The 576,716-nt window shown below is 42.2% G+C and overlaps 2 protein-coding genes, 1 long non-coding RNA gene and 1 other non-coding gene across 4 annotated transcripts in view; 2 read left to right on the forward strand and 2 right to left on the reverse strand.

The window, feature by feature from the left end:
* Window positions 1-48,985: 48,985 nt before the first annotated feature.
* Window positions 48,986-440,738, forward strand: TRPC5 (transient receptor potential cation channel subfamily C member 5). The gene is made up of 11 exons (XM_040323870.1): window positions 48,986-49,490; window positions 211,595-211,993; window positions 277,206-277,727; window positions 306,668-307,004; window positions 326,969-327,108; window positions 332,790-333,112; window positions 352,124-352,319; window positions 397,271-397,480; window positions 397,664-397,705; window positions 401,739-401,828; window positions 439,416-440,738. The coding sequence occupies exons 2-11, from the start codon at window positions 211,616-211,618 to the stop codon at window positions 440,121-440,123; spliced, it is 2,946 nt and encodes a 981-aa protein (XP_040179804.1). The 5' UTR covers window positions 48,986-49,490; window positions 211,595-211,615; the 3' UTR covers window positions 440,124-440,738.
* LOC120914667 lies at window positions 115,499-115,689 on the forward strand. Its single transcript, XR_005743708.1, has one exon. It is a non-coding gene; the product is annotated as a U2 spliceosomal RNA (small nuclear RNA).
* Window positions 440,739-446,592: 5,854 nt separating the features above from the next.
* Window positions 446,593-447,715, reverse strand: LOC120914460. The gene is made up of 3 exons (XR_005743680.1): window positions 447,580-447,715; window positions 446,997-447,415; window positions 446,593-446,757 (listed from the first exon to the last, which is right to left on the reverse strand). It is a non-coding gene; the product is annotated as an uncharacterized LOC120914460 (long non-coding RNA).
* A 70,850-nt stretch (window positions 447,716-518,565) lies between these two features.
* The window catches only part of ALG13 (ALG13 UDP-N-acetylglucosaminyltransferase subunit), a 401,371-nt gene continuing 343,220 nt past the window's right edge, over window positions 518,566-576,716 (reverse strand). The window contains exons 30-32 of the mRNA XM_040325249.1: window positions 548,369-548,531; window positions 542,598-542,891; window positions 518,566-519,227 (exon numbers count right to left, since the gene is read on the reverse strand). Coding sequence (XP_040181183.1) covers window positions 542,617-542,891; window positions 548,369-548,531 — 438 coding nt within the window. The 3' untranslated portion in view covers window positions 518,566-519,227; window positions 542,598-542,616. The remainder of the gene's footprint in view (window positions 519,228-542,597; window positions 542,892-548,368; window positions 548,532-576,716) is intronic.

A 576,716-nucleotide genomic window follows, 5' to 3' on the forward strand; every position in this document is an offset into this window, starting at 1 on the left:
CTGTGTGTAACACCCTAAAAAGGCTGTTCTGGTGTCCCACACTAGTACTTCTAAGTCCAGATGTGTAAACAGCTGCTGAGTGTCCTCTCCTTACACTGAATCAAGTTTGCATTTCATTCTAGTTACAAACACATCTAGACAACAATGTACTAAACTTCTTTTAATAAAAATAGGCATGACCAAATGTAGTTAACCTGTATCTGCCAAAAACATTGTATTTAGTGGACGAACGAACAATGTTTACTACGACCGATTACTGTGCCCACAAACATGAAAGATGCCATTTTAAACTGTACAACAGTAAAGAAAAGCACATGGAGCAACATGCAAGTAATACTAATAATAATAAGAACACAGGACAAATACTTACTATTTAAAAGCAGTTTCCTAAACCTTCTGTGGTCAATTTGGGTTGGGGTACGGTCCATATTTCCCATCATAGTCGGTCCTCTTCAAGATGTCCACCATCTCCACCATCTCTACAAAGGATATATTTGAGGCCTTATATCTCCTCCTGGATTGGAACATTTCTGGCTCTGGGCTTTCCTCCTGGTTAGAGCCATTACGGACCTGCTGTGTCTCCGCCATGTTCTTCTCCCACTGCGACGAAAGAGAAATGGCGGGGAATACACTAGAAAGAACATCAGGGGAGGGCGATGTGTGTGGAGTTTCACGCATGCTCAGTGTATATAAAGCTAACACGCGCGTGTCGTACCTACGATCTGTGAGCGAAGAAAGGAGTAAAATAAGCGCAGATCATGAGAACGAAGGTAAAATTTTTACTTGGGACATCAGTGGCATATACTGCTTTTAGAGTTTAGCCTGACATTAAGGTTTTTGTCTTGTGTTTTGTCTTGCAGGGAAATTCAAGGATCATGATTTCATGGGCCAGTTCATAGATTTGTATAGGGAGCTGAGCAATTTGTGGCAGGTCAAACACCCTTTATACAGAAATAAACAGCGATGGAGAAACTGCTGGAATTTGTGAAGCCACAAGTCCCCACGGCATACATCAACTTTTTGAATGCCAAAATTGTTAGCTTGAGAAGTACATATAAGAAGGAGCATAATAAGGCATCCCAAAAATCAGGAGCAGCAGCAGAAGATGTGTATGTACCTGATCTGTGGTACTACAACAGAATGTGTTTTCTGGAAGACCAGATTAAAGTCAGGGAATCACTTTCAACACTTCCTTCCCCCCTTCCTTCCACCCTTCCCTCAACCCCAGTTGAGGCTTCCGAGGACCAACCTGGGCCTTCCATCAAGGAAGAAGTGGAGGAGTACAGCTGGAGCCAGGTATAGTATTTTTCTACATATTTATTGTTCTAAAATTAATGATGTTAACTAGATGTTATTAGTGATAACAAATTAATGATTTAACAATTTTCTTTTTTACATATCAATAGACAGTAGTGGCCAAAATTATTGAGTCAAGGATGAAAACTGCTGGGGTCAGAATGAGAGTCCTTTCTATTTATTAACTTTCAATTTGCAACAGTCATGAGCTGAAAATTGTGTGTGATTGATGAACCAAAAACTAAAACTATGTCCCTTTTTTATACACAAGAAGCCAGGATGAGGCTCTGGAAGGGTAGGAACTTGAAGGAGGCAGCATTGGGCCTCATTCGGGAGGCTAATGCGGCCCTGAGAACCCCCCAACGTTGAAGAGGCCTATGGCTGATTGGTATCAGCTAAAATGCAGAAAATGGAAGAGGGCCAACGCCTCTTCTTTGAGGAAATTATTTTTATGGCCCTTAATAAGGGGATGAGGGGCGAACTGACACCAACAACCCACTTATGTGAACTCACCCATCCTCCTCCTCCTCCACCACCTTCTCCCCCTGCCACAACTCCACCTCCAGAGCCACAGCCTCCAAGGAAGCGTGTAGGGAAGGCTGGAGGGAAGTGTGTAAGGAAGACAAGAAAGTGATGGCCCGGCTTCAGTCTGGTCTGACAGAAGATGCAAGCTGTTGTTGTACTACAGTCTGGGAACATATATGTCATCTGCTGCTGTTCCTGATCTCTCGGAGTCTTGAACCAGATTGTGCTCTCTATTATATGGACTTTTCAGGATACCTATTTCAAAAATACAATGTCAAATTAAAAAGGGACGCCAACCAACCTCCTCGAGATTAAAAAATACAAGATAATAATGTTGTTGTGGTAACTTGACACACAAAAATATAAAAAAATATGGAGATCACTAGAAAATTATTTTGTAATAATAAAAACAGGAGATCTAGATTAAAATAAAAAAAGGAAAAAAGATGACTATAAAAAAAAAACATTATTATGGAGATCTGGCTTTAAAAATGAAAAAGATTGTTCATGAGCTCACGAGAAATAATAAAGAATTACGTTTGTCAGAATTCTGTGTGAATATCAGCAGCAAAACAACTTGATTATTCTGGCATTATAAAGAGAAAAAGAATGCGCTGCATTAAAAGATGTTCCAATTTGCAGCGTGACGAATGTGCTATCTCCATTATGAACGCTAGTTTTACCAGACCGAGCGCTTCCGTCTCGAACTTGCTTCAGAGCATGCGTGTTTTCTTGTGCGTCAGAATTGCATGCAGACGATCGGAATTTCCTCCAAAAACTTTTCCCAACGAAAAAAATTCTCAATATTTTCTTGGCGGAAATTCCGATGGAGCCTACATACGGTCGGAATATTCAGACAAAAAGCTCACATTGGACTTTTCTTGTCAGTTTTTCCGAACGTGTGTACGCGGCATTAGGTTTGGAAAGCATGCAAACTATGGCCAAGGATTCTGAACAAAAGGAGTGTCTCCTCAACAATGTTCTGAAGGCCTCAGTTAGAATAGGAGATAATATATCAGAAAATGTATTGTAGTAGGAAGCAGAAAATCCATCTGGGCCAGGACGTTTATTACGTTTTAAAGCCTTAATAGCCGTGATGACTTCTGTTGCAGAGATGGGACACTCGAGTCGTTCACGATGGGTTTGTGAGAGTGTTGGAAGGGTAATTTATTAAAAAAGGGAATCGGCAGAAGCATGGTCAAAATTATTGTTGGGCGAATAGAATCTAGCAAGATTTAAGCGGAATGTGTGTAAAATTTTGACATGGTTGCAAAATCACGGTTTAGTTTGAGTCGCACAGATGTCATAGGTTTTTGCAGTGAGCGTAAGGTTCGAGTTAATAGGGTATCTGGTTTGTTTGCTTTGGGGTAATAAAGGTGTTGTGAATTACATATTAATTTATATGCAGAGCCAGTGAGAAACAGGTCGAACTCTAAGCGGGCTCTATCAAGCTTAGCTTTAGTAGAAGGGAAGGGAGAATTTTGGAATGCATCGTGACACAGATTAAAGTCATTTTTAGGAAAGGAGCTTATGCTCTCGTTTGAGAAAGGATGCTTAAGGGATAAGCGTACCTCAAATTACAGGTTTATGAGCTTCCCAAAGAGTGAGAGGAGAAATATCTGCAGAAGTGTTATTAATGAGATAGTCATTGAGAGCATGTTTAATATCTAGACAATGGGATGGGTGAGTTAGAATATATTTATTAATGCATCAAGACGAATCCTGGGATCTCAGGACAGGGGAGGAGATGGTAGTACAAACTGCACTATGATCGGACCAAGTAAAGAGTGTAATAACTGATGATAGGATCTCTAAGGCCATGCTGATCAATCCTAGAAAACGATTTGTGTGGATGGGAGTAATATGTAAAGCGTTTATGAGCTGTATTGGGCTCACCCCAAGAGTCTAACATGTTATGCTTAGAGATAATTTGCTGAAATGAAAGTTTAGGGGAACAGGAGGAGGGAGAAGGGGGAGAACTTGGTTTGAGTCTATGCATAATATCACTTAACCTAACTTGTGTGAATCAATTACATGAAAAAGTCAGGGCAGTGGACAGGTATCGGCCAGTCCATCCGCTGCTGTGAAGCTCAACACAAAAACTGAGTACCAAAGGGGCAGGGGGAGGAAAAATTAATACTGTAACTGCTGTAATCGCTGTATTACCCCCTGTTAAGACAGCTCAGACCAACATGGAGGGAGCATCCACAGAAAGGGAGGAGGAGCCTACGTTGAGGGATTTGTTGCATGCTATTAATGCCTGTAGAGACTCAATAACTGGCCTGGATGCAGAGCTTAAAGGCATTAAGGGTGAGCTCTTTTCAATGGGGGACAGGGTGAGTAAGACTGTGGAAAAAATGACTGTTTTGGAGGAGTGACTCAGTACAGTGGAAGATGATCTTTCTCCCCTTAAACAAGTAATTACTGATATGAAGAAACAGATGGATATACACGCTTCAAGAATTGACGATTTAGAAAACAGAAATCGCAGAAATAACCTTAGAATAATAGGTATGCCTGAACAGAGTGAGGGAGCTAATGCAATAGCATTTTTGGAGGGATGGTTTAGGGAGGTCTTTGGGGCTACATCTTTCTCACCATTTTTTGGTATTGAGAGAGCCCATCGTACCCCCTTTAAACCTCAACCAGCAAATAAATATCCCAGGCCACTACTTATTAAAATGTTTAATTACATTGATAAAGTGACTTGCTTCGGAAGGCCAGAGAAAAGGGAGATGTTTTTTTTTTTAATGGGACGAGAATCTCATTCTATCAGGATTTTTCCCCAGACCTGCAGAGACGAAGAGGAGAATTTAGGGAGGGGGGGAAAAGAGAAATCACTAAACACTAATCTACAAATGCAATCACAAAGAGTGAGGTTGCGAGATATGAATTATGTATGCACTAGACGGTATAGGAGTATAAACAGAGAAACACGACCACTCTCAGACTTATTGTTTTTACACACCATAGTTGAGGGAAAGTCTGTAAGCTTTTCTTCTTTTGTTGTTTTAGTAATTTTAAGTATAATTGTTTTTGAAAGTCTCAATGAATAAGGTAACAAAGAAGGGTGTACTACTTATGACATGGAATATCAGGGGTTTAGGGAATAGAGATAAAAGGAACGCAATGTTTAGATACTTTGATAGGTTGCAGCCTCAGATAATATGCTTACAGGAAACGCATCTGCGGCCTGACTCCGTCCACCGGCTGAGCTCACGCAAATATTCGAGGCAGTACCATTCCACATACTCTTCCTATTCTAGGGGGGTCAGTGTAATGGTGTCTGCAAATGTTTTGTTTGAATGTATTCAACAACAGGTGGACGAAGAGGGCAGATATGTTTTCCTGCTATGCAAACTTAATAAGCTAACATGTATTATTGCTGCAATCTATATCCCCCCCCCATTTTTTGCGGTACCCCTGAGAAGGCTGGCACAATTCATGGCTCTATACCCAGATACCCCTGTGTTAGCACTGGGGGATTTCAATAATATTCTGGATCAGGGATTGGATAGAATGTCCTTGATACCTAAGGCGACAGGACAGATGGTTGGCAAAACTTTGGGAATCATCTTGGACGAGAGATTGACGCTACGACCACAGGTAAACCAGGTGGTGAGTTCTTGTCACTTCCACTTGAAACTCCTGAGGTCGACTTTTCGCTTCATTGAAGAATCGCATAAGATCTCCATGGTCAATGCCATTATTGGAAGTCGATTAGATTATTGTAATGCTTTGTACCTGGGTTTACCTAATAACATCATGCACAAATTACAGCTTATTCAGAATGCCGCTGCGAGGCTACTCACGGGTGTTGGTCGTCGTGACCACATCACGCCATCGCTGAGAGCCCTGCATTGGCTACCCGTGAAGGAACGGGTTCTGTTTAAGACTGGATGCATGGTGCACAGGGCTACCCATGGCAAGGGGCCAGTGTACCTGCAGGAAAAATTCACCAAGTATGTGCCCAACCGTACCTTAAGGTCGGCTAATTTGGAAACTTTGGTGATTCCTAAATTTCGTAAGATAAAATGCGGAGGGAGGACGAGTGCGGTCCAGGGAGCACAGTTTTGGAACTCCCTGCCTCTAAAATTAAGGCTTGAGAATTATCTTTTTAAGTTCAGGAAGCTTTTAAAAACTGAGCTTTTCAGTCTAGCCTATGGAATTACATAGGTTTTATAGTTCTTTGATCTGCTACTATTTAAAATTTGATCTGTTCCGCTGCCTGTGTGTGTTTTTTTTTTGGTTGTTGCTGTATTGTTGTTCTCGGCGCATCGAGGCCTACGGGTAACTGACTGCGTTTTGTACTTTTTTTGTACTTTTAAGAATTTTAATAAATAAATAAATAAATAAAACTACGTTTGCTTTGTTGCTTTCAGAAGTGGGACTCTGTGATGTATGGAGAGAGAGACATGGTGACGAGAGATGTTACTTGGCCTCATATGGCGGACTCTCTCGAATAGACCTGGGCCTGGGAAATGAAACATTAATGCAAAGGGTAAGGGACTCGGCCTATGAGCCAAGACTATTGTCGGATCACGCTCCTTTTTGGGTTAGACTGGATGCTACGGTTGCAACGGGCCGCCCATTGTGGAAAGTAAACCCATTTTGGCTGACTCTACTCCCATCCCCAGATGGGACGGTAGGCCTGCTACAGGAGTACTGGCAGTTTAATAGGGGTACAGCAGATGCAGGGGTGGTATGGGATACATTAAAAGCATTTTTGAGGGGGTGCCTGATTAGGGAAATACTGGGCATTAAGACCCGCTCTAGGGAATGGGAGGATAAAGTTTGGGATGAAATGAAAACCAGAGAACAAGCACTGGTAGTAGACCCCTCTCAGAGTGATCAGGATTCCTGGGTTGAGGCGCAATCTATGTACAACTCGGTACTGCTGACGGCAGCGGAGAAGAGGAGATATTTTCACCAACAGAGCCACTTTGAGGAAGGGGAAAATATGGGACATATCCTAGCACTGGTAGCCAGGGAGCAAAGGGTTTCCTCGAACTTTTTGGCTATAAGAGGGGAGTCCGGGGAGACGCACACTCTTAGTTCTGACATCTTAGATGATTTCTATGAGTTTTATAGGGAGTTATATTCCTCCAGAACCAAGACTGTAGACTCTGAGATGGTTTAGTTTCTGCAGGGCTGCCCCATTCCCCAACTGGCTGAGGAGGATAGGGAGATGTTAAATCTCCCTCTCACATTGGCAGAACTGAAGGAAGCTCTGGAAGGGGCTGCGCAACACAAATCCCCAGGTCCAGATGGACTACCAGTGGAGGTATACTCTCAATATGGAGAGGTTATATTGCAGCCCTTGCTGGAAGCATTATCTGAAGCAGTGGAAAAGGGAACTCTACCTGACAGTATGCAAGAGGCTATAATTATATTACATCCTAAACCAGGCAAAGATAAGCTGTTTTGAGATTCATATCGCCCAATTTCTTTACTAAACACAAATGTCAAACTTCTAGCTAAAATTCTGGCCAAAAGGTTATCGCAGGTTATAGACAGGCTGGTGCATCAAGATCAGTCTGGTTTTATACCTAACTGTTCAACGGCCGATAATATAAGAAGACTATATATGAATTTGCAGGTTCCGGTGGATAAACCAGGGGGTATGGCTATTCTGTCACTGGATGCTACTAAAGCATTCGATAGTGTGGAGTGGCCCTACCTCCTGGAAATATTAACTAGGTCTCTGGGTTTAGTATAAACTGGTCCAAATCAAAATTAATGCCTATAGATCCACTGAGGCAGCAGTTACCTGGAGGAGCAGAGCAGATTACAATATCAAGTAGTTTTTGTTATCTGGGGGTGCCGGTTTCCCCGGACACGGCTGAATATCTTCAGCTGAATCTGGGTCCACTACTGGCAAAGCAAAAAGAGAAATGTGACAGCTGGTGCAAACTCCCCATATCAGTGGTAGGGAGAGCTAACCTAATTTAAATGGTATGGGCTCCACAACTCCTATACATCTTCCATAATTCACTGATATGGATATCGAACAAATGGTTTAAAAAAATTGATACCCAGATGCGGGAGTTGATATGGAAAAAAAAGGTAGCCAGGATTAGTTTAACCACTCTACAATATGGAAAGGAAAGGGGGGGACTGGCGGTACCTCACCCCAAAACTAACTTTTTAGCCTCTCAGATACAACAGCTGGCGGGATTGGGACGGGAAGAAATAGAGGACCCGAATAGAAATATGGTAATTGGTACTGCTCCCTCATTAAAGGCAGTCTCACATCTTGAGATGGGCTTGCCCAGTATGCCACGGGCAGCACCCACAGGAACACTCCTCAGAAAGGTATGGGGGGGAGCTACGGAAGACTTTGGGGACAGAGGGGGTGCTACCATTCACTCCAATATGGAACAATCCTGGATATGCAGAACTACAGGATCTAGTAGGCTTTACTTCCTGGAAAAAGAAGGGAATCTGGTTCTTTTCACAGCTGTACGAGGGTGAGGTACTGAAAACTTACGAGCAGCTGTGTAGAGAATACCAATTAGCCCCACAGGGCTTTAATCAGTATCTCCAGCTTCGGCATGCTCTACAGAAACAACAACAAACACGATCACTGGTGGTAACTTCACCGTCACCTTTGATGACGGCGGTTTTGCAAGCAGAGGCCCGGAGAGGACTGATAACTAAAATATATCAGGGACTGTTGGCAACAATTCAGTCATGCCTCCCTTAGAAGCCGAAGGAAGTGGGTGGAGGACATTGTAGAGATAGACGGAGACCAGTGGGAGAGGGCGCTTGAATCTGTCCCGGCGGGAACTGTTTCTGCGTCGCACAAATTGTCGCATCTCTTTATTCTACACAGGGCTTACAGAACAGCGCCACAACTACATAGATGGGGAAGAAGGGATACCCCTATGTGCCCAAAGTGTAAAGTTCAGCAGGGGGATTTCATACACTTGATTTGGAGATGCCCAAAGCTTCACAGATACTGAGAGGAAGTATCACAGTGTATCACTAGAGTGGCACAGGTACCAGTCCCATTGGACCCCCTAGTATACTTGTATACTTGTTATCGACCCTGGAGAGTATACAAAAGGAAAGTACCACTATATGGTAACAAGACTGTTGTATCTGGCAAGAAAACTTATTGCACGTTATTGGATGGCCCCGGGGGTCCCCACAGGGAAGCAATGGATAGCATATGTCAACTCCCTGTTGGGCAGAGAACACCTGGCCTACAAACAAAGGAAAGCAGAGGGTAAATTTGAGTAAATTTGGTATTCCTGGTTGAGAGATGCGAGTGTCGCACCACCAAAACTGGTGATGGATAGATTCTCTATGTAGAGAGCAGAGGACTGGGGGGGGGGGATGGGATATAAAAATATAGAGATGCAAATTGGAATACTATAAGAATGCAAAAATGTTGTATAATGTATGTCAATTAAAATGCAACAGATGCCGAACAGGCATATCTATGTATGAAATAAGAAAAGATAAATTAAAAATAAAGTGGATTAAAAAAAAAAATTACATGAAAAAGATGATAAAGAAATGATAATGGATGTTTATTAGGAGCATTAGATGATACAATGGTTACAGCAACATCAGAAATGTGCCCAATAAGAATGAGGTAGCAACTTTCAGGATCTTTCATTTCAGATAAAAGTAAAAATGGGGCAGTACGGTGAATAAGAACACTTCGTTGTTTAGTAGCTGCTGAGACTGTATATACCTGTGGATAAGAAGAGCTGAAAAATGTAGGAGTAGATTGTTCAGTAAAATTGGTCTCCTGTAGGCAAATAATGTGGATTTTAGCTGCGGCAAATGAACGGAATGCCCTAGTGTGTTTTTGTGGTATATTAAGACCTTGGACATGTTGGAAGAACAACAGCAATCTGCTTACATACTGTGACTGCGTGTAAGCATTATACCTATCATACCTACAGTATCTATGCAGCAGGTGGCATTGTAGTATTATAGTGTGTATTCTATGATACAAAGTAATGGCAGGATGTACCATCTGTATCTAAATGTGTACCTGTTTGTTGTTTTCTTTCTGTTCCGTGATAAAGATATCATCCATGAAAGTAAAGCTATCCTCTGCAGGCAACCAGCAGGCACCCAGGCATCCAGGCACTGAAAATAATTCTGCAAGTCTGTGAGTACTACATACAAGCTACTGAAATATGGCAAGCAGTTAAGATGTGAAGTTTGCAATAGCAAAGCTGAACAATGACAATTACCAGCTGTGGAAGTTTAAACTGGAAATGCTTCTTAGCAAGGATGACTTGTGGCAAGTGCTGAATGCAGACAGACCCACAAACAGAGAGACGGAGGAATGGGACAGGAAAGACAGACAGGCAAAAGTACCTACAAGCTTATTAGTGGAAGATGACTAGCTTATCCACATAAGAACAAGGAAAACGGCCAATGGTATGTGGATTTTATTACAAAAACTGCATGAGCATTCAAGTCAAAACATTAAGCTGTTTCTACTAGATCATAGAGCGGCTAGGCGCAATCAGAGAGGACATCAAATATAACCATATTGTTGCCCTGCTCCTCTGCAGCCTTCCAGAGACATATAACTGCTCTTATTAATGCATTAGAAACCAGACCTGAACAGGAACTGATGCTGGAATATGTCAAAGGCAAATTAATCAATGAATATGACAGAAGGAAAGAACATATGCACCGTGATGACAAAGCTCTTAAGATGTACAAAGGCACAAAGCACAACAAAGAAAGCAGAGACTGTTTTCACTGTAAAAGGACTGGTCACTTAAAAAAGGACTATTCTTGCTTGAAAGCTGAGCTATCCACAAAGGAAAGAGTCAAAGCAATCACAAAGGAAACTACAGACACATCATGGAGTGGCACCTTTAAAGTAATACAGAGCAACAAGCCACGCGGCTGGTGCATAGACTCAGGAGCGACAAGCCACATGACTAAGGATGAGATCTTCTTCACAAACATTGATTACTCATCAGCCCACATAATAATGGGGATCTGAGGGTAGCAAATTGGAGGCGCAAAACACCATCAAAGGGAACACTGCCAACAATAAAAAGTAATACATAAATACAAATGATACCATTGTCCTTTTGAAAACAAAAAACAAATAATAGCCCAAGGTTAAGTAAAGAAATTAAAGCATATAAGAAATATAAGCATATAAGAAAACATTCACCATTATATTTAATATATGCCCTCAGCATATATCTTATGATCCTCACATTATTGCTTTTAATTGTCATAATGTATGACTATTGATTTATTCACTTTGATTTATTTCCAGCGCTACACTGTTTGTATATAAAGAAATATAGCAAACAACTTGCTTCTGTCGGTTAAAATATATACATATATATATATATATATATATATATATATATATATATATATATATATATATATATATCAGCAGAAATGTAAGGAGTTAAACAATAGAAAAAAGTTTGTATCGAGTGAGTTCTAAACTGGTTAGACAAAAAAGAAAAAAGTTTACCAAACAAATAGTTAGTTAGAAGTTAAAGATATAAGAATACCTGACATTGAGACTAATGCCATGTACACACGATCATTTTTCAGCATGAAAAAAAAAACTTTGTTTTTCAGAGTGTCCAAAAAACGAAGTTTTCCCAACTTCATCATTAAAACGACGTTGCCTACACACCATCGTTTTAAAAAAATGATCTAGCAAAGCGCGGTGACGTACAACACGTACGACGGCACTATAAAGGGGAAGTTCCATTCGCCTTTGGGCTGCTTTAGCTGATTCCGTGTTAGTAAAAGACGATTCGCGCTTTTCTGTCTGTTACAGCGTGATGAATGTGCTTACTCCATTATGAATGGTAGTTTTACCAGAACGAGCGCTCCCATCTCATAACTTGCTTCTGAGAATGCTCGGGTTTTGTTTTTTTTGTCGTTTTTCAGAACCTGAAAAATTATGTGTAGGTGGGCTACACATCATTTTTCAGGTTCTGAAAACGACAAAAAAAAATTTGAACATGCTGCATTTTTTAATGTCGTTTTTCGGGTTGTAAAAAATGATCGTGTGTGATCATTTTAAACGACGTTTTTGAAAAACTATGTTTTTTTCTTGCCGAAAAATGATTGTGTGTACGCGGCATCACAAAAAGAAAAAAGTCAGTCCATAGAGTCCTCAGGAAATGGCTTAGGAGAAGAAAAACTACCATGTTTTGATTGCCCCTGGTGACTTTTATTTCCTTCAGCACCAGAGGGCATTCTAGAAGCTGGATGTTTTGTAAAGAAGATTGGAGTTCTTTAGCAAGTGAAGCAAATTGAAAATGGAAAGCCCCATTGATAGGTGATTTGATGTTGCTGTAATACTTGGAGAAGTGGCTTCAAAGCAGTGTTGCCGATCTACCAGATTGAAATTTACTGACACAACACCCAAAATTTACTGGCACAGCCAAGTTTTTACTGGCATTTCCAAAAGTTACAAAATTACAGTTTTAAGTGCAAATTTGAGTATTTGGGCTACAAACAAATACAATATGCAATTAGCAATATGATTTAAGGTAGATAATGAGGCAAAAAACATATTTCTTATTTTTTTTATATATATAGTAAGTAGCTCAGGGACAGGTCTCAGGAGGGAAAGAAATTAGAATGGGCGGCACACACACACACACACACACACACACATAAAATTTAGTCTCAAAGTGACAATGACAGCAGTGTGCAGCAGCACAGATGATGATGAGACCTCACTGACACAACACATCCCCTCCTGAGTCGCCGGTCCCAGCCTGCCTTGCTCCAAAACCACAGACCCCCACACGAGGCTCTGGCCACTCTGCTTGGATCCATTGCACCATGACATCACATGACATGTTTAGGCACCACCTCCGCCAGAGCCACCCAATCACACTGTAGCAGGCACCCGGATGGTCTCAGCTGGCTCCGGACCAAGCCGAGCGTCACAGCTATATTTTTTACTGGCAACCTTTTACTTTTACTGGCATTTACTAGCAGTAGAAAATTGCCTGTTTTTTACTGGCTGTCAGTAAAAATACTGACAGTTGCCAACACTGCTTCAAAGCCTGATGCTTAGAAATGGTAAGCTGAGATAGATCAGCAAAATGTTGATAGGTATGTCCCTGCAAATCAGTAAATCTTTTTATCTAGCTGCACATAGAAGTTGTTCCTTGGTACGGAAATTGTGAAATTTAGTGATAATACCGCACGGTTTTGCGAGGTGTCAGGGCTCTATGAACCCTATCCAACTCTATTCGTTCAACTGGTATGGAAGGCATGTAGTTCTTGAAATAGGGATAGCATAATGGCTTTCAATTCAATATTGGAACGCCGGGCCCTATTTTCTTAATCTTCTAAACAAGATTGAAGGACTAAGTTTTCCTCTTTGAGACTTTCATAAGCGTGTTATTTTAAAGTACATCAACCCTTAGTTTAAGATTTTCAGTGCGTTGGCCTAGTTCTCTGATTTCCCTAGTCAAACTGTCTGTATCGTAATCTGAGGTCTGTTTAACCACTTGCCGACCAGCCGCCACAGTTTAACTGTGGCAGAATGGCACGGCTGGGAGAAACAACGTTACCTTACGTCGCTTCCCCCTTTGGCTACTAGGGGCACGGGTGCACCCGCAGTGTGTACACTGAGACGATGCTCGTGACAGTGTAAACATACAGATAATGGTTCTCTCAGGGGAGACAAGACTTATCGTGTGTTCATACAATGTATGAACACCGATCTCAATCTTCCCCTAGTCAGTCCTATCCCCCCTACAGTTAGAACACACCTAGGGGACACAGTTAACCCCTTGATCACCCCCTAGTGTTAACACCTTCCCTTCCAGTGACATCTATACAGCAATCAGTACATTTTATAGCACTAATCGCTAGACATGTGCACACTGAAATATGTTGTTTCGGAATTTCGTTATTATATTTATTAATTATTATTACTAGTCAATCAGCATTAGAATTCTTCTATAGCCTATGGGCAGAGTATTTGACCATAAATGTCTGCTCATGGCAATCTAATGTTTTTAGCTGCTTTGTCGAATCTTCATGTCTCTATAATGTCAAATCTTTTCTCTCTAGGTCAAATCTTTTCTCTCTATGTCGAATAATCTCAGACTAATAGAGTTATTGTAGGTTAGGCACATTCAACTGCAGGTTCGATAGACACAGATTGCTATTGTTACCGTCATGTCGAATCTTCTCTCTATATCGAAATGTTGTCGCAACGAAATGAAAATTCCAAGTTTTTATGTTGGATCTTTCAGATTTCGGACTCGGATTTCGAATGCACATTCGTTATCATTTGTTAAAACAAACGCAAAAATCCCTGAAATTCGGACGAAAATGCATTCGGACAAAAATGTATGCACATGTCTACTAGTCGCTGTATAATTGTCAATGGTCCCAAAAATATGTCAAAAGTGTTCAATCTGTCCGCCGCAATATCGCAATCCCAATAAAAATCGCAGATCGCCGCCATTACTAGTAGAAAAATTTATAATAAAAATGCCATAAATCTATCCCATATTTTGTAGATGCTATATCTTTTGCGCAAACTAATCAATATGTGCTTAATGCGATTTCAAAAAAAAAATATGTAGCAGAATACACATTGGCCTAATCTGAGGATTTTTTATTTATTTTTTTAAAACAAAATCAGGATATTTATTATAGCAAAAAGTAAAAACCGGCGACGGAAATCCGTTCAAGCAGTCTTGCACACGGACACACCAAATTCCGACCGTCAAAAACACGGTGACGTACAACACTACGACGAGCCTAGAAAAATTAAGTTCAATGTTTCTGAGCATGCGTCAAATTGTTTCCGAGCATGCATGTTTTTGTATCCGTCGGAGTTCCATACAGACGAATGGAATTTCGGATAGAATTTTTTTCCGTTGAAAAAAAGAGAACATGTCCGATGGGGCATACACAAGGTCGGAATATACAATTCCGTCTGACTTTTTCCATCAGAAATTCCAATCGTGTGTACAAGGCATAAGAGAGATTTTCTTCATATTGGAAAGAGTTCCTCACACTTACTGTTGAGACTACAGGACAGAATCCCCCTAATGAGAGCTTACCTGTAAAATCCTTTTCTTGGGAATACATCACGGGACACCGAGTCTTAATTACTTAATGGGTTATGTAGTCACCACAGGTGATTGGACACTGGTTAACCCAATTAGAATTGAGTTCCTCCCCTATATAACCCCTCCCAAATGGAGAATGCCTCAGTTTTGTAGCAAAGCAATACGTGTTCCACATTTAACTTCGAAGAGGGGTGGGAGCTCTGCGTCCTGTGATGTATTCCCAAGAAAAGGATTTTACAGGTAAGCTGTATTAAAAAATTCTATTTTCTTGATCATACATCACGAGACATAGAGCCTTAATTACTTAATGGGATGTCCCATAGCAATGCTAAAATTGAGGGGAGGGAGCCACAGATCATAAATAAGAACGCCATTGTGCCAGAGGATCTATACTGCTGCCTGCAGCACACTACGCCCGAAGGTGGCATCCTCATACCCTTTCACACCTACCTGGTAGAACTTAGTAAATGTAAGGACCGAAGACCAACTAGCAGCCTTACAGATCTGAGCCATGGAGGCCTGGTGATGCATTGCCCATGAAGCACCAACTGCTTTAGCCGAGTGCGCCTTCACCTGAAAAGGAGGAATCTTCTTTTCTAATCATAGGCCTGAATAATGACTTGTCGAATCCAATCTGCAATAGTAGGTTTCGGCGCTGCCTGGCCCTTCCCTGGGCTCTGGCAGAATAACAGACAATCAGTCTTACGTATCGGAGCTGTAGCTTGCAGATAAACTTTCACTGATCTTACAACATCCAAAGAGCGTAGAACTTCTTCCTCCGCAGACTGCAGATGTGGAAAAAAAAACGGTAGGACTATATCTTGATTTAGATGAAATCCCGAAACCACCTTAGGTAAAAAGTCGGATGAGGACGCAGCACCACCCTGTCATCATGAATAATCCTATATGGTTATTTACAGAAAGAGCTACCAATTCCGATACTCTCCTTGCCGAGGATATGGCTACAAGAAAAAAACTGTTTCTTTATCAAAGAAGCATGGTGTAATGGTTCAAAATGTATCTTCTATAAAACAGATAATATCATATTCTAATTCCATGGGCACACGGGAGACTTAGCCGGCGGATTCAAGTGCAGTGCTCCCTGAACAAAGGCCCAGACTAGGGAATGAGAGGCAAGCGGTTTTTGAATAATACTGACAAGGCCGAGATTTGGCCCTTGATAGCACTCAAGGCCAACTTCATATTTAAGCCCAACTGAGGAAGGACAAGAATCCTATTAATGGCATACTTCCTAGGATGCCCCCTTCTGGGTTCACACCAGGAAACATATACCTTCCAGATTCTGTAGTAGATGAACCTGGAGGCCGGCTTCCTAGCATTAACCAGAGTGGATAGGACTGGACCTGAGAGCCCACGTTTCCTCAGAATGTGGGTCTCAACAGCCAAACCGTCAAAATTAGACTTTGTAAGGCAGGATGGAATATAGGACCCTGCGATAGTAGGTCCGAACATAGTGGGAGAACCAAAGGTCTACCTACTGCCATCCTTACGATTTCTACGTACCAGGGTCTCCTGGGCCAAGCCGGGGTGATCAAAATCACCGGCTTTCCTTCCCTCTTGACTTTCTGAAGGAATCGTGGGAGAAGTGGAACTGGAGGGAATGCGTAATCAGAGAATACAGATCCCATGAGATTGTCAGGGCATCTGACCCTCGTCCAGCTTTGCGTTGAACCGGGAAGCCAACAGGTCCGCATTTGTGGTACTCGATTTCTGACATATGATTTTAAATATGTCAGGGTGTAGAGACCATTATCCTGGACTTAGCTGCTGGCGGGTTAAAAAATCCGCCTGCCAATCTTTTACCCCTGGAATGAAGACTGCAGACGGGCGAGGATCTGCCTTTCTGCCCAGGCTAGGATGTGATTCACCTCTCTTTGGGCATCCAGAATTCTGGTGCCTCCTTGGTGATTGATATAGGCCAAGGCTGTAGCATTGTCGGACTGAATCCAAACAGGCCAACCCTGCAGTCTGTAAGAACAAACTCTGAGGGCCAAATGAATTGCCTGAATCTTCAGAATGTTGATGGGAAGGAGCTTTTTCGGCTCTGGATCACTTCCCCTGGGCAGATGCTTCTTCTAGAACTGCCCCCCAGCCAAGAAGGCTGGCATCTGTGGTTACCAATTTCCAGGTAACCGGAGTGAAGGAATTTCCTTCTGACAGATTTTGGGGGAGCAACCACCAATTGAGGCTCTGGTGAACCTTTGGAGATAAGATCATAGGAAGGTCCAGGGCCTGAACATCTTTGTTCCAAGCTGACAGGATTCTGCCCTGTAACGGCCTTGAGTGAAACTGGGCATAAGGAACTGCCTCGAATGAGGCTACCATTTTCCCCAATAACCTCATGCATAGAGATGGAAGGCCTTCTCTTTGCCTTTATCACTCAGACCAAGTCTCCTATGGCTTTTGACTTTGGCTAGGGAAGTAATACCTGGCTTCGGGACGTGTCTATAATCATGCCCAAATACTCCAGCCTTCTTTGAGGCTGCAAGGAGGATTGCCCCAGATTGAGGATTCAGCCTAAGTACTCTAAAAATTTCACTGTGCTGTGCACATAGTGGCCCAAGCGTACAGCGGAATGATCTATAATCAACAGATCATCCAGATAGGCTGTTACTGCTATGCCTTGTGCCCTTGCCAGGGCTGGGGCCAGTATTTTTGTGATCACTCGAGGTGCTATAGCTAGCCCGAAAGGAAGGACCACAAACTAAAAGTGGTACTGAACCATCGTAAACCTTAGAAACCTTTGGTGAGAGGGAAATATTGGCACATGCAGATATACATTTCTGATGTCTATTGATGCCAAGAATTCTCCTCCCTGAAGGGTGGAAACAACTGAACGGACAGACTCCATGCAAAATCAGCGAATGATTCAGGCCTTTCAGATCCAGGATAGGTCTGACATCCCCATTTGGTTTTGGAACCGTGAAAGGTTTGAGTAAAACCATAATCCCTGATCCTCTGGGGCTAACTCCATGATTAACCCTTTGGATAGCAGGTGTTCCAAGGCCAACAGTAAGGCCTGTGAGGCTCCCTTCGGATTTCCTAAATGACCTTGTTCAGTTCTGGCTATGAGAACACCCATTCTATTTGTTAACGGTAAAATTATTTTCGGGTCATTTCATGTGATATATATTAATATGTTTTTTTGATCTCAAACTTATGTAATGTGTATTTTTGTAGAATCAATTATCCCCCTGAAGAGACCACTTGCAGGTCGAAACGCATCGGGGTACGCACACCACGCAGCATAATGTAATGTTGTATATAATTGTATATAATTGTTTCAAATATTGTGGAATCTGTATTGTATCACCATATCCGGAAAGGGTTTTCTTTTAATTGTTATTATATTCAATTTGTATGTCATTGACAACCATTCAATAAACCATGTTTTACTTAATTACATCCCTACATTTCAATATTTTTGCTGTCCAAAGCCCCATGGAGAAATTTTCCTTTTTCAACATACATACACTGACATCACTTACCTGACCAGGAGACAGACTTTGTGTGTCCAGGTGTCCTGCAGTTCAGTTCAGCCTCAGCCGTAGTATGCGGTGTGCAGCATGTGTCACAGCAGACAGCCAGAGGAGGAGAGCAGACTGCTTGGATTTCATCGCCTGCATGGCCAGCAGGCACAAGGCGGTATGGAGAAGACTCTTCTGCCTCCTGTTCCACACTCCGGTGCCCATGATCAGACACACCGAGCTCTTCACTCTGCCAACAATCCGCCCCCAGCACCAGCACAGCTCAGGTCAGGTAATCAACACACAGTCACCCCAGTGCAGCGGGCTCCTCCGGTCATCCTCATCCCCCTCCTCTTCATCGGTGCAGTCACTGGCAGATTTCAGACTTGCCCGATCACTCCTCCGCTGCCCTGATCTCTCCTGAGTCCTGCTTCATCACCTAGCAGGGATCTCAGTGTTGTGATGTGGCTGTGGCGGCGGCTGCGGGATTGTAATTCACACCTTCTGGAGCCGGTGGCACGTATGATGGACGTCACACATCCCACGGTCCCGGCATTGGACCAGTGGGACGTCCATCATATGTTCTGCAGGCTCCAGAAGGCGGGACCTGTGACCCGGCCACACTCAGCGGATCAGATTGCTCCCTGCTCGGTGGTGTTTGGGGCTAAATATTGTATGGTGCATTTTTGAGACTCTGGCCTTTTCGGGGTCACATTCGGGGCTCCAGCCCCCCTAGCCACCCCCTCCCGACGCCTCTGCTCGGAATGGTCAGGGGTGGATAGTAGGGTCCCCCAAGGTTCTGTGCTACGACAAATCCTATTTAATTTGTTCATAAACGACTTGGAGAATGGGATAAACAGTTCAATCTTTATGTTTGTGGACGATACTAAGCTAAGCAGGGCAATAACTTCTCCGCAGGATGTGGAAACCTTGAAAAAAGATCTGAAAAAATTTATGGTGTGGACAACTATATGGAAAATTAGGTTTAATGTAAAAAATGTAAAATAATGCATTTGGGTGGCAAAAACATAAATGCAATCTACTCACTAGGTGGAGAACCTCTGGGAAAATCTAGGATGGAAAAGGACCTGTGGGAACTGGTAGATGATAGGCTCAGCAATGGAATGCAATGCCAAGCTGCTGCTAACAAAGAAAACAGAATATTGACATGCATTAAAAAGGGGATCAACTCCAGAGATAAAATGATAATTCTCCCACTCTACAAGACTCTGATCTGGCCGCACCTAGAGTATGCTGTCCAGTTCTGGGCACCAGTCCTCAGATGGATGTACTGGAAATGGAGCGAGTACAAAGAAGGGCAACAAAACTAATAAAGGGTCTGGAGGATATTAGTTATGAGGAAAGGTTGTGAGCACTGAACTTATTCTCTCTGGAGAAGGGAGATTTCAATTTACAAATACGGTAGTGGTGACCCCACATAAGGGATACAACTTTTTTGTGGAAGGGAGTATAACAAGACACAAGACACGTGGCTACTTATTAAAATTAGAAGAAAAGAGGTCTAACCTTAAACTACGGTGGCAGTGGGATCCTGTGCGACCTTAAAGATTGCTGGTTTACGCCAGATTTTGGAGAGAAAGGCACGCTGATTGCACAGCTGTGTGTTGGGCTATTTAGTTGTGACCTGACTATGGCTCAGGGCCCCACCCCACAGACAGGAAGTCTGTACATGGGAGTCAGGTGGACTCCCATCCCTCTGAAAGGAGTCAGACGCTGCATGGGTGCAGCCAGAGCATGTATGTCTGCAGGAGGCAGATGTCATTGGTGATAGAGCAGCAAGGCACTGATCAGGAGTAAGGTAGGAGAGAGCTAAACTCTAGGAAACTCTGTTTGTTCTGAGGAGCAGACCTAAGGCCTAGGCTAAAGGCCTGAAACAGCTGGATGGCAAGAATGAAAGCCAGGAGGCTAAAGTATTGAGAATGCAAGATGCAGTAATGGTGGAACCCCCTGTGAGGGCTACTGATGTATCTGTGAACTTGTTGTGCTTTTAAATAAAAGTGCGCTACCAGGCACTTAAACATTCAGTTCTGGACTGGCGTACTCACTAAAAATGCACCTATTGCTGGAGTCTGATCACCCCAATCTTACACTGCATAGAGGGTTCTTTACTGCAAGGCAAGGATGTGGAATTTCCTTCCACAGGCAGTGGTCTCAGCGGGGAGCATTGATAGTTTTAAAAAACTATTAGATAAGCACCTGAATGACCACAACATGGGATATACAATGTAATACTGACATATAATCACACACATAAGTTTGACTTGATGGACTTTTTTCAACCTCATCTATGTAACTATGTAACTTCTGACAGGCTCTCTGACATAGGAGACAAAAGCAGCTGGAAATGTGTGTTGGGGAGGTAACTTAGAGACAGATAAGCAGAGAGCTGATCTATTCACAGAACAGCTCTGCAAGTTTCTTTGTTTCTCTCCCTATTTTGAGCGGGGGGTGCCTTTCCTCCAATCCGCTCTCACACAGTGTATGCCCAGACTCTCCTCCCACTGCTGAAACAGAAATATTTCTAACACAATGTGCACTTTCTAAAGAATGTAGAAAGCTGAAGACAGCAGATATACATGTAAAACTTATATAGGGAGATTTGTATCAACTCTGTGTATCATCTGAGGCTGTTCACTGAGGGTATATGTGAGGGCTTGCATCCACTTTAACCTGCACTAACTGCATTTAATGAACTCATTTGTAAATTATGCTTAGGCCTCGTACACACGATCAGTCCATCCGATGAGAACGGACTGAAGGACCGTTTCATCGGTTAAACGATGAAGCTGGCTGATGGTCTGATGTGCCTACACACCATCAGTTAAAAAAACGATCGAGTTCAACGCGGTGACGTAAAACACAATGACATGCTGAGAAAAATGAAGTTCAATGCTTCCAAGCATGCGTCGACTTGATTCTGAGCATGCGCGGGTTTTTAACCGATGCTTTTGCATACTAACCGTCGGTTTTGACCTATCGCTTAGGCCTCCATCGGTTCAATTTTAAAGCAAGTTCTATTTTTTTGGACCGAAGGATAACTGACCGATAGGGCCCACACACAATCAGTTTGGACCGATGAAACAGTCCTTCAGTCCGTTTTCATCGGTTTTGACTGATCGTGTGTACAGGGCTTTAGACATTAGTAAAGATTTTTTTTTTATTCTGCTTCACAAAAAGGACTGGAGCTTACTATAATACATATCATGTAACTATATAATTTAAGTTTTTAATTAGGCGAGTGCTGAATTATACATGTAGTAAATAGAAAGCTCAGTATTATGTCTTTTGTAATGTGGCAGTTGATATAGACAATGCTATGATATAAAGGCTTGCAGTGGAGTTGCTATGATACAAAAACTGTATGTTACATTATGTTATGCTATACTAATACAAAAGCTGTCATGAGTGACACTTATACATCACAATCCCCTTCCCTTTTATCACACATACTCAAGTGGTGTGAGTGCTGTCTTTTTTTAAAAAGGAGAAAGAATATATATTATTTGGGTAAATTTAATTGAAGTGTGCAGGTTAATAAACTGATGTTTTTTATTTTTTTATTTTCATAGAATCTTTATTTTACAAATAAATCTACAAGATGTTTCCATGATACAGAGTTTGAACGACCTTCTGGGCTTCTTGTTAAGAATGTCGGGCAATAGCTGCTCCTGCCGATAGAATATGCAAACAGGCAGCATCATTACTGGGCATAGATGGTGTACTTGCTTGACCTCTGAATTCCCTGCAGATACACCTTTAAAACTGAAAATGCCTTCAGTTGCTCTCACTCAGATTCTGGCAGCAGAAGCTTTCCTACTGTTATTTGACATTGCATTCATTACATTACAAAAATGTAGGAATGTGTAAAATAAAAAGACTTCTTTATCCACTTTATAATTAGATTATAGCAACAAATAGGGAAAGACATAGGCCCGGATTCACAAAGACTTACGCCGACGTATCTACAGATAGTTTACTGATGCGTCGTCATATCTATGTGCCTGATGCTTGAAATAAGATACGCCTGAATTTTGGCTCCATCCGACCGACGTCGTATCTTGGGCGCATATTTACGCTGGCCGCAAGGGGCGCTTCCATTGATTTACACGTCGAATATGCAAATGACCGAAATACGCCGATTCACGAACGTACTTGCGACCGTCGCATAAGTCTTCTCCATTTACGTAAGGCATACGTCTGGCGTAAAGATAAAACACCTCTAGGGAGGCACAACCCATGCAAAGGTATGGACGACGGAACAGCCGTCGTATTTTACGTTGTTTGCGTAAGTCGTACGTGAATGGTGCTGGGCGTAGGTTACGTCACGTCGTAGGCATTGAGCCGTCGTATCTTAGGGCGTAAATTCGACGTGATTCTGAGCATGTGCGCGCATGCGCCGTTCGTTCGGCCCTTCATTTACATGGGGTCACGCTTCATTTTAATAGATCATGCCCACTACCTCCCTACTTTGAATTAGGCCGGCTTACGCCGGCCAATTTACGCTACGCTGGCGCAATGTAGGGGGCGAGTGCTTTGTGAATACAGCTCTCGCCTCTCAAAGTTACATCGGCGTAGCGCATATGAGATGCGCTACGCCGGCACAAAGATGCGCCACTCTACGTGAATCCGGGCCATAGCTTTTGCTCCCTCTTGCAATAGTCAAATTAAATCAGAGGACAGAGTTGAATCGCTCCATCTATGGCATAAGCTATTCGAGTGTTATTTGCCATAACAATCTCTGTTTTACTAAGCCTGGAAAATGTATTTTAAAATATTAAAAATAAAGAAGTTGTTATGCCTTGTACACACGACGAGAAAACTGCCATTTTTTATATTGGTCGTGAAAACCGATCGTGTGTATGCTCCCTAGCCGTTTTTTTCGACGAAAAAACTGCCCGCAAAAAAATTAAAACCAGCTTTCTTTTTTCTCGTTGTGTTTCCCGTTAGTCTTTTTCTCGTCGCGAAAACCAGTCTTGTGTGTATGCTTTTCCGAGGGGGAAAAACGCACATGCTCAGAATCAAGTATGAGATGGGAGCAATCGTTCTTGTAATAATAGCGTTCAGAATGGAGATAGCACATTCGTTACGCTGTAAATTATTGCATCGTTTAATGCAGCGCATGAAAAGCGCAAATCGTCTCTCATCAAACTTTTACTAACATGAGGATCAGCAAAAGCAGCCCAAAGGGTGGCGCCATTTGAAAGGAACTTCCCCTTTATAGTCCCGTCGTACGTGTTGACAGACATTTTTTTGCATGAACAAGTGCAAGTCAGGCTGGAGAGGAATCACGTCGGGAAAAACAACGGCTTTTTGAACGTCAGGATGGTGTGTAAGCGGCATAAGTCTTTTCTATTTCCCAGGGCACGATTGGGTATTAAAAGTAAACACACTAGAGCAGTGGTCTCAAAGTACCGGCCCGCGGACCAGTTATAAATGGCCCGCAGGCAGGGCGGAAGTGGGGGGAGCAAAGAGGAATTTTTTTTTTGTGAGCTGGCTCCATCTGGTGGTGAGCCGTTGGTATTACAAGTTATTACCACCAGATGTGAGCTGGCGCCATCTGGTGGTATTACAAGTTAAGCATTGCAAGTTAAACCGCAATTCTAATGTAATTTTTCACTATTTTCACTGCCATCTTCTTCCCTCTAATTAGAACCCCCACACATTATATATATTTTTTATCCTAACACCCTAGAGAATAAAATGGCGATCGTTGCAATACTTTCTGTTACGCCGTATTTGCGCAGCGGTCTTACAAGTGCACTTTTCTGGGAAAAAAATACACTTTTTTTAATAAAAAAAAAGACAACAGTAAAGTTATCCCCATTTTTTTTAATATTATGAAAGATAATGTTACGCCGAGTAAATTCATACCCAACATGTCACGCTTCAAAATTGCGTCCGCTTGTGGAATGCCGACAAACTTTTTTACCCTTTAAAATCTTCATAGGCGACGTTTAAAAAAATCTACAGGTTGCATGTTTTAAGTTACAGAGGAGGTCTAGTGCTAGAATTATTGCTCTCACTCTACCAATCGCAGCGATACCTCACATGTGTGGTCTGAACACCGTTTACATATGCGGGCGCTGCTCGCGTATGTGTTCGCTTCTGCACGCAAGCTCGTCGGGACGGGGTGCGTTTTCTGGCTCCTAACTTTTTTAGCTGGCTCCTAGATTCCAAGCAAATTTCTTCAAACCCTGACTTACACCAGTGCTGGTGGTAATAATTAGAGGTCGACCTATATGGGGTTTTCTCTGGCCGATACGATGCCGATATTTAGAATTTGGGGCGGCCGATGGCCGATATATGATGCCGATATTTTAGGCCGATTTTTATTTTTTGACATGTGGCGCTAATTGGCACTGGCAGGTTGCACTGGATGGAACCAATTGGCAATAGCAGATGGCACTGATTGGCAGGTGGCACTGGCAGGTGGCACTGAATGGCACTGGCAGGTGGCACTGGTTGGCACGTGGCACTAAGGTGACACTGGCAGGTGGCACTAATTGGCACTGGCAGGTGACACTAATTGGCACTGGCAGGTGGCACTAATTGGCAGGTGGCACTGGATGGTACTGGCAGGTGGCACTAATTGGCAATAGTTAGCACTGGCAGATGGCACTGGTTGGCACTGGCAGGTGGCACTAATTGGCAGGTGGCACTGGATGGCAATAGTTAGCACTGGTAGGTGGCACTGGATGGCCTTGGCAGGTGGCACTGGATGGCACTAGTTGGCACTGGCAGGTGGCACTGGATGGCACTAGTTGGCACTGGCAGATGGCACTAGTTGACACCGGATGGCATTGGCAGGTGGCACTGGATGGCATTGGCAATGCCAGGTGGCACTGGATGGCATTGGCAGGTGGCACTGGATGGTATTGGCAGGTGGCACTGGATGGCGTTGCCACTGGCAGGTGGCACTGGATGGCATTGACAGGTGGCACTGGATGGCATTAACAGATGGCACTAGTTGGCATTGGCAGGTGGCACTAGTTGGCATGGCATTGGCAGGTGGCACTGGATGGCATTGGCAGGTGGCACTGGATGGCACTGGCTGGTTGGCATTAGCAGATGGCACTGGCAGGTTTCACAGCATATAATGTAGCGGATAATGTGTGAAACTCTCGCTATACAGTTTCACATGGTGCTGCAGAGAGAGGAGCTCAGATTCATTGTGATGTTGAAGGTGGGCGGGACCCGGGTTGGGCGGGACTCAGCTGTCCACCAGCCAATGGGATGAGATCATTGGCTGGATAGCTGCTGAGTCCCGCCCACCCCGGGTCCCGCCCACCTTCAACATCACGATGAATCTGAGCTCCTCTCTCTCTGCAGCACCATGTGAAACTGTATGAAGAGAGAGTTTCACACATTATCAGCTACATTATGTGCTGTGAAACTGTGAGAGCAGAGAGAGAGAGGAGCTCAGATTCATCGTGATGTTGAAGGTGGGTGGGACCCGGGGTGGGCGGGACTCAGCAGCTATCCAGCCAATGATCTCATCCCATTGGCTGGTGTTGGACAGCTGAGTTCCGCCCACCCCGGGTCCCGCCCACCCCGACAGCTCCATTCTCTATCTCCTTAGTGTTTCACACACACACGGCACTGCTCTGCACACAGTGTGGAGAAGGGAGGGGGAACCCCATGTTCCTCCTTCCTTCTCCACACTCTGCTGATGCAGATCTGCTAAATATCGGCCACATTTGGATAATAATCAGCCGATGCCGATTTCTCCAAAATGACTGAATATCGGCCCGATATATCGGCCTGCCGATATATCGGTCGACCTCTAGTAATAATGCGCTTGCTGACACCAGTGCTTAATAATGTGTTCGCTGACACCAGTACTGTTGTTTTTGAAGTTTGAAAGTTTGCATGCGGCCCCCCATGGCATATGAAAACTTGTCTTGTGGCCCTCAGGTAATTTGAGTTTGAGACCCCTGCACTAGAGGTTGCTATTTGTAAAAAATAAAATACTTCTTTATTGGATCACCTATACACAATAGTAGTGTCAGGAATCACAGATTCACTGTTATGGCTGTGCTCACAGGTTCTATTATAACCTGCAGTACTATCACATTCTCTGTTATTGACAACAGTGTGCAGCTACAGTATCTTCCTAAAGGCCCCTAGAAAATTTTAGGAGCAGTTTAGTCTGCTTCTGAATCCCGCATGGGTCCATCTCTCTGGTTGTGCTCAGTTCTGCTATTTTTTTTTACAGAAGGTTTATAATTATTATCTGTCAGAGCTACAATTCTTAAAAACTGCTTATTTAGATATTAAATGCCAGTAACTAATTCTAATTACTGGTTTGATATTGCAGTTTCAGTCCCACAGTACTGTTTGGTAAAGTAAAGGTTTCTACCATCTAGATAATCATGAGGTATTTATGTGATGAGAGAAACTGAGGTGATAATAAATGTATATACAATATCTCACAAAAGTGAGTACACCCCCTCACATTTTTGTAAATATTTTATTATATCTTTTCATGTGACAACACTGAAGAAATGACACTTTGCTATAATGTAAAGCAGTGAGCGTACAGCTTGTATAATAGTGTAAATTTGCTGTCACCTCAAAATAACTCAACATACAGCCATTCATGTCTAAACCACTGGCAACAAAATTGAGTACACCCCTAAGTGAAAATGCCCAAATTGGGCCCAATTAGCCATTTTCCCTCCCCGGTGTCATGTGACACATTAGTGTTACAAGGTCTTAGGTGTAATTGGGGAGCAGGTGTGTTAAATTTGGTGTTATCGCTCTCACTCTCTCATAATGGTCACTGGAAGCATGGCACATCATGGCAAAGAACTCTCTGAGGATCTGAAAAAAATAATTGTTGCTCTACATAAAGATGGCCTAGGCTATAAGAAGATTGCCAAGACCCCGAAACTGAGCTTCAGCATGGTGGCCAAGACCATACAGTGGTTTAACCACTTAACGACCGCCGCATGTAAATATACGTCGGCAGAATGGCACGTACAGGCAGATGGACGTGCCGGTACTTCCCTGCCTAGACGTGGGTCGGGGGTCCGATCGGGACCCCCCCCCCCCGGGAAATGCTTCAGTCGGTAATCGTCCGGGATGAGGGGGCGGCTATTCGTTTCTAGCCACCCCCTCGCTCCCAGGGAATCATCTTCCGCCTCTGCCCGCTCTGCCTGTGTAAGTGTAAACACAGGCAGGGGGATCTGATGTCATCTCTCCTCGCAGCGGTCTTTTCGATCGACGCTGAGGAGAGAGAAGACATCAGAACTGTGAGTTGCACTTAACAGTACACTGACACAGTCACACATAGGCACACAACCCCCCAAGTCACCCCCCAATTACGGCCCCCCCCCCAGCCCCCTGTCACAGTGTCACTGATTGCAGTGATCATTTATTTTCTGATCACTGCATTTAGTGTCATTTGTGACAGAAAAAAATGTTAGGGCAGTTAGCGTTAGGCCCCTTTAGGTCCTTTAGGTCCAGGGTAGCCCCCTACCCCCCCCCTAATAAAGGTTTAACCACTTGATCACCGCCCTAGTTAAAAGCTGTGTAAATTCCAGAAAATGTACCCTAGTTTGTAGACGCTATAACTTTTGCGAAAACCAATAAATATACGCTTATTGCGATTTTTTTTACTAAAGACATGTGGCTGAATACATTTTGGCCTAAATGTTTGACTAAAATTTAGTTTATTCGATATTTTTTACTTTTTTTTCCAAATTTACGGTCTTTTTCCATTTATATCGCAAAAAATTAAAATCGCAGAGGCAATCAAATACCATCAAAAGAAAGCTCTATTTGTGGGAAGAAAGGGACGCAAATTTTGTTTCGGTACAACATTGCATGACCGCTCAATTACCAGTTAAAGCAGCGCAGTGCCAAATTGTAAAAACACCTTTGGTCCTTTAGCTGCATATTGGTCCAGGGCTTAAGTGGTTAACAGGACAGGTTCCACTGAGAACAGGCCTTTACCAGGGCCGCTGATAGGGGGGACCACCAGCCCTCCTGTAGGGGGCCCGGACAGCAGAGGGAATCATTGTGGTCGGATGGAGGGGCAATTACAGAATTACTTCACCCTTCCTGTCCTGCCTGCTTCTGATCCCCCTCTGTGCCCCGTGTCACGGTGCTGCCCCCCACGGCACTGCTAGCTTACCTGTCTCATAAAAAAATTACAAATTGTAAAATAAGATACATTTTAATACATTTTAACATTCTTTAAAAAATTATATTAACAAAAAAGTTTAAAGATTTTTCAAAACTTTAAAAAAGGGCTAATTCACACAGGTTTGTGTCCGCTAATAATGATTCTAGTGTATTTGTTTGTGAAAATATTGTTTTGATATATTTGGGGGGGGGGGCTGGGGGGCCCTGTCAGGTAGGCTGCACGGGGCCCCGTGATTTCTAACAGCAGCCCTGGGCCTCACCATGGTCAACCAAATAAGTTGTGTGCATGTGCTCAGCATCATATCCAGAGGTTGTCTTTGGAAAATAGATGTATTATTATTATTATTATACAGGATTTATATACCGCCAACAGTTTTCGCAGCGCTTTACAATATAAAAGGGAGACAACACAGTTATAATACAATAAAATACAAGAGGATCTTACGATCTAATAGGGTGGGGCAGGTGGTACAAAAGGTTGTAACTGTGGGGAATCAGCTGATGGAAGTGGTACAAGATTAGTTGGAGACATGATAGGCTTCCCTGAAGAGATGAGTTTTCAGGGATCGCCTGAAGGTAACAAGAGTAGGGGATAGCCGGACAGGTTGAGGTTGCGAGTTCCAGAGGATGGGAGAGGCTCTGGAGAAATCCTGGAGACGAGCATGGGAGGAGGAGACGAGAGAGCTTGAGAGTAGGAGGTCTTGAGAAGAGCGGAGAGGACAGTTTGGGTGATGTTTGGAGACAAGATTGGTGATGTAGCTCAGGGCAAAGTTATGGATGGCTTTGTATGTTGTGGTTAGTATTTTGAATTTAATTTGCTAGGCGATCGGGAGCCAGTGTAGGGATTGGAGGAGAGGGTTGTCAGACACTGAGCGGTTGGTAAGATGAATATGTCTGGCAGCAGCATTGATGATAGACTGAAGAGGGGATAGCCTATGAGAAGTTAGTTGCAATAGTCAAGGCGAGAGATAACAAGGGAGTGAATGAGGAGCTTGGTGAATTCATTTGTTAAAAAGGGGCGAATTTTAGGGACGTTACGGAGGTGAATTCTACAAACTTTTGACAACCATTGGACTTGAGACTGAAATGACAAGTCAGAGTCTAGCATTACACCTAGTACCCTGGCGTGAGGGGAGGGACTGAAGGTTGCATTGTTGATTTTTATGGAAAAGACATGGAGGGGGATACGGGTGGGGGGGAATATTATTAGCTTAGTTTTAATGAGATTTAGTTTAAGGAAGTGGTGCGACATCCATGCTGAGATGTATGAGTGCTGCTAGCATTTCTGCAGAGGTTATAGAGATGGGGATTCAGCCTGTCAGTGCTAAGATCATACACCGCACACTGCATCAAATTGGTCTGCATGGCTGGAACCATGTCCTGTGGTCTAGTGAGACCAAGATAAACTTATTTTGTTCAGATGGTGTTAAGCGTGTGTGGCAGCAACCAGGTGAGGAGTACAAAGTCAAGCATGGTGTTGGGAGTGTCAAGGTCTGGGGCTGCATGAGTGCTGCTGGCACTGGGGAGCTGCAGTTCATTGAGGGAACCATGAATGTACTGTGACATACTAAAGCAGAGCATGAACCTTAATATGATCCCTTCAGAGACTTGGCCGCAGGGCAGTATTCCAACATGATAACGACCCTAAACACACCTTAAGATGACCACTGCCTTGAAAAAGAAGCTGAGGGTAAAAGTGATGAACTGGCCAAGCAGCATGTCTCCAGACCTAAACCCTATTGAGCCTCTGTGGAGCATCCTCAAACAGTAGGTGGTGGAGCGCAAGGTCTTTAACATCCACCAGCTCGTCATTCCTCCTCATGGAGGAGTGGAAGAGGACGCCTGTGGAGCTCTGATGAACTCAATGCCCACAAGGGTTAAGGCAGTGCTGCAAAATAATGATGGCCACACACATTTTGACACTTTGGGCCCAATTTGGACATTTTCACTTTTGTTGCCAGTGGTTTAGACATTAACGGATGTGTGTGTTGAGTTATTTTAAGAAGACATCAAATTTACACTGTTATACAAGCTGTACACTCACTACTTTATGAACAGGGCCCTCTTAACTCTGTTGTATTTATTGTATTGTAACCAGGGCTTTTTTTCTCAGAGAATAGGTGACGGAGCCACAAATCCCCTCCCCCCATGCTACCACAAAGGGTGGGTGTGACCAAATGGATAAGTGGGAGGACCCTAAAGTTACACACAGAGTAAAGGACAATGCAGAGAATGCAGGGATCAGAAGTAAGTAATGCAGAGTGTGCAGTAAGTGATGCCCAGGCACTGTACAGAATACAGACAAAAATGAACCCCTCTAGCCAGTACAAACTCCTCTCCTCAAGCCTATATCCACCCCAGTTCAGATCTTACCCAGCAGCCTGATCCCCTGTGCACCTCCCCACAGCCCTAAAGCCTGATTCACACAGGTGATTTGATCTGTGCCCTGTTTACCCAAACAGGGATGCACATCCATGTAGGTGCTTTTCCCTGAACTCACCATGAGTGCTTTGGGGCTGTACACCTCGCACCAATGTCATATTGAGAACTGTGTTGGTACAGCCCCTTTGTCCCAATAGATAACAATTGGACTTCCAGGAAAAGGGATGTATGTAACACCTGTACATCCTTGCTTCAGTAAAACATTGGCCTGCATGAGGCACAGATTATCACTCAGTTTGAATCCCCCAGTCCACTCCCTTTGTAGAAACTATTAGGTCCCAGCTTTCCATAAAATAAAGTTTTACAAGTTAGTTCTAGAAGAAATTCCTGAGCCACATACACTAGGTCACACTGCAAAGTCTAAGGCCTCGTACACACGATAGATTAACCAGAGAACAACGGTCTGAAGAACCATTTTCATCGGTCCAAACCGATCGTGTGCAGGCCCCATAGGTTATTTAACCTTCGGATAAAAAAATGTCAACTTGCTTTAAAATCCACGCATGCTCAGAATCAAGTCGACGCATGATTGGAAGCATTGAACTTCATTTTTTTCAGCACGTCGTTGTGTTTTACGTCACCGTGTTCTGACACGATCGTTTTTTTAACTGATGGTGTGTACACACGATGGACCATCAGTCAGCTTCATAGGTTAACCTAGGACAATGGTCCTTCAGACCGTTGTTCTCTGATTAACCTATCATGTGTACGAGGCCTTACTGTACACAGGGCTCTATCTTGCTCCCTCGTTCTTCTGCTGTGCGGAAAGCCTGCTATTTACTTCTACTCATTATTCTAAGGCACCAGTATCAAAGAATGTACCTGTGCTCGCTGGAGGGGAGAAGAGGCCACCTGCAGAATTCAGCCTGTTAGCGCCTGCTGCCCATTGATGGGTGAAACTTGAGCAGGAGGAGAGCGATATCAGATCACTCTGCCTCTCCTACTCCTGACTGCCAGACCGCATTCAGCAACATTGGGTGATGGGTGGCCGGTGTTCTGACGGAACATCGGCACCTACTGGATTGAGGTACCACCCCCTCACCTACACCACGGCCCGCCCCCTCTTCTGCTGTTATGGAGATATGCAGGACATGGAGGATTCTGTGTGGGAGAGCTGCGCTGTCACTTGGAGACACAGGAATGGAGCTCCAATGTAAGTAACAGCAGTGAGCGGCAAGCTCTGGGCCAGTGCCAGAGGTGTTGCATACACACTGTCACACAAAATTTCCGACCGTCAAGAATGAGGTGACGTACAACACTACAACGAGCCGAGAAAAATGAAGCTCAATGATTCCGAGCATGCGTCAAATTGATTCCGAGCATGCGTGTTTTTTTGCGCGTCGGAATTGCATACAGACGACAAGAACTTTTGAGAAGTAGCTCTCAAATTTTTACTGTTGGAAATTCTGACAGAAAAAGTCCGATGGGGCCTACACACGGTCGGAATTTCCGACCAAAAGCTCACATCGAACTTTTGTTGTCGGAATTTAGGATCGTGTGTACGTGGCATAAGAGTATGTTACTTATAAATAATGACCCAAGAGACAAGTACAGTGGGGTAAACTTGGCCGCAGGCCTTTATTACTGGTATTTAAATGTATTATCCATATTTTATTTAAACAAATAACCTTTGCTAGATATCAAATAAAAACACATCACTTATTTACTTAAACAACCACACAATCATCAACCCAGCCACTATGACTCAGGTTGGAATTAACGACTTATTAACTAACCCCTCTCGTTTGCGAAAGGAAAAACCAAGAGGGGTACCACGTAATAATATAAGGCCTCGACAAGAAAGGGGGGAGGGGAGTTCACAGGTAGGGATACCCAAAAATTTGGTCACAGCAGGCTTGTTGCACCTGCCTTAAATAACCCTTTTGCCTTCCAGAACATTCCCTGATGACATGTGACCTAACTATGACCTTTCATTGGTCCCTAACTAACCTCACATTTTACCTATAACTTTACAGGGGGCGGAACAAACCAAACCCCCCGCCCCCCTTAGCCTAATTGCTCTCTATTACCTAACAGGTGTGAAAGAGGGGACCTAGAAACTTCCCCTCTGCCACATTCCCATGGGCACGGGTGGCTTAAAACAGCTCCCCTCACTCTCATTCCAGTAAAAACTCAACTCTGAAATATCAGTTTATATGATGGTGTCAGATAGTAATATAATAGTGGTGTGTAGAAAACAAATATCTACTTGTACATGGTACTAGGTTTTTTGCTATGAATCATAATTTTGATATAAATAGGTGTGCCTGTTTTGCCAAACCAATTTGCTGCTGTAATTCTATCAGAAAATAAATGACTCTATTTGTACCTTGGAGAGGTTAATTGCACTGTACTGTCTATCATTAATTTAACAAAACAGATGTGTGCTAAAGGATCTGCAGTCTTTAATGTAAACAAAAGACATAACAGCATTCCCAAGGGGCTTGAAAGAAATTGCACATTTAAGGAAGATACGTGTATACACATGGTCCTCAGGCTGGTTCTGGATCTCCTCCAGGGAAATCACAGGGCGCGGATTGACCTCTGTTTTTCGTATTCTTTTAGTAGGTGATAAAAGCATTTGTCAGCTCTTCTTCGCAAGATGCAGGAGATGGAATTGGTTTTTGGGTGTTTGGTGGGCCTTGTGTGTCAGGACCTATCTCTAGAGCTTTCTGCAACCTGATAATTGCCAATCACAGCAAGAAATTCTGTTATCAAAACAGACATTTACAGGAAAACTTAAATTAAGATAAAAAGCATAACTACAGGATAATCCATAATATCAAGTTATGTATTCTGTGTATTTTAATTAAAAATATGACCTGAGAATTGCTCATGATGTAGGCTGCAAAAGCAGTTCAATACAGATGTATGCTGTTTGGGTGGGTATTATGTGGATGTGAGCATGTCCACTACTGGTTGGAATTCTATTGTCTGTACCAGTTTGTTGTACTTGTCAAAAGGCAAGTTTATCTTTCTGTTACAGGCCCAATAGGAACATTACTCTTTCCATAGGAGAGCATATCTTACCTGGTAATTCAACTTTATTAATTAATCTTTTCTGTGCACAGGCATTTTTTATATTTATATATAAAGGTATATATATAAGAATATATATATATATATATATATATATATATATATATATATATATATATATATACAGTATTTTCCGGCGTATAAGATGACTTTTTGGATGCAAAAAAATGCATCCAAAGTCGGGGGTCGTCTTATACGCCGGGTACGGTCTCCGGGTACGGTCTCCGTGCAGCTGCGATCGTTCATGATTTCAAAGCCGCGCGGTCTTCTCAGCGTGTCCTGTGATTGGCGGAACACAAATCTTCCCAGCAGCGCCTCTGTTCTGTGTTCCGCCTATCACGGATGCCTTCTCATCCTCAGACGAGATGAGAAGGCATCCGTGATTGGCGGAACACAGAACAGAGGCGCTACTGGGAAAATTTGTGTTCCGCCAATCACAGGACACGCTGAGAAGACGGCGCGGCTTTGAAATCATGGACACTCGCAGCAGACGGAGACCGTACCCGGCCTGCAAAACGTGAGTGATGGCACAGTGGGGGGAAGTGGGGGGAAGTTATGGCACTGTGTGGGCAAGTGATGGCACTGTGTGAGCAAGTGATGGCACTGTGGGGGCAAGTAATGTGATGGCACTGTGGGGGCAAGTAATGTGATGGCACTGTGGGGGCAAGTACTGTGATAGCACTGTAGGGGCAAGTAATGGCACAGGGGGGGCATGTAATGGCACAGTGGGGGCATGTAATGGCACAGTGGGGGCATGTAATGGCACAGTGAGGCATGTAATGGCATAGTGAGGCTTGAAAAAAGCCTGTTTCTGTCAGCGGTTGTTTCTGTCAGCGGTTGTTCTGGCTAACCCTCAGCTTCCAGAAAGACTAGTAGGAAGAGGGTAGTCTTATACGGCGAGTATATCCCAAAACCAACATTTTTCCTGGGAAAATAGGGGGTCGTCTTATACGCTGAGTCGTCTTATACGCCGGAATATATATATATATTCTGTGAACTAATGCTGTCCATTGGCAGTGAACCAATGCTGTACTTCCTGCAAACGAAGCAATAATGTCACAAGCCCTTCCCTCTGGGCTTGTGACGTTATCGCATCGTTTGTAGGAAGTACACGATAACCCATGAAGGCAGCAGGGCCGAGGACTTGCAGACGATATTGTGACCCCTTCTGTATATTTTAAAATTCATCAACTGTATGCACCAGGGATAGTGCATTCCTAAATGTGAGTGGAATAGTTGCTTGTTTTTTAAATAAATTTTCTTTTACAGTATTACATAGTTACATAGTTACATTGTGTAAAGGGTTAGCTCGGTAGCGGGGTGTGTGACCTCCTGAGTGGGTTCACTACACACTGAATTATACAGAGAGGCAGCCCTGGGTGGTTGAAAAACAAGGGTTATGGTTTATTCTTCCATATTGCTGGAAACAAGTGCAAGCATCAAAACAGCATAAACAAAATAAAACATAAAATAAACCCTGGCCATTTGGGCCGTCTACCTTCACAACACAGGAACCTACCTATGGAGTCTGGCACAGCCTACTGCTGGGCAGACACTGCTGGTCTTCCAGCAGAAAACAATAGTATTTTTGATTTTTTTATCACACAGCAAAGATATCAACTACCACTTCACCTTCAGAAGTCTTCCTCAGCTCACTGCTCTCCTTAACTCAACAAGCCTCAGGATGCAGCATTGATTAGTAATCCTCTGGACAACTTATAGAGGCCTTAATTTCCTCATTCTGAACAGCTGAAGCTATCCAACGTCCTTAAACCTTTCTGGCTACTTCTACAGCTGACACCCGATAGTAGTTGGTGAATTTTCTAAACAAGGCAGAAATGTATCTCCCGTCTGTGACAACACCCCCAGATTTACCTGACTTCCTGTCACATACCCCCCCTTTTGTTTCAACCCTAGGTTTGGGACACAGGTTTCCAGGCACGCATGTACTACTTAATGCTGCATCCCGAAGGCTTGTTGAGTTAGGGAGAGCAGTGAGCTGAGGATAGGCATGTGCATTTCGTTTAGTTCCGAATCGAAATTCGGACAAATTTTTCATTATTCGGACATTCGGATGCATACGAATTCCCGAATTGCAATATTAATGAATTTACCGAATCCGAACGAACGTTTTCGATTCCGAATCGAAAACCCGCGGACTAAATTCGATCGGAATTCGATTTATTTTTTTTTATTTTTTTTGGATTTCCGATCGAATTTTGTCCGCGGGTTTTCGATTTGGAATTCGAATTTTTTTTTTTTTTTTTTCGAATTCCGATCGAATTTTGAAATTATATTCGAAGAGAGAATTTTCAAATTCGACCGGATTTTTCGAAATTCGGTCGAAAACGAACGAGTTCCGAAAACGAATTTAACACATGTAACGAACCTAACTTAACGAAATTAATTAAATAACAAATTAAAACGAAACGAAACAAAATTTTCCCTTTTGCACATGCCTAGCTGAGGAAGACTTCTGAAGGTGAAGTGGTAGTTGATATCTTTGCTGTGTGATAAGAAAATCAAAAAGACTATTGTTTTCTGCTGGAAGACCAGCAGTGTCTGCCCAGCAGTAGGCTGTGCCAAACTCCATAGGTAGGTTCCTGTGTTGTGAAGGTAGACAGCCCAAGTGGCCAGGGTTTATTTTATGTTTTATTTTGTTTATGCTGTTTTGATGCTTGCACTTGTTTTCAGCAATATGGAAGAATAAACCATAACCCTTGTTTTTCAACCACCCACGGCTGCCTCTCTGTATAATTCAGTGTGTAGTGAACCCACTCAGGAGGTCACACACCCCGCTACCGAGCTAACCCCTTACACATGGTAGAGAATGCGGGCAGTTAAAGTAAACCCAAAATGGAGGAGATACTGAAGCAGCTGGCTATAGCAAATGCAAATCAACAGCAGACAAATGCAGGTTTGCAGCGGAGCATTGCAGCTCACCAATAGAGCATTGCAGCTCAACAACAAGCTCACCAAGAGAGCATTGCAGCTCAACAAGAGAGCATTGCAGCTCAACAACAAGCTCACCAAGAGAGCATTGCACGCTTGGAACAGAGACGCCAGCAGCAAATGGAGGCCATCGTGAAACAGCTTCAGAGACAGCAGGCCAAGGTTGGGAGTCAGGCCAGTAACATACCGACTTTTCGGGTAAGCCACTTATTGCCAAAGATGACTGCAGATGATGACCCTGAGATGTTTCTGACCACGTTTGAGAGAACAGCGGAAAAAGAGAGTTGGTCTAAAGAACAGTGGGCTGGACTAGTGGCCCCCCTATTATCTGGAGAAGCCCAAAAGGCATATTTTGATTTGGAGCTTGCAGATGCAAAAAAATATGATCTGTTAAAAGAGGAAATATTGGCACGTTTTGGTGTAACCCTGGATGTCCGTGCTCAGCGGGTCCACAATTGGAGTTATCAGCTGAAGAAGCCACCTCGATCGCAGATGTATGAACTCATCCATTTGGCCAGGGAATGGCTGCAGCCAGAAACTCTGTCCGGACCAAAAATTTTGGAGCGAGTAGCCATGGACAAATTTCTTAGGTCTCTTCCTAACACCCTGCAGAAATGGGTGAGCCATGGCGGTCCGAAAACCGCAGACAAACTAGTAGACCTGGTCAAAAGGTACCTAACAACACCCCCAGATTTACCTGACTTCCTGTCACATTAGTTAGTTACATAGTTAGTCAGGTTGAAAAAAGACACAAGTCCATCCAGTTAAAAAAATAAATAAATAAATAAAAATATCGTACAATCCCATATACCCAATTCTATACCCACAGTTGATCCAGAGAAAGGCAAAAAAAAAACAGCAGAGCATGACATAATTTGCTACAGCAGGGGAAAAAATTCCTTCTTGATCCCCCGAGAGGCAATCAGATTTACCCTGGATCAACTTTACCTATAAATGTTAGTACTCAGTTATATTATGAACATTTAGGAAAGTATCCAGGCTGTGAAGAAACCTTTCCTTATTTGGAGATGAAATCTCTTTTCCTCTAGACGTAAAGAATGCCCCCTTGTCCTCAGTGTTAACCGTAAAGTGAACAGCTCAACACTAAGTTCACTATTTGGACTGCTTATATATTTGTACATGTGGATCATATCACCCTTACCCTCCTCTTCTCAAGACTGAATAAATTCAGTTCCTCTAATCTTTCCTCATAGCTGAGCTCCTCCATTCCTCTTATCAGTTTGGTTGCCCTTCTCTGCAATTTCTCCAGTTCTCCGATACTCTTTTTGAGATCTGGTGCCCAAAACTGAACTGCATATTCCAGATGAGGTCTTACTAATGATTTGATCAGGGGCAACATGATATCTCTTTTTCTGGAGTCCATACCTCTCTCAATACAAGAAAGGACTTTGCTCGCTTTGGAAACCGCTGCTTAGCATTGCATGCCATTATTGAGCTTATGATCTACCAAAAAACCCAGATCCTTCTCCACTACGGATCCCTCCAGTTGTACTCCCCCTAGTATGTATGATGCATGCATATTCTTAGCCCCCAAATGCATAACTTTACATTTTTCAACATTAAACCTCATCTGCCACATATTCGCCCAATTAGACAGAGCATTGAGGTCGGCTTGTAAATTGGAGACATCCTGTAAGGACGTTATTCCACTGCATAGCTTGGTGTCATCTGCAAAGACAGAAATGTTACTTTTGATATCAGACCCAATATCATTTATAAATATATTAAAAAGTAAGGGTCCAAACACTGAACCTTGGGGTACACCACTGATAACCTTCGACCATTCAGAGTAAGAATCATTAACCATTACTCTCTGAATTTTGTCTTTTAGACAGTTTTCTATCCATTTACAAACTGATATTTCCAATCCTGTAGACTTTACCTTACACATGAGCACTGTATCGAACGCTTTTGCAAAATTCAAGTATACTACGTCCACAGCCACCCCTCTGTCCAAGGTTTTACTTACCTCTTCATAAAAATAAATCAGGTTTGCCTGACAACTTCTGTCTTTTATGAATCCATGCTGTCTGTTAATAGTTTTTTTTCCAGCAAGAACTCATTTATGTGGTCTTTTATTAATCTCTCCAGTATCTTACCAACTATAGAAGTTAAACTAACAGGTCTATAGTTACTTGGTAAAGACTTTGTTCCCTTTTTAAATATGGGCACCACATTGGCCCTGCGCCAATCCAGTGGTACTATTCCCATCATTAATGAGTCCCTAAAAATTAGATACAGTGGCTTTGAAATGACAGAGCTCAATACTTTTAGGATCCGTGGCTGTATGCCATTTGGTCCAGGTGCTTTATCCACCTTTATTCTGTCTAAATATTTCTGGACCATATCACTTTTGAGCCATTGTGGATTTGGGGCTGTGTCATAAATCTCTGCTAGTTCCTTTTTTACCCTTATGTTGTCATCATATATGAGAGATCACACTTGCAGGAGTTTACTATTGGAAGCTTAAAGGGGTTGTAAAAGTAAAAAATGTTTTCCCTAAATAGCTTCCTTTACCTTAGTGCAGTTCTCCTTCACTTACCTCATCCTTACACCGCATCCAATTCGCATATGTGTGAACCCATCCTCAGAGTCCCCAACACGGACATTATTAATGGGTATTTTTCTGCTGTCTGTAAATGTCCGAGAACAGCAGAAAGTTTTGCAAAACTGATATTCAATAATAAATGGTATAATATACAATATGGTAGTTTTTTTTTTTAAATCAGAAAGGTGTTTATTGATACATACACAAGTTCACACACACATATTACAGCTCTCCATTGCACAGACATATGGTAAGTCCTTAAAAACATGTAACATACTGAAAGATAGACACGTCCCCCTCTTCATCCATCGGCACCTGTTCTCCCCATGTACCCAATATACATGCCCTCCCACCCGACATCAATAATACAATCGACAGGCCTCAGTGATCGCACATTAGTAGATGTCTACAAGCATCTCAAAAGTCTGGTCATGACAAGCTCCCTGGGGCTCAAACCCAGCACATCCAGCCACATCCCCCATATCCTCTCAAATCTGCCAGGACACCCTCTATGTTGATAGATATACTTCTCCATTACTAATGCCTTTCCCACGTGAGAAATCCAAGAGGAATGGGTCGGCAGGGAGACAGACTTCCACCCCATTAGTATCAATTTTCTAGCCTGGAACAGTGTCCTAGAGACAGCCACCCTGGTCGCCTCCTCGGGGACCACATCCTCCAACACCCCCAACAGGCAACAAACAGGATCGACCGGGACCTTCGTCTGGAAAGCAGAGTTGATTGTCTCCACCACCTCACCTCAGTATCTGTGTAGTTTTGGACATCGCCACAGGAGATGTATTAGGTCCCCCTCGTGCTGTTGGCATCTGCAACACAACGGGTCCGCCCGCCTACCCATCCTGTGCAATCTTACCGGTGTATAGTGTACCCTCAGCAATATGTAAAGTTGTGAAACCTTTTGTGCGACATTTAAGGAGCACGTAGTTAGGGATTGAAGGGCTTCCTCCCACTGGTCACCTGTAACCTGGCCTAGATCCCCCTGCCAGGCACAATATGGTAGTTTAAGCATTGATCGCATTGCTCCTTTTACAGTTCTGTCATGTGACAGATTGAAAAAAGAAAAACCTAATCTATATATACAGTAAATAGCATTATGTGAATTAACCACTTCACATCTGTGCTATAGCCGAAAGACGGCTACAGCGCGTACCTGAATTGCCGGGAGGGCGTCTCTGCAGGGTGCGCGTGGTACGCTCTGTGATCAGCGAGTCAATGAGACTTGGTTGATCACAGATCAGAGTATCCCGACCCCTTACCACGTGATCAGCTGTCAACCAATGGCAGCTGATCATGTGATGTAAACAGAGCCGGTAATCGGCTATTTTTTCTCTTCACGCTAATAGCATGAGGAAAAAAAATAGCCGATCACCAGTGGCTGTCAGAGGGACATCGGTCCTGATGAAGGAGAGCCACCTGAATAACAGTGCTGCCTACCAGTGACCACCAGCGCCACCTATCAGTGCCCACAGTGCCACCCATCAGTGCCCAAAGTTCTGCCCGCAGTGCGACCCATCAGTGCCCAGTTTCAAAATTTTCAATTTTTTTTGTTTGTTTAACAAAAAATAAAAATCCCAGCTGTGATTAAATACCACCAAAAGAAAGCTCTATTTGTGTTAAAAAAATGAAAAAAAATGTATTTGGGTACAGAGTTGTATGACCACGCAATTGTCATTCAAAGTACATCAGCGCTGAAAGCTGAAAATTGGTCTGGGCAGGAGGGGGGTTTAAGTTCCCAGTAAGGAAGTGGTTAAAGTGGGTCTAAAGTCAAAAGTAGTTTTTTCATACCTTAATCCATTAAGGTAAAAAAAACGTTCAGTTACTATTCCTCCTCCCCAAATACTCGCCTGGGTCCTATATTGATCCAGCGCTGTGCCCATCTGTAGGTCTTCTCTCCCCTCTCAAAAGCTATTACAAGCTTAACTGAGAGCAGTGGGAGCCAGGGCTGGACTGGGACAGAAATTTGGCCCTGGACTTCATCCAGACTGGCCCACTTTGACAGGTGTCTCCCATGGCGGCCGGACAACTCCCGCACCCCCCGGCCACCCAAGCCCCCTCTCCCCCTTCACTGGCCACTAGCTGTTCTACTTTATTAGAGTAGAAGGGCTGGTACTGCACCTCTTATAGGCAGTACCAATGGGGAAGCTAGACATTATTTCACCCGGGGCAAAGAATCAGTTTGGTCCCCCCCCCATGGGACAAGATTAGGTAGAAGTGACAAACTCCCAGGCCATAGCTGTTGAGCCAGCTGTCTGTCCCCTCCCCCTATGATCCTCTGTCGTCCCCCCTGCTTCTTTGTTTCCCCAGATGAGCGCTGCGGGGAGGGAGAGACAGAGGAGTGGAGGGGGGTGGCAGTCCGCTGTCACTGAAGCCGGCCCACTGAGCCATCGGCCCACCGGGAAACTCCCTATAGTCCCAATGGCCAGTCCATCCCTGGTGGGAGCCATTAATTCCTGTGAGGAAGGAACTGGGGGCTTTGTGTGTCTATGCACGTGCACAGCCCAGTTTGGAAATGAACCCTGTGTATGACAGTTTATATGCTGGGCCGGGATTTTAAAACTTCATTTGATGAAGGGATACCAAGATCCTGGGAAGAAGCTAACGCATGGATTGAGTCCGTTATTACATTTTTAATGGTGTCTAAGGATTCTTGCTTCTCCTTTTCCTGATTTCTGGCTGCTTCTGGAAAACAAGATCTGCAGACCAATTTTTTTGGAAGTGCATCATTTCTGCAGACCCAGCAAGCGTTGTCTTTGGGGTGGGCGGTACGATGTGGAGAGAGAGGTTTTCTAGCCAAATGCAGAGAAAACCTGCGGCTATAAGGTGCGTGGGCTGAAGAAGAGTGTCCTCTCTTTGAGGCACCGTGAGCCTTGGACCTCCTATCCTGTGCCTCTCTGTGCTCTAGTTGATGCTTCGGGCTGTAAGAAAGGAAAAGACAGAAACTCTGTTTTTTCCATACAGGGAAAGTGCTCTTTTATTTGAACTTACCTGGCAGTTGCAGCCACTTACCTAGTGGTATGTTGAGGAAATTTTTGTAATACTGGACTGCGGGTAACGGCTGTCAGAAAGGAGAACCAACAAGGTTAACCTTCTTATGTTTCTAAACAGCTCCACCTACAGAGGGGATAAGCCAGACACGGAGGACGCAAGCAAAGCGCCGCAGATGGCATCCAGCATGGGGAGGCGCAGGGCAGCTGCCATATTCCCATATTGCTGTGACCAAGACCCTCAAATCCGGAGATGAAACGGAAAATTCTGATACAGCTCGTACAGAAGTTGATACATCAGGAATATCAGTTCCAAATTCTGGAAGTTGTTTGGGGGTTCTTATTGCCCAACCCTTTTGTTCCAAAGGAAAAAAAAAGATATATAGGTAGCTGGAGGTCAGTTCCAGGTCAATTTATTGCTCCGCCTTAGGAAAAGAAGATGCGTATCCTGCACTAGCGAGACGATATACTGACCCTGTCTCATCTCAATGAAGTGCGTCAATCTCACCTACAGGAGGTGATGGTCACCTTAACGTAGTACGTCTGGCTAATAAACTACCCGAAAGGAGTCAGTTTTGCCAGCGCAGAAAAAATGATATACCTTGGAACATTGTTCGGTACACCTAAGAGGGTGATGTCTCTCCTTAAAGAAAAAAAACCCCAACCATAGCCTAAGTGGGAAGAGCTATGGCAAACGGAGCCATATAAGTAACAGAATGTCTGTATCTCCTTGGGTCACTTTCCTCCTGCATCCCAATAGTACAGTGGGCACAGTTACATCCCTGCACATTTTGACAGTGGATTTTTTTCTAAGGGAGAGGTTCGCATTTCAGAAGATTCTATTTTCGGTGGTGGTTAAATTTATCCTATACTGTAGACAAGTCCTCGCAATCAGTGGAATCACTGCCAGTTGGACTCCATCCCTTGGTCTACTCCTACATCAGATGCAGGTAATCTGGATTAGAGCGCCACTTATAACATCAGCTAACCCAGGGCAGCTGGCAGTTAAATACTGAAAGTTTAGTACCCAACATTCTGAAGTCAGGTGCTGCTTGCATGGCAATATCCCGCCTAAGCATCCTCTCTGAGAGGCGAGTCCATCTTTTTGCAAATAACAACTAGTCAACCTTAACCTATGTCCAGAACTAAAGGAGGAACACAAACACAAACAGGTCATCGTCCATCAAAATATTCCCTATGATACTTCAGGCCAAAGGAATTTCACCAGCCTGGAAGCATCTTTAAGTCCAGCTCTAAAAAATCATCTGTCGGATCGCCTATGAAGGAAAGTACCAGCATCAACGGACAGTCCTTAATCCAGCAGGCTTTCCAATGGGTCTGTCCTCATGAGACAGTCCTCTAATAGGACTCCTTCTCCTTTCTGGTGCATCTCCTCTCAATTATCAAGGCACCTCGTTCCTGGCACGGATGGACGCCCTCTTATCCAACTAGACGCCAGCACCTAACAGAAGAACAAGTTGCCTTATTGGCTACAGTGCCTTGGTTGGTCAAGAAGATCTTGGTTCACTCTGCTAATCAAGCCATCCCTGTACGGCCCTTTGGCACTCTCAGATCTGCAAAATCGCATGTTCTGGGAAGGCTTCTTCCATCCACATACAGAGTCCTTGGAGTTGATCACCTAAAAAATGAGCAGAGAAAATTAGAAGAGTTGAGTTGCTCCCTCAAAATAAACATTGCTTCAATCCAGAAAGCCTTCCTCCATTGGCACCTATGACAGGGTTGTAAAGAAGGTGTTATTCATGACGACTAGATGTCTTAGGCCTGTAAATCCCGGATAACTTCAGATATGAGACGTAGCGCCAGGAGGTTAAGGCTGGAGCCTTTTCAGCACTGTCGAACATCAGATGAATCTTGAGTCCGCTATTAGAACATTTCTCAAGAGCAATTCTTAGTTTAAGGTCTCCGAGGGATTCACTACGTTCAAAGTGAGATCTGCCTTGAGTGCACTCGCAACTCTTCCACTCGCATGCACGGTAGAATCTTCTCTATAAGATATTACTCTCAAAACAGTTTTTTTTCTTGTTCTTAAACACCGTCTCCTCTGTCCAAAGGTTCTCGGAAATCCAAGCCTCAAGGGCTGAGGAACCCTCTATTATGTTCTTTTTTGACAGGGTGGTCATGTGTCTGTCTCGCCAGTCTAGACCTAGAGCTCCCTCTGCAAGCCACCTCAACCAGGAATAGGTACTTCCAGCTCTTGCGGAAAGTTCCAGCAACTCCAGACTGCGCAAGCCAGATAGGGCAAGGTCTCACAGACATTTCATTGGTCTGACACAAACTTTTCATGATACTAACGGCTTCTTTTAAAAAAATAAATAGGGGCAAAGAAAAGGAGACTGTCAGCATCAAAGACAACTTCGACAAGTTGGATTGTTCATCTCACTCAGAGAACGTATCAGGCTAGTGGTCCTCCGGTCCCAAAGTCAATGAATGCTTACTTTGCGCGGGGAATTGGAAACTTCCTGGGCTGCAGTAACACAAATTTCTCCAGAAGCTCTCTGTCATATGGCAAACCAGTCATCCTACACCACATTCATGACCCATTATAGTCTGCACTTACTCATAGCAACTTAAAAAGAAAAAAAAAAAGAGGTGGACAAGAAAGGCTTTTCAGCTTTCTAGTCTGTAATCGAGATTTAAATATTTTTGCAGCAACCTTCCCTGTGAGCGAGTTATTAACCATATGTATACTGCCATATAAGGCACCAGAAAAATGGAAAATTGAATACTTACCTTTCCATAATTTTCGTTTCCCGGTGCCTACCCATGGCAGCATACGCCCTCCCTTTCTATAATCCTTAAATGTTTGAGTCTAGTTACAAGAATGGCTGACTCTTTCTTTTATAGAGTTGTAATTGGTCCCGTGGGTTGGTTGGGGGTGTAGTAACCAACCATATGTATGCTGCCATAGGTAGGCACCAGGAAAGGAAAATGATGGAAAGGTAAGTATTCAATTTTCCGTTATCGCTCCGCTTTTTATCTTTGCTTTTTGAATTGCGGGTGGAGTTCTGGACAGTCACATTATTGTTTAAAAACTGCTCCGAATGTAAATAAGCATTTCTCTCATGGGTGTGCTTCACATAATATTTACATTTAGACCTTTTCTTTAATCAATCATGTGACTGTTAGAACAGTCACGTATTCACACAGATGGCAATAATAAACAGCAGAGCAATGAGGAAATATTCTACCACCCAAGGACTGTCCCCCAGGTTGGCTTGTTGAGGTGGAAATTAAGAAATTTGGAGCATGTGCAGACTGAATAGCAACACAGAACAGTGAACATTGCTCACAACCACGTTGCCACTCTTAATAGGGAACTGGCAGGATCACCAGGTAATTGCAAACGCAACACAACTAATACCTTCTATGCATTAAGGTATAAAACCTTCTGCAAGCAGCTCCCTCCGCCCAGCACCCCCTAAATACATACCTGAACCCAATCTCAGCATTCTCTCTACCCATTGGCTCAAACAGCAGCAGGAGCCATTGGCTTCTGGTGCTGTCATTAACATCCATTGAGGAGGGATCGGGGGGCAGGGTCAAGCTGTGACCATATGCATAGCTCCTAAATGTCTCTAACAGCCAGTGAGGAGGGAGTGGGGGCAGGGCAAAGCCATGCTCTGTATGCATAGCTCCCAACTGTCCCTAACAGCCAGTGAGGAGGGAGTGGGGGCAGGGCTAAGCTGTGACCGTATGCATAGCTCTTAAATGTCCCTAACAGCCAGTGAGGAGGGAGTGGGGGCAGGGCTAAGCTGTGCCCGTATGCATAGCTCCCAACTGTCCCTGATTACAAAGAGACTGCCCCTAATTTGAAACAAAGTCCTTCTCTGTCCCTCTTTCCTCTTCATTTGATCTGATCTCTATCATTCAAAAAATGTTTCGCTGTGCTAAACCTTTCATCTTATTTCTAAATTTCTGCATTTGTTACTTAAAAAAAAAAAATATATAGGAATATTATTGTTAACCACTTTCATACAGGGCACCTATACACCTTCCCGCCCAGACCAATTTTCAGCTTTCAGCGCTGTTGCACTTTGAATGACAATTGCGCGGTCATGCTACACTGTACCCAAACTAAATTTGTATCATTTTGTTCCCACAAATAGAGCATTCTTTTGGTGGTATATGATCACCTCTGGGATTTTTATTTTCTGCAAAAAAAACAAAAAAAACACCGAAAATTTTGAAAAACAAATGCTTTTTTTTGTTTCCGTTACAAAACTTTGTAAATTAGTAAGTTTTCTCCTTCACTGATGGGCACTGATGGGGCTTCACCGACGGGCACTGATAAGGCGGCACTGATGGGCACCGATGAGGTGGCACTGATGAGGTGGTATTGATGGGCACTGATGGGCACTAATATGCAGCACTGATGGGGCACTGATAGGCGGCACAGATGGGCACTAATTGTCGGCACAGATGGGCACTGATAGGCGGCACGGAAGGGCACTGATAGGCAGCACAGATGGGCACAGATAGGCAGCACAGATGGGCACAGATAGGCGCATGGATGGGCATGGATAGGTGACATGGATTGGCACAGATAGGCGGCATGGATGGGCACTGATAGGTGGCACAGATGGGCACTGATAGGTGGCACGGATGGGCACTGATAGGTGGCACAGATGTACTGTATTGTACTTATGGATGCCAATCAGTGCCAAACAACAATGCCTGCCAATCAGTGATGCCCATTGTGGGCACTGATTGGCATCCATTGTGGGCACTGATTGGCATCCCTGGTGGTCTAGGGTGGCATACCTGGTGGTGGGCATCCCTGGTGGTCTAGTGGCATCCCTGGTGGTCTAGTATGGGCATCCTCGGGAGGGCTGTGCTGATAATCGATCAGCACAAACCCCCCCTGTCAGAGGAGCAGCCGATCGGCTCTCCTCTACTCGCGTCTGACAGATGCGAGTGAGGAAAAGCCGATAACCGACTCTTCTTGTTTACATCGTGATCAGCCGTGATTGGACACGGCTGATCACGTGGTAAAGAGTCTCCGTCATATGACGTCCAGTCAGGATATTGATATCACTTTGCCGACGTCTTTTTGTTATAGGGTGGGCGGCAAGTGGTTAAAAAAAGGGGACTTGTGGGTTTAACTAATAATTTTTTTATACAGGTTCTGAGGCTAATTTGATGCAGATAAGGCACCAAGTGAGTTTAATTACCACCTTAATCAGCCACAGAACCTGTGTAATTATGTTGTGCTTGGGTTTAAAGGGATGAGGTGGCAACCCTAGGATCGGGGCTGTTCTGTGCAAAACCATTGCACAGAGCAGGTAAGTATGACATGTTTCACATATAAAAAAAACAACTGCCCCTTTACAATCACTTTAAAGCTAGAGGATCAGCATGACAGTTAGGGCAACTAGCATTTTCATAAGGATAGGCTAGCAATGTCTCTATGTTACAACAATGAAATAAACCCTTTACCGTCGTTCAGTCTGCTTCTTTGCAGCTCTCACAAATCTGTCTTCTGGACTCTAATTATGTTCCGTTTAGATGTAGCCCACTGTCATCTCAATAATTTCTAAGCTTTTATCTTCTGCACAGTTATTGTATACAAGGTAAATCGAGCAAGCTGTTTACTTTGTGTCTGGAAATCGCAATGCTTTCACACACACAATCACAATGGCTTTGCACTCTATTACGCAGCAGACCTGTGTATTGTCGTCCCTTACAATAAACAAGATGGTGTTTTTTCAGGACGTAAGACTTGTAGACACATACAAATGTAAGGACAGCAAAGCACACTTTCATGCCGGTAGCCCATTCTGATTAAACAGAACATCCAGATTAACCTTTTTATTTCCTGCATGATGCCAAAAAGTTCTGAAGGCTTTCAGCAGCTTACCCATAATATATTTCATTTTTTAAATGCACAATCAGCTGTCATTGCTATAGTAACCATAACCAACAGGACAGTCCCAGAGCACGCTGATTAAATCCAAAGCTTGATGTTGTATTGAAGTGACATTAACCTCTTTGTGCCTGGTTTTATTGGATCCAATAATTTGCTGCATTCAAATGAGTTAATTGTAACCCTTAACTGTCAGCCATTAACCACAGGACAGACACAACCTGCTATTTTATCATACAAAGCATTAGCTTGGGCTGAAATACAATCAAAATAATAATTGTGGCAGATTCCTGCAATTACCAGTGAAATAAACTCACAAGCAATAGGGTCAAACAGGTTAAAACGTGGTACCCTTTAGTCACAATAGCTGTGCAAACATCAGGGTACAAACTGGAAAATGCTTCTGAGCATGCATCTGTATTTGGTGCGTGTATATGTGTGCAAGGTGTTAGGCAGAGGCTGACAGAGGGAGAGATAGGGTGGGAGGGAGAGGATAGAGGGAGGTGCATGCATTTCACTGACTGCTGCTTCTGCTCCTTGAAACACACACACATACAAGCATCATACAACAGCATCCTCAGCCATCATCCAAAGGTAACCCTTCACAGGAAGCAAAAGCATCTTCTGATGAGTCTGGGAAATTACCACTCATGGCAGTGTGCAATGCAACAGTCAGTTCTTCTAGGGGTATGGTAAACTGCCCCTTCTTTTTCTAGTGGAAGATGCTTTCATCTCTAGAGGTCTATTGAATTAAAGAAACCATGATCTTGTTGCTGTATATAATCTCTAAATGGAGAAGGGGATATTGGTTCCTTGGATCTAGCTGAAGACACCATAAGGAGAATTTATTGGTATACATGGTTTTTATTACATATCAATTCCTTGGCATTTAACTACCATGGGGAACTTTGGGCGAAGATAGACAAAATATGGGACTTACTGGACTTACTGGGCTGTTTCTTAGGTTGACGAGAGGATGTATAGAAGAAGTGGATGCGACGCACACAAGCAGACCTTTGATCATGTAGACCTTAAGAGTCAGCCTAGGTAAGTCCACACCATTCACATCTATTGTTCTCCTGTGTAATGATGCACACCGAAGGGACTGGAATACATATTCTTTAGATATTACTTGCTTAAAAACATATTGATAAAACAATAATATGTATAATATGAAGAGTAATCTGTAATAGCTATAACATAATATCAGTTTATGGTGCAGCGGTATATGGTACCTCCTAAACCAAGACAATATGTATTATCAACCCTGGTGTTCGACAGCGGCTTAAGTATTAAAGCCCAGCAGAACGGAAAAGCCGGAGTTAAGGCAATTAAAGGAACCTGATGTTTAATCCACACAGTGATTCAGTGAATTATATCTGCTGCATTGCTGGAATCTTGAAATATTAGTTGAGCTTTTATCTGACCCAGTTTTCCGCTGCTTAGAAATTTGGTTTGTATAGTGTCCACAAGGGAACAGTTGTCATACCTGTAAATTGTTTCAGCGTGATCTTTGACCTTTGAAATGTCAGGTTTACAATACAAAATCCACTTCGGTGTCAGTGCAGCACAAATTCATAGTCGTTTGCTGCGTGATGTAATGCCAGGTCAGAATGATATAAGTTAGCTGACAGCTGAAGCTTACGTAGCCACATTTTTGTGATTTTTTTATACTGCATAGTAATTCTTTTCTGCATAGTGTCTTTTATCTTCAGCCAAATTCAACTCAGAGCTCATTATTGTGAATATGTCATATATACGTTGATCAATAAGGTACACAGATTCTGGAAGTCGAATGCAGAACATACGTAGAATTCATATTTATTAACAAGTATAATTTGTTTAAATCTATCTGAGGATGAACTGGGATTGATGCTACAAATGTTTGTCTGTTCCTTTGATGCGTCTTAATCCTGTCTGCTTTCAAGTGCGGATGCTGGCAATATAATTAGAGCACAAATCTGCACCAAATGTTATCTCACCATATCTCCAAATAAAATACAATTGCATTTATTTTTGAAATCCTCATATCTTTTTATAGTACAATTATACCTTCAGTATTCCTGAATATTTGCAACAGGTACTGCACTTGCCTTACTTACCCAGCAAAATCAATCCTGGAATACAGCAGCCAACCAGCATGACATTTGCCTACATTTTTTTTTCTGGATCATTCACCAGAAGAGGCCATATTACAAGGCTTAATACACTGTGTCTCCTGGAAGCTTTTAAATGTAGGGTATTAGGCTTTCCAGCCCCACTGAGCATACAGACACAACATACAATGAAGCACACATATTATTGGTTGCATAATCCTGGATCATTGCAGAAGCAAAGAACAATGAATGCAGTGGTCCCTTGTGAGTGATAACACACATAGTGAAAAGTTTTCCTATTAATATGAAAATATTCATAACAGTAGTGATTGCCGACAATTGATTCAAGGGCAAGGGACATTCCACAGACCATATTCTGCCAGTATGAGCTGAGCAATAGTTCTGAATAATTTTTAAATTAAAAGCAGTTTTGGTAAATTATTTCAATCGTATTGCATTTTACTTGCAACTTTATATTCAAAATATATTGAAATATTTGTAATTTTTTATATATTTTTTAAATATTAAGGTATTTTAAAAGAAACGTGTGGTCTTTTTGAAGCTAAGATAAATATATGAGTGTGATCAGTTCAATGTAAATAATTAATGTACAGTAATCCCTCGGATTGCGAGTAACGCGGTTTACGAGCCTTTCGCAAAACAAGCTATTCTTTTTTTTAATTCTGAGGCCCCATACACACGAGAGGATTTATCCGCGGATACGGTCCAGCGGACCGTATCCGCGGATAAATCCTCTCGAGGATTTCAGCAGATTTCTATGCGATGGCGTGTACACACCATCGCATTGAAATCCGCGCCAAAATCCTCTGGCGATGACGTGTCGCGCCGTCGCCGCGATTATGACGCGGCGACGGGCGCGACGCTGTCATATAAGGAATTCCACGCATGCGTCAAATCATTACGACGCGTGCGGGGAATCCCTTTGGACGGATGGATCCGGTGAGTCTGTACAGACGAGCGGATCCATCCTTTGGGATGGACTTCAGCAGATGGATTTGTTGAGCATGTCAGCAAATATTCATCTGCTGGAAATCCATCCCAGGGGAGATTTATCCGAGGATAAATATCCGCCGGAGTGTACACACCATAGAATCTATCCGCTGAAACTCATTTGATGGGATTTATCTGCGGATAGATTCTATGGTGTGTATGGGGCCTGACTCGCTTTGCGAACGTTGTCTTGCAAAACAAGCAGGATTATAGCCTCTGGGGTGTGCAGTACCGCATTTGGCCAGAGGTGCAGGGTCTGCCGGTGACACTCGGAGCCGTTTAGAGCTGATCGGAAACACTCAAACACTCCGTTTCCGAATGTCACAGACACCCCCACCTCTGGTTACATGCGGTACTGCATACACAACAGTGCCACTGGGACGGATTATCTGAGTTTCCATTTTTTCCCATGGGAAAACTCGCTTTGATATACGAGTGCTTTGGATTACAAGAATTCTTTTGGAATGAATTATGCTCATAATCCAAGATGTAAAACAAAAATAGTGCGCTACCACATAAATGAGGTGAAAATGTGTTAATGAGTGAAAAAGCTTAAATGAGAGAATATCTAGAAAATTGAGATACAATGTCCTAAACAAGCAATTAGGGATCCAAAAAAATGATCGGCATAGGTACCACTGTAATCTGTTTTGATATTTTACTAACCATAAATTATCATATATGCTGCCATATTTGCTCATTGTATTCAGATACGGCATTTCCTGGTAAATAGAGCAGCATAGTAACTGTGTTCTCCTAGTTCTTTTACCTCATTGTATGTCTGTAGGTCAGCTCAGGCTGACTGAAAAAAAAGACACCTTTAAAGCAGTATTATACCCAAAACCAAAATGTAATATATTACAGTTTACCAATTATTAGATGTGGTGGGTGCATCAGTTTTCTATTCTTTGGCTTTTTTCCGCCTCTGTTTTCACCTGGGGATCTGGCCAGTAACACACCTGTATTAGAGATACATAATTCTGGAGGTATGAGCACAAAAGACACAGCAAAAAGCATAATTGTGAATGGGGAGGAGGTTAATGTTAAATGTATTACCAGATTTATATACACTAACAAATTGAAGCCAAACTCCAGCTTACACTTTATAAGCAGTTACAGTAAACATTTATTTTTTTACTTTTGCAAAAAAGGTTTCACATGATTAAAGTGGTTATTTCCGGGTTTCGCGGGCTCTGGCACTGTGATTGGCATGAGTGCGGTAGCCACCGGTCACAGAACATCTACTGAAGAAACGACACGAGTGAGCCGTTTCTTCAGTGCCCATGTCCCGATGATGTCGGCATATGCGGATACAGTGAATATCTCCTAAATGGTGCAAGCTTAGGAGATATTCACGGTACCTGTTGGTAAAAGTGGTAGTACAGGGTTTACAACCACTTTAATAAAAGCTTATCATTTTAATCACCCCTGCCAGTGTTAAGTGGTTTAGAAAGGAGGAAGAGATGAGGGCGCTCTGGTGCGGCTGGGTATCCGGTCCTTAGTAGCAGAGGAGAGGTGGCACTAAAGGCAACACTTTGTAGAGAAGAAGCAGCTCTGGGGGGGTCAAAAAGGAAAGAGAAAGGCACCTCTAAATGCAGTGGTTAAAATATGTATTACAGGCACAATGGGATTAAATACACAAGATAGTAAGAGGTCATAAGCATATAATGATTTGTCCTCATGCAGGTTGCTGTAATCCTCGTCTGTCTGGGGAGAGAGAGAGCTGTCCTGCAGCTGTCAGAGTCCCTAGTGACGTGGATTTGCGAGTAGGTGAAGATGCGATGAGACAGCCCGGGTTCTGGAATCAAGCTGAAACGCACGCAACCAATTTGACATCAGGTGAAGGTGGTGGGCGGTAACGCGTTTTGGAGCATGCACAGCTCCGTCATCAGACCTACGCCCATGCTTGCTTGACAAGCTTATGAGAGGTTAGGAGAAGGAAAAAGGGGAGGGGTGTCTTCTGATAGGTTGAGGGGAAAAGAGGGGCTGAGTGTAGACCTGTTGATGGATGTTGGTTTCATGAAGAGCCATAGTCAAGTGACTGGACATGTGACATATTGAGCAAATTAGATTTAGTTTGCGTCTGGTCTTAATGACCCCGGAATGAACAGACAGGGTTAGAGCAGGATTAGCACAATGTAACAGCATAATGAGATGGAGGAGTGCGCACACTTGTGGGTCGAATTTCAAGACAATATTCTTTCGAAAATCTTATCGAAGAATTTTCATTCGTATTTCGCACCATTAGTGGGCTGCAGCAATAGATGATTTTCGTGCGGCCATTGAATTTTAATAATCGGACATGTTGGAAATTTTTTGAAAAACTAACGATTTTCTCATCAATGATGGGAGAATCGTGCGAGAAATGTAATCGAAAAAGAAATGCGCATGTCCAAGAAAAGAAAATTCAGGGAAAGAAAAGAAGATTCATAAATTTTTTGATTTTCAAAAGAAAATTCTTTCGAAATTCAACTTGCAATTTCAATTTGCAGGAAGCATGAACTTTACTGATGGCAGAGCTATAGGCCTGAACCAGCAAACGTGTATCAGACCTCTGCAATAAGATCGCTACTTCCACACATAAAGCAAGGGTCCTGTTCCTCAAATACAGGAAATGGACAGGGTTTTCTACTCAGGCTGCCACTGCTTTAAAACAAAAAATTAAGTTTAAGATATTGAATGCCTTTTGGGATGTACCTGGAATTCAATTAGATCATACAAAATGAGGACTCTGTTGGGCTTAACTATTTCTGTTGTTACAATTTTGCAGGCTTACCTTTAGAAGATATATGTTTGGCATATTTTTTTTTTGTTTTTGTTTTTTTAGCTTTGCTGGAATCTGACACTTCACCTTACCAGAAGTTTGACAGTTGGCTTACCTCACTTGCTGTCTTCCACTTCTGTGAATGTATATTGTTGCCAAATTAGATACCATTAGAGAAATGTAAATATCCTAGATCTGCAATGGAACACCTGGGCACCTGCAATGGAAATTCTAGCTTGGCAGTCACCATACTGATATAGTCACCTTACTTGTGCCTTCACCTCCTCTGAAAGAATGGGTTGTACTGGAGCATCTCACTCAGGCATTTAGATCCTTGAGAAATTGCTATCAAAGTTGCCAACAGACCATTAACTCCACTAATCCTAGTGTTGGTGTGACAGCCAAAGGGTTACTCTAATAATAGAGTATTTAACTGTTGAGCCCTATAGCTCCCTTCTTCCCACACTGCAGCCCACAGCTCCTGCATTATTTGTATATTCTGCTGTGCTAAAGAAGAATATGCTTCTGGAAACTACTAGAAGGAACTCTGGGTAAATGTGATCACGGAATTTCACCCTACAATTACCTCATGTACAATAATCACTCCAATACTACATTTATCTTAATACATCTATTGAGCCATACTGCTGGCTATTATCAGTACACAAAACAACTCATGGTGTGTCACTTAGGCCCCCTCACATTCTCTCTGTCCTGTGATTGAAAGGTTAACAGCAAAAAAGGACCCTGTCCTGTCTAATGTTTATCACTCCCCGTGGCTTACAACAAATTTTAATTTGCGTGAGCCTCTTCATTTTTCACATGTGGTTAGACTGTGGTCTTTTAATAAAGACGTAACCAAATACTATAGGGCACTGGAACAAAATTTTGAATGTATCCTCTACACATTATACCAATGCTGTTTATAATATCAACAAACTCTTAGGTTGCAATTTTGTAATAAAATGGGATTTATATCGTTTTCTTCCAAAGATGACTAAAAGGGTCTACATGAGTTTCTTTTTTTTCGCTATTTAAAGAACATGAGCAAGCAGTTGGTAAAAAAATGAGAGTAACAGTTGACTACTTGGGTTTTAGCATACCTGTTCAGTAAAGACAAGAGCTAATCATGTTAATATTTAACCTATATGTATGAAAGATAGTCTTGAGAAGACATTTTACAATAGTATCATAGAAAAAAGTATCCCATACAAAGACCTTGAGGACTAGTGTTGCTCACGAATATTCGTATTGCGAATATTCGGCTCGAATATGGCATATTCGAGTATTCGCGATATATTTCGAATTTCGCGGTGAATATTCGCTATTCCGAATATTCGCATTTTTTCAATTTTATTTTTAAAACAGATCACATCCTATCGACGTCTAAAAGCATTGCTGGTATGATTAGAGACCCTGGGCCGAGTAGCTAAGCTGAGGCAATCCTTTTATGTTGCCCAATATAAAAAAAAAAAATTGCGAAATTTCGCTAATGCGAATGTGAAAATGATTGCGAATTTTCGATAACTGTGGTAGGAGAACTCTGATTGTCTCTGATGCAAAAGGGGGGGGCTTTGTGTATGTTTCTGTTATGAATATTTGTATGTTTGATATTATTTTTTTTTGTAAGAAGGAAAAAATTGCGCATACCTTAAAAAAAGGGGAGACTACAGCAGCAACTCAAAAATGTTATACAACATAAATTAATACAAGACAGAAAATGGAGTCGCTCTACAAGAATAAAAAATATGTCTAGTGACAAGACATGTGTGCAAATTATAAAATAAGCAAGCGCAAATAACTTGTGAAATACACAGTGAAACAAATATATAAAGAAATATAGTCCCAATAATAGAAAAATAATCTTTCATAAAAATGTCTTTGATATGTGAAGTGAAAAAAAGTCCAAAGCATGCAGCATGAACGTGTTCAATCTTCAAGGTGTTTGATTGACAAACGGCTGTGACAGATGGATAGAGTAAAGAATCACCACCAATGCAAAACACTTTTTATTTTCTATTGTAAAATATCACGAATATTCTGAGCCAATCAGAGTGCTCCTTCCGCATTTGCCGAATATTCGCAATTATTTTGTATTGTAAAATATCACGAATATTCTGAGCCAATCAGAGTGCTCCTTCCGCATTTGTCGAAATTTCGCAATTATTTTGTATTGTAAAATATCAAGAATATTCTGAGCCAATCAGAGTGCTCCTTCCGAAATTTCGCCATCAATATTTTTGCATTTTGCATTTAGCATTTTGCGAAATTTCGATACAATATCACGAATATTCTGAGCCAATCAGAGTGCAAAATATCACGAATATTCTGAGCCAATCAGAGTGCTCCTTCCGCTGTTGTCGAAATTTCGCAATTATTTTCGCATTCGCAATAGCGAAATTTCGCAAAAATTTAATTTCGATAAAATATCACGAATATTCGAATTTAGCGAATATTTCTCGAATATTCGGTTATATATTCGTGATATATCGCGAAATCGAATATGGCGTATTCTGCTCAACACTATTGAGGACATGCTGCAGTTTGCAAGCACTAAAGGATCTGAGCACACCAGTGTCTGTGAAAAATGTTTTGGGAAATATATCTTCTGATGATTACTGGACTAACTTAAAGCAGAACTGGAACTCTTTAAGGAATTTATTATTTATTTCAAAAACTATATAAATAAACTACACAAAACTTCAATGTAAGAAGAGTACCAAAATTGCGAAAAACAGAGCACTGAGCTTTTGCGCTACAAATTTTCCATACTTTTTGCACCGTTTTTCTTACTTCCTCTTTCCTTTATTTTAAAGAAATTACAGATCCTACTTAGTAATAATGCCAAGGCTAAAATATAGCTTAGATATAATTCCTGAGCACCATTGTGGTGACCAGAGCATACTCAGCCTTTCATTGCAGCATCCTAAAGATATAGTGCTCTGCAGCACATCTTGGAAAGATTCCAAGGAGATTATAAAACCTATATTTTATTAACAGAATAAATAATCCAAAATGACAACATTTGTAAATTGTATAATGATCTGTGTTAGGTAAATTTTGTATTTTATGACCTTTATTGTCCTGATTTAACACTTGTTCCACGGCACCAGAGCCACTTTATGACAAAAGAAGAATTAAAATACAGAATAATTGATGGACCCCAGGCATATCAAACTGCATAGTGGGGGTTTGTAACATTTTTTTAAATAAATCAGAGCTGTGTTAGGGCTCTGAAGTTATGCTTATGCTGAACTGAGTGTAAAGCCTGGCACACACGATCGGATTTTTCACGGACAAAGCGTAGGACTTTTGTCTGAAGGGGTTGGCCATGAACTTGTCTTACATACAAACGGCAAAGAATTGTTGGCCAACAAACAGGAAACAACGTGTTTTTTCAGCTCTTTAGCGCCACCCTTGGGCAACTTCTGCTAATGTTGTGTTATGGTTAGCATTGCTTCTGAGCATGCCTGTTTGTACTTTGGAGTTTTGTCTGAAGGACTTGTGTACACACAATCGGATAATGCGACAACACACATTTGTTGGCGGAAAATTTTAAAGCATGCTATCCAACATTTGTTTGTGGAAAATCCGACAACACTTGTCCAATGGAGCATACAAACGGTTGGATTTTCCGACAACACCCTGCCATCACACAATTCCCATCGGAAAATCCGATTGTGTGTACGGGCCTTAAGACCATCCTTACCAGGGGCCAACTTGAGCACTTTGGAATAAGCACAGGAAAGTAGAAGGGTAGTTTGTGTATTATTTCCTAGTATGCATACTGGTAAAAATGTTGTGACTGTAAATACATGGCCTTGTATGTGCTACTTTAGGCAGCACAAAATGCAGGATCTCTCATGATTATTTCGACTGGAAATAAAGCTTACGTTTAGTATTTTTTTTAATACAGCACCAAATACATTAGGTATGTTTAATGGTGTGTATACGATTACCTGCAGGCCACTGGTGCTTCTGCTAAAAACCATCCCTGCAGTGTCTCCAAGGTGTCAGATTCTACCCTGTGTGTCTTCAGGCATTATGTGGTGAAGTTTTACATTGCAATCACATCCCAAAACAATAAAGCACTTTTGCTTTCACATGAATGAATGATGGAACTCAGCAGAGCTTTACTCAAACTTCAGCTTTAAATCACACTGATCATTTTAAAGTGCACTTGTCATAAGACAATAATGGGGATGTCATTGCTGGTCTCCTTTTGAAAATGCTTGTTGCTTGATTTTGTCTGGTTTCAATACATTCAAATCACTGACCCTAAATAAGTAGGCTACAAATGAGTGTAAGAAACGTGTTGAGGTTCTTTATTTCTATAATTTTACCAGGTCAGTGATTTGGAAAGAAGTGAAGGCAAAGCATCAGTATGACATTTAGGCCCCTTTCACACTGGGGTGGGAGGTGCGCTGACGGTATAGCGGCGCTATTTTTAGCACCGCTCTACCGTCTAAATTGCGGCGGTATTCGGCCGATAGCGATGTGGTTTTAACCCCCGCTAGCGGCCGAAAAAGGGTTAATACCGCTGGCAATGCGCCTCTGCAGAGGCGCATTGCCGGCGGTATTACCGCGGTTTCCCACTGCTTTCAATGGGCAGGAGCGGTAAACACACCACTCCTTCACCGCTCCAAAGATGCTGCTAGCAGGACTTTTGGAGCGGTCCTGCTAGCGCACCGCTCCAGTGTGAAAGCCCTCAGGCTTTCACATTGACACAGCAGGGCAGGAGTTTTTCAGGCGGTATTTAGGTGCTATTTTTAGTGCTAAAACACCTGAAAAACTCCTCAGTGTGAAAGGGGCTTTAGGCAGCTAACATGATAGGTGCACTTCAAAGAAGAATCTTGTTTCGGTTTGCAAGTGGTTTACCAGGATTATGGCTGAAACTATCAGCCATTACCCCAGTATTTAAATTTTTTCAGCCGGTTTTCTCTTGAAAGCATTTAGAGCGGCCCATGAGCCACTGGAACACTTTCAGAAGCAGCAAGAGGGGACTACCCCCGCCGCTCACTGGTGTTGCTCGACTTACCTTTATCACCAGTTTTCCTGAGAAATGATCCAATGGTGCAGCCAGCTGGTCACAGAGGCGATAAAAGACTAGATCATTTTTGATTGCCTATATGGCCTTGGAGGACCAGAGCGATGCCATGGTGCCACTTTTTTTTTTTTTTTTTTATTCTTTTGCTTTTTAGGCTTCATTTCCACTGGCGTTTTTACAGCCACTGTTGTTAGGCTTTTTTACAGCTTAAAAACGCCTGTCCATGTTTATTTTGTAAAAAAAAAAAAAAAATTTTTTTTTTTTGTGAGCTGCAGCTTTAAAAATGCCGCGGTCGCGTTTTTGAGCGTTTTTGAGCGTTTTTGCGCGTTTTTGAGCGCTTTTGAGCGTTTTTTAACGTCTGGCGTTTTTACAGCTCTACTCTGGAGCTTCAGAACGCCCTGGTCCCGCGTTTTTTTTACAGCTCAAAAACGTCTATGCCACTTGCAGCTCAAAAACGCCTATGTGGGAATGAAGCCATAGAATAACATGGACAGGCGTTTTTAAGCTGTAAAAAACGCTCAGAAACGTGGCTGTAAAAACGCCAGTGGAAATGAGGCCTAAAGGTAAAGGAGAGATTTTGGGACTTTTTGACTCCTGATCTTTCCATAAAGAGGATTTACCATCCTTATTTATATTACAAGGGATGTTTACATTCCTTTAAATAGGAATAAAACTAATAAAAATAAAGAAATTATTTTTTAGCAAGTTAAACTTTTAAAGAAAAAGTGCAAGAAAAGGCTTGGTCTTCAAGTGGTTAAAATAATTGGTTACTGTCTAGTGTTTTAGAGAGCAGTTAAATAAGTCCCCTTTCCTCACTAATTTGGGAGTTATAAACTTCAAGTCTATTGTTGGGACCCCTATCTTTTCAGGTAAATTCAATTTTCTTCTTTGATGAAACAGCTGTGCACCCAAGAGGAGACAGCTGATGTGAGATTGCCTTCACAATTCAGCATTGCCTTGTTTAGAGCAGCCAGAGAAGCCAATAGAGCAGCCAGTGCAACTACTCAAACTATCATTTTGATTGGTAAATTCAGATTACTAAAGTTTAAACTAGGAATTCAGCCTTTATGGGTTTTTTTTTCACTTTTAGATGAAATGAGAAAGCATTAAAATGTATTGGTTTTCACTGGGTGCCAAGATTTCTGCAGATATGCAATAAATAAATAAAAAACAAGTCATGGAGGGCAATTCCCACCAAAACTAAAATTAACGTACATAGGCGCATCCTGGGTCCAATGTCAGTTAAGAAGTAAAAAGGTTTTGGAAAAACTCCCCAAACTAAAGCTATATATATATATATATATATATATATATATATATATATATATATATATATATATTCCAACAGACAGTGTAATATGAAAATTAATTGATTGTCCTTTTTTTCCCCATAAATAGAGCCTTCTTGTGGTTGTATTTGATCACCTCTGTGGTGTATAAACAAAAAAAGCAGACAATTTAGAAAAAAAAAATATATTTTTTACTTTCTGCCATAAAACACATCCAATATAAAAATGTAAAAAATCTAATTCCTTCAACAGCCATTATGCCATTATGTATTATGCTACATATTTTTGGTAAACAAAATCCCAAAAATCGTATATTGATTGGTTTGGGCAAAAGTTATAGCGTCTACAAGCTATGGGATATTTTTATGGAATTTTCATTTATTATTATTTTTTTACTAATAATGTCGGCACTCAGCGACTTATAGCAGTAGTGCAATAGTGCGGCAGACAGTCGGGACACTAACTTAGATTTTTGACACTTTTTGGGGACCAGTGACACCACTACAGTGATCGGTGCTAAAATTATGAACTGTCACTGTACTAATGACACTAGTTGGGAAGGAGTTAATATCAGGGGCGATGAAAGGGTTAAATGTGTTCCTAGCCTGTGCTTTACTAAACTGTGGGAGGTGCTTGTACTAGGGGAAGGCAGAGATTTGTGTTCCTACTTATCAGAAACACAGGATTAATGTCTTCCCCGGTGACAGAACAGCAATCTGATTTGTTTACAAAGGCAGACCGCCATGGGATTGCAGGCTGCAATATTCCAATAAAACACAAAAACACCAAAAGAAATGGAGTAAACATGGCCGCGGTACTTTATTAGTTTAAATAATTAACAAAATGTATTTATAGTAGCTTTCAAGATATGCATCTGAACCAATAAATCTGCTCAGTCCTCATGACTTAAGCATAAATTATTTAAAATTATTAAACAACAGTCCCCCTTAAAATAAGATGACAATCCTCTTAAAGTGCCAGCGACGGAGGGAGGGAATCTTGCGGTGTTGCTGCCGACCACTCTGCATGGAGACTTTTATAGGGAATTCCAAGATTTAGGAAGGTCCTGGAAGAAACTAGAACTTTTCTTAAGAGGACAATAAAATTAAAATAGTACATCTGAGGCAGAAATTGTTGCTGCCTTAAGCTTTAGAATGCATACTTAAAGGGGCAATCTAAAATACACTGATTCTGAGGCAAACTGCTGTTGCCATTTTAAGTAATAGGAAAGCAGCCGCAAGCCCATGAAAAGTGGGCCCAAATGAATTGAGCCTCCTTTTTTTCCATTCTGCCTGTGTAACGAATAATCGGCGGGTGCCGACAGACATCGAGTCTGCGGTACCCGTTGATTGGTCTGCGACCCCCCAACCCGAAAGTGCTGGATCACACAGTAGGTATGTGATCCAGCGCAGGAAAGCCACCTTGCAGCCATATATATATATATATATATATATATATATATATATATATATATATATATATATATATATACAGTATAAGGTCGGCAAGCGCTTAAAGTATAACTGTTGCAGCAAATAAATCAAATCTTTCAACTGTGATATGTTACTTGATAGTTTAATATTTTCATCAGGCACAACATTTTAAACTAACATTTGCATATGCACCATTCACCAGTCAGAGTCTAACACATTTTGAAATGTCTGAGAGATTTGTTGACAGCTAATACTGAACAGTGTGCGGTGCATAAATCGTTTAAAAGTAATGTGGCCCCATCTAAACATCCCTAGAGTGCCATGAATCCACTGCGCGATTCATATAATTGATTACCACATCTCCAATGGGTTTTTGCATCACACTGAAGAACAATGATGATGCAAAGTGCAATTATAACTTTTCATTCAAATTAATCCTAAAATGTTTTCAATCACAAGAGCAGCTACCAACAATTCCTTCTCTCAAGACATCTATTGCCTGCCTTTATAGTTTTACATATGAATGTTATTTTTGATGTATTTATAAAATACACCTTATCTTGATGCTGCTATCAGAAAAATTAGTTCTGTTTTACATGGTTATTTTAATCAGATACTATTCTGTGCTTGCATAACCCCAAGGCTGATGAATAATTTAATAAGAAATACTAGACAGTATAAAAACAACAAACATATTAAAACAAAGTGCGAATGGATGTCTTTATATCACAATCTTTGAACTGCCTAAAGGTCACCATACATGTTGCAATCTGCACATACAATCTTTGTACAATCACCAAGATCTACCAAAACTATGTAACATGAGGTCCTACCCAATCTATGTAATACATTTAAATCTAAACATCCATGGCCTTTCACTACATATTTGTTGGTAAATCAAAAGGAGATTTTACAATCAGATTGTAATGTGTGTGTTGAGTTTATCTCTTAACCAATTATGGTCCATCCTATAATTTTACTGCTACAGGATGGCACCTCTGCGCCGGATCCTGTATATATATACACGTGATCTGGCTCTTTCAAGTAGGGGGGCACACATGTGCGCCGGCTCGCTGCTGCTGTGATCACACACAGCGGGAGCCCAGTGGCGGGTACTGCAGACTCGATGTCCACCGGCACCCACCGATCATCGAACAGAGAGGCAGAATGATGGTCTGGAGGGCTGTCTTTTCCATTGGGCACGCTGGGAAGTTGCCCGGGGGCCCTACTTGCCTAGGGGCCCCATCGGCTGCCCAGCGACCCCAGTAAAAAATGGTGGAGAGCGGCGGGTCAGAACTGTAGAACTGTATCGTGTCTACAGTCTCTGAGGAAGAGTCAAGAGTGGGAGCGCCGCCAGAATGGGTGTCACGGAAGAAGTCAGACATGAGGAGACTGTAGGATAAAACCAGAGCAGCCAAGCTGGAGCCATCTGACTCAGCCTTGCATGGTGCACCTGAGAGGAGGTCAGTGATAGCGCCGCCAGGCCAGTCTAAGAGGCGGGTGGTTGCTGATGTAAGGGGGGAGTGAATACAAAAATATTAGTGACCCCCCCTTACCTTAGTGTATTTACTCTACGGAAGGTGGTCTCTGGTCACCAGAGTGCCCCACACATCAGAGTTCCTGGTGTTCCCCTTTACATCGGAGTCTGCAGGATTCCCCCTTACAGTGCAAGGGGGAACTCAGTCTGAGGACCCCAATGTAAGTGGGAACTCTGATGTAAAGAGAAAGCAGTGGACTCTGATATAAGGTGGTCTCTGGTCACCAGAGCCCCCCTCCATATCAGAGTTCCCCCTTACATCATGATCTGCAGCGTTCCCCTTTACATAAGAGTTCCCTTTCACTGTAAGGGGGAATCCTGCAGACTCTGATGTAAGAGGAAACTCAGGCAGGCTGGGTTATAGTAACCTAACCTTCATGTCAATGGAGACATTTTTAAAACTGTAATTTTAGGTACTTTTTTGCAGTGTCAGTAAAAAAATGTGGTTCTGTCAGTATTTTTTTTTTTTTTTTTTAAATAAATTTATTGAAAAGCAGTACAGTACATTTCAAGAGCCACCATAACAGACTGGGGCTAAATGATATACAAACAATTCAAAATCAAAATCAGACAATCAGTTTAGAGCAGAAACATTACTCCACATAAAACAGGGTATTCTTCATCACTTTTAAAAAGTTGTCACACGGAAAAGATTGCCAGTAAATGTCATGATTTTTGTCACTAAATTCTTGTGCATGATTGTGTAGACAGGGTCCCAGTGCACTGTATTGCCCGGGGGCCTATAATGCTCTTAAGATGGCACTGATGGTCTGCCTATGTAAACAAGGCAGATCGTCATTTTGATAGGGGGGAAGGCATGGATCCTGTGTCTCTGAAAAGCAGGGACAAGGATCCATGTCTTCCGTTTGTAAAAGCACCTGCCACAGTTTAGTAAAACACATGTTAGGCACATAGTTAACCCTTTGATCGCCCTGATGTTAACCCCTTCCCAACCAGTGTCATTAGTACAGTGAAAGTGCATATTTTTTTTTAGCACTGATCACTGTATTATGCTTTGTGTACACAGAATGGCATAATAGGGCACAATTCATTTGGGCCCATGCACATGGGTCCTGCGGCCACCCCCTCCCCCCCCCTTTATGCTTAGCCTTCTACTGACAAAATATGTGGTCATTTAAATTAAAACACCTGTATGTCATTTAAAACACCTGTGCATGTTCCTTGCTTTCAAGTATATTTCAGGTACCTGGAAAAGGTGGGCTCTGACTGGTCCAGGTGGAGCAGGTGACCGGCTGGAATGTTCTAGATCTGGATGGACCCTATATATGGCTGCAGCTGCGTTTGTTCAGGGCTGTTGGCTGGGTACAGGACTTTGCTCCCCTCCCTGTCGTTGGCACAATTATGTGGTTTGTCACCCGTGAATCGGGGGGGGGGGACTTTACAGTTTGTTCAAGTTTAGCTGCTCGAGTCCTAAGACTGAGCAGGGAATTTTTGGATTATTAAAGGTTTATTATTCAATACGATATTTTGATTAAATCAAGATGGTTATGATATATATTAATTTGTTTAAACCAATAAAGGTGCCACGGCCATTAAAATGCCAAGAAGTTGTTTGGTCTTTTGTTCACTGGGAGTGTTGGGTTTTGAAGGGGTGGGTAGTGTGGCATGCGGTCCCATGTTCGAAAACCTCTTCTGAATGCTGGAACTTGACAGCTAGTAAAAACATACATTTTGCCACTTTTACATGCTGCATTTATGTGCGTTTAGCGGTCTCTCTCTCTCTTACCTCAACTGCTTCTAAACTGCTATAAACGCCTGAGTGTACATGTACTCATAAGATAACATTGATGAGATTTCAGGAGCTGCTGAAAAAAATGCTCCAAAATGTCTGTTTACCAGCTGCAGTGTACATGAGACCTTAGTGTCACTGGTCCCCCAAAAAATAAAAGAAATGTCAGAATGTCCACTGCAATATCCCAGTCCCAATTTAAGTCACTGATCACCGCCATTACTAGTAACATAAATAAATAAATAAATAAAAATATCCCATAGTTTGTAGACCCTACAACATTTTGAGCAAACCAATCAATATGCACTTATTGGGATTTTATTTTTACTAAAAATATGTAGCAGATTACATATTGGGCTAAATTTATGAATAAATTAGATTTTTTTTTCAATGTATTTCATTGGATAGGTTTTATAACAGAAAGAATACTAGATGTTCCCAAACCTTTAAAAAATAGAATGCAATGCGTTATTGCTATGTAAGAAAACTAAGTTCTATTAGGAATGCAAAGCCATTCTTAAAAGTATCAATCACAAAAATGGCTTTCTTTCAGAAAACAGTGATACCCGTTCATAACAACCTAATATATAGTGAGTGTATCAGTGAGCCGGGTTGTGTCACAGGGCTATATTTGGTGGGAAGTGCAGTCACTTTTGTAAAATGTGTATATATATGGTGAACATTGAGGTCACATTACTCTTAATGTCTTTCTTAAAGGAATGCATACATGTCAATGGATTATAAACATACAACTGTTGTAAGAAGATATAGGCTTTGTATTCTACAGAAATATTTATAATGTTTACATATTTTGTTAAGTACTAAAACCAATGTAAAAATGTGCCACTTCACACACACACACACACATATATATATATATATATATATATATATATATATATATATATATATATACACAAAAATTACAACACACACATATATATGTGTAAATGTCTTTAAGTCCAGGTTCACACTGGGTACGATTTGGTACGATTTGAGATGCGATTTCACATGTCAAATCGCATCTCAAATGGGCGGCAATTGTCGGCAATGGCACTGTCCTAATCGGTGTGACGCCGCATCTGCGGCGCTGCACCGATTTCAAAAAGTAGATCCTGTACTACTTTTTGCGATTTCGGGCCACGATTTACATTGAACCCTGCACAGATGTCTCTTAAATTGCGGCCGAAATCGCGGCAAAAGCGCAGCTGCGAAATCGCTGTAAAATTGCACTTTTACCGCGATTTTGAATTCGCAGCAGTGTGAACCTAGCCTTAAGCTATTTATATTAACAAGATACAAATGTAGACTAGATGTAGCTTTCACAATGGGCTTGACATTTTGTTTGACTTGTATGTGTCTAGAAAATCATACAACTAAGCTGGCCATACATTATACAATTTTCTTATTCAATTTCCTTTAGATTTACCTTTAACTATGTAGTGCAAGGGCCTGCCCAATTGCATACAAATTGAATGTGTTTGGGTTTGACCTCATATAATATGGTTTTGGAAAATCTAAAGGAAAATTGTACAATGTATGGCCAGCTTAACTGGCAACTTTTTTCCTGACTTGACAAAAAATACACACCTGACACAGATTATGGGGTTGATTTACTAAAAGTGGAGAAAGAAAAATCTGGTGCAGCTGTGCACGATAGCCAATCAGCTTCTAACTTCAGCTTGTTCAATTAAGCTTTGACAAAAAAATGTGGGATGAAAAAAAAAATGTGGGAGCTGATTGGTTTCTATGCACAGCTGCACCAGATTTTGCACTCTCTAGTTTTAGTAAATCAACCCCTGAGTGTGACGGAAAAATATAAATAAAACTTAACTCCAGGCAAACAGCTAAATACACAGATGAAATGCATATACTGTATATGGGGGTGTATTTCCTGCCAAAGGATTTGTATTTCTGTCCATTCATATCTGATATTTTTAAAGCTCTGCCACACAGCAAAGCCGTGTCTGGAAGGACAGGTGGTGTCATTTTTCTCTGCTGCAGGTAAGTAACACTTTGGGGTTGATTTACTAAAACTGCAGAGTGCAAATCCTGGTGAAGCTCTGCATAGAAACCAATCAGCTTCCATTTTTTTTTTATTTTTTTGGTCAAAGCTTAATTGAACAAGCTGAAGTTAGAAGCTAATTGACTACCATGCACAGCTGTACCAGATTTTGCACTTTAGTAAATCAACCCCGCTTATAGGGCCTGTCGTTCCCCCATCATGTCTCTGGACAGTCAGAGGAGAAGAGCAGCAGAATAGAAAGCTCAAATCTCTCTGACTCATTATCTCATGCTATCAGCACATTCCTCGATCGCACATGAGCTCTGCAACACACCTGATTGCCACCTTGTGCTGCTTCTCCCCTTTCCCAGTCTGAGGTCTACTGTACAAGACATTCCAAAACGCTTATACCTAGACAAAAAACAGGAATTTACTCTGCCTGCATTAAAAATAAATGTAATAATGAGTAAACAGCTGTGTTAATATATATATACTTTATATTTGCCTGAAGTATAGTTTTAAATAGTGAGTTGAACATAAAATAGGCATTGCTATGAGGCACACAGAGAAGAGATGTTCAGGCACTTATATGGGATTATACACCCCATTAACAACCATCATACTATAAGAACATACCTAAAATATAAAATAAAAACACAATAGGGATTGTGGAGAAGTTTAGGCCGCGGCCCCTTTATTGGGTTTAAAACAATTTTAATTATGAAATGAACTTTAACCTTTAATACCAAACAGAATCGCTGTTGACCATTAACAGACCAACATGCTTAGTCACTTAGACTCAAGCAGCAATATCTTATACCAACCAAATAGCAGTTTACCAACCACTGTCCACACACAAAGTGGGCGGCATTACCCAAAAAGATAGACCTTCAATATCAAACAGAACTGTTGGTAACCAATGATAGACCAACTTGCTTAGCCACTAAGGCCCCTTTCACATTGGGACGTTTTTCATGCGGTACAGCGCTAAAAATAGCGCTGCTATACCGCATGAAAAATCATGCCCTGTACTCTTCAATGTGAAAGCCCGAAGGCTTTCACATTGAAGCGATGCGCTAGCAGGAACGCTCCAAAAGTCCTGCTAGCCGCATCTTTACCGCAGTATAGGAGCGGTGTATTCACCGCTCCTATACCGCGCCTTCCCATTGAAATCAATGGGAAAGCGCGGTAATACCGCTGTAATACCGCCGCAACGCGGGCGGTATTAACCCTTTTTCGGCCGCTAGCGGGGGTTAAAACCTCACAGCTAGTGCCCGAATATCGCGGTAAACACGATGGTATAGCCGCGCTACAAATAGCGCGGCTATACCGTCACCGCGGCTGACACTTCAGTGTGAAGCTAGCCTTAGACTCAAGCAGTAAAATCTTATATAAAACAAGTAAGGGCCCTTTCAGACGTATGTCCGCTTTTTCATCCATCTGTTTGCGGATGAAAAAGGGACATACATTGGTCCCTATGTGATTGCGGGTGTCAGTGGATAAACATCCGCTGACACCCGTAATCACCCGCCTCCGTAAAGATCCGATTTTGCAGACGGAAGAAAACCCTATTTTTTCTTCCGTCTGCGGATCGGATGAACACGGACACACGGTCCGTGTTCATCCGATCCCCCATAGGGGAGAGCGGAGAAAAGACAGGGCGGTCCCTGCACAGTGTGTGGGGACCGCCCTGTCAGTCGCCGGCTCATCTGGGATACACGGAGCGATCCCAGCTGAGCTTCCGGACACACGGAGGCGGATTATTACTGATCCGACCGCCCCGTGTGAAAGGGCCCTAACAGCGTACCAACCACTGTCCACCCACAAAGTGGGCGACATTACCCACATAAAGGGGACCACGATGAGGGTAATTAAAGGGGAGGTAGGGTGGGAGAGCAGGTCAAAAGATCCAGAAGGAAGGATGAGGAGAATTCAGAAGTGAGTCCAGCTGACAGACCTGAGGTAAATGCTGACTCCTCCCAGTGACTGGAGAGGGGATATAAGTAAAAGGTTACACTCATTGGCTAGATGTTTCCCGCCAAATGACTTGTCACCAATCCAGTGCTCTGCAGCGGAGATAAATCTTCTTAGTAACAGCAGGCAGCTTGTCACCTGAAACACAAAACAGAAAAAAACAGCAAAGCAGCCATAGAGAGACATGGACTTAACAATTATCAAAGCCCTCTATTAAGAGTAAAATTTTATTACATTAACAAATGGGTGTTAGGAGTGACAATCCCATGGGGTCACTTCTCTATTTTATTCTTTCGTGGCCTGACATTCTTTAAAGACAAATAATGACAGCCTCCCCATTTCCCTCAAGGTTTACTTTAAGGGAAATTTATAACTTGGACTCAATAGACCAAAATGTTATCAAGTTAATGAAAATTGCAGGAATTTTACAGTGTCCATCCTTGATAACCTTTGTTTGACCAGTAATCACTGCTCTTAGAACATAAGTTGTATAATAAAAAATACCAGTCACTGAGGCCACGTGCCTATTTAAAAGAAAAAATATGTTGGGTGTGATAACATCAACGTGTCTTAAGTGCCATATATATAGGAAATTTTAAGTAGCGTCTACAGTAGGGTCTGGAACGTTGTATGAAGACAGCTTTCTCCTGTTTTCATCTGATACAACACTACTGAAGAGAGCTCAAAATTCCACACATTCCTGCTATAAAAAATATAGAAAGAAGGTCAAATATAGGCAAGTCACTTTCTGTGGTCATATAAGGTGTTGGTAAAAGACAAATGTAAACAAAATAAGCAATTGAAGTGGAAACTCCAAGAAAAAAGTGAAATACACTTTTGCAAACAATCTTATCTGCCCAAGAATTTGTATTTATATAGTGACTTTTGTGATTTATACATCTATTTCTCTGTCAGGAGATACTGTTTAGTGGTGTCTTGTCTCTGCCTGCAGCCTTCTGAGTGGACAATAAAGGAGTAGCTGAACACTGATAGCTCACTGTCAGCATGTCCCCCCCCCCCAGCACATGTGTATGGAGCACAGCCTGATTGGCTCCTAGTGCTGACTCTTCCTCTACCATCCTCAGCAACTCTGAGGCCGGGTTCACACTGTCGTGGCATGCGGGCGCACAGCAGGGGTCCGGTGCATACTGGTTCAGGTCCGATTTCAGCCCAAATTTTGGGCTGAAATCAAACCTGAAATGCACCAAAAAAGGCACACCGCACCGGACCCGCTGCGGAGATATTTGAACCGACTCCATAGAGAGCCAGTCAAATTCTCCTGCTATGCATAGGTGTGAACCCGGCCTGATCAAAGAGGCTAATATCAACACCAGTTCAAGTACATTCTGTATGTGTGTGTGTGTATATATATATATATATATATATATCCCCTTCCCGCTGAGCGTACGCAGATATGCATCCTCAGCTTTCGTGGGTTATACCGGGATGATGCCCGCAGCTGCAGGCATCATCCCAGTATCATTTTTAGAGCAGGCGATCGGCTTTCCGGTGATAATAACCCATGTGGCTAAAAGCCGCTTGGTTGTTATCCCGGACTAGCAGGAGGGGACATTCCCCCCTCCCGCCGCCTCCGCCGCTCTTACCAGGCCTCCCGTCCCACCGGGAGACCCGATCCATGATGCGCCACCTCCGCGAACGGCTTTGATTTAGTCTTTTCAATGTAAACACAGAAGCAACGTCATGACGTCACTTCCGGGTTACTCGGCTGCCAATGATGCCGGATTAAAAAAATACACAGTATTCAGAATCGCCGTTTTCGGCGATCTGAATAATTTGAAGTGCAAAGAGTACCTGTCACCACTAGTTACTGTCACAAGGGATGTTTACATTCCTTGTGACAGCAATAAAAGTGATCAGAAACATTTTTTTTTAGAAACACAATTTTATATTATAAAAATCAATAAAATGAATAAGAAAAAATAAATAAAAAAATTTAAAGCGCCCCTGTCCCCGCGAGCTCACGCAGCAAAAAAAAAATGCATACGGAAGTTGACCCCGCATATGTAAACGGTGTTCAAATTACACATGTGAGGTATCGCCGCCATCGTCAGAGCAAGAGCAATAATTCTAGCCATAGATATCCTCTGTAACTCTAACCTGGTAACCGTAAAAAAAATTAAAGCGTCGCCTATGGAGATTTTTAGGTACCGTAGTTTGTCGGCATTCCACGAGTGTGTGCAATTATAAAGCATGACATGTTTGGTATCTACTTACTCGGCGTAACATCATCTTTTACATTATATAAAAAATTGGGCTACCTTTACTTTTTAATTTTTTTTAAAACACCGCTGCACAAATACCTTGTGACATAAAATATTGCAACAATCGCCATTTTATTCTCTTGATTCTTTTCTAAAAAATATTTATATAATGTTTGGGGGTTCTAAGTAATTTTTGAGCAAAAAATACAGATTTTAACTTGTAAACACCAAATGTCAGAAATAGGCTTAGTCATGAAAGGGTTAAATATATATACTTTTTTTTTTAAGTAATACATAACTACACAGAAATATACAGCATACATATATGTAAGCTGTTTTACCTGCCAAAAGATTTTTTATTTCTGTCCATCTAATTCTTAGATTTACATCGCTCTGCCACAGCCTGCTCAGTCCTGTTTATCCCTTAAGCCTCGTACACACGACCGAGGTACTCGACGGGCGAAACACATTGTTTTCCTCGTCGAGTTTCTTGTTAGGCTGACGAGGAACTTGACAAGGCAAGTTTCTCCATTCCCGTCGAGGAAAAAGAAGACATGCTCTCTTTTTGACTTGACGGGATCCTCGACAGTTTCCTCGTCGAAAATGTACACACGACCGGTTTCCTCTGCAAAAAAAAAAGCCAGAAACCAGAAAGTTTCTTGCTGGTTTTTGCCGAGAAACTCGGTCGTGTGTACGAGGCCTCAGACTGTGGCTGGACAGTAAAAGGACAAAAGTTAAACCGATGGGTCCATCCCTCTGTGACTCTGCTGCCTCCTTTTATCAGCAGTACCAAAGAGAACTGGTGCTCAAAGCCTGCAATCTGCCCATCTCTGCGGTTTTAGGTTGTGGACAATGGTGCTTATTAATGCTCCCTACATGGAATGGATAAACAAGCTAGCCAAAATCCAATGACATCAGCCATCACAAAGTTTTATGTTTCAAGACTAGATCACAGAAGAGACCACCCAGGCAAAGCTTTACTCTGACATATTTCACCCAAGTGGCATTAAAGTTAGTGCTCCCAATTACTGCAAGCTCCTCTGTTATAATACAATATACCGCACAGTGTATGTGTTTTTTTTATATTGTGTTATAACAGATTGCTTGCACAGATAGTACAACCACTTTAATGATATATACATTTGTGTTTTTATATCTGTCAGGTATTTAGGTTTAAGTAAAAAAAAAGAATGTATACTACCGGTATATAAATTTCTGTTCCTTCATGTTTGAATGCTTGGTCTTTACCTTTAAATGCTATTGTTGCCGCTAACTTTATACTGAGGTTTAAGAGTAATACCTTGTTGGGGGTTATTGTCACTGAGAGAATGATTATTTCAGCTGTGCATATTACTGTGTAACTGGGGTTTCAGGGCACATGTCATATAATTAGTTGCTGTTTTCTTAGCAAATTGGAAATGTAATGCTTGTTCCTGCAGAGAGGCCAAGGGCTGCATTAGTGGCCCAAGAATGAAGCAAGTTGTGATCACTTCTGTTTCATAAAATGTTCAGCCTTTTTTTCCTATATTTACTATGCATGCTCATTATACCATTTTCTTTAATCAATTACATTACATTCGTTGTTATTAATTCTGCATGATAGTTTGCACCATTGAACTGATTTGTTCATTTGTATTTCAGTCAATACTAATTTCAGAGCAACCAATGATGCAACAGCAAACAAAACTGCATTTACCATGATGGTTGGAATACTAATTAGCAGTTTGCAGTTCAATTAGTTAAACTGCTAGCAATAATTGAGTCTGTTGTGAAGACGTTTTCAGTGTGTTTTAACACAATGTCACCTTTCGTTCTGCCTGTTAGTTGTGGCGTGCTGTATTAGGTTAATCTGCTTGTGAAATGACTCACAATTTAACAGCCTAGCCGGCAAAGAGGAATCATAAACACCGGCAATATCAATACTCTGCAACCTTGCAGGCACATGAAATCTTGAAATGTTATAGCAATACTCCTTATTCATATAGGCAATCTATTGTCATAAATGTGTTGCACTTGGGGCTTCCAGAAAAGGTGTTTTTTAATCATTTAGAGTACCAGAGATCTATATATATAATCAGATATATCTATCCATCTGATACATATATCTATCTATCTGTATATATATATATATGTATATATATATATATATATATATATATATATATATATATATATATATATATATTATATATATATATATACACACACACTGTGGGTAAAATAAGTATTGAACAGGTCACCATTTTTCTAGTTAAATATATTTCTTAACCACTTCCCGACGGCCGAACGACTTTATACGGCCGCAGGGTGGTTGTAATTCTCTAATACGCCGTCTTTTTACGGCCTCCGCTCCTCCTGGCCACTGAGATGCCGATGCGCGTGCCTGGGGGCCGCGATGTCCGCCGGGCTCCCGCGATCGGCGGTTACAGAGACAAGGACGTGGATCTGTGTGTGTAAACACACAGATCCACGTCCTGTCAGGGAGAGAGGAGACCGATCTGTGTCTCTTGTACATAGGGACACAGATCGGTCACCTCCCCCAGTCAGTCCCCTTCCCCCACAGTTAGTAACACTAGGCAGGGTACACATTTAACCCCTCCCTCACCCCCTAGTGTTAACCCCTTCAATGCAAGTCACACTTATACAGTAATTAGTGCATATTTATAGCACTAATCGCAGTATAAATGTGAATGGTGCCAAAAATGTGTCAAAAGTGTCCGATGTGTCCGCCATAATGTCGCAGTCCCAATAAAAATTGCAGATCGCCGCCATTACTAGTAAAAATAATAAAAAATAATAATTCTGTCCCCTATTTTGTAGGCGCTATTAGTTTTGCGCAAACCAGTCGCTTATTGCAATTTTTTTTTTACCAAAAATATGTAGAATACGTATCGGCCTAGACTGATAAAAAAAAAAAAAATGAGCTATTTATTATAGCAACAAGTAAAAAATATTATTATTTTTTTTTCAAAATTGTCGCTCTATTTTTGTTTATAGCGCAAAAAATAAAAACCGCAGAGTTGTGATCAAATACCACCAAAAGTAAGGTCTATTTGTGGGAAAAAAAAGGACGTCAATTTTGTTTGGGAGCCACGTTGCACGACCGCGCAATTGTCAGTTAAAGCGACGCAGTGCCGAATCGCAAAAAGTCCTCTGGTCAGGAAGGGGGTATATGTGCCCAGTAAGCGAGTGGTTAAGGTGTTATTAACATAACATTTTCACCACGTCGATAACAACCCATGCAATCCATACACACAAATAAACCAAAACAAATAAGTTCAGAAATTAAGTTATGTGTAATAAAATGAAATGACACAGGGAAAACGTATTGAAATATGAAGAAAGGGAGGTGCAAAAAGGCATGGAAAGCCAAGACACCAGCTGAAATCTATCAGTAATTGATGATTACTGATTGGAGAAAAGCCAATGTGGTACCAATATTCAAAAAAGGGCATAGACATATTGCTGGAAACTACAGGCCAGTCAGCCTAACATCACTATTGGGTAAATTATTGGAAGGGATGATAAGGGATTATATATAAGAATTTGCTGAAAAAAAAAACGTATCATTAGTAGTAATCAGCATAGGTTTACGAAGGGTCATTCTTACTAGACCAATCTGTTAACATTCTACGAGGAAGTAAGTAGAGATGGCCTGCCGGTTCGCCAGGCGGTCGTTTTGCGGCGAACTTTGGTCGTTGCGGTCCGCCAAACCGTCGGACATCTGGCGAAGTTCGCGGCGGTCCGCAATGTTACATGGGTAAGAACTTTGACCTATGACACATCCATCAGGTGGTGCAGGACAGCCAATTGAAACATTTCAGCACATGGACATACCCCCTACCTTATAAATAGACGTGATATGGCGGCCATCTTACATTCTGCTTTTTGTCAGGGAGAGGGTGCCGTTTGGAGCAGGGACAGGCTGTATTCATTCAAATAGCTATCTAAAAGGTCCACAAAAGTCCTTTCAAGCACTGGTATAGGTGTGCTACTTGCTCTGCAGTACATGATAGTGTGTAATGCATTCATATACTTTTTGTCAGTGTAGGGAGAGGGTGCTGTTTGGAGCAGGGACAGAGTTTAGCGACACAAATCGCTACCTAACAGGTCCACAAAAGTCCTTTCAAGCACTGGTATAGGTGTGCTACTTGCTCTGCAGTATATAGGTGTGATATACACTTATAATATACTTTCGAATATAGAAAGCATATTATAGTGGATTTGTATTGTGCAGCATTGTGACACTTACACCTGTCGGATCTTAGGGATATCTATGCGTAACTGATTCTCTGAATCAGTCACATAGATACGACCGGCGGAACTCAGAGATACGACGGCGTATCAGGAGAATCCGGCCCACTATGTTTTATGGCTCCAGCTGCCTCATTTTGTAGTTCAAAACGAGTTGAAAAGGAAGGATTATGGAAAAAACTCCAGATAAGACTAGTGGAAGCTCCTGAAGATGTTATTTTGTTTTGAAGGAACTGATATTGGTTCTTGACACTTTCAGTGGCAGTTCTTATTGGCAAAATGGTGCAAATATTATTTGCATTTTTGCCCCCATACCAGTTCTTCTCTGTAGGAGTCATCTGCATTCTTGTCCAGTACACCAGCTTTTCTCTATAGGGTTGATCTGCACACTTGCCCTGTACACTAGCTGTTTTCTGTAGTGGACATCTGCATCCTTGCCCTTTACATCAGCTTTCCTCAGTCTGTAAGAGTCATCTGCATTCTGACCCTGTATACCAGCTCTCCTATGTAGGAGAAATTTACATTGCACTGTACATCAGCTCTCCTATGTATGGTTCATTTGCATTCCTGCCGTGCACACCAGCACCTCCCTAAAGGGTCATTAGAATTTTTGCATTGTACATCAGCTCTCCTTTATAGGCGTCGACTGCATCTTTGCTTTGTATATCAGTCAGTTGTTCTATGTATTATCTGGTCACAGGAGAAGTGTGTGATGAAGCAGGAACAACAGTGTTGAGGTTGAAAAAAAGCTACCTGACCCATGCGTATAGCCACTATGTTAGAATTTGCCATTGAACTGTCCTTCTGATACATTACTATGTCATTCATAAATTTACACATGATCACAGTCATATTATGCTATCACTGGTTGATTTATAGACTTTATATCACATGAATTGTCTTTGAAAGCCTTACCCTAATGTCGATGTGTTTGATATTTTAAAGTACTGTTATTATTCTTATTTACATGCTTGTATTTTTTGGTTGCAGACCTTTCTCATTTATTTAGGATTGAAAAAGGCCAGTTGATCTTATCTTAAAAAGCACATATAAACATTCAAAAATATCTACTTGTTCCATAAGAAACAGAAATACTACTTTTAGGGAATATAATACATGCTTTTTTTGTCTTTGGGCTGAATAAAAAAATCGATTGGATTTTTTCATCCACTCTATACAGTGCAGGTGGAAATATGTCTCACTCCAGCTACTATATTATGACAAGAGGCACCAGCGGCCGTCAGAATACCCATATAGTGGCTGAATCTATCAGATGCCGCCATTGTTCAGCCAGCTGCTTTCTGTCTGGCTCATTTCATTTATTAGTTGATGAATGTCAGGTGAGGGGTGGCAACCGAGCCACCAGGAAGGAATATACATAGTGTGTGTCCAGCCTGAGGCTGGGTTCACACTACTACACTACTTTCATCCTACTTTGCTCTGCTACATTGGTCCTACATTTATCCTACATTGGTCCTACATCCATCCTACTTTCATGAACAGGATACTACTTTGGTCCGACTTCAATGATATTCAATGGGCCTGAAGTAGGATCAATGTAGGACCAAAAGTAGTACAGGGAGCATTTTCAAAGTCGGACCGACTTGTGTAGGATGCTACAAGACGCTCTCATAGGGAAACATTGAACACAGAGCAAAGTAGGATGAAAGTAGTGTAGTAGTGTGAACCCAGCCTCATACTGACCTTAAAAAAATATTCTGATTTTTCATGACTTACAATGAAATGGTTAACAGAGCAGTTATAAAGGTCACTAAGCATTGGAGGCTCTGCATACTGCTTCAGGAACTTTGGATCACTGACCTATAAGTGAACAAAGGATTAATCTCTGATCATCTCAATCTACATATGTATTCTGAGTCAGTGACTCAGAAAGTACTAAAGCCAGTGGGTCAAAACTACAGACAGTCAACTAGCATTTTAAGATGAAGCCATGCAATGGTAGCTCAAATATGTCTCTAATGACAGGTTTACTTTGTACTGTGTAAACAAAAAGTGTTGTGTAATCTGTTATCGCTATATAAATCCTGTATTATAATAATAATAATACTAATGTATATGACTTTGATTCATAAGCAGTGGGTTCTGTGGCCATCTGGCTTTTTGATGCACAAGACCAAAAATGTGGCTCAGAAACTACAATTGCTTTACCAGAAACATAGATTTAGGGAATAAATTGCTATGGTTAATAACATTTATGCCCCGTACACACGATCGGAAATTCCAACAGCAAAAGTCCAATGTGATCTTTTAAACGGAAATTCCGACCGTGTGTATGCTCCATCGGACTTTTGCTGTCGGAATTTCCGCCAACAAAAGAGTGAGAGCTGGTTCTCAAATTTTCCGACGGAAAAAAATCCTATTGGAAAATCTGATCGTCTGTAGCAATTCTGATGCGCAAAATTCTGACACATGCTCGGAAACAATTTGACGCATGCTCGGAAGCATTAAACTTAATTTTCTCGGCTCGTCGTAGTGTTGTACATCACCGCGTTCTTGACGGTCGAAAGTTCAGAACTGTTGTGTGTATGCAAGCCAAGTTTGAGCGGAATTCCGTCGGAAAAACCATCCAAGGTTTTTCTGACAGAAAATCCGATCGTGTGCACACGGCATTCAAGCTAAGTAAAAAACATGCAAAATCTACAAGGATTTATAGTCAGGCAGCCAAGTAGCAGAAGATTATCCTGGGGTATTGCAAAAAAGTTCATGGGGTTAATTCCTGAGCCTAGGTTCACACTGGGTACGATTTGGTACGATTTGAGATGCGATTTCACATGTCAAATCGCATCTCAAATCGGCGGCATTTGCTGGCAATTGTTGGCAATGGCACCGTCCTAATCGGTGCGATGCCGCATCTGCAGCGCTGCATCGATTTCAAAAAGTAGTTCCTGTACTACTTTTTGCGATTTCGGGCCGGGATTTACATTGAACCCTGCACAGATGTCTCTTAAATCGCGGCCGAAATCGCGGCAAAATCGCGCCTGCGATTTTACCGCGATTTTGAATTCGCAGCTGTGTGAACCTAGCCTGAAGGACAGAAACTTTATTAACATAAACACAATTGTGTACTATTTGTGGAAAACCCATTTAGATACTTTGAGTTACTTAAATACGTATTTGTTCAGCTTACCCTAGAAACAAAAAAAAACCCAAAAAAATTAAAAACTATTATGCCTTATAAAATAAATCCACTTAAAACAATGCAGACGGCTCCACTCAAAACAGATATTTTTCCTAATACATTAATATTACACAAAGATAACCTGAGTAAATCCAAGATGCAGTTTTTAAATTATTATTTCATTTATTAAGGGAAACAAGCTGTTCAAACCTGCCTGGCCCTATGTAAAAAAAAAATTGCCCCCTCCCATGCTAAATCATGAATAAAATGTGATTAACCACAATTTTTTGGAAAGCTGAGTTAAATTTCACTTGCCACACCCAGGCCTGATTACTGCCAGACCTGTTGAATAAAGAATTCACATAAATAGAAGCTGTCTGACAAGGTGAAGCACGCTAACAGCTCACACAACAAAAAAAATTAAGAACAGATTAGAAACAAACATGTATTGGTCTAGGAAGGGTTTCAAAGCCATTTCTAAGGCTTTGAAACTCCAGTGAACCACGGGGAGAACCATTATCCACAAATGGAGATAACTTGGAACAGTCGTGAACCTTCCCAGGAGGGGCCGGCCTACAAAAATTACTCCAAGAGCATGACGACAACTTATCAAGGAGGTCATAAAAGAACCCAGAATAACATCTAAATAACTGCAGGCCTCACTTGCCTCAGGTTAGGTCAGTGTTCATGATTCAACAATAAGAAAGAGACTGGACAAAAATTGCATCCATGGGAGAGTTCCAAGGCCAAAGCCACTGCTGACCAAAAAAAACATAAAGGCTCATCTCACACTTACCAAAAAACATCTTGATTATCCCCAAGACTTTAAGGCAAATATTCTGTGGACTGATGAGACAAAAAATTTACTTTTTGGAAGGTGTGTGTCCAGTTACATCTGGCATAAAAACTAAACTAAAACTAAGCATTTCATAACAAGAAAATCATACCAACAGTCAGACATGGTGGTGGTAGCATGACAGTCCGGGCCTGCTTTGCAGCTTTAGGACCTGGACGACTTACCATAATTGATGGAACCATTTATTCTGAGCTCTATCAGACAATTCTAAAGGAGAATGTATGGCCATCAGTGCGTGACCTCAAGCTCAAGTGCACTTGGGTTATGCAACAGGACAATGATCTGAAACACAAGAGCAAGTCCACCTCCAAATGTTTTTATTGTTTTATAATTAATTTTTTAATTTTAATTATAAACTTTAACATATCCATTCAACATTATACATTCTTGTATTCCATATTTCCTTAACTTACATTAAGGGCACAAATAAACATCACAAGAAAGCGCATCTTTGTGCGGGCGTAACGTATCCTATTTACGTTACGCCTCCGCAACTTTGACAGGCAAGTGCTGTATTCTCAAACCAAAGTTGCGCCGGTGTAGCGTAAATAGGCGTAAGCCTGCCTAATTCAAATGTGGAAGATGTGGGCGTGTGTTATGTAAATTTAATGTGACCCCACGTAAATGATGCTTTTTGCGAACGGCGCATGCGCCGTCCGTGAAAGTATCCCAGTGCGCATGCTCCAAATTAACCCAGCAAGAAGCCAATGCTTTCGACGTGAACGTAAATGACGCCCAGCCCTAGTCGCAAACGACGTAAAACGTGAAAAATTTTACGCTGTTCCGACGTCCATACTTAACATTGGTATGCCTCATCTACGCCTCATATAGCAGGGGTAACTTTACGCCGGGAAAATCCTAATGTAAACGGCGTAAATGTAATGCGACGGCCGGGCGTACGTTCATGAATTGGCGTATCTAGCTGATTTACATATCTCTAGGCGTAAATCAGCGTACAGACCCCTAGCGGCCAGCATAAATATGCAGTTAAGATACGACGGCGTAGGAGACTTACGCTGGTCGTATCTTATACAAATTTTGGCGTATCTGATTCTTTGAATCAGGCGCCAAGATACAACGGCTCAGACTCAGAGTTACGACAGCGTATCTGGAGATACGCCGACGTAACTCGTACGAGAATCTGGGCCTAAGTACGATGCTGTCTTATCAAAAGTTTATCAATTATACTACCCCCCCCCCCCCCAAAAAAAAAAAAAAGATAGATAAATGCTTCCCTCCTCACTCCCCCCCCCTCTTCTCCGTGCCATCCCTAGCTGCAGTGGAGTAAGTCTTCTCTGTCCCTGCCCACTCAATTCCCTCTACTTGAGTCACATGTATTCTCCTACTGTGCAAAGAGGCCACTGATGGCCATGGTGTCTATTCTTTTTGTGTGAGAGAAAAAAAAGTGATTAAATATTGATTAAATATTGATTAGCCGTAATTGTGTGTAGCGGCCCTCATGGCCTAATTCCCCAACTCAAATAACAGCAAAAAAAAAGGAAAGAAAAAAAAGGGAAAGGGGTCACCCCTCTCCTGCTTCCACGTGTTTATTGATTCCCCTTCTATCAAGACTGCATATAAGAGGCCACTAATGGCCATAGTGTCGAAAATAAATATTTGTACCTTGTGATAAAATGTTATCAACCATGTTTGCCTATTAAGGACCCTCTCTGCTGACCTATTGGAGTGGCCTAGTCAAAGCCCGGACTTAAATCCAATTGAGATGCTGTATCATGACCTTACACAGGCCATTAATTCTGCACAGGCCATTAAATCTTAAAACAATTCTGCAAAGAAGAGTGGGCCAAGTTGCCAGTTATCGCAAACGCTTGATTGCAGTTGTTGCCGCCAGTTTTTAGGTTTAGGGGGCAATTACTTTTTCACATAAAGCCAAGCAGGTTTGGACAGCTTTTTGCCTTAATAAATAAAACCATAATTTATAAACTGGATTTTGTATTTACTCGGGTTATCTTTGTGTAATAATAACATTTGTTTGACAATCTGAATCTAAGTGTAACCAATATGCAAATACTTTTTCACACAACTGTATATCTTGGCAGCTCCTGTGGTGAGATATCTTTATCAAAAAAAAATTTTTTCTCCATCTACAGAACAATTGCAAAGCCTAGTAAGGGTCATGCCTACCCCTCTTATAGATTTATAATGGAGAATATACAAATTGGGAAATACATCTTTGAGAAAGTAACATTTTTAAACATTTAAAGTTTACTAAGGTTCAACAGTAGTACAGAGATTGTTACTATCATATACCAAAAATTTACATATCTGTCAGTTGCATTTCAATTTTAGGAAAGTGTTAAGAATAATGGTTCGGTTGACAGTAGTTTCAAATATTAAAACAAAGTACCACACATCTATACCACTTTAATTTGACATCATTTATCAATTCAGTGGTTCAAGATGTCTGCTTCAAAATCATAAACTTTGTGTAAACTGGGAAACTATTTAGAAACGTACGTTGTATATTTTAAACAGTTCTATACCAGAGTATTTAGAGTAACCAGAGTAAAGAGTATAAAGAAATGAAAGAGGGGTTTGGTAAGAAGGGGATTAGGAGAGGGTGTTGGGGTAAAGTAGCACCAATAAGTTACAGTAGACTAAACAGATAGCACTTTACGTGATTATGTGTCACTCATAGAAGGAGAAGTTGATGTAATTAGTTTTTTTGTAGATCCTTGTATGCATCTGAGTAGCTGAATTCAAACCAGGGTGTCCATGTTTTTTGGAACCTGTCTACCTTATCAGAGGCCTGAGCCAGAGTATCTTCTATTTCACATATCTCTGAAACCTTTGCTAGCCACTGTGCAATAGTGGGTACTTGTGTGGTTCTCCAGTGGATTGGAATCAACGTCTTAGCTGCGTTTAGCATATGTTTGGTTAAATAGTTCTTGTAATGTTTTAATGAGAATGAGGAGATGTGCAGGAGACAACAGGCGGCATTTAGTGCTATTTTGGTTTCTGTTATTGATTTGATCAAGTCTCTGACCTGTCGCCAAAACGTGGTCAGATGGGGGCAGTGCCACCAAATCTGTATGAGTGTGCCCGTGCCACCCCCACATCTACAACAGACACTAGGGGTCTGAGAATTCCAGGAATGCAGTTTTGCTGGTGTAGCACAACCCCCGAAAGAGCTGCTGGTTTAGTTTGGGTGGCACGTTGCCTCTATTTCTCCATCGTCTAGGGTACTGGATGAGAGCTGAAACAATGTCAATGTCCACACGTTGCGTTCCTTTTTCTCTGCTTTATTTACCGAACATGGTAAAAGAACGAACAATAGGTTGAAGAGGTGAGATAGGGTATAGGTAGTAGGTTCAGGCGTAGAACTTGATAGGAAGCTCCCAAACATAAACTCTTGTCACCACTATAGCCAGAGTGGGTAGTGTGCCCCTGGAAAGGCCTCTCTCACTAGTCCCAGCAGCCAGGGCGTCACACGGAACCTTGGTACAGTCTCTGCCACTGACCTTCCCAAAGGTGGAGATACGATCAGTCCAGAATCCTTTCAGTTTAGGATTAAGCACCCGGATCTCTTGTAGAATCAGGTAACCTATTAATACTGATAGGTCCTCCAATGAATTTCAGGCCTCCCCTGAGTGTACCAGCCTCGTTCTGGGTGCTCTCCAGACAGGTACTTCATTCAACGGCTTCCTCCCTCTAGGACGGATAGCGTAGGACCTCTTTAGCAATGCAGACCCAGTCTGACTACTGGGCCTGCTCAGCAAGGTATGACTCCAGAACAACATGATCCCGGAACCAGGAAACTCTGAACACGCACCCCCTGGCCAGGAGGGCCACACACAGGGATGGTGGGACGACTGCCCAGGGCGGACGACGATGACCCAGAACCCGTGACATCTGTCCCTTAAATACCTCTCCCCATCATGCACAGCGAGGCAATCAACCCTTACTGATTGGCTGCTGAGAAAGAATACCCAACACACCTGGATCTGACTGCTGCCCCCCTTGGCCTGGGGTGGAACTGACACCCCAGACAACAATAGTGGTCACCTGCAGTACAGCCACGGCTGGAACAGAGGTCTAAATTTAAAAAAAAAAAATAGGTCAGAGGTTACTACTCCTCTGATTAACCCCTAAATTTAAAGCAGGGCCAGCAAAGAAAATAGCTGCCCGCTACACTGGTGTGACATACCAATCAGTAAGTAGTTTCTAGGACATTTCTTGTAGATACAAGAAATGTCCTAGAAACTACTTACTGATTGGTATGTCATACCAGTGTAGCGGGCAGCTATTTTCTAATAGAGCGCTATTTTGCTAATAGAGCACTTATGTCCAAGGATGCAGGCTTTTTTCCATTGATTGTCAGTGATAGTTTGCTTGGGTGCTGTGGACCAACGCTTTCTAAATCTGTCTTCTTCCTCGGGAATAGAATTTTGAAGCCACTTATATGTAATTAAAGTTGCTTTTTGCAATTTCTCGCCCTCAGCGCACACCTTCTCAAGGTTGGTCATCTGTCTGGAGAAGTGTCCTTGTCTGGTCATACTGCTCACATAGCTACGTTTCTGGAAGTATGTCCAGATTGGTATATTAGATAGCCCACAATCTCTTTTTAGGGTCACATAGTCCATGAGTTTCCTATTCTGAAAACAGTCACCGGCTTGTAGAGTTTTGTTGGTAGGGGAACGTCGTAGCAGTCGGGGTTGTCTAAGAGAGGGGTAGGGGGGGCTTAGTGGGGAAGTCAGTGTGAGGTGTTTTGCCGCTTCCATGCAGATACAATACCTGTCGCCGAGAATGTGTTTCCAGCACGACTGCATCGCGCTGATTCTCGGCGGGTCAGAAAGGAGGGGGGACGAGCAAGCGCCCCCCCTCCTGAGCCGTACCAGGCCGCATGCCCTCAACATGGGGGGTTGGGTGCTCTGGGGCAGGGGGGCGCCCTGCAGCCCCCCCACCTCAAAGTACCCTGACCCCATGTTGATAAGGACAGGGCCTCTTCCCGACAACCCTGGCCATTGGTTGTCGGGGTCTGTGGGCGGGGGGGTTATCGGAATCTGGGAGCCCCCTTTAAGGCCCCAGATCCCGGCCCCCCACCCTAGGTGAATGAATATGGGATACATCGTACCCCTACCCATTCACCTGGAGGAAAAGTGTAAAAGAAAATAAACACACAATACAGGGTTTTAAAATAATTTATTAGTCAGCTCCAGGGGGTCTTCTCCGCTCTCCGGGGGGTCTTCTCCACTCTCCGGGGGGTCTTCTTCCATCTTATACGCTCTCTGCTGTCATCTTGGCGCTCCCCGGTTCTTCTCCCGCTCTCTCTCCTGTGCCTTCTTCGGGGCTGGCTGCCGCTATCTTCTTTTTTGGCGTCACAGTGCCATCATGCTCCGGGACCCACGTGGGGGGGAACCCATGCCGTTTTTTTATTTAAAATTTGGAGTGGAGTTCCCCCTCATGATTCATACCAAACTCTGACGCTAAAATTGGCGGGAATCCAAGTTGGATCCCTGTCGCTTGTATGCCCGGCCTGTTCCCATTGCGGCGAGACGGCTCGGCGCTGGCTCCAGCGACGGGGCTCATAGGTGGTCAATCTCGCCGAGAAAGGGAGCTAGATTGACACAATATCGCAGTCACCTACAGTAGTGTATTGACCATTAGTGGCTGCTGTTTTAATGTATTGGTTTTCTGTAGTCCTGAGTTCCAGGGGGGGAAAAGAAGAGGACTTAGTCTGTCCTCTAATGCTATACAATCTTTAGCATTCCCATGGCAGTGCCAATCCATCACTCTCGTGAGATGGGCTGCAAGGTAATATTTCATGGAATCTGGAAGTCCCATCCCTCCTAGTTCCTTAGGTCTGGTCAGGAAACAAATTTAATCTTAGATTTTTTATGTACACAAAGGAGAATCAGGAGTTCGGTGTGCAGTTTTTTGAAAAACTTTAGGTAATTTGATCGGCAGTGCCCTTAGGAGGTACAGGAGCCTGGGGAGTATTACCATCTTCAGGATGGCCGCCCTCCCAAACCACGAGAAACAGCCTGCGTTCCAGAGTTTTAGGTCCCTTTCTATTTTTTGGAGTAGGGGTGGGAAATTTGCCTCATATAGCATTGACAATTTGGGGGTCAGCCATATTCCCAAGTATTTTAAAGCTCTGTCTGACAGCGACCCATTGATTTTTATCCTAGCTGAGGGTTGTTGGTATAGTGTCGTAATCCACGCCATCATGCGGGAGTTGAGGCCTATGTGTGTGCAGGTCACGAACATGAAGTCCCAGGCTACTCTGTCGAAAGCCTTCTCCGCGTCTGTGGAAAGGAGAAGGTTTTCGATGTGCTGGGAGAAGGATGCTTGTGTAAGGAGGAGTGCTTTTATAATGTTGTCCTTCGCTTCTCTCCCTGGCACAAAGCCTACTTGTTCAGGACCGATTACATTAGCCAGGAGTGGTCTAAGTCTGTTTGCCAAAATGTTGGCCAACAGCTTCAGATCTATGTTCAACAAAAAGATAGGCCTATAGCTGGAGCATTCTGTGGTAGAAAGTAACATTTTTATAATAGCCTTGTGGGAAACAGTAGAAAAGCAAACTTTTGCAGAGAAATGTTACCAATGAAGCCTCCAAAAGATGACAAGTGACTCAATCAACCAATAGCCACCTAAGGCTGCAATATCAGTTCAAGGTGTAGTTAGATGTAAAGAGTGAATGTATGTTAATCAAAAAGGCACTATATAAGACAGATATAATAGATATAATCCAATATGGATATAGATAGATATAAGCCAATATGATTCAAATTTTAAAGTACAGTCATGTGAAAAACTAAGTACAGCCCATGGAAATTTTTGATGTTTTCATATTTCAACTGCCAAATATCAGACGTTCATTCAGACAATGCCTGCAGATAAATATGTATTCTTGAACAAATGACACATACAATTGACGTCTATTTATGCTCATAACAAAAACGCAGATTTGTCACATGGAAAAAGTAGCTACCCACCTTTTCAAATGCATGAAAATAAAATCTTGCGTTACAAATTACAGTATATGCCAAGGATTACAGCCTTCTTAGGGAGTATCCAGGTGGAACCTATTTTATTTAAACCGCTGGACCGCTGGTTATCTGGTATTCTCTTTGCTATTGAAGTGTGTGGTATCATCATGCCAAGCTCAAAAGAGCTTTCCAAGGCCCTCAGAAATACGGTTGTGGTTGACTGTGATTATGGCAAGAATTTTGAAAAGATCTTCAAATTATTTGAAATAAATGATTCCACTGTAAGGAAAATAATCTACAAGTGGCATAGATTTCAAACAACTGATAATTTGTCCAGGACCAGCTTAACGCAAAGTTGATTTCTGATGCTAAAATAATTCTCCAAGAGCTCCAAAATGGAATTGAAGGATCTGCTGGTAACTCTTACAACACTGTAAAAGTGTACAATCAGAAAAAGGTTGCACCCATGTAATTTGCATGGGAAATGTGCCACAAAATAGCACTTGCTTTCAAACAGAGCATTACAGCAGGTCTATAGTTTGCCATTGAACATATAGGTGAAGGCCAAGCCTTCTGGGACAATGTGCTCTGGATTGATAAATCAAAGATTTTGAAAGAGTTGTATAGACACAGTAACAGTAGACATGTTTGGCACAAACTGCAATGCAGGAGAAATATCTGATACTAACTGTAAAGCATGATGGTGAAAATATTATGGCTTCTGGTTCCTTTGCTAAATCAAGGCTTGGACAGCTTGCAGTCATAAATTCCACTATGAATTTTGCATCATATCTATGTTTGCTTAATGAGAATTTACAACCATCTGTCAGAAAGTTGAAGTTAAACAGGAAAATAAATTATAAATGAAAATGATCCGAATCATACTAGAAATTACAAAAAGGAATGTCTCAAAAAGAAGAAATATTGAAGTAATAGACTGGCCAAGTCAAAGTACTGATTTGAATCCCTTTAAATTGTTATGGGGGGATTTGAAAGGGTTGTTCTTGCAAGAAAAACCCACCAATGTTGTGCAACTGAAAAAATGTTGCACAGAGGAGTGGTTAAAATGTTCACAAATTCTAAATCAAAAACTAGTAGGCAGATGTGCAAAAGTACTTACAATAAGTAATTCTGCTAATGAGGTAATACCAACTTCTAAACACAAAGGTATACTTACTTTTTTCTATTGTACCCTGTAACAGTTTTTTTTTAAATTATTGAATAAATTATTGAAAAGGCACTTTTTTTTTGTTTTATAGTACATCACTCTATCAGGTACTGTTTAACCACTTAAGACCCGGACCAATATGCAGGTTAAGGACCTGGCCCCTTTTTTGCGATTAGGCACTGCGTCGCTTTAACTGACAATTGCACGGTTGTGCGATGTATCTCCCAAACAAAGTTGGCGTCCTTTTTTTCCCAAAAATAGAGCTTTCTTGGTGGTATTTGATCACCTGTGCGGTTTTTATTTTTTGCGCTATAAACAAAAATAGAGTGACAATTTTGAAAAAAAATATATATATTTTTTGCTATAATAAATATCCCCCAAAAATATGTTAAAAATACATTGTTTTCCTCAGTTTAGGCCAATACATATTCTTCTACTTATTTTTAGTAAAAAAAATCACAATAAGCGTTTATTGATTGATTTGCACAAATGTTATAGCGTTTACAAGCGATCAGCGATTTTTTTCGTGACTGCGATATTATGGCGGACACATCGGACACTTTTGACACATTTTTGGGACCATTGGCATTTTCACAGCGAAAAGTGCTATAAAAATGCACCGATTACTGTGAAAATGACAATGGCAGTGAAGGTGTTAACCACTAGGGGGCGCTAAGGGGTTAAGTGTGCCCTAAGGGAGTGATTCTTACTGTAGGGTGGCGTGGCTGGACGCGTGACTTCACTGATCGTTGTTCCCAATAACAGGGAACAGACGATCAGTGACACTGCCACAGAGAAGAACGGGGAAGGTGTGTTTACACTCACCTCTCCCGGTTCTTCAGCGCGGGACACCAGCGGCTGGGCTCTTAAAGGGCAACGTACCTGTACGTGCCTGTGCACAGCCGTGCCATTCTGACGACGTATATCGGCGTTAGGCTGTCCTTAAGTGGTTAAATTATCATCTAATATTTTTCTTTTTTTAAATATTGAAGGAAAAAATGTTTTCATGGGGTGTACTTACTTTTTCACATGACTGCATACACTTTTCCTTTTTTAAGCAGTATGGGTTGTTTCATATGTCCAGATCGCATGGAGCTTCAACAACAAAGTAAAGTTACAGGAATGGTAATCTTTCACACTAACTTATAGGACAGTAATCAGTATTTGATTTAACCACTTGCTTACTGGGCACATATACCCCATTCCTGCCCAGGCGAAATTTCAGCTTTCAGCACTGTCACGATTTGAATGAAAATTGCGCGGTCGTGCAACGTGGCTCCCAAACAAAATTGACGTCCTTTTTTCCCACAAATAGAGCTTTCTTTTGGTGGTATTTGATCATCTCTGCGGTTTTTATTTTTTGCGATTATAAACAAAAATAGAGAGACAATTTTGAAAAAAACCCACACATTTTTTACTTTTTGCTATAATAAATAGCCAATCTCAGTTTAGGCCGATACGTATTCTTCTACATATTTTTGATAAAAATAAAAATCGCAATAAGCGTATAGTGATTGGTTTGCGCAAACGTTATAGCGCCTACAAAATAGGGGATAGAATTATGACTTTTTTTTTTATTATTATTATTTTTTTTACTAGTAATGGTGGGGATCTGTGATTTTTGTCAGGACTGCGATATTATGGCGGACAAATCAGACACATTTTGGGGACCATTCACATTTATACAGCAAACAGTGCTATAAATATGCACTGATTACTGTATAAATGTTACTGGCGAGGAAGGGGTTAATGTGTGCCCTGCTAGGTGGTTCTTACTGTGGGGGGAGAGGACTGACTGGGGGAGGTGACCGATGGTTATCCCTATGTACAAGGGACGCACCATCGGTCTCCTCTCCCTGACAGGACGTGGATCTGTGTGTTTACACACACAGATCCACGTCCCTGTCTCTGTGACTGCCGATCGCGGGTGCCTGGCGGACATCGCGGCCGGCAGGCACACACATCGACACCTGAGTAACGCAGTGGCTGGAGGCCAGAGGCCATATTTAGACGGCCTCCTGGCATTTTAGAGCCACATTGTGACCGTAAAAACTTGTCGGGCGGGTGGGAAGTGGTTAAAGGGGTTTTAAAGTTAGAAGGTTTTTTGATCTTCATGCATTCTATGCCTTCTGTGTGAAGCAGCCCCCATTGGCTCCCCTAATACTTACCTGAGCTCCATCTCTGTCCAGCAATGTCTGCGAGTGTCTAGACCAGGGATATGCAATTAGCGGACCTCCAGATGTTGCAAAATTACAATTCCCATCATGCCTCTGCCTCTGGGTGTCATGCTTGTGGCTGTCAGAGTCTTGCTATGCCTCATGGGACTTGTAGTTCTGCAACAGCTGGAGGTCCGCTAATTGCATATCCCTGGTCTAGACCATCCAAAACTCTCCCTCCTGATTGGCTGAGACATAGCAGCAGCACCATTGGCTCCCACTGCTGTCAATCAAAGTTTTCTAGCCAATCAGGAGAGAGAGGGGGCGGGGCTGGGCACAAGCTCCATGTCTGAATGGACACAAGGAGCTGTGACTTGGCTCGAGTGTCCCCATAGCAAGCTGTTTGCTGTGGGGGCACTCAACGTGAGGGAGGGGCCAGGAGCACAGAAGAGGCACCCGAGAAGAGGATGATTGGGGCTCTGTGCAAATATACTGCAACAGAGCAGGTAAGTATAACATGTTTGCTTTTTTAATCAGTTTAGGGAGTACCAACTCTTTAATGGAAAACATACTGTAAAATATTAATAATAATGGCAGTAATTTACCTATCTTGTTTTAGTTCAACTTTCTGTTCATACCCTAACCAATATTAAAAGGCTAAGTTCACTTTTTTTTTCTAAATTTCAGCTCCCCTATGCACCAATATAGCATTCATGTACTTTTTTTCAAAAATATCAAAGCTTTCCATAAAATCTATCTTACTGTCCGCCATCCATGATTTCAAACGTATCTATTGCTTCTGTCTTACATGTTTTTACATTTAGGTAATGATCATTAATATAGTCATAAGCTTGTTTAAGGGCAAAGACGGAGAACAAGAGTGCTGTTAAAAAAAAATTTGATTGAAAGTCTCATGGTTATAAACATATAGTTTCCTAATCCTCCCATAAATGTTTCACAGTAGCCACGCTGTCATCATTAGTTAGGATTTAAGCAGCTTAGTTCAAATAACGAGACCTAGATTTTTTATTTTTTTTCCCAATCTCTAAGGATTTTATTTTGTCACACAATTAGCTGATATACGTTTGAGAATTATTTAACTATTATTTCATACCTGAAAAAGATCTGTATTTGCAACACTGAACCAAAAATTGTGTTTTAATAATTATCTACTAAATTTTTAGGTACACCACTAATCTAGTTGCAAGCATGCGACTGTGAAGAAGGATGATTTGAGAGATAGGGTTTAGTTGTTAACAAACACCTAAACCCTTTGTAGTGCCCCCCTGAACCCTGGTATCGGGGAGGGCTGACATTTCCCCTTAGGGTGCTGCTTCTTAGGCATGATGGGTGTGTATGGTTGCAGAAAAGATGGGAGCCAGTCACTTTTAAAATGAACAAGGTAAGTTTATTGCTCACAACAACATAAAATGCAGGGAGAGAGGATTAGGGCACAGGACACCCTTAGGATAGTAAGCAAAGAGATTTAGTAGACTACAAAAATCAGCAATACAGTTGTCAGAGAAGCTAGTGGACCAGACTGTGTGAGAGGAGACCCAAAACGTATATATAGGCACATCAGTCTGGAAAGTAGGCACACCCGGGCAGGCGGCAGGCACATCAGACTGGAAACCAAGCTTATCCGACTGGGATGCGGGCACATCAGACTGGAAAGCGGCACATCAGACTGGAAAGCGGGCACATCAGACTGGAAAGTAGGCACATCCGGGCAGGCACATCAGACTGGAAACCAAGCTTATCCGACTGGGAAGCGGGCACATCAGACTGGGAAGCGGGCACATCAGACTGGAAAGCGGGCACATCAGACTGGAAAGCGGGCACATCAGACTGGAAAGCGGACACATCAGGGCAGGCAACAGGCACATCAGACTGGAAACCAAGCTCATCAAACTGGAAAGCGGGCACATCAGACTGGAAGGCAGGCACATCAGACTGGAAGGCAGGCACATTGGGCTGGAAGGCAGGAACTGGGACACCAGGCTGGAAGGCAGGAACAGGGACACCATGCTGGGAGACAGGAACCAGGACACCAGGCTTGAAGACAGGCACCGGGACATCAGGCTGGGCAGCAGGCAGTGGCTCATCAGGCTGGGCAGCAGGCAGTGGCTCATCAGGCTGGGCAGCAGAAAGTGGCTCATCAGGCTGGGCAGCAGGCAGTGTCTCATCAGGATGGGCAGCAGACAGTGGCTCATCAGGCTGGACAGCAGGCAGTGGCTCATCAGGCTGGGCAGCAGGCAGTGGCTCATCAGGCTGGGCAGCAGACAGTGGCTCATCAGGCTGGGAAACGGGCACCACAACCTCGGGCTGCAACACTAGGACCTCAGGCTGGGTGTCTGGCACTGGAACATCAGGCTGGATAGCTGGCACTGGAACATCAGGCTGGGTGGCTGGCACTGGGACGTCAGGCTGGGTGGCTGGCACTGGGACGTCAGGCTGGGTGGCTGGTACTGGGAAGTCAGGCTGGATAACAGGCAAAGAGTTGGTAGACTTAGATGGATCATCAGGTTCAACTGGCATGAACGCAGACTGGAGCAGGTTGTTCGGTGTGGAGGCAGATTGGGTTACTGGCAAGATGGTGTCAGTCGGGAAGTACTTGCGCTTCTTTTTACGCTTAGTCACTGCAGATTTGTAAATAATGGGAGGGATGTATGAAAAGGATGGAATTGAGTAAGAGGAAGGACTGGAATATGGCAGAGACACGGGAACAGTGGCTGGAGGAGAATTTTGTGGAATGGTTACAGGTGAAAGGGAAGAAGCAGATGGATTGAAGGCAGGGTAGGTGCAACCAGTAGAAACTGGGTAATAATATTTGGTAGGAAGCTGGGTAAACTGAGCTGTAGCTGGGGTTGCCATAGGCGATGGGTGGATAGATACTTGGGAAGGCAGGTGATTAATGGCAGAGCTGGAATGTAGTGGCTTGGCTAAATTCAGGAGATCTGACCATGCCTGCAGCACAGGTTGAACAAAAGCTGGTTCACACACACCCTGTCTAATCAGAGACTGCACTGAACTAATACAATCAGATAACTTCTGCTGGGGACAAGAGAAATAATGTTCATCGAAAGAAGCCAGATCATCCTCTATTAACCATACCATGGATTCAACGACTGAAGGGGGGAGAGAAATCATCACTTCCATCGGGAATAAATGACAGGGCCAGCTTTACACATAACCAGATTAATGGCTGAACATCATCAAAAGACATATAGCCCTGATCCACCAAGGAATGAGCTGATCGGATGGTTTCCATCAGCTGGTCACTAGTCCACCCTTCTAAAACCTGGCGACAATATTCCTCATCCTCTGCTGCTAGCAGAGAAAAGATAAAGATTTAATTGAAATCCATATTAGAAAAACGCACCACACCAGGATGGTTCCTCAATGCAGGCACGTCTGGTCAAGGAGTGGCCATGGTATACTGTCAGAGAAGCTAGTGGACCAGACTGTGTGACTGCAAAGAGGAGACCCAAAACGTATATAGGTAAAAATTTCCTCTACTTTGAAAAGTTCTCTCTCTCTCTCCCCCCCTCTCTCTCGCGCTCTCTCTATCTATCTATATATATATATAGAAACATAAATTGAAATTTCCGTGTGGAAGGATCGCATACACTTATGAACCAATGGGAATCACTTTAAGAAGAGACATTCCCTCCTCCACCTCCAGGTTTTAGAATACACCTCTCAGGTATCAGCACAATATCCTCCAATTGGTTTAGCTCCTCAACTTTGTGAAGCCAGAGTCCAATGGATGGAGGTTACAAATCCTTCCATCTACAAGAGATACATGATTTGTCAGCATTGAGAAGGTGGTGTAAAATAGATCTCTTGTACATTTTTGTAGGCAATTTCAATACATGAAGAATGAAAAAAAGCCAGGTCATCTGGTACAGGATAATCAGTAAGCTTTTGGACTATCCGATAGACCCCCGCCCAATAATGTCTGAGTTTAAAGCAGGACCAAAAGATATTCAAGAGTGTCCCCCACTCATCTTGGCACCACCAGCATCTGTCAGTAGTGGCCAGGAAAAATTTGTGCAGAATTGAGGGAGTGCGATACCATTTCAGGATTTTGAAATTATTCTCCTGGACTCTTGTGCAATTGGACAATTTTAAGGTGAACTGAACTATGTTGGCCCTCAGTTCTGTTGTAAAAGCTCTGTTTAAATCGGATTCCCATTTCTCAAGGGAAGGCAGTGAAAAGTTATCTGGTGACAATATTAAGAGGGAATAGAGCTTAGACAGAGCATGCGGTAGGGCACTTCAGTCTACACAGTATTCGTCTAGGGTAGTCAGTTGACATTGGACATTTTTTTGGTGAGAGAAGATAACAGAAAAAATTGTGGATTTGTAAGGCCACCCGAAAATCCAGACCATAAAGTCCCATTGGGTTCATTAATGTCTGTATGGATGGCCAGGAACCAGCCCTCAAGAAGTGGGATGCCTGGAAGCAATTGGAATTAAGAAGAATCGGAAAAGGACCATTTTAAAGACCTGGTTAGACGCATGGATTCCCTAAGATTGGGAACAGTGGAGACATTCCCAGAGCTAAAGAAGTGGTGGAAAAGAGTGTGGAGCAATACAGGTCACATCGGGCCTATTAGGGTGTTATTTCAAAGAGGTGGAAAGGTCCATATAACATAATGAAGCCCGTTGAAGCAGTATTTGGCTTTGAGCCTGTTCACTTTGTGGCCACATTTTATTTCTGTGTGGCAGCAACAGTCTATCAACCTGCCCAAATGGGTCACCTGGTAGTACTTGTGTACAGCAAGTCCCCCATATTGTTTAGGTAAAGAGAGTAAACGGCGACAGATCCTGGGCCATCTTCATGCCCAGATGAAATCGGCAAAAAGAGCATGGGCCTATTTAAAATAAGCATTCAGCACCTGTGTCTTGTACAGGAGTGGAGGGAAGGTAAGATCAAACATGCAAGACAAGTGCAGAGGTATATATGTGCCCAAGTATTTCAAAGCCTTGGTTGTCAATTTAAAGTTTAATTATAAAGTGGCAATAAGAGATTGCGGTATTGCAACCTCATCACCTCCAATTTAAGAAAATGAATCTTAAAGGGGTTGTAAAGGTAAAAGTTTTTTTTACCTTAATGCATCCTATGCATTAAGGTAAAAAAACATCTGACAGCACCACCCCCCCCCCCCCCGAGCTCCCGTTTTACTTACCTCACCGTTTGAAAGTCCCGGGCGCGTGCTTGTCATCTTGTTCGGTTCCCAGCCTGGCCGTCGATTGGCTAGGCTGGGCGAATCGATAGCAGCGCAGCCATTGGCTGGTGCTGCTGTCAATCACAGCGGATGATGCAGCGCGCCGGGGGCGGGGCCGAGTGATACAGTCGGCGGCTATGGCTGCCGATGTATCACGGCAGTGCGCTCGCAAAAGCTTTCCACCATGCGAGGGAGCTCGCATGAACGTGGAAAGCTTTTGCGAGGAGGAGCAGAGACAGCCGCCGAGGGACCCCAGAAGACACGGATCCGGGTCACTCTGTGCAAAACAAACTGCACAGCGGAGGTAAGTATAACATGTTTGTTATTTAAAAAACAAAATATTTCTGCCTTTAGTGTCCCTTTAAGGTTGGATAAGGCTCCATAAATTTCAAACTCATAAAGAAAATTACAACTGGTACAACTGGTAATGATAAGTAGCCTTAGTCACTGAGCTCTGAGCCCCTAAAGAAGTCATGTGACCATAACACATAGCGTGGACCGGTGACACCAGGAAGTGAGGAGGCTGATCACTGAGTTTTTCTTAAGAGCAGGGCTCAAGTCCTGCGGGAACGCGTGGGAACGGAGTCCCTGCACTTTTTTCACAGCAGGAACGCAGTTCCCTTTGCAAGACTAGAGCAGCCGAGCCACCGGAGCCAATCCTTCACTAAGTGGCGATGCCCAGCTCGAATCACTGTCAGGGGCAGGCAAACCTTAGTAATCCTTTGTTACTGGCCACTTCCTGTATATAATTTCATTGGGTAGTGTGCGGGTATTCCGTCACTTCCTCGATGCCGCAATGTCTCCTGGGAGCTTTTGTCATTGTTCCCAGGAGACATTGCGGAGGTATGCCGCGAGTTAACGCGGGATTTAGAAAGAACTTGCTTAAAAAAAGTTTAGTAATTATGCATATGAGTGTATCATTTTTTTTTTTTTTTGGTGGGGGAGTGTATCTTGGGTTGGAGTTCCCACACCTTTTTCCCCCAGGACTTGACCCCTGCTTAAGAGGACATACTGTATACCTATGATAGAAAAATCATAGAATAGTGTACAAATGTGAGTGTATTTTTATTATTTTTAATAAAGGGATTTTATTTTGAGCTGAAGGGTTGGTGGAGACATAAAAAGATGAATGCTTGAGCCACTGCCTTTAAAACGGGAAATGCTGTTAAACTAGCATGGGTGAAAGGAGGAAGTCCTGAGTGTGGAAAGAAGGACACCAATGAATTTCCAAAAGTGGAAATTGGAGTGGAACACAATTTTGGAACTGCCTTTATTAAAGTGGACTTGTATTTTCACTTGTGTAATAATACACTTTATTTGAGATGACATTTAAGGCCGCGTACACACGATAGGTTAACCAGAGGACAACGGTCCGAAGGACCGTTGTCCTAGGTTAACCTATGAAGCTGACTGGTCCGTCGTGCCTACACACCATCAGTTAAAAAATCGATCGTGTCAGAACGCTGTGATGTAAAACACAACGACGCGCTGAAAAAAACGAAGTTCAATGCTTCCAAGCATGCGTTGACTTGATTCTAAACATGCGCGGGTTTTTAACCGATGCTTTTGCATACTAACGATCGGTTTTGACCTATCGGTTACCAGTCCATAGGTTAAATTTTAAAGCAAGTTCTCATTTTTTTTAACCTAAGGTTAAATAACCTATGGGGCCTACACACGATCGGTTTGGACTTCAGACAGTCCTCTGGCTATCCTATCGTGTGTACGAGGCCTAAGGATTGATAAGGATATAATCAATGTTTGCTTTGGGGTTTAATCCCAGTTTAAACACAAAGAGGCAGTAGTAATGTAATATGTATAGGCTGTTGCATAGCAGTTAACCTATATTAGTACTAGGAGAAATGTCGTATAGCGTATAGTGAATGGTAAGCTGTGTCAGAGAACAATGTGCTTACAGATGCAACTGGTATCCAGCAGGTGACCTGTAACATTCTTGATGTGGGCAGACTGGCATTAAGGTAACATGGCATGCACATATATGTAAAGCAGGAATGATGAACAAGACTGCAGGATATTTATTTTCACATGTGCCCTTTACAGTCTGTATTAAACATAATATGGATAAAATTTATAGAGCTGTAAAAAAGGTGACATTATGTTGAGGTTATTTGCTACATGGTGTATTTAAAATATGATTTGAATGTGCTTATCATGCGTTAACTCAGCAATCCTATTGACTTGTGTAGAAAAAAAGATGCAAGGCATAGCAATAATAAACATTGCTCCACATGATCCAATTTAATATTAGACCATTGCGTTTCCAAATCAATCAAAAGTACTTCACATCTGCAAGCCATAAGCAAAACAGAAATACACGTGTACCACACTAACTATTTTTTTTTTCAATACACACAAAACAAAATAAATAAAACAATAAAACAAAAAGCATTAGCATCCCTTCTTTGACAGAAATGCATGCACGTGTCACGTGGGTTAATATATATTTTGAATGACAGCCCCGCCTTCTTGATATAAGACTATATGGTATTTATCATTAGGGGGTGTTTTAAATAAGCTCCTCAAAAAGGGCAACGATACTCACTCTCCATACTGTACCTGTAGAGTAGCAGCACTGTCACCCTAGGACACTCTAGGACCCACTGTCACCCTAGGACAGGGCAACAGGGGAAGATGTTCTACAGTCCACACAGCTTAAAACAATGTAATTATTACGCATTCATCACAGGCAGAGAACACAGGAAGTTATCAGCTCATATGATTTTTGGCAGCATTAAATAGTTTTTTGCACTTATTGAACAGATATAACAAACCATTTTCATTAGTATCTTTAACCACTTGCTGACCTGCCGCGATCATTACACTGCGGCAGGACGGCATTATCCCCTGAACCGTCGTAGCTGTTCGTGGGTCCCTTTAAACAGGATAGCGGGCGCACACATGCCCGCTGCACTGCAGGGGTGCCGATGCTTGTGACCAGGGGATTACCGCCAGGCAATACAGGGATGTGTGTGTGTGTAAACACATGCACATCTCTGTTCTGTGAGGAGAGGAGATGCAGATTGTGCGTTCCTACAAGCTGGTAACCACGATCCATCATTTCTATAGTGAGCCCCCTCCCCCCACAGTTAGAACACACACTAGGGAACATAGTTAAACCCTGATCGCCCCCTTCCCTGCCAGTGACATTTACACAGTAATCAGTGCATTTTTATAGAATTAATCGCTGTATAAATGCCAATGGTCCCAAAAATGTGTCCGCCATAATGTCGCAGTACCAATAAAAATCGCAGATCGTTGCCATTGCTAGTAAAAAAAAAAGAATAATAATCAAAATGCAATAAATCTATCCCCTATTTTGTAGACGCTATAACTTTTGCGCAAACCAATTAATATATGCTTATTGCAATTTTTATCGCCAAAAATATGTAGAAGAATACATATCGGCCTAAACTGAGAAAAAAATTGCTTTTTTAAAAAATAATTGGGGATATTTATTATAGCAAAAAGTACAAAATATTGTGTTTTTTTTTAAATGGTCGCTATTTTTTTGTTCATAGAGCAAAAAATAAAAACAGCAGAGGTGATTAAATACCACCAAAAGAAAGCTCTATTTGTGGGGGGAAAAAAGGATGTCAATTGTGTTTGGATACAGCGTCGCACGACCACGCAATTGTCAGTTAAAGCGATGCAGTGCCGTATCGCAAAAAAATGGCCTGGTCATTGAGCAGCCAAATCTTCCAGGGCTGAAGTGGTTAATAGACCAGCAGGGAGCAATTAAGGGAAATTGATTGTTAAAGTTTACATACACCCTAATTACTATACCACAAACACATGTCTGTTTTTACGCATGCTCACTCAATTATAAAAGAGGGAGTAAATATAATAATATTAAACTCTTACCTAAAAGGAAGGAATTGTGAGTATAAAATTGTCCTGCAGAAGATTTGAAGCTATACAACTGCCATACCCTGTCATAACAAATAAGACAAAAATACAGGAGGTATACTTGGAAGTTGAAGACTTTCCTTACACTGGTAAGAAAGGGCTCATTTACATTGGTGGCAGCCCACCCCTGAAAAGTGACCTGCGACGAATGTTGTCTCTCCAGCAGCTTTTTTTAAACCTTTAACCCTACATTGTCACACTGAGGGTTCTGCCCGATGAATGTGGTATATGTAAATCCCCTCTGGCCTCTGTATTGGGTTAAGAGGGGAGGTCAGGGGTCAGTAATACCGCAGCCATATATTTTTACTGATATTGTTACTTATATTTACTTTTTTTTACTTTACTTTTTTTTTACTTCTACTTATATTTTTATTTGTTACCTCCCCAGCTGCAAGTGTGATTTACCCAAAACAAGAAATTAAACTTTTCTAATAATCTGATAGGTAGGGTATGGTTTCCACCTGACTTGTAGTTACCTGCTTGGCCCTTAAAGTGTATGTAATCCAAAAAACAAAAATGTTAAAGCGGGGGTTCCGCGGCCAAACTTTTTTTTTCTTCTTCTGCATTCAATGGGGTTTACCAATACTAAGGTACACTCACTTGTTTAGTCTCTGCAAGTATCCGCTGTCCGTTTTCCTCCTAAAGAAGGAGTTATAAAATCGGTTCCTGGGAGTTTCCATTTTGCTTGTGGGCATTGTGAAGCCCACAAGTAATCATTTCCTGGAAGCGGTGAATGCTCAGCTCCCAGCATTCACCGCTTATTCTCGTGCCTGCGCAGTGTTTACGGCGGGTAGCGCCATAAACTAAAAGGTTGCCATCACAACGGGCAGCGTCATTGAAAGTTCGCGCCCCGTTGTGATGGTATGCACAATCTAAATAAACATGACACGGCTCAGTACGGGGACAGAGCTGTAGCACTGTGCTCCCAGAAAAAACTGCAGCTAAGTCCCACATTGCATTGCGGCGCCGGGAAAGGCTTGGAAGCGCCTACTCCCACGGGAGGGGAATCCTGGAAGTCGCTTTATGAAAGGCAAATACAAGGTATTTACATATGGAAAAAAAAATTGTGCCTTTTGATGATGTACATATTGCAGCGGTTGTGTTACAATATAGTTGTAATTTTGGGTGAACCTCCGGAGATCGATGTACTAACTTTTGATATTTAGTACAGCCGCCGGGTCTTTTTTGTTCAACCCAGCGGGTTGAAGGGAAAAAAACTAGCAGCGTGTAGCAGGCTTAAGGGAGAGTTACAACCCCTATCAGTTTTTTTGCCATCTGTGTTCAACTGGGGAGAGTTCCCTTCAATTCTTGTCCCATAGCCAGAATAGGTTAGAGGAAATCTCTCCAAAGTGAGGGAATCCCTGGTTGTCACCAGGGTCACCATTGCAAGATTCCCCCTGTATATTACTATTCTGGGGACAACAAAAAATGTGTCTTTCACTTTTGGTGATAATAATAAACAGGACAAATAGTGAAGATGACTCTCCCCTTTGGAGATACAGACAGCAAAAAAAAAACCTGATGGGTGTTCTAATCCTTCTCCAAAATTATAGTTTAAGTGGTTGTGAAGCCAAGTATGCACCATCCATGCTGTCACCCTATGCAGTGTCCCCCTCTGTGTGTGATTTATAAAAAAAAATGCTATACCTCTTGTAAGAGCCGATATCCGCGATCACATGACCGGCCGGGTCTCTCCTTTCCTCCTCTGTCAGATGCAGTGGTAGCGGCCGAGATTCCCCTCTTTTGTCTCTCCGGAGGGGAGGAGGAGAGACCCGGCTGGTCATGTGATCCACGAATCTCAGCTCTTACATGAAGTATTTACAGCATTTATTTTTATAAATCACACACCGAGGGGGACACTGCATAAGAAGACAGCGCGGATGGTGCATACAAATTACAGTTATTTGAGCAGCAGGAGCCGAGGGAGCGGCACTATCATGAGCTGACAGGCAGGGATGGAGGGGGGAGAGCACAGAGGAGACAGAAAGCAGGGCTGTGGATGATGGAGGCACGTAAACTGACCACGGTTTTAGGGCTCAGCAGCCATTGTACACTGTGGTCAGTTTAGGGGAGGGCAGAAACTGACAGGATCAGCCAGGTTTGTTAGGTGTTACAGGTGGTCAAATGACACAGGACAAGCACCGTTTCATATAACATGCTTTAAAGGTGCAGGATCCTTATTTCATTTTTTTTAGTTAACAAACGATTTAAGTTTTGGAAAACTACCATATTTTATTGGGTTTAGATATTCTTAAAATTGAGCTTGCTGCTAATGGTTTTATTAGGAAGGATCTCACAAGGACTGTCCTTTTTTACAGAAAAGATGGAAGCTAAAGAGGTAGGGCATGTAGTATGGTTCTGTGTTTGAAGCTTTCCCTCAAACTATATGGCCATACTATGTGAACCACCAAATTTTATTCCAGTGTTTCCATTGACAGTACCTGTTAATATTAAAGTAATTAAAGTATTAAGGCATTTTAGGCAGTTGTGCACTTTTGTTGCTCCTCTATGTACAAAGTCAGTCCATAAAAACATAGTTTGATAAATGTTGCGTGGCTGAACTTGAGTCTATTGAACAACGAATGCCGCGTACACACGAACGGAATTTCAGACAACAAATGTTCAATGTGAGCTTTTGGTCGGCTATTCCGACCGTGTGTATGCTTCATTGGACATTTGCTGTCGGAATTTCCGACAACAAATGTTTGAGAGCTGGTTCTCTATTTTTCCGATGGCAAAAGTTCCTGTCGAAAATTCCGATCGTCTGTATGCAATTCCGATTCACAAAAATCCTATGCATGCTCGGAATCAATTTGACGCATGCTCGGAATCATTGAATTAAAATTTTCTCGGCTCGTCGTAGTGTTGTACGTGACCGCGTTTTTGGCAATCGGAATTTCTGACAACATTTGTGTGACCGTGTGTATGCAAGACAAGTTTGAGCCAACATTCCTTCGTAAAAAAAATCCACGGTTTTGTTGTCGGAATGTCCGATCTTGTGTGTACGCGGCATAAGGGATGAAGTGGAACACTGACTGCGAGTCAGGTCTTCTCATCCACCATTAATATCTGAACTTACAAATGCTCTTAGCCTAAATGAACATTCCAATATACACACTTCAAAATTCTGTGGAAGGCTTTTCCAAAAGTGGAGGCTGTTTGGGCTCCACTTCAATGCCCGTGGCTTTGTAATAGTGATTCATGAAGTCCTTGAATTACAATACATAAAATTACAAATATATATATATATATATATATATATATATATATATATATATATAATGCAAAGCTAAGCATTATGTGACTCTCTGCAAAAAAGGTAGATAAACCGGGGCTAAAAGCTGCAATGATTGCATGTACAGTAAAACCTTGGTTTGAGAGTAACTTGGTTTGAGAGCATTTTGCAAGACATGCAAAATGTTTTAATACATTTTGCCTTGATATACAAGCGATGTCTTGATATGAGAGTGGTGTCATGTCACAACTGAGTATAAAAAAGAAGAGAGGAGCCTCTAATTGTAGAAATATGGTTACATTTAATGAAGGTACGACATTTAGCAACTTATTGCTACACTTAGAGGTGCCCCTCTTCTTTTTTATACCCTGTAAAAAAAATGCTTTGATATACAAGTGCTTTGGATTACAAGCATGTTTCTGGAACAAATTGTGCTCGCAAACCAAGGTTTTACTGTATATATTTTTTATACATATATTATTCCGAAAATAGATATTTTACATATTTTTGTGCATATATGCTCTTTCCTCAATATAAATGAACTTATATCATATGCTTTAGTCCATTTATTTTACTAGAAGTGATACTAATTATTGATGGGTAAAATACATTTGTTTCCAGATATTGATGTGTCATTCCATTTAGTATGAATGCCAAGGACTGATAATTAAAGCTTAGTGTAAATGTGATATGTGTTATGTACTAATTAAAAAATTTCCTCTTTGCAAAGCTGGGACTGACACATGTTTCAGCAATATGCCCAGGATATGAAAAAATAAGGTATTATTAGGGTATTCATGATGGCTCAGGCCCCATTCACACAAGCGGACCATTTTTTAGGCAGACCTGTCGGTTTTTTAGGCAGACCTGAACGGATGCTCCGTGCACCTCTATGGAGCCACGGATGTCAGCGGTGACATGCCCGCTGACATCTGACCCGCTCCGATCCCCTATTGGGTTGAACGAAAAAGCTGGAAAACTGCTTGTTTTCCAGCATGATCGTCGACAGAAGTTGGGGCAAATAAGCGACTTCTGTCGGACAGACCGACATAAACGCGGGCTGAATGTCGAGCATTTTTTCTGAACCGGAAAGGGTCTTACAACATTCGTGTACCTGGCTTAATTTATATATTTATATTTTAAGAGGCCCAAACCTGCCTAGCCTCAATATTTTTGGTTCTTGACTGTGACATAAGAAACCATTTTTTTCTTTATAAAAATAAAGTATTTCTCATCTCTTCTGACATAGTGGACAAATACAAATGCTTGCTTAATGGGCAACAAGTCACTACAATATTTAGAGCTGCTGTGCTTGGAAGATCTAATTGTTTTTTTTTTGGAAAAAAATACACTATACATTGCTACATTGCTCTATACATTGCTGCTTTGGGCCCCAGTCAAACTGCTTGGCAGCTACTGTGTAAAACTACTTTTGCCTTTGTCTCTGAAATATGTCATTGTGATGTTGTTTCTTTTTTGGAATGACAACTGCTTCGAGCCAAAATGTGAGTTTGTGGTTTGAGACAGTTTGAATGCATTCTTGGTTGACACTGTGTACACAATACAATGGCCCAGATTCAAGAAGCACTTGCGCGGGAGCAAGTGTGATTTGCGCCGCGCAAGTACTGATTTGCTCCCATGCAAATTTGCGGCTGATTCTGTAAACCAGTTAAGCCTGAAATGCGGCCATTTTCCCGTGCACGCAGCCTAGCTGCTCCGGCGCAATTATAGCGCAATTTTGCGCGGGGTGTAAGTTGCGCCTTCATGGAATTCCCTCAGCGAATATGCAAATTAGGTACTGCCGATGATTCAGAAACATGCGCGTGTGATGCGCATCTTGCGCTGGAAGCGCGCAAGCTTTTTTCCCCGGGCAAACTTGCTCCTGCTAAAAGCAGGGGCAAGTTAGCAAAAGATGGCCAAATGTCATCTGAAGGAGCGCGCAACTTCAGCAGCACCTAGACAGACGAGCTGAACAAGCAGAGCACCCACATTTTCGGAACCTCACATCTGTGCACCAACATGCCAGGGGCAGCTATGGTTCTTGATATTCTATTGACTGAGCCGACTCGTAGGAGGGCACGGGAGAGGATTTACAGAGGGCGCTACAACCTTTTTGAGATGAGTGATAATGAGGTGTATCGCATGTTTCGCTTCAGCCCTGAAGTCATCCTTGAGTTGGTAACAATCCTGCAGGATGACATCAGCAGCCCGACCCATCGGGGACAGGCAGTGCAGCCACTGGTGAAGGTAGTGGCAACCCTTCATTTTTTGGCAAGTGGCTCATTTCAGCGCACAGGTGGAGTGGTGGCGGGGATGTCCCAATCCAGCATGAGCAGGTGTGTGCACCAAGTGATCCCTGCAATACTCAGACGCATGGGCACACAATTTATCAAACCAACCACGGCTGACCTGCGGCAGAAGGCAATCAGTGATTTTTATGAAATAGCCAGATTTCCACGCACTGTGGGTGCAATAGATTGTACCCATGTGGCACTACGCCCCCCCCCCCGGCTCCTCGAGCATATCTACTGCAACAGGAAACATTGGCATTCGATAAATGTGCAGGTTATTGTGGATGCACATGGCCTCATATGGCATGTCCGTGCCAAACACCCAGGGTCAAGCCATGACAGTTTTATTTACCGACACAGCCCCATCCCAACCGAGTTTGACCAGAACATGTATGGAGACAGCTGGCTGATTGGTGAGTGACATGGGTGTCAGGTATGACTGCCCCCCCCCCCATGATGCAGACATCACAAGGGGCACATGCACGACTAACATCCTCCTGTCTTTTCCCTTCCAGGTGACTCTGCATATGCCCTGGGACCTCACATGATGACCCCATATCGTAACCCTCAAACACCAGGAGAGGAAAGATTTAACGAAGCCCATGCACGTACCCGTGCGGTGGTGGAGCGCACATTTGGCATCCTTAAATCTCGATTCAGATGTCTGGATAAATCAGGGGGGACCCTGTTGTATTCACCCAACTTTGTGTGCCAAATCGTCGGGGCATGTTGTATTCTTCACAATTTTGCTGAGAGAAGGGGCATGCACATTGAGCTACGCAATGACCTTACCCCCGAACCACGCAACCCCCCCCCCAAGAAACACTACCGGATCTTCTGAGGGGAGAGCAATCCGGAATATTCTTGTGGAACGTCTCTTTGCACATTAAACACACCCTGATCTTGTCACAAGTATAATGCATGTATGCACACCACTGTAGTCCCTAGCACACACCCGACACATGCACCCCAAATTGGATTAGACCCAACAATACCCCATGGTATTAGGGAGCAGCAACGCCGCGTCAAGGCTCCAATTATGTTGCTGTCCATTCATACACCTTTCACATGGCAGAGGGTGACACCCCTTTTCCAGCAGGAGTGCCACCCCCCCCCCCCCCCATTCACACACCAGTCACACTGTAGTATACACTCCTCACCGTGTGTAGGGACTACAAATAAATATAAAAGCTCATATCCTGAGCATATATCAAAAATAAAATAAACTCATATCCTGAGCATATATCCAAAAAAAAAATAAACTCATATCCTGAGCATATATCAAAAAAAAATGAACTCATATTCTGAGCATAAAATAAATGTAGAAATTAGATCATTTTTTGGATTTTTTCTTTGGGCCAAGGGTGCCCCGGCTCTGGCTCCTCAATCTCCGTGGTGCGGAGGAGGCATGGGGTGGGGATTGAGGGGGGGAGGAGCATCAACCCCTACTTCCACACTCCTCGCAGGTGGTGGCTGCATGCCCTCCATGGCGTTGGCCAGGCGGGCGAGGATGGTGTTGGTCTGGGCCAACATCCGCATTTGGCGGGTGGTGGTATCCCGCTGATGACGGCGGGTAACTCTCCCCTCCTCCCGCACTGCAGCGGTGTTGGCCTGCACAGCAGCGGTGTTGGCCTCCACCGCAGCTGCCATCCTGCTTAATAAAGCGGGGGCGTTCTCCTGAGCCACCAAGCAGGTGTCTATGGCCTTGGAGTTGCCACTTATTTCCGCCAGGCTCTGTGAGACATGTTTGTCCCGGTCTGCATGCAGGGTGAGGGCATGCTGCACAGAGGTGGAGATGGATGCCATGCTGTCCGCCAGACATCGAACATCTCCCACCATGGCCCCTATATGGCGGGTCTGCAGGGCCTGCTCCTCCAGCAGACCGTCACGGAGGCTGGAGGATATATGCCTCGTTTTGGACAGAGCCTTCCTGGGAGGAGAGGTTCGGGCACGGACAGAGGGAGAAGGGGAGGGGTCCACAATGGAGGGGCTTGCCCTGGAGGGGGATGACGTGCTGGGCGGGGGGTGGTGGGTTGCTCAGGGATGGTGGTATCCTCCTGGAGGGAGCCAGAGTCCTCCTGGATGAGGAAAAGGAATCCTCCTCCAAAACAACTTCCTCCACCATACTTGGCCCCGGTAGGATCTCCTCCTGGACCAGCATAGCCATAATGTCCATGGGGCCTGACTGGACCCCTGGCTCTGGTATGGATGGCGTGGGTCGACCCGCAGCCGAAGACGGCCCAGCTTCATCATCATCATCACCACCTGTGGATGACACCAAAACGAAATATTTTGCTGGTGCAACACACTGCTCACATGTTCACTTCTACCCCCTCCCATGATGCACAGCAGATATGAAACAAAAATAATAGTTCCATCTTCACTTCTACCCACAAATATGTTCACTTCTACCCCCTCCCATGATGCACAGCAGATATGAAACAAAAATAACTTACCAGTCCCCAAGTTCCCAAGAGTGGAGTCGTACCCTGCAAGTCCCTCCACCTGCTCCTGCACAAAAGTTTGGGCAATAAGCTCCTCCTCATGATTTAGGCGGATCTTACATCGCGGTCCACCTCCCGTGCCACCGGTATGTTTTCGGATAAGAGCCAGTTTATCCCGGACCCTGCGCCTCATATCATTCAGTTTTTTTTTAATGTCATCCCAGGAACGATCTTCATTACCCAGGGCATTGATGTCCAGGGCTATGGCTTCAAAGATAGCCCTCCTTTGGGCAACGGTGGTGTTTGCCCGCTGGGCACCATATAGAAGTTCTTTATGTTGCTGGAGTGCAGCAATTAAGATGTCCATCTCCGCAGCCACAAAGTTTGCCTTTCTTTTTTTAGTTCCTTTGGGAGGTGCCATCTCTTCAAAATGGGCTGAATTTCCTTGCTCAGGGGGGGTTGGAAAAAGCAGGATGAAATTCAGCAAAGAACCTGCGCAAGTCTGCTCCTATTTATTTGCTCAGTGCAAGCAGCTGAGCATGATTTGCCCTGAAAGTATGCTAGGCGCAGTTTGACGCATGCGCAGACGGCAGCGCTATAACTGCGCATGCGCGCGCCCGGCGCAAACCTCTGCTGAGCCGAAAAATCCTCATTTACATAGGGGCACACCCACTTTGACTTGCACGGCCTTGCGCCCTCAGCTTTGCCTTAAACAGGAGCAAATTAAATGAACAAACGATTCCTGAATCAGGTGGCAATTTGGCAAAATTGCCCCAGCGCAGAGAAATTCAGCTGAGCAGCTCATGTGTAAGTAATGGGCAAATCTACCTGAATCTGGGCCAGTGTGTTAATGAATAGACAATTACAACAAACTATGCTCTATGACTTGGTTTGCATCTGTTTAGCAAGTTATACTGTATGGTGTTTATAGCTTTAGAGTTTAGTGAACGTGGTGCTACTTCAATTGGTAAAGAATACCCAGTCATGTGCAAGGAAAAAAAAACAGCACATGATTGGCTGATAGACGTTCAAATTCCCTAGTTAAGGAAAAGCCAATTTGACTTAAGGAAATCAACCCTGTATTGTCTACCTCTGAAAGGCATCTGCTGAAAACAGGCATGAATTGAGTGTAATAATGTAGTGAATGAAATGAGTGCTGACACTACTGTGTACATTTTCAATGTCACTTGAACTGATACCCTGCACGCAATATTGCAATAGCATGCTCTGACCCTTTTCATGAAATTCACCTACTTGTCATGGTTGTTTCAAAAGGCTTTGTTAAAGTGTTACCAAAGTCATTTTTTATTTATTAAAATAACAAACGTGTTATACTCACCTGCTCTGTGCAGTGGTATTGCACAGAGTGGCCATGATCCTCCTCTTCCGGGGTTCCAGGAAGCGATCTTGGCTCCTCCTCTTCTTTTTATGTCCACCATAGAAAGCCACTTGCTGTGGGGAGAAATGTAGTCTGCACACTCCCGACCTGTGTGTCTATGGAGCCACGCTCCATTGACTTAGAAAGCGGGACTTAGGCCCGCCCCCCACTTCCTCTTCACTGCCTTTGATTGACAGCAGCAATAGCCAATGGCTCCTGCTGCTTCTCAAATGCTGTGTGAAGAGGAAGTAAGGGGAGACTAGATGCAGCTGTGCACAGCGCTGATCTCTTCTCCCCTCTCTCCCCCTTCATACAGGGGAAGGGGGGGGGACCAGGGAAATAAAAAAATGTTTTTACCTTAATGCAAACAATGCATTAAGGTAAAACACATTTTTAGGTTTAGTAACACTTTAATGTGACATATGTTAAGGGTAATATATTTGTAGACATATGTTGAAAGAGAAAAAATATTGACACATTTTCCTGTCTTTGTATTCGGGTCCTTGCTGCCTTAATCATATTTTCTGCATTGTGTCTGGCTGGTGATTTAATTATGCTTATATACTTTTATTCTATAAATGCAAGTACAGTACTATTCTTAGAACATTTTTTTTACTTGGATAGAGCTTTCATTGAAGTATATCAAGGGCCATATCCAAGCTTTCCTTATATTTAATCAACAATGACACTTTTAGCAGACCTTTAAAAAAAAAAAATCATTAAGGATAGTTTGCAACAAGGAATACACAAATTGTTTTATACTCCCAGGTTATTAGCTGCCTTTCAAAAATATTTTTTGCCACAACTGACTGACAATCTACATGTTTTCTGTATTATTTGCAAACAGTAAAGTTTCCATGAGTGGAATATTTCATGCAAGTAGGGGGATGATATTTGTAGTAGATAAGAAGTTGTTCTTTAGACTTCTAAGGCATGCAGGATAAAGAAATCTTACTGTCTTGTTGATATACACCCCAAAGTTTGTCCATAATAAACACTGTATTGCAATGCAAGGATATGTGTTATATAGTGGTACCAGATCATCTTCTATCATAGGTCAGGGTCAGTGACTGAAATTGACTTGTCATCTGTGAATTGAGAATTGTCAACATGAAAAAAACGTGACTCTAATGCCCTGTACACACGATCGGTTCATCCGATGAAAACGGTCTGATTTCATTAGATATCCGATAAAGCTGACTTTCATCAGTCTTGCCTACACACCATCAGTTAGAAAAACGATTGCCTCAGAACGCGGTGACGTAAAACACAAGACGTGCTGAGAAAAATTAAGTTCAATGCTTCCAAGCATGCGTCGACTTGATTCTAAGCATGCTTGGATTTTTAACCGATGGACGTGCCCACAGACGATCGTTTTTTTCTATCGGTTTTCTAACCATCAGATAATTTTAAAACAAGTTCCTAGTTTTTTCACCGATGGATAAAAAACCGATGGGGCCCAAACACGATCGGGTCGTCTGATGAAAACGGTCCATCAGACCATTTTCATCAGACGAACCGATCGTGTACGCGGCATTAGATTGAATAATTCTCTGCAGGCAGACGGATCTATGTGTAAATATTTAATATAATAAAAAGTGAATGCAAAAAAACAGTAATTTCTTCTGAATTCTAATGTGAGGAAAGATGCTGAGCTGTCAGTTGATCACTTGATAGTAAGATAGGCTCAGAAACCTGGCAGAGGAGGTCAAATAAGACAGATCCAAAATAAATAGGAACATTCAAGGCAAGCTCCTGTTCAGGAGAAATTCAAGTCTCACAAGTATATATGCACTGGCACACATTGGGGTTTAATTTAGTAAACTGGAGAGTGCGAAATCTGATGCAGCTCTGCATAGAAACCAATCAGTGTCCTCTTTTTTTTCTTTTTTGTCAAAGCTTAACCACTTAAGGACCGCCGCATGTACATATACGTCGGCAGAATGGCATGTACAGGCACATCCACGTACCTGTACGTGCCTGCCTTCCCGCTGGTCCGATCGGGACCCCCCCGGTACATGCGGTAGTCCGGTTTGATGTGGGAGCGATCCGGGATGAGGGGGCAGCTATTAGTTTCTGGCCACCCCCTCGTGATCGCTCCCAGCGAATCACCTGCAGCCTCTGCCTGTGTAATGTAAACACAGGCAGAGGAAGTGATGTCATCTCTCCACGTGGCGGTCTTTTCATCCGGCGAGAGCAGAGAAGACATCACACGTGAGTTGCACCTAACAGTACACTGACACCAGGTACACAAAGGCACACTTAACCCCCCCCAGTCACCCCCAGATCACCCCCCGATCACCCCCCCCAGCCCCCAGTCACAGTGTCACTGATTGCAGTGATCATTTATTTACTGATCATTGCATTTAATGTCATTTGTGACAGTAAAAAGTGTCAGGGCAGTTAGTCTTAGGCCCCTTTAGGTCCAGGGTAGCCCCCTACCCCCCCTAATAAAGGTTTAACCCCTTGATCGCCCTCCAGTGTCCGCGGACCAGTTTCAGCGGACATGTTTGGTCGTGTGTACGGCCTATTTGACAGGTTTCCAGCGGACATTAGCATGCCAAGAAACATGTCCGCTGGAAGCCTGTCCGTCGGACATGTTCGGTTGTCTGTACAGACTCACCGTACATGTCCGCTCGGCCGAAAGCCCTCGCATGCGTCAAAGTGATTCGACGCATGCGTGGATGCATTGACCTTCCAGGGCCGCGCACGTCACCGCGTCATCGGCGCAGCCACGTCACCGTGTATCGTGTACGCGCGGATTTCTGTCTGATGGTGTGTACAACCATCAGACAGAAATCTCCGAGCGGACATGTCCGCTGAAAACGGTCCGGCGGACCATTTTCAACGGACAGTCCGTCCGTGTGTACGAGGCCTAAGTGTCACTGATGACGCTGGTTAGCCAGTTAATTATTTCATTATTTAGGTTCACTGCCAGGTTTTTATAAAGCGTCAGGTACCCCGATATATTACCTAATAAAGGTTTTAACCCCCTGATTGCCCCCTAGTTAACCCTTTCATCAGTGATCACCGTATAAGTGTTTCGGGTGACACTGGTTAGTTAGTTTGCTGTTTATAGCATCAGGGCACCCGCCGTATATATCCCAATAAAGGTTTAACCCCCTGATCGCCCGGCGGGTGATATCAATTAAATTTTAGCATCAGTCAGGGTCTGCGTCGCCCCAGGCAGCGTTAGGTTAGTGCCAGTAACGCTTACACCCATGCGCAAAGCATACACCCCCCTTAGTGGTATAGTATCTGATCAGATCAATATCTGATCTGATCAGATCTATACTAGCGTACCCAGCAGTTTAGGGTTCCCAAAAACGCATTGTTAGCGGAATCAGCCCAGATACCTGCTAGCACATGCGTTTTGCCTCTTCGCCCAGCCCTTAACCACTTAAGACCCGGACCAATATGCAGGCTAAGGACCCGAGGTGTTTTTATAATTTGGCACGCAAATTTTGTTTCGGTACAACATTGCATGACCGCGCAATTACCAGTTAAAGCAGCGCAGTGCCAAATTGTAAAAACACCTCAGGTCCTTAGCCTGCATATTGGTCCAGGTCTTAAGTGGTTAATTGAACAAGCTGAAGTTAGAAGATGGTTAGCTACCATACACAGCTGCACCAGATCTTGCACTCTCTAGTTTTAGTTGTGGTTATAGCTAACTAACTAATTAGCTATAACAATTACATCCACGTGAGGGAAAGCATATGTATGTGAGCAGCACCCATTTACTTGCACTCAGACTCTATTAATAGTGTAGAACAGAGGTATTCACATTAATTGACTCCTTAGTTTTAGTAAATCAATCGCTATTAAACCCAGTTTTCTAAGACATACGTTATAAAAGCTGCTGTAAAAGTAGTGAACAGATGATAAATAGTGATGGACCTGGTGGTAAGCATAGTAGGACCCACTGGCAGACACCAAAGATAAGGGAAGTCCTTGAATTTAAAAGGGTGACCTTAATGCCAATGCTTTCAAAAAGTTTCCGATGGAAAAAGTCAGACGGAATTTTTTATCGGATATCTCGACCGTGTGTATGCCCCATCTGGGTTTTTCCGTTGGAAATTCTGACGGAGTTAGAAAGAGAAAATGTTCTCTTTTTTTCTGACGGAAAAAAGTTTGTCGGAAATTCCATTAGTCTGTATGAAACTCAGACAGAGAAAAAAACACACATACTCGGAAACAATTTGATGCATGCTCGCAAGCATTGAACTTAATTTTTCTAGGCTTGTCGAAGTGTTGTACGTCACCGCATTTTTGACGTTTGGTGTGTTCGTGTGTATGCAAGACAGCTTGAAACTCAGATCGCGTGTAGCCACAAATGTGCTGACCACTGAATTGACACATGACTGAGATGCCTATCCTGCTAAAAAGGCATACTTCACAAGATATATTGTAAGCAATAACTGAGGCTGTCGGCATTATGTTGGACAGAAGCCTCTCTAGCAACCATGCTGCTGGGAGATTGTTGAGGGCACAGGACAGAATCAGGGTATTGTGGACAATGTGCCTATTCAAAGCTACCTGACAAAGTGGACCTGATAGTAATATCTCAGTTATTTGTAAATTATGTTGTCATAATATTGCCATCCATTTGTGAACCCCAACTCAACTTTGATTGTTTTCTGCTGTTTGAAGTAGTCAGGATCAAAAACCTCTTGTACTCTCAGCATGTCTTGTATTACAGTTTTATCAGTTTACTAAGAGGAATTTACTTTAAAATCAAAGAATGAAGAACTTCAGAGAGGGCCCCTTTATATTGACAAAGCAGCAGAGGACTGGAAGGCAATTCCTGGCAGCTAATTCAAATACTTGTAGTATTAAGAGAACTTATTGTGAAAAACACATGAAGGCAAGGCAGCCATTGCTGACTTATTAGTCTGCAGATGCCACTTGCCTGTCTGGGAAGTTGGCCATCTTGCTTCCATACTTTGAATGGTAAATCATCTGCATACTTATTGTGGGTCAGTAACTCAGAGTATTGACATTAGAGGTTCAAAATAAAAGCATTAGAATGGACAGCACTATTTTAGGAGGGAAATCAGCAAAAGCTTCCATATTTTCACACAACGCTCCAAATGGTGTATCTGCTGTGAATAGCTGTAATACCCATGAAAAATACATACATTTGACTTAAACTGCATACACCTAACTGATAGTTCTAAGTGGCCTGTCATTGACATACAGCATTTGTTTTGTATAGCTGAACTTTTTTGCTATAATGAGTAGCCATTAAATATTAGGTATCTTTTACCAGTGAATAAAATGAAATGACATTTTCATCAATATTGGTTCATATGCCAAAATGGCTTTGTTCCTTGAATGGAGAAATATTACTAAAGAAAAAATCCCTCTTGCAGCAATCTTTTTTTTTGTGTGTGTTATAATTTTATTTTAAGCACAATAATTAATTTTTTGTTTCTATTTTTTAAGTGAATTTTCTTTGGTTTTATTTAAAATAACAGTAGGTATGTCATCTCCTATTGCAAGTGAATTTCAAGATACTCCTAAATGCCATACAGAGCCAGAAATGCTGCTAGCTAAGAGTGTTCCATATTAGGGGATTTCTTATGGATTCAGCAGACAAGTTGCCTTTGGAATTATTCATGAATAGCACACCTTGAATGCTTGACATATGCTGAAATTTGAAAGTGTCTCAAAGAGAAAAAAAACTCAATAATCCTCATTGTGCATAGTATAGCAATTGTCAGTGATATGATTCAGGGACACTGCAATTTTCTTCACTGCATTTGGTAAAACAATAGAAAAAAAACTTTCAAATAATCATAATTTTTTACCTTACTACGGTATTACCTTTTTGCTATTAAAGGGGTTGCAAAGGTAAACGTTTTTTCACCTTAATGCATTAAGGTGAAAAAACATCTGCGGATTAGAGGCTCCCCGAACCCCCTTAACTTACCTGACCCCCTCGAAAGTCCTGCGCCGTGAACGTTCAGGATTCTCGGCCGTCTTCCCGGCTCATTCATTGGTTGATTGAAAGCAGCGCAGCCTTGCGCTGCTGTCAATCACATCCAATGACGCGTCTCACCAGGGCCGGGGCCGAGTGATACAGTCGGCGGCTATGCCCGCCAGCTGTATCACGGGAGCGCGCCCACAAGAAGTCAACACAATGCGAGCTCGCTCGCATGAAGGTGTTGAGTCCTTGCGGGGGGAGCCGAGACAGCCGCCGAGGGACCCCGGATGACCAGGTCCGGGGCCACTCTGTGCAAAACCAGCTGCACAGTGGAGGTAAGTACAGGCATACCCCAGTTTTAAGTACACCATGGGGTTTATTTACTAAAGCTGGAAAACGTAAAGTCAGGCTCACTTTTGCACAGAAACCAATGAGCTTCCAGGTTTTCTTACCAGGCTTAATTGAACAAGCTGGGTTAGAAGCTCATTGATTTCTATGCAGAAGTAAGCCTCATTTTGCGCTTTCCAGCGATAGTAAATAATCCCCATTGTGTACTTAAAAGTGGGGTGCGCCTGTACAACATGTTTTTTATTTAAAAAAAAAATATTAACTTTAGTGATCCTTTAAAGTCAACTGATAGTTTGGTTTCTTTTAAGAGCCCATTCACACAGGGGCAACACGACTTCTAGCACAACTTTGGGAGGAAACTTGGACACGACATGAGTATGATTTATCAGGCAACTTACAAGGCAAATTCAAGTTGCCTCCAGGACAGTACAAGGCAACTTCAAGTCGCCTCCAGGACAGGAGGCTTTCCAGTGGCCAATCAAACAACAATCAGCTCTGTGGGAGGGAGGGGGGATGGAGGGGTTTGCCTGAGAAATGTATGTTAACTTCCTGTATTGTTGCTTTATTTAAGACAGTGATCTGACTTCTGAGGCGACTTCCATTGAAATCAATGGGTACATCGCTTCTCGGCCTTTTGGTTAAGATCAAGTGTAGTATCTGTTCTTATCAGTTTAATATCTGATACGTCCCCTATCTGGGGACCATATATTAAATGGATTTTTAGAACAGGGAGATGGAAGAAGAGCTTGCTCTGTCCACTCCACACATCGACCTGGTATTGCAGTACCTCCAGGACCGGTGCAAAAAAAAAAAAAATCATTGGGTACAAGTTGCCTACAAGTTGGATTGAAGTAGTACAGAAACCTTTTCTGAAGTCGGAGCGACTTCAGTAGTGTACATTAAGACGGCTCCCATTCACTTCCATTCATTTTTTCAACCACGCGACTTGGGGCAACTTGGGGCGACTTGAAGTCGGATCCCAGGTCGCTCCAGTGTGAACCGGCTCTAAGTGAAACTCATATATAAGTACAAATAATGCACTAACATACTTTAAACATTTTTAAATAAATAGTTTGATCTGTCAATGGTTTTCTGTCTTATGCTTGTTTAGTCTGATTAGTCTGAGGCTACAAATGAGGCCCAATGTCCCACTAAATATTATAAACTGATGCCTCTAAATTCATAAACATTTTGTTTAAATGTGCTATATTATCAAATTTTATTATAATACTAAAGATATATTCTGTTTATCTTACGGTTTTAAGAACTCAAACAGTCTGGTCTTCTGGATATTCTGTCTGCAGGTGTTTTAGCTTATTGCAGCCATTGGTTCAGTTTACTGTCCTGTTTTTCTGCTCCACTGTATTTACAATAATGTTTAGTTTATTGCAAAATGATCTCATTTTATCATTACTGGTAGAGCAGCTGATAGTTGGATGAAGAAAATACACTAGCTCAGCCCTCAAAATTTCCACTCGCCTACTAGCATTTGGCGAGTGGATTTAAGCTGGGGGCGAGTGATGACAGGGCTGCATGACCAATCTCCCTCCAATCTGTGCCTACACTTAGAGTCCCGATGAGATTGGCGGCCAAAGAGGAAAGGTGCATGCTCGGGAAAAGTAGTCTGGTGAGCCGCGCACAGGCAGAGCAGTACACAGGTGCTCTCCTTACAATTCTCATTAAGCCATGGGACCAAACAGTATGACCTCTCTGAGCCTGCCCCCCTCCCCCGGGCCCCAACCAATGTAGCTGGAGAGCAGAAAGTAATGAGTGAGGTGGAGGATTGCAAAAATAACCACTCCGGTGCAGCGCTCACTGAAAGTTACCCTGACATGAGAGCGGCAGCCTTCTAGTTTGTGCAGTTTTCTTCTCCTTGTGCTCTATGTAAGTGTCCAACAGTTTAGCCTGAGCACTGTGAACAGACTGGTCTCAATGTGTGCTGTGCGCTGTCAGTGTGCGCTGTGCTATGGTGTCAATGGCTGTGCAGTTGTGTGGATCTCAGCGCTGGATTGTACTCCCTCCCGCTGTGCTGCAGCTCCTCTCCTCTCTGCCAGCCTGAATAAAAGGGGGAAGTGGGGACATGCAAGCGTGGAGCCGCACACACAGGCTCCTGATGATGAGATGAATGGGAGAGAGAGAGGATGGATGGGAGTTGCAGAGGAGACAGCAAGAGAATGGGGAAGAGACCCAGTTCTAGTGCCCTGTCCCTCTGGTCTGCCCCCAGTGCCCTGACCCTCTGGTCTGCCCCCAGTGCCCTGTCCCTCTGGTCTGCCCCCAGTGCCCTGTCACTCTGGTCTGCCCCCATTCCCCTTTCCCATTTTGTTAAAGTTGTTGTTGGTAATATTTAATTTTGTAACTTGATTCTGCATAAAACATTGTCATTCCATGAGATAATCTACGAGGGCGTGTTTACGGGTGCAATTAGGTGCAGGGCAGTGTATGAATTAGGTGGGGCAACTGGTGGCGAGTAACTCTTGAGGCCTGGCTAGTAGCTCAGGACTTGAAATTTTGAGCCCTGCACTAGCTTATATAAAAAGGAACAACTGGGTTTGCAGTTAACTTTATATAACTTTTTATGATCACTGAATTGTGTTGCTAAAATACTTATAAAATAAATAGATACTATGTTTCTACCTGTAGTTTTGATAGATAAAATAGTGTCATGTAAGAATTTAAAAACAAAGTTTCCAATTGGCAAACTGAATATTGGTTTTCAATGTTTGATTTTTTCAGAAAGTGTTTTTTTCCCCTTCTATTGTAAAAAAAATACCTACATTTAAAGTGATATTTTAGCCATTTCTTCAGAGCTTCCAGCTACCACATCTGTGCTAGAAAAATGAGTGTGCTACTACAATAGATCTAACTAAATATTTTTCCTACTAAGACTTCTTGTATGATTGCAAACAATACAATAACTCAGACAGTAATTTGAAGGTCGTTAACCTCCCTGGCGGTATGATTATGTCTGTAATTTTGTACCAAAAGCGCTACAATTTTTTGCATGGAAATTTGGCGTTTTACATTGTAGGCCTGCAATTCTTAGACCCCGTACACACGGAAATTTGAAATTATAAGAAATAATAATGTAATTATAATAAAAAAAATTCAATAATGTAATCAAATCAAAAACACTGAAATTTGCTCAGTTGCAGAATTGTCGCTGTCATTATTTTTATTGTTTGATGACAAATTTCCCCACAAATCGCTATCGCTCAATTCTGCAAGTGATTCTAATTTATTATCGCTGTTTTCTAGCTGGTCTAAAAGAACTTTTGATGTAAAGGGACACTTTTTGGTTGCTATGGACAATCTACAGTTTGCAGTCAGAAAGAACAGTTTTTATTATATAAAAGTACATGCAGGACACTGGGCAGACCACTAGGGACAAAGGGTGTGTGTATTTTTTTCATACCGTACTGTAATCTATAAGATTACAGTATACTGTATGTGTATTGTGCTTTTCAATTTTTAAATTTGGCGCCGAACTCCGTCCTTGTGCGTTGTAACGTCGCAAGGAACGGAGCTCAGAGGCACTGTGAATCGAGCGAGGAGACACAGCGGAGGAGCCCGCACACACAGCGGGAATGCATGATCTGTGATTTTTTTTTCACGATCTCATGCTTTCCAGCCTGGAGGAGAGATGCAGGGTCTTATTGACCCCGCATCTCTCCTTAAAGAGGACCTGTCACACACTATTCCTATTACAAGGGATGTTTACATTCCTTGTAATAGGAATAAAAGCGATTAAAAATAAAAATAAAAAAAGTGTAAAAAATAAATAAATAAGTAAAAAAAAATTCAAACGCCCCTGTCCCCGGTAGCTCGCACGCAGAAGCGAACGCACACGTAAGTCCCGCCCACATATGTAAACTTCGTTCAAACCACACATGTGTGGTATTGCCACGGGTGTTAGAGCGAAAGCACTAGACCTCCTCTGTAACTCTAAACTGGTAACCTGTAAACATTTTCAAAGCGTCGCCTATGCGCAATTTTAAAGCATGACATGTTAGGTATCTGTTTACTCGGCGTAACATCATCTTTCATATTTTCCAAAAAAATTGGGCTAACTTTACTGTTTTGTTATTTTTTAATTTTCCAAAAAAAAGGCGTTTGAAAAATTATTGCGCAAATACCGTGCAAGATAAAAAGTTGCAATAACCGCCATTTTATTCCCTAGGGTGTCTGCTAAAAAAACATATATAATGTTTGGGGGTTCTTAGTAATTTTCTAGCAAAAGAATGATGATTTGTACATGTAGGAGAGAAGTGCCAGAATAGGCCCGGTATGGAGGTGGGTATAAAAGCCCGGTATTGAAGTGGTTAAGAGACATGACAAGTCTTTTGTAGACTTCATTTTTTTCCATACATTTTTGGAAAATGCAGATAGAAAAAGTTGTCAATTTAATAAGATATTTCTAACACATAGCATTAGCATACTTAGAATTACACCCCAAAACACATTCTGCTACTCCTTTTGAGTATGTTGATACCACATATGTAAAACCTTTTAACTGTCTGGGCTGATTATATACTGATCATTATATCTTGTGTATCACACAAATCAAATTGTATCAAAACCAATGTCCTATAATGTTCACCTCTTTATGAGTGGTCAGGGAATAAAGCTTAGTGAGGCGTCACCTATAGAAGTCCCAGTTCCTATAAGGCAAGCAAGCCTAGCCTACTGTTACATGGCTACCTCCAGGAATGTCATGTTCACTGACCAGGAAGTACAGGAGGTTGAAGAAAGGAAGATCAAAAGAGTCCCCATGGTTCCAGGAGTGCAGTTGTCTACAGGGGATGGTTGGGACTGGTTAAGTTTAGGCTACAGGCAGAGACATGGTCATCAAACAAGCAAATAATTGGTCTAAGTAACAGGCAGTAATGTTGTTAATAAAACAGGCCAGGGTCAGGACAGGTGGCAGGCAGAGGCAACACTGCACTGGTGAGGCGGTAACATTGTTGCTGGCTGCACTGGTCTGGTGACACTGGGAACTAGTGTGGCAGCAATCAGGAGCACTGCTGTCGACTTAAACTGGCCAGGTGACACTGGGACTGGTGTGGTGACAACCAGGGACACTGTAACTGGCGTGGCAGTGATTAAGGAGAATATGACTGGTGTGGTGGTTATCAAGGACACTATGGGCCTGATTTACTATGCTCTGTGCGCTGCGCTGGTTCATGCGTTAATTAGTACTCCGGGTGGAGGCTTAATTGGGCGCATGAACCAGCGTAGCAGCCGGCGCATTGAAACTAATATGTAAAGCCGCGCCGAACTCCCTATAGAAGTCTATGGGAGAAATCAAAAGTGTTCATTTTAAAGGCTAATCTGCAAGTTTTGTCCTAAAAAGTGTTTGGGGACCTCAGTCCTGCCCCAGGGAACATGTATCAATGCTTTTTTTATTTTTTAAAACGGCCGTTTTTTCGGGAGCAGTGAAATTAATAATTCTTAAAGTGAAACAATAAAAGTGAAATATTCCTTTAAATTTCGTACCTAGGGGGGGTGTAATGTCAGCATGTGAAATAGCGCATTTTTCCCGCACTTAGAACTCCCCCTGCACAAAGTGACATTCAGAAGGAAAAAAGTCATTTAAAATTTCACACGCGGCTATAATGAATTGTCGGCTCTGACAATTCTAAAGGGATTCATTCATAAAACAAACAAAAAAATGTGTAGGGGTTCCCCCAAATTAAATTACCAGGCCCTTCAGGTCTGGAATGGATATTAAGGGGAACCCCGCCGTAAAAACCCAAAAAAAAAAAGACGTGCGGTTCCCGGCAAATATCCATTCCAGACCCTTCAGGTCTGGTGTGGATTTTAAGGGGAACTCCACCCCAAATTGAAAAAAAAAATGGCGTGGAGTCCCCCTAAAAATCCACACCAGACCCTTATCCGAGCACGTTGACCTGGCCGGCCGCAGAAAAGAGGGGGGGACAGAGTGCGGCCCCCCCCCCTCTCCTGAACCGCACCAGGCCACATGCCCTCAACATGGGGAGGATGTCCCCATGTTGATGGGGACAAGGGTCTCATCCCCACAACCCTTGCCCGGTGGTTGTGGGGGTATGCGGGCGGGAGGCTTATCAGAATCTGGAAGACCCCTTTAACAAAGGGGACCCCCAGATCCTGGCCCCCCCCTATGTGAAATGGTAATGGGGTACATTGTACCTCTACCATTTCACCCCAAAAAAAATGTCAAAGTGTTAAAAATTACAGTAGCCGGTTTTTGACAAATCTTTTAATAAAATCTTCTTTTCTTCTTTCCTTCGGGTTTCTTCCGCTGCTTCTTTCTTCTCGTCCACATCTTGCCCGACGTCTTCTTCTATCTTCTCCGTCCGTCCTTCAGCCTTCTGGTCACGCATCTTGCCTGTTGTCTTGTCCTGTCTTCTTCTCCGTCCTTCCGCCAGCCTCCTCGCATCTTGTGTCTTCTCCGGTCTTCTTCTCGGTCCGCCATGCCTTCTCGTCCCCGGACCCAGCGTTTGAATTTGAATTGGGCCGCCGTGTTCCCGCTCCTGGGACCCGCCCCCCTCTGACGCCACAAGTAAACTCCTTAGAAGGTCATGTGCGTCAGAGGGGGGCGGGGTCGCAGAGCGTCACACAGCGGGGGAATTCAATTTCAATCGCGCCGCCCGGAGAAGAAGTTCCCGCCGTGTCACACTCATGTGACCCCGCCCCCCTCTGACGCACATGACCTTCTAAGGAGTTTACTTGTGGCGTCAGAGGGGGGCGGGTCCCAGGAGCGGGAACACGACGGCCCAATTCAAATTCAAACGCTGGGTCCGGGGACGAGAAGGCATGGCGGACCGAGAAGAAGACCGGAGAAGACACAAGATGCGAGGAGGCTGGCGGAAGGACGGAGAAGAAGACAGGACAAGACAACGGGCAAGATGCGTGACCAGAAGGCTGAAGGACGGACGGAGAAGATAGAAGAAGACGTCGGGCAAGATGTGGACGAGAAGAAAGAAGCAGCGGAAGAAACCCGAAGGAAAGAAGAAAAGAAGATTTTATTAAAAGATTTGTCAAAAACCGGCTACTGTAATTTTTAACACTTTGACATTTTTTTTGGGGTGAAATGGTAGAGGTACAATGTACCCCATTACCATTTCACATAGGGGGGGGCCAGGATCTGGGGGTCCCCTTTGTTAAAGGGGTCTTCCAGATTCTGATAAGCCTCCCGCCCGCATACCCCCACAACCACCGGGCAAGGGTTGTGGGGATGAGACCCTTGTCCCCATCAACATGGGGACATCCTCCCCATGTTGAGGGCATGTGGCCTGGTTCGGTTCAGGAGAGGGGGGGGGGGCGCACTCTGTCCCCCCCTCTTTTCTGCGGCCGGCCAGGTCAACGTGCTCGGATAAGGGTCTGGTGTGGATTTTTAGGGGGACTCCACGCCATTTTTTTTTTCAATTTGGGGTGGAGTTCCCCTTAAAATCCACACCAGACCTGAAGGGTCTGGTATGGATATTTGGGGGGACCCCACGCCATTTTTTGGGGTTTTTTTTACGGCGGGGTTCCCCTTAATATCCATTCCAGACCTGAAGGGCCTGGTAATTTAATTTGGAGGGACCCCCTTTTTTTTTTTTTTTTTTTTTTTTTTTTTATGAGCAATGACTCTATTCTTTATAGCCATGAGTACTTTAACCACTTGCCCACCGGGTTAATTCTGGCACTTCTCTCCATGTGAAAATCAAAAATTTTTTGCTAGAAAATTAATCAGAACCCCCAAACATTATATATTTTTTTTTAGCAGACATCCTAGGGAATAAAATGGCAGTCATTGCAATACTTTTTGTCACACCGTATTTGCGCAGCGGTCTTACAAGCGCACTTTTTTTGGATAAAAATCACTTTTTTGAATTAAAAAATAAGTCAACAATACATTTTGCCCAATTTTTTTATATATTGTGAAAGATAATGTTACGCCGAGTAAAATGATACCCAACATGTCACGCTTAAAAATTGCGCCCGCTCGTGGCATGGCGTCAAACTTTTACCCTTTAAAAATCTCGATAGGCGACGTTTAAAAAATTCTACAGGTTGCATTTTTTGAGTTGCAGAGTAGGTCTAGGGCTAGAATTATTGCTCTCACTCTAACGATCGCGGCGATACCTCACTTGTGTGGTTTGAATACCGTTTTCATATGCGGGCGCTACTCGCGTATGCGTTTGCTTCTGTGCGCGAGCTCGTCGGGACGGGGCGCTTTAAAAATTTTTTTTTGGGTTTTCTTATTTATTTTTATTTAGTTTTATAATTTTTTACACTGAAATAAAAAAAAAAAAAATTATCAGTTTTCTTCCTATTACAAGGAATGTAAACATCCCTTGTAATAGAACTAGTGTGTGACAGGTCCTCTTTATGGAGAGAGGCGGGGTCAATAAGGCTGGAAAGCATGGTATTGAAAAAAAAAATAAAAGATCTCATGCTTTCAGCTGCAATCATGTTCGTTCACCACAGTGGTGTAGTGTATAGCACTTTGACCTAGCAGCAAAAGAGTCGTTGGTTCGAATCCCGCCCGTGACAGCATCTGCATGGAGTTTGCATGTTCTCCCTGTGCCTGCGTGGGTTTCCTCCCACAATATAAAAACACGCTGTAAATCGGTTCCGGTCTAAATAAGCCCTAATATGCAGTAGTATATTTAGGTTTGGTTCTGCCCTAGGCCTGACTACATATCTGCACCTCCTAATAGAAAAATGACCCACCCCTTCCTGTCAAGGTCACACCCTGTTTTTGTATAACCCTGCCCAGTAATTTTCAGGGGACCCACACACTAGTTCTGGGGGGGCACTGGATTCCCTTAACCACTTCCATACCAGGCACTTACGCACCTTCCCGCCCAAGCCAATTTTCAGCTTTCAACACTGTCGCACTTTGAATGGCAATTGCGCGGTCATACAACACTGTACCCAAACAAAATTGGCGTCCTTTTTTCCCCACAAATAGAGCTTTCTTTTGTTGTTATTTGATCACCTCTGCGGTTTTTTTTTTTGCGCAACAACTAAAAAAAGACTGCAAATTTTGAAACAAAAAAACGTTTTTATTTTTTTAGGTTAATTTTTTTGTAAATAAGTTTTTCTCTTTCAATTACGGGCACTGATATGGCGGCACTGATGGGCACCGATGAGATGGCACTGATGGACATCGATGAGGTAGTACTGACGGGCACAGATGAGGTGGCATTGATTGGCGGCGCTGCTATGCGGCACTGATGGGCACTCATAGGCGGCACTGATGGGCACTCATGGGCGGCACAGATGGGCGGCACTTATGGGTGGCACAGGTGGGCACTGTGCATGGATGGGCACTGTGGGGTGGCACTGATGGACACTGTGGGGTGGCACTGATTTTCCCAGTCAGTGCCCATTTGTGGGCACTGATTGGCATCTTTTTTCTTATTTTTTATTGCTTTTTGTTCTATATTTTTTTTGTTTTTGCACACCCTGGTGGTCCAGGGTGGGCATCCCTGGTGGTCCAGTGTGGTGATCCGAGGGGGGGCTGCGCTGATAAACAATCAGCGCGAACGCCCCCTGTCAGGAGAGCCGCCGATCGGCTCTCCTATACTCGCGTCTGTCAGACGCGAGTGAGGAAGAGCCATCGATGGCTCTTTCTGTTTACATCGTGATCAGCCGTGATTGGACACGGCTGATCACGTGGTAAAGAGTCTCCGTCTCCGTGAGAGACTCTTTACCGAGATCGGAGATGCAGGGTGTCAGACTGACACCCCGCATCACCGATCGCCGCGCTGCGTGCCCCCACAGGCGCGTGCGGCATGAAATCCTGCAGGACGTCCTGTCAGGATTGTGTAACCACTTCCCGGACGTAAATCGGCCATAGGCTGGGCGGGAAGTGGTTAATTTGCATAGTTTTTCTCTCACTTCCTGTTTGGCTATGGGGCAGGAAGTGAAGGCAAATCTCCCCAATTGGACACAGATAATACAAAATAAACTGACAGGGCCTATAACCCTCCCTCTATCCAAAATTAAAGAAAATAAAACTTGTTGATTATAGTTCTTGTCAGGAGCGGACTGACCATTGAGTCACTCGGGCACTGCCCGAGGGCCCCATGCCACTAGGGGGCCCCATCCGGGTTGCCAGGCTCAGTAAAACCAGGGACAGTATGTAAAAATCTGTGTTTTTTTTAGATCTGTCCCTGATATGTCCGAAAATGACATGCTTTTAATGTGAATATCCCAAGATTTTAGCTGCCCGCCTCTGCACTACCTCCTGGCGTGGTGGCCATCTGTAAGCCAGAGGGGCCCCATAATCTTCTATTGCCCGGGGACCCCATGAGTTGTCAGTCCGCCCCTGGTTCTAGTTTAAGCACAAATTTCATAGAGTTTTATTGAGAGCCCTAAGAAAATATAACCATGCCAATAGGCCAGGATAGAGCGTTGCTAATATGTAGGAATGTGTGCGTTAGAGCACCCCACCCAATGTTAACTAAAAAATTATTAATTTGCAAATAAGTATTATCTGCTCATTTTTTTGGGGATGTCTGCACCCCTGATAGTGACAACATTTGTGAGGTGTCTTCACCCTTTCTAATTCATTCACTTCCTGTCACATAGCCAAACAGGAAGTGAGGGTAAAACCTTACTAATATCTTTTCTTGGGGACACAGAGATCAATCTAAATAGTTTACCATTATGTAAATTGCACTCTAGCATTTTGCTGTGTACACCCCAAATTATTAGGGATCTTGGACTTTGGGGTCCATTGACTAAAGGCAAATCCACTTTGCACTACAAGTGCAAAGCAAGGAAGAAAGAAAACAAAACAACTTTGCTTCTACAGGATTGGATGTTAAAACCATCAGTGCTTCCTCTCTGATTTTCAGCAACTATGCTTGTACTGCAGAGTGGCTTTGCCTTTACTAAACCCCAAACTAAATAATCATTTGGGGCAGGGATCCTCAAACTACGGCCCTCCAGCTGTTTTAGAACTACACATCCCATGAGGCCTTGTAATGCACTGACATTCACAGACATGACTAGGCATGATGGGAATTGTAGTTCCTGAACAACTGGAGGGCCGTAGTTTGAAGACCCATGATTTGGGGTGTACACAGCAGTGCTGGAGTGCAATTTGCTTAATGGGGACACTAGTTAGATTGACCTGTGTCCCCAAGAAATGACACTGGTAGGGTTTTAACCTCACTTCCTGTTCAGCTGTGTGACAGGAAGTGAAGCCAATTTTAAGAAAAGGGACACAAAGCTCAACACAAAAATAAAAAAACACAAAGCAGGGGTTCTAACACTCACTTGGCTTCCCTCAAACACCCACAATTTGAATAGGATTGCCTTGCGCTAGATTTAAGCACAGTGCTGTAAATCAGCACGTCAAGCCTGTCCACCAATAGCAAACCCCCCCCACAGGCCATGTTTGCAGGTTTTCCTTCATCTTGCACATGTGCTTTAAAATACAGTCTGGACAGCAATTCTTGATAAGAGAAATCCCCAAAACATGTCCTGTCGGGGGTACTTGAGGGCTGAGGACCACTGCAGAATAAATAAAATACTTACCAGTTTTTGTCTTTAAAGTCATGGAGAATAAACATGGCAAACATTTCATGATTACACACCAGGAAAGAAGCTTAGACAAAAATCACACATAATTTGTTAGGCCCAAACCTAGTTCAGCTGCAGCTGTCAACATATGTAGCATGAAAAAGTAACAAAAGACAAACTTAACAATTTTAAAGTACTTTTTATTGGTCAACAAAACAAGGAAAGCAAAAAAAGACAAACAAACAAAAATACATTTCAAAATTCTAAATAACCATAGCTTTACACATTTTTCATAAAATAAAGCCACATAGACAAATACATCAAAGTGAACATCATTTAAAAATAAACCAAAACCATTGGCAAAATAAAACAAAACCCATGCAACAAACCACATTTGTGTTTAGCAACAGCATTTCTGCCAGCCTGCCCCTTCTGAGGGCAGCTGAGGACTGATCGATCCAAGCTTTTTATAACAGTGCTAGTAATGAAGCAATTGAAATCACATGAACAAATTGCAGTCTCTAGTTTGGGTGAGCTTGTAATTGGGCACACCTGCAATTAATCCAAACCACGCTCTATGAGCATCCAATGAGTGTTTTTCACCTTTTAAAAAGAAAGGATATTTTTTTTCTAAGTGTTTGAGCATGCTCAGTTCATCACACATGTAGGAACCAAGCTGCAATGGAATGAGAGCTTTTTTTTTTTGGTTTCCCCTGATCTGATGCTTTCCAGCCTGAAGGGGAGGTGTTAAAGACAGAAGTAAACACGCACATTTAATAATCTATTTGTGTGAAAAAAAAGGTTGCCAATTTTGTTTGGGAGCCACGTCGCACGACTGCGCAATTGTCAGTTAAAGCGACGCCGTGCCGAATCACAAAAACTTGCCCGGTCATTGACCAGAAATATGGTCCGGGCTCAAGTGGTTAAAAATTAACAAAACACAAAAGTGAGCCCAATTTTTGGGGATAATGTGAAAGATGATGTTACACTGAGTAAATAGATACCTTACATGTCACGCTTTACTATTGGAAACACTCCTGCAATGGGGCCAAAATGAATTCCGTGAATATCCCCATAGGCGACCTTTTTCTTTTTTTTCCAGGTTACCAGTTTATAGTTACAAAGAAGGTCTAGTGGTAAAAGTATTGCTCTCGCTCTAACGCACGCGTCAATACCTCACATGTGTGGTTTGAACGATGTTTATATATGTGGGCGGGACTTGCGTAAGTCCCGCCCACATATGTAAAAATTATTTTTACTTTTTGCTATAATAAATATCCCCAAAAATATATATTCAAAAAACTAAAAAACCCCTCAGTTTAGGCCGATACGTATTCTACATCTTTTTGGTTCCAAAAAATCGCAAATAGCGTTTAGTGTTTGGTTTTTGCAAAAGTTATAGCGTCTACAATTTTTTTTTTTTTGTTGTTTTAACTAGTTATTGGGGCGATCAGCGATTTTTATCGGTACTGCGACATTATGGCGGACACATCGAACAGTTTTTTGGAACCATTGGCATTTTTCTAGCGATCAGTGCTGTAAAAAATGCATTGCTTACTCAAAAAATGCCACTGGCAGGGAAGGGGTTAACACTAGGTGCGAGGGAGGGGTTAAATATGTTCCCTGGGTGTGTTCTAACTGTAGGGGGGGGGACTGACATGTGTAAATGACAGATCGCTGTTCATGAAGGGGAACTCCAGAACCCCCAAAAAAAAAATAAGGTGGGTTCCCTCCAGGTGCATACCAGGCTCTTAGGCTTGGTCTGGAACATAAGGGGTTAAACCCGCGCAAAAAAAAATAGCGTGGGGGTCCCCCCCAAGATCCAAACCAAGCCCTTATCCCAGGCACGCAGTCTGGTCAGACAGGAATGGGGGTGGGGACGAGCGAGCGCCCCCCTCCCTCCTGAGCCATACCAGACCACATGCCCTCAACATGGGGGAGTGTGTGCTGTGGGGGAGGGGGGCACTGCCCCCCCACCCCAAAGCACTCTTGCCCCCATGTCGATAGGGACAAGAGCCTCTTCCCGACAACCCTGGCCGTTGGTTGTCGGGGTATGCGGGCAGAGAGCTTATCAGAATCTGAGAGACCCCTTTAATAAAGAGGTCCCCAGATTCCGGCCCCCCACCCTATGTGAATGAGTATGGGGTACATCGTACCTCTACCCATTCACATGGGGGAAATGTAAAGTAAAAAAAACACACCACACAGAATAAAATATTTTATTAATCTGCTCCGGAGCCCCCCCTTTCTTCTTTAGCTCTCTTAGAAGGGGGGGTTTCTTCTCTCCCGATCTTCCGCCGGGACCCTGGGCTTCGGTGATTTCTGCCGGGGGAGGGCGCCATCCCTCGGTCCTCTCCAGAGCCTTCCGCCGGATGCCCCCACCCCATTTAAGCTCTTTTTCATTAGGGAGGGGCATCCGGACTTCGGGGTCTTCTGCCGGGGGATGGCGCCTATCCCCCGGTCTTTCCGGTGCCTTCCGCCAGGGTTCCGGTCTTCCTGGTCTTCTGCCGGGGGTGCGCCAACTCCCAGGTCTTTTCTCTTCTGTCTTCTCTGCTCCCTCTTCTGCCTGGCTCCCCCGCGGAGCCAGGGCTTTCTTCCGTCTTCTCTCTTCCTTCTTCTGCCTGTCTCCTCCGGGAGCACAGGGCTTGTCTCCGCTGTCTTCTTGCTTCTCTTCCATTGGATGTTGACACGACGAGGTCCGGCGCTGGAATGCCGTCTGAGCAGTGGGCATGGACTTATATAGGGTAATGCCACCATGTGACCTCAACCCATGTGACATCACATTCCCATCATGCCCAGGGAATGTGATGTCACATGGGTTGAGGTCACATGGTGGCATTACCCTATATAAGTCCATGCCCGCCGCTGACACGGCATGTCAGCGCGGCGGAACCTCGTCGTGTCAACATCGAATGGAAGAGAAGGAAGAAGACAGCGGAGACAAGCCCTGTGCTCCGCGGAGGAGACAGGCAGAAGAAGGAAGAGAGAAGAAAGAAGACGGAAGAAAGCCCTGGCTCCGCGGGGGAGCCAGGCAGAAGAGGGAGCAGAGAAGCACAGACAGAATTCTCACCGCTCCAGGTGAGCCTCGTGATGATCAGGGGTTGTTGAACCACCAGGGTGCTGGCAATGCGGTAATAGCAAAAAAACAAAAGAACAAAAGCTGGACAGCCGCACTCCAAAATTTTCTTTAAAAGAGATGTCTTTATTTTCAACTGTGCATACAGTCACTGCAAGCCCACAAAAATCAGTATGGCCAACGTTTCGCACTGGCGTCAGTGCTTAGTCATGGCTAAGCACTGACGCCAGTGCGAAACGTTGGCCATACTGATTTTTGTGGGCTTGCAGTGACTGTATGCACAGTTGAAAATAAAGACATCTCTTTTAAAGAAAATTTTGGAGTGCGGCTGTCCAGCTTTTGTTCTTTTGTTTTTTAGGGAGCAGAGAAGACAGAAGAGAAAAGACCGGGGAGTTGGCGCACCCCCGGCAGAAGACCAGGAAGACCGGAACCCTGGCGGAAGGCACCGGAAAGACCGGGGGATAGGCGCCATCCCCCGGCAGAAGACCCCGAAGTCCGGATGCCCCTCCCTAATGAAAAAGAGCTTAAATGGGGTGGGGGCATCCGGCGGAAGGCTCCGGAGAGGACCGAGGGATGGCGCCCTCCCCCGGCAGAAATCACCGAAGCCCAGGGTCCCGGCGGAAGATCGGGAGAGAAGAAACCCCCCCTTCTAAGAGAGCTAAAGAAGAAAGGGGGGGCTCCGGAGCAGATTAATAAAATATTTTATTCTGTGTGGTGTGTTTTATTTTACTTTACATTTCCCCCATGTGAATGGGTAGAGGTACGATGTACCCCATACTCATTCACATAGGGTGGGGGGCCGGCATCTGGGGGCCCCCTTATTAAAGGGAGCTCGCAGATTCCGATTAGCCCCGCCCGCATACCCCGACAACCAATGGCAAGGGTTGTCGGGAAGAGGCTCTTGTCCCTATCGACATGGGGGCAAGAGTGCTGTGGGGTGGGGGGGCAGTGCCCCCCTCCCCCACAGCACACACTCCCCCATGTTGAGGGCATGCGGTCTGGTACGGCTCAGGAGGGGAGGGGCCGCTCGCTCGTCCCCTCCCCCATTCCTGTCCGGGCCAGACTGCATGCTTGGGATGAGGGCTTGGTTTGGATCTGGGGGGGACCCCCGCGCCGAATCGGCGCGGGTTTAACCCCTCACATTCCGGACCAAGCCTAAGAGCCTAATGTAGCCCTGAAGGGGGACCCGCGCCGATTTCAAGTTTGAAATTTGGCGCGGAGTTCCCCTTCAGGGCTGAAAACAGCTCGGAGATTCCCGTGCGCCGCGTCACGCAGCGCAATCACGGGTACGCCGCTTGGTATTTACCAAGATTTTCACGGCGTACTGACAGGGCGCACGGGAATCCCTGACTTTTCTCTCTGCGCATGCCCAGTATGCAAATGAACCTCCCGAGGTTCAGGCGCACTGTGCAAGCGTACGGGGATCTGTTTTCAAAAAACACTTTCCCTTTCAATTCGGCCCGCCAAACACTTTAAAACACATGTCACTTCACTTCCCCTGCATCCCCCCACCTCCCCCCCTAATAAACTCCCGCCCGAACCCCCGCAATTTACAGTTTAATGTGCCGTGCGCCAGGTCTGTACTGGTGCACAATGCACCCTCTCCTGGGCGCACGGAGCACATTAGTAACTAGGGAAATACACTGCACTAGCAGCGTATTTCTTTAGTAAATGGCCAAACGGCTGCTACTCCTGCTTTTACTCCATGAGTCATGGAGTAAAGGCTTGGTAAATCAGGCCCTATAACTGGTGTGATAGTGATTAGGGACAATATGATTGGTGTGGCAGTGATCAGTGATCAGAAATAATGGCTGGTGACACTGACATACAGTGAAATCAGAGCAGCCAGGCATTGTTCATTATCATGGCCACAGCAGATCGATGTCACCATAGTGTGATGCTTGTTCTGCCCGGCCATTTATATGCAGTGGGAAGTGGTTAACATAACTAAAACAATTAGCCCAGCATTTATGTTAAAAAGAAACTTTAGCTGCACTATGCACCATAACTTTGGTGCAGTCATCTGTAAAAGATACCCTAATCCAGGAGGTGGTGCTCCTCTTCCGTAGCCCAATGAATTGGGCCTGGCCATACACTAATGGATTCTCGAAAGAACATTTGTACATACAGTCATACAAAAATTTGTACAAAAATTCTCATTGCATTTAATGTCTTGATGAATGTCGTTTGAAAGTATTTCAAAATTGTGTTTGCTTTTAAGATTTGATTTTGAAACGAATGGCTGTTACCAAATAAATATCAAAACACTGTTAGAAATTCATTCATTTGAGAAGCAATTTTCCATTCTGCTCATTCGAATTTTCTCATCACTGCGGTTGAAAACAAATGTTGATTTGACCTCATTAATGATTAAAAAATTGAACAAATGTTATTTAAAGGAAACATTTTGAATAAAATTCTACTAGTACACAGCCAGCCTAAATGTATTAACTCTCATACACAGAAGTAGGGCAAAAATATGGAAACGCCAGGCAAAAGAACAAAATAGTTACCCAATATGATGGTGGGCCATTCAAGACAGCTTACATTTTCCTGGGAATTGACAAATATGAAGCCCCATACACACTATCAGTTTTCCTGACGGTTTTCTCATCAGGTTTACCAAAACCACGTAGTCAGGGCCTGCCTGATTGCATACAAATTGAAACTCTTGAGGTTTAAACTCATATTAGATGGTTTTGGTAAACCTGAAGAGAAAACCGTCAGGAAAACTGATAGTGTGTATAGGGCTTAGGTCTTGGATGGTGGATAATGGAATCTGATACAAGTTGACCATGTTGACTGCGCTTATGCTTATCAGGCAACATTTTCCCGGAAACTGCATATTCCATCATAACCTTTCATACTGTACCTTCTGATACCGGAAATAAATTGGCAACTTCAATCACGGAGGAACCAGCTAAGCGGGCACCAAAGATTTGCCCTTTTTGAATCTCTGACATGGCCCTGTATTACTAGCAGTGAATGGCAAAAGTGAGGCTTCCCTCCTGTTAGCTAGGTGTCTCGTCACACAGCAGAAGCCAAAGAATATAAGGAAAGCGGGGATAGCTTGTTTTAAGGCCCCCTTTACCACATGGGATCGTGGAAGTTGGTAGGCGTGTCATTGATTTTAGTGTAGGGCCAAAAAAGTCAGCTGTTGCGAATGATCTGGAAGTTCTGGGGGGTTCTCTAGGATAGGTTATTTAAGGTCACCTGACCCCTCCAGAATATTCCAGAAATTCCCAGGACACCTATTTAAGCAGGAGGCTGAGGGGAGTCTTTGCAAGTTGCCAGAGAGATGTTTGAAGAGCGCCCCACTGATTTGGCTGATTTTGTTTCGTTTTAAAGAATTTACAGATTAAAAGAGTTATGGTGAATTGTTAAATCTTTATATTTGTAAAAAACAAACAAGGCAGTGTCTGTTATTAATCCAGTTTCGTGTGTCTAGTGTTCTTTGCATGTCTGGAATTGATGCCGCCTACTCTCATGTTACATCACTTCTGCTTTCAATGCGGAACATGTGGTTCATTTCACCCCTGCAAATCATGTAGTGTTTCCATATAATGCCCTGGAAACTTATAAGTGTTAAGACATACATACATTTTTTAATTGTGTGCTTAATATAGACATTCAAGCATTCCTGGGATCGAGTGCCAGTTTGTAGTTCAAATATATTAAAGTGATTGTGTTGTAATATGGGAATTTGGTATCATTAGTTGTTTGTTTTTGGAAACAATACATTGTTTTGCTTTTAAAAACAAAACAGCTTTCTTTAGCCAGACAGGAAACAAAACAGCCCAAACTCCTGGTACAAAAATCTAACTTTTGGCTCACCGCCTGCAAAACTTGTCCTTTAGAGCAGTATTAAACCCAAAAGCAAACATTATATTGCAGCTTACCAATTCTTAAATGTGATGGCTGCATTCTGGTTTTTTTAGGCTTTTTTTATTTTATTTTCAGCAGGTGATATGGCCAGTAAGTCTGTTGTTTTTCAAGTTCTCTTGGTGTCAGGGATTGGATTTGAACCCGGGACCCCTGCTGTTCCAGCGATGTCCTTTTTTTTGTTGAGCCATCTGGAATGCTGGACAGTTCTCTGAAAAATCCCTTGGGTGACCCTGCTTTAAACCTTGTTTGTCTTGAACCTTGACCTCTTTGCTCCTCCTATGAACTTCCTGATTTAAGACATGTCTCTGCACTCACTTGTCAGATTATTGTGCTCTCTTCAATCAGTACCTCGCTCTTGTCTTCCCTGTCTCCATCAGTATTTTGCTACCACTCGTTATCAGAAACCCTTGGCTTGTCCTATGACTATGCTACTGCCTGATTCCAACCTTCAAACACTTTTTACTGACCTTTGGCTTGTTTACTGACTACGCTCCTGACTGATCCCAACCTGCAACTACTCATTACTGACCTTTGACTGGTTTAATGGTTGGACTATGCTTCTGTTTGATCCTTAACTGCTTATCCTCTACTGAACCGCTCTTTCTCACCTCCTGGTGGGGTGAACCTGAGGACCACGACCTAGTACTAACACGCAGCAAAATCCATCTCCACCACCGGGAGCTCTGGTGAACACTGGTTTGTACTTAGACCTTGCAGCTCAGGTGAGCCAGCATCTGGTCTTCGAGCCTGACCTTTAATCGCGACACTTGTAGTTATAGGGCTGGGACAAACCATTTAACACTGTCAGGGGTGCTTACAAGGATCAGCATTTATTCATATAAGACCTTTATCCCAATTGGAAAAAAAACAGTTTGCTGTAAATGCTTTAATATTGTGAGTCTGGCTTTAATATATTAGTGTATCTAATTCTGCTAGTCCATCCATTATACTGCTTTAACAGTGTTAAGTTAAATCATCGCCTGCCTCAGGGGTACAATAGCCAGGTCACCTGTTTCTTAGCAGAGTCTCAGTCAGAGCAGTGCAACACTCTGTCTCCCAGCCTTACAGACACATACTGGCTGATTTCTCTTCCTTTTAAATCCCTTGAAGGTAGGTTAACCCTTTCAGGACCAAAATTCCTGTAATCAGAGTTGGAGGCTCCAAAATGGCATTTAAATCATCCCAATCATTCAATAAAGGGTCCACAACCCAAATAATAGGGAAACAGACCTGCCTTCCATGACCTATCTCTGGTGCCCTGTACAGTGTGTGCATGTAATATGTAAAAACCACTTAAGAAAAAAAAAACATGTTTTATCAATATTTCAAAGAGCTGGTGTACCAGTAAATAGGAGTGGAACTATATAACACTATTCTCTGTGACAAATACAGTTACATTGCTCCACAGAGAAAAGATGAGAAAGCTTAAAGGCAAGAATTATGACAGAAGCCCAAGTTAAATCTTTTTATATGTGTGTGATCCATCCTGCCCTAAAATGTGTTTGAAAGATTTTTGTAGACCTTAAACCTGAAGCAGAAAATCAGAATGTAATCCTTTGTAGATAACTGTCACAAAGGGAAGTGACATCTAGTTCATTGTGTAGAAAATTATTGTTGTTAGATCTACAAATTGACAGGGAGCAGAAAGATTTGTGTTCTGTTTTTCAGATAGTGAAAAACACACACAAATGGAAGATACTGATAGGGTCAGGGCAAAATAAGCTACAAAAAAATATGACTAAGGCCGGGTTCACACTGATGCGGTGTAGGACCGCATGCGATTTGGACAGGAATTGCGCCACATTCCTATTTAAATCACATGCAATTTGGAAGCAATGCGATTTGAGCCATGCATTCTGCATGGCTCAAATCGCACCGCATCTGTACTAAAATCGTGCAGGACCCTTTTTTTGCTGCACCAGAATTGAATTGCTTGGCTGTTCACACCCATGCGATCTGATTCTGCAAATCACACTGCTTTCTGAGAACTGATTTTGGGGTGTTGTTAACTTAACATACACTCCTGCAGCAGTTTGCATGAACGGGCTGTAATTTTGATGTGGTGCAGAAACTTCACAGAATTTGCTGCAAATTCTTACCGCATTAGTGTGAACCGGGCATTTATCATTCTACAATCAGACAGACTGTTTACAAGTGCTAACATTTTTGCATCTTTATTGCTTTACGTAGAATTGGGCACCAAACAAGACAAACAATCCTCAAACACATGAAAACGGCATTAGGGGCAGCTAGAGAACTGATGACGATGCTTAAAATGATTGTAAACAATCACCTTGTAAAACAACCCATTCAGTTTAAAATAGAAATGAAAGGCAAAACATTTGTGTATAGATTTAAAAAAACAATAAATACCCTTTGTTTTAAGTGATCACATTCCCTCTGTTCTCAGCCACATAGGAGATGGGGGAGGAGAAGCAGCAGAACACTGAGCTTCCAAGTGAATGGCTGTGGAGTGAGGGATTGTCAGGGCAAGTTTAAACATTGGAGGAGAGCAGGCTGTGTTCCCAGCATAACTAGAGAACTGGCCATGGTGTGTCCTCCTGCTTAGTGTGCTCAGTTTTTAATAGGAGAGGGACTGGCAGGAACATCAGGGATTTCACATAAATTAAGCAATACAAAGAGGACAGGATACTTTCTTAGAAGTACATGGTACAGCAGTCACATTTTAGGAATATGAAGTGTGGGGTAACAAATGCTTTAAGCTTGATAACATCAGTCTTCATGAACAAGAATGATGTTCATGTGTAGGAATGAGCTTTAGGTTAGGTCTGAACACTGGGCTGTCCAGGTTCCAGTTTGTCGGGAGCCAAACCTTTTGAATAATAGTTGTATTACTACTGCTATTATACATGACAACTTCCCACTGTCAGTAGTTGTCAAGCATGCCAGTGGGTGGAGGCACAGGTGAGTCCAGTAACTTCACCATTTTCATTCAATATTTGTCCAAGAATCCCAGGCAATGTACTAAATATAGCCCAAACCAAATATGTCCAGTGATTTCACCACATCCGGCCCCCTTGTATATAAACCTCCTTCAATACACTGCCATCTACCTACAGAGATTCCTACCCAGAGTTTTAGTGCACCCAGGATGAACAGGTGCAGCAGCCAGCTCCACTGCCTTCAGCCTTTCAAAGCCTATGGCAGGCTGTGGCTAGATGGAGCTAAACACTGTATTGTGTGGTACATTCAGGGACTTTCGGGGACTTATGCACTCAACAAAATGTGGCTATCACTCAGTACAGTGTTCAGGCCCATCCTATCATAGACTTTGACAGGATGAAAGCATTGGGGCTGCATGCTGCACCACTTCCTCCTGGGCATACTAAAACACCAGTAGGTACGCAGTAGGGATGCACTGTACCTAGACGACTCTATTCGGATAGGGCCTAAAATACATTTGTACTAATTCTGTTTTGTATATCAGGTAATATTACTTAAAAATACATACATATTTTCTCAATAAAATGGATGAATATATAAAATGTTTCTTCTTTTTGTCCTGCCTAATCAGGTATCTTATGTTCCTTTCAAAGTACCAATCCAGAAAGGACTACCACTGTCCTAACAATGCCACCCAATAGAATCAATCAGACATAAAATATTCAACGCATTAACCATCAAATGATCCAGAAAAGAAAATAATATAATGCAAATCTAACAAAAGCAGTTTGATTTGGCTTTATTTCTGCTCACCATGCAGACTATTCATCCATTACAACAAATCAAAAACCGCTGGCCGTACATCACTTGGTAACCTTAGAGTCTCTTTACCCCTTAAATGTATTCCAACACTACAAGTACCTACATGCCATATTTTTCTAACCCAAAAGTCATTTTACTGCTTAAATATTTTTTGACATCAGCAGCCTTTACACCTCTGATATCATCATAAGTATATTCTCCTGTAGGCATAGGTCACAGCTTGTCAGGTTTCTGCACTTTAATTTACATAATGCTATTAACTTAACTGAAAGAAATATTATCTTGATCCTGGGTGTAATTATATTATTGTTTTCTAAACTAGGAAATATATTTCCCTCATTTCACCCCTAATGACTATAAATGTCAGATCTCATTGTAGCAGACTTTGTGCATTCATCCAAAAACTCCAGCTTCAACTGTCAGTGCAGCCTGAGAAAAACATCTACAGAATAAATCTGCTACAGAGTTCTCAAGTGTCCATTGTCACACGTGATTTTAAAATCAGGTTTAGTTATTTATTTATTTAGAATTTTGCAAATGGCAGTTTTACATTCCATCATATGTACGGTAAGATCTTCCTGGCTGTCTTAGCAGAAAATGGGTTAAAAGCAGATTATCTTGATGTTCTACTGTGCAGGGTAATTTACTGCAAGCAATACATGTAGCCTTCATTGTGGTGGTTGATCTTTTTAGCTTCCATGTATTGTCTAGGTTCCTAAGTTCACCCAAAGGATTTGCAGCTCCATATGTTTCCCTTCTATATTAGATAAGGTCACCTTGGATTTGACTCTGCTGATTAAATAAACCAAGAGTAGCACAGACCCAATAAGAAATGGGTCAAATTACCCACACTCTACAATCCAAAAATAGAAGATCTGATAAATAAAAGGGGTTGTAAAACCTCCTGTGATGCAGCAACCCCCACTCCCCAGAGCCCCCCTTGTAGTTACCTAAACCTGGTCTTTCCAGCGACGGGGACAAGCACACATGCTCCTGATGGTGTCTAGGGGTCCTGATTAGATAGATTGATAGCAGCGCAGCCATTGGCTTCCGCTGCTGTCAATCAAATCCAATGATATGGGAGCCAGGCGGGGCAGAGTACTGCTGTCTTCGTTAATGGACGCAGCAACAGGACATGAGAGCATGATCCAGCACACGGGCCCGAGGGAGAGTGGCTCTCCAATGGGGCACTCGAGAAGAGGAGGAGCCAAGAGTGCCGCTGAGGGCAAAACCAACTGCACAGAGGAGGTAAGTATGACATGTTTGGTTTGTTTCATTTTTTTTAAAGAACCTTTACATATTCTTTAAGATGTCTGTGAATATCTTGAGCCAAAGAAAGACATTACTGAATAAGTGATTTTGGTGCTTAAAACATTCAACACTGATAACTTCAGAATGTTAGGAGTTGAGGGTTTACTTAAGATTAAGATTAAGAAAATGTCTCCAACTTAAAAACAGATCTGGATCTCATGGTTGAATAAATGTCTACTTAGTACATGTGATTCTGATAGGATACATGTAAAATTTGAGTGTCAAGATCAAGCATGTGGAACCAGGGCTGCTAGTGGTTAAAAATGTTTCTTTCCTTGTTTGAAAGTTTTACTTCTTGTCTGTGATATGGAGAAGGTTAAACAGGTTACCTGTAATGCTGTGCTGTGGTGGTCATCTTGGGAAAGACCACATTGTAAGAAATATTGTGCTGAATCTACTCAAAAATTTTCGAGGCAACTATTTGCATCAGCTTTTTAAGTGCTGTCAACTAAACTTATTTTTGTCTGACTCATTAGACTTTTCATGTTTTCAACTTTGTTATTTTAAGTAAAGCCAACTCAATTCTTTGTCAGCTTATAGACCATAGTGTTTTAAGTTAGGAATACATACCTTAACCTGTCTGGAACTATAGTTTTAAGTAAAGTCAACTCAATCTTTCCAGTTTAGACCATAAGTTCACGTAAACCCAATTTTCCAGTTTCTAGAGAAAAGCCTACCAAATGTTCCCAGTTTATAGACCATAGGAATACATACATTAACTTATTTTTTTTCAGGTACTTATATAGCACCGTCAATCTACACAGCACATCATCATAATGAGCATTCTTACCTTTCAATTCCATTGCATGGCATTGTAGTGACTTGGAAAAATTCTTGTCACTGGTGGCGCTCTTTTGTCTGGGTGGGCCTCAAATGTATGGGAACTGCCTTGAGCAGGTTTTCAAAGCACCAAAAGACGTCAAACTCTTTAAAATATACAGCATCAAAACTTGTGCTATTGCACGTTTGGCAAACATATGCGTCACACAATTTCAGTCAAATGAAAAGATTATTTTTTTAAGTAAATGTAACTCAATTAGAATATGGAAACGCACATACCTTAAAAGTTTTGGCTATATTACTCAATATTATACATTATTTTTGTAAATGCAAAAGGTGCATTTTAAAAATAAAAATTAAGTAAGGTACTTAAAATATCAAAGAAAATTAATTAACATTTATTTTTATGTTAAAATTACAAGCCAACAAAACCATTTTTACCAGTGCACTAGGAGACAGCTGATTGAAGGAAAGGCAATAAACCCCCTACTCCACATAGAAGATCAAAAGATACTTTCAGAGATGTGCTGTGACAAGACAAGCTCTCTGCTAAACTATTTATAGCAACCTCCCACGGCACCCATTTTTAGCTGCTTTTATCTCCTGTCTCGGGGAACTTGTCAGATGTTATCATGCTGATAACAGAAGAACGAAACAGCAGAAAGACACAGGACTTAGGGCTTTGGAGAGAGGTAAGAAAACACTGCAGATATTTGAATGTTTAAAAAAGAAAACACTGCATATATATGTGCCTAGATCCAGTTTCATGAATCAGGTTTACATCCACTTTAACCTCTTGACCACTGGGCACTTAAACCCCCTTCCTGACCAGACCAATTTTCAGCTTTCGGTGCTCTCACAATTTGAATGACAATTACTCCGTCATACAACATTGTACCCATTTGAAATTTGTGTCCTTTTTTTCACACAAATAGAGCTTTATTTTGGTGGTATTAGATCACCTCTGGGTTTTTTATTTTTTGTGCTATAAAAGAAAAACGACCGAAAATTCTGTAAAAAACAAAAAAAAAAAACTTGTTTCTGTCATATTCGCAGGTTATTTCTCACACACAGCATATGCATACCACGAATGACACCCCAAAACACATTCTGCTATTCCTCCCGAGTATGGCGATACCCCATGTGTGCAACTTTTACACGGCGTGGCCACATACAGAGGCCCAACATGCAGGGAGCGGCATCAGGCGTTCTGGAGCACCCAGGCCAATTCTGACATTTCTCTCCTACATGGAAAAATCACAATTTATTTGCTAGAAAATTACATAGAACCCCAAAACATTATATATGCGGAGTATTGGGGTATTGCGGAGTATTTGGGTATTGCAGAGTATTGGGGTATTGGGGGTATTGCGGAGTATTTGGGTATTGCGGAGTATTTGGGTATTGCGGAGTATTTGGGTATTGCAGAGTATTGGGGTATTGCGGAGTATTGGGGTATTGCGGAGTATTTGGGTATTGCAGAGTATTGGGGTATTGCGGAGTATTGGGGGTATTGCAGAGTATTTGGGTATTGCAGAGTATCGCGCAGGGTATTGGGGTATTGCAGAGTATTGCGCAGGGTATTGCAGAGTATCGGGGTATTGCAGAGTATCGGGGTATTGCAGAGTATCGGGGTATGGCAGAGTATCGGGGTATGGCAGAGTATCGGGGTATGGCAGGGTAATGGGGTATGGCAGGGTAACAACGGGGTATGGCAGGGTAACAACGGGGTATGGCAGGGTAACAACGGGGTATGGCAGAGTAACAACGGGGTATGGCAGAGTAACAACGGGGTATGGCAGAGTAACAACGGGGTATGGCAGAGTAACAACGGGGTATGGCAGAGTAACAACGGGTATGGCAGAGTATTGTGCAGGGATAGCTGAGCTGGGAGGGATGGCTGGATCTGTGACTGCAGTTGTCACAGATCCAGCCACAGCACTGCTGACACCCCGCGCTCCCCCCCCTCTCCTCTCGCACTGTACCGCCGGTTTGTTTACAAGTGATCGCTCCGTCATTTGACGGAGCGATCACGTGGTAAACAGCCGCGATTCGCGGCAATTTACCGTGATCCGTGATGCGCCGGGTCTTCTAGACCCGGCGAGCACGGACACTTCCGCGAGCGCGCCCCAGGGGACGCGCAAACGCGGAAGTGCACGAGGACGTCCCAGGGACGTCCTGTCACAGTAACTCGACCGCGCTGTAGCAGTATTTTTGCTATAGCGCGGTCGGCAAGTGGTTAAAGAGAACATCCAGACATATGCTCCAAGTGTATTGATTGATGTTTATTACAAAGAGTTGATCATTTCTGAGTTGTCTGCCGCCTGTATTACCTGTCTGCCTTGTTTACCAATTTATGCAACCCATTAAATGTTGATAAAAACCGCATGGTGTGTCAGAGAGTGTCAGCAACTAGATTGGGTCGTCTTCTGAGGCACAAAGCAATCTGATACAACCAATGGCTTCTAAGGCCTTGTACACACGAGAGGATATCATCTGGCGGATTTGGATCTGATGGCTGTACACACCATCAGAATGAAATCCCTGCGGAATACATCCGCGGTGACGTGGCCGCGCCGTCGCCGCGACGATGACGCAGCAACGTGCGCGACCCTGGAAGGTAAATACTTCCACGCATGCGTCGAATCATTATGACGCATGCGAGGGATGGGAGCGGACGGACTGATCCGGTGAGTCTGTACAGACGACCGGATCAGTCCGCTGGACTGGATTCCAGCGGATAGATTTCTTAGAAGGGAATCCGTCGGCTGGATTTTTATCCACCTGAAAATGTCAGCTAGGCCACACGACCGGATCTATCTGCTGGAACTGATCCGCGGATCAATCCCAGCGGATCGATCCGATCGTGTGTACGGGGCCTCAGGGGTATCACTACACATACAACATATAATCTGGGTGTGGCTGGCAGATAAAATTGCATGTGTAATGTATGCACTGTATATTGTAGATGTATAAATAATAAAGATGAATCTAGACATCTTTGTGGATCAGCCTGAAATTGCAATCTCCATCTTCTAAAACAATAGTGGTAGTTTACTAAAGGCAAATAAGCTGTTCACTGTGCAAGAGATTTTTTCCTTAGCATAGTGAATGTAGTGGAAATTCACTTTGCAAATAATACCCAATTATGTGCAAGGAAACAAATTTGTATTTATGCTTGCACATAATTGAACGATGGAAGTAAGCAGAGTTTCACTTCAATCACTAAGTTAAGGGAAGCTTCCCTTGCATAGTGAGTAGTCCATTTGCTTGTAGTAAATCAACCCTATATACTTTAATGAGATAGACACGTACTTGCCCCTCTACAAAACATTTAAGAGGACCTTCACCAATATTTACCATCCTTTTATCCAGTAAGGGATACTGAGGCTTTCTGATTGTATAGTGGGGCAATAGGTAGGTGAAAATTAACTTAAGTTAAAGTGACATTAAAGGTTCGGATTAAAATAAAAATCCTACTTACCTGCTCTGTGCAATGGTTTTGCACTAAGAAGCCCTGATCCTCCTCTACTTTGGTCCCCTGCTGGCGCTCCTGGCTCCTCCCCCTTGACCAGTGCCTCCATTGCTTGCTATAGGGGCACTGGTGTGTGCTCGCACCCAAGCATGACTCTATGCGTCCACAAGACACATAACACCATGGCTTCGCCCCACCACCTGCTCTCTCTACATTGGCAGCAGTGGGAGCCAATGGACACTTCTGCTGTCTTAGCCAATTAGTAGAGGGAGTCCCAGGACAGCCGAGTCTCTTGTGCACATCACTAGATCGAGAGGGAGCTCAGGTGAGTATTGGGGGGGGGGAGCAGCACACAGAAGCTTTTTTTTACCTTCATGCATAGCCACAGCCACATTAAAGCATACAGTCCCAAGGTCACATCAGCATCAAATCGGAGTGGTACATAGCAGAGGGTTTTCTGAAGATTAAAAGGAATATATTGCAATGCTTTCTGTTGATTAATAGCTTTAGTTTTACAAATTCAAAATAAAAGGCCACATGCATGTGGTAAATGTACAGAGATACTCTGATCTAGGCAGCAGGCAGATCCTGACTGACTATTTCCAGAGGGTGGATAATATACATAAATGATAAATACATTTGTTGAATGCTATCAGATGTGAGTAGCAGTGAATCTTAATAAACCAGGCAAATAATTGACTGCATAGCAAATGATCAACAAATAACTTACAAGAGGCAAACAATCCCATTTATCCCTTTATAAATAAAGCTGTAAGACTTCAGTGTATGTCAACAATCTCCACAAGACAGGGTTCTGCCCTGAACTTGAGCTCATTAATTAAATGCCCAGCAGAATATAGCTAGCAGATATATTTGTAATAATGTGTTCTATTAAAATTAAAGCTATATTTCTTTAATGCATTAACTATAAATATGATGAAGACTTTGTCCACTATGGGATCTTCAGGAGCAGCTGTGTATTACAGGGCAGTAGAGCAGCTTCAGCAACAAGGATTAGGTTTGCACTTGTTTTTGTGTATTAGTACTATATTGCAGGGATTAGAGAGAGGATTTTTTTTCTCATTCTTCCATAAGAAAAATAACTGTATCAGATGATTAGCTTGATTGGAAAGCACAATTGTACATAAATGTAATGACTGTGAAAAAAAATATATATATTATTTTCCTACTTGATATTCACTCCTGATTTAATACCCAAGGAGAATGATGTGTGAAAATCTCATATGTTGGAAGAATGAATTGAATGATGTAATTTGTAAATAAGGGACTGTAATATGTACCCCCCCTTCATGATCCAGACCATTTTTTGCTTTTTTGAACTGCGTTACTTTAACTGACAATTGCGCGGTCATGCAATACTGTACATAAATAAAATGTATATTATTTTTTCCCCCACAAATAGAGCTTTCTACTGGTGCCATTTGATCTGTTTGTTTTTTATTGTTTTACATTGTGCGGTATAAACAAAAAATGGCTGATAATTTTGGAAAAAAAAAGAATATATTTTACATTCTGCTATAAAACATATCTATTAAAACAATTTAAAAAATCAAATTTCTTTATACATTTAAGCCAATATGTATTCTGCTACATATTTTTGGTAAAAAATCCCAAAAAGCGTATATTGCTTGCTTTGTTATAGCAAAGTTATAGCATCTACAAACTATGGTATATACAGTATACAGTTTTTTTTTTAATATACAGTACTAGTAATTGCGGTGATCAATGACTTTTATCGGGTCTGCGATATTGCAGTGGACAATTTGACACTAATATAGTGATCAGTGCTAAAAATATGCACTGCCACTGTGCTAATGACACTGACTGGAAAGGGGTTAAACATCTAGGGCAATCAAAGGGTGTTTTTGTGTTTACTATGTGCTGTTTTTACTAAAGGATGTGGTGGATTTCCTGCTTTGCAAATCAGAGCTCTGCCTTGTTTACATAGGCAGAGCTCTATTCTGTGTCTCTAATCGCTGATCAGCAGGTGCCAGCATTCACCCATTAAACAGCACCCATTGATCGGCTTGTGTTGTGTCTGATCGCAGCACATCTGTGGTGCTGCTGGCGGCACGTGCCCCTTACCCAGAAGTGCAGAATCACAGATTATGTACTTGGGCTGGCACAGGAGAGACGCTCTGTCGCTGTATAACCAAGTTATGCAGCCGGCAAGTGGTTAAAGGAGAAGTTTTGACTATATAATAAAAAATTGACATACTTACCTCCATGCTGCAGCTGTCCTCTGATTGCTCTAAGCCCGAGAACTGAGCGATCACTTATCTGTCAGTCATTGCTCTCTGCTCTGTTCTCCCAGTGCTCACTAGAGAGCTACGCTGGAGACTGACTGACTGACAACAATTTGCTGAGAGCTGGAGCTAGCAGTGAGGCATCTGAGTGGATCCCAACAATATGGCACAAATTTTTCCAGAGCTTGGAGTGGCTATGTGACGTCAGATAAAAGTGGGCAATGAGCTCTTACTAAATATTTGGAAGCAATATTTAAACAGATCATAATGCAACAGATACAGTATGGTCCATTGTATGCTTTCAGACTGCAGTGTTTTGCAGCAGAACAAATTAAACTGATAAAACAATACAGCATAATGTTCTTGACATTTTTGACGCTATACCACTTACAAGTACATGTAAACCCTCACCTTGCAAAACAACCCATTCAGTTTAAAATAGAAATGAAAGGCAAGAAATTAGTGTGTGTGTGTGTGTGTATATGTATATATATATATATATATATATATATATATATATATATATATATATATATATATATATATATACACACACACACATATACATACATAGAGGACATTCTGAATACTGTACCTTTTTTCTCCTTTTTATGATTACATACCCTCTGTTCTTAGCTGCATAAGGAGGTCAGAATGCTGGGGGAGGAGAAACCGTAGAACACTGGACTTCCCAGTTAATGGCTGTGTAGAGGCGGGGGGGGGCAGCACAAGTCTGATCATTGGAGGAGAGAAGGCTGATTTCACAGCACAGCTTAAGAACTGACAATGCTGTGCTCTCCTGCCTAGAAGGGGAGATCTTCAGGTACCTGCCCCTCCTATGTGAATGAGCAAGGGGTACATACTCACCCCTACTCATTCACAAAGTGTAAAAGTGTAAATAATAAAGTATAATATATTAAATGCAGGTACAGATCTACATCAATTATGATGAACATCTAGGGAAAATAAAATCAGCTTAATGAGGAGCAGATCTGATGCCTTTGCTACACTAACCATGAATGACAGCTCTGATAGCCATGCAAAATGTAAACAAAGGGGCAGGTAATACCCAGTGATGTCATTGACCAAATATGACTATGGCCAGACTTAGTCAATGCCACAACCCAAATATAGCCATATTTGGTCAGTAATGTCAGTGTTATTCCTGCTGCTTTGTTTACATGACTGAAGATTCCAGGCTGTCAAATGAATGTGGTCAGGTGATGGCACTGGTTGCTAAATACCGGACGGGTGCCAGCACCCACTGCCTACTTAACAACCACTGACAGAGACTGTTCAGACACACACACACAGGCAAAGTTTGTCCAAACCTGTGTGTGCGTGGCCGCATAGAAAAGCAAAAAAAAAAAAAGGATATTTAACTTGTAGATTATGCTAAACTATTTGAAAGACAATGGGAGGCAATGGGGTGACAGCATTTAAAGGGTCATATATGATATAACCTAAACTTATACTTTTTTTTAAGCTCAATATTGTAATCAGCTTCAATTATATCTTTGTTAAAAGCTATAAGTTACTTTTGTTACAAACAATCAAGTACTTAAATGTTCCTATCCTGACTGGAGGCCTGGCAAACTCTAATGACCCTATTAACGAGGAACAGAGACTAGATATTGATCAATCTGATCTGTCTGCAGGATGCATAATTATTAGTTACTTTAGCATAAGGAATATTTAACCCCTGTGTGCTGGGTAATAATCTGCAGAAGAGAAGGATAATCAGTATCATGAAGGAGGCCACAAAATACATTTTGTAATTCACATTATTAGTTACAGTGTCAGGTGCAGATAATCCGTATTGGTTTTCTGTGATTCAATTAATATAATTGGCCATATAGGCTAGGTAGTTACAGGCTAATAGAACTGTCCTTTACATGACCTTTAAACATCTGAATATTTCTTCAAACAAATGGGTACATTAACCGTCCTGATTAATACCTGCAATAAAGCAAACCAGTGTTTATTTCACTCTAAAGCGACCCCATCTATGTAAAAATCACCCACTATAACATAATATAATCACCCACTATAGTGTAGTGTTTGGTAAACTGTGGGTCCACTGTATTTTTGCATTAAAAAATTGCTATTTTAGGGACCCTTGTTTGGTAAGTTGTTAGCTCCTGACAGGAGTCTGGGTAAGGCTGGATAGGTTTTAGGACTAGGGAAAACATCTAGCTCTTGTTGAGTATTAAAAGAAACCTGCCTCAATGTTGTGTCATCATTTCAATAAAAAAAGCTGGCCAGAAACCCATCTCAAAATGTTCTACAAATTACAAATTTTATTTACAAAATTCAGTTTTCAGTAATATCAAATATATTTACATTATTTTGTATTAGATCATATATGTGTTTGTAAATTACCACTAGACAGAGTATGACAATATACATTATGCATGTTCTTCTGCAACCATGGCTCTGACAGTGCTCTGTGCCCTGATTGGGCAAAGCTTTCATTGCTTCAGCCAATCAGGGCTTCTAATGCACTGTGCGGCAGCGCAGTGCATTGTGGTCATTTGGCGAGCCGAACAAATGGTCAAACTCATGCTCGGGCTGAACCATTCACCCATCCCTATTTACTAATATGCAAGAGCCAGAAATTAACTTAGCAATGCTGAATTGCTACATCACTCCCTGCTCTGTTAGCACCTACTTCTGCGTCTGTATGTCTTTCTGATTGCAACTATCATTCAATGAGCAAATTCTCATGTGAATTATGACAAAATACTCTGTTCTGAATTTGTGAATATGAGTGATTACATGGAATTTTATTCAATCATTGACATGTGTTGACAGACTGGGGTTGTAAAACTGATCCATGATACTTCGCAAACTGATCATGCGCCTCTGTTGTTCAACTGGGCAAAAACATTCAGCTGCAACACAGATGTAAATGTTTGGTCTGCTAAATTTATCAACAGCTATGTGTAGAGTGAGGGGTAAGAATGATTAAATTATTCTAGATTCAAGGGGTTGTAAACCCTCTTTTTATTTATTTTTAAATAACAAACATGTCATACTTGCACAGAGTGGCCCCGATCGACCTCTTCTAGGGGCTTTCAGCTCCTCCTGCATCAGTAAAACCCATAGGAGACGCGCTCTCCCTGGGGGTTACTGTGTGGGCATGCTTTCGAGTTCGGCTTTTGCGTCCATATACACATTTGAGTGACAGCAGCAGGAGCCAATGACTGCGCTGCTATCAATCTATCCAATCAAGAGCCGAGACAACGGGCAGAGAGGTAGAGCGATTTTCCACTGTGGAAACGAACAGGCTCAGGTGAGCCAAATGGTGGGGGGGGGGGGGGGGGGGTGAGGGGCTGGTCAGTGTCAGAATTTTTTTCACCTTAATGGATAGGATGCATTAAGGTAAAAAGACACAAGGGTTTACAGCCCCTTTAAGTTCACAAACTCTTGCTCAAAGTTTGAAAAGAGCACTTGTAAAGTTATCCAAACAAAAGTTTATGGTTTGTGAGCTTTGTAAATCCCAGAGGATCACTACAGTGGTGGTGAACCCGAACCTCAACCTAGTGAGGGGCAACCTGAATGTTTATGCATAGGTAAGCTCTGGCACTATATAGCAATTGGAAACATTTTATGGAAACCCGTCTGCTAGGAAGGCTTTAAACAACTACATTTCTTTGAAAAATATACAAAGTTCAAAACAGGTATCTAGATGTTGCTACGCAAATAATACCCTTTATGCAAAGATGGAGTCATGCTTTAAGTATCATTCATAAACCATTTTGACATGTAGAATTGGTATTGTGACATATAATATATAAATATGTCCAGACACCCTTGCAATCATTTTAGCGAGGGTATCACTACTGAATTCTCTAGCACTGTGCTGTTTCCTAGTGATTATGTCAGATTGACGTATTAACTCCACAGTAAAGCAGCACTGCCGCTGGGAAGACAACCTAAAAATGCCCACTGCAATTTGTGGAAAAGTACTGCTGCTGCATTGAATTCAATAAACAATCAAGAAACAGGATAGGAAAGAAATATTTGGTTCTCAAGTTATTCTCTGAAATAAATATCTATATATAAATTTCATATCCATAAAGCTGTACTATAAAGATGGGGAAAATGGTACCCAATCAACAATTTGATGCAATGGACAACCCCTTTAGTTACAGAATACTATGTAACAGTTTTTTCTACAGAAATAGTTAAAGTCATAAAAATTGATTTATATATAACTGGGACAGATGACTGTGGCAATCTGTAAATTTAAGGATTTCCTTTTGCAACCAGCAGGACAAGATGGTCAGCAGGAATCTGCATTTGAGCTAAGGACAATCCCTTATTCTTTGCTTTGAAAAATGTTTTGCCCTTCCAAGACATTCATATAAACTTTTATATACTTTAACCCAAAGTAATCAATAAGGGCCCATACTTTATTGATCTAATCATACTTATCTGCTAAAGACTAAAATCTGGCTAGGTGTCATTCAGTACATCTAAAAACACTGTAAGTACAGTGAGCCTCAAATTTTCTATTTGATATGGAAAGATTGTGCCTCTTTTGCACTAAAAACTCCAAGCAGTGTTGTCAGATCTTCCCAGTTCACCCATGCTGGATTACACAACTGTTGGAATACAGTGTTCATGTATTTTGTGCAAATATATTTTTCAGCCAGTAGATGGCAGTGTTTATACTTTTGTAGCTGCAGCTATGATTAAACTCGATCTCTTTTCCCAGAAAAAAAAGTTCCTGTTTCCTGTCTGCAGTTAAGCAGCAAAACCAATGGGGACTGTGCACTGTCTGTTCTGTAAGGCTTTATACAGAATTTCTAACAGGGTATGGGCCCAGGCATAGCCCAGACAACCAGCCACACACCCAGTCATAGCCTGCTACAGCAAAGACGTGCAAGATATAGCAACAGAAAGAAGTCTGCAATGAAAATAAAAGAAAATGGGCAGTAACACAGCTGCAATAAAGCTTTTATTTGCGAACCATACAAAACAAAATGGGATTGCAGAAACAATGAACTATACTCTTTGTGAGAGTGGAAGAACCATGCGGTTTGATGCAGATATGTCAGCCAATACTGGGGGGAGGCAAATATGACTGACGCATTCTATCTCAAAAACTGAATACCAGGTAAATTTACTGAAAAAACTCCATATGAGCTGTACAATGGAAATGCCCTGAATGGGAGCAATCTAAAATAATTTTGGAAGCAAAGCGTCGTGAAAACGATCATGCAGTACGACGATACGAAACTTTTTGGACTTTATGATCAGTGGATGAGTTTGGTATGGGGAGAAAGCTAAGGCTTGACTGACATTTGTTTTTTTTTATACATTTTGATTTGCAGAAATAATGGAGGCCTTCAGAGAACAGGAGTTCTTCACAGAATTTGTTCAAAGGGGGCCCCGGATGGCAACCCCCCTTTTTTCTAGAATTTTTCTTTCCCCAAAAATGTTTTATTGAGCCAAGATCTGCCATTGTAATGGCCCCCCACCCCTAAAATAATCGACATATTGTTGCCACACAGCACGTGCACTTTGGGGGGCCAAGCCTATATGGACAGTGTCACGGGCCACCACCACTGGAACATCAGTGGCCTCATCAGGCACAAGTGTCATGTAGTTTGTTGAGGGTCGCTTTAGGAAATTGTGCAATATGCAGGAGCAAAGTATGACATGGTTCTGATTCTACTTAAGAAACCTACAGTCCTTATCTTGTTTGCACCGCCTATATACTGCTGTTCAAAGTATATAGGGCCAAACGGTCTTGTCAGGGCCGATCCTCGCTATAGGCTCACTATGCAAGCCGCTTAGGGCCCCGCAAAGCTGCAAATGGCCCCCCAAATTACCAGAGGCCCCGCCTGGTGAGAAGTCATTTTCGCCCCCTCACCCCGCTTCTAAACTCGCTGGCTGAGTCATTTCCGACAGCAGAACACCCCCTCACCCCGCTTCTCAACTTTCTTTAATGTGATATGTCACTGTCGTCAGTGCCCCCCCGATTCTCATTTTTAATGTGCCATGTAATTTTGCTTAGGGCCCCAGGGGGGTCAGGATCGGCACTGGGTCTTGTAATGACCTGGAGGGAGTGGTGGCGGGGAAACTCATGCTATTTTTTTCAATGATTTTTATCCATATTGCAGGGACCAAAAATTAAATTAAATTAAAGCCGCAAGCAGTATTAAATTACTTTTTTCTGAGAATAATCTCATGTTGTGCAGGGACATTTTTAAACATGTGCCACTACTATAGACACCCAGCAGGTACCATATTTAAAGGATTTATTTTTTTCACTTTAAGCATCATTAAAATCGCTGCTCAAGAAAAAAACTACAGTTTTTAAAACTTTTTTTTCCATTGATACATGTTCCCTGGGACAAGACTCGGGTTCTCAAAGATGTTTTCCAACAATAACTTGAATATTGGGCTTTAAAATTAGCACTTTTGAATTCGATCGGTCTGTTCGAACGTTCTGGTGCGAACCGAACGCGGGTATGTTCGGCTCATCCCTAAGGCCCCTTTCAGACTGAGGCAGGAGCTGCGGTGGCGGTATAACGCCGCTAAAAATAGGGATTGCCGTGGGATTCGGCCGCTAGCGGTGCGGTATTAACCCCCGCTAGCGGCCGATAAAGGGTTAATACCGCCCGCAATGCGCCTCTATAGAGGCGCATTGCGGGCGGTATTGCCGCGGTTCCCATTGTTTTCAATGGGAAGGAGCGGTGAAGGAGCGGTATACACGCCGCTCCTCTCACCGCTCCAAAGATGCTGCTGACAGGAGATTTTTTTGTCTCCTGCCAGCGCATCGCCTCAGTGTGAAAGCCCTCGGGCTTTCACATTGAGTCTGCAGTGAAGGAGTTTTTCAGGCGGGATAGCAGCGCTATTTTTAGCGCTGTACCGCCTGAAAAACTCCTCAATGTGAAAGGGGCCTAATTGTAAGCATGCAGTCAGCTGCAAAAGTTTTTTAAGGCCAAATACGACACTGAAGGCAAGATCTGTAGGTACAAAGCACAATTAGCGACATAAGGGTAATCACAAAAATTTGGTGAGGATTACAATGCTAAATTTGCTCCAGTTGCAAAACAATGTACTTTCAGAACACCGTTAACAGTGGCAGCTTCCCGAAAATACAGAATTTCTAAATCCTTATAGCTCTACAAAAAATGATTAATGTTCTGTGGTTCAGCGGGGGGATACTGCCCCTTATGCAAATGAGTAAGGATTGGTGGGAGAGGGGTATCATGATTGATGTGGAGCTACATTGCTGGACAACGTATTTGATGATGAATTTACAGTATGTTAATACTTTTTTTATTAAAGGATTTATCCAAAATTGTCTGTTTTTATTTTTTTTACTGTTTTCATTCTTTTGTAAATGACTACGGGTGCTATGTACCTCTTACTCATTTACACAGGGAGGGGTAGTAACTCGGGCCCCCTAATTGTTAAAAGGGTTTCCAGACTTCAATCAACCCCCGCCTGCAGACTACTACAACCACCAGGTGAAGGTTTTGTGAAAATGACCCTTGTCCTTAGAAAACGTAATCATTAATAGAATGAAGAGGGGACTTTTAATGTGCTCACAACCTCAGGCACAGATACAAATCACTACAATGCTAAAAATGACATATATAATATTAGACGTTTTATGTTAAAACAAAGGTAGTTAGAAATAAAAAAAAGGCCACATAGAGTAATTATAATACCAAACACCTTGCATATCTCACCCACTACAATTATGTGTAAATATGTTTATAAAATAAAGAGAGCTTGAATGGAAAATGTCATTATTGCTGCAGCAGGCTCTATATGTGGTACAGGTGTACCACATTACAGGCAGACTATGGGGAGCCCAGGCACTATATTTAAATGAATAAAAAAAAAAAAATGTTATTTCTAATTTTTAAGGTTTCACTTTAAGCATCAGTAAATCACTGCTTATTTAAAAATGATGTGTTTTACAAACTTTAGTTCATTGATACATGTTTGTCAGGGCAGTACCCAGACCTCCATAGCCATTGTATGCCCAATTACTTGCATATAAGCCTTCAAAATGTACACATATTTACACTAGATTTTTCCAGTTCAGGTCCCATAGACTTCAATGGCATTTGTTATTTGGTTCTGAACTTTTGCAATGTTCAAAAGTTCTGCAGTAAACGAAGCAGGGGGTCCATCTGTACTTGTTATATTCTTTGTAATAACCAAGTAATTTTTTACATGTTTTCTTTGCAGAAATGGGGCTTTTGTCTGGTGTTTTATTGAACATATAATTTTAAAACTTAAAGGGGTTGATTTACTTAAACTGTAAAGTGCAAAATCTGATGCAGCTCTGTTTAGAAATCAATCTGCTTCCAAGTTGTTGTTTTTTTTAGTCAAAGTTTAACTAAACAAGCTGAAGTTAGAAGTGTATGCACAGCTGCACCATATTTTGCTTTTGCCAGTTTTAGTAAATCAACCCCAATGCCACTAAAGGAAGAGTTGAACATGTGAAATTGCAACATACTTTATGTTTCCTGATAAATCGCAAGCTAATTTTGAAACAGTACCATATTTGCCGGCGTATAAGGGGACTGGGCGTATAAGACGACCCCCTAATTTTCCAGCAAAAAATTTGGTTTTGGAATATACTCGCCGTATAAGACGACCTCCTTCCTACTAGTCTGTCTGGAAGCTGAGGGGTAGCCGGAAAAACCGCTGACATGAACATGCTTTATTGAGCTTTTTTTCAAATCTCACTGTGCCCATTACATGTCTCACTGTGCCATTCCATGCCTCACTGTGCTATTCCATGCCTCACTGTGCAATTGCATACCTCAACGATCCCATACCTTATCCCTGTATGCAGAGTCAGTCAGACTGCGGGCGTCCATTATTCAAAAGCCGTGCCCGCCTCATTGTGCTGTTCGTGATAGGTGGAACACTCAGTTTCCCAGCAGCGCCTGTGTTCGGTGTTCCACCTATCACGGATGTCCTTTCGTCCGAGGCCGAGGATGAGAAGACATCTGTGATAGTCAAAACACTGAACAGAGGCTCTGCTGGGAAACTGAGTGTTCCGCCTATCACGGAACAGCACAAGGAGGGGTCGCAGCTTTTGAATAATGGATGCCCGAGGTCTGACTGAGACAGGTATCGGCTTATAAGACGACCCCCGAGTTTTAAGGGAAGTTTTTAAGCACAAAGGGTCATCTTATACGCCGGAAAATACGGTATGTCCACTTTTGGATCATCCCCTCTGGATGATCTATATATTTCAAGAACTGTAACATACTTTTCTGAGGATTCCTACCTGTTTCTGGTCTGGAGAAAAAACGCTGCTTGTTCCACTATTTCTCTAATGCCGCGTACACACCATCACTTTATGTGATGAAAAAAAACGACACTTTCTGTGAAGTAAAAAATGACGTTTTTGAAACTTCAATTTTCAAAGACGAAGTTGCCTACACACCATCGTTTTCTCACAATGATCTTGCAAAGTGAGGTTACGTTCCACCACGTTTTACCATTGAAGCTTGCTTCATAAGTAGCTTCTGGGCATGCGTGGATGAAAAAACGTCTTAGAAAACGACGTTTTTTGGTACACACGGTCAATTTCTGTGAAGTAAAAAGTGCACCTTTGAAAAACGACACATAAAATTGAAGCATGCTTCAATTTTTTTTGGTCGTTTTTTACAAGACATAAAACGACGTTTTCCCCCACACACAGTCAATTAAAGTGACGTTTTTAAAAACGTCATTTTTTTTCATCACATAAAGTGATGGTGTGTACGCGGCATTAGATTATGATTCTGAATTGAAGTGACCAATTCATTTTAATCAGCTGATGTACTGTATGTGTTCGGATTAGAAAAGTAGCCATGTCTACATCCCTTTAGATGTGATTAACCCTTGGGGAGTATTTCACCAATAATTAATTTTTGTTGCAGAGAATGCCTAAAACCTGACTTGTATCTTAGTGCAGAGTTCTTCACCCAAGCAGAAAATTACAACTCTTGGGGTGTTTTGTACAACAACGGTGTAGATTAACTGTGCATTAAAACAACTCACTGTAAAAATGTAAGGTTATTATTTTTCACTTACGGCTTTAAAAATGTGTAAAAGACCCCCCACCCCTAACCATATATTTTCTGAAAGCATGTGACCTATTGAATAAAAAAAATTGCGACAGTTTTTTTGGGGCACGCAATAGTTACGCAAATGTTCATCAAATCGCCATTTTCTCTAACAAATACACAAAAATAATTATTAGTGTATATATACTCTACATGGCAAAATTTACAAAATTTCTGATAAATGCCTACTAAATATAAAATATAAGACTGTATTGAGTTAGTACATAATAAATATTTGTAAATTTGAACCCTTTCGCTGCCAGGTCTGTATGGTGTATGGACCCATACCATAGCACTGCTTTAGTAACCATGAGCTTATAGCAAATCTGTTCAGCAGACTTTGCTGAACAAACAGCAAGCTCAGATTGCAGCCTCTCCATCTCCCACTGCTATTCTTGTTTACAAAAGTTTATTGAGTAGCATATTGTAGTACAAGCATAGGTAAAAATATAAAGTACAGAAATTTTTCGGAGGTATACAAATATTAAAGCAACATGTGAACAATCTTGCATTGAATATTTCTGAGTACATTCAAAATGAATATGATAACGTTATTTTAGAGATTGAGGGAATATCACAACATCATTGGAAGCAACCACAGAAAATTACCAGTATGACCACTTATCTTCAAAGATGTGAAGGCTATCGTTAATTGTGTGAAATATTCTCTCCGAAAGCTTCAATAGCTCCATTCTATCAAGAACCTGTGACCATACCAATTCCTCAGACCTCCAGTTAAGGGCTATCATCCATTGCACTGAGCTACAAAGTGAGTGGAGGAGTCTGTTGCATGGGAGTGGGATATTTGGGGCATTACCATATAGGAGGCAGATTTGTGGTGTGAGGGCAATCTTGTGTTTGGAAGAGGTTTCCATTCTGTGAGCTGCTTCCAGCCATATATGTGAGAGACGAGGGCAGCTCCAGAATGTGTGGAGTAAAGTACCGTCAGCTTGGCAGCCCCTGAAGCAGTTAGGGGATACTGAAGGGTAGAAGGAATGGATTTTGGATGGTGTGAGATACCACCTTGTAAATAGCTTTATGGGTGTTTCTCTAAAGGATACCGCTTTATTGCTTTTACGGAGGTTTTCTGACATGGAGTGCCAAGTGTCAGGCGAGAGGGTGAAATCTAATTCTGTTTCCCATTGGATCATGGGATGTGATTTTTCCGGGGCAGAGGTGTCATTAAGGTGATTATAGAGCTTAGAGATCATGCCTCTATCTCTGGATGTAGATTTACATATTCTCTCGAATATCGTGATATTAGGATTTGTGGAAAGTGAGAAGTGCGAGAGAAAAAAAGATTTGATTAGCAGATATCTTTCAGATTCTGAAGAGGGGAAGTTATAGTCCTTTTGGAAGGAATCAAATGATCTAAATGACCATTTAGACTGCAGCGAGCCTAGAGATGTTAGTCCCCTATCAGTCCAGGCGGAAAATAGATGATTGTTTGTATATGCAAGGGGTAGTCTGGGGTCACCTAAGAATGATGTGAGTGGAGAGATTTCTGAAGCCAGTGAAAAAATGTCTCTGGAGGTTTGCCAGAGTTTGAAGGCATGAGCTACTATAATATTGCGTTTAATTAGGTCTCGGTAAAGAACATATTTGGACCAAAGAATTCCCTGAAGGTGTAACGGTTGTATGGATGAGGTCTCAAAGCTAATCCAGGGGATATTTTTATTTGGGGAGTACCATTGGGAAATCTGGGAGAGACGTGCGGCTAGGAAATATTTCCATAGGTTGGGAAGACCCAAACCACCCTTGGATTGAGATCTATATTGTAAAGCGTAGCTGTATCTCGGTTTTTTGTCTGCCCATATAAATTTGTTGATGCTTTTTTGTAGTGCTTCGAGTTTAGATTTAGGGACATTAATTGGTATGGTACGAAAGTAATATAATAATTTGGGGAGTATATTCATTTTAATTGCACAAACTTTGCCCAAAAATGAAATATGATATTTGGACCAGGTATTCAGGAGGGTGGTAATACGAGCGAACAAGGGGGTGTAGTTGGCCTTAAAGAGACCATTATGAAGTGGGGTGATGTTGACACCTAAATATTTGATTGAGGATGAAATCCATGTGAAGGGGAAATTGGTTTGGAGAAGAGTGAGTGAGTCTGGGGGGATGTTGATGGGTAGAGCGGAGCACTTGCTGAGATTGATTTTGAGTCCGGATACTTTGTGGAAGAGTTCTAGGACTTTAAGTAGTATGGGTAGGGAGGTATGGGGATTTGTAATATATATCAGAGCATCGTCAGCGTACAGACTAATTTTATATTCCTGATGCTCTTTAGAATAGCCCTTTATGTCTGGGTTTGCTCTAATAGCTTGGGCAAGTGGCTCCATAGCTAGGGCGAAGAGGAGCGGGGATAATGGGCAGCCCTGTCTTGTTCCTCTGCCCAAGGGGAAGAAGTCAGAGTTGATACCAGGTAAACGGATGCGTGTTTGTGGGGAGCTATAAAGAGCGTTAAACCCCTGCAAGAATGCTCCAGAGATTCCAAATCTGGGTAGTAAATAATTTAGGTAAGTCCAGCTGACGCTGTCGAACGCCTTGTGAATATCAAGGCTAAGGAGACATGTTTGGCGAGCATGAAGATTTGCATCCTGGATTATGTTGGTAACAAGCCTGATATTATCCGTGATCTGCCTATTGGGGATGAAACCTGATTGGTCAATGTGCACTAATGGGGAAATCACCCTAGCAAGTCTATCTGCCAGGATTCTGCCAAAGATCTTAAGATCATTATTTAGGACCGAAATTGGTCGAAAATTTTGGGGGAGTGAATGGTCCTTATTGGGTTTGGGGATAAGGGAAAGGTTGGCCAAAAGCATTTCCTTTGGGAAGGAGTTACCTTCTAGTATGTGATTGAATAGATTTTTTAAATGAGGGGCAAGAAGGGGGGCGTATTTTTTATAGTACAGGGAGGTGTAACCATCAGGGCCAGGCGCTGTAGAGGATTTAAGAGATTTAATGATAGATGTGATTTCCTCAACAGTACATGGGGAATTGAGAGAGTCTAAGCTTTCTTGTTCTAGGGAAGGGAGACTGAGGCTGTCGAGCCATGATTTCGCGGCTAAACCAGGGGGAGTGTTGGGATCTGACATAAGGTCCCTATAAAAGGAGGTGAATATTTCCATTACTTTTTGCGGGTGGGAGACTAAGTTACCATTATTGTTTCTAAGTTTATATGTGTGGGTGGGATTACTGTCTTCTTTGAGTTTCCTTGCGAACATTGCTGAGTGAGAGTTACAATGTAGCATATATTTAGCTTTGGAAAATCTAAGCGATTTTTCTACATTGGCGGAGAGGAGTAAATCAAGGGATTTTCGTGTATCTTGTATTTGTTGAGTGATAATAGGATCAACTTTGTGATGTAGTTTAATGTATAGATGATGAAGTTCGTTGGTAAGACGCTTAATGTCTGTCTGTCTTTCTTTGTTTTTTGATGCTGCCAAGCTAATAATATGGCCTCGTAGGACCGCTTTATGGGCGACCCATATTGAGGTGGGTGGGGTTTCATCATTGATGTTGTCTGAGAAATAGTTTTCTATGTGTGTGGAAATAGTAGACTTACAAGAAGAGTTGGTTAGAAGGGAGTCATTGAGGCGCCAGTTGAATGGGGAGGGGGCTAAGCCAATATATGAGGTGGTGAAAGTACAGATATTATGATCTGACCATGGGCATGGGTGAATTTGAGCCTGTGTAGAATTAGCAAGGAGAATGGGGGTAGAGAATAGATAGTCAAGCCTGGCGTAACAGTCGTGCGGGTGTGAATAATGGGTATAGGCCTTGATACCAGTGTTATGAGCTCTCCAGGTGTCTAGTAGCTGTGTTTTGTTAATCAAACGATTAATGGTTTTAGAAAATGATTTCGTATGTGGGGATACATTGCTCCTATCGAGGAATGGGTGAGCAGCCAGATTAAAATCTCCACCTATCAATATGTGGGGTGAATGGTATCTATCTAGGGCCTCAAAAAAATTGAGAAAAAAGGATGTGTGTGTATCATTCGGGGCGTATACAGATGCTATGGTGATCTCCCTGTTATTAATAGTTCCCTTGAGTATGATAAATCTACTTTCAGGATCTCTAAATACGTGCTGTATATCAAAAATTATTGAGTTGCGAATAAAAATGGCGACGCCCCTAGTTTTATTATTATATGTGGTAAAATATGTCTGATTGTAGGATTTATGAAAATATTTGGGGTGATTAGAGGATGCAAAGTGAGTTTCCTGGAGAAGAATAATGTCAGCCCCTAGCTTTTTGTATTGTTGAAAAGCCTTTTTGCGTTTGTTGGGGGAATTAAACCCATTAGTATTGTGTGAGAGAAATCTAAGACCCATGACTAAATTTAAAGTAGACTATCAGCAGAACCACAGATAAGAAAAGAATCTGCCTGTACAGAAATATTTCAGATTGTGTCAAGTGAACATAAATTGAATCATTCTCACTATTGGTGTGCCATAGGCAAAGTAAGCCCAAGAAGTGTTTATATGGAGATAATGTAATTGTTGCACACATTGGATTGTAGAAAGCAAAAATATATGATACATGTTGGTTGCGTATACCTATATGTGAGGAGGATCTAAAATTCTTATACTCTATGCTCGTAAGAAACACATTCAACTTTTTAAACGGAGCACTCGTGGTGCCATCCAGGAATATCATGATAGGTAGAAACCCATCTAACCTGGATGAATAAAATATCAATGAAGAAAAAAAATTATTAAACAAGAAAAACAATATGAAGGACATCAATAAAAAAAAGTCCTTTTCCCGCATCAGGCCTAGCCAGACCATCAGTAAGTCTAGGCGAGGACCGAGGCAGGGGTGGGGTCAATCCAGCGACGGTGGACGCACCCGGTCAAAGAAGGCAATTTAAACTGCAAAGAATCATCAAATTAGTGCATGCCTGATAGCAACGTAGAACAACAACATATAACATCATCAATGTTAAAGAACTTGGCTAGTCACGTAAACAACATCCTCCTGGTAATAGCATGAGATCAAATGACGGGTATGAACCCGTGGGCAACATCCCAGATTGATCAGCAGGGGGGGGGAGAGACACTTATAGAGCCCATGAAATGCGACACAGAGAGTGGGGATCACAACAGGAAGTCTAGGGAGTTCATCCTTTTACTGTAGAATCCAAATGCGGTATTAAATTCGGGCCAATTTGGGTGTTAGGGTATAGCAAAGCATCATACTGAAGGAGTGAGTACATGGCATGTGATAAGGATAATAGTGCAGATAATACCGACTTGAAGTGTCCAATACTTATTTATGGGAACAGGTAGTGTATCTCGATGAGCTGTAGAGGTAACTTCCCAGCCTAGATGTCTAGATGCCTCTGATAGGTAAAATGTAGATAGGGAAGAGAGTGCCATGACTTGAAGTGTTTCCTTATCATACCTAGCAGCTGGTAATATGCTTCGCTGAGCTTCAGTGAGCTGTGTCAGAGAGTTTCAAGTCCATATGTTGAGATTTAACTAGGTGATATCATATGTCAGCATAACCATGGGGGTTGAACATTTGTAAACCTGTGGTGTCTCACTCACCCCAGCCCAATCCGCACAGAGCCATCAATTCAATGCAGTCTGCATTCCATGCAGAGAGAGGTCGAATCCCAGGGGTAAACAATTTAGAAAGTACAGTCACACCTTTAAAACAGGTGGTGTGATAACATGAAGCATCCAATCAAAATAACATAGGCTAATTTTGATGGGGATTGAAGAGTCTCCTTTGATCTCTTTGGCTGCGCCTGTTGGAAGGAGTAGACCAAATAGGAGAGGGCCTTGGGGTGGAAGGGAGCCGTAGGTGAGGTTCAGGGGGCAAGAGGCCCAGCTTGATTAGGAGTTCCTTTCCTTCTATTATGTTATAAACTGTGTACGTGGAGCCGTTGTGGGGGATAGTTAGCTTGAAGGGGAATCCCCATCTGTACTTTATCCTGGCAGTCTGTAGGACCGAGGTAACCTCCTTCATCCTGCGTCTTCTGTCTAATGTAGCAGGGGAGATGTCTGGGTAGATTTGTATGCGTTTCCCTTCAAAGGAGATGTTGGGGGAATTCCTGGAGGCACGCATAATGTCCTCTTTTACAAGGAAGTCCTTCATGCACATAATGATGTCTCTAGGGGGATTTTCAGGGGGGGGTTTGGGGCGGAGGGCTCTGTGTATCCTATCGCAGGCAAATGCAGAAAGCTGCTTTTCTGGTAGGAGACTATGAAATAGTTTGGACACTGCTGGTAATAAATCTATAGTAGATTCTGGAATGCCACGTATTCTTATGTTCTGGCGGCGATTGCGATTGTCCAAATCCTCGACCTGGGCCTGCATGAACGCAAAGTTATCAGCTAAATTTTCAAAGTCCTTTCTCAGGTCATTATGAGCCAGGGAGAGCTCATCATGCTTAGTCTCTAGGAGATCCGTGCGGCTCCCTATGCTGGCTATCTCATGGGATAGTGCAGCGGTGGATTTGTGTACCTCTCTCTCAATTTTATCCACAAGCTTATCAAAAATGTGTGAGAGACTCTCATCTAGGTCGGCCTTAGAGAGAGGGGAGTTGTACTCACGGTTTTCCAAACTTTTGGGAGGCTGTGAGACGAGTTCATCATCTCCCCACACGCTGCTGCCGGCGCCATTTTGGGATTTCTTCACTGATCTTTGCTCCATGTCCAGGAGGAAGTATGTCAGCGAATGCTGCTGGTTTCGTTTTTTTTTCTTTTGGTTGCCAGGCATGCACCCCGCTTTCCCACAGGGGTGCTGATGGTTTTTTTCCTGAAACGAGGTTTGTGGCCCTGGGGAAACGGCTTCTGGATGACCGGGTGTGGCGGAGCAGTGACTAGGCACGTCCCATCAGCGTCGCGCCGCGCATGCGCCCCCTCCCACTGCTATTCTATGCCTCCCTTCTACTTTTTGGGCCTTTTTCCCAGCCGATTAAACTTCCCCCAGCAACTGGGGTGGGGGTTAATGATTGTGACTTCTAACACCCTAAAAATACATCAAACTAAAAGAAAGTTGTACTATAGTATAAGCTAAATCGTTTTAAAATACTTTCTAAAACCATAGCTACTACTGCTTTGAAAAAATATTACTTTAAGCTTGGTTTAAGAGTGTAATTTTTTTCAAATATGTTAACAAAGAGTTTATATTTACATTTTAGTATGGGCAACTGGAAAATCATGTGGATTTTTTTCATGCTGTAGCAAGCTTCCTCTTTATACCCTGGTAAGATAAATGTTTGAGTAGAGTTTTTGTCTAAGAAAGCTCTACCTCTCATAGGCTGGTTTTAGACTGGCTTGGAGTTTGCTTTCCCTATTTTCAGTGAAAGTAAGATTTGAAGTGAACACTTTAATGTAAAATGTGAGCTTTTTGGAACACACTCAAAATAAATTACTTTTTTTTTCTCTTAAATAGTTTGATCAAATGTGAATTCCCATATTTCACTATAAATCACTAATCTTGCATGTAGTACTCCAAACACCTGCCAATCACTTCCACAATTTTGAGCATGAAAGGGCAAATTGATTAACTAGTTGCCGACCAGCCGCCGTCATTCTACGGCAGGTCGGCTCTCCTGGGCGAGAGCCCGTAGCTATACGTCGGCTCTTTTAGTGGCCACTAAGGGCGCGCGCGCGCTCGTCCGTAACTCCTGTGCGGGTGCCCGGCGGGCTCGATCGCCACCGGGCACCCGCGATTGCTCGTTACAAAGCGGGGAACGGGAGCTGTGTGTGTAAACACACAGCTCCCGGTCCTGTCCGGGGGGGAAACGCTGATCCTCTGTTCATACAATGTATGAACAGAAGATTAGTGTTTTCCCTAGTGAGGCCACCCCCCCCACAGTAAGAACACACCCAGGAAACATACTTAACCCCTTCCCCGCCCCCTAGTGTTAACCCCTTCACTGCCAGTGGCATTTTTATAGTAATCCAATGCATTTTTATAGCACTGATCGCTATAAAAATGCCAATGGTCCCAAAAATGTGTCAAAAGTGTCCGAAGTGTCCGCCATAATGTCACAGTACCGAAAAAAATCGCTGATCGCCGCCATTACTAGTAAAAAAAATATATTAATAAAAATGACATAAAAATACCCCCTATTTTGTAAACGCTATAACTTTTGCGCAAACCAATCAATAAACGCTTATTGTGATTTTTTTTACAAAAAATATGTAGAAGAATACGTATTGTCCTAAACTGAGGGAAAAAAAATTATATATTTTTGGGGGATATTTATTACAGCAAAAAGTAAAAAATATGATTTTTTTTCAAAATTGTCGCTCTATTTTTGTTTATAGCGCAAAAAATAAAAACCGCAGAGGTGATCAAATACCACCAAAAGAAAGCTCTATTTGTGGGAAAAAAAGGACGCCAATTTTGTTTGGGAGCCACGTCGCACGACCGCGCAATTGTCAGTTAAAGCGACGCAGTCCCGAATCGCAAAAAGTGCTCTGGTCTTTGGGCAGCAATATGGTTCGGGGGTTAAGTGGTTAAAAAAACACACAGGTGGTAAACACAATTCAATTATTTTGATTAATCTGTGTGCATAAACCTTACAAAGACAAAACATATTTTAAAAACAGTTGCAATAAATGATATTCGAACAATAATCAAGTGTCTATGAATACTTTTTTGCTGACTGAAAACAATGCAAGGTATCATTTGTTTTTCTAGCATGCAGAAAACCTATTGGTTTCTTAAAGACAGTCATTTTTTCTTGCTATAGTTTTGTAGTTTTAAAGTTTTGCCTGTTAATACCTACCTTTATACAGATAATCTAATTACATTTATTTTTGAATATACATATTAAAATTAGTATATTGAATAAATGGAAAGTGTGTTAAGAAACATGCATTATTCTAGGCAAGTTTTCTTAAAACACAAGTACAAAAAATTTTTTTTCAATGAAGAAAACGAAAACGAAAACTCTTTTCTAGGTAAAGCAAAATATTGCACAAGCTTTATTGATTTTTGGGTTTATTCATGAATTTACCCATCCATAGGTCACCTCCACTGTGCTGTTCCTTACAAGTGGGTCTTGGAACTGCTGTTTTTTTTCCTTAATGATACATTACACTGTGAACTATGGCACAAACAACTTGCGTATGTTTTTTAGACATCAAGAATATTTTAGAGTACATGTAATATTAGTACAGATTTACAAACCCTTGCTTTCTAAAAATAGAAATAATAAATTGTCTTTAAAAAATTTAGTTCTACACTGCATATTTCTGGTGATGCTTATCTGCAAATTCATTTTTTTTTTTTTTTTTAAATATCTCTTTATTAAACTTTTTTTTCCCATACAAAAAAAAGAAAAAATCACAATACACAGACAAACACATATACAAATACGGTCTCAATATATCTCTTTATAAAATCTGATTTCTATTTATAATCCCTTTTCCAGGAGATCCACTACCCTTAAACCTGGACAAATACCCAAACCTACTTTTTTAGTCCAACTAATTAAAAGGGGAGATAAAATACCTAATTCAAAAGAGGCTACAGTGGCAAAAAAAAAAGAAGGATAACAGAAGAGTACAGAGGGGAGGGAGGAGGAAGCGAAGAAAGGAGAGAAATACCGAAGGAAGAGAGGCAACAACAACAACAAAAAAAAATAAGAGGGAAAAAGAAAAAAATAGATTTTATTTGAAAGTTATAAATATTATGTGTAACTTTAAGAAGGCTTCCCATTCCAAGTGTTAAGAAAAAAAAGAAAAAAATGTATTTTAGTGTTATACATATCTTTACGAAGGCTCCTCATTTCCAGCCTACTTGTGTGGAGAAAATAAATTTAGGTGTTGTAAATGATTAAATATTATTTTACAAAGATATCCTATTTATATAAACAGGATGGAAAGTTTATTTTAATATTCTACTTGTATTTTTATCTTTACGATATCTTCTCATTTCAAGCCTATTTGTGCAAAAAGAAAAAGATGGAGAAAAGAGAGGAAAAACAAGACGTAAAGGGGAAAAATGTATTTTAGTGTTATACTTATCTTTACGAAGGCTTCTCCTTTCAAGCCTACTTGTGTAAAAAAAAAAAAAAAAGAAGAAAAAATAAATAAATAATAATTTAAGTGTTGTAAATAATTAAGTGCTCATTTACAAAGACTTCCCTTTCCGATCCTATTTATATAGGGAAAGTAAAAGGGAGAGGTTTATTTTAATGTTATACTTATATAATTAGCTTTACGAAAGCTTCTCATTTCAAGCCTATTTGTGTTAAAAGATAAAAAAAAAGAGGGGGGACATAAGCCCACCCCCCCCCCTCACACACGTACCCCAAAGTGTTCATAGGGTAAATGTGAAATTCTAATTACTAGTAAAGAAAGAAAGGGGGAAAGAAAGGGAAAGGGGGGGGGGGGGGAGATCAAAAAAAAGGAGGCAAGCCCCAAAAGGAGGGGAAAGGAGACAAAGGGAATCATCCCTACATCCCCCCCCCTCTGACCTCCCTCATCCCCCACCCCTCTAATATATGCCACCGATTCACTAAATTCTCTCCATCCCCTCCAAATCTCAAATCTCATCATGTCTTGGTCTACATTCATCGTGAATTGACAACAACTCCTGCATCCCCCTGACTCTATTAATCTCTCTTAACCATTATTTTTAAACAAAGATCATCCAACTTGACTACAGGCATACCCCACTTTTAAGTACGCAATGGGGATTATTTACTAAAGTTGGAAAGTGCAAAAACAGTTTTACTTCTACATAGAAACCAATGAGCTTCCATGTTTTATTACCAGTCTTAAATGAACAAGCTGGGGTTAGAAGCTCATTGGTTTCTATGCAGAAGTGAGCCTGATTTTGCACTTTCCAGCTTTAGTAAATAAACCCCATTGTGTACCTAAAAGTTGGGTATGCCTGTACATGATCACCTGTCAAACTTTTTGGAATTGGGTAAATGGGATGTCTACGAGATGCACAGACTGTTGGTTTAAATCTAATTATAAAAAGCATAAGAAAGATTTAGTTTTTTTGATTACTGAGTTGTTCACTCATATAAGTGAAAAGTCTACATTGCTATTAAACATGCAGGCTTTTTCACAAGCAAACACAGGCATACAGTGTAACATGTGCAGATTCAATTTCTGCTCTACTGAGTTTTTCAGCAGTCTCACCACCATCTCACATCTATGAAAATGTTAGTATCTTAGTGTAGATCTAAAACAAATAAAAATATCGAATTCCGATTGTAAAAATATATTTGATGCGCAGTGAATACTTAAAAAATCGTAATAGCAAGATATTATAAAGTTTTGTTGTAAATCATCTGTCACGTGGAATAAATACCATAATGAAAAACAGAGCTACTACAGAGTACTCGGTTCTCAATTTCTTGTACTGAATCCTATTTAACACTTGACACAGGTCGTGGAATCATCTACCATACCAGTGCTTCCACAATGTCTAAAATAGGTAGAGAGGGATTTAAGCAGTATTTAAATAGAGCAAGAATAATAGATTCGGGTGTTTGGCCAGAGGCGGCACTGAGAGAAACAAAGCAATAAGGCAATGATGCGTATCATATATATATATATATATTCAACATCATGTCTTTGAACACACCAACTCCCTTTAAAAAATACAAAATTGAGCTAAAGAACAAACAAGTTACTTCTTTTATTGGTGTATCAATAATTATAACTATTTATTACTTTTCTGAGAGTGTAGGAAACCAATTCTACAGCCCAGAAAAAAGACATTGAAAATTGTTTTCCCTATTCCCTATATACTATGACTGGATTTGACAGCAGAGTTGGCCATTCTGTCATTGATGTTTCCCACATGCTCTGAGTTAATTGGTGGGCTGGAGACCACTCACATCACTTCCTGTCAATATTTCTTTTGATGGATAGTAATGGTTAAAAACAGTTGTCTGACTCCACAGCTATCAGAATCTTCACATCCAGCCACAAAACCCCCATGTAGCACACCTAGACTGAAATAAGATGAACGAAACTGACACTAGCAATTTAAGGCACATACAGTGCCTACATATACCTCAACTCCTTGTCAGAGCCCTCAGAGTGCTCTGTTATTCACATTCTAATTTCATCTTGAACTTGGCAGTTGACCCTAACATCTTTCGCATCCTAGAGCTTGTAGTCAACTAGTAGGTCTGTCAATATCACTAAATGGACAATAGTGAGACTTCAAAGGGGACGGCGTGAGACCAGGTGCCAGCTTCAAACAGATAATGATGAAATGTGCAAAACCAAGTACCATGGGTTACACATTTCAGAGAATACTAAAGTAAAGTCAAGGCATACTGTATGTTAGCCTGCATTTAATTGGTAATTTTTCCTTGGAATAGGTACACTTCATATATCATTTATCAGCTTTATAACATAACAAATACAACATTTCCCCATTTATGTTGCCTGCTCAAGGTACATAATCTTTGATAAAAAACATTAATTTGTAAGCAATATGGATTCCATCAAATATGACTGTAGTTTTTGTTGGAAGTTCTTTAGCGATATGTTTTTAAACTCTATTATGATTTATGTTGTTTCTTCACAACCTCACATAAACCTTTCCTTCTCTTTTATTATCTTATGAAAAGGTGTGAAGATCAATTTACTTGGTAAATTCAAGGAAAGATTAATGTCTATTCATTCTGTGTCTTCTTCTCTCCTGATACAGCAAATCATTCTCTATTACTGTACTGCAATTCTCACTTCAGACTGGCACTACAGCATGACAGCCACTTGGCAGACAATGACAGCCAGAGTGGCACCAATTATTTGGTGTCAAGTCTGAAGGATCAGTGTTGATATTTATGTTGTTTTACAATGAAAAACTAAAATGTCCATGTTTGTGAGGAGAGAGAGCGAGAGAAAAATAGAGAAGGAAAGAGAAAAAGAAAGAAGGAAAGAGAAAAAAGAGCAAAAAGAGAAAAAAGAAAAAAAGAGAAAGAGATAGAAAGTGAAAAAGAGAAAAAAGAGAAAAAGAGAAAGAGATAGAAAGTGAAAAAGAGAAAGAGAGAGAAAGTGAAAAAGAGAGAAAGAGAGAAAAAAAAATAAAGAAAAAGAGAGAGAAAAAGAGAGAGAAAAAGCGAGAGAGAGCAAGAGATTAAACTAAGCAAACCAGGGGAAACCCCTCTGTTCAAGCTATGAGGGAAGACGTAGAAGTATCACTACTGTATATAATCGACTTTAACCACCCTCTCCCCCTCTTCACCTAATGTAGCATTACCTGATGCCTATAATATTAGACGTGTGTATGACGAAAAAAATAGTTTTGTTTCGTTAATCTAGTTATTCTGTTTAGTTCAATTTGGTTGATTTGTTCAATTCGTATTCGTAATTTGTATTCGGAAATTTCAAGTTTTCTTCGATGTTCAAATGTTCAAATCGATACATTTTCCAATCGGTCGAAACAAAAATGTTATATTGCTTTCCATTTGAATGCAGCAAAGTGAACAAACAAAAGAAAAATCTTCATCAAAAGATTACAATGATGCCATGTACACATGATCATTTTTGAACGACGTTTTTTTCAACTTGATCATTAAAACGGCCTTGCCTATACACGATCGTGAAAAAAAAGCTCTAGCAAAGCGCGCCGGTGACGTACAACACGTATGACCGCACTATAAAGGGGAAGTTCCATAACAATGTTAAAAACGTTGTGAAAAAATAGAGCATGTTCGAATTTTTTTTACCCGTTTTTTCAGAATCCGAAAAATGCTCTGAAGCCCACACACAATCGTTTTTAATGACATTAAAAAAAAATTTCATGTTTTACAACCCCAAAAATGATCGTGTGTACGCGGCATAACTCTTTAAATTACCTTTGGCTTAAAGAAAACAGCATTATTTAAAAATGGTACTTCAATAACACACACAGTCATTGATTTCTGCATTATGTGTAGTTATAAATTGACTGGAGTTCAATGTAAAATTAGATTAAAATTTCAGTCTGAATTTCCAAAATGTAGTTACGTTATTCGGAGCATTCGGTAGAATTCTTTTATACTCTAATTTGGGTATTCGTATATTTCCGAATCTCCGAATAGCGAAAAATGTGTCTGAATATTAAATCAGAACGAAATGAACCACACATGTCTATATAATTTATAGTCTGTCAGAGTCTTAGAGCAGACTGAAATCCACTCTCTACTGACGTCACAGAAATCAGACTAGGCACCGTGTCATCCCAACAATAGAAGTCTGGATCTGCCAGGTGCCTGGACTGTCACCCGTTTCAACATCTCAGCGAGACGCTGAGAGGCTGAGTTGGCCACTCCCTGCTCCTCCACAGCCCAGCGCTCCAGTGAACAAGGAGGAGCAAAGTGGAGAGCTGCTCATTGACAGTCAGCAGCTCTAGGAGCTGTGAGAACCATGCCAATGGCGATGTTCGATCGCTCGGTTCCCAGTGCAGAGGTGCCGCCGGACAGATGCAGCATCGGACTGATGCTGCATACACCTAGGTAAGTATGATTATGGAAAAACTACCAAACCCATACTTCTCTTTTAAACAATTTTTTTACTTATAAAAAAAGGCAGAGGAGAGGAGGAGTGCTGCAATTTATACCTACAAGATCACAAAAAGAGAGCTTTCCTTTGAGTATCAAGCTAACAGGAATACATGCTGTTGCAACTGATACTTTTCAACCTCTTATTTGGAAGTTTTGATATTGGCCTTAGTTAGTTTGTAGGGCTCCCCGTGTCATTCCAACATAAACTAAAATACCTTCTGTTTGGGCTATGTGACAGGAAGTAAAGGAAAATCTCCACGATGGGACACAGATGGAAGAAAAAAACCTGACAGGGTTATATATAACCCACCCTTACTCTAGCCAAATTTAAAAAAAAGGTATGTTATCACAAAGCGGCTAACAAGCCCTGTATGCGACAGTGTTGGACAGGTGACAAGTACTTTTTATGGAAATATCAGGGTATTTTTAGAATCCCAATGTCTTTCCTGCCCTCCAATGCAGCTAGTCAAGCACAGACACACTTTCACTACAGTAAAAGTCACTGGGTGGCTATAGAGCCGCCCAGATCACTTTTACTGAACAGCTGACCACCCAGATAGCAAGCAATTGAGCTGCAAGTTTAAAATTACTTTCTAAGCTTTTGCTAGACTTGCCAGGCTTCACAAGTTTGTTGCACAATTGCAGCAAGTCTTCATTGCGTAACTCGTGATCAGCTTTCTTTGCAAACAGTCTGCAAGTCTGCTGCAAGTTCTGGTTCAGATATGTTGTGCAGTAGTCACCCCACCACAAAGTCACTGACTTGCAGAGCTATTGCTGTAGACTCACCACTGCAACTTTGATCTTGCTAGAGACTTGCCATGCAAATTTGCTACAAATTTGAAAAGTGTCAACTAGAACTTGTACTTCAAGTGCTCTACAAGTGTACAACTTGCCAGTGAAAATGTGCAGCAAGTTAACAAGACTTACAATTCAACACTGCCACAAATTTGTGGTAAGATATTCTTTATATCTGGGCTGCTGTTAAAAAAAAAATGACACAAAGCTCATGGCTGCAGCTACAATCATAAGCCTGTCATAACCATTTGCAGCCAGGACATTTTTGTAGTTTTGGTTGTCAACAAGTGGTTAAGCAACCACTTTGCTTTCCTCTCCCTTTTGTCTATTAACTAACAAAATACACTTACATATATCCTAAAAGAATATGAACATTTTAGTTTAGATTTTACCGGTTAGTGAACAGTTAGTAACCACGCATATAAATAAGATATAGCTTTATGTCCCAGTAGACCAACTAATTTAAATAAATATTTGATTTAAGAAAAAAAAAATGGTATTTCAAATAAGTATAAGTAGCACATAAATATATCAGTTCAGTATTGCTAACCAAAAAAAAGGCTACGGTCTTTATGAGGATCGCTCTGTAACAAATTGCAATGATATAGTGTGATTAAGAGAGACAGAAAATCAAAGTCTGTCGACTACCAATTAAAGATTTGAATCCATAAATAAAACAGTAATAAGTACTAAAGGTTTTAACTTAAAGGAACTGGATTTTTACCAGTGTTAAAGTTAAATGCCATGAGAGCTGAACAGTTTTTACCCCATGAGCTTCTCTGCTTCCTCTGCTAGGGATTTTAAATACATACAAGAAGCTCTTGAGGACCTCTTTTTATTTCTAATTTTATCATTAAATATATTATTATAATACAGCAGATGTATCCATTTTGTAAATCTGGCCACGTTACTTTATGTTTGTCTAATATTCTTTAGATCTATGAACGACTATGTACTGATACCTGATTGGATAGTAATTTAAAGGATGGTTTAGTTATTTTTCCACACTACATCCCAGAAAGCAAGGATAACTTGCCACAAATTTGTGGCAGTGTTGAATTGTATGTCTTGGTAACTTGCTGCAGATTTTCACTGGCAAGTTGTGCACTTTCTAGTTCTAGTTGTCACTTTTCCAATTTTGTAGAAAATTTGCATGGCAAGCCTCTAGCAAGAGCAAGGTTACAGTGGTGAGTCTACAGCAAGAGCTCTGCAAGTCTACAGCATAAAAATTCAGCCACAGTGATCCCTGTGGTGGAATGAATATTGCACAACATAACTGAGCCAGAACTTACAGCAGACTTGCAGAATGTTTGTAAAGAAAGTTGATCTGGAGTCATGCAATGCAGACGTTCTGCAATTGTGCAACAAACTTGTGAAGCCTGGCAAATCTAGTAATAGCTTAGCAAGTGATTTTCAAACTTTCAGCACAATTGCTGGCTATCTGGGATGTCTGTTGTTGCATCTAAATGATGTTATACACAGATGTCACTACAAAGGGTCCCCTTTAGGCATAACGACTTGCATAGGGTATCATACAACTATGCTGTCACTAGAGATAAGTTGATAGATTTGGCTAAATTGATCTTGCAGTGGAATAATCAATTTTCTTTTGCCTAAATGTTTTCTAGATTAGCCTCAAATTTTTTCCTATGGAAGGCTAAGGCAACATCGTCTTAACGTCATATTAAAGGCTTTTTTTATATAAAAAAGATATTATACTTACCTGATCTGTGAAACCATATTGCATGGTGTGTTTCCTTACTCCATCTTTGGTGGTCCCCCTCGGGTGCTGTCTATGACTCCCGTTGCTATCAGTATCTCCTGTGAGACCAAGAAGAGAAACGAGTGGTTCTACTGCAGCCGGGATGATGTTGGAGGAGCCAGGTAATTGCTTAGGGATGGGTAGGGTAGAAGAAGCAGTGAATATTTTTTACCTTAATGCAGGTGATAAAGTTTAGAACCACTTTAATAAAATTGCATGCTAACCATATCCCTAATGCTAACCCTTTGCTTATAAAAGGGTTGACATGGTGATCCCACAATTTTGTGAAAAAAACAATATCATGCAATATTTTTCTTTTTTCAAGCCAGTTTATCCTTAACAGACTGCAGGATGAAATTTGAGGCTAATGTAGACAACATTTCAGAGAAGGTGGCTTTGGTAATTTCACAGCAAAATCATAAAAAATATAATATATCTGCACTGACATGGTGATAATATGGCTTTAGAGTTAGTGCTACATTAGAGCTGGGGTTTGGGTTATGGTTTGTGATAGGCCTCATACACACAACAGTTTTCCTTGATAGAAACCATCAAGAAACTTGGTGGGAGAGCTTTTTTGCAGAGGAAAACGGTCGTGTGTACGTTTTTCATCGAGGAAACTGTCGAGGAACTCGACGAGGAAAAAAGAGAACAAGTTCTCTTTTTCCTCGACGGGAGTCTCGATTTCCTCATTGTGTTCCTCGTCGGGCTGGTTTTCGACGAGAAACGCGAGCGTGTGTATGCTAAGAAACCCACGCATGCTCAGAATAAAGTATGAGACGGGAGCGCACCTTTGGTAAAAGCAGCGTTTGTAATGGAGATAGCACATTTGTCACACTGTAACAGACTGAAAAGTGCAAATTGTCTCTTACCAAACTTTTACTTAACATGCAGTAATATGAGATTAGCAAAAGCAGCCCCAAGGGTTGTGCCAGTGGAATCGAACTTCCCCTGCCATTGTATGTGTTGTACGTCACCGCGTTTGAGAACGAGGAGATTTGGTCTTGACCGTGTGTACGCAAAGCAAGCCTGTCGAGTTCCTCGACAAGTCTAACAAGGAACTTGTCGAGGAAAACGATGTGTCTTTTCCGACGAGTTCCTCGGTTGTGTGTACGAGGCCTTAGAGTTTATCCCTTCCTATAACTGGCCTTCACAGCAAAGAGCACATGGAAGGGCAACATATGAAAGACAAAACCAGATAAAATTCCCACCTTGAGTCACCAACCAGTCTGCTTACCAACCAAATTAACCTGTCCAACAGTGTGTGCTAAAAAAACAGGGATTTAATTAGCGCGTGCCTAAGCTGCAAGACCCCTTCACGTCACCATGTATTACTTGCAGTCCTAACTCTTGTAAATTTATGAGAGTCTCCACATTGGGAGCACATGCATTCTAATGGATAGATGGGGGGCCTGGAGGTAACCCAATCCTCCTTAAAGGCACAGGGGCACATTGGACACCCAGCACATAGTAAAATGGTAGCAAAAGTTGCCCAGTGTGTCCAATCACCAAATTTACACCAGGTGCCAGGTATGCGTGGACATAAGGGAGACCATAAAGCGGGCAGAAATGGAGGAAAACAGAAGAACATAATTCCAAATGGATTTGGTACAGAGGTACACAAATTTGGATCATCAAGAAAATGGTCCCTTACAATAAAGGATATAAATAAACATTTGAAACAATATATAAAAATAAATCAAAAATTAACCCCCTATCTAATTTCCCTTTAAAACCATCTCACACACACAGGTAAACCAAAATAAAGCAAAAAGGGGGGCAGGCAAAGAGGAGAGGAGAGAAATGCGGCAAAGAAACCAGCCAAAAAAGGGGGGGGGAAGGAGAGAGAGAGAGACCTACCATGGATGGGGACAATAAGGAACAAAAGAGGAAGATTAATCCGTTTTGCACGAACTGAAGCCATCCAAGAAAGGTCTGAAGCTCTCAGCCTCATTGAGACCAGGGATGCTGGTAGCATCAAGGTGTCTGATCCATCTCATCTCGCGTTGGAGTAAGATTTTATTCCAATCACCACCTCGTTTGGGGACATGTACCTGGTCCAACACTGTAAAATTAACCAGGGGCATTCTGTAGCCATGGCACTTCGCTACATGTCTGCCCAAAGGGAGATATAGGTTGCATATCTTCATGCTAGCAAGATGTTTACTAACACGTTGTCCAAATTCTTGATGTGTCTTTCCAACATAGAACGCCCCACATTGACACTGAAGCAAATAAACAACTCCCTGTGTCTTGCAATTCGCAAAATGTTTTAGGTGAAAGCGTTCCCCATTGGGCAAAATAAAGGACGTTCTTTGACCTATCACTTGACAAAAAGAACAGGATTCAGAGGGGTATGTACCCCATATTTTACAGGGATCCTTACGCTGATTCCCTTTATATGCGCTCTGGGTTAGCATTTCACCCAGCGAGCCCGACCTTTTATACGTAACCTGATATTTTGTGACTAAACCAACCAAAGATGGTTCTTCCGTTAGGATTACCCAATGTTTGGTCAGGATCTTACGTATCTTGGCATGTTCATTTGAAAAACGTAAAATGATACGTAAAGAATAATCATTTTGTCTTATCTTCTTTTTAAAGATAAGTTTGTGTCTATTAAGGACCCTTACTCTATTAAAGAACCGTCTTAGGGCGGATTTGGTGTACCCTCTCATAAGAAGTCTACTGGTTAGTTTGTCGGCTTCCAATTGGAAGTCTTCATTGTTGGTACAACTGCGTTTCAAAAACGCAGAAATTGGCTATATGGAATGGATTTTTTGAGGGGTTCTGGATGAAAACTGTCTGCATGGAGAATCGTATTCCCAGCAGTTTCCTTTCTAAAGAGTCTACTGCCGATTTTTCCGAATTCATCTTTCGTGATACAGATATCCAAGAAATTAATCTTGTGAAAATCGTAACACATGGTAAAAAAGAGATTGAATTCGTTATTGTGCATAGCTTTTAGACATTCCTTTAGTACCTCTTCTGGCCCATTCCATATCAGTAGAACATCATCTATATATCGTTGCCACAACACAATATATTACTACAGTAATGCAAACACCACATCTAATGATTAATTTAATTTTTGGTTTTAATACCGTTTTAAGAATGATGTGCGATTCTAAATTGCTCCATGTGTAATCAAAAGCAACTTCCTGTGAACAATTGATATGTTCCCAAATGAAGGATAAATAATCAAGGTTAAATATATTATTTACAACATATTTGCCAGGGTATACAACCAATATACAGTATGGCTTCTCCTTTGGTAACCAGTGTAATCTGAATGTTAAGCAATGATATTCAATATCTAAATGATTTAGATTTGTTTATAATGTAAATGGCCATATCTAAAAATGTGGCAAATATTACATAACATGAAAAAGCACACCCACAACAGAATAGTATCATATGAAACATAGATACAGGCATACCCCACTTTTAAGTACACAATGGGGTTTATTTACTAAAGCTGGAAAGTGCAAAATCAGGCTCACTTCTGCATAGAAACCAATGATCTTTTAACCCCAGCTTGTTCATTTAACCAGAATTTTTTTTTCCTCAGTTTAGGCCGAAACGTATTCTTCTACTTATTTTGGGCTCTTAAAGGCGACGTACAGTGCCTGTGCCTAGCCATGTCATTCTGCCAACGTATATGCGCAGGAGGCGGTCCTTAAGTGGTTAAGACTGGTAATAAAACATGGAAACTCATTGGATTCTATGCAGTGAGCCTGTTTTTGCACTTTACAACTTTAGTAAATAATCCCCATTGCGTAAAAGTGGGGTATGCCTGTAGTTACAAATCCACAGTATAACTCAATACATGAATATAATGTCAAACATATACAATACAATACAAAATGTATTTTTTTATTTATTTAAAAACGATACTCTTGATAGTAATAAAGACCTTTTTAACCTAGTCTAAGCTGGTTTTATCCTTTCTTATACAATGTATGATGTAATATTTTGAGTAGTTAGATCTATGCAAAGAAAAATGTAAAAAACTTTTAGTTTATGTTGGAACTACAACTCAATATTATTACCATATATGTGATCTTTTCTTTTGCTGGCACCATATATACTTATGTATGCTAATTGTTAACCACTTACGGACTGCCCGCCACTGGAATACATCGGTACTTTGAAGAGGAATACCGTTGTTATAGAAGCAGCTAGCTACCATAACCCTGGTATCCTTTTCTTTAGCGGGCGGTCCACTTTCAGATAAAAGTGGTTCCTGTGGTAGATACGCCGCAAGATCACTTTTATCGGTGGTGGGAGAGGGCCCCCACCAACGATAAACCGGGTCTGTTCCTTGCCTGGGTATGGACACATGTGATGGGAAGATGGCCCCCACCCATCTCTATATAATTGCAGGGCGGAAGCAACGTCAAAACGTCACTTCTGCCCAATGCTCTTAAAGCTACTTTTTTTTTAAATGACATACATTTTATTTTATTTTTTTATTGCATTTTAGTCTAAATATGAGATCTGAGGTCTTAAAAACAATTACACTTACAAAATGATTAAAAATGCAAGCGTGCAACTGTAGTCGGAGCACTGCCTCAGCATGCGTTCCAATTACCGGAAATAACGTCACTACTGCTTGACATGTATCGTTGAGGATCTGGTAATCGGAGGAGTGAGGTGCCATATCCATTCAAATCACACTTGGACATCTACATGCCTACTTGATCTTTACTGTTGGCGAGTGAGGCGTACAGGCGGGGAGCACGGCATAGTGGATATTAACTTGAAGGACTCATCAGCATTTGCTATTTGTTTGCACTTATGGACTATATTAATTAAGATTTTGCACTGGCACTTTATATAAAAATATTTGTTGTTTATGAATTGTATACTGTACAATGTTTGAGATAATCACACATTGCATGTTTTAAACTTGAGGTTTGTTATAGAAGCAACACTTGGTTCACTTTTTATATTGAATCTTACTACAATAATTATACTTTATTCTGTTGTGGGTGTATTTTATTATATTATATTACCGTATATGTTGTGGATTAATATGGGAAACAATTTAGGGCATTCCTAATCACTTTATTTGTGCCTAGTGTTAAATAACTAGGTGTGAAATAATGTATAAAAAAATAAAGACCTGGTCATCAAACAATCAGGCCAGGCAGCCTGCCTTGTTTGTGCAAGGTCGTCTTTTTGCTCACAGTAAAGGCACAATCCATTCTTATATTACCCACTGATGAATTCTATTAACTGAGTTAACTGTAGACCAAGAGAACAGAATGCTATATTTATTTTCTTATCACACAATGAAAACAAAGCCCTCTCTTTATCCAGAGCGTTCCTAAATGACTTGTGGTTTGAACACATTGGCTTTAGTATGGGGGATCCTGCCAAGTGTGGCCAGCGAAGTGATGTCATATGTAGGGATACCATGCATTCATTTTTTGCCAGCAGCTCAATTTGCACTGGAACACGGAGCTCTGTTGACTGCTGAATCTCAAGTAACTTCAGACCTAGGGAATAGCTAAAAGTGATTTAATAAATAAATCAGTGTTTAAACAAAAGAGCATGAAATAATAATGCAGCATAGGATAACGAGAGAAAAAACTCCACTCAGCTACATTCTAGCTCTACTGAAATGTCTAAAAAAATAAAAACATGCAGGTCCAATGTTACAAAGTCCCACTTTCACATAGCATTGTTCACACTGGCCAACTTTATAATACATAAGGAAAGGACAATACATTGTATTAGTATCCTTATGAAATGACTACCTATATACTTTAAACTAACAAAGATGGGCACAGAGAAAACTGGAGTTTAAAGCGGTAGTAAACCAAGCATTTCTCATTACTGTCTTGTTCTGTGACATGTCCCTGTGTGGTAGCAGCCATCTTGCTTCCTCATGTCAGAGTTGCCCCTTGATGACTGGTGGTCTGATAACTGTTTGATTACTGATGGAGGAATATTTATTAAGCAGATGGAAAAGTAAGACAAAAAGAAACAGATCCAGAGAATTACTGAAGCACAAACAGGAAGATGCTTCCACTGCAGGTCCTGAGCAGCACATTAGGGATATCACCAAATTTCACTCCATATCTTGTAGAACTAGCCTAACATGATCTTATGCTGCAGAAAAACAGCTATTAGACTCACAGTAAAGGGGAGCCTAAGCACACAAACTGCACTGCTATTTTTGTAGGAGAAATTTAAAACAATGCATACTGTATCTCATGGGACTGCTTTTGGCACTTTTAACATTTCAAGATATTCCATAGAAGAAAGCTAACCTTCACTTTCTGACTTCAGGTCCAGTCTAAGCTGCATATCTGCTCTAAATATTTACATAAGTAAAAAAAAAAAGAAAAAAAGCATGCTCTGGAAAAAAGTAATTGTTTCAATTTATTTTGAACCACCACTGTATAATAATATATATATATTTAATTGTATAGGCTTTTATTTTGCCAAAGTTGTTAAATCATTACTAGTACTTGATTATCTAAGAGTCTAGATCAGATAATACAGGCTCAGCCAGTGTAGACCAGGAAACAGTCCACATCCATATTGAAAACAGACACATACAGGAATATGTGTTAACCTTAAACATTTCTTGTCTATTTTTATAACGTCTGTGTTTTATTGGATTTAAAATAAATGGAATGTTTATCTAAAAGGATGCATAAATGAATTAAAACTTGTTGCTGTCGTAATAGCCCATACACACAATCAGAAAATTGGACGAAAAATACTGCTTTCTAAGTGATCGTACAATAATCTGATTGTTAATACACAGCTTTCGAGAGCTGATCATGATAGTTCATCTGATATTATTTGATGGGATAAGCAGGAAATAAATGCTCGTACAATGCCAGATTGTTCAATTTTCGTTGAATTAGTACAGTTGTTGTTTGAAAATACAATACAATTACACTACAACACATTACATCACATTACATCACTAATTTTTATTATGTCGTACGAGAATATTTGTCACTTTAGTAAACTCTTTATTTTTGATATGAGACTAGCATGCAAAAAAAAAAAAAAAGTATGATCATTTGTCTTATAATCTCATCAAGTGTACCTTAATTAAAGAAAAAATGCATTCTAAAAAAAACAGCATACTAATGGTCTGAACACAAGACCTAAAACATACTGTGAGACAGGTGCGCTAATAAAACTTAGTTGGTTTAGAACAATAAAATATACCGTAAGTGATAAATTATGCTTTTCATTTATAATATTGCTACAAGTTCATTTATTATGATTTGAGCACATACAGTTTATGATTGTTAGCACTTATTTTCTTTTGTCATTTGGGATTGTTATAAGCCAACCCAGTTTTATTAGCGCACCTGTTTTACAGCATATGTGTAGGGGTTGGGGTAGACGTGAAATAATTATATTCCCACAGAGGCACCATCCCCAAAGGATATGCGACTATGTTTCAAAAAATAGGGCGGAGTGGGACTTTAATTGTGCCTAGGTGGAGTATGAACAAAGAAAAAGGTAAATATACCACAATTATGAAAAAATAGAAAAGTTTTATTTGCCTGCCATAGGCAGAACCTTCTTTAAAAATCCATAACAATTTGAGATGAAATACAGTCTACTATTTTTTGGACTCAGGGGGCCAGATTCTCAAAGAGTTACGCCGGCGTATCAGCATATACGCCGACGTAACTCCGAATCTAAGCCCGTCGTATGTTTAAGTGTATTCTCAAACTGAGATACAATTAAACCTACCTAAGATACAACGGCCTGCACCGTCGTATCTTAGGGTGCAATATTTACGCTGGCCGCTAGGTGGCGCTTCCATTGCGGTCGGCGTAGAATATGCAATGAGTCGTTACGCCGATTCACGAACGTACGCTTGCCCGTCGCAGTAAATTTCCGCCATTTCCGTAAGAGATACACGGCGTAAAGATAATCATGCCCCCTAGGCGGCGTATCCAATGTTAAGTATGGCCGTCGTTCCCGCGTTGAAATTTGAAATAGGGCTGGACGCCATTTACGTTCACGTCAAAACCAATGACGTCCTTGCGACGTCATTTAGCGAAATGCACGTCGGGAAAATTTAGGGGCGGCGCATGCGCAGTACGTTCGGCGTGGGAATGATCCACGCCGCCTACCCGGATCATTTGAATTAGGCGGGCTTGCGCCGGGGGGATTTACGATACGCTGCCGCAACTTTACAGGCAAGTGCTTTGTGAATCAAGCACTTGCCCGTAAAACTTGCGGCGGCGTAACGTAAATGCGATACGTTACGCCGCCGCAGATCTACGTGAATCTGGCCCAGGGTGTGCAGGTCCTATTTTGGAATTCGCACCATGTGGAGCGGTGTATATATGTATAAACTTCAGGGAAGTAATCAGAAGGGGCAACCCAGGGGAGGAGGAGAACAAAGTTCACGGTTGAAATTGGAAAGTAACATGAGGAACAAACAAAAATAAAGTCATTTATATTTCATATTTTTCATTTTACAGACATAATATAACTGTTCATTTATTGTTAACTTGTTATCTATGTTAAGTTTATTTGATGTTTTCAATATCTGTATGATGACAAATTATGTTTTATCATGCTATTTTCAAGGCCCTGACAAAGCAGGGTTTCCTGCGAAAAAGCGTAGGCCACACCTCTTGATATTTCCAGGACCTGCACACCCTGAATCCAAGAAATAGTAGACTGTATTTTGTCTGAAATTGTTATTAATTTTTAAAGACGGTTCTGCCTGTGGCAGGCAAATAAAACTTTTCTATTTTTTCATAATCGTGATATATTTACCTTTTTCTTTGTTCATACTACACCAAGGCACAATTAAAAAGTTCCACTCCACCCTACTTTTTGAAACATAGTCACCTATTTTACAGCACGTATCCATAATGATGGAGTGGATCTTGTGTACTGCTGCTATGATGTAGCAGGCATCTGTGATGAGTGACCGCATTAGCCATAAGTAAAGCCAAGGTGGTCGCAGGGATTGGCCAGACATTTTACATACACAAATTTACATACCACCATACTGCTACATTCAGAAATATGTAAAACTCCATATGATATTTGTCCAGGCATGCCAGTGAAGATTTAACCACTTTGGCATGACTTTGTTTACAGGCATTTAAATACAACTTTTCTTTAGCAAGCATTCTAAAGCACATCAATGTTTCTACTTTTTTCTATACACTATAGCAGGGCTTAAAATTAAAATGTCAAGTCATGAGCTACTAGAAAGGCCTTAAGAGTTTCTCACCACCGGTTGCCCTACCCAAAACCTACCACGCCCCATATGGTACGATAGATAGGGCCAAGGTATGATGGATTGGGGGCATAGGTATGATAGATTTGGGGAGGGGGACAGCAGCATTAGAGGCATAGGTATGATATAATTTAGGTGGTGGTGGGGGGGGGGGGTTGGGAATTTGATGCAAAGGTATCATAGAATTGGGGAGGGGGACAGAATAGGAGGCATAGGTATAACAGAATGGGAGGGGTGACATTGGAGGCATAGGTATGATAGAATGTGGGGAGAGGGGTGGAATTGGAAGCATAGGTCTGATAGGATGGGGGGGGGTGAAATTGGAGGCATAGGTATAATGTATTGGGGAGTATGATGCAGACCTTTGCCTCAAATATACCCCACCCCCCCCCCCAATCCAGCACATACTGTATGTGCTCTCAATCCCCCCTTACTCCCTGCAAACCTCTTGTTCAATCCCCCATTATATCATGGCCTCCAGAACATCACAGCACAGTATCACATACCATTCTCCTGCAGCCACAGGGGTCAGGCATCAGTGCACTCCTTAGATGTGTGGGAGCTGGAGAGGGGTCATCCCAGGCGGCTGATACACTTTTTGGCAAAGTTTGTGCTGATAGCCTGTGCAGTGTGGGGAGATGTGGAAGGTGGAGAGGGGCAGTCCCAAGCGGCGCCGGCTGGTACACTTTTTTCAAAGCTCGCACTGCGGGCCTGTGCGGGGCAGAGATGCGTGGTCCCACGTGTCTGTAGAATGGAACTAGTAGCACTGCGAGTGTGTGCGTGGTGGGGGCGCACTGGATACATCCCCGATGCAGCACAGTCCTGTCCATACTCGCACTCCTCATAATTTCACTCGCCAAATGCGAACAGGCAAATTCGCTGCTTCTATAATAATTGTTCTAGTTTTTTTTATGCCTAGTATTAGTTAATGAGTCTATGCACATTGTAATGTTTATATTCATATTTTAGAGCAGTGTTTGGGGCATATGCCCCAAACCTGTGGTCAGAGGAAAGTGTACTGGTGTAATTTATGTATGCAAAAAAGCACATAAACCCACAGGTATGCACATAATTTTAGTCTATTTGCTAGAACAAATTTATGTTCTAACCCAATATTTCTCAACTTTTTTTTAGTCAAGGCACCCTTTAAAATTATACATAATCTCAAGGCATCCCCAAAATGATCAACAGTCTTGAGGAACCCTTTAACCCCCCTGGCGGTATTCCCGATTCTGGCTCGGGGTAAGATTTTTATACCAAAAGCGGTATCCCCGAGCCAGACTCGGGCTCGCCTCGCTGCAGCCACAGACAAAGTAACTTACCTTGTCCCTGGATCTAGCGATGCCACCGCGCTGTGTGAGCGAGCGGGACCTCGCTCAATTCACACAGTGTCCTCCTGTGCCGCTGATCTCCGTTCCCTGGGACGTTATGACGCACGGGTGCGGAGAACGGCGCCAAATTCAAAAAGGTAAACAAACACCTTACATACAGTATACTGTAATCTTATAGATTACAGTACTGTATGTAAAAAATACACACCCCCTTTGTCCCTAGTGGTCTGCCCAGTGCCTTACATGTTCTTTCATATAATAAAAACTGTTCTTTCTGCCTGCAAACTGTAGATTGTCCATAGCAACCAAAAGTGTCCCTTTATGTCAAAAATGGTTTTAGAGCAGCTAGAAAACAGCGATAATAAATTATAATCACTTGCAGAATTGTGCAATAGCGATTTGTGGGGAAATTTGTCATAAAAAAATAAAAGTATTGACAGCGATAATTCTGCAACTGAGCAAATTTCAGTGATTTTGAGGTGATTACATTATTGAATAATTTTTATTATAATTATATTATTACTTGTTATAATTATTTATAATTATTTATTATATTATAATTTTGTTTTTAAAGAATGTTTATACCCGGGATGCCTACTAGACTCTTGTTTGGACAGATTTAAGTGAGTTATTCCTAAGAATTACAGGACTACAATATAAAACACCAAATTTCCTTGCAAAATAATGGTACCGCTTTCAGCACCTTTTTTCTGAAATAATCATACCGCCAGGGAGGTTAAATTATGGACAGTCTTGAGGTACCCAATTGTAAAATGTAAAAACTATTCTAATAGTTTTACATAATGCAGCAACATCCACACATGTAGGACACCCAATGTTAGAGGTGATTTATTCTTCCAAAGCAAATACACTGGTACTGATGGAGAGAGGCAAGGCATTGTCAAACAAGGATGCTTTGCAGTCGACTAACATCCATTTGGAGGTCGGCGGATAGAAGGTCATAATTTTGCACAATGAAAACCTGTGGCTTTGTGTAACTATAAGGAAGACTTCATCCAGATGCCGGCATATATACAATTTTTGGGCAATTTGTAGGCATTTCCCAAGGCACCTCTGAAGAAACATCAAGGCACCCAAGGGTGAAAAAGACTGTTCTAACCTATAGAATCAAATTGTGTTCTTATGCCTTACACGCATAAATGTGCACATGTGTAATTATGTGCCAGATCAAGCATTTTTTTTCTGGATTTTTTTGCCATCTCCTGGCAGAAAGATAAATGGGGATATTTTAATACACATGTGTGTGTATGAGGCCAACAGTTACCTTTAAAAATTGCTTTGCTTATTAAATTAGAACCTACATCTTTTACACCTTTATTGCCATCTTTAAAGAAAATGTATAGTTCAGAATTATAGAGTTAGTATAAATTATAGGAGGAAATTGTTTTCAGCTTTCTCAAGTGAAGTAATCTTAGAAGTGACCCACATCTCTGCATACATTTGTTTTAATATTATTTTTCGCTTCATTGTACTGTGTCATTCTGAATAATACATTGTGCAGTGTATAGATTTACTGTATATATTAGGAAAGTTCCAACAGTTTTAGGTGCTATAAAATAGAATCTACAGTGCAGATAATGTTGTTTGATAACATTGTGGCTCTGTAAAAATAATTACATTAAGGTTTTCTCTGGTCATTCTTTGAAAGCTAGATCAGGAGTCAGTTCTAAGCGTTAGCAGCTCTCAAATGTTTACAGTATCCAATGTATTTCATTAGTTACCAATAATCATTACAAGGCAGCTGACCATCAAGAAACAATATGTCAAGCTGAAGAGCTCTTCATACATTACAAACTGGGTGCTCACCACAAACCTAATAAAAAATTCCAGGGGAACACACATTACAGAAGATCAGACAGTAATATTTAAATGCCTATTTCACCATTTATAAAACAGTTTTTTTCCTTGCTTCACTTTTGTATGAAAGTTTTCACGCAAACCTCTCTGCATGGTTTATGCAATGGCAGTTCTGCAACTTTCTTCAACTACATTCACATACAGACATATTTATTCTGAGGCGTCTTATATTTGATGACAGTACAATCCTATGCAATTATTTCCTTGATTGAAGATCTTACTTTTGATACAAATATAGATGGCCAGGAGAAGAAACATTGGGGTTGATTTACTAAAACTGGAAAAATGCAAAATCTGGTGGAGTTTTGCATAGAAGCCAATCAGCTTCCAGGTTTAATTGTGAAAGCTTAATTGCACAAGCTGACGTTTGAAGCCTATTGGCTACCATACACACCAGATTTTGCACTATCCAGTTTTAGTAAATCAACCCCATTGCTATATATATATATATATATATATATATATATACACACACACACACACACACACACACACACACACACACATACAGACATTTTGGTCTACAACACATTGTTATATGTTTTTTTTTATGTATTTAATGCTTTTTAACCACAAGCTCATGGGATACGTGATGCAATTTACTAAAGGAAAATAGGCTGTGAACTTTTCAAGGGAATGTTCCCTTAGCTTAATAAAGAAAATTAGGCTCTGCTGACTTCTATCATTTAATCATGAGCAAGCAAAAATATTTTTTTTTTCTTTTCCTTGCATGTGATTGAGTATTCTTTGCTAAGTGACTTTTCTCCAAAAAGTGAATTTTCACACCAACTAGTGATATGGGGGGATATTTACTAAAACTGGAGCACTGAGAATCTGGTGCAGCTGTACATGGTAGCCAATCAGCTTTTAACTTCAGTTTGTTCAATCAAGCTTTAACAATAACCCTGGAAGCTGAAGGGTTTCTATGCAAAGCTAGACCAGATTTTGCGCACTCCAGTTTTAGTAAACCCCTACCGTAGTGTATAAGGGTAAGCTAGTAGAGAAAGCTTTAGGGTAAGCTAGTAGAGAGAGACCGTTTTTTTTTATGAAGTCAATGTATTTCAAGCTATAAGAAGTAAAATACCCAGTAGAATTTTAATGTAGATATCCCACATTCCTTTTGTTATGTTCAGGAGGATATTTACTTACCACATTATGTTTGCTTAATCTCCTACCTGAATGTTGCATATGGTCCTTAAAAGTAGTGGAAGAGTGTCATTCATTCCTTTCATTAACATTCTTTTCATTAACACAAATGCCTGACTACCAATTTGCTAAAATAAAATAATTAATATAATTCATCCACAAGTTAAATGCCGTTTTAGGGGTATGCTGAAGGATTGGTATATTCTATGACAGCACATTGTTTTAAGTACAATAGACTAGACAGACAGTTTTCCTTTAAAAGTAATTATAAAATGAACAAACAGATTAGGAAATCTCTCTAATTGAAAAATCACTAAAAAATGTGCCAAATTTTGATCCATCTGTCATCCGTGGGTGTAGGTTTGTGTGTTTCAAATCCCCCTGATGGAAATATTTGTATTCAAAGATAATTTCTATCATTACTGACTCCCCTGGTTTACAAAAGGTTAACCTACTTTCTGAGTGAAATCACAGCCTGTGCTGCCCAGTGCGGGCACCAAAGGATGTGACATCTATCAGAGCGTACAAGAGAGCCAACGTTTCAGCAGAAGAGGCTGCAGGCATTGCAACAATGCTGAGATCACAACATTAAAGTGTACTTATTTTGTAAGTCCCGTTGCACGTCTCCGAGCCTTATACTCCTCATCATCTATCCCCAATTCAGCAAGATATCCCAGATAAACTTTCCATAAACTCCCCATAGGACTGAATCAAAGTGCAGAGTGTTCCTCTCTAATGGAACCCACCAGGGATGCTCCCCCAGTATCTTTGTTCTTACACTGGAACGTTTTCTATATACCATCAGCATGAACTGGGGCATCCTGGGACTGCCCTTTCAAATGCACATCATAAAGTATCAGTCATCCTAAGAATCCACTCTTCTTTATTTCAAATTCAGAAAATGCTCTCTCTATTTTATTCTCTCTCTTCCAGCAATAAAAAGGTCTCTCTACTGTTAAAATAAATACAAGGGGCTAGATTCAGCATTGATTTACACCGGCGTATCTATAGATACGCCGCGTAAATTCAAAGCTGCGCCGGCGTATCTTCTTTCTGTATTCAGAAAGCAAGATACGCCAACATTAGCCTAAGATCTGACTGGCGTAAGTCTTTTACACCGTCGGATCTTAGGGTGCATATTTACGCTGGCCGCTAGGTGGCGCTTCCGTTGTTTTTGGCGTGGAATATGCAAATGACCTAGATACGCCGATTCACAAATTTACGTACGCCCGGCGCTATTTTTTTACGTCGTTTACGTTAGGCTTTTTCGGCGTAAGGTTGCTCCTGCTATTATGAGGCATACGCAATGTTAAGTATGGACGTCGTTCCCGCGTCTAATTTTGAATCTTTTACGTCGTTTGCATAAGTCGTTCGCGAATAGGGCTGGACGTAATTTACGTTCACGTTGAAACCAATGACGTCCTTGCGGCCTACTTTGGAGCAATGCACACTGGGAAATTCCACGGACGGCGCATGCGCCGTTCGGGAAAAACGTCAATCACGTCGGGTCACCAACCATTTACATAAAACACGCCCCCCTCATACTCATTTGAATTAGGCGTGCTTACGCCGGGCCCATTTACTCTACGCCGCCGCAACTTACGGAGCAAGTGCTTTGTGAATACTGCACTTGCCCGTGTAAGTTGCGGCGGCGTAGCGTAAATAACATACGATACGCCCGCACAAACGGCGGGCTACTTGAATCTAGCCCAAAGTATAAAGCCCTGTACACACGATCGGATATCTGATGGAATCTAATCCGATGGATTTTTTCGTCGGATATCCAATGAAGCTGACTTTCATCAGTCTAGCCTACACACCATTGGTCAAAAATCCAACCGTGTCCAAACACAGTGACGTAAAACACTACGACGTGCAGAGAAAAAAAGTTCAATGCTTCCGAGCATGCGTCGTCTTGATTCTGAGCATGCGCGGATTTTTGACCGATGGACTTCCACACAGACGATCATTTTTTTCTATTGTTTTTTTATCCATAGGAAAAATTGAAAACATGTTCTATTTTTTTTAACCGATGGAAAACAAACCGATGGGGCCCACACACGACTGGTTTGAATGATGAAAACAGTCCATCGCTCTGTTTTAATCGGACAAACCGATCGTGTGTTCAGGGCTTAAGAGGTTCTCTTCATTTGTATCCCTCCTAGCAGACTTTCAGCATTGCAAAGAGATTTCCTATTACACTGGGCCCTGAAATACCTTAAAAATCTGGGAACATGGCTCACATCAAACCTGGGTTAGCTTTTTGAGACTAGTTTTCCACTTTGCAAAGATTGTCAGCACTGGTGGAACCTCACTTTGTCTATAATGTCCATACAGACAAGTAAACCAACAAAGCATCTCTTTCTTTCGCCTATAATTTATTCCTCCTCTACCCTTTCTTCTTATATTAGTGTCCTCTCTTCAAATTCTCATTACTTGCCCATCTTCTCCTATCCCTCCGATTCCAAAGACCAGCCCCACCTTCCTATGTGCCCTTTGCAACACCTGTTCTCCCTGTTCAAGCTCAACTCTCCTCATTACCTTTTTCCCTCCAAACACCCTTAATCTATTTGCTGTTATTAAAACCTGTAAGAAACGAACTCAGTAAACAAAACTGATGTGGAGTTGGATTTTACCTACAATATGCCCACTGAACACGTCAAGTTCTTTCTAAGGTCTCGTACACACGACCAGTTTCCTCGGCAGAATCCATCAAGAAACTTGGTGGGAGAGTTTTTTTGCCGAGGAAACTGGGTGTGTTTATTTTTTAATCGAGGAAACTGTCGAGGAACTCGTCGAGCCAAAAAGAGAGCAAGTTCTCTTTTTCCTCGACGGGAGTCAAATTGGCTCGTCGAGTTCCTCGTCGGGCTGGTTTCCGACGAGAAACTCGAGCGTGTGTATGCTAAGGCAGTGGTCATCAACCCTGCCCTACAGGGCCCACTAACAGGCCAGGTTTGCAAGATAACTGAAATACATCACAGGTGATATCATTTGCTGCTCAGTGATTGCAATATTCTAGACTGCATCTCCCCATGGTAATACATAAAACCTGGCCTGTTAGTGGGCCCTGTAGGGCAGGGTTGATGACCACTGTGCTAAGGAACCCGTGCTTGCTCATAATAAAGTATGAGACGGGAGTAAAAGTAGCATTTGTAATGGAGAGAACACATTTTTAAAGGTGTAACAGACTGAAATATGCAAATAGTCTCATACCAAACTTTTACTTAACACGCAAACACATGAGATTAGCAAAACCAGCCCCAAGAGTTGTGCAAGTGGAATCGAACTTCCCCTGCCGTCCTATGTGTTGTAGTCACCGCGTTTGAGAATGAGGAGATTTTTTATTGACTGTGTGTACGCAAAGCAAGCTTGTCGAGTTCCTCGACAAGCCTAAAAAGGAACTCGACGAGGAAAATGATGTGTTTCGCCCGACGAATAACTCGGTCGTGTGTACGAGGCCTTAATCTTTGGCTCCTGGACTGGTGTTTTGCTTCCTTCACAACTTCTCTGCCTGTCTACTGTCTCTTTTCTTAAGTATTCACTGTCATCTTGATGACTTTAACATTCCTTTCAAAGTTAACAGCCAGCCTACATCTCAACTTTTCAACCTAACCTCATCATAATGGACACACACTCACACCCACGCGTAACCCTGGACCTTGTATTCTTCCATCTCTGCAGTCCTTGCAGCCTCTCAAACACCCCCTTTGCTCTCTATCTCTCTCTGATCACAACCTGATCAGTTTTACAATGTCCCAGTCCCCAAGTACTAAACAATTACTGATAGAAACCTTCACAACTTTAACCCTTTCCTTGTCTATTCTGCTACTGACCACTCCTGTGGCAAACTCTCACCCCTTACTTGCCCTGGCCAGGCCACTTCTGTCTACTACAGCTCACTCTCATCCTCACTGGACACTCTTGCTCCCCTCACTACACACAAATCTAAGCCCAACAACCTTGGTAAAGTGACAACACTAGAAATCTCACAAGAGATAGTCATGCTCTTGAGCTACTACAGCATAATAATAAATTCCTACAAAACCTCACCTCATATAAAATGCCCACCTAAATAAAAATTCCTGCCTCAATTCTGCCAAACAAACCTATTTCAGCACTCTCATTAACACTCTTTCATCTAGTCCTTGTTGGCTTTCTCCACCTTTATATCTCTACTGCCTCCTCATACTACCTCCATTTACCCACTAATGCCTGGTACACATGTTCGGAATTTCTGAATTTTTTCATCGGATATTCCGACCATGTGTGTGCCCCATTGGATTTTTTCCATCGGAAATTCTGACAGACTTGGAAAGAGAACATGTTCTCTTTTTTTCCGATGAAAAAAAATTCTATCACAAATCCCGATCGTCTGTGTGGAACTCCGATGGAGAAAAAAACATGCATTCTCAGAATCAAGTCGACGCATGCTCGGAAGCATTGAACTTCATTTTTCTCAGCTCTTCGCAGTGTTGTACGTCACCGCGTTTTGGATGGTCAGAATTTGGTGTGACAGTGTGTATGCAAGACAGCTTGAACAGAATTCTGTCAGAGTTTATCGGAAATTACAATCGTGTGTACGGGGCATAACTTTCTCACAGCGCAGGAGATTGTCAATCACTTTAAAAACATGATTAACCCCCCTGGCGGTATTCCCAAGTCTGGCTCGGGGTAAGATTTCTGTACCAAAAGCGGTATCTCCGAGCCAGACTCGGGATCGCCTTGCAGCAGCCACAGACAAAGTTACTTACCTTGTCCCTGGATCCTGCAATGCCTCCCCGCTGTGTGAGCGAGCGGCGTCCTCGCTCGATTCACACAGTGTCTCTGTGTGCCGCCGATCTCCGTTCCCTACGACGTTACGACGCACGGGGGCGGAGATCGGCGCCAAATTCAAAAAAGTAAATAAACACATTACATACAGTATACTGTAATCTTATAGATTACAGTATTGTATGTAAAAAAATACACACCCCCTTTGTCCCTAGTGGTCTGCCCAGTGCCCTGCATGTACTTTTGTATAATAAAAACTGTTCTTTCTGCCTGCAAACTGTAGATTGTCCATAGCAACCAAAAAGTGTCCCTTTATGTCAAAAGTGATTTTAGGAAAAAAGAATTGGGAAGCAACTGCGCTAATTATATACAAATACAATACAAAGGTACTCCTAAAGAATACTGATGTGAACGAATAAAGCTGCACCTTACTGTGTACAGTGGAACAGTGATAACATAGACAAAAAAGATGCGCTAAATCTATACATACGAAATAAAATCCCAAACCACATGATACAAATCAATGTCCATAAGTGAGGGAAAGGGAATAAAAAGAAAAGATGAAGTCTTTAAGGGAACGGCAAAGTTCCTGTTCACCCGTATAGTGAAAAAAAAAGGGGAAAACCAATTAGTCCATAAATAAAAATCCAGGTTTTTAGAGTGACTATCCAGAAGCAGTGATCCACCACCGAAAGCAAATTAAGCCTCTTACCGGATATCCGGTGGTCTCTTAGTTAAAAGAGGACCCCAGAAAGCATGTCAAGGATAAACCAATGATAATCGGAGTGCAGGTGGGCTGAGTTGGAGACCAATCCTTATCTCATTCCTGGTGCTTATTAGACTCCATTTATCAGGTACCATGGAAAGACATATAGGGACCGCAATAGTGTAAAACCAATGATGCGTTTATTTTTTAAAAAGTCAAAAACACACTTACATTTAAACAGTGTTATAGAGCATGTCAAATTGGAGCTCCGGCCGGAAGCTGTCCAATATAACCCGTAAAAATGGTAAAGAAGTCGTGCAAGTAGAGGGGGTAATCCGGTGCAGCACTCGTTCCGCCCGACCGGTTTCGCGATAAATCGCTTCCTCTGGGGCACTGAAAGTGAAAATCACAAAAGTGATTTTAGAGCAGCTAGAAAACAGCGATAATAAATTATAATTGAGCGATAGCGATTTGTGGGGAAATTCGTCATAAAAAAATAAAAGCAATGACAGCGACAATTCTGCAACTGAGCAAATTTCAGTGATTTTGAGTTGATTACATTATCGAATAATTTTTATTATAATTATATTATTATTTGTTATAAATATTTATAATTATTTATTATATTATAATTTATGATTTTGTTTTTCAAACTTTTTCATACCCGGGATGCCTACTAGACTCTTGTTTGGACAGATTTAAGTGAGTTATTCCTAAGGAGTACAGGCCTACAATGTAAAACACCAAATTTCCTTGCAAAATAATGGTACCGCTTTCAGCACCTAAAATCTGAAATAATCATACCACCAGGGAGGTTAATACAATTGGTAGGCACATCTCTACTGTACACATATCTTCCCCACTTAACATACTCTGTCCACTACCACATTCAATAAGTTGCCTGTTTGACCCTGTTACTATAGAGGAGGTTACCAAACTTTTTTCAGATGCCTACCTAAACACATGTCCCCTGCACCCCATTCCCTCACAATTACTATGGTCACCTTCCTGCTCTATTAATTGCTCTCTAACTCCCATCTTCAATCTTCCCAGCTCTACTAGCACCTCATATCCCCACTCCCATTTAAAACATGGATTAGTCACCCCCATAGCTATAATGTTCTCACTGGACCCCACAGCCTGAAAAACTTAAAGTGGAATCTCTTGTTTGCATCCCTCCCCCTCCACTGCCACATTTGGCAGTTTTTGGGGGGAGCAGGTACCTGGCTTTAACAGCTACCCGATCCCACTTTCGGTCAGATCACCAGGGAAATCTGTCCAGAAGTTTGGCACATCACAGGTCCCAGAAGACCGCAGGACCATTCAGAAAGTGCAGTGCGGCTTGGGCATGCACAGTAGGAAACCAGCTGTGAAGCCTTCCGGCTTCACGGCTTGTTTCCCATACCTAAGATGTTGGAGCCTGCACCTGAAGCTGACTGGTGAGGACATTGTTGCATCCCTGGACAGGTAAGTGTCCTTATATTAAAAGTCAGTAGCTACAGTATTTGTAGCTGCTGACTTTATATATTTTGGGAGGAGACTGAAGCTCCTCTTTAAGATGTATCTCCTTGCTCCCGTTTAACTTTAAACATCTAGAACACCTAGTCTACAACCAACTGCAGCCTTACCGACCAAAACCTTTATGACCCCTTACAAACTGGAGTTTGCTTGCAAAACTTCACAGAAACTGCCTTTTAAAATGACTATGTGACTGCTAAATTTAAACTATAAGACATGTCTGCTTCCTTTCATACAGTTGACCCCATCGCTCTTCCTAATAAAATTCCACTCTCTTGGCCTTCAGGACTTTTTGAACTTTCTGATTCTTCTCCAGTTATAAATTGACACATCCATCTTTGATCATATGATAACCTCCCACCTCTATGCTTATCTACCCAAATCTATCCATTTACCCCTCATCTCACCCCTTCAGTCTCCTCTTACATTGCTAACTAATACACCAGCATGGATACCTCACCAGTTCCTAAAACTGAATCTTTTCAAAGTGAATGAGATTATAATATATATAGACTGACTTTGAGTTTGGACCAAACCTTAAGCTCATCCTACTAAAAATACCATACAAAGCCCTTCACAACTCTGCACCCGATATTACCATTCTTGCCTCAAAATATACATCCTCTTGCTGCTTCTCTCAAGACCTCCTGCCCTCTATTTCACTTGGCTTTACCTCCTCACACCTAAAGATTCTGATTAATCTGTCCAGCTATCTCCTACCCCACCTTTTGGTGATCTCTGAAAACATATCTCTTCCGGAAAGCCTATCCTATCTCTGCCTAACAACTGACTTTTTCTTTCTTCATCAAATTACCCCCCCCCACAGTTATTACCTTTGTACCAGTTCGCTTTTTATAGTGGGTTATGACATCATGGCTGGGGCTCCCTCCTTCTCCCTCCTCCCTTTCCGGCTGCTGGGCCAGTATGAGAGAGGAGCAGAGAGGAGCGTATACGCAATAGTGTTCCCGGCGTGAAGCCGTAAGGCTTCACTGCTGGGTTTCCTTACTCGCAAGGGAGGTGGCATGCACCCAACAGCTGATGGAAACCTCAGCTGTTGTGTCGACATCGCTGGACTCCAGGACAAGTAAGTGTTCGATTATTAAAAGTCAGCAGCTGCAGTATGTATGCTGGCTTTTATTTTTGCAGTGGTGAGCAGACCTCCGCTTTAAGTTAGTCTATTTTTGGTGTTTCTGTTTTAATTGGCTTATCTTGTAATTGGGATTTTGCATACTAACTAATCAGCAAAGATGACGATTGCATTTTAAAACACACATATCTAATTAAGACCGGATTTGCAATTACAGATAAAGTACTATACAGTATACAGGCAGTCCTTGAGTTATGAGCATCCGAGTTGTGAAGGACTGCTATTTACTAACGGAGGTGGCGTGACGTCACCCTGCTTGCGCTCCATACTGGTCCAAATACCGCTGAGCAGCCATCTTGCAGTGCCGGACAGATCCCACACTGTAGTACTGCATAGCCACAAGAGCCACAAATAACTAGACTGCATGCCCAGAAGCGCCCGGTACATCCCACATCACTGCACAGGCTGGAGTTACACTAAAAAATGTACTGTTCTTACAAAGAAATTTGACTTCAGAACAAACCTACAGTGCCTATCTTGTTCGTAATTTGGGGGCCGCCTGTATATAAATATACTATGTATAAATCATAAATACTTACAGAGATGTAAAAATTTGTAAAACCTTTTAAAAATAGTAAAATATTAATAACTCAAAATGTCTAGTGAAAAGACATGATTTCCCTTTAAATAGTTTCTCCTGTTTGAGACATTGTAGGAAGTTTATGAACGTCTGGTAAAAGAAAGGATAAAAGGACAAGGTAGGAATCAGATGTGATTTATTTCAAGAGGACACATAATAACCAATACATGACTTCTTTCTGCTGTGTTACACATTCTACTGGGAGCATAATACAGCAGAATTAGTTCAAATAGACAATGCCCTCAAAGCTGCTGCTGTTTCCAGTCATGATTAAAATTATTTAGTGTTTCTGGTGTGTTTTTAGTTTAACCACATTCAGTAATTTTATTTTATCTTTTCAAGCGGGCCATTACTTTCACTTTTTCCATTATCCCGATTCATTTCACCTACCCTTAATTTTATGGTTCTATTTTTCTTTTCTATTTAGTTAGAAGCAGATAAGGTACATGTTGTCCTAGTTAGACAAGTCACCTCTGCTGCTCAGTACACACAGCCCATATTAGACATTTAAAGCAGAGTTCCGCCCCCAAAAAATAAAAAAAGTCAGCAGCTACAAATACTGCAGCTGCTGACTTTTAATATATGGACACTTACCTGTCCCGGGCGCCCGCAATGTTGTCACCCGAAGCCGATCTGTCCCTCGCCTCTCGGATGGAGGCGCCCCAATCTTCGGTAAGGAAATCCTCCCTGCTGCAGTATATGTGCGGTTGGCAGTCTTAAAGTGGTTAAGGGGGAATGGGCTCCCTCCAGGCTCACCTACCCTCTGTCTATCCATTATAATGCATGTGATTCCACTGTGGAGGCTCTCAAAATGTAGAGCTAGGACTACAAATACTGGGGGAACCTTGACAGGGCTCTGTAGCTTATGCATGCATTTGCAAATGTGTGCAAACTAAACCCCTGTTTTTAAAGCATACGGTTAGACAGGCCAATTCGGTTGGTTAGCAGGCTGGTCAGAAAATTGAGCTGGGAATTTCTTTGGTTTTGTTTGTGCATATTCAGAGATTTACACTACAGTAGTGCTCTTCAAGAGACGGGGATCTTTTAAACTCTGCATTAGGGCATTAGTGACAATTTAACACTTTTAAACTATTGTTTTGATAATGAAAAGCCAAAAAATGATGCAATTTTTTTTTTTTTACAGAATAAAAGGTATTACAAAAAATACAGAAAGACAAGAATGCAGCAGAGAAATAAAAAGGAGTTGAGGGTGAAAATACTTGGCGATATCCTGATTTAGCAAACCTCAATCAATTAGTAAATTGTTATAGTGGCTCTCATAACTTGACAGCTCTTTCTTCTTTTCGTACACAAGAGCTGTCAAATGTGGTTGCAGTCCTCTTATCGGGACCTCGAGGGGGTTTTAACAGAAATGACTTGACCAATCATCTGGTCTAAGGTGTGGCTACTGTGATGTCTCTGTGGCCATGTTCCAGATACACTTTTCTATAGGTATTAATATCTTTGAATATCTACATTTTACAGGTTGCCAACTTCTATATTATTAACCAGCATGCAATTATCGTTTAAATGGATTTAAATATGATAGATGTCAGATGCATAGTTCACCTAGGAGAGAAATTTGGTTGGCTCTGCTCTTCCTAGGGTAGTGGCGTATGGGCTCAAAACGCTACTAATTAACTGATGGAGATAAATATGTAATTTTCCGGGCTGTACTGTTATTATTTCAGAAATTATGAAATACACTGACGTTTTTGAGTCTTTGCTAATAACCAGTCAATCAGGAATGGGTATTGGCCATTCCACCAGCTGAGCTATTTACAACTGTTAACTAATACTCCTGATGAGATCGGGATGGGTATTTGTTAAGAATATAGTTACTCAGTCTTGCAAGTCTGACAGTTTTATGAAGGCATTGTGGCTAGATTCTGCTAATCCTATCAAAGTCCTGATAAGGGGTGTTTGGTGTGCAGCTAAAAGCGTGTTGATTGTATACATTGAAGGTAGGGGAAGGTCATTGCAGCTATGTCTCTTCTTATGACCTCACTGGCCTATGGACAGTTTCTCCCTGAGTCCTCCTGTATGCCCTGCCCCTAGTCCTTCCTTGAATTAGTACATTATTACAAATTTATTCTACTACATACTGTAGAAATAAAGAGTCACTGATACACAGTCTAGGATTCATACATACAGTAGGTGATGCAATGGGGTTGATTTACTAAGGGCATAGGGCCAGATTCACAAAAGGGATACAATGGCGTATCTCCTGATACGCCGTCGTATCTCCTGATATGCCGTCGTATCTCCTGATACACCGTCGTATCTCCTGATACGCCGTCGTATCTCTGTTTCTATCTATGCGACTGATTCATAGAATCAGTTACGCATAGATATCCATAAGATCCGACAGGTGTAATTGTTTTACACTGTCGGATCTTAGGATGCAGTACCGCGGCCGCCGCTGGGGGGAGTTTGCGTCGTAAACCAGCGTCGGGTATGCAAATTAGGAGTTACAACGATCCACGACGGATTTTCGCGTTCGCTAGGTCGCCGCTAGTCTAGTTTCCCGTTGCAAATTTAGTCGTCGTTTTGGGTTCCCTAACTTTAGTCAGCAATCGTATTGCTGTCTAAAGTATGGCCGTCGTTCCCGCGTTAAAATTTAACGTCGTTTGCGTAACACATCCGGGAATACGGAAGTACGCTACGTGCGTCGCCGTTCGGAAAAATGACGTCATGGCGCGCAAAGCACGACGGGAATTGCAAAACTGAGCATGCGCAGTAGGTCCGGCGCGGGAGCGCGCCTAATTTAAATGGCACACGCCCATTTGAATTGGCCTGCCTTGCGCCGGAGGCTGCCAGCGTAGTTTTCATCGCAAGTGCTTTGTGAATCAGGCACTTGCGATGAAAACTTGCGGCGATGTAACGTATCTACGATACGTTACGCCGCCGCTCACCTACGTGAATCTGGCCCATAGTAAATAGGAAATTCACTTTGTAAGGAAATTGTCCCTTTAGCTTAGTGAACGTGGTGAAAATTCACTTTGCAATGATTAGTTAATTATGTGAAGGAAATAAAAAATAAACTGTATTTTTCCTTGCACATAATTGGATTATGGAAGTCAGCATAGCTTTATTTAATTCATTAATGTAAGGGGAAATTCCCTTGCCAAGTGAACAGCCTATTTGCCTTAAGTAAATCAACTCCAACATATCTCTGTCCTGCAGAGACAATTGTACCAATCTAACTGAGAATAGAGAAATGTTTTAGTCTAGTTGAAAGTTGAGTGTTCATGTAGTAACGGGATTAGCGAAACTAGAAAATTGCTACAGGGTCTATAGTGTATGAAGGCAAAGTTATGAAAATGTATTTTAGTAGTTAAGCTTATTGAAGTTTTTTGCCAAATATGAGAATGGGAGAGAGGAAGAGGAAAAAAAAGGGCCGGGGAGTAATGTCGTTTTTCGGTTGTAAAAAATGACGTTTTTCAGGCTCTAGAAAAAACAATGTTTTTTTCAACCAGGTCATTAAAACGGCCTTGCCTACACACGATTGTGAAAAAAAATTCTCTAGAAAAGCGCGGTGACTTATAACACGTACAACGGCACTATAAAGGGGAAGTTCCATTCGGATGACGCCACCCTTTGGGCTGCTTTAGCTGATTTTGTGTTAGTAAAAGACGATTCACGCTTTTCTGTCTGTTACAGCGTGATGAATGTGCTTACTCCATTACGAACAGTAGTTTTACCAGAACGAGCGCTCCCGTCTCATAAATTGCTTCTGAGCATGCGTGGATTTTTCATGTCGTTAAAGCCCACACACGACCATTTTTTACAACCCGAAAAACTACAACGTTAAAAACGTCGTTAAATAGAAGCACGTTCGATTTTTTTTTTGCCCGTTTTTCAGAACCTGAAAAATGCTATGAAGCCCACACACAATCGTTTTTAATGACATAAAAAAAATAAACGTAATTTTTTACAACCCGAAAAACTGTCGTGTGTATGCGGCATTAGAGTCACCCAGGAATGAGTAAGTTCATTCAGCGATATATTCCCAACACAGTTGTGGGGGCAGCCTACACAGAAGATATATACATATGTCATATATTCATATATGTCTAAATTGTTAGCCCCTGTGCATTAATGCAGTTAGCCCATATTTTGCAAAAAAATTAAGATTTTTTTTTTTGCTTATGTACATTTGTATAATGTTAGAGCCCCATTAAATGCTGCTTGTCCTGTGTAACATGGGTGGAGTAGGCAGTTTAAATTTTAGCAAATGTTCTCATCTGGGATAGAGAACATTTTAGGATATAAAACTTTAGATGGTGGCCAGCATTATCTGTTATACCCAGTAGCACCCGTGCCGCACTTATAAAATATTGGGTACATTGTTCAGGGTTTTTGTGAAGTATAGCAAGTTTGATGCAGAAGTTAAGCTGTATAAACCTGTCTCTGTTCAGGATCATGCACAAAAGATTTTGTTGCAGACACTTACCCCAGTACAGGCATACCCTACTTTTAAGTATGCAATGGGGATTATTTACTGAAGTTGGAAAGTGCAAAAACAGGCTCACTTCTGCATAGAAACCAATGAGCTTCTATGTTTTATTACCAGTCTTAAATGAACGAGCTGGGGTTAGAAGCTCATTGGTTTCTATGCAGAAGTGAGCCTGATTTTGCACTTTCCAGCTTTAGTAAATAAACCCCATTGTGTACTTAAAAGTGGGGTATGCCTGTATTCCTACGTCAGGGCAGGGACATCTCCCTGCCACTTCTGCTCTGAACATTTTAAATTATTTTTCTGCTCACAAGGGTGTCATTAGGGTTCGCCTCACATTGCACATATAAGCCCAGAAAACTTCCTTTTAAAATCTCCTTTCTCAATTGCACTCTTGAAACCACTTGTCAATAATAAGGCCAGCTTTGATAACCAGCTATCCAATCTAAAAAGAAAAGACACTGAAAAACAAACAATGTATGGCACTGAAAAGCCAAATGAGCGTGGTACAGAAATATACAGGCTCATTCATCAGCATCTTAAGGAATAATTGTCTCTGATAGTTTCTGTTAACTCATAGCAACCCTTTCAACTTAAAGCTGCGCTGAAAAAATTGAATTGGAGAAGGAAAGTGTTAATCGGTTTGGTTGTTATAGAACAATACAAACTGAGACATTTATTTTATGAGACACTTTAAAATGACTCAGTTAGCACAGAGTCCGATACCATACCTTCTAAAAGATGAGCACTGTTTCCTTTGTATAGTCATCCTAAAGCCCAACGACAGACTGCCCCCCTCTTCCCCACACCGCAAAGATTTTTTTTTTTTTTTAATTTCAATGTTTTTTTTATTGTTTGCATATATAAAAAAAATACAAAAAAGTGTTACATCATCGTACATATTATAAACAATACACAACCATACGTTTTTCCCTGTTTTCCCCTTATCTTTTCCTACCCTCGTTCTTTGTGACATTGTGAATAAGTGAAGAAACACCTGTTTCTGAACTGTCATACCTCGCCTCTCCTCCCCTCCCCCACCCCGCAAACCCTCACCCACCCTCCCACCCTCCCATCACACCCTGTGCAGGTTTTTGAAGTTAATGTACTTCGTTAAGTACGTCTTCCCCATAAAGGAATGCCCGATAGCGGGTTAAAATATTTATTGAATTTGAATGGCGATTTTTATATAGAACATCCTGTTTCGTCTAGCCAGGGTTTCCACATCCTCACACCGCAAAGATTAAGTGCTTGTTAAGTCCTAGGTAAGATGAAGAGGCTGTATTGCATAGCTTATGGAATATGGTGCATTTTCCATAAGACTTACAGCAGTCTGTCAGTGTTATCATGTACAATGCATGACTAGTAAACCTGTATTGTACATGGAAGAGGCAAGCATGACCAATTGTCTGAAACTCATAAACATTAAACTTAATCCACAAAGTTTACAAGCAGGTAAAGACATTTTTGCACTATAATTAACTTAAAGCTATTGAATAGTTTACATGTTTCTGCTTTGTTTGCTTCCTTCTATCATTACTAGAAATCACTGGAAATAATATAAAATACTTGCATAATTTGGAAACCCTAAAAGGTGCTGACTAATTTTCTAGGGTCATTTAAATTGCAATGAGCTAAACTTAAAGCGTTGTAAAGCCAGAAAGTTTTTTTATCTTAATGCATTAAGATAAAAAGCCTTTTGTGTGCAGCAGCACCCCTCAGTTTCCACTAACACTCGTCTGAGGTCCCTCTCTGTCCAGTGATGTCCACGAATGTCTCAGTCATTCGAGATTCTCCTTCCTGATTGGCTGAGACACAACAGCTGCACCATTGGCTCCTAATAATGTCAATGTCAGCTAGACAATCAGGGTAGAGAGGGGGCAGGCTCGGGCAGGGCTCTGTGTCTGAATAGACAAAGGGAGCTGTGACTCTGCTCGGGTTCCCCCATAGCAAACTCCTTGCTGTGGGGTCACCGAACAGGAGGGAGATGCCAGGATCATAGAAGAAGGACCCACGAGGAGGAGGATCTGGGCTGTTCTGTGCAAATCCACTGCAACAGAGCAGGTAAGTATAACATGCTTGCTATTTTTATAGGAAAAAAACAAGACTTTACAATCACTTTAATTCTAAGATAGTTCAACTTTTCAAAATTGGAATTGTCACTGTTTTTGCTTAATAGGTATATTGGATTAATATTATTTCCATTCCCATTTGGGAAGAGAGTGGGGAAAGAAGGAATTAGGGAAGGAAGGAAGGGATTGATAACTTTTAGTTAAAAGGTTACAAATGAAGAAGTTCCACTATTCCTGCTAGCTGTCCCAAAGGCTATGTAGTTCCTTTTTATTTATCAGGTTAAAAATAACACACTTGCATTATTACGCACCTCATAATAAAATATATGTCCTGCAGAGGATACAGCCCCAAAGGGATCACTAACAGGATTTCCTTTTATATTAAAAGTAGCCCTAAATGGTCTCCTAGAACTATATTTGAGTCTATTCTGTTAATGTATCACAATATTATCCATCATCCATTATAGTAGATTTGTGAAGTAAATTGCTCCTGTGCCAAACAATGTATTTATTAAGAACACTAACAGTGTCACTGGAAACATTGATTATCGTCTTGCTGTCCAGATACTGCATAGCATATGAGAAAAGAAGAATGAAATGGGCTGCTATCCAATGCAGTGTTTGGCTTTGCAAAATTACCATGTAAGCTCATCACTGAGTCTACTTGTTGATCATAGAAAACTAAATTCCAAGCGGGCTAATGGCCAGTGCTGCACACTTAGGTAACAGTGTGGTCTGCCAGCATACCTTGTATCTTTAATTAGCTTTGGAAGCACATCAAGGCCAACACTAGAGTCTCATAAATATGAAAAGGAAGGAACAGCTGGCAACATCCAAATGGGATTGAGTGTTTATAATTGAATGTCACAATGCAGCAATTTGGGTGAAGACAACCTTCAGCTTTCCTTCTGCTGAAAAACAGTCACCTTCAGCCACACTGCACTGTAAATGGAGACATTAAACCAAATATTGAATATATTTAATTATCTTACCCATTTTAATAAATTGATACCATTTGAGGGGTTTTAAAAACATTCAGTATTTTGCCTCTTGCTAGCGTGCCATATTTTATATTCTATTACTTAATTTCGTTTTTGAGCATCCTTGCTAAACGGTTCTATTCTTTACCTGACGGTCAACTACCTAGTCTGTTTTTTCATTTTATTTTGCTCTGAACCTACAAAACCCAAGCCAAGTGTCAGGTATCTTGTTGGGAGCATTGGATGACAAGGGCTTCAGTCCATGCACCCCTGTGTGTTGGGGATGAAGGAGTGCCATAAGTGCCAGTGGATGATGATGCCACTGATATCACTGGTGCTTATTAGCATTGACATTATGTAACTAGAGGTAACAGAAGATGCATTTCACTGATCAGGAGAAAACAGGAGTAAGCTAAGGTCAGCAACAGAAGGCAAAATGGTACCCACACGACAGGCAGAGATGAAGTCAGGGACAAACTGGGTTAATAATTTTGCCCTGTTTGGTGCTACTGTTCAGTTTGAGTGTTCATGCACTCCTGTGCACACACTACAAGACAGAAGCAAGAACGCGCTCCCATACCTGTGCACAGATGCATGACCATGCACAACTCTGAGGAAACTAGGCACATACACATATGAATGCAAAAGGTGCCTTATGCTGAATTTACTGTAGCACTACACCTGAAGGAGCTGCTGGTTATTTTGGGTCTACGCTCTGTGATTAACCCCTTAAAATGGCTCAAAACCCTCCCTTGACACACCTGGTAATATGGGAGTTGTGGACCGCAGTAGCTTGCGGGGAAGCACAATATCCGGTTGCACTACAACAGATTATGCAAATAGAAAGGGATTACTTTAAATGGAAGGGATCTTGCAGTATGAAAGACAGGCTGCACACAGACTTCAAGATAACCAAAGTAATGCTTCACTTAAAGAAGAAACAACAGAACATGGATAAAACGTTACTCTATTTGCAGGTCCCTGCAGTATCAATAACAATATTAAGGCCTAAGTGTGAGCTAGGCTATAATGTCATATAGACCTGTGTGAGTACACAGCAAGAGGGACCCCCTCAACAGACACATACATTGAAAGGCCCTCCTGTCAAACCTCACCCAGCTCTCTGCCTCTTTACAATACTATATACAGTAATGGAACTGATTACTCGACCAACGAGCAATGCAATGAATATAGTGAATATACAATCCTAAATAGATAACCCTTAAGTACTATAGTTATAACTAATCAGAATGGCCCAGCGTCCCAGGCCAAAGTTCAACACAGTCTCCTGCTAATAGTTCATGCACGTGTGCGTTGGCATGCGTTGGCGTGCAAAATAAACAAATTGTAATCCAAAGGGTAATAGTAAACTGTTAAAAGCTTCCTGAATAGTCAAACCGCAAAGATGGATATCAACGATCCGCCCTTCCGCAAGACAATCAGTACTTTCAGGCAAGTGCCCGTCTCACCCAACCGGTTCAGGCCTTGTCCCTCTACAGCACACCGTCCGGTCCGTCAGCAGTCTCCGGTCCTCAGACAGGTCGCAGGGTTACTGGGATCTCGTCCGATGACTCCGGAAGAACTCCCTCCCTTCATCTCCAAGCCGCTCCACCGAGCATAAGTAGGCCTCAACTGCGGCCCTCTCCCCGTGGAGACACACCTGGTATGTTCCTCCTGGGTTGAAGAGAACGCTCCAAACACGTCCTCCCCCTTAAATCACCTCCCCCAGCAGGCGGTACAGAAGGCAAAGCATCTTGGGGTTGCACAGCTGCTCTCTGGGTAATGTAGTTCATTACAGGCCAGGGCACATGGAGTCTCTTCTCCTTCTGAATTCAATTCCCCAACATTCACTGTGGTACCAAAATGAAATGTAAACAACAGGTGGCTCTAACCCAACTCGGCCACAGGAGGGAGCTGAGATTCTTCACGATCAGCAATGGTAGTCTTTTGTATCACAACTGGAGGGCGATACCCCGCTACATTACCTATGTAGGCTGGCTTGAACTTTCTGACACCAGGTTTCCTGGTTTTAAACACCACTGCACAAATGTTGAAGCTTGGCATTATGTGACAAAAGTCCCACTCAGGTTCCCTGTAAAATTATTCTACATGTAATGGTTTATGTTAAGCACAGATTAAAGTGGACATTCTGATACTGGACATTTTCAGTGATTCTAGATACAAAAAGTTAGTCCTGGAACAGGTCAAAAAACACCAAAATTCTAAAAGACATGACAGTTCAAAAATGCAAGGCTTACTTTTTTATTTTTGAAGTGCAGTGATTCATAAAATGTCTATACTCCCCAAATAAAAATAAAATAAAAAAAAGTATGTTTATGTCTTTTGAACATTTACTATTTTTAATGGCATCTTTCTGATGTAAGTCAAGGTTCACGATTTCCCTTGTAAAATTTGCAGTGCACTGACTCTGTCAAAGCCAGGAACACTCATGCCGCGTACACACGACCGTTTTTCGGGATGTAAAAAATTAAGTTTTATTTAATGTCATTAAAAACCATTGTGTGTGGGCTACAGAGCATTTTTCACGACGTAAACAAATGGGCATTAAAAATTTAGAACATTCTCTAAATGTTCACATCGTTTTTTAATGTTGTCGTTTTTAACGTTGTAAAAAATGGTCGTGTGTACGCGGCATCAGAAGAAATCTTTTGTGGTTCTATTTATTTTACAAAGTGTTGGAAGCAAAAATGTGGTATCATTTGTTTAAACCCCCCCCGACCCCCCTCAAAAAATAAATCTCTTGCAATTATAGAGTTTACACATGGAGTTTACAGAGTTTACAGAGTTTCTTCCAACCAACTAAGAATTTGCCAAAAATTGTTCAGAGATAAATGACAATTATATCTATTCACTGCTTTTAGAAGTGTAATTACTGCATGAACGCAAGGCTCCAAGATCCTCTGTAAAATAAGTTCGTAAAGTATTCGCATCTATACGTATTTATGCACACATAAAATCTACAGATCTACAGTATGTGTGTAAAATCTTCAGCTGCGTCCTACTTTTTTGTGTGTGCGTAAACGCAGTGCACATTTTCTTATGTGAAAGCAGTGGCGGCTCGTGCTCCATTTTTTGGGGGTCTGGGTGGCTAACACACTCCCCCCGCCAGGTCCGCACTTACTCCATCCATATCATGGTGTTCCATCAAAATATGCCAAGACTCTGGCCCATGTCTTGAATGAGGTTGGTCATCTGCTGCCAGTACGAGAGTTCCTTTTCTAGACCCACGCCGGCTTCTGCTCCCCGCCAATCTGATCTTAAGACCTGCCTCCTGTCCTTATTGGTCGGGAGGTGAAGCTGGAAGACAATAGCGAATATTGATTCACTAATGTCACAAGTGGGTGAGCTTGGGGCGCAGTGCTCTGCACCCCGAACCCAACCCTTTTGAAGCAAATTGGAGCATCAGGCTCTAATCATGTGCTTAATAAAAATAGAAATTTATGAGTCTGGCACCCTCATGGAGATTAGGGGCCGGAGCATTGGCATCAGGGGGGGCGGTGCCTCAGTGCCCCTAATGGACCGGCCGCCGCTGTGTGAAAGTAGCTGTATGTACTGTATAGGCTCATTAATTACTATAGTGTTGCGTTTAGATCTGTACAAAACTATCTGCTGTATGCATTTAAGCGCAGCATTTTTTTTTGTTGCCCGTGTTTAATAGGTTCTTATAGTTTGTTAGAAGGATCTTCTTATACGGCCATATTGACATTAATTATGTCACAATTTACAAGTGATCTTGAACTTGTGTCATACTCCAATCTGGAAGCCACTTCATCAGGGCATAGTGGATTATCTAAAGCCTCTCAGAAACATGGAGATAAAATAACTGTACATTCTAAGCAGCAAAACACACATTTAATAGTTCTTCTAGCTCATTGAAACTCAGCCCTAGTTCATAGGATAAGTTAATATTTAGACAGTAGAAGAGAGACATTCAGTGGTACTAGATCACAAAAAGTACTCATTTTAACAATGAAAGGTAAAAGCAAAGTGTTGCATACAATTATGTTTGATATTAACCTACACCAACAATCTAGTAGATACTAGTAATATTAATAAATGAGATGTCTGAACCTAATCGTAGAGGCTGCAAATGAAACACATCAGCAGACGAGGTCCCAGGCTGGGACTGTCTGTTCAAGCATGCAGGATCTTAGGCACACAAACCAGAATGCACTTTACATCGCTGCTTAAAACCAAACCCCTGCCAAAATGTATTTTACTGTCTATGTCCCTCCTAAAGTAGTTATGCTCATGTCCTGTCGCAGTGATAACACAGAATTTGAGTGATAATATTCCCAATAGCCACAGGAATACCAATATAAACACAAGCGAAGTTCTAACCCATTAACTACATTTTAAAACTACAGTTTACTTTAAGTGTAAAAATGTTCATTACATAACATTGACAGCAAACTATAACCCTTTTTTTTTTTACTATTAAAACACTTGGGAAGCTGTACAGGCCAGAAGAAAACCTTAGAGACATGTTTTGCCTCCTTCATACATTAGCTAAAAGTTAAACCTCCCTTCAACTAAAAATAATCACAATTACCGACGTAAAATATTTTAATTATTAAAAATAATTTTATAATGCAGTATTAAGGAGAATATTACAGACCAGAGTGTCATGACGGCACAATTCCCTAGATATAGGCAGTACTGGCATTCATGTTTATTGCAGATGGCAAGGCTGATTTACTGAGCTGTTGTACAGCCAGGAGCATCCCAAGAGGATTTGTCTATCATTTCCCCTGTAAGCAAAATGCACAGCCCTAGACTAAATTGTGACCATAGGTCATTGTAGACAAGAGACTATCAGGCTGACTGCATAAAAATGAGATAATATTTATAGAACAGAGAGCAGTAAAAGTATCACTCTTTGGCCATCTATTAAGTCAAACTGAAGCACGTCCACTAGATTTATTTAAAAAGACATGCATATTTTTATATGTAATGTTTGTATATCAGCGCTAAAGTAGAAAAAAGTGTCTATTAAATAATAATAACAATAAAATGCTACAAACTAGTGCATGGGCTGCTGCTATAAAAAAAGGTGTATGGTCCCTTTAAATGATATATATGCAGATCCCCAGAGCTGTCCCTTTTAAATGATAAAATTCATACATATACACTATAAAAAATTCAAAAAAATGATGATTAGTTTTTAATATTACGTTCAAAATATCATCAATGTCCTTCCAACAAAGTGCAATAGTGCTTTCTTAAAAATTGCATTCAGTGCTCCAAATGTTCTTATATGTGATAAGGTGCTGTGCTCCCCTTTTATGCCCTCATATACCAAATTATGAGTGTAAATGCGCCTGTCACAGATAAATGCTCAGATGTTGTTTCTATAGCTCCTTCACAGATTATGAATGTAAATACACCTTTCATATGTGGATGCTCAGATGCTGTTTCTCCAGCTTCTCCACTTCTCTCAATACGATGGCAGGTTAATGGCCACACAAAGAGGTAGAGAAATCTCCATAGTGCAATTGTGTTTTATTGTTTAAAAGGTTTAAGACATACAAATTTCCCACTCACAAGTTTCCTGTACAAACAAGCATGTAACACCGGTACAGAAGTAGCGTGCGTGCCAAATGCCGATCATGACGTCACCTGAAGTTCCCACCTAATGCTTTTCGCCCTCCCACCCTTAACACTTGAATGGGCACTTTTTGCATGATGGATATTCCCAGTAATTAGGGTTCTAAAGGCTGTAAGCAACTCCTTATTATCTTCCTTGTGGCTAAAAACATAAATTTAGATATGTAGATGTAGATTTATCCTGATCATCCCTCATTATTTCTTGAAAAACTGTTGTATGTATTCCACATGGAATAGCCTAAACAAGGAAGCTAAGGTCAAAAAACTATTTAATGTCTGGAAATTATTGTTATTATTATTATTATTATTATTATTATTATTATGTAGGATTTATATTGTTCTAACAGTTTGTGCAGCGCTTTACAACATGAGGGTAGACAGTACAGTTACAATGCAGGAGGAATCAGAGGGCCCTGCTCATAGGAGCTTACAATCTAAAATGGATGGTCAAGTGACACAAAATGTAATAACTGTGGGGGATGAGCTTATGGAGATTCTCATACAGATTTGGGTAGGAAGTTTCCAAAGGATGGGAGAGACTCAAGAGAATTCCTGGAAGCAAGCATGGTGGGCATGACAAGGGGTCCAGAAATCAGTAGGTCTTGGGAGGAATGAAGAGAATGGTTTGGTTTATATTTTGAGACAAGGTTAGTGATATAGCTGGGGGGCAGAGTCATGGATGGCTTAGTATTTAAAATTGTATTCTTTAGGAGAGCGGGAGCCAAATCAGAGATTGGCAGAGAGGGGTAGCAGAAACTGAACGGTTGGTAAGAAGGATGACTCTGTCAGCAGCATTTATGATGGACTAAAGGAGGGATAGCCTATGTAAAGGTAATACAATGAGGAGGGAGTTGCAGTAATGCAGGGAGTAAATTAGTAGCTTTGTGGTGACACTGGTTAAAAAGAGTGTACTTTGGATGTGTTGCGAAGGTTGAGGTGCAAAGATTTGGACAGTATTCGGATTTGGAGTCCAGGATTATGCCTTGCCCCAACCGAGGATAGGCTGATAGTTGTGCCATCGATCTTGACAGAGAAGTCCGGGGAAGGAGCATATTGTGGACAAAATATTATGAGCTTGGTTTTGGATTGATTGACTTGGAGAAAGTGGTGATTCACCCAGATCACAATGTCTGTCAGTAAATTAGTGATGCATAAGAAAGTGTGATGGAGTGAGCTAAGGGATAGAAAGATAGATTTTGGTGTCATCAGCATAGAAAAGCTGACCCAGGAAGGAGGTGTAGTTTGAGAATAAGAGAGGTCCAAGAACAGAACCCTGGGGACCCTGACAGAAAAAGCAAGAGGAGAGGAGGAGGTAGAATTGTAAGTGACAGTGGAGGTGTGGTGGGATAGGTAGGATGAGTACCAATAAAGAGTACAGTCACAGAGACCACAGGAGTCAAATCATTTGTACAGTGCTTTCAATACTGTACTGTATATCCAATGGTGTTTAACCAAACTATTATATCATGACCTGCCAATTCACCATTTCCTGCATTAAGGTAAAAATGGTTCCAGTACATGTATTGCTCCCTAACACCCCTTATAGATAACCTCACTTGATCCAGCACTGTGCCCATTTGTAGCAGCTCTCCCTGCTCTCACATGCCATTGGCTCATGCTGCTTTTAGTCAAATCCTTTGATGAGGGTTGAGGCCGAACCATGCCATCTATGATCTGCTGATCACTGGTGCAATGCTTTCCAGGCTCCTTAAAAAAAATAGCAAATGGACATTTTATTACCTGCAAAAATGTGCATTAATAATTTTTTTCTTTAGTAAACATATCCTTTGAACATTCTGTAAGTTGCCATTTGTGACAGATGTTAACCTGGAAAATTCCTTTAACCACTTAAAGACCTCAGGTGTTTTTCAGATTTGGTGTTTGCAAGACTAAAACATTTTTTTCTGCTAGAAAATTACTTAAAACCCCCAAACATTATATATTTTTTTTTCTAACACCCTAGAGAATAAAATGGCGGTCATTGCAATACTTTTTGTCACACCGTATTTGCGCAGCAGTCTTACAAGCGCACTTTTTTTGGAAAAAATTCACTTTTTTTAATTAAAAAATAAGACAACAATAAATTTGGCCCAATTTTTTTATATATTGTGAAAGATAATGTTACGCCGAGTAAAATGATACCCAACATGTCACGCTTTAAAATTGCGCCCGCTCGTGGCATGGCGTCAAACTTTTACCCTTAAAAATCTAGATAGGCGACGTTTAAAAAATTCTATAAGTTGCATTTTTTGAGCTACAGAGTAGCTCTAGGGCTATAATTATTGCTCTCGCTCTAACGATCGCGGCGATACCTCACTTGTGTGATTTGAACACCGTTTTCATATGCGGGCGCTACTCACGTATGCGTTCGCTTCTGCGCGCAAGCTCGTCAGGACGGGGCGCTTTAAAAAAAAAATTTTTTTGTTTTCTTATTTAATTTTATTGATTTTATTATTTTTTACACTAAAATATAAAAAAAAAAAAAAATGATCACTTTTATTCCTATTACAAGGAATGTAAACATCCCTTGTAATAGAAAAAAGCATGACAGGTCCTCTTAAATATGAGATCTGGGGTCAAAAAGACCTCAGATCTCATATTTAGGCTTAAATGCAAAAAAAAAAAAAAAAAAAAGGAAAATTTGTCATTTAAAAAAATGACAGAAAAAAAATTGTCTCTTTAAGAGGCTGGGCGGGACTGACGTTTTGACGTCACTTCCGCCCAGCAGAGCTATGAGGACGGGTGGGGGCCATCTTGCCCTCACTCAAGTCCTCACTCTCCTGGCGGCAGCATCGGATCTCCTCCGCCGCTACCGACGGCTCCGGTAAGCGGCGGAGGGCGCGGAAAAGCGGCGGGAGGGGGGGGGGCCCCTCTCCCGCCACCGATAACGGCGATCTCGCGGCGAATCCGCCGCGGAGACCGCCGTTATCGTTTACACGGCCGCCAGCTGAAAACATGGATATCTCAGTTGTGGCAGCAGCTGCTGCCGTTACTGAGATATCCATGTTTAAAAAGAGGACGTATATATACAGTGGGGGGTCCTTAAGTGGTTAAAGTGGTTGTAAAGGTAGAAGTTTTTAATTTTTTTACCATAATGCATTCTATGCAAACAACCCTCTGTGTACATTTTCCGGACCTCCCTTATACTTACAGTGGATGAAAACCCTTCATACACTTAGTGAAGTGAACAGCCTCAGATGATACACAGGGATGAAACCAATCTCCCTAGGTTTTACATGTATATCTGCTGTCTTTACATTTATATACTGTTTAGAAAGTTGAGATCGTGTTAGGAGATTTTATCTTCCTGGTTAACACAGAGTCTGATGTCTGGGCATACAGCCAAGATAGCTAACATTGCTGATTGGAGGAAAGGCACACACCCCCTCTCATCATAGGCAGCGACTCTCAGAGGGGTTTTGTAATAGGACCTGCTCTCTGCTAATCTATTTTAGCAACCTCCCTGGACAGAAGATTCAGGCTGCTTTTGTCTAAAAAGTCTGAGAATTTGTCAGGAGTTATCAGGCTGATAACAGAGGAACAGTTTAGGAGAGAGCTACGGGACTTAGCTCATTGAAGCGGATAACAAAATGCTGAAGATATATGTGCCCAGCTCAAATGTCAAGAATCAGGTTTACATCCACTTTAATTGAGCCCAACCTCGATCCAGTGCTGTACCCAAGAGCAGCAGCTCTTTCCACTCTCTCCCTCCTCATAGGGCAGATTAATAGCAGCGGGAGCCAAATTCTGTGATGGGAGCACAACTGAGCCACACTGTGTGTCAAAAGATGCAGGCAGGATGTGGCACACCGGGATAAGAAGGAGACAGGAGCACTGACAGAGGGCCCAAGAAGATGAGGATAGAGGCAATTATGTGCAAAACCATTACACAGATTTGTTATTAGAAAAAATAAATCTTTACAATCACTTTATTACATTGACATTTAGTTTCTTCCTATGTTTGCAAGGAACAAGTAGTTTTTATGTGGTCCTATAAATGTGTAAGTATGAGTTTTGTGTCTGTAATTTATTATTTTAATGATTAGATTCTTTCACACTTTGTCCTACAGGTTTTAATGTCATTATGAACAATGGCCCAGCTGTACTACAAAAAGGTGAATTACTCACCCTACAGAGATCGGATTCCTCTGCAGATTGTGCGAGCAGAAGCGGAGTTATCACTGGAAGAAAAGGCCTACCTCATTGCCGTGGAGAAGGGAGATTATGCCAGCGTCAAGCATGCTCTGGCGGAAGCCGAAATCTACTACAATATCAACATCAACTGCATGGATCCACTTGGCCGCAGTGCTCTTCTCATAGCCATAGAGAACGAGAACTTGGAAATCATGGAGCTTTTACTCAGTCACACTGTATATGTGGGCGATGCTCTGTTGTATGCAATAAGGAAGGAAGTGGTGGGAGCTGTGGAACTACTTTTAAGTTACAGACGACCAAGTGGAGAAAAACAGGTGGGTAACAATACAAAGTTTTTAACAATGCTCAATGGATAAATATATAGAAAATAGATAATTTGACCTACAGAGCCTTCTATAAGCAGTGGTTACATCCTGCAGATTGTTTTCAGGTGCATTCCACTTGCCTCTGACAACAATCTGACATGCTTCTTAGATCATTTAAAGTTCATTGACTGTGAATTTGACTTGCAGTTGACCTCCTTCTGACCTGTGTTTGACCACCTTATATGCTGCATCAACTATTGAATTGTATGGAGTGAGAAACAGTTCTGATGCAAAAAAAATCAACACAAGCCCTATTAATGATAATTACCAGCAGCCCTGGTTGTGCAGTTTGCCCAGGGGGGCATACAATCTTTAAAAAATATATATATTTTACATGGTTCCAGTCGCTACTAATAAACCCCTCATATTTTGGTTTATGATAGAAGTGATGACATGTTATGAAGTCCCAACTGTGCAACCAAGTGGTTTTCTGGAGCTCTTAGATCTTATATGCTCCTGTCTCACCACAACCTGTCTACAAATCTGCACTATATGCAAATCTTTTTTTTTTTTGCTTTCTATCTTTGATGTATTCCCGCACATTACCATTTCCTCTTAACATTTGAATTAACTGGAGATGGATTTTGCTGTCAACAGCTTTTCTCTGTTGCTTGTAAATCATGTTCACAAGAAATAATTTCCATACACTCAGCCTGGTTTGGCATCAATAAGGTCCTACAGTATATCATTTTATAATAATGTGCAATATATATATATATATATATCTTAGATGCACATGATCATGAGACAAGACACTACCGTACTGTACAGTTCTAATTCGACCTAGAAGACTATAAACAACAAAACACTTCCTAAAGCATAAAATACAAACTAATTTAAAATAATAGATGGGGTGGGAAGGGAGATTTAGAGCATTCAAAAAAAGTAGAGAATGGTTAAAAGCAAAAGCATTTTTACCATTGAGATTCTGCCAGCCAGGAAATTGCAAAAATATACATCATTACATTGATCAGAAATCTAATGAAGTAATACTTTGTAAATGTGCCAAAAGAGATGTGAGGTGGGTGTATACAGCTTTATACCAATACTAAATAAGAACAAAAAAATGGGGTGGGACTTTACATGTACCTTGCAAGGTCTAATAAATACACATACCAAATAGGCTTAAAAAAATCAACAAATATTTAATTTCCATATACAAATGGTTAGCTTTAAAAAAGTTGAATACAACTAGTTAAAACCACAGTTACTGTGGGTCTATCCAGGGTCTGCTTGTCCTGGATGAAGAATCAGGGAAACTGGTCTACGTGTTTTGCGGGGAGTCCTGCTTCAAAAGGGCCTTAGATTGGAGTACAAATCTGTACATATACTGCAAAGATATACAAACATATTATTTACAAATAACGTATATAAACATTAGCAAATAATTATATTACCATAAATATTAACCATTAAACATTTTTTAATATACTGAGTCATGTTGCTTTAAATTTTTGTAATGGTATCCCAATAGAGCTTGTTACATGCACCACAGCATGTAATGGGAAAAGAGAGGGGGCAGGTAGGACACATTCTCTCAAGTAAAATATAAGTAAAAATTGTATTTTAACATCTATATTCAATCCTAAAACTTATGGATGTGAACCTTATAGCTTCAGCTGAGTGTGAATGTAAATAAATGTGAATGTGAGTAAAGAGGCTACCCCTTTCTTTTGCCATTAGTGATGTTGAACAGAGTAGAGAGTAGTCCCAGGGTAAAACACCTAGCATTGGGGTCTGTTATCAGTTTTTGGGAGCATATTTTAAAACTTCACTATGAGCTCTGCAAAGGTTTTTTTTGTGTTCTAAAAAATTTGCTAAGCCTATGTGATAAGTCACTTAGTTGTTTGTTCAAGTGCTATAAGGTGCGAATGGAATAGGTAAGGTCCACATTTATATGTGTCCTCTTATGTTAGGACCAACATTCTCAACAGTTCCTGAATTGCATTTAAAGAATTCATCAAGTCCAGCTCTGATATGCTGTTTTTAGATTGGGTTATGGACTGTTTTTATGCTATTTATGTTTTATCTCCGCAGCTTAGTGCAGACATTTCCATCCAGAGTTCTGTGGAACTCCAGGTTTTTTCCAAAGGTTGCTAGAGAATCCTTTAGCTATGTCTACCTGGCTTCTCATTTTATGGTGTCTGTGTGGTTCTGAGTCCAATGCCATTTGGCAAAGCCAGCTGCATGACATCAATAATCATTTTGACATTCTGACCATCACTGTAAGGGGGACATTCTACTGAATGGCCACCAATGTAAGGGGCAATTTTCCTACTGACCTGCAATGTATTGATTTTAGCTAGGGTTCCTAGAAACCTGACAATTTTTTCAAGAATTCCTCCGGGGGAAAAAAAGTTGATAAAGTCTGGCTTAGAGAGATGACTAATGGGTTATAGAGGGAATGTTAGAGAGACTGGACCATGGGCAGACCAGGTTATAGTTCTAATGTGGGCCATATACAAAAAATTAAGGATGCATTCACCCATGAGGAACATATCAAGCCAAGAGTATAGACATTATGGCTGTGAGAGAAAAGTGTAGTCTATTTCTAGTCTAGTTCTAAGAAGTCCTGTGTTCTAAGAAGGATGTAGGAATGTAAGAGAATTTATGTTGTATGATGCTGGACATGTTGGGGATTCATTTTGCAAAGATGCATCTCCTGTGGGAAGAGAATAACACTTTATTTTTTTTTGAAGACTGTCTCTGTCCACACCATGGAGTGTTTAAAAAGGATTTATAGGCCCTTCACATTTAGAGCCAATGAAAGTTGAGGAAGGGTGCAAGGAGTAACATGGATGCAGGAAAAGAAGAGAGTCTTGCGATTAACTATAACATAATATGTGCAGTATAGAGGATGTAATAGGCAATATCAGCACAAGAGCAACATTAAGTGTAACACAACATTGTTGTTGTAAACCACAGGTAACTAAAAAACAAGAGAAAATAAGTACATAGTTATATAGTTGGTGAGGTTGAAAAAAGACACAAGTCCATCCAGTTCAACCAAAAGATAAATAAAAAAAACGATCCCATATACACAATGCTATACCCATAGTTGATCCAGAAGAAGGCAAAAAACCCCAGCAAAGCATGATCGAATTTGCTATAGCAGGGGAAACAATTCCTTTCTGATCCCTCGAGAGGCAATCGGATTTTCTCTGGATAAACTTTACCTATAAATGTCAGTGCCCAGTTATATTATGTACATTTAGGAAAGTATCCAGTCCTTTTTTTAAAACAATCTACTGAGCTTGCCAGAACGGCCTCTGGAGGGAGTCTATTCCACATTTTTACAGCTCTTACTGTGAAGAAACCTTTCCGTATTTGGAGATGAAATCTTTTTTCCTCTAGACATAAAGCGGGCCCCCTTGTCCTCTGTGATGAACTTAAAGTGAATAACTCAACACCAAGTTCACTATATGGACCACTTTGTATTTGTACATGTTGATCATATCCCCCTTAATCTCCTCTACTCAAGAGGGAATAGATTAAATTCCTCTAAGCTTTCCTCATGGCTAATAAATGGGAGGGAGGCAGCAAATTACCCAATTTCCTTTTGTTTAAAAGATATGCTGGTACTACATCCTCTATTTAAATGACACAGGAAAAAAAGGAAACCCATAAGAAAAAAGGTACAGTATACTAAATAGGATTTTTAAGAAATACAAAATCCCTATATAATAAAACATTGCATTTTTTATGTGTACAAACTGTAGAAATATAATAAAATCCCAAGAAGAAAGTTAGATTACACATTAGAACATGCAATACATTTCTATATACTGCAGTTACATATATAGCCAGTGGTTTACAGCATAAACACGGCCAGCATATATATAAAAAAACAAAACAGTAGAAATAGGGGAATAAAGATGGGGGTATCAGAGGGGTGGTTCCAGGAAGCAAAATGGCGGCGGGACAACTTCTGGTCCGCGCATTTCCGGGAGGGGGTGATGGGCGGGAACTTCAAATTACAATCGGACATAGAGGATTATTAATACAGAAGCACAACAGAAGTACAGCAGCTTCTTGAGGACGCAATATACCTTGCGAAATGCGTAGAGGCTGCTGACATATACGGGACAACACGCTGACCGTAAGACAGGCTTGGGGGAACATGAGAGAGGAACGGCTTTTTTCCTTTATATGTTTGCATACATGGCTGTAGAAGCTTGGTGCCGGCATACGGGCACAACAAAATGTGAGTGCAATATATGCTTTGTTTTTTAAATAATAAATTATTTTACCTACTACACTATGAGGGGCACTCTTTTTCTGTGAGCTTTTGTAGAGAAAAAGAGACTACATTAATATACCCAAGACACCTGACAGATGTGGAGATGCAAAATAGGAGTGGTTATCCTGGGAATGAACCAAAGGCATTTATTGAATGTGATCTGGTGAGTGGCCATTCTTAACTGTGATGGGACAATCACGGAAGTAGTGAAATCATGTTGTGTTTTAACACTCCGCAGGAGGAGTATAGATTGCCTAAGAGCACTTGGTTATCCCATTGGGACTTTAAAGGGATCCATTTAGAAATCCTCTATTATTACATTTCTAATATTTTTTTATACATATATATTTTTTTATATATTTTTTGTCACTAAAAACGTTGTTTGTTTTTGTGATAAGAAATTATTTGTGAACCTGATATAGAGTAACGCACGCTCTTTCTTACGTGCACTATTTAATACATGTATGGTACGCATATGTGTGTGTTTTCACATCCTTCTGAGAAGAATATTTGTATATGAGCACCTGGTACACATTTATATACACATATATGTTTGGTGGATTGTCATTTATGGGTGATATGTATAGGGGTTAATAGTTGTAATTATTACACAGGATTAGGTGGATGTAGGTCAACCACCAGGGTAGCGCAATCCATATACTATACTGGTTTACAGCATAACCCCCAATGTTCAATGAGAGTAATTCATGTAGTAATCTTCAATGCAATTCACGGGACAACACCTGCTTCTTAAGGAAGAAATAATATCTGATCTCAAAGATTACAAAAATAAAAAAGACCAGCATACTGTAAATATTTTATTACATATAAAATGTTTGTTACTATCTTTTGTAGTATATAAAGGGTATATATGCAGTATATAAAAGAGGATTTAAGGCAGACAACCACTGCAAATAAAAGGAATATGATAAGGTTTCAATCTCCCTGTAAAGAAGAAACGAGCAAGGAACTGGTATTTAAACTATCAAGTTAATAGTGTACAAATTAGTTACAAATATGGGCATCAATTGAACTCATATATAGTATTTAAATGGAAGGGGGGCTCAGGAGAAATTTACAACTAAAGATGGGCCTAATGCCCCCCCCCCCCCAGTTCGGTTCGCACCAGAACTTGCCGAACAGGCAAAAAAATGTGTACAAACACCGCTAAAGTCTATGGGACACGAACATGAAAAATCAAAAGTGATCATTTTAAAGGCTTATATGCATGGTATTGTCATAAAAAGTGTTTGGGGACCCGTGTCCTGCCCCAGGGGACATGTATCAATACAAAAAAAGTTTTAAAAACTGAATTTTTTTCGGGAGCAGTGATTTTAATAATGCTTAAAGTGAAACAATAAAAGTAAAATATTCCTTTAAATTTCATACCTGGGGGTGTCTATAGTATGCTTGTAAAGTGGTGCATGATTTCCGTGTTTAGAACAGTCCCTGCACAAAATTACATTTCTAAAAGGAAAAAAAGTAATTTAAAACTACTTGTGGCTATAATGAATTGTCGGGTCATGGCAATACAGATAAAAGTCATTGAAAAAAACAGCATGGGTTCCCCCCCAGTCCATTACCAGGCCCTTTGGGTCTGGTATGAATATTAAAGGGGACCCCTGAACCATAAAAAAAAAATGCTTGGGGATCCCCACAAAATTCCATACCAGGTCCTTCAGGTCTACAATACCCCTACCATTTAACAAAAAAAAGTGTCAAAAATGTTAAAAACCACAGTACACAGCTTGGGAAAAGTCCTTTATTAAAAATAATAAAAAAAAATCCAGTGATGTAAATCCATTCTGCGGAGGATATGGAGAAAAAAAACAACGCCGACATGATCCTACGTTGCGTCGGAGGGGGGCAGGGTCACCCGTACATGTCACTGGGTAATCCCGGCTTTTCCCGTTGCGTCAGAGGGGGCGGGCTCACCCGCGTATGTGATGGGTGGCCCTGCCCTCAGCTATTTAACAGCTGTCACGGCGAGAGAGCGTCATTTGGCGGGTGCCTGCCATGGAGGCAGGATTGTGTTGCCATTGTTTTTTTTTTCTCTATCCTCTGCAGAGTGGATTTAGATCGCTGGAATCTTTTTCTTTTTTTTTTCTTTTTAATAAAGAAACACAGCTTGTACCAAGCTGTGTATTTTGTTTTTTTAAAACATTTTGACACTTTTTTGTGAAATTGTAGGGGTACTGTGTACCCCGTTACCAAATTGCATAGTGGGGGCGGGATCTGGGGGTCTCCTTTGTTAAAGGGGGCTTCCAGATTCCCATAAGCCCCCCACCCGCAGACACCCACAACAACCAGGCAAGGGTTGTAGGGATGAGGCCCTTGTCCCCATCAACATGGGGGACATCCTCCCCATGTTGAGGGTATGTGGCCTGGTACGGTTCAGGAGGGGGCTCTCTCTTGTCACCCCTCTTTTCCTGCAGCTTGTCAGGTTGCGTGCTCAGATAAGGGTCTGGTATGGATTTTTGGGGGGAACCCCACGCCATTTCTTTTTAAATTTTGACGCAGGGTCCCCTTTAAAATCCATACCAGACCTGAAGGGCCTGGTATGAAATTTGGGGGGGACCCCCACGCAGTTTTTTTTTATTTGGTCCATGGTTCCCCTTAATATTCATACCAGACCTAAAGGGCCTGGTAATGAACTGGGGGGAACCCATGCCATTTTTTTCAATTACCTTTATCTGTATTGCCGGGACACGACAATTCATTATAGCTGCGTATAGTTTTAAATGTCTTTTTTCATTTTAGAAATGTCATTTTGTGCAGGGACTGTTCTAAACATGGGAAAAATTTGCTACTTTACAGGCATACTATAGACATCCCCCAGGTACGAAATTTTAAGAAATACTTCACTTTTATTGTTTCACTTTAAGCATTAATAAAATCACTGCTCCCAAAAAAATTTCAGTTTTTAAAACTTTTTTTTTATTGATATATGTCCCCTGGAGCAGGACCCAGGTCCCCAAACACTTTTTATGACAATACCATGTATATAAGCCTTTAAAATTAGCACTTTTGATTTTTCATGTTAGTGTCCCATAGACTTTAACGGGGTTCCCCGGCTTTCGAATTTTCCCCAAACACAGCATATTGTTCGGTGTTCGCTAGAACACCCGAACAACCAAAGTTCGGCCCGAACTTATGCTCAGGCTGAACTGTTCGCCCATCCCTATTTACAACCATGGGTTTCACTGAGCTATGATTAAGCACTGAACTACAGTGTGAAACGCATCAGCTTCTGTTCTATTTTTTTGCTGTGGCATGTAATTTTTGTGACCAGTTTTATTAAAAGGAACGTTTTTGGAGTGCGGCTGTCCTAGTTTTCCTCTTCAATTTTGCATGGGTTCCACTATGTCTTTAAACATTAAACATTTAAGGGCAGCTCCACGTACATCGGCGCATTTTTGTGTCGGGCGTAGCTAAGATACACTACGCCGCATTTTTTTTTGGAATCCTCAAACAATTTGCGACGTAAGTTACAGCGGCGTAGTGTATCTTTGGCGGCGTAAGGGCACGCAATTAAAATGGATGTGATGGGGGCGTGTTTTATGTAAATACATTGTGATCCGACGTAAACAATGTTTTTTTTAATGGCGCATGCGCCGTCCGTGGGGGTAAACCGGAACAAGCCAATGTTTACGACGGTGACGTCATTCTACGCAAATCCCTATTTGCGAACGACTTACGCAAACGACGTAAAAAAATTCTAAATTTGACGCAGGAACGACGGTCCTACTTAACATTGAGTACGCCTCATAATAGCAGGGGTAACTATACGCCGGAAAAAGCCGAACGCAAACGACGTAAAAAAATGCGCCGGCTAATTTGCATACTCGATGCGGAATTCATTTAATTTTTATTTATTTATTTATTTATTACTATTTGTTTATGAAGCGCACATATACCACCAGTCGGTGGTGCCAAAGCGCTTAGTGACAGATTGCCCAGATGTTCTGGCGAGGGTAGCATAAATAAACAAAACTGCTACATAGCAGAGGAGGAGACAGAGAGGAAAAGAGAAGAAGAGAAAAGGGAAAGGGAGAATTTTTTTTTAGAAGTCAGCAAATGAATAAACGGAATAAAAATTAACCACTGGCTACATATGTACCTGCAGTATTTGTAAATGTATTGTATGCTTACCCCAAAACACAGGGGGTCAAACACTATAGCTGGTTTCTGTTTTCTTCACCTATAGCATCCACCTTTCCCATAAGGCAGGTTGGTCTACCGGTACTCGGTTGCCCCTAGGTTCTATGTTCCTGGCCACCGCGCTGGGGCATGCAAAAACTGAGCAAAAAACAGGCACTTGGGGTTGGAAGACAGGCACAATGACAGTCCAGGTACAAGGCTGGCAGCATTCAGAGAATTGTTAATATCTGATCCGAGGTCATAAACAGGAGAATCCAAACAGCAGAGCAGGGCAGACAGACAGAGAGCTTGAACATGTATACACATGCTGTCACAAGCATGAGACTGCAGGCTTGGCTGTCTTATATCAGGTTTGGTCTCCACCCAGAGACAGACCACATCAGTCACCTTGCAGGTGGACAGGGAGAGAGAATGTATCACAACCAAACCAAGATGCTGGCATGAAATCAGCAGCTGCCAAAAAAACAGGAGCATTTACAAGCCCTTGACAGTTCTAACGTGTAAACTAATTTTCTTCCTGGGTTTTTGCCATTTGTTCAAATAAAAATACAACTTTTTAATATATAAGGATGTTGTAGTACCAAGATAGTATTGCTATCTTCTGCAAGGGATGCCTGCAACTTTTTAGTCACTGTGCCCCTTGATAAAAGGTAAGTGTGACAGAACCCACTGTCACTGTGTGTTTTGGAAGGGACTGTGGGCGGGCCTCCTACCCACAGATTATGGTCCAGAAGAGACTGGAGACCTGGAACAAGCTGGCATTGAGATAATGTAATGTAATGTTACATCCCTTCTCCCCCATCCCCCCCTCTTGTTGCTGTGCCTAATTGTGTTGGTAAATGGCACATAGACAATGGTCTGGACTGGAGACATCTCTCCGCAGGGGATGTGTATTGAGAGGCTACCTGCTTACCATAATCCCTTTATGTGTATCTGTAGTCTATTTCAATGTACAAGTGTTCAGTTCCCATTGGTTGTTCCTTGTCCCCTACCCCCTCCCTTCTATGACAAATCTAAGGGAAGCGTCCCTAACTGTGTGTAAAAGTGTATGTCTTGTATTTAATAAACAGTTTATGCTCTGCATGTTTAACCCTCAACACCTGTGTGGATTGTCTCGTGATTGAGGGGTTAAGGGCTGGTTATGGCGAATCTGCAGGCTGCGGGTGCATTCGGAGGACAGGAGACACAGGTCTGGCTGATGTGCCCACCTGGGGTATACAAGATCCATCACAGTAAGTATGAAGGTGAAGCAGCCAAGATGTTTGCACCTTCTGTAAAGTGTCCAGGAGAATAAAAATCCATGAAGCAGGCAAGATGTGACAGCGGGTGCTGGGTGTGGGCTCTGGCACCATTTTGGGATTCCTCCTTGCTAGCACCAGGAAATACGTTTTAGAACTCTTTTGGTTGTGTGGGGTCATTTTGGTGGTGGGCGGTTGATATACTGCTCATAGCTGGGTAGTAGAAGGGCCTTACAGTTGTGGTAAAAGGCTACAGTTGCTGTTGTGAATAAAAATGTGTTACCAGCACCAAGATGCTATTAACTGTGTACTTCTGAGGTTTTCTGCAATTAAATAAAACATACAACCATAAAAGTTGTATAACATTATATAATGTCAAGTAAATTGCGCTAACTTATTAAATATATATATATATATATATATATATATATATATATATTGTGAGGGGTTAGCTCGGTAGCGGGGTGTGTGACCCCTAGGATGGGTTCACCACACACTGAACTTATACAGACTGGCAATCAAAAACGGTTGAAAACAAAGTTTCTGGTTTATTTTTCCATCTTGCTGGAAAACAATTGCAAGTATCCAAACAGCATAAACAAAATCAAAACATAAAATAAATCCTAGCCACGCTGGGCGTCTACCTTCCACACAGGAACCTATCTATGAAGTCTAACACAGCCTAGCGCTGGATAGACAGTGCTGCTCATACAGCAAACAATAGTCTTTTGGTTTTGTTATCACACGGCAAAAAACAATGGTCTCCTCACCTCATCCGGCACTGCTCTCCTACTCACACAGCCTTAGGAGTGATGCAGCAATCAAGTGGTAACCCTCTGGCTACTTATAAAGGCCTTGATTGCTTTATTCTGAACAGCTGAAGTTTTCTAAAGGCCTCTAGCCTTCCTCTGTCTATGTTTGTAGCCGACGCCCGATAATAATCTGTGTATCGTCTAAACAAGGCAGAAATGTATGTCCCGGCAGTGACAACACCCACAGATTTACCTGACTTCCTGTCACAATATATATATATATATATATATATATATATATATATATATATATATATGTATAAATGACCACTCCTCTATCCCTTTGTGATCAAAAACAATTGAGTGTGCAAATCGTGTGAACCTTGTGCTCTGTAAATATGGTACATTTAAATACTATAAATACCAATCAACTTGTACGTGCCATCAACAACAATTCTTGCTGCAATTGTTGGCACACATACGGTTTGGGTGGAAGTACAGAAAGTGACCTGTGAAAGGAGCAATTGTTCACATAGGACTTTTTGTGCACGTTTTTTTGGGCTATTTTGGTTATTGAATTGATTGGTTGCATTTGCAGCATATTCCCTTTTTGTTATATCACATTTGATGGACTAAATTAATCATATAACATACATTTTTTTGCACATTGCACTTTATAATTTGAAAATTACAGCAAGAATTGTTGTTGATGGCATGTACAATTTGATTGATATTTATAGGTAATAATAGATACCATATTTACAGAGCGCAAGGCTCACACGATTTGCACACTCAATTGTTTTTGATCATATAGGGATAGAGGAGTGGTAATTTATATATATATATATATATATATATATATATATATATATATATATATATATATATATATATATATATATATTTATTAAGTTGGCACAATTCACTTGACATTTTACAGTTGCTGTTGGTTGTGAGAGAAGAGCTGGTCCAGAACAGAGCTTTGAGCTAAAGCAGCCATACTATTCTGGTGTCAAGTCACACCCTGACAAAGTCTGCTTTTAACAACTATAGCTACTTAAGATATTTACTGTTAAAATGTTAGTGGAGAAAATAACAGATGCATAGACCAAAGTCTTAAAGCGGTAGTTCACCCTCTCTGACTTGATTTTACCATCGAGACAGGCATTGTAGCGCGAGCTACAGTATGCCTGTCCCGATTTTTTTAACCCCGGACTCACCTTGTAATCGTAGATTTCGGCTCCCGCGGGGAATGGGCGTGCCTATGGAGAGGGAGGATGATTGACGGCCGGCCCTGGCACGTCACTCTCCCCGAAGACAGCCGGAGTAGGTCTCGGCTCTTCACGGTGCCTGCGCACAGGCTATGCGCAGGCGCCGTGAAGAGCCAAGCCTATTTCGGCTATTTCCGGAGAAGCGTGACGCGCCAGAGCCGGCCGTCAATCATCCTCCGTCTCCATAGGCACGCCCATTCCCCGGTATCTTCGATCTACGAGTACAAGGTGAGTACGGGGGTAAAAAAATCGGGACAGGCATACTGTAGCTCGCGCTACAATGCCTGATTTTATGGTAAAAGAAAAAAAAAATGTTTTTTGCGTTGATAGGGTGAACCCCCGCTTTAAGCATGAATTTTTCTCATGCCATATAATTCCTTTAGTCTGCCTGCTGGTGCTCAGAAGGATTGAGGCTCTCATTTACCAGAAATATACATTATGCTACATAACTATATGTTACCACTTGCCAAGCACTCATGGGTAGTTCATTAGTAAAACTACAAGATGTAAATTCTGTTGACTGCTCAGTAGTGTCAGCCTCTAAAATTACCCTACTCTTATTTAGCATGTGGAAAGATTTCATTGACCGATATTTGTGATTTGCTCAGCTATTTTAGAATAGTTCATTGTTTAAACATATTAATTGTTGAAAAAGACCACTAAATGCTAGTTTTGCCACCTTATGCCAGAGATTTGTCACCAGCACCAGCACCAGCACTTTATTCCTGTTTTTGACACTGTATATATACAGTCACCTATTCATCCAGCACTTGATATTTTATGGACATTATTCATTTTACTTGCCCTTTTTTATCCAGTTGAAGTTTTTTTCATATTATTATATTATATATGCTTTTTAGCCATTTTAGGGTATTGTAGGAATTGCATTTGTTTTATGTAGTTATACTGAGCACCTTCACCTCATTTGCATTACACAGATTAATTTATCACCATTTTAAGAAAATATGTCAAGTATGTGATACTCCCTGTTTTTACTTAGTTTTCATACTTATATATACTCGCTGGATATTGACCATAGTAATATTGTCTCTGCTAAGTGTACTTCACAGAGCACTCTTGCACTTTATTTTACTCATTCTTCAGCGCAACAATACCTTTATTATATATTTCTTCTTGAGTTCTGACATCACCTTCAATGTTTGCAGCAGTATTCCTACATATAGATATTGGTAGCGCGGGAATATCATTTTATTTCATTGTGTGTACAAGGTAAGTAAAGTGTAAAGCTTTGGACTCCAAGCAAATAAAAAGCATTTTCTACATACTTTAGCACAATGTTCATGCTTACAGGGTGAAAGATAAAAAAGGGAAATTGTGCATGTTCTTTTCTTCTAAAATTGCCAAGATGCAGCTTAAAATCTATAAATAAATCAGAACAGTCCCTAGCGAGGTCCTTTCTATTGGGTTTATTTAAATATTTCTCATGCCATAGTGTAAAGCAATGCTAATTAATATCAGTAGATTGCATTAAAACTACTTTAATGAATGTTCTTGGATTGCATTGCAGGAGAATCCACAGAGATTCCCTCCACAGGGATAATTTTGGAGCTAAGTCATTAAATTATACCTACCCTCAATTAGATAAATAAATTAGTTATTAAGGAAGAAACTGATTGGTCATGATATGTTATTTTTCTATTGTTCATAATATGATTTAGAGCTGATGATTATGTTTATTTTATGTTGCCTACAAAACAGATCAAGAAAATAATTCCTCTCTGTACATAATAATGGTTAGGAAAACCTAACATAAATAGTGTGCTAAAGATTTTCAAACACATTATTTAGGGATGACAGTGAAAAGATGGTTGGCTGCAATGGGCAACAGTACAGTTTTCTTCAAGTGAACTTGTCATACATCAGCCACACTGAGGATCATTTACGTAAAGAACAATATATAAAGAAAAGGTGCACACTAAAACAAGGGGGCCCAAAGTGCACTTCCCGGCGCCAAAGAAAATAATTTATCTGTTAATGAGGTTCCACTAATGGAATATAGAAATAATCATATAATAAATAAATAAATAAATAAATAAATATCAAATACCAATCAGTATGATATGATAACAATTGCAGCAGCTGTTTAAAATAAATGAAAACTCATCTATCAAAAAATATAAAATTGTATCAAACACATAGACCTAAAACTGGATCATAACATGATAAAACAGCGCTAAGGATGGATGAAGTCCAAAATCACATGTAATTAATAAATAAATGAATGAATGATGAAAGTCCCAAAGGGGTTTGGCAGATCACAGTTCAGAAAGTGGTAAGTGCTTCTAGGGTTGGAATAGTAGTGCACCCTACACCAGCTCCCAATCTTCACCACAAAAGTGAGGTACACTTCCCCTCTGGGGTTCACACTCACCAGTTGACTGAATAAACTGAGCCTTGTATACAAAATCCTCTTGTTTAGACCTCCACCATCACTCCAGAAGCAGAAAGGGTTCATTTCCACTCACGGTCCATATAAAACACAAAGGCACTGACATAGTGTAATTAATCATTAATGAGAAAAAACCTGTGTCCCAACAACCCGCTTCCTATCTAATGTACAATGTATCAACTTGCAAAGAATATAAAAGAGTAGTCACCACTCTCCTCCTAACACAGGGGCAGCGCTTGTGCTGAATGCACAGTGCTGGAGATACCTTTCCTGGTTACGATAAGCCAGCGGTGGAACGCACTCCTCTCACTTCCTGGTTACGCCGTCGTAGCCATGCCTTGACGCGCTTCGTCACTTCCGACTTCAACATAGGGCGTGGCTACTCGGCGTCATTGGAAACTATTTATCATCCCTCCTCCACGGCCATTGGATCAGACGACACTGCCCGCCCGCTCCCATTGGTGCATTAGAGAGCAGAAGACAGGCAGGACGTCAGCCGTGTCAAGTCACCGGGATAATTCAAAATAGTCATTTTAGAAACTGCACATACAATTTAAACAGCAATTTCATATCATAATTCGGCACGTTTGCATAATTAAGTCATGCTAACCGGTGACATTATATAGAAAAGAACCTTCTTTACAAGGAACTGTCTGGCTGTAAAAACATTGTATTCAGTATCTGCCGGAGTTACACGGCAGAGTGTGTCAATAATTCGTATACTAAATGGAATGATATCCACCCACAGGAGGAGACCACCTACATATCCACAACAGACATCCCAATACAGGGACCCTCATCTTGGACCGTGACACAGAGAACCACAGTGGAAGAATCCACACTATTGGGAGCGAGAAAGAATGTCTCAACCAGGCCCTTGGAGAGAAGAACTAGAGGATGCAGGGCAGGGAGAAGGACCCAACAACAAAAAAAGAAGAAGGAAGGAGTACGAATAGGAGGTATTTTTAACCTAAGCAACATAATTTTAACAGATAAGGAAACCAACATTCTCAATTTAGGCCTTAAATGTGGCCTTAATCGTCCGATAAACAAATTTAACGTGTTTATCGACCTGCATAAATATGTAAGAAAATTGAATATGAAAAAATATTTTCTGAATAAAAATTCTAACCCAGTGTCGGGCATGTCTTCAGTACCCACAGATAGTGGTCTGCGGAACAAATCACTTTTTAACGCATTGTTGGGAACAAACCAACCTTTAGATGTTTTTAAAGGTTTAGTGTTGCGCGATTTGGAACATATAAAACCCAAGAAAAATGTGAACCCAAAACACATCAAAGAGAGTATAGAACTACTGGAGAAAAGAAAAGATATTATAATAAGGCCAGCAGACAAGGGAGGTGGAGTTGTCATTTTAACAAAAGAATTTTACCTTAAACAGATGATGGATATGCTGACAGATGAAGAGACCTATCTGAGACTAAACAAAGACCCCACTCTACAATATGAAGAAAATTTGAGGGTCCTCGTGGAAGCAGGATACCAAACAAGGGATCTCTCAGTCAAAGAACGGAAATATTTGGTACCCAGTAGCAGTAGAATAACTATCATTTACACTCTGCCAAAAATCCATAAGGATCTGAACTTTCCCCCGGCAAGACCAATAGTAAACGGGATTGGTTCCATCACATCCCATTTGGACCAATATCTGGACCACTTTCTCCAAAAGAGTGTCACTCAAACAAGAGCCTATCTAAAGGATACAACGGATTTACTTATGCTGTTACAGGATGTTCATCTTTCTGCAAAAGAAGATATATTCTTAGTAATAGCTGATATATCATCCCTCTATACAGTAATCCAAAACGATGACGCTTTACTGGCTCTAAATTGGCCATTATCACAGAGAGATGACATGACCCATGCTTTGAAAGTCTTTTTACGCAATTCCTTAGACTTCTGCTTGGGTCATAACTACTTTTGGTAGGATGGACTTTTTTTACTCGCAAAAGACTGGGGTAGCTATGGGGGCCAAATTTGCTCCGAGTATAGTGAATCTCTTTATGGCTAAATGGGAGGACAAAACGATTAACATAAAGAGAGAACAATTGATTTTATATTGGAGGTATATTGATGATCTATTTTTTATCTGGGCAGGGTCTTCACTTTCTTTAGAAAAATTTCTGGAAGAGCTTAATACTAATACGTGCAATATTAACCTGACCAGTGAATATAACCAACAAAGTATCCATTTTTTGGACCTGAATATCCACAGGAGTGGCAATAAACTAGGAACTAGAGTTTATTTCAAACCCACAGAGGCCAATAGCTATTTGCCCATACAAAGTGCCCATCATCCAATGTGTTTAAGAAATATACCAAAAGGACAACTGATGAGGGTAAGGTGTAACTGCTCTAACTACAAAGACTTTATATCCCAAGCTTCGAAATTGAAAGAGAAATATATGGAAAAGGGTTATCAAGAAAACCATCCTGTGAAAACCATCAAAGACCTCCTGTTAGTACCAACTATGGACTGTCTAAGAGACACTGTACCCCTCGATAACAAAAATACACACAAGTGGAGTTTCATTTATGGATACCACTCCCAGTACAAAGAAGTGGAAAGGATCCTTTCATCCCATTGGCATATTCTCTTCCTAGACAGAATATGGAAAGCTGTCATTCCCACTAAGCCAGGTTTAATCTACAGAAAAGCACCCAATTATGGAGATAGAATTGTAAAAAAAAAGTTTTAGATCCCCCCAAGAAACCCCCTTCTTTTTGGGATAAGGATGGTTTTTATGCATGTCGTAAGTGCCTCCCATGCAGGGAAGCCGATAGACCATTAAGAGCTGTTGAAACTTTTACTTCTACATCCAACAATATTGAATTCCCTATAAAGGAGTTCATTGTATGCAATACCTTATATGTGGTGTACATCTTAGAATGCCCCTGTAAACTCATGTACATAGGCCACACAAAAAGATTGTTAAAAGTGAGGATAGCAGAACATGTAGCAAATATCAAGTTAGGTTTTAAGGACCACAATGTTTCATTACATTTTAAATTATTTCATGATCAAAACCCTGCAGGTCTCAAATGTTGGGGAGTCGACCACCTTAAACCATCATGGAGGGGGTCTAACCATGTTAGGGAACTGTCCAAACTTGAAACACAATGGATATATTCAATTGATACCTTGTTGCCGAAAGGGTGGAACGTTGATCTTGATATCAACTGTTTCATTAGCAATTATTAATAATATCCTCCTTTTATTACTTATACGGCACAGATATTTTTAAATATATTTTTAATATATTCTTAATATGTTTTAAATATTTTTAATGTGCTGTTGGTATATTTTTAAAGTACATGTATATTATATTTTGGAAAAGTATACATTTATATATATATATATATATATATATATATATATATATATATATATATATATATATATATATATATATATATATATATATATGTGTAATTTTAAATATATATATTGGATATACTTTACCTATAGGGCATTAATCTTGAAAATTATATACCCGGCAGGCATTTGTTGATACGAATTTCCTTCAATTTTCATGACTTATTCATTTATTTATTTTATTAGTCCTTTGCTGACATTAATTTTTTCGAGACGTTTACTCATCTTTTTTTGAGCTCCGTCTGCTTCCCCTTCTTTTTCCTCTTCCATTTATTCACTTATATTTTTATATATTTATTTATTCATTTAGGTATATACCTTTATATGTATTACAAACATGTGTTTATCTTAAGGTTTATTATGTATACAGTCGTTCCATTTAGTATAAGAATTATTGACTCTCTGCCATGTAACTCCAGCAGATACTGAATACAATGTTTTTACAGCCAGAAAGTTCCTTGTAAAGAAGGTTCTTTTCTATATAATGTCACCGGTTAGCATGACTTAATTATGCAAACGTGTCAAATTATGATATGCAATTGCTGTTTAAATTGTATGTGCAGTTTCTAAAATGACTATTTTGAATTATCCCGGTGACTTGACACGGCTGACGTCCTGCCTGTCTTCTGCCCTCTAATGCACCAATGGGAGCGGGCGGGCAGTGTCGTCTGATCCAATGGCCGTGGAGGAGGGATGATAAAGAGTTTCCAATGACGCCGAGTAGCCATGCCCTCTGTTGAAGTCGGAAGTGACGAAACGTATCAAGACATGGCTACGACGGCGTAACCAGGAAGTGAGAGCAGTGCGTTCCACCGCTGGCTCATCGTAACCAGGAAAGGTATCTCCAGCACTGTGCATTCCCCTGTGTTAGGAGGAGAGCGGTGACTACTCTTTTATGTTCTTTGCAAGTTGATACATTGTACGTTAGATAGGAAGCGGGTTGTTGGGACACAGGTTTTTTCTCATTAAAGCAGAATTACACTATGTCAGTGCCTTTGTGTTTTATATGGACCGTGAGTGGAAATTAACCCTTGCTGCTTCTGGAGTGATGGTGGAGGTCTAAACAGGAGGATTTTGTATACAAGGCTCAGTTTATTCAGAGGGGAAGTGTACCTCACTTTTGTGGTGAAGATTGGAAGCTGGTGTAGGGTGCACTACTATTCCAACCCTAGAAGCACTTTCTGAACTGTGATCTGTCAAACCACTTTGGGACTTTCATCATTCATTCATTTATTTATTAATTACATATGTGATTTTGGACTTCATCCATCCTTAGCGCTGTTTTATCATTTTATGATCCAGTTTTAGGTCTACGTGTTTGATACAATTTTGTAAAGAACAATATACTGACTGCAGTATTCCATACTAACCTCTTTACTAACTTTCATCTTTAATTGTTTTTGACCAATGCAGTTTAGCGCATTACATTTTTTTCAACCAGCAGGTTAAAAGAAAGGAAAAAAATGATTAGATTCCCCCCATGTACACATTTAAGGTGGATGGGGGAATCCTTTCCCCTGTGGTATTGTATTCTGACAGTGGGGAACCTTCCCTGCTGTTAGAATACAATCATCAGTGTTGCCAACTACTGTATAGTCGCTGTACACAAGTCGATTGATAGATTGGCTTGTGTACAACCAGATTGTCCACATGGATCAAAATGAGCTGAACCAGCCCCATTTCAATCTATGTATGGCCAGCTTGATTGATAACAAAAAAAAAAAAGTTAGGTTTACAAACATGTTATACTTACTTGCTCTGTGCAATGGTCTTGCACACAGCAGCCCCGATCCTCCTCTTCTCAGTTTGTAAAGCAAGGTGAATTTGCACTTCCCCCAAGAAGTATTTTTATATAAAAATAAAAATAATAATAAAATAATAAAAGAGAAACGACACCCTGGCAGTGAGCGAGGGGATATGAGGAGTTAATCACAAAACCCCAATTAATATCTCATTAGTCCAGGTCAGCAATAGAATAGTGCAAACAAAAGGGGGTTTGTATTAGTGGTTGAGATAGAGAAAACTCTATTAATGTGCTGCAATTTTATAAGATGCCGGAATATTCAGCAAAATAAGATAAAGTAAAATAGTGAAAAAATTAGCGCAACCCACAACAATATATAAATATATCTGAAAAAGAAAGCTTTTTGTTTGAACCAAAAAAATTATAAATAAATAGTCCTTAATGAAAAAATACATTAAAAAATTGTCTCTCGTGATAAGTGCCTAGAATGCAAATAGAAATCAGAAAAGTCCACAGAGCAAGATCACATTCCCTTGTTTTGACAGCAGCGATGTTTTCTTATCTTCAGTGTGGAAATAAATGAACATCCATAAGAAAAGGCAAAAATAAAATTGGGAAGGTTGGCCCCTTACCAGAAAAGATGGACCTCAAGTAAAGAGATCATGTTGGTAGATAGGATCTGGCGTCCGTCCTGTGTTCTCCAGGTGTAACAACGCATCCAATCCACTTCAATGCTGCAAGATTGCAAGCATTCACAGCTCTTCCCCGGATGTTAGAATAAGTAGAGATAAAAGAAAAAAGGGCTTCATAGTGTAGAAGATTTAAATGAAACCTCTTTAATGGAAGAAGTTTGTAAAAAACATCAGGGTTTAAACAACACTTTGATGTAAATACAAAAAACAATCCAAAATAAAAACGGAAAAAAAATATTTATCCTCAGATATGTAATCCTTCCAGCTTCGGTAACACCCGACCAGCTGGATCGTGGCAACGTCTTGATATTAAAGCTCCGCCCGACGCGGCGTCTCACCTAATACAGGCTTCAACTAGGAAAGGAGGCAAAAAGGGGGGGGGGTTGCACACAGAAGCAGAAGGTTAAAAAAAACTTCTACCTTTACAACCACTTTAAAGAAATCTGTCATCTGTGGACTATAATAAGTAGAAAGATAAAAAAAGGTGTCAGGCTTCTATGAATTGGCTCCAGTAGCCTCCTAGTATATGTGATCGGAGTTTCCCAGGGGGCTGTGAAAGCAGAACGCATTATTTTGGCTTAGGAGCCCTAGAACTAAAACAAAATAAACCAAGAAAAACCTACCTAGTTTCAGGGAGAAGGGGAGGAGCCATGGACTCAAAATTAAATTTGCAGAGTGAAGTTCTACTTTAAATACTTTTTTGAGCTATTAGACTAGAACAAGTATGCAGTAAGTGAAGTCAGTGGCAAGACAAAACCCATTCATCTGCAATTACATAGAAACTAAAGAAACAGCTAGGTCAACATGACACAAAGACAATTAGCACTTTTAGAAGGAAAGGTTAGCAATGAAAGTTCCCTGTATTTCTCTCATGGCAGGTTTTCTTTAAGGTAATGTGACCAAATTTAAAAAAAAAAAAACGGGGACATATTCTTTTTTTACTAGTAATAACGACAATCAGCTACTCCCTGCCCGTCGCCACCTCCGGGGCCCGCCTCACAGCCTGTCAAGTCTTACTCTCAGGCCCTGGCTACTACTGGGTGGGGAGCAGAGGAAGATCACTCCATCGGGGGAAGGCAAGGAGATAGGCAGGTGGCTGGTCGGGACTTGAGCCAAGGCAGAAGAACATGCGAACAGCGCTGAATGGGCATGCACCCGAAAGTGAATAAATATTCCCTCCGCTCCGACCAGCACATTATCCTCAGAAAAAAATACACCCCCCTAATCTAGTAGAAGTGGTAGAGCGGGTAATTCAGATTTTTTTTATTTTGCACTGCCTTTGAAATTGCCCCAGCCCCTGTTCAAATCCAATCCAGGGACAAAACCCGGGACAGACTTGGTCCGGGGACAGTGTTCTCAATCTGGGGATTGAGATTTTATGTGATAGACTAACACAAAGTGGCACATAATTGTGAAGTGGAAGGAAAATGATAAAGGGTTTTCCAATTTTTTTACAATTAAATATTTGAAAAGTTTGGTGTGCATTTGTATTCAGCCCCCTGGGTCAATACTTTGTAGAACCACCTTTCGCTGCAAGTCTTTTTGGGAATGAGTCTACCATTGCACATCTAGAGAGTGACATTGTTGCCCATTCTTCTTTGCAAAATAGCTCAAGCTCTGTCATATTGGATGAAGAGCATCTGTGAACAGCAATTTTCAAGTCTTGCCACATATTCTCAATTGGATTTAGGTCTGGACTTTGACAGGGCCATTCTAACACGTGAATATGCTTTTATCTAAACCATTTCATTGTAGCTCTGACTGTATGTTTAGGGTTGTTGTCCTGTTGGAAGGTAAACTTTCACCCCAGTCTCAGGTCTTTTACAGACTCTAACAGGTTTTCTTCTAAGATTGCCCTGTATTTGGCTCCATCCATCTACCCATCAACTCTGACCAGGTTCCCTGTCCCTGCTGAAGAAAAGCATCCCCAAAACATAATGCTGCCACCACCATGTTTCACGATGGGGGTGGCAAGTTCAGGGTGATGTGCAGTGTTAGTTTTCCGTCACACATAGCGTTTTGCTTTTAGATCAAAAAGTAAAATTTTGGTCTTGTCTGACCAGAGCACCTTCTTCTACATGTTTTCTGTGTCCCCAACATGGCTTCTTTCAAACAATGGCTTTCTTCTTGCCACTCTTCCATAAAGGTCAGATTTGTGGAGTGCACGACTAATAGTTGTCCTGTGGACAGATTTTCCCACCTGAGCTGTGGATTTCTGAAGCTCCTCCAGAGTTACCATGGGCCTCTTGTCTGCATCTCTGATTAATGCTCTCCTTACCCAGCCTGTCAGTTTAGGTGGATGGCCATGTCTGATAGATTTGCAGTTGTGCCATACTCTTTGCATTTTCGAAAGATGGATTGAACAGTGCTCCATGAAATGTTCAAACCCTTTAAACTTCTCCACAACTTTATCCCTGACCTGTCTGGTGTGTTTTTGCCCTTCATGGTGCTGTTTGTTCACTAGGGTTCTCTAACAAACCTCTGAGGGCTTCACAGAACAGCCGTATTTATACTGCGATTAAATTACAAAACAGATGGGCTTTATTTACTGATTAGGTGACTTCTGAACGCAATTGGTTCCACTAGATTGCAGGCACCTGATGGGTAGATCATTAACATGTTCCTGACAGTCCTTCCCCTTAGCCTTCACTGCAGAGCAGAGAGCGTTAGGCAGCACAGTACTGGATGGAGATATAAATAAAATAAGAAATATGTTGTTTTTTGCTATAATATCCTAAATACTGAATTTTGCACTTAAAACTAATTTTGTACCTTTTGGAAATGCCAGTAAAAACTTGACTGTGCCAGTAAATTTCAATCTGGTAGGTTGGCAACACTGCACCACGCTTCTGACCAGCTGCTATCCACTTTACATTAGTTCCTGGTTACCCATGTTAATTGCATTCCTCCTCAAACTTGTCTTGTCAATTTAACCTTTAGTAGTGGCCTTGCTTCATACCCCATTGTGCCTTACAGGCCCTGTTCTTCTGATACATCATACATACTGTACCATGCACCTCTTGAATAACTTCAGATCAGGCTTAGAACATAGTCCTTAACAAAACATTAAGATTCAGTGCAATACATATCAACCCTAACTACCTAAATTGAAGCTGCCCAGGCATACCTTCATTCTCCAAACACCTGGCAGATTCTCCAGGGTTCCGGTGTTCCATGAGACTGCATGGTGCAGTGGTACTCCCAGTATTCCATGTTGATCGCGGCCAAAAGCAGGAGCGGGGGACCCTCTCTCCCCTCTATCTCTCTCTATCTCTGATTACATCTTTAAGCTTGGCCTCTCTCTTCTTTGCATGCAGGCAGCAGCTCCCTCTTTCTCTGGGAAACTGGTATCCCCCCTCTTTTTATAACACAGGGAAGGAAGGCAGGGCCCAAAAGGCCAGAGAAAGAAATTCAAACACAGCTAACCTTTTTTCAGTCTGGGCAGGCTAACTAGCTTACTATATAAAAAAAACACATTTGTAGACAGGAGGACACTGCTATTGGGGGGGGGGCGTGGCGTAGGGGCAGAGGACACTACAGTATGGGGGGTGATGTTAAGGGAGCAGAGAACGGTGCCATGGAGGGGCAGAGGACACTAATGTGTGTGTGTGGGGGGGGGGGGGGGGTTGGGGTTTAGAGGGACGGAGGACACTACTGTGGGGTGGAGGAATAATTTGATGGGGGGAAATGATGGGAAGGAGGGCAGAGGACACTACTGTGACACACTTATTGTTTTTCATGCTTTTTTATTGGGGGCGTGATAGGTTTTTTTTTTGTTTTTTTTTGTTTTTAATTACCCAGAAATTGACTGGAGTAATGGCACTGCTGGGACAGTTAAAGGGCAAAAATGTATAAACCTATTACATGACAATTTTATGGTGCAGTTTATTGAGGCCACAACTAGGATTGAAAGCTCTATTGGACCTGGTAATCTCAAACCATGCAGAGCTTATTACCAATATTCAAATAAAACAACATCTGAGTAGCAGTGACCACAACATAATTTCATTTAATGCTAGCTGTAAGCAACAAACACATACGGGAAAGATAAAAACACTTAACTTTAAGAGAGCAAATTTTCCAAGGATGAGAGCTGCTCTCCAGGACTTAGACCGGGAGGGAATATTGACATCAATGGACACAGAACAGAAATGGGAATTATTCAAAGTGACTGTATGTAAACTCACTGCAAAGTATATTCCCATGGGCAATAATTTTAATAGGCAAAAAATAATACCTATGTGGCTCACAACCAAAGTTAAAATGGCTATAAATAATTAAAAAGGAGCTTTAAAAAAAAACTATATATAAAAATGAAGGAAAGCTATCATCGTTTAAATATTACAAAGAATATAAGAGAATATGTAAAAAGGAAATCAAGGACACAAAAATTCTAAACGAACGACAGACTGCAAAAGATAGGATAGGACAAACCCCAACAAATTCTTCAAATATATTATTAATGGTAAAAGGTCAGGTCTGAGCATGTAGGCCCTTCACAAAATAATCTAGAGTGGAAAACTGGGGACAAGGAGAAGGCCACTTTATTAAATACTTTCTTCAGCTCCATGTATACAAAGGAGCATCATTTGCACTCCATATGTACAGTATATGGGTGAATAACAGAAGGATACATATGTAGAATTGACAGACACTGATTGGTTAATTATCTGATAGTACAGATAGTACTATATATACATTGTTTCTCAAAAGCATTTAACTTTAATGTGCATACAAATAATATTTATCTCTTTTAGCCATCATTACTATTGAGAGCATCTGGTATGCAAACATATGCAAATTGAATGTGATATCACATGGGAAGAGCTTGTACATGTAGCACTTCCAGCCTTATGTGGTGTTCATTATGGTCTGAAATCCATGCTCAACTATTTGGAATTTATTTTTTCCCCTTTGTACTCGATGGATTGGAAGTAGAAGTTCTACAGTTTCTGTTTTTTTTTTTCGGTAGCATTAAAAATGTAACTCTGAATTAAATCAGTATTAAACCCAAAAGCAAACATTTATTATATTGCAACTTACCAATTCTTAGATGTAATGGCTGTATTAGTTTAATTTTGAGGTTTTCTTCTATTTTCATCTGCTAATCCAGCCAGCCATTTGCACTGCAAGTTTTTTGCAGTGAAAATGCGCCATCATAATGTGTCAATTTACATGGATTAGATAAGCCACGTAACATTGGCAGGGGTGATTAAAATGTTAATTAAAACTTTGCTGTAACTGATTATAAAATGTAAGCTGGAGTTTGGCTTCAATTTGTTAGTCTTTTTAAATCTGCTAATATTAATGTATGTGTTAAAATAAAACTTCAGCCAAGCCTTTTTTCTGGCGAGAGACTGATGAAAGGTAATAATTTATTTTTGGTTGTTATTGCTGCCTGTTAAAACTTATCCTGATTTCCTGTTTCACAATGTTAAATGAAATAAAGTCTCTCCAACAGGGACACAAACTGACAGAAATTCAGGCAGATATAAAAATACACAAATTACTGCAGCTCTATATTTATTAATATATCATAACATTTTTTTTTCATGTAAGAACCTACATTTGACTCTTGCAGTACTTGTACAGTAGTTCTTAGACTGAAAAGAAGAAGCAGCACAAAGAGCCAATCAGGTGTGCTCCAGTGCAAGGAGCATGTTGATAGTAAGATAGAGTAGAGTGACAGAGAGATGAGCTCATCAGTCTGCTGCTTTCCTTTCAATGCATTTTTTTTACAAATGCAGCAATTTGGAAATTGGATGAAAGGTTTTGCACTGGGAAACTTTTTGAAAGATAAAAAGTGCATTTTATGTACAACTATATAGATCAGACCAAAAGAGGGGCTTTTTTTTAAATCAAGGACAGTTGGGAGTCTCTCTCTCTCTCTCTCTCTCTCTCTCTTTCTCTCTCTCTTTCTTTCTCTCTCTCTCTCTCTCTCTCTCTCTCTCTCTCTATATATATATATATATATATATATATATATATATATATTTTTTTATATTCACACACATACATGTGATGTTTGGTGGAGTCGGGATCATCACCCAGCCGTGTTGGTAAAAGAAAACAGGACAGGACTCAGGAAGCCTCCTCCATCCACAGCCCTGCACATTATTGTTGCCCTGATCAAGCTCCTACTCTGCCTTGGCACCTTTCTGCCTCCACTTTCTAACCTAGCCTTTCTTAACCAGTGTGCCACAGCATCCTGGTTGAGAAAAGCTGGTCTAGAGTGTGTAATACATTAATCTTGCAAACTGGAGTATGTCACATCTACCGTAGTGTACACAAAAGCAACTCCACAATTTCAATTGGAAGTAAAACCTCAAACACAATTTCATCAACAGGCTGGGTTATTTGGTAGGGGGGGACTTTAGAGGAGATTTTAGAAATCTCTTCTGCCAAGAACGTCTTACAGCTGCAGAGAATGGTGTCGTGTGCCAAGATAATGTAACTCCAGTGTACATAGTTGGGAATTACATCAAAGCCTGCAAGGAGGAAGCAGACCAAGAAGAAGCATTGTGTTTTAGCAAGGCCACTTGCACACATGCGGATCTTCGTCTCATCAGTTCAGTCACGTTTTTCGAAGAAAAAATGAATGAAGTTTACATCAGTTTGTCATCCATTTTTACATCCGCTTTGACATTCGCCAGCATTCGCCAGCATCCAAAACATGGATGTTGACAGAAACGGATGTAAATGGATCATCCACAGGGATGCATTGATGGCTGTTTTTCAGATGGATGAAAAACTGAGAAATGGTCCCCGTATGTGAAAGGGGCCTTAGGGATATGTGACAGAGTAAGTGCAACAATGAACAATGATGGGATCACTTGGTATTATTTTAATTAAAGATGCAGATTTAAAAATAAAAAAACTATTTTAAAATGACATTAACGTTTTAAACCTTATATGAGATTTTAGTGATTGGGTTTACATCTATGTTGCACTTTAATATAAAATGGGATTATGGGATGTGAAATTCCATTTTTCTTGGAAAAGGTCCAAGTAGTGAGAAGTAGGCTGGCAGGATTAACTTCTATCTGCCCTTAGTTTGTTCTTTTGCTTAATTTGTTCCTTTTGTTTTTATGATAACCCATTTAATACTGTATATGATAAAAGAGAACTCACTTGGGTCAAACTGAGTCTGTCTTTAGCCTCCAGACGTCTCTGATATAGGCTTCATTTAACCTTTCTGAAGGACCTCTTTAATCATAATGGAGGTGTTAACCAATACTCACACAGCTAAATACTAAGACCCTTTCAATATACTTAATTATATATATATATATATAGCACTGCCAGAAATTTTTAGCAGCAAAGTCCCAGTGCCTATAACCCATGCAAAAGATCATGGCCATTTTTAAATAAGAAGATTGAAAGGAGCAAGAATCTAGCCTGTGTTTAATGATGCTAATAATGGGAAAGTTAATTATCAGAACAACATGGGATTATATTATTGCTTGCATTCCTGAAAATAGCTGAAAGGCATTGTAGATCAGGCACAGAAATGACATCAAGTAGAATTTTTGTGCCATGAGATGTCAGAGAAAATCATTGCCAACAATTTCTTTATGGAAAACGGGCTAATAAAACGGTCACAGAATTGGAAAATACAGCAAGATAATGTAGATTCAGTAGGTATACCTTAAAAAAAAAAGAAGGAGGCAACTAAAACCCCTTGCCTTTACATGAATGAAAAAATCATGATAGAACTACATACCTCTAATGTTACCAACAAACAGCTTTTAATGATTTAATTGACCTTTCCACAACTACAATATGGTTAAAAACGTGGTGCTCAAAACTGGGCCCCATATTTTACATGTGGAATCAAAGGTGACATTGAGCTAGTAGGACCTCATTTTATTCTAGGCAATTGGCATTACAGTGTTGCTTGCCTAGGCTTTCTGTAAAGGAATAAGATATCTAATATGAAATTTTGGAAGTGCCAAATTACTAGCGTAGCAATGACTGTTACAAGATAGTTTTATATAACCTGTCAGTGTTAACTATTGGTGGGTAAATCTGCCCAGGATTGATTTCATATCTTGTACAAAATTATTAGGTCACGTATGAATAGATGTATGTCTTCAATAGCCTGATTTTGTCCTGTGTCAAAAAATAGGTGGAAAAGTTAATGTTTAATGAGTTTTGATTGGATGATTCCCGTTGGCTTTGTGGGTGTGTTTCTTTAAAGTTTGATGCTTCTGTGTTTGTGCCCTCATACAGTCTAAAAAAATCACCCTACCATGATGTGCCTCATTGGGAAGTGGAAATGGGAGTGCTAAATTTTTGTGAACCTCTCATGTTACAGTGTGATGGCTGGGCTTTGGCCTGTGTATCATGTGTGGCGTCTGAATGCTTAGTGTGATGTGTGAAGAAGGAGAGTCATCCATATCGGAAGCATTGTCATTAGAGTTGTTTACATGTCTACGACAATTGTGACGTTTATGTCCATTAGACTGCATGAGTGCAGATTGGGAAGAAATGGAAGACATAGATGGTGATTTTGTATATTAGATTTGTTCTAAAAATATTTATGCGCCATGGGGGTGAGTGTTCATTTTTTTAGAGGATCTTTGGTCATCCTGCCATCTATAGGCTCGTTCCTCTTGGAACGCTTTTTTGTCTCTGAATATTTTTTTATCCTTTTTATTAAGTACTTCCTTGTTGAATTTATTTAAGTGATTATTTAGCTTTTTCTCCAACTGATCATACAGAGCATGTTCTTTGAATTTGGTCAGTTTGGTATTAAGAGTGTCAATTGTCCAGGTCTAGTATTCTCTTTTGATATACCTGTCTTAGGAGTGTCATAAGATCAGTGGAACACTGTTTCAGTACTTTTTGCCCATGCTTTTTTGAATTAGGGTTCGATTTTTTCAAAGGATGGAAAAATCTGAACCCTTAACCCGAAGGGATTTATATCTGGGTCCTGCCCCAGGGGACATGTATCAATGCAAAAAAAGTTTTAAAAACTGCAGTTTTTTGGGGAACAGTGATTTTAATAATGCTTAAAGTGAAACAATAAAAGTGAAATATTCCTTTATATTTCGTACCTGGGGGTGTCTATAGTATGCCTGTAAAGTGGCACATTTTCCCGTGTTCAGAACAGTCCCTGCAATAAAATGACATTTCTAAAGGAAAAAAGTCATTTAAAACTGATCGTGGCTGTAATTAATTGTCGGGTTCCCGCAGGAAAAGAGGGGGGGGGGGTGAGAGAGCGGCTGTTTTTAAAACTTTTTATGAATTGATACATGTCCCCTGGGGCAGCACCCAGGTCCCAAACACTTTTTATGGCAATACCATGCATATAAGCCTTTAAAATTAGTACTTTTAATTTCTCCCATAGACTTTTAAAGGGTGTTCTGTGGCTTTCGAATTTGCCACGAACACCGCAAATTTTTCACTCGAACATCGGGCTCATCCCTAGTGCATATGAAAAAATGTGCATGGGGGGCTCATCAGTCAGCTGCTTTTACTTTTATTGTTCAGTCAATTGCTGGAGTGGAACAGAACAAGACCTGCAAGTGTTGATGGACTGCTGCAGAGGGTACAGCTCCCATATATGACAAACACTTTGCCTGTTAAATCTAGCTGTTACTAATTTAAATAGCATGCTATTTAAATTTAAAATTGGGACTGATATTTATGGAATTCACTAAAATGAAACAAATACCATTGACCTGAAACTGTGTACTGATATCAATTAGGAATGTTGCGCTGCTGTATAATTCTTTGGAAGGCTGATCCTGTTCGCAGTTTTCTTTTCTGTGTTAAGTGTAGAATTGTAGCTGTGTAATAAACAGCTGCACAATATACAGTACTAGTAGGATGATAATCCTATTTGTATGCTACAGTTTACTAAAAATAGAATTTGTGTTGTACGATAATCTGAAATGATTCTAGGGTATTTTTACATGCAAAGTGAAAGAAATATGGAGTACAGGCCCACACTATGCATTACTGAATAACTGAGATTTCAAAGAGGACTTCCACAGTTCTGCTTACATATTATAATAAAGGCACTTTCCATTCAATGGTTGTAACAGAATTTCAACACCTAGCCATGAAAAAAGGGAATTATTGGATAAGAACACGCTAAGCTCTTCAGAGAGGCTTAAGTAATATCGGTTTTCTTGCATGTTGTCTATTTTGGTTTTGTAATTCATCCTACGAAAATCTGCTGCTATCAAGGATCTTTAAAGAGAAATTATGCAATCTATGTTCAAAGTGGATTTATGCAAAATAATCTTTAATTTCACTTAATTTAATACTACAGACTAACTTTAAAGCAGAATTTCAATGTGCCATTACTGTCAGCTGCACAATTCTTGCCCTGTTTCCTCTAAATGACATGCAATGATTTATTTAATTAAAGTGAACCTGAACCAAAATTGATTATAGGCAGCATTTTCTTACCTTCCCTGCTGTGTCTACAACCTGTGATGCTCAGCCTAATAGCTAGGACAGGATCTATGGTGGGTGTTTCTTCTGCCTTTAGCGGCCCCTGTTCATTTAGGGAAAGCAGGTCTATTGGTTGTTCCCATGTCTTAATACACATAGTTGCCAACATTCTTAAAAAATTAATAGGGACATTTTTTTGTATGTAGACAGAGCCTTCTTTTAATTAGGGGTGGGGCATTCGTTTGTAGATGTGGCTTAGCAATGATTTAAAATTATGTTGAAATGGGCATGGCTTAAACTAAATATAGGGCATGGCTTAACAGTGGTGTGGTTAGAGTCTGAGATGAAAGAGGGTTGGAGGGAGAAGGAAGAGTGAGAAAGAAAGAAAGAAAGAAAGAAAGAAAGAAAGAAAGAGAAAGGGAGAAAAATAGAAAGGGAGAGGGTCAGAGAGTGTGCAGAGATGATAAAGAGACAGTCAGAAAGTGTGCAGAGATGGTACAGGAGAAGGTGAGAGGGTGTAGACATAGACTTGATGTGCACCTCCAACACATCGCTCTGCCCCCAACACACAGAATGTCCAGCAGATCACCCCAGGCACGGCCACTCACCTGCAGCATCCCCCCCAGCACCTCCGGCTGTCAGCTCACTGAGAATTGAGGGGGAGGGGCGGATGGCAGCTCTGTGGTGCCCAAATGATCTCCATGCGGCTAGCAGGTCTTTTCCATGTGTACAGTGGAGAGGGGAGGGGCAAGCAAATTGCTCTGCTTGTACACAGAGGAGAAAATCTGATTAGCTGCCCAGGTCGGAGGCTCCTCCCCTTTCTACTGTACACACGGAAGAGACCGGCTAGTGACCATTTTTTTCATCGCCGGGAGCTGCAGCTGGTGGTCGGCCACACACCCAGTACTGCCCGTTGCCTGTCCATCCTGGGTTGGTTCCTTTTGGGGCTGTCCGCAGTGGGGTGCTCCGCCTCAGTCCCCGCCTATGGGGTATGAACAGCCTAGCCATCATGTCATCAGCACATTGATACCCTGTAAGTACCAGCTATGACTTTGTTTTTCTGTTCTTAATATGTGAATGTACAGGTTTAGCCTAAAATGTTTCTATGTTATTGCAGAGACGCAATACACCTATGCTCCTGATGAGCGACAATACGTTGCAAAACGCGTAGAGCCAACAGATATTGTGATCTATTATGTGTCTTACTACTTATACTGCACCTACCCTCTTTTGCCATAATTTTGTGGACTGTATCATGATTTATTTATGTTTACCCCGTGCATGGACTGTTTCAACTATACCATTCTTGTACAATAAAGCTGTTATTTATATATTTGCATACTCTTCCATCTCTCCCAATTTTTGAGAATCAGAGTATTTTTTTATCATGCAGATGTCTTATATATATATATATATATATATATATATATATATATATATATATATATATATATATATATATATATATATATATATATATATATATATATATATATGTCTTTTCATTAGAAAATACAGATTATAATAATATATCAAACACTAGAGATATTGCTCTTTTTGTCCTTCACACATTATCTATACTCATACAGGGATGGAAGTTAATGATTGTGCCATTACTTCATATAAAGTCCCACCAATTTTTCTCTCTCTTATGTGTACTTATGTCTTAAAGTGGTTATAAACCTCAGACATGAAAAATAAAGAAAGCATGTTCCCTTATAATGTGTACTAACTTGAATGCAAAGCACCAAGTCTTATTCATCTCTAATCTCTCCTCTATAACCACTTTAATCAAAATGACCTAGAAAGACGTTCCTGGTTTCTAATTGACAGTCCCATAAATACTCCAAAGCAATGTAACATATTAATGTAGCGCTACCCCCTCAGGAGCCGCTGGTTGTTTTTGGGATCGGCAAATTAAGTTGCCTCTAATCGTTGTCTAGGGTGATAGCAGTAAGTAGAGCAGTAAACGAATGTCCAATCAGCGAAATAGGCTTTCTGAATGCCTTATTTCTCAGCCCAACACGACCAACATCAACATGAGGCAGGACAGGAAAGGTTGATGAGGCAAGAAAACCCTGCAGCATCAGGCCTGGATAGAAGACGAGCAATCCTGCTCTCAGCAGTAGCAGATACAGTTCGTCGCCACTCCAGCCGGAGTGGGCGAAGTGCCCCCAGATAGACCCCTGCCACAGGCCTGGCAGCCGAAGTGTCACTTTAACCAGTTAAGCCCTGGACCAATATGCAGCCTAAAGACCCAAGGTGTTTTTACAGTTCGGGACTGCGTCGCTTTAACAGACAATTGCGCGGTCGTGCGACGTGGCTCCCAAACAAAATTGGCGTCCTTTTTTCCCCACAAATAGAGCTTTCTTTTGGTGGTATTTGATCACATCTGCGGTTTTTAGTTTTTGCGCTATAAACAAAAATAGAGCGACAATTTTGAAAAAAATGCAATATTTTTTACTTTTTGCTGTAATAAATATCCCCCAAAAACATATATAAAAACTTTTTTTTTCCTCAGTTTAGGCCGATACGTATTCTTCTACCTATTTTTAGTAAAAAAAATCGCAATAAGCGTTTATCGATTGGTTTGCGCAAAATTTATAGCGTTTACAAAATAGGGGATAGTTTTATTGCATTTTTATTAATTTTTTTTTTTTACTACTAATGGCGGCGATCAGCAATTTTTTTCGTGACTGCGACATTATGGCGGACACTTCGGACAATTTTGACACATTTTTGGGACCATTGTCATTTTCACAGCAAAAAATGCATTTAAATTGCATTCTTTATTGTGAAAATGACAGTTGCAGTTTGGGAGTTAACCACAGGTGGCGCTGTAGGAGTTAGGGTGCACCTAGTATGTGTTTACAACTGTAGGGGGGTGTGGCTGTAGGAATGACGTCATCGATCCTGTCTTCCCTATAAAGGGAATGACACGATCGATGCGCCGACACAGTGAACACGGGGAAGCCGTGTTTACACACGGCTCTCCCCGTTCTTCAGCTCCGGGGAGCGATCGCGACGGAGCGGCTATAAACAAATAGCCGCGCCGTGGTCCCGGATCGCTCCCCGAGCGGACCCGACCTCCGCATGTAGCGGGGGGGGTCCCGATCGGACCCCCCACCCGCTAATAGGCGAGGACGTACATGTACGCCCATGTGCCTGTACGTGCCATATTGTGGACGTATATGTACATGCGGGGGTCGGGAACTGGTTAAGGATGCTGGGAGGAGCAGGTCTCTGCCACAGACCTGGCTCTGAAGGAGCCTCTGCCACAGGCCTAGAACTTGGATGAGCTAAATGGTTGAGCGTATCCTCCCAGTAAATTTGCGCTAGGGTCACCGGTTGACAGTGGAAGTGTACCTGTCAATGTCCCGTCACCAGATCCCCGATGGTTCGCTCAAGCCCTTTTGGACAACCTGCCTCCGGGTTCTCCTCAAGCCGACCCCCCACCGAACGGCACACAGCCTTGGATCTCCTCAGTAGAAGGGGGACCCCGTCAGCCCCCGGGGCCCCTCCGCGGGAATCAGCTGCTCCGAGCCAGGAGGGCCCAGAGTCAGGAACTCCGCATTGCGCACGACCCCAGGCCAAAGGTGTGTGCCGCACCTGGAACCAGGAACCCGCGAAGAACCAAGAACAACGGCCTCCACCACAGAAATACTCCCTCCCAGCATGCACAGTGAGGCTCAACTTCTCTCATTGGCTGCTGGGAAAAAGCGGCTCCGCCTGGACCTCTCTGGCGCCACCTGCCGCCCAGGGATGGTACCACATCCCTAGAACGCAGTCTGACCCACAAAACAATCCAGATTTGGCGACAGCCAAATTTAACACAAATTCGGAATGAGAGAAAAGTATTTCTCCCATTCCCCACTAACTTTAGCGTAGTGCCTTTACTGAAAGTAAGGAGGCGCTACATTAACATATATGTTCGAAAGAAAAAAGGAACCAATCAATGAGAATTTTTAGGGATATAAATAGATTTATTTCAAGTTTTTTTGTTGATTTATAAAAAAAAAAAAGAACATAAAATAGTGCACTATATACTGTATATTCGCATAACATGGAATACAAGAACACCACCTCTATATTAAGCCCAGCCACACCTATAGTGTAAAGGTTATACAAATCCAATCAGTATAGTTACAATATGTGAAACTCTATTGGGCCAATAAACCCCTCAACACATTTTGTGAATAATCTACTTCCACAGTGGAATGTTGAGAAGTAATCCAATCCTAAATATGTATCCATCTCAAAGGTGGGAACAGTAATTGTAGACCAGTGGATGGGGAGGCGACGTCTTGAGTCCTGACCTGCTCCACCTCCCTCTACAGTACAGTACCATGTCATCAAACATTTCACCCAACAGTGCAGTGCAGGTACAGTAAGCCTGTTTTTAAAAAGGCAGGTTTTCAAAAATAGCATTGAGTACTGCCACTCCTCTGAAAAGCGATCCATGCAGAGCAGTTGCAGAGCTGCTCCATCTGACTAAAGACAATTTGAAGCCTTCAGAGAATTACAAAATCCTGAGAAAAACTGAAAACACAGGTTTCTCTGCTCACAATAAACTTGCTGGAGCCCCACACTCTGCCTCAGTGTGAATCCTGTAAACATGCAGCTCCATCCCCCAACCTCTCATGTGAATGGGCCCTTAGACTGGGATGCCTCAAGGCTGAAAATACCAATGCAAGTATGTCTATCACTAAGTAACTAGTAATATTCCAGGAAATCCCCAAATTATAAGATACCATGGCCAGATTATAAGAATACGGCAGCAATTAAAGGGTCACTAAAGGAAAAAATAATGTTTGCTGAAATAACTGTTTACAGGGTATAGAGACATAAAAGTTAACTGATTCCTTTTAAAAATGATTAAAAATAGATTCAATTCAATCATATAATGTACCTGCAGTTTCACTTTCGTTTTTAAACTGGTTTCATGTTTCTGTGAAGTAAAGAGACCCACAGAACAAAAACAAACAAATCCAGGGCAGTGTTTTGTTTTTAAAATGAATCTGATTGGTTCTGAGGAGTTTTAGGTTCAATAAGTATTTATTAGAATTTTTTTTGACAGATATAATACAGAACAGAAAACAACGAATCAGGAGCCCAACAGAGGGTAACCCGATCGGTACAGTATAACACATACACAGAGCGATACCTGACAAACAAGCGTGTACAATTGAGTAATCTATAGGCACTGTGGTGATACAAACAGGGAAATGCACTGCACACCTACGTCTGGCCGGAGCTATCCCTGTCCTGGACGCCCCATTGGGAACCTGCTGTGGCCAGGGACCAGGGAGGCAGGAGAAATGGAGAAGGAGACAACTGGAGACAACTGGAGGCGGAAGTGCAGGGAGTAACATAACAGTGAAAGGATTATAGTTGTACCAATGACTAGTGTACACGACTAACTGGAAGTTGGTAATCAATGATAAAATGGTATGGCTAAGGTGGGGGGCCCCGATGAAGGGCAAGTAAACAAAAAAGAGAGAGGTATAGAGATAAAGACAGGAAAGAAAGGAGGAAGAGGGAGGGGTGGGGGGAGGCGGCGTTCTCAGCCCTTATCCAGAGAGGTTCTGAGGAGATTTAGACACACAGCTTGGACCACAGTGAAAATCTGCCATGAGATTTTTCATAAGGAGCCAGACAAGCAGGAAGTGTGGAGATCACAGCAGAATTACAGCAACCTCAAAGCAAAAACGAACAATGAGGACATGAAACCAGTACTGCAGTAAGGTAAAGGAAGCTATTTAGCTAAAAAAAAAATCCTTTAGTGATCCTTTAAGTCACATCCCAAACATACAATATGGTCAAGATGCATATCCAACGTGAAATCAAGGCCGTAAAAGTATACATCAACATTCACATCTAGTGGTTTCCTAATTTTTTTATTCCAAAAATGTCTGGTGACACGAGTCACATCCATTAATCTGTAAAGGAAAGTCGGGAACTGAACCACTGGTGCTAATACACAACACATCTGGGTGTGACACATCATGGGCACACCCGCATGAGAGCCACTGCCATCCATGCACAAAATTCATCACATCCTACCTAAGGGCGACTGGAGATGTCAAGTCTAGGCACAAAGAGAGAGAGAATTTGCAGGGGCCATGATGGGAGACGTGTAGCGCTGGCCAGTAAGGGCGCACATCCCCATAGTGCCCCTGCAAACTAGCGACTGATGTAAAATTTAAACAATAAAGGTGGCTTTCATTAGATGTGACATCTTTATATACCTCCATCAAGCATGAGTTTGGACTTTAAGTTCTAGACATACAATACTTCTTATTACTCATTTGTGAGTATGCAGTTGTATCTTTTATATATAAAAGTTTTGCGAAGGTAATGCGCAAGGCTGGTGCTCTCTCTGTTCTTGTTTCCTTTCTACAGTATGATCAGGCCTGGCTTATAATAAATTGGCACATCTGTGCACTCACACAACCTGCAGAGCCGGACACAGGATTGAAGGCATCACCCCCGAAGACCCAGAGAAAAACTTCTTACCCTCTTATCCTGCATTCACATGTGGCAGGGCCTAGCACCATAAAATAAATATATATATATATATATATATATATATATATATATATATACTGTGTATGTGTGTATATATATATATATATATATATATATATATATATATATATATATATATATATATATATATATATATATATATTAGTAAAGTTGGGGGTTCGATTCAGTGTAGAGCTTACCAGTGAGCAGGGACATGCCAGATATGCGGTTTAAGGGCTTGTTGGCCCACTTTTATTAACCACTACAGCCCTGGAAGATTTGGCTGCTCAATGACCAGGCCATTTTTTGGATACGGCAGTGCGTCACTTTAACTGACAATTGCGCGGTCTTGCGACGCTGTACCCAAACAAAAGTTAGGTATTTTTTCACCCACAAATAGAGCTTTATTTTGGTGGCATTTGATCATCTCTGAGGTTTTTATTTTTTGCGCCTGCTATCCCACTTAAAGTAACCAAGATACAGCTACGACGGTTCACGGGATCGTGCCGTCCTGCTCCCGTATAATGACGACAGCAGGTCGGCAAGTGGTTAAACAAAAAGAAAATGTCCATCCCAGATTGCCCACGCAGGGGTTTCAACTTCACAGCCATAATGTAATAACGAACGGAAAATACTAAGCCACCTGGCTCTCTCCGGTCAGCACTACTGCTCAGGCTTTGACCTTGGTTCTCTTGGTCATATATACAGTGTCCATGTCCTGTACACACTCTGTACCTCTGCTGGCACTCTGTTTTACAGCTTTCCTACTTCTCCAGCCCACAGGCTTGGGCCCTTCGTCTGCCGTGTTAGACTTTCCTATGCAGACTTCGACTTGCACACTTCTCCCTTGCATGCCAGAACTCCTCGAAATGGTGGAGCCCAGTACTCTACTCTCAGAACCACACACACCTGAACAATCAGCGTGCTGGCTAGCCCTAAATCCTGGTACCAGGATTGGGATTTCATCCCACCCTGATTGCTATGATATCTCCAGGCTCCAGGTCCCCAACTGGGTTTTACCAACTGTAGAGGAAACCTATAAAACAGTTCCCTCCAAATTAAGTAATCCTCCTGGGGCCTCTCAACCTGCCTATCCGGTGACAAACACTAGGACAGGGAACTGTACTGTCACAATATATATATACCGTATATATATACATACATTATACACACACATACTGTATATACATGATATCCTCTACAAATTGCTACCATCTAAGTAAATTGCTGGCCATCTGCTTTATTTTCGCAGATCTTTCTTGCCTATAGATACATATTATTCTGATATAAAAACCTGTTTGGTGTACTTAGGTGCTGCACATGATTTGTACTAAAAAAATGTTTATTTAACCACTTGACGTCAGCAAAGTGGTTGTAGAATCCTGACTGGACGTCATATGACGTCCTCAGGATTCTGAGGGGCGCGCATCGCGGCAATCGTTGTTGCAGGGTGTCAGTAGGGTTGCCACCTCATCCCTTTAAAACAGAACACATATGAATTACACAGGTTCTGAGGCTAATTTAATTTAGATAAGGCTCCACTTGAGTTCAATTACCACCCTAATCAGCCACAGAACCTGTGTAATTCATATGTGTTCTGTTTTAAAGGGATGAGGTGGCAACCCTAGGTGTCAGTCTGACACCCCGCAACACCGATCAAGGTAAAGAGTCTCTCACGGAGCCTTTTTACCACGTGATCAGCCGTGTCCAATCACGGCTGATCCCGATGTAAATAGAAAAAGCCGGTAATCGACAGACGCGAGTAGAGGAGAGCCGATCAGCTGCTCCTGTGACAGGGGGGTTTTGTGCTGATCGATTATCAGCACAGCCCCCCCCCCCCGAGGATGGCCACTAGACCACCAGGGATTAAACAGAAAAAAAAAAGTATGCCACCTTAGACCACCAGGGATGAGGAGGACACAAAAAATGGATGCCAATGGATGCCAATCAGTGCCGCAATGGATGCCAATCAGTGCCCACAATGGGCATCACTGATTGGCAGGCATTGTTTGGCACTGATTGGCATCCATTAGTACAACACATACAATAGTGCCCATCTATGCCCATCCGTGCCACCTATCAGTGCCCATCCATGCCGCCTATCAGTGCCCATCCATGCCGCCTATCAGTGCCCATCCATGCCGCCTATCAGTGCCCATCCATGCCGCCTATCCGTGCCCATCCATGCCGTCTATCCCTGTCCATCCGTGCCGCCTATCCGTGCCCAGCCGTGCCGCCTATCTGTGCCCATCTGTGTCACCTATCCGTGCCCATCCGTGCCGCCTATCCAAGCCCATCCATGCCGTCTATCAGTGCCCATCCGTGCTGCCCATTAGTGCTGCATATTAGTGCCCATCAATGCCACCACATCAGTGCCACCTCATCGGTGCCCATCAGTGCCGCCTTTTCAGTGCCCGTCAGTACAGTACCATCAGTGCCCATCAGTGAAGGAGAAAACATACTTATTTACAATGTTTTATAACAGAAACAAAATTTTCGGTCATTTTTTCATTTGATTTTTGCAGAAAATAAATATCCCAGAGGTGATCAAATACCACCAAAAGAAAGCTCTATTTGTGGGTACAAAATGATAAAAATTTAGTTTAGGTACAGTGTAGCATGACCACGCAATTGTCATTCAAATTGCAACAGCGCTGAAAGCTAAAAATTGGTCTGGGCGGGAAGGTGTATAAGTGCCCTGTATGGAAGTGGTTAATAATAGCGCAAATGTTAACTTATAGATATGCATAAATCTCTTTGTTATACCTATTGAATCAAATACTCCATAGCAGATAAAGTACTGGAGAATTATGGTTTGCTGATTCAGGTCATCCACAGCACATGGCACAATTTATTAATCCCAGCACAGGGATACACATGGGTCAGAGAGACAGAGGTAAAATAAAGCTTTGACTGGCATATAGAAGGTAATTCTTTGTTAGACTGTGAAAGGGTTACATGCACGCAACATAAAAAAATAAAAATAAAATTATATAAAAGAGAAAATATTCCATTGCAAATATTCCCAGCTGTGCCTCCAATTTACGTTTGAAAATCCACAGCTAGATAATGGAGTATAAACATCACTTATCCAAAGAAATAAATCCCTAAGAACTCGTGGGGTTGTGTTCATACGCATGTTTTTGTGCCTGTTAGTACACATTTGCTAGGCTCAGTCCCTCTGTAATTACATTAGTAATTTACTTGTAAAGCGATGTGCGTAAAGGGGGCTGAGCTGGCTTAGGTGATTCTCAGCAGCCTAGCACACAACTCCTTTAACTGAGCCATTGAATAAATGAGTCACGTCGGAGCATCACTGAGAAAATATTATGCCTTTGTTAAGGAAAACAAAGTCGTCATTATCACCAATACATGAAAGTAAATACTCAAAAGATTTAAAAGGACATACTGTAGTGGGTTCTGACAGAAAAGAGTGTGGATAGAATATGTTTTCTGATCTTTTTTAATAATTCATTTGCCAGAGACAAAATGAAATCACTTTAGCAAAAAACAAACTGACAAGATTTCTGACTAAAACAGTTTTCTTGCATAGAGGTTACTAGGAGTTATTTTAATGGGATTTTTGAGGGTCCCAGGACAGTGACATCATCACTGCTATGTCACTTTGCTTAACACAAAATACCTTACCTCTGAAAAAAACATTGTCAGTCCATAGCAACAAAAGTTCCATTGACGGGCATATTAAAAATGATTTAACTCTGATGGAATAATCACTCATGGATCCAGACAAAGCTACGCTACTTCCCATAGTGAAACGCGTTGACGTCACCTTCCACACCAGCCCCGCTACCTCGGGTTAGCCCACTGACAGAAGGAGATGGGAGACGCTGCACGGCATATTGGAGATGGTGGCTTGGCTTACCCCCATTCAGTGGACATTTGGTGACAATGCCAAGGGTTGTCTTTGGACTGGGAAACAGAGAGACTTCTGTCCGTGATTACCTACAGCATGGGAATGATATTGTACCCCCCCCCCACATGCATCATAATGCACACTCACGACTGCCAGCTCCCTGTCCCGATCCGCTCAAATACGGCATGATGTACCCACATCTCTGAAGCCGCAGATGTTTTCACCTGCCAACATTACCTTATTGGTGTCATAGTCCATTGTGACTAAAACACCCCAACATTGCCTTAGGTGTACTTCTCTCTAGAGGAACTATATCTTCAGCTGCTAAGCACTAGACATGTGCACACTGAAATATTTTGTTTCGGAATTTAGTTTTCGTCCCAAAAATAAATGTATTTAGTTACTCCCGAAATTCGTTTTTATTTTTTTTTGTGGTTAAAAAATGCATTCGTCTGAAAATCCGAATTAATTAACCACTTTCATACAGGGCATTTTCACCCCCTTCCTGCCCAGACCAATTTTTAGTTTTCATCGCTGTGGCACTTTGAATGACAATTGCGCGGTTATGCAACACTGTATTTAAATCAAGTCTTTATGTTTTTTCCCCCACAAATAGAGCTTTTGTTTGGTGGTATTTGATCATCTCTGCGGTTTATATTTTTTGCGCTATAAACAAAAGAAGGGCGACAATTTTGAAAAAAACACAATATTTTTTACTTTTTGATTTAATACTGAAAATATCAATTTAAAAAACAAAACAAAACAAAAAACATTTTTTTTCCCTCAGTTTAGACCGATACATATTCTTCTACATATTTTTTGGTAAAAAAATCGCAATAAGCATATATTGATTGGTTTGCGCAAAAGTTATAGCGTCTACAAAATAGGGGATAGATTTATGTCATTTTTATTTTTTTACTAGTAATGGAGGCGATCTGCGATTTTTATTGTGACCGTGACATTGCGGCGGACATTTGGGAAACTTTTGACACGTTTTTGGGACCATTCACATTTATACAGCGATTAGTGCTATAAAACTGCACTAATTACTGTGTAAATGTGACTGGCAGGGAAGGGGTTAACACTAGGGGGAGCTGAAGGGGTTAGTATGTTCCCTGGTCGTGATCATTACTGTAGGGGGAGGAGACCGATGTGTGTTCCTCTGTACTGGGAACACACATCGTTCTCCTCACCTCTGACAGGAGATGGATCTGTGTGTTTACACACACAGATCCACGCTCCTTCCATGATCACGGGAAATCGTGGGTGCCCGGCGGACATTGCGGCTGCCGGGCACGCGCATCGGGTCACGAGCGGTGTCGTACAGGTTTAGGACAGGTTTAGGAGAGATTCTTTATACTTATAGGTAAGCCTTATTATAGGCTTACCTGTAAGTGAAAGTGGTAGTACAGAGTTTACTACCACTTTAATTACATGTGCAAAAAAAAAAAAAGAAGCATGCTACTACCTCTAAAACAAGATTTCTTAAAATAAAAAGGTACAGGAATAAATTAATATGCTCCTTCACAGCCAGAGCAACCTGCATTGAAGTAATTATCTCATGCTCTCTGCTATATTAGAGATTTAGGGAAAAGCCTGATTACTAAAAGCAAAAAAATAAAAATGCAAACAACAGTGTGGCATGAAAATCTACGTACAGGGGTGTCATTTTTAAGATCAGTAAGTTGGCTAAACAGTTGATTGCTGATCCAACAGATGACACCTGAAATAAAATATGATCTTATGTGGTCAACTTTAGAAATGCCCCTTGCCAAGCACCAAGCTATCTCCACGTGCTACTATGGGCATTTGGGAAACAGTCCAGTGAATTGTTTTACCTAAATCTACTGCAGAGCATATCCACACACATATTGTTATTGCTATCTAGGTAACCCCTAAATGGTCTGATTCCAAGAACAAATAGGATTATTTAGGTTTTTACCATTAAGAGGCAGCACAAGATAAGGAGATGACCTTATCTAATATTGTCCATAGAAGGCATTGAATTAAAACAACACTGAATAAATGTCTTCAAAGCACATTTTACTCTGCAGTGTTTTACATGGCAGGATGGCTGCAACTGTTAATGAGTTAGTTGTTTTTCTCCCTTATCACATTAAAGAAGGTTATTTGACAGTGTGGCAGCCTTTCATGCTGACAGCTCACTAAAAACCATGCAGACCAGATTGAATATTTTATGTGGTTTGAAAACTAAAAGTAACATTATGCTACTGTTTTTGTTTACCACTGTTTTCTCATTACCATTAGAGCTGGGTAGGCAACCTAAAAGAGGTGGTGATCTACCTGAACAATATAGGAGAAGTCAAAGATCACTGGGCACAGTGTCCCCTACTTACACCTGATTTAAACCTCTAATTGCCATACTACCGTGTTGCAATCGCCTGCATTGTACGCCAATCGTATTGCCTCCTCACCACCTGTCAAACACACTCAGGCACTTTTCAGAGGAGCAGCAGTGCCTGCTGCAATTGTGAATGAGCCCTTCATTGTATTCCACAGCTGCTCCCTTAGGGCTCCCTCACACGTAAAGTTGGGGGCTGGTAAAACCCTGTGGTTGAGTGTACCACCCCCAATCCCTACCCGGTAACTCTGGAGGAGCTGCAGAGATCCACAGCTCAGGTGGGAGAATCTGTCCACATGACAACTGTGCACTCCACAAATCTGGCCTTTATGGAATGCCATTGTTGAAAGAAAGCCATAAGAAATCCTGTTTGCAGTTTGCAAGAAGCCATGTGGGGGACACAGCAAACATGTGGAAGAAGGTGCTCTGGTCAGATGAGACCAAAATGGAACCCTTTGGCCTAAAAGGAAAATGCTATGTGTGGCAGAAAACTAACACTGCACATAACCTCTTTTTATTAATAAAATAGCCTTTAGTATTGCTTTAAAGGGGTTGTAAACTTCTGAAACTGAGCAGGCCCCCAGCCCCCCGTTTTACTCCCCTGAGCCCGTTCGCTCCCACGGCGGAGACACACTCTACCTCTCTGTCTATTGTCTCGGCTCTTGATTGGATAGATTGATAGCAGTGCAGCCATTGGCTCCCGCTTCTGTCAATCAAATCCAATGACACAATGGCTCTGGGGGGCAGGGCAGAGTCTTGCTTTCTGTGTGAATACACGCAGAAGCAGGACTCTGGAGCATGCCTGTACGGGTGTCCACCAAGGAGGGCGCTTCTTCAAGGTGGACACCCAATCCAGGGAGGAGCTTTCAGCGCATCTGGGGGCCCCAAGAAGAGGAGGATCGGGGGCCACTAAGTATGACATGTTTGTTATTTAAAAAAAAAAAAAAAAAAGTACAGATTTACCTTAGGTTGTATTACTGCTTTTACATTTGCATACCTCCCAACTTTTTAAGATGGGAGCAAGGGACACCTACTAGCATAAGTGTGTAGGCATAGGGCACACTCCCCTTAAAGGAGAATTATATATAAAAATAAATAGTTAAACCCACCAGTACTTTATTTTACCACTACAATTTCTTTATACTGGCTTTTGAATTTTACAAATATAGCAATTTAGAAATTTGATGAAAGGTTTAGCACTGGGAAACACTATATGAAAGATAAAAAGGGCATTTCATATACAACTCTATAGATCAGACCAAAATGAGGGACAAATGAGGAGGAAAGAGGGACAGAGGGACTTTGTTCCAAATCAGGGACAGTTCCTCGAATCAGGGACAGTTGGGAGCTATGCATTTGTGTGACTGCATATTCAATACAACTTCAGACAGTGGTGTAAAATATGATACATGTTTTAATAATACCTAATTATGGCCTTTATAGATGCTGATTAGAGAACAACATTTTAGCAGGCTGTATAAATGGCTCAGACAGCGCTAGCTAAAAATGAAGTACTATTAAGACGTTTATCACCATGATCTATTGATTAATGTTTTGGCTGTGGACTTATTTGCTGCAATCTCTGAAAAGCACTGTACCATGAGCTAGTGTTAAAGTATATCTAAACCCTCACCTTGCAAATTAACCCATTCCGTTCATAATAGAAATTATAGGTAAAGCATTTGTGTGCAGATATTTAAAACATTACGTACACATGCTGCTGCATTTGCGCGATCGCTGCTTGAAACTCACAAGGAATTTATCTGTTTGATATGTTGATTGCGACATGATAATAGCTTGGACTTTTATGTAAGTGTACTGTTTATAAAACCGGATATTGAGACAGTCCTTTTGTCTCCTAAACATTCTGCTATCGAGCTACCTAATACTGCATCCTATATCCTGAGTTGCTGTGAACTTCTTGGTGTATTCCATCCACAGCTATAGGAGAGGAACATCTGCATTTCTTTCTCAGTGGATCAGAGATCCAACCAAGCGCTGTGTGACCTCTCTGAGTAAGAGGGGTCGCTGGCGTTGCCGTAAGCCTCCATTTTTGATTATGGTGATGGATGTCAGATGTATGATCGTTATTTCCAAACACTCTTTTCTATCATGGGACTTTTTTAGATGGAATCTAGATTTTTATGAACTTTTTGGCCCAGATTCTCAAAGGAGATACGATGGCGTATCTCCAGATACACCGTCGTATCTCTGAGTATGAGCCGTTGTATCTATGCGCCTGATTCATAGAATCAGTTACGCATAGATTTGTATTAGATCCGACCGGCGTAAGTCTCTTACGCCGTCGGATCTTAACTGCATATTTACGCTGGCCGCTAGGGGCGTGTACGCTGATTTACGCCTAGAAATATGTAAATCAGCTAAATACGCTAATTCACGAACGTACGCCCGGCCGACGCAGTACAGATACGCCGTTTACGTTAGGGTTTTCCCGGCGTAAAGTTACCCCTGCTATATGAGGCATACATGCGGCGTACCAATGTTAAGTATGGACGTCGTTCCCGTGTCGAATTTTGAATATTTTACGTTGTTTGCTTAAGTCGTCCGTGGATGGGGCTGGACATAATTTACGTTCACGTCGAAACCAATACGTCCTTGCGGCGTACTTTGTAGCAATGCACACTGGGATATTCCACGGACGGCGCATGCGCCGTTCGTGAAAAACGTCAATCACGTCGGGTCACAAGTTATTTACATAAAACACGCCCCCCTGTTCCACATTTGAATTAGGCGGGCTTACGCCGGCCTATTTACACTACGCCGCCGCAACTTACGGAGAAAGAGCTTTGAGAATACTGCACTTGCCCGTCTAAGTTGCGGAGGCGTAGCGTAAATAGGATACGCCAGAACAAAGATACGCTCTTCTTCAATAATCTGGCCATTTGTTTGCACAATTGCACTTTATTCACATGTGATGTCATTTTGCATATGTGTCTTCAAACTTTATTCACAGCTATTAATGTTTATATACAATTGATTGTTTGCATATTAGTATATTTTGATATTTGTTTGTATTCCTTCTGCTCTCAGCTGCATAAGAGCTAGGGGAGGAGAAACAGCAGCTCACTGATCCTCCCAGTAAATGGCTAATTGGAAGGGGGGGGGGTGTCAGGACAAGTTTGATCATTGGAGGAGAGCAGGGGTGAGTGACTAATGCCCTGTACACACAATAGGAATTTCCTATGGGCTAAAATCTGATGGAATTTTCTGTCAGAATTTCGTTCAAGCTGTCTTCCATCGGTCTTGCATACACACTGGGGTAGATTCAAAGAGAAATTGCGCCTGCGTAACCATAGTTACGCAGCGCAATTGCTTACTTGCCCCGGCGTATCGAATGCTCCTGATTCAGGAACCTCGATACGCCGACTGCAGCCTAAGAAATGACTGGCATAAGGCTCCTTATGCCGTCATATCTTAGGCTGCATTCTTACGCAGGCCGCTAGGTGGCGTTCCCGTTGTGGTCAGCGTATAGTATGCAAATTGCATACTAACGCTGATTCACAACCCTACGCGAGCCCTGCGTACGCAGTTTACGTCGTTTGCGTACGTCGGTTTTTGCGTAAGGCTGCCCCTGCTATTAGCAGGGGCAGCCAATGCTACGTATACCCGTCGTTCCCGCGTTGCGAAATTTGAAATTTACATAGTTTGCGTAAGTGAATCGTGAATGGCGCTGGACGCCATTCACGTTCACTTTTAAGCAAATGACGTCCTTGCGACGTCATTTACCGCAATGCACGTCGGAAACGTTTCCCAACGGAGCATGCGCACTACGCTCGGCGCGGGAACGCGCCTAATTTAAATGATCCACGCCCCCTACGGGATCATTTAAATTGTGCGCGCTTACGCCGGACATTTTGCCGGAGCGCCCACGCAATTTACGGAGCTACTGCTCCGTGAATCAAGGGTAGCGCAGGTAATTTGCGGAGGCGCATCGGCAAAACGGTGCGTAAAAACTGCGCAAATCTACCTGAATCAACCCCACTGTCAGACTAAATTTCGACCGTACAGGGTTCCACACAGACGATCTGAATTTTCCTTTAGAAAAAAATAAAACATGTTCTATTTCCAAACTCAGACGGAAAAAAAGTCCAATGGGGCCCACACACGATAGGAATTTCTGATGAAGAAATTCCATCAGACTTTTTTCATCAGAAATTCCTGTATACCATGCACCTCCAGTGTTCTTGACCTCTTTAGTGGAGAAACAGAATACAGGGAGCTAAATCTCTAGGTAAGACGACAATAGGAGGATTAGACCATAGAGTTCAATAATATTGTTATGTTTGTTTAGGTAAATGTATGTATGAAAGTTTTTCAAAGTATTTATATACTAAGTATGAAATGTACTGTAATGGAAAATTAATAAAGAAAAAAAAAAATTCCTATCGCATGTACAAGGCATAAGAAGGTGAATGCAATAATTTCCTTAGCTATCCTAACCCAGGAAAAGGTAACCAAGATAGTGTCTGTGTCTGTGCTATTTTTCTCAATGATTTTCATCCATATTGCAGGGACCAGACATTACATTAACCACTTGCTTACTGGGCACATATACCCCCCTCCTGCCCAGGTGAAATTTCAGCTTCCGGCACTGCGTCGCTTTAACTAACAATTGCGCGGTCGTGCGACGTGGCTCCCAAACAAAATTGACGTTCTTTTTTTCCCCACAAATAGAGCTTTCTTTTGGTGGTATTTGATCGCCTGTGTGGTTTTTATTTTTTGCGCTACAAAAAAAAAAGAGCGACAATTTTGAAAAAAATACAATATTTTTTACTTGTTGCTATAATAAATATCCCAATTTAAAAAAAAAAAAAACACATTTTCTTTCCTCAGTTTAGGCCGATACGTATTCTTCTACATATTTTTGGTAAAAAATCGCAATAAGCGACTGGTTTGCGCAAACGTTATAGCGCCTACAAAATAGGGGACGGAATTATTATTTTTTATTATTTATTTATTTTACTAGAAATGGCGGCGATCTGCGATTTTTTTTGGGACTGCGACGTTATGGCGGACACATCGGACACTTTTGACACATTTTTGGCGCCATTCACATTTATACTGCGATCAGTGCTATAAATATGCACTAATTACAGTATAAATGTGACTGGCATTGAAGGGGTTAACACTAGGGGGTGAGGAAGGGGTTAAATGTATTCCCTGCATAGTGTTCTAACTGTAAGTGGAGGGGGGGTGACTGGGGGGGTGACCGATCTATGTCCCTATGTACAAGGGACACAGATCGGTCTCCTCTCCAGAGACAGCACCGCTGTCTCTGTGTAAAACGGCAATGAGAGATGATCTCATATGTTTACATATGAGATCATCTCTCATTGGCCGCACAGATCGCATCGCAAACGGCCACTCTGATTGGCCGTTCGCAGCGATCTGTAATTGGCTGTGTCCAAGGGACACGGCCAACACAGAGTTTCCCCGCTGCGTGCTCTGGAGCGTGCGGGGAACGCGCAAAGGGGCGGATGTCAATTGACGTCCACTTGGTTTTGGGATCCGCGCTGTAGCCGTCATTTGACTATAGCGCGGGTCCCAAGCGGTTAAAGCCGCAAGTAGTTTTAAAGTACTTTTTTCTTATACTAATCTCATTTTGTGCAGGGACAGTTCTAAACACGTGCCACTTCACAGGCATACCATAGACACCCAGCAGGTACAATATTTAAATGAATTTTTTATTTTTTTATTTTTTTTTATTTAAGCATCATTAAAATCACTGCTCCTGAAAAAACGACCATTTTTAAAACTTTTTTTCCATTGATACATGTTCCCTGGGGCAAGACCCTGGTTCTCAAAGACGTTTTCACAGGCATACTATAGACACCCAGCAGGTACAATATTTAAAGGAATTTTTCTTTTTTTTTCTTTATTTTTTATTTAAGCATCATTAATATCACTGCTCCAGAAAAAACGACAGTTTTTAAAACTTTTTTTCCATTGATACATGTTCCCTGGGGCAAGACCCAGGTTCTCGAATACGTTTTACGACAATAACTTGCATATTAGGCTTTAAAAAGAGCACTTTTGAATTCGAACGTTCGAGTCCCATAGACGTCAATGGGGTTCTAAATGTTCGCGCGAACGGTCAGTCCGTTCCAAGGTTCTGGTGCGAACCGAACAGGGGGGTGTTCGGCTCATCCCTACTGGTCAGGGGTCAGGGGAATGAGAGACTAGTAGGCGGCTGAGAATGGTATAAATAGGCTGGGGCCTGCCTGAAACAGCTTCCTGTTGTTCCTGGTGGAGTTAGACACAGAATAAAGGCTGTGGCATCCCTGGTAGACTACCTGCAGCTTCGACAAAATTATTTTTTGAGGCCCCAGCTTCTGCTCAGGCTTGGGGACCTCTGGCCTAGCCTCCTGAAAGCTTGCACTAAGCTCATCTGAAGATCGAAGGCACGAGCAACAAGTACAGCAGCTGACTGGTACTGTAGATAGCAGCACAGAATACAGGACACAGTGAGTACCTGTAATGTGGATTTTCTTATCTCTATTTAGGAGAGCTTACAGCAGTATATTCAGGATTTTACTCCTGTTGATGAGTTCCTGTTTGGAATCATGTTACCCTTCACATTTAAAGGGATGGTTCTTACCCTGAAGGCTCAAATCAGAGTCCTCCATTACAGTTTGTTACAACTTTTTGGAATATTTCAAGTCCCACCCTATCCCAGTTCCTTTAGTAAAATAAATTGCCAAAAAACATGTACAGCCTGTTTTCTGACTGAAAACTACTGTGTGCCTGGCTGCTGTGTGCCTATTAGGGAATGGAAACTGGAATCAAACAGCCAGACCAGTCACCGGTCTGTGCTACAACAGCATATTTTAACTTCATGTTTAACAGTAAAACAGCAATTGGGAAAAGTATGTAATGGAACTTTCCATTCAGCAACATTTTATTTGTATTAGCTTACAACCTAATTTTTTTTAAATATAGTATATGCAAGTTCTATAAAACAATTATTCAAAATCTAAAGCTGTGGAAAATTCTAACAATGCCTGCTTTAATCAACATTTTCTTATTTTCGTTATGTATTTCTGAAGCGTCTGTTTTTTTTTTTTTACTACAATTGCTTGTTGTCATGGCAATCTCAATTTGCTTAATTTCTGTGACCAGGAGAGGTCATTTTGAATTCTACTGACAAAATATTTTTGTGAAAGGCTGAACAGACTGCAGTCAAAAAATATTGTTATGGGAAGAAAATTAATTGGCAAATAGACTACATTTGTCTAACCCAATTTAATTATTTTTAATTTAAAGTATGCTCGCTAATTACGCAATATACTTTGCCCTGAACTCAATAAATGTCCCAGTTCTAAGACAAAATTCGCTATTTTCAGAAATCTTCAAGTCACTGCATGTTGTTAGTTATTTTTATTTTGATAGAATCTGAATTCTGTGCAGTGCTAAGAATGAAATGTCTCTCTCTTTTTTTTTGTGCAATTGTATACAGTAATGATTTTCACGTACTGCAATTAAAAGACAGCAATAGAAACAGGCCAATTTATTTCACCAATAAATGTTTGCAAACTTTTATGTACAGGTCACATTAGCATACTGCTTAAAGTTAAACTTGAAAAGAAATGTGTTTTAAACCACCTGCTTCTGTGCACGTAATCTGTAGTTTTTATTTTAAAGAAGGTTACTAGTAGTGATGGACGAACATCTGACGGGGCGGTTTGCGAACGCTAACCGCAAACGTTCTCAAATATTCGCGAACCGCAAGTTCGCAGCGGGCCCCATTGACTTTAATGGCAGGCGAACATTAAAACTCTGCAGGTCATATTTGCAGCCACAAAATACTTACTAGCTGTGCACAAATAGTCCCACAACATGGACACTGACCTACCAGAAGTATTAAGCGAAAAACCGGATACAGAAGTAAGTGTAGGCCATTACAGGCCCCAAAAATTAGCCGACAGGCGTTTACCTGACAGCAAACAACTTTGTATTCTGTGGCTGGAGGTACATTAAGCTATTCACCAGATACAGAAGTAAGTGTCGGCCAGTACAGGTCCCAAAAATTAGCCCACAGGCGTTCACCTGACAGCAAACAACTTTGGATTCTGTGGCTGGTGGTACATTAGGCATTCATCGGATACAGAAGTACGTGTCGGCCAGTACAGGCCCCAAAAATTAGCCCACAGGCGTTCACCTGACAGCAAACAACTTTGTATTCTGTGGCTGGAGGTACATTAGGCATTCACAGGATAAATAAGTGCAGGCTCCAAAAATTAGGCATTCAACGGACATAAAAGGCCTTTTATGCCGCTGATTTTATCTAAGACAGGGACCATGAATTGTTATGGGTGGTGGCGGATATTTGTGGCCTGTCATGAGGAATTTGAATCACACATGGTCTACTGGTCACATGTATTGAATTCCTCTGAGATCCATGCCTCATTCATTTTTAGAAATGTTAGTTAGTCAACACTGTCGTGAGCTAGGCGAGTGCGCTTATCGGTCACGACCCCCCCTGCTACGCTGAACGTCCTTTCAGACAGGACACCGGATAAGGGGCAAGCCAACAGTTCCATTGCAAATTGTGCAAGCTCTGGCCAGAGGTCAAGCCTGCCCACCCAGTAGTCCAGGGGTTCATCACTTCTCAGTGCGTCCACATCAGCCGTTAACCCGATGTAGTCGGACACCTGTCGGTCTAGGCGTTCCCTGATGCTGGATCCGGAGGACAGCTGTCGATGGGTCGGCTGAAAGAATGATCTCATAACATTAGTGACCAACACATCTTCAAACCGCCCTCTTCTTGCAGGCGCTGTTGGATTGGTACCCGCCACTGTTTCTCTGTGAGTGGAAATTCCTCTGCCAGTGCACGCAAAAGCAGAATGAAGCATTTCTCGAAGCAAGGCCTGGAAGTTCTGCATTCTGATAGCCCTCTGTGAAGGTGATAACATTTCTGCCATTTTTTGTGTGTACCGGGGGTCTAAGTACGTTGCCACCCAGTACTGGTCCTTGCCCTTTATGCTTTTTATACAGGGGTCCCTCTTAAAACACTGGAGCATTAAGTCCCCGTTTGCACTAAACTGGAAGCGGTGTAGTGGCCTGGCTCTTGCTCATCATCCAGGATAATGTCGTCCTTGTTCTCCTCCCCCCATCTACAGACAACACCAGGGATCCCAGAAAGGTTTAAAGCATGCTCTTCTTGCTCCTCCTCATCCGCCCTGGAACCATCCTCCTCTGACTCCTCTTCAGACTCCCATTGTTGACTTGTCTCAGGTGGAGTAGCCCCCCCTGAAAATTCATCCAGCATTGCGACTTCCTCATCTTCCTGCTCGTGCTCTTCGATGGCTTAATAAATGACACAACGCAATGCACACTCCAGAAAGAAGGCGTAAGGTACGATGTCACTGATGGCACCCTGGCTGTGACTGACCAGTTTGGTGATCTCATCAAATGGCTGCAGAAGTCTGCATGAGTCGCGCATGAGCAACCACTGGCGCGGTGAAAAAAAAACAAGCTCCCCAGAACCTGTCCTGCCGCAGAGTTCGTACATGTAGTCGTTAACTGCACGTTTCTGCTGGAGCAGCCTATCAAGCATATACAAGGTTGAGTTCCATCGCGTCGGCCAGTCGCAAATAAGACGTCTGACTGGCAGGTTGTGTCACCGCTGAATGTTAGCAAGGCGAGCCATGGCCGTGTAAGATCTTCTGAAATGGCCCGAGATTTTCCTGGCCTGCCGCAAGACGTCCTGGACCCAGGGTATTTGGCAACGAATCGCTGCACGACCAAGTTCAGGACGTGTGCCATGCATGGCACGTGTGTAATTTTGCCCTGTTTTAGCGCGCTCAGCAGATTGGCACCGTTTACCAACTGTCAAATTGAGCGGTGTTAGCCACTGATCTGCCTGTGAACGCAAAGCTGAAAGGAGTGCAGGACCAGTGTGGCTCTTGTCTTCCAGGCACAACAGATGCAGCACAGCATGGCAACGTCTCACCTGGCATGTCGAATATGTTCTGGGGATCTTGGGCGGCGTAGCGGAAGAGACGGTAGCATCGAAGTCAGCCGTAGAGGAGAGGGAGGATGGAGTAGGAGGAGGAGAAGAAGAGGCAGGCCTGCATGCAATCCATGGCGGTTAAACCAAATCTACATGGGTGCCACGGGTTACATAGTTGACGGCCATCAGAAGGTTCACCCAGTGGGCAGTAAAAGTTATATACCTTCCTTGTTTGCTAGGCCACGTGTCTGTGGTCAGATGTATCTTGGCACCGACACTGTGTGCCAGAGATACATTCACTTGCCGCTGAACATGGCCATATAGCTCTGGGATGCCCTTCTGTGAGAAATATTTCCTTCCTGGGACCTTCCATTGTGGTGTTCCAATGGCCACAAATTTTCGAAAGGCCTCAGAGTCCACCAGTTTATATGGCAGTAGTTGGCGGGCTATCAGTTCCGACAAGCCAGCGGTCAACCGTTGGGCAAGAGGGTTATCCGGCATCATCGTTTTTTTACGATCAAACATTTGGGCCACGGAAGCCTGCCTTATTGCAGAAAAACGTGAGGACGGCATGATGGAAGGTGGAGTGGAGGACAATTGTGAGTATAGAGGAGAAGAGGCTGGACAGTGAGAGCCTGGAGTGTGTCATTGTGGGTTCTGATGGCGTTGCTCCCACTGGAATCGGTGATGGGAGGCCAGGTGCCTTCTTAAGGTGGTCGTCCCTAGGTGAGTGTTGGGCTTACCGCGACTTATGCGTTGACTGCAAAGGCTGCAGATGGCAACACTATTGTCAGCAGCGGACATGTTAAAAAAAGCCCACACTGCGGAGCCATGGACCAGTGTCCTGGGACCGCCAGATGTGACCGTACATGATTAATGTCTCGCTCCAGATACATTAGCAGTCTGGTTTGTCCCTCCTGTGCAATGTAAGTTCGGCCTGCTTCTCCTCCCTATCTGCTGGTCCATCTCTCCCTCTGAACTCCCCTCCTCTTCCTCTTTTGTGGGCACCCACATGATGTCTGTAGACACTTTATCATCAACGTCACCTTCCCCACCAATAACATTAGAGATCTCAGAGTAGGCAGCAACAGCGGGGACCAACCTCCTTGGGCTGATCTGGGTACTGTCGTCAGACTGCTGAGTGGCGGTTGTTGCTACCTCCTCTTCTTGATCCAATGCCAAGAATGGCTGCGCATCGGAAATGTCTTCTGATGGATCGGAAAATAATTCCTGTGACTCAAGCGGAGGGTATATGGTGGTGAGCCACTCAACCAAGTCTGGTGCGTCCTTTGACGTAATCGAACGCACCTTGTGCCACTTCCCACTTTGGCTCTGGCCTGGTGCTCCTGCCCTACCCCTACCACCCCTGCAGAAGGGCCTGCCTCTTCTCTGCCTGTCATTTTTACAAAAATCTCTAGAGAAGTGCATGTGGAAGAAGGTATATAACACCCCGCTTCAATCTGTCGTTTTGGGGGGCCACTGGTTTATCGCACCAGTTAAAAAAAAAAAATTCAGTAACTTTTGTTAACAGAAAACAAAATTCTGCAGTACCCAAATACACTATTATGAAAGTATATTTGTATATAACACCCCGCTTCAATCTGTCATTTTGGGGGGCCACTGGTTTATCGCACTAGTTATAAAACTTTTTTTCAGTAAATTTTGTCACTGTGTGTAGCAGAGGCAACGCAGCGAAAGAGGCAAACATTCTGCAGTACCCAAATACACTATTATGAAAGTATATTTTTATATAACACCCCGCTTCAATCTGTCGTTTTGGGGGGCCACTGGTTTATCGCACCAGTTATAAAACTTTTTTTTAACGTTTGTCACTGTGTGTAGCAGAGGTAACGCAGCAAAACAGAAAAGAGAATTCTGTCGTACCCAAATACACCACCAGTCACAATGCTGCACAATACAAATTCACTATAATATGCTTTCTATATTAGAAAGTATATTATAAGTGTATTACACTCCTATATACTACACACCAAACAATAGTACACCTATACCAGTCCTTAAAAGGACTTTTGTGGACCTGTTAGTTAACGATTTGTGTCACTACAGTCTGTTCCTGCTCCACACAGTAACCTCTCCCTACACTGACAAAAAGCAGAATGTATCACACCAGTTATAAAACTTTTTTTCCAGTATCGTTTGTCAATGGGGTAGATTCACATAGATTAGCGGATCTTTAGATCCGCGTAATCTATCTGATTTACGATCCGGCATGCGCCGCCGGCGAAAATTCCCAGTGCGCATGCTCCAAATGACATCGCTAGGATGTCATTGTTTTCGGCGTGAACGTAAATTACGGCCATCCGTATTCGCGACCAACTTACGCAAACGACGTAAAAATTCAAAACTCGGCGCGGGAACGACGGCCATACTTAACATTAACTACCCCTCATATAGCAGGAGTAACTATCCGCCGGAAAAAGCCGAAAAAGCGACGGCGGGCGTTCGTTTCTGAATCGGCGTATCTCCTCATTTGCATATTCGTTGCGAGTAAAACACGAAACGCCACCTAGCGGACAGCGGAAGATTGCAGCCTAAGATCCGACGGTGTAAGTCACTTACACCTGTCGGATCTAAGGGAGATCTATGCGTAACTGATTCTTATGAATCAGTCGCATAGATCCGACCGTCGGATCTCAGAGATACGACGGCGTATCAGGAGATACATCGTTGTATTTCTTTGTGAATCTCCCCCAATGTGTGTAGCAAGAGGTAAAGCAGCAAAACAGAAACAAAAATTCTGCAGTACCCAAATACACCAGTCACAATGCTTCACATTGCACAATACAAATCTACTATAATATGCTTTCTATGTTAAAAAGTATATTATAAGTGTATTACACCCCTATATACTGCACACCAAACAATAGTACACCTATACCAGTCCTTAAAAGGACTTTTGTGGACCTTTTAGCTAGCGATTTGTTTCAATACAGCCTGTCCCTGCTCCGCACAGCAACCTCTTCCTACACTGATAAAAAGCAGAATGTAAAATGGCCACCAGATCAGGTCTATTTATAAGGTAGGGGGTATGTCCATGTGCTGAAACGTCTCAAGTGGCTGTCCTGTACCACCTAAATGATGTGTCATGGGTCAAAGTTCTTCTCAATGTAAAATTGCGGACAGGCGCGAATATCGCCAGATGTCCGCCTGTTCGGCGAACCCTGAACGAGCAAAGTTTGCAGCGAACCGCCTGCCATGCGAACCGACAGGCCATCTCTAGTTACTAGTAACCCCTATTTCTTACCTGTGATCATGATGCATGATTGCATTTACTTTTTCTTCTGTATATCGTCCAGAAGGATTATTGCACTGCCCCTTGGCTTAAAAAAAACTCTTTAAAAGGGTTCTGCATTGTTACAATGCTGGGGTATTGAGGAGCAACCTCTCCAATGAGGAATTTATACTGTAATAAAAGGCAAATTAAAAGTAAGGGGTTCTAATCATCCCAAACGTTATCAAAACCAACCCAAAAGATGTAGATTTGGAGTTACACCTGTACATTTCTGTCCCTCGCGTATGATAATTCTGGTCCTCCACAGTAATGGGCAAGTACTATTTCTCATATATGGGTGTTTGGCACAGTAATCTGCCAATGTATGGGGGTCTTTCTACCACTGACACAGGAGGAACAGGTAGCAGGGAATTATTGAATTACAGTGCTTTCTCTGCAATACATCTCATGTTCATGAACACAATCACTGATTGCTTGTGTGTCCTTTTAAAGTCACCTGCCAATGGTGTATGTTCTGGGTATGAAAGTGCTTCAGGACACAACGGTAGCAAAAAAGGAGTGAGTATAATATGTTCCCCTCCTTTGTTCACTGCAACCCGTCTTAAAAGCAAGGTAGCATTTGTTTCTGGAAATTAAGTGGGGGCTCTTAATCAATGCGAGACCAAGCTTAACAGAACTAGAGTCTGCCTGTAACACATTCCTGTCCTAAGATGACAACGCTCTCCATAACAAAGCAGGATGGAGTTGTGTAGTTCACAGAAGAAAACTTAGACAGCTGATAAAATTGTTTGAGGTCTCAGTTCAGTGTGATAATGATATCATCCCCACCAAACTGCTGAAGGAGTATGCCGATATTCTGGCACCCCCTATCACGCAGCTTATAAACCAGTCTTTCAATGAAGGCATAGTGCCTTCCCAGTTGAAACAAGGGATAATCAAACCCATCTTAAAGAAACCCACCCTCGACCCCAAAGACCCAAAACACTGTCGTCCCATAACAGGCCTAAACGTCTTCTCCAAGGTAATGGAGAAAGTAGTGGTACAACAGCTGCAACAGCATCTTGATACCCATAATTTGCTCGATCCGTTCCAATCAGGTTTTCGTCCCGGGCACGGGACGGAAACAGCATTGCTCAAAATATGGGATGATGCTCATGAGGCCGCAGACGAAGGAGAACCCTGTCTTTTAGTACTGCTGGACCTAAGCGCAGCTTTTGACACGGTAGACCACAAACTATTACTGACTCGGCTAGCTGAAGTAGCCAGAGTCGCGGAATGTGATCTAGCTTGGTTCTCCTCCTTTTTGGAAAACCGATCACAAATAGTGAAATTGGGATTATTCACTTCACTATTCAAACGCACAGTGTCATGCGGAGTCCCTCAGGGATCCCCTCTGTCGCCGGTGCTGTTCAATATCTAACTCCGCCCTCTCTTTGAAATCATCAGAAGCCAAGAGTTACTTTACCACTCCTATGCAGATGACACACAACTCTATTTTCGCATCTGCAACAAAAAGGATCATCATCCCGGTCTAGAGAAATGCCTCTCTTTGATTGACAACTGGATGACTAAGAGTTATCTTAAACTCAATGGTTCGAAAACAGAACTTCTCCTGTTTCGCGCCAATCGACAGAATCAACTGGCAACAACCTGGACACCTCTGCCCATTCTGGGCAAAATCATCGCCCCTAGCACCAAAGTCAAAAATCTTGGAGTCATCTTTGACACCAACATGACAGTGGATGCACAAATAGGGTCAGTAGTCAGCGGATCTCACCATCTTCTACGTCTACTACGCAGACTTATTCCATTTATTCCTAAAGAAGACATAGCCGTCGTGGTGGGAACAATTGTTAACTCCAGACTGGACTATGCAAATGCCCTCTACCTCGGACTCCCAAAGTACCAAATCACTCGTCTGCAAGTCGTTCAAAACACCGCTGCTAGACTTGTGACTGGGAAAAAAACATGGGAATCAATCTCACCTTGACTGAGATCCCTTCATTGGTTACCAGTAAAAGACAGAATTACTTTCAAAGCACTCTGTCTGACGCATAAGTGTATTCGGGGAAATGCCCCCCAATATCAATGCGAAAAACTAAAAGCCTATAAACCCAATCGCATTCTGCGATCAACCAATCAAAATCTACTCCAAATACCTAAAGCCAGATACAAGTCCAAAGGAGAGCGAAGATTTGCGGTCCAAGGACCCAGTCTATGGAATGCTCTACCAGCCAGCATTCGGTTGGAGGAGAATCACTTGACCGTTAGGAGAAAGATCAAGACCCACCTCTTTTGAGCCCAAAGGAGAATTGAACAACGAGCGCCCAGAGGCGATTCAGTTCGCATGTGCAGCGCTATATACAATTTTCACTCACTCAGGAAGTTGCAGAAATACTGGATTACTATTGGGATCTGCAGGTATTTTTCTGTTTTTGCAGAAAATGTACTTCGCTTGAAAAATGAAACAGGTAACCTGCAATATACAGTATATTCTGTTCTTGTTTTTTGACATATAAATAGAAAATTGAATTCAGACTGCATGTCTAGATACAGATCCTTTAGCAGATTGTCAGATTTGTCTCAGTACCATGTACGCTTGCTGGTAATGGGAAGCATTTGTCAGTTACAGGAATATCCAAAGACAATAGCACCGCAGCCAAGAATTTCGCTCTACATTTCAGTATAACTGTAATGACTGAAAAATTAAAAAGGCATTAATATATAAGGAATTTGTTTTGATTCCCACTTCATCACTATAACTCGAATTGTTCTCTTCTACTTTCTATCTGACAGAATACATTTTGTATCTCCTGCTTAAATAACCTAAAGGGTACTGATCCATCCTATAAAAGCAGCAAGTTGTACTGTACTGTCCCATTCAGCAATACATAATTTACGATGAGGCAAAGATCCTAAAATAAGAAACAGCAAAAACTGAATCCAAATCTGTCTTCAGGGCTCGCTCACACCGCTCTTATCACCCTGGATTGTGCAATGCAGGCAAAATGCAGGGGGATGCAGAAACCAATGCATTTAAATGGAATACATTCTTATATACTCTATGTACTGCATTGCAGCACAATACATCACAAGAAAATCTGCATCTGACTTTGGAAGATTTGCCCTGCAGGTTTCATTCAAGTCAATTCAATCAGATCCTTTCAAAATGCAGGCTGCGGCATAGCACTTTTGAAAACCTATGATTGCACAGGTACTTGAACTAACCTTTTCTGGATGATTAAAGGTGTGCATGTTACTGGACCCTAGGTTGTTTACATTAAATGTATACTCACCTATCTACAGTTACCTATCTTACAACTTATTTATCTATAACCTGTGATCCTGAAACATGCCTGCTGGTTATGTAAAAAACATTTATTGTTGCCTCTTACAGAAAGGCAGATGTAAACGCAATGTCAGTACCTAGATGTTACTCACAACCACCAATGGCAATTAAACCTATATTGGATATTCGATTGTGATTAGTGATCTAAGAAGCAAGGAAAATAATGTTACAATGGCCAGGCTTTGGGGTACAAGCCTACTGCCTCTGTGAGTTTGTGTGTGTCTGTTTTGACTGTTGGAGTAAAGATACACTATATTGCCAAAATTAGTGGGACACATGTCTTTACACGCACACGACCTTTAATGGAATCCCAGTCTTACTCTTTACCATTCAATATTGAGCTGGCCCACCCTTTGCAGCTATAACAGCTTCAACTCTTCTGAGAAGGCTGTCCAATAGGTTTAGGAGTGTGTCTATGGAAATGTTTGATCATTCTTACAGAAGCACATTTGTGAGGTCAGGAACCCCAACGGTTCCCCTTACATTGGGGACCCCCAAGGTTCTGTCCTTGGACCTCTACTATTCTCTAACCACATATCCTCCCTGGGTCAACTGATAGCCTCCTATGGCTTCTGCTACCATTTATATGCCGATGACACCAAAATCTATCTCTCTGCCCCTCAGCTCACCCTGTCAGTCTCACACATCACTGACTTACTACCAGACATATCAGCCTGGATCACCACTTCCTCAAACTGAATCTATCTAAAACAGAGCTCTTTTTTTTTTAATATCTCTTTATTATTATTTTTTTCATACAAAAAGACAAATAATAATTTCACAACTTACATTAATAAATTCCATTAACATTCATTTAATTAACACACAAAAAGAAAAGAAAACAGAGCTTTTAAAGGGGTTGTAATGGTATTTTGTTTCCCTAAATAGCTTCCTTTACCTAAGTGCAGTCCTCCTTCACTTACCTCATCCTTCGATTTTGCTTTTGAATATCCTTATTTCTTCTGAGAAATCCTCACTTCCTGTTCTTCTGTCTGTAACTAAACACAGTAATGCAACACTTTTTTTCCCTGGTGTGGAGAAAGCCTCTTGAGGGGGGAGGGGGTGAGCAGGAGTGTCAGGTCGCCCACTAACACACAGCTCCTTTCTCTATTTGCAAAGTAGATAGCGTCCTGACCCTCCTGCTCGCCCCCTCCCCCCTCAAGAAGCTTTCTCCACACCATTACTGTGTGTAGTTACAGACAGAAGAACAGGAAGTGAGGATTTCTCAGAAGAAATAAGGACATTTAAAAGCAAAATCGAAGGATGAAGTAAGTGAAGGAGGACTGCACTAAGGTAAAGGAAGCTATTTAGGGAAAAAATGTTTACCTTTACAACCCCTTTAATATTACCTTCCCCACGTGCCCTTTCTCCTGACTTCTCTATCAAGATCAATGGCACATCTATCAGTTCATCCCCACATGCCAGGGTGCTAGGGGTAACCTTAGACTCTGAACTGTCCTTTCAGGCCCACATCCAATCCCTGTCCAAATCATGCCACTTTAGCCTCCTCAACATTTCTAGAATACGTCTCTTTTTAACTAATGACACCACCAAACTTCTAATTCACTCCCTGATCATCTCTCACCTCGATTACTGCAACTCCTTCCTCATAGGATTACCTTCACATAGACTATCCCCCCTTCAGTCCATAATGAATGCCGCTGCAGGACTCATCCACCTTACCAACCATTCAGTATCCTCCACCCCTCTCTGCCAATCCCTCCACTGGCTTCCACTCACCCAACAAATAAAATTCAAAGTACTAACAATAATTTACAAAGCCATTTATAACTCTCTGCTCCTAGCTACTTCACTAACCTAGTCTCAAAATACCAACCAAGCCTCTCTCTTCGGTCCTCCCAAGACATCCTGTTCTCCAGCTCCCTTGTCCCCTCCTCCCATGCTCGCCTCCAGGATTTCTCCAGAGCATCTGCCATCCTATGGAACTCCCTACCCCAATCTGTCCGACTGTCCCTTAAGCTATCTATCTTTAGACGATCCCTGAAAACCCTTCTCTTTAAAGAAGCCTATACTGCTTCTAACTAATACACTTTTTTACTTCCTCCATCAGCTATTACCTTTTGTATCAATTGACCCTCCCTTTTAGATTGTAAGCTCTAATGAGCAGGGCCCTCTGATTCCTCTTGTACCATATTGTATTGTAACTATAATGTCTGCCTTAATTTTGTTAAGCACTGCGCAAACTGTTGGCGCTATATAAATCCTATATTATAATAATAAATATAACTCTTATGCCTAGTACACAAAATAGGATTTATCCGCGGATACGGTCCTCCGGACCGTTTCCGCGGATAAATCCTCTGAGGATTTTGATCCGATGGAGTGTACACACCATCGGATCGAAATCCGCGCCGAATTCCCATCGCGATGACGTGTCGCGCCGTCGCAGCGATGATGACGCGGCGACGTGCGCAACGCTGTCATATAAGGAATTCCACGCATGCGTCGAATCATTACGACGCATGCGAGGGATGGGTTCGGACAGTTCGATCCAGTGAGTTTGTACAGACCACCGGATCGATCCGCTGGAGCCAATTCCAGCGGATAGATTTCTTAGCATGTTAAGAAATTTTTATCCGCTGGAAATCGGTCGGCCCGAAATATATCCGCGGATAAATATCCGCTGGATCGTACACACCAGCGGATCTATCCACTGAAACCGATCCGCGGATCAATTTCAGCGGATCGATCCTCTCGTCTGTACGGGGCCTTAGGCCTCGCTCACATGATAGGATCGCCAGAGGACAACGGTCTGAAGGACCGTTTTCATCAGTCCAAACCGATCGTGTGTAGGCCCCATAGGTCATTTAACCTTTGGTCAAAAAAATGAGAACTTGCTTTAAAATTTAACCGATGGACTCTTAACCGATAGGTCAAAACCGATCGTTAGTATGCAAAAGCATCGGTTAAAAACCCACGCATGCTCATAATCAAGTCGACGCATGCTTGGAAGCATTGAACTTAGTTTTTTTCAGCACGTCGTTGTGTTTTACGTCACCGCGTTCTGACACGATCGTTTTTTTAACTGATGGTGTGTACGCTCGACGGACCATCAGTCAGCTTCATCGGTTAACCGATGACAACGGTCCTTCGGACCGTTCTCATCGGATGGACTTATCGTGTTTACGAGGCTTAAGACTAAAGCCGCCTACACACGGTCGGTCCATCCGATGAGAATGGTCCGAAGGACCGTTCTCATCGGTTAACCGATGAAGCTGACTGATGGTCTGATGTGCCTACACACCATCAGTTAAAAAAACGATCGAGTCCAACGCGGTGATGTAAAACACAACGATGTGCAGAGAAAAATGAAGTTCAATGCTTCCAAGCATGCGTCGACTTGATTCTGAGCATGCGCAGGTTTTTAACCAATGCTTTTGCATACAAACCATCGGTTTTGACCTATCGGTTAGGCGTCCATTGGTTCAATTTTAAAGCAAGTTCTAAAATTTTTGACCGAAGGATAACTGACCGATGGGGCCCACACACGATCGGTTTGGACCGATGAAAAGGTCCTTCAGTCCGTTTTCATCGGTTTGGACCGACCGTGTGTACGCGGCCTAAGACTAAGACTGGGATGCCATTAAAGTTAATGTGCATGTGAAGGCAGGCATCTCAATACTTTTGACAATATAGTTCAACTCAGAATAAAGTAAGTTAGGTGAAATATACTGTAAAGATTTAAAAAAGCATTACATTTTTACAATTTCAAGTATTGTAATTTTTTGTTTCACAAACAAAAATGGGATTTATATTGTGTTTGTGTGCAATGAAATTGGTTTTAGTGTATGTTTAGTAAATATATAGGTTTGAATACAGTTCTGTAAATACTGAACAACATAAAACTTGATATCGTTATTATTCTACATGTTCTCTGCTTCCAACAAAAACATCATGTTTTGTTTTTTAGCATTTTTCAGACCTAAAACGTGCAATTCAACATGTGTATTTAAAAAGAAAATTCACAATTTTTTTGCAGGTTTTTCTGAGTGGAAGCATTACGCTAAGGAGGTTAAAGTGTTTGTTACCTCAGCATTTCAAATTCCTAAAATGTGGTTGCTGTACTATGTACGTGTATGAAAAAGTACCCTGTTCTTTTTGTATTGCTTCCTTTGTGTGAAATCTCTGGTGTTCCTGTCAGTCCCTGTTTTCCTATTAAAAACTGACCACACTAGGCAGGAGAGCTCACCATAGTCAGTTCCTTAGCTGTGCTGGGAACTCAGCGTGCTCTCCTCCAATGATCATACTTGTCCTGAGTCCTGACATGCCCCTCCCTGCACAGTTTTTCACTGGGAATTTCAGTGTGCTGTTGCTTCTCCTTCCCCCAGCTCTTATGCAGCTGAAAAAAAGAGGGATAGTGATCACTTATAAAAAAGGTAAAAAAAGCAATTATAATGTTTTTTTTGTTAATATATATATATCTATACACAAATGTTTGTCTTTCATTTCAATTTTAAATTGAATGGATTGTTTTACAAGGTGATAGTTTACAGTCACGTTAAAGGAATTCATTAGACATGTGCAGAACGAAAAAATGTGTTTAGTTTAGTTTCGGATAGAATTGTTATGTTACTTATTTAATTTGTTTAGTTTGGTTTAGAAATGTATTTAGTTCAGTTTTAGTTACATTTTGTTTAGTTTTTGTTAAAATTTGTTTCATTTATTATTTTCGAACGAATTCAAACTTTTCAGAACGATTAGAATTCAGATTGATCGAAAAACACTCAACCAATTTGAATTCTGTGTGAAGAAATAGCTGGTTGTTAAGCAGCGGGCCGAGAAGCTCGCCGTCTGCGTCCTTAACAACCATGAGTCTTCATCTGTCAGCGGGCTTCCCAACTGACAGATGAATATAAACACAAAGAATACCGGCAATAGAAAATTGTTAAACAATATGGCGTAGGGTCCCCCCCAGTCCATACCAGGCCCTTATCCCAACATACAGCCTGGCAGGTCAGGAAAGGGGGGGGGGAACGAGCGAGCGCCTATACTAGAGTCTACCTTTGATATAAATGTGTTCTTAAATTTTAATCTGTTCCCCTATGAGATCCTTAAGAGTTAAGATTAGTCTATCCATTGTCTGCCTTTTGGAGCTGCTGACTTTTTGACCAGTATTCAGTTTAGCCTTTACATATCTTAAAGTAGAACTTTAAGCAGAAAAGGCATAAGTAAAGGTCAACAACATGAATAGTTTTACCTAATATAGTAGATGTAATTCTCTTCAATCACTGGTACTCCACCCGGTACTCTAAAGCTCATGCTGCATAGCCAGAAACACAGTCTGTTTCACACACTGGTGCTCCTAAAGCATAAAGATATCAGCATTAAAATACTTTAAATATAGATATGTTTTTAATAAATACATCACGTCAATAACCTGTTTTGCTTTATATTTGTTTTGAAGTCCTTAATGTAATTATACATAGTCATAGAAACCACTGTTTCATAAAAAAATATATTGAGAAATACTGTTTTTCTTGTTTCTTTAGGTACCCACCCTAATGATGGACACCCAGTTTTCAGAGTTCACACCAGACATAACACCCATTATGTTGGCAGCTCACACTAATAACTATGAAATAATAAAACTATTAGTCCAAAGAAGGGTGACTATACCTCGCCCACACCAGATTCGTTGCAATTGTGTGGAATGTGTCTCCAGCTCGGAAGTTGATAGCCTCAGACACTCTAGGTCGAGACTCAACATCTACAAGGCTCTGGCTAGCCCATCTTTGATTGCCTTATCCAGTGAAGACCCCATTCTGACAGCTTTTCGCCTTGGATGGGAACTGAAAGAACTTAGCAAAGTGGAGAATGAGTTCAAGGCAGAGTATGAGGAACTGTCTCAGCAATGTAAGAGATTTGCCAAGGACCTGCTTGACCAAGCACGGAGCTCTCGAGAACTGGAAACTATACTCAACCACAGGGATGACCAGAGCGAGGAGCTGGATCCTCAAAAGTGTCATGACCTGGCAAAGCTTAAGGTAGCAATAAAGTATCATCAGAAAGAGGTAAAATATATTATTTCCATTACTCCAAAATGCTAAGTCCATTTTCTTATATTTTTCACCATAACCACTGTGCATTTTTTTTTTTTTTTATGTTATATTTAATAAAATTTCATTTTCCTATGTCTTGATTCAGACTTTAATGTACTGTTCAAATACAGGCAATGTTTAAATGTTCTCTTTTCTTGTAAGATGAAAAGAATAGCGTAAGGCCCCTTTCACACATGCGGACCATTCGTTTCATCATTTCAGTCAAGTTTTTTCAAGAAAAAAGGAATGAAGTTTACATCAGTTTTTTATCCGCAAAGCAAAAATCCCTATACACTTTTTTGGAAGCCGCTCTGGTGCGGTCCTATGCTGAGTGGTCAACGGTGACTTCTCTGTATAGGCGTGTGCAGAAGAGGCAGCCAACAACGGAAGCCCCATAGTAACTCTATGGGTGATGTCACTTTCCAGGCATTTCCTAGCCATTGTCGGCTGTCTCCTGTACAGAGCCTCCACCGCTGGAGACCGTAGCGGAGCAGCTTCAGAAAAGGTATATATAGTGATTTTTGCTTTATAGAGCTAGATAGGTTAGTCTCAAGCCCCATACACACTATCAGTTTTCCTGCAGGTTTTTCTCTTCAGGTTTATCAAAACCATGTAGTGCAAGGGCCTGCCTGATTGCATACAAATTGAAACTCTTGAGGTTTGACCTCATATTAGATGGTTTTGGTAAACCTGAAGACAAAAACCTGCAGGAAAACTGATAGGGCCAGATTCAGGTAGGGAGCGGGTATTTGTGTGCGGGCGTAGCGTATCCTATTTACGCCTCCGCAACTTTGACAGGCAAGTGCAGTATTCACAAAGCACTTGCTCCGTAAGTTGCGGCGGCGTAGCGTAAATAGGCCGGCGTAAGCCTGCCTAATTCAAATGTGGAAGATGTGGGCGTGTTTTATGTAAATTTATTGTGACCCCACGTAAATGACGCTTTTTACGAACGGCGCATGCGCTGTCCGTGAAAGTATCCCAGTGCGCATGCTCCAAATGACGCCACAAAGACTCATTGGTTTCAAAGTGAACGTAACTTACGCCCAGCCCCATTCATGGACGACTTACGCAAACGACGTAAAATGTGAAAAATTCGACGCGGTCCCGAAGTCCATACTTAACATTGGCTGCGCCTCCTATAGCAGGGGTAACTATACGCCGGAAAAAGCCTAACGTAAACGACGTAAAAAAATGCGCCGGGCAAACGATATGTTTCTGAATCGGCATATCTACCTAATTTGCATATTTGACGAGTAAATATACGGAAGCGCCACCTAGCGGCCAGCGTAAAATTGCAACTAAGATACGATGGTGTAAGAGACTTACGCCGGTCAGATCTTAGTCAAATCTATGCGTAACTGATTCTAAGAATCAGGCGCATAGATACGACGCCGAACACTCACTACGCCGTCGTATCTCCTACCTGAATCTGGCCCATAGTGTGTATGGGGCTTTAGGTTCAATTTTAGTTTTAGGCTGAACTTCCACCTTAACCACTTGAGTCGCAGAGCCATTTTTCCACACAAAAAACGGAACGTTTGTCGATTTGCATACGAAAACTAGGGCTTTCCGTCCGGATGGATGTTGACGGAAGTGTATTTAAATAGATGTGAATGGCTGAACATCCATTTACTTCCATTTTTCTATAGAGATGCATTGATGTCCGTTGTTCATCCATGAACAGATGGAAAAACAGACAAAGGGTCCGCATAGGTGAAAGGGGCCTTAGGAGTATGTACACAAAGCAATAAACTAGTATGCAAATCAAAAGTTCCGACTTTACCCTGACTTTGCTTGCTGCATGTTTGTTGTTGGACAATTATTCAGAAAATACTGAAGCCAGGTAACTGGCAATTAGTTCACCAATGCCTACATGTTTCAGTCAGAAGGCAAAAAAATGTAACTAACATCTTAATGCTTAGGGGTTTATTATACATATTTTCACACAAGATTCGCATAACCTTCTCCCAGCACTCATTCACACATTTTTCCAATGAAATCCAGTATACAAAATGTGTGAATCCAGGGTAAAAATTGAAAAAACTGATGGACGCACTGGTAGCATCTAATAGGGCACAGTAGCGGCAACTGGTGGGCACACTGGCAGCATTTGATGGGGCACACTGGTGGCAATTGATGGGCACAGTGTCAGAAATTGATGGGTACAGTGGCTGCGTTTGATGGGCACAGTGGCTGCAATTGATGTTTTTTTTTTAGTTTGTTTGCGCTCCCCAAACATTTTGAGCACCAGCCACCACTGCCTTTGACAGCGATTGTATTTGGGACCAAAAGGACAGGTAAAAAAGTCTAGGATTACACCTAGTACCCTGGTGTGAGGGCAACTACAAGGACTACATAGACTTTTAATACAGCAGGATCTACCACAGATTTGTGCCACACGTGTACTGCATGTCTGAAGAACTGATAGTTGTATTATTGATCTTAAAGCAAAAGTCATGGAGGGGGGGATGAATGGGAGGGAATATTTATTATCAGTTTGGTAGTGGTGCAACATCCATGCTGATATGTCAGTTAGTAGACTGAAGGCGTGAGATGAGAAGTAGAGATAAATTTGTGTGTCGTCAGTGTAGAGATGATATTGGAAGCTGTGGGAGGTTATCAAGTGATCAAGAGAGGAGGTGTAAATAGAGATGAGAAAGGGTCCAAGAACAGAACCTTGTGGGACTTACAGGGGACATGTATCAATGCAAAAAAAGTTTATAAAATGGCAGTTATTTCCAGTAGCAGTGATTTTAGGAATGCTTAAAGTGAAACAATAAAAATGAAACATTACTTTAAATATTGTGCATAGTCTGCCTGTAAAGTTGCGCATCTGTCTGATGTGTTTTATAGTCCCGCAGCAAAATTAAATTTCGAAAGGAATTTTTTTTTATTTAAAATTACTCGCAGCTATAATATATTGCCAGATCCTAAAAATCAATGCAAAATAGGTCGTGATTCGCCCCCCCCCCTCAGTCCATACCAGGCCCTTTGGGTCTGGTATGGATATTAAAGGGGAACTCCACACCAAATTTTTATAAAAAAACAGCGTGGGGCCCCCCCCAAAATCCATACCAGGTCCTTTGGGTCTGGTATGGATTTTAAGGGAAACTCCATGCCAAAGTGTAAAAAAAAATTGGCATGGGGTCCCCCCAAAATCCATACCAGACCCTTATCCAAGCATGCAGCCTGGAGGACAGGATAGGGGGGGCAAGCGAGCCCCCCCTCCTGAACCATACCAGGCTACATGACTTCAACATGGGGAGGGTGCTTTGAGGTCATTGCCTGGTGGTTGTGGGTGACTGTAGGCTGAAAATGGGGTGTTCTCGAGGTTTCAAGGAGTGCAGGGATGGGAGAATACAGGGTGGAGGGAATTACAATCAGAGTGATTGGAAGTGTGTGTCCATTGTGTTAGGTCAAAAGAGGAGATGAAGTTGAGAAGTTGAGATATAGCGGGCTGTTCAAATTAATAGGGATGTTAAAGTCACAATAAATGATAGTGGGTATTTCAGAAGAGAGAAAGTAGGGTAAACAGGCAGAGAAGTCATCGAAAAAGTGTGATACTAGTCCAGAAGGGCAATAAATCACTGCAATCCTCAGAGGAATTGGACAAAACAGACTAATGCAGTGCATCTCGAAAGAGGAGAGGGATAGAGAGGGAGGGTTAGGAAGGACTTGAAAGGTGCTCAGTGGGTATAGAAGTAATCTAACTCCACCACTTTTTTGTCCCCTGGGCCTGGGTGAGTGAGTCCAGTGGAGACCACCATGGGAAAGGGCAGCAGGAGAAGCCGATTCAGAATCTTGACACCAAGCTTTAGCAATGGCAAGCATGTTAAAGATATGGGAGATAAAAAGATAATGAACAGACGTGAGCTTGCTACAGACAGAGCAGGCATTCCAGAGGGCAAATGAGATGGGGGGCTGTTTTTTGGAAGTAGAAGAATAGAAATGAAACTGAGTGGATTGCGGCTTTTGCTGGAGAAGGAAGGGTACTGCATATGGGGGTTAGAAGGATCGGGATTGGGGGAAATGTCCCCAAAGATATGGAGAAGGAGGGTGAGGAAGGTAAGATGGGAGTGGGATTCATATGAGCACACATATCTTACTGTCCTGGTGTTTAGGTCAGTATGTGGGTTCAGTACTTGCAGGAGGTGATGGGTGCAGTAATAAGGAAAGGGTAGGAGTGAGGGAGATATGTATAAACTGTGGGGTGGAGAGGAGGGGTAAAGTAAGGACAATTTGAGATCAGAGAACATGAATGTGAGAAGGGAGCATATTAGAAGGAAGCGAGAGTGGCAATCAAAATGATTTATTACATTTTGGTTTGATTGCAGTCTTTCCAGGGTGGAGTTCTTCTTCATGTATTTTCATACTGCTTTAGTTATCCTGCTTTTGTAAAAATGCTGTGTTGAAACTGCTACTACACTCATTCAAAAAAACACTCAGGCAGAAGCATGCTGTCTGCAACTGACCATTGTCTGTGACTTTCCCATAGGCTGAAATAAATTTATGGGGGAGAACAGGCAGAAAAGCATTTGTCAATTGATCAATTAGGAACTGATAGCAGAGACTTGAAAAGAAGGGGAAATTACCCAGATCAGCCACAGACACAGGCCAAAGTCATAAAAGGTAACTGATTCTTTGATCACTAAAGGTAAAAGGAGGTAAGAATCAATCACCAAAAATCTAGACAAGTTAAAGGGATTTTGCAAGCAGTCATTTACCATAAAGCATAGCAGTGTCAATTGTGAGTCAAACATGACAAGGGGGTTGTACACATGGATATTGTAAGCAGTCATTCGTCCCTGTAGGTCAATGACGTCACATAGAATACCCCACCCTATTGTTTCTATTCAGCTGCTAGGTCCTGGAGTTGTCATGTGCTGAGAGGCATCTGTTGAGAGTGAACGTTTCCTTGGTCAACGTGTTACTTTCAGTGGGATCATGGTTCATCATGATTGATGTGAGTCTACATCTCTGGATGACATGAGTGACAATAGATTTACACTCTGGACTCATGGATTTATACTTTTTTCTTGAAGGACTTTTTCAAATGCGTGGTACTATGTACCCCTTACTCATTAATGTGGGGGGGTGTATCTGGGGGCCCCCTTATTTTAAATATGGCTTTCAGATTCGGATAAGTGTCCTAAGGTCTTTCCCTGTTTAATCACTGTGTCTCTGTGTGCATGCGTACCAATTTACATCCCAGTTCTGCAATATGCAACACAAAAAAATAAGTATACCAAGTCTGCTGGTGATCTGTGTGCATCAATGAGAGCAGCAGATTATAGGCAAAACTATCCGTGCCACAGCAATTACCTTTTCTTTAAGACACACTGAAAATATATTATGCATAACCTAAACTTTTTATATCGGGTAAAGTCAACTAACTCACCACTATAGAGTGGCTGCTGTAAGTGGTAGGAAGACACAATGAAGATTTCAAATTTATTTAAAGAAAAGTCTACTAAGCACTAAAAACATGCACATGCAAAAAACATGCTCCCTTTTCTGCTAGTAACCTTCTTAGCCTTCTTTGTTCTCACCTATTTTTTTTGCCACTCTCTGCCCCCACTACTCACAATTCCTTATTGTTCTGAAGAACCAGTTAACATTTAAACTACTGTATTTTCAGTTTCACCACTGCTTTCATGATAGTTTTAATCTTCATTCAGTATTTGATATTTTAAAGGTCTAAAGGTGTCATTAGTTTTTTTAAGGGTGCAGTGGGTTTTAAATTGTTTTTGAGAGTTATGGGAGCTGCTTTAAACTAAATAGTCTATTAGTCTCAGTATTTTCTAATTTTTAGTACAGAAAGAAAAAAAAAGAAAAAAAGTGAACACACAAAAGTAAAAGAGAAAACAAACTACAGATACAAAGAACCCTAATAAAATTGTCATCTAATATACCTCAGGGATTCCAAGATTTCAAAATACTTGTTCATGTCTCAATCTGCACTTTATACGTTTTATTATATTAACTTTAATTTAATTTGATTTTATTCGACAAAATAATATACAGGCCTTAGGAAGTTCATGGAAGAGAACAATTTCTAGTTATTAAAAAAATATTCTTATTTGTGATCAGGCTCATTTTATCATACTTTTTGGGGCCCTCCACTCCCTATGGGTGAGAGTTCACACATGTACAGTATAGTTCCTCTTTAAAGGATCACTAAAGGAATTTTTTTTTTAGCTAAATAGCTTCCTTTACCTTACTGCAGTACTGGTTTCATGTCCTTATTGTTCGTTTTTTACTTTGAAGTAGCTGTAATTCTGCTGTGATCTCCACACTTCCTGCTTGTCTGGCTCCTTATAACCACAGTACTGGGAGCTTTTCACGGTGGTCTAAGCTGTCATTACTGTGTGTCTAAAACTCCTCAGAATCAATCAGATTCATTTTAAAAACAAAATTTTATAAACAGACGTATGTGAATTGACCTTTAAATTTACATAACTGCACTATCTTTCTTCTTTACAATAAAGTATCATTATTGTGATAATGTAGCCAGAGGAATTAACTGGACTGCCCTGGTAATTTCATTAAATAGATTGCACACCACATATGTAGACAAACCGTAAATTTGAAAAAACACATTATTGACAAACAAATGAAAGCATTCTCAGATTCATGTTTTTGCCTATTCTGATGCAGTTACTGTATATAGCAGGTTCATTGTTAAATCTAATAAACCCCATGTCATTTCCCAAAGGGGCAATAACATAAAGAAGGATCATTCTGTACAGCATGTTTATAGAGCACTATTCTTTTACATCCACTGAGATTTTAGTTTTCTAAAAGCATAAGCAGCGCTGAGTCTTGGCCTAGGCCGACAAGGCCCAGGCCTAGGGCGGCACTTTGCTGGGGGCGGCAAAAAAAACGCCCCCACACGGAAAAAAAGGCCCCCACCTCCTCCAGAGTCCCGACAGCTGCACAAACACAGTCTCCCATAAAGCGCCATTGAAGTAATTGGCAGAAGCGGTCTCCGCTCAGCTGGGCTCGGGCGGAGGGTGGTTTCAGCTCACCTCGGCTGGGCTCGACTGTGCTCGGGCGGGGATTGTCTCAGCTCGCCTCGGTTGGGCTCGACTGTGCTCGGCCAGAGGGGCAGTCTCAGCTCACCTCGGCTGGGTTCATCTGTGCTCGGGCAGGGGGCAGCTTACCATAGCTGGGCTTGGCTGTGATCAGGCAGAGGGGTGATCTCAGCTCACCTCAGCTCGGCTGTGCTCATGCTCAGGCGGGGGAGTGGGCGGTCTTGACTCACCTAGGCTTGGCTGGGCTCTGGTAGAGTGGACAGTCACAGTGATGTAAGTAATAATCAGCAAATGTATTATGCCTACAGCCTCTGGCAATGTCCGCAGCCTCTGGTTATGTCTGCAGTCTCTGACCATGTCTGCAGTCTCTGAATATGCCCACAGTCTCTGCCCATGTCCGCAGTCTCTGACCATGTCTGCAGCCTCTGGCCATGTCCGCAGCCTCTGGCCATGTCTGCAGTCTCTGAACATGTCCGCAGGCTCTGACCATGTCCGCAGCCTCTGACCATCTCTGCAGTCTCTGACTATGCCCGCAGCCTCTGGCCATGCCCGCAGTCTCTGGACATGCCCGCAGTCTCTGACCATGTCCGCAGCCTCTGGCCATGTCCACAGCCTCTGGTCATGTCTGCAGTCTCTGAACATGTCTGCAGGCTCTGACCATGTCCACAGCCTCTGTCCAGGTTCCCCGCTTCTTACCAGGTCCCATTCCTTTGACCATGTCCCCAGCCTCTGATCATGTCTCCAGCCTCTGATCATGTCCACAGCCTCTGATCATGTCCCCAGCCTCTGATCATGTCACCAGCCTCTGGCCATGTCCACAGTCTCTGGCCATGTCCGCAGCCTCTGACCATGTCCCCAGCCTCTGATCATGTCAACAGTCTCTGATTATCTCCTGTATCATGTCTGCAGCCTCTGACTATCTCTTGTATCATGTCCGCAGTTTCTGATTATGTTTGCAGTCTCTAACCATCTTTTTTATCATGTCTGCTGTCTCAGACCAATCCTGAGGTGTGGTCTAAAGATGAAGGGGTAGAGTTTATAGATGGAGGGTGGATCTTAAACAGGATGGGGTGTGGCAAATTGTATCTTGCCTAGGGCAGCACAAAACCTAAATACACCACTGAGCATAAGGCCCCTTTCACATTGAGGAGTTTTTCAGGCGGTAAAGCGCTAAAAATAGCGCTGCTATCCCGCCTGAAAAACTCCTGCACTGCAGACTCAATGTGAAAGCCCGAGGGCTTTCACACTGAGGCGATGCGCTGGCGGGAGACAAAAAAATCTCCTGTCAGCAGCATCTTTGGAGCGGTGAGAGGAGCGGCATGTATACCGCTCCTTCACCGCTCCTTCCCATTGAAAACAATGGGAACCGCGGCAATACCGCCCGCAATGCGCCTCTATAGAGGCGCATTGCGGGCGGTATTAACTCTTTATCGGCCACTAGCGGGGGTTAATACCGCACCGCTAGCGGCCGAATCCCGTGGTAATCCCGGCGGTATAGCGCCGCTATATTTAGCGGCGTTATACCGCAACCGCAGCTCCTGCCTCAGTCTGAAAGGGGCCTAAGTGAAAGTTTTTTCCGGTTTTATTGTTTAAGTAGCTTTGGGTGTAAGGGCTTTCAGGTTCTGCTTGGTTATACTTTTCATAATTTCACAATTTTTTCAGCGGGTTTGATTATACATACAGTGTCTTTTTTCTATTCTCCTCCTGATAGTGTTATTCTCTGGTGTAGTGAGATCAGGTAGCTCTTGAACCTCAGCAGAAATCAGTAGTAGTTATATGTCAAATAAATGCATGCGATGAATTTCACAACACTAACAGCGGCTAATTATTTATTTAGCAGACAGAAGGGACATAATTGTTATACATTTATGCATGGCACACATGAAAGATTAATTCAGACGACAAAAAAATCTCTTATTTCATAAAATGCATACTCGTTTTCTCACAGTTCACATAATTAACCCATTTGTTGTCTTAGAATAATAGAGGACATTCCCTTTGACAATAACAGGCTCCCTATATGACATGGTGAGAGTTAAGCCCTGGCACCAGTCTGTGCTATACATAACTACATAATAACACTAATAGCTCATGACTTAGACATGATAGCAGTGCACAGTTGAAGGTCACCATAAGAATTCATATGGGATAGTAGAAGTTCCATGTACCATAGAGCACTTGTGATTTATTGCTCTAAGCCTACATAAAAATGATCAAAAGGTCAGAGTATCTGAATTGAATTGAAGTATTGTTGGATGTATGGCAAAACACTGATTAGAATAGAGCTGACTTCTTTCATTAGAGAAGAAGTAAAAAAATATATATGTAGATTTCATATAGTATACGGACAAGCATACAGAAAAATCACAGAACCAGTGCAATTCACAGTATTTGTTTGGGTAACTGATCCCTTTCTCAGGGTATTTAAATATTGGTTATTTTTTTTTTTAAGATTCAAAATTTGTTAAGCTTCATTTTATATATACAGTAAATATAATATAAATTATAAGGGACATTTTTTTTTAAACAAAAAATTGCAATGTTGGGGCTAGTGTATTTAACCACTTGCCGACCACACTCCGCAGTTGTACCGTGGCAAGGTGGCACGACTGCGCGAAACTACATACCTGTACGTCGTTCCATGCAATAGCCACTGGGTGGCGAGGGCGCGCACCCATTGGCCACAGGGGGAGCCAATCAGCTGTTCCGGTGGACCCCCACAGTAAGAAAGCACAAACAGTGAACACACTTAACCCTTTGATCGCCCCTGATGTTAACCCCTTCCCTGCCAGTGTCATTTATACAATGTCAGTGCATATTTTTAGCACTGATCACTATAATAATGTCACTGGTTCCCAAAAAAGTGTCAAAAGTGTCAGTTTGGTGACTGATCTGTCCGCCGCAATGTCGCAGTTCTGCTAAAAATCGATAATAGCTGCCATTACTAGTAAAAAAATATATTAAAACAATGCCATAAATCTATCCTCTATTTCATGGGTCTTCAAACTATGGCCCTCCAGTTGTTCAGGAAGTACAATTCCCATCACGCCTAGTCATGTTTTTAAATGTCAGAGTTTTACAATGCCTCATGGGATGTGTAGTTCTGCAACAGCTGGAGGACCGTAGTTTAAGGATCCCTGCTCTATTTTGTAGACGCTATAACTCGTGCGGAAAAAACGAATCTATTTACGCTTACTGGTATTTTTTTACCAAAAATATGTAGCAGATGAAAATATTGACCTAAACCGATGAAGACATTTGATTTTTCTTTTTTTATTGGATATGCTTTATAGCAGAAAGTAAATATTTTTAACAGTTGCTCTATTTTTGTTTCTAGCACAAAAAATAAAAAAACTCAGAGGTTTCACCAAAAGAAAGCTCTATTTGTTGGGTAAAAAAAGGACATCAAATTTACTTGGGTACAGTGTCACACAACCACGCAATTGTCAGTTAAAATAATGCAGTGCCCTATCGTAAAAAATGACCTGGTCATTAAAGGGGTAAAACCTTCCAGTCCTTAGGTAGTTATTATACCAGTCTCTATCTGGCACTGATTTTGACCACACCACAGTAGACCCCTGCCTTCCTGATGCATAGTAAATCAGTGTCATCCTTTCAGATACATTAGGCATGTAGCTTTGATTGATACATGAAATGTTTATACCTCTGTTCAGGGAGAAGCCCAATAATCTGATGTTTTTAGATTGCTGTCAGGATCTCTGTGGTTATTGAGTTGAGTCACATGCAATTAAAAAGAGTCGAATGACCTATCATAATGGCTTTAGCATAGAAAGTAGTGCATCAGAATTCTTTAAAGAACATATTTATTATTGAAATCATTATACCAGTCACAGTCATGTTATCTTCTGCATCAAGTATTTCTGTAATAATCTTGGGATTGCTGTGTGTACTATAAGCTCTAGGGACAAACAACACATGCATAAACATGTTGGTAGCTGTATTTGCCCTACATACACAATTTCAGGCTCACAAACTAAAATATTGAGGCTAAATACGATGGATAATGATGTAACCTGGCTGGCAATTGTGCAAAGTATTGCTAAGCATTTTGTGTTTTTTTTTTTTTGGTTGTGCCTAGACTATAATAATTATTACAAGAGTAAAAGCTGTACATGTGTTGTGTTTACCTGACTTGCACGCCCACTCACTACTGCCTCTGGGTATGCTTCCTGTCTGTATTTTTGTATTATTCAGTTCATACAGACTCATTACAAATCTCTAATAAATACATTTCAGCCTTCAAAGGCTGACTTGCATCCGTAATGTGTTATGAAATGTCAGCAGAATCTCTCCATGCGATTTACATCCTTAAAGCGGGGGTTCACCCCAAAAAAATATTTTTTAACATTACATTTAGCATACTAAACATAGTAAGGGCATTTACTTTCGGCAGGTCTTTTTTTTTTTCTCTAAGGGTTCTCAGGGTTCCGATGACTGCGGGACTGGGCGTTCCTATCCTTCGGTTCGATGATTGACGGCTTGTAAAACAGGTCCCCCGTCGCACAACGCGAGTCACCATATTTCCGGAAATAGCGGAGCTGCGAGTCGGCACTATACGGCACCTGCACAGTTAGCTCTACACGGCGGGCGCAGGCGCCGTATAGTGCCGACTCGCAGCTCGGCTATTTCCGGAAATCTGGTGACGCGCGTTGTGCGACAGGGGACCTGTTTCACAAGCCGTCAATCATCGAACCCAAGGATAGGAACGCCCAGTCCCGCAGTCATCGGAACCCTGAGGCAGGGATAGGAACGCCCAGTCCCGGAGTCATCAGAACGCGGAAGCCCTGGACCAAGTCAGAATATGAAGGTATGTACGGAGAAAAAAAAAAAAACCTGCCGAAAGTAAATGTCCTTAGTATGCTTAGTCTAATGTTAAAAAATAGTTTTTAGGGTGAACCTCCACTCCAACAACCATTAAAAGCCAAAATAAGGTTCAAATTCTTATATATGTTTTGTAATTACATTCAGGTATATTGTGAATGGACACAGCTTTCACTCCAGTGTGTTCCTTTTGTACAGGTCTTGCTGTAGTGTTGTAAATACTTCAGAATATGTATTTTGTGTTTTATATGTATAGTTTACTTATCCTCATCTTTTTCTAATCACACACTAAAACTGAAAATGACAGGATAACAGCCATTTCACATAAAAGGGTCTTTATCCTTTATCAAGGATCCAAGCATGTGGGGGGCTGGCTAATCAGGGGCGAGGGCCTTGACTCAGGTAGGAGGGAATAAGTAGGACCTGATTTTGGCCAAATAAGACTGGCTGTGATACACGTTCCACAGCCCGCACTACCTCTGGCCACCACTAGATGGACACTCTACTCCAATCCAGCTGGCCAACCACCATAGGTGTGCACAGCCTATTGCATTATGGTGTGCACCCCAAAGCCTAAACACACATGACTTTTTCTGCAGCCTTAGTTGCACAGGCCAGTGAATGAATGGGAAGTGCTCGGTACTGAGCGGCTTCCTGTCCATTCATAAACAGAAGCATAGTAAACAGTTTACTATGATTCAGTTATGAATGAACACAGTGAGTGTGTTCATTTAGCCCCTTCCCCTGCTCTTCATCCTAAAACATCTTCTGCAGCAGCCGCGGAGAGGAGAGGAAGGAAGTTAGCAGCACTGCTGGGCAGAGGGGCCAACACAGGGGGAAACCCAGGCAGTATGGGGGATCAGCACCTTACGTAGAGATTAGGGTGTACCCAGGCAACTGGCACACCCCCTGTGCACGCCTATGCTGACCAAACACAGGCAGATGCAAATCTTATATGCAATCTAGTGCACCCTAAGGGTTGGGGAGCAGTCTAGCCATTAGCATACACTTCTAGGATTCCTCAAGCTATCCTACTAGCTAGAACCCATTGTGTTGTTTGCTCTTCCTTTGTCCACACACACCCACACACCAGAAACATGACTCACAGTAGCTGGCCACCACATAGAAGTTGTTTCCACTAAATGGTCTACTAGGCTAGCAGATCCCGTGTTTACAATCTGCATGCAGTCTGCCAACACACAGTGCAATTGTATACAGATTAGCAAGGAATTTGGACCGAGCACATAGACACTACAATGCATGCAACAATCTCTATAGGGATGTGAGTCCCAGCTTAGTGCACAGAAGCCTTTTATTAATTGTATAACTTAAAATCCTGAAAGTGGGCAGTGCATAACATATACACAAAGAAAAGAATTACAAAAAATAAAAAATAAGACAAAAGGGACATACAAAGCTGGCTATTAAATATGAAAATAAACGGAATAAAAAAAAAGTAATTTTAAAGATTGTTATCCTGTGATGAAAGCACGTCAGAAATTCTCAATTTACCAGTTTCGAACCAGTTCCGTGTGAATCAAATCATCCATATCTCCTGTTCCTAAATTTATTGAGACAAGGATCTGGGCTGAACGTTAGCCCATGGCCAATCAACCCTGGGGGGTGTTCCCTTCCCAGATCACAGGACAGTTCTGCGTTCCAAAGTGACTAGGGTTAAATGGGCCATGAATAGTTTTGATGGCTGGGTGAAGGAGATGATTTTCGACACCAGTGCATTAGTCTGATCGCAACAAGATCAATCACCGTTTGTCGTGATCAGGCTCCATATGACTGTATGGATTTTTATTGGAGTCTATATACACTACACAAACCATTTTAAATTTTACAACATACCCCAAAATGTGTACGATCAGAAGAAATTATTATCTCTCTGTAACCTATATTTTTTTTTTTGAGAGAGATAAAATAGTGAGCAGATAATTAGGAGCCTTTGGGAATGAATAGGCATTGTCCCCTGCTGGGCTTATAGCTGAAAGTTGAATCTTCCCTTTGAGGCTTTAAGGAGGCGATAGTTTATTTAGAACCTGTCTCTACAAGGATATCATTTTATTGGCACCTATGTGTCAACCCTAGCCAACAAGCATGCTTGCTTCTATCAACTTGTAATTTTGGACCATTTGTCTACTATTGATTACCAATTAAGAGAATATTGTATCTTTCATACCACAGAATTAAACTATATCTACAACCACACTACTTTAACAGGTTACCACCTAGGTCAGCTAGTGATAAAAAAATTCTACCTTTACATTTATGATATATCCTATTTAACCCCCTCCCTCCCTTCTAAATTAAAATTAACATCCCTGCCCAAGATGCATACTTTAAACTTGATAGTTTCAGCTTGAAGGGATCTTGTAAGTCTGTGGATAAAAAATTATTCATGAACTTGCATAATCGATCCCCATATACTCTGTGAGGTTTTCTCCAAGCTGGTTAACAACCCCACAGAACTATAAAGGCATCAGCTGCAGAGGCATGACCAAAGGGAAAGGACATTTCAGCTGGAGGCTCTGAAGATTCCTGCAAGTTTGCTGTTTGATTCAGGTGGGAATGCAATCTAAACATCTGGCTTCTATCTGAAGGGTTTAAATTGAGTTAAAGACCTTCAGTGTCAGAGTAAGTGTGTTTACTAACTGCATGGCAGTTTCCCTTTTACAGTCATTGGCTTCCATCTTTGTTTTACAATATGCACTGCCAGGAGATTCAGGTTCTCCCAGGGCACATCATCTAAGTACAAGTTGGTCCTGATGGTGGAAATGGGCCAGAAACCCTATTAGTTCCCAAAACTCTTAATTGCAACTGGAACCAGGTTATGTCTCCAACCACACCCTCAGTCACACAAGCTCCTTTTCTCTGGCTCCTAGAATTGCTCCACTGGTGGTAGCAGGTACAGGAGAGCTAGGAGGACACAGGGTAGTTGATATTAATCTGGGGTCTTGGCAGATGGTGGCAGAGAGTAGACTATCTGAGTCAGCTACATGTAGACAGTAAACTAGGTTGGAGACAAGAGAGTTGATTAAACCAGGGCAAATTACTGTATGCAAAAAAAAAAAAGAAAAAAAAAGATAGATGAAATTATTGATCATATCAAACAACACTCATGGGAAGTATTTCCATAATGTGATACTCAATACACTCTTTCGTAAACGAAATGCATTTTGCAAGTTTGTTTAATCTGTGGTTCACCAACAACTACCGGTATATCTGAAAATGATGTCAAACCACAGGCATCACTGCTGAGGGTTAATGCGGACAGACGTGGCAATCTGTAAATTTCCACCACAGGACAAGCCTACTCATAATTTGGGTTTATGAAACAACTCTGTAACCTGTCTCCATTTGCAAGACTATGCTGACAGAGCTTTCTATAAAAGTAGAGGCAAGATACAGTGTCAATCATGTTATTTTGTGCACTATAAAATTACACTTATTTTTATTATATCATCTGGCACCAAAAATGAAGTGTGTCAACCCCCCCCCTCACCACTACCACCACCACCTCCTTAAGCTTAAGCCCATCAGAATGAATAATGACTGATATGTTTGGAAAACTATGCCTAATCGCTATTTTCTGTTTAATATGCTGGAGATATTGGTGTTTGTAATACATAGGTTTAAACATGAATAGCTACGGTACCTGAGGCAGTCATTTACAATAAAGCACCACACAATGAAGATGATTAGGCCTATAAGATCATTCTTGTATGTCCATGCATACAGTAGCCAGGCCATAACAGGGTGTCAAAATAATGGCCACTGTCCTACAGCCCTAGGGTTGCCAATTTTTGGTCCATGAAAAACCAGTAAGTGAAAAACAATCGGGAATTATAAGAATATAAAAAAAGCATATGAAATAAACAGTTAGCAAGTAAAAAACAAAAACTAGTACAAAATAGTAGTACTGCACTGTACTGACTGCATATAATAAGAATATACACATATTTTAAAATAAATGTTATACAGTATAAAGTAATAAGAATAGAGCCTAAGAAAATAAATTAATATCAGCTAACAAAATTTTGAAATATCTAAAATATATATAGAAACTAATATAAGGAAGAATTGTATGTATATCCAAATGGTTATGTTTCTTGACAACGTCCAATCGTTTATTAGCCTCTTGAACAGGAATAGAATTTAATAAGGGTTTGCGGCAATCTGAAACAGAATGAAAAAAGATCAATTCAATATTGAAAGATTCTATTAATGAGATTAGTCCCCATATATAGAGGGAAGTCTTTAGTCAAATGTGTAAGAATTCATCTCTTACCTATTATTAAAATGTAATAGATTTAAGTTGATCTATTGTCATGGTTTAGTCTGTAGTTTCCTGCCTTCACATATGCTGCTGGCTTTTGGGCAAGGTGTCAAGGTGTCATGGACCAAATGACATTCTTATTGGAGAATATAGCAAATATCTAGTTTTAAAAATACAAAAATTACATCATTTCCAAAACATCACATAAGGTCAAACCATAGCAAACTCTGAACTATTCTTTCTTCTTTTTCTTTTCACATATCATCTATACAACATAACAAGGGAATCCCTTGTTAGTGTTCTACAAAGGCTCACTACCACAGAAACCTGACATCTCTTTATAGATAAGGTAGAAAACCAGTGCGGTTTTTTAAGCAGAAAGGTCTTTAGAAATCTTCATCCTAACTAATGCACTTAGCAATCTTGTACCAAGAAAAGTTTTCTTTTTAAAACACAACTACATACCATCTGCTAAATTTGTGTTGGGAAGGCTACCATTTGGACATTTATTTAAAAAGCTGAAACAGCATAATTACTTTTGTGAATGTCTGAAGAATTGGCACATTGAAATCTCTAGACCATTTTAAGAGTAGTTTTCAAAGTTATTCATATGACTGAGTAAAATCAACTTTTTTCAGTTACAGTAGTAATTTGTCTAGATATTTCTTCAATTATATAACAAGTACCTCCAGGAATCTGCATGTCAGGTCCTCATTCCTTTTTAGCTTCCCGAAAGTGGCAGATTTCCTGGTCAATAATATGGCCCAGCTTAAACTCACCTCCTAAGCTGCATTAAAGATATTTACCACAGTTATGGGCTAACAATACGGTTTATAGGTAGAGATGAGTAAAGCCAACCTGTAGACTGTAGACTAGATACCGGACTAGATCAGGTGTCAGCGGATGTTAATCCGCTGACATCCGCGATCTCATAGGGACCAATGTATGTATGCACGTGTGAAAGGGGCCTAAGAATCAAGGCGATACATACAGTAAGGCCAAAACAGTGAATATTGGACATAACTCTCTTCATGCGTTTCAAACAAATTTAGTGTCTTCCTCAACGCAAATCTGCTAACGTTAAGTTGAACAATAACTAATAATCGTCCAATAATATAATGTACATAAAACAACTCATTCATATAAATAAAATCAACAAAATATACACTTACAGATATTACAATGCATATGAGGCCAAGATCATTACTGTGCTAAAAAGCTGACCAGCAAACCACCCCCATATAAGCCCAAAGAGGGTGCCTCCCTCAGCAGGACCCAAAGTGCCAACTCTATTAGAAATAACCAAATAAAGAAAGAATTGAGCATTAGGAATTTAAAAATAGTTAGTACACCCCCATCTTCCTCATAAATGGTCAGTATCAAAAAAGCCTACATTCTATATAAACATTACTTGGGATAATGCATAATATTCTCAAAATGGTGATCATCCCCCATCTCTAAACCATAGCCAGGTCACCAGAGGCCTGGTGGCTTCTAAAAGGCAAATGTATAAATATACATAGATATCCCCAAGCTAACATGTCACCATATATATCTACAACAGTTAATTCCTCAAGATTGCTTACATTGATGCAGTTATCAAGGAGGTAATTACACGGAGCACCTTCCAGCCTGAAGTTCAAAATGGAAAGGCCCCATCATGTCTCAGTGTCAGTATATTTATAGAGCCCACAAAGCGACTAATTGAGTAGTAATCAGCCCAAGCATTTTGACCTGGCAGACTGAAATACTTGCAAGCTTTGTTACATTCTAATGGGATAAGGGAGAGTAAAGATGGTGTCCACATCTTCAGACCTTCCAGCTAATAAACTGAAGTGCTGGCATACTACAATATATATGAATAGACAAAAGGAAAATAGAAATGGCGAGACATATAATGTCATCACACACTGCTGGCACTGGTGCACCATGTATCCATTGAACAGAGCCGCATCAGAACCATAAACCAGTGCGACGCCACTGATGGATAAAAGATGTGAACACCATTAAAGTCTATGGGACACGAACATGAAAATTCAAAAGTGCTAATTTTAAAGGTTCATATGCACGTTATTGTCATAAAAAGTGTTTGGGGACCTAAACATCAGAGAGGGTGGGGTCACCCGTACACATCACTGGGTAACCTGGCGTTTCCCTTTGCTTCAGAGGGGGTGGGGTCACCCACGCACATGACGGGTGGCCCCGCCCTCAGCTATAAAAGAGTTGTCAAACGGGTCGCGATTCATTCGGCCGGGCGCTTTCTATGGAGGCGGTATCGTTCGTAGCGGCGGGACCGGTCTGCTTTTTTTTTCTCCGTATCGCTCGAGAATGGATTACATCGTTGGAATTTTTTTTCTTTTTAATAAAGGACTTGTCCCAAGTTGTATCCTGTGTTTTTTAACATTTTGACACTTTTTTTTGTTGGTGAAATGGTAGGGGTACAATGTTAAAGGGGGCTTCCAGATTCCGATAAGCCCGCTGACTGCAGACTCCCACAACCACGTGTGGCCTGGTACGGTTCAGGAGGGGGGGCGCTCTCTTGCCCCCCTCTTTTCCTGCGGCCTGCCAGGTTGCGTGCTCGGATAAGGGTCTGGTATGGACTTTTGGGGGAAACCCCACGCCATTTTATTTTTTTGGTGCGCGGTTCCCCTTAAAATCCATACCAGGCCTGAAGGGTCTGGTATGGATTTTGAGGGGGACCCCTACGCCATTTTTTTATTATTTTGTTTTGGGGTTCTCCTTAATATTCATACTAGACCCAAAGGGCCTCGTAATGGACTAAGGCGTTTTTATTCAATGACTTTTATCTGTATTGCCGGGACTCGACAATTCCTTATAGCCGCGAGTAGTTTTAAATTACTTTTTTTTCTTTAGAAATGTAATTTTGTGCAGAGACTGTTATAAACACGGGAAACGTGCGCTACTTCATAGTACAGACACCCCCCAGGTACAAAATTTTAAGGAATATTTTGTTTTTATTTTTTCACTTCAAGCATTATTAAAATCCCTGCTCCTGGAAAAAGGTTAGTTTTTAAAACTTTTGACAATAACTTGCATATTAACCTTTAAAATGAGCACTTTTGATTTCTCCCATAGACTTTTAAAGGGTGTTTGGCGGCTTTCAAATTTGCCGCGAACACCCCAAATTGTTCGCTATTCAGCGAACTGGCAAACAGCCAATGTTTGAGTCAAACTCATGTTCGACTTGAACATGAAGCTCATCCATACCACCGATAGTAGTGCCTACATAGCAATAGGTGTCCTTGCAATCCTTTCCATTCTGGCTATGTAGCACTGTCCCAAATGCTTAATTATTGCTGGGAATATTTAACATGTTCTTGCTATATACTATCCCATTATTGGATAACTACACTTTCGCTATAAAATCTTTCCAAAAAACCTGACGATTGATTCCTACCCTTCCCCATTCTAACCATAGAAAAAATAGCTGGACCTCTATTTCACATAGACAGAGATAGAAGCAGACAGAGGCCTGGTGTGCAGTGGCAGGTTCTATGAAGTCTCATGGCAATGCTTTATATCATATTACTCCTTTCTAATTTCTAGTCTAATGTATGTGCATAGCTAATAAAAATGTACATATCCAAGAATTCCTTCATTCTAAACAGGACAATTAGATGTCCTTGTGCATGAGCCCTTCAGCCTACTTACCATGTCATCACGTTGCTATTTGTAAAATCTTAAGGCAAAATAAAAGCCAATTGTAAAACTGAAATCTCAAGAAGGAAATTAAAAAAAATGGAAATCTGCACAATTAAAATGATGGATGTATTTTATCTCAACCTTATTAGAGGATTAAATCTTGTTGCAAAACCTGCTCTTAGTATTGACAGAATCTCAGCTTCAAACTGACGATGCAGCATATTGCAACTGATAGCAATACAGCTTTAAAGTAATGTCTATTGAATAACAATAACGAAACACATTAATAAAGCTCACGTCACTTAACATGCTGCTGATTTAAAATTTCTCCCAAGGTCCAAAGAGAAATGCAAAAGCTGCATATAAAGTGGCTGAAGGAAGGAGAAGTTATTTATACATGCTGACCACTGTAATTTTCTGTTTCATGGCAGACAAACCAGCTCTTTACAGCTTGGTTGCACACTCCGGTCTTTGAAGGACATTCTTATACCATCACATGGCTATTTATGCTTACGCCAAAAATATTTTATTTGCTTATTTCAAATTAGTTTTTTTCTTTTGTTGCTTAACCCCTTTATGACCAATTGTTATTGAAGTGTAGATGCCCAAAAGCAATTAACAGAGTCCGTATGCATCGGTTACATGACTATAACTTTATGACAATTTTTGACATTGACTTTTTAAAGGAGATTCAGTATAAGGCTTTGGTTTGGTACACCGTTTTTACATTGCTCATGTTTAATATAAGCTGACTAATGGACAAAAATATTTTTTTCTTAAAAGCGCTTTTTGGCTACTTTATGCTTACATTTAGTATCGGTGAGATTGATGACCAAGACACCACATCCCTAGATTTATACACAGGATGCATTCCTTTCATGATATCATTGGGAGTTTACAGATGCCATATAGATACATGTAAGTCATTTTTTTCTGATGCTCCCATCAAAGTCCCTCATTTCCCAGTAAAAACACAAAAATAAAACCCCTAGACTGATTTTTGAGCCTGTGGAAGAATGATGAAAACATAGTGTGCCTGGCTGGGCATGCTGTGAGTGGGGGTAATATGCCTGCTTAGCAGTAGCTCCTGCGGGGGTAGCGCTACACTTATAAGACAGGCCCTATGTTCCATTTTGTAGACTCAAGTGGCCAGACCATTTTTTGAATTTTTCCTTTTTATTTTTCACTTATAGCTTTCAGAATTTGTGAAAGACCCCCCCCCCAAACCATATATTTTCTGAAAACACAATAAAAAACACAATAAAAAGAAGGTGCTACTGTTTTTTTAGACCCGCAGTATTTGCGCAAATGTTTATCAAACCAATATATTTGCAAAAAATACACTAAAACCATTATTAGCAAATAAAAACACAGCAAATTTTACAAAATTCCTACTAAATATAAAAAGTTAACCTGTATTGAGTGAATAAATAACAAATATTTGTAACTTTTAAATTGCGCCTTTTTGCAAAATGGTAAGAATTGAACAGATGCAAAAGTGTAAATATCCAAATTTCTCAAAAAATCGTAAGGTTATCATTTTTCCCTTACAGCTTTCAGAATTTGTGAAAGACCCCCAAAACCATATATTTTCTGAAAGCATGTGACCTCTAGAATAAAAAGAAGGTGCTACTGATTTTTTAGACCATGCGGTATTTGCTCAAATGTATATCAAACCAATACATTCGTAATGATGGTGGCTGCGGGGAGCGAGTCGGATCGGGTGGATAGGGGGTAATTAGTGCTGGGGGGGAGAAAGGGGATAGGAGAGGAGAGTGGGGGCAGTTTTAGATGAAAGGGTGCGGCAGGGGTGGAGAGGCAGGGGACAGGGAGTGGGCGGCGTGGGTGGGGGGAGGATGGTCACATTAGGGGTTAATAACTCTGATGAGCAGGTTGTACTCCACTGATCAGAATTATAGACTTGTTCAGCAGAGTTTGCTGAACAATTCTGATATAAGCTTATGGTCATTGAAGTGACCATAAGCTTATACGAGGGGAGAAATGAGGTTCGTACACCATACTGACCTGGCCACCTGCATGCACTTCTGTATTTGGCAGTGAAAGGGTTAAACTCAGAGCATCTACACTAGTCTTTCTGTACCTACATATCTTTACATATCCATATCTCTCTATATCTGTTTTCCACTGAGAAAAATGATTTAGGCTCCATGTACACGGTATGTTTTACAACTGCTCCTGAACGATTTACCTTGACAGATAGTAACCCACGTTTAAAACGTTTGTTTTGCCGCGTTTAGCAAGGTTTTGCCACGTTTGCGTTTAAATGGGCAAAAATCCTATAAACGAAACGCCACTAAACGCGGGTCACCGCGTTTAGTCGCGCTTGGCGTCTGAAACGTGGAAATCTTTGGCGTCTGAACCCATTTTTTTTGCTTTCAAAGAAACGCTGTTAAACGCAACTGCCTAAAAACGCCAATAAATGAGACTATGTACATGGTTATATATGATAACTTTGAATGAGTATAGGGGCAGTTGAAAAAAGCATCCAACTTCCTCTGAACGTACGTTTAGCAGCATCCCATTTACATGGGGCCTCAGGCACATAGTTCCTCAAATCATTTTTCTTTAATGATAACCCCTAATACGTTATATTTGTTTTTATATACAGTACCTATTAAGCAGGGGTAATGTGTTTTGGATTTTAACAGACTGAGAATTATTTCTCTTTAGGTGTCTTAGGTGCTAACGTATTCAATTTTTAACCTGCCCTTCTGCATTTCAATTTTTTTTTCTTAAGGCTACTTAGGTTTGTCACAGACCTTGGAGGCTGAGGCTACAATACCGGGGTAGTTCATAAAAAACAAAAAGTAACCGTACATACACTTTCTGCTGGGAAAGCTGTAGCATCTTGGATTCATAATGTCAAAAGAGTTGAATCTTTCACATTACCCTATGGGTCAGATCATAAATATTTTTTTCTCAATAAGAATAGTCTTGTCACCAAGTTGTTAAGAAAACAAAATTGATGTTAACTTTTGCCATATTACTCTTCTCAATTAAAATGTTTTTTTCTTACAGAGTGTTTTCAAATTATTATTGTTTACACTATGGGGCAGATTCACGTAGAGCCGCGTAAAATTGTGCGGGCATAACGTATCTGATTTATGTTAAGCCTCTGCAACTTACACGGGCAAGTGCTTTATTCTCAAAGCACTTGCTCCGTAAGTTGCGGCGGAGTAGCGTAAATCGGCCGGCGTAAGCCCACCTAATTCAAATTTGGATCAGGGGGGCGTGTTTTATGCAAAACTACCGTGACCCGACGTGATTGACGTTTTTTCGGAACAGCGTCCGTGGAATTTCCCAGTGTGCATTGCTCCAAAGTACGCCGCAAGGACGTCATTGGTTTCGATGTGAACGTAAATGACGTCCAGCCCCATTCACGGACGACTTACACAAATGACATAACTTTTTCGAATTTTGACGCAGGAACGATGGCCATACTTAACATTGGCTGTGCCTCATATTGCAGGGGCAACTTTACGCCAGGAAAAGCCTAACTTAAACATCGTAACTTTACTGCGTCGGCCGCGCGTACGTTCGGGAATTCGCGTATCTAGCTAATTTTCATACTTGGCGCGGAATTCGACGAAAGCGCCACCTAGTGGTCAAAAAAAAATTGCAGTTTAGATCCGACGGCGTAAGAGACTTACGCCTGTCGGATCGAATGGATATCTATGCGTAACTGATTCTAAGAATCAGTTGCATAGATACGACTGGTCAGATTAGGACTTACGACGGCGTACATGGCGCTGCGCCGTCGTAAGTCCTTTGAGAATCTGGGCCTATGAATTTTTATCTGCCCTGCTTTCCTCACCATAAACCATTGAAGTTTGCAAAGCCAAGTGATCCTGGCAGGGCCACCCACAGCTTGAATTGTATCCTATTCAGCAGGAATCAGCTAATATTCAAGCCATGCATAGCCAGCATAGCTATTTATGAAATAATATCAACCACATTAAGTATATACCAGTGGAACCTCAGATTGCAGGCAACGCTGTTAACGAGCGGTTCGCAATACGAGCACTGTATTTTTAAAATTCATAACTCGGTTTGTGTGTTTTGTCTCGCAAAACTAGCACGATTCAGGCCAAAGCCTAAGGTTGGGGGCGCCAGAGCCGAACCGCGCCGATTGCAGCTGATCAGCGCCCTGCTCGGAAATGCACAGAAAGGCCCGAGGACAGCTCTGAAAATTTCGGGAACAGAGTCTTTCCGAGGTTTGCTGAGGTCAGCCGAGGTGTCCTCGGGCCTTTCCGACCATTTCCGAGGCTCTCCGGCGCTCCTCACCTCTGACCGTATGCGGTATTGCATGACATTGAAGTTAATGCGAAACAAATTATTTTTGTTTCCATTGACTTCAATGGGGAAACTCACTTTGATATGCGAGTACTTTGGATTACGAGCATTCTTCTGGAACAGATTATGCTTGTAATCCGAGGTTCCACTGTAGTAAATGTAAGAATTTGTTAGGCAAAAAAAAACAGAACCAATTTTAAGCAACTTAGATAATATTTATTATTAATTTCAATTCTAGACTTTTGACTTTCAGAAAACTAGGCTGCTCTTGAGTAAATTGCCTGTGTTGCCAGGAAGTGTGAAAAGCTTTAACTAAACAGGAGAGATGTGCAGGTGGAAAGATCTTGTGAATGTGTCATTCTCAATGTGTGACTTCAAGCTATTTTCCTGCAAAGCGTCAGTCACAATATTTCCCTACAAACTGATTATATTTTACTATTTGAGTAGGCTAAATGTTGTAAGAAACACAAACATCCAAGTGTTGTTTGTGGAGAGATCATCAGTTGTGGCACATGTAGGAGCTGCTGAGTTGTTTTGGTTCCCACCGTTACCCCGCAGTTCACCGTGTCCCAAACTTAGAGTCTATGATTAGCAAATGTCAGAACAAATGTGCGCATCAATCTCCTTAGTATTTCCAATGCTTTCTTTATAAAACAACTTGCCGAAGTAGAGGGATGTAGGGTTAGGGGAAGTTCAGATACCTTGTGCAGATCACTGAGGAACTTGCGATCCCGGAGACAAGTACACTCGCTGTAAACGGATCTTGCTCACCTGGATAGGACTCTCTCACCGGCCTAGCAGCCGGAATGATGCACGGACAAAAGTCTCTGACACAGACTCGATGATAGTACTAAACTGTTGAACAATCCTCTGCCACAGTATATGGTGATCAGTATATGACAAGTGAAACACAGCTGCACAGTACCAAAGTCCTTTAAGCCATCCGGCAGTACTGTGATGTAGATTGGTTAGGGTGCATCCTCCAATTGAGTCACCAGGCCCTTCTTGAGATACCAGCCTTCCGCCTGGTCCTCTACAGGAAAGGTACTCCCCTGGAACTTCCAATTGCTCGCTTCTTCCCACAGGCAAGACAGCACAGGACCACCTCTGAACCAGTAGGCCCCAGACAGACTTCTGGGCGTACCTGCAGTAACATAGCCTCGGGCCAGCAGGCCACGAGGCAAAAGAAGAGAGACCATGAGGTCAGAGAGTGAAAGAAATGGTGTCTGCCCCTTAAGTATCCTCTCCCAGAATGTCCAGTGATAAAACACTCCCACTGGGCTGTTTCTGGAGAAGGGACACCCAATACACCTTAGCCTGTTGTACCTCCAACACCGGCCTGTGGTGACAACGACACCTACTGATGACGGTCTGGAACTGCACACAACACAGCCAACGCTGGAGCAGAAGCTAATTTAGCCATAACATTAAATCTGAACTACATACAGTTCAGATAACCCACTAAATTTACATGAGAGCACCTGGTCAACAGGAGCAGGGCGCTACAATAAAATTTATAAAAACTAAAAAAGGTTAAAGATAATTAACCATAGAAATATCATCGGACCTAGGGCCAAACTCTGCTTGCTGATGATGATAGCAGCTTTGTTCTCTTTTTCACCATTTTGTAAACATCAACCTGTTTATTTATAACTGAAAATAGAAGGTTTCTTCTGTATTGTTGTACAGGGGGAACTGAGTGAGTTTTCATTCTTTTTATTTATTTACTCATTGTGACATAAGTAGTGATAGAAGTATAATCCATGAACTAAACTAAAGTACGTTTATGGTAACAATTGATTGGATAGAGATATTAAAGGGGTTGTAAAGGTTTGTTTTTTATTTTCTAAATAGGTTCCTTTAAGCTAGTGCATTGTTGGTTCACTTACCTTTTCCTTCAATTTCCCTTCTAAATGTTTTTTTTCTTTGTTTTCTTTGTCTGAATTTCTCACTTCATGTTCCTCCTCAGTAAGGATGATGGGGGCGAGCTTACTGAGGAGAAACAGGAAGTGAGAAATTCAGACAAAGAAAATAAACATTTAGAAGGGAAATCAAAGGAAAAGGTAAGTGAACCAACAATGCACTAGCCTAATGGATCCTATTTAGAAAATAAAAAACAAACCTTTACAACCCCTTTAAGCTAAAGGATCAAACAGAGAGGGATCTCATTGTGTGTATTGGTTTTTATTAAAATTCATAAAAAAGTCTAAAAATTCACTCATGTTTATCGGCACCCAGGAATCATCTGCCAGGTTTTATTTTAAACTGTCATCGCTCCGCTGTAATGCTGCGTACACACGATCGGTTTGTCTGTGGGCCCCATCGGTTTTTTATTCATCGGTGAAAAAACTAGGAACTTGTTTTAAAATTATATGATGGTTAAAAAAACGATCATCTGTGGGCACGTCCATCGGTTAAAAATCCACGCATGCTCAGAATCAAGCCGACGCATGCTTGGAAGCATTGAACTTCATTTTTATCAGCACGTCGTTGTGTTTTACGTCACCGCGTTCTGACATGATTGTTTTTTTAACTGATGGTGTGTAGGCAAGACTGATGAAAGTCAGCTTCATCGGATATCTGATGAAAAAATCCATCAGACCGTTTTTATCGGATGATCCGATCATGTGCACAGGGCATAAGAGAGACGGCGTGTATGCATCAGCTAATTGCAGACCTGAGATGTTCTTGCCTCTACATGTACGAGTTTCATCTCAGGATTGACATCATCAGGAGGCGTTTACAATAAAACCGACAAATGATTCCTGTATGTCGAGGTGGGCACCAATACATGTGAATGACTTCTTAAACTTTTTTATTGTAATATTTAATTGTAATAAAAAATAGTACACACTATGAGATCCCTCTCTGTTTGATCCCTTCCCCTGCATGAGATTTATAATGAGGTTCTGTGAAGGAGACAGTAGGCAGAGGATCAGCAGCCACGCACAACCATGAGAAAAATTGCGTAGAACTTTTGGTATAAGCCAAAGGGGGTCATCTCCTTTTAGTGAGTTTAAACCATTTTAATTTGGGGCACATGAAATTGCACAGAATGGAGTACTGGTGGTGACAAGCACTTTATGTTTCTGAAGAAAATCATCACCTCAGCATGAGTTTTTGAACACTGGCACTTTTTAACAAAGAGAATGCCTTTTTGTTATCACTATGGACTTATTGATTGATCTCATTTGAATGGGAATGTTTGACCATGCTTCCAGAAGCGCATTTCTGAGGTCAGGCACTGATGTGGACGAGAAGGACTGGCTCACAGTCTCTGCTCTAATTCATCCCAAAGATTTCCTATCGGGTTGAGGTGTGCCTCTGTGTGTCTGTGTAAATCCAGGAAGTGGAACAGGCAACAGCTTTAGCTGCCCACAGTTAAAATGGTTGCAGCCAGACTCAGTGGAGGGAGATTTCTGCACCATATTTGGCAAGTACAAATTCACAGTACTGTATATAGAAAATAATATGCAAAGTGGTTGGAGGGAAGCTTTAGAATGGTAAAGATGTTTTATTACAAATTATGTGAGCAGACTGCAGTTCCTCTTTAAGAAATAAAAAATGGACCAAAAAAAAGTTTGGTTTCACCTCACAGCTTCTGACATTTTTTTTCTTTCTAAATTGCCATATAATTATCAGTCTTGACTGGTTACAGTAACACTGAATTTTTTCATATTCCACCTAAGCAATTTTCTTGCATTTGCTTGGCCGAATTCAGAAACCTTCAAAAGAACTCTCTCGCTAAGATAAAACATTTTAAAAAATGTGACTACCATAAAGAAAGTGTTTTACACCCATCTGTGCTGCCATTGCCTCTACTGTGAAGAAGCCACTGCCTGAAGTACAATATGAACTGACATTTCCGATGCCCTGTACACACGATCGGATATCTGATGGAATCTAATCCGATGGATTTTTTTGTCGGATATCCAATGAAGCTGACTTTGATCAGTCTTGCCTACACACTATCAGTCAAAAATCCGACCGTGTCCAACGCGGTGACATAAAACACTACGACGTGCTGAGAAAAATTAAGTTCAATGCTTCTGAGCATGCGTCGACTTGATTCTGAGCATGCATGGATTTTTGACCGATGGACTTCCACACAGACGATCGTTTTTTTTTTCTATCGGTTTTTTATCCATAGGAAAATTTTAAAACAAGTTCTATTTTTTTCACAGATAGAAAACAAACCGATGGGTCCCACACACGATCGGTTTGTCCGATGAAAACGGTCCATCGGTCCATTTTCATCAGACAAACCGATTGTGTTTACAGGGCTTCAGAGTGTTGAATTCTCAGTCCCCATGTTACTACTATGCCTGTTAGTGACATAGGTACTGGTGGAAGGAACCACAGTGGCATGACGTAGTCAGTGAAAGAGATGTGTAATAAACACCTCCCTTGCAGGGACCATGTTTCTTAAACTCTTTTTTATGACAGTCTCTTTAAGATGGTATGATGTTCTGTGTAACAAATTCATATTACTATGTTGCATTCTGGAGAGATGTTCTTGACCCTTCCATATTACATTCTGTAAAAATAATTTTAACATGCATAGCACATGCAATAACACATGCTTGTTAAAGCAACATCTAAATAAAAAAATAATATGCATCTGTTCAATAATATGTTGTGAATGGTGCCTTTTACAGAGATCCTTAATAACCTAATTATTATTACTGAAATAAATGTTTATTTATCTTTTAGTAAATAAAATGAATTCAATGAATGTTTTAATCAAGTCCTAATGATATATTTGTTTTCATTTCTAGTTTGTGGCCCAGCCAAACTGTCAGCAGTTGCTGGCTACACTGTGGTACGATGGATTCCCAGGTTGGCGCCGGAAGCACTGGGCAGTGAAGCTGTTGACTTGCATCACAATTGGACTGCTTTTTCCTGTGCTGTCTTTGGCATACCTGATAGCACCCAAGAGCAGGCTGGGACTGTTCATTAAAAAGCCATTCATCAAATTTATCTGCCACACAGCCTCATATCTCACGTTCCTCTTCTTTTTGCTTTTGGCATCTCAACACATAGTACGGACTGACTTACACATGCAAGGGCCTCCACCCACGGTAGTGGAGTGGATGATATTACCATGGGTTCTAGGTAAGTGACAATTTTAAGTGTTTCATAAATGTATGATAAAGTAATGACTGTTGTGGAATGCCTTACAAAAAAAAAAATGTAATATTTTACAATGTGTATACATTTCCATGGTCTTTGGCATTGCTTTAAAATTGTCATTTGTATAACATTGAGTTATGTGCACACTTGTAAGCTATATTAAAGATTAAAGTTAATTTTCTCCATTGGTGTACTAACTAGCAACAGTCTGTCCAATCTCCCAAAGCAACCCTGTTAAAGACCAAAATTGCCAGGTATGGTGTACACCTAATTCCCCCTCCAATAATAGTGCCTGGGTGAGTTATAGCTAGGTTGGCGCATTGCCAAGTGCAAATATCACCAACTGTCACACTGTTTGCATTTCATGGTGTTTGCAGAGGACTAAAGCAGCAGATTGCTAATTTGCTGGCTGCCTTCTTAGGGTGCTAACTACAGTATATAGTTGATGTGGAATTTTGTTAACTACAGGTATAGCAGGGCTTTTTTTCAGGGGGAACTTGGGGAACTCAGTTCCACCACCTTTGGCTCAGACCCTTTGGTGTCTGCTCACCACAATCACTTGTAAACACAGAAGTCTGGTTTCTGTGTTTACAAGTGACAGCTCTGCACTCTGTGGGTAACCCCCTGAACTCTGCACTCTGTATGTAATGCAATTCTGGTATTTAATACCCCTTTAAGACCCTTCAACTGTTTGTGAAATCTGAACGGGTCGTGGTTGAGTTCCTGCACCTATTTTATGAGAAAAAAAGCTCTGAGGTATAGTGATAATTATAGAAAGTTAAAGAAGTTAAATAAAAAGAGGAAGCAGTTTTAATTCTGTGTGTGTTATCTTTCTTATGTGTACACTTAGATTTTCTCCATTAGAGGGATTCTCCTACCCTAGGGGAGGCCAATCTCCCCAAATAGGGTAGATTATTTTAACTACTTGCCTACTGGGCACCCCCTTCCTGCCCAGGCCAATTTTCAGCTTTCAGTGATGTCACGCTTTTATTGACAAACGCACGTCCATGCAACATTGTACCCATATGATTTTTATTTATAATTATGTTTGAGACAGATAGAGCTTTCTTTTGGTGATATTTAATCAATACTGAAAAAAGGCCAACATTTAAAAAAAAAAACTACTTGTTCTTCATTTCTGCTATAAAAATGAGCAAATAATAGTAATTTTTCTCTTTCACTGATGTGCGCTGATGAATCTGCACTGGTGGGCACTGAGGAGGCTGCACTGATGGCCAGAGATGCAGCGGCACTGATGGGCACTAATAAGTGGCACTGATAGGCACTCATGAGGCTGCACTGATGGGCATTGATTTGATGCACTGATATGCTGCACTAATGGACACTGATATGCTTCATTGATAGACACTGATGGGGCTGCACTGATCATCAGGGCACTGATGATCAGTGCCCTGATTATTAGTGTAAATGTCCCCTATCACAGGAAAGCCACTTATTGGATTTCTTTTCATCACACAGACAGGAAAGGAAATGCCGATAACTATCATTTGTTTACATGGGATCAGCTGTGATTAGACACAGTTGATCACATGGTGAAGAACCAATGTCATTGGCTCTTATCCCTGATCGGTGATGTATCCAAGGAACGTGCAGCGTTACCGGGAGGACATCATATGACATCCACCTGGAAGGAGGTGCATCCCGCCCAGCAGTTAATTTGCTAGACCAGGCGCAAACTGGTTAAAATCCTAATAGAGGATCAAACTATTTCCTATTCGCCTTAAAAGGTTCCTTGGGGACAATTAGTTGAGTTCTTGTACTGGTGGCAACACAGGAAGTGAAGTGCAAATGTAAAGGAGTGCCCATTTACTCAACATGCTCAGGTGCAAATACAGGACATTTAAAGGGGTTGTAAAGGCAGAAGATTTTTTTATCTTAATGCATCTTATGCATTAAGATAAAAAGCTTAGTGTGTGCAGCAGCCCCCCTCAGCCCCCTTAAAACTTACCTGAAGTCCTTCTCTATCCATGAGTATCTCTGCCGTCTCAGATTCTCCCTCCTGCCGCCAAAGTCAGCTAGCCAATCGGTGGAGAGAGGGCGTGGATCCGGGTTGGGGCTTTGTGTCTGAATGGACAAAGGGAGATGTGATTCAGGTTGGGTGCCCCCATAGCAAGCTGCTTACTGTAGGGAGGGGCCAGGATCACAGAAGAGAGACCCAAGAAGAGGAGGATCCGGGCTGATCTTTGCTAATCCACTGCAACCGAGCAGGTAAGTATAACATGTTTGGTATTTTTAAGGGCAAAAAAAGACTTTACAATCACTTTAAATTCCTTTTCCCACAACTCCCTGGTTTCCTGGATATGCCCAAGAAAGATAAGTTAGTAATTTTGGGAAGGCCACACCTGATGAGGCAGAAGTAGTGGGACAAGAGATCTGCAGCCAGGTGAGAGTCCCTAAACTGTTTGTGCTTGCATGCGGGTAGCTGGGCAAGGACCTAATGCTAGGCAGCATCTCTGGAAAACCCAGCTACTGTGGGAAGCACCTCTCCAGTTCTACCAGAGGATATGCTCACTTTAATTCCCCGGTCGGTTTGGTCCGATGAAATTGAACCTATACACATGGACCAAACCGACTGTGTGTATAGGCTATCGGTCTGTTTTCCTTCGGTCCAAAATTTTAAAACATGCTTCAAAACCGAACCGATGGACCGCTGCCCCATCGGACCAAACCGATGGTTAGTACAGAAAAGCATCGGTTCAAAACCCGTGCATGCTCAGAATCAAGTCGACGCATGCTTGGAAGCATTGAACTTCGTTTTATTCAGCACGTCGTGTGTTTTACATCACCGCGTTCTGACCCGATCGGATTTTGAACTGATAGTGTGTACGTACGGCCACTTCAGAGGTGAACCGATGAAAATGGTCCGTCGGACCATTCTCATCGGTTTTGTCCGACCGTGTGTACGGGGCCTTAGATGTCCCTTAGCTGAGAGTGAAGAAAGGGTTAAGTTAAAGCACTAATAAACCCTCCTATCCTTTTTAGCCAAGGAGGCTGCCATCTTAGCCACTGAAAAAACAAAATGCAGTGCTTTCTCATAAAGAAAATCACACAAACAAGTGTACACAGATTAAAAGTGTCAATAAAAAGTCTCTCAAAACTTGGAACACAAATAAATGTGATCAATTCATAAACTTGGATCCAAAGAGATGTTACTGTAAGATGAAATTACAATCAAATAATCCTCCTTATCAGAGAGATGTGGCCACCATAACAAGCAGCCAAAAACACAGATACGCAACTTCAGGCAAGATTAGGAAAACATTTTCCAAAAACACCACTTCAGGATCCAGTACTGCAGTAACACTTATATTTTTTACAAGATCCATATATATGATGGGGGAGAGAAAACCGCCTCCTCATAGTGTGGTAAGATTCATAGCAAAGATAGTATAATAAAATATTGCACTTTTAGAGCAAAGCTGATTGGATAGTATATACAAATCACATCCAATCATCAAGATGACCATGGTCCATGACGGTGCGCGATGATGGCACACACCGTGACTCCGCGCAAGTGATGTTTGTGTGATTTTTTTGTTAAAGACACAGCGCTGCATTTCTTATTTTCATTAGTTTGATGTGTACTGCCTACATATTATGATAGCTGCTGCGCATTATTAATCTTGTTAATTAAATCAAAGTGCTGGTACCTGTATACACTTTTTAGCCACTGTTTGAGCTGCAACTGCATAGTGCTGCACATGTGATCAGTTAGATCTACAGCGATTTGATGATTTGACAGGTTGGTTGAGAGCACAAGCAAGTGTGCTATTAGCATTCCCAGAATGATGCAGGTGTGTTCTGCATTAATGTTAGAGCCAGAGATAGAGGTCAGAGGCCCCACCCTCCCAAGGGAGTCAGTGTGTGAAGGAAGCTGTGAGATGCACATTGCACCATACTGTCCAGGCCAGGACAGACAAAGGCCCGAGCCTGTGAGGATGTAACAGATGGAAGCTGCAAGAGAGACAAAGGTACAGCGTTTTGTGCAAGCACTGCTAGGACTGTGTGTTTGATGGTCTGGAGGACCAAGGCAGGAGGCCTATGCAGTGATGCTTCAAAGAGAGCCAGGAGGCTGAATTCTATGTTTTGTTGCATTAATGGTAAGAGCCCCCTCCATGGGAAACTATTCAAGGGTGAGCTTTTTCCTTTGTTTTAAATAAAAGTGGGCAGAAAAAGCCCTGAAAACATAATTCTGGTGTGGAGTAAACTCACTGTTTGGCGCTACCAATGAGCTACAAATTCCAACTTGTCACAGTGCATAAAAACTCACTGAAACACAGGAAAACTGATGTAAACTCATGTCTCTGCAAGTGAAATCTGTGCATTTTTCCCAATCAGGTTTCATACAGTGTAAAGAAAGGTGATAAGCGCTACACATTATGGTAAGGTAATGTCAATCACGTCGGGTCACAGTTAATATACATAAAACACGCCCCCCACATCCTCATTTGAATTAGGCATGCTTACGCCAGCCTATTCACGCTACGCCGCCGTAACTTAGGAGGCAAGTACTTTGTGAATACAGTACTTGCCTCTCTGACTTACGGCGGCGTAGTGTAAATACGATACGCTACGCCGCCGCAAAGATGCGCGCCCCTACCTGAATCCAGCTAATAATGTATAATTTGGTTGCATACTGCATGCTAAATCATGATAAATTGTGTTTTTTCTAACAGTGTTGTTTCATTATGTTAATGTATAGCTGGTGCGTATAAAACTGCTTACCTTGCAGTTAAAAAAGAAACAAATGAGGAAAGGTCTCATTATTGTCTAGCGTAGGTTTGCAATCTGTTGGGCAGTTGTGCTGCCAGAGAAATGGTACAGGTATTGATATGATAAGTTACTATTGCGAAAATCAATATCAGTGATCCAAGAACAATGAAAAACTGGTACAACACAGGAGATGCCAACAGCTTTCTTATCCACTTGCCGACCAGGGCACGACTATATATGTCGGCTGGGCATATGGGTGTACAGGTACTTCCCCTTTAAGACGGGGCATTGTGGGCGCGTCGTGAGCTCCGTGAGTGTGACCGTGTCTCCCGCGCACTTGTTGTCCACCGGGAGTCCCGCGATCGTCTCACGAAGAGGAAGAATGTGGAAATGCTGATGTAAACAAGCATTTCCCCGTTCTGCCTAGTGACAAGGACACGGATCACGGCTCCCTGTAATCAGGAGCGGTGATCAGGGTCATGTCACATGTAGCCCATCCCCCCTACAGTTAGAACACATCCCTAGGACACACTTAACCCCTTCAGCGCCCCCTACTGGTTAACCCCTTCACTGCCAGTGTCATTTACACAGTAATCAATGCATTTTTATAGCACTGATCGCTGTATAAATGACAATAGTCCCAAAATGACGTCAAAAGTGTCCGATGTGTCCACCATAATGTCGCAGTCACGATAAAAATCGCTGATCGCCGTCATTACTAGTAAAAAATAATGTATTAATAAAAATGCCATAAAGCTATCCCCTAGACGCTATAACTTTTGCGCAAAGCAATTAATAAATGCTTATTGAGGTTTTTTTTTTTTTTTTTTTTACTAAAAATATGTAGAAGAATACGTATCAGCCTAAACTGAGGAAAAAACACACATATATACATATACACATATATATATATATATATATATATATATATATATATATATATATATATATATATATATATATATGGGCATATTTATTATAGCAAAAAGTTAAAAATATTGCATTTTTTTTTAAAAATGGTCACTCTTTTTTTGTTTATAGCGCAAAAAATAAAAGGTGATCAAATACCACCAAAAGAAAGGTCTATATGTGGTTAAAAAAGGACGTCAATTTTGTTTGGGAGCCACGTCGCGCAACCGTGCAATTGTCAGTTAAAGTGACGCAGTGCCGAATCGCAAAAAGTGCTCTGGTCTTTGGGCAGCCAAATGGTCCAGGGCTAAAGTGGTTAAGATGTTTTGGAAGTACATTTTCCAGTATAACTTTCCAATTTCTATATGAAAGAGCTTAGGAGACACATGACAGGCTTATGAATACTGCAGCATTAACTGTATATAGCTGCTGCCAACCAATCACAGTTAATTTTTTAAATTTACTAAGGAATCCAAAGTTATACCAGATTTATTTTTTGGAGAAAAATATTATAACCAAAGGCGAAACTATATGCATTTCAAACGGTGGGGGCAGTCCATGTCTTGGAAATTATTGGCTTAGAGGTAGAAGTGTAGACTTTTCTGAGCATAGATTGCACATTTATTCAACTGCCAAAAATAGCTTAGTTCCAGCTGTGAAGAAGAAGCTTCTCTCCTATGGTACGTTGCATAGATTAAACACAGCAGCAACTCATGAGAAGGAAGGCAAGTCTTCCAGTAGCACTGCAAGCACCTATAGCCTGATTTAGATTTTTACAGTAAGTGTTCAAATTCAGTAACCAGTAGTGTTAAAGCGGAGGTTCACCCTAATAGCATGTATATCTGACCAACTCTCTTATAATCGTAACAAGTTTTTTTATGCTTTACGTACCTTGTAATCCATTTTTTCAATCTACTTCTCCCCGCGGGAGTAGGCGTTTCTATGCCTAGGGGGATTGTCATCTGGGAGGTCGCCCAGATGATTGACGTCTGTTCGCCCCCGGCAGATAAGGCCCCATTCCCCGTATTGCGTAGGCTTGCACGAGTTACGGGGCTTCCAAAAAAAGCCGAACATGCGGAGATGTGAGTCGGCACTATACGGCGCCTGCGCTCTGCATGTTCGACTTTTTTCGGAAGCCCCGTAACTCGTGCCTATGCAATACGGGGGAACAGACGTCAATCCTCTGGGCGACCTCCCAGATGACAATCCCCCTAGGCATAGAAATGCCTACTCCCACGGGGAGAAGTAGATTGAAAAAATGGATTACAAGGTACGTAAAGCATAAAAAAAAACTAATTGCAGACAGTACTTGTTACTACTATAAGGGAGTTGGTCAGATATACATGCTATTAGGGTGAACCTCCGCTTTTAAGTTGTTGTAAATACAGATGCATTATAAACTGCTCACCTTTTACCACCAGTATTAAGGGGTTTAAATAGAGTACTTATAATTACATAGTTACATAGTTAGTCAGGTTGAAAAAAGTCCATCCAGTTCAACCACAAAAAATAAAAAAACAAAATAAAAAACACAGTAAAATCCTATACACCCAACTCCATACCACAGTTGATCCAGAGGAAGGCAAAAAACCCCAGCAGAGCATGATCCAATTTGCTACAGCAGGGGAAAAAATTCCTTCCTGATCCCCCGAGAGGCAATCGGATTTACCCTGGATCAACTTTACCTACAAATCTTAGTACTCAGTTATATTCTGTACATTTAGGAAAGAATCCAGGCCTTTCTTAAAGCAATCTACAGGCCTTTCTTAAAGCTATTTTTCTGGCGTATAGTTACCCCTGCTATATGAGGGGTAGCTAATGTTAAGTATGGCCGTCGTTACTGCGCCAAGTTTTGAAATTTTTACATCGTGTGCGTAAGTCATTCGCGAATACGGATACGTAATTTACGTTCACGACGAAAGCAATGATGTCCTTGCGACGTCATTTAGAGCAATGCACACTGGGAGATTTTACGGACGGCGCATGCGCCGTTCTAGTAAAACGTAAAAAACGCGGGGTCAAGGGAAATTTAAATAAAACACGCCCCCTACATCCCCATTTGAATTACGCGGCCTTACGCCACAACACATACGCTACGCCGCTCTAACTAAGGGCGCAAGTTCTTTGTGAATAAAGAACTTGCGCCCAAAGTTAGAGTAACGTATCGGAGATAGGTTAGGCGGGCCGGACAGATACGCCAATGTATCTGAATCCGGCCCAGTGACTTTAAAAATACTGAAACCACTGGATAGGTATGACAGCAAGGGTTCTGGTATTTTCAAAAGGAGAGGGCATTGATGCATGCTCTATATACAACTAGAAAACAATGACATTGGGGTTTATTTACTATAGGCAAGTAGACTGTGCGCTTTGCAAAGTGCAGTTGTACAAAGTGCCAACGTTCCCGCAATGCCTCCACGTGTGCCCCGTCCCCTTTATAAAGGGCTCCTCCCCCTTCACTCAGCCTGCGTTCAGCACACTCCCCTGCTCCTCCGCCTGCACCTGTTAACCCCCTGTTGCCCATACTTCCACCCAGTCATGCCGGCCCTCCATTATTCTTCCTTTGGGTCTTTTCACTCAGGGCCTCACTGGATCACTGCCTTGTGGACATTAAACTGGATAGTATATTGATAAATCAAAGTAATGTTTTCTGCCACATTCTAGCACCATTCTGCCAGTCTTTCTGGTCTCTGTGAGGAACGCTGTGATTGTTAGCCTGACTTTCTGTTGTTAAAGGGTCTAACAGAAAACCATGCTATGCAGTCACATGTTATACTGATTGAGTCACAGAGACAATATTATAAAGAGTCCTGTGCAGCTTTCTCTGCACTATATGCATTTGTTGTCATATTAATCCTGTTTTTCACTATTGCTTTTAACTTTGCACCTTTTTAGTAAGCTGAAAATTACATTTACTCCCTGTCTGATCATTCAGCAGATTACCTATTCTGTTTAAAAGTTCCATACCTAATCATTTATATTGGTCCTTTTTGAAAAAGTGTTAATAAAACACCTACAGGACAATAGCCCCTAGCCCTTCCTACAGCAGGCCTGAACCAGTCCCTAGGCTCTTAAGCCTCGTACACACGGCCGATTTTTCCCGAAGGAAAAACTGCGAGGAGAGCTTTTGGCTGCGAATCCCGGCCATGTGTATGCTCCTCGCTGTTTTTCCGACGGGAAAACTGGCCAAAAACCGCCAGAGAAAAAAAGAGAACCAGCTCTCTTTTTTACCGTCCGGAAAACCGGCAGACTTTTGCCCAGAGGTTTTTGGCAGTTTTCCTATGGAAAAAACTGCAATGGAGCATACACACGGCCGGGATTCCCGACCAAAGCTCCATCGCAGTTTTCCTGTCGGGAAAACAGGCCGTGTGTAGGGGGAAAGACTGACAAGCAGGTTCTTGGCTTTCCCCTCAGGATTTCTGATGGGAACTTTGTGTACAGGGCATTAGGCTTTCTAATGAATAAATAACTTAATCCATGTATTTCAGAGCTTACAGCAGTTTCAATTCCCATACAGTTTGATTTCCATGTATGACCATTAATGTTAGCTAGAAATAGAACTTTATATCTTCTCTTTGCAGGGTTGCTCTTCTGTCGTTGCATATTTGTCTCTCATGATTGATGTGCATATGTTTATTTTATCAGTATACGCTCCTCCAAGCTAGAATTTATGTTTATTTGATTTTCAATGTCAAATAGATATATTATTGTTGATATATTTGCTGGGGCACACATAGCTGTCACTGATCTATGCACACAGCAAAGGCCTGTTTTTTTTAGTTTCTGGGCTGTAGTTTTCACTGTCAGCAGTAATGTGATGAGAAAAGGTATATGCAGTATTACTGTAATAAAAAAAATAGAATTTATTTTATTATCAATTCATACAGTTAAATATTGTTACAGCAAACCTTAAAAGTCAATGCTGGTGAAGGCAATATACTGTATATCCCTTAATCTGCCTTCACCAGAATCACATACTTCAATACATCACATCACATATATGTTTTCTTCCCTCTCCAGCCCTTTTTTAAGTTCTAAATTGCTCTAGTCGGAGCTTACACGGTGATAAAAACTCTAAAGCCTTGTACACGCGCTCAGTTTTCTCGGCCAGAACCAGCAAGAAAACTGCTGGCAGAGCTTTCTTCCCGAGTAAACCGTGCGTGTGTGCAAGGCTTTGAGATTTCTCGTCAAGAAAACTGCCCAGAATCTAGACGAGAAAAATAGAGAACCTGCTCTCTATTTTCTCGTTGTGATTCTCGGCAGTGTTCTCCTGCCGAGAAACCCGGGCGTCTGTATACTTACCTGTCGCCGTGGAAACCCACACATGCTCGAGATGACTGACGCATGCGCGGTAGCTTCCAAGGCATAGGTAGGGTGTAGCAAGATGGCGGCGATGGCATCAAATGTGACGAGCGCATGCTCGTCGTAGTCGGTGACGTCACCGCATTCGTGCCATTCAAAAGAACGGCGGTTCTTTTGAATGGAGTGTGTGTACACTCGGCCGGCAAGAGAATCTTGCCAAGAATCTCGTCGGGAAAAACAATTTTCTTTTCCTGACGAGATCCTGGGCCGTGTGTACAGGGCTTGAGGGCTAGATGGGTGGGGGGAGCAGTAAAGAGAACCTATTCCTTTTCCTTGAGGTTTGCTTTATAGCTAGACTCCAGGCAATCCGATAACAATTTACAATATGTCAACTGTTATATCTGCCAAAGAATTTATAATTATGTCCATTTACTTTTGTGGTTCATACACCTCTGCTAAACAGCAGAACAGCTGGAAGGTGTCGTCAACACTGTCAGAAGTTACATCGTTTTATTCTCCCTGTCTGCAGAATGTTGATTGGACAATGAAATGAGCAGCAACACACTGATAAGGCATGAACTCTGCTCACTCTTCTGCAAGCCCGTTATCAGCACATTTAACTGCCGTAGGATTCTAACTGGCTGTTAGTTTTGCCCCAGCCTCTTCTAGTCTTCTGTGTAAAGGAATGACAGGAGACTGATATCAAAAGACAGATTCAAAACCTTACGCTAGCTGTATTAAAAATACATTTAACTGTAAAAAATTGTGTCTATTTACATTAGCCCTTGATGTGCCCGTGGTTCAACAATTAAAATTCACACACGGAAGCGCATGCGAGTATAAAATGTACTATAAAGCCCCGTACACAGGCAGAATGTCAGGGGGTGTTGGCTGGTTCAATAGAAACGGGCTGACATTTGGCCCGCGTGTACTGCAGTTGGTCCAACATATGCCTGTACTTCGACCACCTTCTGTCGAAGGGGCATGACTGGAAAAGGTCTGCCGACCGGCTCTCGATCTGCGACCTCAGCCAATGGGCTAAGAGCACTGACCAAAGTATTTTGGCTGGGGGTGGGGCATCCCCCCTGTCAGAACACAATGGGAATAGCAGGGGAGATCGATGTATTAACATCATATTGTTAGTACAGCGCCTCCGATCTGAGCTGTCAGGGTTTTTTTGTTCAGACCGCTAGGTTGAGCGGAAAAATAACTAGCAGTGTGTACTAGGCTTAAGTGAGTGTAAAAGTAAACAAATAGTAGGCTGAAAAGATACTGTACTCGATCATTAACATAAAAAAAAAATACTGCCGCAGTTGTAGAAAAGAGGCACCTAGATGGGTCTACCTGCATCCACGTTCAGCATAAGATGTTATTTTTAGTCACCTTTTTTTATTGTTGCCCATGGCAGTTTTGAATATTTAGACCAATGCAGCTGTAGTTCAACCATAAAATTTGTGGTTTCTTTAAGTTTTGCTAGGTGCCTCATGTATTGACAGCTCACATCCATAAGTGCTATCTGGCATTTCTTATAACTGACACCTACTACTGATCAAAAGTCAACCTACTAAAACTCATGTTTCCAATCATACTTTTTTCATTCTAAACTACTAATATTAAACAGCTTTTTCAGGCGTTTAAATCATTTTGTCTACTGCTGTACAGCCGTGGCCAAAAGTTTTGAGAATAACACAAATATAATTTTTTCACAAAGTCTGCTACTTCAGTGTTTTTAGATCTTTTTGTCAGATGTTACTGTTGTATACTGAAGTATAATTACAAGCAATTCATAAGTGTCAAAGGCTTTTATTGACAATTACATTAAGTTCATGTAAAGAGTCAATATTTGCAGTGTTGCCCCTTCTTTTTCAAGACCTCTGCAATTCTCCCTGGCATGCTGTCAATCAACTTCGGACTGATGGCAGCCAATTCTTGCATAATCAATGCTTGGCGTTTTTGTAATAGAGTGCTTGTTGCGCTAAATGCTTGGCGTTTGTCAGAATTTCTGGGTTTGTTTTTGTTTACCCATCTCTTTATAGGATTGACCACAAGTTCTCAATGGGATTAATGCCTGAGGATTTTCCTGGCCATGGAGCCAACATTTTGATGTTTTGTTTCCCAAGCCACTTAGTTATCACTTTTGCCTTATGGCAAGGTGCTCCATCATGCTGGGAAAAGGTGCTATTGGTCACCAAACTGTTTTTGGATGGATGGGAGAAGTTGCTCTTGGGGGATGTTTTTGTACCATTCTTTATTTATGAGTGAACACACTCCCGTGGAGCAACCCCACACATGAATGGTCTCAGGATGCTTTATTGCATGACGCATGACACAGGCCTGATGGTAGCGCTCACCTTTCCTTGCCCAGTCCTCAGCAATCCAATCCCTGTACCTTTTTCAGAATATCAATCTGTCCCTGATGTTTTTCCTGGAGAGAAGTGGCTTCTTTGCTGCCCTTCTTGACACCAGGTCATCCTCCAAAAGTCTTCTCACTGTGCGTGCAGATGCACACACACACCTGCCTGCTGCCATTCCTGAGCAATCTTTGCACAGGTGGTTCCCCGATCCCGCAGCTGAATCAACTGCAGGAGACGGTCCCCGCACTTGCTGGACTTTCTTTGGTGCCCTGAAGCCTTCTTCACAAATGCAGTGGACATTTTTTTGGGGGACCACTGAAAACCTTATAGGCTGTTTGTAAGAGCAATGGTCCAACTCTCAAGTGTGCTGCTAACTCGGGGTATTTAAATCCTTGCTGCAACACTAAGAACTATATGTAAAAATACACAAAAAGAAGAGTGCATTTTTTTTACTGTATTGGCAGCCTAACTGCATTACAATATCAATTACAACGGCTTTTTAGTTTATAAATGTTTCTACCCATATTTTCCAAAAATGTTTCCTTTGTAACTTGTTCTTTGCTATTATTCCTTTTTGGGGAGGGGGGTTAGTGCTCATATTTCTCTGGTTACAAGTTCAAAATAGCAAATTACATTTTTCAGTTGCATTCAGCAGGGATCTTGTGATAGTTGATGCTATTGTGTTTTTTTCTTAGCAATCACAGGGTGATTCGTAACTCCCATTAGTTTTCATAAAAATAGCAAACATGGTATATTTACCTGCTCTGTGCAATGGTTTTGCAAAACCATTGCACAGAGCAGGTAAATATACTATGTTTGCTATTTTTATTTTTAAATAAGGGTTAACAATCACTTTAACATTTATTGTTATGTAATTATTTTAAGTATATTTAAAAATGATATATATTTATTGTGTAAAAATATGTGCAAATGTATGGCATTAAATTATATATGGGGTATACTGCACTGTGCGATAAGTGAACACACAAATTAGCTGCCAACACAGCTGAGACAAAGCAAAAACTGGTGAATATGAAAAAGTGTAGTGCTTATTTTTGTGAAAAAGTCAGTTAACAACTCATATCAAATGTTGCAAATATACATATATATGAAATCTTAATTTCAGTGAAACCAAGTGACTGAGTGTGATCTGTGAAAAAAAAATATATGTAACAAATAAATCAGAACAAAGCAGTCCTTATTGTGACCACACACAAATAACAGTCCAAAAGTGTAGAAAAAACTCCAAGGTTGAAAGGAAGATTCCCACTTGGATGTAACCCTCTCTGTTCTCTATCCTTTCGGATAGAGACACCATCACCGATGTAAGGAGGAGGCTTACCAGATGGTGTGGCCTTGGTGAGGTTTATACCACCCAAGTCAAAACAGGCTTATATAATCAGTCAGCAAGATGTATACAGCTGGTCCTGAGTCCGCATATGAGTCGGCACCACAATTTCCAGTATACACCAGGAAGTGTAAATACACGTAGTCTTGTTGGAGCCAGAGATACGGTAACCACATAACATGCGTAATGGGAAAAAACTCACAGATGATGACTGTTTAGTTGAAACGCGTCGGATGGACCCATTCAGACACATCGCTCTTGAACTTATGATGTTCTTGTATCTTTTATCTTTTTAATAAATACTACCTTGTACGGTATCACACTATGTGAGTTTTTTTTCCCGTTATGTGGTAAACGTATCTCTGGCTCCAACAAGACTTTATGTATTTACACTTCCTGGTGTTTACTGGAATTTGCGGTGCCGACTGATATGTGGACTCAGGACCAGCTGGATACATCTTGCTGACTGATTATATAAGCCTGTTTTGACTTGGGTGGTATACACCTCACCAAGTCAACACCATCTGGTAAGCCTCCTCCTTACATCGGTGGTGGTGTCTCTATCCTTTCACAGAGAGGGTCACATCCATGTGAGACTCTTCATTTCAACCTTGGAGTTTTTTCTACACTTTTGGACTGTTATTTGTGTGTGGTCACAATAGAGGACTGCTTTGTTCTGATTTATTTGTTACATATATTTTTTTTTTCACAGATCACACTCAGTCACTTGGTGTTACTTAAATTAAAATTTCAAATATATGTACAGTACAGACCAAAAGTTTGGACAAACCTTCTCATTTTAAAGAGTTTTCTTTATTTTCATGACTATGACAATTGTAGATTCACACTGAAGGCATCAAAACTATGAATTAACACATGTGGAATTATACATAACAAAAAAGTGTGAAACAACTTAAAATATATTTCATATTCTAGGTTCTTTAAAGTAGCCACCTTTTGCTTTGATTACTGCTTTGCACACTCTTGGCATTCTCTTCATGAGCTTCAAGAGGTAGTCACCTGGTGCAGCACCCCATCACTCTCCTTCTTGGTCAAATAGCCCTTACACAGCCTGGAGGTGTGTTTGGGGTCATTGTCCTGTTGAAAAATAAATGATGGTCCAACTAAACGCAAACCGGATGGAATAGCATGCTGCTGCAAGATGCTGTGGTAGCCATGCTGGTTCAGTATGCCTTCAATTTTTAATAAATCCCCCAACAGTGTCACCAGCAAAGCACCCCCACACCATCACACCTCCTCCTCCTCCTCCTCCATGCTTCACGGTGGGAACCAGGCATGTCGAGTTCATCCGTTCACCTTTTCTGCGTCGCACAAAGACACGGGGGTTGGAACCAAAGATCTCAAGTTTGGACTCATCAGACCAAAGCACAGATTTCCACTGGTCTAATGTCCATTCCTTGTGTTCTTTAGCCCAAACAAGTCTCTTCTGCTTGTTGCCTTTCTTTAGCAGTGGTTTCCTAGCAGATATTCTACCATGAAGGCCTGATTCACACAGCCTCCTCTTAACAGTTCTAGAGATGTGTCTGCTGCAAAAGGTGGCTACTTTGAAGAACCTAGAATATGAAATATATTTTCAGTTGTTTCACACTTTTTTGTTATGTATAATTCCACATGTGTTAATTCATAGTTTTGATGCCTTCAGTGTGAATGTACAAATTTCATAGTCATGAAAATAAAGAAAACTCTTTGAATGAGAAGGTGTGTCCAAACTTTTGGTCTGTACTGTATGTTTGCAACATTTGATATGAGTTGTTAACTGACTTTTTCACAAAAATAAGTGCTACACTTTTTCATATTCACAAATGTATTGCATTAGCCATGTTAGTCCCATTGATACTTTTAACTGTTTTGTCAGTTATACTTATGTAACCTTTAACAGCCAATAATGATTTTTGAGGTTTAAAGGTAGATGAACTACATACAATAATAATAGGAATGGAATGCTATACACATTGGTGAATTATACCTTGTACAGCTTTGTGACCCAGCAAAATAAATGTGAAAAAGAAAAGAGAGAAAATATTTAGAGGTTGATGTGAAGGTGAAACTAGATTAAACCACTGTGAAATGATAAAACTGCTCAATACTTCACATACTGGGTCCTAGAATAGATGTGTATGAAGCATAACTAGGTCAATAACAGCAGTCTGGTTTCAAGCTATGATGTGATGTGTGAGAATATTTTGCTATAGGACATCAGGGAACACTATTCAGATCCACCCTGCTAACATGGAGATTCTGACTGTACAAATATTTAATTCATCGGCCAACATGATGCAAGTTTGGATATTTTCTCATACATTTTATTTTCATAGCCATTCCTTTCAATACAAGTAGGTGGCTGCCTCACTGGTTCTAAGCGTCAATGATGTTTCCTTTGTATCAGTCTACATCCAGATTTCTTTAAACTGATATTAAAGGTTATGTTTTTCCCCATAAAATAACAAACATGTCATACCTACCTGTTCTGTGAAATAGTTTTTTAACTTTGCCTTTTCCAGGAAAATTAGGATATTCACTGGCTAGCAGGCTCATCGAGGAGTCAGTTCTTACCCTTCCTATGTTCTCACATTGCCCCAGTCTGCTGCTGCTGCAGTCTGCGAAGACACCCATGCATGTTTTTGTTTTTTTCAGGGCATATAAACTTGATCATAACTATGAATGTTTTGTCTTATGCCTGTGTAACAGCCCTCAGTCCTAGTGAATGTGTAAATTTTGGGAGGCAGGCAGGCATGTCCCATGCCCTGGTTAGGAAAGCAACATTAGTGATGTCACCAAAGGAAAGTTTGTTGGGAACAGGCAATCTGATCTACAGCCACTACAAAGGAAGAAAAAACATTCTGGGTGTTCACCAAACAAAGATTGAGCATGTTGGGAGTATGCCTGCTAAAGATTTATTTACACAGGTGTCCAATGGCTGTCGTCGGGAGTCAACCATCTGGAGTGTTGTTGCCTGTCTTTGGTTGCTAACTTTACCAGTATAAAAAATTACATGAGCTTCTTTTTGGCAGATTACAAGTGTTTTTGGCCCCTTATTCCTCGTACACACGACCAGTTTTCCTGGCAGGAAAACAATGTGCAGCATGGGGCAGAAAATGAAGGGAAATCTATTAATGGGCCATAGATGGCAAAACTCTCCCTGTTGCCTTGTACACACGATTGGTTTTCTCGGCGGTAGAAAGCCGGGAAAACCGAGAACCTTTTCGGTAGCTTTTTCCCCTACACGCGGCCAGGTTTCCCAGCAGGAAAACTGCCATGAGAGCTTTGGTTGGGAAACCCGGCTGTGTGTATGCTCCATCGCAGGTTTTCCCCATAGGTAAACTACCAGCTTAAAAACCGCCAGGATCTCATTTTTCCCACCGGGAAAACTGCGATGGAGCATACACGGCCGGTTTTCCCGGCCAACAGCTTTAATGGCAGTTTTCCAGACAGGAAAACCGATCATGTTTACGAGAAATTAGAACCCTTTCACACAGGGGTGGTTTTCAGGCTCTTTAGCACTGGAAACAGCCTCTGCTAAGCGCCTGAAAACCGCCTCCCATTAATTCAAGTTTGACTTTTCACACTGGGGCGGTGCGCTTGCGGGACGTTCTGAAAAATCAGCATTAAAAGCAGCATCTTTGGAGGCGAGTTGGGAGCACTGTATTTAGTGCTCCCAAAATGCCCTGCCCATTGGAATGAATAGGCAGCACTTCGGAAGTGCATGAAAAGCGTTTCGGAAGTGCCGCAACACGAGAGATTTTAAACCCTTCTTTGGGGTTAAATGTGCCCCGCTAGTGACCGAAATACGATGCTTAAACAGTGGAAAAGCGCTGCTACCCCAGTGTGAAAGTGGTCCAACTCTTTACAAAAGTTTTACTTTAATTCAGAGCCAGTGTATTCAACATGAATGTAAATATGTTCGCAGGCAGGCAACAAAGATGTTTTGTACAACAGTTTTCTTTTATTGTTTTGCCTATATTAATTTATTGAATCAATATTTCACTGAGTGATGTGCCTACTCTATTTTAAATTACATTTGCGTTTTATAATCAAGAAACTGAAAGTTGCGTTGGGTTTAGTTGCTGCTACTCCTGCTTTTGTCAAGCATTTGTACTGTTTAGCTTTCAGATATTTTTTTTTAGCTTCTATTCATGTGCCTTTGGTTCATGGGAACCCCCTCACCTCAAAATTTCCTGCAAGCAGCCACATCTGACAACCGGTACTGATTATCCTAAGCACTGGTCATAGGTCACTGGGCTTGTCTGCACTGTAAATAAATACAGGGATGTTGCTTTAAATTGAATTTGAAAAAAAATCACACAAAACAGTTATAGTCTGGAAAACTATATTTATAACTAATTATATGTAAAACATTTTTTGGGGTAAAAAGCATAGTATGCTTTTAAAAAGCTACGTTATAAAACTTGCTGCAATTATGATATTCAGTAATTAAGAATGTGTTTACCTGTGTCACTAAGCTACATGTACACAAAGCAAATTCATCAAATAGGTTGTCTGTTCAATGTAACTTCTCTGCAGGAAACCTGACCCAGGTAGTGCTGAGAGGGTGGAGGGATACTGAACATTAAAAACAAAACGTATGCTTCCAAATAAAAGATCATACATAATACACTATACTACACATTACTTTGTTGGAATGTTATGGCCACAGCTTTTATAAATAATAATTAAAAAAATAACAATAATATAATACATATAAATTGTAATGCAACCTTTTTAGCCGGATTTTTGACAGAATCACCAATGTCATGCTCTATTGTAAACCCATCCCAGCCACCAGCAATTTTCAATCAGCTTGGTGGATACGTATTAGTTATATTCCATCATTGTTCACCATCATTAAACCCTAATGTTACACCTTGTGTCCCCCAAAGGCACGTGAGGGGCCCCCAGTGGCAGGGCTATCAATCCAAACACACAGGAAGAGAGGAATGAGGGCTCCAGATAACCATAATAACACTTACAGACTCTGAATCCACTTCTAACTTGTGCAGTGAAAAAGGGCCTACATCACTGTAGGTAGAAAAATCTAAACTAGCTAGCAGACATATCTGTGCATTCTTCTAAGAGAGACACCAGGCCTCTGTGAAAGTCCAGCTTCTTCTTACATCCTAAGGAAGGGGCCCATAGAGCTTTGAAACCAGTAGGTGAGACATTGTTGCACGTGCATGCGCTGGAACGCTCTTGGGCATCATTGCTGTCTGGCTGGCCACTAGACAAGCAGCCCCTGAGCCCTGGATATTTCAATTGACTTCCAAACTTTGTGTCAAGCATGGGGAAACCTACTACAAACCTGAAAACACACCAAAGGTGCCTGGTGCTCTATATTCCTTGCCGGAAGGGAAGGAGGCAGCGATCAGATGTCTTACCTTAGGAGCTTGCCGAGATTTACCTGCTGGTCCACTTTCTGGTTTCAGAGTGGCCCCTTAGCTTGTGTGGTCCCACTAGAGTCACCTTGTGCACACTCCTGACGGAGACTCCATGTTGGCGTGATGATTCTTCCAGCGCCTACATTCACAGGCAGCACGAGATTGAAAGCTTCCCGAGGGACAAGCCAAGTGTTCTCCTCCTGGCCGAACAGAAAGTGGGTCCTGAGATCCGATTGGCCTAGAGTCCTAATACTCGTTGGCCAATTGGGTCTCAGGACCTGCTTCCTGATTGGAGGAGAATCAGGAGGACAATAGCGAATATTAATTCACGTAGTGCCCCGAGCCCACCCTTTTTTTTAAGGCAATTGGAGCCTCAGTCTCTAATTATGTGCTTAAAAAAATGAAATCCATGCATCCGGCACCCTTCATGTAGATCAGGGGCAAGGCACATGGATTAGGGGGGTGGCGCCCCTGTGCTTCTTATGGACTGAAACACACCACTCTGAACCCTCCTGCTATCCCTATTCTTCTTCAAGGTCTCTACACGCTTCTTCCTTGTTCTCTATGTGAAATCTGTGAACTCCTCACCCATACCTAAGACTTTTTCTGCCTTCCAGCCCACCCTGTCATGTGTTGTTTCTCCTATGTGCTTGAGGCAGCCTGCATGATACAGTAAACTCTCTTTCTCGCATAAGATAAACCTGTGCCTTCAAATTACTTTCTGAAGTGCACCTGGTATCCAATAGAAATTTGTAAGGGTGGAGGTGGTTCAGACAATGATCCCAGTAACCATGGTAAGCGGTTATGAAAGCTTATCTTAGAAGGTTAGGTGAAAACATAGCGTTACTTAAAAAATATGATTCTTTGCCTTTGGATCTAACTTTTTGTGTTTTTTCTTTTTCACAGGTTTTATCTGGGGTGAAATAAAAGAAATGTGGGATGGGGGATTTACTGAATATGTACATGACTGGTGGAACCTAATGGATTTTGCAATGAATTCCCTCTATCTTGCAACAATCTCTCTTAAAATAGTAGCATATGTGAAGGTAAGATTATTTCCTTGTCCACAAAAACATATCTTACGTTGTTCATTTATGTGCAAACCTGATACCCTTTTAAAACCTCCATTTCAGGTTTGTTGCATGCAGACTACAAATCGCCTGATTTGGATCAGTTCAGCCTGAAATAAAAGACTGAAAGCAGTAGGGCCTCAATATAGTTGATAGTTATAGTTAATATAGTGTTGTTTAGCTGGCAAGTATTCAGAACATTTTTCAAACATGTTATGACTTATGTGCATTCCACCAAAGTCAATATAATAATAATCTATGCATTATACAGTAAAAAATTATAAATTTATAAAATCATAAAATGACTGTAAAGGCTCTGCTACACACAGAAGGTTTTTATCTTAATGAATAAAATGCATTAAAGTGGATGTAAACCCAACATTTTTTTTTATGTCACAATGTAGAGAATAAGATTTCCTATCATCTGTGCCCAGTCTTGCCACACAGAGTTAATCCATAGCTTGCAGACATGCACAGCTTCTGTAAAGTGCACAATTCACATCCCCCTCTCCTCCTCTCCTCTCCCGTCCAGCTCTCCCAGGATTGGCTGTCTTTCCTGTGTTTTGATTAAATGTTTTCAAAATACGGGGTGATCCACAGTTCAGTGTAAACAGCCATCCGAATATACAGAGACAAGAAGCTGTGCATGTCTACAAGCTAGTGCACGAGATATGTAAATAACCTGTCACTCAAGCAAGGACTTTGGTCTTTATCTGGAAGTCTGTTTTATTTCACTGAACAATAAAAAGAGGATTACTCAGCGCTGGATTAACTCTATGTGGCAAGACTGGGCACAGATAATAGGAAATCTTATTCTCTACATTGTGACATAAAAAAAAACAACAACTCCTTTAAGGTCTGCTGGCCACATATGAATAGTTTTTATATGAAAAGTTTTGTTATTATTTAGTCAGGAGCCAAAGCCCCCATCCACACCTGCGTGTTAGGTAGTTTGAAGCTTCAAAATGCTCAACAAGCCAAATCCCATGCTTTTCAATTTTTCCTGTTTCCCAAGACTTAATGCGGCTGTTGTAACTAAAGCTATTTTTGAAGCAGAATTGGGTGTTCTTGGACCCATTGTCTTCAATGGGAGCGTGCAAACAACATTATATGCAATTTTCTAGCTAAGCAACTTTAGCAGTGTTTCAGAGCAATTAGTGTTTAGTTGTGTTAATGTGCATTTAGCCACATTTGGAGTGTCTAATCAGTTCATAGGCACACAGAATTACATTTTTTATAAGTGCAGGCAAACTGACTATACCTAAAAGCCAGTAAACACTCATGTGTCCGGTATCCTGAAAGTGGCTGGGCACATGGATAGGGAGGGCGGCGCCTATGCGCCCACAATGCACGGGCCGCCACTGGTTCAGAATCAGCTAATGCAGAAAATCAAGTAAAAGCGATGGGTAAATTATACTCCTTGTCTTCTGATTTCTTCCTTGTGGGAAAATGATTACTATACAAAAAAAATATCATTCTATGGTAGTTTCTAAGTGGTGGTCAGTGATAAAAGATGAGAGAAATAGGCATATAAAGAATATTGTGTACAGTACAAAGGCCACTATGAATAACATAATATCAGAAGACAGTACTTAGGAATACGGTATATAGTCTTTTTAATGTTTTTTAGATATATGTGTTAAATAGATCAGCTTTTTTGTAAATAAAGTTACCAATGCGTGTTAATGATGTAAAATGCTTCCCTGGCAATTTGTAGGTTGTACACGTAGAGAGAAGCCGCTATATATTTTTTTAATTTCCTCATATTATTTCTATGCTACATGCTGTGCAGTCTACTTAGTGGTTGTGCATTACTGCTCCTTCTCATAATACAAGTCTATGAGATGGCTAACTATTTGACAACTTTTCACTTCCTATATGGGCTAGATCATATCTCATTAGGTATTCACACAATTCTATCATAAAGAGAAGTATGGAGGCTGCCATTGTAGGTCTCCTTGTTATTATGCGAGGCGCTTTGCTGTGTATGACTTCTGTATATTTCAGTCAAAGGTGAAGAATAAACATGCTGTAAAATGAGTGTCAGAAATACGAATATTTATAACTATTTCTGGTCAGTGACAATAACAGCTTGGAAGTCAAAGATTGACAGCTGGAGAAATAGCATTTTCAAAAGGAGCGTTCAGTAAAGGCAGCTCCAGTAATTCTCCCATGATTAATTCCCTTTAAGTAGGAGACTTAAAATGTAAGTTCACATTTAGCAATATTTTGCAAGAAGCCCCACTATACACTTCCATACACTGAATAGAACATACCAGCACTTCTGCGCTGTCAAATGTTGCACCTGCTCATATTGCAAAAAAAATTAAAATAAACCTGCACTAACGGTAAAAAACGTTCAAAGAAACAGCTGCTATGCACACTGCCCAGACACTTGACATACAGAAATATAATACAAATAGTGCAGCACTAAATTAAGTTGTACAAACATGTCATGAACATTAGACGTGTGCGGTTTCTTTTTTTTTCCGAATTGAAATTCGGACAAATTTTCTTTTTTGCAAATTCGGATGTATCCAAATTTCCGAATTATAATAGTACCGAATTTAAATGAATCCGAAATAATGAAAAAAAAAATTGGATGAAATTCAAATCGTTTTTGAATATTTTTTAAATTCGAACAGTTTTCATATTTAAATTTTGAATAGTTTTCGAATATGAATAATTAAGAATTCTTCCGACCGTCAAGAACGCGGTGATGTACAAGACGTACGATGAGCCGAGATCAATGAAGTTCAATAGGTAGTTTGGCTCTTCTGCGTGATTCTGAGAATGCATGTTTTTTTGCGTGTCGGAATTGCTACAGGTGATCGGATTTTACGATAGGAATTTTTTCCGTCTGAAAATTTGAGAACCAGCTCTCAATCTTTTGTTGACAGAAATTCCGACAGCAAAAGTGCAATGGAGCATACACACGGTCAGAATTTTCGTTCAAAAGCTCACATCAGACTTTTGCTGTCGGAATTTTCGATAGTGTGGACGCGGCATTAAAGCAAATAAAAAGAATGTGCTCTACATCAAGAGTGAGTTCCTATATTTAACACGGTTGTATACCCGCAACAGGTTTTTTTTTTACACCTAAAAGGCAAAGGCATAATGAGCTAGTATGCACAGCATACTAGCTCATTATGAAATACTTACCTTGGAACGAGGTGTGGGGAACTTACCTGGTCCACGCCGAGGGAGATGTCAATTTGCCTCAGCGTGTCTTCCGGGTATCGCCGTTTCAGCGCTGTGATTGGCTGGAGCGGCGATTTTGTCACTGCCGGGCATCCGCTCGGGGGACTTCATTCCGGCAAGGTCCGGCGGCTGCCGGCCCTTTAGCCGAAGATCCCCGCTGCGCATGCGCCGCTGCAATCAGCGGCGCATTGCGAGGGGATCATCTCCTAAACTGTACAGATTTAGGAGATATTACTTATACCTACAGGTAAGCCTTATTATAGGCTTACCTGTAGGTAAAGGTGGTAGTTAAGAGTTTACTACCACTTTAATAAAAACATTTATGCTTAAGTAGTCTAGGCAAGGCATTCTAGGGCCAGAAAATAAAGCATATAGGGCCAGATTCACGAAAATTTGCGGCCGTGTAAAGTAACTCGTTTACGTTACACCGCCGCAAGTTTTCAGTGTAAGTGCCTGATCCTCAAAGCACTTACCTGGAAACTTGCGGTGGTGTAACGTAAAGTCGTCCGGCGCAAGCCCGCCCAATTCAAATGGGTCGGGTACCATTTTATTGCTCCATTTACAATTTTCCCGACGTGCGCGAACTTACGGCGGCCTGACGTGTTTGTGAATCGCGACGTGCGTAACGTACTTATGCCGGGAAAAAAAATTCAAAAGCAACGCGGGAACGACGGGCATACTTTAACATGGTGGAGTAATTTTACACCATGTTAAAGCACACCTAACTTTGCGATGGGAAAAAAAGACTTGCGCCGACGTAACGACGGGAAAAACCTTTGTGGATCGCCGTAACTGCTAATTTGCATACCCGACGCTGGAATACGACGCAAACTCCCCCCAGCGGCGGCCGAAGTATTGCATCCTAAGATCCGATGGTGTAAGTCAATTACACCTGTCGGATCTTAGGGCTATCTATGCGGAACTGATTCTATGAATCAGCTGAATAAATACGACGGTGTATCAGGAGATACGCCATCGTATCTCCCCTGTGAATCTGGCCCATAGTGAGCATAAAAAGCACTCGCTGAAGTCAGAGGGCCAGATTCAGATAGGTCAGCGGATCTTTAGATCTGATTTACGTTACGCCGCCTAAGTTTTTGAGGCAAGTGCTTTATTCAGAAAGCACTTGCCTCTAAAGTTGCGGCGGCGTATCGTAAATCCCCCGGCGGAATTCAAATTCCGCGGCTAGGGGGCGTGTAACATTTAAATCAGGCGCAACCCCGCGCCGAACGAACTGCGCATGCGCCGTCCGTAAAATTACCCAGCGTGCATTGCTCTAAATGACGTCGCTAGGACGTCATTGGTTTCGACGTGAACGTAAATTACGTCCAACCGTATTCGCGAACGACTTACGCAAACGACGTAAAAAATTTGAATCTCGCGGCGGGAACGGCGGCCATACTTTAACATTGTTATTCCACCTAATAGGTTGAATAACTTTAGGCCTGCTAATGCCTTACGGAAACGGCGTAAATCGACTGCGGCGGCCGGGCGTACATTCGTGAATCGGCGTATAAACTCATTTACATATTCTACACCGGCCGCAATGGAAGCGCCACCTAGCGGCCATCCAAAATATTGCAACCTAAGATATGACGGCGCAAGCCGTCGTATCTTAGATATGTTTAAGCGTATCTCTGTTTGAGCATACGCTTAAACATAGGTCAGCGTAGATTCTGAGTTAGGTCGGCTTATCTACTGATAAGCCAGCCTAACTCTTACTGAATCTACCTATCTATGTATTAGAATGTGGAAGGATTGGAACTTTTGTTTTTAGGTTATTGCTGTTCATAAGTTCCTGTGCCCTTTGACAAATGTATATATTTTAAACTATTTACATTTTTTACCAGACCTGTGTATAACAAAGCTCATATAAAACATGTCCTTTTTGTTAGACCACAACACAACTACTCCTTGAGTAAGGTAAAGAAGTGCATAAATGTAGGTCCCATCCCTTCTCCAATTATCCAGATAGTCCTCTATTTATAATCCACTGTCCAAGTGTTATTTATTGTTATTTATTGGTACTGTCATATTTACTTATAATAAATATTAATTACAAGTTGTATTTTTTATTTATTTATTTTGTAACCCAAGCTACTGTATTCTTTTAACTGTTTCCTGTTTTTGAACTGAATGTGAACAGCTGTCATGAAAGATAATTCCAATGTCAGGCAAGATGTTACCTGCCTTAGTGCAGTTCCTGTATTAAAAATCCAATATCTGCTACTAAGCTGAGTTGGGATTTTAATCTACTTGTTGTTTTGACCTTGCAAAGTGGGCACACTGAGATAAGTCAAATCAAGTCCTTCATTACAAGTAAAGGATGACATTTCCTGAGGAAAAAGGCCAATGCTACCATTGATTAAATTCACCATTTGGCACAAGCTCTAGGACAGTTTCTGTGTGACTCAGCCTTGATAATTTACAGCTTGTTCTTGTATTTATTCCCTCAGTACAACGGCTCACGGCCAAGAGAGGAATGGGATATGTGGCACCCAACACTTATTGCCGAAGCACTCTTTGCAATATCCAATATCCTGAGCTCCCTTCGTCTCATCTCCCTGTTCACTGCAAATTCTCATCTTGGTCCCCTGCAAATATCACTAGGGCGGATGCTGCTGGACATTCTCAAATTCCTCTTCATCTACTGCCTGGTGCTTCTGGCCTTTGCCAATGGACTAAACCAACTGTACTTTTATTATGAGACTAGTGCCTCTGAAGAACCTAACAACTGCAAAGGAATTCGCTGTGAGAAACAGAACAACGCCTTCTCCACGTAAGACAAGTCCTGTTTTCTCCAATTCTCTTGTTTACAATTATTGCACTATTATGTCAAACAGAGATTGTGTTCATATTGTTTTATATTACAACCCAGGTCAAGTTCTCTACTTTGTCCATTTAGGTGAAAAAAAATGCTCTATTTGCCCTAATTATGGTCAGCAGGGACTAGTTCCCTTTATGTCTTTAAAAGCGCAACTGAGGTTGAGTGAGCCATCAATGCTAGTGAAATGTATTGAATTCCGCACTACGGTTTGGGTGTATGGGCTGCTGCCCCCCTAGAGAGGAGTATGAAATGGGATAGAAGTGGTGTAATATAGGGGGTAGTGGCGCAACCTAAGGATGGTTACTGAATATCCAATCACCGGTGTGGTTGATAGCTAACACTTCATATATAATGAAGGTGTGTGTAAGAAAATATATAGTTTGTCGGACACCTCTGTGCGGTGGGCTCATGAGAAGCACTCCCGAATTGGTTGCAGTAGGTGACCCTATTAATACATTTCAGAATCCCGGAAATGGGTTCTGAATCTGTGTTAGGTGCGTGAGATGTCTCTGTGCTAAATGGTGATGGTAGTTGTGAATATCATCCCTCAGCGACCAGTGCTAAATGTAATGCCTAAGGCCAATGGGAATAAGTGCACAAATGGCAAAAATTAGAAAAAGTGAAAAATTAATTTAAAATATTTTGACAATAAAATCTGTGATACAATCCTGGTGTACAAGTGTATATCAATTGTGAGTGTACCAACTCATAAATGAAAAAAATCCTGTGTCTTTGGTCTTCAAATGACCATAATAGTGAGCCATACAACAAAAATAAAATTAAACATAAAAATAAACCAAAAAAGAGACCATAAACTCTGGAGTGTCCACTGATTGGATGAAATGAGAAACCGATATGGTCAGCAGTATGAATAACAGTACATCATGGTTAATGAGCAAAGAAGAGAAGAAGCATATTCTGTGCCTTGATCTTCAGTGTGTCATCCGTACACCCCCCTGTTAGGTCCCCACTCACCGGATAGATGTCCCCAAGAAGGGGTGTAGAGCCTTACGGTATTATTTTTATGTTTAATTTTATTTTTGTTGTATGGCTCACTATTATGGTCATTTGAAGACCAAAGACACAGGATTTTTTTTCATTTATGAGTTGGTACATTCACAATTGATATACACTTGTACACCAGGATTGTATCACAGATTTTATTGTCAAAATATTTTTAATACATTTTTCACTTTTTAAAATTTTTGCCATTTGTGCACTTATTCCCATTGGCCTTAGGCATTACATTTAGCACTGGTCGCCGATGGCTGATATTCACAACTACCATCACCATTTAGCACGGAGACATCTCACGCACCTAACACAGATTCAGAACCCATTCCCGGGATTCTGAAATGTATTAATAGGGTCACCTACTGCAATCAATTCAGGGGTCCTTCTCATGAGCCCACCACACAGAGGTGTCCGACAAACTATATATTTTCTTACACACCTTCATTATATACGAAATGTTAGCTATCAACCACACCAGTGATTGGATATTGAGCCATCAATGCTGCTTGTCCTTTTTCGGTGTACTTTTAACAGAGCCACATCACACTGTACCAAAAAAGTACAAGTACTTTTTGAGTGCGTTAGAATGTATCTTTAAAGTATGACTATAACCAAAACATATTTTTTTTGTTTTGTATAGAGTAGAGCACATGTCAGTTTTTATTGCTGTCTGTGCCCAGTTAGGCCCCTTTCAGACTGGAGCGTCGGCGGTAAAGTGTCGTATTTACTGTCGTATTTGCGGGGGTTTTCGGCCGCTAGTGGGGTGCTTTTACCCACCGCTAGCGGCCGAGAAAGGGTTAAAACCACCACCGATCACCGTATAGCTGCGGTGACCATTGATTTCAATAGGCAGGAGCGGTGGAGGAGCGGTATACACGCTCCTTCACCGCTCCAAAGATGCTGCTGGCAGGACTTTTTTTTACCATCCTGCTAGTGCACCGCTCCAGTGTGAAAGCCTTCACGGCTTTCACACTGGAGAGACAGCAGCGTCCCTTGAGGCTGGGTTCACACTACTACACTACTTTCATCCTACTTTGCTCTGCTACATTGGTCCTACACTGATACTACATTGGTCCTACATTGGTCCTACATTGATCCTACATTGGTCCTACATCCATCCTACTTTCATGAACAGGATACTACTTTGATCCGACTTTGTGATAGTCTGACTTGTTCTTTGACCAATCAAAACAATCCCAGAGTGAGATAAATTCCTTTTACTGCTGCTGTAATCACAAGTCGGATGTCAAAAGTCGGATGGTTAGGACAAGGCTCCTACTTTGGTCCAACTTCAATGATATTCAATGGGCTGAAGTAGGATCAATGTAGGACCAAAGTAGTACAGGGAGCATTTTCAAAGTCGGACCGACTTGTGTAGGACCAGTTAAGACAGCTCTCATAGGGAAACATTGATTTTCACACGTCATGCTACATGAGCTCCCAATGTAGGACCGTTGTCGGACAAGTGTGAACCCAGCCTTAGGGCACTTTTCAGGCGCTATTTTTAGTGTTATAGTGCCTGCAAAGCGCCCAGTGTGAAAGGGATCTTAAGGAAATTCACCCTCTCTATTTGTCCGGTTTATTATAATCTAAAGTGAAAGTAAAGATGGATTGTCTCCAAAAAAATAAGAGGGGAAATCTTCCACTAGTTCTGGTGACCTGGGGGCCCCCAGGGGATTCCCTTAATTTGCAGAGATTTCCTCTCACTTCCTGTTTGGCTATGGGACAGGAAGTGAAGGGAAATCTCCAAAATTGGACAAAGATGGTGAAAAAAAATCTGACAGGGGTTATAACCCTCCCTTGCTGTATCCAAAATGAAAAAAAAAAAAAAAAAGGTTTTGCCTATAGTTCTACTTTAAAGATACAAGGAACAGCTGTCAGTGATAGTATTAACAACCCAATAACTTTTAATTTGGGATGAGGTTTGGGTTCACTGCTACCATGTATTTGAGGGGAATCCTGCATGCTCAAGATTCACAGCCCTGGCAAACCTATGTGTAGGTTTGCCCAGGATACCTTTTTTAAACTATAATGCACTGCATGGCCTTTGAACTATGATCAGCAGGCTCAGAAGAGCCCATAAGAAGGTTCTTCTAAGCCAATCCCCCAACTATAAAAGGAGGGGGGAGATACAGGGCAGCCATAGTTCCAGTGTATTGGAAGCTGCTGTAAGGAAAGCAGGCCTTCTGCATAAGGGGAGGTTAGCATTAGTTTTGAGCTTTTATTTCAGCTTGCTTTTGGGCTCCTTTGCTTATGTTTTTATTGAGCTTCTTTGAGCTCCTTTGAGCTTTTTTTCACAAACCCTCTGCTTCAGCTAATTTTTCCTTTTTGTGTGTGTTTTTGCTCTTCTTTGAGCTTTTTGGCGTGTTTTTGGGCCCTTAGGCCTCTTTTCTTCTTGAAATTTTCCCTCAAAAACACGAGTCTGGGGGGGAGGGGGGTCGTCTGCCTGTAAGAGTATTGCCGCGTACACACGATGGGTCAAACCGATGAGAACGGTCTAATGGACCGTTTTTATCGGACCAAACCGATCGTGTGTAGGCCCCATCGGTTATTTATCCATAGGTTAAAAAAAAGCAATCTTGTTTTAAATTTAACCGATGGATACCTAACCGATAGAAGAAAAAAAAGATCGTTTGTAGGCACGTCCATCGTCTAAAAATCCACCCATGCTCAGAATCAAGTCGACCAATGCTTGGAAGCATTGAACTTCGTTTTTTTCAGCACGTCGTTGTGTTTCACGTCACCGCGTTCTGACACGATCGTTTTTTTAAACAGTGGTGTGTAGGCACGACTGACCATCAGTCAGCTTCATCAGTTAACCGATGAAAGCGGTCCATCAGACCATTTTCATCGGATGGACCGATCGTGTGTACAGGGCTTAAGTGTCTGTAAACTCCTGTAATCATGGAGGGGAGTTTCCAGGCAGAAAACATGAGAGATTAAAAAAGCTCAAATGCCTGAAGTAGCAGCTTCTTTGAGATTCTCGGAGATGCAGTGTGCATGAGCCCTAATGATTGCAAGCTCTTTGGACAGTCAATCCCTTTGCATTTTTTATTTTTTTTTTGGTATCACTGGTGCTTTTTTTGTCTTTAAATATACTGTATTTTGTTGCTGATTTGAGTTAGCATCTAACATTAACTTTTCAATTTATCATTCGTTCGGCAGAACATTTCCAAACTTGTCCTTCCTTTTTTTTAGCTCAAAAACATCCCAACGATTTATGATTTTGTGCCCATTAACTGGCCGAAAAACGAACAAACTGGCCAAATGACAGAATTTCGGCTGATTTTTCATATAGTGTATGGCCAACAAAGGTTTTCATTTTTTTTTTCATTTTTGTTTCAGGGGGTACTATTTTGGAGGTTTCATTTATGTGGGTGTTTTCACTTGATACAGTTATTGAAATGAATGGGCTGCTTTAGAGTAATGCACAGTAACAGATGCATGTTAGTACATGTATGTTACTGCGCCACAGATGAATGAACCCAGCCTAAATGTTTTATATACTAGGTAAAGGAGATCAGATCTGCTAGACTTATAATTTTCAGCAGAGAGCAAGTTTTCAACCCCCCTGGCGGTAACCCCGAGCGTGACTCGGGTTGGATTTTTTCTGCTGCGATCGGTATCCCCGAGTCACGCTCGGGGTAAGCTATGCAGAGCCTGTAGCGTGCGCTGGCTTACCTTGTCCTGGATCCAGCGATGTCACCACGCTGTGTGAGCGAGCGGGACCTCGCTCGATTCACACAGCGTCCTCCTGTGCTGCCGATCTCCGTTCCCTGCGATGTTACGACGCACGGTAGCGGAGATCGGCGCCAAATTCAAAAACGTAAACAAACACAATACATACAGTATACTTATAGATTACAGTACTGTATGTAAAAAAAACACACCCCCCTTGTCCCTAGTGGTCTGCCCTGTGTCATGCATGTTCTTTTGTATAATAAAAACCTTTTTTTCTGCCTGCAAACTGTAGATTGTCCATAGCAACCAAAAGTGTCCCTTTATGTAAAAAATGGTTTTAGATCAGCTAAAAAACAGCGATAATAAATTATAATCACTTGCAGAATTGTGCGATAGCGATTTGTGGGGAAATTCGTCATAAAAAAATAAAAATAATGACAGCGACAATTCTGCAACTGAGAAAATTTCAGTGATTTTGAGTTGATTACATTATTGAATAATTTTTATTAGAATTATATTATTATTTGTTATAATTATTTATAATTATTTATTATATTATAATTTATCATTTTGTTTTTAAAAAAATGTCATACCCGGGATGCCCATTAGATTCTTGTTTGGTCAGATTTAAGTGAGTTATTCCTAAAAATTACAGGCCTACAGTATAAAACGCCAAATTTCCTTGCAAATAATTGTACCGCTTTCGGTACGTAATTACAGACAGAATCATACCGCCAGGGAGGTTAAGTAAGGTTTAAAGAGAAAGTGTCAGCCCCCCCCCAAAAAAAAATCACATCAGACCCTTATCCTTGGGTCTGGTATGGATTTCGAAGGAGGACCCCATGCAAAAAACAAGGAAAAGTATGGGGTCCATCCCTAAATCTATACCAGATCCTTTTCTGCTCATGTATCCTTAGCTGGATATGAAATGAAGGGGCAGCCTCCTTCCTGAGCCATAACAGACCACCTGCCCTCAACATGGGTAGGGTGCCTTTCCAGGGGAGATTTTCCTGCACTGGATGTGGGGATTAAATATAGGCCACATGTAAATCTTTATGATTTCCTACTGTGCCTTACTGGATTTATGTGCGGATTTACATTTGATACTTTAGTTATTTATTTGAGGCCAGATTGTGTATGTACTCTCTGTATACTCTTGTGGTTGATCACAGTCTGCCATGCCGCCTAACTTTCTTAGATGAGAAAAAGGGCACCATTCAGCACAAAGTATACAGTAGACATGTGCTATTAGTTTCGGTCCGAATATAAATTCGTACAAAGTTTTGGTTATGAATAGTAATTATTTTAGTTGAAATCGGTAAAAATGTATTTTGTATATTCATTTTCTAACTAATTCCAAGTTATCAGAACAATTAGAGTTTAAATCGGTCAAAAAATGATCGACCAATTCTAATTCTGTGTCAAGAAATAACTGGTTGTTAAGCAGCGGGCCGGGAAGCTGGCCGCCCGCATCATTAACAACCATGAGTCATCATCTGTGGCTACCCAACTGACAAATGAATATAAAGAATGCCTGCAATTGCCCGACAATAGAAAAAGGTTAAAAAAAATTGTGGGTTTTCTTTTGGCCATTTTCTTAAACATTTTCTTATTGCCCGGCAATTGCCGTCATTCGTTATCTTTATATTGATTTTTCAGTGGGAAAGTCCACTGACAGATGATGACTCATGGTTGTTAAGGACGTGGGCGGCCGGCTTCCTGGCCCACTGCTTAATAACCAAATACTTCTTCATACAGAATTCGAATCACTCGATTGTTTTTCAAATTATCCAAATTCTAATCATTCTGGAAAGTTAGCATTCATTAAAAAATATATAAATAAAACAAATTTGAACTAAAATGAAACTAAATTTAATGAAAACGAAACTAAACGGAACAAAAGTAGTAACATAACAAATCTATCCGGAAAAAAAACTAATTTTTCTGTTCTGCACATGTCTAGATAGGCAAAGGGCACACCTCTGCAAGGAAGAATTCATATGCTAAACATTATTTATTATGTCCTCTCGAGCATCTCTTCTCCAGGGAGAATAAGTGTAATGTTTGTAGTCGTTCCTCCTCACAGAGGTCCTCTAGTCCTCTTATTAACTTTGTTGCCCTTCTCTGGACTTGCTCCAGCACATGCTTTATGAGGATTAGTGAAAATTGGATGAAATACTCTAGATATGGCTGAACTAGATTTTTTTAAAGTGGTAGGATTATAGCTTTATCTCTTGAGTAAAATAAGAAATATAATAAAAATGTTAAAATAACATGCAGTAATTCAGAGGTTGCATGTACCATGCTGAATAATACTTTTGGTAGTTCTTGTTCTCAATGCAACAGGCTAAAAAGAAACGACTAAGGAGGAAATAGGGACAGAGGGATTTGGTTGCAAAAGAGGGACAGTTGGGAACTATGAGTTGCTTGTTAAATATGCTAGCAGTGTAGCCAACAAAAGGCAGTTGCCATGGATGTCTCAATGTTTTGCTAGAATTTCCTTCAAGTAGAAATCATATTTTGCTCTGTGTTTCAAGGTGTCTACACAACATGATTACTGACAGGCTGTAGTGGAAAATGAGACTCACAAAATAGATTCTGTACATAAGCCATATATATTGACTGCGGCGTCATTTCTATTAACATTGTAGCAGTTTGTCAGCCAAATGAGGAGACTATGAGCAGGTTTGGTATAATAAATCACCAAGTGCCTATAAAGCGCTGATAAACTGCTCACCTTCAATGCTATTTTCAGACCTAAAACTTAAGAGTTATATGGTGTTGAAGAGTAAGCAACTGACCTTCAATGCAAATGTGTGATTTTTTTTTTTTTTTTACCAACAAAGCATTAATAGCCGGTGTTCATTCATGCCAAAAACAATCTTTTTTATTACTTCCTTTCCCATACTAGAAGATTTAAAGGATCACCTAAACGATTGATTTCCTGACTTACCATCCTTTAAAAAGCTGTTGAACTTCTAGGCAGCTTCAGAGTTTAACTTATAAATATTAGTGAGCACAATGTGTTAGCTGGCCACAGAAATCAAAACTGGGTAGCCTGAGGCATCTGCACATGCCCTCAAATATTTGCTCATGGGCCTCTTGGGAAAATGTCCACATATTTTATATAGCCAATATAGAAGTCGATAGACAGACAGATTGGGATAAGGAGTTCCATAGGCTTGGAGAGGCTCTGGAAAAATCCTGGAGATGAGCATGGGAGCAGGTGATGAGAGAGCTAGAGAGCAGGAGGTCTTGAGAAAAAAGAAGAGAACGATTAGGTTGGTATTTAGAGACTAGGTCAGTTATGTAGCTGGGGGCAGAGTTGTGGATGGCTTTGTAGGTAATTGTTAGTATTTTGAATTTAATTTGTTGGGCGAGCGGAAGTCAGTGGAGGGATTGACAGAGAGGACATAAAATGTTTTGTTCAAGCACCTGAGGGTGTCTGCTTTTGACTTATTTGACCAGTTAACTAGTTGTCCACCTTTGTAAATGTAGCTTTATCTCCGTGGCTTGCAGCAGCAGGACAGCCATAGTCACAGCTATCTATCAGGCTTTGTCAACATGCTGCAACTATTGCAACTATGCTAGGGAGCTTGGGGGATATGAATATTATTATTATGCTTGCAGAGTTTTCAGCCTAAACAACAGTTATTTTTACACATATAAAACATGAAACATGTCCACAATCTCAAATCACTGTGATGCGTGATCAAATCACTGCAGTGTGTGATGACATCTTTCTTACCTGGCCTGCTGGAGCACAAGTATATGTAGTTATACATAAAATGTAATTAAAGTTTTCTGATTAATTTCTTATTACAGTGACAGCAAAACAAGTCTGTGAACAGTAAATGTTTTGTTCAGTTATGCCTATGCAGCCTTTTGAAATGTCATATTGGAAGTCTTCCAATTTTGTTAGTTGCTGTTAGGGACCCGTAAGCACATGTGATACAAAGCAGTTGTTATAAAGACACCACTATGACGATGAACACAATTTGGACATCTCTGCTAGGGCATATTGGGAAACACTAAAGTTTGTACATCTCTCATAGAGCAATGTGAATAATAATGTATAGTAATTGATAAGTTTCCGAATGACGAAAACAGAAGGCCCACCTGGAAGGATCCCTGATGCCTTCCCTTGTCTTGTAATGGAGATGTGTGCTCTATAGACCAAAGCTTGTTTTAAAGAGGAGTTTCACACACTTTTTTCCAGTTCCCTTTTACTTTACATATTCACATGCCCAGAGAATCTCATATTGTTTGTTGCAAACCCCCAGTCTGCTGCCATGCAACAGGTCCTGTGCAACCATCTTCTTTGAGGAAGTTGTCTCTTTTGGGCTCTTGCAACTATGATGAATCACCACCACATATGTGCAATGTGGCCCCAAAGCCAGATGGAATGTGTGACATGTGAGAGTATCACAGGAGGTGGCAGGCATTACAGCAACAATTTTTTCACCTAAATGAGAAACCAGGAAGTGAAGGGTCAGCTAAATAAAAAAGGTACTTACAAATATAAATGCATTTAAAATTATAAATAAGGAGGGAAGGAGGGATAGTATTATAGAAAGTGAAAGAAAGGGGTGAAAGTCCACTTCAGGAATGAGTTGCATGACAGTAAAATAACACCAATCACAGCATTCCTTCAGTGTTGTCTACAACTCTGTCTCTTCTTCTTCTTCCTTCTTCTTCACTTTCATGTTCTGTAGGTCATGAAAGCCTCTGTGCTTAGACCACTTCACTTCTACATCTACAATACCTCTCTTGGTCACTTGATGATAAACTTCCATGACTTACAATTCCATCTCTATGCTGATGACTCCCAAATATATGTCTCTACTCCTCTCCTGCATTACTAGCTTATTAACTGGCATATTAATATAGATATCACACCACTTCCTCAAACTCAATCTTTCTAAAGCTTGTTTCATAATATCCCCGCTGCCCATGCCCCCTCCTGACTTTTCCATCAAGATCAATAATACAACTGTCAGTCCTTCCCCTAATTCCAGGGTGCTAGGTGATCCCCTTTTTAACCAATAAAAACATCAAGCAACTCACTCACTCACCTCATAGGCTTACCTCAACACAAGCTATCTCCCCTTCAGTCTATCATGAAAGCTGCTTCCAGAACCACTCGCCTTCCAATTACTCAGCATCCACTACCCCTCTTTACCAATCCCTCCACTAGCTTCCAATTACTCAACAAATACAATTCTAAATACGAACAACAATATACAAAGCCATATACATCTCTGCCCCAATCTACGTCACCCATCATGTCTCAATATATCACTCAAACCATCCTCTCTGCTCTTTCCAAAGACCTCCTGCTTTCAAGCTCCCTTTTCTCCTCTTTCCATGATCATCTCCAGAACCTCCCCCATCCTGTGGATGTCTCTACCGCAATCTATCTGGCTATCTCCCACTCTGTCCACTTTTAGGCTATCCCTGAAGACTCCTCTTTAGGAAATCCTATCCCACCTTAACCTAACAACTAATTATTTTAATTCTCCCATCAGCTCATCACTCACATGTATTGCCTTTTCTTCCACTTGTCCCAGCCTATTAGAATGTAAGCACCCAGAAGCAGGGCCCTCCTAACCCCTTTGTATTGAATTTGTACTGAAACTGTACTGTCTCGCTTTATAATGTAAAGTGCTATGCAAACTTGGCACTATATAAATCCTGAATAATAATATAATAATAACAGGATTTTTAAGGCACTATCGGGTATCTATAGAGAAAGCAGAACGTAAGTGTTTGAAATAAGCCATGAGATGAACCTTTGAACTAAGTCATAATTTTTTTATGAATCAGTGCATCATCTGTGTAAACTTCAGCTTGAGCTTTATAAAGTACATGATTTACATTAAAGAAGTAAAGAGGGAGCCCAGAAAACTATAATGCCGCGTACACACGATAATTTTTCGGCATGAAAAAAAACTTTCCCGCATGTCCATCATCTGTGTAAACTTCAGCTTGAGCTTTATAAACAACGTTTTTCCAACTTCATTATTAAAAACGATGTTGCCCACACACCATCGTTTAAAAAAAATTATGAACAAAGCGCGTTGACGTACAACACGTACTCTAAAGGGGAAGTTCTATTCGCCTTTGGGCTGCTTTAGCTGATTCCGTGTTAGTAAAAGACGATTCACGCTTTTCTGTCTGTTACAGCGTGATGAATGTGCTTACTCCATTATGAACGGTAGTTTTACCAGAACGAGCGCTCCCATCTCATAACTTGCTTCTGAGCATGCGCGGGTTTAAAACGTTGTTTTAGCCCACACACGATCATTTTTTACAACCCGAAAAGCTACATTTTTTAAAACAACGTTAAAAAATGCAGCATGTTCGAATTTTTTTTTTGGGTCGTTTTTCAGAAGCTGAAAAATGATGTGTAGCCCACACACGATCATTTTAAATGACGCTTTTAAAAACGTTGTTTTTTTAATGCTGAAAAATGATCGTGTGTACGCGGCATAGGAGGAGATTAAAGCACCATATGATGGCACAAATAGAGAATTAAAAGCATCATTGTGTTGTATTACATAGGTAACTTACTAGAAAAGGATAATACATTTTAAGTTATATAAAAAAAAGGATTATGTTAAAAACCACTACGTATATAAACTTTGGGAACAGTTTCCCTATTAGCAGACATGGGAGTCTCTCTGCATGTACAATATGTGGTGTAAGCCTGATTACAGTAGACATCTACCTTTTACTTAAAAGCTTGTATAAAAGAAATGTACATTCTTTAGTATATTTATTGTCCTCAGTTTATGAGCAAAGAGCCTTCAATGCTTTAGCTCTGCTACCTCATTTGTTCACATTCTTTTACACCAGAAATGATTGCTAGCATAAGAAGGCCTTTCACACTAAATAAGAGGGGTTAAGCAGTGCTCATTCAGCTTGTACAGACATAGGCCGATTTCTGCTAAACATTGTCCTTTCCTTTTTAGCAGCTATGAAATAACATGACGTTGGATGTCTCCGTAGACCTTTGTCACTTTAGCTTGCAGTTTCCAAGGAGAAGACGTCTGTGCTGACAAGTGAACTCTGTTTCCAAATCTGCACCATCACAAACTGTTCATAGCAAAGTGAGCAGATTCATGACACAAAATATCAACCTCATGCAATGCTGCTGCAGAGATGTCCAAGGCAAAATGGCAGGCCACTTACCCATGACAAGCAGAAGGATGCTGAGCTCACACTTTTACTAAGTTCCTCACTGCTCAGCAGTAAATGTGTCCAAGACAGTCTGTTTATGACTCAGGCTATAATGTAATGTGATATAAATCACAGTGGTTAATTGTATTATCTGATTTACACCCAGATGATTTATATTTACATACAAAATACACAAAAAATTAGCTACTGTAGGTCCCTACTTCTTACACAAAGACTTGAACCATAAGTGCATTTTAAAAAGTGATGTTGAACAGGCTATATTGTAAAGCGTTTTAAAAAATAATTCCAATAACGAGTAATTATTTAAGTGGTTCTAAAGCCTTAAAGGGTCACTAAAGGACATTTTTTTAGCTAAATGGCTTCCTTTACCTTACTGCAGTCCTGGTTTCATGTCCTCATTGTTCGTTTTTGCTTTGATGTTGCTGTAATTCCTCTCTGTTCTGGACACTTCCTGGTTGTCTGTTTCCTGATCACCACAGTACTGGGAGATTTCTCACTGTGGTCACTAATCAAGGGGGTGTGATTACTGTGTGTCTAAAACCCCTCAGCACCAATCCAGTTTCGTTTTACAAACCATCACTGCCCTCTATTGGCTCTCTGGCTCTGTACATCAGAGAACCAGGAAACAACAGCAAAAACGAAACTAAACTGTAGGTACATTATATGATTGTTTTTATCTATTTTTAATCATTTTTAAAAGAAATCAGTTAACTATTATGTCTCTATACCCTGTAAACAGTCATTTCAGCTAAAAAAAATGTTTCCTTTAGTGACCCTTTAAGGGTTTTCTCCTTAATGCATTTTATACACTGTCTCTCTCCTCATTGGACAGAGTGCTGTCAGTCAAATACTGTGACATGGCAGTGTGTGGCAGGGCAGAGTCCCGCTGTCTGTGTCATAAATTCAGCAGCAGGGCTCGACAATGAGCATGGATGGTGTTTTTATTTTGTCTATTAAGGTTACTTTGTGTTATAGGCAAGGAAGCTTTTACTAAACAAAAATGCTTTACATAACCCCACATGGGTGTGGTGCCTTTCTCAAAACTTCCTTTCAATTCTCCTATTCAATTTTAGATGGCACTATGGTATCATACATGCCATAGGTCATATATGTAAAAAAAAAAGCCACGCTATTGTTTTCCCAATTTACTAACTTGCTTACCGTAGTTACAGAACAATAGACTGATCAGCCTAGAACATGGTGTGAGAAAGGCATGTTCTCTGCATGTTTTCTGCACTATGCTGAAATCATCTTTGCAATCTGCTGCGGGTGCCAATATATTGTTAATGGTACATCAAACACAGATCACAAACGCAGTGCGTTTGTGAATGAATGAGTATATAGATGTATATAATACACATATGTAAGCTCATGCGCTAATGGATGAGCTAAATGTATAAAATGTGAAATTAAATTAAATAATGGATTAAACTGATTAACTAAATTAATTGGGTTGCTGCTCTCAAAAGTGTGTGTCTTTAAGGCTGGGTTCACACTACTACACTACTTTCATCCTACATTTATCCTACATTGGTCCTACATCCATCCTACTTTCATGAACAGGATACTACTTTGCTCCGACTTCAATGATATTCAATGGGCCTGAAGTAGGATCAATGTAGGACCAAAAGTAGTACAGGGAGCATTTTCAAAGTCGGACCGACTTGTGTAGGACGCTACAAGACGCTCTCATAGGGAAACATTGAACACAGAGCAAAGTAGGATGAAAGTAGTGTAGTAGTGTGAACCCAGCCTTAATGTGAAATCAAAATTAAGAGCGCTAACCGTGCTACTAACTAATAAATCATTATCATAGTGCAATCAATTCATATAAATCAATTTTGTATAAATGACAATAATCCATAACCATAATAATTCAATCCATAAGAGTTCAAAGTCTACGAAAGTTCATCAGTTTCAAATCTTTCTAATTCAGCTTCAACTTGTCAATTGTGAAATATAAGGTGCAAAGTGCTGAAAAAGTAATCTGTGCAATCCGTTTTCCCCTCTGTGTGCCCCCTCACTCACCAGCTTTCCAGGACTCCCATAACAGAAGTCACAAATGCTTGTGAGGATGGCTGGGCTCTGTGGTCCCACAGCTGTGTCTCCAACTGTATTGCAGTGCGTTTGTGGGCACCAAATCATACGCTACCACAATACTATATGTGTTAGTGCAATGTGTTTATGAAAAGTAATGCATGGACTAGTAGTTTTACTGCAGTCTGATACAATTCGGGGGCCAAGGGGCTGCAAAATCTCACCACACAGGAATGCGCAGGTGTCTCAAAAGAACGCGGACAATTTAGGTGCGAACTGACCATTAATGTGACCTAAAATCTGTACAATTTAAAAACAACTTTTAAAAATAAACGAAAATTGCTGAGTGGGGAAAAAATTATTAAAAATAAAATAATGTGTTGGCCTAAGTGTACACACCCTCTTATGATTAGGGATGTAGCTGTTCAAAGTGATGTTAATAGTAGCCAGTACACACCTGCCATCAAGGAAAATTACTCTGGTAAGCCCATATAAAGTTCAGCTGTTCTAGTAGGATTTTACCAGTATTTACTCAGCTGCCTCTATTAGCAAAAAAGACAGTCTCAAACTGCTTACAAAGCATCAAAGGGGTCTCATTGTTGGAAGGTATTCGTCAGGAAAAAAGGGTAGAAAAAAAATTATAAGGTGATAGATATACCATGAAACACACCGAAGATCATCAACAAGTGGAGAAAATAAGGCACGACAAGGTGCCTGGGCTGGACGGTGGTGAACCCTGTAACTGTCAGTGTTCCTGGCTCCCCTCAGCCTCCTGTCAGCACTCTCAAGCCCTGTTCACATGATTGGATATCTGATGGAATCTAATCCGATGGATTTTTTCGTCGGATATCCGATGAAGCTAACTTTCATCAGTCTTGCCTACACACCATCGGTCAAAAATCCGACCGTGTCCAAACGCGGTGGCGTAAAACACTACGACGTGCTGAGAAAATTTAAGTTCAATGCTTCCGAACATGCGTCCACTTGATTCTGAGCATGCATGGATTTTTTACCCATTGGACTTCCACACAGACGATCGTTTTTTCTATTGTTTTTTTATCCATAGGAAAAATTTAAAACATGTTCTATTTTTTTTCATCGATGGAAAACAAACCGATGGGGCCCACACACGATTGGTTTGACCGATGAAAACAGTTCATCCGTCTGTTTTCATTGGACAAACCGATCGTGTATAAAGGGCTTCACAGTAGTCTCAGGAAAAGTGTGGCTAGCAGGTGCCGCTAGACAGTGTGGCTCTCTCTTTCAGATAGTTTCACCACAGTCCTGTCACCTCTCCTCCACTCTCTCGTCTTCTGCTTACAGCCCTCCCTCTGTAATGCTGTGTGGAAACCTGTGTCTTTCTCTTCAATCACCTCAGCCTTCCCTCTCTTCAGTCTACTGTCAGCACTTCTTGCCACTCCCTTTTTTTGTGAGGGCAATATATCTCAAATATTTCAGTGGTAATAAAAAACAGAAGGTTAGCATACAGGAGCTGCAAATGCAGATAGAATTTCAAAAGGAAAAATATGGTCAAGATTCTAGTGGTACTAATCTCGATCTAATGATGGCCGCACAAAGAGATTTACATCTGCACATGGAGGAAATAACAAGGCTGTAATTATATAGAAATAGACAAAATATTTTTGAGCAGGGGATAAAACTGGGATATTTTTGGAGAGATTGGCACAACAAGAATATCAAGCTACAACTATATCAGAAATTGAGACTTTAAAAGGACAGAGAGTAAAATAACTTGAGGAGATATTGGAGACCTTCAGAGAGTACTATAGTTTATATGCCTCTTCTCTCCCCTCCGACTTCCGCCCAGAGATTATAGCGGACCTTTTGGACCAGGTAGCCCTTGGGTGGTTGTCGGACAGGGAGAGAGAGGCATTGGTCTGCCCAATTACAAGTGAAGAGATAATGGAGATTATACATACATTTTCAGGGGAAAAGCCACCAGGCCCAGATGGAATTCTGGTGGAATTCTATAAAAAATATGGAGCTTTAATAGCCGCAAAACTCGCAGAAGTATTCACAAGTGGGTTATTGAAAGGGGCCCTTCCAGATTCAATGAGAGAGGCACATATAACTTTAATATATAAAGAAAGGAAGGATCCAAAATTATGTTCCACATATAGGCCAATAGCACTACTAAATATAGACTTTAAAATACTGACAAAAATACTAACATTAAGATTACAATCTCTGCTTAGAAATATTATAGATTTAGACCAGACAGCATTTATGCCACAGAGAACAACGAACGTTAATCTGCGTAGGTTACTGTATATACAAATATACATACTCACCATATCTAGGACGGTGGCCTCCCTAGATATAGAAAAGGCCTTCGCCTTTGACAATCAAGTGGCCTTTTCTATGGGAAATACTCATAAGGATGGGATTCCCATTAGTATTCATTAAATGGATACAACAAATATATAGGAAACCCATGTCAGCAGTTAAATTGGGAGGAAACTATCATCTTTTTTTCAGTTATACAGAGGCACGAGGCAGGGCTGCCGTCTCTCTCTAGCACTCTACGCAATAGCAATAGAGCCAGTGGCAGAGGCTCTTAGGACTTAGCCAAATATTCAAGGACTCCTGAGAGATGTGGGTCCATCTCTGGAAGGAGCCTTAAAATTATTAGATATGTTTTCCCTATTTACAGGGCAAAACGTAAATTGGGGTAAGTCTCTATTATTTCCCATTGACCAAGGAGCACAGGATACCGTGGCTCCAAATCTACCACTAAAATGGGTAACGGAATTTAAGTACCTTGGCATAATAATATCTCGACAGGTTGAGGACTTTCGAACATTGAACTTGGATCCAGTGATACAGGAGTTTAGGAAAAAATTAAAGATATGGGTAGCGCTGCCCCTGTCGCTATTAGGACGTGGTCCAATTGGTGGAGGCACTTCAGGCATTGCTGTATAGAGGGCTAAAATCTATGCAGGATTTGACCCCTTCAATGACAACAGTAAAAATATGGATATTCGAAAACCAAATTATCCTCAAATACTCCATTATGGAGAAACCCAGATATGCCACATTTAGACTCTATTCAAGATCCAGGGGCATGGACTAAATATTGGGTTAAAAAAACTATCACAAGTAATACGTGGAGAAAATGTTTCCTCATTTGCAGAAATGAGGCAACGTTGGAATATACCATAGAGTACTACTTTCAGATATATGCAGCTTGTCCATGCTTTAGTAGCTCAGTTCCCTGAGGGGACCCCAAAACGAATGGAACTGGGTTTAGCGCAAACGGTAAGGAAAATAATTGAAAAGAAGTCAATTTCAACTCTATACTCATTTATCAAGGACTACACTGTCAGACATAAGCAAACTATGCGAATGTTGGACAAGAGATGTCCAAAACTTAGTAGAAGAGAATTGAGAGGAGGTTCCCATTGCAGATATTAGTACCACTCTGAGATAAACTAATACAATTCCAAATAATACATAGGAGCTACTACATACCATATAAGCTATATAAGCTATATAAGATTTCCCCATCAAATCCGCAAAATTGTTGGAGATGTGCAGACATGACAGGAAAGAAAACACAGGTGGGCCTACTGCTATTCTATACAAGAAAAACAACAGTGTTAAGTTGGAAGAAAGTGGAAGCTCCCTTGTTGGCACATTGGAAAAATCTAGTGAATAGCAACTTGCCATTGTATAGGGAGACATATTGCAATAGAGGTTATGGGGAGAAATATGAAAGAGTGTGGGCAAGCTGGATAGAGAATCCCATGACGGCTTCAGGATAAATAGTGTTTGAAGAGAGGATAAACCACACCATAAAATAAAGGGGGAGAAATGAATGTATAAATGTTATTTGTGTTGGATGAAATGAATGTTAAGTGGAATTTTATGGAAGCTCCGGAGAGAGAGCAGATAAATGTAATCTGTGAAATGTATATTTTTGTATAGGAAAAAAAAATGAATAAAGAGATTTATAAAAAAAATTACTTTGGGTTACCTGGGTAATTTGCAATTTGCTGTTGTGTGTTTATGTAGCTCCATATGTGCAAATGCCAATGGTGCACTTGCTTCTGCTGAAGAGTCAAGGCTTCTGTTTCCCTTTGTTAATGAGTGTATACTAGACGTGCACACTAAAATATTTTGTTTCGTAATTTTATTTTCATCCAAAAATTTGCCCGAAATTATTTTTTATTTATTTTGTTTCGTTCTAGAATGCATTCGTCTGAAAATCCGAATTAAGGTCGAATCTGTCAATTGAAGGCTTATGGTGTCTGTCGAATGTTCTAAAAAGATTCAACGTAGCAGCTAAACTGTACTATGCCGCAATCATATATTTCCGGTCGAATGTTCCGCCTACAAGCTATAGAAGAATTATAATGTTTGTATGACACTAGTAATATATTTATAAATTATTATTACTAGTCAACTAACATTCAAATTCTTCTATAGCCTATGGGCAGAGCATTTGACCGAAAATGTATGATTGCAGCGTCATACAGTTTAGCCGATTGTCGAATCTTCTTAGGAACTTTCGACAGACGCCATAAGTTTTCAATGACAGATTCGACATTTGTATATTTTTCTCTGCTTCGTCGAATCTTTGTTGTTCATGTCGAATGGTCTACCCAAACACTGTCTCTATAATGTTGAATCTTTTCTTTCTATGTCGAATCTTTCCTCTCTATGTAGAATAATCTTGGACTAATAGAGTTAGGTTAGGCACATTCGACCACAGGTTCGATAGACACAGATTGCTATTGTCAGCGTCATGTCGAGTCTCCTATCTATATCGAACTGTTGTAGCAATAAAAACGAAAGTAAAGCATTTTTTATGTTGTATATTTCGGATTCTGCACGTTCGTTTTCGTTTGTTAAAACGATAACGAAAATACAGAAATTCGGACGAAAATGCATTCGGACGAAAACGAATAAACACATCTAGTGTATACATATTATGTTTTAAAGACATCTGTTAATGGATGATAGAGATACTGTACTTATTGATGCACATTTTTTTCTGTATTACAGCCTTTTTGAGACCCTTCAGTCTCTGTTCTGGTCAGTGTTTGGTCTCTTAAACTTGTATGTTACCAATGTGAAAGCACGCCATGAGTTCACAGAATTTGTTGGAGCCACCATGTTTGGAACATACAATGTCATCTCCCTGGTTGTCTTACTCAACATGTTGATAGCCATGATGAACAACTCATACCAGTTGATTGCTGTAAGTATCCATTTGTTTTTATGCTACCTCCTACTTAAAGCAATTTTTTCCTTTGCCATTGTTTACAGAAACTGCTGACCAACATGAAATATTCAGCATATGAATAAATCACTAGTGAATAATCAGTAAACAACGACTCTCCCATCTGTCCTCCAATACCCAGTTATTCCCCCATTGGTTTAGAGTAGGCTAAGACAACAACAAGACTTTCACTAATTTCTGTATACAACAGAAGCCAGTGGGAGTGTTTGGGAGATAGAGAGGCATGCTATTAATGAAAAAGTCAAAATTGTATATAAATATTAGTCTTGTTTAGTCTTCTTAGGCTGTACATTTTGAGGAAGGAAGTAAATCATGAACTGTGCTTACACCATGATTACATGGGTGTGAAAGTGAAACATGAATAGGACTAAGAACTATTTTGATTTATGGACTAATGGATATAACCTTTTATAAATGTACAAAACAACATACAGTGCGCCGCACCAATAAAGGAATTGAGTTCCATTATGGTTTCCTTAATCACTGGGGCAGCGATCTCATTGAATGCTGCCTGCCCATGTAACTCTGGTGGCCATCTTAAGTGTAGCAGGGTCTATTTAAGACTCTGGCCTCTGTGTTTGACATGCTTTATGTAAGGCGGTAGATAAGGGAAAGAAACCCCATATGTTAGGGTCAGTGATAGCGATAGGGAAAGGTTCTTGACAAGGAAGCAAAGCGTAGGGTCACATCTCTCTGGATACCATCCTGACTGGGCACAAAACAACCAGGCCACATTCTGTCCCCTCTCAACAGAAGCTGTCAGTTCGGCTTCAACCTACTTCTTCAAATAATTGGAAACTGTGAATGTGCCCAGCTGGGTAGCCACCGAGTTATTGTGAACTGTTGCTGCCTTACTTCAATATAAGTTATCTATTTCAACCGGCTGTGTGAGTTATTGCCATGGCACCACACTGTGCCACACCTACATGTCTGCCTTAATGTTTATTCAAATAAAAACACAAAATAAGTAATTATTGCAACTGAGCTATTTGCTTGCCAGGAGAAGATTCCCTAGAGCCTTGCAATCCTGGATGAGAAGCTGGATTGATTGTGGGATTAATATGCAGAATCTAAAGGAAACAATAGCAGTTATCCATAGGAGCCAAACAGGGTTTATCAATTAAATGCAATAGGGAAACGGATTGGTTTCTGAAAATGAACTCCTTTTAAACCCTGTAGGGAAGTCCCAGGATGGGAGCCCAAGCACTCAAGTGTGCAATTAGCTAAATCATTTAGGACATGTTAATGAACCAATAACGCCGCGTACACATGATTGGATTTTCCGATGGTAAAAGTCCAATGGGAGCTTTTCATCAGATATTCCGACCATGTGTAGGCTCCATCTGACTTTTTCCGTCTTAAATTCCGACAGACTTAGATAGAGAACATGTTCTCTATTTTTCTGACAGAAAAAAATCCTATCGGAAAAAAGGTGATTCTTCCCTAACAGCTGGAGAAATTATTTAAACAAGAAAACATATTTTTTCTATCTAAGTTTGTAAAATATTTCAGTCTCTTGGTTGCATATAGATACACTTGGACAGAACATTTCCACAGTTACACGGTGGGACATTATTAATAAATAGAATGCCTGGAGCAGCTTGACTTAATGGTTTCATTCCCATCTTCATTTATCTCAAGTGAGTACTGACATTTCCAGATAAGACAGCCAATAATGATGCTGCTTCACAAGTTATTCTGTTAGTTTTAAAATTGACATTTCCAAACTTTAAGTTAATAGAATATTTCTTGTTGAGATGGAAGTTATGCTTATGTTGCCTGAATTGAATGTTTATGATTAAATGACTAGTGAAAACTAATGTATGCCACTGTGGGGATTCCAGTCTATTGCCGTCACCAGTTTCGGGAGGTCAAGTGGCCTTGTTTGCTGTATTTAGGTTCTATACAAGCATTTTTCTCATGAATTCTAAAGCATTGTAAAGCAGGTTCATAACTAAAATGATTGTATTCTGGTAATACCAAGGTTAATAACAATGTTGTTCACAGCAATCGCTTAAATTACTGAACACGCCATAAATTATGTGATTCATATTAAGCTTATGATGACAAAATGCACTAGCAAAATCACTGTCAGTAACAAAATGCATATACAAATTATCAGAAGATCCACAGATGTAGGCAGCTGAAGTTAAATGCAGACATTAGCTTACAAAGTGAGTGTGGTATGCAGGTAGTAAAGGGTGCATTTTCTGTGTTCAGTCAGTCAAGTGGAATGAACTTTTGGTTAATGGCTGCCATGTATTTTAGGTAGGTAACTAGTAGTGCCACCAATGATCTGTTTAGCTGACTGTTCCCACTAAATATTAATACAAGGGAACATTTTTACTACTGGCCTTCGGTGTAAGGGGGTATTATTTTATCCCACGGCTTTACACTGTAAGGGAGCTTTTTTTAATGATCACTATTATAAGCAAGTCCCTCTCCCATTGACCCCTGATGTCAAGGGGCAATCTTCTCACTGACCATAATTTTTGGGGACTTCTAATTACTGACTGTCAATGTAAGAGATATTATTTTCACTGGTCACAAATGTAGGGAGTATTCCAATCACTAACCACCAATGTAATTTCATTCTTCCCACTGAACTCCAATGCCTGGGGCATTTTTCTCACTACCAATGTATGGAGGTCCTTTTCTTTGTGATTGGAAATGGAGATATGCTTATGTTCCACTGCACAATACTAAAGATTCTGAGAGCTACAGACTCAGGTCTGGTCAAGGACTTGCACTACACAATGGAAATAGTGATATGCCTATGTGCAGAGAATCTTGGTAAGCATGTATAACAATATACAAAGTTTCAAAGTGATCAATCCGTGGCTAGTTCCTACTCTTCTGTGCAAAGTGTCAAAAACATACTTGCATATGCTGTAGCGTACTTTAATGTACATATAGGGGGAGATTTACTAAAACTGGTGCACACAAAATCTGGTGCAGATAGGCACAGTAGCAAATTAGCTTCTAACTTCAGCTTGTTTAATTAAGTTTTGACAAGCCTAGAAGCTAATTGGTTACTATACACAGCTGCACCAGATTCTGGATGCACCCGTTTCAGTAAATCACCCCCATAGTGCCAATATGGGGAAGACAGACAGAGTTGGCCGAGGGATATAGACTCAGATCATTTTCCTGAACTATGCAATAAAAAGGGTAATATGTCTGGCGCTATAAGGGTGAGACGACATGTTGACACTAAATATTGTTCACATATATTGCAATACATGTTTAGGCTGGCCAGCTTCTCTTAATGAATAAGGATGGGTGAATCTGCCCATGTTCAGTTTGTAGTGGGTGTGTTGAAATCAGTGAATCCTATTAAAGTCTAGCAGTGAATCAAATTAAAAGTCTATGGGGGTGAATCTTGATACTACATTCTCATTCTGTCCCTTTTCAAGTCTAATAGGCAGCTATTTTCAAAAAGGGCATTGGGAGTTGCGTACTGCCTTGGAAAACATTTACCAAAGCTTTTTTTTTTTTTTATACATATATATTGTACAGCGGAGATAGGATAATTTTAATGAGACTTTGAGGACAATATAGAAAAAAAAAACACTAATCTTCTAAATGCTTGTGAGGTGCCTTTTAAAATGTAGCCATCAACACTTTATTCTAGCATTACATATTTTGGATGTGTTTATAGCTTCTAGCATGGTTTAAATACAGTAGCACCCCAATCTGCTTTATTTCAACTTGAAAAAGGTCTCCTTAGGTAGTTTTGGCTGCGACACCTGACATTTTTTTATCAAGTGATAATTTACCTGAATTGATGGGTTGAAGAAGCAGCAAAAAAAATAAAAACAAATAAAACTCTTTACAAAGTGGTTATTGACACAGAGGTTTATTTATATGTATTGTCTTAAAAGTTTAGTACAATGTAAAAGAAAAAAAAATTCAGAATCGCAATCCTACATTCCCCAAGCACCCCTTCATCTCTGTTTATTACCAAAATATTCAAACTAGGCTTCAGGTATGTGTTTGGTAGAAAAAAATAGCATCGGGACGATACACAAGAATTTTGTTATGGAGCAAATAGAACAAGACCAGGCAAGTTTTATCGTGCAATGAAGTGTATTATGGGATAGACAGAAACAAATAATATTTTTCATTGACTGGGAAGTATGTAAGCAGCTTGGTTGGGCGGTAAAATAAGAGTGAGACATTAAGCGGGTTTTATTTTGAAATAAACCATAGCGTGTATTATCTGAGGGACAAATGAAGAGGAACGAGGGACAGAGAGGAACTTTGTTCCAAATCAGGGACAGTCCCTCAAAATCAGGTAAAGTTATCAGGTAAAGTTGGGAGATATGGGAAAAGTAATACATGTTCCTTTTTAAGCTGATCAATCAGTGTGCATGATGCAGCAGTGGAGCACATATACCGTATTTATCGGCGTATAACACGCACCGGCGTATAACACGCACCCTAACTTTAAGAGGGAAGATTTAGGGAAAAAACCTTCCAAAGCACCCTGCGTATAACACGCAGACACAGTTTACCCTCTATTTTCAGGGTAAAAAAGTGAGCGTTATACGCCAATAAATACAGTACTTAAGTTTTTGAGGGTATCTGACCCTGGAAAGCATGGAATGTATATTCAACGTATATAATAAAGCATTTGTTGGTTATATTTAGTAATTATAACAGCCCCCGAAATAAAATTCCCTGCTTTTTTTTAGTTCTGGTTTATTGTGAACACTAATTCTCTAAAATGAAGTTGTGCTTTAAGAAAAAGAGTAATGAGAAAAATGTATATATCTTCAGCACCATCTGTCTTTTATGACCAGGGTGCTCTTGCCTAGCAGGTATCTTGTTTCTTACACAAACATGGCCTGTCCACAGCATGTAAAGAGAGAAGGTGTGATTCAGTGATCAGCTTAGTATTGACATTTCACACTGAGAGGAAGTCAGGGTAATTATTGTGAAAGTTCTCTTCTGGAAACAGAAAGCTAGCCAATTCATCTCCATTTACTGTATGTATAGTGTTATCCATGTCTGTTCAGCTCATCTATACACACAACATCAAACAAATCTTTATTTCTGCATGGTTTGTTTTAATTGCCTGACCTCGTTTGCATGAACAACCAAATAATACCTATTTTCCCTTATTCTCCAGTAGCCATCTCTTATAACATATGGATAGATTCTTATTGGCATGGTTCACATGCTCATTATTTGTGCAGAATCAGGGTAATGGCTAAAAATACAATTTATCAGAACAAATTGTATCTTTATGAAGAAAGAATATATGCAAAAGGACAAAGCTGAATCTATATAAACACAATTCAATGTGAATGTGATACCAATTTGCACCTTTGGAAAATGAATATTAGTTCTAGAAATATACACTGTGCAGTTGATTTACTAAGAGTAGGCACTGTTCACGTAGAAAAGTTAATTTTCACTTTGTAAGGTTAAAAATCCCTTTTATAAATAAAAAAAAGCCTCTATACTCTTTCCTTGTCAAAGTATTTTATTGAATGAATATGATAATCCAAGTACAAATCTTAGTACAAATCTTGTATTATACATGTTGTAATAAGTTATCCAACTTACAACAGGTTTGAAAAAAAAAACTTCATGGTCCACTATATATGTACAGATAAGTAAATTATATAAACTCAACAGAAAATAGAAAAGTAAATAAATCATTACATCAAGACATTCATGACTGTAGTTGGAAATACTATTTATCATATAAAAAAAATTTTCTTGGACCTGGAACAATTAAGTATAATTATGTAAAGCAGTACTTTATTACTGTTTAAATAAAATTGAGTTATAAAATAAAAATAAATAAAAATAAATGGATAGACAAAAAAAACAAAAATAAAAATGGATAGGATAGTAGGAAAATAGAGAAGGAAGTGTAGATGTCCATTGAGATGGTTCGAGTAAGTTGGCCAACAGCCTGAGTGTTTGAACAGAACACTATAATGTTCACAATAATGAGAAGGGTAACACCCAAGCCCTAGTAATTAGTTTTTTTAAGTCATTTATTACCAAATTAATCTTTCAGCTACCATGGCATAAGAATTGAGTTGTCGTGGAATGATGGAAGGTGATAATTAATCCAAGGGTTCCAGATTTTTTCAAAGACTGGAATTTGATCCCTTTCTATAGCTAGCATTTTGGCGTGAGACATGAAGTCATTTACTCTACGTATGGTCTCGGATATCTCCAAGTTAGGGGTCCTCCATGCCCTTGCTATTGTTTGCTTAGCTGCCGTAAGAAGTTGAGTGAGAAGTTTGAATTGCTTATGTGTAATGAAATACGGTTTTAGGTTGAGCAAGGATGTGGCTGGGTCTGGTTGCACAGTGAGACCAAATATTCTGGAAGCAGTTTCAAATACCTTTTCCCAATATATTTGTACGAACGGGCAGGACCACCAAATATGTAAGTGGGTGCCTGGATCAGGACAGCCCCTAAAGCATTGGGCTGTTTGGTTTGGCATAAATTTGGCCAACCTGGAGGGAACAAGGTACCAACGAGTTAAAACTTTGTAGTTGGTTTCTACCGCCAGGATATTTGGTGAGGAGGATTTTGTTGCAGACCAGATTTTGGACCAATCAGCCATATCAATGTTCTTTCCAGGTCCTCCTCCCATTTATGTGCATAAGGTGGTTTATCTAGACCAGGGTAAATAGAAATGTGGGAATATATAGAAGATATTATACCTCTTAAATGAGGGTCTTTCAAGCATGCCGATTCAAAAATCGTAATTTGGGATAGAGAGATATCACACACACAAGGGTGTGTAAAACATTTTGATTTGGAGGTATCTAAAAAGTTCAGAATTTGGTAAGTTATAGGTGTCACAAAGGGTAGGAAATGTGTGTAAGGATGTTGAAGAAGTTAGGTTACTAAGCTGCGTAATGTTCAATGAGTTCCAGATCTTAAATGATTTGGGTGAGACCCATGCTGGGTAGAAAGCAGGGTTTTTGAGAAATGACAAAAGAGGGTTGTGAGAAGATTGTATCTGGTGCTTAAATCTAAGTTTGTCCCATAAAGATAAGAAATAATTTATTGATGGGGTTACGTAGGGTTTTGCGCTCCTTGGGGAGGAGCCATAACAGATTGGAAATAGAAATAGGGTCACATTCTGCCACTTCTATCATTACCCATAGGGGTATTTCATCTGTACCGTGATATTTAGAGAGGCTAGCAATGTGTGCAGCTCTATAATAGTTAGCAAAATTTGGAAATCCAAGACCTCCTTTGAGTTTTGGTAAATGCAGCGTATGTAATGATACACAGGGTTTAATGGAGCCCCAGACATATGTTAATGTTCTTCTATAGAGTAATCTAAGGTAGTAAGATGGGATAGGAATCGGCAAAACTCTGAATAAATAAAGTAGTTTTGGGAAAATTGTCATTCTGCATTACTTTTGCATATCCATGAGATCGGGAGATGTGTCCATTGTTGTAAAAGTTTTGTTTGAGGAGTGGGGGATAGTTTGCTACAAAAAGATCTGAATATGAGGTTGTTCGGTGAACCCCTAAATAGGGGATTGACCTCTCAGTCCATATAAAAGGGAGTGCATTTTTGTCCGAGTCTGATTCTACTTTGGAGAGGGATATATCTAGGGCTCTGGATTTTTTGGGATTTATTGTAAGTCCCGAAATCATTGCGAATTTGTCTAGAATAGACAGGAGGTTAGGTCTGGAAACTTGTGGGGATGACAGAAATAGGAGTATGTCATCTGCAAATAGACATAATTTATGATGGTATCCAGCAGTTTCAAAACCTGTGATTGTCGGGTCTGTGCGGATTCGTTGGGCTAAAGGTTATATGAGGGGGAGAGTGGGCATCCCTGCCGAGTTCCTCTTTCTATATTAAATGGATTAGATTTATAGCCTGCATATTTAATGTATGCAATTGGTTTGTTATAAAGAGCTTCGATCCATGTTAAGAAGTGGGGGCCAAAACCCCATCTTTGCAATGTGTAGTAAAGATAAGGCCATGGTATGGAGTCAAAAGCCTTTTTTATATCAAGGGATAGGAAACAAGAGGGTATTTGACGGGTTTTAGCTATTTAAGCTAGCAATACTGCCCTACAGACATTGTCACCCGCCTGGCGCATTGGCATGAAACCTACCTGGTCTTTGTGGATAAGCTTACCTATTACATTATTTTAGCCTTTTGGCTAATATTTTTGCTAAAATTTTGATATCAGGAGTGAGATTGGGCGGAAATTCGTACATAAGGTATCGTCAGTGAAAGGTTTGGGGATCATGCAAACGATGGCCGTCAAAGTTTCTTGTCTAAAGGATTTCCCTTCTAATAATACATTAAAAGCTTCCGCTAAGATTGGCGATAGCGTGTCTGTATAAGTTTTGCAATATAAGGCGGAGTAGCCATCTGGGCCTGGTCTCTTGTTTAATTTTAGGTCTTTGATAGCCTTGGAGACATCATCAGGTGTAATGTTGCTTTCTAATAAATTATTTTGGTCAAGGGAAAGTTCTGGTAAGTTTATATCGGAGAAAATGTATCTGCTGTTTTCGGGTTGAAATTATTTGATGATGTATATAATGGGGTCAGATGGCAATGACATTTCTGAACTATTTTGGTAGGGTTGCTTGTGTAAACATCTTTTGCCAGTTTTAAGCGGATTGGTTTAAAGTGTTTGTTCAAGGAATTAAGCGTACGTGCAAGGTAGGTACCCAATTTATTGGATTTCATGAAATAGTTATGTCTTGATTGTTTGTAGGATTTTTCCACTTCTTCAGTTAGAAATAAGTCATATGCAACACGAGTTTTGTCTAAACAGGATTTTGTTAATGGTGATGGATTGTCCTGATGGGATATAAAGGCGGTATTAAACTCCATTTCCAGTTTACGCGCACAGGTTTTTCCGTTCGCGTTTGAATATGGCTGATTGTTTCTGAATTGTATTACGTATAACTGGTTTATGGGCTTACCAAAGAGTTAATGTACTAATTTCTGGACTAGTATTGAGTGAGATATAATCTTTAATGGCTTGTTCAATAGTTTGCAAATAAGATGGGTGTCGTGGCTTTTGGGTAATGCTGATTTAATAGACGTGATTACCGCATTATGGTCAGACCATGGGATAGGGATTATATCTGCTGTATTAATTTCAGGGAGCATACCTATAGTTAGTAATATGTGAATAATCCTTGAATAAGTTTTATGAGGGTGGGAATAGTATGTATATCTACGTTTAGTGGGATTACCTTCTCTCCATGAATCTACCAAATTATATTTGGATACAAGTTGTGAAAAAGACATTTTAAATTTATCTTGAGATGGTGTGTATGGGGATTTATCCAGAAATGGGAGGAGGACCTGGTTAGAATCTCCAGACAGTATAACTATACCTGTTTTATGGTCATTAACGACTTGTAGTAAATGTGACATAAATGGATTTGGTTACTTATTTGGTGCATAGTATGAAACTACAGTTATTGCAATGTCCATAATATGGCCTGTGAGAATCAAGTAGCGTCCTTCAGGATCTTTTATTTGGGATTGGAGAGTAAATGGGGTGCCCCGATGCTTGGAGGTAGCCGAAGCTGTGTAGGTTTGCGGATAAAAATGGGACATAAATTTGGGTGTGGAAGTACTCGTGAAGTGGGTCTCTTGTAGGCAAACTATGTGCGCCTTTCTGGCATGAAATGCACGGAAGGCCTTGGTACGTTTCTGGGGAATGTTTAGTCCCTGAACATTCAGGGACAGAATGTTTAATGGTGCCATGGTAGTTGAATAGACAAAGGGGACTTACCCATTACCAAGTTATTCAGGTCAATCGATACGATCCAAGTGGACTCAGAGAGAGAGGAATGGAGAGTAATACTAGAGTAAGAAAAAGTAATAGAATACTAATGGTTAGAGAAAATAATGTATAGATCAACATAAAGACACATTTAAGTGTTTCACGCGAGTGGGAGCAAAGCCTCTATACTCTTTCAGTAAATCAACTCCTATAATTGCAATATGCAGCAAACAGCTTGAAGTGACCCTTCCACACCTAAAAAGAAAAAAAGAAATAAGGCAGCACTTGTAATAGAACACAATTCTTTGCTTTGTTTGCAGAGGCTTGCCTGAATAAGCTTCACTATTTGACAGTATGAGTGCTGGATACCTGGCCCCCCTTTACTGAGAACTGTAGTTTCTCCCACACCATAGGATGCCATTGTGCTGCAGAGGCTGTTGGAAGGAATCATAGAGCTCAGCAGAGTGGCAGGTATCCAACACAGAAGTGTATTAGATGCAGAAGACTCATTGACCATGGCAGAACCTAAAGAATGAACAGACAGGAGGACAGGTAAAAACAAATAGAGCTCTTCAGTTGGTAAATTATTTTGGGAAACATCAGAGTTTCTCTAATAGCAGACTTGCTGTGCTCAGAGAAATGCATAGGTTGTCACTATATAGGTGTGACCTCTCCTTCTGAAAATGCTAACCTCCTTGTTGTCTGTCAAATTCAGTAGCTTGAGTGCTCTTTGTTGCTGATCCAAATCATGCTTCCGGATCAGAAGTTCTGATTTCACTTTGCCCTGAGTTCATACTTATGGCAAGGTTCAGGCCGATGCACTGGTCAGGTTTCCTTATAGGCAGCTCATTGGTTTAACAAAGAGTATTGGTATGCATTGTTGTAGGATACTCCTATAGATTGTTGGTTTGTGAAAGTATTTGGGATGGTTGTATATGGAAAAATACATTACTGGGCACACAACATTTGAAACGCATGTATTTTGAGTGTTTTTGCATCCTCTTTATCGGCTTTTTACTAATAACACATACAGATTACACTCTTAGTTGTTTAATCTTACAATTAACAAAGCATATTCTATTTGCAACGACAAAACACATACTGTATATAAAAAAAGTATAAAAATAATATAAAAACTCCAACTCCAACTCCAACTTTTTTTGATAACTATCCCCCTGGTTTCATGCTTGCCCCAGGTCAAATATTAAGCATGGAGTTACCTTTAGATACTCAGATTTCTCCCATTATCTAAAAAGATTGGCCCATTAATAACAGATAACTTCTGAGCCAAACCCAAGCCCAAATGCAGAGTCATCACCTAGTAAAGTTTGAAAATCAGAATTCCTAAAGGTTGGGGGCAGAGCATGGGATGGAGCTAATCTGAATAATGATTGTACAAAAAATGCACTAAAAGTTTGTAGGGCTTAAAGAATAGGGTCTGGAGTCTATGATAAAATACAAAACAATATATAAAAAAACACTATTATAATATAGGCTATAGGCTAGTCTACCATGACTTGCTCTGCTTTTGTCTGATTGACCACAAATTCTTCCTCCAGTATCTCCTGCCACCTTCCTCTTACAGCATTACCATCCTCTTACCCTAAAGCCCCTAGTAAACCCAATTTTGCCTGTGCACCCATCTCCAGTTAAGGGGGCACTGGCCCCTCGGGTAGTGGCCGCACTGGTGCAGTTCATGGCATTCCTCCTCTTTTCCCCTCTGGACACAGTTATTGGGGTATCCAGTTTGTATAGCTGTGGTCCTGCAGTTCACAACTTGGATGTAGAGGTGCACTCAGTATAGAGGTTCATCACACTTGAATTTACCATTTAAAAAATGTAATTGAAAATGGCAGTTCACAGGTAATGAGTAATGCCAATGCATTTGGGATGTACCTGTCCCTTCATCAGGGCTAGTATACAGGGAAACATTAAAAGCAACTGATAAGTATCTCAAGATTTCTCCTTGGGATTAATAAAGTATTCTGATTAAGGTATCCAGTGATAAATTGTTAGTAACTTATGCATTGATAGAGATCATTTAAATGACAAATAATTGAGGTAAGAAAAATACAGTAGACCGTAAAAAATGTACAAAAGGAAACAGAAGCATAAGATCTCGGGCACACGAAATGTGGTAAAACGTCAAATAGTAATATACTGGACTTATAAAGTTCCTGGATAGTTGTATATTGACTATAGTAAAATACATGTCTAAAATAGATAATTAAATAAAAAATGTTAAATAATAAAAATACAGAAAAATAAAAAATACAAAAACACAAGTAAAAATAGAAATAGAATTGCAGAATCATATATTTAAATTCAGACCAATGGGCAAGAAGGCAGCACTGACCTGTGATGTTGGATGTGGTTGGGACTTAACGGGAACAGAGAATCAACTGAGTGAGTAGGGCTCTTTAAGTGCTATGAGTGATGGATAATGATTAGGAACCACACATTTATAAATACAATGGAGAAGGTAAAAATAATGGTAGAAAGAATGAAAAACAAAGATAGGGGTTGAGGGGAAAAGGGGAGGGAAGGTTTAGAGTGGGGGAGGGAGAATAGGGAGGGGTGGTATAGGGATTAAAAGTAAATGGATGGGGACTTGATTGTGCTGATATGAATCCCTAAGCTGGGGGTGCAAACAGCTGGGGAAAAAGGAGTGTAAAAATATAGGAGTGTTAGCATGCAGCTGTGGACTTTGGATGCAAGCAGCTCAGAGTTGGGCTCTGGATACAAGCAAGAGTGTGATATGCTGACCAAAAAATGTGGAGGCAGGGTCACATGGTATGGCCAGATGGGAGGTATTTGAAAGTGTAGGAGATAAGGAGGCTGTAAGGGGGCATGAATCTGACTTGTCGTAAATATAAACCCTATAGGGATTGGCACTTAGAGGCAATTATAAAAGAATATTAGGAGTTGACATGTGGGAAATTAATGAACACATTTAAAACTGAAGGGGCAATAAATGATGAAAAAGTGAAGAGACATAAAAATATGATATAATATTGAAGAAAAATCTGGATTCATAGAGCCTTGGAACAATCTGAGTGGTTGGCCAGGGAATAAGGAAAGCCTACTTATAATGGGTAGGCTGTGACTGCTCTTATGCCCTGTATACACGGTCAGAATTTCCGATGAAAAAAGTCAGATGGGAGCTTTTCATTTGATATTCCGACCGTGTGTATGCCCAATCTGACTTTTTCCGTCTGAAATTCCGACGGACTTGGATAGAGAGTTCTCTATTTTTCCAACAGAAAAAAATCCTAATCGAAAAATCCGTTCGTCTGTATGGAATTCCGACACACTAAAAACCATGCATGCTCCAAATCAAGTCGACGCATGCTCGGAAGCATTGAACTTTGTTTTTGTCAGCATGTCGTAGTGTTGTACGTCACTGTGTTCTTGACGGTCGGAATTTGGTGTGACCGTGTGTATGCAAGACAGCTTGAGCGGAATTCCGTTGGAAAAACCATCCAAGTTTGTTCCGACGGAAAAAACGGTCGTGTGTACAGGGCATTAGAAATGTCTATCAATTGGTGATATGTGTAGTATGTAGAGGAATAGTAATGGACACATGGTTGTGAGAAACATACAGAAGGATCTATGTATAAATGATAATATTACAAACACTGATAGTGGTGTTAAAAAATTTAAAAAACAACATTAATATAATCATGCTGGGGATTGCATAAAGCCCAAAACACTATGGGCCAGATTCACGTACAGCTGCGTATCTTTAGTCGGGCGTAACGCATCTCATATGCGCTACGCCGACGTAACTTATCTCATATGCGCTACGCCGACGTAACTTAGTGAGGCAAGTACTGTATTCACAAAGCACTTGCTTCCTAAGTTACGGCGGCGTAGCGTAAATGGGCCGGCGTAAGCCCGCGTTATTCAAAGTAGGCTGGTAGGGGGCGTGTTGTATGGAAATGAATCGTGACCCCATGTAAATGAAGCGCCGAACGAACGGCGCATGCGCGCACATGCTCAGTATCACGTCGAATTTACTCCCTAAGATACGCTGGCTCAATGCCTGTGACGTGAACGTAACCTACGCACAGCCCCATTCATGTACTACTTACGTAAACGACGTAAAAAGATACGCTTTTTCCGACGTCCATACTTTGCATTACCTGCGCCTCATATAGCAGGGGTAACTTTACGCCGGATGTAAGCCTTACGTAAACGGCGTAGCGGGCGCAAGTACGTTCGTGAATTGGCGTAACTAGCTCATTTACATATTCAACGTGTAAATCTACGGAAGCGCCCCCTTGCGACCAGCATAAATATGCACCCAAGATACGACGGCGTACGACAACTTACGTCAGACGGCTGAAGCCATATTTCAGGCTTACCTAGGTTCCTGAATACAGGGCATAGATACGACGGCGCATCTTGGAACTTACGCCGCGTATCAATAGATACGTCGGCGTAAGTCGTCTGTAAATCCGGGCCTATATATTTTGTAAAATCAGATACCATAGAAAATAAAATAATGGCAGCTCAATTTTTTATGTCACACATTATTACTGCAAAATTTCAGTAAAAAAATATACTAAAGCATTTTTTTGTAAAATATAAAATATGATGCTGCACTGAGTAAATAGATATCCAACATGTCGAACCTTAAATGTGTGTGCACCCACGAATTGGCAACAAATTTCAGTACCCTATATTTTCCATAGGCAACGCTTTAAAAGCCCCCCACAGGTCATCAGTTTAGCGTTATGGAGGAGTTCTGGTGCTAGAATTATTCCTTTCACTCCGGTGTGTGCAGATATATGTAACATGTGTATTTCAATCAATGTTTTCATGCACGGGTGCCCTTGATGCGTGCTTTTACTTTCGTAAGTGTGTAAATGTGTGGGTGGAGAAGACCTCAATTTTTTTTTTGGGGGGGGGGGGGATTTTATTTGCTTGGGTGTAACTTTATTTACCTTTCAGGGTTCAGGGGGAGGAGGGAGTGGATACCTGACAGGTACCCTGTCCCACTTCCAGGAGACTGGGCTGCGGCAAAGTACGTCAGCAGCTTGGTCCCCCTCCTCCCCTTCTGCAGGGCCAGTGAGAGAGCGCAGTGCGCTTTGCGCAGTAGAGACCTGGCCGTGAAGCCGAAAGGCTAAACTGCCAGGTTCCCTTGCCGGCATTGGTGGCGGCAGCACCTGACAGCTGATGGAGACATCAGCTGCTGTGTTGACATCACTGGACCCCAGGATAGGTAAGTGTCCTAATGTTAGCAGTATGTGTAGCTGGTCACTAGGATGAATGCTGGAGGGGGGGGGTGATTGATCGTTACCAGGGGAATCCTGCAACCCACCCCCCACCCCCCCCCTCCCCGCTATCAGCGAAAGGGTTAAAGTGCTTATAAAATGAATATTTCTTTTACCTTTACCTTGCATTAAGGCAAGAAAAAAATTACTACTGGTTGTGCACCCCCCCCCCAAACACTTTCTGTCTAGATCCAGTGCTATGCCTGGCTGCAGCTCTTCTCTCTCCTGTCTTCCTCTTCCCACAGAAGACTCAGGCAGCAGTGAGAGAGGGGCAGGGCCGACCCATGCTGTGTGTTTCTGTGGACGCACACCGTATGTGTGCCTCCATAGCACATGGCCTGCCATGCGGGCAAACGCAGGAGAGGAGAAGCAAGTAGAGAGAACCGGTGGGGACTCCAGAAGAGCAGGTAAGCAACTGCTCTGTTCAACAACATTGCACAGAGCAGGTAAGTATAACATGTTTATTCATTAAGTATTTTAATTACAACTATTTTAAGTTACAAGAAAGCAAAAGGTAAATATTGTGATGCACTGAAACATCCCATCATGCCCCAGTATGCATAAGAGTGTGTTATTTACATTTTATTATGAGATCCTTTCAGTGGTTGATGTGGATCTACATTATGCAACATGTTAGAACTGTCAATACACTAAAATAAACAGATATGCCAACACACATCATGAAAAGACTGGCAGTCTGATGTGCCTGCTCAATCTAAACACCAAGCAATCTCTTTCCCTACTCTGCCCTTACAAAGGCATGAAGATCCATCATCTTAACACATGCAATCATGCGCCAAATTTGGCAGCGGATGCAGACTGTCTATGGACCTCCATTCATCTCTGTGATGGATGGAGGTTCCTGCTGGACACAGAATGTGTCAGCGCAGGTCCACACATTAACAGACGCAAATGTAAGGGCGCCCTAATGTCTATGGCCATTGTTAGTATACTCTGTCATTTTTGTTAGACTAGTGAGTCAGAAGTTCCTAATGCTGTTAATGTTATTATTAAATATTAATCCTGCAACTTATATCTAAAGTGAAATTCCAATTTTCCTCAGAAATCTCTCAGTAGATTTCAGGTGTAAAGATTTAAAGTGCAACTCCACTTTTTAATGTAAAAAAAAAAATGGATTTGGGGGGGGCCCCACGCAACTTTATTTTTTTATAATTTTGGCATTGAGTTCCAATTAAAATCTATGCCAGACCCAAAGGACCTGGTATGGATTTTGGGGGGCTTACGTTGTGAAAGATAATGTTATGCCGAGTAAATTGATACCCAACATGTCATGCTTCAAAATTGGGGCCGCTCGTGGAATGGCATCAAACGTTTACTCTTAAAAATCTCCATAGGCGACGATTAAAAAATTGTACAGGTTGCATATTTTGAGTTAGATGCAGCGTCGCACCGATTAGGGCGGTGCCATTGCTGGCAATTTGTGGCAAATACCACCGTTTTGACATGCGATTTGACATGCCAAATCGCATGTCTAAATACACCAGTGTGAACCAGGCCTTACTCTACTTTGGTCCTATGATCTACCATCAACTGCTGACTGGGTGACAGGCTGGATGTCCTAGATCCTTGTAGTCTCCCCAGCTTGGCCATCGAGTGTGTGCAGACCTTTAGCTATGCGATGGGTCTGCCACGACATGCCCTGTCGCTCCAGGGGTGGCCGGTGAGCTACATGCTCCAGGGGACACATATGACCGGGCTACGACTGTCCGTCTCACAGTGTGCCAGGGCCAACAGCCATGCCATACCGCTCGGGGGATGGTCTGTCAGGAATGCTTTCAGCAGTTCGCACAGCACGGGTAAGTAGCAGTTCCTCCTGCTTTGGCAGGATGGAATGGCTGGGCATTAACGGGGAGGTCGACTAGGGGGTTTTCCACCATTCCTTTCTTCTCTCCCTTCCTTCCCTCCTCCCTATGCTCTGTGAGTTGGGCTGGCTGTGTATGACCAGGGGTCTGTCTGGGGGCTCTATTCTCTGGCGGGGGGCTGCGCTGTGGGTCCGCTCTCCTTGGGGTGCTATCCGGCTGCCATGCGTGGGGGGGGCCTCCGTTCGGCAGCCCCCGGGTGTTTGCTGCCTGTATTTTGTGTGCCTCATGTTTTTTTCTCTCATGTGTCTGGCTGCTATTTTGGTGGTGTCCGCCGCTATATTGCTGGTTCACTCAGTGGTCATTTTCTTGTAGCCCGCGTGCTCTTTTTACAGTGGCCATTTTCTTGTGGGTTTTGGCATCTAGCGGTGGTATCGATCTCTGTACGGCACGAACAGCTGTAGACACACTGCAGGAGGAGAGTGACACGTGCGGCTCAGCCGGGAGAGCACCTCAGACGGAATAGTGCAGACGGCAGCTGTACAGTGCCTGGCTCGGGTGGCGAGTCCTCTGGGGGGGCCCCTCGGCATCTATAGCAGCTAGGAGGGCGGGCTGTGTATCTTGCCTTAAGTCCCTAGGAGTGTCAGACGCGTGTGTCAGCATGGCGTCGGAAGCTGATGCTTCTTCCCCAGACATACCTGTGTCAGTAACTAGTGCCCCTGTACCTGCTGTATTTGTGGATGCTTTGTCGGCTGTCCCAGAGGCTTTTGTTGCCAGGGTGGAAGTGGTGTGTGGGCGAAAGGGGGGTAAAAAACGCCCCCACCGTCTTCCGAGGACAACTCTGACTTGGGCCCAGCTGCGGCTCCCGGCCCTGGTTCTGACGTGTCAAAGGATGCGGACCACGACCGTTCGGACAGTGACGCTTGTTGGAGCACTTATCACCGTGGTGTGGGATACTCTTAAATTGGAGGATAAGGCGGACGCATCTACAGAGATGTCGGTCCCCTTCAGGTTCCGTAAGCCGACCCGCACTGAAAAGGTGTTTCCTTGTGTACCTTATCTTGATAAACTTTTATACAAGGAAGGGGAACGTCCGCAGAGGGTCTTTTCGGTCCCCAAATATATAGCGGTCCATTACCCCTTTGAGGAGAATTTCCTGAAGAAATGGACTTCTCCCACGACAGTGGACCCCCCTGTGTCCAGGTTAAACAAGGTGACCACGCTTCCGGTGGAGAGGGCTCCTGCTTTGATGGACCCTGCGGACAGGAGAGCTGAGGCCGGGGCCCGCTCCCTGTTCATGGTGGTGTGGTCAGCAGTCCGTCCTACTGTGGCCAGGGGCCTTGGTGTCACAGACACTTACTGAATGGGCAAAAATGTTGCACCACGAGTTGAAAGAGCATCAGGCTCCCCCGGCCTGTGTGGAACTGGCCGACCAGTTGATGCAAGGCCTTAAGTTTGTTTGCGAGTGGGCCTTGAATACGATTCCCTTGCTGTCCAGGGCCTCGGTCTCTGCGGTGGTACTGTGCCGCCTGATCTGGCTAAAATGTTGGTCTGCTGAAGGCCTTGCTGGAATTACCTTTTAAGGGTTAGAGGCTTTTTGGAGCCTCGCTAGATGACATTATCAAGCATGCCACTGGAGGTAAGAGTAATCTGCTCCCGCAATCCAAAAAGGGTAATGAGCCACGTTGTAGACATGGGCCCTCCTTCTCCGCTCATAAGCGGCTTTTTCGTCCGCCCGGAGCTGCAGGTATTTGCTCCCAGGCCGATAAGGAGCCTGCTGAGGGACAAAAACACCCCTGGTTTCGCAAGCCTGACAAGTCCGCAAACAAATCTGCGACCGCATGAAGGTCTGCCCCCGCCCGACACTTGGGTTGGGGGTCGTATTCGCATATTCACGGCTCTGTGGACTTCACTGCTCTCCGACCAATGGGTTTGCGAAGTAGTTTCCTCAGGGTACAAGATAGAGTTTCTCTCTTGCCCTCCAAACTGATTTTTTCCCTCCAACCTTCAGCTTCACCCGACTCGTCGGGATGCCCTGTTTGGGGCTGTGCAGGATCTGCTGGCACGCGGGGTGATCATACCCGTGCCATTGCAGGAAAGGTTCCAGGGTTTTTATTCAAATATGTTTGTAGTCCCAAAGAAGGAGGGGGTCCGACCAATCCTGCATCTCAAGACCCTCACATATTTTGTGAAGGTTCAAAAGTTCAGGATGGAATCAGTGCACTCTGTTGTCGCGGCACTCCATTTGGGGGATTTTATGGCGTCCTTGGACATCAAGGACACATACTTGCATGTCCCCATATTTGTCAGGCATCAGAGGTTTCTGCTCTTTGCGGTCGGGGACAACCACTACCAATTTGTGGTTCTCCCTTTCGACCTGTCATCGGCACCAAGGGCCCCCCCCCATTTTGGTCTTGTTGAGACAGCGAGGAATCGCCATAGTGGGCTATCTGGATGACCTTCTTCTGAGAGCTGCTTCAGACTCAGACTTAGAGGGGGATGTGGTGATTGCCAGTCAGACCCTTCAAGAATTTGGTTGGGTGCTGAACTTCCAGAAGTCGGTGTTGGTGCCGACTCGGTGCCTGGAATACATGGGCTTGGTTCTAGACTCCTTGGAAGTGAGAGTTTTTTCTTCCAGGAGACAAATTGAAAACTCTTCAGGCGGCAATGAAGCTGCTGGCTTTCGGCAGATGGTCGTCACTGCGCTTTTACATGCTAGTCCTGAGTCTCATGGTAGCCTCCTTCGAGGCAGTACCGTATGCTCAATTCCACACTTGAGTCTTGCAGAGGGAGATCCTGTTCAGATGGGAACAAATCTCCATTGTCCCTGGATTGTCAAATCCGGGGGAGCCAATTAGTCAGGACTTCCCTGGTCTGGTGGATGATATCTCCGGCCTTTCGGTCCGGAAAGTTATTCTTTCCCTTTCACTGGACGGTGATTATGACAGATGCCAGCCTGACTGGTTGGGGGGGAATTTGGGGTGTTCAATCGACACAAGTTCGCTGGACACATGAAGATTCCCGCCTGCCGATCAATGTGCTGGAGCTTCGGGCGATCAGGCAATGCCTCTCCACATGGTCATAGAGGCTACAGGGGCGTCCAGTCAGGATCCAGTCAGACAATGCCACGGCAGTGGCGTATGTCAACCATCAAGGGGGAACGAGAAACTTGGCTGCAGCTTCGGAGGTCGCTCACATCCTTCCTGCGGTGGGCAGAGCAGAGTGTGCCAGCTCTATCGGCCGTATACATTCCGGGCATAGAAAACTGGCAAGCGGACTACCTAAGTCGCCAGATGCTGGACCAGGGAGAGTGGTCGCTACACCCAGATGTGTTTCAACTCATTTGCCAAAGATGGGGCACGCCAGACGTGGATCTCCTGGCTGCTCGACTCAATCGGAAGGTGTTGAGGTTTGTGGCCAGGTCAAAAGACCCCTGGGTAGACGCGGCAGATGCGTTGGTGGCTCCGTGGGGGCAGTATCGGCTACGTTATACCTTCCCCCCACTAAAGCTTCTCCCTTGTCTACTTTGCAGGGTGCAGACCGAGGGGATTCCGATGATCCTAATTGCTCCAGATTGGCCGCGACGTCCCTGGTACGCCAACTTAGTGCGTCTGGTAGCAGATGCTCCTTGGCGACTACTGATGCAAGAAGACCTTCTGTCGCCTGGTCCCATACTTTATCCTGCTTTACAGTTGCTGGTTTTAACGTCATGTCTATTGAAAGCCAGGTGTTGAGGGACCGAGGCCTGTCGGATTCTGTGATTTCTACCATGCTGAGGGCACGGAAATCGTCCTTGCGGAAGATTTATCATCGAACGTGGAAGGCTTACATGTGTGAGGATATGCAGATGCGTCCACGTGCATATTCAGTTTCCAGGATCCTGCTGTTTTTGCAGCATGGAGTGGACCAAAAGCTTTACTTAAGTATAATTAAAGGGGTTGTAAAGACAAAAATATTTTCCTCTTAAATTAAAGTCTGACAGTAGCTGATAAAGTAAAACATTTTTTTGCATTATAACTAGTTTGATACCTGTTGAAATCGAGCTGTTTTATTCACCTCCGTCACTCATGAATCATTATTCTCACTGACTTTCAGGTTTGCGGTGCGCATTCATTCTTGCTACATCACGGCCTAATGGGAACTACAGTTCCCATTAGGCTTAGCCTCCATGCCTGTGAGGGATAAGACAGCATCTTCACGCATGGCTGTAGTCATAGGGAGGGGGTGAGCACATTCTGCTTTCCACGATGCAAAACGGCTCAGATGCTGGTGGAAAGCAAGAAGAGAAGTGACAGGAAATGGCATTTTCAAACCTGGATTACTGTATTTTGGAGGTCAAAAGGAAAAACGAGATAAGTGATATTTAAATGCTCTAGATTACAGAAATCAATTGATCTAATAAAAAACTAACCTTTTAGTGTTCCTTTAAGGAGCAGATTTCAGCTTTGGCTGTATTTTGTCAATGACCTTTGGCGCCTCACTCACTGGTGAGTACATTTGTGCAAGGGGTTCGACATGTGGCCCCTCCGGTCCGTTCAGCGATTCCGCCGTGGTACTTGAATCTGGTTCTCTCAGTACTTCAGGAACCGCCGTTTGAAAACATTAGAGAGATTCCCTTATTGATGTTCTCTCAGAAAGTAGCCTTTTTGGTGGCTACCGGTATTACGTCAGTCAGATGGGTTTCTGAGCTGGCGGCCTTGTCTTGCAAGGCTCCTTATCTGATCCTCCACAAGGATAAGGTGGTCATTTCTTCCTAAGGTCATTTCGGCTTTTCATTTTAATGAGGACATTGTACTTCCGTCCTTGACCGTCGCACCCAAAAGGAGGCTGCGTTGCATTCCTTGGACGTTGTCCTAGCATAAAAATAAAGCCGGCCGGCTTAAAACGAACTGTCACGCAAACTGTCGGACTGTCACGCAAAATGTCAGCATGTCTCCTCTCCTTACGCGCGTTTCGTCACACAAATGACCTGTTCTTAAGACTGACAGGCGTCTCAGCCAATCAGGTTCACCGGTTACCAGTAACCTGATTGGCTGAAGCGTCATCGAGGGCGTGGAAGGAGAATGGCTGACTCCCAGAAAGGTAAGTGCCGGGCGGGGGGGGGCATTTTTCAGGGCACATCGGCGACAATGGGCACAGTGGCGACAATGGGCACAGTGGCATCAATGGGCACAGTGGCGACAATTAAAGGGCATAGTGGAATAAATTGGCACAGTGGCGACAAAGGGCACAGTGGCTGTGTTTGATGGCATGACACAGTGGCCGCGTTTGATGGTATGGCACAGTGGTGACAATTGATGGCACAGTGGCTGCATTTGATGGGTACAGTGAGGCTGCAATTGTTTTTTTTTTTCATTTGCGCCCCCCAAAAATTTTGAGCACCAGCCACCACTGATCTGGGGAGATCAAAGTGGTGATAACTTAAGCTAGGCGGTCTGCTAGTACACAGCCAAACAGCTTCAGATTGTTATTAATAACTGAAATCGGGCGATAGTTCTCTGGGAGTGTATGATCCTTATTTGGTTTGGGTAAAAGACATATTAGCCTAAATCATGTCTTCAGAAAATTGATGGTCTTCCAAAATATAAGTAAACAGTTTGGATAGGTGGGGGGCGAGTTCGCCAGAGAAAGTCTTATAGTAAAGAACGGAAAATACATCTGGGCTAGGGGCTTTGGGGGTTTTCATTGAAGCTATTATGTGTGCTTTCTCTTCCGATGAGCATGGAGCATTCAGGGAGCAAATTTGCACATCCGACAGATGTGGAAGCGAAAGATTCTTTAACCAAGGCAGGGAGGCAGAACCCGGCAGGGCTGAAGGAGGGAAAGTAGGGTTTTATAAAAATCTGAGAAAATCTGAAGGGCATCTTGAGGGTAAGTTATCTCGTCCGGCCAGGTCTCTGAGTTTATATACAGGAATCGGTTGGAGGGATTGGTGTAATTTCTTTGTAAACAGATATACGGTACATGCTGTATTGCTGTAAAGTGATTTTTCTGTTTCCTCAGAGAGTATAGTATCTAGTGCAGTGCGTTTAGAGTTCATTTCATTGAGAACGTCTGGGGAGTGCGATGTACCATGTAGATGGTATAGTCTATCTAGGTTGTGCGTGAGGGAGCGAATATCCCGACATTTGTGCTTCTTTCTCTGTGATGCTATTTCGATTAAATGACCTTGCATGACTGCCTTATGGGCATATATCTTCTACATCATTAGTACGAAAATACTCCCTAGGGTGCTCTGATAGTTGGTTAAGGATCTCTGTGTCAGTGAGAAGAGTCATTCAAGTGCCAAGTAGCAACTCCTGGGGTGAGACCATGTAGGAGGTGTAGAACAATACTATTTGATGGTCTGACCAGGTACAAACGTGGATATGAGCTTTGGAGGAGTTTGCTAATATCAGAGAACAATAAATGTAATCCATCCTAGAAAAACTGTCACTGGGGAGTAGAATGTGTACTCGCACACTCCTATATTATGGGCCCTCCAGGAATCAATAAGTTGGGAGGAGTCCAATAGTCTCTGGGTTGTCTTAGGGAAAGCATTCACATGGCTAACTACAGTTAAACCTTGGTTTGAGAGTAACTTGGTTTGAGAGAGTTTTGCAAGATGAGCAAAATGTTTTGTGTGCCTCAATGATATTGAGTTCAGGAGACTGAGATGGCCACTCTAGAAACCTCCACTTTATTCTGCTGTAGCAAATGACAATTCGACTTGACCTTGTTTTGGATTATTGTCATATTGGAATGTACAAGTAGGTCCCAAGGCTGATGAATGCAAATGTTCCTCCAGTATTTTTTGATAACATACTGTACTGTATTCATCTTGCCAACAATTTTGACCAAATTACCTGTGCCTTTGTAGCTCACACATCCCCAAAATATCAGCAATCCACCTCCGTACCATTCATCATAGGCCTTGTTGACTCCTCTTCAAATGTAGTGTTTATGGTTATGGCCAAAAAGCTCAATTTTGGTCTCATCACTCCAAATGACGTTGTGCCAGAAGGTTTGAGGCTTGTCTCTGTGCTGTTTGGCGTATTGTAAGTGGGATACTGTGGTATTTGCGTAGTGATGGCTTTCTTCTGGCGACTCGAACATGCAGCCTTTCTTCAAGTGCCTCCTTATCTTGAAACAGCCACACCACATGTTTCCAGAGAGTCCTGTATTTCACCACAATTTTCCTAGAAGGTTGGTCTACCTGACCGTGGTTTGGTTTCAACAGAACCCGTCATTTTTCACTTCTTGATTAGAGTTTGAACACTGCTGATTGGCATTCTCAATTCCTTGGGTATCTTTGTATATGCCTTTCCTGTTTTATATAGTACAAACCTTTTCCCGCAGATCCTTTGACAATTCAATTTGCTTTCCCCATGACTCAGAATCCAAAAACGTCAGTGCAGCACTGGATGACAGATGCAAGGGTCTGTCAGGAGTCCAGAAACACATTGACCTTTTATACAAACACACTAATTACAAGCAAACAGATCACAGGTGAGGATGGTTACCTTTAATAGCCATTCAAACCCATTTATCTCAACTTGTGTGCATATTATCAGGCCAAAATCACCAGGGTATGTAACTTTTGATCAGGGTTATTTGGGTAGTTTCTGTTGCCTTTACGATTTTAAAAGAGTAAACACAGTTAATTGATAATACATGGCCAAACACTAACAATGAGTGAAAGAAATGTTATTGTGTTATCATTCATATTCTCTAAAAGATGGCCAAGAAATCATAAATTCTGCCAGGGTATGTAAACTTATGAGCACAGATATATATATATATATATATATATATATATATATATATATATATATATATATATATATATATATATATATATATATATATATATATCTCCGTACATTAATGACTAGATATTCTCCCTCACTGTGGTCAATGTACCTGGTGAAATTAACAGAACTAGTGTCCCAGTCTCAGATACCGGAGTATGAACAGCAGCTGCCATGTTAATGAAGCCAGCAGCAGTTTGCCAATATTATTGTTACATGATATTTAGACAAGTTATTTTATGTTTAGATGAAAGGATTGTCCTTTGAGCTGCACATAACATTGGTTAAAACAACCTCACAATTATAATTTTTTTTTTTTCATTTTTAAATAAAAATGGTTTCCTACTTAAAGAGGAAGTAAACCCTTAATTAAAAAAAATAAAAAAACTGCAAAATAAAGGCAGAATGAGCTAGTATGCACTAGCACATTGTGTCACTTACCGGTACCTGCGATCGAAGCCCCCGAAGTCCTCCTCCATCCCATTTAGCGCCGCCACCATGTCCCCTTGTCGCTTCTTCCTGTTATCGCCACACCGGCGCTGTGATTGGCCGGAGCGGCGATGACATCACTCCCGCGCATGCCAATGACAAAAACGACAAGTGATTCTAATTCACTATTTCTGTTTTCTAGCTGGTCTAAAACCACTTTTGAAGTAAAGGGGTACTTTTTGGTTGTCATAGACTCAAGTTTCCAGGCAGAAAGAACAGTATATATAACATAAAACTGCATGCAGGGCACTAGACAAAGCATTAGGGACAAAGGGGAGGTGAAATGATTTGAGGCAGTAATGTAATCTGTAAGATTACAGTGTACTGTATATATTATGCTTTTTTGCACTTTTTACATTTTGCCCTGGGCTCTGTCCCCGTGCGTCGCAACGCTCACAGAGAACGGAGCCTGGCACAGTGATAGATCGAGCTGAGGACACAGCTCGCACACACAACAGGAGGACATCGCAGGAGCTTGGGGACAAGGTAAGTAACTTTGCCTGGATCCGGCAATGCAATCCTGAGTGTGGGTCGGAGTTACCGCTTTTGATAATGAAAATTCACCCGAGCCACACTCGGGATTATCCGCTAGGGAAGTTAAAAGTTTGGAGACCCCTGACCAGAGGCGGCTCTCTAATTAGGCGGTCGCCTTAGGCCTCGCCCCCACAGGGGCCTCGTGGCCACCTAATTTGCCTAAAGAATTGCTTAGCTAAAATAAATGGTGAATTCATAGTTCATAGGATTTAAAACTCTTTATATATGCAATTTATACAGTTAATTTTTATGGCTTGAATTATTTTTCCCATTATGGATGCGAGTATGGCCTCATGTCTCAGATTTGCCTAAGACCTTATAAAGCCTAGACTTGCCTCTGCCTGGTCTATACAAGGAGCATTTCTACAATTACATGTTTAGAAAACCCTTCATTACCAAAAAGCAAGCATATCTCTTCACTCCTGATACATATACAACAACCGATGCAAAAATGGAGCACAGTTTTTTTATTTCTGCGTTTCCATTTTGTCGCTTTATTTTCATCTTAGTGCATGATTTCTGTAGATGATTATGATGACTACACTGCCACCAGGTGGCAGAATAAAATATTTCTTTGCAATTTAGAATGGAAATAACGTACAGCGTATCCTTCTTTTGGTAAATCAGTACTGATGAAATATGGAGACTGCAACAGCTGATCTCTCCTTCTAAAATGCAGCTTGGATAGCTGGTATGCTGAATCAATGCAATCAGCATTTTCTGTGTCACTGAGCTGGAGCAAGTATGCAGATGAGTAGTTTGTATTTTACTCTCTGTTGCTTAGAAAGTGCTGATGTCAGAGGCTGACAGATAACTTACATTTCCAGAGTAGGTCAACAATAATATCCTCTGTATTTCCTTGTTTACGGATTCCCTTTCAAGGAGTCATTCTGTAACTATATGTGTCAAGATTTATAGTTTTATTGGTCATTTCTGGGTTTGTGCCTGAACAGCTAGTGATACAAGAGTTAGGATGACCTCCATAGGCTGAACCTAAGGCCTGTTTAACACAGGCTTCAGCTTGTATAAGAGCAATGTAAATAGCAAGCTTTGGCAAAGCATTTACAGAGGTTTCAACAGACACTGTTGAAGCTTTTAAACTATTTAAAGTACCATTCAGCTCCAGCTGAAAGCAGATCCTAATGGGAGTGTTGTTTGCAGTGGTGGCCAGTCCATTAGGGGTGCACGGGCGCTGACCCCCTATCCATGCCTCCGGCCCCCTGATCTACTTACAGGAGAGCCAGACTATGGATTCAAATAAGGGGGAGAGTTTTTTTGAAGCACGTGATTAGAGCCAGAGGCTCTAGTAGGCTTCAAAAAAGGGTGGGCTCGGGGGGGGGGGGCAATCCCACCCAGTTGTGTGACAATAGTGAATGTATATTCGCTATTTTCACACTAAATCTCCTCCCTGCCAATCAGGAAGCAGATCGTGAGACCCGTTTCCCGATTGGCCAAAACGTCAGGCAATCCTATTGGATGCCTAGCGCCTGGGAGAAGAGAGTAGACGCACTGTGGAAGCCATGGAGGAAGCCGCTGGAGGATGGGACACCAGAGCCACTGCTCGCAGCCTGACACCTAGATGGCATAAGTGCCAGACTGACCAGCAGACAGCAGAGCAGGAAGTGCCACGCTGCCAGCTGCCCGGGGGGGGGGGGAGTGGTTGTTTGATTTGTTGATCAACTTGTTGTCATGTGGCCAAAGTAAAGATACTTAATCTTGTGTTAAAGCATAAAGGAGGGTGCCTGGTTCCTGTTAATCTTTTCACTATAACCTGGCTAGTTATACTAAATTGAATTAAATGTGTTAATTAAAGACGATCTCTATTACTAACCCTCCCCCTCCACAACTAATCACTGATGTATTCTTATTGGCTGTCCAGTGTCGGGGTCCTATCAGGATCCAGAAAAGGAGTAACCTAAGCGCAGGGGATTGCTGAGGACTGGCCACTGCAGAAATATCTGTAGCACTGGATAAATGGCAGCAGTGAGGGAATCAAAGTGTGGACATGAGTGGAGCGGAGGTGAGCATATCATGCTCCACCAGCTAATAAAAAAATATAGGATAGATTTGGGGGTAGGAAAAGATTAATTTACATAAATACCTGTAGAAAAATCATACAAAAAATATTGTTGCAACAAATTCCACAATGAAAATGTGACAAATGGATTAAAGCTGATATCCAGGAATTGTTTGTATTAAATACTTACATTTGTCCAGCTCGGCACAATGCAAGTATTTTTTTTTTTATACCTGATGGAACTCTGGAGAAGCTGAAAATCACTTTAGCAGTTGGAACTATTACAGCGATAGCCACAATCTTCCGGGTGGAGAGAGGGTGCAATGATGTAAAAAATCTCCCCTTCATCCAATGAGAGAATTCCTTGCATTTATTGAAAAAGAAAAACCAAGGCATTCTGTGAATGGCAGTGGTGCTGAATGTAGTAGCCGTTCACATAAAAATTTAGCTAACTACTACCCCCCCCCCCCCCCTCCCCAACCTAATTCCCCAGCAGTCCATTGTGCCAAGCTGAGCCAATGTACCGTATGTACTGTATGCAATCTCTGTGAGCTTCCATGCTGTAATCCTGCGCAGGTTCTCAAGAATCAAGGGACAGCGTTTCCAGATCGGATCCATTTCAAAAAGCTACTATGCTAAGATAAATGGTACCCGAGCCTCATAAAGAAGATTAACCACTTAAGCCCCGGACCAATATGCTGCTAAATGCCCAAAGGCGTTTTTACAATTCGGCACTGCATCGCTTTAACAGACAATTGCGCACTCGTGCGACGTGGCTCCCAAACAAAATTGGCGTCCTTTTTTCCCCACAAATAGAGCTTTTTTTTGGTGGTATTTGATCACCTCTGCGGTTTTTATTTTTTGCGCTATAAACAAAAATAGAGCGACAATTTTGAAAAAAACACAATATTTTTTACTTTTTGCTGTAAGAAATATCCCCCAAAAACATATATAAATTTTTGTTTCCCTCAGTTTAGGCCGATACGTATTCTTCTACCTATTTTTGGTAAAAAAAATCACAATAAGCGTTTATCGATTGGTTTGCGCAAAATTTACAGCGTTTACAAAATAGGGGATATTTTTATTGCATTTTTATTATTATTTTTTTTTTTTACTACTAATGGCAGCGATCAGCGATTTTTTTTTTTGTGACTGCGACATTATGGCGGACACTTCGGACAATTTTGACACATTTTTGGGACCATTGTCATTTTCACAGCAAAAAATGCATTTAAATTGCATTCTTTATTGTGAAAATGACAGTTGCAGTTTGGGAGTTAACCACAGGGGGCGCTGAACGCGTTAGACTTCACCTAGTGTGTGTTTACAACAGTAGGGGGGTGTGGCTGTAGGATTTACGTCATCGATTGTGTCTCCCCTATAAAGGGGATTACACGATCGATGCGCCGCCACAGTGAAGCACGGGGAAGCCGTGTTTACATACGGCTCTCCCCGTTCTTCAGCTCAGGGGAGCGATCGCGACGGAGCGGCTATAAACGAATAGCCGCGCCGTCGTCCCGGATCGCTCCCCGAGGGAATCCGCCCGCCGCACGCAGCGGGGGGGTCCCGATCGGACCCCCCACCCGCTAGAAGGCAAGGACGTATATATACGCCCTTCTGCCTGTCCGTGCCATTTTGCGGACGTAAATAGTCATGCGGCAGGCGTTAAGTGGTTAAGGATCAACAACAAGGTTTTGTCTGTATTGAAACCTTTGGGTGCTGGACCCTGTGTAGTGGAATCCTGGACACCACAGCGGGAAGGAATTCCTGCAGCGTGCTGTACAGGTCCAAGGAAATGGACCCTAAAACATTAAAGGGTACCCAGACCTTAAAGGCCTGTGGTGACAGAACCCACCGCAATGGGTGAAGGCTGGACCACTGGCTTAGGCTATGTCCTGCGGTGGGACTGGTAAGTGGCCCTGTGTAAAACCACTGTCAAATTGTTATATATTCCCCTGCAACAGGTATATATCTAGGCTGACATGTTTTAAAAAAAATTATAGTTTTCCTTGCTGTGCATTTTTTTGCCCACTAGGGGCCATAGGAGTGCCGTTCTGTGTGTTCTCCTCCTCGTGGTGCTGTATTGCCAATGGAAGCTTTTTTTAAACCCACAGAATGTGTGTGTAGCACTACCCCCATAGGAGCTGCTGGTTAGTTTTGGGCCTTGCACGTTACTTCTTTCCTCGTCGTCTAGGGGTTGAGAGTCAGCAAAAAGTTCAATGTCCACAAGTTATAGTTCCTTTTCTTTTGCTTTTATGTTCAAACAACTTGTAGAAGTAGAGGGGTGAAGGATCAGGGGAAGGTTCAGGCGCACAAAACAGATCACCACTTTCTCTTAAGTGGGTATTGCTCACCCGAATAGGCCCCTCTCATCTGGCCTAGCAGCCAGGATAGTGCACGGACAAGGATAATCTCAGTCCCTGCCACAGACTGGTTGCAAGTTCAGATGAGGGATTCCGGAATCCTCTGCCACAGGATTTGATACCCGTAGATCCAGACTTACAGTTCTAGAGCCTTTAAGCCAACCCGGCACACTGTAAGGTATCGTAGGCTATGGTGCATCCTTTAATAAGTTACCAGGCCTCTCCAAAAGTACCAGCCTTGCGCTTGGTCCTTTCCGGGGCAGGTCCTCCCCTGGCTTCCTCCATTGAATGGCTTCCTCCTGCAGGACAGACCGCACAGGATCACCTCCATGGCGTAGGCCCCAGTGAGGGTAACTGGGCCTACCAGGCCGAAATGCAGCCTTGGGCCAGCATGGTCCCGAGGCTAAAAATATCATGCGACACATACCTCATGCCAGGAGGGCCACGAGGCATAAAAGGCCCTGTAAAATGGTGTCTGCCCCTTAAGTATCCTTCCCCAGAATGCCCAGTGGGAAGACCACTCCTACTAGGCTGTTCCCGAGGAAAGACACCCAATACACCATGGCTTGCCTTAGTTCCAACATTGGCCTGTGGAGGTACCACCACCTACAGACAAACAAAGGAAAATCGCTCCAGGCACAGCCATAGCCGGAACAGCTGGGTTGATATAGCCCCAATTAACAGAGTCTGAGCTAAACTACCAGCTCAGATACCCTCTAAATTTGACATAGCGCCTGGTCATTGGAAGCAGATCGCTACATGTGTTTGTTGCTACCCGACAGAGGGACACAGAGCAGCCTATCCTAGGTGGCATGTGAGTCCTATAGGTGATAGCAGGGGCAGCCTAGTTATGTTGCATTGACGGGAAGAACAGGTTATTGGTATAGGATTCTTCCATGGGGGGAATTGTGGTACTGAGGAACTTGTGTATAGTATCACAAAGCCAGTTACCACTGCTTCAGCAAGCTATGTTTTCCAAGAGGCATTCTGGGAAGAGTGCTGCAGCTAGGGGCACATGTGTTTCATCAGTGGCTCCTGTAGAGGCTAAACGGAACTCTGCTGTAATAGCCTCCCCTGAAAGACCAGATGGCATGGGGCAATCTGAGCCACTGCGTATATCCGGCGTTGTGGCGACTACCAGCTTCTACCTCTGGCATCAGCTTTGGCTGGTTTAGAAAGCAAGATTGCTGGGATGATCGCTTTAGTCATACAGGGTGGGAGAAAGCGCAACAGATTATCTTCCCCCTATTCCTCCTATATTGGAGCAAGACTGAGTTGATAAGGTAGAAGAGGTAATGGCCGATCCGGCAGCTGATATCCAAATAGAGGAATCTGCCTCAAGTGATTCAGAGCCTGAAGAGACACAGATTATATCAGCCTCTCAATCACAAAAGGTTCCCATCCATACGCTTATGCAGATAGTTCGCACAGCTTTTAAGTTACATGAAGTAGAGATCCCGGGAACACCTTGTTCCTCCCTGGGTTCTTTGAAACCACAGCAGAGTACACAGGTGTTTCCTTTTCACCCAGTCTTGAAGCAGATGGTATATTCCGACTGGGAGCAACCAGATAGGATGTGTGTGCCTCCAAAGAGATTTTCCTTGTTATATCCTATGGAGGAAGGCTTTAATAAGAAGTGGAGCATACCGGTTGTAGATGCAGCGGTTTACTCCCTAAGCAAGACCTTAACTTGTCAGGTGGATAATGCACAGCTCTTTAAGGATCCTGCGGATAAAAAGCTGGAAGTCTTGTTAAAGGCATCCTTCGCCCTGGCAGGTTCCGCTATTTAGCCCACAGTGGCGGCAATTGGGGTCTGTCAAGCCTTAAAGGATCAGGTTAGAAGGCCCAATAGAGCTGAGGATTCTTCTCAGGATGGAGCAGATCTACCTCAGGCTCTTTGCTATAGATGCCCTCAAGGATTCCATACAGCAAATTTCCCGTATGGCTCTTTTGTCTGTGGACATGCGCATAATTTTGTGGCTAAAAGGCTGGTCAGCAGAGCTACCTTGTAAAATAATTCTAGCTGGTTTTCCTTTTCATGTAAAACGTTTGTTTTAGGGATGATCTTGATAAGTACATCCAAAAGATATATGGAGGAAAGAGTTCCCTTCTTCCTGTGAAAAAGATAGCTACACGGCCCTCTTTAAAGGTGTCATGCGCTACCTTCTCAGGTTTTTCAGGCTCTAAATAGTTCTGATGGCACCAGGGATCAGCTGTCAAAGGTAACCAACAAGGCCAAAAATCTTCTAATACTGGCACCAAACATTCCTGAGGGGACACCCTCACTCATGCGGGTGGGGGAAAGGTTGCTGTAGTTTTTCGGGAGTGTGGGGAACGCTGGTTCAGGACAATTGGGTCATCTCCACAGTGTCTCAGGGGTACAGGCTGGAGTTAGTCATACCCTCCTTAAAGATTTTTAAAGGTTCAACGTTCCCACTGACCTTTCAAAAAAGGGCTTAATATTTCAGGCACCTAAAACGGCAAGGTGTGATTATGGAGGTCCCGATTCCCGAAAGGGGGTACAGGGTTTTATTATAACTTGTTTACAGTTCCAAAACCAAATGGGGACTTAAGACAAATTCTGGATTTTTTTTTTCCCTCTTCTTCCTCTTCCTGTTCCATGCCTGACGGGTCTTACTGATCTTTATGGTGCTTCCCTCTGCCCACAGCTAGTCCCCTGTTGGGGTGGGCGGGATAAGGGAAGACCATTTCCCGTTCCTAACACCGCTGGCCACTATTTCTCTTGTATTAGGCTGGGACGGATCACTGAGCATCGCTGACGCATCTTAGGCATTCTCATCCCTTCCACAAGATTGACGTTGCCCGCTGTTTATTTGCCTCATGTTGCGTATGTGATTTATTACGCTTGTTACAGTATGAATTTGTCTGTACCTGTTCCTATGCCTTCAGACTTTACCGCTGGTTGCACCCAGCCTTGTAATTGCATATCACTAATTGTTTACTGAATAATCAATAAAAAAAATGTAAAAGACAAATTCTGGATCTAAGAGCACTGAACCGTTATCTCTCAGTGAGGATGGAATCAGTCCGCTCTGTCGTGGTCTCTCTCCAAGTAGGAGATTTCCTGGCATTCATAGACATCAGGGATGCATACCTGCACGTGCCAATTCTTCAACCTCATCAAATACTTTTGCGCTTTGTCATAGAGGAACAACACCCTTTGGGCTCTCAACCTCCCCCTGGTCTTCACAAAGATCCTAGCACCTGTTTTGGGTCTTCTAAGATGTTGATTGTAGGTAACCTTCTACTCAGGGATCAGTTGTTGCGAAATGTGGACTTTACAGTTCAAATCCTGGAACATTTTGGATGGGTCAAATTCAAAGAAATCAGCCTTAAAACCAGTTAAGATTCTGCAATACTTAGGTCTGGTTATGAACACAGTCCAGGCAAGAGTGTTCTTGCCTCCAAGAAGGGTCGAGGCCCTAAAGGATCAGGTTCGGCAAATAAGCCAAAAGACGCCCATCTGACTCTGTATGAGTCTTCTGGGTAGGATGGTTTCCTCATTTAAGGCAATTTTGTATGCCCAGGTCCATTCCAGGGCATTTCAGCAGAACATTTTGTCTGCATGGAACAAAAAGATGCATGCTTTGGATACTTGCATGATCATAACCCCCAGGGCTCGTGGAAGTCTCACATGGTGGTTAATAGACCAGAATCTGGTGCAAGGAAGGTCTTTTCTTCCGTTGTCATGGAAGGTTGTGACCACAGAAGCTAGTCTCTCCGGCTAGGGCGCAGTCATGAAAAGTTCCACAGTCCAGGGGAAATAGACTCTAAAGGAACAAGGATTGCCCATAAATGTTCTAGAGCTGCGTGCAATACGCCTCACTCTTAATTGTTGAACGGCAAAGCTACAGGGTCACCCGATAAGGGTGCTGACAATGTCAACCACCAGGGCGGCACCAAAAGTCATCTGGCCCACATGGAGGTCAGCCATGTGTTATCCTGGGCAGAAGGGCATGTGCCAGTGCTGTCTGCAGTCCACATTCCAGGGGTGGAGAACTGGAAGGTGGACTATCTCAGCCACCAACAGATACATCCAGGAGAATGGTCTCTGTACCTACAGTTGTTTTTGCAAATTTGACAGCGATGGAGCATGCCAGGTGTAGATCTGTTGGCATCCAGGTTTAACTACAAGGTTCAGCAGTTTGTGTCCAGAGCAAGAGATCCCCTTGCGATTGGGGTCAGATGCGCTGGTAGTTTCCTGGGCTCAGTTCTCCCTAATCTGTGCCTCCCCCCCCCCAACGATTCCTCTCCTGCCATATCTTTTGCGCAGAATCAGGGAGGAGATGACGTCTGCCATCCTGGTAGCTCTGGACTGGACCAGGAGGCACTGGTATTGGGAGATAGTGAGATTAGCAGTAGACGAGCCTTGGACGCTTCCGCTCCGCATCAATCTACTGTAGGAAGGGTCTATGTTCCACCCGAATTTATGCTTGCTGAATTTGACGGTGTAGCTATTGAAGCCATGGTGCTAGGAGATCATGGTATCTCAGGACCAGTTATAACTACATTGGTGAATGCCAAAAAGCTGGTCAGGAAGATTTAACACAGGGTTGGGAAGGCTTACATTGCATGGTGTGAGGCCAGAGGTTGGCATCCTCGCAAATATCTGGTAGAGAGAATTCTCTCTTTTCTTGTTTTTTGTTTTGCTGGAAGGCCCCAAGAAGGTTTATGTGGCTTCCAAGGCATATATTTCAATTTGGATTTGGCAGTTAATCACTCAGGCCTATGGCCTGAAAGGTAAGGCTCCTTCCTTTGGGGTTAGAGCCGATTCTACCAGGGGTGTTGGAACCTCCTGGGCTTTTCGCCAACAGGTGTCAGTGGCGCAGATTTGCAAGTCCGCTACTTGGTCTTCTGTACATACGTTCACAAGGTTTTATCAGGTGGATGTTAGGGCAAAGAACTCGGCTTTTGGCCATAGTTTCTTACAGGCTGCTGTATAAATCTTCTTTTTTTTTTTATTTAAACTTTGTTTTATTTCAAAATATTTCCGCATACATTTTAAAATCTTACAAACATCTTATATTTATTTAACCTTACCCCCCCCCCCCCCCCATCCCCCAGATCTGCTATTTTCGCCATTTTAGCTAATTTCGGGCCCATCCATTTCTATAATAGCTACTGAGTACTTCTCTGTTTGCTTAAACTCACTCCATTTCTTCCAGGTTAATCTGTATCTTTCCTCCATTCCCTGCTTCCTGCTGCACAAGTACTCCATCTAACATGCATGGTCCACCCTCTGTATCCATTCTTTTATAGATGGCTTCTCTACTTGAAGCCATTTTTTTGGGATCAGAGCCTTTGCAGCATTGAGCAGGGGAGGGACCAACATTTCTTTATATTGTTTTTTGGTTTTGTTTGTCCCATGGAACAACACGTTCCGGGCGTTTTTAAAGGGATCCTTTCCCCGGTTATTTCCTCAATGTAATCTAGGATACTATGCCAGTACTTTTATTTTTTGGCACTCCCACCAAAGGTGTATTGTTGTTCCCCTTTGTCCGCACTCCCTCCAACACTGGGGAGACCTATTTGGCTGAAATTGATTGATTCTCTCCGGGGTCAGGTGCCACCTTACCAAACACTTATAGTTAGCTTCTATCGTAGTGATACCTGTTGCATAATCATGTACTGCTCCTATCATTTGTCTTTCATCTTTGTTGCTAGGTCTTGTTCCCATTTTCCTATAAAGGGTAGGGCCCATTTTCCTTCTAATTCTGGTAATATATCATACATTTGAGAAATTCCATGTTTCATAGGCGTTTTGATATTGCAAAGCTTTTCGATTGGGTTCAGAGTTTTCTCCTCTCTAATTGGTTGGGGGATTGTGCTTACTAAGTGTTTAAGTTGTAAATACTCCCATTCACTTACCGACTGCCACCCGTGCATTGTGATTAATTCTGCTCTTGTCCTTATTTTTCCTTGTGTCACTATATCTTTTAATTGTGCTTCTCCTATATACCTTCCCATCCATGTCCCATTGCCTGGGATAAAAAAACTTGTTCCTGCCAGCGGGATTAATGGGGAGTTAATAGCAACTCCTTTTGCTCTTTTATTTGGGGAATCCCCATAATACAAGGTTGGGCTAGCCCGTGAGTACAATCTTGTGCTTGAATCAAGGGATAGATGTAAAGAAACAAACCCTATCTCAACAGCATACCTTTCCAACTCCCTTAGCACCATATGTCTTTTTTTGGGGGTACTCAGTCCTCTTACATTGTATGTCATAAACTTAACCTCAGTCATCAGTTTTTTGTTTTCTTTTAGCTTACTTGCTTTAACAGACAGAATCTTATACTGCAGTATGTGAATCACCCTATTTCTTACACCAACATATTCATTTATAAACAAAAATATACAGATCTTTCCCTCCCCCTCCCTTACACCCCCCCTTGACCTCATGGTCTAGAGCAGCAATTGTCCTCTCCATGGGGACACTCCTGTCCCCCTGCTCTCTCAGGCCCGATGTGGAGTTCTGTGTGGCGCTATTGGTCTCGCCTCCCCTACTTCTAGGGAGGCAATTCCTAAGCTTGCCAGGAATCGGTACCATCCCTTCCCCGTACTTTCTGTCCTTCGTCTTTATAAGCCATTTCCCGCTCCCCCCGCCTCTCTCCAAATATTGGAGAGCGAGAAGAAGAAGAAAAGGAAACACATTTATGGTGTTTTCATACAGTGTGTCTCCCTACCTTCAAGGCTATTGCTCTGGGATGTTCCAGGTAGTAATGTATATGGCTGCTCTGTGTCCCATGATGTACGAGAAAGAAAAGTTGATTTTTTTTTCATACTTACTGGTAAAATCCATTTCCTTGAGTACATCACAGGACACAGTAGTCCCTCCCCTCTCTTTTTTGGGAGTTCATTGCTTGCTACAAAACTGGAGTACTTCCTGTTTGTGAGGGGTTATATAGGGGATCACTTACTGTTTTTGGTTATTCTACCAGTGTCAATTCACCTATAGGTGGTGCATAACTCAGGTAGTAATGTATATGGCTGCTCTGTGTCCCTTGATGTACTCAAAGAAATTCATTTTACAGGTAAGTATGAAGAAAAAATAAGAACACATTGGATTAAAAAAAAAAAAAACAGTATGTGCTTACATTGAGTGGCACATGGACACATGTTAAAGAACACATGGACAGGACCTAAGCATCTAATATACACAAGAGCATGCAAACTCCATGTTGATTGTATCACCAGTAGGAATTGAATGCCCGATTCCAAAACTTCAGGTCAATGTTGTTAATTACTAATTAATTTATTGTACTAAAACCAAATGATCCGCAATGTGAGTTAAGACATTCTTCATTCAGCTAAATATGAAATTACATACAGTTCTTGAGTGTTTGAGCGCATTGAATTTCTAAAGATTCTTCCCTGCCAGACAACTATCGCCCCATTGCTTTATTAAATTTGGACTACAAGATCTTTACCAAAATGCTAGCTAATAGACTTTCACCCCTACTGACGACTTTGATTTATAAAGACCAAGTGGGATTCATCCCAACAAGACATGCAGGGGACAATACGAGAAGGTCCATAGATCTGATAGACTTATTGACTAAAACTAAACAGCCTGCTATTGTTTTAAGCCTAGATGCACAAAAAGCCTTTGACCGTTTAAGTTTGTGATCCTTGCTAGATATGTTTTTTCGGGTCCCTTCATACAGGACTTGCAGGCTCTATATGGGATTGTAGGCAGTTAAACATAACTCTCAGACAGCTTTATTAACCACTTCCTTACTGGGCACATATACCCCTTCCTGACCAGGTGAAATTTCAGCTTGTGGCACTGTGTCACTTTAACTGACAATTGCGCGGTCGTGCGACGTGGCTCCCAAACAAAATTGACGCCTTTTTTTCCCCACAAATAGAGCTTTCTTTTGGTGGTATTTGATCGCCTCTGCGGTTTTTATTTTTTGCGCTATAAACAAAAAGAGCGACAATTTTGAAAAAAAAACAATTATTTTTTACTTGTTGCTATAATAATTATTTTCTACGCCCATTCAGCTAAATCCTATACACTCTCTCTTAGGCCTCCCTATCCCAGGAATATCTAAAGTACTACAGAAGCTAGTGTCCTTCATACTCTTGGCTGCACAAAGAGACATGCCTAGGCATTGGCTCTCTACTCCCCCCCCCCACACTTTCCTCTCTATAGTAGCTGATATTTGTAGGATGGAACATCTGACTGCAAATATCGAAGGAAATCTACACTTTTTTGATAGGATATGAAAAGCTTGGGATGATTGTGTATCCTCTTGAACCCAATAATCATCCATCTTCCTGTTCCTCCTAGAGCTATCCTCTGTGTATCTTTTACCCTTTTGTTCGGAATTAACACGTACGTTACTTATTATGTTTGATATGAGATACGATATGGAAATCTAGCTTAGTTGATCCAATGTTGGAAGAAGTTTTTTTATTATTCGCCCATATTTGTATCCCTGCTGAGTTTCACTTGTTTATTGTTCAACTGTTTTGTACTTTCTAAAGTTGAAATGTCTTTCTTTTTGTATCACACGATGCAATGTTTTAAACTTGTTATAAATAAACAATAAAAAATAACATTTGTAATAAAGGATTACATTACATTGAAGAATTTTAGTGCAGTTCACATTGACATTCTCTCACAACCTCAGCTGTTCACACAGTTGCTTGGCCTAAACTGAAAATCTATAACCATTGGCCTTTACCAGAAAGACTGCTTTGTTCCTCTAGTATAGGGAATAAGCATATACTGTAAATCACTGGTTGTAAACATATAAATCATTGGTTATCAACATACTTGATGAAGAGGATCTCCAATATGGCTCCAAGCATTACCAAATAGCCATACATAATATTCAATAATGTAATACTACCAAAAGCTGTCAGAAACTGCAGACATGCAACAGAAGATCATCAGAGACTATGGGGTGCTACAAGAGATGGCCAGAGACCACGGACATGCAAAAGAAGATGGCCAAAGACTGCAAACGTGCTATGGGAGTTGATGAAGACTAAAGACATTTGGTTCTATTGCCCTAAACCCCCATTCAAATCTCAAAAATACTTTTTTCTAGCTGTTGTGACTTCCCAATAGAGGGCGACTATATACGTTTCCATGGTCCCACTCTGTGTAGGAATATAGCCATCCTCTCTTGCTTGCTCCTAAGATTAATTACAAACTATGAACTATAAAATTTATAGAGTGCATAGAGCAGTGCAAATGACTGGAGATAACATGCACTACTTGTTACAAACACATGGAAGTGAGGGGACAAAATAGGGATTTGGGAGCTCATAGAGGACATTACAAGGAAGCAGAAAAATGTAACAAAAATAATTTCATTAAAACTGGTTTGTAGGGCTATTAAATAGAGGATGTGGATGGATTTGTGAAGAAGTAGGATACTGTTTTTTTTCAATTTAAAGGAGTTGTAAAGGCACAAGGTTTTTTATCTGAATGCATACTATGCACTCAGATAAAAAGCTTTCTGTGTGCAGCAGCCCTCCTAATACTGTATTTACCGGAGATCCCTCTCTCTCCAGTGATGTCCACGAATGTCTCAGCCACCCGAGATTTTCCTTAATTGGTTGAGACACATCATCGGTGCCATTGGCACCCGCTGCTGTCAATCAAAGTCAGCTAGCCACTCAGGGGAGAGAGGGAGAGGAGCCGGGTCTGGGCTCCATATCTCAATGGATACACAGAGCTGTGCCTTAGCTTGGGGGCCCCCATAGCAAGCCGCTTGCTGTGGGGGCACTGAACAGGAAGGAGGGGCCAGGAGAGCCAAAGAGGGACCCCAGAATCAGAGGATTCAGGCTGCTCTGTGCGAATCCACTACAACAGCAGGTAAGCATGACATGTTTGTTATTTTAATTAAAAAAAACAGACTTTACAATCGCTTTAAAGAGAGAGTCATAAACTGGTGATACATTGCATGAGATTCCTAGAGATCACTGCTATTACAATCCCTTTACAGATCAATGATTCAGCATTTGTGCTCCTTACAGCCCCCTAACAATTACTCTGATATTTCTCTCAGCAAGATAATCACAAATGATTAGCGGGGAGGAAAAAAACACAAAGAAAAAAAAACTACTATAAATTAACTACTGGACATCAGTCTAAAAAATATTTAAAACTGGCCATACACTGATCGAAGTTTAGCCAGTTTTGAAGAGACTGGATGAATTTGGATCAGTGTGTGTCTGTCCCTTTTCAACATAAGTCTATTGTTTGATGGACTTCTGTCAAAGGGATATGTTAAAAAGTCTGGGCCAGATTCAGGTAGGGAGCGCGGGCGTAGCGTATCCTATTTACGTTATGCCTCCGCAACTTTGACAGGCAAGTGTATTATTCACAAAGCACTTGCTCCGTAAGTTGCGGCGGCGTATCGTAAATTGGCCGGCGTAAGCCCGCCTAATTCAAATGTGTAAGATGTGGGCGTGTTTTATGTAAAATCATCGTGACCCCACGTAAATTAAGCTTTTTATGAACGGCGCATGCGCCGTCCGTGAAAGTATCCCAGTGCGCATGCTCCAAATTAACCCGCAAATAGTCAATGCTTTTGACGTGAACGTAAATTACGCACAGCCCTATTCGCGATCGACTTACGCAAACGACGTAATCGACAGAAAAAAAAGCTGGCCCGACGTCCATACATTGGCTACGCCTCATATAGCAGGGGTAACTTAACACCGGAAAAAGCCTTACTTAAACGGCGTATCTGTACTGCGACGGCTGGGCGTACGTTCATGAATAGGCGTATCTAGCTGATTTACATATTCTAGGCGTAAATCAGCGTACACGCCCCTAGCGGCCAGCGTAAATATGCAGTTAAGATACGACGGCGTAGGAGACTTACGCCGGTCGTATCTTAGCAATATTTAAGCGTATCTCAGCTTGAGAATACGCTTAAATATACGACGGCGGGGATTCAGACTTACGACGGCGTATCTACTGATACGCCCGTCGTAAGTCTACCTGAATCTGGCCCTCTGTCTTGATCAGCGGCCGCAGCATATCCCCCTTGTTTGTGCGTATATTGAAACGTTTGTTACGTTTTTGTTCAATTTTGCCCCTCCCCATGTGCTAATAATAAAGATTAGGTTAAATGCTGAGTACAAACTACAGATCTCTATACCATAGTTCCTAGGCTCACCCATCTTTCATTGACACTGAAAATTAGGCTCTCTTTTTATTGTAAATTTAGGAGAATCCAGCTGAAGTATTCAGACATCTGCTGCAATAGGAGGTATGGAGGAATACAAGGAAACACAATCATTAGCCACGACTGCCATCAATTCACTAAAGTCATGACAGTGGCTCAATAAATAATTAAATGGGTGTAATTGATCGAAGCAATCTTAGAATCTCAGTCAAAGGCATTTTTAGCTATGTGGCTCAGGTGGATTTAAATCATCTGTGAATTCTCAATTCTTTTTTTCTTTGGATTTAAGACATAGCAATATAGGTGGATTCAATAGGTAGGCTTGAGAAGTGCTCATCCCCTCCCCTGACTTCTCCATCAAGATCAATAATGTGACTATCAGTCCTTCCCCCTCATGCCAGGATACTAGGTTTAATCCTGGACTCTGACCTGTCCTTTCAGTCCCAAATCCAATTCCTGTTCAAATCTTGTAGACTTCACCATCTCCAAAACATGCCTCTTTTTAACCGATGAAAACACTAAGCAACTCAAACACCCTTATTATCTCTCTCTCGAGAGATAAAAATAAAAGTCAGCAGCTACAAACACTGTAGCTGCTGACTTTTAATAAGCACACTTACCTGTCCAGGTTGCCTGGGATCCGTCGATCGAACTGGGTCCCAGCGCCACCATCCTTACTTGTGGCTTCACTGCCGATTTCCTACTGCACATGCGCAAGTCGTGAAGCTTTTTGTGAATGGGCACACTGTCCTGTGTGTCCCAGAAGGCAGCGTGCCTCCATTACCCAGGAGGCAACACGAGGAGGAGAACACAGAACCTTTTTGGCTATTTTTTTTTTTTAGGGTGGACCTCCACTTTAACCACTTAAGACCCGGACCATTATGCAGGTAAAGTACCTGGCTAGTTTTTGCAATGCGGCACTGCTTCGCTTTAACTGACAATTGCGCGGTTGTGCGATGTGGCTTCCAAACAAAATTGGCTGGGTTTTTTTCCCACAAATAGAGCTTTCTTTTGGTGGTATTTGATCACCTCTGCAGTTTTTATTTTTTGCGCTATAAACAAAAATAGAGCGACAATTTTGAAAAAAAATCGCAATAAGCGTTTATCGATTGGTTTGCGCAAAATGTATAGCGTTTATAAATTAGGGGATAGTTTTATGGCATTTTTAAAAATATTTTTTTTTTACTACGAATGGCGGCGATCAACGATTTTTTTCGTGACTGCGACATTATGGCGGATACATCGGACAATTGTGACACATTTTTGGGACCATTGTCATTTTCACAGCGAAAAGTGCTATAAAAATGCACTGATTACTGTTAAAATTACAATTACAGTTTAGGAGTTAACCACTAGGGGGCGCTGAAGGTGTTAAGTGTGACCTCATGTGCTTTTTCTAACTGTAAGGGGTGGGGCTGGACATGTGACATCAGTGATCGTCGTTCCCTATATCAGGGAACAGACGATCACTGACATTGCCACAGTGAAGAATGGGGAAGGTGCGTTTACACACACCTCTCCCCATTCTTCAGCTCCTGTGACCAATCGTGGGACACCGGCGGCGATCGGGTCCGCAGGTCCCACGGGCGCGGTCACGGAGCTTCGGACCGGGTCGCGTGTGTGCGCCGGCAGCTGGCCTCTTAAAGGCGACGTGCCTGTGCTCAGCCATGCCTTTCTGCCGACGTATATCGGCGTTAGGCGGTCCTTAACCACTTGCCGACCCGCCCACTGTAAATGTACTTCCTGTTTTTAAAGATGGATATCTCGGTAACGGCAGCAGCTGCTGCCACAACCGAGGTATCCATCTTTTCAGTGGGCGGCCGTGTAAACGATAACGGCGGTCTCCGCGGCGGATTCGCCGCAAGATCGCCGTTATCGGTGGCGGGAGAGGGCCCCCCCTCCCGCGCCCTCAGCCGCTTAACGGAGCCGTCGGTAGCGGCGGAGGAGATCGGATGCTGCTGCCCAGTGTGTGAGGACTCGAGTGAGGGGAAGATGGCCCCCACCCGTCCTCATAGCTTTGCTGGGCGGAAGTGACGTCAAAACGTCAGTCCCGCCCAGCGTCTTAAAGAGACAATTTTTTTGTTGTCATTTTTTTATATGACAATTTTTTTTTTTATTGCATTTAAGTCTAAATATGAGATCTGAGGTCTTTTTGACCCCATATCTCATCTTTAAGAGGACCTGTCATGCTTTTTTTCTATTACAAGGGATGTTAACATTCCTTGTAATAGGAATAAAAGTGATACATTTTTTTTTATTATTTCAGTGTAAAAAATTATAAAATCAACAATAATAAATAAGAAAACAAAAAAAAATATTTTAAAGCGCCCCGTCCCGACGAGCTCGCGAGCAGAAGCGAACGCATACGCGAGTAGAGCCCGCATATGAAAACGGTGTTCAAACCACACAAGTGAGGTATCACCGCGATCGTTAGAGCGAGAGCAATAAAGTCCTAGACCTACTCTGTAGCTCAAAAAATGCAACCTATAGAATTTTTTAAACGTCGCCTATCGAGATTTTTATGGGTAAAAGTTTGACGCCATGCCACGAGCGGGCGCAATTTTTAAGCGTGACATGTTGGGTATCATTTTACTCAGCGTAACATTATCTTTCCCAATATATAAAAAAATTGGGCCAAATGTATTGTCTTATTTTTTAATTCAAAAAAGTTAATTTTTCCCCAAAAAAGTGCGCTTGTAAGACCGCTGCGCAAATACGGTGTGACAAAAAGTATTGCAATGACCGCCATTTTATTCTCTAGGGTGTTAAAAAAATATATATATAATTTTTGGGGGTTTTAAGTAATTTTCTAGCAGAAAAAAATGTTTTAGTCTTGCAAACACCAAATCTGAAAAACACCTAAGGTCTGGAAGTGGTTAAGTGGTTAAGCTACATCACCAATCTTATCACACGTATCACCCAAACGTCCTCTCCACTTCTGCTTTCTAGCTCCCTTGTCTCCTTCACCCATGCTTGCCTTCAGGATGTCTCCAGAGTCTCTCATGCTCTGGAATGCTCTACCCCAAATGTTCTGGCTTTCTCCTACTCTGTTCACTTTTAGGCAATCCCTTAAAACTCATCTGTTCAGGGAAACCTATCCTGCCTTCAGCTAAAACGTAATCTTTTATTTCTCCTATGAGCTCATTTCTCACAGGTATTGCCTTTTATCCCACTTGCCCTTCCCTACTAGATTGTAAGCCCCCAGGAGAAGGGCCTTCCTAGCTCTGTTGTATTGAATTGTGTTGTTACTCTACTGTGTCCCTTTATATTGTAAAGTGCTGTGCAAAGCATTGGCACTATATGAATCCTGTATTATAAAAATAATAATTAAGAAATAAATTGATAGTGCCACTGTTTTCTTGCTATCCGTGTCCCTGTTGTAGATTTTCTTTCATATCCTGTTTGATGAAAGTGTTGTTGTGACAGTAACTGAGGGGAAATCTCTAACAGATTAAGGATACCAGTAAAGACCCATTGTGGGGCCTTGCCCTTCCCCACGCTTTTAAAAACGAAAAAAAAATAGTTTTGGCTGCAGATACTTTCATTTTTATTTTGACTAGAGTGTAAATTCCATGGAAAAAATATTTTATATTTGTTAACTCAAACAAGAAATGGTGAATGGTAAAAATCTTGCTTCTGTTGTGGACTGTAAAGATGTCCTGACTGATTTCCTTTTATTCTCCTGTAGGATCATGCGGATATTGAATGGAAGTTTGCCAGGACTAAACTGTGGATGAGTTATTTTGATGAAGGCGGCACTCTGCCACCCCCGTTTAACATTATCGCAAGCCCAAAGTCTATCTGGTACCTTTGCAAATGGATCCACTATAAGTTGTGCCCACATAAAAAACGTGAAGAGGAACTTCAGAAGCAGCATGAGAACCTAAAAACCTTCACGGTAAAGCCTGATAACTGACATTTTTCCCCTTACAATTTTTTTAAATGAGGTCTTCCAGACCTCTTAAATTTTAGTATTTTAAAGTTCTGCCCTTCAGAGATTCAGCTGGGGATCATGGAAATGATCTTTGCAGAGACATTATGCTGATACATGCATAATTAATATATTCACTTTTAATTGCAGGAGCGGCACGCTGACAACCTGATTCAGAATCAGCACTACCAGGTAAGATTACTTCTTGTAATAACAGTCTTGATAAGAATTGACTCAAAACAGTTAATGACAAGCTTGAAAAGCAGAATGTATTCTGTGATAAAGCTCCAGCAATGACACTGTAAAATATGTATGACTTCTCTGCAAATGTTGCAAGTCCTTTTTTGCCATTTTTCCTACTTATGTCCAGACTGAAATAAGGAAACTACCATAGCCGACTTTCTATTCATGATATGTGAATTTCTGACTTAGAACAAGTATGTGCGTATCGGGTGTCCCCACTCTTGATATGTTGATACTTGTATCAGTTCATTAACTTATCAACAAATAAGGACACAATGAAGTAGTAAGCAATGGTAGCTTTCATTTTTTTTGTTTAGCAAAAAAATATTTTTTATTGGGCCACGAAAAAAATAAGAAATACAATTCCGCATACATGAGGGATTAGGTTCAAAGAGATATTGCAAGACTACAAGAGACTACAAACTTAATATAGGATAATCAGACAGTATAACTGGGTTACAATACCATGTCTAAAATCAAGCTGAACATGTTTCCCTAAATGAGCATAAAAAAGGCATGATGGCAGATAAGTACAAAAGAAGAACATCAACAAAACAACATACAGTTGAAAATCGACAATTAGAGGACAACGGCCGAGAGACCGTGCACAGCATACAAATCTGCTAGCCAGTCATAGGTAAATGCAAACGACCTCCATATGGGGTAATAAAAATTAATAACTTGAGTCATCTGTTTTCATATTCACATATTTGTGCAAGAATCCCTGACCGTGACTAGCAACCAATCAAATAGAACAGACCAAGGGCCAAATGACCCTTCACACCTGCAATAGCCTATGCATAACCTATTGAGGGGGAGCAAGCTCGGGACTGTCAAGCCATGACTGCTAGATAGAAGAAAATGTATGGTTGGCATTTCTGTGTGGATAGGTACATTTTTCCCATATGAGAATAAAGTTAACCTGATCAATCCAGTTTTTTTTATAGTGTTTAGTTCATTATGTGGAGATAACCGAAAATGGGCAATCTGTTTGTGGGCAATATATAAAAGCCTGAGTTCTTTCATGTTGGCCGGTGCAATGGAAATGCCCTTATACACTGCACCCAGTAAACTATAGGGTCCAGTAGGACCTTAATCATATATACTGCAGAGATAGTATCGGTCACAGCCTTCCAGTACCAGAATAATTTTGGCCATCACCACAGCAGATGAATTAGGAGACTCTCTTCTGTCCCATCAGTAAAGTTGCACTGGGGTGCGATAGGTCCTGTGTACCAGGAACAATTGTGATAATTTATTAGGGCGAAACTGAGATAGAAGGGATGGACCGTAAACAAGGCAAATTTGCCATACCCAGTATGGTCAGAAATAAGGTAGAATAAATACGAGAAATCATGCCTTTCTTGTTATTTTAACATATTTTTTTACGCAGTAATGAATGGTCAGTTAGTAATGGTGAGCATGGGTCTGCAAGGCATGCCTCAGTTGGAGATGCAAGTAAAACTGTTGTCTAGGCAAGTTTAAAGAATAATTTAAAGATTTCAACATGTTTTGGTTGTATAATTGAGATACTGTACATAATGGGTACCTGCATCCTCCCAGAACTGAAACCTCTCTAATGTATTGCGGCATACATGGGATTACTCCATAGCAGCGTTTCCTGCAGGACGCCTGACAGTTCCAAGCTACTTATAACTGTGGACCAGAGCTTCCTCAAAAGAGACACTGTGGGACCAATAACAGAGATAAATGGAAACCAAGTTTCCAACTAAGACATGGCCACATAGCTCAAAACCCCAAAAAGCAAGAGCCTACGAATTGGGTCAGAATAATCAAAGAGTCCCCACCCCCCAAGATGCTGGAGCTGGGAGGCCAGGAAATACAATCTGGGATTGGGTACTGCGAGGCCCCCTTGGCCCTTACTATACTGCAATATAGATTATCGTATCCTAGCTGTTTTTTTCTGTCATATGAGGTCTCTAAATAGGGCATCAATGCACACAAACATCCTACGGGGTATCTATTGTGGGGAATTGTAAAAAATGTATAACAATTGTGAAGACCATACCATTTTGATTAGGTTCACTTTGTCAATTACCGATAATGGGAGCTTGCACCAGGTAGTGCATTTGGCATTGCTTAAGTAAAAGGAGTAGATCTAATTCTAAGTACTTAGAAGGGCCAGGAGTAATCTGAACTTCCAATCATTTGAATGAGTCAACTAGCTTGAGAAAACAGCTTTCATATTTAAAAACAATTCAAACTTCCTGGAGATTGCACTACTGGATAATTCTACCTTTGAACTTAAAAAGGCAGTCATTTGACATCACCATGGATATAAGAAATATTTAAGTAGGGCTTTTTTAATCTGCAGTAAAATGTGTGTATGAGGTACTGTATGAGCAAATACCTTTTAACAAAAAAAAAGTGCATTTTTTTTTTTTATTATTGCTGTGCACTGGCAACCAATTCCAAGTTAATGGACTGTTTAAACCCACCTCACTGTAACCCACTAAATATAAAATTACTGAATCTTACATGCTTGTAGCAACCCACAGCAACAAACGACGAATTTTGCGAAACATGTAAAAAGGTAAACTCTTTGACTTACTGTATAATTGATAAACACATTTACAGAGAAAATAGAGAATATAATAATTATTCAGCGCTAAAAAATCTTGTTTATGATCTTTATTTATTCTTGCCTGCAGGATAAATAAAGTACACATTTTGTTTATACTAGCTAAGCACATTTGGGACTTTTAGGGCCAGATCCACAACCAGCGGGCGCAACGTAACTTTTGTGATTTAAGTTACACCGCCGCAAATTGCCCAAGTTAGTGCCCGATCCACAAAGCACTTACCTTGAAATTTGCGGCGGTGTATCCTAAATCAGTCCGGCGCAAGGCGGGCCAATTCAAATGGGGCGAGTCCCATTTAAATTAGGCGCGCTCCCGCGCCGGACGTACTGCGCATGCTCCCGGCGCTATTTTCCCGACGTGCTTTGCGTTACGTTACGTTGCGCCGAGTTTTGTGAATCGCGACGGGTAAAAAAGATGCAGCGGGAAAAAAAAAAATGTTAAAAAATTTTTGACAGCGACGCAGGAAAGACAGGTATACTTTTACATGGTGTACTAACTTTACACTTTGTAAAAGCAGCCCTATCTTTGCGACGGCAAACTAACACTTACGGCGACTTCACGAAGGGAAAAACCTTTGTGGATCTCCGTAAGTGCTAATTTGCATACCCGACGCTGGTTTACGACGAGAAATGTCCCCCAGCGGCGGCCGCGGTACTGCATCCTAGGATCCGACAGTGTAAAACAATTACACATGTCGGATCTTAGGGATATCTATGCGTAACTGATTCTATGAATCAGCCGCATAGATAGAAACAGGGATACGACAGCGTATCAGCAGATACGCCTGCGTATCCCTTTTGTGGATCTGGCCCTTAGTGCTTGGATTTCACTTACAAAACAGTTTTAAAATGTTCATATTTGCTTCCTATGGGCTTTGTATTTTATTTTATTTTGCCTGTTACATGATGCAGAAAAACAAGGGAGCATGCTGTAAAGTAATGAATAAGAGTTTTATAATGTTACTGTACATAAAGCACAATGTTTAGCTGTGCCCTTCAGTACAAATAAGCAGCACGCACAAAAAAGCATCTTTAATATTTATTGGTACCCTGTAAGTCTGAAAATTTGTTGGAGAGACATTTACTTTAGTAAATTTTGGATGCGACCAACATATTTTAGTGTTTAGATGTTTGGATTAGGCTCAAGCAATATGATCCTCAAGACAAACAGACTTGGTACTATTCTTCCACAGACTACACTCGTTACAGAATTATTCAGCTTGATCAAACTGTGTTTTATATCATGTAAAGCTAAAACAAATGTAAAAGTTGTTTCTAATTTGCAGATAAATTTGGACTGTACAGACATATTTGAAGGAAAATTACCTTTTCATGCAATATTCAGCCTCTTAACATTGCACAATATCTCTTTCATTGCAGGAAGTTATTAGAAATTTAGTGAAACGATATGTTGCAGCAATGATCAGAAATTCAAAGACCAATGAAGGACTAACAGAGGAAAATTTTAAGGTATGACGTAGCAAAGGTTAAAAGTCTGAGGTATCAGTTTTTATTTTTAGTTATTTATTAAACCCCAAGATTGGAAAAAGCAAGTGGTCATAAGCACTGCGATTTATGAACTAAAGTGGCCTTGTAATAATGTACTGCACTGTCGCTAGAAACTAGCAACACAGAGACTTGCCTTTCACTCAAGTTCAGTGTAAGTAACTACAGAACACAACACTTACATACATGTAAATGCTCAGTACATGCAGGTACGTTTAATCTTGCAACTAAAGTCTCCTAAAGGCTGGTTTAAAGTGCCATGGCGAGGCATAGGGGAGATCCGTCCTCTGTCTACCCCATCCACCTGTTTAAAAAAAACAGATTCAGGAAAAACAAATTGGGAGGAAGCATGGCCAGCGAGCAAGCTGCATGGACGCTTAGCTCAGGGGCTCTGCACATCATCTGGTTTTACCAGTGATCTTCAGTATTCTGAGACATCGGTGAGGGCCCGCTCTCCTGCATAACACCAGCGATACAGTATGTCTCCCAAGCGGAAAGAAGAGACACCTGCAGAAATTGACCACCTTTATCTTCCAGCAGATGGAGAGGAACAAGCAAGATGGTGCAGAGGCTGCGTCTCCCGCAGCTCTTCCCACCTGACTCTTGCCTTGCAGTCTGTCTCAGATCTGGCTTCAGAGGATGGCTCTATGGAAGTCACTGAAACCGCAGGTTGCTCTCAGTCCTGTTGATGTCCCCTCAAGAGTTCCCTGCAGTCTGACTTGCTTTTGCTCATGCAGAAATTCCAAACAGATATCATATCCCTTGGGGATAGTGTGATGCACATTGAAACAAAATTAGGAGACCTTACCTCCACTGTTAATGATCTTGTTAATGCAAATGATGAAAATATAGAAGAGCGCATTTGAATCAAAAATAAAACTGGCAGATCTGGAGGACAGGTTTCATTGCAATAAAGTGAAAATTAGGGGGCTCTCTGAGTCGGTGCAAGCTCTGTAATGATCTGCATATGTACGGGGTATGATAAAGGTACACACAACCGTTTTTCGGGTTCTAAAAAACTACATTTTTAATGGTTTAGAAAAAAAGTTTTTTCCAACCCGATCATTAAAACGGCCTTGCCTACACACGATCGTGAAAAAAAAATGCTCTAGCAAAGCGTGGTGACGTACAAAACATACGACTGCACTATAAAGGGGAAGTTCCATTCAGATGGTGCCACCCTTTGGGCTGCTTTTGCTGATTTTGTGTTAGTAAAAGACAATTCAAGCTTTTCAGTCTGTTACAACGTGATGAATGTGCTATCTCCATTACGAATGCTAGTTTTACCAGAATGAGCGCTCCCATCTCATAACTTGCTTCTGAGCATGCGCGTTTTTTTCACGTCATTAAAGCCCACACACAACCATTTTTTACAACCTTAAAAATGACAACGTTAAAAATGTAGTGAAAAAATAGAGCATGTTCGAAATTTTTAATGCCAATTTTTTAGATCGTGAAAAATGCTCTGGAGCCCACACACGCGGTCGTTTTTAATGACATAAAAAAACCCGCCATTTTTTAGAACCCGAAAAACGGTAGTGTGTACATGGCATTAAGCTGGAAAATATAGAGCTAGTAATAGATAGCATTCACCAACTTCCTAGGCCTCCTTAAATCCTTGACATGGCCCTTATGACCCTAGGGATGTAATTTTGCACATAAATTTCTACCATGTTAAAGAGAAACTCATGCAAAAGGCCAGAAACTTGGGAACTTTCCCCAATCCATATGCACATTTACAACTCTTTACTGATTTGTCCCAGCATATAAGTCCATTGGCAGCTCACTACCAGACCCAGAGGCCTTGCAAGTTACAACGTACCATACCAATGGGATTATCCAACAAAGCTGCCCATTTCTCATGATGTTGTCAAACATCCTGTCTCATTATTGGAAGAAGGTCTGAGACTCCTTGACTCATGGGGCATCTTAACTGAGCCCTCTGCCCTGTCACATTAAGGCCGAGGCCCAGGCAGGATGTCGTCTGACTGGCAATTACCTCAAAGCTCGCACAAACATCAACCGCGTTAATATCAATACCTTGGATACTACTGTTTTATTAGTTACCTGGACTGGTGTCTGTTAGCCCTCCGGTCTTTTTGAACTTGTATCCCCTGTTATACTTCCTAGGTGCAAGAGGCACCTCATTCTCGGGACGTATTATTGTGGTGCCTTAGGCCCCTCTTTGGATTTATTTTCTTTCTTTTTTTATTGTTTATTTATAAAAAAAATTAAATAGTAAAATCATACAAATGCATAATCCCAATGGGATAGAGTAATAACAACCTTTGTAAAAATAAAACAGTATAAAGTGTCAGGTGAACATCAGACAATGTAAATACATCACAATAGTAGAAAGATGACTGTTAAAACATCAGCTAATCATGGTTGGTCAGACAAACCTCTGGATATTGTCAAATGTGTTAAAGACCACCCCACTGATCTTTGCATACGAGGAATGTCTTGCATGTATATTTGTATTGAAGAAACTATAAACAAAACTGTTATTGATAAAACATCAGCTAAAGACTGGGTAGTATCTATTGTAGTCACAAAACCAAAATTACTTGCTTCATAAGCACATTAACCGAGGACCGTAGGTTGAGTCTCTAAGTTATATTCAGAGGCATCCCACTTCCCCATATAGCATCAAAATTGAGCAAGGAATCTTCAATTGCAGCTGTAAGGCGTTCCATCCTGTGAATTTCAACAATAGCCACAAGAAATTGTGTAAAGGTAGGGGGGTTTTGGCTAGCCAGAATTGTGGTATAGCCCGCTTAGCTGCCAGTAAAATAAATGCCATCAATTTCCTGAGAGGTTTAGGTGTTTTCGGAAGGGGTAGACCCAGGAGGAGGTGTATAGGGTGGCAAGGTATGGGGATGCACAGGACTTTTTCCTAGGAGGCCATGAACCAAAAAAGGTGTGATCATAGGGCATTCCCAGAATATATGGTAGTGGGTACCTAAGGAAGAGCCACACCTCCAGCATTGCCTGGAGAGTGACAGTTTCCATGCCACTAGAAATTCTGGGGTTCTATACCAAAACATTCAAATTTTGTACTCGTTTTCCTTCTGAGCCACACATCTAGAGACTTTAGATGTAGCGTCCCATATTTTCTTCCATTAGTCCAGAGAAATGGGTCTGTGTAATATATGGCACCATTTCCGCATATAAGAATGAGTTTGCTCTGTGATAGGGAGAGCAGCATGTAAGATTTTATAGATGGAGGAAATCAGGTGAGGTTCATAAGGGCCCCTAGAACATAACAATTTAAAGTCTGTAAGTATATCCAAGTTCGTTTGTGGGGCTCTGGTTGTGAAAGTGTTTAATTTGTAGAAAGGAGTAAAGAAGGCGTTTCGGAAATTTATGTTTAGACTGCAAATAAGGAAAAGTAAGAAGTTTGCGTGTCACTGGGTGTACCAAATGGCGTAATTAGAATATGCCAGCCTGTGTCCAGGGTAGCATGGAGTCATAGGATAGACTATCAGGGATTTCCGGATTAAAGAGGATATTTAGGCGAGCATGGGGACTAGAGGGAGTATGTTCTGGAGCAGCGTTTCCAGATTGAAAGCATAAACAGCATTGCGTTCAAGAAAACCCAACGCAATTGTGAGGTAAATTTGTCAGAGGATGGTCATAACATGCAACATGGGTGGGCAGGATCTGTACTGCCTATCTCTATCTCAGACTATCTATTGAATGAATGAATGAATGGGTGACTTGTATAGCGCTACACAAGCGAACTGAAATGCCTCTAGGTGCTTTTTGCAGCCAGTGTCTTCCTGGCTGGTGCGGTCATTTAGCCCATAGGATCTCGACACGCTTGGGACACACAGTCGTACACACATATACAGGGCCAATTTGGACAGGATTCAATTAACCTACCATCATGTCTTTGGTGTGTGGGAGGAAACCGGAGTACCCGGAGGAAACCCACGCAGACACAGGGAGAACATGCAAACTCCAGGCAGATGGTGTCGTGGTCAGGATTTGAACCAGCGACCCTTTTGCTGCTAGGTGAAAGTGCTAACCACTACACCACTGTGCTGCCCCTCTATTAGGGGCGCATCTGGATGTCCAAGAGGCAATAGCCTTCAGATGGGTAGCATAATAATACTTGATTATGTCAGGTGTTCCTAGACCCCCTCTGGGTCGTGGTGCAAGGAGGACTGAGCTAGCTATCCTATGGGAAGCATTATTCCATATAAAATTCAGGAAATGCCTTTGAAGTAATTTCAGTTGGGACATTGGGATCATCACTGGGAGAGTCTCAAAACGGTATAGCAGTTTAAGGAGCACTGACATTTTGAGGACATTAATTCTCCCAATAAGGGACAGGGGCGGCTTCGTCCATGTTTTCAATAATTTATTTCTATGAATAAAGGGGGAAAATTAACCTGATAAAGTGTAGAATATGAGGAAGTCAGGCAAACACCAAGATACTTAAGCGAATGGGGGGGGGGGGCACCAGCGGTAAACACAATTCCCTTGTAAAGGTGTGAGTGAATCTGTCAGGACGTTGATAGGGAGGGCTTCAGTTTTGGTCGAGTTGATTTTAAATCTGGAGTGACTGCCAAAAGGATTTAGGGTTGTATGAATGGATGGGAGTGAAATGTGGGGATGGGTTATCGTTCATAAAATGTCATCAGCAAATAGGGACAGTTTGTATTCCTGATGTCTCTACGCCACTCCTTTTATATCCGGGCGAGCGCGAATGGTCGTAGCCAAGGGCACTACCCCCGAAGGAGTTGCTGGTTTAGATTTGGAAATTGGGGATAGTGGCGCTGCCTGTGTGGGCACTTATATTAAAGGAGCTAGATCAGGGACAGGTGTCGTGTCCCCCAGATAGAGTGCTGAGTGTGCAGTGTGCTGTAATAGAACTCAAGTATCTCTGACAGCTAAGGTACACAGCTGATAAAGATTAGTATCTACATACAGCGTGCTCTGTTATGTTGAGGATACACATATACAATGTGCTCTTTCTGGCTCAGTGTATACTAGTCAGTGGACTGTATATGATACCTAATATGCCATAAAATGATCCTAAGTGTCAGATGAGAGGCTTATACCTCTGAGCACAGATATTACCTGGTACACAATAATAAGACACTGTAAAAGGTAACAACCTATTCCTGGGCAGTTGCCCTCTAAGGGAAAATACCAAGTGTATACAACAAATATCTAGCTCATATATCCGCATACATGAGTCATACTATATGGTTCAAATCTGGATAGAAGCTCGCAATAAAGATATGTTATAAACAACTGTCCATAAACTAAATGGATATTGTCCAGATATAGTAATGATTAGATGGGCTCCTGCCCCCTGTGGGAAAAAAAGAGAGAATAATAGTCCAGCACCAATGGTGCAATGAGTGATCTAGTGTATATACACTGTAAATGGTGTCCGTAATCAAAAGGTAAAAAGGAAACAGTATAGGAAAAATCTTATATGCATGTAAAGTTCATCATTATTCCATATATTAGCAGGACCATAGGACAATGTGCAGGATATCTGACTCCCCTAAAATCCTTAGAGGAATATGCTAATCTTGAACAAAAACTCAAGGAGCATTTGGAAACCTTCAGTAAATCAATTTTGATTAAAAAAGAAAAAAAGTACTGGAGAGACAAAAACGCATTTCGTGAAGGGAGAGCATATAAATGGGACAATATTAAAAGATTTAGAAACCAAAATCCCAAGAAAAATAGCAAATTAGATGGTATACATAAAGACTACTCCTCTGACACTCCATCAAACTCCTCCTCCTCCATGTCCTCCAATACGGGGCGTGTAGCATCAAAAAGGAAAGGGGCCTCCTTCAAACAAAACCTCGAGGGGGAAGTCAAGCAGGCCAATAAAAAGGCCGCAATAGTACCACAATTATCTCAGGTTACTAATAATCCTAGAAAAAAAACGACTCCCTCGAGTGAAGTAGTTGATGGGGACACTAAGGATCAACCATCCGGTAGAAGCAGACTTTTCCCCAAAAAAGATAGTGGGGCCATTCCCAAAACACAACGTACTGCATTGGATAATTTTTTGGACAAAAGGGGGATGCCAGCAGCATCCCCCAATTTAACAATAATGGACATACCCCCTACACTACCGAATCTAAACCAGGAGGAGGTCTGAACATCATCAATCTTTCCTCCCACAGCCTCACAGCTGTAGAGCATGAGGTCTTGTCATTGGGACTTTCTTTCTGTCCTAATATGGGTACGAACATATTTGATGCTGTTAAAGACATTCATTTGTTTGCCCGTAGGCTATTCTACAAAAGCCTATATGCAAAACACATTGATCCACTTAGAGAACTGGCCCCCAACCTTAAGGCAGCAGATTTCAAAGCCCTTAGGGATTTAAATCTCCTGCTTCAAGAGAATGAGACATTGGATGGAGCTTGGGATGATGAGGATTTGGAGGAAATGGATAATGAGGATAACACCATAAATAAGGATCCAATGTCCAGATTCAAACGAAGATCAAATAAATTTCCTTTACTTAACCAAAATCCAGCCATTTCCCACTTCGTCAGAGAAACTGCCAAAGAGCTTGAAGCCATGAAAAAGGACAGTGTCCATTCAAATCTAAGTTCCGAACAACAACTAGCTTTGAAAACTCTTAGAAATCTTTCAGATATTACTATCAAAGCCTCTGACAAAGGGGGAAATGTGGTCTTGATGAACAACAATAATTATGAGCGAATGTGTCTCAAAATTCTAAATAATAAGGAATGTTATCTCAAAATTACGCCAGCTCAGGTTGATGGCTTCAATAAACAATTTTATGACCTCGTCGATGACTTCTTTCATCGAGGAGTCATAATTAAAGACTTATGGGACTTTATAAGGGTCCCACATCCCAGACAACCCACCTTCTATGCTCTCCCTAAGGTCCACAAAAACCTTGTGGACCCTCCGGGGAGACCCATAATATCGGGTAATGGCTCAATCTCTGAAGGTGTCAGTGAGGTCATTGACCAATATTTGAGACCACACGTTCTCAACCTACCATCTTACACCAAAGATACTATACATCTGCTACAGATGCTTGAAGATATGACGATACCGACGGACGCCATCTTGGTCTCCGTCGACGTTGAGACCCTGTACAACAGCATTCCCCATTCATCTGGGTTGAGGGCTGTTGAACAGGCTCTCAAGCAGCAGCCAACCACTGATTTCAAGTTCAACGTCTTCATCCTTACTATGTTAGAATTTATTTTGTATCATAACACCTTTCTCTTCCAGGGCTCCCACTACCTCCAGGTACAGGGTGTGGCTATGGGAACGTGCTGTGCGCCTTCCTACGCCAACCTGTACCTGGGGGAGTGGGAGCGGGATTTCCTCCTGGGAGAGAATGCGTCGATGTGCGCTGCCCATATTTTAATTTGGCAGCGTTACATCGACGACATTTTTATTATTTGGGATGGACCGCAAAGTGGCCTCGATGAACTTCTGAGACTTATGAATATCAACAAATTTAATTTGTTCTTTACCATGTCTCACGATCAATCAGAAATCAGTTTTTTGGACATTAAAATCAAAAAAGATCCCGATGGTAAAATTTACTCCACCCTTTTTAGGAAAGAGACCGCTGGGAATACCATATTACATGCGGGTAGCTTTCACCCCGAACCCCTCAAGAGGTCTATACCCTATAGCCAGTTTCTTAGAATCAGGAGAAACTGTTCGATGGAAGATGACTTCCACGAACAATGCAATGCACTCTCCCTCCGGCTATCCGCCAGGGGATACACCAAAACCTGTCTCCGGAAAGCGTTTAACAGAGTTAAAGCCTTAGACAGACGCAAGTTGATTTTTAAAACCAAATCACAAAATGTCAGATCTGAAGAAAACAACTCAAGGATCATTTTGGGGTTCTCAAATGAGCATGCAAGAATTAGAAGAATAATAACGAAATTTTGGCCTATACTCACTGAGGACCCCATCCTCCAAAATTTACTCTTGGATAGACCTCAGCTCACGTTTAAACGTGCGGATTCACTGGGGACTATTTTGGTCCGGAGCGAATACAAAGGCAACTCTGCCAAAGACCCCTGCAAGACCCATGGGACTTTCCCATGTGGACACTGCGCGCAATGTGAGGTCATTGGTAGGAGGACCACACTGGCATTGCCCAATGGGGAGACTCTCTCGCTAAAACATTTTGCCAACTGTACCACACGGGGAGTAGTCTACCTCATGCAGTGCCAGTGTGGTTCCTTCTACGTTGGCAAGACCAAACAACCTCTTTATAAAAGAGTGGAAAAACACATGCATTCCATGAGAATTGGCAATTTATATTTACCCCTTGGGAGACACGTGGCCAAAGCACATGGGTACCATATGCCCAAAGTCAACTTCTCCGTTCTTGATAGAATACATATCCCTCTACGTGGGGGGGACTGGAACAAGGTACTTCTCCAGCGCGAGATGCGCTGGATCAGATGCCTTAAAGCTACAACCTTTCCAGGACTCAACGAGATGGAGAGCTTTAGGCCCTTCTTAGAGGGGTTCAGTTCGGGGAAAACGGACTAGCCCCCACATGCCACTGGGAGATCATCCTCCTGCCCCTTCCCCTTCCCCCTTTTCCTGAACCGACTAACTGTTAAAATTGTCTTTTTTTCCCCAATTTTTTCTCCCTTTTCCCCCCCCCCCCCCCTTCCCGCCTCTTTCTCCCCCTCTCTTTCCCCCCCCCCCCTATTCTAACCCTAACTGTACCCTTTGGGATACTGGGGTCTCAGGTTGAGATTTGTAATAAGTAGGATTTATATTTATAAATTACTGTATGATTTTGATTTTGTAAATGTATGAGCTAAAGAGTTCTCTTTTTGGATTTATACATGAAATTTTTGATTGTAAACCTGTGATCAACCATTGATGATTTGTTGACAGTGCACCCTGTGGCTTTCCAACTAGGAGCCATATGTGTCAAGTACCGCTTCTTCACCGGCCCTTTCTGGATGTTGTTGATGTCCGTAATGGTCCCATCTCAACCAATCACAAGAGGGCTCCTCCATCCACTGCCGGGGGAGAGTAGCACCTTTGTGCCCGCCCCAGGGGCATTTTATGCCCTAGAGGCTCTCCCCTACCCGGCAGTGGTGACTTTATCTCCCTTTCAACTGTCAGACTTTCTTATCTGTCAGTTCTGAAATACCCAGGCATAGTGAATATCTTTGCCCCATCCTCAGGAGTTTGCCCTCGCTTCATGAAGCGTTCCTCCAATGGTCCCATTTTATTTGCCCTGCATTTATCCTTTGATTCCCTTATTTCTCCGGGTTCCCTGGTTCAATGATGCCCCGAAACTGCAATTTTATTGCTGTTGTCTAAACCTATGGACTATTAGGCTCTCTGGAGTGGGTAGTAATTTCCGCCCCTTCTGTGCGGACACTTCTTTATTTTTCCCTGTCCGGTCGTTGAGCGCACTTCAGTCGCGTCGCTGTGACGCGCACAGTGGGTGGCTCCACTGTGTGTATTGCGTTCATGTTCAGTCATCTGACATCTCGTGCACCTGATTGGGTGCGCTGTCGTCACATGACCTTTCGGGATTCTGTGATCACACTAGACGCCGTGGGTCATGTGCTGTGTGACGCGCAGGAGGCGCGTCACCAGCGGCATGTCCACGGTGTCGTGCCCTGATTGATCAGAGCTCGGCCACCTGACGCTGACGTCAGTAGTGGGCGCGCTGTTTGCACGCCAAACATGGGGGATTTGGAGGATAGGAATCACTCTAGTTGAGCCCCAATGTCTATTCACTGCTCCACTTACAACCAATTATCCCATTCAAGGAACAGCTGCTACATCGCCGGAGTGAATGGATCATCCACACCTGAGGTCCATCATCCTCAAAGTAAGTATAAAGGGAAGTCAGGGGGGGTTTTCCTGTCAGCATTCACTTTCCTCCCTTCCCCTGTTGGAGCTGGAGGTTATTTTGTCTTCTGGTCAAGTTTGGTTTCTTTGACTGGAATGGTTGTTCACCTTTATTTGAGCTGATGCACTGGGAGTGGTAAGTACACTTTAGGGAGATTGTTTCTATTTTTGGTCTCACTTTTTAGTGAAGAATCTAATACCCTCCCTGTACATATTTACCTAAATCTCTCCCCAGCCATTACACCTTCTATTGTTCTATGACTGCTGACTCCTTTGTGGAGACTTATGTTACTCCACCCCCCCATGGTTATGGAGTCCTCTGGATTGGGGGATCGTTATGGACATTAAGTACACCATCTGGTTTGGTTGCCCTGATTGCGGCTCACACACAAGCTCCATGGGGATGATCTAGGCGCTCTGTGTCTGGAAAGGGGTGAGTTCCACTTTCCTTTTACATATTGAGCTTTCCATCTCTCCCCCCTCTTCTCTACATGCTGCAAATGTCAAAAAACAAATCTTTGGTCACAGGTATATACTTTATATGTATGTTATTATATACCCTTCTTTTGTTTTAGGAAAAACTCTTGCTGCTTTCTATTCCCTGAAGAAAGATGTATTATTGAGACATCTGAAACGCGTCGGATAAATGATCACCTATACCCTTAGCCTAGTCCTGGGGTGTGTGGTGATCCTCTAGCAGTAACAATTTTCTCTATCCTGGAATCTTTCATTTTTTTAAATAATGTTGTCACTATGAAATGTTTATGCTGTAAATTAATGTATTAAAATTTATATATTTTTATGACCTAGTTGTCACAATATTTTTTTGGTTGCCCGAAAAATCTCACCTCACTTAGAGGTATTCATCTTTTTCAATTGATACAGAGATGTTGGCAACCTCATGCCTCCATACATGAGCCAAATTCTTTCATGTGCAGGATATCTTGGTGGATTGGTGAAAGTCCAACAGGCAAGTAGGTGTGAAAGGAGTGCCCCTGTCACACAACTTGAAGTGCTCCCGGTGCTCCCCTCAGGGTCCCCCACTCACCAGATAGAAGTCCCCTCTTGGGGTGATCCGCATATATCGGGGTTCAGGCAACCGCTGCTCCACTCTGCTGCTGGGTCCTTCCTCCAAACAGGTATATTGCTGCAAATGGTCCGGGTAATCCAGCTCCCTCGGTCCCTCACCTCGGTCCATCAATGTACCCTATCCCCGGACAAGTGGCCAATAAGGGTCCGGGGATAGGGTACATTGATTGGAGATTCCCCGGGGGGTGGGCGGACTAGTATTGCTCTGCGACTCCCATAAATATTAGCTGCTGACGCCACGCTGACAAGCCTCAGAAGACGAATCACAAATTCGAAACGTACGTCAGGCCTGTACGTGTGACGTCACTTCCGGGTGCACGTTAGGTGGTTCTGGCTGGAACGCACGCCACCACCTAGTACACACACGCCATCACTAAGTGTAGCCAGGCTGAGCTGTTACATAGGGCGGATACAAGCCGGCCAACTGAGGTTACCAGTGATTTTTCTTTTTTACTTTACCTTATTGGATTTTTTAACTTGTCTGAGTTATTTTATGTCATTTTTTATTTTTTACTGGTACATTGCCTGCACACCCTCCTTCCAGGAGCTAGGTGCGGACACTGCCATTTTTATTCTTATTTTCTGTCATATTGGCTTGTCCTAGACATGCACCTTTGAATAAATAATTTTTAAAAGTTAAAGGTGTCAGACCATACTATACTATTGGAGCCCCCCGTATGTGTTTTTTTCCTATCTGAGGGACCGAGGGAGCTGGATTACCCGGACCATTTGCAGCAATATACCTGTTTGGAGGAAGGACCCAGCAGCAGAGTGGAGCAGCGGTTGCCTGAACCCCCGATATATGCGGATCACCCCAAGAGGGGACTTCTATCTGGTGAGTGGGGGACCCTGAGGGGAGCACCGGGAGCACTTCGAGTTGTGTGACAGGGGCACTCCTTTCACACCTACTTGCCTGTTGGACTTTCACCAATCCACCAAGATATCCTGCACATTGTCCTATGGTCCTGCTAATATATGGAATAATGATGAACTTTACATGCATATAAGATTTTTCCTATACTGTTTCCTTTTTACCTTTTGATTACGGACACCATTTACAGTGTATATACACTAGATCACTCATTGCACCATTGGTGCTGGACTATTATTCTCTCTTTTTTTCCCACAGGGGGCAGGAGCCCATCTAATCATTACTATATCTGGACAATATCCATTTAGTTTATGGACAGTTGTTTATAACATATCTTTATTGCGAGCTTCTATCCAGATTTGAACCATATAGTATGACTCATGTATGCGGATATATGAGCTAGATATTTGTTGTATACACTTGGTATTTTCCCTTAGAGGGCAACTGCCCAGGAATAGGTTGTTACCTTTTACAGTGTCTTATTATTGTGTACCAGGTAATATCTGTGCTCAGAGGTAGAAGCCTCTCATCTGACACTTAGGATCATTTTATGGCATATTAGGTATCATATACAGTCTACTGACTAGTATACACTGAGCCAGAAAGAGCACATTGTATATGTGTATCCTCAACATAACAGAGCACGCTGTATGTAGATACTAATCTTTATCAGCCGTGTACCTTAGCTGTCAGAGATACTTGAGGAGTTCTATTACAGCACACTGCACACTCAGCACTCTATCTGGGGGACACGACACCTGTCCCTGATCTAGCTCCTTTAATATAAGTGCCCACACAGGCAGCGCCACTATCCCTAATTTCCAGCTTACTACATATTTCTGTCCCCTAGGGGACAGTTTCAAGTGAGGCAGCAGCCTTACACCTTGGATATCCCAGCGCAGGTTTCTATACATTTTCTTTGGTTTAGATTTGGGCCTGCCGTTACCTCACTGTTCCTTGAACTCGTCTCAGGGGTTCTCCTTGAAGAGGTGGTAAAAGAAAGAAATGTCTGTGCCAAACACCCAGTCTCTTTTTCTCCCTCTTGCAGAGAGGGTTTTTTTATTAAAGCAAACTTCAGAAAAGGAGGGATGTAGGGTTAGGGGAGATTCAGGTATCTTACTTGCGAATCACAAATATTCTCCTAAGTCCAGAGGAACAACTGTTTCCACGCAGGACTCAGCGACCACCGGATAGGCTCACTCTCACCAGTCTAGCAGCCAGTGCGAAGCTCGATCAAAAGATAGTCTCTGCCACAAACTTAGTGAAAGTAGAATTGGTTCAATAGTCTCTGCCACAGACTTGGTGAAAGTAGAACTGTTTCAATGGTCTCTGCAACAGACCTGTGTCACCACACTCTTGGTTAACTTCTGAAGAAAAGAACACCGCTCACAGTGCCAGGATCTCACAGCCGTTCCAGCAGCACTGTGAGGTAAATGTTGATCCGGATGCATCCTCCAATTGAGTCCTCAATTGCTCGCTTCCTTTCCAGCAGGCAAGGTGACACAGGACCATCCCTGGATCAGTAGGCCCACAGAAGCTCCTGGGCCTACATCTCAGTAACGGAGCCTCAGGCCCACGTGGCCCCAAGGCGGGAACCGCCAATACATTGCTGAGGCCAGGAGGGCCCTGAGGTCCGGATCAGGCAAAACCGACCCCACAAAATGGTGTCTGCCCCTTAAGTACCCTCTCCCAGAATGCACAGCAGGTTGACCACGCCCTCTGAGCCACTTCTGTAAAAGGAGTACATAATACATTCAACCTGTTGCATTTCCAACCTTGACCAATGGTGACAGGGACACCTACTGTCAAGTGGAAAAACGTGCAAAACCCAGCTGAACTGAAGCAGAACCACAATTTAAATACAATCTTTCTGAGCCAAACTATTGCTCAGACAAACTATAATTTTAACATATAGCACCCACTCATTGGGAGCAGGGTGCTACATGTATAAGTGAAGAGAGTAGTAAAGAGAGTCTATTTGTCAGTATTTTAGTGAAGATTGTATAGTCAGAATTTAGGAGAGCAATGGGGGGCATTAACTGTCCGGTAAGTATCGGTCTTTGTCTGGTTTCGGTAAATTGAGAGTCTGGGTCTGTGGACAGGCAGTTATATAGTTTCTGGTAGAATTTACCAAAGACTGTGGACATGGTTTGGGGGCAGTAGGTGGGGTTACCATCAGGTTGCAGTAGGAAGTCAGGGATAGAGGCAGGGGGTCATGGCTTCAATTTATTGACCAACATTCTATGGAGCTTGTTAGCATATTCATAAAACTTTTGCTTGGACCACAGCATGTTTTTAGAAAGTCTGTTCAGGTTCAAAGACTTAATACGATTACGCAGGGAGATGACAGCATGGAGGCGTACCACTGTGGGGGAATTGAGTAGACATTCCTCTGCCTTGTATAGTTCAGTCAAGAGAGACAAACGTTGGAGATCACTATCTCGCTTAAGTCGAGAGCCGGAGGAAATGCACTCGCCCCTAAAAAAAGGCCTTGTAGACTTCCCACAGAGTGGAGACCTCAGAAACTGAACCCTCATTAAGTTTAAAATAATTCAGTAAATTTTTGCTGTAGATGAAGTAGAACAGTAGGTGCGGTGAGGGGAGACTCATTAAGATGCCAGTCACACTTCCTAGGTGTAGATGCAGAAGATCTAACACTATGGGCGCATGATCCAACCAGGTTATCGGGTTAATTTCTGAATTAACAACATAAGTCAAGAGGGGTGCCGAGACAAAAAAAATGGTCTAGTCTCGTGTATAATTTGTGAGGTGGGGAATAAAATTTGAATTGTTTGGCAATTGGATGTTTCACCCTCCAAGTGTCAAAAAGATTATGAGCCTGAATCAATTTTCAAAATGAGGAGGAGATCTTTTGGACTTGGAGAGATGGGGTATTGTGAAATAGGGCAAATCTGTCTTTTGTCGGGGACATGCATAAATTGAAAAAAATCGCCCCCAATGATCATGAAGGTTTGGGAAAAGGGTTGCATTTTCTAAAAAAAAACTTCCAAAAACCCAATCTGTCCCAAATTGGGTGCATATACATTAGCAAAGGGTAAATTAAGCATTTTTGTGATCACAGTTCAGGAGAACATTCCGGCCTTGGGGGTTTAGGTAAGAAGATTTGACACTTATGGCAGAGGAACGTCAAAATAAAATAGCCACTCCCGCTTTCCCAGAGGGGTCAGAGGTCATGAAAGCGGTGGAAACATGCTGGGAAGCAAACTGAGCACTCTGCCTTAAAATGCGTCTCCTGAACCATGATCACTTCTGCGTTAGAGGATTTGAACTCCTTCAATGCTAGCCAGCATTTACAAATGAAACCCAGACCCTTAACATTACATGAAAGTATACTAACAGCCATAACTAAGCCGTAGAAACATAGCACACAGAACAGTCATAAAACAGAGAAAATCCATAAACCATGATGTATGGAACTTATAAAACGAATACAATATCAATAATCAGATGACAGTGAGGTGAAACAGTGAAAACACAGCAACGTTTCTGGTGTGGATCAAAAAGGGATTCAATATACAAAAAATAAAATGTAAAAAAAATAGGACCATGGGTAGGATCAAAAAGGATCCTTAGTAAAAAAAAAATTTAAATACGAACCAATCAGGTGGAAGGCCTGAGGTAAATGAACACCTCAGGAGGTCACAGCCATATTTCAAGACCATGTTGAGGGGACATGGTAGCCCGCAATATCAGACATATGGATAGGTATGGATAGATAGGGATGAGCCGAACACCCCCCGTTCGGTTCGCACCAGAACCTTCGAATGGACCGAACGTTCGCGCGAACATTTAAAACCCCATTGAAGTCAATGGGACTCGAACGTTCAAATTCAAAAGTGCTCATTTTAAAGCCTAATATGCAAGTTATTGTCGGAAAACAGGTTTGAGAACCCGGGTCTTGCCCCAGGGAAAATGTATCAATGGAATAAAAAGTTTTAAAAAACGGTCGTTTTTTCTAGAGCAGTAATTTTAATGATTGATGCTTAAAGTGAAAAAAAATGAAAAATTCCTATAAATATCGTACCTGCTGGGTGTCTATAGTATGCCTGTGAGGTGGCACGTGTTTAGAACTGTCCCTGCACAAAATGAGATTACTATAAGAAAAAAGTAATTTAAAACTGCTTGCAGCTTTAATGTAATGTCTGGTCCCTGCAATATGGATGGAAAACATTGAGAAAAATAGCATGGGTTTCCCCCCTACTCCCCCCAGGTCATTACAAGCCCCTTTGGCTCTATATACTTTGAAAAGCATTATACAAGCGGTGCAAACAAGACAGGCATTGTAGGTTTGTTGTTAAGAAGAATCTGTTTAAAAAAGTACCAGTTCAAAATTACAAAGTGTAGCTCCAGCCATAAGATCTATTTGTAAGCTTTTCTGAAAACATAGAGGGTTATCACCCCTGTAAACATTTGTTTTGCTGTCTGTGTGTCTGTTTGTTCAGAAGATTGAAATTCACTTCCTGTCCCAATGACAAATGATGTTTTGAAAATGTGGGTTTTTTAGTGAAACAAGGATTGGTGATAAAGCATCAGTGGACAGGAGACACCTCTTACAGAAGATAATTTCCCTTCCTAGAGGTAGATTTCCTCTCACTTCCTGTTGTCTCCTTCCGTTTGCACATAGGAGTCGTTTGTAAGTTGGATGATTGAAAGTAGGGGCCTGCCGTATATACTCTGCAGAAATTTGGGCCCTAGGTGTTGGTGTTGCCACAACACTGTAAGCCCTCACAGTTAGTCTTGGTGGGCGCTGGAACACCCTGCTGTGTGAACTATTATATCAATAATTGTAATTACATGCCATTGTTGAACAGTGGTAGAAAAATTGGGCCTTTGGTGCTGGCGCTGGTGCCACAACTCTGTAAGCCCTCACAGTTACTCTTGGTGGGCACAGGAATGGGCCCTGCTGTGAAATAATAGATCAAGAAATGTAATTACATGACCCTGTTGAACAGGGGCAGAAAAATGGGGCATTTGTTGGTGGTGGTGGTGCTGGTGCCACAACTCTGTAAGCCCTCAGTTACTCTTGGTGGGCACAGGAATGGGCCCTGCTGTGAAATATTAGATCAAGAATTGTGATTACATGACCCTGTTGAACAAAATTGGGCCTTTGTTGGTGGTGGTGCTGGTGCCACAACACTGCAACCCCTCACAGATACTCTAGTTGGAGCGCAGGAATGAGCCCGCTGCAAAGTATTGCATCAAAAATTGTAATTACACGCCCCTGTTAAACAGGGGCAGAAAAATTGGGCCTTAGCCACTGGTGCCCAGAACCAAAAATGCCCCTTGATGAAACGATCTCTCGCGAAACTAGTAGGGCGGAACGAGCGGTACATTTGGCATCACCCCCTTGGACTGCTTGGTTTTTCCTGTATGAACGGGTTCGTCTGTATGTATCCGGCCAGGACATCAGACTACAAGGCTCTTTTATCACTGCAAAATTGTGAGTGTTTAGCATGTACAATTTTTTTATATTAAAGTTTTAAAGGTTTTACACCAGGGATCCTCAAACTATGGCCCTCCAGCAGTTGTAGAACTACACATCCCATGAGGCATTGTAACACACTGACATTCACAGACATGACTAGGCATGATGGGAATTGTAGTTCCTGAACAACTGGAGGGCCATAGTTTGAAGACCCATGTTTAACACGATCGAGGCCCCCTTTTTTCTTCTTTCCATATCTATGAAATATGAACATCAATGCTTTGGATTAATGGAACGAGGTGATGATTCCCAATAGGCTGTTTCTATCCAGCTTTTGGCTTCGCAATCCCTTATACCTTCATGCTACCTGAAGTCCCCTATAATCAAGGGTCCGCCGGGATCTGGTAAGCAGATTTATATGCTTTGTCGGTGGAGGATTCCAGCTGATTGGTTGTTACTCTGTATTGGTGATTCATTTGATTATACCATTTGACAGAGGCGGTTCTAGGCTTTGTGAGGCCTTAGGCAAATCTTAGTCATGAGGCCCAACTTACGATGGGAAAAGACTGTGCAACATGATACAAGCAATGGTCTTACGGTAATGACAAGCAAAATGTCACCTGACTAACAGGGTAACACCACATTGCTGCAGCAGCCACCAAACATTAGAGCCACAGACAGAGTACAGACAGGTGATCCTTCTATACACTCCTCCATCCCCTAAAAGCAGGAGAAGAGGACACATTCGCTTTGAGTACCCTGAAGTGTATTCTGGGAGGTGTAGTCTCTGCAGAGCACAGGCACCAGCGGGGAAAGTCTAGTGTGTGGTGAACTACAACTCCTGCCATGCAATGGGGTGCAGGCTTTGGGAGAAGGCTAGGACGGCAGTAGAGCCTACTGTTGGCTGTAGCTGATGAGATGTTCTCCGTTTGAGAAAGGTGTTACAGCTGGCTGAAACCTCCATGGCTTTACCCAAGTGTGTGCTGGTCTGCTCACTCAGCCAGCCTGGGGACACCCAGGGGCATCTTTAATATTGATTGGACGCTGGGCAAACATTTCCCTCTGTACGCCAACATCCCAAAAAATCAAACATGGACTTTTTTAAAAATAAAAATAACTGGTCCACACTCACTGATTGCTCCAGGTTCACTGATTGGTTATTAGAGGTTAGTGCACATACTTACCACTCACTGATTGGTTGCTAGAGGTTACTGCACAATATTACCACTCAATATTTGTTTGCTAGAGTTCACTGCACATCATAACCGTTTACCCATTGGTTGATAGAGGTTACTATACGTCATTACCACTCACTGATTGGTTGCAAGAGGTTACTGCACATTATTACAGCTCACTGATTGGTTGCAAGAGGTTACTGCACATTATTACAGCTCACTGATTGGTTGCAAGAGGTTACTGCACATTATTACAGCTCACTGATTGGTTGCTATTGGTTACTGCTCATCATTATCACTCATTGATTTGTTTCTAGAGGTTACTGCAATGTATACTGCTCACTGATTGGTTGCTATGGGTTACTGCTTATCATTATCACTCACTGATTTGTTGCTAGAGGTTACAGCACATTATTACCACTCACTGGGTGACAGGGAAGTATTGTGGTGTGTGATGCAAATGTTGGGTTAAAGTTGGTTGGATGACAGGATGCAGTTTGGGGTGATGTGGCAGCATTGGGGTGAGAGGCTGAGATCATATATCTCCTATAATGATAGGGAGTAGGGTGATAGGATACTAGAGGTGGGGTACAGGAGGGATGAGGATGATAATGACAGGAGTCAGGGTGGTAGGATGCCAGATAAGGGGTACAGGGGGATGATGATGACAGGGGTGGAGTGGTAGGAGGCCAGAGGTGGGGTAGAGAGGAATGATAGGGATGTTGAGGACAATGGGCAGAGTGGTAGGATGTCAGCAAAGGGGGATGATGATGAAAAAAGCAGGTGGGGTGGAAGGAAGATGCCAGTGGGTTACAGGGGGATGATAATGATGATAATGATGGGGGTAGGGTGGTTGGATGCTAGAGGTGGGCTACAGGGGGATGAAGATTTCAGGGGGTGGGATGGTAAGAAACTGGCAATGGGGTACAGATGGGATGATGATGGTGGGGGTGGGGCGGTAGGAAGCTGGTAGTGGGGGATGAAGATGACGGGGTGGGGTAGTAGGAGGCTGGCAGAGCGGTGCAGGGGGGATGAAGATGACAGGGGGTGGGTGGTAGGAGGCTGGCAGAGCGGTGCAGGAGGATAAAGAGGACAGGGGTGGGTGGAAGGAGCTGGCAGAGCGGTGTATGGGGATGAAGATGACAGGGGGTGGGGTAGTAGGAGGCTGGCAGAGCGGTGCAGGAGGGATGAAAATGGCAGGGGGTGGGGTGGTAAGAGGCTGGCAGAGCGGTGCAGGGGGGATGAATATTACAGGGGGTGGGGTGGTAGGAGCTGGCGGTGCAGGGGAATGAAGATAACAGAGGGTGGGTGGTAGGAGGCTGGCAGAGCGGTGCAAGGGGAATGAAGATGACAGGGGGTGGGTGGAAAGAGCTGGCGGTGCAGGGGGATGAAGATGGCAGGGGTGGGGTGGTAGGAGGCTGGCAGAGAAGTGCAGGGGGGATGAAGATGGCAGGGGGGCGGGTGGAAGGAGCTGGCAGTGCAGGGGGGTGAAGATGACAGGGGGAGGGTTGAAGGAGCTGGCGGTGCAGGGGGGATGAAGATGGCAGGGGGCGGGTGGAAGGAGCTGGGGGTACAGGGGGATGAAGATGACAGGGGGTGGGTGGAAGGAGCTGGCAGTGCAGGGGGAATGAAGATGGCAGGGGGTGGGGTGGTAGGAGGCTGGCAGAGAGGTTCGGGGGTGGGTGAAGATAACAGGGGGTGGGTGGAAGGAGCTGGCGGTGCGGGGGGATGAAGATGACAGGGGTGGGGTGGTAGGAGGCTGGCAGAGAGGTGCAGGGGGGATGAAGATGGCAGGGGGGCGGGTGGAAGGAGCTGGCAGTGCAGGAGGGGTGAAGATGACAGGGGGTGGGTTGAAGGAGCTGGCGGTGCAGGGGGGATGAAGATGGCAGGGGGTGGGTGGAAGGAGCTGGCGGTACAGGGGGATGAAGATGGCAGGGGGTGGGGTGGTAGGAGGCTGGCAGAGAGGTTCGGGGGTGGGTGAAGATAACAGGGGGTGGGTGGAAGGAGCTGGCGGTGCGGGGGGATAAAGATGACAGGGGGTGGGTGGGTGGAAGGAGCTGGCGGTGCAGGGGGATGAAGATGACAGTGGGTGGAAGGAGCTGGCGGTGCAGGGGGGATGAAGATGACAGGGGGTGGGTGGAAGGAGCTGGCAGAGAGGTGCAGGGCGGATGAAGATGACAGGGGGTGGGTGGAATGGAGCTGGCAGTCCAGGGGGGATGAAGATGACAGGGGGGGCAGTAGGATAATAGGCACAGGGGTTTATGAGGATAGAGATGATGACAGGGGGTAAGTTGGTAGGAAGCTGACAGTGGGAATTATGATGACAGGAAGCAGGGTGGTGGTATGCCAGGAACAAGGGATGATGAGGAGAAGGATTATGGCAGGGGGTCAGTAAGTGGCATCATATGCCAGAGGATGGCATAATACCAGGACTGTGTGTCTGGGTTGCTCGGGAGGGGGCATTACTACACTACAGGATGCTGTCAGTGTCGGGCAGGACCATTAGACAGTACCTGTAGGCTGTGGCAGACTGGCTCCTCGATGACTGTCAGGCGCCAGCTCTGCGACCGTCCATCGGCCATCAGCCATTATCCACGCTCTGCACATGGCAGGAGCCTTGCAGAGCAAGGCAGAAGGGGGGGGGAGCCAGGGGAAGGGAGTACGTGCAGCCGTCCACTGACCATGAGACCTTTGGACAGTGCTCAAGTGGTCAGTCAGTTCCGCCCCTGGCCAGGAAAAACTAGTTGTGGGCACCGCAGCGCAGGCTTTTGTCCCACAGGCTTTTGTTCCGCGTTAGAGATGGCTCTGGGGACACCAATCGGGGGGACATTCCCACATACGTGTTAGGCAGATTACGAGGCCCCTGGAAGCGCGGGGCCTTAGGCAATTGCCTAATTGGCCCAATTAGAGAGGCGCCTCTGCCGTTTGAGGACTGTTCTTTTTACTGGTGAAGGAGTATTCTACTTTATCTTTCCATTTTGGTCACAGATGTGATCCAACGTTTATATCACTTTTGATACATGGACTCTTGCTGAAGATTTTATGTATTATTTTGCATGTTTATGATTACATGATTGTTACGCTCATTTGATCATTATAATTCACGTTTGTTTTATATTTGTTCAACTATAGCTGTTTATAATGTTTAGCGCAACTTTTTTTTCCTATGTGATTAAGAGGGACAGTCTCACTGATGCATTCACTGTCACTGCTCACCATCCTTGTGGCCTCCTCAAATGGTGACAGGACAGTGCATGCATCCCTGATCATGGCCCACTGGCGTAAGGAAAAAAAACAAGCTCCCCTGACCCAGTTCTGCTGCCATATTGGCACAGATACTCATTGATGGCCCTCTGCTGCGTGTGCAGCCACTGCAGCATGGCCAACGTAGAGTTCCACCTGGTGGGCATGTCACAGATTAGGCGGTTCTTGGGCAGGTTGTATTCCCTTTGGAGGTCTGCCAACCGAGCACTGGCATTATATGACCTTCGGAAATGCACACAGACTTTCCTGTCCTGCTTCAGGACATGCTGTAAGCCCGGGTACCTGCCCAAGAACCGCTGCACCACCAAATTAAGGACCTGAGCAAAACAGGGCACATGGGTCAGTTGTCCCTGTCGCAGGGCGGAGAGGAGGTTGGTGCCATTGTCGCAAACCACCATTCCTGGCTTAAGCTGGTGTGGCGTCAACCTCTGAGCCTGCCCCTGCAGAGCTGACAGAAGCTCTGGCCCAGTGTGGCTCCTGTCCCCCTAGCATACCAGCTCAAGCACTGCATGGCATCTCTTTGCCTGCGTACCTGTGTAGCCCCTTGAACGCCTATGGAGCACCGCTGGTTCCGAGGACACATCAGCACAGGAAGAGGCCAAAGAGGAAGAAGAAGAGGAGGGGGTGGAGGAGAGAGGTGTGTCACAACCAGTAGTAGCATTTTGGAGGCGTGGTGGTGGAACAACCTCCAACAATACTGTACCTTGTCCTGCATCCTTCCCAGCTGCCAGCAGAGTCACCCAATGCGCCCGTGAAAGATGGGTAACGTCCCTGTCCATGCCTGCTGGACCATGAGTCAGCGGTAATATGCACCTTACCACTGACCGCCCTGTCCAGCGAGGCATGAACATTGCCTTCCACATGGTGGTAGAGAGCCGAATCGCCTTCTGTGAGAAAAAGTGGCGTTTGGGAACTTGTCACTGTGGTACCGCACATTCCACAAACTCACAGAAGGGGGCAGAATCTACCAACTGAAAAGGCAGCAGTTGAAGTGCTAGCAATTTAGCTAAGCTAGCATTCAACTGCTGGGCATGTGGATGGCTGGGAGGGAACTTCTTTCGACGCTGCAACAGCTGGGGCAGGGAAATTTGCCTGGTACAATAAACCATCGGTGTACCGATAGTAGATTGCCCGCATGTACTAGGCTGTGACACACCTAATTCTACACCTTCAGTCCTATCAGTGCAGGCTTCAGAGAGGACTGAGGGTATAGTGGGGTTGGAGATCCCAGCTGATGAGAGGCAAGGGGAGGTCCACTTTGTTCTTTGATGTGGGTCTTCGAGGTACGCTTGCCAATGAACTGCATGGCAGGTCGACATATGATTGGTCAAGCATGTGGTGCCCAAGCGCGTGATGTTTTGGCCACGCGAGATACGCTTGAGACATATGTTGCAAATAGCAGCGGTGCGATCTGATGCACTTGTCTCAAAAAAGGCCCACACCAAAGGAATTTTGGAATAACGCTGAGACACAGCAGCGCCCTGAATATGCGTAGCTCTGCGTTGTAATGCAGTCGGTGTGCTGCCCTTAAGCTGGCCCCTGGAGGACATCCTGCCTCGGTGGAGATGTGCCTGTGCCTCCTCCTCCTCCTCTCTCCTATCAGGCACCCACGTAGAGTCAGTGACCTCATCATCCCCTCCCTCCTCATCACTGTAGAAAACCTGGCAGTATGCTGCAGCTGGGGGAACATGACTGCCAAATTGCTGTCCTTCTTGGGCACCCCCTCTCTCTGCGCTCACGTTACTGCCTTCCTCTATCTGTGTACCATCAGCCTTCAAAATGCTGCACATCCTCATGCAGCATGTACCCAACACTGTGGTCAAACAGTTCGGGGGACTCCTCAGGAGGACATGGTGGGGCTAGGGAAGGAGTGACTGATGCCATTGAGCAGAGGGAAGAGGACGCCTTGGCAGCTGCTTTGCCAGACAAAGTACCCTGAGCCTGGTGAGAGAGGATGAGGAGGATGAGGACGGCTTGGTCATCCACTCTACCAAGTCTTCGACATGTTGCGGCTCAACATGGCCAGCTGCCGAAAACAAGGACGAGCGTGTCCAATGGCCACGTGCTGATGAGGATGCACCATGTCCACGACTAGCACTGTTGCCTCTAGACGCAGAGCCTGCTTGCCCTCGTGACTCTCTGCCTCTCCTTGTTGTCCTTCCAGACATACTAATGGCCTGCAGAGGACAAAGGCAGTACACACACCTCGTAGCTTTAGGTGCAAACTGCAGAGGACACGGGCATGACACACACCTCGTAGCTTTAGGTGCAAACTGCAGAGGACACGGGCAGTACACACCAAGTAGCTTTAGGTGCAAACTGCAGAGGACACATGCAGTACACACCAGGTAGCTTTAGGTGCAAACTGCAGAGGACACGTGCAGTACACGCCAAGTAGCTTTAGGTGCAAACTACAGAGGACACGGGCAGTACACACCAAGTAGCTTTAGGTGCAAACTGCAGAGGACACAGGCAACACACCACATGAGAATACTGCAGCTAGCACAATCACCTGCCTGCCAGTAAATTAGAAATATCGGATCTAGCTAAACTATACAGTGTATAAATATATGTACAACACCTGGGATGCATATATATCCTCTACACACTAACTTTAACTGACTAGCCTGCCTGCTCTAGCTACCTAGAAAAAATGACACTGTCTCTCTCTCTGTCTGTCTTTAACCACAGCCGCAACACACTACACAAGGCCGACCTGCAGGCAGCCTTTTATAGTGTGGGGCATGTACTAAACCCCCTGAGACATAATTGACCAAAGCCACCCTGGCTTTGGCCAATTATGGCTCTCCGTTTTTTGCACGCCGTGATTGGCCAAGCATGTGGGTCATAGTGCATGCTTGGCCAATCATCAGCCAGCAATGCACTGCGATGCCGCAGTGAATTATGGGCCGTGACGCGCCACTCAAATTTGGCGTGAACGGCCCGTAACGTTTGTATTTCGACGAACGGTCGAACATACGATGTTCGAGTCGAACATGGGTTCGACTCGAACACGAAGCTCATCCCTATATCAGACACATAGGCCTCAGTCTAATCCAAATAGCAAATTTTTGCATGGGTATAGAGAGAAATGGTGCTTGCATGAAGCACAACAGAGGCGAAATTTAGACTTGGAGCCCAGAGTCACAAAACACAGAGGTGGAGATCAGGACTTCTGTGTAAAGGAAAGATGTGGAGGCAGTCCAGAGTTCAGTTTCAGGTGGGGTCTTTGGACGGTGCAGCTCTTGAGGGATGACAGGGGCCTTCCGTGTTCTCTGGCAAACCGGGGTCCAGATTTTCCCAGGGGTAGAGAGTGGTCTGGGAGCAGGGATCTGCGCTGCCCTCCTCAGGTATAGGGGGAAGGCCCAGATTCCGGATGAAGGTCTTGCATTCTTGTAGGTCTCTCATGGAATGTTGTGACCAATGACAGATAAGCGGAACGGAATGGGTAGTAACTGGGCAGAGGGTGATAGGTGATAGATCACTGAAGATTTGGATTTTTGCTCCTTTAAAGTCAATCCGTGACCTGTTGCGAGTGACAATGGACAGAGCCTCTTTGCTTTCATAAAAATGGAAATGTGCAATGATGTCCCTGGGGTTGGCACCTTGAGCAGGTTTGGGAGCCAGCGATCTATGTGCTCTATCAAGGCGCCAGTCTATATCAGGGATGTGGGGCACCAGGGTAACAAAAAGGGTCATAAGGTAGGACTGGATTTCCTTATCCGAGATGGATTTAGGGACCCCATTGATGCGTAGGTTCTGGCATCGTTCCCTATTCTCAAGGTCTTCTTGTTGCATTTGCAACTGTGAGAGTGCATGTTTTAGTTTTGCATTCTCTTCCTCCAGGACATGAACATATTGCACCATGTCATCAAATTTAGATTCTAATGTATCAGTGCGTTCCCCCAGCTGATCAAATTCGCCCCTGAGTTCATGTGCGAGATTGCCAACCTCTTTAGAAATATTTTGGGTGAGACTGTGAAGCAGGGCCTGTGGTCTGATATCCAGTACTTCCACAGTCACTAGTGCTAACATTGTGGGGGGGATCGGATGGTTGTGGCTTGTGTGAGGGGTTATGAACAAATAAGGAGGGATCGACTAGCGGGAGAGCGTCTATTGGATCCACAGCAGCCGCCGAGGTACCTGAGGCCAGGGATTGTGGCCTACGCAGGTAGCAATCCATAGGCTGGGAAGGCTGAAGCGTGGCCTGTGGAGTGTGCCTCTGATAGATACTTCTTTGATCTCCAATCTTACCCATAAAATGATCGCGGGGTAGCTGCGCGATTCCCGGAGTAGGTGAGAGGACTCCCGGAGCTGTATTGATGTGGAGTGGGAGTTTTGGATAGATGAACGGAGGCCGGAGTCCTGTCCGCCATCTTACGAGCCGCGAATGCGCCTCCTGGCTTTATTTTCTTTTGGCTCCTTTTTGCCCTGTATGTTCTCTCCGTGGACTTCAGGCTGTTCACTTCTACCACTATAACATCCATAGACTTTCGGGTGCCCAAGCTTTCTGCTCACCTAGTACCGTTACTGCTGAATACCTCCCTTCTTTTACTGACGAAACTCCACGTTTGTTCACCATGCCTATGAAACTCCTCTCTGTTAATGCCAAAGGATTGAACCATCTGGCTAAAAGAGCCTCGCTGTGTAAATTTGCTCTGGAATCTCAATAAGACATTCTCTGTGTACAGGAGACCTACTTCCTCGCTTCTTCACCACCTTCTTGCTCAAACAAGCAAGTTCCTCATAAATGCAGGGCAAATGCTCCTGCTAAGAAAAAAGGCGTACTACTGGCAAATAAACATTTTGTTTGATCTCAGTTGCATGATTGCATCACAGATTGGGAAGGTTGCACTTGCTTCAATATCCTTCTTTTTACTTTTAATAATTCTCGCTAAAATATAGTTAATGTATAAGCCCCCAATGTCCACCAAGTGTGGTTCCTCAGGAAACGCCACAAGAAAGCTAAGACTGTCCAATAGGGCTCTCTCCTATTGTGCAGGGACTTTAATATAATTCTGGACTCTCATATAGACTCTTCTGCTCCACACAGACCCTCTTCTGCAAGAATGTAATCTCCACTGAGTATGGAGGTGTCAGCACGCTAGTAAGCGTAACTACGGTACATCTTTTTCTCTGCATGTCACAACTCTTACACATGCATCGATTTTTTCTTATTGGACCAATGGACTCTCATCCTAGGATATCTACTCAATCACCAGGTCTGACCACTTACCCATAAGCATAACCATTGAAGATAGTTCCAGCTCCCCCTTTACCTATTTATGGAGAATAAATACTCACCATTTGCAATTTGCTCCTCATGCGGAGAACTTGCATATGGGTACATCTGGGTGACTTCTTTCACCTTAATTTGGACTTGGTCATGGACCCCAATAAAAATTATATGTGTGGCATATTTATTCAATTGAGTGATAGGGCTAAGAGGCAGAGAATGCAGCGCATTGAGAGCTTACTTACTGAAGCAACAGATACCTTAAATAAGCAACAGACCTGTCCCTAGCTCAAGACTAAGCTTAGATATCTCAGATTGGAACTCCATTCCTTTTGGAAATGTTTTAATAATCACAAAAAGTAAACAAAAAAAAAATTTTATGCTTTAGGTAACAAACCAACGATAAAAGGTCATCGCCATAAAACACATGTCCCCCACTCGTACCACCCATGTACCAATGAAAAATTAACCAATCCACAGCTATTAGCATATTAGGGTCTCATCTCTAAGGTTACAAAGAGAGCTATAACAGAACAACCTTTTCCGTCTGCCAACCAAGCTTTCATGGATGCTATTCGTCTTCCAAGATTACCCAATTCACAATTACAGAACCTCAACTCCCCGTTCACTAGCCAAGAAATAGTCAAAGCTATTAATTCCTTTTTGATTAATAAATCCCCCCGGCACAGACGGTTTTGTACACAAATAAAAAATTCAAACTCATTCTTGTAGACCACCTAACAACTCTTTTCAAAGCTGCTGTAACCTCCTCTTCTTCTCCTGAAGAAATGTTGAACTCGTTGATAATCGCCTTACCGAAGGAGAGATCCTACCTCTCTGCAAAATGTCCATCCAATTTTACTGGCTGATCGGGATTTACAAAAGGGAGACAAATTTCAGATGCCACACATCGCACGAATAACATCATCCACTATGCCAAATGCGAGGGAGTGCCTTCTCTGCTTCTATGTCTGGATGCAGAGAAGGCATTCGATAGAGTCCATTGGACGTATTTGTGTTGACTCTTCAGAACTTTGGCTTCCAAGGGCATATTCTGTCAGTGATCATGGCTCTATACTCTTGACCTTCAGCCCAGGTTTATTTTGCTCAGCCATATTGTCTAGGGCATTTCGAATCACTAATGGCACCAGACAAGGTTGCCCTCTCTTTCCCCTTATTTTTAATCTCCTAATGGAACTGTTAGAGAGCATTAGAGCTAAAACAAACATTTTGGGGTTTCTTATAGGTGAGAGAGCATAAAATAAATCTGTTTGCAGATGATGCATTTCTCATAACAAAACCTGAATCTTCCTTGGCTTCAGTACAACGCACGTTATCAGCTTTTAGTTCTGTCTAGTATTATAAAGAAACAATACAAACTTTATTCTTTATTTAGGGTTGCAACCAGGCCCGGACTGGGACAAAAAATAGGCCCGGGCATTTTAGACTGAGCAGCCCGGGGGGGGGGGGGGCACGCGGCGGGGGTTAATGATGGAATGCCCGCACAGAGAGAGAGACTGCTCCACATTTGTGGCACAGAGAGAAATCACTCCACATTGCTGGAACAGAGAGAAATCGTTGGACATTTCCCATTGTTGTACTGAAGTCAGTTGATAGATCGGAGTCTGTATAACCAGTCTGCACATTGATAGATTGAAATTCTGCCAGTTCAGCAGAAATTTCAATCTATTTATGATGGCCTAAGTCCACCAGTCTCTGAGTTTAATAATATCCTCAAATCTTCAGAAAGGGGTTCTCAACTTAGGTTTAGAAATTCACTTTGAACTCCACCTTATTTCCAGAACTCTCATTATGTATTAGATGTGCAAAGAATAAGGTGAGAGAACATCTAATACCTATAAAGAGTAATGAAAATAAGGTGGAGTACAAAGTGAAATATCTGGAGGGACTGGCTGAGGTTAAAACAGGCAGGGAGGAAATTAGGCATCACCTCCTTACTGTCTGTCAAATGCCTCTGAAAAGTGAAATGAGAATTGATAACTTTTCAGTGGAGTATCTGTGAGTGCAAGCCTTTTGGCTCACACTGTTGCTCAACATTTTTTTGGGGGGAAGCAATCGAACTGAACAAAAACATCAAATGCAGCCACTGTGCCCCATGAAATGCAGCCACTGTGCCCCATCAAATGCAGCCACTGTGCCCCATTATATGCAGCCACTGTGCCCCATCAAATGCAGCCACTGTGCCCCATCAAATGCAGCCACTGTGCCCCATTATATGCAGCCACTGTGCCCCATTATATGCAGCCACTGTGCCCCATTAAATGCAGGCACTGTGCTAATCAAATGCAGCCACTTTGTCCCATCAAATGCAGCCGTTGTGCCCCATCAAATGCAGCCACTGTGCCCCATCAAATGCAGCCACTGTGCTACATCAAATGCAGCCACTGTGCCCCATCAAATGCAGCCACTGTGTCCCATCAAATGCAGCCACTTTGTCCAATCAAATGCAGCCACTTTGTCCAATCAAATGCAGGCCAGCAGGCCATTTGGGCATTTTTTTCAACTGCCCCTGAACACATTTAATGTTATCCTATGTGTCCATGCACACATTCGTTTTTTTTTTGCGTTTTAAAGCAGTTGGGTTTAGGCTCGTTTTTTTCAGAAGCAAAATTTTGGGTTCAGACGCAAAAGTTTTCGCGTTTCAGACGCAAATCGCGGCAAATCGCTGCTAAACGCGGCAAAACGTGGTACCGGCGTTTTGCCGCGATTTCGTTTATAGGCGTTTTTAAAGGTGACCTATTTTTTTACATTAGAAATCTCAAAAATTATGGCAAATTATGAAAAACCATAAAAAAAACATTAAAAATGTAATTGTTTGCATTGCATTGTGGACAATCCACAACTTGTGGCAGGTGACGTGGCCAGGTGACGTGGCCAGTGGACAATCCACAACTTGTGGCAGGTGGCGTGGCCAGGTGACATGGCAGATGACGTGGCAAGTGGACAATACACAACTTGAGGCAGGTGACGTGGCAAGTGGACAATCCACTACTTGTGGCAGGTGACGTGGCCAGTTGACGTGGCAGGTAACGTGGCCAGTGGACATTCCACAACTTGTGGCAGGTGACGTGGCCAGGTGATGTGGCAGGTGACGTGGCCAGGTGACGTGGCAGGTGACGTGGCCAGGTGATTTGGCAAGTGGATAATCCACTTGTGGCAGGTGACATGACAAGTGGACAATCCACAACTTGTGGCAGGTGTCGTGGTCAGGTGACGTGGCAAGTGGACAATCCACAACTTGTGGCAGGTGACGTGGCCAGTTGACGTGGCAGGTGACGTGGCCAGGTGATGTGGCAGGTGACGTGGCCAGGTGATGTGGCAGGTGACGTGGCAGGTGACATTGCAAGTGGACAATCCACAACTTGTGGCAGGTGACGTGGCCAGGTGACGTGGCCAGTGGACAATCCACAACTTGTGGCAGGTGACGTGGCCAGGTGATTTGGCAAGTGGATAATCCACTTGTGGCAGGTGACGTGACAAGTGGACAATCCACAACTTGTGGCAGGTGTCGTGGTCAGATGACGTGGCAAGTGGACAATCCACAACTTGTGGCAGGTGACATGGCCAGTTGATGTGGCAGGTGACGTGGCCAGGTGATGTGGCAGGTGACGTGGAAGGTGACGTGGCCAGGTGACATGGCAAGTGGACAATCCACAACTTGTGGCAGGTGACGTGGCCAGGTGACGTGGCCAGTGGACAATCCACAACTTGTGGCAGGTGGCGTGGCCAAGTGACATGGCAGATGACGTGGCAAGTGGACATTCCACAACTTGTGGCAGGTGACGTGGCCAGGTGATGTGGCAGGTGACGTGGCCAGGTGACATGGCCAGTGGACAATCCACAATTTGTGGCAGGTGACGTGGCCAGGTGATTTGGCAAGTGCATAATCCACTTGTGGCAGGTGACGTGGCAAGTGGACAATCCATAACTTGTGGCAGGTGGCGCACTCGGCCAGCTCAGTGGCCTTTTTGCAGGACATTAGAGCAGCCCAGGGGGCAAATGCATTCTTGCAACCCAGCCCAGTCCGCCCCAAGGGACTTGGTACACCTCTGGGTAGAAGTGACATGCGGGCCACCTAGGGCCGTTCGCGGGCCACCGAGGGCCGTTCGCGGGCCGCGACCGGCCCGCGGGCCGCCAAGGGCCATTCGCGGGCCACTACCGGCCCGCGGGCCGCCACGGCCCACCGGGCATATGCCCGGTATGCCCTATGGCCAGTCCGGGCCTGGTTGCAACCCTCTTTAATCCATATATTGAGAGAGCGTTATCCTTATGGCTGGGCTGAGAACGATATAGTATATTTGGGAATAAAACTAACTAGATCCGTATGCTCTTTCAAGCCAACCACACTCCTTTTTGCACTCCCTGCAGCAGGATCTTACTAATATGTCATTACTAATAAGCACACTCTATCCTGGTCAGGATGTTTAACTATGTTTGAAAAGTTGCCGCAATTATTGTACCAATTTTGATCCTTGCCTATCCTGGTACCGGTGTCGTACTTTAAAACCATTAAATAGCTTCTGTGTCATTATGCATGGAAGGAAAATAAATCCCAATTGAACATAGAGGGCCAGATTCACGTAGAATCGCGGCAGCGTAACGTATACTAGATACGTTACACCGCCGCAAGTTTTCATCGCAAGTGCCTGATTCACAAAGCACTTGCGATGAAAACGACGCCGGCGGCCTCCGGTGCAAGGCGGGCCAATTCAAATGGGCGTGTGCCATTTAAATTAGGCGCGCTCCCACGCCGGACCTACTGCGCATGCTCAGTTTCGCAATTCCCGTCGTGCTTTGCGCGCCGTGACGTCATTTTTTCGAACGGCGACGCGCGTAGCGTACTTCCGTATTCCCGGACGTGTTATGCAAACGACTTTAAATTTGAAATTTCGACGCAGGAACGACGGCCATACTTTAGACAGCAATACGATTGCTCTCTCTCCTGCCGCTCTCATGTCAGGGCAACCTTCAGTGAGCGCTGCACCGGAGTGGTAATTTTCGCAATCCTCAACCTCACTCATTACTCTCTGCTCTCCAGCTACATTGGTCAGGCAGGCTCAGAGAGGTCATACTGTTAGGTCCCATGGCTTAATAAGGACTGTAAGGAGAGCACCTCTGTACTGCTCTGCCTGTGCGCGACTCACCAGATTACTTTTCTTGAGCATGCACCTTTCCTCTTCGGCCGCCAATCTCATCGGGGGTGTAGGCACAGATTGGAGGGAGATTGGTCATGCATCCCCTGTCATCACTCGCCCCCAGCTTAAATCCACTCGCCAAATGCTAGTAGGCGAGTGGAAATTTTGAGGGCTGCCCTGGCCTTTCTCCTTGCTTCAGAGCGGGCAGGGTCACGACGGGAGAGCGCCATTCGGCCGGGCACCTCCTGTGGAGGTGGTATCGTTCATAGCGGCAGGTCTTTTTTTCTCCATATCGCTCAAGACTGGATTACATCGTTGGAATCTTTGTTTTATTTTTTAATTTTTAAAGGACTTGTCCCAAGCGGTCTCCTGTGATTTTTAACATTGACACTTGTTTTACCAATTCACATGGGGGGGGCGGGATCTGGAGTTCCCCTTTGTGTAAGGGGGCTTCCAGATTCCGATAAGCCCCCCGGCTGCAGACCCCCACAACCCCCGGGCAAAGGTTTTGGGCATGAGTCTCCATTTGAGGGCATGTGGCCTGGTATGGTTCAGGAGGGGGGGTGCTCTTTCGTCCCCCCCTTTTTTCCCTCGGCCTGCCAGTTTGCGTGCTCAGATAAGGGTCTGGTATGGATTTTTGAGGGGAACCCCACAGCATTTTTTTATTTTGGTGTGGGGTTCCCCTTAAAATCCATACCAGACCCGGAGGGTCTGGTATGGATTTTTGGGGGGAACCCCACACCATTTAAAACAAAAAATTGGTGCAGGGTTCTCCTTAATATCCATACCAGACCTGAATGGCCCGATATGGGAGACCCACACGCATTTTTGTTTTTTAATTATGGTTCAGGTTTCCCCTTAATATTCATACCAGACCCAAATGACCTGGTTAAGGACTGGGGGGGAACCTATGTCGTTTTTTTTTCAATGACTTATCTGTATTGCTGAGACCCGACAATTCATTATAGCCGCGAGTAGTTTTAAGTTACTTTTTTCTTTAGAAATGTCATTTTGTGCAAAGACTGTTATAAACACGGGAAACATGTGCTACTTTACAGGCATAATATAGGCCCCGCCCGGGTATGAAATTTAAAAGGAATATTTCACTTTTATTGTTTCACCTTAAGCATTATTAAAATCACTGCTCCCCAAAAAACGGCCATTTTTAAAACTTTTTTTGCATTGATACATGTCCCCTGGGGCAGGACCCAGGTCCCCAAACACTTTTTTATGACAATAACTTGCATATTAACCTTTAAAATAAGCACTTTTGATTTCTCCCATAGTCTTTTAAAGGGTGTTCCGCGGCTTTTCGAATTTGCCACGAAAACCTCAAATTGTTCGCTGTTCGGCGAACAGCCAATGTTCGACTCGAACATAAAGCTCATCCCTACTATTTACATGCAAGTGGGCATGGATAGAGTGCACACAACCTATTCATTAGAAAGCCAAGTTATTCCTATCTAAAGAAAATGTTTTTGCTAAATTAGACGTGTGAGGCCCCATACACACGGGAGGATTTATCCGCGGATACGGTCCAGCGGACCGTTTCCGCGGATAAATCCTCTCGAGGATTTCAGCAGATTTTAATGCGATGGAGTGTACTCACCATCGCATTGAAATCCGCGCCAAAATCCTCTGGCGATGACGTGTCGCGCCGTCGCCGCGATTATGACGCGGCGACGTGCGCGACGCTGTCATATAAGGAATTCCACGCATGCGTTGAATCATTGCGACGCATGCGGGGGATCCCTTCGGACGGATGGATTCGGTGAGTCTGTACAGACCAGCGGATCCATCCGTTGGGATGGACTTCAGCAGATGGATATGTTGTGCATGTCAGCAAATATCCATCTGCTGGAAATCCATCCCAGGGGAGATTTATCCGCGGAAAAAGATCCGCTGGCGTGTACACACCATAGGATCTATCCGCTGAAACCCATTTGCTGGGATTTATCTGCGGATGGATTCTATGGTGTGTATGGGGCCTAATGTTTATAGTTCTGGTTGAGAATTTATTAGATGAGTGCCATTTATTTATAACAATTTAAACAAAAAAATTTTAAATTTTTGGAAGTAATGGGATAAAAAAGTGAAAGTCAGCCACATGCAAGAAATTTATGGCATTTTGACAATGTGAGTATAATAGTCTGCCAATTATTAATCAGTAGTCTGAAGTTAAGCATTTCAGCTGGTATATACCTGTATGTTGTGTCAAGCCTAATAAAGGTTAATCATCTCTAAGACAGCCAAACACAGACACATAAATCCCACAGGAAGCAATTCATCCTCTCGACTGCTGGCCTTCTCACCTTAGCCTTACTGATGAAAGTATTATACTGCTTTGAAATCTTCTATTTCCTCTCTTTATCCCAAATTTGAAAAATAAATATCTCTTGAGTTTGGCTAATGGGCATACATGTGTGAGATTTTATTATATATATATATATATATATATATATATATATATATATATATATATATATATATATACATTACATACATACATACATACATACATTACATACATACATATACACACACACCTGTTATGTTTGTAGGGGTTTGCACTGGTGGTCTGCATTTGTCATTTGGTACAATGGAGGTACAATTATATCATATTTTACTTTTATTAACTATGGAAAGAGAAAAATATCTTACTGGCACACACATATAGTTATCATTAATAAAACTGAGCACATAAAATTGTACTGGGGAAATTGATATTGTGGCCACAGTATTCTCATTAATCTAAAGTGGTATTTAAATGGCATTAGGGCAATTACTCTGTCGGTGTGTTTAAGTCATAAAGTTAATAATTTGAACCTTATCAGCTTTTCCACAGCCAATCAATGGGAATAGCAAAATGTATTAATGTTTTTTAAATGATATGGTCAGGTCAAAATAGTCCAAAAATTTCCCAAAACCCTCAGTTGATTCAGATAGTAGCTGTAAAACCTTTACAAAGCATGTTCCAAATTGCACCAAAGGGGATATAATTCCTTCTTGATTCCTAAAAACAACTGGATTCTCTCTGAACCAACATTCTACAATGCTATTTCATGAAACAACTTAAATCTATATACATCACATTTAGTTCTCCTTAAGTTGAACTACAGACAGATAAAACAACACAAATGCAGATCTGTATCCATTATTACACCAATAAATGTATTCTCTTAAAATTAACCACTTCCCGACAGCCGTACGACTTTATACGGCCGCAGGGTGGTTCTAATTCTGAGTCGCTGTGTTTTTACAGCCTCCGCTCCTCCTGGCCACTGGGGGGCGCGCGCGCCCGCCGAATCACTGGGATGCCGATGCGCGTGCCTGGCGCATCGGCACAAGGATGTGGATCTGTGTGTGTAAACACACGGATCAACGTCCTGTCAAGGAGAGAGGAGACCGTTCTGTGTCTCTTGTACATAGGGACACAGATCGGTCACCTCCCCCAGTCAGTCCCCTTCCCCCACAGTTAGTAACACTAGGCAGGGTACACATTTAACCCCTCCCTCACCCCCTAGTGTTAATCCCTTCAATGCCAGTCACATTTATACAGTAATTGGTGCATATTCATAGCACTGATCGCAGTATAAATGTGAATGGTGCCAAAAATGTGTCAAAAGTGTCCGATGTGTCCGCCATAATGTCGCAGTACCGATAATAATCGCAGATCGCCGCCATTACTAGTAAAACAAAAAAATAATAATTCTGTCCCCTATTTTGTAGGCGCTATAACTTTTGCGCAAACCAGTCGCTTATTGCGATTTATTTTTTTTACCAAAAATATGTAGAATACGTATCGGCCTAGACTGAGAAAAAAAATTAAGCTATTTATCATAGCAACAAGTAAAAAATATTTTTTTTTCTTTCAAAATTGTCGCTCTATTTTTGTTTATAGCACAAAAAATAAAAACCGCAGAGGTGATCAAATACCACCAAAAGAAAGCTCTATTTGTGGGGAAAAAAGGACGTCAATTTTGTTTGGGATCCACGTCGCACGACCGCGCAATTGTCAGTTAAAGCGACGCAGTGCCGAATCACAAAAAGTCCTCTGGTCAGGAAGGGGGTATATGTGCCCAGTAAGCAAGTGGTTAAAAGAGCATTGCCTCTTCCAATACCCTATTACCTTATGCAGCAGAGTATCAGATCGTGAGAAATGGCACAGGGAGCCAGTCAGTTGTGTTGCAGTTCCAGGCTAGTTTGTTTAACATTTATGCATAATAAATTAAAGCCATAAACAAATATATTATGTCATCGTGTTGCCTCACCTGTTATGCAGTAGTCTATATAGATTTATAAAGCTGAACTTTATCCTCTGCCCAGTCACTGATATAAGCTCTGGAGCTTATGCTGTTAGGTTGTTCTTCATAGTGCTGGAGAGATAAAATGTGCAAGTTGTTCTGTACATGTAGCTCTCAGGAGAATGCTTCCTAAATGAAAATTCAAAGATATACCAGGATAAATTAGAAAACAGCAAACTGTCTTCATATCATGCTTCTATTGTGTGTGTATGTTTGTAACCTTAAAGCCAGCTAGTCTATTAAAACAGTTAAACATAGGTAACAATAATTAATAAAATTCATGTCTGTGTCTCAAATGGTTTTAGATTTATCTCTGAGAATGGTAAACTGTGAGAGATGTGCAAATCTCCACTCAAACTAAGTACCTTTTGGGATTCACTGCAGATTGCCATCCAACTTTGTCTGAAAACAGGCCAAGTGTAGCAAAGGGTACAACCACTGAGCCAACCCAGCGTAGGATGAAAGAGGTGCTAGATGGCAATTGAAAGGCCAATATTTTTAAATGATAATCAAACCAGTTAAATGAGCTGTGCCCTCACTATTCAGTTCTATAGAAAGTTTGTACGCCATGAGAAGATTAGTTCACACATAATTTTCATTTACGGTTGTCCACATACATTGCCATTTTAACATCCAGCAGTTCAAACTTTCAGTTTTGTAACTAGACAAAACGCCTCTCCAGACTTCATAGCGAGTGGATTGTATGTATGTTAAAACAGGGTGTTTTCATAACTATAAACATAATCAATCAACTTCTTTCACATATTTCAGACACTAGATTAAGGTTTCCCACATGGGTATAAATGCTATGGAATGTTGAAATGGAGGGGGTCACATGGATCAGTGTTTATTATTATTAACTGTCTACATGACATTAAAATTAACTAGTTCTAGCTATAGGTATCATTGTTGAAGAATGTTGTCAACTCTCAAAAGTTCAAAAATGCTTGACTTTAATATAATTATTTTAACCCCTAAACAAAGAAAAATGTTTAGAAAGGAATTGACAGTGAGTTTTTCTTGTAGTGATCAGCATACAAAGTAAATTAAGCCTGTGTCATATATAGCTAGTAAGCACCCTATTGTAAATTGCTCAAAGAGGCAGCTTTATCAATACCTATTATTTTGTTGCAGGAATTAAAACAGGATATCTCCAGCTTCCGTTACGAGGTGCTTGATCTTTTGGGAAACAGGAAACCTCCAAGGAGAAGCTATTCCACCAGCAGTACGGAGGTATCACAGAAGGAAGAAGGAACAGAAGAGAGACCCAAATCAAAGAGTGTTTCTTTTAATGTAGCCAACAAGAAAAAGGATTTCAATGTCTCAGCCCTTATTAAAACTGTGTCTGGGGTTGAAATCATAGATAATACACCCAAAAGCAATGGCATTAGTAAGCGTTCCTTCATCCGTAATGGAAACAAGCTCCAAAGGCTTTCAAGTTCCAAAAAGGAATCTTTTAAAAGACTGGGCTTACTTTTCTCTAAAATGAATGGACATATGCCAACACCGCCAACTGAACCAGTATATTCTATTTCGGATGGACTTATTCAACCTCACTGCATGTGGCAGGACACAAAATGTAGCGAGCAAGAGCCAGAGTGCTCTAAAAGTGAAATTAACCTCAATGAGGTGAGTCAAGATAGGAGTATTGGTGGTCAGAGTCCTGATCATTCTCCAATTTGTTCCAACTCCCTACACTGTGCTTCCGACCTCTGCTCTTCTAATACCAAGCTAATAGACTCGACGGAGGATGTGTTTGACTCATGGGGTGAAGCATGTGACCTGCTCATGAACAAGTGGAAAGAGGGGCAGGAGGAGCAACAGGTCACAACAAGACTTTAAAATAATTATTTAGAACTGCTGTATTTAGCTAAATATAGATTTGTAACAATTTCCTTTTACAGAGCATTAAATAAGGTAGGAATCCCTTCCCGTTCACATGGATGAGTGTGGACGTTCATTAACAGCGATCTATTTTGCAATATTTTTTTACCATGTTTGTTTGCTTTTTATATCAAGGCTTACTAAACTGTCTAAGCTTTCATGCTAATCTTTTCAGCATCAGCAAGGCTTTCAGACTATAGAACATTAAGGGGAATGCCAAGCATGTGCAGGTAACACTTGCTGCACTTTCATCCTAAAAGTTTGTTCACTGATACACTCCCCCTGCTGTTTCCCAGGAAAAAATCTATTCTAAAATATTGTTATGGATTTTTGTATTGCAATTTCCACCAGCAGCATGTGGGATTTTGACATTTTTGCACAAAAACTGTATATTGGGATAGATATAGATAGTCTGTGCATATCTTTTAGCATTTCATCCCCTTCCTGCACTTTTTATTTTAACTGGACAACCACTATAAAGTAAGCATTAACTCTACACTACGGCCATATGGTATTTTCATGCATTCTGTAATAGTCTTTATAAAAATAAAATAAATCCTGCAATTATGCACAGTTACGTGAGAAGATTCCTAACAGCATTGAAACACAAAGGAGAAAAAAAAATGTTTCTATTTAAAGTGCAAGTCCATCTGAAACGAACAACTTAGATGGCTCAAATTTCTATTGTCTTATGAAATTCAGAAATATATGGGGAAACAGATCATCTTCATAGCAGCACTCACACTGGGAGAGAAATGAGTAGCATTAGGAGCCAGAGTCCTAATGACAGAGAGCCCTCATCAGTCTGTTCTTGCTCCTTCACCGTTTAGTTACAGGCTAAAGTTAGGAAGGCTAGCTAGCTGTATTGCTTAACTGCAGTAATAAAAAGTCTTGTCACTAGGCCGTCTTTGCAGGACTGTGTAAATCTCAGGACTGGAAGAACATAAATGCAAAACGTTTTCTAGGTAGACTGTTTCTATATATGTATTTTCCTGTCTGGCTGGAGTGCAACTTTAATGCTGTGGCCCAGCTCTCTCTTCAAGATTGCCCAAGTAGATATGATGCAAATGTTTTCTACAAGACAAGTAGTCAGTTTACACAGTCCATTGAAGTTAATATGCGTCCTGCCATTTATTAAGATGCCATCAATAACAAATACACATTTAAATTTTAAGGTTTTGAAGAATTTAAGATTTTTGTGAAGATATTTCAAACGCATATAGCTGGCAACAGCAGCCAGTGTCTACAAAGTATGAAACAAATCATTTGCACAAACATATACAACATTAGTAGAATTAGGTGAACATATCGCATTCTCCAGTCATACTCCAGGAAATATTTACCTATATGTTTGTGAATGTCATGGATAACTTATTTTATACAAGTCAACTTGCTTTTAAAAACAGACAGTTAAATGTTTATTTTTGCAATATAAAGATCTTAAAAACTCTGGTACCATTTGTAACATTTCTGCTAATTTACAAAAGATATTGGGAATCTTAATTTAACAATGTGTAGCTGTGTTCAATGTGAATACCCAATCATGTGCAGATGAAATAAACAGGAATTAGTTTTACCCATGATTGAATAATTGAAGGGACTCTTTGCTCAATTTATTGAGGGAAGTTTCTCAACTTCTTTTGTAAATCAACTATCTTGTAATATCACATAAGCCTAAGAAAGGTATTTGTATTCTTGATCTAAATTATGTGTAGCTCAGGGGCAGGCACAGAAAATTAAGAATAGTGGATCGTGATTTTTTTTAATCCAAATCCATTATCTATATATATATATATATATATATATATATATATATATATATATATATATATATATATATATATATATATATATATATATATATAAAATCACTTAAAATTAATTCTAAAATATATTATTTATTCTTTATATTATATATGGATATGTACTGCTGTACATTTGCACTTAGTCTTAAAAAATATTTCTTCAGTCAAAATCCTACTACTATATGTGAACCAAGAACCAACAGATAACACCTTAAAACGTGAAGGGGGTGGTTTTGTGCACCTCAGATTATATGTCCTATGAAGCTTCAGAAATAATTAATGCTAAAGAAATCAAATGTTTGAAAACGTTCATGAAAAAATGTATTGAATATAAAAAAACATTAGTTTTAATTTATATCCATTTAATTATCTCAGGAATGTATCAGAAGACAATGAAAGGTAAGCACCATTTGAGAAAATTAAGCTTAATATAATTTAATTTAGAAGTATTAAATAGAAGCTGTTTTATAGTCTTGGCAGCAGGATATAAAAAATTTCAGTATGTAAAAGTGTTTTTCAGTATTTAAAGTTTGTTTCTTGGCTTCCCCAGGGAAATAATTTAGATCAAACGGGTGTCAGACTAACTATATCAAACAGAGTTAACAGCACATTGTTACTCATCTTAATGGAACATGAACAGTTATATAGCTCAAGTTAGAAAAGGTTTGACTAAAAAAGAAAATTTAATTGCATGGGATTTTATAGGTCATCTTAAACTAGGGGCATTATAATAATAAATAAAAAAAAAGCAGAACAGAGTAAAGTTAAAGGTTTTGCATATAGTTACAATTGGATCACCTACAACTGGTTATTTCCCCTACATTTTTTAATAGTATAACTACATTTATATTCAAATAAAAGAATACAATGAGTTTCTTTGAATGCAGTTTTCAGTCTGGCTCATGAGGCCTACTACAGTGTCAATTTATCACATTCAATTAAGCTATAAGCCTAGGTAATCAACACTTAACATAGAAATAAGTAAAAAAAAAATAGCAGCTAGAAGCACTAGTTTAAGCTTGCTGTAGTGTTGTAGTTAGACAGTTATAAACAAGCTGATCAGTATGCAAAAGTAAGCACACTTGTTTTGTATGTTAATGTGAACTGCAGATACTCCACTATTATCCCATAAAATTTTATTTTTTACCGATTTGTATGCAATACACATTTACACGCCCATTAAAAACAATAGGCTGCATTTAGAGCAATGGAATAAATGTCTGATTGCCTAGAACATGGCGCTTCTAGGCTTCTGTGCATGAGGGGCCAGTTGGCTCTTTCCTGAGATTTGATGGCCAAGGATGGCTATTGAGATTTAAACTGCCACTCCAGTCCTAACAATACTAGCATGATTGGGCAGTGACCACTATCTAGTGGAGCATCTACATAAGGAAACTACTACCATCTACTGAACATTTCAATTTTCAAAAGGAAGTTTTCTTAGTAAATGTGGTAAAAAAATCACTTTGCAGAGAATACTCAAGAAAAAAAAAATGATATATACATACATACATACACACACACATACACACATACATATATATATATACACACACACACACACAATGTATATTAGCTTGGATATGACCCCATTGACTAAGGAAAGTGAAAATTCCTTTGCAAAGTAAACATCATATTTGCCTTTGATAAATAATCTCCAATTGTGTCTGGAAGGCTTACATTGTTCCATTCAACATCTGAAAATCTATATATCCACATTCTTGAGCTTTACATGCCAGGAAAAAAATTCTAACAGTTCAACCTAAAGCAGATAATGCATACTGTTTCTGAAAAGCACTTTTCAATTTTAGTTTGCATTTTCTCCTATCCTTCCAATCCTGGTAAGCATAGCTTCTGAGTGAGAATATGTTGGCTGTCAGACAGCAGATTGCATCCTGTAAACAAAGTATGCATATCATAGTAACATTGTGTACAACATTATTTGCATGAAATCCTCTGTTACAACCCATATCTTATGCAGAAGAAATTGTTTTTCTCTTAACAATGTTAATTACCTGTTAAATACATTTACTGACCCAGATGGGACATTTCTCAGGGTGACTGAGCCTTTGCCAAAATAAGATGCAGATTTAACTAATTCAATAAATGCACCATTATTTTTAAGATAATGTTCTTTGTTTTCATTTTGGACATTTACACCAGCAGTAATGCCAAAGAGTAAACATACGGGGCATATACAATATTGGATCATACAAATCATGAAACTACATCACTTAAATCAGGGGTCTCCAAACTTTCTAAACAAAGGGCCAGTTCATTGTAGTTTAGATTTTAGGGAGGCCGGACTGTGTCCAGTGGGAGTAAACAATGCCCCATCTTTGGTAATAGGGGGAGGGCTAGTGCCCTATTGTTAGTGTCAGTGGCAAGAATGTTCCCTTATTATTGATACCCATGCCAGGATAAAGGAAAGCAAAGTAAAGGAAAGCAAAGGGCTGCCTCCAGCCCCCTGGCCACAGTTTGGAGACCACCGACTTAAAGCCTCATTGTATTGTTATGTAAATGCATGCAGGTTTCTAGAACTTGCACTTTACTGACCAACTAGCAAACATTAACTTTGTTCACTCTGAATTTTAAAGGAAACCTTTCATGGGAGATCATATAGGCTGCACCCATGAACCAAGTCATTGTATAGATAAGAAATTAATATTTTATTTGCTAAATCCTTGGCCTCGATCTGCGACTCATAAATGTTGAAGCCAGAACCAGGCAAGTTAGGTAACTAGCTTTTTTCAAAGAAGCCCAGAAATGACAACTCCCATATTTCCTTTTACTGAAAAATGGCATAATGCAGCAGCTGTAACACTTTTTGGAAAATAATGATTGTGACTATTACCTAAGAGACTGGAGTGTTAAAGATAGACTAATGAAAAACATCAAAGTAGATAAAAAATGTGGAATACCGCGCTACCTAACTAGCATGTGATATACGTAAAACAAAAAAAACTGCAGCAGCTCAAAAAATGTGAGATAGCACATACAAATCAACAGGTCGCAGCTCTCCTTTCACCTAATGAAAAACATCCACTTATGCCAGTCCATCTTTTTTCTTTTTCACTAAAACGAAAGCGTATTTTCCCTCCCACCTTCTTAAACATAAATGTGCATTAGCCACATGGGCTGCCATCTCTATAGCAAAAGGGCCACATGTGGGCTCCTTGCCATGTTCATAATAGCCCATATGCCTTTCAGGCTAATGTTAAAAATCTGGCTTCCAGAAAAATGGGCTATACTCCCAAAACATCAGGTTTTTGATAGACACTGGGCTCTTCTGTATCTAGTGGATTAGCCAGATGTGCAAGTAAAGCAAGACAATATGCAAAAATGTTCCTGCTCCTTGTTCGCTAAAAAGGTACATTGGATTATTTATCTGATTACTACAGCAGCAGCAGCAGTAGCAGTTAGAAAACGTATTAAACGTATTCTGAATTGGTTAGCCTACTTTCTCAGATTCAATTGTAACACTGGCAAGAGGCCTGAAGTAAGCTTTTACCTAAAGTCTCAGAAACATTGTCCATTTACTGAATATATCATAAATGAGTAAGGGATCCAAAAGGTAGGTAAGCTGTATATGGCCTCTACATTCACACATCTCTCTGCAATCAGACCAGAGACCAGTAGTAATCCAGTTTACTTATTCCAATAGGTTTCTCAGATAGTGTGAGTAGGAAAAAGCAAAGTTGAAAATGGTAAAAATGTTATAAAACAGGACATTTAGTTTTAGTTTTTTTTTTTTTTGTTGTTTTTGAATTAATTAACATTTCTCTGTTGTAGCAATGGAATGCTAATTTGCATGTAGCATGATTGTATACACCGCCAGAAAAACAAAAAAATGTGTGATGTAAAGTCTGGCTGTATGTTTTTCCTACTGTCTTGTGCTGCATAGTTAGTCTATCCTAAACTAGCAGAGCATCTGCAGAGCTGTATTACTTGATTCATCCTTCATCCAAGTGTATTTAAGGCTAAAACGTTGCACAATATATTATTTTCTGCATAGGGACTAACACACCGACACAGCCTAAATTAGCACTAAGGGACCCTTAGAAATTATTTTAGAGAGATGTTTGGGATATATATATAAAAAAAATACTCACCTCTATGTCACAGTATTGGTTTTGATACTGCAGCTCGTACACAAGATCAGACTTTCATCTGACTTTTCTGTGGATTTAGGTCCGAAGGGTATTGGCCATGAACTTGTTCTGCATACAAACGGCCCGACATTTTCAGCGAAGATTCACAAACCACGTGGTTTCTCAGCTCTTTACCGCCTCCCTTTGGGCAACTTCTGCTATTGTTGTCTGATGTTTAGCATTGGTTCTGAGCATGCGTGTTTGTACTTTGGATTTTAGTTGGACGGACTTGTGTACACACGATCGGATAATCAAACGTAACAGATTTATTACCAGACAGTTGGTGAGCATGAACAGCCAACATTTGTTGTCGTTAGAAAGGATACGTGAGGCATAGGAGATCAATATCAGGACACCACATCCCATATTGACAGAAGAAATTGGGAGGGGAGGAAGGGTAACAAACCCCGGGACTTTTAAACGGTGTCAGTGAATAAAAAATAATATAATAGATAGAAAAATATAATTTATTTGAAAAAACACATACATAAAAACGTGGAAGTAAACACAACCACACAGTATACAGATGTGCGTAGCTTCAGAGAGAGCCACGTTCATGGCTTGTACATGGAATGCCCATTGCCCAACATGTTTCGCCCCAAACGGGGCTTCATCAGGAGCTTAATACAAGGCATGCTATAACGAGAGAATAATCATGTATGGGTAAATCAATACAACATCAAGACAGTAAATAAATAACAAGCTCAATGTGTGATCAACACTACTCAGGACAAGTACAATATGCATAGATTAGCGTTTTTTATCAAAAAAAACAAAAATACAGAAAAGGAAAATAATCACAATTAGTCTAAAATGCAAAATACATAAATACATGAAAAAGCATTATATAATCAATGCTGGACAGAGACACTCACCCAGGAAGCAGCGGATCCACAGTACGCAGCAAGAAAAAATATATATTGAAATACAATGAAGGTTAATGAAAGGAATATGGGAAATTTAAATTCCCATATATATGCCTCACACAGGATGCCTTCCAGGAATTGATCGATCCCACACAGAACCGGATGGCTGCAGTAAATAAAGCAAAAAGTATAGATATGCATAAATGCATTAGAATACTTCAATCCGCAAAAAAATGGGGTGAAGAGATTATTGATTTTTATGTCAAAATGACAATTTTTAAATGGGGCTACAGTACCTGAAGAGGTGTAACTAAAAGAGTAGAGTCATAAAATAGAGCTGACTGCAGGAAAGAGAGATCCTCAAGGCTTATCAGTCTCCATGGTCTCCTCAGACAGATAGAGCAGTCAGAACCGTCCAGCCAATCTCACTGTTTGAAAACAAACAAACAGTGAGAGTCAAAGAAGCTGCACAGAAGGATCAATATTTAAAAGTCAAGGCTAAACAAGCCAGAGTGTTGTAAGACAATCCCACAGTCTGAGAAACACTCAGAGCAAGGGAAAAGGGGTTTGAAAAAAATCAATCAACACATACCTGCAGTGGTGGAATGTAACAGAGCTGCACCTGCAGCAATAGATAGTTCCTGGGCTTGGAAAGCCCTGTCAGTGGTATCAGCCGCAGCTGAGCTTTAAATACCCCCCAAAAAGAGGGCTGGCGTCTAACATCGCCGACCAGGGGCGGGCTTAAGATTGATGTCATGTGACATCCTGCCCAGCGCTGCGTCACATGCGTCCGTCCCCAACAGGGCAGAGAAGGTGGCGCCGATGGTGCGGGCGCCATCTTGGAACCTGGAAGGATTGCCAGAACATAATGCTGGCGTCCTTAACAGCAAATGTCCCTCCTTTCTAAGGATGGGAATGAGGAAAGGGGAGGACACCGGAACCTAGAGGGAAGCAGGGATGGCACTCAGACATCATAAAGGGGATCACTCGGAAGGGAGTTAGTGACCATTATTCCCTGTTGCCGAGTGCGCCCCTAGTGCCCGTACAGCCAAATGTGGAAAAGATCAAGGAGGCAGTAAAGTAGATGCGGGGCATATGAAATAAAATAAAAATGATAATTTGAGAAAAAGGTTCTAGCTTATACACGAAATGGAAATGTTTTTAAATATTTTGAATCAGAAACTCAAAAATTAATAATAATGAAAATTAAAATAATCAAATTTAAACTGCTGCATAGATTTCACAGTTTATTCATATTTGCATTTATGTATGTTCTGCAGCGTGTATTTCTGTAACTAGTCATTTGCTACATCCCAATGGTAGATCATTTGCTGGACATCTTCACCAATCTTGCGGACATCGGGTCCAAATCTATGCAGCAGTTTAAATTTGATTATTTTAATTTTCATTATTATTAATTTTTGAGTTTCTGATTCAAAATATTTAAAAACATTTCCATTTCGTGTATAAGCTAGAACCTTTTTCTCAAATTATTATTTTTATTTTATTTTTTATGCCCCGCATCTACTTTACTGCCTCCTTGATCTTTTCCACATTTGGCTGTACGGGCACTAGGGGCGCACTCGGCAACAGGGAATAATGGTCACTAACTCCCTTCCGAGTGATCCCTTTATGATGTCTGAGTGCCATCCCTGCTTCCCTCTAGGTTCCGGTGTCCTCCCCTTTCCTCATTCCCATCCTTAGAAAGGAGGGACATTTGCTGTTAAGGACGCCAGCATTATGTTCTGGCAATCCTTCCAGGTTCCAAGATGGCGCCCGCACCATCGGCGCCACCTTCTCTGCCCTGTTGGGGACGGACGCATGTGACGCAGCGCTGGGCACGCCCCTTCGGGGCGGGCAGCGGCTGTGTCATGTGCGCCTGTCACGCCTCCCCTCGGCTAAGTGGCTGCAGGATGTCACATGACATCAATCTTAAGCCCGCCCCTGGTCGGCGATGTCAGACGCCAGCCCTCTTTTTGGGGGGTATTTAAAGCTCAGCTGCGGCTGATACCACTGACAGGGCTTTCCAAGCCCAGGAACTATCTATTGCTGCAGGTGCAGCTCTGTTACATTCCACCACTGCAGGTATGTGTTGATTGATTTTTTTCAAACCCCTTTTCCCTTGCTCTGAGTGTTTCTCAGACTGTGGGATTGTCTTACAACACTCTGGCTTGTTTAGCCTTGACTTTTAAATATTGATCCTTCTGTGCAGCTTCTTTGACTCTCACTGTTTGTTTGTTTTCAAACAGTGAGATTGGCTGGACGGTTCTGACTGCTCTATCTGTCTGAGGAGACCATGGAGACTGATAAGCCTTGAGGATCTCTCTTTCCTGCAGTCAGCTCTATTTTATGACTCTACTCTTTTAGTTACACCTCTTCAGGTACTGTAGCCCCATTTAAAAATTGTCATTTTGACATAAAAATCAATAATCTCTTCACCCCATTTTTTTGCGGATTGAAGTATTCTAATGCATTTATGCATATCTATACTTTTTGCTTTATTTACTGCAGCCATCCGGTTCTGTGTGGGATCGATCAATTCCTGGAAGGCATCCTGTGTGAGGCATATATATGGGAATTTAAATTTCCCATATTCCTTTCATTAACCTTCATTGTATTTCAATATATATTTTTTCTTGCTGCGTACTGTGGATCCGCTGCTTCCTGGGTGAGTGTCTCTGTCCAGCATTGATTATATAATGCTTTTTCATGTATTTATGTATTTTGCATTTTAGACTAATTGTGATTATTTTCCTTTTCTGTATTTTTGTTTTTTTTTATAAAAAACGCTAATCTATGCATATTGTACTTGTCCTGAGTACTGTTGATCACACATTGAGCTTGTTATTTATTTACTGTCTTGATGTTGTATTGATTTACCCATACATGATTATTCTCTCGTTATAGCATGCCTTGTATTAAGCTCCTGATGAAGGCCCGTTTGGGGCGAAACATGTTGGGCAATGGGCATTCCATGTACAAGCCATGAACGTGGCTCTCTCTGAAGCTACGCACATCTGTATACTGTGTGGTTGTGTTTACTTCCACGTTTTTATGTATGTGTTTTTTCAAATAAATTATATTTTTCTATCTATTATATTATTTTTTATTCACTGACACCGTTTAAAAGTCCCGGGGTTTGTTACCCTTCCTCCCCTCCCAATTTGTTGTCATTAATTCAGCCAACAATTGTCTGATGGAGCATACACACGGTCAGATTATCTGAAACAACACGACCATCAGACAATTATGGCCATAAAATTGGATTGTGTGTACAGGCCTTTAGACTGAGAACTGAGCCATAACATGACCGCTGATCTTGTCTTGTCCTTGTCTGCTCAGAGTGGCGATTGTCAGTCACCGCTCTCTGCTCTGCCCCTCCAGCACTTACTGGAGCACCAGACTGGAGAGGGGGCATGTGCAGTTGGCTTTGGCACTAATCACACACTGAGAGCCAAAGCCAGCAGTCAGACAACTAGGTGGGTCCTGACAATATGCCCTGGAGTGGCTCTGTGATGTTAGCCGATAGTAGGCAATAGCCTGCCTATAAGCTGACTCTGGGTCAGAGGACAGCAAAAGCAAGTGTACTCCCATGACCCCTAAGAGAAGTATGGTCAAAAAAAGCTTTCCTCGTACTTCTCTCCTAATTGGTTAAGATTTATAGACAAACCTAATGTAAAGGTCTTTTAAGAGCATTCTCTTTGCTAGAGCTCTAATGTGTCAAAGAAAATGTTATTCACACACCATTGGGTTGTTATATAAGCATATATGTTTGTTTCAAACAAGGAAATGCATGTATAAAAGCATGTGTCAAAAAAGGTAATTTCAGGTTCAAAATTAAAAGTAGAGGCATACAGTACAGCTGTGTAGCAAAATAAATTTCAGCTTTATCATGCCATCACAAATACAAATGGAGATCTCACTTCTGAGAGGTGTAAGAAAACATTCACTTTATCCTATTCACATCATTACTAGTAATAAACATTACAATACCTGAGAGCAGTAGTGTGCCACAGTCTTCAGAAGTGCAATTCCTGTGCATATAAATTATAATGAAATGCAGCTGCCGCCGTTCACATTAAAATTAGAAGATGAAAAGCAATTACAAGGTTGAGGGAATTAAAATTTTAGCAGTTTTATAGCATATGATAAAATATTACTTTATTGTATTGTCCTTCACAGTTTAAAAAAAAAATAATGTTAAACACATTAGCCTCTGAGGTGCAGTAAGTAATAACAACAGCACTTAAGCATACCTCCCAACTTTGGAACTTGAGAATGAGGGACATTTTAGGGAGATAGTGACCTGCAGCGCGCTGTGCGCACCGCAGCAAAAAGTGGGTGCGGCCAAACAGTGGTGGGGTCTAAAGAGGCACAGTAAAACAAAACCTGGACTTTCTAGTATCTATACAATATACATTGATTGCTCTGCCACAAGCTGGAGTCACACAAAAAGATATATAACACCAGACCGCCCCTATACTCCTTGATAACACCAGACCCCCCTATACCCCCTGTACTCCTAGACAACACTAGACCCCCTATACCCCCTGTACTCCTAAATAACACCAGACCTCCCTATACCCCCTGTATTCCTAGATAACACCAGACCCCCCTATACTCCTAGTTTAAACCAGACCCCCCTATACTCCTAGAAAACACCATACCTCCTGTACTCCTAGTTATCTAGGAGTACAGGGGGGGTCTTGGTTATCTAGGAGTACAGGGGGTCTGGTGTTAACTAGGAGTACAGGGGGTATAGGGGGGGGTCTGGTGTTAACTAGGAGTATAGGGGGGCTGGGGTTAACAATGAGTACAGGGTGTATAGGGGGTCTGGTGTTAACACCAGACCCCCCCCTATACTCCTGGTTAACACCAGACCCCCCCCTATACTCCTGGTTAACACCAGACCCCCCTATACCCCCTGTATTCCTAGTATTTTTTGTATGCAAGACAGATACACACAGACTGCGGGGACTTGTAGTTCTTGTATACAAGACAGATACACACAGACTGCTGGGACTTGTAGTTCCTGTATATCCGCTTCTCTCCCAGGATATCCGCTTCTCTCTCATCCTTCAAACTTCTCCTTTCCCCTCAAACATCTGTATAGACACTGATTGCCAGTACCGCCGGCGTCCTGGCAACCGATGACGTGATTTGCAAGCGCGCACTGTGAGGAAACTACCTCTTATCAGAGCGGCTCTCTCTCCCAGCTTCTCCCCCGACTCCTGGCTCCAAGCTGTAAAGGTAAGAGTGGGCTGGGACAAAGGCTAGACAGGTTCTGTGGAGGCAGAGTTTACATGTGAGAAGGAGGGGGGGGGGGTGACATGGTAGCCAGTCTAGAGCAGGTCGGACTGTGCCTCCTATAACACCCCCCAGTCCTTTCGGACTACAAGTCCCAGCAGTCTGTGTGTATCTGTCTTGTATACAAGAACTACAAGTCCTAGCAGTCTGTGTGTATCTGTCTTGTATACAGGAACTACAAGTACAAGACAGATACACACAGACTGCTGGGACTTGTAGTTCCTGTATACAAGACACATACATACACACACACATACATGCATCACAGTAAACTGACCTGCTGAACTGTGCAGACCCCTGGCATTCTCTGCTACACACGGGGAGGGGGCATGGCTGAGCCGAGACTGGGGGGGGGGGGGTTTCAGTGAATGCAGCCAGCAGGAGAGCTCAGTGAGTGAAATCACAGGGCAGCTCTGAAGGGCTCTGCAATATCACTTGTGCTGCCGAAAGGACTGGGGGGTGTTATAGGAGGCACAGTCCGACCTGCTCTAGACTGGCTACCATGTCACCCCCCCCCCTCCTTCTCACATGTAAACTCTGCCTCCACAGAACCTGTCTAGCCTTTGTCCCAGCCCGCTCTTACCTTTACAGCTTGGAGCCAGGAGTCGGGGGAGAAGCTGGGAGAGAAAGACAAGAGGTAGTTTCCTCACAGTGCGCGCTTGCAAATCACGTCATCGGTTGCCAGGACGCCGGCGGTACTGGCAATCAGTGTCTATACAGATGTTTGAGGGGAAAGGAGAAGTTTGAAGGATGCGAGAGAAGCGGATATCCTGCTGGCAGAAATCCTTACTGTCTGCAGTGAAGATACTCCCACTGAGTGGAGCCCAGTGTCCGAACTCACTTGTTCTGGCACTGGGCTGCGGGAATTTAGCCCTGATCGCGGGACTTACTGCAAATCGCGGGAAATTCCCGCGGAATCCGGGACCGTTGGGAGGTATGCTTAAGGCTGGGTTCACAGCATGGGGTCCAGTGCGTCCCTGTTCACCAACTCAGATGCGAATAAGGTCCAAATTGTTACCCGATTTTGCACCTGAATCGGAAACCAAAGATGCACAGGACTCTTTTTAAATGTGAACCACAGATGCCCCGGAGCTGTGTGAACTGGCACCATCCTGTCAAGTAAATTGTATTCGGGGGAAACTCGCTTCCAATTCGCATATGTGTGAACTCCACTTAAAGCTGTACTCAAGGATTCTTAAGAGAAAAGAGCAGCTTACAAGCATTGAGCAGCAACAGAAAAATGTGCAAATATAAATGTCCTGTACTGTAGTTTATGAGTTAAAGTGAATCTGAACTAATCGATTTTATGGTTTTAAAAAACAGTTATATTAACAGTCAAACCATCAATTGGCTTGTTTCATAACTAATCATGGCAGCATCATGGCATTGTCAGATCACAGAGGCTGATATGACAGCTTCCTTGGCTAAAAAGGATAGGAGGGTTTAGTTCCATTTTAAAGCGGTATTACACCCAAAAACAAACATTATATTGGGCTCCATTCACAAAGCTGTATCTTACCTCATCTGAGTATGCGGTAAAATAGAGCACAGAGTTTTTCAAAAAAAGTTTTTTCACTTTCACTAAAAAAATGCTACTAAAATACTGCATGAGTTATGAGCAGTAGCCGGTGTCCTTAATACAGGCTGTAAATAGCTGGTTGTTAAAGTGGTTGTAAACCCACATTTGTAAGTTCTACCAATAGGTAAGCCTGTAATAAGGCTTACCTATATATAGGTAGTGGAAATATCTCCTAAACGTGTACAGTTTAGGAGATATTTCCTGTACACTGTGCCGATTATGTCATCAGAGAATGCACTGTGAAGAAACGGACCCCTGTGTCGTTTCTTCACTGGTATCTGCCGTGACTGATGGCTCACACGCGCATGCGTGGGAGTGATGTCACGAGGCTCCGCCTGGAGTCCGTGGCCCCAGAAGGAAGAGGGCAGAAGATGGATGTGGTGACCAGCAGGGACACCACTGGCTTCATTTGCAGGTAACTGGCACATAATGAGCTAATATGCGGTGCATACTAGCTCATTATGCTTTTACTTTGCAGGGTTTGCAGGGAACAAAGAGGAAGCAAAACACATCAGGGTTAACTTCCTCTTTAAGGAATGGGCAGCTGCAAGTGTCCTTAAAAAACAGTAACTGTCATGGTTGTTAAGGGCACGGTGGCCACCCGCTCCTTAACAACCAAGGAGTCATCAGCTGTCTGCGGGATCCTAAAGTTGAATGCAGCTGAATGTAATAAAAAAAATAATAATATATGCCGTCAATGAAAAATGTAAGAAAAATGTTGTGGGGTCGCCCCCCAATAAATACCAGGCCCTTAGCCGAGCATGCAGCCCGGCAGGTCAGGAAAGGGGAGGTGAGTGAGTGAACCATACCAAGCCACATACCCTCAACATGAGGGGCGCTCCCTATATATGGCATGATGGGACCACTACCTATTGGCATATTTTTTCCTTTTGGGACAGGCTTTCATTCCGGTTTTATTTGGTATTTACCGAGTGCTTTTTCTTTCTGCAGTAAATACTGCATAAAGCAATAGTGAAATTACATTTTCAGGATCGCTTGCAGTGTATGAGAAAACACCTAAATACCACATGCGATCTGGTTCTGAAAATGGACCCCAGTGTAGCTTACTAGACCTTTGATGTGGTCAGCTGCATTTATTTTCCTTTTTAGCCTTTTTTCCTTTACTTTCATCTGGTGATCCTGCAAGGAGGTCTGTTACTTTTCAATTTTCTTTAACATATATCACTGTCCAGCAAAAGTAGCAGTTCAAGGATTGAGATACACCATTTACCACTGACAGAGGTCAGCTTTTTTTTTCATATATTACTTCCTAATAGGTAACATAAAAGTCTGTTACTGTGAAAGCAGGAGTTTGGTTTTAATTTGTTAGTCAATTTATTCTAAACTTGCTAGTTCTCCCATCACTACTTTCTCACCAGATTGGCAATGTTGCTGTCCAAACACCCAAAGGCTGCCCATAGATTATGCAGTTTTCTTTCCTTCAATCACAGGTTGAAGGAAAGAAAATTGCTCAATTCCCCCATAAACACAGTCGGTGTTGATGGGGTAATCTATCCCGCTACACTATTGTATTCTGACAGCAGAAGGTTTCCCTGCCAGAGAACACAATGATTAATGCTGGCAGCTATAGCCGCCAGCTAAGATCTGTCTGTCCATATGGAAGATCTGGCACCACAACATTGTGGGACTGGCTGCAGGAAGCAGAAAGAGACAGCAGGCTCCCCTTCATGCAAACAAGGAAGATTGGAAACGTAAGACGGGACCTGTAGTAGGACAGCAGGGGAGAGGACAGGCAGAAGAGGACAATGCTGATGCTAGGCTTGCATATTATTACAGAAGAAAAAAAGAGCTAAAAAGGTAAGTGGGAAGAAGAATGAAACTTTTATTTCAAATTTTCATTGGGAGGGTGAACTTCCTCTTTAACTCACTGACCAACAAGAGAAAATAAAAATTTCTGACTTTCCTTTCTGTATGCTTATTTCAGGTCAGTAACTCATTATGTAAATTAGATGGTGGCAGCTTGGCATCAAGCAACTTCCGAAAGATGGCAGCCTCCTTTTCCATTTTTCTGGATAGGTTTATTTAATAAGATTCTAGGCATTAGCTTTACTTCCCCTAGTCATCCATTCTAAGTTGTTGTCTTCCTGTCCTAGAATCCTAGGAGGAAGTGAAAGAAAATATCTCAGAGTTATGGGAATCCTTCCCTTAGTTGCTACTGAACAAATATCTGCATCAAAACATTTACCCCCCTAATGTTCTGGGGACAACTGTACAATGTTGCAATCCCCATAACATTTTGTCTTTCCTGCAATGGTGACACAGACCATAAAAATTTACAGTGGTTCCAATAGTTCCCTACGCAAAGAAAGAAAATAAACTTTGGCTATACATGCAATATGAAAAGAAATACCTTTTTTTAGTGGTTTTTACCACTAAACTGAAAAAAAAAAAAACATCTTCCACAGGGTGGTGCTCTCATGTTTGTGTTTTGAAACTAGAATGTCATGCATTGGGATACAAAGAATATATATGTATTTTTCCAGAAAAAAAAATAAAAATAATGAATCACTGCAGCCAAAGTTCATTTCACTTTACTCTTAAAACCAGTATACACACCAAACCAAATTTGACCATGTAGGTTTAGGGTGCTGCAGTAACTGCCAAGTATTGCTATAAAAACATAGAAGAAATATGCTGCCAGCACCCCTTGGATCTTTGTTTCCAAGTTCAATCTTTTACCAAGAAATGGCAACACAGTGCAATGTTTCTCAGCCACATAGGACCCCTTTAACACATGCCTGATGAAGAGGTGCTGTGTGGTTTTAACACTGAACTGCACAGTGATTTCCAAATAAAAGATTGGAATTTGCACCAAAGGTCAGAGGTCTGCTGGTGACATTTTTGTTCCCGGAGTTCAATAATTATTCATTGTAGGATTCATTTCTAACTCTTATATACATACCTCATACACATCATGTGTGAAATGTTCTGATAGAACAGCTTCTCCATTTCATATTTCTATGAATCGCTTGCTGCAACCTATCTATTTTGACAGAAAACTATTTTGTTTGCTCCTCCGACTGCAGGGTACCACAGATTGAAGGTCAATATTATCACACACAAGGTTATAGTGGTAAAAGTGTCTATAATAAGGACTGCCATTGTTGTCTGACCACCCAAACAGTGGCTGTATTATCTGGCTGCATTATCTGATGCAGCTACTGTTCAGCCAATCATTTTCCAGCCGGCTCCATAAATTGAATGCCAGGTAAGATTGGCCAACCACTAAATGAATTTTATACAGTATTGCCAGCTTAAGCCTTATAAAAGAAAGAGAAAAAAAAAAAAAAACAGTGGCCCATACTAACAATCCAACACAGACTTTTGAGTCACTTGCAGCTACAGTTCAGTAAACAAAATCATTCATTACTTGCCTCTTTACCAAATTAGTGTAATCACATTACAGAGAAAACATCTGCTCGTTTTGCACTGCAACATAACCGGGGATTATACTCCCTATGCTAGGTAAACAAACAAGTTTGATAATGCTACATGCTTTATTCAATATACATGTTATTGTCAAGAACATTAAGATCATTATGCTTCATTTTCCAATATGCTGTGGTAAATGAACCAATAGACGATAAAAAAAAAAAAATAACTTAATCTGTTAATTTTACTAGACATATGCACTGCACCCCTAGCTTTATTTATTGAGGAAGAGGCCCTTGGCCCCATGCTCAGATAAGGGCCTGGTATAGGTTTTGGGGGAAACTTTTTTTTGGTGTGGGGTTCCCCTCAAATGTTTATGTGTGTGTGTGTAGTAAATATTTTGCTGCTCTGTGCTAAAATAGCTTAAACAAGGTTTTGTAGAAGGATATAAAGGTAACCTTAAAGTTGCTTAGCTGACCACTGACTATTTTGTAGCAAAGCTGTAGACTATGTGTAAATGTCTTGTTCTTAAGATAGAGAGCGTACAGAAAAATAAATAGAATAAAGCCCAACTCCAGCCAAACATTTTTTTTTCATTTTATATATAGTGAAATATAGTTATAACCAGTGACGGCTGGTGCTCCAGCCAGAGGGGGGCAGCAAACAAACCACCCCCCGGGTGGTACACAGAGCACTGAGAAATCTCTCTGGGTGGCCAACTCCTAAATCCTGTAAATCCTCTCCCCTGCCCGGTCAAATCGATCGCTTCTCCTCTTGCCAAATTGTGCTCCTCCTGTTTCCTGATTGCCTGGGAGGACAAGCAGGAAGACAATAGCAAATATTAATTCTCTATTGTCAGACAACTTGGTGGGCTCGGGTCACAGTGCTCTGTGCCCCAAGCCCACCCTTTGTTTCAACAATTAGTCTCAGGCTCTAAACATGTGTTTAAAAAAAAAAAATACACCCATTGGAATCCATGTATCTGACACCCTGCATGTACAGTACAGACCAAAAGTTTGGACACACCTTCTCATTCAAAGAGTTTTCTTTATTTTCATGACTATGAAAATTGTAGATTCACACTGAAGGCATCAAAACTATGAATTAACACATGTGGAATTATACATAACAATAAAAGTTTGAAACAACTGAAAATATATTTCATATTCTAGGTTCTTCAAAGTAGCCACCTTTTGCAGCAGACACATCTCTAGAACTGTTAAGAGGAGACTGTGTGAATCAGGCCTTCATGGTAGAATATCTGCTAGGAAACCACTGCTAAAGAAAGGCAACAAGCAGAAGAGACTTGTTTGGGCTAAAGAACACGAAGAATGGACATTAGACCAGTGGAAATCTGTGCTTTGGCCTGATGAGTCCAAACTTGAGATCTTTGGTTCCAACCCCCATGTCTTTGTGCGACGCAGAAAAGGTGAACGGATGGACTCTACATGCCTGTTTCCCACCGTGAAGCATGGAGGAGGAGGTGTGATGGTGTGGGGGTGCTTTGCTGGTGACACTGTTGGGGATTTATTCAAAATTGAAGGCATTTTGAACCAGCATGGCTACCACAGCATCTTGCAGCGGCATGCTATTCCATCCGGTTTGCGTTTAGTTGGACCATCATTTATTTTTCAACAGGACAATGACCCCAATCACACCTCCAGGCAGTGTAAGGGCTATTTGACCAAGAAGGAGAGTGATGGGGTGCTGCGCCAGGTGACTACCTCTTGAAGCTCATCAAGAGAATGCCAAGAGTGTGCCAAGCAGTAATCAAAGCAAAAGGTGGCTACTTTGAAGAACCTAAAATATGAAATATACATAAAGTGTGAAACAACTGAAAATATAATTCCACATGTGTTAATTCATAGTTTTGATGCCTTCAGTGTGAATCTACAATTTTCATAGTCATGAAAATAAAGAAAACTCTTTGAATGAGAAGGTGTGTCCAAACTTTTGGTCTGTACTGTAGATTAGGGGCCGGGCGCATGGATAAGGGAGGTAGCGCTCCTGCGCCTCATAAGGAGCAGTCGCCACTGGTTAGAACATACCGTATTTATCGGCGTATGCTGCACACTTTTTTGCCCTGAAAATCAGGGCAAAATCGTGGGTGCGCGGTATACGCCAATACCCGCGCCGAGTTTGAATAGTACACTCGGGTATAGTCGGGCAGTCTCGGCTCCTTCCGCGCTCACGTCCTGGATGTACATCTGCCCGACAATACACGAGTGTACTGCGCTCTGTATATGTCGGCGCAGTATTCAAACTCGGCGCGGGAAACAAGCGGGGAGGACGCCGCACCCGACGAAGAGGACACCCATAGCCGCAGACGGACGCCGGACCCGACGAGGCCGCCGCACAAGACACCAAAACTGTAAGTACAAAAACACTTTTTTCCACAGGAATCCACTGCAACTTTAGGGGTGCGTGCTATACGCGGGAGCGCGCTATACCCCAATAAATACGGTACTTTCTTTGTCGCCTATGTTCACAGTGAGGGAGGTTTTCTATTTGATTTGTGTTGGACTGGAAGGGAGTGAAGTTCCCTTTAGCAAAGACACAGGAAGCGATAGAAACACATTTCTAGTACTGCGGGAAAGAGCTTCTGTTTAGATTTTTGGCTGCATCCCCGAGGGAAAGACTGGCCCTCACATCCTGTTCAAGTGAAGAATGTCAAACAGAAAAGGAAGAGACATCTTCACTATAGGAAAACAAACATTTTAAACCCAACAAAGCCTCCAATGGTTCGCTATCTAAACCCCCAAAAATGTAGACTGGGTATGGTTTCAAGCCCCCACCCACCCACACTAAAAAGTGTTAAAGAAGGATTGAATGTATGCCAACAACTACTGAGTCTTCACCACATATATCAGGACACCTGCATTAGGAGTTCCGCTTTGGGCATAGAGGTCATAGTCTTTAATACTACAGTATGTCTAGAAAATGTGTTCAATGTATGTTTAATGCAGCACTGTGCAAAATAGTAGCCAAAAAGCCTTTTGCCCATCTTGTTTATTTATATAACGCAATAGGAATTCTGCAAACATGCATGGGTGATACCAGAACTGAATATCTCTGGGAATTGAACAAATATATATGGATATATATTGTATGTGTGTATAAATATACTGTATATGCTTAATACATTGAAAAGGTTCATACATTTCTGTACATAATTATTTTTTACATTTTTATAGAATGGTAGCAATATGCACCAAAATGGCATCTTGCCTGCACACATAGGGCAAGCAATGAATTTAGTGGATTCATAGCTCTTTCCAACCTGGGAAGGTGAGAGTTAATACATTTAACATGCCTTGCCAATCCACAGACGGGTACCAGTACTTTCTGAATGTCCATTTAAAATACGCAAAATAGAATTCACTTAGAGTGCACTTTGGGTTATACAACACAAAAGAAAAATCAGATCGATATTCCTGCAAAGAAACTTTGTATATAACAAATGTATTTATTTCCATGTTTTTTGTAATTTACTTGTACATTGAAATATATAATCAAAGCTTATCTTTTTTCCCAAAAATGTATGCTTACTCAAATTACATTTTTTATTCTTTCATACCGTATGAAAACTTTAAGTTGCCAATAAATCTTTATTACTACAAAATAATCTGCTTACAGGATTACTTTGTAAAGCTTTTCTTTTCTATTCAGACAAGAAGCCAGCAATATTGTTCAGACGGTGATATATCTGGTCAAAAGTGTCACCAATCAAAACATTTTGCAGCATTTAATGCAATAGTCATAATACATGAGCCATAATTACATGTATTGAATTCTTATGTTTGGTGAGACTAATAACAATTGTACTTTAGCAAAATAGGTGGTAACCATCATGTACAGGGTACATAATTCAAGGGAATATATGCTCCTGGTCTTCCACAGAAAGTGCGGTCGTGTTTGTACTGTGTGTGTGTAGCACAGATAGTACAGCAATAGTTGCACAGAATTTTGGAGACCAGAGATTCCAGGAACACAAAAATAAAGGAGAGCAACTCTAGTAGCAAAAAGTTGTAGAGAGGGAGAAGAGGTTGGGGAGTAGTTGAAAAATAGAATAGATGAGTAATTTTCAGTAAACCGGAAAAAATCTATTTAGTGGAATACAGTACAGGACACAGGGGGACTGATTGTGCAAAATTCTTGCTGCCCAACATTTATGGAACTGTTGATCAGTTGCAGAAATTCACCAGAGTTATTCAGCTAGGTAATATCCATTTTTTTTACCCGTTTCAGAGTGTGCATGAAAAAAGCACACCTATTGCAAGTATGTCATTGCATTGCAAGCATGTTTCAAATTGATTAAGCAAGTAGGTTTAATATATTGCAAGTTGAGCACACATGGAAATGTCTGAATTAAATAAATGTAAATGGGAAAAAAAAAAAAAACTGAAAAACATACTGGATCTAAAAAATAGAGTCCATGTAAAGGAAGAATGTCCGATACCTACATGCAGATGCAGTAAATGCTTAGCGGATTTGCATTTGATTATGGCTCAACAATGGAACACACTTTTTTGTTAAATGCCGAATGTACACCGAGATCTTGCTAGTTTGGCATAGAAGCACATTCATAGCTTTATTAGTCAACGCTTAGTTCACTTTACATTTTCATTTTGCAATTTTTACTTGTTTTTTTATTCATTTGTATTTTTATGCCCTTATACAGTATCAGTGCTATACATTTTTAGCTATGTAATACATTTAGGCAACTTAGAAAGACAAGCAGTGAAAGGACTCATATACTGTGTGTGTGTGTACGTATACATATATATAGTGACATTGGGGGTTGTTAAGCTCAAGTGAATAGATGCGTTTTTATGCAGGGAGTCCATATCAGACAGGCGTTCTAGTTAAGGGCCTAGTAGCCCACGTTTATGGAAACAGAAAAACAAAAGCAAAATGTCCAATCAGGATTCCCACCCAGGAGGTTTAAACTTCATTCAGCACACAAATGAAAAGCATACCAAGCCACCTGGCTCTATTGTCAGTAGTTCCTCTGCTTGCTTTCAAATAGAAAATTCTTTTTAGCCCCCTGGACTCACTGGCTCCCTGACTCTCAAGGCTGGCCAGCCTTTCTCAGTCCCTGGGCAAATAATCCCCCCTTTACATGGGATGCAGTGCCTTACATGGCAGACTGCTTTCCAGACGCAGGTCTGTCTACACACAGCAAAAACAAGCTGTTCACTCTCCACCATCCTCTACCTTCTGCTCCTACCAGCCCCTTATTATATTGATTGTGTGCACCTGAACACACACCCTGCTGGCTGTCCACAAGACCCAGACACAGGGTTGGAGATCCCATCACACCCAAGTCTCTGCAGGATCTCCAAACTACACAGCCCCAAAAATACAGAAAGGAGAACCAGACAAAAACTGGATGAAAGAATCCAAGATCATTTTAATTGTTAGTAAAAAAAAAAGTCACATAAAAACAGCCAATGTGTTTCGGGGCAACAACACTCCCCATTCATTGGGGCTCAACACAGAATAAAACTTGAAATTAGAGAAAATAGTATCAGAAAACCTCAATGAAAGCACTTAGAACTCTGATGTATGTCCACACAGTGATTTTGTATTACAGTGACGATTTTATCACAATTTATAATCCACTGGAGTTAGTATGTTATAAGCAGCAACAGTTTGAGTCATAAAAAACATAAATTGGGCTGTCAAAAAACATACGTATGTACACTGCAGCTACTTGCCAGCTGTAAGAGATCGTAAAAAAAATAAATAAATATTGTGTTCACTGCAGTGAGTGGGACCGCAGGATACATCCTTCAGGAGATAAAGGACACCACGTGCTAGGCTGCGGCTTCCGACCAGCAGAGGCTGCTATAGAAAATCCACCGGAGAATGGAATTCCTTTGTGCGGGGCCAAAGCACCCTACCTTTGAATGCCGAGAAATGCGTCTAAAGATTTAAAATTGATAACAGCAGCAAAACAGAATATAAAATAAATTAATGCCAGTTAAGGTGAATCAATGAGGTGAAAAGGTGAAAAAATAATCAAAACATCTATTGAACTACATAAATAAACAATGAAACAAAAAAAAGCGTGATTCTTGAGCCTCTCTATCTTCTAATGGATCAAAATAACTTTCTCCTGAAGGAAAAAATCCCTCGTAATAGCGTTGGAGTGCAGCCCACATGTACACCAAGTTCTGAGGTGACCTTTCTTAGTATTTATCAGCCATAAAAATGTTCCCAAGTAATACAACATTCAATCCCGACCAGTCATTAGCTCATCCTTTATTGCCCTGGCTACGAGGAGGTAATCCAAGTAATTATACAACTGGAGTCCTGAGGCTCAGCTACCAAGGCTAATAAAACCTTTGTGAAAGTGTGTGGAGCGGTAGTGGTACCAAATGTCAGGAAACAAAACTGAAAGTGACTTTCTCAAAGGGAAACCTGCAGGACCTTTTGATGAGGTGGGAAGATTGGAATGTGCAGATAGGCATCTTTAAGATATTTAGATAGAAGCCAATCATTTATGTTGATGAACTTGATGATCGTTTGAACTGACTTGAAAGGCCTTATTTGCAAGAACTGATTGCCTCGAGATCCCACACCTTCCTGTAACCTCTCGCAGCCTTTGGAACTATAAATAGAATAAAGTAAAATCCCATTTTCCTCTCTTGGGAAGAAATAGGAGGAATTGCTCCCTTAAAGAAGAATATATAAGAAGACCACACAGTGCTACAATAATTAATACATCTGCACTCAAGAAAACACAGAATACAAAAGTGTAATCAAACTCAAAAAACAAAATGTTGTTCCAACACCTCTTGGATGTGCCCAGCTCTGCTCAATATGCTCGGTATTGCCGCTCAGAGGGAAGGAAAAATATAACTGTACAGTCTCAAATGAGCTTGAGTGACAACTAATAGTGCTCCTGCTCCAACCTAAAGTGAATAACAAAAGTTCACAGTAATTTAAATGATAACCAGCTTCTCCTGGTTAACATCTATTACCACACACAGCCCTTACAAGCTGTTAAGACCCAAAATTATAGGTGGTCTTAGTAGGCTTATATATATAGCAGCTGTTAGACACATGGAGACCTCTCAGGAACACCAGCAAAGGATATGGAGGCAGGGCACCTTTAAGAACCAAGAACCACAAAGAAGACCACAGGACTGCTTTAATTTACTTCTCTCACTTTAATAATAAGCGCTTCAACATTAATGGAAACTGTGAATTTACTTTGGTTCAGGCTTCCAGACATCCACAAACTCATCTGGCATCCCTGCCTAGAGACAGTACAGCATAATCAACAAAATGGTGCCCTGAAATAAAGTGTATGCATATATAAACAATCAAAATATTTTTTTACAACAGATGAATAATAAAAAATGAAATAATAAGGACTACAGTAATCTTTCGCCATAACACCACTGATAATGGAGTAAAATGTGCCTTGAAGAGGACATACAGTATATCACAAAATCAATAAAACCTCTATTACATTTACATCAGTTAAAATCGTGTTACAATACAAGAGACAATAACAATTGCCATATCAAGTATGGTTTAACAGACACATTCTTGCGGTTCCAGGATGGTGTAGTGGATCAAAACATTTTGTGATATTCTTCCTCCGGATTCATGTCCTTGTGTAAATCAATAATATAGGTATATAAAAATGTTTACAACAATTTTACACTTAGACCAGCACACTAACAGATAAAACTGAACAAAAAACAACCAAATAACAGTCACATAATTATAAAAAAATTACTATTGGTCACAGTGTCTGGAGGAAAGAAAGAAAAACCAACACCCACTCCACCCCAAGCCTGTCAATTACCCCCACATTTGCACCCAGCAACGAACCAGGTCATGAGAGATGAAAACAGCGGGGGAACTTCAGACGTAGGCCCCATACACACTATTAGATTTTCTCCAGATTTTTGTCTACAGATTTACCAAAACCATGTAGTTCAAGGGCCTGCCTGATTGCATACAAATTGAAACTCTTAAGGTTGGACCTCATATTATATGGTTTTGGTAAATCTGAAGACAAAAATCTGCAGAAAATCTAAAATAGTGTAAATGGGACTTTACTTTCCTGACTTCACAGAAGATGACTGTGAAGAAGTTACTGAAACCTTTTTCCAGGATATCATTAGTACTGTAGATAAGTTTGTACACTTCAAATGTATTTACCAATTGCATTATATTCCCGCCTAGCTGAAACATATAGGGTTGAGAGAACAAGCCTGTTGTTCTAGATGTAGGGAACTTTCTGTTAATGTATTTCATATGTTCTGGTCTTGTCCACATTTAACTAAGCTAATGTATTTCATATGTTCTGGTCTTGTCCACATTTAACTAAGCTAATGTCTTTGATTTGTTGGCAACTCACCTCCATCTGCAAGCTCCAAGAACTCTTGAAGTTTGATTATTTTGGTATACTTGACAATTTTGTGCCACTTATCAGTTGTAGTATTATGTTCTGAATATTATTTTTTTATGCTAAAAAAGCGCTTCTGCTCCCTTTAAAAAAACATGTTCCACCTACTTTACAATATGTATGTCGCCTGGTGAACCAAATCACATCTGTGTCCTGATGACTTTTGTATTTGTAAAATTGTTAAATAAATACCTAAAAAAATAAGTTTGGCAAGAGAAAAACAATAGTATGTTCACTTTGCTTAGTAATTGTTTAATGAAATGTTCACTTGATTCAAGGACTATTCCAGAAGCTTTGCTGTTCCTTCAAGATGATTGTGTATTGCTTGATAATATTTTGACACTGCTTGAATAAGCAGGTAATTTTAGTGCACACAAAAACAATGTATTACCCACATTTTTGTGAAATATAAAAGATGAAGTTGCAATGAGTAAATAGATAGCAAATATGTCAAGCTGTAAAACTAAGCATTCCCGTGAAACAACCACAGACACAAACTTTTATACCAAAAATTGTCTATAGTGGAGACTTTTAAAGCTATTACAAGTTATCAGTTTCAAGTTAAAATGATAACTTTTTTAAATTAGAGCAGATAAGTATAACATCTTTATTTTGTGTTTGGATATTGCACAAAGCAGTGGCTTACCTCCTCTTCTGGAGTCCCCTGCCAACGCTTTCCTCTCTTTCTATTTTTTGAGTGCCCCCTCAACAAGCCATGTGCAAAGAATGTATTGAGGTAAAAAAAACTTGTGTTTAGAAGCACTTTAACTGTGAATGATGGCCGTAGAACTATTGCTCTCACTCTGACATTTTTGGCGATATATAAAAAATAGCGCAGTTGTCTTTTTTTGTGCATTTATGCACTTACCCCATGCATTTATGTTTTGATGTGCATGAATGTGGGGGACAATTTTTGTTTATTCATGTTGATTTTTTTACAATATTATTGTTGTAGCTGGGAAATTGAGTGCTAGCAAAATTGAAGATTTTGCACAGTGTGCCACATGTATACAATATCGAAGTAACAGCTCCAGGATGAATACCACTGCAACAGATGTGAGTGGGTTTCCCTTCTGGAAGCCCACAGTAGAGATTTAGAGGAGCAAATTGCAATGATGGGCAGAACTGACCACCTTGAAAGGGGTCAGTTGATCAGTGGGGTCGATGTGAAGAATGGAAGGGTAGGTCAGGGTTATAAGGTAGGAAGATGGGTTACTGTAGTCAGAGGGAGTAGTAGGGGCTCACACAAAAGGAAGGCCCAGCTCTGGGTTTGAACACTGAAACAATTTAAAAATTTGGGTGAAGATGTGGGGGTGGCAAACTCATAGGCGGAAACCCTAGATACCACTGCTACCCCTAAAAGCTGTCTTGGTCCATTTTGGAACCAATACAAAATACATGGAAGGTGGAGGCTGTTTAAGAATCAATTTAAAGTACTAGGCTGTAAGTTTTAGGGAAGGACCTCCAAAGTGATATTGTCGGGAATATTGCCGGTGTCACACACAACAAAGGAAAGACAGGGAGATTAGAGAACTGAATGCATGGCTAAAGACCTGGTGTAGGAGGGAATGATTTGGGTTTCTAAAGCACTGTGATCACTTTTCATTGGAGTACAATCTATATACTAAAGATGGTTTGCACCTAAATGGAAGACTGTGCTGGGGGGGGGGGGGGGGGGGGGGGTAGCGGATTTATGGGAAGGCTGGAATAGTAGGATTGAGGGGAGGGTAAATTGGATTATAATGGGTCAGTCAGGGGTCAGTACCTAATGGTAAGTGGAATGGCGGAGGGCTATGGCAGGTGACGAGAAGGTTCCCATGTCACAAACAACAATTGGAAATAGTACTATTTAAACTAGAAAAACAATCAAAATACATGTGCAAAATATGACAATGAATTAAAGTGTTTGTTCACCAATGCCAGAGGTCTACCAAGCAAAATAGGGAAGTTGGAAGCTTTGGTGCATGAAGAGAACTATGATATAATTTGTATTTCTTTGGGCTATTAATATTCCTGACTATGCTCTCTTTTCAAAGTAAGGCTGTAATAGCCAAAACATGTCAGCCATATATGATGTAGCCAAATAAAGGATAATACCAAGGAGTTATTGGGTTGCCAGCTACATTTCTGCTTTGTTCGAATAGGGGAGTGGGATTCCCCAGCCTGAGCACCGAATCTCAACATGTAGCTTTCAATTGCACGGTTGAGCTTGGGCATCTTCTGCTTGCAAAACGAAAAGGTGGCGGTGTCTGTCTCCACATGAGGTAATCGCAAAGCAAGTGTGAAAGAGGACCTAGTTGAAGGAGATTGTAGAATTATGGGTGGAACTGCATATGGGTGTGTGTACTACAACGTTAACCATTGGAGTTTGTCGTAGGCCACCCAGTGTTATCATTGTTAAACACTTGACAACCGGGCCTATTTTGGCACTTCTCTCCATGTAAAAATCAAAATTTTTTTGCTAGAAAATTAATCAGAACCCCAAAACATTATATATTTTTTTTAGTAGACACCCTAGGGAATATAATGGTGGTCATTGCAACTTTTTTTTTCCTCGCACGGTATTTGCGTAAAAAAATTTCAAACTAATTTTTTGGGGAAAAAAAACGGTGTCATGAATTAAAAAATAAAACAGTAAAGTTAGCCAAACTTCGGTACTTAAAGCGGAGTTCCGGCTACAATTTCACTTTTTAAATATACATACCCCTGTAATACACAAGCTTAATGTATTCTAGTAAAGTTAGTCTGTAAACTAAGGTCCGTTTTGTTAGGTTGTAACAGCATTTAGACACTTTATAAAATAAAAATTGACTGGGGCCATCTTAAGTGTGGGCATCATGAAGCCAGACTGTATGACTTCCTGGATTTCAGCCTTGCAGATCTCGCACATGCTCAGTGCTGCACAAGCAATGTAATAGTTTTCAGATCAGGTTTCAGCACCTGTACTGTCCAAGTCACATGATTCTTTGAGACTGGGGAGTGCACAGACTCCTGGAAAGTTACACCCACTACATTCCCAGGAGTCTGTGCGGTGAAGCTTAAGCACCTAGGTGCAATAAGAGGGAAGATTAACTATTCTGCCTAGCAACAACACTTTGAAGGCATCTAAAAAAAAAGTTTTTTTTCTTAAAGGACTAATGACACTTTTTTAAAACTACTGATGTAATGTTATATTTATGGGTGGAACTCCACTTTAAAAATCTCCATAGGCGACGCTTGAATTTTTTTTACAGGTTACTATTTTCGAGTTACAGAGGAGGTCTAGTGCTAGAATTGTTGCACACGCTCTAACACACGCGACGATACCTCATATGTGGGGTTTGAACAGCGTTTACATATGTGGGCGGGACTTGCATGCGTGTTCGCTTCTGCGCGCAAGCTACCGGGGATAGGGGCGTTTAAAAAAAAAAATCATTTGATTTTTAGTTTACTCAATTTTATTATTTTTTTACTTTTTTGATCACTTTTATTCCCATTACAAGTAATGTAAACATCCCTTGTAATAGGAATCAGTGTGACAGGTCCTCTTTAGGGAGAGATGTGGGGTCAATAAGACCCCACATCTCTCCTCCAGGCTTACAAGCATGAAATCCGTGAGAAAACGTTCACCAATCTCACACCGACAGCCGCAATTGTGGCTTTGTTTACTTCCGGGTACCGTGCGTCATAACATCACGCCCGGGTTTCCGACAGTCATAGAGATTACTGGTGACCATCTGGTCACCAGTCATCTCTATGCTTCCCCAGCCAGCGCCGGCTGATTCGCTCTCTGGGGCCCCGATGGCACGGGAGATCCCAGAGAAGCACCGGATGGCGGCGGGAGGGGGGCGTCCCCTCCCGCTGCCTATAAGAACGATCAAGTGGCAGAACTGCCACTTTGATCATTATTATTGTACACAGAATCGCCGTCTGAAACTATGTTAATGAACAGTGTATGATCCTTCGTTTATGCTTGCAATGATGTAAGATGTCTAACACTCCCTCACTACCAATCCCGTCTCTGCCTGATTCCTATGCTGACTATAAATAATACCAGCGTAGAGCGGACAGGGAGTGACCCATGACTAAGTCAAGTGACTATTGACGTAACGCGTGGGGGAGGAGTTACGAGCGGGACGGATCTAGGATTCGATCTAGGATTCGAATGAGGAGAGGAAACATCATATGAGCTGAGCGGCTTAATGAAGGATCGGTGTATTGTTGCTATATGCGGCTTTTAATCGGTGGATTCGTGAGTGTGCCATTGTTAGAGACCATTTATCCTCTTTGTATTGTTTTACACTCAGCTGCGCTATGAGAGTATCTCTCTTTTATTTTCCATGAGCTGTGGTTAATGTGGAAGAGGCGTATCTACTTGTGAAGCAGGAGCACGTTGTTTGAGATCACATCACACCTTCCTTCAATCATCACACTGATCTGGGTGTTGTTTCATTGAAAACCACTGGTGTATATTTATGCAATTGGACTTTACTTGTATCGTTTTTGCCTATTAATTTGACACTTGATAGTTTCTTTTTAATCACTTATCAGCACGATTTGCATTTTCTAAAGTTAATATTCAGCGCGAATTAACATATATATACATTGTACCATTTTTGTTTGACCTACATTACTTTTTTGCTGCGTTTATTATTTGGTAATTTTGTTAAATGCTCTATAATTTGATATTTAATTAGCGCTGTAGTACCATATTTTTACATTTTTTTCACTGGTCACCTATCACTACTTAGCAGCAATTATGGATATATTCAAATTTATGGAAAATCGCACAGTTGATTTAAAAGATGTATTCACCACCAAACCTGTTTCTGAAGTGGGTGATCTTGACACCACTTTTAGAAAGTTTGGCCATTTAATGGAAAAGAAGGTTAGCGTATGGTGGGATGTAACCACCCATGAACAATACATTAAAGAGGGTATTGTACCCCGGAGACTTAGATGGGATGTACCAATAAATGATGGTCTCCTTGACCCAGATTCAATAGAAGAATGGTATAAGTTTTTTAATGAAAAAGGGATTGAAGTATTGCAATTTTTAATCAAACGGAAACAAAGAAAAATTGCTACGATCAATAAACAAATTGCTGATTGCAAGGTGTTTTTAGATGGTCATAAGGATAGCCCTTCATTTATAACGCTCACTGCCCAATTAAATAAAGTATTGGAGCAAAAGGATCTTGAGATTAAACAGCGCAAAAAAAGAAAATACCTTAGGGATACTAATGATTATCAACAGCACCAAACCTTCAAATGGCAAATCAACCTTAAGGATGGAAATAGGGGTTCAGTTTCGTCCTCCCCAGAGAGGGAGGTACGGATAATATCCCCCAGGAGAGAGATGAGATATAGATCTCCTGAACCCACTGGCAATAATGGAGGTGATTATGGCAGATCTTATAGGGATAATCCAAATGGTTATTATCCGAATAACCAAGCAAGATCATCAAGAAGTGACCATAATGAACCCAGGACCCCCAAACCCTGGTGGGGGAATAAGAATAATCAAAAACCAAGGTCCAAATCTCCCAAAAAACCTTTTTGGAAAAATAAGAACAACCAAAAACAGCCAAAACCTCCACAAAATCGACCTGATCAGCAGGGGGGGTATCAATATGGATACCAACAGGATTACCAATACCATACTCAAGAGGTTAGGGATATTAGGGATAATTATCCCCAGCAACAACCTAGAGTACCGCCCCAACAACATCATCAAGGGAGCTCAACTCCCAGGGACTATCATCAGTATGAGAATAGAAGAAGTCCCATCCCAATGCATAATAGATATGAGCCATTGGGCAATCACAGAGAGGAAAATGATTCACGTTCTTTTTTAGAGTATCGCCGGAGCGACAGAACTCCTCCACGATACGAACAGATGACACATACGCGAAGCCCCAACGAAAGAGAGGATGCAGAGGCGGACACAAGGTCCAAAAGAAGAAGGGTATAGTAGGGGAAGGCATCTATAATATTAGTGGTATCGAACTAACACGTTCAGAACTTCTAACTTTGGATAAAGGACTCAAGTTTGCTCCAAAACGTAATTTAAGCAAATTCGATGTCTATGTGGACATACAAAAATATACCAGGAAGCTAAACATCAAAAAATACATGATGAATCAACCCATCAAAGGGGTACAGGATCAAACCCTTTTGGGGAGAGTCCAGCATAGCCAATTGAGGAATAAGTCTCTTTTTAATCCTCAGGTTCACAATAATGAACACGTCGAAGTTTTCAATAAGTTGGTACTTAGAGACCTGGAGAAACTTAAAACTAAAAAAGTTCCTGATTCCAAAAGTATACATAAAGGAATCAAGGAACTTGAGGAAAATAAACAGGTCATTATTAGACCTGCGGACAAAGGAGGAGCTATAGTGGTACTTTCAAAAGAATATTATTATGAAGAATTGGAAGGTCAACTAGAAGATTCAAACACGTATATTAAACTTAGGGGAAACCCTACCTGTGAATACAAGGATGAATTAATCGATCTGATACAAAGAGGAAGGGACAAAGGAGTACTACATAAAAGAGAACAAAAGTACCTTGTCCCAGATAACTGTAGGGTACCCATAATATATACAATCCCCAAGATCCATAAGGACCCACTCAGACCCCCAGGTAGACCCATTATTAATGGGATCCAATCTATAAATTCCAGATTGGGACAGTATGTAGATAAATTCATCCAACCGTTAGTCCCACAAACAAGGGCCTACCTAAGGGACACGAAACATCTGATTCAGATTTTGGACACTGTGAAAGTCGATAGATCGGAGAATTATCTACTAGCAACTGCCGATGTGTCCTCGCTCTACACGGTTATTAACCATATAGAGGCGATTCAAGCATCAAAATGGGCACTAACTAAATTTGGGTCACTTGTGTCTAAGCAAAATAGGTTTGTGTTAAGATGTTTGGCATTCGGCCTACAACACAACTATTTTTGGCACAGACAGAAGTACTATCGGCAATTGAATGGCATTGGCATGGGGGCCAAATACGCACCTAGTGTTGCCAATGTCTTCATGGCAGAGTGGGAGGAAACAGCTATCTACGAGGACCTACCGGATCAATTAATACTCTACAAGAGATTTATTGATGATTGTATTCTTATATGGAGGGGTGATACTGAATCTTTAATCCAATTTTTTAACAAATTAAATTTAAACCAGAAAAATATTGTACTTACATATACTATCGATGAAAAAACTATACAATTTCTGGATTTAGAAATTACACTTGAAGCAGATTTGATTACCACAAAAACGTATTTCAAACCGGTCGAACGGAATAGCTATATACCGGTTGATAGCTGCCACCATGACCCATGGCTAATAAACATCCCGAAAGGCCAATTGGTTAGAATCCGCAGGAATTGTACCGATTCACAGACTTTTTTGGAGCAAGCTAAAATGATTGGGGAAAAGTTTGTGAACAAAGGATACGATGACAGTTTCATACAGACACAAATCCAAAATGTGTTAGAAATACCCAGAGAGACATTAATAGAAGATAGGATAAAAAATAAAGCTATGGATGATCAAGTACCAATTATTTTAAATTATAACGTACAACATAAACAACTGGAAACTATCTTCAAAAGGCATTGGTCTATATTACAGGCTGATAAACAACTACAATGTATACTGCCTAGTATGCCCAGAATAATATATAGACGTGCCCCTTCTCTGAGGGACTTGGTGGCAAAGAATATACCTGATCCTCCCACCAAATCCAATACTCTAACCTTCTTCCAAGGAAAAGGTTTCTTTCCTTGTAAAAGGTGCTTTGCTTGCAAAAAGACCAATTTCAATGGACATAAATGCTCCAGTTTTGTGTCCAATGTTACACAAAAAGAATACCAAATTAAAGATCTAATAACATGTAGAACGGAGGGAGTAGTGTATGCTTTACAATGCTCATGCTCCCTTCAATATATTGGCCGCACAAAAAGGCCCTTGTGGAAACGTCTTAGGGAACATGTGCAAAATATTGAAAAGGGCTTCCCTAAACATAATGTGTCACGACACTTTGACCTGTGCCACCATAGGGATCCCAAAGAATTAAAATTTTGGGCTATCGCTAAATATAACCCACATTGGAGGGGGAGCCACATGGTACGGACATTGAGTCAAACTGAATCAAAATGGATTCATGAGATGAGATCATTGTCGCCCAATGGGTTAAATATTGAATTTGACCTCAATTGTTTCATCTCTGACTATTAAGTATGTACTAGTTTTTTAACGTGATGATTCTTTATATATATATTTTATATATTGGTTATTTTTACATATATTCCTCCTTTTACAAAATATTTTAATTCTAGAATATTTTATTTTAAATGGTATGTTGTTATTTATAATAGTATATATTAATGTACTTTATAGATATTTTATATTGTAATTATATCTGCTCATTGATTGATGTAGTGCAGCATGTGCTGGAGTTTGTAAGTGCTGTATTTACTGTGGCCACTAGAGGCTGCTATGCATATAAGCATATCCTCAGTTTAATAACGCCACTAAGATGTTCTTGGATTTTTAAATGTTTTTAATTACTATAGTAATTATTATTCTTTGTATTAAATTGCCTACATGCACTATGTTAATGAACAGTGTATGATCCTTCGTTTATGCTTGCAATGATGTAAGATGTCTAACACTCCCTCACTACCAATCCCGTCTCTGCCTGATTCCTATGCTGACTATAAATAATACCAGCGTAGAGCGGACAGGGAGTGACCCATGACTAAGTCAAGTGACTATTGACGTAACGCGTGGGGGAGGAGTTACGAGCGGGACGGATCTAGGATTCGATCTAGGATTCGAATGAGGAGAGGAAACATCATATGAGCTGAGCGGCTTAATGAAGGATCGGTGTATTGTTGCTATATGCGGCTTTTAATCGGTGGATTCGTGAGTGTGCCATTGTTAGAGACCATTTATCCTCTTTGTATTGTTTTACACTCAGCTGCGCTATGAGAGTATCTCTCTTTTATTTTCCATGAGCTGTGGTTAATGTGGAAGAGGCGTATCTACTTGTGAAGCAGGAGCACGTTGTTTGAGATCACATCACACCTTCCTTCAATCATCACACTGATCTGGGTGTTGTTTCATTGAAAACCACTGGTGTATATTTATGCAATTGGACTTTACTTGTATCGTTTTTGCCTATTAATTTGACACTTGATAGTTTCTTTTTAATCACTTATCAGCACGATTTGCATTTTCTAAAGTTAATATTCAGCGCGAATTAACATATATATACACGATATCTGAATGATGCCTGTAGCTGCAGGCATCATTCAGATATCACCGCACAAAGTCAAGGACGTAATTTGATGTTCAGCGGTTGTAAAGTGATTGTAAACTATCACCTTGTAATACAACCCATTCAGTTTAAAATAGAAATGAAAGGCAAACATTTTTGTATAGCTATAAAAAAACATCATAAATACATTTGTTTCCCCCTTTTAATAAGTGATCACATTCCCCGCTGTTCTCAGCTGCATAAGAGCTGTTGGGGAGGGGGGGGAGTAGCAACAGTACACTGAGGCTCCATGTGAATTTTTGGTGAGTGGGGGTGTGTCACGAAGTCTGATCATTGGAGGAAAGTTCCTAGCACAGTTAGAGAACTGACCACAATGTGCTCTCCTGCTTAGTGTGGTCATTTTTCATTTTTTAATAGGAAAGCAAGGGGACTGGCAGGAACACCAGGGATTTCACAAAAAGGATACAAGGAGAACAGGATACTTTCCCATACAAGTACATGGTACAGCAGGCACATATCAGGAATATGTAGTGGTGGGGTAACAAATGCTTTAATGAGGAGGGGAAGACTCCATTCCTTGCATAGATTGCAAGAGCTGGAACAGTAATGATAATGTGGGATTTTAACTGCCCTGAAATTGACTGTCAATTGAGTAATGCCACTGCTGGAACAGTTAGGCTACTTTCACACTGATCCACACTTATGTACATGGTATTACTGCATTTATACCATGTTTTCAGTGTGTTTTTAACATGTGACCCCAAAAATGCACCAAAAATGCACTGTGGGTGCGTTTTTGCTGTGCTTTCTATTGATTTCAATGGGTAGGTGCGTTTTTGGTGCAGTTTTTTTACAACACCAAACCTGCACCAAAAATACAGCAAGCAGGATTTTTAAAAACGCTGACCTACAACGGATCTGTGTGAAGAGTTCCATAGTGATACATGGTCACGTGTTTTTTTTCTGCTTTTTGAGTGCAGTGTGAAAGCAACCTTAAAGAGAAAAAAGGTATGAACCGATTACAAAACAAATTTCATAGAGACCCCAACAAGAAATTATGTTCTGCTGAGTCAATATGCAGCTCAAGATCTGTCAGATTGAATGGAGAGCGCCTGTGAAGAGCAATTTTCAAGTCTTGACACAGATTCTCAATTGGATTTAGGTCTGGACTTTGACTAGAACATTCTAACACATGAATATGCTTTGATCGAAACCATTCCATTGTAGCTCTGGCTGCATGTTTAAGGTCGTTGTCCTGCTGGAAGGTGAACCTCCACCCCAGTCCCAAGTCTTTTGCAGACTCCAACAGGATTTCTTCTTAAGGCCCATACACACAAATCGGACTTTCTGACAACAATGGTCCGACGGACATGTTTTATCGGACAATCTGACTGTCTGTATGCTCCATCGGACAATTGTTTTCGGAGTTTCCACAGACAAATGTTCGCTGTGCATGCTCTCAAACCTTCCGACAACAAATGTGTAACGTGATCATCCGAACGTGTGTACACAAGTCCATCGGACCAAAATCCAATGTACAAACACACATGCTCAGAACCAATGCTAAACATCAGATAATAGCAGAAGTTGCCCAAAGGGAGGCGGTAAAGTGCTGAAAAAACGTGATTTGGTGGATGTTGGCTGAAAATTTTCTGCCGTGTGTATGCATACCAAGTTAACGGCCAACACCCCGTCGGACAAAATTCCATGGAAAAGTCTGATGGAAGTCCGATCGTGTGTATGAGGCTTAAGATTGCCCTGTATTTGGCTTCATCCATCTTCCCACCAACTCTGACCAGCTTCCCTGTCCCTGCTGAAAAAAAAGCATCCCCACAACATGATGCTGCCACCACCATGTTCCATGGTGGGGATAGTGCGTTCAGGATGATGTCCTGTGTTAGTTTTCTACCACACATAGAGGTTTTGCTTTTAGGCAGTTCATTATTGGGCTCATCTGACCAGAGTACCTTCTTGTGTTTGCTGTGTCCCCCACATGGCTTCCCGCAAACTGCAAATGGGACTACTTATGGCTTTCTTTCAACAATGGCTTTCTTCTTGCCACTCTTCCATAAAGGCCAGTTTTATGGAGTGCACAACTAATAGTTGTCCTGTGGACAGATTCTCCCACCTGAGCTGTGGATCTCTGCAGCTCCTTCAGAATTACCATGGACCTCTTGGCTGCTTCTGTGATTAATGCTCTCCTTGCCCTGCCTGTCAATTTAGGTGGATGGCCATGTCTTGGTAGGTTTGCAGTTGTGCCATACTCTTTCCATTTTCAGATGATGGATTGACCAGTGCTACACGAGAGGTTCAAAGCTTGGGATATATCTTGATAACCTAACACTGCTTTCAACTTCTCCACAACTTTGAGAACCAAAGAATGCAAAAATATGGGATTTTATGGGCACCATGCTAATAAGACATATTTAAAACTTCTATAATCATTTATTGGAAATTACATAAAAATGATTTTATACATAACACATTTAGAAAAAAAAAAAAAAACAATGTAATACCTAATGGTAGCACCACCCCTCTAGTAAAGGTAGAAAGCAGAAGGGGTTTTGTGACTTTAAATGAGGTGCATGATAACATGCACCTCCATCCTTAATTCAGAAAAAAGAAAGGTGTTTTGGACCTTAGAGTGAGGCATAGGATACGTAGTAGGAGAAAAATATAAAATAATTTAATTGGCATATATACAAAGCATACCTCAAACATATGGTACATGAGTATTAATTATCTATGTACAAAGCGATGGCATACAAAAAAAAAATCATATATATACACACACATGCACGCATCTGAAATTGCATAGTATACCATATAAGTATTTAGTATAAAAAGCCAATGCTTATAGAATAATGGATACAAATGGGTTATAAGATACAAATGAATCACAGTTGAGGTCAAGCTATGTATTGGAAACATGATGACATTTATGGGCTCAACGCGTTTCGTGGCCAGTTGCCACTCATTAGGAGAAAACTAATAGCATATCTGAAAAAACGAAAAAAAAGGTACCAAATAGGATTTAATGTTTTGCCCAGATAGTAAGAAACAAGGTAGGGGGAAAAGGATAAAAGATGTGTACCTCCCGGCAATACTTACATATAAACTGTTCTAGATAAGCAGTGTTGCAAGTCAGGATCTGCAAGGGAAGTCTGTCCCGGGAGCTGAGGGAATGAACCCAAGGAAGAAGCAAGCGCACAGACACACGCCAGGAGCACAAAATTCCAAATATGTGTGTAGAGTAAATGATAATGGACCAATATGTGTGAATGGTACCAGAATATACAGTATTCATGAACTATACATCAACACCCATTATTGCCTGAAAAAGTGAAAAGCATAGTAAATACAAAGTAAATGGAATAGTGTCGCATAAAAATAAAATAAAATAAAAAAGGGAAAAAGTGCATGAAAATCCTATAATACCCCAAAAGGTAAAAGAGGAAGAAGAACAAAGAGGTGTGCAGTTTTGGTGATAGAGAGGAGATCACAGGGATAGTTACCTGGTGACATTGCACAGAGACATGCTCTGAGACAGGATGTGCATGTGTGAGAAGAAAGGCCAGAGTGTGAACAAAACTCCTAGTGGGAGTATAAGTAACACCTGACACTCCCTGCAGCTCCTCCAAAACCTAATCATGGGCAAGAAACCAGCACCCATTGTTTCCTGGAAAAGTGAAAAGTATAGTGGCTACAAATTGAAAGAAAACATACCACAAAAGAGAGAAGAAAATAAAAAGGTGAAAAATCGCATGAAGATCATGCAGTTTTCCAAAAGAGAGAAAGGGTGAGGAAAAACAAAAAAGTGAGAGATAATGGCGATAGAGGAAAATCGCAAAGATAGTTGCCTGGTAACATTGCACAAAGATGTGCTCTGATGCATGATGTGCATATGTGAGGAGAAAGCCAGAGTGAACTAGACTCCCAAGTGTTATAGAGTATATGATCAACTGCAACTCCATTTTGTAATTTTCCTTCCATTTCATAGTTCTTGTTTTAAAAGAATGTACAAGCCTTATCTTACACTTCATTCTCGTTTTAGACTTTTTCCTTGAACCAAAGTTTTAATTTGGAAAGTTAACATTATCTACAAGGACATAGTTGTCCTAAACATAATGAGTCATGCAGTGAGGTTTTTCTAAGCTTCTTGCAGCTGCCTAAACTAATGATGAAAAAAAATCTCTGTAGAAACCTGTTTAACCCTTAGAAACTTAGGAGTAAATCTACCCCTCCCCTCTCGTTTTTTTTACTCAAACTGTAATCCTTAATAAAGATTTCAGACTTGCTTTGCACACTGCCTGCTGTGTGTGTCATTGAGGTCTCCAGAATTCTGACAAGGTCGCTGTGGATTACCACAATACAGAGGGTGGTCGGCTGTCCAGTAATCTATCTTTTCAATAGGGGCTCTTGTTCGGATAAGCTATTATTCTACGGCAAGTCTTTTTTTTGTCTTATCTGACAAATACATTTTCTTCCCGTGGCTCTGATAAAGCTTTAGTCACGTTTAAATTGGACAGAAAGGAGACGGACCATGCCTATATAGACTAATATAGGTAAAAGGTCTTTGGCAGACCTATAAAGTCCTTTGGGAGGACACAAATATTTAAACAGTACTGTTGCTCCTTGTGGGAAGGAGAATAGTCTATGAGGTAAATCCACCGCAACCCAAAACGTTTCTGCTTATGCCCCGTACACGCGATTGGTTTTCCCGTTGGAAAAAGTCAGATGAGAGCTTTTGGTCGGGAACCCTGACTGTGTGTATGCTCCATCAGACTTTTTCCAACGGAAAAACTGCTGGAAAAAGATAGAGAGCAGGTTCTCTTTTTTCCCCCGTCAGGAAAAAATCAGATTGGAATTTCCTATTGTGTGTACAAATTCCGACGCGCATAATTCCGACATATGCTCAGAAAAAAATCAACGCATGCTCAGAAGCATAGAACTTAATTTTCTTGGCTCGTCTTAGTTTTTTACATCATCGCTAGGGATGACCTGAACACCCCCCGTTTGGTTCGCACCAGAACCTTCGAACGGACCGAACATTCGCGCAAACTTTAGAACCCCATTAAAGTCTTTGGGACTCGAACGTTCGAATCTAAAAGTGCCAATTTTAAAGGCTAATTTGCAAGTTATTGTCCTAAAATGGGTTTGGGGACCTGGGTCTTGCCCCAAGGAACATGTATCAATGCAAAAAAAAGTTTTAAAAACTGAAGTTTTTTCGGGAGCAGTGATTTTAACCACTTAAGGACGGGACCAATATGCAGCTAAATGACCCAAGGTTTTTTTACAATTCGGCACTGCGTCGTTTTAACAGACAATTGCGCGGTCGTGCGACGTGGCTCCCAAACAAAATTGGCGTCCTTTTTTCCCCACAAATAGAGCTTTCTTTTGGTGGTATTTGATCACCTCTGCGGTTTTTATTTTTTGCGCTATAAACAAAAATAGAGCGACAATTTTGAAAAAAATGCAATATTGTTTACTTTTTGCTATAATAAATACCCCCCAAAAACATATCTAAAACATTTTTTTCCCTCAGTTTAGGCCGATACGTATTCGTCTACCTATTTTTGGTAAAAAAAATTGCAATAAGCATTTATCGATTGGTTTGCGCAAAATTTATAGCGTTTACAAAATAGGGGATAGTTTTATTGCATTTTTATTAATTATTTTTTTTTTACTACTAATGGCGGCGATCAGCGATTTTTTTCGTGACTGCAACATTATGGCGGACACTTCGGACAATTTTGACACATTTTTGGGACCACTGTCATTTTCACAGCAAAAAATGCATTTAAATTGCATTCTTTATTGTGAAAATGACAGTTGCAGTTTGGGAGTTAACCACAGGGGGGCGCTGAACGTGTTAGGCTTCACCTAGTGTGTGTTTACAACAGTAGGGGGGTGTGGCTGTAGGACTGACGTCATCGATTGTGTCTCCCCTATAAAGGGGATGACACGATCGATGCGCCGCCACAGTGAAGCACGGGGAAGCCGTGTTTACATACGGCTCTCCCCGTTCTTCAGCTCCGGGGAGCGATCGCGACGGAGCGTCAATTTAACTGACAATTGCGCGGTCGTGCGACGTGGCTTCCAAACAAAATTGACGTCCTTTTTTCCCCACAAATAGAGCTTTCTTTTGGTGGTATTTGATCGCCTCTGCGGTTTTTATTTTTTGCGCTATAAACAAAAATAGAGCGACAATTTTGAAAAACAAAACAATATTTTTTACTTGTTGCTATAATAAATAGCCCAATTTTTTTAAAAAAAAAAATTTTTCTCAGTCTAGGCGATACGTATTCTTCTACATATTTTTTTGGGGGAAAAAAATCGCAAGAAGCGTCTGGTTTGTGCAAAAGTTATTGCGCTTACAAAATAGGGGACAGAATTATTATTTTTTATTATTTTTTTTTACTACTAATGGCGGCAATCAGCATTTTTTTCGTGACTGCGACATTATGGCAGACACATCGGACACTTTTGACACATTTTTGGCGCCATTCACATTTATACAGCGATCAGTGCTATAAATATGCACTAATTACTGAATAAATGTGACTGGCATTGAAGGGGTTAACACTAGGGGGTGAGGAAGGGGTTAAATGTGTACCCTAAATTGTGTTCTAACTGTAGGTGGAGGGGGGTGACTGGGGGAGGTGATCGATCTATGTCCCTATGTACAAGGGACACAGATCGGTCTCCTCTCTTCCCTGACAGGACATGGATCTCTGTGTTTACACACAGAGCTCCACGTCTTGTCCCTGTAGCCGCCGATCCCGAGTCCCTGGCGGACATCACGGCCGCCAGGCACTCACATCGGCATCTCAGCGATGCGTGCGCAGGCCGTGTTTTTACGGCCTGTTAGAGATTCAGAACCACCCGCGGCCGTATAAAGTCGTACAGCCGTCGGGTAGTGGTTAAAGTGAAAAAAAAATGTATAATGTAGTATGCCTGTGAAGTGGCAAGTGTTGAGAATTGTCCCTGCACAAAATTACATTACTATAAGAAAAAAGTCATTTAAAACTGCTTGCGGCTTTAATGTAATGTCTGGTCCCTGCAATATGGATGAAAATCATTGAGAAAAATAGCATGGGTTTCCCCCCCAGGTCATTACCAGCCCCTTTGGCCCTATATACTTTGAACAGCAGTGTACAGGCGTTGTAAACAAGACCGGGACTGTAGGTTTGTTGTTAAGTAGACTCTGTTTGTAATTATGAACTGGTACTTTAAGGTGTAGCTTCAGCCAAAAAAACAGTATTTTTGTACTCACCGTAAAATCCATTTCTCTGAGTTCATGGACGGACACAGCATCCTTTGACAGTAGGGTTATATCCGCTTCCTTTAGGAGAGTTTAGGCAGAAAAAAAGCACTTTAAGTGTTAACACATTCCTCAGTGCAGCTCCTCCCAGGGGGCGTGGCCCCCCGGGTATAACCCACACCCTGCTCTAGTAGCCTCAGTTCGTACCAAGCAGTACAAACAAAGGAGGGGTGGGTGCAGTGTCCGTCCATGAACTCAGAGAAATGGATTTTATGGTGAGTACAAAAATCCTATTTTCTCTTCCGTTCATGGACGGACACAGCATCCTTTGACAGTAGGGACGTCCCCAAGCAGTGTCAAAATTTCGAGGGGTGGGAAAACAACACAGCAAACCAGGTTACACCCCAAACAAAACCGGAGTTGCTCAATGGAGGAACTCGAACCATAGACTGCCGCCTGTAACACCTGTGGCCGAAGGAGGCATAAGAAGATGCACACACATCCACCTTGTAAAACTTTGAAAAAGTGGGGATCGACGACCAGGTCGCTGCCTCACACCCCTGTAACACAGAGGCATGATGGCGGAAGGCCCAAGAGCGATTCAGTTCGCATGCGCCGCGCTTTATAAGTTTTTCATTCATTCATTCAAGAGGCCCCGATCGCCCTGGTCGAATGCGCCGTAACCCGAAAGGGAGGCGCCCACCCCTTCAAGGCATAGGCCTGAAGCACAATCCGTCGGATCCACCTAGAAATGGTGGCCGACGAGACTGCCAGGCCCTCTTGTTGGACCAGCCACCGACACGAACAGTGAGTCCGACTTCCGGAACGGAATCGTAGCAGATAAGTACACTCGTAGGGCCCGAACCACATCCAGAGGATGTAAAGTGGCCTCCACCTGGTATTTCGGCTGAGGACATAAGGATGGAAGAACAATGTCCACATTAATGTGAAAAGCCGGGACAACCTTGGGGAGAAGAGACGGCTGCGGTCGCAGCACCAACTTATCCTTATGGATGACCAAGTAGGGAGCCTTGCAAGACAAGACCGCCAGTTCAGACAGACACTCGTCTGATCGAGGTAATTGCTACCAGAAAAAAATCACCTTTTGTGACAATCAACAAAAAAAACTCCCGAATGTCCTCAAAGGGAGCATCCTGAAGCACCGAAATGACTAAGTTCAAGTCCCATGGGGGTAGTGGAGGGCGCACCGGAGGGGCCACATGCCAGACCCCCTGAACAAACGTACGCACCAAGGAGTGCGACGCCAAGGGTCGCTGAAAGTAAACAGCCAGAGCAGAAATCTGACTCCTAACCGTACTTAAGGCGAGAGCCTGATCCACTCCCTGCTGTAAAAACAGCAGAATCCTGTACACCACGTATGTACGAGGGTGCCATTTCATCTCCTCACACATAGAGATGTAGGCCCTCCACGTATGATGAAAAAGGTAGTGAGAATCCGCGCCACGGAAAAAATATATATGTATATAGGTTTGCAGGGAGATCAATAAATGAATGCAAATAAATGCAAATATGTATAAAAGAATATAGGTTACAGTGGCTGCCCCTACAAAAGTATCCCACCTGCCCCTACAAAAGTATCCCACCTGAGCACAGAGGAAGGGTGCACAGAGTGAATCACCAGAATATCCTATTAAGAGTGGCATGCAGCACCTTTTGCACGGATTAATCAGCACTTTATATTACAGCAATATATCTTTAGAAAATTAATTATTCAGCACGTTAATTACTATATGGACTTTATGCATGCATTGAGCATTACCAGATCTATATGCGACACATTTATTCACTAATATATATATATTTTATATTTTTATTTTTATTCATTTATTTATTTCTCTCACTTAATCAAATTTTAAGAAGTTTATATATTTCACTTTATATTTCACTTTATTAGCATCAGCACAATTATTGTATGATCTAGATAGTATGCGCCACCACCTACTAACCCCCCTTTTTTTCCTCCACGTATGATGGTAAATCCTAAGTGAGGTAGACTTCCATGCATGCAGCACGGTAGAGACCACCGAGCCCAATAGGCCTCGGTCCTTCAGCCCCTGGCTCTCAACAGCCACGCCGCTAAAGCCAGTGACTGTGAAGCAGGGTGGAAGATCGGGCCCTGCAACAGAAGATCATCTCTCAGGGGAAGACGCTAGGGGGGCGTCTGCCACCAGACGCACCAGGTCCATGTACCAGGAGCGACGCGGCCAATCTGGGGCGATCAGGATTGATAGAATCCCTTCGGCTTCCACTCTACGCAGCAGATGAGGAAGAAAATTCAGAGGAGGGAAGGCGTAAATTAGGCGATAGTGACCCAAGGCATCACCAACGCGTCTGAAGCGTCCGCCCACGGGTCCTTAAACCTACTGATTGAGACGGGACGCTAGAAGGTCCACGTCCGGAGTGCCCCACTTCTGGCACAGACCCCGAAACACCTGCGGGTGGAGAGACATTTCTCCTTGGTCTAGTGCAGTGCGACTTAGGAAGTCGGCTTGCCAATTCTGTACTCCCGGAATGTACACGGCCGATAGAGCCGGAACGGACCTTTCAGTCCACCAAAGGATGTGCGCGACCCCCGTCGTTGCAGCTGAACTCCGTGTGCCTCCCTGATGATTGACGTATGCCGCGGCCGTGGCATGTCGGACAGGATCCTGACCGGTCGGCCCTGCAGATCCAGGGACCACCTGGCAAGGCACAGCTTGATTGCTCGGAGCTCCAGAATAATGATCGGCAGGCGGGACACCTCCTGAGTCCAGCGCCCCTGGGCTGACTGGGTGCCCCAAACGCCCCCCAACCGGAGAGGCTGGCATCCGTCGTGACCACTGTCCAGCGGCACAGCAGAAAACGACTTCCCGGTCCGAAGCACCGGAGATGCCATCCACCACACCAGGGAAGACTTGACCAGTTGACTCAACTGAATCTGGTAATCCAGAGATGACGGGAGCTTATCCCAACGTGACAGCAGTTCCCTCTGTAGCACCCTGGTGTGGAATTGGGCATACGGAACCGCCTCGAAAGAGGCCACAATCAGACCCAGAACCCTCACGCAGAATCACAGAGAAGACCACTTCTGGGTCGACAACTGCTGCACTGCAGATTGCAGAGACTGAAGTTTCTCCGTTAGGAGAAAAACTCTCGCCTCGGCGGAATCCAGGACTAGTTCCAGGTATTCCAGTCCCTAACACAGAATCAACACTGACTTCTGGCCAAAACAGAAGCCAGCCAAAATCTTGGAGAGTCTGACACGTGATAGACAGGTGCTCTACTAATTTTGAGTCCGAAGAAGCTCGTAGGAGAATGTCGTCCAGATATCCCACGATAACAAACCCCCGCTGTCACAGCAGGGCCAGTATCGGGACGAGCACCTTGGTGAAAACCCGTGGTGCCGACACCAAGCTGAACGGGAGGGCCACAAATTGAAAATGGTCCTCCCCGACCGAAAAGCACAGAAATCTCTGGTGCTTTGAGCATATGGGAATATGCAGGTACGCGTTCATGACATCCCAGGATGGGATGGACCCCGTCCTTCTTGGGGACTACAAAAACAGATTGGAGTAAAACCCCTGAGACAGTTTCATCGAGGGAACTGGCACAAACACTGCCCCCGACCAGAAGATCCTGGACAGCACATGACAGAGCCAACCGGAGGAAGCCAGAGGATGGAGGGAAAAAACCTGTTTGGTAGACGAGAGAAACTATCTTGTACCCCGAGGAAACTACTTCGCAACCCCAACGGTCGGAGAGGAGAGACCTCCACCATGCCGCGAATTCGCGAAGCCGGTCCCCCACCCGAGACACGGGCGGGGGCAGACCTTCAGGCGGAAGCAGGTATGTCCGCAGACTTGTTGGGCTTGCGATACCAGGTGCGCTACTGCCCTGCAGCGGGGTCTTAGCACCTTGCAAACCTTCCCCCACCGCACAGGGCGGGCGAAAAAAACACTTAGGGGGTAGTAAAGGAGGGCCCTTGCTCATGGCGAGGCCCTTAGCCCTTCCCAGACTGTGGGAACAGAGTGCTCTTACCACCCGTGGCATCCTTAATGATGCCATACAGGGATGCCCCAAAAGAACATTCACCCTTAAAGGGTAAATCCACCAAGGCCTTCTTTGAGGACTAGTCCGTAGACCAGCACTTCAGCCACACAAGGCGGTGCAGTACCACCGCATAAGCGGAAGCCCTGGGAAGCAAGAGCGTAACCAGGACCGACTCACAGACAAATTCTAGACCCAGAACTAATTGTTCAGCCATGTCCTTGCAGGTCTCGGAAGTCTCCAGCTCTTGCAGCAAAAAAACGTTGCCCGTACAGTCAGAGTCCGTGACACCAGAGCCCCGGCCAAAACCGGTCTCACAGCCGAACCCCCTACCACGGAGATGGAGCGGGCCACAGCCTCCATTCTCCCACATCTGCGGGGTCCTCAAAGGCAGGAGCCTCATCCACATGGTGGTTAGCTCACCCTGGACACGGGAGGGTCCATGGACAGAGGAGAGACCCACTTTACTAAAAAGGTCCTCCACAAAGGGATAACGGGTCGCAATGCAAAAACTGTCTGCGGCGTATCCCATTCCTTGTAGAACAAACTGTCCCAAAAAAGAAACACAAGGAAAACATGGTCAGTGCTTGGCGGTTTGCGGGACCCAAAAAGGACTGGCACAGCAGGTGCCCCCGCCACATCCTCAAGTACTGAGTATCACGCCTGCAGAAAAAATAGCTCCAACAATTCCAATTCGTAACCGACCCTGAAACAGAGTCGCTCTCACTGTGCGCGTGGGTTAAGCCCACATCATCTGACAATACAGAGTGTCAGAGATATCCACAGAAGCAGGCCAGGGAGGGGGGCACTAACATACCCCCCCATCCAGCCACCAGTCGCTTCAAACCTGGCAAGAAAAAAAGCCACCGACATTGCCATAGCAGATGTGACAGGGAGAGGGGCAGCAAGGGTTAACTCAGCCTTACAGGGGAAGAAGGACCTGTCCAGGCTCCATAATGCCCTCCCCGCTGTGTCACCTAACTGCAAAGCAGAAATACCCACGGTCACCTCCCAGCCGTTACAGAGTATAGGGGCCCCCAGGGAAACTCACCACCTCACCCGGAGCAGCGCGGTCTGAGAGGAGCCCAAGTTGTGCTGAGAAGCCGGCTGCGCCTGTCCCTCAGGCAGATTTGCGGTCTTTCCTGCAGCGCTAAAGCGGCCATACGAGGCCAAACAAATTTCAAGATGGCCGCCGAATGTGTAAAAAAGCACAGGACAACAAGAAAATGGCCGCCGAGCTATATAAAGCGGGACTCCAGCAAAATGGTGGCCGCTGCGCATTTAAAAAGACAGTGACACAGCATAACAGCACAGCACAAAATTCACACCACAGCCACAAAAAGGCCCTGTAGTGAACACACACAGCCCCTGCAGTGAACACACTCAGCGCCCCCGCTATGCACAGGTCCAGGTGTACCAGAGACCCCAGAAAAAAAAAACCCTCACAGCCGTTACCCAATGGGAAAGGAGGGAGAGGAAATAAGGGAGAGAGGAAAGCAGGGCAAGCCATCAGTTGACCTCCCAGGGGAAAATTCCAGCCAGACCACTTACCTGAGCAAGGGGCCACTACTTGCCCATCCTGCGACCACCGGCTGGAGGTATCCCAGACAGATCCAACATCCGCTAAACGGCATGGCTGTTGGCCAGACACACTGTGACAAAGCCATTAAAGACCAGTCATATGTGAGCCTTAGAACAAGATGTTCCCCGGCCGCCCCTGGAGCAACGGGCCTTCGTGAACGTCCCAAAGCTGAGCTAAGGGCCGGCACACGCTCGATGGCCGAACATGGGGGGATTACAAGAGTCAAGAGCCAGCCTGTCACCCAGTCGGCTGTTGATAGAAGAATCACAGGATTCAAAATGCAGGAACAAAATAATAAAAAGCGCAAGAAAAAAATCTCCAGAAGTGCCTGACCTCTCCTGTCGTTAGGCAGGAAAAAACTGAGGCTACTAGAGCAGGGTGTGGGTTATACCCGGGGGGGGGGGGGGCCCACCCCCTGGGAGGAGCTGCACTGAGGAATGTGTTAACATTTAAAGTGCTTTTTTTCTGCCTAAACTCTCCTAAAGGAGCGGATATAACCCTACTGTCAAAGGATGCTGTGTCCGTCCATGAACTGAAGAGAAATCTATTTTTAAGCTTTTTGGAAAACAGAGAAGGGTTATCACCCCTGTAACATTTGTTTTGCTGTCTGTGCACATCTGTTCAGAAGATTGCACCTCACTTTGTCCCAATGACAAATGATTTTTTGAAAATTTGTTTTTTTTTGTGAAACAAGGATTGTGATAAAGCATCAGTGGACAGGGGACACCTCTTACAGAAGAGAATTTTCCTTCCTATGGGTAGATTTCCTCTCACTTCCTGTTGTCTCCTTCCGTTTGCAAGTAGGAGTCGTTTGTAAAATTGGATGTTTGAAAGTAGGGGCCTGCCGTATATAGGGCCCTAGGTGTTGGTGTTGCCACAACACTGTAAGCCCTCACAGTTAGTCTTGGTGGGTGCTGGAACGCCCTGCTGTGAACTATTATATCAAGAATTGTAATTACATGCCATTGTTGAATAGTGGTAGAAAAATTGGGCCTTTGTTGCTGGCGCTGGTGCCACAACACTGTAAATCCTCACAGTTACTCTTGGTGGGCGCAGGAATGGGCCTTGCTGTGAAAGGGCCCTGCTGTGAAATATTAGATCAAGAATTGTAATTACATGCCCCTGTTGAACAGGGGCAGAAAAATTGGGCCTTAGGCACTGGTGCCACAGCACTGCAACCCCTCACAGATACTCTAGTTGGAGCGCAGTAATAAGCCCTGCTGCAAAGTTGTCATGTACCAGGTGTGACCAGAACTGTGTGGCTAGCAACAGAGGAACACCAAACACATATAAGTGAAAATATAATGATTTATTTAGGTAAGTGAATAATATAAATACAACCACCTGCAATATGACACAGTGCAACAAACCAACCAACATACAGCGACCCACAAACAACAACAGATATGTACAATACATGGGAAATGCCAGAATCAAACAATAGCCAGGCCAGGTTCATACACAGCAGATTGGCAGATGGACAAAAGGGATATTCCAGAAGCATAAACGTTAGCCAGGCCAAGGTCATACACAGGGAGATCAGCAGATGGGGTAAGGAACACAGGACAGGGAGAGGATGGATGGTCAGGACAGGGAGACAGGATCAGGAACTCAGGTAGCAGATTTCAGGAACAGGTTCAGATAATCAGGCAGCAGGTAGAGATCAGGGCATGAGGACGATATCAGGGCAAGGTATGTTTGCACTTTCTGGGTATTTATAGGAATACCTGTAATTGGCCTCAAGTCACACCTGAGTGCAAAAGGTGCCGTCTGCTCCACACTGTCAGGATCCATTCGCTGGTGGACGCCAGTACTGCGGCCCAAGGATGACACCAGCAGGGAGAAGTTCCCCTGACAGTTCAAAACTGCCAGGAGACACCTGCTGGTGGACTTCAGTACTGCATGCCAAATGATAGATATTACCAGCGGATGGAACCTTTCCTGACAAAAGTATTGCATCAAAAATTGTAATTACACGCCCCTGTTAAACAGGGGTAGAAAAATTGGGCCTTAGCCACTGGTGGCGGTGCCCAGAACCATAAATGTTCTTACAAGCTAACAGCATGATCATTGAGAAGGAAAAGGATAGTCACTCAGCATAACAGGATAGTCGCTCAGCTTCAGCATAGGCAGTCTTGAAGGGATCTGACATTTTGAAAAAAATTATTCAGTTACATCAGCATCAGGTGCTTGGTAGCTGGTGGTGATCCAAGCCCGATTCATTTTTATGAAGGTCAGTCAATCAACCGAGTCGGTGGAGAGGCGAACCCTGTAATTGGTTACAAAGCCTCCAGCAGTACTGAATGTGCGTTCCGAAAGAACGCTGGATGCAGGACAGGGCAGTAGCGCAATTGCATACTGTGCAAGCTCTGGCCAGTGATCCATCCTCAAGACCCAGTAAGCCAGAGGATTTTCGGTAGGAAAGGTGTCCAAGTCTGATCTTGCCCCTAGGTATTCCTGCACCATGTAAAACAGACGCTGGCGATGGTTGCTGGAACCGGTCATACCTTGGGGCTGCGGACTAAAAAATTGTCTGAATGCATTGGTCAGACAGCCACCTTCTCAACCACTCCTTCTGTGACAATTCCTGAAGCCTCAGAAACACATTGTCCAGGACCAGGATTTTGTAACCTCCCAGTCTCTGGGAACGCGTTGCAGACCATTCTGCAAGGCCTACCGAAGAGGTTTCATCTTCTGCTCCCTCTCCTTGATAGCACGAATACGAGGATCCTTTTGCAGGATCAGGGATGCCATACAGTGTAGGTTTGCTGAGGCATTCGGTGCGGAGTCCTCTGGGTCACTGAGGACGACAGGATTGGCAGCCACCTTGAACGCCTACGGAGCACCACTGGTTCCGAGGACACATCAGCACAGGAAGAGGCCACAGAGGAAGAAGAGGAGGGGGTGGAGGAGAGAGGTGCGTCACAACCAGTAGTAGCATTTTGGAGGCGTGGTGGCGGAACAACCTCCAACAATACTGTGAACGTCTTTCGGCACTGCAGCAGCGGGTTCGCCTCGAACACGAAGCTCATCCCTAGTCACTGCGTTCTTGGCAGTCAAAAGTTCAAAGAACTTGTGTGACCGTGTGTATGCAAGGCAGGCTTGAGTGGAATTCCGTCAGAAAAAACATCCTTTTTTTTCCAATGCGAAAACCGCTCGTGTGTACGGGGAATTAGAAGTATAAGCCAATTTGTTGTGTGGATCAGATGACTAAGGTAAGACAGTCGTTCCCGACTGTCAATATGGGTCAAAAACATGGTACAGAAGTTCCTCCCCCTCCTCCCAACCCTGGGGAAACGTGAAGATTATTTGGCTAGGGTTTGTGGTACGGATTATGAGTTCATAGTCCCCTGGGTATCAAATTTATAGGGGTGGACTGAAACTATGCATAGCTTTGATCCTTTCCCCCGTGATGGTGATAATGATGAGTTTCACATGGACATACATGGTAAAGGATACATGTCTGGGGGATAAAAAGGTGTTTCCCTGGTATTCCGGGGACCCACAATGGGACATGATTTATAGGAGACAGGGAGAGAAGAACTGGTTAAAATATGCCCCGTACTGGTTCCCGAGGCATAATGAGAAACAAAAGAAACCCAGCAAATGTTTAAGTAAGGAGGATTATGAGAGAAAGGACAGGAAAGAGGCAGATAAGAGACCAGACCCAACTGCCCCCCTCCTTCCATTTAATCCTCCACCATACTTAAACAAAATCTATCCCAGTCTCACAAAATAAGACAGATCTTTTAGCTGGTCATCATGCTGTCAGCCAGAGACGGGCTCCAGCCCCAGCTCAACAGCAACAAACCCCTGCCCCGGTTCAGCAGCAACAAGTTCTGCAGCAACAGAAAGATAGGTCAGAAAGTCCCATAGTGACTGTCAGTCAAATGGATTCTGATGTTTCAGGGGATTCTGACACAAACTAAAGAGCAGGGCGCTTCAGGGAGACATAGAACTACACTAAGTAAAAAGCAAAAAAATTAACTTTATCAGAAGACATTGGAGGAAGCTCATGCAATACTTAAGGAGTTACAAGAGAAATCAGATGAGCTTAAAGAACATAGAACCCCCTCTAAGACTAAGAGTGGAAGACAATTTGAAAAGAAAGATAGAGAATATGATAGGAAGGAAGCTGCCCCAAATGTTCAAGCCCCATTTCTGGCAAATGATTTCTGAATGGCCAACAAGTACTTTGGATGTTTTTCAGAAAACATTAACAGAAAATGATGCTGCAGGATGTTTTGATATAGCAAAGGAAAAACCAGTAAGTGCCCATTACCAAGGAGGGGCACAGCAAATGCCTCCCCAGGGTAAAGGTGGACAGTGTGGAAGAGGCAGAGGAGGGAGCAGAGGAAGAGGGAGAGGATTTTCTAGGGGTCCTCAGCAGTCCAGAACCAGTTGTTTCAACTGCGGACAGGAGGGCCACTGGAAAAATCAATGCCCATACAAACCTTTCAAATCAACAAAATAGTCAAGCCCCTGGCCAGATACAGAACCCTCAATCATCAAATCAGGGAGCGAAATACCCCATTCAGTGGACCCAGCCTAAACCACAACAATGAAGCTGCCCAGAAGGTAGTAGTATCCCAGCATTTCCCCTGGTCTCTCGCTCCTTTGATGAACCACCAATAGTGACTCTGCATGTCCAAGGAAAGTTAACCCCTTTTATCGTGGATTCAGGAACCACTCGTATTAGCCTCAGTAAGGACTACTACAGAGGAGAGACAACGAATGCTGAGCCTTCAATGGGAATTAATGGGATATGCACCAAAACCCCTCCCAGTAGTAAATGTAGAACGTGGATCAGTGTTGATGCACAGTTTCAAAATAATACCAAACTGCCCTGTCAATCTTTTTGGGGAGACACTTACTAGGTAAGATGGGGATTAGAATGGAGATGGAGAGAGGGAGGGGCTGCGGATGATGGTGGAGGTCGGGAGCAGTTGCTAGCTCCGGGCGTCCTGCAAAAAGTTCCCGTACTATGAGTGAAGGGAAACGGTATTCCGAGGTGGCCGGATGCCAGATTTTCCCTTCCCTCCCCTTCTTTTGTAGTGACTCCTGTGATCTCCACAGTGCCTAGTGCCCAGTAAAACCCCCCACATAACCCCTTATATTACCCCTGCCGGGATTTGCTGCGAGGTGCAGTTTGTGGATGGTGGACGAGTTGGGTGGCTGACGTCAGTAAACAGTGCTGTGCTGGAGGCTGAGCGCACGAGGCTGCAGGACGCGGTGGGTCCCGATAGGAAGATCATCAGACTGAAAGCCCTGCAGTTTTTCAGGAGCGCTGGTCAGCATGCCCCTGTCCCCCAGTCTCCCAATCACCCGGCCTCACTGTTCATCCCATCTCCCCATCTCCTTGCCTCTCCTGGAGTGAGGCTATGTGTCAGTGGCCTTGCAGTTGTTAGGAAGTGGAGGAACCACAGGTACCAGCGGACCGGCCCTCAAAGAAGGTGGAACGGATGACAGGTTTGAGAGGAAGCTGAAAGGGATTACTGCTGACTGCGGACATCCCAGAGGTAACCGAAATGTTCCAATTTGCTTCAAATAAGCGCATGGGCTGAGTCATGTCTTTTCCTCATAAATCCTTCCGTATAAAGATTTGAGTATTAAATACCAATAACAAATTGAGACGGACTGTATTGGACTGTTGCGATCTTCTTTTTTGGGCTAAATTACTGCATTATTGGCAACATTTTTGGCTAAATTTGTTGTTAAAGGACATATATAAAATAGAGTTTACCAGGACGTGCAATATACAGCAATATAAGGTAAACGTAAGTGCAACAGAGTAGACCGGACGCCTTTCAGCAGGAAATGTGGGTCCCTTGTAAAAATGCAGGATACACGGCTTATTGAACGGATATAACCTAATGTGTCAATATAACCTAATCTATCACGGTTCATGGTCGGGTCCAGTTACTCTGCTGCTTGAATCGACTAACCGACCAAATTGAATCCTGATCAGTTGCTCGATCGGCTGACGAAAAAGGGGAAGGAGAGAGAGGGGGAAAGAGAAGGGAGAAATGCAGGATACTGAATGTACATAAAGCAAAGTCCCAGCATAATATAATCTGGTGCAGGGGTTTCTTCTCTTTTCCTTTTCTTTTTCCTCACTCCTGTGCTATTATTCTGTGTATAGTTGTGTATAGTTGACTGATCGGTTGATCGAGGGAAGGAAAGGAGGAGGAAAATAGAGAAAAGAAAAGAGCGGTTGCTCTCTAGACGTTAAAAGGTAAAGGTTAGATTGGCGGCATCATTTCTATACTGTCTACTGTCTCTTGCCCAGGTTTGTGTGCAACAGAGGAGAAGTGTTGGTCATTCTTGAAAGAGTCCTTTTTTATTTATTTTGTTGGCATTTTTGTTTCTCCTCTCCCCCCCTTTCCTTCCTGTATATTCCCCGAGAAGAAAGAGGTTTAATAAGGATGAGGGGAAGGCCAGTAAGGGGGGCTATAGCAAATCCGCCAAAAATAAGCACTAGTCTGAGTACGATTAAAAAATATATGATACAAGATACTGCTAAAGATAGTCCAGGAAAAATGGCGGCAAAAAAAAAAGCCCCAGAGAGCCTGCAGAAAACAGGGCTGAGAAGACAATCAGAAATTATAGAAATGGCAAGGCCCCCCACAGCAGGGAGGGGAGGTGGGACGGGGGGAGTTGGGTGACCTCTACAAAAATATATGACAGAAATAAGGCTTCAGCTTTAGAAAGCTACCTCAAAAATATTGGATGCTCAAAATAAATATTATTTTATATAATGTCCGTGGAATGAACTCCCCCATCAAAAATGCAAATATAATGCGGGAATTAACTTTTTTAAAAGCTGATGTGATCTTTTTTCAGGAAACTCATATGTGTATGGGTACAAACCGCAGAATTGTCTCAAATGATTTCCCCCTGTGGTTTTATGCAGACTCCCCCATTTTTCGTGCTAAAGGAGTGGCCATAGGGTTTGCTAGAGGGGTCCGGTATATATTAGAAGAGAGGAAGGGTGTTTTTTATTTATAAGGGGAAACCTGAATGACGTTGGGATCTCATTGACAAATGTTTATGGACCAAATAAAAAGTCTGCTCAATATTTGGCAGGAATTATGGAGGAGTTCATGGAATTTAAGACTGGGGGGCCATTATGGGAGGGGATTTAAACTTGTGTCTAGATCCAAAACTAGATAGTACGTCGCATGCACAGGGTACTGGAATGGCTCAGAGGAACAAATTAAAAAAGAAGATGCACCAATATCAATTAGTAGATGCGTGGAGATCACAACACCTAAGACAAAGATTTTACATTCCACTCCCCTGTACATGGGACGTATACAAGAATTGATTACATTTTGGTAGAACATAGGCTACTAGATTTGGTGGAAGATACAAAGATCGGAATCACAACATTCTCTGATCATGCACCTATTACACTTCAATTGAAAATGGAAGAGACAGAAAATAGGAAAAGTAACTGGAGGTTGAACGAAGAACTTCTACTAGATGAGGAGATAGAAAATAGAATAAAGAAGAAAGATTTAGAGCAAATCTTTAAGGAGAATAGTACAGAAGGAATGTCTGAGGCGAAAATATGGGAAACCCATAAGGCTTACATTAGGGGTATCTTGATCAAGGAGGTAGCTGAAAAAAAAAAGAAAAGAAATAGAGAAAAAAATAAGTTTAACTAAAAATTGTTTTGGATTAGAACAGCTACATAAGGAAACTAGAGAGAAAGAACAAAAGATATCAATGGGGTAACAAGGCGGGGAAAAACCTGGAGAATTTATTAAAAAAGAAAAAAATAGCTATAGACAAATACCGGGGAAATAAGATATAAGACATCAGAGATTGTTAAAAACTTTCAAGAATTTTATGGGAAACTATGCAATTAACATAAGTAATACTAAAGAAGAGGTAAAACAAAGAGAAAAAAAACCCGTATCTGAAGGAGATGGATTTAAATAAAATTCCAGGGAGGTGCGCATGCGCAGGCGGCGGTGACGGATGTCTGTGCCGTGAGCTCCGCTCCAGGCTGACACCGCGGCGCCCGTAGCCCAGTACACGGCGAACCAAGGACACACCGGAGAGCACGGGCAGACTCCTTAGCCCACGGGGAACGGACAGAACCACTCCGGTCCGGCGCAAATCGGCGTTGTGAGGCAGAAGCTGAGAGCTTGTGGATTGTGAGGTAAATCCAAGATGGCCGCCCAGCGGTTACCTCAGGCTATACAGCACAACCGCAGTACTCTGGAAACAGGCAGGCCAGAGCCACTGCTGGACTCTCATATTATTACCCCTGGCACATTGGCTCTCTCCTCACAGGGTACCCTCAGGCCCTATGGAATGGAAGGCTCATGTTCTGCCCTCCTTATGGCAGACTTGTCCCCCTCACCAAAATAAGCTGGAGCGCCATTATCACAGAACATCCTCTGCTCTGACGCACTACCAGGGGGTCCATCTAACATGATGGATGAGCTGTTCCTCAAATTCTCAACCCTGCTAGATAAAGGTCTGTCACAAACAGCAGCAAAAATCACAAATGATTTAAAAGCAGATTTTCACTCCCTGGGTTCCAGGATTGAGGCCATCGAGCATAAGATGGAGGAGACAATATATGCCACATCTCAGAACTATGGTCATATACAGACACTTCAAGACCAATTGGATATAGCTATGTCACATATAGATGACCTCGAGAACAGATCGAGGAGGGCGAATATTAGGATCCGAGGTCTCCCCGAGACTGTTCTTGATGTCCCCGAAGCAGTGCAGGAACTGCTTAAAACTCTCCTCCCCAACATCTCCACCCAGCAGCTGGAATTGGACAGGGCTCATAGGGCTCTGGGGCCCCCTAGGAAAGACGGTTCTCCTAGAGACATCATTGTAAAGCCTCATCATTACTCAGTCAAAGAAGAAGTCATGAGGCGAGCAAGATCTACACAGGTCATAATGTGCCAGGGACATCAGGTACAACTCTATGCTGACCTTTCTCCATCCACCATACAGAAACAGAGATCCCTGAAGCCTCTGCTTTTAGCTCTGACCAAAAAAGCGATCAAATATAAGTGGGCCTTTCCATTTGCGGTCAAATTTACATTTAATGGTAAACCATTTGCCTTCTCATCACTGCCGGAAGGGGAGAATCTATTGATTCGCCTAAAGCTCATTTCACACGAAGCTGATATGGACACATCTAATGCTGGCCATGGGTCCAATAAGCGTGCTGTTCCCACTAGTCCACCGTCTCCTCTGTGGATGAAGAACAAAAATAAAAAAGCCAAGGACGGAGATGCCACCTGAAGAAAAGACTCACCTGCTTCTTTAACTTTTGTCCAAGTTACTTGGTACCTGACCCCAGAGGGTCTGAGAGATCCATCTTATTTAGTTCCCTGACTGAATTCCATCTATGTGATGTTCTTTATCCTTACGCTCTCTCACTTTCTTTCCAAGTTTCGATTGTTGTTGAGTGGACCTGTTGCTTTCTCGGAGCTCACTATACAATTAGTTTGGTTTTTAGATACCTGGTGGCTCACTCCTTTTATTTTTTTTGTACTTAGCTATTTGCTTCTAAGGGAGTGACGTAGTTTTGTGGCCAGGGATCCCTGGGGTCGCGGTGGGCTCCCTCTGCCCCACTTATTGGGGGGGGTGGGGGCCGATGGTGATCTCTGGGGGACATACAGGCTTCGACAGGTTTTTGTCTGTACCTTTTATTTTGCTAATGCCGTGTACGATTATCACAGAATTTTAGCTTGATATTTTGTCTTTTGGGCGCCCGTTCCCGGCCTGGTTCCGATGCGCCTCCATCCAGCCTTCGGATAACTTATGGTTTCTGAAGGATGGACAGTTTACCCCTTATTAGGGGGAACTGAAAATGATTCACACTTGTTGAGTGACTGGGGTATCTCCCCCCCTAGCACTCCATTTTCCTTTTCATGGAGACCTGTTTGTTTCTTTCCTTTTCTGTCCTCCCACACCACACCCTACAATGCTGAAGTGCTCACGAATATGCCTAAACCTCTCTTTTGTTCTAGGTTACTTAACGCGTCGACCCCTCTCTGAGAGTAATAGCGCCACGAATCCGAATGTTTTTTATCCTGGACTGTTCCGGGACCTGAGGCTGCATCGGGGGAGTGGGGGCTTTCTTTACCGGGGTGCCAACTTTCTCCTCCATGGCTAACACGATAGATTCTAATCTCCGCATTGCCTCCCATAATGTTCAGGGCTTGAACTATCCAATTAAGCGGAGAAAAATTATGGACCACTACAAATCACTTCGCCTGGACATTATAATGTTACAGGAGACACATTTTCTGGTCCGATATAGCCCCACTTTTCTCCACACGAACTTCCCTCAATTTTACTTGGCCAGCGCCATAAACAAAACCAAAGGGGTGGCAATACTATTCTCCAAGAAATGTACTTTTACCAAAATCTCTGATACTATCGATCCTGAGGGGCGGTATTTGCTTGTTAAGGGCAAAATTGGGGATCAACTGTTCTCGCTGGTATCATATTATGCTCCCAACAGAGGACAGGCCAAATTTTTCAAATCTATGATTGACACCCTTTCGCCGGAATTGGAAGGAACTATAGATTTTGGAGGAGATTCTAACATGGCTCTGGATCAGGGATTAGATAAAACTAAACCACCTGGGTCCCAATCTATTTGTCCTACTAGATAGAGTCTTAAAATTGCTAAACGTTTCTATGATCATGGCCTGGCTGACACGTGGAGGGAACTTAACCCCTTTAAAAGAGACTATACTCATTTTTCACATCCACACCTAACATATGCTCGCATAGACCATATTCTAGCTCCATCTTCGGTCCTCCCGGCTATCGCCTCGGCCTCTAAGGGACTCTGCATTGTCAGATCATTCCCTGGTGATCATCTCTCTCCGGCTGGGGTACCAAGAGGGGTCTTGTACTTTCTGGAGACTGAATGAATCCTTACTCTCGATCCCGACAAAAGTCTTGGAAATAGATAAGGCCTTGAGGGAATACTTTAAAATTAATGACACAGGGGAGGTTTCTGACGAAACGCTCTGGGCTGCACACAAGGCTTTTATCAGGGGAAGGATCATTCAGATTTCCACGCAGGTGAAACGAGAAAGGAAAGCCGAAATAGAAAAATTGGAAAATTATTATATCTCCCTAAAAGCATTACACAAAAGGAACCCCTCGGGTGTCACCATGACCCAGCTAGATAAAGCAAGACTAGCTCTTAACCTGGCTCTTACGACCCGGGCAGAGAAAGCTATCAGATGGAGCAAACACAAATTTCATACCCAAGCCAACATGATAGGCCCCCTATTGGCGGCCAAACTTACCCCAAAACCCAAGCTCCTCTCCTTGCCTAAAATTAGAATAGGGGGACAACCTCCGACGACCAACCCTTCCAAGATACTGGAGGCTTTTCACAGCTTCTATTCACGCTTATATGACTCTCCCACTCCTCCATCTACTGACCTAACATCTAAATTTCTTGATGAACTCCCTATCCCTTCCGACAGCCCACAGAGAAATAATGGATGCCGAGTTCACGGTAGAGGAGGTGAGGGGGGTGGTTGAGGGTCTCCATTCTGGGTCAGCTCCGGGGCCAGATGGTCTTTCCATTCCATATTACAAAACTTTTTCTGATGTTTTATCACCACATTTAACCAGATTTTTCAATTCTAAGACCAAAGGCGATCCCTTTGATTCCCAGATTAATACAGCCTTTATCACGGTGATTCCCAAACCAGACAAAAACCCGGAAGATGTCAGCAACTACCGTCCCATTTCCCTAATAAATAATGACCTCAAAATACTCACAAAAATTTTAGCCAATAGATTGGCAGGGTTCATAGGGCAATATGTTCATAAAGACCAAGTAGGTTTCATACCTGGCAGGCAGGGCCCGGACCAAATTAGACGAGCAGTTGACCTAGTGTCAATCCTACAAACCAATTGGCCGGGAGGACCTCCCCAAAAAGGTTTCCTATTGTCACTGGACCTTCAGAAGGCCTTTGACTCAGTATCCTGGCCCTATATTTTTACCATACTGACTAAATGGGGATTTGGGTCTGGGTTCCTGGGTTTGCTACGGGCCCTGTATGCCTCTCCTAAAGCACTTATCCGGATTAAGGGTCATTACTCCAAACCTATTGCAATCGGTAGAGGAACTCGACAAGGATGCCCCTTGTCCCCTCTAATATTCGCTATTGCCATTGAGACCTTAGCCATCGCTATAAGACTAAACCCTAATATTTCAGGAGTAAGCTGTGTTGACCAAACCCAGAAATGTGCCCTTTTTGCGGATGACATCCTCCTTTTTTTAACTGCTCCAATGTCCACCCTTCCCAATTTATGCCGCACTCTCGAGGACTTCTCTAAAATCTCAGGCCTGACGGTCAACTTCTCCAAATCAAAGGCACTTAATATTTCTCTATCCCCTCAATTGGTTGGAGCGACTCCTTTATTCAGTATCTGGGTATCAACGGAGAACGGAGGCCCTCTATGACCTTAATTACCCTCCTATGTACAAAAAACTAGAGGCCAATCTAATTGCTTGGTCTAAGCTTTTTCTCTCTTGGCTGGGTAAGATTAATTCAATCAAGATGACGTTATTTCCAAGGCTACTTTATTTGTTTCGCTCTCTACCAATTCCAATAAAGAGAAATCACCTGAAATCCTTGCAGAGTAAGGTGCTTAAGTTTATCTGGGGTTCATCAGGATATCGAGTTCCACAGGACACGCTTTTTTGCCATAGGGGTAAAGAAAGGGGGGCTGGGACTCCCCGATCTCCACAATTATTATCTCTCGGCAAGATTAGCACAATTCTCCATGGTATACGCTAAACACAATATTCCAGACTGGGTGACTATTGAACAACAAGCTATCCCCAATCTCCCTCCACACAAGGCTTTTATCAGGGGAAGGATCATTCAGATTTCCACGCAGGTGAAACGAGAAAGGAAAGCCGAAATAGAAAAATTGGAAAATTATTATATCTCCCTAAAAGCATTACACAAAAGGAACCCCTCGGGTGTCACCATGACCCAGCTAGATAAAGCAAGACTAGCTCTTAACCTGGCTCTTACGACCCGGGCAGAGAAAGCTATCAGATGGAGCAAACACAAATTTCATACCCAAGCCAACATGATAGGCCCCCTATTGGCGGCCAAACTTACCCCAAAACCCAAGCTCCTCTCCTTGCCTAAAATTAGAATAGGGGGACAACCTCCGACGACCAACCCTTCCAAGATACTGGAGGCTTTTCACAGCTTCTATTCACGCTTATATGACTCTCCCACTCCTCCATCTACTGACCTAACATCTAAATTTCTTGATGAACTCCCTATCCCTTCCGACAGCCCACAGAGAAATAATGGATGCCGAGTTCACGGTAGAGGAGGTGAGGGGGGTGGTTGAGGGTCTCCATTCTGGGTCAGCTCCGGGGCCAGATGGTCTTTCCATTCCATATTACAAAACTTTTTCTGATGTTTTATCACCACATTTAACCAGATTTTTCAATTCTAAGACCAAAGGCGATCCCTTTGATTCCCAGATTAATACAGCCTTTATCACGGTGATTCCCAAACCAGACAAAAACCCGGAAGATGTCAGCAACTACCGTCCCATTTCCCTAATAAATAATGACCTCAAAATACTCACAAAAATTTTAGCCAATAGATTGGCAGGGTTCATAGGGCAATATGTTCATAAAGACCAAGTAGGTTTCATACCTGGCAGGCAGGGCCCGGACCAAATTAGACGAGCAGTTGACCTAGTGTCAATCCTACAAACCAATTGGCCGGGAGGACCTCCCCAAAAAGGTTTCCTATTGTCACTGGACCTTCAGAAGGCCTTTGACTCAGTATCCTGGCCCTATATTTTTACCATACTGACTAAATGGGGATTTGGGTCTGGGTTCCTGGGTTTGCTACGGGCCCTGTATGCCTCTCCTAAAGCACTTATCCGGATTAAGGGTCATTACTCCAAACCTATTGCAATCGGTAGAGGAACTCGACAAGGATGCCCCTTGTCCCCTCTAATATTCGCTATTGCCATTGAGACCTTAGCCATCGCTATAAGACTAAACCCTAATATTTCAGGAGTAAGCTGTGTTGACCAAACCCAGAAATGTGCCCTTTTTGCGGATGACATCCTCCTTTTTTTAACTGCTCCAATGTCCACCCTTCCCAATTTATGCCGCACTCTCGAGGACTTCTCTAAAATCTCAGGCCTGACGGTCAACTTCTCCAAATCAAAGGCACTTAATATTTCTCTATCCCCTCAATTGGTTGGAGCGACTCCTTTATTCAGTATCTGGGTATCAACGGAGAACGGAGGCCCTCTATGACCTTAATTACCCTCCTATGTACAAAAAACTAGAGGCCAATCTAATTGCTTGGTCTAAGCTTTTTCTCTCTTGGCTGGGTAAGATTAATTCAATCAAGATGACGTTATTTCCAAGGCTACTTTATTTGTTTCGCTCTCTACCAATTCCAATAAAGAGAAATCACCTGAAATCCTTGCAGAGTAAGGTGCTTAAGTTTATCTGGGGTTCATCAGGATATCGAGTTCCACAGGACACGCTTTTTTGCCATAGGGGTAAAGAAAGGGGGGCTGGGACTCCCCGATCTCCACAATTATTATCTCTCGGCAAGATTAGCACAATTCTCCATGGTATACGCTAAACACAATATTCCAGACTGGGTGACTATTGAACAACAAGCTATCCCCAATCTCCCTCTAGACTATCTCCTATGGTCCCCCGTCAAGACCCGCCCTGCCATCCTATCCCCTGTGCTATCTCAGTCTTTTGCCCTGTGGGATCGCCTCAGACACAATACATGCATAACGTCTTCCGCCCATCCTTTGGCTCATATTTTTAACAACCCTGATTTCCCGCCAGGACTACATTCCACAGACTTCAAGTGGTGGATGGACAAGGGGCTGTATCGGATAGGACAATATTTCACCTCTAGTGGTCCCATTTCCCTCAAGCACTGTATACAATCTCTTCAAATTCCTGACTCGGAGAGAGCCAACTTCGAACGAATATCAATTTTTCTTTACAGTATCTGGAAATCCAGGCCCCTACCCCCTGACTTCACTTCGTATGAAATTTGGTGCGGAAGAGCCATGGAGGGGAGGGGAGGCATTTCACTGATCTACTCAGCCCTCACTCACCCAACATCTAAAACATCCTATATGAAGGCATGGGAATCCGACTTCCAATGTGACATTACCCTAGAGAACTGGCATAAAGCTGTCTTTAGATCCTTTCGGGGCATTCAAGGAGTCTCCTTAGTGGAGGCAAGCATTAAGGTTATTACCAGATGGTATCTTACTCCAGTCAAACTGGCAGCCTTTTTCCCCGCAGCCGATCCTCTGTTTTAGGGGATGCCAGCTCCGGGGCAACATGGCCCACATTTGGTGGGAATGTCCTAGGATACGCTCCTTCTGGAAGATCATGTTTAACCACTAGAGTACCGGGCCATCGTCAAATGACGGCTCCACGGTGACTCTGAAAACTCAACAGGACGTCATATGACGTCCTGTATTCCTGCGGCCCGAGATGCCGATGCGCGTGCCTGGCGGTCGCGATGTCCGCCAGGTACCCGCGATCGGTAACGACAGAGCAGGGACGTGGAGCTCTGTGTGTAAACACAGAGCTCCACGTCCTGTCAGGGGAGAGAGGAGACCGATCTGTGTCCCTTGTACATAGGGACATAGATCGGTCACCTCCCCCAGTCACCCCCCTTCCCCCACAGTTAGAACACAATACAGGTATACATATTAACCCCTCCCTCACCCCCTAGTGTTAACCCCTTGAATGCCAGTCACATTTATACAGTAATTAGTGCATTTTTATCGCATTAATCGCTGTATAAATGTGAATGGCGCCAAAAACGTGTCAAAAGTGTCCGATGTGTTCGCCGCAATGTCACGGTGACAGTAAAAAAATCGCAAATCGCCGCCAATACTAGTAAAAAAATTAATAAAATAAAAATGCCATAAATCTATCAGCTATTTTGTAAACGATATAACTTTTGCGCAAACCAATCAATATATGATCATTGTGATTTTTTTACCAAAAATATGTAGAAGAATACGTATCGGCCTAAACTGAGGGAAAAAAAAGTTTTTTTTAAAAAAAATTGTGATATTTATTAAATAAAAAAGTAAAAAATAGTGTTTTTTTTTTTTAAATTGTCACTCTTCTTTTGTTTATAGCGCAAAAAATAAAAACCGCAGTGGTGATCAAACACCACCAAACGAAAGCTCTATTTGTGGGAAAAAAATGATAAAAAAATTGTTTGGGTACAGTGTAGCACGACCGCGCAATTGTCATTCAAAATGCGACAGTGCTGAAAGCTGAAAATTGGCTTGGGCAGGAAGGGGCGTAAGTGCCCGGTATGGAAGTGGTTAATATGATCTATAAGGTTACAGGATATCGGATTCCCAGGACTCCCAATGTTGCCTTATTGAACGCTAACATCCCTCTCCTCTCTAGATCCTCACAAAAGCTGATCCATTTTATGTTACTTGGCTCCAAGATTGCTATTGCCAAATCGTGGAAACAGCCTAGGCCGCTCATCTCAGTAGTTAGACAAAAAATCTCATGGATCATGCTCCAAGACAAATTGTCCAGCATTCTATCTAATTCATCCGAGGCTTTCTATGAAATATGGAATCCCTGGGCTGACTTCGTTGGCATTCATTTGACCTCCGATCCTAATTAATTAATGAGAAAATCTTGACTGTGAGATTAGGCATTACTCATATCACCTTAACCCTTATCCCTTCCCCTTGTCCTCTTCTCCTTTCTTCTTCTCACTATACTTATTATACTATCACTTTTAGTTATTATTCCCTTATTGACCAAACTATACGTTTAATGTGGGGTTATGACTCTTCGTTATATATGAATTGTCCGTATATGATTATCTTATTTTATAGATGTTATTCACCTTCTGGGATGGGGTATTCATCTCGTTGCCCTTGGGCATTTATATGCCTATACCGCATTGGTGAGAGTGATGCGAGTTTGGGGAGGGATCCGGGGGGATTAGGGGCCTGCACTCGAGCACAGCAGGATCCCATGTGGGGTGCTGGGGGAGTAGGCTCAGGGTCTCAATTGGATCCGTTTCCCTTCCTCAGGGTAATGTTTCCAGTTGTCTGCTTGACAATGGGGGGTTTTGTCCTAATAATTTATGATTTGCAAGCAGACGTTTTTATAGTTTAATGATTTGCCCCATTTTTTCATATCAAATTCTTATTTCCTTATCTAATGTTGAGTCATATTCATTATTTGATTATTATATTACGTATTCTCAATATGATATGTATGAAATATTTGAGCATATGTGGCTCATGAAAAGCTTATTTAATTTGGTGTAACCTGACATGAATTTTCAATAAAAATTTATTGAAAGTAAAAATAAAATTCCAGAAGATAAACTTAATAATCTCGAAACCTCCATAACAGAAGAAGAAATCATTCAAGAACTGCCAAACGGGAAAAACCCCCGGCCCAGACGCTCTGACTATACTGTATTATAAAAAATTCTCAGATATACTAATTCCGAAACGGTGTTCCTATTTTAACAGGATCAGAGAGGAGTTGGAGATGAGGAAAGAGGCTCTAGAAGCTTTAATAACTATAATCCCTAAAGATGGTAAAGACCATTCTTTATGCTCTAGTTATAGACCAATTTCTCTCCTCAATACCGATTTAAAGTTATTTTCAAAAATTCTCACCAATAGGATGAAAAAAATAATGAAGGACGTGGTCCACACGGACCAAGTGGTATTTATTACAGGAAGGGACAATGTAATTGGATCCCTCCTGGTTATAGAGGAAATCAGAAAAAGTGGAGCCCCAGGTCTACTCCTGTCAATTGATGCTGAAAAAGCCTTTGACAGGGTAGACTGGGGCTTCATGCAGGACACACTGGAGGCGATAGAATTGGGACCCAGAATCAGAGGCTGGATTAAATCACTATATACAATAGACCTACAGCAAGAATAAAAATTAATGGGACCATCTCAGAACCCTTTCGAAATGAAAAATGGCACCCGACAGGGCTGCCCCTTGTCACCGCTGTTGTTTACTCTCGCACTAGAACCCCTGTTAAGGGGGATAAGGCAAAATGAGGATATGAAGGGGATACAAATTGGAGGAGAAGAGCACAAACTTGCCGCCTACGCGGACGATATTTTGTTTTTTGTAACAACTCCCAGGATAACCCTGCCTAATCAAATAAAAATGATTGAAGAGTTCGGCAGGATGTCCAACTTTAAGATAAATCCAGCCAAATCGGAAATGTTGAGTATAAACATCCCTAAAACAGAAAGGCGCGCTCTTCAGGAAGACTTCCCATTTGGCTGGAAAAAAGAACTAAAATATCTGGGAATTAGGCTGGCAACCTCCATGGAGACCTTATATAAAATCAACTTTATTCCATTGTTAAACAAGGTCAAAGCAGAACTTAACAGAATTACACCAGGGCAACTATCTTGGAGTGGCAGAATAAACATCTTTAAAATGGTAATATTACCTAAAATAGTTTATAAAATGCAGATGCTCCCAATTCCAATACTATGTATATTTCAAAAAATTACAGTCAATGTTTCTAAAATGTATCTGGAGAGGAAAATAAAACGTGTATTAAATTAACAATATTGATTAAAGATAAGGCACAAGGGGGATTAGGGGCACCTGATGTAAGAAATTATTATCACGCGATTGTCATATCACGAATAATTGATTGGGCTAAAAATAACAGAAAAAAGGTGGGTAAATATGGAGAATAAAATTAGTAAAATAGCACTGGGGAAATTAATTTGGATTCCGGCACAGTATAGAGAAATCAGTTCTGATGCTCACTGCATCACTAGGCATGCATTAAATATATGGGATAAGATTCACAAGAAGGAAAATTGGGATTACAACTCACCTTTTATACCTCTAACTGATACAAAATTCTTTCTACCAAGAGTAGAAAAAATGTTTGGTAAATGGATAATTCAAGAAAACATACAATTAAAAGATGTAATGGAGCAAAACAAACTGTTAACTTTTCAGGAACTAAAAAATAAAAAGGAAATGATTTTGATTGATGCATGGCGGTACACGCAATTAAAATATTTTTTCGAAAGACTCCCCCAGCCTATTCAATCAGAAGTAAATCTCCGGCCCCATGAAAAATAATGCGAGGGAAAGGCTGAAAAGGGGACAATTTCTAAGATATACAAGATCTTGAATGAGTCAAAATTGTGGGGCGTCCCGCCATACATCAAGAAATGGGAGGAGGAGCTGGGCTCATGTGTAAGTGAGTACGAGATAAGTCAAATAATAAAGAGAGTACATGCTACGTCTGTAAACTGTATTATAACAGAATTGAATTACAAATGCCTGGTGCGCTGGTACCTTGCCCTGGATAAGGTACATAAATACTCAGGAAATACATCACAGCTATGTTGGAGGGGCTGCAATGAAGTAGGAACTATGGCCCACATTTGGTGGACCTGCTCCAAAATTAGAAAATACTGGGGAGAGATAAGACAAAAAATTTGAGAAATAACAAATGATGAACTCCCAGACGACCCATGGGTATGTGTGTTACATGGGTCTAGAATGCAAACTAAACACTACCTGAAGACATTACTCCCACAGCTCTTTAACGCTGCAAAGAGCCAAATAAAACTTCACTGGCAAGAACTGGAGAGTCCCTCATTGAGAGGGTGGTGCAACAAAGTAGACGAAATTTACAATATGGAATATCTGAGATTTAGTGAAGGAGAGAAAAGGGAGGAGTTTGAAGAGAAGTGGAAGGAATTGGTAGGATATAAGCATACTATGGGCTATGCAGAAGTGATTGGTGCATAACATAATTTAATATCCAATAGCATAAGGTAGCGTTTCGAATGGGTAACAGGGTATTTTTTCCCGCTGGGAAGTCGGTTATATAAGGGAGAGGTCATGGGGGATTGTGGGATACTTTTTATTAAGATACATTTATATTAACAATCCTTTTGATATGTTGGGCATTCGGCATCTATGAGATGCACAATTGAAAAATGAAAAAAGTAATAAAGATATAATAAAAAATATTCTTGAAGAAATACCACAAATGATGCGAACTGTGATTGAGACAGCGAATGAACGCAAAACTGAATAAGTCTCGACAGAGTTCTCTGAGGTGAAAAAAAAAAAAAAGAATGGAGATAACCAATCAGGGAGGTATGATTGCTCATTCTAAAAAGGTCCCCATATGGCCCATAATGTTGAATACTGAAGTGCAAGAGACAGATACAGGACTCCCCGGTGATTCTGACAAAGTATGGTCAGAGAGTGCTCTAGATGTAGGGCTCATCTCCTGTACCCCATACAAGACCACCCTCAAAGAATGGGCACAACCCATTTATCACAAATGGTATCCATTGTCAAAAGAAAAAGAGGAAGGCATTGCCCCTATGGTAGAACACTTTTTTAAGAAAGGCATTCTAAAAAGTTGTATCCCCCTACAACACACCCATCAACCCAGTTAAAAATCCGGATGGCAGTTATAGATTTGTTCAAGACCTGCGAGCTGTAAATAACCTGGTGGTGACCATTGAGCCTATAGTGCCTGATGTGCCATTACTCCTTACATCCATACCATCTGATGCAGAGAATTTTTCTGTGATTGATTTAACAAATGCATTTTTTAGCGTCCTTGTGGATGAGAAGACACAGCCACTCCTTGCTTTTTGTTTTAAAAAACACCAGATGACCTGGTGTAGAATGCCCCAGGGGTATGTAGACTGCCCTGTAGTATACTCAGGGGCCCTCCAAGCAACCCTGCAGTCCTGGACACTTCGCCATGGTTCCGTCCTACTCCAATATGTTGATGATTTGTTGTTGTGTAGTCCAAGCCAAGTCGCATGCAAGGAGGATGGTTTAGATCTGTTACATTGGTTAGCAGACAATGGTCACAAGGTTTCTAAGAAAAAGCTACAATGGTGTCAGGAAACTGTTGAATACTTTGGTTTTGTACTCTCCAAAGGAGAAAGGAAAATCAGTCACTAGAGAGCTGCGGCTCTCATGGGTCTGCCACGCCCACTCACTAAGGAGGACATGCTATCCCTGGTTACTGCCGCCAATGGATACCTGATAGTTCCTACTATGATAATTTCCTAAGGCAAGCCACATGTACTGACATGCCAGATTGTGTGAAATGGAATGATGAAATGTACAATGCTTTAGTGCATCTTAAAACTGCAATGGTCACAGCTCCTGGACTTGGACTACCTGAATATGGAAAGATGTTTCACTTGTTTGCAAGGGACAACTGTAAAACAATGGCAGGGTTCCTGGCGCAGGGGCATAGGGGAAAACTCTGCCCTATTGCATTTTTTTCAAAGGTTGTGTCTATGCCAGTACAGCGCATGCCGGCGTGTCTCAGAGCTCTGGCATCCTGTGCGATGGTGGTGGAAATGGCTACATCATTCACTCTAGGACATACCATCACACTACACACCACTCACAATGTATCCATTCTACTAAAGAATATCCATACCTAGCAAATGTCAGCCCAGAGGCTGAACGGTTATGAAGTAATTTTACTTTCTAACCCAAAACTTGAGATAAAATATGCCTCTCCCACTTTTAGCCCAGTTCCAATCAGGAATGCCTTGCTAGGCTTGAAAGGTGAGCAATATGAGGTAGTGCCTCAACATGAATGCATGGACCTCATCCACCAAGACACATCTGAGACCAGACATGTCTTCAACTGCTCTCCCTGGAGCACAGAATGTCTTTGTGGATGGGTCTTGTTCAATACCAAATGATAACACATTTGTTGTTCAGCTGCCTGATAAAATACTGGTCTGGAAGCAAACCCTGTCCCATTCCAATCAGCACAAGCTGCATAACTTATAGCCCTTACTAGAGCGTGTCAGCTTTTTGAAGGGCAGGATGTAAACATTTACACAGACTCCAAGTACGCTTTCGGTGTTGCGCACAATCTTGGAGTTATATGGAAAAGGAGGGGCTACATAGCAGCAGATGGAAAATCAGTTTCACATTTCACACTTGTCACAAGCCTGTTAGAAGCCATACAACTACCAGAATCCATTGCTTTATTGCACTGTAAGGCACCTACAGGTCAGCAAGATGACATAGCCAAGGGAAATGCTTTAGCTGACAAAGCAGCAAGAGAGGCAGCATCAACACAGCCAGCAGACATCCAAATGCCATTGCTCTCACCTGAAATCCCACTCCTAGATCAAACATTGCATGATCTCCAAACATATGCTACAGACAAAGACATCCAACAGTGGAATGCAGTAGGTGTGCAGAAAAGCCCAGAAACTGGCCTTGTCTGCCAATAGGGGAGACCATGTATTCCTGTATTGATACAAAAAAATCACTGGCGCTCTATGGGAAAAAAAACTTTTGTCCAATAACATACATAGACACCCTCGTATGGGCTGTGAACAGTCAGTGCTGCAGGATTCCAAGTACCCTGAAGTACCAGTCACACAAAAAAACACCAGAAAGAACTCTGCGCTCATGAAAGTTCACCAGTTTGAATCAGCTCAAAATGAATAAAAGAAAAAATAAACATATAATAGAATCTCTATTTTTGGGAAAGTCCAGTCCTTTTAATCAAAAGCAATTTCCAAAATATCCACAGTGCACTTCAAAATGTATAGTACGCATACTATACATTTTGAAGTGCACTGTGGATATTTTGGAAATTGCTTTTGATTAAAAGGACTGGACTTTCCCAAAAATAGAGATTCTATGTTTATTTTTTCTCTTATTATTTTTTCTTTTATTAATTTTGAGCTGATTCAAACTGGTGAACTTTCATGAGCGCAGAGTTCTTTCTGGTGTTTTTTTTTTCATGTATTCCTGTAGCAAGTGCTCCTTTATTCATTTCACAATACCATGGTGTAGGACACAGAGGCTGGCAAGTCACATATGAATTATTAGACAATGATTTTTTTCATTCCAGGTCTTCCCTTGTTAAGGCATATGTTTACAGATGCATCGCATGCATTCGGAATAATCCCAGGAACCATCACAAGGCAAAACATCAACACCTAATATATCCATCCACACCATTCACTCATTTGCAAATTGATTTCATGCACATGCCTAAGTCAGGTAAGAGACAAGAATACCTACTTGTAATAGTGGACATGTTCTCAAGAAGGATAAAAGAGTTTGTAACAAAGGAAGATGCACAAACAGTAGTGAGAATTCTTACCGAGGAAATCATTCCCAGATGGGGATGCCCACTTCAGATCAACAATGGCCCTGCATTTGTGGCCAAAGTCTGCCAAGATCTAGTAAAAAACACTCAAAATTTACTGGAAGTTTCACATAACTTATCACCCTCAAAGTTCAGGTATAGTGAAAAGAATGAACAGAACCATTAAGGATAAGATCAGGAAGGCCACTGGAGGTACGTATACCAATTGGAAGAAGGTCCTCCCAGCAGTTCTGGCTGAGGTAAGAATGACTAAGAAAACAGGATACTCTCCTTTTGAAGTCCTAATGGGTAGGCCATTCCCCGCCCTATGGGCCAGACAGCCACTTATGTTAGAAAGAGGGGACCTTAATCTCATTCAGTAAGAAAACTTATTGAAACTTTGGATAAAATTGAAAAATGTTGCTCGCACCTCTCCTTCACAGGAACCTACACACGCTTCCTAGATTGGGGACACCGTGGTGGTCTAGCAATTAAACCGCACCAAGAAGCAGGAGTATCCCTTTCGGATCCCCAACCACAGTGATTGCAGTTCGCCACACAGCTATTCTGGTAGAGGGACAACAGGCCTGGATTCATGCCAGTCATATGAAGAAGGTGAACCAAACACCTAAGAGGAAGATTAAAGACAAAGGAGGTGAAGTAAGCATTGAAAATCCTCGAATAGCGAGTGAAGCAGATGGTCAAGACTCTGTGGTGAAATAAGCAACGTAATTTTTTTCAATTTTCTGGGAAGGCCTTGTGCCTCCTATTCTTGATCACCCCGATTGTGTTCCTACTCACATGGATCATAACTAACTGTATATACCACCCTGATGACTTTGGTGCCATAAAAGGCATATGTGGAGCACAACCTTTACATGACACACGTAACAGGTCAAAAAGAGAATCATTGGGAGAAAATTAAATAGGGGAAGGGTCAACCACATTCCATGATAAAATGTTACTGATGAAGTTCAAATATGCATATTCACAAAAATCAGGTTATGCGAAATGTTGGATATGTAGTAAACTGCATCCTAGTACAGCCAGTATTCCCCTTTTGGCTTTACCTTTGAATATTGCCTTTTTTTAAATGAACCCCCTCCCGTTGTTTTAACCAACATATCAAGTTTATATGAAAACAACACTGTAAGCCCTCATTCACACGAGGCGGACTTTGTCTCTATGGAGTCCGCCAGCTCAGCGGGAGATCTCTCCGCTGATGTCACATTTTGCTCCCTATCAGAATGCTTTGGAAGTGACGTTGCACCGAGAAATTTTGCACTGTGCACACGCAATGCATTCCAAACACTTGCGCGATGCGTTTCAAACGATTTGCGACAATACAGACCAGTGAAACCATCAGACAATGTCGGCTCCCCATCACAGATTGCTCTGAAAGTGACGTTCCGTCGCCGCCATCTTGCTACACCCCACACTCCTGCACAGTAATGATAGAGTGAGAAGGGGGCAAGCGGACATCTTGTTACACCCACCAGAGTTTTAGATTTCACAGTTATTTTCAACACAAAACTGAGCTTATATACTTAAATACAGTATTTGGAAATCCAACGGACTGTTTACATGTTAAATTTTAAAAGCAGCAGCAAACCTGTTGACCTTACATATTTGCTAATGTGACAGAACACCTCCGATTTTCACATTTAACATGTAAACAGTCTGTCGGATTTACAAATAGTGTATTTAAGCATATAAGCTCCGTTTTGTGTTGAAAAAAATTTAAAAATCAAAAACTCTGGTGGGTGTAATAAGATGTCCACTTGCCCCCTTCTCACTCTATCATTACTGTGCAGGAGTGTGCGGTGTAGCAAGATGGTGGCGATGGAACGTCACGTCCGGAGCAATCTATGATGGGGAGCCGAATGCGACGAGACAACTGATCTGTACTGTCGCAAATCTCTTGGAACGCATCGCGCAAGTGTTTGGAACGCATTGCGTATGCGCAGTGCGTAATTTCTCATGCAACGTCCTTTCCGGAGCATTCTGTGATAGGGAGCGGAATGTGACAATACACCGGCAGATGACAGGTCCCTCTCTGCTCACTGAGCAGGGAGAGGCTTGCGGAGCGCCGCTGTCTCCTATGGAGAGATCTGATAAAAACAGACAGCATGTCCGTTTTCATTAGATCTCACCCAATCCGATCCGCCATACATCTGATTTTGACGGATCGGGTCGGATGTCAGCGGACATGCCTCCTCTGACATCAGACGCTCCATAGGCTTGCATTAAGTGGCCGGTCAGGTCCGTCGACAAAACTGACAGGCGGACAATACAATAGCAGACGCCCACTGTTACCTCTTCCCACTGGGCGGCAAGCAGGGAGGGATTTACATATATTGCCCTCCCCGCTGCCCGTTCTCACTGATGAGAAAGGGAGCCGCCAGTGGAAGAAACTGCCTAGCTGGGGGATTTCCGCCCTCCCCTCATCCTGAAAGTGCTGGTGGCGGTGCTCCTGCCTACGGGTGTCACCCCTCTGACGGGTGTCAATCGGTGCGGACCGCACCCCCCGCCAGCAATGCCTCTGCCTCAGTCCCAATTTTGGGAGTAATGGGTAACAATAAGGAAGATCACCCACTTGAGGCCAGTATATATCCAAGATACCCACTTAGGCATAAAATTATGCCTGGTTCCGGTTCCCTTCCTACACAGGGTGGGGAATAGATATGATGAGAAAGCTAAATAATTACTCTAGGATTATTGATATTATGGAAAAAAACTCAGATGATATTGATCTATAAAGTATTGAGCAAAGGGTAATCAGAAAGAAGATACAATTACATGATCTGGCCATCGAAAGCATGAGTGCAGCACTGACTGGTCGCTGCGAAGACACGGAGGACTATGAGTGCTGTACTTGGATATACAATACTAGTATGGAGGTGCCTGACTATTATGACATAATTGCACAACATCGGAAAGATGTTAATAAGTTGCAAGAAGAAGCCTGTAACATTGCACAGAATTGGTATCCTCTAAATGGTCTAGGAGGTTTTGGGCTTGGAGGAATATTTTCCTGGTTAAAAGATATCGCTGTGACAATTGTTCTGGTTTTACTTTTCTTATTATTTCTGTATGCATGTTCCAAGCTTATTATGTGTTTAATTAATAGAGCCACTAAAAAACCTGACCCAGGTGTTAAAAGTAAAGCTTACCTTGGTCTTCATTACAGTAGAAACTCTGTAGAAAATAAGTCATTTTCATGACTCAATAGGGGATTGTTATAGAGCATATGATCAACTGCAACTCCATTTTGTAATTTCCCTTCCATTTCATGTGGCATTTATGACTAATTACAATATATGTACACTATTAGGATATTGAGTAACCTTTCAGAAATATTAACCAATTCTCATTTGTCTTCTCATTTTCCAAAAACAATATACAAAAGAGCACCAATTCTGAAGCATCACATTGATACAAAGTTAAACAGGGCAATAAATTCTGCTGAGAATTTGGAAACCTTACAAGACCTACTGTAAATACAATAATGGGGTTAGCAACTACATGGCAAATGAGGCTTAATGTGGAAATTTTTTAAATCATGCATTTGGGTGCTAAAAATATGAAAACAAAAACATACTCGCTAGGGGGGAGAACCTCTGGGGGAATCTAGGATGGAAAAGGACCTAGGGGTCTAAGTAGATGACAAGCTCAGGAATGGCATGCAATGCCAAACTGCTGCAAGTAACGCCAACAGAATATTGTCATGTATTAAAAAGGGCATTCACTCCAGAGATAAAAGGGTAATTCTCCCACTCTACAAGACTCTGGTCCGGTTGCAATTCGAGTATGCTGTCCAGTTCTGAGCACCACTCCTCAAGAAGGATGTGCTGGAACTGGAGAGGGTCCAGAGAAGGGCGACAAATCTAATAAAGGGGCTAGAGGATCTCAGCTATGGGGAAAAACTACAAGCATTAAACGTATTCTCGCTGGAGAAAAGACGCTTGAGAGGGTATACGATATCAATGTTTAAATACCGTACAGGTGACCCTAGCATAGGGAAAAAAACTTCAGTGAAAAGGAATTTAAAAAGACTCACTGAAATTGGAAGAGAACCTTAAACTGCGTACGTGGGTAGGTACCGGAGCATGATGGGACTGTGACGTCGTAGGTGGCCTATATAAGTCGGTGCGAGCCGCCGCACCCGGCATTGCAGCGGGAGGAAGCGACGTGTCAACACCTAAAGGAACGAAGACAGCAGAAGGTGACAGAAGAAGAAGCAAGAAGACCAGAAGCAAGAAGAAGACAGAAGCACACCATCCCCCGCCGAAGACGTCGGAGGAAGCCCGCCAGTGGGGGCTGCTTTTATAAAAGCGACCCCCCCCCCCGGCGGCGGAAGAGAACCAGATGGCGGGAAGAAGAGCGGCCCCCACCCAAAGACATCAAAGAAGCAAGCCCCCCTCGTGAAAGAGCTAAAGAAGAGAGGGGGGGCCCCGGGGCAGACTAACAAAATATTTTAATACCCTGTGTTGTTTATTTGTGTTTAAACTTTGCTTGCAGGTCAATGGGTACGATGTACCCCATACTCATTCACTTAGGGTGGGGGGCCGGTATCTGGGGGCCCCCTTATTAAAGGGGGCTCCCAGATTCCGATAAGCCTCCCGCCCACATACCCCGACAACCAACGGCCAGGGTTGTCGGGAAGGGGCCCTGTCCTCATCAACATGGGGACAGGGTGTTCTGGGGTCGGGGGGCCGCAGTGCGCCCCTCTGCTCCAGAGCACCTAACCCCCCATGTTGAGGGCATGCTGTCTGGTACGGCTCAGGAGGGGGGGGCACTCGCTCGCCCCCACTCCTTTCCTGACCGGCCAGGCGGCGTGCTTTGGATACGGGTCTGGTATGGATTGTGGGGGGACCCCCTACGTCGGTTTTTTCGGCGTAGGGGGGGTCTCCTTGCAACCCATACCAGACCTAAGGGCCCGGTATGCCCCTGAGGGGGGAACCCATGCCAGATTTTTATTTAAAATCCGGCGGGGAGTTTCCCCTCAGGATTCATACCAAACGCTGCACCTAGAATTGGCGGGAATCCAAGTCGGATCTCCCGTCGCTTCTATGACGGCTTTGTCTCCATCACGGCAAGCCTGCTCGGTGCTGGCTCCCGCGATGGGGCTCGTAGGTGGTCAATCTCACCGAGAATGGGAGCGAGATTGACAATATCGCGGTCACCCACTGTATATCAATTGTAAAAAGTATTCCAGATCCCCAAATAGGAAGTACACAACTTTTATGGATAGGAAAGGATCTTATGACAGTGATAGATGTAAAGATGGGAGAAGTAATAAAAGGAAAAGGTATTCACATTTTATTTTTATTTGTGAAGGACATGCTGGACTGCCCCTGGAGGACCTTTTTAATGGCAAGTATCACATGTATGTAGTCTTGAGCAGACTTGTACAGTGACTGTGGAACACATGGCCCACTTCTTGGGGCCTTTGTCGTTTGGAATGTTACATATATGGACTTTATTTAGCCTGTACTGTAATATTTCACTTCATCGGGCTGGGTGTCGTTACTTTCCACTTAATACATTCTTGTGGGACATTCTTTGTGGATCACTTGTTGATAACCTTCAGAACACTATCTTGTCGGCATCACCCAAAGACATCAAAGAAGCAAGCCCCCCCTCATGAAAGAGCTAAAGAAGAGAGGGGGGGCCCCGGAGCAGACTAATAAAATATTTTAATACCCTGTGTTGTTTATTTGTGTTTAAACTTTGCTTGCAGGTGAATGGGTAGGGGTACGATGTACCCCATACTCATTCACTTAGGGTGGGGGGCCGGTATCTGGGGGCCCCCTTATTAAAGGGGGCTCCCAGATTCCGATAAGCCTCCCACCAACATACCCCGACAACCAACGGCCAGGGTTGTCGGGAAGGGGCCCTGTCCTCATCAACATGGGGACAGGGTGTTCTGGGGTGGGGGGGGGCCGCAGTGCGCCCCTCTGCTCCAGAGCACCTAATCCCCCATGTTGAGGGCATGCTGTCCGGTACGGCTCAGGAGGGGGGCACTCGCTCGCCCCCACTCCTTTCCTGACCGGCCAGGCGGCGTGCTTTGGATACGGGTCTGGTATGGATTGTGGGGGGACCCCCTACGTCGGTTTTTCGGCGTAGGGGGGGTCACTTCATCGGGCTGGGTGTCGTTACTTTCCACTTAATACATTCTTGTGGGACATTCTTTGTGGATCACTTGTTGATAACCTTCAGAACACTATCTTGTCGGCATCAGTGGTTGGATGTGTCTGTCGTGTCCATATCACTTTACTTGAATTCATCTACAGTAGTTAAAATAACTTGGTGGACAGATCTGATTTTACCAGCGGACTAAAGGACCGTACACACAATCAGAAAATCGTACAAAAAATACCGCTTTTGAATCGATCATACGAATATCTGATCGCTAGTACACAGCTTTCGTCCAAAATAACCTGAAGGGACAAACAAAAAATGTTCTCGTACGATACCGGATCATATGATTTTCATTTAACCAGTACAACTTTTGTCTGAAAACACAATACAAAAACAATACAATATATTACATCACTTGACATTTACACCTGCAACACTTAACGTCTCCCAGGAGAGTTACCTGGCCCCTGCGGATATCCAGCTCCAGGTCTCTATTTTTTCCTCTGACATCAGTGTTCACAAACTGTGTACAATGTCACAAACTCATTCAAGTCCCCCAAGGCGGCTGGTCATCCACAAAAGAAATGCAAGAGAACAGGATAACGAGGAGAATCTCAATGGGCAATAGGTTATACACTGCAGCTACGATTGCTCCCCAGTTCAGCGCTGAACAGAGTAAGGATCTGTCACGTCAAACAGTGTCTCGCTGTTCGAGAATTTAGACTGAAAGCCCATTGTGCAGTGACCAAACCTCTCATTAGAAAAAAATAATCAAAATGCTAGACTACCATATTTTTCACTCCATAAGACACACTTTTTCCCCCAGAAATATGGGGGGGAATGTCTCAGCGTCCTATGGAGCAAATACTGACCAGGCATTGCCCCCCCCCGCCATGTTACTGGTGAAATGAGGAGAGTGACAGATATCCCATGCCCCCGTGAGCTGGGGGTGATCTCTCACTGGGCCTGTCACTCAGACAGAAGACAGAGCAGCCGAATGGAGTATGGCTGTGGTGGCCGCTCCTCGGGCTGTCTTCTGCCAGGCAGATGTGATGACCCGACTGCATTTGTGGCACAGGTAAAGCTGCATTTATGGGACTGGTAAGGTCACATTTCATTGGCACAAGTCAGGCTGCACACACACACACACACAGAATATATATATATATATATATATATATATATATATATATATATATATATATATATATTCCCCGGACAACAAAAATTCTTATTTTAAATGTTTTGGCCAAATATGTTTCTTCCAAAATCATCATCTTCATTATGATGGGCCAGTGTAAAAAAAAAAAAAAAAACATTCTGCATCTAGCAAGGTTTTTATGCTTACTTATTTATTGTGCTAGTGAAAGAACACCAATTAGAATCACCTTTAGTGCAATTGTGATACACCAATTACATAAATACCCACATAACAAAACAGAAACCACAAACAAAACACACCCGTTGAATGGTAATACACATGTTGACAAGCATTGCTTTAGTACTATAATGCAGAGAGGTAAAAGAAAAAGTTTAAATTATACTATTGCAGTTTTGAGTTTTAGAAATTGTATCCAACTTTGTTTTGGAATTCTGCACAACAGTTTGCATATGGAGCAAGTAATGCTGTGAATTATCAACTGGTGAACTCTCATGTCCTGTTCGATGAGGAGCGTTGATGCAGACATGCCAAGATAGAAAGTCCTTTTTAGAGTACTGAATCTGAGGGCCATCAACAGTTGCAGGATATTGTTAAGAAACAGGTTTGGAATCTTAATGGTGATGGTTATTGAAGTTGGCTATTGAAGTAAAACAAAAAGCCATTAAACTAAGAACTTTCATTTAGTTCTTCACAGTAAAAATGGAGGTTGCATTTATTCTAAATCCAGCTCTTTCCAACAATTTAGTCCAAAGGCTAAAGTGTACGACATAACCTTTTTCTGGTCCGCAGTAGAAGAATCAGCTACAGTTTTGAAACCAGAAATACTCAAAACCTGTAAGAAAAAAAAATAATTATGCAACACTGAAACTGACTAAAACTTCCACAATAAGAATTAACAATGACTATTTACTCATCAAACTGACATTACAATAATGTGCATTTAATATGCAACCATAAGATAAAGAATATAAGAGATTGATTAATGTAGCTCAATTTTGTTCCTCAGATAATTAATTCAGTAAGCGAAAAGGTAATCATGTTGTGGTATGACCTGCCCTGTCAGACATCTCTTTGGAATTCAGAAGAGTGTTCAATTGTACAAAAAGAACAAGCTAAAAATTCAAAGAGTGGGTGAGGGCTGTTTCATTGCACAGATAATAAGCTTTATTGTGTGACATTTAAAAAACTACTGTATGCTGTGTACTTAATAAAGCAAACCTGTACCCACCATAAAGAAAAAATTTTACACTGGCATACTGTGGCAATCTCCAGATGCTTGCATACCTGGTTTAATAATTGGTACATCTCCTGAGTTTAATTTAATCCTGGAGTGCGCTATGAAACACATATTGGCCAGGACTCACTATAGGCAGCCTAGCCCTGCCCCCTACAACACCTCACTATTGGCTTGATGCTATGATAAGCAGCCTTAATAACCAGCATTGAGATGGAAGCTCTCAACCAAAAAAAAAAACTGATTGATATTTGCATAGCAGTGCACCCTGGATATTCAGGGAAACAGCTGTGTCTTTAAAACGGTTAAGGATAGCTGTACTTTTAGATACCCCTTCTAACACTTACCTGCCTCCATTCTTCCGAGATCTAAATATACAGTTTAAATAGGAGGTAACCAGAACATAAATTAACATGAGCTAGACAAAGACAAAGAAATGTAGAACATTTTTCCATCTTTAATGTGACCTATAAACTGTACAACTCAATTGAAAGACAAACAAAAATAAAAAAAACTTAAATAATGTGGTTGCATAAATGTGCACACCTTCTATAACTGGGGATGTAGCTGTATTCAGAATTCAAAAACTCCAATGCACCAATAACCAAAATTATATTGTATACAGGTGGTTCTCAAAAAATTAGCATATTGTGATAAAGTTCATTATTTTCTGTAATGTACTGATAAACATTAAGACTTTCATATATTTTAGATTCATTACACACAACTGAAGTAGTTCAAGCCTTTTTATTGTTTTAATTTTGATGATTTTGGCATACAGCTCATGAAAACCCAAAATTCCTATCTCAAAAAATTAGCATATTTCATCCGACCAATAAAAGAAACTTGTTTTTAATTTAAAAAAGTCAACCTTCAAATAATTATGTTGAGTTATGCACTCAATACTTGGTCGGGAATCCTTTTGCAGAAATGACTGCTTCAATGCGGCGTGGCATGGAGGCAATCAGCCTGTGGCACTGCTGAGGTGTTATGGAGGCCCAGGATGCTTCGGTAGCGGCCTTAAGCTCATCCAGAGTGTTGGGTCTTGCGTCTCTCATCTTTCTCTTCCCAATATCCCACAGATTCTCTATGGGGTTCAGGTCAGGAGAGTTGGCAGGCCAATTGAGCACAGTAATACCATGGTCAGTAAACCATTTACCAGTGGTTTTGGCACGGTGAGCAGGTGCCAGGTTGTGCTGAAAAATGAAATCATCTCCATAAAGCTTTTCAGCAGATGGAAGCATGAAGTGCTCCAAAATCTCCTGATAACTAGCTGCATTCACCCTGCCCTTGATAAAACACAGGGACCAACACCAGCAGCTGACATGGCAGACCATCACTGACTGTGGGTACTTGACACTGGACTTCAGGCATTTTGGCATTTCCCTCTCCCCAGTCTTCCTCCAGACTCTGGCACCTTGATTACCGAATGACATGCAAAATTTGCTTTCATCCGAAAAAAGTACTTTGGACCACTGAGCAACAGTCGAGTGTTGCTTCTCTGTAGCCCAGGTCAGGCGCTTCTGCCGCTGTTTCTGGTTCAAAAGTGGCTTGACCTGGGGAATGCGGCACCTGTAGCCCATTTCCTGCACACGCCTGTACACGGTGGCTCTGGATGTTTCTACTCCAGTGCTGCGTGTGCACACATATGCAACCATATTTTTAGCTTTTTATTTTTACTTTCCTCCACCTAAAAGATTCCAGTTTGCTGTTCAACTGAGTTGTACAGTTTATAGGTCACATTAAAAAAGGTGAAAAAAAGTTCTGAAATTATCTATCTCATCACAGAAACCTGACATGTTAACAGGAGTGTGTAGACTTTTTATTTTCACCGATAGATATATCTACACGAGAGAGAGGGAGAGAGAGATATTTGATCTGGCACAAGCCATTCTTAGGTGAACACAACAAGATGACTCCAAACCTCTCCATTAATGCAAAACAATATAACCAACCCAAAAACAGAGATAAGAAGTTGGCAAGAACAGACCACCACAAAGCAGAGAAATGGAGGAGTTAGGGACTTGCCATCAAATTGGGCAGCAAACTAATCTGACCAAGCTCAAAAAAGCAATAAAGACCATAACAACCACTCATATGTCCCAGGTAATTAGCCAATTACATGGTATGTTTAAACACAAAATGACATCACTAATTTTCAGGAGTTGGAACATTCAAGGCATTTGGATGCGCTATTCCTTGTAATAGGAATAAAAGTGACCCAAATTTTTATTTGTACAAGCTTGCGCGCAGAAGCGAACGCATATGTGAGCAGTGCCCGCATATGAAAACTGCTTTCAAACATGTGAGGTATCGCTGGGATCTTTAGAGCGAGAGTATTAATTCTAGCCCTAGACCTACTCCAACTCAAAAATCTGTAGGATTTTTCTTAAACGTCACCTATGGAGATTTTTAACCACTTGCCTACAGGGCACTTTCACCCCCTTCCTGCCCAAGCCATTTTTCAGCTTTCAGTGCTGTCACACTTTGAATGACAATTGCGCGCTCATGCAACACTGTACCCAAATGAAATGCGTTTTTTATTTACTGCGCTATAAACAAAAGAAGAGGGACAAGTTTTTTTAAAAAAAAAAAACACAATATATTTTACTATAATAAATATCTTTTCTTTATTAAAAAATTCTCAGTATTCTTCTACATACTTTTGGTAAAAAATAAATAAATCGCAATAAGAGTATATTGATTGGTTTGCGCAAACGTTATAGGGTCTAGAAAACAGGAGATAGATTTATAGCATTTTTATAATTTTTTTGTTTTACTAGTAATGGCGGCGATCAGAGATTATCGTGACTGCGATATTGCGGCGGACACATCGGACACATTTTTGGGACCATTCACATTTATACAGCGATCCCTGCTATAAAAATGCATTGATTACTGTATACATGTGACTGGCAGGGTTAATGTATTCCCTAAGGAGTGATTCTTACTGTGGGGGGGGGGAGGGGAGTGACTGGGGGAGGTGACCGATTGTTGTCCCTATGTACAAGTGACACACCATCGGTCCCCCATCCCTGACAGGACGTGGATCTGTGTGTTTACACACACAGATCCACAGTCCTGCTCAGTTACTTGGCAATCGCGGGTGCCCGGCTGGCATGGCAGCCGTCGGGCATGCACATCGGGTCCCCAGTGATGCGGCGGGCATGCGTGCCCCCTAGTGGCTTAAAAGGGTGCAACGTCATATGAAGTCCACCCAGTACAATAGGGTCTGCTCCTGCCATCATTTGACAGCGGGCGGTGGATAAGTGATTAAGGGTAAAAGTTTGTCGCCATTCCACGAGCGGGTGCAACTTTGAAGCGTGACATGTTGGGTATCAAGTTACTTGGCGTAACATCTTTCACAATATAAAATAAATTGGGCCAACTTAAATAAATTATGTTTGGGGGTTCTAAATAATTTTCTAGCAAAAAAAAAAAGAAGGATTTTTGTACTCATCGTAAAATCTTTTTCTCTGAGTTCATGGACGGACACAGCACTCTCTTGACAAAGTGGGTATTCAGCCTTCAACTAGGAGAGGACTAGGCAGAAAACAGGTTAATGTTTAAAAAACTATACAGTACCGCCCCGGGGGCGGTCCCTCTAGGTACAACCCCTCTCCCTGCACCATGCAGTTCAGTTAGTCAAAAAGCGGTACAATCATAAAAAAGGAGGGGTGGGTGCTGTGTCCATCCATTAACTCAGAGAAAAGGATTTTACAGGGAGTACAAAAATCCTCTTTTCTCTTTCGTTCATGGACGGACACACCACTCTCTTCACAAAGTGGGGCATCACAAAGCAGTGTCCAAAAAACGAGGGGCGGGAACAGAAATAAAACAGACTTCACCCCAACAGAAACCAGAGCTCCCCAATGGAGGAGTTGCAACCTTTAAACAGCCGCCTGCAAAACCCTGTGACCAAAGGAAGCATCCGAAGATGCACTCACATCAACCTTGTAAAATTTTGCGAAAGTGTGAACGGACAACCAAGTTGCCGCCTTACACACCTGGGAAACGGACGCTTGGTGTCGGAAAGCCCAAGAAGCACCTATTGCCATGGTCGAATGCGCCGTGACAGGGGGCGGGGCCCTTCCCTTCAGGGCATAAGCATGGATCAAGATCTGCCTGATACACCTAGAAATGGTGGACGACAAGACCACCAGGCCCTTCTTAGGACCGGCTACCGAAAAACAGTGACAGACCTCCGGAACAGAGCAGTAGTTGACAGGTACACCTGTAGAGCCCGAACAACGCCCAAGAAGTGCAACGCAGTCTCCTTAGGATGTGACGGACGAGGACACAAGGACGGAAGTACAATGTCCTCATTGAGATGAAAAGCCAAAATGACCTTAGGGAGAAAGGAAGGCCGCGGACGCAGCATTGTGAAAGACCAGAAACGGAGCTTTGCAGGACAAGGCCGCCAGCTCAGAAACACATCTGACAGACGTATCAGCCACCAAGAAGACCACCTTCTGAGACAGTGTCAGCAAGGGAACCTCCCTAATGTTCTCAAACGGAGGCTTCTGAAGCGCCAAAAGGACCAGGTTCAGGTCCCACGGAGAAAGAGGTGGATGGACTGGAGGGGCCACATGCCGAACCCCCTGCACAAAACATACTCACTAGTGAGTGAGCCACCATGAGTCTCTGAAAGAAGACAGCTAAGGCATAAATCTGCCCCTTAATCATGCTTAAAGCAAGCTTTTGGTCCACACACACACGCTTTAAGAACAGCAGGACCCTGGAAACCAAATAGGTACGCGGACACCACCCCATCTCTTCATACAGAGAGATGTAAGCCTTCCATGTGCGATGGTAAATTTTCCTGGAAGCGAATTTCTGTGCCCTCAACATGGTAGAAATCACTGACTCCAACAGGCCTCGGTCCTTCAACACCTGGCTTTCAACAGCTAGGTCGTTAAAACCAGTGACTGTAAAGCAGGATGAAGTATGGGACCTCTCGACAGAAGGTCCTCTCTCAGCGGTATACGCCAGGGCACGTCTACCATCAGACGCACTAGGTCGGCGTACTAGGGACGCCAAGGCCAATCTGTAGAAACCAGGATCATTGGGATCCCTTCGACCTCCACCCTGCGAAGCAAATGTGGACGAAGTTTCAGAGAAGGAAAGGCATAAGGCAGCCGATACCGGTGCCACCAAGGCGTCTGTCGCGTCTGCCCAGGGGTCCCTTGATCTGGCCACGAACCTCAATACCTTCCGATTGAGACTAGACGCCATGAGATCCACGTCCGGAGTGCCCCATCTCTGGCAGATGAGGTGAAACACACCCAGGTGTAGAGACCATTCTCCCTGGTCCAGCATCTGATGACTCAGGTAGTCCACCTGCCAGTTTTCTATGCCCAGAATGTATACAGCCGACAGAGCCGGCACGCTCGGTTCTGCCTACCTCAGGATGTGAGCGACCTCCGAAGCTGCCGCCGCACTTATTGTTCCCCCTTGATTGACATATGCCACCGCCTTGACGTTGTCAGATTGTATCCTGACCGGGCGCCCCTGCAGTCCCTGAGACCACGCGAAAAGGCAAAGCTTGATCGCCCAGAGTTCCAGAACATTGATCAGCAGGCAGGATTCCTCTGGAGTCCAGCAACCCTGGGCCGACTGGATCCCCCAGGACACCCCCCCAGCCAGTAAGACTGGCGTCCATCATGATCTCCGCCCAGTATAAGGGGAGGAATGACTTCCCGGACAGAAGAGTCGGTGAAGTCAGCCACCACACCAGGGAGGACCTGACCCGGTGGCTCACTCGGATTTGATGATCCAGGGACGAAGGACTCTTGTCCCATCTGAGCACAATCTCCTTCTGCAGCACTCGAGTGTAAGATTGAGCATACGGCACTGCCTCGAAGGAGGCAACCATGAGACCCAGGACCCGCATGCAAAAACGGAGTGACGACCAACTTTGGGAAGTCAGTCGCTGCACTGCCGTCCGAACAGACGGCAGTTTGTCCACCGGGAGAAACACCCTCGCCACTGAAGAATCCAGAACCAACCCCAGGTATTCCAAGCGTTGTCGGGACCAAGACTGACTTCTGGGTGTTCAATACTCAACCGAATTCTCGGAGGGTCTGACAGGCTATAGACACGCCCTTCTCTAATTCTGAGCTTGATACAGCCCTCAGGAGCAGGTCGTCCAAATAGCCCATGATATCGATACAACGCTGTCTTAACAGGGCCAAAATCTGAGCCAGCTCTTCGGTAAACACCCTTGATGCCGAAGCCAAGACGAAGGGGAGAGCCACAAACAGAGCTACAACTGCAGAAAGCTCTGATGACTGGCAAAAATGGGGTCATGCAAATAAGCGTCCTTGATGTCCAAGGACGTCAGAAAGTCCACCGGATAGAGAGCCGCAACAACAGAGTGAACGGACTCCATACTGAATCTTTGCACTCTCACAAAGCAATTGAAACCACCTCGCAAACCCACCTGTCGGAGATCAGGGACGACCACGAGTCACAAATTCGCGCAGACGTCCCCCCACCGGAGAGATGGGTGGGGGCAGACCTTTATTCGGACTGAGGTCTCGCCACAGGCATGTGGGGTTTGCGAAACCAGGGTCGTTTCTGACCCTCAGCAGGCGCTTTGTCGGCCTGGGAGCGTTTACACTGGGCGCAGGAAAATAAATGCTTATTCGTGTTGGAGGGGCCTTGCCTACGGCGTGGCTCCTGACTCTTTTTGGATTGCGGGAGCAGTGTGCTCTTACCTCCTGTGGCATTCTTGATAATATCAAGGGAGGCACCAAAAAGCCTGTCGCCCTTAAAAGGCAAATCCATCAGGGCCTTCTTGGAAGATTGGTCCACCGACCAACACTTTAGCCAGATCAAGCGGCGTAACACCACTGCATAGGCTGAAGCCCTGGACAACAAACGAATAGTATCCAGGTCAGACTCGCAGACAAACTTGAGGCCCTGCACTAGCTGGTCAGCCAAGGCCACCTCATCCGGATTTGCCCGACGAGCCTTTAACCCCCGGAGCAGCATCTTAGCCCACTCAGTCAGAGTTTGCGACACCAGAGCCCCAGCCACCGCTGGACGCACTGCCAAGCCCACCACCGTGTATAGCAGGGATATGCAATTAGCGGACCTCCAGCTGTTGCAAAACTACAAGTCCTATCATGCCTCTGAGTGTCATGCTTGTGGCTGTCAGAGTCTTGCTATGCCTCATGGGAATTGAAGTTCTGCAACAGCTGGAGGTCCACTAATTGCATATCCCTGGTGTATAGGCATCGGGTGATTGCCTCAGCCTTCTTGTCTGCAGGCAGGGGCCCCTTCCACTGGAATCGTGGTTACCTTAAGTCTGTACACCGGGGGGGGGGGGGGTCCAATACCGGAGGAGAGGTCCATTCTTTGGTTTTTCCCAATACTCGTACAAGAGCTTATCGAGATAACACAAGGAAACACCTTGGCAGTGCGGAAAGAAGGTGAATACCCTGCGCTGCCAATTTAAAGTAGATGGTAGCTGCTAGCACGGCTCATTCGAGAAAAGCAGAATAAACAGAAAATTGTGAATGTGTAGCGCTTATGACTAACAGTAACAGAAGTCAAATACCATAAAATATATATATATGACACATATACCAACAATAAACATAATGTGCATAAAACATACAAGGGTCCCCCTGCTAGGAGGAACAAAAAATGTGCCGACTGATACGTGATGTAAGGTGATCTGTTGCACCTCTAACTTAGTAACCAAAGCACAAAACTGTAGTGACAAATTGGTTGTGAAATAAAAAAGGTCATAAACATCTGAGAGTCAATCAAGTGAATAGGTGAATGGATACAAATGCGTGACTTCTTCAGTGTGATAATCCCACCACCGAGAAAAATGCAGGCTTACCGGAACTCGTTGATTTCCGATGACATATGCCACCGAAAATCAAACAAAGCTTTAAATGACAGATGTCATGGACGATCCTTGGCAGGAGTCATGCGCTCAACCAGTCAGCGTATCTTTCAATGGGATGAATGTGTAGCAACAAACTGGAAACTGTACTTGCGATAGAATCCCCAAACTGGTTTGCTCAGTGTATCAATGATATATGCAGAAAAGAAAAAAGAGTGGCCACATAGCGTAATTCCGTTTGGAAAATTAAAATTATGTTTTTATTCACAGCTGTCAAACTTACATTTGGCTGGAGTTAAAAAGAGCTCTTGTATACAAATGGGGTGGCAGTGGAGTCCTCCCGACACGTTTCATGGTCAAAGCACATCGTCTGGGGTATCTCTCCACTGTAGCCCCCTCCAATTTATGTACAATCAATACAATCATGTCCAATCGGTGGAGATCTGACTCACCCTCAGCAATCAGCAGTGAGAAACAGCACTTCCACCTATCCAAGATGGCGCCACAGCTTGCACTCCAAGCCTCAATATGAAAACATGAATCCCATACCAAAAACAGGAAGTGAGGAACACTGTGACAATGACTGTTGTGTACTTAAAAACAACAGTCACTATGAATAAGGGCATAAATCATAAATAAAAAAAAAGACTGTCTGAAAGCCTGAACAAATATAAATGGATCGTTTTTGGTTCAGGAATATGTCTGCAAAAACAAACTGGCCGATGGATGTCCTACCGCGCATGTGCGCTAACCAAGCCTCACCATGAAAGACTGGGAGGCGTTCCTTATGGGAACAGCTTGTGAATAGCTAAACCTCCAGAGCGCATGCGCGCGGACCATGCCTCGTTTTGAGAACGTGCAATGGTAATTGGTCGGATCGGTGCCTATCATAGGAAGTTCGCTCCTGGTTGGTCAAAAACGGCTCCCATGCAGAAGAATCCACATCTCTGTGGACCGCAAATGGAATGTGGAGGTGGAATCTGACTGCACGATCCTGTATATAGCATTAAGGTAAGAAACAATATATGCAGCGTTAGATTTGTTTTAAATGTCGCAATGGTTTTGCGGCTCCCAGTTTTTTTTTTCCTTCGGAAACTGGTCCAAGTGGCTCTTTATGTCTTAAAGGTTGCAGACCCCTGACCTAGGGTAATGATCAAGAATAAACCTGGAGGCCAGAAAATTAGTTCTGGCCTTTAATATCAAAAATGTATGGATCATTATGTTGAAGTGACCATAGGTCCATACATTTTATGGAGTGTGATTTGACAAAAAATTAATTGCGTCAGGGGAAGATTTACATATACTCTACTTTAGACAATATATGAGGAATGCGTTGTCCAAGCCAATTGATACTTGCGCTAGATGGAGATATTGTTGGGCCACATCGTATCAAGAATGACAAAATCTAGTAGTAAAGTTGCCCGTCTCTGGGTAGGGCTGCCGGTGGGGGGATTACTTTGTAAAGGAAGGCCTAAACTGAAAGGAAAAGTGAAAACTACCATGAAAACGCTTCATTATTGGAGAGGATTAAGAACTTAACTCTACACTCCGGCTGGGGATGTTTGATAATCCCAGAATCTCAGGAAAGATCCCTTATGCAGGGAAGGAGTTCATATCCCTGGATATACCTTATATAACAGAGGATCAGGGCAAAGAGTAACAAAGATATAAATATTATTTCGTAATAAGGTATGAAATTGAGAAAAAATTGGGCATATCTAAGAGCCCTAAAGAAAATGCCAGGTAATTATGTGGAATCACCCAGAAGTGTGGGTGTGAAGAAACAGAATTTTACTAAAAGTAATCTGACTTTTTTGGGGATAGGAGTAAGGCCCCTTTTGCATAAGAGTACCCATCAGGTGCACCTGTCCGTTTTTCAGGCAAACCCGAAAGTAAGTCCATTCATCCCTATGGACAGGTGGGTATAAAAACAGGTATACAAAAAAAACACACATGGAAAGGGACCCCGTCCTCTTCTGTTTAGGTGAAGCAGATCAGAGGCAGCCAGTGTAAACAGGCAGTGGAGTATATATAATTCTGGCTGTCCATACAGTAGAGCTGGTTCTGTCTGTTTGCTCTGCAGAAACTGATGCGTCGTCTCTGATCAGCAGGGGATCTATGAGCGGATGTGAAAGTGCCCTAAGGATGAGCCCAAGTATTACAAACAGGATCAAGAAAAAGGTGGGGAATAGAAAAGGGAAGGAAGAGAAAGCTGAAGCGCAAAAAGAAAAAAAAAAAGAAAAGAAAAGGGGAGTAGAGGGGTTATTGATACAAAAGGATAGCACTGACATGGGCCACATCTGTAAATATAGTAAAGGGGAAACAACGACTACAAGTAGACATTGATGGTCAGACTTTCAGGCCAGGGGAGTATATTAAAAAATAAAGTTTAATATCATATTAAATTACACAAAATACATAGCAATACGATACAATTTATAACAAATGACCACTGTATGCACAATCCTCAGAAGTCGCCAACGCACGTTTCGCCATGGGGCTTCTTCAGGACGATAACGAGGATTTCGTGAATGACAGAACAAATAGTTATATGACAAATGGTCACTCAATGGATGCATCCATAAGGCATATATGGCAAAGGGGTAACAAGATCATTAAGGAACTTGTCCACACACTTTCAAGAGAAGGATCTTATAATGACCATAAAGTCAAGACACAGATCGCAAGCTTGAAAAGGGCGTCACAGGAGAAATCGCATGTCAATTGTGCTAAAATAAGTGGTCCTGAGGCCTACTGGGACAACAGATATCTCAAGAGCAGCAAGCCAGAGTATCAACCCTGCATAATAGGTCCTCAATAGAGCGGTTCCCACAAACAGGGTTGGGCGAAAGACCTTGGGAGGCAGTGCCTAACCCAGGTGTTATCCGTACAATTAGCTTTACTGACTTAGGGGTAGAGAATTCTACCTGCATCAAGAAACGTTATTTATTTTTTCTCTTTGCCTTCTTGAGATACTTGTAAAAATAAAATGGCATAACGGCATTTGCCGTGTGCTATAAAAGACCGAGATATAGACTGCGATACGGTACGGGTATCTCACAATGGTGACACAATAGGAGTAGACACTATAAGAGCATTAAAGGATTAAAGGATAAGTGAGGACAGTAATATGTCCAAGAAGCGCGGAGAAGGAGAGGAGCAATTAGTCCAGCATGTTCCAGTCCAAGGAGGAACTCAAGGCTCCCGCCCTATAAAGACTCAGGTAGCACAACCACCACAGGAGAGGGTCAAGAACACCCGATCTGCAAAAAATCAGGCAGCGGCAATAGCAGCGGCAAAGTTGGAACGCTTCGCCCAAACCTCCCTAACACCAACAAAGAGGAAATACCCTCAGCAATCAGCTCAAGTAAGACCGGCAGTGGTTCGGAAAAGTCAAGGTGGTGGACAGGTATCGGCCAGCCCATCTGCTTCTGTGAAGCTCAACTCGAAAATTGTGAGTACCAAAGGGGCAGGGGAAGGAAAAAGCAATACTATAACTGCGGTTATTGCTGTTTTACCCCCGCGAAGACAACTCAAAACAACATGGAGGGAGCACCCATAGAAAGGGAGGAGGAGCCTACGTTGAGGGATTTGTTGCATGCGATTAATGCCTGTAGAGACTCAATAACGGGCCTGGATGCGGAGCTTAAAGGCATCAAGGGTGAGCTCCTCTCAATGGGGGATAGGGTGAGTAAGACTGTGGAAAAAATGACTGTGCTGGAGGAGAGACTCCGTACAGTGGAAGATGATCTTTATCCCCTTAAACAAGTAATTATTGATATGAAGAAACAGATGGATATACACCCTGCAAAAGTTGACGATTTAGAAAATAGAAATCGCAGAAACAACGTTAGAATAATAGGAATGCCCGAACGGAGTGAGGGAGCTAATGCAATAACATTTTTGGAGGGTTGGTTTAGGGAGGTTATTGGGGCTACATCTTTTTCACCATTTTTTGGCATTGAGAGAGCCCATCGTACCCCCTTTAAACCCCAACCGGCAAACAAATATCCCAGGCCAATACTTATTAAAATATTTAATTACACTGATAAAGTGACTTTGCTTCGGAAGGCCAGAGAAAAGGGAGATATTTTTTTTAATGGGACGAGAATCTCATTCTACCAGGATTTTTCCCCAGATCTGCAGAGACGAAGAAAATAATATATACCGGTCAAACGAATGCTTCAACAACATAAATTAGACTATGCGCTACTTTACCCTGCACGCCTGCGAGTAACGGTGAAAGATGGTACTAAATTCTTTAAAACCACAAAAAGTGTGGAAAGGTGGCTTGAAGAAAACAAGAAAGACCTTTAAAAACATCTTTTTTTTCTCTCTTTCTTTGGGACATAAGATAGGAGTAGAACAGATCTGGCATTGAGAACCTTTTTTTTTTTTTTTTTTTTTTTTTTTTAATTATTATTTTTTTCCTGCATGAATGGCACAAATTTGCACAATTTAGTAGTAGCACATGAGTATGTGTTTTTTTTTTAAATATTTTTAGCTATAATGAAAAATGCACAGAATGCATAGATTTGTATAATACAGCAGTAGGATGAGAGTATGGAGGGTCTAAGAAAACTGCTGCTAATATAAAGCGGAGTGGGAGCTTAGGGGAAGAAGGATATAACTAGAAGTAAAACACAGGGTATGCACTTTAAAGTAACCAAATAAAACAAGGAAGAGGTACGGAATAGTGTTGAGCAGAATACGCCATATTCGATTTCGCGATATATCTCGAATATAAAGTCGAATATTCGAGATATATTCGCTAAATTCGAATATTCGTGATATTTTATCGAAATGAAATGATTGCGAATTTTCGCTATTGCGAATGCGAAAATAATTGCGAAATTTCGATAACTGCGGTAGGAGCACTCTGATTGGCTCAGAATATTCTTGATATTTTTACGAAATTTCGCAAAATGCGAATGCGATATTTACTGCGCAATTTCGACAAATGCTGTAGGAGCACTCTGATTGGCTCAGAATATTCGTGATATTTTACAATACAAAATAATTGCGAATATTCGGCAAATGCGGAAGGAGCACTCTGATTGGCTCAGAATATTCTTGATATTTTACAATACAAAATAATTGCGAATATTCGGCAAATGCGGAAGGAGCACTCTGATTGGCTCAGAATATTCTTGATATTTTACAATACAAAATTGCGAATATTCGGCAAATGCGGAAGGAGCACTCTGATTGGCTCAGAATATTCTTGATATTTTACAATAGAAAATAAAAAGTGTTTTGCATTGGTGGTGATTCTTTACTCTATCCATCTGTCACAGCCGTTTGTCAAACACCTTGAAGATTGAACACGTTCATGCTGCATGCTTTGGACTTTTTTTCACTTCACATATCAAAGACATTTTTGTGAAAGATTATTTTTCTATTATTGGGACTATATTTCTTTATATATTTGTTTCACTGTGTATTTCACAAGTTATTTGCGCTTGCTTATTTTATAATTTGCCCACATGTCTTGTCACTAGACATATTTTTTATTCTTGTAGAGCGACTCCATTTTCTGTCTTGTATTAATTTATGTTGTATAACATTTTTGAGTTGCTGCTGTATTCTCCCCTTTTTTTAAGGTATGCGCAATTTTTTCCTTCTTACAAAAAAATAATAATATCAAACATACAAATATTCATAACGGAAACATACACAAAGCCCCCCCCCTTTTGCATCAGAGACAATCAGAGTTCTCCTACCACAGTTATCGAAAATTCGCAATAATTTTCGCATTCGCATTAGCGAAAATTCGCAATTTTTTTTTTTTTATATTCAGCAACATAAAAGGATCGCCTCAGCTTAGCTACTCGGCCCAGGGTCTCTAATCATACCAGCAATGCTTTTAGACGTCGATAGGATGTGATCTGTTTTAAAAATAAAATTGAAAAAATGCGAATATTCGGAATAGCGAATATTCACCGCGAAATTCGAAATATATTGCGAATACTCGAATATGCCATATTCGAGCCGAATATTCGCAATACGAATATTCGTGAGCAACACTAGTACGGAAGCACTAAAGTCAAAATGGGGGGGGGGGAGCGGGGGGAAAGGTATAAAAAGGAGTAAAGATGTATGGTAGAAGGAAGGAGCGAATGGGTATGAGTGAGGGTGAGGTAGGGAGGTATGTGAGAGAAGAGTGTAGGAGTGGTAGTGAGGCCATAGGTACAACCCCGGGGATGGGCCTAGAGGGGCCAGGGGGGGAGAGGGGGGGTAAGGACAAATCACTAAATACTAATCTACAAGCACAGTCACAAACAGTAAGGTGGCGAGATATGAATTATGTATGCACTAGACGGTATAGGAGTATTAATAGAGAAACACGTCAGATTTATTGTTCTCATATACTACAGCAGAGGGAAACTTTGTAAGCTTTTCCTCCTTTGTTGTTTTTGGTAATTTTTTGTATAATTTTTTGTTTGATAAGTCTCAATGAATAAGGTAACAAAGAAGGGAGTATTACTTATGACATGGAATATCAGGGGTCTAGGGAATAGAGATAAAAGGAACGCAATGTTTAGATATTTTGATAGGCTGCAGCCTCAGATAATATGCTTACAGGAAACGCATTTGCGGCCTGATTCTATCCACCGGCTGAGTTCACGCAAATATTCGAGGCAATACCATTCCACATACTCATCCTATTCGAGGGGAGTTAGCGTAATGGTGTCTGCAAATGTGTCGTTTGAATGTATTCAACAACAGGTGGACGAAGAAGGCAGATACGTTTTCCTGTTATGCAAACTGAATAAGTTAACATGTATTATTGCTGCAATCTATATCCCCCCCCCATTTTCTGCGGTACCCCTAAGAAAGCTGGCACAATTCATGGCTTTATACCCAGATACCCCGATGCTGGCGCTGGGGGATTTCAATAATATCCTGGATCGAGGATTGGACAGAATGTCCTTGATACCAAAAGCGACAGGACAGATGGCTGAAAAAACTGCGTTTGCTCTGTTGCTTTCAGAAGTGGGACTCTGTGATGTGTGGAGGGAGAGACATGGTGACGAAAGATGTTATTCGTGTCACTCGGCCTCGCATGGCGGACTCTCTCGAATAGATCTGGGTCTGGGAAATGAAAAATTAATACAAAGGGTAAGGGATTCGGCCTATGAGCCAAGATTACTGTCGGATCACTCTCCATTCTGGGTTAGACTGGATGCTATGGTTGCAACAGGTCGCCCACTGTGGAAAGTAAACCCGTTTTGGCTGACCTTACTCCCATCCCCAGATGGGACGGTAGGCTTGCTACAGGAGTATTGGCAACTTAACAGGTGTACGGCTAGTGCAGGGGTGGTATGGGATACATTAAAAGCATTTTTGAGGGGGTGCCTGATTAGGGAAATATCGGGCATCAAGACCCGCTCAAGAGAATGGGAGGACAAAGTCCAGGATGAAATGAAAATCAGAGAACAAGCGTTGGTAGTAGATCCCTCGCAGAGTAATCAGGATTCCTGGGTAGAGCCGCAATCTTTGTACAACTCGGTACTGTTGACGGCAGCTGAGAAGAGGAGATATTTTCACCAACATTTTGAGGAAGGGGAAAATACGGGACACATTCTAGCACTGGTAGCCAGGGAGCAAAGGGTTTCCTCAAACATTTTGGCTATAAGAGTGGAGTCCAGAGAGACGCACACTCTCAGTTCTGACATCTTAGATGATTTTTACATTTTCTACAGGGAGCTATATTCCTCCAGAACTAAAGCGGTAGGCTCGGAGATGCTTTCTTTTCTTCAGGGATGCCCCATCCCCCAACCGGCTGAGGAGGATAGGGAGATGTTAAATCTCCCTATCACACTGGCAGAACTAAAGGAAGCTTTGGAAGGGGCTGCACAACATAAATGTCCAGGCCCAGACGGACTACCAGCTGAGGTATACTCTCAATATGGAGAGGTTATATTGCAGCCCTTGTTGGAAGCATTATCTGAGGCAGTGGAAAAGGGAAATCTACCAGACAGTATGCAGGAGGCTATAATTATACTACTCCCTAAACCAGGTTAAGATAAGTTGTCCCGAGATTCATACCGCCCAATCTCCTTACTAAACACGGATATCAAATTCTAGCTAAAATCCTGGCCAAAAGGTTATCACAGGTTATAGACAGGCTGGTGCATCAAGATCAGTCTGGGTTTATACCTAACCGGTCAACTGCTGATAATATAAGAAGACTATATATGAACTTACAGGTGCCGGTGGATAACACGGGGGTAGGGCTATTCTGTCACTGGATGCTACTAAAGCGTTCGTAGAGTGGCCCTACCTCTTTGAAATATTAACTAGGTTTGGACTAGGAGACAGGTTCATAACATGGGTAAAAGTGCTTTACTCAAAACCAAGAGCTAGACTCCGAGTTAATAATAACCTTTCCCTCCCATTTGAGCTACACAGAGGCACCCGGCAGGGGTGCCCGTTGTCCCCACTGTTGTTCGCCCTGGCAGTCGAGCCGTTAGCCATATTGCTTAGAACCACATCAGAGGTGGCTGGGTTTTGCAGAGGCCAGAGGGAAGAAAAAATCTCCTTATATGCAGATGATATACTTATATATCTAGGCGATACGGCAGCGTCGCTGCGAACAGCAATGGGGATAATAGGAGAATTTGGAAGTTTCTCTGGGTTCAATATAAACTGGTCTAAATCAATATTAATGCCTATAGACCCATTGAGGGAGCAGCTACCAGTAGGAGCAGAGCAGATCACAAGAATCAAGTAGGTTTTGTTACCTGGGGGTGGTGGTGTTCCCAAATGCGGCTGAATATCTTCAGCTGAACCTGGGTCCACTACTGGCAAAACAGAGAAAAATGTGACAGCTGGTGCAAACTCCCCCTATCAGTGGTAGGGAGAGCTAATCTAATTAAAATGGTATGGGCTCCACAACTCCTATATATCTTCCATAACTCACTGATGTGGATATTGAACAAATGGTTTAAAAGAATTGATACCCAGATGCGGGAGTTGATATGGAAAAAAAAGGTAGCAAGGATTAGTCTAACTACTTTACAATATGGAAAGGATAGGGGGGGATTGGTGGTACCTCACCCCAAAAAGTACTTCTTAGCCTCTCAGATACAACAGCTGGCGGGATGGGAACGGGAAGAAGGAGAAGACCCCAATAGAAATATGGTGACAGGTATTGACCCCTCATTGGAGGCAGCCTCCCATCTTGAGATGGGCTTGCCCAGTATTCCACAATCAGCACCCACAGGAAGCCTCATTAGAAAGGTATGGGGGGAGCTACGGAAGACGCTGGGGACAGAGGGGGCGTTACCATTTACTCCAATATGGAACAATCCTGGATATGTAGAGCTACAAGATTTGGAAGGCTTTAATTCTTGGAAAAAGAGGGGAATCTGGTTCTTTTCACAGCTATATGGAGGGAGAAGTACTGAAAAGCTATGAGCAGCTGTGCAGGGAATACCAATTAGCCCCACAGGGCTTTTATCAGTATCTCCAGCATCGACATGCCCTACAGAAACAACAACAAACACGATCACTGGTGGTAACTTCACCATCCCCTTTGATGACGGTGGTTCTGCAAGCAGAAGCTCGGAGAGGACTGATAACAAAAATATATATAGATATAGATATAGAAATATAGTGACGTACATTGGAATCTAATAGGAATATAAAAATGTTGTATAATGTATGTCATCTGAACTGTAATGGATGCCGAATAGGCATATTTATGTATGAAATTAGAAAATATAAAAATAAAGTGGCTTCTACAGGCTACTCCAAGTATAAGAAGTAGCCAAATGGACTTGATCCATTTGTTAGAGTTTATGGATCATATGCAGGGCTGTGGAGTCGGAGTCGGAGTCGAGGAGTCAGAGGAAATTTTGGATACCTGGAGTCGGAGTCGGCAAACAATGCACCGACTCCGACTCCTACTAAATTTAGATTGGAATGAAAAAAAAAAAAAGCAAGTTTAAATGTCCCAATTCACAAAAAGTTATAATTAATGACTTCTCTACTGTAAGAATAAAGACCAATGCATGCAGTGCCTCACGTAACCGCAAAACGAACAGGTTAAGTGTGCTTCACTATATGGCACGCAACGCACAATTAGGAGCTGCAATACTTATACTTTCCATAGTGTTGTGTCCTGCTTTTACAGGGAATGCAGCGTCCATGTGTAACCTAGCCTCTCACTCATAAGGGATTAAATAAATATGTTTTTTGCAGGACTAGAGAGTGAGACACTTGTATAAGTGAAGGGAATGGAGGGCCAATAGTTCAAGACTGAAGCTGTAAACCTTTGGAAAAACTGCTGTCATTTAGACTATAAAAACTTGTAAACTCCGATTGTTAGCTTAAACTTTAAACATGACTATGGGATTCTCCTAGGAAAATCATGTTTTAGAATAAATGCCCCTTCCTGGATCCTCCCACTGCCCTATGTTTTGTTTTTGTTCTAAAACAACCAAATAATGTGGTTTGTATTTTTGAACTGGTAAAGATCCTGTTCCTGATGTTTATGCCTGCTGCTACTATCCAGCCACTTGATTGATTAAAGCGGGAGTTCACCCATAAAAAATTTTTCCCCTTAGATGGATGCTCGTTTTGTCTAGGGGAATCGGCTAGTTGTTTTAAAATATGATCCGTACTTACCGTTTTCGAGATGCATCTTCTCCGTCGCTTCCGGGTATGGGTCTTCGGGAGCGGGCGTTCCTTCTTGATTGACAGTCTTCCGAGAGGCTTCCGACGGTCGCATCCATCGCGTCACTAGTAGCCGAAAGAAGCCGAACATCGGTGCGGCTCTATACTGCGCCTGCGCACCAACATTCGGCTTCTTTTGGAAAATCGTGACGCGATGGATGCGACCGTCGGAAGCCTCTCGGAAGCGGCGGAGAAGATGCATCTCGTAAACGGTAAGTACAGCTCATATTTTAAAACAACTAGCCGATTCCCCTAGACAAAACGAGCATGAAGCTAAGGGTAAAAAGTATTATGTACAGGTGAACCCCCGCTTTAATAAAAAAAAACAAAAAAAACGTTGTTTTCATTGTGTTTGTCTTTTGCTTAAACTGTGCAATACAGTAGACTGTTGGCTTCCCAGCCAGTAGTCCTGTGGTAGGTTGCGTTTCTTTCCCTCAAGGAATGTATAAAATACATTCGCATATTAATACAGAGGAGTCGGAGTCGGAAGTACATAAAACTGAGGAGTCGGAACATTTATCTACCGACTCCACAGCCCTGATCATATGTCAACAAAAAACATTCATACCTTTCTTTCCAAGACTTGGGCATTACTCTTATTAACCACTTAAGTCCCGGACCAAAATGCAGGTAAAGGATCTGGCCAGTTTTTGCGATTCGGCACTGCGTCTATTTAACTGATAATTGCGCGGTCGTGCGACATGGCTCCCAAACAAAATTGGCGTCCTTTTTTCCCCCACAAATAGTGCTTTCTTTTTAGTGGTATTTGATCACCTCTGCAGTTTTTATTTTTTGCGCTATAAACAAAAATAGAGTGAGAATTTTGAAAAAAAAATCTATATTTTTTCCTTTTTGCTGTAATAAATATCCCAAAAATCCCAAAAATATATAAAAAACTCCCTACTTTTGGTAAAAAAAAAAAAAAAAAATCGCAATAAGCGTTTATCGATTGGTTTGCGCAAAATGTATAGGAGTTTACAAAAAAGGGGATAGTTTTATTGCATTTTTATTAATTTTATTTTACTACTAATGGCGGCGATCATCGATTTTTTTCGTGACCGCGACATTATGGCGGACACATCGGACAATTTTGACACATTTTTGGGACACTTGTCATTTTCACAGAAAAAAATGCTATAAAAATGCATTGCTTACTGTGAAAATGACAATTGCAGTTTGGGAGTTGGCCACTAGGGAGCGCTGAAGGGGTTAAGTGTGACCTCATATGAGTTTCTAACTGTAGAGGGGCGGGGCTGGACGTGTGACGTCATTGATCGTGCTTCCCTATATCAGGGAACACACGATCAATGACAGCGCCACAGTGAAGAACGGGGAAGCTGTGTTTACACACAGCTCTCCTCGTTCTTCAGCTCCGGGTCCCGTGGCCACGGAGCTCCGGACCCACAGCTGGGCACTTAAAGAGGACGTACAGGTACGTGCTTGTGCCCAGCCATGCCATTCTGCCGACGTATATGTGCAGGAGGCGGTCCTTAAGTGGGTAAAAAAAAATTGTAACTGGTCTGTTAGGAAACCAGAACTAATCTACAGAATTAGAGTATGGCGTTCTGTGATTCAGACGCAGGGAGAGGAAAAAGAAAATGGAGGGAGTAGAGTAAAATTTACATAATTCTGAGTGGGAGCTTGAATTACAGATTAGTGAATGAATGAATGAATGACTTGTATAGCGCTACTCATGTGAACTGAATCGCCTCTGGGCGCTTTTTCCAGCCAGTGTCTGCTTGGCTGGTGCAGTCATTTTACCCCGTAGGATCGTGACACACTTGGGGGACACAGTCATACACACAGATATATATATACTGGGCCAATTTGGACAAGATCCAATTTACCTACCAGCATGTCTTTGGAGTGTGGGAGGAAACCGGAGTACCCGGAGGAAACCCACACAGGCACAGGGAGAACATGCAAACTCCGGGCAGATGGTGTCGTGGTCGGGATTCGAACCAGCGACCCTTTTGCTGCTAGGCGAAAGTGCTACTCACTACACGACTGTGCTGCCCATTAGTGGCACCTGTGCCATAAGAGCATACATACTGTCACCCCATACACACTCCTAAGAGAGAGGAAGAGACTTCAGAGAGCGGAAGGCATTATAAAAGACTTAAGTCTTAGACTTCTAAAATACACAGTCATCCACTAAGCTCTCAGTGGTTATGTTTTAATGCCAAGTTTAAAAGTTTACACAGATCTGAACTGCATTCCAGTCATTATGTCTGTTATGAAAGAAATGGTCAGAATGTAGGCCAAAACTGTCCTACCTCTCCATGCTGCTCATCCCTGCAAAGGATCCAGGGCTTTGCACATTATGGTTGGCATAGCCCTGAGGGGGTCTTTAGGAGCTAGGTTTTATTGTGATGGACCATGGACTAGGGCCTGTATAGCTCACTATGGCTGACTCCATCACTTTTGAAGGTATATTGACACTATTCTATGCCTGTGTCCTGTGCAGAACACCAAAAGATATACAAAATATATGTATTCCTTCTAAAATGGAACAGTGCTCTGCTAATCACCAAGTCATTAAAAAAAAATAAAAAATAAAAAAATAAAAACGAATTCAGATACTTGCTGTAAAATCTTTTTCTCAGAATCCTTTGAGGGGCACAGCTGGATGATATTTAACCACTTCCCGCCCGGCCTATGGGCGATTTACGTCCGAGAAGTGGTTACACAATCCTGACTGGACGTCCTGCAGGATTTCATGCCGGGCGCGCAGAGCGGCGATCGGTGATGCGGGGTGTCAGTTTGACACCCTGAATCTCCGATCTCGGTAAAGAGCCTCCGGCGGAGACTCTTTACCACGTGATCAGCCGTGTCCAATCACGGCTGATCACGATGTAAACAGGAAGAGCCGTTGATGGCTCTTCCTCACTCGCGTCTGACAGACGCGAGTATAGGAGAGCCGATCGGTGGCTCTCCTGACAGGGGGGGTTCGCGCTGATTGTTTATCAGCGCAGCCCCCCCTCGGATCGCCACACTGGACCACCAGGGAAGCCCATCCTGGACCACCAGGGAAGGGCAAATAAAAAAAAAAAAGCATTGGAAAAAAAAAAAAAAAAAGTCAAAAAAACAAATGCCAATTAGTGCCCACAAATAGGCACTGACTGGCAACATGGGTAGATCAGTGCTGCCCCACAATGTCCATCAGTGCCACCCCACAGTGCCCATCCATTGCCAGTGCCCACCTATCAGTGCCCATCTGTGCCACCCATAAGTATCCATCAGTGCCACCCATAAGTGCCGCCCATGAGTGCCCAGTGCCGCCCATCAGTGCCGCCCATGAGTGCCCATCAGTGCCGCCCATGAGCGCCCATCAGTGCCGCCCTTCAGTGCCACCTATGTGCGCCCATCAGTGCCGCATACCAGCGCCGCCAATCAGTTCCACCTCATCTGTGCCCGTCAGTACTACCTCATCGATGTCCATCAGTGCCATCTCATCGGTGCCCATCAGTGCCGCCATATCAGTGCCCGTAATTGAAAGAGAAAACTTACTTATTTACAAAAAAAAATACAGAAAAAAATAAAAACGTAATTTTTTTCAAAATTTTCAGTCTTTTTTAAGTTGTTGCGCAAAAAAAAAAATCGCAGAGGTGATCAAATACCACCAAAAGAAAGCTCTGTTTGTGGGAAAAAAAGGACGCCAATTTTGTTTGGGAGCCATGTCGCACGACCGCGCAATTGCCATTCAAAGTGCGACAGTGCTGAAAGCTGAAAATTGGCTTGGGCGGGAAGGTGCGTAATTGCCTGGTATGAAAGTGGTTAATCAACATAGGATTCTACTGCACCACCTACAGGAGAAATGGACACTAGGCACATAATGCCAGCCCCCTTGAAGCTACAACAATCTCACACACACACCTGCTCAGCTGTAGCAAGCAGTCTAAAAAGAAAACTATAGGAGTGAAGTGAGCGGTGTACCTCATTGGACTCTGAGAAAAAGTCCTGCTCTATTGACCATGAGAGAAAACAGTGATTATTAAGCAACCTAGGGGTATCCAAAACCCATCCAAACTGAGGCACGGGCACATCAAACAAATGCAGGCAAAATAAAAAGGAGGAACATTAATGGCCACTCGTAGAACCTGCCATCAAAAAACAAGCATCTTTGAATGCAGACACAGTGGTACAAAATTGAGAGGCCCAAGGACAAAAAAAGTTAGAGAAAAACTTACTGCCAGAGTGAAGCAACTTTAAAAAGGGATAAATTGGTAATTTATTAACTCATAGGCCTGCATTAACTAAACAGGTGTGAGGTGAGATGGGTCATCGCCACAAGGGGGCTGGCCTTCAATTTTCTATAGGCAGAAAAATAACTCTAGGTTACTTAATATCGACAATGGAGAAATTTATTTTGCATCCGCTTTACTAGAGCAATCTGTTAAAGTGCAAAACAAATTCATACATACCAATGACATCCATTATTCCTCATATTGTTTGGGAAACAAAGTGTGCAGGTGGAGTCGGTGCAGCCAAGTAGCTTACTTGGTGAATGTGACCAGGGTTTACTGTATTATGTATCCGAGGGGAATTGCTATAAGGTGGGCTTATAGGATGCCATGGTCCTACATAGTGATATGTAGGCACAAAAGGCATGCACGAGTCAAAACCAGGTAAAGGAGGCTGGTTATATGGATCAGGCATAAAAGGGTAATATACTGGTCCAGGTGGAGGAGGTAGAGATTCCACATTAGGAAATGGTCCTGCAAGATACAAAATAGATACATGTTTTGGTGCAGGATAAGGGATACTGCCAGGCTTACAATATAAGAAAGCTGTAAGGGTACAACTCTAGCCACACAGTGTTTCAGTACCAAGTGCTATTGCTACCTGCATAAATCTGGAAACCTCTACACAAATTTAAAAAAAAAAAAAAAAAATTCACTAGAATCGCTTTGGGATGGAAATTAGGAAACCAGATTGACGTCATGGTTTTCTATAAAGGCAGTCATCACACATTGTTACAGCCCTGTAAAGCAGTGACCCACAGTATTCAAGCTCAAGTGAAATACAGTCCATCCAGGAAGTATTCACAGCGCTTCACTTTTTGTTTCAAAATGTATTAAATTCATTATTTTCCTTAAAATTCTACAAACAATACTCCATAATGACAATGTGAAAGAAGTTTGAAAAACAATCACATGTATATTCACAGCCTTTGCCATGACACTCAAAATTGAGCTCCCGTTTCCTTTTGATCAACCTTGAGATGTTTCTGCTACTCTATTGGAGTACACCTGTGGCAAATTCAGTTGATAGGACATGATTTGTAAAGGCACACGACTGTCCACAGTGCCTTGCAAAATAATTCACCCCCCTTGGTTTTTTACCTATTTTGTTACATTACAGCCTTTAGTTGAATGTTTTTTTAATATGAATTATATGTGATGGATCAGAACACAATAGTATAAGTTGGTGAAGTAAAATTAGAAAAATATATACAAAAAACTATTTTTCAGAAGAAAACTGATAATTGGCATGTGCGTATGTATTCACCCCCTTTGTCACGAAGCCCATAAAAAGCTCTGGCGCAACCAATTACCTTCAGAAGTCACATAATTAGTGAAATGATATCCTTCTCTGCGCAATCTAAAGCCTTGTACACATGATCGGATTTTCCGACAACAAAATGAGAGATGGCAGGGTTTTTCCGGATAATCCGACCATTTGTACGCTCCATTGGACAATTGTCGGGACTGGGAAACTGGTTAGAGTTGAGGGAAAGATGGATGGTGCCAAATACAGGGATAGTCTTGAGCAAAACCTGTACCATTCTGTGTGTGATTTGAGGCTAGGATGGAGGTTCACCTTCCAGCAGGACAATGACCCCAAACACATTGCTAAAACAACACTTGAGTGGTTTAAGGGGAAACATGTACATGTGTTGGAATGGCCTAGTCAAAGCCCAGACCTCAATCCAATTTGCAAGGAGGAATGGGAAAAAATCCCAGTGGTAAGATGTGGAAAGTTCATAGAGACTTAAAGGGGTTGTAAAGGAATTGTTTTCCCCCTAAATAGCTTCCTTTACCATAGTGCAGTCCTCCTTCACTTACCTCATCCTTCGATTTTGCTTTTAAATGTCCTTATTTCTTCGGAGAATTCCTTACTTCCTGTTCTTCTGTCTGTAACTACACACCGTTATGCAAGGCTTTCTTCTTGGTGTGGAGAACGCCTCTTGAGGGGGGAGGGGGCGAGCAGGCAAGTCAGGACACTCTCTACTTTGCAGATAGAGAAAGGAGCTGTGTGTTAGTGGGCGTCCTGACACTCCTCGCCCCCTCCCCCCTCAAGAGGCTTTCTCCACACCAGGGAGATAGCCTCGCATTACGGTGTGTAGTTACAGACAGAATAACAGGAAGTAGGGATTTCTCAGAAGAAATGAGGACATTTAAAAGCAAAATCGAAGGATGAGGTAAGTGAAGGAGGACTGCACTAAGGTAAAGGAAGATATTTAGGGAAAACATTTTTTTCCTTTACAACCCCTTTAACCATAGCGATGTGGAGCTGTTATAGCCACAAAAGGTGTCTATACAAAGTATTGACTTTAGGGGGCTGAATAGTTATGCACATTGACTTTTTCTGTTTTGTCCTATTTGTTGTTTGCTTCACAATAAAAAAAAAGAAAAAAAAAATCTTCAAAGTTGTGGGCATGTTCTGTAAATTAAATTATGCAAATCCTCAACAATCCATGTTAATTCCAGGTTGTGAGGCATCAAAACAGCCAAGGGGGTGATTACTTTTGCAAGGCACTGTATATAAGGTCCCACATTTAACAGTGCATGTCAGAGCACAAGCCAAGCCATGAAGTCCAAGGAATTGTCTGTAGACCTTTAAGACAGGATTGTATCGAGGCCCAGATCTGGGGAAGGGTGCAAATAAATTTCTGCAGCATTGAAGGTCCCAAATGAGCACAGTGGCCGCCATCATCTGTAAATGTAAGAAGTTTGGAACCACCAGGACTCTTCCTAGAGCAGGCCCGGTCAAACTGAGTGATTGGGGGAGAAGGGCATTAGTCGGGGAGGTGACCTGTGTTTCTCTTTGGAGAGAGGAGAACTTTCCAGAAGAACCACCATCTCTACAGCACTCCACCAATCAGGCTTGTATTGTAGAGTGGCCAGACAGAAGGCACTCCTCAGTTAAAAAGGCACATGACAGCCTGCCTGGAGTTTGCCAAAAGGCTCCTGAAGCTCTTAGACCATGAGAAACAAAATTCTCTGGTCTGATGAAACTAAACATTTAAATCTTTTGCCTGAATGGCAAGCGTCATGTCTGTAGGAAATCAGGCATTGCTAATCACTTGGTCAATACCATCCCTACAGTGAAACATGGTGGCGGCAGCATCACACTTCAGCAGCAGGAACTGGGAGACTAGTCAGGATTGAGGTATAGATTAACACTGCAGTGTACAGAGACATCCTTGATGAAAACCTGCTCTGGACTTCAGACTGGTGCAAAGGTTGATCTTCCAAAAGGAGAACAACCCTAAGCACACAGCCATGATAACAAAGGAGTGGCTACAGAACAACTCTGTGAATGTCCTTGTGTGGCTCAGCCAGAGCCCAGACTTGAAAACGGTTGAACATCTGTGGAGAGATCTTAAAATGGCTGTGCACCGACGCTCCCCATTCAACCTGATGGAGCTTGAAAGGTTCTGCAAAGAAGAATGAGAGAAACTGACCAAAAAGTAGGTGTGCCAAGCTTGAAACATCATACTCAAAAAGACTTAAAGTGATACTAAAGGTTCAGCTATTTAATATATATATATATATATATATATATATATATATATATATATATATATATATATATATATATATATATATATATATATATATATATATACACATATACACACACACACACACACACACACACACATACATACATACATACACACATATATATATACTTGCCTCCACTGTGCAGTTTGTTTTGCACAGAGTTGCCCCGCTCGTCCTCTTCTGGGGTCCCACAGCGGCTCTCGCGACTCCTCGCCGCAAGAGCTAACCCCCTCTGGGATTTGATTGATAAAACTGAAAGAGTGATGCTGCACTGTTTGAAACAATACCACAGATAAAAAATGTGTGTACTTCCTTCCAATAACACCTTTATCTAAATAAATATATTGCTGTGCAAACAAAATGGTCCATTTCGAAAAATAATGTAAACTCAAATGACTGTCACAAATGCAAATAAACATGCAGTGCACTGCGTGCAAACAGTGCAAAATTGTATGAAATGGCAGATAAATCTATTCCACTAAAAAATTAATATTAATATAATTAAGAAATATTCATTTTCTTGTGCAGGGTGCAAATGGGGAAAGGGGTATGTGATGGGACTGCCTGCTCTTCTTCCTGTGCGGACACACTTCCGTGAGAGTACACTCTGGTGTAAATGGCCTCTTACCTGAGGGTAACGAGGCAACAGCATAAAGCAATTAATGTTCTGTGTTCCTCTGAGTTTCACCGATAAATGGGAGCCACACGCTGTATGCCCAAGATACTGTTCTCCAGGTACTAGATGCCAGGGTACTTTATGGTCTCTCGTTAGTGTGGAAGTATGATACCAGATACTGTAGTATGTTCAAAAAAAGTATTCACTAATCCTTAAACATAGTAGTAGGAATGGTACTCACAAAATGTCAGTATTTTTAAAACGATTATCCACATGCAGCGAACTCGTCTGCTAGCGTCCCTTCTAGTTTCCTTTTTCCATCCCTACGAGTGGCGTCACGGTCACTTGGCTTTATCAGGGGATGTAAAATGGTCACTAGAAGTGTCTTTAAATAGTAAAGTGTATCGAATCTAATTGGCGGCCATGTGCTCGTGTGCCATTTAGCTTTACTATCCCAACTTATTTAAACACGGCCTCCGTAATGCTCTTTGCATTGCGAACTACAAGAAAATGGCCGCCAATTAGATTCATACACTTTCATACAATTTTGCAGTGTTTGCACGCAGTTCGCTTCACGTTTATTTGCATTTGTGAAAATCATTTGAGTTTACATTATTTTGCGACTTGCACAGTTTGTTTTTTGCACAGCAATATATTTATTGAGATAAAGGGGTCATTGGAAGGAAGTACACATTTTTATCACGGTTATTGTTTCAAACAGCGCAGCATCACTCTTTATCAATCAAATCCAATGAGGTGGCTGCCAGGGGGCGGGACCGAGTCATACAATTGGCATCTAAGGACGTCGTCGTATGGCACAGGAGCACGCCCGCAAGGTAACCCCCCTTCAGGAGACAGCTTCCCAGAGGGGGTTAGCTCTTGCGGGGAGGAATCGCGAGACCCGCCGTGGGACCCCAGAAGAGGACGAGCGGGCCACTCTGTGCAAAACAAACTACTATTAGGATGCATTAAGGTGTAAAAACACAAAGCTTTACAACCACTTTAAAGCAGTAGTAAACCCGCTGACTTTTTTTCTTTCCTTTACACCTGTAAGGGAAAAGGCATAATGAGCTAGTATGCACTGCATACTAGCTCCTTATGAAATACTTACCTTAAAACGAGACGTCGGTGTCCATCCCGGCCCACACCGAGGCAGCTGACATTTCGCCTCAGCGTGTCTTCCGGGTATCGCGGCTCCAGCGCTGTGAGTGGCTGGAGCTGCGATGTCGTCACTCCCACGCATGCGAAAATCCCCTGTGAGCATGCGCCGCTGCATTCAGCGGCTCATTGCGAGGGGAATAGCTCCTAAACTGTAATGGTTTAGGAAATATTTTTTTTTTACCTACAGGCTTACCTCTAGGTAAAAGTAAAAAACATAACTTTACTACCACTAAGGCTGCAATTGGTGACAAAGGTGCTTCAACAAAGTATTGAGCAAGGCTGTGAATACTTATGTGCATGGGATTTTTTTTATTCTTTATTTTTAATAAATTTGCAAAGATTTCAAACACTTTCACATTGTCATTATGGGGTATGGTTTGTGGAATAAGACTAACATAACAAAATGTGGCCAATACTTCCCGGATGCACTGTAGAGGCACCCGATTTAGCCGAGTGAGAGGGTGGTCTGAATAGTTTCTATATAGAATATTTTATAATAATAAAATTCACCAGTCTCACAGTATATTATGGCCCATTAAGCCCTCATAGGGTCTCAGGGTTCATAACCCATACTTACTTCCAAAGTAAACCCAAAAAAAAAGGCAAGGCTTAAAATGTAACATACCACCAGATTCCAGTGTCTGTGGCCTGTTTTCATTGCACACTGTTATCACAGATTGGTCAACTACAGGAACAGGTTCTGGGAAGCTCTGATATGATTCAATGTGTGGTGGAGTTGAGACAGGCTGCACATAGACCATGGAATGCCAAAAGCTCTGATGATAACACTAGGAATAAGAAAGAAAAACACGATGTGTGGTTATATAAAAGTCTTGAATTATGGTTTCATCTGGAAGAAAGAAGAAAGAAAAAATACACACACACTTGTTACCTGGTCAGTGCAACTCCAAACAATTCCTACCCCCCAAAAGCCTTCTTGCTGCATCTTTTGATAAAATATCAGCACAATCAACTATGTGTACTCTTTGAGATCATAGTGTGGCAGGAGATCACAGCAGGACTTTCACTCTTTTTAAATTATTACAGCACATAGAATACTTTTAAAAACTGCCTACAATTCACAACTGGTGTGTGTTCCCTCCCTTAACTCTCTTCTTCTGATCTGGTTGCTGCAGCCAAGGCTAAGAGCCGATAAAGAGAAGCCATCTGTGTCTAATGAAAATGATAGCTTTCTGGCTGTTGTGTAGTTCAGGGGTTCTTACATATATTAATGCAATGATCCAAAACAAAACAAAACAAAAAAATAATACAATCTGGGACCCAAAAACAGAATTACCAAAAATGTCAGCAAAGCTATTAACTACTAGCCGACCAGCCACCGTCATTATACGGCGGCAGGTCGGCTCTCCTGGGCGAGAGCCCGTAGCTATACGTCCGCTCTTCGAGCAGGCACTAGGGGCGCATGCGCCCCCCGCTCGCCCCCGACTCCCGTGCATGTGCCCGGCGGGCTCCCGCGATTGCTCGTTACAGAGCGGGGACCGGGAGCTGTGTGTGTAAACACACAGCTCTTGATCCTGTCAGCAGGGGAAATGCTGATCTTCGGTTTATACAATGTATGAACAGAAGATCAGTGTTTCCCCTAGTGAGGCCACCCCCCCCCCCCCACAGTAAGAACACACCCAGGGAACATACTTAACCCCTTCCCCGCCCCCTAGTGTTAACCCCTTCACTGCCAGTGGCATTTTTATAGTAATCCAATGCATTTTTATAGCACTGATCGCTATAAAAATGCCAATGGTCCCTAAAATGTGTCAAAAGTGTCCGAAGTGTCCGCCATAATGTCGCAGTACCGAAAAAAAAATCGCTGATCGCCGCCATTACTAGTAAAAAAAATATATTAATAAAAATGCCATAAAAATACCCCCTATTTTGTAAACGCTATAACGTTTGCGCAAACCAATCAATAAATGCTTATTGCGATTTTTTTTTACGAAAAATATGTAGAAGAATACGTATCGTCCTAAACTGAGGAAAAAATGTTTTTTATATATTTTTGGGGGATATTTATTACAGCAAAAAAAAAATCATTTTTTTCAAAATTGTCGCTCTATTTTTGTTTATAGCGCAAAAAATAAAAACCGCAGAGGTGATCAAATATCATCAAAAGAAAGCTCTATTTGTGGGAAAAAAAGGATGCCAATTTTGTTTGGGAGCCACGTCGCACGACCGCGCAATTGTCAGTTAAAGCGGCGCAGTCCCGAATCGCAAAAAGTGCTCTGGTCTTTGACCAGCAATATGGTCCGGGGGTTAAGTGGTTAAAAAAAAAAAAAGAAAAAAAAAGAAAAAAAAAAAAAGTCTAGTTCTAAGAATCTTCCAAAAGCAGAAAAGTGAAGAGCATTAATAAAACAATAATTCAAAAACATACAACAGATTCCTAAGCATTATTCTAATGTAAAATTGCGGATACTATACAATGATGATGATTTCACCACATGAGGACCGGAAAGATTTTCCCCTTAATGACCAGGTCATTTTTTTCAATACGGAACTGCATCGCTTTAACTGACAATTGCACTGCCATAATACGTTGTATCCAAAGAAAATTTTTTGCTATAATAAATGACTAAAAAAAACAAATAAAAAAATTAAATTTCTTAATCAGTGTAGACCAATATTTATTCTTCTACATATTTTTGGTATTAAAATAAATAAAATTGCGTACATTGATTGGTTTGCGCAAAATTGTGTCTACAATATGGGGGATAGATTTATGGCATATTTTTTTTTATACTAGTAATGGCTGAGATCTGTGATTTTAAGCGGGACTGCAACATTTCGGTGGAGAGATTGGACACTTTTTTGGGACTTTTGACATGTACATGACATGATCAGTGCTATAAAAATGCAGATTACAGAGTAAATGTCACTGGCAGGGAAGAGATTAACACTAGGGGGCGATCAAGAGGTTAAATGGGTTTCCTGGGAGGTGTTTCTAACTGGAGGAGGAGAGGGATTCTAATCACTAGGAACAGCAGATCTGTCTCTCCTCCCCCGTCAGACATGGATCTGTTTACATTGACAGATTCCTGTCCTGGCTCTTTGTGGCATAATCGTGGGTGGCTGGTGGACATCGCGGCTGTGCAAATCTGTTCCGGCGTCGCAAGCTCGTGCCTCCGGCGGTGAGTACCTCCTATCGCTCCTAAATCTGCCAATGCCCACCTGCCACAGTATGACAATGGCGGGTCCTTAAGCGGTTATTTTGGCAATTCAGTACTGCGCCATTTTAACTGGCGATTGCGTGTAATTTAATGCTGTACCCAAATGACATTTATATATTTTTTTCACACAAAAAAATATATACAGCTTTATTTCGGTGGTATTTGATCACTGCTGGGTTTTCTTAATTTTTTGGTGATATAAATAATAAAAAAATCTTCTTGGTTATAAAATTTAGGCCAAAATGTATTCTGCTGCATTTCATTGGAAACAAAAATCCCAATGAGTGTACATCAAATTGGTTTGCGTGAAAGTTATAGTGTCTACAAACTACAGTATATTGGAATAAACAGTTTATTTTCTGGTGCTAAAATGCCAAGGCAGTACAAACACCCGCCAAGAAAACTTTTTGGAAAGTAGCCACCCCAATGTATTTGCTGCATGGAAGATTACATGTTTTGCCACATGTAATTGAAAAATTATTATTATTTTTTTTACACAAAAAGTTGCCACTTTGAGATATTTCTCACACATGCCATGGGTATATATGGAATTATATGGAATTACACCCCAAAAACAGGATTTGTATAACATCCTTTTCTTGGAGTACACCACGAGCCAGTCATTACATAATGGGTTAAGGGTCAACAGCGGTGATTGGACACTGGCACAACCAATTGAAGACAGTTCTCCTCCATATAACCCCTCCCATCAGGGAAGTACCTCAGTTTTGTAGCAAAGCAGTAAGGTTCTCATAAGAAGGGAGGACCTCTGTGTCCCGTGGTGTACTCCAAGAAAAGGATTTTACAGGTAAGCCGTTATAAAAATCCTGTTTTCTTTATCGTACACCACAGGACACAGAGCCAGTCATTACATAATGGGATGTCCCAGAGCAATGCTCAAATGAAGGGTGGGAGACACAGATCAAGAAGGCCGCTTACGTACAAGAAGCTCTATATTGCTGCCTGCAGCACACTACGGCCAAAGGCGGCATCCTCGTGTCCTTTCACATCTACTTGATAGAATTTGCAAAATGTATGGACTGAAGAGCAAGTTGCAGCTTTACAGATCTGAGCCATCAAAGCCTGGTGATGCTAAAAAGGTAAGAAGTTGTAGAACAATTTCATCTTTGTGACAAATTAAATAAGGCTCTTTACAAGAAAGAGCTGCAAATTGCTATAGTCTCCTAGCAGAAGAGATGGCAATCAAAAAGGCCAATTTCCTGCTCAAAAAGATCAAAGGAATATGGCGAATAGGTTCAAAAGGTTGCTTTTGCAACACAGATAATACCAAATTCAAATCCCATGGGCTCAAGGGAGACTTGACTGGTGGATTGATCCGCAGTACCCCCTGAATGAAAGCCCGAACTAGGGAATGAGATGCCAGCGGTCTTTGAAAAAATAGGATTTTTGTACTCCATTTTTGTAAAATCCATTTCTCCGAGTTCATGGACGGACACAGCAGCCTTTGACCTTAGGGTTATATCCGCTTCCTTCAGGAGAGTTTAGGCAGAAAAAAAAAGCACTTTAAGTGTTAACAACACTTTCCTCAGTGCAGCTCCTCCCAGGGGGCGTGCCTCTAGCAGCCTCAGTTCGTAACAAGCAGTACAAACAAAGGAGGGGTGGGTGCTGTGTCCGTCCATGAACTCGGAGAAATGGATTTTCCTATTTTCTCTTCCGTTCATGGACGGACACAGCAGCCATTGACCTTAGGGACGGCCCCAAGCAGTGTCAAAAAATTTGAGTGGTGGGAAAAACACAGCAAACCAATGCTTACACCCCAAACAAAACCGGAGTTACTCAAACGGAGGAACTCCAACTTTAAACTGCCGCCTGTAACACCTTGCGGCCGAAGGAGGCATCAGAAAATGCACTCACATCCACCTTGTAAAACTTTGAAAAAGTGTGGACCGACGACAAGGTCGCTGCCTTACACACCTGTAAAACAGAGGCTTGATACCGGAAAGCCCAAGAGGCACCGATCGCCCTGGTCGAATGTGCCATAACCCGAAAGGGAGGCGCCCACCCCTTTAGGGCATAGGCCTGAAGCACAACCTGTCATATCCACCTAGAAATAGTGGCCGACGAGACTGCCAGACCTATTCTGAGACCAGCCACCGACACAAACAGTGAGTCCGACTTCCGGAACGGAGCCGTAGCAGAGAAGTACACTCGTAGGGCCCGAACCACATCCAGGGAATGTAAAGTGGCCTCCTTCTGTTTTTTCGAGGACATAAGGACGGAAGAACAATGTTGTCATTAATGTGGAAAGACGAAATCACTTTCGGGAGAAAAGACGGCTGCGGCCGCAGCACCACCTTATCCTTATGGATGACCAAATAGGGAGCCTTGCAAGACAAGGCCGCCAGTTCAGATACTCGTCTGATCGAGGTAATAGCTACCAGAAAAAACACCTTTTGTGACAGTCAACAAAGGGATCTTTCGGATGTCCCCAAAGGGAGCATCCTGAAGCACCGAAAGGACTATATTCAAGTCCCATGGGGGTAGTGGATGGCGCACCGGAGGAGCCACATGTCGGACCCCCTGCACAAACGTACTCACCAAGGAGTGCACCGCCAAGGGTCGCTGAAAGTAAACGGCCAGAGCCGAAATCTGACTCTTAGCCGTACTCAAGGCGAGAGCCTGATCCACTCCCCTCTGTAAAAAACAGCAGAATCCTAGACACTATGTATGAACGAGGGTGCCACTTCATCTCCTCACACATAGAAATGTAGGCCTTCCACGTACGATGGTAAATCCTACGTGAGGTAGACTTCCGTGCACGCAGCATGGTAGAGACCACCGAGCCTGACAGGCCTCGGTCCTTCAGTACCTGGCTCTCAACAGCCACGCCGTTAAAGCCAGCGACTGTAAAGCAGGGTGGAAGATCGGACCCTGTGACAGAAGATCTGTTCTCAGAGGTAGACGCCATGGGGTGTCTGCCACCAGACGCACCTGGTCCGTGTACCAGCAGCGGCGCGGCCAATCTAGGGCGATCAGGATTGTTGGAATCCCTTTAGCTTCAACTCTGCGCAGCAGGCGAGGAAGAAGCTTCAGAGGAGGGAAGGCGTAAATCAGTCGATAGTGACCCCAAGGAGCCACCAATGCGTCTGACGCGTCCGCCCATGGGTCCTAAGACCTGGCCACGAACCGTGGCAAATTCCGGTTGAGACGGGACGCTAGAAGGTCCACGTCTGGAGCGCCCCACATTTGGCACAGGCTGTGAAACACCTCCGGGTGAAGTGACCATTCTCCGTGGTCTAGCTTTTGGCGACTCAGGTAGTCGACCTGCCAATTCTGAAACCCCCGGAATGTACACGGCCGACAGAAGCGGAACGGACCTTTCGGCCCACCGAAGGATGTGCGCGACCTCCGTCACTGCAGCTGAGCTCCGTGTGCCTCCCTGATGATTGACGTACGCCACGACCGGATCCCGACCGGTCGGCCCTGCAGCTCCAGGGACCACCTGGCAAGACACAGCTTGATTGCTCGGAGCTCCAGAATATTCATAAGTAGGCGGGACTCCTCCTGAGTCCAACGCCCCTGGGATGACTGGGTGCCCCAAACGCCCCCCTCAACCGGAGAGGCTGGCATCTGTCGTGACCACTGTCCAGCGGCATGGTAGAAAAGACTTCCTGGTCCGAAGCACCGGAGACGTCAGCCACCACACCAGGGAAGACTTGACCAGATGCCTCAACTGAATCTGGTAATCCAGAGAAGACGGGAGCGTGTCCCAATGAGACAGAACTTCCTTCTGTAGCTCCCTGGTGTGGAATTGGGCATACGGGACCGCCTCAAAAGAGGCCACCATCAGACCCAGAACTCTCATGCAGAAATGAAGAGACGACCACTTCTGGGTCAACAACTGCTTCACTGCAGATTGCAGGGACTTCAGTTTCTCCGTCAGGGGGGAACACTCTCGCCTCCGCGGAGTCCAGGACTAGTCCCAAGTATTCCAGTCTCTGGGACGGAACTAACACTGACTTCTGGATATTCAGAAGCCAGCCAAACTCTTGGAGAGTTTGACACGTGATAGACAAGTCCTCCTACAACTCTGAGCCTGAGGAAGCTCTCAGGAGAAGGTCGTCCAGATATCCCACGATAGCGATCCCTCGCTGCCTTAGCAGGGCCAGTATCGGGGCGAGCACCTTGGTAAAAACCTGTGGTGCCGATGCCAGGCCAAACGGGAGGGCCACAAATTGAAAGTGGTCCTCCCCGACCGCAAAATCTCTGGTGCTTTGTGCAAATGGGAACATGCAGGTACGCGTCCATGATATCCAAGGACGCCATGAAGTCCCCCTGATGGAGTGCCGCCATCACCGAGCGAATCGACTTAAACCTGAATTTTTGTACCTTGAAAAAACAATTGAGGGCCTTGAGGTCCAGGACTGGACGGACCCCTTCCATCTTGGGGACCACAAACAGATTGGAGTAAAACCCCTGAAACTGTTCCTGCGAGGGAACTGGCACCATCACTCCCCTAACCAGAAGATCCTGGACAGCCCCCGCCAGAGCCAGCTGGCGTTCCGGAGGAAGCTGGAGGTTGGAAAGAATCCGTTTGGTGGACAAGAGAGAAACGATCTTCTACCCCGAGGAAACTACGTCGCAAACACAATGGTCGGAAAGAAGAGACCTCCACCGAGCCATGAATTTGCGAAGCCGCCCCCCCACCCGAGACACGGGCAGGGGCAGACCTTCATGAGGAAGCAGGTTTGTCCGCAGGCTTGCGGTACCAGGCGCGCCTCTGCCCCACAGTGGGGCTTCAGCGCCTTGCGGATTTTTACCCGCCGTGCTGGGCGCACAGAAAAAAAACGCTTGGGGGTAGTAAAGGAGGGCCCTTGCTTACGGTGAGGCTCCTTGCCCTTCCCAGACTGTGGAAGCAGCGTGCTCTTACCACCCGTGGCATCCTTAAAGTGGAGGTTCCACCTATCTAACAACTTAACCTTAAACACAAGGGCATAGTTTAAAACGTTTCTTTACCTTTCTTTATGGTCTGTGAAGCAGGCATTTCCTGGTCTGTCTGAGTGGGCATGTCTTTCTTTCCAGCATAGGGCTTCAGAATGCCAGGAGCTAAGATGGAAACGTCCATCGCTGTATTTTATAAAGTTTACTTTCTGATGAATTAAGAATGCTGGCACCTAGATTCCTGGGACAGGTGTGTACATTATTTTACATGTACTAAGCGGGAGAAAGGATTTTTAAAAAAAAAAATGAATTTCGGGGGAACCACCCCTTTAATGATGTCATCCAGGGATGACCCAAAAAGCCGCTCACCCATAAAGGGTAAATCCACCAAGGCCTTTTTTGAGGATTGGTCTGCCGACCAGCATTTAAGCCACACAAGGCGGCACAATACCATTGCATAGGCGGAGGCCCTGGAAAGTAAGGGGAGTGTATCCAGAACCGACTCACAGACGAAACATCAGGCCCTGAAACAACCTTTCAGCCAGGTCCTTACAGGGAAGCATCCTGTGCCTTCAGCTCCTGCAGCAGGAGCTTCGCCCTTTCAGTCAGAGTCTGACACTAGAGTCCCAGCCAAAACTGGCCTCACCGCCGAACCCATTACAGTGAAAAAGGGGGGCGGGCCACAGCCTCCACTCTCCTATCAGCAGGGTCCTTAAAGGCAGGAGTCCCTTCCACATAACGTGGTGGCCATGCTCAATCTGGACACGGGAGGGTCCACAGAAGGAGGAGAGACCCACTCTTTTACAAAGGCCTCCTCAAAGGGATAAGGGCACAAACTTTCTGTGGTGTATCCCATTCCTTGTACAATAAATTGTCCAAATAAGGAACACAAGGAAACACATTTGTAATGCGCGGTGGTTTGCGGAACCCAAAAGGGACCGGCACATCTGGTGCCGCCGCCGAAACCTCAAGTCTTTGAGTTCCACACACCGCAGAAATAAGAGCTCCAACAAATTCCTTGTCAGTAGTTGACCCTGAAACAGAGTCATCCACACTATCCGCGTGGGTCAAGCCTGCATCCTCTGACACAGAACCATGCCCGGCTATTGCCCCTGCCTCTGGTTCTGTGTCAGAGGAATCCCCAGAAGCAAGCTCAGGGAGGGGGCGCTTTTTACCCCACATCCGGGCACCAGCTGCTTCAAACCTGGTGAGAAAAAGCCTCCAGGGCAGCCGACATTCAACAGATGTGGCAGGGGGAGGGGCATCAAGGGTTAACTCAGGCATTTGTGGGGAAGAAGTACCTGGCTCAGGCTCCATAGTGCCCCACCGCTGTGTCACCCAAACTGCAAAGCAGAAAAAACACCCACGGTCACCTCCTGGCCGTTACACAGAGTATGGGGGCCCCCAGGGAACTCACCACCCCGCCCGGTGCAGCGCGAGCTGAGAGGAGTCTGAAGTGCGCTGAGAAGCCGGCCGCGCCGCTGTCTGTCCCCTCAGAGAGATTCACGGTCTTCCTGAGCGCTAAAACGGCCACACGAGGCCAAACGAAATCCAAGATGGCCTCCGTATGCAAAAAACGCCATAGGACCACAGGAAAATGTCCGCCGAGTCATATAAAGCGCGACTACGGCAAAATGGCGGCCGTTTCGCATTTAAAAAGCCCAAAGTGACACAGCATTACAGCGCAGCACATAATACACCACAGCACACAAAAGACCCAGTAGTGAACACACACAGCCCCCTGCAGTGAACACACACAGCCCCCGGTGTAATAAAGAGATCCTTAAAAGCCCCCCCTCTAAGCCACTACCAAAATGGGAAAGGAGGGAGAGGAATTAAGGGAGAAAGGAAAGCAGGGCAAAGCCTCAGTCAACCTCCCAGGGGAAAATTCCAGCCATACCACCTTACCTGAGTAAGGGGCCACTACTTAACCGTCCTGCGACCACCGGCTGGAGGTATCCCAGACAGAACCAACGTCCGCTAAACGGCATGGCTGTCGGCCAGACACACTGTGACAAAGCCATAAAGACCGGTCATATGTGTGCCCTATAACAAGATGTTCCCCGGCCACCCTCGAGCAAAGGGGCCTGTCGTGGACGACCCAGAGCTGAGCTGAGGGCCGGCACATGCTCGTAGGCCGAACATGGGGGGACTACAAGAGTCAAGACTCAGCCTGTCACCCAGTCGGCAGTTGATAGAAGAATCTCAGGATCCAAAAATGCAGGAACAAAATAATAAAAAGCGAAAAAAATTGCAAGAAAAAAAAATCTCCAGAGTACAGGACTCCAGCGTGCCTGCCTCTCCTGTCGTTAGGCAGAGAAAAACTGCTAGAGCAGGGTGTGGGTTATAACCGGGGGGGCCACGCCCCCTGGGAGGAGCTGCACTGAGGAAAGTGTTAACACTTAAAGTGCTTTTTTTCTGCCCAAAACTCTCCTGAAGGAAGTGGATATAACCCTAAGGTCAAAGGCTGCGGTGTCCATCCATGAACGGAAGAGAAAAGACTGATAGAGCTTGTGACAGACTCAGATTCTCCTATGTCTAGGGTCACCTTATGTCCAATAGGGCCATAGGGTGACTAAGAAATGATATCATAAATTCTATGAGATGGGACATTACTGATACTGATAGTTCATATTCCAGGATGTCTTGAGACATAGTACAGGTGATTCCATGTGGACCAGAGTGACTCATTCCTCTGTGTAACAGACTGTTGAAATGTTAATGTCCCACCACCAGCCATCTCTCTATTCTTTGTGCTAATTGCCTCTATTGTGTGTGTGAAGATGTCCTGTGTTTACGCTTAAGAGATTGTGTATTGTACAGCAGATGAATGAAGAGTCGGGGTGTCTAGTCACCTCGTCTGGCTAAATGATTAGATAAATTAGCTCATGTTAATTATTGTTCTGGCCACCTCCTCTTTACTTACTGTATAAAAGATTGTTTTCTTGTTCCTATTAAAGACTCCATACTTAGCACACATACAAGTCTCGTCTCGTTGTGTTTCAAGGCAGCTAAAATCGAGTATCTATGTCCAGACTGATGAAAGCGGTACATGACGGAAGCATTCGGTCTGGATGCAGGGACCTTCCGTGACAGAGCTGATATTTTACCCTGGATGGTAGTGGTACTAAGGGCCAATTTCAAGAAAGGGGAATACAAAGGGATATTCTAGGACTTTGTAGGCACAGTAATAGACCATATTTTATGAAAACAAATATAAAAAATGTATTAAGATAGTTGACAAACACAATTCTCAAAAGCCTAGGTGAGGCATCATAATTCAACAAACAACCATACAGAGCCAAAAAACATAAGTAATATCAGTGGAAAAACCATGGTAAAATAAATTTCCAAGGTAATAAGACAAATCGAAACGCAGTTGACTTGGAAGGTTGATTAACCACTTGTACTACTGTAGATTGGCATGGGAGATGGATAGACTTGACATGTCTTGCGTGTATCCACGCTTCTTCAAAAGCCTTTGTTTATTAGGCTGTAGAAAGGGAGAGAATTTGTAAAACAGACAGATATAAATCACAGTAAATACAACATATAGTGCACTAATATACATGCGGACCAATAACACAGAGCCTGGATGCTCCCGCTAGAGGAGAGAATGCCAGATGGAGGACATCCGAGTCAACATATAGCAACAAGGAAGCCAAACTGAACACTATGGGGATGTGTAAAATATTATAATAAATATTGTATAGAAATATGCTTAACAATGAAATTGTTTGATAAGGTACTTATAGATACCACTTCCTGGAGAATTTTAAGCTGCAAGTAGCAGAGAGGGATAAATCTTACAAAAATACGGTATAGTAGCAATAAGGTGAAAAATACTTACTAAAATATATATACCAAGTTTTGAATACTAGGAAAAAGTAATAAAAAGTAGACAGCAATATTATGCGCGTAGAAAACTGAGCAGTCACCAGAAGGAGTCAATCTTTGTAGCAGGCAGCATTGAATGGTTGCTGAACGTGAAACAGCTGTAAAAAAAACAGGGTAATATGTCATAAGTAAGATAGAATGCATCGTCTAATGGTTCAATTAACTGAAGTATTGTCAGTGAGCAATTAGTTAACTCACCCAATAAAGTCTACCAACCACCATCCGTCTTGAGGTGGACCACTTGGCCTTCAGGAGAAAGATTAAAACCCATCTCTTCCAAGTTCAAAGGGTTTTACCCACGGAATGGTTACAGCGCCCAGAGGCGATTCAGTTCGCATGTGTTGCGCTATATAAGTTTTTCACTCACTCACCCAATGATCATGTAAAAGGTAGCTCACCGTTGGCAAAGAAGTGTGGAAGAAAGCGAAATAAATCTAGCACACAAACATTCAAAGGTTGCCTGGGGTAAAATGGGAGTATCCTAGATACAGGTATTATGAGAAAGCCGCATCAGTAGCAAAGGCAGCCAGTCCACGAAACCAAGCTGGGTTAATGCTCGGGAAAGGACAACAAGTCAAACATAAGTACCTAATCAGAACTAAGTATAATACGTAAATAGAAATGCCCCAGAGAAGGAAGAGTGCGGCTTGGAGAAGAGAAAAACTGACCTGAAATACCGACAAGTTCAGCATGGGGTGGGAGAAAGAAACCTCCCTGGAGGCTGATGCAGCTGCACGCTGAAATTGGCGTGTTTTTATATATACATCCCGACGTCATCCGGACTGGCCTCTGAAGCTACTGCGCATGCGTCACCCATAGCGTGGAGCCTAGATAAGGCACCCAACTACGGACGCCTTGCGTGAGTAGTATGCAGACCAGTAGGTAGGACGGAGACATGGAGGTTGTCTCCACCTAGTGGTCTGCCATTGCATCGCTGTTAGTGAAGATGTAAAAACAAAAACAAACAATGCCGACAGCGGCCACATAGTGGTCAGATGGCAACCGTAAATAGCCAATAGGTGGCAGGGAGTCCCCAGCATGGCAGAAACCCTCAAACAAGAACAAAGCAGTACTGAAAAAGGTCTGCATATAAAAGTGCACATAGTACAAAAAAATAACATGTTAGAGAATGATACATAAAGAGATTACATAATAATGTTTGGTAGACCGGAAACTATTCCAGAATTTTCCAAAAACATACATTATCGCCTAGAGGGATATCCCAGGTAGTAAAGGCATGAATGTATAACATTGTTCAAAAATATATATAGTTACAAAGAAAAGAACATAATGGACTAAAATGGAACATGGTGGATGATGAGAGAGGAAAGATGAAGGAAGGGTAAAGGAAAAAGAGAAAGAGGAAGAAGAGATGAATAAGGGGAAAAAATAATAGAGATTCGGCCATGGCGCCTATAGCAGGGCTCAAAATTTCAAGTCCTGAGCTACTAGCCAGGCCTCGAGAGTTACTCGCCACCAGTTGCCCCACCTAATTCATACACTGCCCTGCGCCTAATTGCACCCGTAAACACGCCCTTGTAGATTATCTCATGGAATGACAATGTTTTATGCAGAATCAAGTTACAAAATTAAATATTACCAACAACAAATTTAACAAAATGGGACAGGGCACTGGGGGCAGACCAGAGGGACAGGGCACTGGGGGCAGACCAGAGGGACAGGGCACTAGAACTGGGTCTCTTCCCCATTCTCTTGCTGTCTCCTCTGCAACTCCCATCCATCCTCTCTCTCTCTTTCCCATTCATCTCATCATCATGAGCCTGTGTGTGCGGCTCCACGCTTGCATGTCCCCACTTCTCCCTTTTATTCAGGCTGGCAGAGAGGAGAGGAGCTGCAGCACAGCGGGGGGGGGGGAGTACAATCCAGCTCTGAGATCCACACAACTGCACAGCCATTGACACCATAGCACAGCGCACACCGACAGCGCACATCACACATTGAGACCAGTCTGCTCACAGTGCTCAGGCTAAACTTACTTAGAGCACAAGGAGAAGAAAACTGCACAAACTAGAAGGCTGCCGCTCTCATGTCAAGGCAACTTTCAGTGAGCGCTGCACCGGAGTGGTAATTTTTGCAATCCTCCACCTCACTCATTACTTTCTGCTCTCCAGCTACATTGGCCGGGGGAGGGGGGCAGGCTCAGAGAGGTCATACTGTTAGGTCCCATGGCTTAATGAGAATTGTAAGGAGAGCACCTGTGTACTGCTTTGCCTGTACGCGGCTCACCAGACTACTTTTCCCGAGCATGCACCTTTCCTCTTCGACCGCCAATCGCATCGGGGCTCTTAGTGTAGGCACAGATTGAAGGGACATTGGTCATGCAGCCCTGTCATCACTCGCCCCCAGCTTAAATCCACTCGCCAAATGCTAGTAGGCGAGTGGAAATTTTGAGGGCTGGCCTATAGTAACAATATCAAAAAACATTTTTTAGTGGTATAAATAGAGTGACCCTAGATTTCCAGGTTGCAAAAAGCAAACTGGTCTGGAAAAAACAGGCATGAAAGTCTAATCCAATAATTAATAATTTATAGGAATGGCCTGTAAGATTGAGCTTCATTAATGCCTGGAGTGTGTAAAGCATTCAGGCGCTCAATCCATAAAGTTTCCCTGCGGAGTACCCGTTTATCCCAATCACCCCCTCGGGGGTCCTTGGGAATTACCACAAGGGCAATAAATGATATGATTGAGGTGTCAAATTTATGATACAACTCTAAATGCCTACTAATAGAGGTGATCATTTTGCCACCGGTTGAGTAATACACATTATCTTTAATTCTTGAGTGGAAGTTTCTAATAGTTTTTCCTACGTAAAATGCTTTACATTTACATGTTATAAGGTAGACTACTCCTTGAGTATCGCAATTAGCGTGGAAGTTTGGGACAAATACCTTTCCGTTAGGCAATATGAAGCTGGTGCCGGCCTTTATCCAGGGGCAAAATGCACATTTGCCGCATTGGATTATACCATTAGATGGGACACACGAATTGGAACTGTTGGAGTAGTGACTGGAGGTGAGTTTATCTCGTAAAGATCTTGATCGCCTGAACGTGATTTCAGGTTTTGAGTTTACGTATTTAGTAAGTATTGGATCGTCACAGAGTAGTGACCAATGTTTCTTTGTGGACTCTATACTCATGCCACACGTGCTTGCCCTCCCTTCTTATACCAGGGATACATTGGACCTACTGAAACAAATTGAGGATATGGTCGTGCCTCCGGATGCCCTGCTTGTGACTTTGGATGTGGAAGCTTTATACTCTAGCATCCCTCACGAGCAGGGTATCCGGACAGTACGTACCTTCCTCAGAGAGCAGGATCATTACCAATGGAACTACTGCGAGTTTATTGTGGAACTGTTACGGTTCATCTGGACTCGAAACTGCTTTACGTTCAAAGAGTCCAACTTCCTCCAGGTACAGGGCGTGGCCATGGGCACATGATGTGCCCCGACATACTACGCTAACCTGTACCTGGGGGGGGGGGGGGTGAGAACAAGATATATTCTCTGATGAACAATTATCTATATATACCAGCCAATGCGATTTGCTGGCTGCGATATATAGATATCTTCATCATTTGAACTGGCACTTCAACTCTATTGAATACGTTCATAGAGACTCTTAACCACAATCACTACAATTTGAAGTTTACTTTCTCCAGTGCCCAAGATAAGATTACTTTTCTAGATCTTAAAATATAGCAATGGTCGTTTGGCCTCTTCCTTGTACAGAAAGGAAACTGCAAGCAACACTCTTGCACGCTGAAAGTGCCCATCCAACTAACCTCATATGTAGCATTCCTTATGCACAATATTTGAGGCTATGTCGAAACTGTACCTATACGAATGACTTTATTCAGCAGGCTAATCTCCTACGGCTACGTTTACAAGCAAGAGGGTATAGTAAATCACTTCTACGTAGAGCTTTTAATCAAGCCTTCCGGCAATCATGTAGTTCCTTACTGTACAAGACCAAGACAAACAATCCAAGATTTATCACCCGATACTCCTGTCAACACACTGAGGTGCGTGGCATCTTGGAAAAACAAGGGAATAGGAGTTACAGAGCCGACACAGACCGACGGCGATGAGACGAGCTCACCGCTCGTAGGTGTTTTGCTTCTGCCCCAATTTTAAATGTGAGTTTTTACTTTGCTGCTACTTGTACTCTAATAAATTTCACAAGATACTGCACCATGGGCCTTCCTCTCTTTTCTTCCATCTTGTACCCCCTGAGCACTGGCTGATACTACGGACAGGAGGTGGAAGATACAGAGAAGGTGGAAGTGAGAGTTGTTTTGTCTGTCAGTGATCCTCCAGCATACCAGTTCCGGATACGAACGCGGTGTTCGTGGAGATAGGTCCACTATTCACAGCCTCAATGTGAGTGCATGTATACGTTATATATCATTTGCAAGGTTTCCCACAGGATTATGCTATTATCCATTGATTTTTGGTTCCATGTTTGTATGAATATTTGATGAGGAGCCCCCTTCATCTCAACCTCAATCCGTGTGACTGCACCCCCTAGGGAGACATTGTTTGGTACTTTGAGCCATCCGTGCTATGGCTCTGAGGTGAGCATCTAGTACCACAAGAGGTGTGCGCACCGAAGTTTGCCTACTTTTACACTGGACTGTCTTCTGGGACGTCACTATTTTAAATAGACTTTTTTTTTTTTTTTCGCATTTTTGCTATACATTGTTTTTGTACACAGTTATTTTGGTTCACATGCGTGCACCTTCACCACTGTGTCTCTGGTTTATCCAGCCTGGTACATTCGTGCCACACCGGACTGTCTTCTGGGATGTCACTTTTTTAAATAGACCATTTTTCACGTATTTCTGTTATACATTGTTTCTGTACACAGTTATTTTAGTTTGTGTAAGCTACTGTTTGGTTCACATCCGTGCACCTTTACCACTGTGTCTCTGGTTCATCCAGCCTGGTACATTCGTGTCACTTTATGTTCACATTATATGTTGTTTATTCACCTTTCTTTCCCTGTAATAGTCACCTAGTATCTATTTATTTATTTATGTATTTCACTTTAGGGTTACCTACCTGTTAGGTATTGAGATCCCCTTCTATTTTTAGTTCACAGCGCTTCACCATCACTTTCCATATTGGTCACTACTCTGACGATCCAATACATACTAAATACGCAAACTCAAAACCTGAAATCACGTTCAGGCGATCAAGATCTTTACAAGATAAACTCCCCTCCAGTCACTACTCCAATAGTGTTGAGCAGAATACGCCATATTCGATTTCGCGATATATCTCGAATATATAGTCGAATATTCGAGATATATTCGCTAAATTCGAATATTCGTGATATTTTATCGAAATGAAATGATTGCGAATTTTCGCTATTGCGAATGCGAAAATAATTGAGAAATTTCGATAACTGCGGTAGGAGCACTCTGATTGGCTCAGAATATTCTTGATATTTTTTTGAAATTTCGCAAAATGCGAATGCGATATTTACTGCGCAATTTCGACAAATGCTGTAGGAGCACTCTGATTGGCTCAGAATATTCGTGATATTTTACAATACAAAATAATTGCGAATATTCGGCAAATGCGGAAGGAGCACTCTGATTGGCTCAGAATATTCTTGATATTTTACAATAGAAAATAAAAAGTGTTTTGCATTGGTGGTGATTCTTTACTCTATCCATCTGTCACAGCCGTTTGTCAATCAAACACCTTGAAGATTGAACACGTTCATGCTGCATGCTTTGGACTTTTTTTCACTTCACATATCAAAGACATTTTTATGAAAGATTATTTTTCTATTATTGGGACTATATTTCTTTATATATTTGTTTCACTGTGTATTTCACAAGTTATTTGCGCTTGCTTATTTTATAATTTGCCCACATGTCTTGTCACTAGACATATTTTTTATTCTTGTAGAGCGACTCCATTTTCTGTCTTGTATTAATTTATATTGTATAACATTTTTGAGTTGCTGCTGTATTCTCCCCTTTTTTTAAGGTATGCGCAATTTTTTCCTTCTTATAAAAAATAATAATATCAAACATACAAATATTCATAACAGAAACATACACAAAGCCCCCCCCTTTTGCATCAGAGACAATCACAGTTCTCCTACCACAGTTATCGAAAATTCGCAATCATTTTCGCATTAGCGAAAATTCGCAATTTTTTTTTTTATATTCGGCAACATAAAAGGATCGCCTCAGCTTAGCTACTCGGCCCAGGGTCTCTAATCATACCAGCAATGCTTTTAGACGTCGATAGGATGTGATCTGTTTTAAAAATAAAATTGAAAAAATGCGAATATTCGGAATAGCGAATATTCACCGCGAAATTCGAAATATATCGCGAATACTCGAATATGCCATATTCGAGCCGAATATTCGCAATACGAATATTCGTGAGCAACACTATACTCCAACAGTTCCAATTCATGTGTCCCATCTAACGGTATAACCCAATACGGCAAATGTGCATTTTGCCCCTGGATAAAGGCCGGCACCAGCTTCATACTACCTAACGGAGAGGTATTTGTCCTAAACTTCCACGCTAATTGCGATACTCAAGGAGTAGTCTACCTTATGACATGTAAATGTAAAGCATTTTACGTAGGAAAAACTATTAGAAACTTCCGCTCAAGAATTAAAGATCACGTGTATTACTCAGCCGGGGGCAAAATGATCACCTCTATTAGTAGACATTTAGATTTGTATCATAAATTTGACCCCTCAATCATATCATTTATTGCCCTTGCTGTAATTCCCAAGGACCCCCGAGGCGGTGATTGAGATAAACAGGTACTCTGCAGGGAAACTATGGATTGAGCGCCTGAATGCTTTACACACTCCAGGCATTAATGAAACACAATCTTACAGGCCATTCCTATAAATTATTGGATTAGACTTTCATGCCTGTTTTTTCCAGACACATTTGCTTTTTGCAATCTGGAAATCTAGGGTCACTCTATTTATACCACTAAAAAATCTTTTTGGATATTGTTACTATAGGCGCCATGGCCAAATCTCTTATTATTTTTCCCCCTATTCATCTCTTCTTCCTCTTTTTTCCTTTACCCTTCCTTCATCTTTCCTCTCTCTTCATCCACCATGTTCCATTTTAGTCCATTATGTTCTTTTCTTTGCAACTATATATATTTTTGAACAATGTTATACATTCATGCCTTTACTACCTGGGATATCCCTCTAGGCGATAATGTATGTTTTTGGAAAATTCTGGAATAGTTTGCTGTCTACCAAACATTATTATGTAATCTCTTTAAGTATCATTCTATATAACATGTTATTTTTTTGTACTATGTGCACTTTTATATGCAGACCTTTTTTCGTACTGCTTTGTTCTTGTTTGAGGGTTTCTGCCATGCTGGGGACTCCCTGCCACCTATTGGCTATTTATGGTTGCCATCTGACCACTATCTGGCCGCTGTTCGGCATTGTTTGTTTTTGTTTTTACATCTTCACTAACAGCGATGCAATGGCAGACCACTAGGTGGAGACAACCTCCATGTCTCAGTCTTACCTACTGGTCTGCATACTACTCACGCAAGGTGTCCATAGTTGGGTGCCTTATCTAGGCTCCACGCTATGGGTGACGCATGCGCAGTAGCTTCAGCGGCCAGTCCGGATGACGTCACACTAGCCGCGCCGGCTGGTGTGCACTCACGGTCGGGACATGTATATAAAAAACACGCCAATTTCGGCGCGCAGCTACATCAGCCTCCAGGGAGGTTTCTTTCTCCCACCCCATGCTGAACTTGTCGGTTTTTTTAGGTCAGTTTTTCTCTTTCTCCAAGCCACACTCTTCCTTCTCTGGGGCATTTCTATTTACTTATTATACATAGTTCTGATTAGGTACTTATGTTGGACTTTTTGTCCTTTCCCCAGCATTAACCTAGTTTGGTTTCGTGGACTGGCTGCCTTTGCTACTGATGCAGCTTTCTCATAATGCATGTATCTAGGATACTCCCCTTTGACCCCAGGCAACCTTTGAATGTGTGTGCTAGCTTTATTTAGCTTTCTTCTACACTTTTCCATGATCATTGGGTGAGTTAACTAATTAACTAATTGCTCACTGACAATGATTTAGTTAATTGAACCATTAGACGATACATTCTATCTTATGACATATTACCCTGTTTTTTTACAGCCGTTTCACGTTCAACCATTCAATGCTGCCTGCTACAAAGATTGACTCCTGGTGACTGCTCAGTTTTCTACGTGCAAAATATTGCTGCCTACTTTTTCTTACTTTTTCCTAGTATTCAAAACTTAGTATATATATTTTAGTAAGTATTTTTCACCTCATTACTACTATACCATATTCTTGTAAGATTTATCTCTCTCTGCTACTTGCAGCTTAAAATTCCCCAGGAAGTGGTATCTATAAGTACCTTATCAAACAATTTCATTGTCAAGAGTATTTCTATACAATATTTATTATATTTTACACATCCCCATAGTGTTCAGTTTGGCTTCCTTGTTGCTATATGTTGACTTGGATGTCCTCCATCCGGTATGCTCTCCTCTAGCGGGAGCATCCAGGCTCTATGTGTTATTGGTCCGCATGTATATTAGTGCACTATATCTTGTATTTACTGTGATTTATAAATCGGTTTTACAAGCTTCCAAGGTCTTCCTACCGCCATGATTTCAGCATACCAGGGCCTTCTGGGCCAATTTGGGGCCACTAGGATTACTGGAATTCCCTCCTCTTTGATCCTTCAAAATAGCCTTTGTAAGAGAGCGATCGGAGGAAATGCATAGATCAGTGAGAACTGATTCCAGGGAATCAGAGCATCCGATCCGTAGTTCAGAGGATCTCTCGTCCTGGATACAAAGTTGTCCAACTTCCTGTTAAACCTAGAAGCTTGCAGATCTACATCCGGGGGTCCCCCATTTCTGACATATGGCCTGAAAAACCTTGGGGTGGAGAGACCACTCTCCTGGTAATAGCTGCTGGATAGATCAGATAGTCCGCTTGCCAGTTTTCTACCCCTGGAATGAAGATTGCAGAGAGACAGATTGCAGATGATGGTGGCTTCACATGTGGATTCTCTGACCAGAAGTGCATGCTTTGAACAAAAGTGTCTGAGTTAAAAACCAGGAGTTTAAAACAGGAGTTAAGACAGGAGTCTTCATAATTTTTTTTTCAATCACTGACCCAGAACAAGCTTGCAGCTAGTAGTGTTGGAACTCTTGATATATAGATTCAGCGGTGCAGCAGACGCTCTCACCTTAGTCTGCTCACCCCAGGGATAGTGAGAGCAGGACGCTCTCAAACGAGTCGGCTCTCCCCAGGGATAGTGCAGCCAGGCAGGGTCCTCCCAGCTCCCGGCTGCTGCAGACACAGCACAAACAACCAGGACTCCCATAGTTTAACACAGAGGTATATACCCCCCCCCCCTAGGCAATTGATCCAGGGTTGCACCGATTGCCCGTTGAGGGGTCAGGAAGGAATTTTTTTTCCCCCGGTCGCTGCAGATTGGCACAGCACGCCTGGGGTTTTTCGCCTTCCTCTGGACCAATCGGGGAGAGAAGACTCAACGAGTGACGGCTCACTTGGAAAGTCTTCCGCCCATCACCATATAAGACCCCCCCAATCAACATTACTTCCTTGCGCTTTTTTCTGCGACCATGGGTTACCCAAAATACTCTGCAGAAACCATCCGGGAACTAAACCATTTGCCTCTATACTCCCAGTTATCACCAAAAAATCTCTAAGGAATGAGCGACTGTTGAGAATCAATCGACGATCAACAGTCAAAAACTACGCGCAGGTACCCCAGCCCAAGAGCATAATATGCGCTTTGGTCAACACAAGATCGGCAGTAAAACACCAACAAGAAATCTATGATTTTATCCTTCAACACGATCTAGATTGCCTCTTCATCACAGAAAGCTGGCTGACAGCCGACTGCAACACCATTCTAACAGAATTGGTGCCAGCAAATTATCGCATTCAAATGCAAAACAGAGTGGGGCAAAGAGGGGGGGCCTGGCGGTGATCCACAAGACTCACCTCTCGATCACCAAACCAGTCCTTCAAAACTCGCTTCCATTCATGGAAACCCTCACTCTGCATCTGCAAACAAATCCCCAAGATACGGTCCATATGCTACTTTGCTATAGACCACCAGGCCCAAAAACGCACCTTCTCACGTCATTGACGGAATTCATCTCCACATATACCCTAAACATCAAACACCTTTTGGTGCTTGGGGATTTCAACCTCTGGGCCAACTCCTCGCTGGACCCTGTAGCCGACGCATGCATCGACCATCTGGAAGGATTAGGTCTGCAGCAACTAATACAAGGCCCCACTCATGCCTCAGGCCATACGCTCGATCTCATTTTCAAACAAGATTTGGAAATTGACGTCCTGGGAAATGAGCCGCAACCATGGACCGATCACCATGCCATCAAATTCACAATCCCCAAAAACGCCAGCCCAAAAAACACGACAAAACCGGTGACAACTCACTGGACTAGATCTCAGAAGAAGCTCCACTCGGAACTCTTCAAAACAACACTAGGGAACAAAAAAAAAACAACCCAACAAAAACAAACAGCCACAGAAACACTTGACGCCATCAACAAGGCGCTACTACAGACAGTTGACTTAGTAGCACCAAAACGCAAAACTTGCATCCGGAAAAACAACTCCAGCTGGTTTAATGACCAGCTGACGTTGCTAAAGCAAGAGCGTAGAAGAGCAGAAGCTGCGTGGAAAAGGTGCTCTTCAGATAAAAACCACACCATTTACAAGATAATAAATAAATATCACAAAGAAATCTTCACGGCCAAAAAAAATCATTTCTCCAACATCATCGCAAATGCCCTTAACCACCCCCGAGAACTCTTCAAGCTGGTCGCTCAGACTATGAATCCAGCTTGTTTAGAGGCCCCCAATTCTGATTCACAAGAATTTTGCAACGAATTATCAGAATATTTCATTAATAAAATTGAAAAAATCCGTGAAAGTATTCAGCAAAATGGAACCGTCACCAACCCCCCCCAAATCACAAACCTAATACCCACATAAATCCGCCACAATGACCAAAATTCACTTTAAAACCCATTTCCATCGATGCCACTAAAAATATCATCGGGACTCTGCGTAATAGCCATCACGCAGCTCATAAACCAATCAATCATTCAAGGAGGGCATGGTGCCCACCTTGCTGAAACAAGGTACAATAAAACCAATTCTAAAAAAAACTACCCTCGACACCAAAGACCCAAACAACCGGAGGCCCATAACAGCTCTAAATGTCTTCTCCAAGGTAATGGAGTAAGTAGTTGTACAACAGCTGCAACTGCATTTAGACACCCATAAATTACTCAATCCGTTTCAATCAGGCTTCCGTTCGGGTCACGGAACAGAAACGGCGCTGCTCAAAATATGGGATGACGCTCTAGAGGCCGCAGACGAAGGAGAATCTTGTCTCCTGATACTGCTGGACCTAAGCGCGGCTTTTGACACTGTAGACCACGGACTACTACTGGCTAGGCTAGCTGAAGTAGCCAGAGTCGCTGAAGGTGTTTTACCCTGGTTCTCCTTCTTGGAAAACCGATGACAAATAGTGAAACTGGGGTCTTTCACTTCTGAAAAACGTACGGTGTCATGCGGAGTCCCTCAGGGATCTCCCTTATCACCCGTAATGTTTAATATCTATCTTCGCCCTCTCTTTGAAATCATCAGTAACCAGAAGTTACTTTACCACTCCTATGCAGACAACACTCAACTGTATTTCCGCATCTGCAACAAAAAGGATCATTCTCTTGGACTAGAGAAATGCCTCACTCTAATAGATAACTGGATGACAAACAGTTATCTTAAACTCAATGGTTCGAAAACAGAACTTCTCCTGTTTCACGCTAACCGGAAAAATCACCCCGCGTCAACATGGACTCCCCCACCCATTCTGGGTAAAACTATCACCCCTAGCACCAAAGTCAAAAGTCTGAGTCATTTTTGATACCTACATGACAATGGATGTACAAATAGGATCAGTAGTCAGCGGATCCCACCATCTGTTGCGCCTACTACGCAGACTCACGCCATTTATCCCGAAAGAGTTCATTGCAGTCGTGGTGGGAACAATCATCAATTCCAGACTCGACTACACAAATGCCCTCTATCTAGGACTCCCCAAATACCAAATCACTCGCCTGCAAGTCGTTCAAAATATGGCCGCTCGACTAGTGACTGGGAAAAAAACATGGGAATCAATCTCACCTTCACTGAGATCCCTTAATTGGTTGCCAGTAAAAGACAGAATCACTTTCAAGGCACTCTGTCTAATACATACCGTACTTTCCTGCGTATAAGACGACTTTCTGGATGCAAAAAAATACATCCAAAGTCGGGGGTCGTCTTATACGCCAGGTACGGTCTCTGCCATCACTCACTTTTTTCCTGAATAGGCGGTGCGGTGCGGTGACAGTCTCCGTGCTGCGAGCGTCAATGATTTAAAAGACGCTCCTTCTTCTCAACGTGTTCTGTGATAGGTGGAACACAAATCTTCCCAGCAGCGCCTCTGTTCTATGTTCCTCCTATCACAGATGCCTTCTCATCCTCGGACGAAATGAGAAGACGTCCCTGATAGGCGGAACACAGAACTGAGGCGCTGCTGGGAAGATTTGTGTTCTGCCTAACACAGGACAGTCTGAGGAGAAGGCGTGTCTTTTAAATCATTGACGCACGCAGCACAGAGACTGTCACCGCACCGCCTGAAAAAAAAGTGAGTGATGGCACTGGGGGGCAAGCTCAGGCACAGTGGGGGCAAGCTCAGGCACAGAGAGGGGGCAAGTGATGTAATGGCACAGTGAGGGGGCAAGTGATGCAATGGCACAGTGAGGGGGCAAGTGATGCAATGGCACAGTGAGGGGGCAAGTGATGCAATGGCACAGTGAGGGGGCAAGTGATGCAATGGCACAGTGAGGGGGCAAGTGATGCAATGGCACAGTGAGGGGGCAAGTGATGTAATGGCACAGTGAGGGGGCAAGTGATGTAATGGCACAGTGAGGGGGCAAGTGATGTAATGGCACAGTGAGGAATGTAATGTAATGGCACAGTGAGATTTGAAAAAGCCTGTTTCTGTCAGCGGTTCTGGCTACCCCACAGCTTCCAGAAAGACTAGTAAGAAGGGGGTAGTCTTATACAGTGAGTATATCCCAAAACCAACATTTTTCCTGGAAAATTAGGGGGTCGTCTTATACGCCGGAAAATACGGTAAGTGTATTCAAGGCAACGCCCTCCAATATCAATGCGAAAAAATAAAAGCCCATAACCCCAATCGCATTCTGTGATCCACGAATCAAAACCTCCTCCAGATACCCAAAGCCAGATACAAGTCCAAAGGAGATCGAAGATTTGCAGTCCAAGGACCCCGCCTGTGGAATGCACTACCAACCACCATCCGACTGGAGTCGGACCACTTGGCCTTCAGGAGAAAGATTAAAACCCATCTCTTCTGCGGTCAAGGGGTTCCTTACCCATGAAATGGATAAAGCGCCCAGAGGAGATTCAGTTCGCATGTGTTGCGCTTTACAAGTCTCTCTCACTCAGACAAGGAACATGATCTTCTGCCCATGCCAAGATCCGATTCACCTCCTTCTGGGCACCCTGACTGCGGATACCTCCTTCGTGATCGATGTAAGCTACTGCAGTAGCATTGTCAGATTGAATCCGAACAGGGTGGCCTTGTAGCCTGTGTGTCCAGGTTCTGAGGGCTAGATATACTGCCCTAATCTCCAGTATGTTGATGGAAGGCTCTCTTCGGTCTTGGCTCAGGTTCCCTGTGCTGAAGCTTCTTCGAACACTGCTCCCGAGCCCAATAGGCTGGCACATGTAGACACCACCTTCCAGGTGACAGAGAAAGGATTTTCCTTTCCGCAAGTTCTTGGTTTTTAACCAACTGAAGCTTTGGCGCACCTGTGAAGACAGGTGCATGGGTAAATCCAGAGCTTGGATCTTCCTGTTCCAGGCGGCTAAGATACTGCCTTGAAGTAGTCTCAAATGAAATTGGGCGTAAGGGACAGCCTTGAAGGAGGCCACCATCTTCCCTAATAGCCTCATGCAAAAGGCGAATAGATGGCCTGTTCTTTGCCTTGACCTTGTGGATCAGGTCCTTTAGAGACTTGATCTTTGGCTCTGGCAGGAATATAATGCTTTGGGCTGTGTCTATGATCATGCCCAAATACTCAACCCTTCTTTGGGCTTGTAGAGAGGGTTTTTGTTGGTTTACGACCCATCCTAAAAGCTCCAGGTATTTTACTGTGGTGAGCACAGCGTGATCTAATCCTGCCACTGACTGATCTATCACCAGTAGATCGTCTAGATTGGCTGTTACCGCTATGCCCTGTGTCCTGAGATTTGCCAACAGAGGGGCTAGCACTTTTGTAAATACCTGGGGTGTGGTAGTTACACCAAAGGGCAGAGCCACAAACTAGAAGTGGCGATGTTCTACCATTAACCTTAAGAATCTTTGGTGCGAGGGATGGATAGGTACATGTAAATATGCATCCTTGATGTCTATAGATGCCATAAATTCTCTGCCTTGTAAGGTGATGACCACGGATTGAATAGTTTTCATTCGGAAATGGCGAATGTTTAGAAACGGATTTAGAGATCCTAGAACCAGGATGGTTCTGACGTCTCCATTCAGTTTTGGAATCACAAAGAGGTTTGAATAAAACCTGAACCTTGCTCTTTTTGGGGTACTTCTGTGATCACCCCTTGAGACAGCAAGTGATCCAATCCTTTGAAGAAAGATCCTCTTTTTTAGTGGATCTTTGGAGAGCCTTGAACTTCGAAACTGAGAAGATGGGATCTCTTTAAAATTCCAGCATGTACCCTAGGGATACTGTTGATACTACCCACTTGTCCTGGATTTCTGTCTGCCATGCCGCTGAAAACTGACAAAGCTGTCCCCCCACTCTGCCGAGCAGGGGCGCCTCTTTCACAAAGAGGCTTTGGGGTTTTGCTCATTAGCTCTTGAACCCCACTGCTTCTTGTTCTTCTGAGCTTGATTTTCCTTCGCTTTTGTGGCTGGCTGAAAATGCCGTTGCCACTGGCTGGAGGCAGACTTCCGGGAATCCGGGAAAGAGAACATTTAGAACAAGGCCGCTTGTTCTTTCTCTTCTCTGGTAAAACAGTGGTTTTACCGCTCGATTTCTTTTGGATATACTTTTCCAGATCATCCCCAAAGAGGTGTTCGCCATGGAAGGGGAAACTGGCCAAAATCTTTTTGCATGGGGCTTCTGCTGACCAAAGGATTCTGCGCATATGCACCAGCTGAAGTGTGAGATAAGATGCTTGCTGAATCTCATGGCATCCACTGTAAAACATAAGGCTTTAGGTAAATTCTCACAAAATTTTACCTGATCTGGAGGCAGATCCTTCAGCCCCTGTTTTACCTGTTCTTTGAGGACCTGACACATACCAACTGCTGGTACAGCAGGTTGGGCAACTGCACCAGCTAAAAGGAATGAAGATTTTAGTAAAGATTCCAACTTCTTCTAAGAAGGATCTTTAAACACTTGTACATTGTCCACCAGACAAGTCAGGTTTTTATTTACACAAGAAATCACTGCATCTACAGAAGGCAGATGCCACTTCTTGGAAAATGTATCCTCCATAGGATAGATAATGTCAAATTTCTTAGGAGGAGAAAAACGCTTATCTGGATGTTGCCAGTCTGCGTAAATTAGATTTTCTAGCAACGGATGAACCGGAAGAGAATACACCCTGCGGGGATCATAGTGAACCCAGGGAGAAGACAGGTGATCCAGTGGGTCTCGGAGCATGCTGGGACTGACGTCATACGAGGCCTATATAAATCGCTGCCGCACCGCGCACCCGGCATTACAGCGTGAGGAAGCGTTAAATCAACATAAGAAGAAAAGAAGAGATGCAGAAGGCGGCAAAGAAGACCGGGCTGGCCGCCGCTAGTAAGAGAGCTACAAAGAAGATGGCAGCGGCCAGCCCGAAGAAGGCACCGGAGAGCGAGCAGGAAAAGAACCGGGGAGCGCCGAGACAACATCGAAGAGCAGAGAAGACACCCGGAGAGCGGAGAAGACCCCCGGAGCTGACTAATAAATTATTTTAAAACCCTGTGTTGTGTGTTTATTTTATTGACACTTTTCCTCCAGGTGAATGGGTAGGGGTACGATGTACCCCATACTCATTCACCTAGGGTGGGGGGCCGGTATCCCAGATTCCGATAAGCCCCCCGCCCGCAGACCCCGACAACCAACGGCTAGGAAGAGGCCCTGTCCTTAACATGGGGACAGGGTACTTTGGGGTGGGGGGGCCGCATGGGCTCCTATGGGCTGTCTAAGTAGGATGGATCCTTTTAGTATAGTGAAGTATCTGGTTGACGAATTTATGCTACCAAGATCTCCCAGGTAGGAATAGGGTTGATAATTCCTATATTGGGGTATGAGAAAGATATATAGAAGGGAAAAAATATTAGAAAATTGAATCAAATGGTGGGGGCGGGGGACGAGCTGGGAAAAGGTAGAAAACCTACTACCAAGTTGGGCCATATAGGGGATCAGGCCTTACTTTTGGACCCAATGTCTGCTCATCCCTCTGTCCTAACCACCATATAGGCTCTTCTAAAAGCTCCCTGGGGCTTGTTAAATATGCAAGGGTCTGTGTGACTGGGTGTGCTCAGGTTCTGTGGCTCTACCCCCCCATCCACCCAACCCCACACCACCATATGCAGGGATCAGGTGGGCAGCCAAAATGGCATCCCCTGTGCGGTCTCCCCAGCGTTCTAGAAGGAAGAATCCCCGGCAGCTGCCGTCGCTCCCGCCGTCAAACGGACGCGGGATATCAGTGATGTCCGGGAGGTTTACGGAATGCTGCCAGCAGGCAGAAGCTCCATCTAGCGGCAATGCCACTGTAGAGCAAAGTGAGGGGAAAGAGGCTGATGCCTCAAAAA

This window comes from Rana temporaria, chromosome 9, assembly GCF_905171775.1.
Source record: "Rana temporaria chromosome 9, aRanTem1.1, whole genome shotgun sequence".
Taxonomy (NCBI): Eukaryota; Metazoa; Chordata; class Amphibia; order Anura; family Ranidae; genus Rana; species Rana temporaria.

Bases quoted from the DNA above. Each gene is read 5' to 3' on its own strand.
- TRPC5 (XM_040323870.1), top strand. From the start codon at position 211,616: ATGGCCCAGCTGTACTACAAAAAGGTGAATTACTCACCCTACAGAGAT. The intron at 397,706-401,738 runs GTAAGATTACTT...CTTTCATTGCAG, and splicing joins TTCAGAATCAGCACTACCAG to GAAGTTATTAGAAATTTAGT. The intron at 401,829-439,415 runs GTATGACGTAGC...ATTTTGTTGCAG, and splicing joins TAACAGAGGAAAATTTTAAG to GAATTAAAACAGGATATCTC.